At 47.0% G+C, this 441,148-nt stretch overlaps 7 protein-coding genes across 17 annotated transcripts; 5 read left to right on the top strand and 2 right to left on the bottom strand.

Moving 5' to 3' along the window:
• Nucleotides 1–5,063: 5,063 nt before the first annotated feature.
• SPNS2 (SPNS lysolipid transporter 2, sphingosine-1-phosphate) lies at nucleotides 5,064–105,843 on the top strand. 4 transcript variants are annotated; one of them, XR_004693984.3, is made up of 14 exons: nucleotides 5,064–5,445; nucleotides 44,676–44,741; nucleotides 59,462–59,598; nucleotides 70,225–70,376; nucleotides 71,780–71,846; nucleotides 74,642–74,784; nucleotides 75,028–75,180; nucleotides 76,880–77,069; nucleotides 77,997–78,062; nucleotides 79,953–80,051; nucleotides 81,475–81,638; nucleotides 85,382–85,452; nucleotides 97,110–97,156; nucleotides 103,142–103,230. XR_004693984.3 is itself a non-coding variant. In XM_035139291.3 (13 exons), exons 1-12 carry the CDS (start codon nucleotides 5,118–5,120, stop codon nucleotides 97,150–97,152), a joined length of 1,608 nt encoding a protein of 535 aa, XP_034995182.3. In that variant the 5' UTR covers nucleotides 5,064–5,117; the 3' UTR covers nucleotides 97,153–97,156; nucleotides 103,142–105,843. The 4 variants fall into 4 exon arrangements, 2 of the variants coding, with proteins under 2 accessions (XP_034995182.3, XP_088514349.1); XR_004693985.3 differs by having other exon boundaries at nucleotides 5,070–5,445; nucleotides 85,377–85,452; nucleotides 103,142–105,843; XM_035139291.3 differs by lacking the exon at nucleotides 85,382–85,452 and having other exon boundaries at nucleotides 103,142–105,843.
• A 4,982-nt stretch (nucleotides 105,844–110,825) lies between these two features.
• MYBBP1A (MYB binding protein 1a) lies at nucleotides 110,826–159,851 on the bottom strand. Its single transcript, XM_035139435.3, has 27 exons — nucleotides 159,506–159,851; nucleotides 158,054–158,152; nucleotides 157,716–157,799; nucleotides 156,230–156,304; nucleotides 154,845–154,952; nucleotides 153,785–153,975; nucleotides 153,158–153,325; nucleotides 152,540–152,657; nucleotides 151,391–151,680; nucleotides 149,930–150,046; nucleotides 148,113–148,238; nucleotides 146,474–146,680; nucleotides 145,003–145,111; nucleotides 143,218–143,314; nucleotides 141,892–142,046; nucleotides 140,692–140,781; nucleotides 140,204–140,386; nucleotides 139,296–139,460; nucleotides 136,696–136,853; nucleotides 134,878–135,012; nucleotides 132,180–132,300; nucleotides 131,292–131,423; nucleotides 130,505–130,573; nucleotides 123,044–123,157; nucleotides 116,400–116,501; nucleotides 113,579–113,703; nucleotides 110,826–111,981 (listed from the first exon to the last, which is right to left on the bottom strand). Exons 1-27 carry the CDS (start codon nucleotides 159,698–159,700, stop codon nucleotides 111,600–111,602), a joined length of 3,915 nt encoding a protein of 1,304 aa, XP_034995326.3. The 5' UTR covers nucleotides 159,701–159,851; the 3' UTR covers nucleotides 110,826–111,599.
• Nucleotides 159,852–164,119: 4,268 nt separating this feature from the next.
• Nucleotides 164,120–184,295, top strand: EIF4H (eukaryotic translation initiation factor 4H). Of its 2 annotated transcripts, XM_035139440.3 has the most exons (7): nucleotides 164,120–164,252; nucleotides 175,459–175,643; nucleotides 176,236–176,300; nucleotides 176,404–176,503; nucleotides 179,121–179,189; nucleotides 181,377–181,535; nucleotides 182,246–184,295. In XM_035139440.3, the coding sequence occupies exons 1-7, from the start codon at nucleotides 164,194–164,196 to the stop codon at nucleotides 182,383–182,385; spliced, it is 777 nt and encodes a 258-aa protein (XP_034995331.2). In that variant the 5' UTR covers nucleotides 164,120–164,193; the 3' UTR covers nucleotides 182,386–184,295. The 2 variants fall into 2 exon arrangements, with proteins under 2 accessions (XP_034995331.2, XP_060124622.1); XM_060268639.2 differs by lacking the exon at nucleotides 179,121–179,189.
• A 4,811-nt stretch (nucleotides 184,296–189,106) lies between these two features.
• On the top strand, nucleotides 189,107–209,356 carry LAT2 (linker for activation of T cells family member 2). 2 transcript variants are annotated; one of them, XM_035139437.3, is made up of 13 exons: nucleotides 189,107–189,267; nucleotides 191,547–191,656; nucleotides 193,587–193,629; nucleotides 195,823–195,866; nucleotides 196,841–196,889; nucleotides 197,373–197,410; nucleotides 198,778–198,816; nucleotides 199,466–199,496; nucleotides 200,747–200,805; nucleotides 201,656–201,712; nucleotides 204,535–204,603; nucleotides 205,955–206,006; nucleotides 209,031–209,356. In XM_035139437.3, exons 2-13 carry the CDS (start codon nucleotides 191,569–191,571, stop codon nucleotides 209,041–209,043), a joined length of 582 nt encoding a protein of 193 aa, XP_034995328.3. In that variant the 5' UTR covers nucleotides 189,107–189,267; nucleotides 191,547–191,568; the 3' UTR covers nucleotides 209,044–209,356. The 2 variants fall into 2 exon arrangements, with proteins under 2 accessions (XP_034995328.3, XP_034995330.3); XM_035139439.3 differs by having other exon boundaries at nucleotides 205,958–206,006.
• Nucleotides 209,357–210,866: 1,510 nt separating this feature from the next.
• RFC2 (replication factor C subunit 2) lies at nucleotides 210,867–222,385 on the bottom strand. The gene is made up of 11 exons (XM_035140110.3): nucleotides 222,244–222,385; nucleotides 221,374–221,443; nucleotides 221,018–221,059; nucleotides 218,657–218,763; nucleotides 217,882–217,983; nucleotides 216,364–216,464; nucleotides 215,189–215,346; nucleotides 214,009–214,074; nucleotides 213,675–213,755; nucleotides 213,310–213,423; nucleotides 210,867–211,178 (listed from the first exon to the last, which is right to left on the bottom strand). The coding sequence occupies exons 1-11, from the start codon at nucleotides 222,360–222,362 to the stop codon at nucleotides 211,068–211,070; spliced, it is 1,071 nt and encodes a 356-aa protein (XP_034996001.3). The 5' UTR covers nucleotides 222,363–222,385; the 3' UTR covers nucleotides 210,867–211,067.
• An 11,381-nt stretch (nucleotides 222,386–233,766) lies between these two features.
• On the top strand, nucleotides 233,767–309,647 carry CLIP2 (CAP-Gly domain containing linker protein 2). 4 transcript variants are annotated; one of them, XR_009556802.2, is made up of 16 exons: nucleotides 233,767–234,325; nucleotides 257,716–257,956; nucleotides 266,887–267,440; nucleotides 281,496–281,620; nucleotides 283,310–283,523; nucleotides 284,416–284,613; nucleotides 287,848–287,951; nucleotides 288,578–288,638; nucleotides 294,552–295,496; nucleotides 296,495–296,552; nucleotides 297,829–297,905; nucleotides 300,216–300,372; nucleotides 301,919–302,078; nucleotides 303,867–304,052; nucleotides 305,647–305,709; nucleotides 308,557–309,647. XR_009556802.2 is itself a non-coding variant. In XM_060268339.2 (16 exons), exons 2-16 carry the CDS (start codon nucleotides 257,830–257,832, stop codon nucleotides 308,566–308,568), a joined length of 3,048 nt encoding a protein of 1,015 aa, XP_060124322.2. In that variant the 5' UTR covers nucleotides 233,767–234,325; nucleotides 257,716–257,829; the 3' UTR covers nucleotides 308,569–309,647. The 4 variants fall into 4 exon arrangements, 3 of the variants coding, with proteins under 3 accessions (XP_060124322.2, XP_060124323.2, XP_060124324.2); XM_060268339.2 differs by having other exon boundaries at nucleotides 297,829–297,912; XM_060268340.2 differs by lacking the exon at nucleotides 233,767–234,325 and adding an exon at nucleotides 251,206–251,586 and having other exon boundaries at nucleotides 297,829–297,912.
• Nucleotides 309,648–326,481: 16,834 nt separating this feature from the next.
• On the top strand, nucleotides 326,482–432,996 carry GTF2IRD1 (GTF2I repeat domain containing 1). 3 transcript variants are annotated; one of them, XM_088658251.1, is made up of 28 exons: nucleotides 326,728–326,784; nucleotides 354,658–354,733; nucleotides 373,582–373,710; nucleotides 377,406–377,547; nucleotides 380,982–381,128; nucleotides 381,391–381,574; nucleotides 383,354–383,664; nucleotides 385,073–385,162; nucleotides 389,688–389,771; nucleotides 391,361–391,544; nucleotides 393,131–393,156; nucleotides 395,319–395,439; nucleotides 397,737–397,774; nucleotides 399,161–399,241; nucleotides 400,417–400,470; nucleotides 400,997–401,062; nucleotides 401,983–402,166; nucleotides 402,303–402,361; nucleotides 403,344–403,406; nucleotides 404,816–404,899; nucleotides 410,028–410,211; nucleotides 412,299–412,327; nucleotides 416,238–416,285; nucleotides 422,258–422,335; nucleotides 424,655–424,847; nucleotides 429,697–429,734; nucleotides 430,035–430,174; nucleotides 432,713–432,996. In XM_088658251.1, exons 3-28 carry the CDS (start codon nucleotides 373,588–373,590, stop codon nucleotides 432,779–432,781), a joined length of 2,820 nt encoding a protein of 939 aa, XP_088514377.1. In that variant the 5' UTR covers nucleotides 326,728–326,784; nucleotides 354,658–354,733; nucleotides 373,582–373,587; the 3' UTR covers nucleotides 432,782–432,996. The 3 variants fall into 3 exon arrangements, with proteins under 3 accessions (XP_060124549.2, XP_060124551.2, XP_088514377.1); XM_060268566.2 differs by lacking the exon at nucleotides 354,658–354,733 and having other exon boundaries at nucleotides 326,482–326,784; XM_060268568.2 differs by lacking the exons at nucleotides 354,658–354,733; nucleotides 416,238–416,285 and having other exon boundaries at nucleotides 326,482–326,784.
• Nucleotides 432,997–441,148: the final 8,152 nt, after the last annotated feature.

Consider the following 441,148-nt stretch of genomic DNA (forward strand, 5'->3'; position numbering starts at 1 on the left):
GATGTGGTTCAGAGGAGAGCACAGCCTCTGCTGAGAACTGCAGCGAGACCGCAAAAGTAATTTCACTTGGAACATGGATATCCTGCTGGGGACAGGGATTTTTTCATAGAAACATCAAATCAACCCAAGGTGACCAATGATAGCTTGGTGGATTTCGGTATGCTAGTCCAGAAGGAAAGGTTATTTGTTTTGCTGGTGGGGTGGCATTTTTTTCCCCAAGTGGCAATTTAGGTCCAGCAAGGAGCGGGGCTGGCTTGAGAGTATCAGTGTGGAAATCATTAGTACTCGGCCGCAATTCCCTGATCTGTGAAATGGGTACAATGATGAGAATGCTGTGCATGGACACACAACTCCAGGAAAGTAGATTCTGGACAACGAAAGCTTCTGTCTTCCAAGTGGGTCCAAGCGGTTTTGCCTTTGCTGTACCACTTTCCCCTGGAAAACCTGCTCTTTAGCGCTAAATTGGAACAAACAGCAATCTGCAGAAAACTTGATGGCTGTTTGTTCCGATTCTGCTCTAAACCACAGGTTTCCCACGAGGAAAGTAGTGGGGCAAGCAGAAGTGAGGCTGAGCCCTAAGTGCTGGTATTTAGAGCAGACTTCTCCAAACTGGCACCCTGAATTCCAGATGTTTTAGACTATAACTCCCACCAGCCACAGCTAGCAATGAATCTATCTGTTTTAGTTTCTCTTGGTCACTGGCGGAGGAAGAGGAGTGCGGGGGGAGCGCACCGCCCCTGGCAGCGTGATCCCGGCAGCGTGCCATCGTGGCTAGCCCCCCCCCAAGCTGTGCGCCCCAACCCCAATATGTGTGCCAGCCCCGCCCCCGCCTGTTCTCCACCCCCACCCCACCCCGGTGCCGAAGCATGAAGCTCTGCCACTTCTCTTGGTACCTTGTTTTTCCCATTTTAAGTACAGTTTGCCTTTATTTTCTCGTCAGGTTTTTTTTTTTAAGACCTCAGTAAATTTCATCCGCATTGTAGTTTGTATTTTCAATATGCAATTTTGTCAAATATGAAAATGTGTTTTGTCTAATACACACACAGTTCTTCCAGTGAATGCTGAGTACACAGCTTTTCAACCTTGCTTTTTACACCGCCGGCGGCATGTGTTTTCAGGACCCACCCTACCCTGTTGACAAAGATCTGTTTTAACTGTTCTTCATACTGAATTATAAATAGCTGGTGAACAGATATAATAGTATAAATATTATTCTTGATAATTAATAATACTGTATTAATGTTTGCAAGCAACCTCCCCTAATATACTGTACTGCATTTTTTGGCATGCTATTTTCACTAATATATGCATTTTTGGCACACCTTCCCCAAAATATGTATTTTCGTACATCGCATTGCAAGTGGAAATTGTGAAGGATAGTGAGGGAGATAAAACAGAGGTTGTAGATAATACAATGGTGTGAAATAAGTATTGATAGAAGTTAAGGACAATTTAATCAAGAAGTAAGATCTAGATAGAATATAAAAGGATAAGATATAAAAGTTTAAAGAATTAAGGTATAGTTAAAGTAACGATTAGTATTTATATAAGATTTAGAGTTTACTACGGAGGATATGTAAAGAATCACAGAAGGTGGAATGAGGAAGTCAATAGATTGGAAATAAGGGTTATAGTTAGAATTTTTGTTTTTGCATTTTTGTATTCTTGTTTTTTCTTTTTTATGTTTTGTAATTTTCTTTGTGTGTTTTGTATTTTTGTATGTTTTGTTGTTTGAGAAAATCTTTAATAAATACATTTTTTTTAAAAAGCAAGTGGATATTGTGAAGGATAACTGCGTTTCGGGGCACATCTTGCTTTGGGAATTAGATAGGTTTGTATTAAAATGAGAACCGGACTGAATTTCATCCCTATTCCTAGCCCTCAGCCAGAATGACTAAGCTGGCTAGGGCTGATGGGAGCCTGACAATGCTTTAGGGTGGCAGAGAAGCCTCTGTTGCTTTTTTGCTGCGACAAACTAAGTAAGACAGCAGGCCCTCTGAGGTTGTAAATTAGATAATGGGGATGTTGCACAGGCGACGCTTTGCTCCTTTGATCTCAGTTTCTATTTTAACACTCGCCTTGCAGTTACCTCACTTATTGTGTTTTTTTGTGTGTGCCCGTTCTTTCGGCGAAAACAAATAAATCTGAAGCGGACTTCAAAATAATAAATCACCATCAACACCACCACCACCACCTATGTCTCCACTGTGGAAGGATGTGTGGATCCAGAATCGGCCTCCACAGTCACTTATGGACTCACCGTTCATGGAAGACAATCTTACTCGGCTATGAGGGTAGGGCTGGCTCTAGGTAGACCCCCGGTGGCGCAGGGCACCACGGCGCCGGCCCGCCAGGAGGGCGCCGCGAGCTGCGCCCGCCCGGTCCACCGGTTCGACAACTGCGCTGAGCCTGCCTGCCCACTGCGCTGGGAAACGGGGCGGGGGGGGGGGGCACCGGAGGTATCCGTCGCTCCACGGCGCCAGGGGCGCTTAAGACGGCCCTGTACGAGGGATCGCCAAAGATGAAGAAGACATGTTAGAAAAGGCCAAAAATCTACAAAATGAAGCATAAGAAGAAGCTGGATGATGGGGTGTTTAGAAAGCGGGGAGGGTAAGGATGACTTCAGCTCTCGATTTCAGAAATCTAATAATTCCTGGTCATTGGACAATTAGCCAAACTGGCAGAGGCTGATGGGAGTTGGAGTCCAACAGTATCTGAAGGGTCACAGGTTCCCCATCCCAGGTATAGACAATATACCTGTGTATACCTGCCAATGGGGTGTATGGGGTGTTAGGGGAGGGGTAGTACTTCTGGTGGGGGGGGTACATGGTGCTCCCTCTGGGGTAGTTTGTCCATCTTTGGTCCCCACTCAATACTCAACTCTTACCTGCAGCTCCTGGCAGGTTTGTAGCAGGTGAGAGCAACGGTCAAGAAGGCGGTTTCTGCATGTGCCATAAAGGGAAGAGTAGGGGAAATGGGGGTATGTCAACCTGGGAAGGTAGCCCATCTAGGAGAATCATAGAATCATAGAGTTGGAAGAGACCACAAGGGCCATCCAGTCCAACCCCCTACCAAGCAGGAAACACCATAAAAGCATTCTTGACATATGCCTGTCAAGCCTCTGCTTAAAGACCTCCAAAGAAGGAGACTCCACCACACTCCTTGGCAGCAAATTCCACTGCCGAACAGCTCTTACTGTCAGGAAGTTCTTCCTAATGTTTAGGTGGAATCTTCTTTCTTGTAGTTTGAATCCATTGCTCCGTGTCCGCTTCTCTGGAGCAGCAGAAAACAATCTTTCTCCCTCCTCTATATGACATCCTTTTATATATTTGAACATGGCTATCATATCACCCCTTAACCTTCCCTTCTCCAGGCTAGGAGAAGGTCAACTCTGATCCTAAACCTCCACTGTATTTTGGGATATCTTTGGGAGAAGGAAAAACTAAGGAGTAAACCCTACACAAATACGACTGGATGGCGTGTTATAAGCCTCCTTCCAGCAACTCCTGCAGCCAAGCTGGTGCCAAACGTATTGCTCTGCTTTCCTTTGGGCCACATCAGCAGAGCCAAGAGGCAGGTCCAGGACCTCCAGACACACTGCTCAGGCTTGTGCTCTGGGGAGGTCAGTTCAGTGCTGACTTCACCTCCCAACACACCCTCTGTTTGAGACAGATCAGAGGCCAACAACCTGTCAATCGTCTGGTGGCCACGGATTATAGAGATCTATCATAGGCAGCCTCTTGTGTTCCTTGAGAGCGTGTGGGGCTCTAAAGGAGGAAGTGCTTGAAATAAACAAACTAGCGGTGTAGCGACATACTTGCTCCATTGCACATGCCTTTAGTCATGCTAGATACGATGTGGGAAAACATGATTAATATTGTGTGTGCATATATATGTATATACCGTATATAGTTATTGTGTGGTATAATTGGTTTTACGAAATATGCAATAAATCATTTTTGAAATTATTTATACCCTGCCCATCTGGCTGGGTTTCCCCAGCCACTCTGGGCAGCTTACACCATAATATTAAAATACAATAATCTATTAAACATTAAAAGTTTTCCCAAACAAGGCTGCCTTCAGATGTCTTCTAAAAATCTGGTAGTTATTGTTCTCTTTGATATCTGGTGGGAGGGTGTTCCACAGGGCGGGTGCCACTACCGAGAAGGCCCTGTGCCTGGTTCCCTGTAACTTGATTCAGATCCAGACTAAACCACAGTGCTGGGGAAGAAGGTGATTAACCCACCCCTGTCTTTTCTGCTTATGTACAAAAAACATTTCCAGCTTGTGTTCCTCCAGGACAAACAGTGGGGGAATGAATGGTCAAAGTGGCTCGGAGTCCTATAATCCCCATCCAACCCCACCCCAAGCCAATGTCGGACCTTTACGGGGGAGCCAACCCCATGGAACCAAGTGGCGTTTACTTCCAAGTAAACACGAAATAGTTATTGGGGGCCAGTGCCCCTATCCTGCTCATGTTTCCAGGTAACCCTGTGGCCACATCCCCTACCTCAGGCATCCCCAAACTTCGGCCCTCCAGATGTTTTGGACTACAATTCCCATCTTCCCCGACCACTGGTCCTGTTAGCTAGGGATCATGGGAGTTGTAGGCCAAAACATCTGGAGGGCCGCAGTTTGGGGATGCCTGCCCTACCTCAAATCCCCCTGAAGAAGCCAAAAGGCTAAAATCCCCCCCCCAGTGCCCCCACTGTGCGCCACGGCTGATTTCCAACTGGGCGGAAGCCCGTCGAGGATCGTAGCTGGGCAGTTTTACTTGGAAGCGGGGGTCGAGGATCCTAATGGCACGTCTCCTCGGGAGTAAGTCCCACCGACTTGAGGACGGGGCAAGTCAGAAGCGGCCCCCGCCGACGGCAGAGAGCGAGGGACAGAGCGCGCGCACGCACCTGCTATCCTCAGCCCGGCTCCCCTTTGCGCGCCGTCGGGCAGGGGCGGAGGATCGGTGGGCGCGCCCAGGGGTGGTGGGCGGAGCCGAGGCGGCGCAGCCAATCCTGGCGACCGGGCGGGGCCGGTCGAAGATGCGGCGCTGCTGGCGCTGAGCTGCGGCCGGCCGGGCGGCAGGTGCGCGTTTAGTGGTAGCGCGGCCGCGGCGGCTCATGATGTGCCTGGAGAGCGACGGCTCGTCGAGCGGCGGCCCGCCGGGCTGCAGCGGACGCCTCCGGGTCTCGGCCGCGGCCGGCGCGGGCGACGACGACGAGGAGGACGACGGAGGAGGAGGAGGAAGCGGGGACCGCGGCTGCTGCGGGCGGAGCGGCGAGGTGCAGACCCTGTCCGGCGCCGTCCACGCGCCCCAGGGCGGCGCCGACAAGGCAGCAGCGGCCGCGGGCGCCGCGCCTCCCAGCCTGGGCAGAGCGCGCGTGGCGGCCGCCGCCATCCTCAGCGTGGGGAACGTCCTCAACTACCTGGACAGGTACACCGTGGCAGGTGAGGCGGCGCTTCGGGAGATCCCCGGCAGGCGGGCCGAGAAGGGGCTCTCTCTGCCCCCAAGGGGGGGGAAAAACCACGCGCGCTCTCCCTTCTCCCTTCATTCATTCATTCTCTCTCTCCCTCTCCAACTGATCTTTTCCTTCGGTCGCTTTCTCTCTCCCTCTTCTCCCCTGTTCTCATTTCTTCTTTTCCCATTTATTCGCCTTTTCCTTTCCTGTTTCTCCATCCTGCGCTTCCCTCCCCCACGCCCTCTTTCTTATTTCCCCCTCCTCTATTTTTTTTCTTCTTCCTTTTTTCTTCCGTTTATATCCTTTTCTTCCTCCTGTTTCCCCCATCCATTTCCTTCCTCTTCCCCCTCTCTTTCCCGCTCTGATTTTTCTCCCTTCGTCCCCATCTCCAGCCTTTCTACCTCCTCTGCTCGTCTTCTCCCTTTCCTCCTTCCTTCCCTTCCTCTCCCGGTCTCTCTTCTCCCCATCCCCTTCTCCATCCGTCCCCAGCGATCTGCTCGCCCTCCTTCCATCTGCGCTTCTCTCTCTCTCTCTCTCTCTCTCTCTCTCTCTCTCTCTCTCTCTCTCTCTCTCTCTCTCTCTCTCTCTCTCTCTCTCTCTGCCGCATGCTGTTTAGCTGTCCTATTGGAAAAAAGCAGCTCTCTGGCTTGCCATGGGGATGTGCATACAAAAGGCTGAGCAGAACTGCGGGGCGGGGAGGTGAGGGGCGCCCACCGCTAGGCACCTTGGAAAAGCAGGGGTCCTCTCTTGGATTTGGGTGTGCTGGAGGTGGCCGGTGCCATTGACATAGATGGATGGATGTTTTGATCCACATCTCTCCGCTGCAAACATGCTTCGCATACCCAGAAGGAATCCATTGTGGTGGTTAGACAGCCTTCGCTGTTTTCGCTGGATTGGTGTGAGAATTTGAAGGCTTTCTCTTAATTCCAAGCAGGTCAGCTGGAGGTGGTTTCAGAGCTAGTGTTCTCTCTCTGTGCGTCATTGAAAAACAAAATGATAAAAATAAAACTACTCAGGTCAAAAGATGCCCATGCTAGACCACCTACTCTCTCTCCCCCCCCCCATGTTTACGATGGCTGAATTGCAGCGCTTTGGGTTTTAATAAATAAATAAATAAATCAGGGCCCGTGCAATGTAATTAACTAAACACTCCTTGTGTGGAGGCTTGCGGCATTGTCTTCCGCTCTGTCTTTTAATTGTGCTCCCCAGTAAACGAAGGAAGGTTCTGTTGCCCCTTCTTCCCCTGTTGAGCTTTGCGATAAGTCGTTTGGGGTCCCCCAAGCTCGGAGATGTTTTACTTCCCAGCCCTGATGGGGCTCCCGAAAGTAACTCCTCTGTGTTTGCACATCCCAGATCCCTGACACTGTGTGTGTGTGTGTGTGAGATAGGGGGGGCTGTGAGGGAAATATGGGGTGCCTCTCTGGATTCTGCATGGATGACAGGTCCAGCTGTTAGACCTGAGATAAGATGTACTTTGAAAGTGGATTGGGTCGGAAGGATGGGTATTTTCCACTTAGTTTGGAAATATTGCTCTCTGTTTGTGTGTGTGTGTGTGTGTACTGCCCAAGCAAGTCATTGTGCTTGTGTGTATAATATATATCCTGGATTTTCTGGAGCAAAAGAAGAGGGCAATCTTGGCTTCTGTTTCAACACTGCTTTTTGCAGCAGCACATGGAGAGATTTGTAGGAGAGCTTTTTTCTTCTAAGGGAGAAAACGGGCTATGATTCCCCCCCCCTTTTTTTCTTGCCTGGAGGGGAAAACATGCTGGAAGGGGAACTGACAGCCAGCAAGAATATGCTGCTGTGTGTGTTCCCTTGAAATGCTGAATGCTTTGAGAAAGCCGCATTTCCAACAGATGCAAGTACCGTCCCCAGCTGTGCAAGGTGCCATGGCTCAGAATGCAATTCCTCTTTCTTGGAACCAGTGCAGTAGGCAGAACTGATGGTCCTCGGGCTTGTTCCATTTTGTAGCATATTTTCCTACCTTGCAGGTCTGTTGTGACTTGGGTGAAACGGGACAAGGGAAGCTTGAGTTCTCTCCCCCCCCCCCCCGTGCATGTAAACAATGGATGTCTGCCTTTGAATTCTGCCTTTTCTCCAGGGACCTGGAAAACGTATTTAATCATCACGACAACCCTTTGAGGTAGCTTAATCTAAGATGTAGTAACTAGCTGTAGGACATTCATGGTTGAGCAGAGGGATTTGAATCTGCGCTTCCCATTTCCAAAGCCAGTGCTGGCTACTATGCTATATGGCCTTTGTAATCATGTTTAGATAGTGCTTATATAATGCCACAAAGTGTCTTCTGATTGCGAAAGAGAATATGGGGAGGCAGGCAGTTTATAATTCCTGCTGGGAACTGCTACACTCTCATTGTTCTCAGTTTCTTATTTCTTTCCCGGTCTTAAATTCAATCCTCCACATTTCTGCAGCAATTAACGCTTTAAAAAAGAAGAAGAATTCTCATGAGCATTCTTCAGCATTGTGATTCCCCCCTCCCTAATTTGTGTGGAGTTTTTAATTTTTGCAAGCAGTTTCTCCTAATCAAATGCATTTTTGTAGCAATAGCCTCCCTTTAAAGCACACTTGCCCCCTATGTATGCAATTTTGCAAAGACTGGTGAGAGAACTGCGTTGCAAAATTTGAAGAAGTGTGAATTTCAAAGGGTGGCTGGCTGTATTCTTGCACTCTTTTGGACATTGCAAACTTTATTGATTCAACAATAAATGCTTTCCGAATCGATTCTCTCTCCCACGCACCCCTAAAAAGGTAAAGGGCCCCCTGACCATTAGGTCCAGTCGTGACCGACTCTGGGGTTGCGCACTCATCTCGCATTATTGGCCGAGGGAGCCGGCGTACAGCTTCCGGGTCATGTGGCCAGCATGACAAAGCCACTTCTGGCTAACCAGAGCAGCACATGGAAACACCGTTTACCTTCCCGCCGTAGCGGTTCCTATTTATCTACTTGCATTTTGACGTGCTTTCGAACTGCTAGGTTGGCAGGAGCTGGGACCAAGCAACGGGAGCTCACCCCGTCACAGGGATTCGAACTGCCGACCTTCTGATCAGCAAGCCCTAGGCTCAGTGGTTTAACCACAGCGCCACCTGGGTCCCCCTACCCCCAAGTAATACCACAGTCTGCAAGCTTAGTGTTGTACAACGATATTGAGAGTCTGTGTGGTGTAGTGTTCAGAGTATTGGATTAGAACAGCCTTCCTCAAACTTGGGTCCCTAGATGTTGTTGGACTACATTTCCCATCATCCCTGACAACTGGTCCTGGTAGCTACGGATGATGGGAGTTGTAGTCCAACAACATCTAGGGGCCCAAGTTTGAGAAAGGTTGGACTAGGACAGGCATCCCCAAACTGCGGCCCTCCAGATGTTTTGGCCTACAACTCCCATGATCCCTAGCTAACAGGACCAGTGGTCAGGGAGGATGGGAATTGTAGTCCAAAACATCTGGAGGGCCGAAGTTTGGGAATGCCTGGACTAGGCTCTTGTAGACCAGGGTTCAAATGCCTGCTCAGCCACAAAGCCCACAGAGAGAGCCGCTTTATACTAGGTTGGACTGTTTGTCCCTACAGCCTAGTGCTGTTGGCTCTGACTGGCAGCAGCTCTCCAAAGTCTCTTGCTAGGAGGAGACTGCTTTACCCTTCACTTCCTGCGCAACTGGAGATGTCAGGGATTGAACCTGCAAAGCACGCACTCTGCTATTGATCCAAGTTCTCTCCATTCTTCATGCAGGTTCAGAAAGCCCCTTACTGTGTTTGAAATTGGACCCATTTTCTCCGCAGAACTAGCAAGGGGTTCAGATTAGCTACTGCAGTGTGGGGTGGGGGGCCGCTGGCTACAGGCAAACTCTCCTGACAGAAGTGGTGCTTCCACGGAGTACACACAGCAGGGCGGGGCTTTTTAAAAATGTATTTTATTTGCCTCGCTATCATACTGGAATTGATTCCTATTTGAATTCATCATTACATAAATAAAACCTTTTGAAGACTTACTTGAAATTCATCTTCCTCCTGGCCCGAGTTCTTGCAATTTACTGTTTATTTCTGGACTTCACCAAGAACTCCAATTTCTACAGCTTCCCAGAAGCACCTTCCCAGCCATGGGGAGAAATGAGAGGCAGTACTTTGGCAGGACAGTGGGGGCTTTCTTTTGCTATACAGTATTTTTTTTGGGGGGGGGGGAAGCTGTTGAGCTGTTGAAATTCACCAATAGCTACACTTCCAACATGGGCTTCCATTCATTTCCCCGGACATGCCAGCTGCAAAAGAGGGCCAAATACCATCGTGTGTCCAGGAAATTCCAGATGTATAGCAACCTTAGTTATGCTGAGAAGGAAGCAGCAGGGCTCTGGGTTTGAGCAATGCATGCAGAAATTCCCAGGTTCGATCCCCAACAACTCCAGGTAGGTTTAGGAAAGTGGATCCTGGAAATCCACTGCCCGTCAGTGTTGAGACCGTACTCATGGCCCAGTGGCATGGCTCTGTATAGTTTCCTATGACCCTGTGACCACCGCAGGGTGTTTGACAAGACAAGAGAAGCCTGACCGTTGGGTCATTGGACCAATTTCTAGGCCACATCTAGGCCAAATTCTAGGCCCCATTCATACCATATGATACCTCTCCAAGCAACCATGGCTTCCCCCAAGGAATTCTGGGAGTTGTGGTTTCTTGAGGGCGCTGAGCGTAGTTAGGAGACTTTTCTCTCCCATGTAGCTGCGATTCCCAGAGTGGTTTAACAATCCCTCTCAGTGCCCATAACAAACCATAGCTCTCGTGATTCTTTGGGGGAAAGCCACAACTTTCCAAAGTGGTATCGTAATGCTCAAAACGTATGGTGCGAACATGCTCACCGTCTAGCATCTTTTCCTCACAGTGACCCACAAGATGTCTGTGGTGGGCCTGCAAGTCGTACACACCTGACTTTTGGGTGGCTGAGGGGAAGGCTCCTAATTTTTGGACTGTTGTCTATTTTCCTTAACCATTCCTAGGGTAAGGCCCTTTTGAGCTGGCTTACGTAAACAGCTGTAAAATGCAATATGACATTTCAGTGAAAACCAAACTGCGGAAAAACAGCTCGCAGGCCGGCAGTGACACGCTATTATTGTGAGAAATAGTGTCCGGGAAAGCCGGAGTTGGTGGGGGGAAGAAGAGGGAGGGAACTTCCTCCTGGGCTGGAGGGGAAACCAAGCACATTTTGTATTTCTAGCGTTTGGTCAAATCTGCTTACGCCGCAGAAAACCACTCTGGGAAGGGGAGAACACAAACGAGATCCTTATTTGCAACCCCACCCTGGTCCCTCATATCCATTTTGTCAGGCAAGAGACCTCAGGACGAGGCGGTGGTGAGAGACCTTCTTGATAGGGTGTGGAGCGACGGCCGGCCACCATTTTTCAGGAAATCCAGGAAACGCCTGTGTAAACAAAAGCCTGGGCAAATGTCAGCCGGCCTTGTGGAATGAGTGGCTTCCTCAGCCCTAACACATTCCTTTGTACGGTCCTTTTTTCTGTTTGGCTTCTGGTTCTGAAGATGGCTATAAAGCTGGGGAAGTCCCAAGCCCTCCTTAATGGGCCAAAAAGCTGGCCAGGGCGTTAGTTGCAGGTGGCATTGCTTAGAGCGGCCTGTTCTGGGTATAGAGAGGGAGGAACTAACTTTAGTTAACCCACCTCCAAGAGTGGGTTAGGTAAAGTGATAAGGGCAATGGTTTTGCATACCCCACCAAGCTATGCTCCAAACTGAGAAACCGCATCAGATGAGGAACCATTGAAAGTGTTAGTTACAGGTAGGTAGCCGTGTTGGTCTGAGTCGAAACAAAATAAAAAATTCCTTCAGTAGCACCTTAAAGACCAACTAAGTTGTTATTTTGGTATGAGCTTTCGTGTGCATGCACACTTCTGGTGTGCATGCACACGAAAGCTCATACCAAAATAAAAACTTAGTCGGTCTTGAAGGTGCTACTGAAGGAATTTTTTCATTGAAAGTGTGTGTGTGTGACTTGGAGAACAGAACGTTTAAGGGGAGGCATGGAAGCCGCTTACAAATTTATGAAGGAAGGACACATGGAAGATGGACTAGATGAGCCACCGGCCTGATCCAACAAGGCACTCCTTGTGTGCTCTGTTGCTTCGGAGATCAGGATTAGAAATTGCAGGGTGGGCAGATTTTGGGAGCATAGATAGCTGCTTCATAGGGACATAGGTAGACCATTGCTCTACCAAGAAGAGTATTGTCTACACCAGGCATCCCCAAACTTCGGCCCTCCAGATGTTTTGGACTACAATTCCCACCATCCTTGACCACTGGTCCTGTTAGCTAGGGATCATGGGAGTTGTAGGCCAAAACATCTGGAGGGCCGCAGTTTGGGGATGCCTGGTCTACACTGACTGGAAGCAGCTGTGCAAAAGAGTTCAGGCAGGGACAGTCACACTCCTACCTGGATTGGACCTTCTGCTTCCAAAACAGATGATCTGCCACTGACATGCGGCTCCCAAATTTCTAAATTAATGGTCTGTTTGACCATGGAACATACTGTACTGCACTTGGAGGTGGTGGGGTCTCCATCGCTGGAGATATTTAAGCAGAAACTAGATGGACATCTCTCAGGGATGCTGGCAGATACAGAATTCATTCATTGGGCTAGGTGACATTCAAGGTTTCCTGCAACTCTAAATTTATACTACTACTACTACTACTACTACTACTACTACTACTCCAAAGTTTATTGGGGTTCCTCAGTAACACCTGTAATTGTGGATAAGATTGTGGATAAGCCTGGTAGTGGTTAGAGTGTTGACCTAGGGCCTGGGAGACCAGGGTTCAAATCCCCACTTGATCGTGAACCCCATTGGGTGACCTTGGGCCGGCCGTGAGCTCTCAGCCTAACCTACCTCACAGGGTTGTTGTGAGCATAAAACAGAGAGAGGGAGAGCCATGTACGCCACCTTGAGCTCCCCAGAGAAAAAGATGTGATATAAAGGGGATAAATAAAGCTGAAATGTGGCTTGCTTGCCACTTCTGCTCCCCCTCTCTAATGTGCAGCTACCATAGTATTCAAGGTGTGTGCGCATTGAGACAGATGTGCCCAGAACTCTGTGTGACCTCAGTGGGTGCCTTAAAAATAATAAAACCACAGGTCACTGAAATATGCAGGGTGTTTTAATTGTGGACGTGCTTCTCAAAAGTCATGGGGCGCAGCTGAGATGGCGTGTAAAACAATGAGGACTAGAGCCTTGAAGCTAGTGTGGTGTGCGGCAGGGCACCAGTGTAATTGAAATGTAGCTTGCGTACGAATTCTGGGTTGCTAACTCTGCAAATGGAAAGGCAGCAGCCCAAGGTAATGAAAAGATTAGCTGAGGTTAATTACGCTGCCTGTGCTATATTTGTGCAAATGTGTTTCCCGCCCCCCCCCTCCCGGGTCTGGCTCTAATTTGGAATCAGTGATTCAGCAATCTGGGTGCATATCCAGCCCCAGACAGGTGCCGGCAGTGTATGTATGTGTGTGTTTGTGTGCGAATCAGGTCATCAGGTGAAAAATCCGGTTTGTGTCTCAGGGCAGGTGGCAATTAGCACTACCTGCTCTTTAATGCAGCCAAAACATGGTGTGCTCATTAAAGAATGCAGCAGCTTTGGAAATTTGGGCCCCAGCCCAGTTGCAAGGGAGGAGCTGGAGCCAGAGGGATATCCGCAAGGTGACAGATTTCGGTGTGTGTGTGTGTCAGAGGATAAGGTGCAGTTTCTGCCCTGGTCACATCCTTATGCTTGGCTGCTAGGTCATAAGCCAAACCTTATGTGCTCATTTCCTGATACCTGTGGCTTGTCTGTTGACTTCCGGCTCTGCAGTGAGTAAGCTTTTAAGCTCTCGGTTCGTTTTCTTTAAAACAAACAAACAAAACAAAAACACTTCTGAAGGGGTAGGCAAATACCGGTAGATGCATAAATATTTGTGGTCATCTCCACCTTCGAGGATAGCTTGCAAGTTTTCTGTTTAGAATCTCAGGAATTCATTCTTAGATCCAGCACAGTCCAGCGGTTAAGGTGTTTCATCACTGGGCCTGGGGAGACCCAGGTTCAAATCCTCAGTGGAGGAACGTGGGACCACCATGTTCTCGGTCCAGTCTGCCTCACAGGGTTGTTGTGAGGATACAATAGGTTGTGGTGCAGAGGACCATCTATAAAAAATAAAAAATAATGAGTTTTGTTGCCTGGCATTTTGTCGCCACTGACTCATTCACTTGCTGATGGGAAAAATCAGCTGTAAGACTTCCCCAACAGACAGCCGAAATTTGGCGTGTGCGTGCATTTGCTCAAGAGACTAGCTTACCCAGGTGACTCCCATTGTCTCTGGCCACGTTGGCTTAATGTCTAACGAAGCAGCCCCACGTTCGTAGAATCATAGAACTGTAGAGTTTTAAGGGACCCTGCCGATCATCTGCTCCAACCCCCTGCAGTTGCAGGAATATGTAGCTGCCCCGTACGGGGATCGAACCTGTAACCTTGGTATTATCGGCACCATGCTCTAGCCACAGCTAGGTTATCCAGTAGTGATTCACTGCTTTGCAAATTGGCACTGTGTGACCCTCCAGAGTTTTATGATGGCAGGCTTTCAAAGGGTCTGAGAGTGTCCAGAACAGACTGTCCATTGGCCAGGCCGGGTTGTCAACTGACCGGGATGAAACCTGCGCAGCTGGCTCCTCTGCCTTTAAGCAGCAAGTTCAACCTGCAGACAACCACCATGGAAGTTTCTGCAGCCTTCACCTGCCCCCAAAGGCTTGTTGGAAGGAGTTAGCTACCCTCCGTCCGCCTGGAGTTAGGAATTGGCTTATTCTTCCCTTGCCTGCACACATGGCTTTTCCTGGAGGAGGAGAAACTTGTGTGCCTCTTGTCACTAAGGGAGGGAAGTGGTTGAGGATATGAGAGCGAGCTCTGTCATCGGAGGCAATTGCAGCACCACGGTGAGAATTGTTGGAGCGGCATTCCAGAGACACCTGTTGGCACGGTGTCCGCCCCTCCTTCAAGATGACGTTTCCGCAAAAGTCACGTGGATTCTAGATTCGGAGGCTTTGGAATGTTGTTTTGCCTCTGACTCACCCTTCGCATCTCCTTTTAGGAACTCTTTGCATTCTTTCTGATCTTCGCTTCCTCTTTCCTGATCTCTCTTCATGGTTTCTGTAACCACAGGAGAGTTTCCTTCCAATATATTGCAAAGGGGGCTCCTGATCTCAACACACCTCCATATTCAGAGGAAGGGTCACTGCCCGAATAAAGCAATTCTGTAAAGGGAGGGCTCTAGCTCAATTGCAGTGCAGCTTCCTTTGGATGGGAAAATCCCCAGATTCAATCCTTTCCACCTCCAGTGGAATTCTGGACAGCTGCTGCCAGTTGGTGTAGACACTATTGAGCTAGATGCACCCATTGGTCTGGCTTGGTTAAGGTAACTTTGTATGTTCTACTCTGCCTGATGTATTGGCTCACAAGGGTGCCAACTTGAATAAAATATGGTGTCGAAACAAAAAATAAAAAAAATTCCTTCCAGTAGCACCTTAGAGACCAACTAAGTTCAGATCGTATCTGAAGAAGTGTGCATGCACACAAAAGCTCATACCTATGACAAACTTAGTTGGTCTCTAAGGTGCTACTGGAAGGAATTTTTTGTTTTGTTTTGTTTTGACTACGTCAGACCAACACGGCTACCTAACTGTAACAAAATATGGTGTGTGTGTCAGGTGAGCCCTGCCCTGCATAATCGATCACATGCACACCATCTGAATGGAAATGCCCATCAACTTTGTGTGGGCCTGCCCCCCTTAAATATTTTATTTAGGGGGTTGAAGGGACCTCAGCCCCTATAAGTTAGCTTCGATGGTTCATGCCAGTGTTAGGAACTCAGACATATAAGCTGGGTGCCAAATGGCACCTTTAAAGCTAGGTCGCCACAGCCAAATGTCTGTTTTGGCCAGGGGGTTGGGCTGGATGACCCTCGGGGTCCCTTCCAATGCTATAATCCTACGATTCTATTATCTCAGTTTACATTCCTTGACTGCAGCTTGCTCTTACAACAGTTCACTTGTCTCAGTATGCAAGAAGGAGAACCATGAGCTGTTGCATAAAGAAGTTTGTTGTTTTGTCTGCGCTGTATCTTCCAATATTGAGGCTTCATGGAATGACCCCATTGGGTTCTAACCCTATGAGAAGGGAGATAAGCCCCTTCCAGTTAAGGGCAGAGAGTCAACTGTGTTTTACCCTAAGTAAAGGTAAAGGTAAAGGGACCTGACCATTAGGTCCAGTCGTGACCGACTCTGGGGTTGCGCGCTCATCTTGCATTATTGGCCGAGGGAGCTTCCAGGTCATGTGGCCAGCATGACAAAGCCGCTTCTGGCAAACCAGAGCAGCACATGGAAACGCCGTTTACCTTCCCGCTGTAGCGGTTCCTATTTATCTACTTGCATTTTGACATGCTTTCGAACTGCTAGGTTGGCAGGAGCTGGGACCAAGCAATGGGAGCTCACCCCGTCACAGGGATTCGAACCGCTGACCTTCTGATCAGCAAGCCCTAGGCTCAGTGGTTTAACCACAGCGCCACCCTAAGTAGACCTGTTCAAATGAACGGACCTAACTAGTCATTAATCTGTAGAATCTGTAGAACTTAGTGGGATACTACCCAGAATCTTTATTCTGTCTTCTAAAGACAAACTTGTCACTTGCAAGGCAAGAGGATCTATTTTTAGGCAGAATGCTTTCCCTTCCTCTCTTTAGAATCTGGTTTACCACGGCAAAATTTGCTTCCATGCAGTGTTTTTTTTTTTAAATCCATGCTTCCTAAATGAGGTCAAGAGAAACTGCACCAGAACTGAGGTTGCAGAAGAGGACACTGCAAGACCTCAGCTGCCTCCACGAGTCGGGGTCAGATACATATCGCTAAGCCTGAGATGTACACACCCAACACCCCTATATTGTCAGGCCTTTTCTCCCTCCGTAACTTCGCTTCCAGAGACTCGCTTGCAAAGCCAGTCTGTTAGAGCAAAGACGATCTGTATGCAAGGCTTAGCTGTCCTGTGGTTGAGATGATCCTCAGAGGAGATATCTCAGTTTATTTGTTTCTTCTCCCCCCACCCACTGCAAAAGTAAAAAAAACAAAAAATCGTAACTTTTTCCTCTGGCTCCAGAGTTTGACGAGGTGAAGCATGCAAATATGTTTTGCTCTTGACATTCTTTTTTTTAAAAAAAGCGATCCCAACGGATGCAGATTTTTTTTAAAAAAACAATTAGCCTGCTTTTCTAGCCTATATCCTTCAAGCTACGGTGGCAAAGTCGGCGTGTGTGTTTGTGTGTGAACCGGGAAGCGGGGACTTGGAAGCCTAAATTGTGAATACGGTTGAAGGAGCAGACATTGATTCATGTCTTGGGGCTATATTAGGTACAGCATGGGAGATTTGCTTCAAGTTTCCCCCTGTTGCTGGGTTGTTTTAATCATTTCTTTCATTTGAGGGGGTGTCTGTGAAGGGGAGGGTTCAGATTTGATTAAAGCAGCAAAACAGAGAAGGGGGTGTCTCAACGTATTCCCCAGAGGTCACCCTTCTGATCAAAATCACCATGTGAATTTTTCTCTTATCCTGAAAGAAAAGCCACAGCGAAAGGGTGTGTGTGTGTGGATTTTACTGGCCAGTAGAGAAAAGGTTATTGGGACCCAGGTGGCGCTGTGGGTTAAACCACTGAGCCTAGGGCTTGCTGATCAGAAGGTCGGCGGTTTGAATCCCTGTGACGGGGTGAGCTCCCGTTGCTTGGTCCCAGCTCCTGCCAACCTAGCAGTTCGAAAGCACGTCAAAAATGCAAGTAGATAAATAGGAACCGCTACAGCGGGAAGGTAAACGGCGTTTCCGTGTGCTGCTCTGGTTTGCCAGAAGCGGCTTTGTCATGCTGGCCACATGACCGGGAAGCTATACGCCGGCTCCCTCGGCCAATAATGCGAGATGAGCACGCAACCCCAGAGTCGGTCACGACTGGACCTAATGGTCAGGGGTCCCTTTACCTTTACCTTTAGAGAAAGGGTTAAGTGCACACATGCAAACAGAGCAGGGACAGATTCTCTCAGCCTAACCCACCATACAGAGCCGGCATATACAACATTTATATGAAAAGACCCTTTAAATCCCACGCTTTCTGCAAGAATCCTGGGAACTATAGTTTTCCTCTCACAGAGCTACGAATTCTCACAGACAGCAGTTTCCAGGATTCTTTTGGTGGGCGGCATGGGAGGAGAATACTGTGCTTTAAATGTATGGCATGTGCCCAGCCTTACTCTCTTGAGCTTTTGCTGCATAATAACATGATCTTTTAATCATTCCCCCCCTGGCTATTTTTCTGCTGGTGGTTCTGCGGCTTAGTCTTAATTTATTGTCGATTTCATTTGACTTTAAAACAAGAAAGAAATTGTAAGTCACCTTGGAAAGGCAGAGTGTAAGAGTTTAAAATGAGTGCAATATGGCTGGGATTAGAGATTTGCATGAATTTGAACTGCACATAATTTATTTTGCTGCAGCTGCTCAGGATTCCTGCTCACTCTCTGTCTCTACTTCAAGTAAAGGTAAAGGGACCCCTGACAGTTAAGTCCAGTCGCAGACGACTCTGGAGTTGCGCGCTCATCATCTTGCTCTATAGGCCGAGGGAGGTGGCGTTTGTCTGCAGACAGCTTCCGGGTCATGTGGCCAGCATGACTAAGCCACTTCTGGCAAACCAGAGCAGCGCACGGAAACACCGTTTACCTTCCCGGCGGAGTGGTACCTATTTATCTACTTGCACTTTGACGTGCTTTTGAACTGCTAGGTTGGCAGGAGCTGGGACCGAGCAACAGGAGCTCACCCTTCTGATTGGCAAGCCCTAGGCTCTGTGGTTTAACCCACAGCGCCACCCGCGTCCACTTCTACCTCAAGTAGGCAGGCATTATTATGTGACCAGTGAGTAAACACTGTCCACATTGGGCTGTTTTGGGGTTGCTGCCTCCTGGCCAGAGTTTTAAAAAAACACATTTTTGGGGGTACTCCTCTAAACTCTATGGTTCCCCCGAGCCTGCTGTTGTGAAGATAATGCTGGCTTTTATTTGTCTACAAAATGATTGGCACGCACACTCTGTACTTTGGAAATAGAAGGAGCGTTGCCAAAGAGAATCCAATTTGTGCTTGGGGACTACTTGTTCAAACACTCTTTCAAAATCCCACTTAGTTGATGCTATTGTTGCTGTGTTGGGTTATGTAGAGATGGATGGGGCTGAGAATAGGTTGTCAATGGACCAGACTTCCTTGGAAGGCTGTGGAATTTCCTTCCTGCCTCTCGGGTTTTTGGGATGCTTCGGAAATGGGAAATCTTGCTGCTTCTGGACAGGAGATTGGAGCGAACTTGCTGGAGGTGAGGATAGAGAAGAAATTCAACTCAGTGCGCATTTAAAGGCAAACCTACCTGATTCACACTTTCCAAAGCAAGATGGGAACTGAAACACAGCCATCCTCTAAAATGTGCCCTCATCTTAATCTTGTAGTGCCACGTAACATGCCTAAAAATTACAGATATCAGTGAAAATAACATCAACATGCATTATTTTGGAGGAAATTGCTTTGCAGAAATCTTTATATTGCATGCAAAGGTACATAATTTGCACTAATATGATGGTGAATTTTCATGTTACCCCCCTTTTTAATGGTTCTCAAACTGATGTTAATAATAATAATTTAGTTGTGTCCAACTCTAGGGATGGACAAATTAGAATTGGTCCGATCTGGACATTTGCAAAATTCCTCCTCTGTCCCTAAAAAAAAAAAAAAAACCAAGTCTCAATCAAACAGAGTTACTTCTGGGTCAGTCTTAATTTTAAGGGGGGGAATCCAAAATCCATATTGGGATGCTCCCTTTTATTAAGGCAACTACAGGTGAAACTCGGAAAATTAGAATATCGTCGAAAAGTGCATTTATTTCAGTAATGCAACTTATTATTTTTTCTTTTTCTTTTAATTTTTACAAATGCTTTCTTTTGGAAATTCCACAATAATAAAACAAATAGTTACAATAATACAAAAATAAACATCACTGTTACATTTCATTAATTACATTCCATTTATAGTTGACCCGCCTAACGACAAATAATTACAATTACAACAAATTAAGGCTTGGCATATCTTGCTTTGCATGTCATGCATCTATCTCATATATTGGTTTCACCTTTTAAGTTGCGTTACTGAAATAAATGCACTTTTCGACGATATTCTAATTTTCCGAGTTTCACCTGTAAAACGTCACAAAATAGTGTGCAAGCCTTCACGTTGTCTAGAACACGTGACTGGGAAGCTCAGACCTGGGGGCCAAATATGTCCCTTAAAGCAGGGTCCCCAGACTACAGCCCGCGGGCCGGATGCGGCCCAATTGGGCTCCCGCTGCCGCCGCCTGCTCTTATGGCGCACAGCGCGGCGGCGCTCTTCCAGGTCGGGAAAAAGCGCTGAAAATCGTTTGTGCGCATGCGTATGGGCCTCTCCCGACCCAGAAGAGGTCATTTCATGTGCACTTCCGGGTCGGGGGAGGCCCATACGCATGCGCACAAACGATTTCCGGCACCTTTTGCGACCTGGAAGCGTGCCACCGTGGCAGTAAGTATGTGTGCGCATGCGCACGGGCGCGCACTCCCCCGCCCTCCAGCTCGCTACGCAATCTGCGCGGTGGGCACCGGCCCAAAGCCAGGTAAGTCTGGGGCCCCCGCCTTAAAGCATCTCTGTCTGGCCCTCTGAACTCTCCACAGGCCACGCCCCCTTTCCTCAGGCCACGCCCCCTCACCAGCAGTGCCTCTTGCCTGGCTGAAATGTGTCCCTCAGCTCTGATAATGCACTTTGTCTGCAGGGGTGGGGGACGGAGAGGAATGTGCGAGCGCCTGTAGAAACTATTCTGTTGTACAGAGGTGAAATTTGCTACAGGACACTCGGTTCGATGGGTTCATATGAAAAGCCGTCACTTTTAAAAAAGGGACAATTCCCCTCACAGAGCCACACTTTCCAGAGTGGTTTAGCAAGCAATCCATCTCCTCAGAGAGTTCTGAGAACTGTAGCTCTGTGAGGGGAACAGGGGGGTCTCCTAACACCTCCCAGCATCCAAACTACAATTCCCAGGATGCTTTGAGGGAGGGGGGAGCCAGGACTGTTTAAAGTGGTATGATCCTGTAGCTGGGGCCTCAGACCACTGTGGTGGTTTCGCCACCGAGTGTCTGCTACTTTTGCCCAATCGTGCATTGGTTTGCTGAGTCGTCCAGCTTCCTTTCGGTGACAAAGTCCTGTTCACTTATGCAGATCTTAGTATGTAATGTATTACTATCAAACGTCCTGAAATTCTGCCTCGGAATGCCTGTTTTGCTTCTTCACACGCCCCGGAGGCTTGGGGGTCAGGCATGTGCACCGTAGACTTCCAACTATGCACGGAGGTTACCTGAGGGAAAGAGCAGAGTTGGGAAGTGAAAGGCTCCTGCAATCTGGGCCGCAGTGAACGAGTTTGCAAAACAGGCATTTTGCAGACGATTGTGTCCTCTTATGCGACCATTTATGTGAGTTCCACGAGGAAGCGCTTTATTTTTTTCCTGCCCAGAATCTTCCAACGTCCATCTTCATTGGGTGTACCTGAGTTCCAGTACTACGAGAGAGGGAGGGACAGCATTTCTCTGCCCACTTTTATCCCCACCATGTAGAATGGAATCTCGTTTTGATTGGATTGGATTGGATTGGATTGGTTAGTGGGGTGTAGTGGTTAGAGCCCCTGTGGGGACTCTCGGGCTGCATGTCTCCCTCCAAGCCTCCCTCTCTGGCCTGTGACACCCTCCCCAGGCTGCATACTTTGTCTCCCCTGCTTTGTTCCCTTTTTCAAGGACGCAGGCTGAGCTGGTGGGTGCACTTGAATTTTGATAATCCTGCTTGCTTGTCTGGATGAAGAGATATCATGGAGGGGGGGCATTTGGGGGGGCATAGCTGGAGCAGAGCCACATCTACTGCACTGCCAGCCACTGGCTTTCTCCTAGGGTGTCGCAACGCCCAGGCTGAATAAAATGTTGCCACCTCCACACCATGCATTGAAAGCACATCTAATGTTAAATGGGAGAGCCTGCGAGCGTCTGCAGTGACATGAATTTTCATGCACTTTCCCAAGTCTGAAGGCCTCGTTCTTCTCTGCAGCTGAAACGGCTGGCTGACTTTCCCGGGTAATCTCTCCCATAAGCATCTGCTGACGTTTACACCCTGCAGATGTAACGTTCATATTATTATTAATATTATTATTAATAATAATATTTATTTTATCTTCCACCAAAGGCTGAACAAGCAGGTTTGCAACCTTTGGAAGCTCTGGTTCTCCCTGCAATTGAGTGGTAGACAATTACTCGGAAAATTAGAATATCGTCAAAAAGTGCATTTCATAGAATCATAGACTCATAGAATCATAGAGTTGGAAGAGACCACAAGGGCCATCCAGTCCAACCCCCTGCCAAGCAGGAAACACCATCAAAGCATTCTTGACATATGCCTGTTAAGCCTCTGCTTAAAGACCTCCAAAGAAGGAGACTCCACCACACTCCTTGGTAGCAAATTCCACTGCCGAACAGCTCTTACTGCCAGGAAGTTCTTCCTAATGTTTAGGTGGAATCTTCTTTCTTGTAGAATCCATTGCTCCGTGTCCGCTTCTCTGGAGCAGCAGAAAAGAACCTTTCTCCCTCCTCTATGTGACATCCTTTTATATATTTGAACATGGCTATCATATCACCCCTTAACCTTTATTTCAGTAACGCAACTTAAAAGGTGAAACCAATATATGAGATAGATGCATGATATGCAAAGCAAGAAACGTCCAGCCTTTATTTGTTGTAATTGTAATTATTTGTTGTTAGGCGGGTCAATTATAAATGGAATGGAATTAATGAAATGTAATAGGGATGTTTATTTTTGTATTATTGTAACTATTTGTTTTATTACTGTGGAATTTCCAAAAGAAAGCATGTGTGAAAATTAAAAGAAGAAAAAAAAATAAGTTGCATTACTGAAATAAATGCACTTTTCGACGATATTCTAATTTTCCGAGTTTCACCTGTAGCCTCAAGAGATTAGCTTTCTTTTCATGTCCCAATGAGATGCGGCGGGGTTATCGTTCACCTGGTTGCCCCATCCACATATAAAACACAGGAGGGCAAGTTCCTTTATTGTTTACCCATGACCCTTGCAACAGATTATTGCGGTGTGAAGTTCTCCTGTACAGTGTGCCTGCTAGCCATTCCCTCTCCATTTCATCTCCCGCCCCCCTGGCTTTCTTTATTAAAATGCATCCATATTTTATCGCTTTTAACAGCTAAACAATCCACAAGAGAGCATGGGTGGAACAATAGAATTCTGCAGGGTTTCCCATTTCCTCCCCAAAGTAAACAATCCCTCCCCACTGAGCATGCTAAGCCTTCGACGGGCTGTTTCAGCGGGAGGATATACTTGTGTCCAATCCCAGATACATCAAAATATTGGATTTCTCAATTGATTTCTCTTGGCCCCTTCGTTCAGCCTGTGAGCCAGTCTTGGCCTGCCGTGGTATCCAATTTGGCTCATGGGATCACTTCCCCCCCAAACCACTCCTAGCAACCCATCAGCTGGCATCATTGGGCAGGAGGGCAGGCTTTAATCCTGCATTGGCTACGCTGCCTTGTTCCTGCCTCCTGCCTGCTTGAAGGAGAAGCAGAGGTGCTCTGCTGCTTTGAGGGAAGTTCCTGTGTGTCTGACAGAAGCATGGAAGACTGTCTTGAAGTGCTTGGCTGCAAAGCACCGTATGAAACTGCCCCCCACCCAAGTTAAAGGAGGGGGTTAGGTTGCTTCAAAGCGTGCTTTGCAGAGCTGTCAAAGGCATTTTGACTGGTGGGCAGACCTGCCCATCAGTTGAATTCGGTCTATGATGCGGATTGTGATAGAACTCTGACCCGTGGAGCAAAATAAATTCCCTGCCCCTGCCATATAATATTTTGAGAATCCACTCCATGTTGCAGTGGTGTCCAAACTTTTTTCAAAGAGGGCCAGATTTGATGAAGTGAAGGGCCGTGAGGGCCAACCGAATAGCCAACCAAAGTTGTTGACCCTTTTTTAGGGTTGAAGTTGTTCAGGTTTTTTAGGATTTTACCCCAGGAAGTAAACTGCCACAGGGGCCGGATTAAACCAACCAGCGGGCCGGATTAGGCCCCCGAAATGGACATGCCTGAATGCCTTCCAGTTCATCAGAGTTTGGAGCAGATCTAGTCCAAGTTTTAAACGCAGGAGCTCAAGGTACTAGACCCTAATATTGTTGCAGATTATATATATAGAGAGAGAGAGAGCTAGAGAGTGTGAGTGTGTGTTTGTGGGCTTTTCTCTTGCTTAATGGATGTTACAGTTCTTGAATAATGTACTTTGGTCACCATCCTTAAGCTCTGTTTAACTCGCTTGGACTTCTTTTGCGGTAGACGTGTATCAGAGTGACCTGTAAATGTGGTCTCAGCGGAACATTTCTATGTTTATTGGAACACTTGTAAATATTTTGAGACGTGTCATTTGGGTCCCATGCGCTTTGCTTAGAAATAGTTTAGATTCTAAGAGAGAATGGAGGCGTCGAAGCGTTGTCAATTCAACACACACATTTCCTCTCCCTGACACTAGGTTATTAGGAGGATAAAACATATGTGTGTAGGGAAGAACCATATATTTTGGGGAAAGATCTAAATATAATGAAAAAAATATAGTGATATTTATATAACATGACTTTTAGCAGAACGGTTCCGTGGATGCAGCCATTGCCGATGGGTACAGGAGGGTTGAGTTTCATGCCTTCTTACTCAGCTGTAGTATGGGCCCTTAATAAACTACAATCTTATCTCTGGGGTCAGCGTTATATTGGCTAGACAGAGTAAAAAAAACTCTAACCAAAAGGTTTTAAGATGGAGTCTCGCTCTTCAGGATTTTGATTTTGACATAGTTCATATAAAAAGGAAGTGCTAAGAAAGTTGCTGGAAGTTTATCTAGAATCTTTGTGGGTTGTGAGGATTGGAATCAATTTTAAATGGTGTATTTTAATCTAGCAGTGTGCATTATGGATATTTTTCATGTATATTTCCTGTTTTGTAATTTATATGCTCGGTTATCGTTGGTTGTAGAATGGTTATCCTAATATATAGCCATACCTTGGAAGTCGAGTGCCTTGCAAGTCAAACGTTTTGGCTCCCGAGCGCTGCAAAGCTGGAAGTGAGTGTTCTGGTTTGCGAACGTTCTTTGGAACCCAAACGTCCCATGCGGCTTCCGATTGGCTGCAGGAGCTTTCTGCGGCCAATCAGAAGCCATGCCTTGGTTTCTTTTTCTTTCTTTTTTTCAAGTTAATGGAAACAAGTCTTTATTAAATAACTTTTAATATCAGAAAAATAAAACTCTTATAATTCTCTTTACAGCAAATATATAATATCAGTGCTTTGACCACCATAAGTTAGGTAAAAGGTAAAGGGACCCCTGACCATTAGGTCCAGTCATGACCGACTCTGGGGTTGCGCGCTCATCTCGCATTATTGGCCGAGGGAGCCAGCGTACAGCTTCCAGGTCATGTGGCCAGCATGACAAAGCCGCTTCTGGCAAATCAGAGCAGCACATGGAAACGCCGTTTACCTTCCCGCTATAGCAGTTCCTATTTATCTACTTGCATTTTGACGTGCTTTCGAACTGCTAGGTTGGCAGGAGCTGGGACCAAGCAACGGGAGCTCACCCCGTCACAGGGATTCGAACCGCCGGCCTTCTGATCAGCAAGCCCTAGGCTCAGTGGTTTAGCCCACAGCACCACCTGGGTCCCATCTATGACCTCCCTATATATACATAACAAAAAGAGTGTAGTAAAATTAGCAAATACTAAACTATATTGAGAGCTTTGTCATTCTTGAGTCTGTGGTTTATAAAAATGGTACACGCACCTAATGTCGACTCCTTAGCTTATTAGTTGCAGTGTACAATGCCCATGCCTTGGTTTCTGAACGTTTTGGAAGTCGAACGGACTTCCGGAATGGATTCCATTCAACTTCTGAGGTACGACTGTATATTGTATGTGGTCCAGGTCTACTTGAAGATGAAGCGTCAGTCTAAACTACGAAAGGCTTCTTTGGATCAGGCGCCATTAAAAATTGAAACTGCAGTAAAGCTTGTTTTGAGGCATTAAAAGCATTTTGACAGATATCATTCCATGCACTCAGGTGTAAAGCCTTGCCGTGGTTCTAGAGCTCTGGTTTCGTGAGAGAAGGCAGGACAGTGCTGTTAGTTCACTGTTCTGACGTCAGTAACGTCATCATCACCCCTCAGAATAGCCCTGGCCATCTCATTAGAAAGCGACTTCTGATTACACCAGCACAGCTGAAATCTGGAAATAGAATCTGTTTGCCTCGTGGCTCCCTCGTGTTAGCTGTCAAAAGGGACGGGAGCAGGCCTGTGTGACTTTTGCCTTTGGCTCATGCAAAAAAAAACACCCGCTTCTATTTTTGAAAAAGGACCAGAGGGGTAAAGGAAGGGGAGGACAACAGCTCGGAAAGAAGGCATCTTTTATTTTAGGGTGGTTTTTCTCTCTCAAAAGGAGTCATGGTAGGTTATAAGAGTTTGCTGTAATTACACCCATTCTTTATGATGACATCCGCGGCGTATTAATGTATATAATTTAGAAGATATAATTTAGATTCTACTGCAGTGTTGTAACAGTTTTAACGGGAGGATGCAGGGCAGGACATGCTGTGACTAAACAATGGTCTTGCTTTTCAAAGCTGGCTCCAGGGTGTTGTGATTTTTTTTGGGGGGGGGGGAGACACGCAAAGCAGCTCTGATGAGTCCCCTCTTAATGTGGAAGATCTGGGACTTGCAAAAAAGAGAGTTCTCCGAAGCTGCATCCAGGGGCAGAGAAAGCCGCTCCACACCGGGGGCGCTGCACATGCGTGCTACAAAGCAGCGGTACCGGCAAACTGCCCCAGCGCCGTACGGGGATGGTGCCAGGATCCTCTGTTCACGGCTGCCGCAAACAGAGGACCCCGGCACCGTACATATGGCGCTGGAGCGGCGCCGTCGGCAAAGCACCCCAGCGCCGTCCGAGACTTTTTACCGGGCGGCTTGGGAAGCGCCGTTGCCCAGCCGTCCGGTAAAAAGTCTCGCTCCGCAGCTTGCTCACTCACCTGCTTGGCACGCGCTTTGTTTTTTCCTGCTCCGAGGGGCAGGCCAGGGTGAAGCGTCAGCAGCCGCCACTGATGCCCCTCTCTGGCCTGCCCCTCACCTCCGCCCGAGCCAGGAAGAAGCAAAGCGTGTGCCAGCCGAGCAAGTGAGCGAGCAGCCAGCCGCCGAGCGAAGCGTTTTACCTGGTGGCGGCTGGCTGCTCGCTCGCGCGGAGGGTGCCGAGTGTCATCCCCCCAGAGTGGAACCCGGGGCGCCCTGCCCCCTACGCACCCCCCTTGCTACACCTCTGGCTGCATCCGAACATCTTAGTTTCTCTGTGCAAGGGGGAAATGGCAACACTGTTAGGTCCCTCTGCTGGTGGGGGCAAATGCGCCCCTCTGGAAAACACTTTTTTTTAAAAGTGATGCTCCTAAGATGGGAAAGTGGGGTGGTGGTCCGATGCTCCCCTCACAATGCCTTGATACTGAGCATTACACACAAATAACTGGGCTTTTTCCCTACCGTGTTCTACCTCTTAAACACATTTTCCCCCCCTCCCATGTAGTGTAGAGTCTGCACTGTGAATGGAGAAGTTGCTTGTAGGAATCTTCCCTCTCTCAGAGAGCTGCCCATTGGTCTCAAGGGAGCCATTCCTCCTTTGCCTCGACTCTCCTGCCTCTTACCCTCCAACCTACCACAGAGGAAAATCGGGATGAGTGTCTTTTGGGACTGCACTGTTGCGGGAGCCGAAAGGGGCCATCCTGGGATCACAGAAGCCCAAGATGGCTTCTTTCATTGCAGTATGTCCCACTTAAACCAGGAAAGCTGAGTGGTATGCTATCTGCAGAAAGGACATAGTAATACTGGCGTGCCTTACGAGTGGTCATAAAGATGACAGGGAAAATAAGCAACCTGGATCCAGCAGGTAGACATGTCCCCTCAGAGGCTTTGCCTGGGGCCCACAGTCTCCCACCTCCTCAAACTAGACTTGAGAGTAAGGCCTCATCCTCACATTTGAAGCAGTATCATAATCACTGTAAACAGTCATGGCTTCCGGCAAAGAATCCTGGGAGCTGTGGCTTGTTAAGTGAAATATACTCGGAGTTGAGAGTGAATTTCATGCTCTTTATTCAGCTCATAGTCATCAAGGAGAAGAAGAGAAGAATGGCTCTTTTCCCAAAACCATCTGCTTATATACATTATTTACACAATGGGCCTTGCGTGATTGGCTACTTCAGGGCTACAACTGTGGGCCAATCAGGTTGTGGATTGACTTCTGCCTGCAGCCTGATTGGCTGCTCCTACAGGCCAATCAGGTTGCAGATTCACTTCTACCAGCCGCCTGATTGGCTACTCCTGCAGGCCAATCAGATTGCGGATTCACTTCCACCTGGAGTTGGATTGGGTAGCTCCTGCTGACCAATCAGACTGCTGATTCTGAATCCTATTGTTCTAGGATTCAGCTCAGTACATAACATTAAGGATGCTGAGAGTTGTTGGGGAAACCCTTATTCCCCTCACAAAGCTGCAATTGCCAGAAAGAGGGACAGAACATTAAACCGCTCCGAAAATTGTAGCTCTGTGGGGGTAATAAAGGTCTCCTCGCAATTCTCAGCACCCTTAGCAAACCACAGCTCCCAGGATTCATCGCCAGAAGCCATCATGGTTTAAAGTGGTATGATGCTGCTTTAAATTTATACTGCAGACGAAGTCTAGCGTTTTGTTGGTTACAGCTGGGGTTTAGTTCCCATGGCAGCTTTCTGACTTGAAGGTACATACCCTCCAACACCTTGAAGCCAAAATCTGGGATGCCATCTTCCTGGACGCTGTGATCTCGCGTGATTTCGCGCTGCAGTTCCCCCCAAAGTGATTCCCCCCCCCCAGGCACGGCACCCAACAACATGAGTTCGTGTGAGTTCATGGCCCGTTTTTTCCAAGCGAAACTTTTGTGAGATCACAGCAACCAAAATGGCTGCTGGTCTCTCGCAAGAAATGGGCACCTCTGACATTCACAAAGCACTTTTGAACATTGACCTAACCTGTTATGGGTTGGAACGGGGCTTTCCAAACTGGCAGACCTCCCCCCCCCCTTTTTTGGTTTTTTTGGAAAGCTTCCCCAGATAAGAATCCTGACAGACTGATGGACATTGTTCAAGACAAACTTACATTGAACACCGCTAGGCCAGCCTTCCTTCATCTGATTCCATGGGGCTGTGGCTCATCTGTGACCAATGAGCGTGCTGGCTAGGGCTGGTGGTATTGTGGTGGAATGGGGGGATTTTAACACCCAGGTCCAAAGGACATGGAACCCAGTGGAATTTCGTGGGCATTTCCTTTGAAGCTGATGTGCAGCTTCGCAACTGTGCAGTCCAGTGCGCAGGGAAGTAACTTTTTAAACCAATTAAATCTTGTTGCTCTCTAGGTGGAAAAAAAAAACTACAAAAAATTATTCAGCTTCCCCTTCCCACCCACCCCCCTCCACCCCTGCCGCCCTCCCTCCCTCTCTGGTGTGTTATGGGATCTCCTTTATAGAAGTGAGGCTAGCATCTTGCAAATGGGTGCGCGGAACAGCCCTCTGTTTTTGTACTGCAAATTACCGAATCCAATTGCCAAGCTGCTGTTTGCCCGGTGCCCCCTGTAATTTAGCTGTGGCTCTGTTGCTCGAAGTTTTCGGCCTGTTGACAATTAAGTGGATGGGCTCGCCGCAAGATTATGACTTGGGCTTGCCTCTCGCTGGTGGTGTGTGTTTTTGTAAGATAGTAGCTCTCGAGTTGCTCTCACTTAAATAGCCTTCAGGCCCCAACGAGGGTGCCTGTTGCATAAATGCACCTTCCCATGCAGGAAGTTGTGCTCTGAAATCCTTGAAAGCATTGCTTTTAGGGGAAAAGAGCTCCTCCTGAAACAGGCACCCCCAAACTTCGGCCCTCCAGATGTTTTGGACTACAATTCCCAACATCCCTGACCACTGGTCCTGTTAGCTAGGGATCATGGGAGTTGTAGGCCAAAACATCTGGAGGGCCGCAGTTTGGGGATGCCTGTCCTAAAATCTAGGGAGGTCCAGGGGATGGTATAACCTCTGTGGAGGCTAGGCTCTGTGCTCTGTCTTGCCATTCTGCATGGTGCAATTTGATGCCCATAGGCATAACTTAGCATTGTAAAATCCTGTTTTTCTTTCCTTAAACTTTATTATTCCTGTAAGAATTTACAAATGCATTCAGAAGAAAAACTCACGGCACACTCCTTTTCTTTTTTTACAAATACAACTTTCTTAAAAAAAACACAAACAACTATATTTAAGAATGCTTCTGGCCCTGAACGCTAGAAAGACTTCCTATCATAGAATTGTAGAGTTGGAAGAGACCACAAGGGCCATCCAGTCCAACCCCCTGACGAGGGAATATAGGAAGCTGCTTTATATCGACTCGGATCATTTGCCCAAATTTAATATTGTTTACAGTGAACTGGCAGCAACTCTCCAGAGTTTTGAAGGACTTTCTCAGCCCTGCCTGAAGCTGCAGGAATTGAACCTGAGACCTTCCAAACACACATGTTCTACTGTCATAGGTGGGGATCCTGTGGCCCTCTGTATGTCGCTAGACTATAACGTCCATCATCCTTCACTATTGGCCACAGGTTCCCCCTCCTGGCTCTACCCCCATGGGAACAAATTCCACAAAACGATGTGTTTAAAACATACACTTTTCTGTGGTCTACCCTGACTCTTCTGCACATCAATTTCATACTTGCCAACTGTCCCGCTTTGAGCAGGACATCCTCGATTTACAAAAGCCACCCTGGCTTCTGTTAGAAATCCCAGGTGTCTTGCTTCCTCTGCTGCCGTTGCAGTGAGGCCAAGACCTCCACCGCCACGGTGAAGGCTCCTGCTCTGCGAGGCCTCCGCCAAAGCCACTGACATACTTCAGGAAGCCGGTTCCGGCTTCTGGAAGTATGTCTGCAGCCATGGCAGGCCTCGGAAGAAGCCTTGCAGTGGACAAGGCCTTGCCTCAGCAGCGGAGGCCTCAACCTCCCAGGAGCAGAGCGGCAGAGGGCTTGGTTTTGCAGCAGCGGCGGCAGCGGAGATAAGACGTGGTGTGGCCGAAAGAGCAGAGATACAGGCAGGCGGTGGCTGAAAGAGTTTGGAGGTCGCGTGGGCAGGAGGGAGAAAGAGATCAGAGATTAGGCGGGCTGGATGGCAGGATGTGTGTATGTCCCGCTTTGCTCTCCTGAAATGTTGGGTGGTGTGCAATTTGACGGATAGATGACTCTAGGTACTAGTATTACAGAAAAGGTCGAAAAGCATCTGTTCATTTTCTCCATTCACTGCATAATTTTACAAACCTCTGTCACCAGTGTGGAGAACCTTTGGCCCTCCAGATGCTGCTGAACCACAACTCCCATTGGCCATGCCTACTGGGGCTGGTGGGAGCCTGCAGCTCAGCAATATCTAGAAGGCCGAAGATTCCCCATACCTGCTCTTATCTCATCCCCTCTTGGTCTTCCCCCATAACGTGTGCCATGTCAACAGCAACTAAGCCTCAGCAGGCCTGGCCATTTCCCATAACCCTTTGCAGGGTGCAAGACTTCTGCGACACACAGGAGTCCTGCAACAGACAAGGTCTTTTTGGGGGTGGTGGGAATTCCCCAAAGCAAGGAGACTTTTCGACACCACTGATCTTTCCGCCTGGCAGACACGAGGAGGATGCTTGGAGAGAAGCTTCTCTCTCCTCTCTCCCAGAGCATGTTGGGCTAATTTTGTGCTGCCCAAGAAGTGAAAGCTAATTACGGGGAAGGGTGGTTGCTATCCGCCCCAATTTCATGGAAACTTGAACAACTCATCAACAAACAAAACTCTCTCCCTTTCCCCCGACTTCATCTCCATTCCCGACCTCAGAAAGAATGATGCTTAAATAGAGCCCTGTCTAATTCTCTCTCTGTGTGTCCCCCCCCCCCTTTCTTCATTGTGGCCTTAATTTGTTTTCTCCCTGGTAGTTCGAATTCTTTGCAGATGACAGGTTTGCCTGTGGAACGGCAGTTCCCGCAACGCTGTAATTTGGCCCTCGTTCCAACCGGCGGCCGTCTCTGGCGCCTCGCTCGCTTCCAACCAGCTCCAGAGCGTGTGCTTTGATGAATGCCAAAGCGGAGGGTCAAGAAACTGAGGTGTGTTCATGCCTGAGGGGTGGGGTAGGGAGAGGGTTGACACGTGCAACAGCAACAATATCCTTCCTTAGCATGCCCTCTTCCGAAATTTTAGGCTGTAAACAAACCTCCTGGGGCAGAGGCCCATCCTTCCTTGCCTACATTGCAAGCCACCAATGTGCATTGACAGTGCTACATAAATAATAATTTGGGCTATTCTATCATTCCTGCTAACAGTCGGCTCGGGTGGTGAGTGGTGGACAAGGCTGGAGCCAAAATAGGCACTCGGAAGCAAAATGGGGTGGTTGTTGCTGTGTTCAAATTGAAGTACAACACATTTTCAGAACGAACCGGGTAGGAAGCCCCTCCCCAACAGACTACCGAGGGCTTCATCTGCTCTGTATGCTTAAAACTGTATCAAACCACTTTAAACAGGCGTGGCTTTCCCCCCCAAAATTGTGGGAGCTGTAGTTTGTTAAGAGTGCTGTTAGGAAACCAGTATTCTCTCGCAGAGAATAATGCTCGGTCCCTGCTCCTGCCAACCTAGCACTTCAAAAGCACGTCAAAGTGCAAGTAGATAAATAGGTACCGCTTCGGCGGGAAGGCGGTTCCGTGCACTGCTCCGGTTTGCTAGAAGCGGCTTTGTCATGCTGGCCACATGACCCGGAAGCTGTATGCTGGCTCCCTTGGCCAGTAAAGCGAGATAAGCGCCGCAACCCCAGAGTCGTTCACAACTGGACCTAATGGTCAGGGGTCCCTTTACCTTTACAGTCATACCTCGGTTTAAGTACGCCTTGGATTGAGTACTTTCAGTTTAAGTACTCCACAGACCCGTCTGGAACAGATTATTCCACTTTCCTTTACTTTCAATGGGAAAGTTCGCTTCAGGTTAAGTACGCTTCAGGTTAAGTACAGACTTCCGGAACCAATTGTGTACTTAAACCGAGGTACCTTTATTTTCTCGCAGAGCTACAATTCCCAGACCCAATATTCCCCTCAGAGAGGGAATTGATTCTTAAACTGTTCTCAGAACTGTAGCTGGGAAATAGGGGCTCTCTTAACAACTTCCAGCAGCACCTTTAACAAACTATATTTCCCTCTGTGTGTGTGTGTGTATTGGGGGGGGGGGGGAAGGTGCAGATAGGGCCTAATGTCTCCAGTGCCCAGAAAATGGTGCAGTTCTTCTGTTGAAGCTAAGCAGGTGGCCCAGTGACCCCTTGAGAATCCCAAGCCAGCTGATTTTTAAGTGTTTGTGAGAGAGAAGTGAAAGTTGCCAGTAAGTAAAAGGGGTGTGGGGCAGTTGTTTCCTGTGGGGACTTCCTCACTACAGGACTTTGACACACACACACCCCAGACTCAGATATTCCTGGTTCACATGCACCTCCCCCTCCTTACACACACTGGCCACATCCGCACCTGACATTTAAAACAGTATCATACCACTTAGCGTTCTGTGGGATGGTGTTGCTAGTGTGTGAAAACAGTCAAGATGCGAGGACCCCCAGGCATGCACCTCCACAGTGGTGGAGCTTCATGCTCTAGCACCGGGGGTGGGGCTGGCGCCCGTTCTGGGGGTGGGGCACACCTCCCGGCATAGCTGCCAAGTTTTCCCTTTTCTCGTGAGGAAGCCTATTCAGCATAAGGGAAGTTCCCCTAAAAAAAGGGAGAACTTGGCAGCTATGCCTCCCGGAGGGGCGGGGCATGCGTTCCAGGGCCATGGAGGGGCGTGGCTCGTGTTCTGGGGGTGCGGTGGGCACCCGCGATGGCGCCCCTTGGAGCCCACCGCTCAGGGTGGCCCGCCCGCACCGCCCCTATCTTCCTACGCCCTCTATCTCCAGATGGTGGGGACGTCAGGCACCATCCTGGTGCCTGGGCCTCTTCCCTTGGTTGCAAGTGGCCGGCAGCCTGGCAAATTTCGAATGCTAGTTTTCACAGTGGCCAACCACAAGCCTGTGTGCAAAACCCACAAGCAGGACCAGAGTGCAATAGGACTCATGGCCATTGGCGAGAGTAGCTGCTGGGTCTCACCCTAGCATTCACCTCTTTGGAAAGACACCTACGGTGGTGCTTTAGCAATGTGCACATTTACTTATTGGTTAGAGTACGATTAAATGCAATTAATGATGAAATTAAAATTCTGTTTGAGTTCTTAATTAAATTAGTCAACCAATTTAAACCACCAGCCCTCCAGCAGATTAAAATTTTAAATGAGTTTGCATAGGGCAGAAACTTCAGAAAGAGTAAGCCTCAAGTGGATGTTCACCTCTCAGAATGAGCTCCTTGGCCTCCAGTCTTCCATATCCACAAGCCCAGTTTCAGATCCTTGGAATGGCTGGCTGGTTTGGGTCCTAAGTCGCAGCTTTCTGCCAGACTGCCAAGTCCCAGCTATCTGTTTTGATCCTTTCTGCAACAGGAAATGTCAACAGCCCATATGGATCAGGCCAATGGCCCATCTAGTCCAGCATCCTGTTCTCACATGCCCGTAGGAAGCCTGTAAGGAGGACCTGAGCACAACATCACTCTCCTCGTTTGTGATTCAGAGGCATATTATCTCTGACAGTGGAGCTACCATTGAGAGTATTTTTCATGAATTTAATCAATCCTTTTGGCCATCACTGCCTCTTGTGGGAGTGAGTTCCATCTTTTAACCATGTGCTGCGTGAAGAAATTATTGCTTTCCGAACATTCCAGCATTCAGATCCAATGGATGTCCACAAGTTATACAGTATGTTGCAAGAGCACTGGTTTCGTAACCACTGGGAGAAATTAAGACTGCAATCGAATGCACACTTAGCTTGGAGTAGGTAAAGGTAAAGGACCCCTGGGTGGTTAAGTCCATTCAAAGGCGACTATAGGATTGCGGCAGTCATCTCACTTTCAGGTCACGGGAGCCGGCATTTGTCCACAGACAGCTTTCCGGGTCATGTGGCCAGCATCACTAAACCACTTCTGGCGCAACGGAACACCATGACGGAAACCAGAGCACACAGAAATGCCATTTACCTTCTCACTGCAGTAGTACCTATTTATTTACTCGCACTGTTGTGCCTTTGAACTGCTAGGTTGGCAGGAGCTGGGACAGAGCAATGGGAGCTCACTCCATCGCAGGGATTCAAACCGCCAACATTCTGATCGGCAAGCCCAAGAAGCTAAGTGGTTTAGACCACAGCGCCACCCGTGTCCCTTAGCTTGGAGTTAAGGGACATGGAGGGAAGGTGGGAATTGGTTCACTTTAATGTGAACCTGCCTAATTAGCATTTCCCAAATAAATACGCAAACAGAAAATGCAGCTAGCCTTTAAAAATCGCATTCCTCTGAATTTTGCAATCCATCCAAAAAATTGTGTGCAAAAAAAATCGCACCTTGAGGCACAAAAATTCTCAAGCACTCAGACTTTCCCTTTTTAAACCTTCAGGAAGGACATCAATTTCCGCATAATATTCTCCCCAAACTCCCTGCTCCTTGCTTTGTCACCTGTGAGTAGGATGGATCTCCCAATTTTGTTTATTCTCTTCTCTCATTTTCCCAATTTTAAATTTAGGTCTCCACATTTGTGCAGCAATTTGCAGTTCATTGTATTGGTATTTTTTTTTTTTAGTGTCATGAAAATTCACCAGCATTTTAGTGCAAATTTCTCTCAGTGAACACATTTTTGTCTAATGTACTGGGGTGGTTTTTTTTGTTGCAAGTGGTTCCCCCTCAAAATAGCTTTGTATGCTATTTTCAGTAATGTCTTTGATTTTATGTGCAGTTTCCCTTAATATTTGCAAATGTCGTTTGGCTGGTGGATGGTATTGCAGAATTCGGATAAATACAAATTCCCATGGTCGCTGTGTTTCAGTTCGCAGATAGATAGTTTATTACGGCCACAGGCCCATATTCAATACCAATATACATTGTACAACAAAGCAAATATGACAAAATAAAATTAAAAAATTAAAATACATATCTAAAATCATAAATTTCTAAATTCCATTAAAATAAGAGCAATACAGCACTTAAAATATCATATTATCACTATAAATCAGTATTATTTAAACAAGATCAAGAATCATAAAGTAATCCATTTTTTCTCTTATAAGCTAAGACTGTAATCAGAAACCTGGCAACAAAAAGGGACGTACTCGGATCAGAATCTTGCAGTAAATGTGTTAACTGTGTTTCCAAGGAGTCACCCGAGGTTTCAAATAATAAAGGGGACAAAAATCTGGTCCGAGAAACTGAATACAGTGGACAGCAAAATAGTCAGTTTGCAGATTGTTTCAGTAGGCTGGCTTTTACAAGGGGGAACTGAATTGAATTACTCTGCCTTCCCTTGCCTGTGCGGTTTCTTGCCCTCCTCTCGACCCGTCAGGAACTTCTGCTTCCCAGGCAATCCACCGATGAGAACAGGGCTGGCTTTGTGTGGTTTCTTTTAATTAGCAAGATCAAAGGCTTGATTAGGGTGTAGCTTCGCTGCCAGATGTTTGCGCGATCCAGGTTAGCATTCCACACTCTTGTGGGCGAGATGTCTCTAGATAGAGCCACACACGTTTCCCCGTCTGCAATGGGATCATTCCACGAGGGTTGACGCAAATCCAAGATTGCGTCAGGCTTCCTAGGGGAAAGTTTCGATTGGAATTCATCTCTAGCGCCTTGTGAAGTTGTTCACACATCACACTCAACGCTGGGACAAGCCATCTCTACACGCGTACGCATGTTCGGCTATGGTGTGGTGTAGCGGTTAAGAGCGGTAGACTCATAATCTGGGGAACCGGGTTTGCGTCTCCGCTCCTCCACATGCAGCTGCTGGGTGACCGTAGGCTAGTCACACTTCTCTAAATCTCAGCCTCACTCGCTCCACAGAGTGTTTGTTGTGGGGGAGGAAGGGAAGGGAGAATGTTAGCTGCTTTGAGACTTCTTAGGGTAGTGATAAAGCAGGATATCAAATCGAAACTCCTCCTCCTCCAACTCCTCCTCCTCCTCCTCCTCCTCCTCCTCCTCCTCCTCCTCCTCCTCCTCCTCCTCCTCTTCTTCTACTTCTACTTCTGGAATTGTTTCCAGAAGTTCTCCTATAGTGAAAAGACTATTTGAGAAGAGTGCAACGCAGGCCGTGGTGTGAACCCATATTACAATAAGGAGGCAGAGTTTGGTACTCCTTTTTTCCTTGCCCTGCACATTGTACTTCCATTTATTCAAGGCATTTACATACCACTTACTCGCATTTCTCAGCGGTGACACTTGCAACAGCAAGCCACTGTATTACACACCTTCACCCTTGGGGCGTTTTCCCCAAGTAGAAGAATGTTTTGCTTGGAGAACTCTAAAAATAGGAGACCCCACGCCCCTCTTGCCACAAACCCACAGGAGAAGCCGGGCCTCGAGGGGATGTGAAGTAAATGCATTTGTGGCACAAAAAATTGGATTGCATTAAAAGGCTCTTTGGGTTTGCCGTGCAGGACACTCGCGCTATCCCGTCGTCAGTTTCTGAGAAATTTTGGCTCAGCCACCTCCACGGCGAAAGGCATTTTTTACTTTATTTTCCGGAGCTGTTTTCTCCTCTGTCTCTCTTCCCCCGAGCTAATTGCATGGCCTTCTCCCCCTCTGATGTTTATAATTACCTGTTGCGCGTTCTGGAGGTGAGCCAGAACCCCTTGAGGGAGGAAGGAATAGTGCAAGAGATTCTTCTTCCCACAGGGATGATAACAAAGGGAAGGAGAAGCTGATTGGGCGAAAAGGGATAGTTTTGGGAAGGGCGGCCAACATGGCGCACGGCGAAACTCTTGCTCTCCTCCTGAGACTGGGAAGGTTTCCAGAAGAGCAGGCCGAGGTATCCCTTGCAAAGCATCTGAGAGTTCGGATGTGTAGCTAACTCTGCTAAGCAATCCTGGAGGCGGGTGGTGTTTTCTGGGAGTCACTGGGGAACGGCAGATCAGGGTGCTGGGGTTGTATGTTGGAGAGCCGGGTTCAAATCAAGATTGTATTCTCCTGCTCTGGAGTGGAGGACCCAAACCAATGGCTTCAATCTCAGATTCCTGCATTGCAGGGGTTGGACAGAGGTCCCTTCCAACTCTACAATTCTATGATTCTAAGTCTTTTCTTTTTCCCGAGCCTGGTGCTTACTAGTGGCTATGATCTCCCTCCACTGTCGGAGGCATTATGCTTCTTCACATTGCTGGAAACAGCAGGAGGGGAGAGTGCTGTCGCATTAGGTCATCTGGTTGACCACTGTTAGAACAGGATGCTGAACTAGATGGTGTGATCTGGGAGGGTCCTGTTCTTCTGATGATCTTTCCTCCTTTTTGAGTGGATGGCATTGTTTTGGTTACATGGCCAGTAGGCGCTCAGTCCTGAACTGCAGAACTTGAATACCAAGTCTGGAGATGGAAGTTCCCTTTCACCATCTCAGCTGATGGCTATACAGAAACCCCATCCTTCTCAATGAATTCTAGGTTCATCTTGAAAGTGAACGTAACTCGTGGCCATTGCTGCCTAGGGTGACTCTGGATTCTAGTAATTAGATCTATTTTCTGTAGTTATGTTTGTGCTTGGCTGCTTTTGAACGATAAGAAATGTTGCCCTAACTTCTGAAAACAGAGAGCTTGCTTTCTGCTAATCAGCAGCCTTCTAGGTTGTGCCACTCGTAGGGTTGGGCAGATCTGCCTGCTTCTGATACGTGTCACTGTTAATTATCTCACAAACGCCATGATGTTTGTATTAACATCATCACGGCTTTGTTAATTGGCCGCTGTGAGGGCTTTGCATATAGCCTGTCTTTTATGAAATTGTCACAGTCTGTAATTCCCGCATCTCATACTCCTCTTAACCTCACACCTCCCCATTTCTTACCATATAATAAAACTGTAAGGCTGTCTTCATGCTGCATGGCCAACAGGTGGCCATGCCAACTCCAGTGGGGTGACAGACCAGCAGGCAGGCAAGCAAGCAAGTGAGGAGCATTTGGGAGGTGCAGTTGGCCCAGGCGAGCAGTTTAGTGGCAGGGAGAGGACGCTTCAGAGAGCAGTTTGCCAAACTGTGCTCTGAAGTGCCTCCTGCTGGAGGAGGGGCTTGCGGCTAGTTGTGAGGGGAAGAGGGACCTGTGATGGGGAGGTTAAGTTTGGACAACCTGTGAGGGGATAGGCGAGGGGGTGGGTGAGGTGGAAAGGAAGGAGAGAAATAATAATAATAATAATAATAATAATAATAATAATAATAATAATAATAATAAATTTGTATTTATACCCCTCAGGGCGGCTGACACCAGTAAAATTACAATAAGACATAAGGGGGTGGAATTAGTTAAAATACAGGTTAAAATACAATTTACATTAAAAAAAATTAAATGCAGCCTAATTTTTAAAAAGGCCCAAGTCAAAAAACATAAGGGAGGAAAACATAGGGGTCAGACTAAGTCCAGGCCAAAGGCCAGGCAGAACAGCTCCATCTTGCAGGCCCTGCGGAAAGATGTCAAATCTTTCCACCAAGCGTTTGGTGGAGCATTCCACCAAGTCGAGGCCAGTACTGAAAAGGCTCTGGCCCTAGTTGAGACCAATCTAACCACCTTGCAGCTCAGGACCTCCAAAGTGTTATTTGTGGACCTTAAGGTCCTCCGCGGGGCATACCAGAAGAGGTCCTGTAGGTACGAGGGTGCTAGGCCGCATAGGGCTTTAAAGGTCAAAACCAGCACCTTAAATCTGATCCTGTACTCCACCGGGAGCCAGTGCAGCTGGTAAAGCACTGGATGAATATGGTCCCGTGGCAGGGACCCCATAAGGAGCCTCGCCGCTGCATTCTGCACCCGCTGGAGTTTCTGGGTCAGCTTCAAGGGCAGCCCCGTGTAAACCGAGTTACAATAATCAAGCCTGGAGGTGACCGTCGCATGGATCACTATGGCCAAATCAGGGCGAGAGAAAGCGGAATGGCAAAGCAGTAGGTGGAGCTGGCAAATGGAACGAGCAGCAGCAGTAGCCCCTAGTTAATACACACACCGGTCCCAGGATGATCTGACAGCACCATAGGACCGCTCCCTTGCTGATGTTCAGCCGGCCTGATCCTGGTCAATGCCTGAAGGGGAGACTTGCATTAGATTCCAGGAAAGAAGCAAAGTGGGATATAAAAAGTAATAAATAAACAAATAGATGATTTGTGCCAGCTTAAATAGACTGGCGTAAAAAAAAAAAAAAACTCCTGCCAATCTCCCCATAATCAGCACCAGGTGACTGGCTTCTGCCATGATACATAAAGGTGTTAATCTTCAAGGGATTCCTTTTACAGTATTGCATCTTGTTGCAACAGAAAAGCACGGCCCTCACCCATCACTTAGTTCCATCTCCACATTTGTCTCTGAACCTGAGAAACATTTGGAGGCGTGAGAAAACCCGGTGGAGAGGTCCTAGGTTCTGATCGAATAATAATAACAACAACAATAGTTTTATTATTTGCACCCCGTCCCTCTGGCTGGGTTGTCCAGGCCACTCTGAGCGGCTTCCGGCAGATATAAAAACCTAATAAAACAGCAAATGTTAAAAAGTTCCCAATACTGTACAGGGCTGCCTTCAGATGTCTTCTAAAATTTGTATAGTTTTTATCTCCTTGACATCTCTGATGGGAGGGCGTTCCACAGGGCGGGCGCCGCTACCGAGAAGGTCCTCTGCCTGGTTCCCTGTAACTGTGCATTAGTCTGCTGAGTGCCAATTGGCTTGTTTTGTCTGGGGCGGGACCTGCAACAATCACCTTCTGAAAGCATCTCTGTTTGTGGATAATTGCATCTCTCGCTCTCTCCTAAGCCTTTTTGCAGAGGGGACTTCAAGGCCTCTGTCGGGCACTGGTGAACCTGGGGCATGCAGCCTGCAGACCCAGCCGTCACTAAATGGAAACCAGCTAATTATACACGAAGCATTATATCCCCATCATCATTTTCCTGTATTATGGGTTCTCTCTCGCTCTGTCTCTGTCTCTCTCGGTCAGGGCTCTTGGTACATGGGCTGTCTGCATCTTCCTTTTGTCTCATTCGGCATTGTTCCATGCTACCGTGGCTTAAATCACCCAGGTGCATTGCTGATGGCTCAGGTGGGTGGCTTGCTTAATGCAGGGCCGGAGCCACAGATCCTGGGAGGTGTTTTGTGCAGCAAGCACTAGAGGTGTGCATAATGATACAGGCCCACGAAGGTGGTGATTAGTCAGCTTGAGCGTGTCGTAAGTTTCTCTCTCTCCTGCGTGGCGATTGCCAAATCCCCGCCATTTCTCATGGAAGGGTGTTGGCCACTCGCTCGCTCGCTGTCACTCTGCCGCTTCTCCGGAGACACGTTGATGAATGTTCTGATTAGCACAAACTTTTGTCTGCCACTGGCGACGACTTCGCTTATCCTCGGTTGTATCAGGTGCTCCTTCCTCCTTTTGCTCCAGCAAGGAGACACAGGGCACACCGTTTCCTACCACTTAAAAGCACCTTACATCCCTTTCGCTGCTAGTCTTGGTGACTCTGCTCTCAGGGCCACAGCCCATCCTCAGGTGCTTGTCCGAGGAAAATAATTGGGTTGTATGCAACTTAATCCTACTCAAAGCACACCCGCCGAAATGAATGCCCTGTTTAATTTCAGTGGGCCTGCTCTGAATGGGATACAGCCCATGGAGTTGGAGAGGACCTCAGAGGTCTTCTAGTCTCACCCCCGTGCAATGCAGAATGCAACCAAAGCGTCCTTAACAGATGTCAATCCAGCCTCTGTTAAGTGTCTCCATTGAAAGAGAGCCCACTGCAAAGCTGCTCTCACTGTTGAGAAGTGTCTCTTAATGCTTAGCCAGATTTCTCTCTCATTTTCAATCACTGATTACAGTCCTCTGGAACCACGGAGAACAAGTCTCCTCATCTCCTGCATGGCAGCCCTTCAGATATTTAAAGGCTGCTAGCATGTCTTTCCTTAACCTGTAGTTCTCCAGAATCACCTGGCAGGAGCGGGTGTCAGGAAAGGGTCAGCAATAATCAATTGAGGTTAACTCTTTAGTAGAAGAAATTAGGGCTGCTCAGTAGTGCCAGGCCTAATGAGCACAGCAACTCTTCCTGGTGGATCTTGCCCCCATGAGGCAGTTGTGGGGACTGAAGGACCCCATCTTCCCACAGCTGCCTAAACCTCCTCTTCTCCCAGTTCCTTCCCAAGCAATCTGAGACTCCGCTGGTGTGCCTGTCTCTGCTCCTCCCTCTTCATACCTCTTCTGGTTCTGGGAGACCCGCAGGGAGGGGAGCTTGTCGTAGCAGGAGGGGGAGATCCTCTGGCTTCTTCACCAGCCTGATCCCTCTCTGCCTCACTAAACCCTGTTGGCTCTTTATCTTCCAGCACTTCTTCCCAGTCTTCTCCCTCTCATCGCCATCCCACCACCAATCCCGGGGCTCTGGCCTTCTTCCCTTGGGGGTTCCCCAGCTGGTTCCTCCCACCAATTCTCTGCATCCAGCCAGGTCATGACAGCAGCCCTTCAGATATTTGAAGACTGCTACCATGTCTCTCCTTAACCTGTCGTTCTCCAGGCCCAGCACACCATAGACCCTAGTAGAGCAGCTGCTTGGGATGCAGAAGGTCGCTGGTTCAATGCCCAGTGACCTTTCCAGGCAGGGCTGGGAGAGAGACCTCTGCCTGAAACCCCAGAGAGTCTCTGCCTGTCAGTGTTGACAAAGATGGGACCAAAGACCTGATAAAGCAGTTTTCTAAGTACCTAGTTGTTCCTTGTGGGGACTTGGTTAACAGACCCCCTCATGCTACTCTGGGACATGTGGCAGTTTGTCAGTGCTCCTCCTTGAAAAAAAGGGCTTGCTGGGACTTGCGAGCATTCAAGGGCTGAGAGAGAGTTTGGAGGAGATGAAGGGAGAAAAGGGTCTGTGGAAATGGAATCGAGGAAACCTGGCAACTGCAGCAACTCCCCCCAAAGGAGGTTTCAGGGCAAAAAGTCATGCGTGGAAGCAAGGAGACTCTCCTTCCCTCGGGTGCCCCTTACATCATCAATGTGGTCTCCACGGCTGCCTCTCCAATTTAATTCTTCCGAAACTGTAGAAAAACACTCTCAGGGCCCAGTGAACGTCCCACATGGGCTTGTGTGTGAAATAGGAAATTGGCTCCAATTAGCATGGCAGATCTTGGCTGACCCGGGAGATTACTTTCCCGAGTATTCACGCTGGAATTGGGACAATGTGGTGCGGATCCGCCCTGTGGTAGCAAAGGCTGATTTAAGCATTGCATGGCGGAGGAAGCTGCTTCTTCTTCTTCTTCTTCTTCTTCTTCTTCTTCTTCTTCTTCTTCTTCTTCTTCTTCTTCTGTATTTTTTTTTTAAAAGCATGCCTAAAGCCAGGCTTCGCCAACCTGGTGCTCTCCAGATGTTTGGGGCTACAACTCCCGTATCAATAGCAATAAAGAATCAGCATAATATCCTGCTCTCCTGCTAAAAGTTTGCAGAGTGGCATAGCCAACAGCACAATGATAAAACCATTTAATAGTAAAAGTGCAACTAAAGCTCAGTTTCTAAAAGCAGTCGCAAAGAACGTTGTTTTTTTTTGGGGGGGGGGGAGAACCTGACATCCGAGAGCACTAAGAATAAAAAAAGATGTTGAAACAGGCAGCGTTACTAGGTGCTTCTGATAAAAGAGTCTTGGATTTCTTGTGAAATGAGTTCTTCCTTTTTGCCCTTTCAGAACTTGTCAAGCAACTTTGTTGGGCCCCAACTGATTAATCAACTGACCCTTATGTTGGTTAATCTGATTAAAGCAATTACAGATGTGCTGCGGAAAAGCTGTTGTTGTTGTTGTTGTTGTTGTTTAGTCGTTTAGTCGTGTCCGACTCTTCATGACCCCATGGACCAGAGCACGCCAGGCACTCCTGTCTTGCACTGCCTCTCGCAGTTTGGTCAAACTCATGTTGGTGGCTTCGAGAACACTGTCCAACCATCTTGTCCTCTGTCATCCCCTTAATCTTTCCCAACATCAGGGTCTTTTCCAGGGGGTATTCTCTTCTCATGAGGTGGCCAAAGTGTTGGAGCCTCAGCTTCAGGATCTGTCCTTCCAGTGAGCACTCAGGGCTGATTTCCTTCAGAATGGACAGGTTTGATCTTCTTGCAGTCCACGGGACTCTCAAGAGTCTCCTCCAGCACCATAATTCAAAAGCATCAATTCTTTGGCGATCAGCCTTCTTTATGGTCCAGCTCTCACTTCCATACATCACTACTGGGAAAACCAGTAGTGGAAAAGCTAGACCTTGGATATTTTGTGGTCGTTTGTCCTTTGGTAGGTGTCTTGCCTCTTTGCTAGGCTGGAAATGGTTTACATTTTATCCACACAACAACGCTTTGAGGTAGGTTAGTCTGAGAGGCAGTGAGTGAGCTTCATGTCCAAGTGGGGGATTTGAACCCCAGTCTCCCAGGTCCTAGTCTGACACTCTAACCCAGGCACCCCCAAACTTCAGCCCTCTAGATGTTTTGGACTACAATTCCCATCATCCCCGACCACTGGTCCTGTTAGCTAGGGATCATGGGAGTTGTAGGCCAAAACATCTGGAGGGCCGCAGTTTGGGGATGCCTGCTGTAAACATTACACCACGTTGTCTCTCCTACTAACCAGCTGGAATGGAAATAGTTATTGCTGATCTTCCGGCAGAGTGAATGAAGAGGTCCTACAGTCCCATCTCCCTCCCTCCCTCCCTCCCTTCCTTATCTAGTCGGAGGAAATGACTTTTTAGCTGTGTTGATTTATAATTTTATAAACAGTGCTAAAGTTTGGGAAGGTGATATTTCAAGATGCCCCCGCTCCCAGAAAAATAACCAGGCCTGTCTTTAGTAAATGGGGACAGCAGGTTTTCTCGAACATGCCTTGAGGATTGCTGCTTTTCACAGGTATTCAGATTCCAACTTCATGCATCCGATGTTATTCTCTGCCCTGCAGGTGTTTTGCTAGACATCCAGCAACATTTCGGAGTCAAGGACAGTGGAGCCGGCTTGCTGCAGACAGGTAAGAGAACCGTCGAGCGTGTTTTCCCTCCTCTTCTGTGCAGCTTCTTAATCCAAGGTCACAGTGCCCTTGCGAGTGAGCGCTGGCTTGGTTTTAAATCGCAGCTGGCTGGCAAACGCCTGTTTTTACATCCTTGCGCCCTGCTTTGGCTCAGCTCAGCTGCTCCTTGGCCTTCAGCATCCAAGCAAAGCAGAGCAAGGCAAGTGATGGGTTGGGGAATGACATGATGGTAGCATCTTTTTTCCCCCTTTTGCAAAGCATCTCAGTATCCCAGGTAAAGCAGACAACATCTCCTGTTTTGTGTAGCTTTGGGGAGCTGAACTGAGCCTAAGGCAATGCTGAGCCTTTGGAAACAGATGACGGTCATAATAATCGCCATCAGTTTATTACCATAAGCAGATCATCCTGATGGCTTTTCAGTGGTGGCTTCCCGTTGCTGGCACCACCATTACATATCTTCAGGTGCCAGGCAAAATCATTCCGTTTTAACCAGGTCTTTGGCTTTTAACTACCTGTGGCATATTAGAACGGGTGGGATGCTTTAAGGCATTTTCCCCTAGTTTTAATGCATGTGGGTGTTGTGGGGTTTTTTGTAAGCCGCTTTGAGTTGCCACAGCAAAAAAAACAACAACGAGGTGGCTAATAAATTTAATAAATGAATGACTCCATCTTGGGTTCCCCGACATTGTTGGACTGCAACCCCAATAATCCCCAACCCGTTTATAAAATTAGGGGTGGGTGCTTTGAGAGGGTTTCAGAGCATTTAGCCCATCACAGGAGGGTTCTAAGAGGGGTCGCGAAACAAGACAGTTTTGATGCTGTGCAACAGGCATAGGCAAACTCGGCCCTCCAGATGTTTTGGGACTACAACTCCCATCATCCCTAGCTAACAGGATCAGTGGTCAGGGATGACGGGAGTTGTAGTCCCAAAACATCTAGAGGGCTGAGTTTTCCTATGCCTGCTGTGAAGTTTCCATTTGTATGCTTTATAAATAAAAATAGCTTGCTGCACAAGTCCCCAATGGCACATGCCTCAATGTGGCGACGCAACCTTATCAATACGTGAGTCTTCCTTCCAAAATGTGCTTTGGTAGAATCTATTTTGCCATGATGGCTGCAAACGTGTACTGAACCGCCTGTTAATTTTATTCCAACGGCAAAGATGTGCTCCACACCTCAGTTGTTCTTTGTTTCTTTATTGCTCGTCATGTTTGCGTGCCGTTGTTTTTGAAAACTCAGTGACACACCTCATCCCCCCCATGTGTTTTTTCAATCTTGGGTTCCCAGACATTGTTGGACTGCAACCCATCGCCCCAAGCCAGTTTATTAAATTATGCATGGAGAAAGTGGATGGAGTCATCATCCCCTCTCTCGTAATACTAGAACTTGTGGACATCCAAGGAAAGTGAATGTTGGAAGATTCAGGACAGATAAAAGAAAGCTCTTCATGCAGTGCATAGATGAACTGTGGAACCTGCCGCTGCAGGAGGGAATAATGGCCAGCAGTGGGACGCAAGAAATCCTTGGCAAACGCCAATTCCTGACTGCAGGGGCAGCCAGAAAGGCATTTGGCACTGACACCTGTGAGTTACATTTTAGGGTTGCAGTTCTCTGATTCAGGTGCCTGCAAAAAAGGACTCTTCAAGGAACCATTGGAAGCTGGCCACAAGTCTCCCCCCAAACCCGCTCCCCACGCAACTTGCTAACACAAGCTACATTCCTTAAATCTCATAAGGAGATTATCATCTCGCTCCTTCCAGGAGAAACATTGCTAAAGGACTCACGGTGCAGTCTGATGACAAATACCTGCATTAAAATTTGCATATTCTTATCGGCATGTCTTGATGACTCTGGGAAATTAACAAGGCCGGGCCCGGCTGAGGTGCCACCAGCACTGCACTTTTAGCAGCTGCCCTGTAAGTAAAGGTTTTTCTTTGGAAGCTTAGAAGCAGTCCAAAAGAGGTATTGTAGAGCTGGAGAAGGTTCTGAAAAGGGCAACCGGAAAGATCAAGGAGATGGAGTGATTCCCTTACAAAGAAAATCTGCAGCATTTGGGAATTTTGAGTTTAGAGAAAAGGCAAGAGATGACACAGTAGAAGCTTACAAAATTATGCATGACGTGAAGAGAGCAGACTGAAAGAAATTCTTCTCCCTCTCTCCTGACACTAGAACACGTAGACCTCCAATGAAGCTGAATGTTGGAAGGTTCAGGAGAGATAAAAGAAAGTCCTTCTTCACACAGTGCCCAGTTAAACTATGGAACTCAAGTCCACATGAGGCACTGATAGCCACCAACTGGGAGGGTTTCCAAAGAGGATTGGGCCAATTTATGAAGGATAAGGCTGTCAATGGCCACTAGCCGTGATCGCTATGCTCTGCCTCCATGGTTGGAGGCTATAATGCTTCTGAATACCAGCTTGCTGGAAACTGCAGGAGGGTAGAGTGTGCTCTAGTGCTTGGGTCCTGCTTGGAGGCTTTCTGCAGGAATGCGGTTGGTCTCTGTGATAGCAGGGTGCTGCCCTGGATGGGCTATTGGCCTGATCCAGCAAGCTCTGCTTATGTTCTTATGTTTGGTGTAGCCAGGGATTATGGGAGTCATCGTCCAGCAACATCTGGAGATCCATGATGGAAGAACACTGCTCTACAGTACCCTAAATCTTAAATACAGGACAAATTAAAAAAAAGAAAAGTAATGTAGTAGTAGCAGCAGTTCCAACCAGGACGGTGTTGGGAGCCAGTCAGAGCTGAGCTGAGGGACAGAAGGAGGAGTTCAGAATGCCAAGCCCAAGCCCTGAGATTCTAGATCAACCATTGCCAACTGCAGATGTGCCCCACTGGGTGGAGCTGTTGGGAGTTGTAGTCCAACATCTGGAGGTGTCTTGGCTGCTCTAGCTCAGGTAGAATCTCTGCACCATTTTGTTTTTTCTTCTGGGGTTTAGAGAGTTTGGTTCCAGTTGAGTGGTAAGCTTGTCCTCCCCTAAACACTTGCAAAACACAGGCCTCTTTCTCTCCTGCTACCTCGCATCGGGGAGAAGAAAAAGGAGCCTCATTGGCTGCCCTATTCTCGTGCGTCCCACATGCAAGGGATTTTCGCAGGTGGGTTAGACGACCCACCTGCCAGTCACGGCACATCGCGAAGGTGCCGCGTGATCAACCGGTCTGTTGTCCCGCCCAACTTCCAAAGTAGATCTGGAGCCAAACGGGTTCCCCACCCCGGCTGCAAAGCAATCTGAATCTTCTGCCAGCCAATCCTGGCTCGCAAAACACGTGGCCAGATGGTGCTCTTTTGTAAAGGCTGCACTTGGTGAAGCTGCTGCACGTGGCACATATTGCAGACAGACGGCCTTGGCTTTTTCCAAGCCCAGCTAGAAAGAAGCCGCATCTCTTGGTTGCATCCAACCTTATTAACTCATTCTGCTCCTTGTTGTACGGTGGGTATTATTCATATAAAGCCAAACCATGTCTCGCCAAACCATGGTTTTCACTAAATGGAGTCTGGATCCCAAACCACAATGCAGTAAAAATGTGCACATGAATCATTGATTTGTGCATCCTCACCCCCATATCCTGAGTATCCCAGGATACAATCCCCAGTAGGGTGCAGCAATGTCCCCAAACCAGAGCTTCTTGGTTTGGATGTAACACTAAACCTTGGTTTGCACCAATTTGTGGCTTTTGGTATATTTTGCTGTCTGAGCAAAAGCAACCATTAGACTTAACACATTATGGCATAAACTAGGATAGGCTAAAGTTGGCCACTGTGAGAACAGGATGCTAGACTACATGGGCCATTGGCTTCATCCAGCAGGCTCATTTTATGTTGTCGTTGGTGACTCTGAAGAGAGAGAGGTTTGCATAAACCCAAGAGCCCCGATGGGGCCGAATGCAGAAACGCAAGGCCCAGCGATGAGCAAGGACTGTAAACCAAGGCTGGTTATTTTAGCATTCCTTGAGCGACTTCCCTCTGCAAGTGCACTCCCCCCCCTCCACCTTCTTGAATTCCAATATAATTTGACAAATGTCTCTCTGGCTCTTAAAGAATGAGGATCGGCAGAGGCTACTGCCAGCCTCACTTTGCTGTTTGTCTTCAGATGCTTTCAGGGATTTGAATTAACCTTGGCACAGGAAAGAAGTAAAAGGCAGGCATGGTTTTCAGCTCTGCGCCTGCATTTTAACCAATACTCACACATTCCCTGCGTGGAGCGGAGAATGGTGACCTTTCAGCTCCTGCCCACTTTGCTGTGCCGGTGCATGTTCAAATGTGCATTTTGGGGGGGAAAGGTCTGGATTTTTACACGAGAGCGACATCAAAGCAACAATGCTTCCCCAAGCCAGTGGTGTGGTTTTTTGATCTGGTTTTAGGAAGCTGGTGGTGTGGCTTGGTTCCCCTTTCCATTGGAATAACCCATGGTTCAATTTCTCTGGCTTGCCCAGAAGCCACAGGGCAGACCATTCTACCTCTGTGCTGAGAAACCACAGCCCATCTCCCATGCCTTTTCGGGGTTAGGGAGCACCACTGCCCAACCAGGTTGACTGCTGGCACCTTTCTTTGTCAGCAGCGCCAGCTCTACTATTAGGCAGAGTAAGGCACCTGCCTCGGGCGGCAGATGCAAAGAATGGCGGCAGTACTGGATCTACATTTGGGGGGCCCTGAAGCTTGAACTGTTATGGGGGCCCCTTCACAACCAACAACGAGGTCTGGGTAACCACTGTTACCTTCTTCAGTGGGTTACAAGTAGGTAGCCGTGTTGGTCTGACATGGTCGAAACAATTTTTTTTAAAAAATTCCTTCCAGTAGCACCTTAGAGACCAACTAAGTTTGTCATAGGTATGAGCTTTCATGTGCATCTGAAGAAGTGTGCATGCAGAATTCTAGCCCCAGAATGGCTAGAAGGCAACAAATTTCTCTGCCCCATAGATTTCTAAATATACGCTACTAGGGGTTGACTGAATCCTCTCTATGAAAGGATAGAAAGGAGCAAATCAAACATAGCATAAACAAGGCAAAATATAAAAACATAACCAAGCAAGGGAAAGAATGGTATATAAACAGTTCAAGGTAATTGCTCGCCTCCTCTGCAAATTTGTCTTCATTCTCCATTTCCATCTATAGTTCTGTTTTCAGCTGCGGTCGAGGCTGGGGCTTAGAAATGTGAGCATGATTATGGCTTCTAAGAATTTGAAGTTGAAGGTTTTGGGCCTTTGAATAGCTATTCCTGCAGAGTTTTGCAACGAAGGAAGAGGTGTGTTGGGATGGTAGAAGCTCAAACTAGGGCCAAAGGCAACAGGGACCCCAGGGGCCTGACTCCCTAAGCCACCAGCAAGGAGTCTTTGGCTTGAGGGCCTTTTTCAGCCCACCAGGCCCCTCTCCAAAAGGGCCCACCAGGCAATTTCTAGCAAACCCCACCCACCTGCCAAACGTGTGACATCATTTGATGGTTTCCTGCCCCTGCACTTTTTTGCCAGTACAATGCCACCTCTCCATGTGGCCAGAAAAGGCACTGCAGCTTTCAGACCCAGCGGCTCAGGTGACCTGAGGAGCCAATAAGATCCCTCCTGGCCCTATATAACTGCGGACTCTAGCCTAGTTCTGCAGTTCAAGCCGATGGCTGCAGGCTTCCGGGACCCGCTCAACTGCCTCCTTGCCAGAGGCATTGTCTTCATTGTTTGATGGGGCCCATTGCGACACCCTCAAAGAAAAACAGCATTGGTGTCCCCGAAACTGCCTCGGTCCTAGGAGTTGGCGTGTATCCTCCTTGCCATGAGGGAGAGACATGGAAGCCCATATTACAGTGGTACCTCTACTTACGGATGCAATCTGTTCCGGGGTGCCGTTTGCACCCCGAAAAGTCCATAAGTAGAGTGCCGTTTCTGCACGTGACACGATAGAGCATTCCTGCGCACGCGCTAAGCGGGAAGTAAACACTTCCGGGTTTGCCGCGTTCATAACCTGAAGCAAACGCAACGTGAAGCAAATGCAACTCAAGGTATAGCTGTACTGTTAAATGGGGTGTGTGTGTGCCCAATGGGTGTGTGTGTGTGTCTTAACATGGGGGGGGTGCCCAATGCAAGCCCTTCACATGTGATTCTCAAGTATCCGAATTATTCATCTGCCTTATCTGTACTATGCAGGCCTGTGTTGCTGGCTAAAGATATTAATTTGCATGCTTCTTGCTTGTTCCTAGAAGGTAATTAGCGGACTTAGTTCTTCTTTTATTTTATTTTAAGACCTTGAGAGCCCCAGGTTGCTGAATGCAGGAATTTTTGTTGTTGCCGCATGAACTTTCATGGGGGGAATAGAAGAATCGGCGAACAGCATAATCTCATGTGTGGCACGACATGGCTTAAACGCTGCTGCAGCACACAGCCAATTCTACCTACTTAACTTGACTGGGAAAACTGGGGCATCTCTCCTTCTGATGCCCAACTTGGGTTCAGCCAAATGGAAACTACTGAGAAATAAAAGGCATTGGGATGCTCTGAGTAACCCAGGGCAGTGAGAATTAGACAAATTAATGGAGGATAGTGACTACCAGCTGTTTTTGGACTACAAAACCCATCACCCCCAGCTAGCAGGACCAGCGACCAGGCATGATGGGATTTGTAGTCCAAAAACAGCTGGAGACTGAAGTTCGGGAAACTGTGCCCCAAGCAGAGAGTCTCTTCCCTTTGATCCCTTTTAAATTGAAAGTGCTTGGGTTGGAAGCGGAGAGCAGTGTAGCATGATGGTTAGAGTCTTGGGCCAGGACCTGGGAGGCCAAGGTTCAAATCCCTGCTTGGTAGCCTTGGGCCACTCACAGGCTGTGTACACACAACATTTTGTCCTAGAGTCAGTGGAGACAGAGTACTTATTTTTTTTCTATGTACACCACACACAACCTAGATCGGTTGCATATCTTCTGACCCTGAAAAGCTCTTTTTGGGAAACTGGTTTCATTCTGAAAACAAAAGTTTATTGTAGATCTATTTTTGCATTACCCTGCCCTGCAAGCAGGACCTGAGCATAAGGCCTCTTCCCTCCTGAGTTTTCCAGCAACTGATATTCAGAAACATTGCTGCCTCTGACAGGGAATGCAAATTTTGCCCGGTTTCCACATTTTTGCAAGCGCTCTCCCCTAGCACAATGCATTTCACAAGTTATTTCCGCAAATACATCCATTTTCATTTGGCCAGGGAACTGCAGCCCTAACCTCTGAGAATCACACACTTCCAATGATGGTTGTGTCTTGTTATTTTCCCAGGAAGTGTGAATTTTAAGCAAGTAAACCAAACTGAACCAAATTTCTCCCGCGTCTCTGGTTGTGAGGGGGGGATATCTTGAAATCCAAAGCCCATTTCAGGGCTTTCGGTTTGCCTCAGTTAATCTCCTTATTCTGACATTGCGGAGAAACTTTCAAACACCACAACACGTTTAATGATATTAAACTCCTCCAACACCCAGGTTTTGTATTTAAAAATAAATCAAGTTTGTGCGTCCTGCTCATCCCCTGTGTTGGTTTTGTTTTGTTTTATTTCTTCAAATCAAGAAAATCAGCGGCACCTCACATTTCCTGACAGAGAGCCAAGTTGTCGGTTGAATGGCTTCTCCCAAGTCGGAATAACTGAGCCGGGCACTCATGGGTAGCAGTGCGTGAAGGAAGCTATGAGCCCGGAGAGGATGAACTGCTTTTCCCCTCTTCACATAATTGTGTGTGTGTGTGTGAGAGAGAGGAGAGAATCCAACCACATACCAAAAAAGAACTGGAACATATTTGAGACAAAACAACGGCCCACCTGTATCAGGGTGGGTCAGGCAACTGAAGGCAGAAATAGATACTGAGCGGCCCATCCTGTCTAGTTAATTCAGCCTTTCCTCTGGTTTTTTTTTAAAGCACAATTACCCTGTTTCTCATATTTTAAGACATACCCATAAAATAAGCCATAGCAGGATTTTTAAGCATTCAAGGAATATAAGCCATACCCCGAAAATAAGACATAGTGATAGGCGCAGCAGCAATGCCGGCCGCGGCAGGAGGAGGAGGAAAAAAATAAAGACATCCCTTGAAAATAAGCCATAGTGTGTTTTTTTGAGGAAAAAATAAATATAAGACGTGTCTTATAATATGAGAAACACGGTATAGCGAAACAAATGCATTTTTTCCGGGGTGTGTGTGTGAGTTGTAGTTCCAAAATATCACCCCAAATCCACCTCTCTTGGGAGGAAACTTTAATGGAAAGGGCTATGCTCTGTTTCTTTTTTCGCCTCTTGTTTCCCCACCACCACCAAAAGCAACGTTTTAATGAAATTGTAGATCCACAGAATGCAAGGTAGAATGAAACACGGAATGCAACGCAGAAGCGCTATCTGCCATAAATGCTCAGCAACCGTGTCATGCAGAAATTGACATTAGTCATTCAGCGGCATTGCGAAAAGCTAATTTCTGTTCTTTTGCTGAAAAAACATGTTTATCTCCTTTTTTAAAAAAAAAATCTTTTCTTTTTTAAAATAGATTTTTAATTTTATTAGTTTTCAAAGAAACCGGATAGAAGCTCGTATGCTCTGTTTCTTCGTGTTTACCTCCCCCTTTCAGCCAGCTGTTTTCCATCTGCCAGAAAGCGCTCAGCGGGGTCTGCCGACTGGGACTTGGTAGCTTAACCAGCGCCATTTTAAATAGTTCTGGTGTGGCTCACCTCTGAAAGTGGTCCTTTCCTGCTCCTCCTTCCTGGTCTACAAAATGGCCGCCCAAACCAAGACCACCCTTCACGCCATGCATTTGAAGTGCTGTGATGCTGCTTTGAACAGTCAAGGCTTCCCCCACCCCCCAACACACAATCCTGCGAAATGTAGTTTGTTTAAGGTGCTGAGATTTGTTAGGAGAGCTCTATTCCCCTCCCAGAGCTGGAAGTCTCAAAGCACCCCGTGAAGAGGGATTGATTGTTGAACCATTCCGGAAACTGTAGCTCCCTTGGGGGACTGGAGGTTCCCCATATGCTCGCGGTGTTTCCTCCGTAAGCACCTATGTTTTCCCAGTTAGCAACTTCAATGGGGGTAGGCCTCTGGGGGCTGCTGGGGGGGCTGTACCCTGGCAGGATCCCCCTCTGGTGCCTGCCCCAAGCATCCTTTAAGATCAGACACCAAACTCCCCACTCCATCAGGCTCCAGGTGGCCAACATCTTGGTTTTCCATGACACCATGATAGATGGTTCAACTTCTAGGGCAGGCATGCCCAACAGGTAGATCGTGATCTACCAGTAGATCACTGGACGTCTGTGGTAGATCACCGGTAGATCAGTGGCTCCCCCCCAAAGAAGCTAAAAAACTTTGGCTCCCCTAAAAAAAGCTCAACATCTTTGCCCTGCACCTCTAAAATGACCTGAACCACCAGAAACAGGGCTTTCCTTCCTAAAAGAAAGCTCAATGTCATTTCCTCTTCCCTAAAGAAGCTCAACAACTTTTACGTGAACCCCCCAAAACAGGACTTTCCTTCCATAAAAAAACCCAACAACTTTGATCTGAACCCAAAAAAGGGGGGAGATCACTGCCAGTTTTTAACTCTGTGAGTTGATCGCAGTCTCTTGGAAGTTGGCCACCCCTGTTCTAGGGCATTGTGGAAATGGCCACTGTCTGGAGCCTTCAAGCAAAGACCTCCAGAAACCACATGGTGTTCCACCAGAAACCACATGGGGTTCCACCAGATCCCACTTGGCTGAGGTCCCTTTCAACCCTGCCTTGTGGGAGCGCCAGGTCCAAGGCCTGCCCACCCCTTCAGGTGGGCTTTCTTACCTACTTCTGTCCCCTGCATCCTGCATCTATTCCTTCCTCTACATCAGAGGGTTCTTCAGATGTTGTCGGGCAGGCCTGCAACCCCAGTATCCCCTGAACCAACATGGCCAATGGCCAGGGACGGCAGGAGTTATCCTTCAACCACACCAGCGTGGCTACAGGTTCCCCCTCGCTGGGTTTTGGCCCAGTGTCTTGCCTGTCGACTAGCCTTGGTGTGGGCTCACCTGCATTCAGTTGCGCTGGAGGGTAAGCTAGGTGGACAAAGATCTGTTGCCAGAGCTCGGAAGCCCCATCCATCACATGGAATTGATTTGTGCCTAACGAGACTCGCTGGCAAGCAATCAGTCTGATAGGCTAAGAGTCGTTTTCTGGATTTGTTTACAAGTCAATCAGTGTTTGGATGTCGCACGTAATTCGAGGCTCCTGCAAATGTATAGCTGTGACAGGCTTGGCCTCGTTATTGTGCCATCTGAGCTCCCTCATCTCTTTGTTCTTGCCAATGAATTTATTCCTTTGTCCGCCTCCATGCATCTCTCCCCTCTCCGGTCGTGTTTCACATCAGCACCAGTCTTCTAATTGTTGGCTTTTAAATGTAACTTGCTAATACAAGGAGGGGAAAATGGAAAATATTAGCAAGGCGCATTGCACAACGCAGGGTGACATCTGCTTTTAGCCAACAAATTATTTGTAATGGGAGAAAATGTATGCAGATCTGAATGCTGCTCAGATCTCACATTTCCTGATGGGTTGCTGTTTCCTGATGAGCAAGTTAGTTTGCTGTTCATTTTTATTCGAATTATTAACAGCATCTCCAACATCTCAGAGTAATAATTAAGTGTGTGCATGGAAGATTGTGTCCTGTCGTGCATTTAATAACACTCCCAACTTCCATCGCAAAAAACCCCCAAGACAGTGGTTTTGTGACGCTAAATGGTGCAATCCTGCACTCCCTTACTTTGGGAGTAAGCCAAAGTCTGTGCAGATCAGTGAGACTTATTTCTTAGTGCGCATCTATAGGATCCCACTAAAGGTTTACCAGTTCATCTCATTGATTAGCAGCACAGTCCTATGAGTCCTATGCGTGCTTACTTGAAAGTCATTTCCACTGTGTTTGATAGGACTGTAAGCATGTTTGAGATTTCCTTTCCAAATTATTATTTTTATTATTTTTCCAAATTATTACAAATCAAATCAATTTAATTTAATACAATTTCTTAAAATCAGCTTTCCCGCTCCTGTTCCAAACATGACCACCATCATTTTCTTGCATAGCCTCATCATTTCTTATTTAGAGTCCAGCTGACACCCTTCACTTGCCATTTAACCATTCTTCCAGCTGGCCGCTTTTTCCACCTTACAAACAGCACCTCCGTTACATCTTATAAATAAATAATCCATTTCATGTGTGTAGTCCTTCATATACATCCAGACCTGGTGTGCTAGAACATGGTTCAGTTCTTTGCAGTGTTTATCTGGATGGTACAAGGCCACACTCCACTCCTTCTGCTGTTTACCGACTAGCGTCCGAGCTGCAGCCATAAATAACTCACAGAATGCATATCCAAACTCCCCATTAAAATCCCGCTCTGGAGTTCTTCCCCGGCACACAGTTAACAGGAAGATATTTTCTCAAATTCAGCCTCTTTACCATATCTGTGGCAGGTGACGCTGTGGGTTAAACCAGAGCCTAGGGCTTCCTGATCAGGTCAGCAGTTCGAATCCCCACGACGGGGAGAGCTCCTGTTGCTCGGTCCCAGCTCCTGCCAACCTAGCAGTTCGAAAGCATGTCAAAGTGCAAGTAGATAAATAGGTACTGCTCCAAGCAGGAAGGTAAATGGTGTTTCTGTGTGCTGCTGTGGTTCACCAGAAGCGGCTTTGTCATGCTGGCCACATGACCTGGAGGCTGTATACTGGCTCCATCGGCCAATAACACGAGGTGAGCGCCGCAACCCCAGAGTCAGTCATTACTGGACCTAATGGTCAGGGGTCCCTTTACCTTTTTTCCACATCTGTTTAGCAGCAGATCATTCTCTCCCCCCCCCCAACTGCATTTCTCCAACAGCAGTCCAGGAATAATGTTAAATAAAGTCCATTCATCCTCAGTCAAGGGCATATGGTAAAACCTTGTTAAATTCCTTGTTGAGCTTCGAAAAAGAGGGGAGAGGCTTTTGATTTAACAGAGTAACATAGCGGCTGCACATGTCTCTTTCATTATGCAGGGGAGGACAAGGGGGGGAAGAGACCATTTGAAAACCATGAGAAAGCACAAAGCACCTTGTTCTCCCCCTTCTTTTCCCGGCTATTGTAAGGATTCTCAAGCTTCAAAGAAAACATTCAAATACCTTCAAAGCGCCAAGCCCAGTCCTTTCAGCAGCTGACTGATTGCAGCCCATTGCATATGTTGATCCAGGAGTGCCTCTTGATTAATGCCAATTGTCCAAATTATGGAGGAACCAGCCATAAATCATGCCAGAGCTGCAGGCTCTTCCATGGCAGGGACACACTCCCAGGTCGCATCCGCTCTGCCTTTCAACTTGGCAGACACAGGCTTGAGCAGCACATCAGGATGCAGTGAGCTCCCCAGACCCCCACTGGGGAGTATTGCCAGGATTTGTGCTTCATAAATCCTGGCTTTCCTCTGCCTGGACCTCCTCTCAGCCCACGGAGGGGCTACGGGGAGCGACCGCCATTGACTCGTGACATGACCAGAAACCCATGTTTGAGATTTCAATCTAGTTCACATTCTGATGGACAAAAGAACTGCTGGTAAATTGCGGAGCACAACTAACTTACTTTTAACACAAGTATGTGTAACAAATTGCAAATAACGACTAGGGATCGGGGATAAATTTAATTTGGTTTGTCAAGTTTGCACTTTCTGAAACAGTATGAGAACCAAAACACAGCTGCACTTTCTGAAACAGTATGAGAACCAAAACACAGCTGTCCTTTGACATTCACGCTCATCCGAATTTTGCAATGCAGTTCTCCAACCAGCACTTATAAAAATGCATGCATTAGGTAAAAGTGTGCCTAAAAATGAATAAATCTATTAAAAAGTATAGAAAGATGCATGCTCTTTGGAGAAGTAGCTGGCAAGAAAATGTCTACATTAGTTAAAAATGCATATAAAAACGTGTCTATTGGGAGAAATTCGCCATAAAATGTGGAATAATTTTCGTGAGGATTTTTCAAGAGAAGTTGTTGGATTGTTGTTGTTTTTTTACAAATTGCTGCAGGAATGTGGGGAATTGGGGAAACTTGAAAGTGACAGGTCCCTCCATCTCTAGTGGCAACTTAGCAATGCCTATGTAGCACAGCCTAGCGGCTAGAGCATCTTCTTTGCAAGCAGACGGTACCAGTTTCAGCCTCTGATATCTCTGGATAGGGCTCGAAATGCCTGTTGCCTGAAACTCTGGAGACCAATGGTCTGACCTTGTAGGAGGCGGCTTCCTATATCCCATGGGAACAGGTTTTCTAATATAATTGAGGCTGCTCTGCATAAGTGAGCAAAATGGGCTCCTCCTTCCTTTGCAGGCTGTTGGATTTTCTCATATGCAAGGTAATGCAGATTTAATAAGGGCCATGAAATTAATTGGCTAAGATGCCTTTAATTCGGTGATGACTCCTATTTGGTTGCAAGCTTATGTCGGTTATCTGGGATAGCCACTCTCCCTTCCTGCAGTTTACAGCAACTGGTATTCAGAAGTACAGGTGAAACTCGGAAAATTAGAATATCATCGAAAAGTGCATTTATTTCAGTAACGCAACTTAAAAGGTGAAACCAATATATGAGATAGATGCATGACATGCAAAGCAAGATATGTCAAGCCTTTATTTGTTGTAATTGTAATTATTTGTCGTTAGGCGGGTCAATTATAAATGGAATGTAATTAATGAAATGTAATAGCGATGTTTATTTTTTGTATTATTGTAACTATTTGTTTTATTACTGTGGAATTTCCAAAAGAAAGCATTTGTAAAAATTAAAAGAAAAATAAAAAATAATAAGTTGCATTACTGAAATAAATGCACTTTTCGATGATATTCTAATTTTCCGAGTTTCACCTGTATATTGCCTCTGGCAGTGGAGGCATAACATGGCCCCCAGGGTTAGCAGCAGACTTGAGGTTTGTAGATACAGTATACCCCCAAAAAATATTTGCAAAGAACACCCAAGATGCTGGGGAGACCCCCCCAAAAAAACAGTACAGCAGCCACACAAGCAACACTGACTGGAGTGGGGTGGGGAGCTGGGAGGAGGGAACGGAATGGAGCATTATGGAGCTGGGCACTGTTGGGTGGCCGGCTGAAACCCTGAGCAAGAACACTCCATACTGCAACACCCAGCTTAATTAACTTGCACTTTTGGATACCCTTTGTAGGAAGGGTTGGACAGCAAGGGAAATCTGAGGTGGGATAATGTCCAAACAACGCAACGTGTGTAACCCATTACACAACTTGCATAATGGACATTGAGACTGATCAAGTGGTTTTTGATGGAAGAAGAACCGCAGCAGAACAGAAACAAAGCTACAACATGCAATGAATATAGCCTAGGTCAGGAAGTGATGTCTTCTGACACCCCTCGCCATTGAGCAAATTATCTCACCCACATATCTAAATAAAACAGATCCCTTGGCAACTGTTGGCGCTGTCATAGTTTTATTCCTCTTTATCCAAATCCTCCTTGGTGAAAAGCATGCTGGAGTTGCTTTTAGAGCTCTCAGCCCAGTCTTTGGTCTGTACCTCCTGCCTGCGCTGATGGGAGTTGTGATCCCCAAAATACGGAGGGCATCAGGTTGGCAAAGGATGCTGTAGGTGAGGAATTGCAATTCACCCACGAGTAGGAGAGATGGCTGGTACTTGGCTTTGGGGCAGCATAAGTTAGCACCTGCTCAAGTTTGGGAAATGCTTCTTCTTCAACCCATCTCTTTGCTTCTGTCTCATCCTACAGTTTTCATCTGCAGCTTCATGGTAGCAGCCCCAATATTCGGCTACCTGGGTGACCGTTTCAACAGGAAAATTATTCTCAGCTGCGGCATTTTCTTCTGGTCGGCCATCACTTTTTCCAGCTCCTTCATCACCGAGCAGGTAAGATCATGTGCAGGGGGAAGCAGTGGGTGCTCTGCAGCCGATTCTGGGCTGTGTTGATCAACTAAGTATTGCAGCTTTGCTTCTAAGCTTCCATGTGGAAGAGAAAGGCAAAAGTATTTAATAATCGTATGCGGTGACATAGACAAATACCAGCAGAAACGTTTGTCAACTGAATTGGACGGACCTTCCCCTCCCACCGAAAAGGGAATATTTGCCCCAAAACAACCTCGCTTGCGGCCCCTTTGTCGCCTCCGTTTTGCCCTTTGAGCTCCAAGCTCGCCAGATGCAATTTGGGGTTTGGCGTGCCGGGCGCTGCTCTTGCCTAATTTTGGGAGGCTAAATATAGCATCCTCCGGCAACCTCCCAAGGCACACACCTGTTTCTGGACCCAGGAGTGGGAAGGGGTTGTTTGTGCCGGAGACGTTGCAGCTTTCCGTTGCCAGCGCTGTGACGCCACAGTCCTCCGCAGCTGGGAACAGAAATGCTCCTGTTTTGCAACCTGCTGTCGAAGAGGGCTAATTAATGTATTCCTGGCGAGATCAATCAAAGTCGTGCCGGGCCATTTCCCTCCAGAAGGAGGGAGCCAGCCAAGCATCCCACACTCCTCTCATCTTCTTGGTCCATCTGCATTCCTGGGATCACCCTCATCCTGTCACACCCAGATGGTGAACAGCCACCCACGTGATCTCACGGGGTGTGCTGTTTCTAATAATTGAATGCTGGTTGTCACCTCGCAGGGAGGAGGCAGATGTTGCAGGCCGGCCGGCCAGCCAGCCAGCCACGCAGGTCTGTTTCCCAGGACTGTTGACTGTTTACATCTCCAAAAGGGATTCCTGCCTCTGCCACGGGCTTTGCTTTGTGACCTCAGTCCCCCCTCCTCTCGCCCTCTCAGTTTTCCTTTCAGTAAAATGGGTCAGGTATCTGCTTCGGCAAGGCTTGTTTGGTTGCTAGTGCCCAGTGTAAAGGGCAACCTTCCTCTCAGTTTGCTGGCCAGGCGGTTCATTTTGAGCTTGTCCGCTTCACTTATGACAGTCGCCGGGCTTGTGGCCGGCAGGGCCTCACAGCCGCGGTCACTTCCAGGCGTGGCTGGGGGTGGCTCGGAGACAAAGAATCATAGAATCATAGAATCATAGAGTTGGAAGAGACCACAAGGGTCATCCAGTCCAACCCCCTGCCAAGCAGGAAACACCATCAAAGCATTCTTGACATATGCCTGTGAAGCCTCTGCTTAAAGACTTCCAAAGAAGGAGACTCCGCCACACTCCTTGGTAGCAAATTCCACTGCCGAACAGCTCTTACTGTCAGGAAGTTCTTCCTAATGTTTAGGTGGAATCTTCTTTCTTGTAGTTTGAATCCATTGCTCCGTGTCCACTTCTCTGGAGCAGCAGAAAACAATCTTTCTCCCTCCTCCATATGACATCCTCTCATATATTTGAACATGGCTCTCATATCACCCCTTAACTTTCTCTTCTCCGGGCTAAACATACCCAGCTCCCCAAGCCGTTCCTCATAAGGCATCATTTCCAGGCCTTTGACCATTTTGGTTGCCCTCCTCTGGACACGTTCCAGTTTGTCAAAGGACCCCACCTTTCCCCTCACACTTTCCCCTTGGTGGTTGGCTGTCATTCTGTAACTTCTCCTTTCCTGCTTTTTTTCCCTTTTCGAACCTCACGTCAGGAAGTGGTGTTTTGCCACATGTTGTAGGTTACCGCAAGCGTGCTATCTTGAGGTGAGATGTGTCTGTGACTGCCTCAACAACAAAACAAAACAAAACCCCAAAACTCTTCATTTCAAGTTTAGATACCTTGGGGATAAAAATACACATTTAATTATGTCGATGGGTGCATGTCTGGGCTCCTCAGCTGCCGACTGCGGTGTGACAAAAAGGCGAGTATTTCTAAAAGCCTTTGGAGCCACTGTCATACTTTGCTTGTCTAGTCACCTCAGAGTCACAAGGAGCGGGCTTTTTTTAATTGATGGGAAGCAAAATAGAATATCGGCCCTGCAGGGTGTGTCTACACTAGAGTTTTAAACTGGTTTCGGGTGCACAAGTGGGATCTGCAACAAAATGTTGCAGTGTGGCCTTTGGTGTGTGTGGCCTAGCGGAGTCCCAGGGGCCAGATTGAGAGGACTTGGAAGGCTGCATGCGAGGCTCCCCCATTGCTGTTCTAGCAGGTGTCGTATCATACAGAAATAGCCTGATGGAATCATAGAATCCTAGAGTTGGAAGAGACCCCCGAGGGTCATCTAGCCCAACCCCCTGCAAAGTAGGAATCTGGTGGAAAGAATATAGAAATGTAAGGTTTATTAGTCCTGGCAAACAAGGCCATTCTGAGTGCCAGCTCACATGCGGCTGTCATGGAGCCACAATAAGAAGGTCTAACACACTCACTGGAGAAGCAGCAGGAAGGAAGTAAAGCCTGAGAGAGAAAACCAACCTGCAGGTAGTTAAGAAGGAATCAGCAAGGGAATAAAAGGTTGCCTTTCTGCCTGCTGCCCACTGCTGGTTCAGGTAGCTTATTGCATGCCTTGTCGCTTTACTTCCAACACATCAGGGAGAGCTTGTTACCAGTTCTGTCATGACCGAATGGTAAAGCTCTCCATTTCCTGCACAGTTGAAGAGAGGGACCTGCTTTGTGGTGTTCCAGTGCTCGTGACAAAATACCGTTGTCCAAACAAATTCCCCCCTCCAGTTACCAGCTGCTACATCCCAGGTGGCACTGTGGGTTAAACCACAGAGTCTAGGGCTTGCTGATCAGAAGGTTGGCGGTTTGAATCCCTGCAACAGGGTGAGCTCCCGTTGCTCGGTCCCAGCTCCTGCCCACCTAGCAGTTCGAAAGCACGTCAAAGTGCAAGTAGATAAATAGGGACCGCTCCGGCGTGAAGGTAAACAGTGTTTCCGTGCACTGCTCTGGTTCGCCAGAAGCGGCTTTGTCATGCTGGCCACATGACCCAGAAGCTGTCTGCGGACAAACGCCGGCTCCCTCGGCCTATAGAGCGAGATGAGCGCCGCAACCCCAGAGTCGGACACGACTGGACCTGATGGTCAGGGGCCCCTTTACCTTTTACATGTTGCTTAACTTTAGCAACCAAAGGCCAGCTCTAGACCGTGTCCATTTCTCCTGCCTCCCACCAATTTCAAAAAGCCAAGAGGATGTTTCGTTCCTCAACGTGTTTCCTTGTGTACCTTTTAACCGACCTAATGGCCCTCCTACAGTATGTTATCAACACCTCAAAACGTAGCTTCCCTTCCTGCCTCCGTGAACAACCAGTTCAAGGGTTGGTTCTGCCCATCAGCTTCCTCTTTGTCAGAGCTGTCCTTGGAAAACTCATCAGGGAAGAACCCTGGAAACTATAGTTTGTCAAGGGTGCTGAGAGTTGCTAGGAGACCCCTGTTCTTCTCACAGAGCTACAGTTTCCTCCAGAAACTGCTTTAACAACAATCAATCGCTCTTCCCAAGCAACTTCATGGAATTGTCCGATTCTCTTGTTTTGCGGCCATCAGCGCACACAACTGCGTTTATTATTTCATTTCTATTATTCTGTGTTTTTCTCCTCTGCCACGGCAACGGTCTTCAGGAAGCATTGAATCCATTAATGGGAAAGCAATTAACAGGATATCTAACAGGGTCAGTTTGCAGCATCCTGTTCCTGTGTTGGCATGTTAAAATACAGACTTTGTTCTCCATCTCTCTCTCTCTCCCCCTCTCCCTTTTTATAACTTTGGCAGCTAGCAAAAGGCTTCCCGTATTTGGGAGGTGAGGTGCAGTGTGAGAATGGATAGCCGGCTTGGAAATTCCCGGAATAAGCTTAGTTATTGTGCCCTTTGCTGTCTCTTCGCTGCCATTTCATTCTCACAATGTGGATGGCCCAAGTGGTACCTGCAACAAATTGTTGCAGAGTGGAGGACTCCTGTTGAGGATGACAGCCAGCCAGCCGACCGCTTAGCTGCAGAAGTACTTAGGCCAGGAAGAGAAATAACATTGACCAGAGTGGCTGGGGCAACCTAGTCAGATGGGTGGGGTACAAACTACTACTACTACCACCACCTCCAAGGCAGACAGTGAGCTTTTTGGCTATCCATGGGTGTGATTTCAGGCCCCCCACATCCCCCAAACCCAAAGGGTACAACTGCCGCTCCTTTAGTCCCACGAAACCAGGTGTTCGTTTTTATTTTTAACCTGCGCTATTTTTATCCCACCGCTCCTACTTTCGAGGCAAGTTGCAAATCAATACAAGGCGAGTTTAGCATTCCGATTTGAAGGTGAAACCGGTGATCTATTATGCAGAGGGAGCAATAAAAAGCACGGCTAATTATACGGCAGGAACACATGCAGCCCGAAAGGGAAACCCATAATCAGCTGGCGCTTCGTGCAGGACACCTGCCAAGATAAGGTGGGCCTGCACACCTTCCTGGAAGTTAATTCGGAAGGGAGGCTGCCACCCAATTCAAAGAAATCTTCAGCGATTAATCATGCAAGGTCCATTTGAAAAATTGTGGGGAGGGGTAGGAAGAAACTTGCCGCAATAAAGCAGGTCTGGGGAGCCGGAGGGGGGAAAAGCTAGAGGTATATAAAACTATGCACACGGTAGAGGAAGGTTTTATCTCCCTTTCCCCACAACACTACAACTCAGGGGCGTGCAATGAAGATTCAGGACAGTGTACTTACTCAGGAAAGACAAACTATGGAACTGGCTCCCACAAGAGGCAGTGATGACCACCAGTTTGGATGGCTGTGAAAAAGGATGAAACAAATTTATGATGGAGAGGGCTATTGATGGCTACTAGGCATGATGTGCTGCCTCCCATCAGAGGCGTCAATGTTTCTGAATATCAGTTGCTGGAGAACTCAGGAGGGGGGAGGCCTCTTGTGGCCGAGAACTGCTTGCAGGTGGAGCAATGAAGGATGGATCTGCAAAGTTTTGTTTTCAGGATGAAACCAGTTTCTTTAAAAAAAAAAAGCGCTTTTCAGGGTCAGAAGATATATGCAACAGATCTAGATCGTGCATGGAGACAGTGGAGTATGTAGAAAAACAACAATTCCATCTCCACTGATTCTAGAATAAAATGTTACGTGTACACAGCCTTTGAGTGGACCAACACAACAACAACAATTTATTGGCCAAGTACCAACATACTTGGAATTTTGCTTCGGCTGCATTGCAATGTAAACGTACCTTATACAAACATTGTTCCACATACAGTCATACCTCGGTTTAAGTACACTTCGGTTTGAGTACTTTCAGTTTAAGTATTCCGCAGACCCGTCTGGAACGGATTAATCCACTTTCCATTACTTTCAATGGGAAAGTTCGCTTCAAGTTAAGTACGCTTCAGGTTAAGTACAGACTTCCGGAACCAATTGTGTACTTAAACTATGGTACCACTGTACAATACAATAGCACGGCAAACCCCACCCATAACTGGCCTCCCCTTCCACTACACAACTATGAATTTAACAATTTCATAGAGAAATAAGGGACCGGGCCGGAAATAGCAGACCGGAAGTAGCGCTGCCGCCATTTTGGAACTGGGCGGAGCATGCTCAGAAGTGACTTTTGATGCTGCTTGGAGCCATTTTGGAACTGGGCACAGCAGCATCAAAAGTCGCTTCTGAGCATGCTCCGCCCAGTTCCCAAATGGCCGCCGTGCCAGAATAAACCGGGGGGAAACAAAAAAAATCCGTTTTTTCAGCTAGGAACAGCTGGAAAAACGGGGATTTCCCTGGGAAAACGGGAGACTTGGCAGCTATGCCCTTGTCTCCCGGGTCCTAGTCCTGTACCACAGTGGCTCTGCTGCAGTGCTGCAAACACCACTGCTTCAAGTGTCACCTTTTGACTCTGGTGTCTCCACCACCACCACCAGATGTCCACCATCAATAGTGGACCCAAATTGACTTTTCAGGACAAACGCTTCCCTGCCCCTTGCTTTAATCTAATACAAAAATTCAGGAATTAGACCCGCAACTTTTTTCCTTCCTTCATGGCAATGACACGTTCTGTGTGCTGAGGTATGGGCTTCTCCTGTACAACACCTTTGGATATTTTGTTCCCAGCTGTGTGTCTAAAACAACAACACACCACAAGAATTTCAGTTCCACATAAACGTATCCCAGGATCTGGATGCGTGGAAGCCTAGCCCAGAGGCCTCGCAGCTCTCCCCGGGATTTCCCGCAGCCTCCGATCGCATCACATGCGTTTTCTAATGCTTTCTGACCCCGGGATTTAAGGATCATGTGCTTTTTGAGATGGCGAGGCAGTTTGCCCCTGGGCTTTAGACATACTTCAGCAGATTATCGCTTTATCACTGGCAGCGGAGCTCTTGGAGAACAGTAGCATAATTCTCCTTTTCTTCAGCAATTTAGGAGGAGAGCAAGAGGAGCAGGAACGCATTTAGGCTTATTAAAGTATGGATTACTTGCATGGCTGGCCATCCGCTGGTGCAGGAATGGGATGTTGGTGAGGAATGCTAGCGGGGGGGGGGGGGCGGTTCTTGAACCTTTGCAAAAAAATACCGGTACTATTTCGATTTTAATGCATTTAAAGCAGTGAGATTGCAGAAGAAAACCAGGGAGGAGTAGATTGCCGGGCTCAGCCAAATTTTGAGAGGCAATGAGTTTTGGTGTTCTGGGGATGTTTCCTGCAAACTCCTCAACGATGCTGTCTTTTTTTTTTCACAGCCTGTTCGCAGCTTCCCTCTTTTGGTACAGTGTTTTAAAGACAGTTGATGTTTTTTTCCCTTTTGCTGGCTGGCTTGCGATGAAGCCAGCCAGGGTCTATATTATTTGTATTAGTAGTACTGGTAGTGGTAATAGCAACAATAATTTAACCGCTTTCCATAAATGTGTCTCGGAGCGATATGCATAATGCAATGAAAACAGCCTAAAGCAGTTAAAAGGAAAAGGGGAAATAACAGCAGCTTAAGTTTAGAAGCAATACGAGGTCGACACCTACGGCAGAGACTTGGTCATCCAACTGGGAAAGCAGGTCACAATAAAAAAATATAAATCGCCTTTGGAAAGTGAAGATACTGTTGTATCTCGACAGGAGTGTTGCTGCACAGAACAGGGGCATCTGCACTGAAAGCCCTGCTCTAAGTTACAGTCATATCTCATGTTACGTCCGCTGCGGGTTGCGTCTTTTCAGGTTTCAGGCGTGCCGAACCCGGAAGTCCCCGGAACGGGTTACTTCTGGGTTCAGCGCGCATGCACAGAAGCACCGAATTGTGTCACGCGCACGCGCAGACGTGGCGCTTCAGGATGCGGCCCTTTCATGTTGCGAACGGGCCTCCGGAACGGATCCTGTTCACAACCAGAGGTACCACTGTACTCCAAATATGTAGCTAACATCACAGCATCGCTGCGCCAACCAGATTTCAGGATGTGATGTCATCGCAAAGCCTCGGCATGTGAACTGTACTTCCTGCCCTCACTCTGAATGGGTGGGCGGGTTGGTTTTTTTTTGTGCCCCTCTTGCAGCCCCCTCCCCGTTATTTCATGGAGCGGAGTGGGGCATTTCACAAGGGGGGCGGGCGGCACTGTTCCATGAAAGTCTTGCACACGCCCATTGCACCGCAGCCATGGTTTAAAATACTGTTGCAGACTTTAAAAAAGATCAAAAGTTGTCTTGTTTATTTGTCCTGACTCAAATTGTTCCCAAAAAACACACGAAAGGAATGCCAGGCAGTCGCCGTGTCATTATCATACTGCAAGTAAGGCTAATGACTCAGCAGCCATTTGACATTTCTTTTGTATGGGTGTAATATATCTGTTTACTCAAAAAGACAATGTCCCAGACTTTTAACCATCCATTCTGAGTTGGCTGGCAGTGTGTGTGTGTGTGTGTGTGTGTGTGTGTGTGTGTGTGTGTTTATTCTGTCCTCCATTTTCCTGTAGTTGTTATTCTGTTGGCTCCCAAAGGAAGGCCATTCCCTCTATTTCCGACATTTAGACAGCGAGTGCCGATTGTTATCAACTTCACGCAAAAGAGGGAGGTTTTGGAAGGCTTGAGGGAGTGCTCCAGTTTGCAGAAGCACACACACAAAATTTTTTTAAAAAAATAGAGGGCGGAAACTCTCAGAGTGAGGGAAACCCTGGAAACAGACCAATGCGGACTGAGCATCCTTGAAGTCTCTGTGTCTACATGCCAAGCTGGTTGTGGAGGCTGGTCTGCACCTCAGCTCTCCATCGCTTTGTCCATTCAAGGCTAGGGAAGTGGGAGAACGTCCGTTCTGCTTGTGCAGGCATCCCCAAACTGCATCAAGCTACCTTGGTGAAACCTGGAACCAGAATTCTGGGTAGCACTAGAGCAGGCATCCCCAAACTGTGGCCCTCCAGATGTTTTGGCCTATGACTCCCATGATCCCTAGCTAACAGGACCAGTGGTCGGGGAAGATGGGAATTGTAGATGGGTGGTGAGGGCGGGTCAGAATGGAGCCAAATGGAAACTACTGAGAAATAAAAGGCATTGGCATGCTCTGAGTAACCCAGGGCAGTGAGAATTAGACAAATTAATGGAGGATAGTGACTACCAGCTGTTTCTGGCCTGCAACTCCCATGATCCCTAGCTAACAGGACCAGTGGTTGGGGAAGATGGGAATTGTAGTCCAAAACATATGGAGGGCCGAAGTTTGGGGATGCCTGTGCTTGTGTTTAAATTCGCAATGCAGCCACCTTTCGAAATTAGCATTTCTCCGAATTTTGCAGTCCAGTTCACATCAGACCTTTGCAAACATTTCAATTTATATAGAGTTGGGGGGGGGGGGATATAATTGAATGTTAATATTCCCCAAGCAGCAATTTCTAAGCACTGGAGTCCCATCCCTTGAATATCACCTTGAAGCATTTCTCTAATCTGTTCCATCTTTTGCTTTTTGCTTTTTAAATCTTCCACACTCTGCTAAGTGATTTTAAAAGCTAGGCTCACCATTATCGGCATGTCTCTGCGTTTTGATTTCATGCAAGACTCAATCCTGGAAACGTAGCTCTTTGCAGGGGATGGGGTGAGCTCTTCTGCCTCCCCATCATACCCCGGTACACTTGGAAGGATCTGCCAACTTTGGTTCTCTCCATTTCTTATTTTTCCAGTCTTAAATTCAGTGGAGGGTAGGACTCGAACTCGATGCCTTCAAGTTACAAGAAAGGAGGTTTTGATTTAATATCAGGAAAAACCTTCTGGCAGTAAGAGCTGTTTGACAGTGGGACGGTCTCCCTCGGGAGGTTGTGGGCTCTCCTTCCTTGGAGGTTTTTAAGCGGAGGTTGGAGGGCCATCTGTCATGGATGCTTTAGCTGAGATTCCTGCATTGCAGAGAGTTGAACTAGGTGACCTTTGTGGCACCTTCCAATTCTGCAATTCTATGATTCTCCTCCTCCTCAAGTAAAAATCCTCAAATATATATATTTTTGTGCGCATGCTTGTGCATTTGCGTTAGCAGAAACACGCCTTGTCTGTTCCCGCTGCAAATGTTTTGCCAGCTAATTTGTTCAGCGTGTGCTCTGTGAGAATGGCCGCTTCCTTGAACGGCCTCTTGGCTCCCCTCCTGGCTGGGCATCAGCAGATTCCCCACAGTCTTCCAGAGCGGTTTAGTGTTGGGCGATGGACACTCATTAAATGGGCCTGAGTCATGCGCCTGCCCTTTAGGGCTCAGCCCACACACATCTGTCTCTGATATGACAAGGGCAGCAGGAAACATTTAATTGGTCCTGTAATTATAGGGCAGCCTAACAGTTCCCAAAAAAGGGTACCAAGGTGGAGCTGCCAAGCTCACAAAAGGCAAATAGAGGTTGGATGGTTTGCAGCGTGGTGCATAGCCAATGTGCCAGGACAGCAGATTTCCACCTGCTTTTAGACCAGGTTACAGGACGGGCAGGGCATTTGCACAGAGGAATGCAGGAACCTAGCACCTTCTGCATGCAAAAACACTGAGCTACTGCCCTTCCCTTAGAGACAGATTAAGATGCTAGTCCTCATGGTTCAAAATTAAAGAAGTGATTCAAACAGGGAGCTGCCTCTTTATACCAAATCATACCACTGTTGTGTTTAGCTCAGTATTGTTTACTCTGACTGGCAGCCGCAGATTTAGTGTTATGTGCAGAGCAGGCCAGAGGGAACCGAGGGATGCTGAGGCTTGGGGTGTTCCATTTATCTATTACATTCCAGCCCCAGCGTTACTCGAGAGAGAGCATAGGTGCTTCCCTCCCTGCCATGCTGTTTTCACAACCACCCTGGGAGGTAGGTTAGACTGAGAGATAGTGGTCGGCTCAACGGCACCCAGCAAGCTTCATGGCCGAGTGGGGGATTCGAACTCTGGTCTCCCAGGTCCTACTCCTAGTGGACTAGAGGGCACTCTAAACCGGGATTTCCCAAACTTGGGTCTCCAGCTGTCTTTGGACTACAATTCCCATCATCCCTGACCACTAGCTAGGGATGATGAGAGTTGTAGTCCAAAACCAACCGGTGACCCATGTTTAGGAAACCCTCCTCTAACCGCTACACCACACTATTTCACAGTAGAGTCTTCCGATCTGTGGCTCAGTCGTTTTGGGCAAGTTTGGGACTGCTGCAGCGTGAATCGCAATGACAACAGACTGACTCCTTCTCCCCTTTTCCTTCTCTCCCCCTCAGTATTTCTGGCTGTTTGTCCTCTCGCGGGGTTTGGTCGGCATCGGCGAAGCCAGCTACTCCACCATTGCTCCCACCATCATCGGAGACCTCTTCAACAAAAACACCCGAACCCTCATGCTCTCCGTTTTCTACTTCGCAATCCCTTTGGGCAGGTATTGAACTCACTCCACGGAGCTCTCGACTCCTTGTTTCTACACGCATCGTGTTTCGTTTCTTTGCTTTCTTACTCTGAACACAGAAAACGCCTTAAGACCTGGGCCATGTCTGCACCTTACAATTGAAGCACTAACAACTTTCAGCATCCTTAACAAACTAGAGTTCCCAGAGAATTCTTGGGGGGGGGGTGTGTTTAAAGTGGGTTTGTAGTGCTTTAAATGGATGGTGTGGAAGCAGCCTTGTTTGTTTGTTTTGCTCTGGCCCAGCCCACTGTTAACTTCAGCCCCACCCACCACTCGTGTTGGCCCCACCCACTGGGGGCATGCAGCCCCTGACAGAGTGCCCCTGAGGTACAGAATAACTGAGGGCCCAGGTTGGTGCCAAGCTTGGGGCTAATGGCTTCCTCCCCTGCTTCGAGCCGCCCTTATCAGCCTGGTGCATTCTGGGGATTTCTCTCTCCTCACAATGCCCCCTCGCCCCAGCTTGGCACGGTGACAGACGGGGTGGGCGCTCCGCATTCCAGCCGGCAGGGCCGTTTCCTGCGGGGAATCTCAGCGCCGCATGTTTACTTCCATCGGCGCGGGGGAAACCTTTCCCGTAATCAGTCGGGTGACAAAACATCTGCGGCGGGATGGCGAACACGCTATCCTGAACTCACCGTTTGCAGGCCAGCCTGGAGACAAAGGGTTGAAAGCATTCCTTTTAGCTCTTCAGGAAAAAATGCGTCCCCAGGCCCGCCTGAGAACACTGGGGGCAGCTTTTTCCTGAACAACAGCAGGAAGCGAGGCTGGGAGTTTGGCCCGTGACACTGGCTTTAAAATAGCAAGCTCGATATTGTTTGGGTGGTGTTGTTATGAGGAGATCAAATGGGGTCCATCTTAGTCCAGGGCCATTTGTCTGAGAGTCAGATAACTTAGCAAGATTCTTCCTGGAAGTTCCAAAGCTACTCGTAAAGGCAGCAGCCAGCCCCAGTTGTTTGCTCCTCAGCAACTAGTACTTAGAGATGGCCAGGATCTGTCTGTGAATAAAACCAGACTACCCTAGCTTCCCATAAAGAATCCTGGGTGTTTCATTTTGGTGAGGGCGATTTCAGTAGGCCTCCTCTCAGCACTACGGATTTCCAAGGGTCCCTATGGAAGAGGTAGCAGCTGTTAAACTAGACCAAACGCCCGGCGTATAAGACGACTCCCGACTTTTGAGAAGATTTTCCTGAGCTAAAAAGTGGTCTTATACGCAGGAATATACAGTACCATGTTCTTAATTCGTTTGGTTAGCCATTCCACGCATGTTGGATTCTGTACTTCGGGTGTCGCTGGGAGATCAAGTGGGCTAGGAACTTGAACAAACGGATGAACTAATTCCCCTATTTTTCCTCTTGTCGTTTTGCTTTGTTCCCCAGCGGTTTAGGGTACATCACTGGATCAAGCGTCAAGCAAGTAGCTGGTGACTGGCACTGGGCCCTTCGGGTGAGCAAGCAGCCTGTTTAGAGCAGTAGACTCATAATCTGGGGAACCGGGTTCGCTTCCCCTCTCCTCCACATGCAGTTGCTGGGTGACCTTGGGCTAGTCACACTTCTCTGAAGTCTCTCAGCCCCACTCACCTCACAGAGTGTTTGTTGTGGGGGAGGAAGGGAAAGGAGAATGTTAGCCACTTTGAGACTCCTTCGGGTAGTGATAAAGCGGGATATCAAATCCAAACTCTTCTAACTGAGGTGCTGTTTACACCTCCCGTGGGAAGGGGCTCTTCAGATAACGTTGCCCACACATTGAAAAGAATGCATGTGGGACTTCTATGGGTGAGTCACGCTCCCCCCCCCCCCCCAGTGACCACACCATCGGCATGCTGGAAGAAGATCTGCACCATGGCTAGCCAACTTGGTTCTCTCCAGATGTTATTGGATTACAATTCCCATCAGCCCTGGGGATGATGGGAGTTGTAGTCCACAGCATCTAGAGGGTACTGCACTGGCTGTCCCTAAGTGGCCCATGGGGGTTGTTTAACCGGTCCATGGACCCCCACTGCCCACTTGGGGACCCCTGCCGTCTGCTCAGTCAGCTCCTGTGCACTGCGCTAAACCGGCGCGAAGCAGAGCGGGGACCGCCTTCCGTGATGCTGGCCGGCTTCACAAATGCACAAACACTTTTTCTGACGCTCCTTCCAGCACGGAGGAATCAGCCAATGGGAAGCTGCTGCACACACTTCCTCCGTGCTGGAAGGAGCGCCAGAAAAAGTGTTTGTGCATTTGTGCGCGTACGCGCGCGCACTACGGCCCACCGCAGCATCTGCGGGACCGTGAACTGGCCCAAGCCACAAAAACTTTGCCGACCCCTGACATAGCGCCATGCAATGGAGAGTATAGAGAAGCTCTACCTGCAAATATTGGTGCGCACATAGAGCCCCTTCTGGTGTGGTTTCAGCAGGTTACAAGCTGCAGAAAAGGCACTTTCATTATGAAGACCCTCTTGACAGGGCGAGGTGGGCATCCCATCAATCAGGGGCACTGGTTTCCTGGAGCGGGGGGGGGGGGGATGGACGATGACAGGCCCCTTCCAACACTTGCCCAAGATAATAATAATAAAAAAGAATCAGGCACCCTTTCGGTTGGCTAAATATTAGAATGCTCCCCTCATGCCAGTGTTATGGGAAAGATTACAGGCTTAAATAGCTTCCTGGACCACTGTTTTGCTAGAAGTGGAGGAAAAATCTGCTGGAGAATTTAGGGTGCTTCTGGTTTGAGGTAGATTATTGTCAGGACAGGAAAACGAAAGGTCGCAGCAGCATTCCATTCCCTCTGCTGCTCTTTAGTCAAAGTGTCCCTTGGCTGCAATGAAACTCACCCAGGGATGTTTTCTTGTTTTGTGGGAGGGATAATTGCTTCCCTTTTGCATTCATTTCCCTGCATGAAGGTGCTCCATTTCCTTCTATACACTTTGGGGGGACCTTGAGAAATGTGCGGGGAACACTTTAAGCATGCAGTGGACGCAGCAGACACAAAGAGCGCTTGACCAGAAAAAAAGAGAAAAGAAATAGCCAACAGGAAACATGGCAGCAAAACTGTTTCCTAACCTTTGACCCTGCTTGGCCCCTTGCCAGCGGAGGGGCGACTTTTCCCGTGGATGGAATTTTAGGAAGGTGAAAACATTGGGATGGGAGGTGTGGCTTTTGTAGATAACAATGTGGGGTGCTAAAATCAGGTCTCCTGGCCTGTTGGTGGGGCCAGACTATTGCCAGCGCATAACTAAGGTGCTCAAAGCTCTACACTAGTTGCCTGTATTGCTACCTGGCATGGTTCAAGGTTTTTGTTCTAGTTTACAAGGCCCTGAACGACTTTGATCCAGAATACCCCAAGAAACCACGTAATTCTTTATAGGTAAAGGTAAAGGGGCCCCTGACCATTAGGTCCAGTCGTGACCGACTCTGGGGTTGCACGCTCATCTCGCATTATTTGGCCGAGGGAGCCGGCGTATAGCTTCCAGGTCATGTGGCCAGCATGACAAAGTCGCTTCTGGCGAACCAGACCAGCACATGGAAACACCGTTTACCTTCCCGCTGTAGCGGTTCCTATTTATCTACTTGCATTTTGACGTGCTTTCGAACTGCTAGGTTGGCAGGAGCTGGGACCGAGCAACGGGAGCTCACCCCGTCACAGGGATTCTGATCAGCAAGCCCTAGGCTCAGTGGTTTAACCACAGCGCCACCTGGGTCCCTTTATATCCCTGCTTAATTGTTGAACTCTTTGTGAAGCCCCTCTTAGTGTTCCCCAGTGGCTCGAACGCACAGCTCGTACTAAGAGAGTTGTGCTTTTAGTATTGCGCATCCGATTTTAAATAGGTACCGCTACAGCGGGAAGGTAAACGGCGTTTCCATGTGCTGCTCTGGTTCGCCATAAGCAGCTTAGTCATGCTGGCCACATGACCTGGAAGCTGTACGCCGGCTCCCTCGGCCAATAACGCGAGATGAGCGCCGCAACCCCAGAGTCGGTCACGACTGGACCTAATTGGTCAGGGGTCCCTTTATCCAATTTTATGCAGCTCCCTTCTTTTCCAGCAAGCATATTTAACTGAATTGCATTTGTATCATTTTTAACTGGTCTTTTTTTTTAACATTTCCATTGTGTTGAGTTTCTTGTGCACCGCTTAGAGAAGATTGCAGTTAAGCTGGGTGTTCATTTTGCCCTCATCATTAAAAAAAACACCAGGCCGCGTGCTCTACATGTTTCTGATTCCTGGTTCCTCACACCGCACGCCTCTTTCTCCTCCAGGTCTCCCCGCTTTTAGGTATGATCACAGGCACACTCATCTTAATATTTGTTCCAGCTGCTAAGAGAGGCAACGGCGAGCAGCTGGGGGCGCAGCTGAAGGCTCGGACCTCGTGGCTGAGAGACATGAAGGCCTTGATAAGGAAGTAAGAGAACCATGCAGAGCTGGGGGTGAGGGTTAGGGGTAGGGGTAGGGGTGGGTGCATCAGCCTGTTTCCATCCTGTGCCGGTTTTGCACCCCCTAGTTCAAAGTTTCTTTCCATCCTGTTTTTTGCTGATTTTTTTTGCCAATGGAGGAGAGGGCTATTAATGGCTTCCATCTGCATAATGCATGGGATATGAAGCCTCCCCTTCTTGGCTCACCCCCTAAAACCCCTTTATCCCTTCAGCCGCAGCTACGTCTTTTCCTCTCTGGCTACCTCGGCTGTCTCCTTCGCCACGGGGGCCCTGGGGATGTGGATCCCCCTCTACCTCCACCGGGCACAAGTGGTCCAGAAAACAGCAGAGACCTGCACATCTCAGCCCTGCGGAACCAAGGACAGGTGAGCTCCTGCTTTGCTTTTACGTCTAGTGGGGATGCCGCAGGGGGCAGCCTGTGCTGTCGGTCTTGCATTCGGAGTGGGGTAGGGCTAGTTGCCCACCCACCCACCCACCCCCAGTGTCCCAGCTCTAAGATTCTCTTAAGTGCCAGGGATAGCACCCTCCTTGGACATAAGGCATTTCTGGGGAGTCAGTTCATGCATTCAGCTGCAGGTTTGGCATGATCAGTATGGTGGCACGTATACTGAAGGACGCGGGTGGCACTGTGGGCTAAACCACAGAGCCTAGGGCTTGCCGATCAGAAGGTGGGCGTTTCGAATCCCCGCGATGGGGTGAGCTCTCGTTGCTCGGTCCCAGCTCCTGCCAAGCTAGCAGTTCGAAAGCACATCAAAGTGCAAGTAGATAAATAGGTACCTCTCCGGCGGGAAGGTAAACGGCGTTTCCGTGCGCTGCTCTGGTTCTCCAGAAGCGGCTTAGTCGTGCTGGCCACATGACCCAGAAGCTGTACACCGGCTCCCTTGGCCAAAAAAGTGAGGTCAGCGCCGCAACCCCAGAGTTGTCCGTGACTTGACCTAATAGTCAAGGGTCCCTTTACCTTTACCTTTATATCGAAGGTGCCATACATAGCTCTCCCCCTCCCCACGTCATCCCCACAACAACCCTGTGAGGTAGGTTAGGCTGAAAGGCAGTGACTGGCCCCCAAGGTCACCCAGTGAGCTTCGTGCCCGAGTGGGGGATTTGAACCCTGGTTTCCCAGATCCAACACTTTAAAATACTGAACCACACCGGCTCTTTGCTAACAGCTCATCACTTTGTAAAAAAACTCCTTTTCAGTTTTTCAGAGCCCTTTTACTGGCTTTGGACAGGCTTTCTGTCATGCCAACCCGCTGAGAGAGGGGAGGGGTTCCTATTTAACATTGGAGGAACTCAAAGTTGAAGGATCAGGGGTTCGCCCAAGGTTAGGCAATGAGTGGAAAGTAGAGATAGATAATGGGGGGGGGGATTATAATTTTCTTAAACACCATTGTAAGCAGTTAAAATTGTTAGTATGATTGGAATATCACTTGTAGTTTAATAGTGAATTTTGGACACAAAGGAGAGGTAAAAGATTTGGATTATCATAAAAGATGCAGGAGGAAATGATTAGGAATAGGACCCATAAGGGGGAGGAGGGAAGACCAAGAGATTTCTTGGGATCTTGTTTTTTATGTTGTATGTTGAATATGTGACTGTAAAATTTTAATTTGAAAAACCAAATAAATAAATTTTATAAAAGGATTTCCTGGGCCTGACATATACTGTATGTGTCTTGCCCCACTGCATCACCAAGAAGAAGAAGAAGGAAAAAAGTAGAGGTAGTTTCCTCTGAGAGACAGGGCACATAAGCGAACCAGGTGAATTTTAAAATGCAGTTGCAGATTGCCCCCCTTCAGAAAAAGGTTCCCCCCCCCCAAGGTTCAGTCATCTGAGAACCTCAGATTCCCATGGAAAACGTCCAGACTGTCCTCAGAGCCAGCGCCTTAATTTTATGAATTCCCTGCTTTAGATTTTCGCCCATAAATGTCCGTTTAGCACATCTTACTCATGCCTTTTGCTTTGCTAATCCTGGCCTCCACCTGCCTCTCACCTCCCTGTGTATAAAAATATGCCCGTATCGGTGAGAGAGAGGCCTCTATTTTTGGAATTCTTCCTTGCCCTTAGCTTGATCTTCGGAGCTATCACTTGCTTCACTGGATTTCTGGGCGTGATCACCGGGGCCGGCGCGACCAAGTGGTGCCGTTTGAAGACGCAGCGGGCGGATCCCCTCGTCTGCGCTGTCGGGATGTTGGGTTCAGCCATCTTCACTTGCCTGATCTTCGTTGCGGCAAAGAGCAGCATTGTGGGAGCCTATGTATGTATGAAGCAGATTAGGGTGGTGCGCGGGGGGGGGGGGAGAGAGACTGAAGTTCCTGATTGCAATTACACGCAAATCATAGAATTGTAGAGTTGGAAGGTACCCCCAAGGGTCATCTAGTCCAACCCCCTGCAATGCAGGAATCTCAGCTAGAGCATCCATGACAGATGGCCATTCAACCTCTGCTTAAAAACCTCCAAGGAAGGAAAGTCCACAAGCTCCCGAAGCCCCGCTACCCAAACACCTCTTTGTACAAAAATTCACTTATCCAGGCAGGAGGAATTAGTACCCAAACCTTGCTATGCACACCAGAAATTCACATATCCAAACATCTGGACCCGCATGTGGTATTGTAAACAAGTTAACAGCCTTAAACAATCCTTACTTTTTTGTGTTTTGCTGGTCCACGGCATCCATTTCGCCAGAAACAACGGTGGGGGGGGAGGGGGGGAGAGACAAATAAGAGAGCATTTTTCCCCTTCAAGGGTTTTCCTGGGTTTTTCCTGTCATTTGGGGATCAAAATAGAATGCATTAGAAATGTTCCCATAGAGATCAATGGAAATCATTGACTCACTATGCAAATACTCACAGTGAATACATAAATACTATCAATAAAACAAATACTCTCTATCTGCTGTTTAGCTCCCTTTATCTCTCTCCTTGCAATATACAGATTCTCCCTCCTCCAGCTAACTCTGCCCACAACCATAATGAATGAGAATTTGACATTTCCAATCTGCCTCCCAAACAAAAGGAAACAAGCAGCCCAATTTCACAGTGCAATAAAATAAATCGCTCTGCATTTGGTTGCGTTAGGAGCGAGTACTACCGTTTTACGAAATAGGCTTAAAAAGTGGTAAAAAACCAACAATTCGTGTTGGGATCTTTCGTGGAAGTCACTTATGTCTGTGTTTCATCAACAGGTCTGCATTTTTATCGGCGAGACACTCTTGTTTTCAAACTGGGCCATCACCGCCGACATACTCATGGTAAGCTGGCATGGGAGTGCTCTTAACTGTGTTGGTGAAGTCCATAACATTGCAATTACACTGGTGCAGAGTTCAGCATCCTGTTGCCACGATGGGGTGAGGAACCTCTGGGCTGGGTGCCCAATGTGGCCCTCCAGGCCTCTCTGCCTGGCCCTCAGTGCCAGCTTAGTGGTGCTCCGTGTGATGCCACGAATAGCTCTGCTCGTTTTTTTTTGCGGTGCGAAGAGGACATTGGTGGCGACGCCAGCCCTTTCCCCAGGCCTCTATTTTCGGAGGCGAGGCCTTGCCAGGGCAGCCCTTGTGGTCTTTCCTCGGGCTTCCTGAGCTGTGTGTGACGCTCAGCTCGGAGCAACCGGGGCGATCCCACGCTCTGCTCCCTGGCTTAGCCAACCTGCTACCATCTTTGGCAGGGATATCGGAGTCAGTTCCTGTGGTGCACTTTTGGTTCACTCAGGCCTGTAATTGACTTATTTTCCAAACTTGGGCAGGAACTAATGTTTGGCTGGGTTTCTTTTTTCCTAAGTGCTCTTTAAAAGGGCACCCACCCACCCTCCTTTGCTTACAGGTATTAGGAAACTCTGACCCTCCAGATGGGAATTATGGATTGATAACTTCCAGGGGGCCCCACAGATTTCCCTAGTGGCTACAGAGCAGGGATGAAGCACCTCTGGCCCTTCAGATGGGCCAATATCCCAGTCAGTCAATACTCTAGGAGGGCTGTAGGTTGCCTGCCTTGGGTGGTCACAATACAGTCATACCTCGGTTTAAGTACGCTTCGGTTTGAGTATTTTCAGTTTAAGTACTCTGCGGACCCGTCTGGAACGGATTAATCCACTTTCCATTGCTTTCAATGGGAAAGTTCGCTTCAGGTTAAGTACTCCCGGAACCAATTGTGTTTGTAAACCGAGGTACCACTGTACTGAGGGACCCAATGGCCTGATTTGGTGTCCCACCACCAATCCCTTGGAAGTTCCCCAGCTGGTTCCTCCCACCATTCCTTCTCCATCCAGCCAGTCGATGGCAAGTACTGTACAGTGGTACCTCGGTTTATGAACACAATTGGTTCCGGAAGTCTGTTCATAAACTGAAGCGTTCATAAACTGAAGCGAAGTGGATTAATCTGTTCCAGACGGTCCGCGGAGTACTTAAACTGAAGCGAACTTTCCCATTGAAAGTAATGGAAAGTGGATTAATCCGTTCCAGATGGTCCGCGGAGTACTCAACCTGAAGCGTACTTAACCCAAAGCATGGGTGTAATTGGTTCCGGAAGTCTGTTCATAAACTGAAGCCAACTTTCGCATTGAAAGTCATGGAAAGTGAATTAATCCGTTCCAGATGGGTCTGCGGCGTTCGTAAACCGAAAATTCGTAAACCGAGGTGTTCATAAACCGAGGTTCCACTGTATAGGTTTGCCGCACAACTGTGGGGTTCTCTCTCCTGCAGTCAGGGGGAAGCCAGGGTTGTTTTGATACATCTTTAAATGCATAGGCCTCTAATTGCAGTAGGTCTACTCTTAGGTTGGTACAAGTACAACCAAGATCAGGCCAGCTCTGCCACCATTTTCTTTTCTATATCTTTGCTGCCATTTCCTTTTCTGTAACCGCACGGTCCCCAAATGCATGCTTATGCTAAATGGCATGCCCCAGTGTGGGCTAGTCATTTGACTGACTGGTTGTTGAAAGGCTTTACCCATGGAGTGTTGGACAAAGACCAAGGAGTCCAGGGTTCAAATCCCCACTTGACCACGAAGCTTACTGGGTCACCCTGAGCCGGTCAGTGGTGAGGGATAATAAGGCAGAGTGGGAGGTCCGTAAATGCCACGTTGAGCTAATTAGAGGAAAGAAAGGATATAAATGCAATGATAATAAATAATATATTTCTCCCTGTCAGTACGTGGTTATCCCTACACGCCGGGCAACTGCAGTAGCTTTGCAAAGCTTCACCTCACACCTTCTGGGAGACGCTGGGAGCCCTTACCTGATTGGATTTGTAAGTGCATTTTGGGGGTGTCTGGGTCAGGGATGTATTCAGGGGCTTGGCTCTCATTTGCAAGGCAATTGTGTCTCCCCACCAAAGGAAGGAAAAGTGCATACCCTCCAACATTTCTCTGATGAAAATAGGGATGTCCTATTCAATTACTAACAGGGACCCAGGTGGCGCTGTGGTTAAACCACAGAGCCTAGGGCTTGCTGATCGGAAGGTCGGCGGTTCAAATCCCCGTGACAGGGTGAGCTCCCGTTGCTTGGTCCCAGCTCCTGCCAACCTAGCAGTTCGAAAGCATGTCAAAATGCAAGTAGATAAATAGGAACCGCTACAGCGGGAAGGTAAACGGCATTTCCGTGTGCTGCTCTGGTTCACCAGAAGCGGCCTTGTCATGCTGGCCACATGACCTGGAAGCTATACACTGGCTCCCTTGGCCAATAATGCGAGATGAGCGCGCAACCCCAGAGTCGGTCACGACTGGGCCTAATGGTCAGGGGTCCCTTTACCTTTACCTTTATTCAATTACTACTACTACTACTACTAATTATTATTATTATCATCATCATCATCATTATTAATTTATTTATACCTCACCCATCTGACTGGGTTGGCCCAGCCACTGTGGGTGGCTTCCAACCTATATAAAAACATAATAAAACAATGAACTTTTTTATAAAAAAAATCAAATAATTTTTATTCATTTTGTAAAAAAAAGTAAGAAAAACAAAAAACAAACAGCATATTCCTTAGGGAAGTTGTTATAGGCTTTTGGCATGAATGGTAAGATGTAGATGAATTTTGGATTGTTTAAAGGTTAAATTCTGAAGAGGTTTTAAATTTTGAAAATTGCTAAAGATGATTAGAATTGAAATTCAGATGGGGGGGACTGGGGGAAGCCATGTAATAAGGTTCAGAAAAAATTATGAATTAAACTTTTTTTTTTAAAGGTTCTTCTAAAGGTTGTATAGTTACTTATCTCCTTTGCTCGGGGGTCGCATAACTCCATACCCTCCAACATTTCCCCAATAAAAATAGGGATGTCCTAAGGCAAAGCGGGACATTCCAGGATAAAATAACAAACCAGAATGGCTTCTGTAAATCTGCGACTGTCCCTGGAAAATCGGGACACTTGGAGGGTCTGAAATTGCCAAGGACTGGAGCGGGGAAGAGGAGGGGAAATCATTTATCTGGTCTTCTTCTTCACTGGGGAGACCGTACCTGGGACCCACTTCAATTACGCATGTGCTGTATCACCAAGCTGTGGGTGACACTCCCTGCTCTTATCCATGACTAATTTAGCCTGGATATTCCTGCCCTCCATGCAGGGGTTTTGCAAGCAAGCGATCACTGTCATACTGAATAAACTGCACCCAGAAAGATGCTAACTTCTCCCCCCCTCTCCCCGACCCCAATTCTGCTTCCTCTCCAGATCTCTGACCTGATTCGCCAGAGCACGAAGGAATCGCCGCTCTGGGAATTCCTCAGCTTGGGCTACGCGCTCATGCTCTGCCCTTTCGTCGTCGTCCTGGGGGGGATGTTTTTCCTAGCCACGGCCCTCTTCTTCCTTAGCGACCGAGCCAGAGCGGAGCAACAGTGAGTATCCGCCATTTGCACAAGGGAGGGAGAGCCTTTTGCACATGATATTGTTGTTGTTGTTGTTGTTTAGTCGTTTAGTCGTGTCCGACTCTTTGTGACCCCATGGACCAGAGCACGCCAGGCACTCCTGTCTTGCACTGCCTCCCGCAGTTTGGTCAAACTCATGTTCGTAGCTTCGAGAACACTGTCCAACCATCTCGTCCTCTGTCGTCCCCTTCTCCTAGTGTCCTCCATCTTTCCCAACATCAGGGTCTTTTCCATGATATTGTACATGCCAGTATTGGGTTGGTACCCCCTACAGCAGCTGAAAAAAAGCATGTCCACACTGAACGAGAATCAGACCCATTTGACCATCGCCGATCAAGGAACCCAGTTACACGAAAAGGGAGAGCAATCTCTAACAAAGCAAGATGGGTGCCTTCACGAAGCTATATTTCCCAGGGCTGTTTGGAGGGGGGGGGGGCAAGCTGGTGTCAGCTCCCAGGTTTTTGAGGGCACCTGGGCGTGTTGACCTTCTCAGGCTCTCTCCCTCTGTGAGTGAGCTCCCTTCCATAGGGACATAATTTACGAAGACCCAAAGAACTCAGGTGCAAGGTACGTCAGGGAGCTGCCTGGACTCTTATATCCCGCGTTGAACACCTGCAGGAGCATCGCGGGTCATGGTGAGGCTCATTTGATGGAAGCAAGAAACACAGCCTTTCATTTCACTGGCTCAGCATTGTCGACAGAGATTCAGCAGGCCGCTTCTGTCCCAAAACACCTGCCCAAAACTTTTCTCTTCCATCAGGCTGACTTATGCAGGCAATTAAGAATGCATCTTTCCATAATAGTTGGCAGGTTTCAAATTTGTATGTGTGTTTTTATTGTGTGGTTCTGTGCATGGTTGTTGTAAGGCTCTTTGTTGTTGTTGTTTTTATCACTAGCTGTATGTGAATTTTGCTAATATATATAAATAAGAAGTTGTCTTAGACCAAGTCAGACCACTGGTCCATCCAATGCAGTGTTGCCAGCTCTGACTGGCAGCAGCTCTCTCAGGTGGGGGGTGTCTCTCTCCCAGCCCTACCTGAAGATGCTGGGGGATCTTTTTCATGCAAAGTATTTGCTCCATCACTGAGCTACACCCCATTCCCTGGCAAAGGGACTCTGGAGTTTGGCAGTGGCCCCTCAACCCTCTGTCAGTTCCTGGGCCTCGTCCAATGCCCAGTGCTGCCTGCCTCTGGTGGAGCAACTCCTGGTAGCCAAATGGACTTCTGACTAGTTTATATTCGTAGCATAAGCATGGCCCAGTTTATTGGCACTCTGCCTGGAAGATCCCCGTCTTGGCACTTGTCAAACTGGCACGAGCTCCCTTCTCTTGGAATGACTTTCCGGCTTCCTGGGCCCGAGACTTTTCCGCAAAGCTCTAAATCACCGTCTTGAAAAAGCAGCTTTGACTAACTGCACAAGAAGCTGTTCGCTGTAAAGACGACCCATTATTCTGAGCCCGGCAAGTCTGATTTGAAGAGGGGAACGCTGGGATTCCCAGCTCTTCTGGCAGACCACGGCATCTCGACGTAGCACCCAGCAGTCATATTTTATACCTGGCAAGAGAGGCAGCAATTGGGGACATAATTGAAGGGACGGGAAAGAAGTCCTTGACTAATTTAGCAATCGTAATGTTAGAAATAGGGGGGGGGGGGAGAGAAAAGCAGAGCTGAATATTATCTGGAAGCTGTACCACTTTGCTGTGGAATCCCTGCCCCCTAATACGACACTTTACAGACTGGGCTGGGGTTATTCATTTTCAACTCTGGACGTGCTCAGAAGCTTGGCTCAAGTTAAACCTTCAGGCCACGTGCGATCTACAGTGGCCCCAATCCAGCAAGTGTTACGACCTTCCAGAATATCAGAAGCTGCTCTCAAAATAGGATAGGAGCGCTGCTGTTTCTCCCGCCGCCACCTTTTCATTTTAATTAAGTTAAAAGCTCCTGTAGTGTGTCCGGGGGGGGGGGCAGGGGGAGGGGGTGAAATGTTGTCACAGCCAGATCTGGATTGGAGGCAGTTTAATTAATTTAAAAGGGCCTGCATGAACGGACCTGCGCTGTGGGTTGGACAGGTCAGTGCGAGGGAGCCTCAATCATGTTTGCCTCTGTAAGGAGGAGGACAGGTTCCTTCTGCGCCCCCCCCCCTTCTCTGTGAGATAGCGTGGCATAGCAGTTAGAGTGTCAGAACACGAATGGAGAGACCCCCGATTCAAATCTCACCCACCCACTTTGCCATGAAGCTCACTGGGTGACCTTGGACCTGTCACTTACCTGCCAGCCTGGCCTACCTCACAAGGTTGTTGTGAGGTTGAAGTAGGATGGGGGTGGAACCTCGTGCACCACCCTGAGCTGCACAGAGGAAAGGCAGGATATAAGCAAGGGGTGCCATTTAGACCCAGAAAACAGCAGGCTAAAGCCTTTACCAAGGAGTATGGGAAATGTTCAAAAGGATTATGCCGCTACCAGCCATTTTAGTTCGGCTCTAATACATAGCTGCCAAGTTATCCCTTTTTTTAAGGGAAATTCCCTTATGCTGAATAGGCTTCCTCGTGAGAAAAGGGAAAACTTGGCAGGTAAAAGGTAAAGGGACCCCTGACCATTAGGTCCAGTCGTGACCGACTCTGGGGTTGCGCGCTCATCTCGCATTATTGGCCGAGGGAGCCGGCGTATAGTTTCCAGATCATGTGGCCAGCATGACAAAGCCACTTTGTCATGCTCTAATATAGTCATACCACTTTGTCATGCTCTAATATAGTCATACCTCGGTTTAAGTACGCTTCGGTTTGAGTACTTTTAGGTTAGTAAAGACTTCCGGAACCAATTACACCCATGCTTTGGGTTAAGTACGCTTCAGGTTGAGTACTCCGCGGACCCGTCTGGAACGGATTAATCCACTTTCCATTACTTTCAATGGGAAAGTTCACTTCAGGTTAAGTACGCTTCAGTTTAAGTACTTCGTGGACCGTCTGGAACGGATTAATCCACTTTCCATTACTTTCAATGGGAAAGTTCGCTTCAGATTAAGTACAGACTTCCGGAACCAATTGTGTACTTAAACCGAGGTACCACTGTATACAGTAAGCCGACAACTTACGTGGGGGGGTTGCGTTCTGGGGATTACGCTTCGTGCCAAAATCATAGTCAAATCACATTGGGTGCAATGGCGGGTGGGATTGCCAAAGTCATTTTTCTTCTTCTTTTAATTATCCCCCTGTCCGCCCGCCATACCTATAAGGCTGAATGTGCAAGTTGCAGGTTTACTGTATGAAATATAAGCCAGCACGGTGTAGCAGTTAGAGAATTGGACTCGGAAGCCGGGAGACCAAGGCTCAAATCCCTGCCGAGCCGTGAAGCTCAGTGGGCAACCTTGGGACAGTCACAGTACACTCAGCCTAACCTACCTCGCAGGGTTGTTGTTGTTGTGGGGATAAGGTGGGGAAGAAAAGATGCATGAACCTTGAGCTTGGAGGAAAGGTGGGATAGAGATGCAATTAAAAAACACACACCAAATACAGTGTGTGTGTGTGTGTGTGTGTGTGTGTGAGAGAGAGAGAGAGAGAGAGAGAGAGAGAGTCTGACTAGATATTGTTTACAGTATGAAATAATACTCGAATGCCCTGTCCTCTCCTCAAAAGATAATGATCTCTACTGAGCCTTTGTGGGGGTTTGGTAAAAGTGAAACCCAACCAACCTGGGGCTGCGTGTTTTTCAGCACAGATTTGGACCACCTCGCCATGGGCACCTCCAGTAACTCGGAAGACACAGCCACATGACCGCTACAACTTGGGGTTAGTTGGTGTGTGTTTTTGTCTTCTTCTTTAAAGGAAAAAAAAAGCTTCTACTCACTGGCCAGGAGATAGAAAGGGGAAGGAAACCCACCATATATGTAAATATTTTCAGTGCCAAAAGAAAACACGCAGAAATCTGAACTTCTTTTCTGCTGGGAAATTGGTTTTTTTTTCATTTTTTTGGACAGGCTGCTTCTTGCGGGCGGCTGTTTCCAAAATATGTGGTTCCATAGGCGTGTTTGTGGCTCTGCCCTTACGTTATGCGATACGTTTTTGGGCAGATTTCGATAGTCGTGTATTTATTTTTAATGCATTATGAATTTAGACCTATAATCCACCCCAATCCTTTTGTGGCTCGGGGTGGCTGGAGCGGCATCCGTTCTCATCATGTGGCCTCTTCCTTCGTCCAGAGCTGACATTAAAGCTTTACATTAAGGTGATTTAAAGTAAATAAATACATTAACATTTACGGAATCCTCTGCTTGGAGAGGAGGCTCAGTTCTGTCTGTGAGCTATGCAATTTGTTCAACTTGAGCGAATTTGCATTATTTATTCCAGTTTTGCTAATGTGGGGTCCTGAAGCACACACACACACCCCAGACACACACCCCACACCGAAAACCTTATTCACCCCACCTCTCCGGTTTCTGAAATTTCAGCAGGCATCACATGCCTGCTGGAAAACCATGAGGACTATCAGCTTTGCCAGTTGTTTTTGAGAGGGAATCTGAGGTTCTTAGGAAGCTGCATTCTGGATTCAAAAGCACATTCAATGCTTTTGGTGGGATATCTGTCCACTTTTCCTTGGAAAGCTCCGTAGCAGATGATTCTACAAGCTTCTCTGGGTTTTCGTCCCCCCCCCCCCACCAACCCACCTTGGTTTTCTTTCCCTTTTGGGGAGATTTTTCAAATATCTACATATATGATGGGTTTCCTTTTTGCCAGCAGCATTGCCAGAACTGCAGATCAGCCTTTACCTTGCTCAGAAGGAATACAGCATTGGCAACCTCCTGCGATTTGAAACAATAAACAAAAACAGCATGGAGCAAACGATAGCAAGAACCTGGCTATGAAACCATGACATTAAGTCGATTACGGAGCACAGGGAGAGCTGGCAAAGCTGCTACACTGCGGAAGAGGAAGGAGGCGAGAAGCTTCTGAAAGCATGTGCTTTGTCTGTTAGACCTGGGATAGGAAACCTGTGGCTCTCAAGACGTTGACGGACTACAGCTCCCATCATCCCTGGCTATTGGGTATGCTGGCTGGGGCTGATGGGTGTCGGAGTCCATCAGTGTCTTGCGGGGCCCCCGTTTCCCCATCTCTGCTTGAGATCAAATGCTCTGGAAGGCACTGCATGAATTTCTGTGGCACGACACCCGTGCGCCCTGCAACTGAGCACTGCACTGGCACTATTGCATTTAGAATCCCGACTCTCTTAATTTAACGAGCCTGTTCTTTTCCTACAACGCAACTCCGCTGAAGAAACCTTATTTTGACGAATTAAATGATGGTCAACCTGTATAGATTTGCGCCTGAGAAAGTCAAAAGTTACGAAGGAAGGAAGCTCGCTAGCTTTTGTTTGTGGGCGACGCAATCTCGGAAGAGGCGTTTCCTCCCTGTGGGGCAGGAAAGGAGGAATACCTCTTTTTGTGTTTGGGGTCAGGGTGGGATACGGGCAGCCAGATCTGTGTTTCTCCAGTCCACTTCAGATTCGCAGGTGTTGAATCCTAACTCTGCTTCGTCCTGTTTTGCATCGTTCTATAAGAGCTTCAAGAAAGTCCACACGTTTAGGGTAGGCATTTTACCCTTAGCAATGACAACAATAATAAATATGCTACAGTGTCTCCTGGTTAAGAGAGTGAGCTTTCTACACAAGCAACATTTCCACAAGTCCGCTCGCCTAGATAAATTTGCTGAGTGGGGGTTGTTGGACGATGCTAGAGATCTGCAGGGATTTAAGCATTGCACAAGATTACTAATTAACCTAATAACAATAATTAATAAAAATTTTTAGATGCACTGCACACTAAGGTTCCAGGGTTTCAGGGATGCGATCTGAGATGTCAAGTAGCTTTGGTCACCTTGTGTTATGGAGCCCATCATCTCAAGTGCCAAAGACCAAGGCAAAGAGCATAAAATCTTCAGCATAAAATGAAATTATATAGTGAAGATGTCTTTTTGTATGCAATTTGCATTATTGTGGGGACTTTACCCTAAAGTATGCATTTTGGGGTACGTTCTGGGATCTCTTGCATGAGAGCAGGGGCGTTGTTGGTGGGTGATCCAGGGGTCACAATCCCAGGGTCTTTTATTGGAGGTCCCCAATTAAAAGCGACCCACTTTTAATACCATAAGAAAAGCCTACAAGATCAGGACAATGGCCCGCCTTGTCCATCATCCTGTTCTCACAGTGGCCAACTAGATGCATATGGGGAACTGGCAAGCAGGCCCCCAGCAAAAAGAGCAGCCCTCTCCCCTCCTGCAGTTTCCAGCAGCTGGTATTCAGAAGCATTATTGCCTCCAACCGTGGAGGCAGAGCGTAGCGATCACGGCCAGTGGCCATTGACAGCCTTATCCTCCATGAATTGGCCCGATCCTCTTTGGAAGCCCTCCCAGTTGGTGGCTCTCACTGCCTCATGTGGACGTGAGTTCCATAGTTTAACTGGGCACTGTGTGAAGAAGGACTTTCTTTTATCTCTCCTGAACCTTCCAACATTCAGCTTCATTGGAGGTCTACGAGTTCTAGTTTCAGGAGAGAGGGAGAAGAAGCTTTTTCAGTCTACTTTCTTCACGTCATGCATAATTTTGTAAGTTTCTACTGTGTCATCTCTTGCCTTTTTGCTAAAACTCACAATTCCCAAATGCTGCAAATTTTCTTTGTAAGGGAATCACTCCATCTCCTTGATCTTTCTGGCTGCCCTTTTCAGAACCTTCTCCCAACTCTTTCAGTACAGTGGAACCTCGGTTTATGAACACCTCGGTTTATGAATTTTCGGTTTATGAACGCCACGGACCCATCTGGAATGGATTAATTCATTTTCCATTACTTTCAATGGGAAAGTTTGCTTCAGTTTATGAACGCTTCAGTTTATGAACAGACTTCCGGAACTAATTACACCCATGCTTCAGTTTATGAACGCTTCAGTTTAAGTACTCCGCGGACCCGTCTGGAACGGATTAATCCACTTTCCATTACTTTCAATGGGAAAGTTTGCTTCAGTTTATGAACGCTTACTCCGCGGACCGTCTGGAACGGATTAATTCACTTTCCATTACTTTCAATGGGAAAGTTCGCTTCAGTTTATGAACACTTCAGTTTATGAACAGACTTCCGGAACCAATTGTGTTCATAAACCGAGGTACCACTGTATTTCTTTTGAGCTGCTTATAAACTTCCAAAGAAAAACCTTTACTTACAAGGCAGCTGCAAAAAGTGCAGTGTTGGTGGGACCTCAGCCGGGCCTGGCCTTGTTAATTTCCCAGAGTCATCAAGACATGCCGATAAGAATATGCAAATTTTAATGCAGGTATTTGTCATCAGACTGCACCATGATTCCTTCAGCAATGTTTCTCCTGGAAGGAGCGAGATGATAATCTCCTTATGAGATTTAAGGAGCGTAGCATGTGTTAGCAAGTTGCGTGGGGAGCGGGTTTGGGGGGAGACTTGTGGCCAGCTTCCAATGGTTCCTTGAAGAGTCCTTATTTGCGGGCTCCTGAATCAGAGAACTGCAACCCTAAACTGTAACTCACAGGTGTCATTGCCAAATGCCTTTCTGGCTGGCTCTGCAGTCAGGAATTGGCGTTTGCCAAGGATTTCTTGACGTCACTGCTGGTTACAGGGTCCAGAAAGGGGGTGTTCTGTGTTTACCACTTCGCCTTGAAGGAGCTCAAATATCAAACTGAAATTATGCAAGCAGCTAAAATGTCTGGCATTCCCCCTTTGCCTGACCAGTCTGCGTGCTTGATTCTGAACTCAGAAGTTTCGTTTTCTCCCTCCCCCCCCCAACCTAAGAACATCCTTTTTGCCAGGTTCTTGTAGGCATCTGGCTCGCCTCTGTGAAAACAAGACGCTGTGTTTGATGGGCTCATCCAGCAGGATCTCCTTATGTCCCTGTGATCACATGCTCCAGCCCCTTCTTGGCAACGGGCAGATTAAAGTTTTTGTACGGTAGTAGATTCGTTCCTTGATCTCAGCCAGGTAGATCCTCAGTGCTATCTAGTCCAGGCTGGGTCTTCTGAGGAGTCTTCTGACTGATTTTGTTTCTGAAAACCAGAGGCATCCAAACTCTGCCCTCTGTGAGTTCTCTCTCGAGAGACGCTCTGGTACCAACCTGTCTATTTTTATTTTCTGTCTCCTTTCTGACATCCTTCCCCTTTCCATTCTGACTGGCCTAGGAGGTATTATTCAGCAGGCAATCGCCCTGCATTGGGGGTGGAAGGATCCGCCCATTTTGCTTCTCTCCATTTTTCATTTTTCCAATAATTACCGGTAGTTCACCACATTTCTGCAGCAATTTGTGATGCTTAAAAAAAAATTCTCATAAGAATTCGTAGAATTTTAGTGTGAATTTCTCCTAATAAGCACATTTTTGTGTATAGTTTGGACTAATGTACTGTACATATTTTTGCAAGTGCAAAAATAGCATTTTTGTAAGTTATTTTTCTATATTGTTTCATTTTTATGCAAACTTTCCGCTAATATGTGCATTTTTTAAACTTTGCCTGGTTGGAGAACTTCATCACCAGAAGATGCTGATGCATATTCCGCTTGTTACCAGTATTTGCTATAATTGTTTTGACTTTTGCATGCTTCTTTCAAGTCTCTCTCTTTCTCAGAACAACGGTCAGGTCCTTCTTTGCACCGTTTGATTGACTTACAAACTGGGACCCTGGCCTCCCAGCCAATCACAGAGAAGGTGTCTGAGGGGCTACAATTTTTTCTGTTTACAAAGACCCTCTTTTTATGCTTGCCACTGTCAAGCATTTGAGCTCTCTTATAAGATGCATCTCCTTCACACATCTATAAGCAGATATTTTACTTCACCCGTAAATCTGATAAGAATTGTCTCCGGGTAAGCAAAAAAGAGAGAGCAGTGTAGCCAATAACAGAAAGCCGCCTCTGTGTCTAAAATTCCTACCTGGAAATCAGAATCATTTGTCGATCTTTGTATTCACCAAATGGATTCAGAGCAAGACCCTGATTTATCCCACCAATGGCAAGCCTGGAGAAAGGCTGCATGTAAGTGGTTGGCGGACCTATTCGTTGATCATAGGTTCCAGCACATAAGCTTTTAGATTAAACCCATTCATCATAAGCGAGGCCGGGACACAAGGGGTCGAAGGTCGCAGGCTTCGCTAAGGAATTAATCTGGGTGTCACATTATTAGCACACATTGGCAAGCACAGGTTGGGGCTTGGAAGGCTGCTTGTTTCAAAATCCTAGGGTTAAGATGGCGCGTCCCTTAAGACCTCTTGACTGCCCTATAATCACAGTTATAATAAGAGTGCTTGACAAGTGGATGAAAAGATAGATGCTCTCCCTGTTTTTCTCTGTCTTTCTCTTTCTCTCTCACACACACTTCCAATTATAGAGAGGTTAAGGTGTTACTGTACTTGCATTTTCCTGCCCCTTCATTATGTAAGTTTCCTAAACATTATACAGCTTCTTCTTCTTCTTCTTCTTCTTCTTCGATCACTTGTAGCTGAGTAAGATTGTCTTCCATAAAACATGGTTTTAACAATGAGTCCGTAAATGACTGTGGAGGCCAATTCTGGATCCACACATCCTTTCATAGTGGGGACATTGGTTACTGGGTGGGAGTTGATCATGGTGTGAATTTGCCAAATGTGCCTTCCTCTTAGCACGTTTCTCCCTTACGTCCTGAGTTCGAGTGTCTTCAAAGCCCATGACACCTTTGGTCAAGGCCAGGGCCGGCCCTAAGGCAAGGCTGGGTGGTGCAATGCGCCAGGGTGCTGGGCTGCCAGGGGGCGCCGCGCTGCACCGAGCTGCGCCCGCCAGACAGCCTTTCCCTGCACGCCGGCTCGAGTTGCGGTGCCCCGCCGGCAGCACCACCCTCTCCCACCTCTTCTCGGGCTGCGGCTACCGTTGTGGGGAAGCTGGCCGCGAGCCTCCCATCCGCACACAGCTGGCAGCATCCCCGTCCGTCAGGCCGCCCCCTCCAATGGCCTGCTGTAACTGGCAGAGGGTGAGAAGCAGAAGGCACGGCATGGCAGCGTCGGGGGGTGGGGAATGGACTCTCCGTCCCTCCGGAGGGAAATGTGAGGGGGGGGGCTGAGGGACCCCTGCATCACTGGTCAGGGCTGTTCTCCAATTGGAGCACTCGCAAACGTTTCCCAATTGTCAGTGTTTATACTTGATTTTTTAAGATTTGCCTTGAGGCAGTCTTTAAACCTCTTTTGTTGACCACCAGCATTACGCTTTCCATTCTTAAGTTCAGAATAGAGTAGTTGCTTTGGAAGACAATCATTAGGCATCCGCACAACATGACCAGTCCAACGAAATTGATGTTGAAGAATAATTGCTTCAACACCGGTGATCTTTCCTTCTTCCAGTACACTGGTTTTACGGTAGTTCACTGGTATTAATTGTTATACAGCAATTAGGTTTAAAACAGAAATAAAAGTGTAACACAGAATAATGTAGACAAATTCAGTATAAAAATCACACATAAAGCAGAAAGTTTGAAACCTTTGTTAAGCAGCCTTATCAGCTAAAAATCTTCCAGCTGCCATTAAAACAAAGACAAGTGGTATCGAAACAGTCTTTTAAGTTTCAAAGTGGTATTTGAAAAGTCCTGAAGTGTTGGGGTTTTTTTAGGTATTGATGTATGTAAATGAAGTATAGAGCTGGCTTGTGCTCTGTGGAACATACCTGGGGCAAATGCTTAAAATGTCCAGCTATGATCAGAGCTGTCTAAAGTTGCCTTGAGATGTTCCATGCCAGCGACCCCCAACCTTTTGTGGGTTATGTGCCGTATGCAACACTCATTTTCACAGAAATCAGGAGACAAGGGTCCATCTCAAGCTCAGACAACAGGCTGATTTGCCCCCGTTCTCGAGTTTTTTGCATTTAATTCAGGAAAGGAAACTGCCAAATATTTTATATTTGCAATGTACCAAAATGTGCCACAACAGCTTCAAAAGCAGTTGCAAGCGCACATCCCCCCCCCCCGTGTGTTTCTGAATATTCCTGTGTGACAGAAATATTGGCAGGCTTTTAGCAGCTTTTACAAGTGTGGAGGAGCGATGACAAGTGCATCCTTTAAAAATGATTTGGAGGTGGGAGATCTTTGTTTTGCAACCAGTTAGGCTGTGCAAGATGAGAAGCGCTTATCACAGGACTGGGGTAGCCATTGATGGGTTAGGACTCCAGGGACCAGTTCTCTTGGATGTGTGTCTTGCATTGTGCCACTACAGGTCAGAAGGGGTTCATGGGATGGGCTGCTCCTCCATGCAAAATGGCAGCTCTCCGCTTGTTGAAAGCTGTTATGCAGGAATTCCTCCACCCAACGTGGGGCTCGAACCCACAGCCCTGAGATTAAGAGTCTCATGGTCTACTGACTGAGCTATCTAGCCTCGGACTATGACTCCCAACAACTTTCTTGCAGGCGTGTGGTATATAGGTTGTCCGTATGCAAATTTGCTGTTAAAAGGAGGGGAATGGCAAGCTTTCAGCTTCAGTCCTAATTGCTGAAAGTGTAGGCCAGGTTTATCCTTTGGAGTTTTATCTCTGTCTCGACACTTGGTTGCTTAACGAAGAGCCCTTGACACTTTGTTGCCTGGGGAAGAAGAGAGAAGGGAACGCTATTGATTTTGTTCTCTTTTTTAATGCTGGCTTTTATCCTCCCGAGTTTTCCTCTAGAAGGAAAAGGAGCTACTGTAGAGCTAGACGGCAGACCTGAATCCCTCTCCACTTCAAATTTTTGAAGCAAAACAGGCCAGGAAGGTAAAAAAACCTTGAGAGAAGCATTGGAGATCACAGTGGCAGAAAGAGACGGAGCAGGGCTGAGTAGCTGGCCGCATTTGGATGACGTGATGAACTGTTGTTTAATGTAGCACTCAAACACAACCAGTTATTTGGAATGAGCCAAGGCAAGCCTTGGACCTATGCGCTCCCCTTGACTCCTCCAGCATGGCCATGAGTCGGGAAGCTCTCACTTCCGTTTTTGATTGACTGCTGTTTAGTGTTGCATCTGAATGCTAAACTGCAGTTAATCTTAACTGTGCACACCACGCCAATTTAATAACCCGTGCTTGAATTGGAAATAAAGGACTCCTTCAAATAAAACTCCGTAAAGTCGAGGGTGTGGCCACACTCAGGGGCGTAGGAAGGTAGGGGCGGTAGGGGCGGGCCGCCCCGAGCGGCAGGCTCCAAGGGGCACCATCGCAGGTGCCCACCCCGCCCCCGGAACACGTGTCACGCCCCCAGAACGTGCGCCACGGCCCTCCGGGAGGCGTGCCCCACTCCCGGAATGTGCGTCCCGCCCCCAGAACGGGCGCCAGCCCCGCCCCTGGTGCCAGAGCATGAAGCTCCACCACTGACCACACTATTCTGTCTATCCCTTCATAACAAATGACTGCTGGTAAGGTCCTCTTATCCTCCATTAATATGTCCAATCTCCTGGCTGGCCTTCAACACACAAGTCTTCCAGATCTGTTCTCGAACAGCATCCTCTCTCATTCTGGCACTAGCGTTTTCAAGTGGCCTAATCGGTTGTGACTTTCCTTTGAGCAAACCGGCCTTTGGTTCCTAAAGCACAGCCAGCTCCCTTAAAGGCTTGGAGTCACTGTCGTTGCCTATCAAGCAATATGTAACTAGATGGAATATTTTTAGCTCGCTCAGCCCGGGCCTTTTCCTCCTTTTCCCAAACCCACTCAATGGTCAGATTTCACTTTTCTTGGGCTGTAACATTTGCCAGATTCATTGGGGAGATAAGGGGTAGCCTTCCAATGATGCTGGACTCCAAAGCCCATCATCCCTGACCATTAGCCTTGCTGCTGGGATTTGGAGTCCAAAAACTCGTGGCGAGCCACAGATTCCCCGCCCCTAAATTAATCTTGTTTTTTAAAAATGCATTTAAAAAACGCATGCACATAAGTGTGCGTTTTAAAATGCATATATGAATGGATGTAAAGCACAAAATGTATTATGTTGCAGGACAATGCATTGCAAAAAAATTCCTATATTTGGCAGAATTGAGTACAAAAATGCGCATGGGAGAAATTTGCACTAAAATGCTGGTGAATTTTCCTGAGGACTTTTAAAAATGGCAAAGGGACGCTTCCCATCCCTGGGCCAGGGCTCACCTGAAGTTCGTACCATGAACGTGATGCTGCTTTTGGCTTTCTTCCCAGTGCCGTAGAAAGTAAGACAACGCCAGGAGGTGACACGTGGAAGAGTCAAAATGCAGGCTGGGGACATATGGGGGGAATTGCAGCGTTCCGCTGAAACCAGCGGTTTACCAGTAGAAGGGGCATAGAAGCGCCAAGACGCCCTGAGGGTTCTCCAGGAAAGCTTGCAGGACATAAAATTAGATCCCTTTTTAACATAGCTTTAGAACAGGCATCCCCAAACTGTGGCCCTCCAGATGTTTTGGCCTACAACTCCCATGATCCCTAGCTAACAGGACCAGTGGTCGGGGAAGATGGGAATTGGTAGTCCAAAACATCTGGAGGGCCGAAGTTTGGGGGTGTCTGCTTTAGAAATAATTGAATGACTCGTTTTGGAGCAGGTAACCTAGAATAAAATAGCAACTGCTGCAAATCCCCCTTAATTGTAGAAGTTTGCAAAGGTTGTAGAATGAGTTTTAGTCCGTCCTGGACTAAGCACTCCGGATTCCTGCAAGTAGCAAGCTATATTATAGTGAGTGAGGAGCATGCAACAGGACAGGGATGTTTTCCAAAAGCAAAGCAAAATACCCTGCAGAAGGCAACAGCAGACAAAGAGCTTTTCCTAATTCCAATATCTCATTTTTCTCTACTTTTCTGCTACTTTTTTTTTAAAGAAAACAATAGAAGCTTATTTCCTACAGAAATCAGCCGAAAAGGATGTCGCTGCCTCCCCCTCTTTAAGGAACAAAAAGATTTGCAATCTCAAGAAAAATAGATTTGTTTGGGAGGGCTGTTTATAAAGGAGATCTGTTCCCAGTAGGTTTACTTTAGTTATTTACTGCACTGATTCGTCGCTTTTTAAATTAAACTCAAAGCGACTTAAATAAGGCATCCCACGTGGAGCTATAGCAGGGGCCCTCAGGTAAACGGTCCGAGCTGCTTTCAATGCTTTCAATGAAGTTTTAATTCTATAATGGGAAAGGGCTTTTTTTTGGGCTTGGGGATGGCACACTACTGGTGGGTGGGGCAATGGGTTGTATTGTATAGGAAACTGTGTTCATTAGGACCACGCAAAAGGAAGAGCACATCTCTGAATCCTTCATCCAGACAACTGAGAAGCACCTTTGCGGTCAAAGGTGACATTTGACCACGCAGAAGCACTTGACAAGAGTTCCCAAGGGCCGGTCAGAGGGGCCTGGGGGCCATATTTTGCCCCTGAGCCTGAGGTTCCCTATAAGGCAGAGATATGTCCTGAGACACCGCAGCCCTGTTCCAACCCAGGAAGCCTGAACCATTCAGAAGCCCTTGGTGGGTAAGCAGGCACTCTTGGGGTGACAAGAGCAGCAGGCAATATTTCCAAGCTTGGGAATATGATTATTATTACTATTTGGAGCGTGTTTATCAGGTTCACCTCGAGTACAAGGCAGGCTTTATGGCCCTCAAATTGTTCCTTTACAGCCAAGCAGGGGAATCTGTGACCCTTCACCACACATTTGGCACCCGGTCTAAAGCAATGCCTTTCTCAAGGACAGCATTGCTTTAGACCAGGTGCCAAATGTGTGGTGGTGGTCTTTTTAAAAATTTGAAGTTTCGGGTTGTTGGTTTTTTTAGCTTTTAGCTTTCTCTAACTTTAATACTAAGCCGTCTTGTTTTTGTTTTGTTTTCCATTTTACCGAGTGGGTGGTTTGATTTTCTGTTTTCTATTCCTGTACGCTGGCCTGTCGTCTGATTTTTTTCTCTTCTGTTCTCTCTTTATTTTAGAAAAGTGTTATAGCCATTTTATTAAACACACACACGCACACAACCCTGCCTCTGATATCTTGTGCCGGTAATCCGAGACCCCTGCTTGGCACGCTGTGCTTGTTATCATTTCTCACAAATAGATAACAGAGAGTGAGGAAAGGACAGGAAACGGGCAGATGTTGTTTTGCCAGAGGGGACGGATGGATGACAGGCAGGGAGTCGTCTAAAGATGTCTTGTCAACATGCACCATCTCCCCCAGCTGAAGAAGGGGTGACATCGCTTGCAGAAACCTTTGGGAAGTTTATGCTTTTGGGTCTTTGACTGCTCCCAGCGTGGGAGCAGCGCGACTCTTGCGCGGCGATGCCGTTTCCGCTTGCCTGTTTTCTTTTTCTCTTCCACAAATGGTTCACCTGTCCAAAAATGACAATGGGCTTCAGCATTGGCTGGTTGAGCATCCCGTGACAGCTTCTCTCGATGCCTGTGTCTGTAAAAAGTTTCTGTGTGTGTTGTTGTTGTTTTTTTGGCACTTGCTGATACCTTTCCTCCCCCTCTTTCTTTGCAGAGTTAATCAACTCATTATGCCTCCAGCCTCTGTGAAAGTCTAAGGCGGTGAGTAAACCAAGAGAGATGTGTGCGTCTTCTGTGTGTGTGCAGGTTGGAAGGTGGTTGCCGGGCCTTTGGGCTGATATGTTGAAGGGGAGCTAAATGTGTTGAAGGGGAGCATCTTCAAATACCTGAAGGGCTGTCCCATGGAAGAGAGAGCAAGCTTGTTTTCCGCTGCTCCAGAGCCAATGGATCCAAAATGCAAGGGGGGGAGATTCTGACAAAACCTTAGGAGTGTGCTGGCTGTTGGCCTTAATAAACATGGATTGAGTGACAAAACCTTAGAAAGAACAACTTTCATATCTATATATCTATTTTAAAAAAGGTAAAGGACCCCTGACAGTTAAGTCCAGTCATGAACGACTCTGGGGTTGCGGCGCTCATCTTGCTTTACTGGCCGAGGGAGCCGACGTTTGTCCGCAGACAGTTTTTCCGGGTCATGTGGCCAGCATGACTAAGCCGCTTCTGGTGAACCGGAGCAGCGCACGGAAACGCCGTATACCTTCCCGCCGGAGCAGTACCCATTTATCTACTTGCACTTTGACGTGCTTTCAAACTGCTAGGTTGGCAGGAGCAGGGACCGAGCAATGGGAGCTCACCCCATTGCAGGGATTCGAACCGCCGACCTTCCAATCGGCAAGCCCAAGAGGCTCAGTGGTTTAGACCACAGCACCACCCGCATCCCCATCTACATATCTTGAATATTTTTTCTGATAACAATTTTCATATGCTTACATATCAAATCCAAATTTGCATTGACTGACTCCCCCCCCCAGTTTCCACCCCCCCTTTTATTTTCCTTGCATTGAATTATTTTCCCACTTAATTTCAAATTATTTTTCACCTCATAATTCTACCTTCAGTTCATAAATGCTACTACAATCCTGCTAATGCTTCCACATTTTTACAGCGCTCTTTAAAATAATCTATTAAAAAGTTCCCCATTCACTAGTACATTTTTTCTTTGTCTTGGTGCCTGATCTTACCCGGAAAGTTTTGCCATTTCAGCATAGTCTTATCATCTTAGTCCTCCATTCTTCTTTCGTTGGTACGCCTCATCTTTCCACCTCTGGACAGAAAGAAGAACTTTCTGACAGTAAGAACTGTTTGACAGTGAACACACCACCTTCAGAGGTGGTGGACTCACCTTCACTGGAGGTTTTTAAACAGACGTTGGATGGCCATCTCGATTCTTTAGCTGTGATTCCTGCATTGCAAGGGGTTGGACTAGATGACCCTCAGGGGTCCCTTCCAGCTCTACAGTTCTATGGTTCTGTGATTGCCTGCAGAGGGAGGCCTACGCCCACAGCCTGGGTAGACACTCGCGTTTACTCTGCAGCTAGCGCACTCCTGCTCCTGGTTTGTGAAGCTTTGTGTGCATTACATTAGCCACAATCCAGATCTGTCTTGTAGGGTGGTGGTTTGTTGTTGTTGTTGTTGTTGTTTGGAGAAATGTTGCATTTGGGGGGACACGGAGGACGCTGTGGGTTAAACCACAGAGCCCTAGGGCTTGCCGATCAGAAAGTCAAATCTCTGCAACAGGGTGAGCTCCCGTTGTTCAGTCCCTGCTCCTGCCAACCTACTCCTAGCAGTTCGAAAGCACATAAGTGCAAGTAGATAAATAGGTACCGCTCTGGCGGGAAGATAAACAGTGTTTCTATGCGCTGCTCTGGTTCGCCAGAAGTGGCTTAGTCATGCTGGCCACATGACCTGGAAGCTGCACGCCGGCTCCCTCGGCCAGTAAAGCGAGATGAGCGCTGCAACCCCAGAGTCGTCCGCGACTGGACCTAACGGTCAGGGGTCCCTTTACCTTTGCCTTTACCCTAAAAACAGCTTCGATCTGGTTTGAAAACATAAGCCATATATGAAGATATCCATGCTGCCTCTCAGCTGACTGAGTGCGGCTCAGAAACACATCCGACCGTAGAAATGTGTACAATGACATTTGAAGGGTAGTTGGAGGTGTCTCTCTCTCTCTCTCTCTCTCTCTCTCTCTCTCTGTGTGTGTGTGTGTGTGTGTATCTTGCAGTGTTTTAAGCCATTAATATGCACATCGCCTAAGGCTTCCTTGCAGCCAGGAAGCCTGTGGAACCACAATGCAGAAGCCTGTTTGTTTGTTTTTAAAAATAATTCTTATTGATTTTTTGACATATAACAACAAAACATACATCACCAACACACCAACCCCCACAGCATTACCTAAAATAGAGAACAAGAAACACACACAAAAACGTTAACATAGTATATTACGGCATATAAGACGACCCCCAACTTTTCCAGTTAAAATATATAGAGTTTGGGATATACTCGCTGTATATGAAATACGACCCGGCGTATAAGACAACCCCCGACTTTTGAGAATATTTTCCTGGGTTAAAAAGTAGTCTTATACGCAGGAATATACAGTATCTAAACATAATAATAATAATAATAAAACAAAAACATACATATATAGTTGAAAAACCATTCATCTTTTTTGACATTGTAGGTTGACCTCCTCAGTCCCCCCTTACTGTGGTTCATCTTATACTCTCTTTGGCGATTTCATAATCATCATCTTAACATTGTTTCTTTCTACCTTAAACATGTTTATACCTTTTAAATTTTACACCAAAATTCTATCATTATCCTTTTCATTATAGATTACATATTTATCATCTAGGACAATATCATACTCCTCTTTCCTTACATATTATATTTCTGCAGAAGCCTTTGTGTCCGTAAAGCTTGATAGGGCATTGACAAATTCGGATGAGTGCGAATTTTGAAGGATTGGCTCTTTTGGTTTGTGCATATTCTTTTCAGAATGAGGAAATGGGGGCTGTTTGGCTTGAAAGGCATGCTGAACTGAGTTGCTCCTCTATCCATACATTGGAAATGCAGCGGGTTTGAGTAGGCTCCCCTCAGTGAGCCTTAAATTGAACAGAGCATTCCTAGAAGGAAGCAGCGAAAGGCCGCAGTGGGCATCTACTGGAGTCATAAAAGGAATCCGGCCATCCCAGTAGGAGTCTTTGCACAATCCTATTAAGTAGCTCTTACAGTTGCGATTAAATTTAATCGTATGAACACCAAGGGATTCATTGGACAGTCCTTTTAGTCTTTTTTAATCACGTTAGGTACATTATTAGGCAAACGGGCTTTTCAAGTGCATTAGTAGCTCAACAGCCCCTCCATTTTTAATACAGAAAATGCCACTTCGGAGGGAGCAAGTTAGGCTCTAGAAGTGGAAGCGGGCATTTTTACTTCCCCCCAGCCTCTGCCATTTTCCTGCTCCGAATCCCCACCTCCAAGTCCACAATGGCTTTTCCCACTCTGGGGTTCCAAAACTGGGTGAGCCCCCCTTGCTTCCAGCTGATCCCAGTCCCAAAATGTGGCTTTACCTGTATCGCTTAAATAATAGTTTCATTGCATATATTTGCATGCAGCAAACCATTGCGTATTTGGGCATGTAACAAAGCATTGCATATGTTTGCATGTAAAAAACCGCTTGGCGATTTGCCCAGGGAGAAAACCTTGTCTGGTCTTACATCACATAAGTCTATAGCTGTGGGGAGAAGTAGGCACTTCACTGAAGCTCAGCCGATCTGGGACTAGTCAGTTGTGTGGCAATGTCCCTCCCTCCCCAGAAATAATGAACAAGACACAGTGAAATGAGTTTAAGTGGGCGAAAAGGCCACAACTTTATTGGTTGCGAATGTTGAGCGGTATTGGCTTAGGCATTGGACCCTAACCGACTATATCTGACTGTAACCCGTGTGTTACAGTCTGGGAGAAATTAACCACCAGAAAGGAGCCCAGTGATGTACATCTACTGAGACACCTCCTGTGGCCACCGTTGGGGGGTGCCATAAGGCCCTGACCTCCGTAGGCCCAGGACAAAGCTACCGCCCCCGGAACCCCTTTAACGGGATTAAATCTCCAATTTCGGGCAGAGGATGACGTAATCTGCCCCCCATTCTTTATTTATGCAAATTTCCAATGCCTAACCGCCACTCGAGCCCCAAAGGCTCGCCGCCAATACCCTCACACCCGCAACCAATGCTCCAACCCCCTAATTATGTCACCTAACCAAATGTAGTTTCCTTGGGGTGAAAGGTGTACTCCGTCGTTATGATGAAGGGCTGCTTCAGTGCGTACTAGCTCTGGGTGGGAAATTATCTGACCATTTAAATCTAGGACCCTGCGTAATACAAATGAGTTCAATAGCCTCCTGGTTCTATTCAATGCCTTTGGGCAAAGCCCATCACGCCAAACGCGCCTCTGCAACAAGGCGGACCACAGCAACGCCCATCACGCCAAACGCGCCTCTGCAACAAGGCGGACCACAGCAACGTCATCCCTGGAAAAGAAGCCAACAGCTTGTCAAAGTCCTCAAAGATATTCCATATCAAGTCCACTGCGTTTCGATACGCCAAATCATTCTCCCCCAGCTGTATGACCAGCGCATGGGGGGGCCCAACTGAAGCAGCCCTTGCCAAGACAGCAGGCAGGAGTTCTTTCCACTGCATTCCGCGCCTGGCGGTCCATGATACTTTGACATTTTCTGGGAGGCCGAGATCACTCCCAAGACTGGTTTCAATTGCCCTTTTTTGGGGGGGGCCCAATGCACAATGCTGTGACCGCAGTCCGTGCACAATGCTGTGACCCGCAATCCACACATTGATGCGGCTCCCTTCTGGAAAGGAAACAATGACAGACAGGGGATCAGTCAATGGCAGACCGGGGAGTGAGGGCTTGCGGCTAAGAGGTGGGGCAGGAGAGGCAGAGTTCCCGCCTCCAGCCTGATTTAAACGCGGGGGAAGCCCTGCCCGGCTGGCCCTATTGGTCAGCCGGGGAATGGCGGAGGCGGGAACCCCGTCTCGCGAGAGGGCTGAACTCTCAGCCCCCTCGCGAGGGTCGAGACGGGCCACGCCCACAACACCACCTCCGTAAAATGCGGAAGTGGTTTTCCTGGATGGGAGGCCACCTGGGAATGCCAGTGTTTGCCAGCTTGAGCTCTCTCACAGCACAGACAGGATGTGACTGTTGTCAAATAAATCGAGAGAGTCACAACTTAATTACAGGTTGTCACTCATTGCTAGGAGAAAATGCCATATTCACTCTTTAATTTTGCAAGAACAGACTAGATCAGCAGAACTTAATACTTTGGCATTGTAGTGTATTTAATAATGGCCTAATCGGAACAGATCCATGTACTAAAAAATTGCTTTGTATCTGAAGCGGCTGTAAAGGAAAATTAAGCCTAAGACTTATCACCACTTACAGCCATGTGCCGTCATGAGGAACAGGAGAATAAAACCCTGTTTAGGTAACTTGAAAGTCTTGGCCTGGCCGAGTTGATAAAATTGCCCAAGCATGGAATTTTAAAATCCTGCATTGAAACCAGGAATGAAGTCAGGCCATACCATCCTCATGTATTTCCGTCTTTAAGCGGAAATTAGGTCCAGTCGCGGACGACTCTGGGGTTGCGCGCTCATCTCGCGTTATTGGCCGAGGGAGCCGGCGTACCGCTTCCAGGTCATGGGGCCAGCATGACAAAGCCGCTTCTGGCGAACCAGAGCAGCACAAGGAAACGCCGTTTACCTTCCTGCCTATTTATCTACTTGTACTTTGACGTGCTTTCAAACTGCTAGGTTGGCAGGAGCTGGGACCGAGCAATGGGAGCTCACCCCGTCACGGGGATTCAAACTACTGACCTTCTGACCGGCAAGCCCTAGGGCTCTGTGGTTTAACCCACAGCACCACCCGCGTCCCATTTCCGTCTTTACCAACAAGCAAATTGCCTGATGCAGCAGACTTCTATAGAAAACAACTGAACCTGTCTTCCCTCCCTTTCTTCTGGCTCAGTTCTGCAGCCTGTTAGATTATGGCCATACATATTCCCCGTTAGCGGTCCGAGCTAATACACATCCAACTGTCTCCCTTGCTGTGAAAGCTTGTGTGTCTCCTTTCTTCCACACTAACAACTTGTCTTTGTTCCCTTCCACACAGCTGACGTCCCGGATGATGAAGGAAAGCTTTTGTGAGCTCCGGCGGCAGCCGAACCCCAAAACGAGCACCTGCAGGAGACGCCCCCCACCCCCGCCGATCCACCCTTCCCAGAATGTGGAGCCACGGAAAATTCATCCCGGGGAACTGATTACACAGCGACACGGTGTTTCATCAGGCAGAGGAGAGGGGGAGTCCATCGGGGCACATCTCAACAGACATGGAGTCTTGTGCTTTTGCGGTCTTGCGTAAAGAAGAACTCCCGTCTCCCCTGCTCCAGAGGGAAGGGACCTTTCTGGCTGGCATCTTTCCCAAAAGAAGTCACTTTGAGGAACGGTGTACAGCTTTGCTTTGCTTTCAGCTCCATGAAGATGCTCCCTTGGGTCAACGGCGAAGACTCCCTGCCCCATTGAACACACTGCTGCTCTTGCCAACCACCTCTTGTCTCCATCCAGAGGTGTCATCCTAGTTGGAGAAGCAAGAGCCTCGGTTTTGGGTTGTGAAAGCAAAGATCCGTTTTGTATTATTGAATCATGGCATAGGACACTTTCTGCAGAAGGTCGAAAAGATTAGACCGGCTGGGCAATAGGCATACACACATTCACATACATATATATATTTAATTTAAAGGTGTTCTTTGCACTAGCAGGAAGCTGCTGGAGCTACCTCGAGGCCACTGCAGGGTTTGTTCTTGGCCAGGAATTTGGTGGTTTAACTTTCTACTGGGGAATCCAAGCGTAATTTCAAGCCCTTTGAGGGGTGGGGAGAAGCAACAGGGAAAGAGGCGGCGTGGGCAGCTTTAGCTGAGAACGTTACCTACCTACTGATGGTCCTCCGGGTCAGAAATGTAGCTGCCCGGAGTGTCCATTTCTTTAAATGCAAGTGAATGTGAGATAATTGCTGCTTTGGGGTCAAGGTCAGGTCAGAGCGGAGAAGAACCGCTGTTTCCTGCTGGAGTCAAATGCTATGGGAGGAGGTCGATGCTGGAGAACTCTTTGGAGGGAGTAGGGCAGGCTGCAGCGGAGCCACAGTGATCCCACCAGATCCAGTCTCTGCTGTTCCCCCAAAAAATGTGTTTTCAGAAAGAACCTGATTGGCTCCCAGTAGCGCCTGTCAACTCATTCAGAGAAGCAGAAAGAACGTGAGGATTAGCAGCAGGGGCGATTTCTGCTGTGTTGGATTTAACATCTCCTGCCAGTGAGCATGCACATATAGTCAGGAATATTGCCTCCCACCTCTAGCAAGGGCCAGGAGGGTAGTTACTCCTGGGGGGGTTCGAGGCTCGTCTGAAAGGTTGTAGCACCTTGGAAGACGAGAGGCCTGCTAAGTTGCATGGTAAAGGTAAAGGGACCCCTGACCATCAGGACCAGTCGTGTCCGACTCTGGGGTTGCGGCGCTCATCTCGCTCTATAGGCCGAGGGAGCCGACGTTTGTCCGCAGACAGCTTCCGGGTCATGTGGCCAGCATGACAAAGCTGCTTCTGGCGAACCAGAGCAGCACACGGAAACACCGTTTACCTTCCCACTGGAGCGGTCCCTATTTATCTACTTGCACTTTGATGTACTTTCAAACTGCTAGGTGAGCAGAAGCTGGGACCGAGCAACGGGAGCTCACCCCGTTGCAGGGATTCGAACCGCCAGAGCACTAGACTCTGTGGTTTAACCCACATTGCCACCTGGGTCCCAATTGGTACACGGTGCCAATTCTCCATGACAGATCCCTGATAGAAGTGCCAGTCCCTTCAACTTCCTGTTGTTGGCGCTACAAGCTTTCTGCAGCCGAGTGGGGTGGTGGAGACAAGCAAGCTAGCTCCACACACACACAGACAACGCCAGTCAGGTGTGTCGGAGGGCAAACTTCTGAAGCACGAACCCCCGAGGACGAGGGCTCCGAAATGCGCAGGCAGCTCAACAGGAATAGCGGCAGGAGGTGCGCTTGTGTAGGACATTTGTTTCCCCCTTCACACGTTTACTTGACTTGGATGTAGAAAGCCTGGAGCGGGTTACAGGCACATAGGAAGCTGCTCTCCAGAAGAGGCCTAAAAAATACAAAGCTAAGAGACAGTGGAACTAGGTTTACTGTTTATTATACGCACCCACTTTTGCATTGGAAAGCTATGGGCCAACTCTGGGGTTAGGCTGAACTTATTTGCCAGAGAGAATGGTGTGGTGGCAGGGAGAACGTAGCTGTCAGGGCCTGGAGGGGAAGACATCACCACGGTCTGAATTTCAGCCACAGAAGAACATTAAGAAAAAGGTGCGCTCTCGGAGCATAAATCAGGTCGAAGCATCACCACGCAAGATGGGAAAGTAATCTTGACCTCCACCCTCATCATCTCCCCCCACCACCTCAAATGTTCCACCTTTCACCCTGCCTCTCGCAGCCGGGCTTTTGTCATTTGCTCCGTCCATTTTTCCCCGTATTTCTTTCCTTGTAAAGAGACACCTAAAAACAACCGCTTTGGCAAATGGTGAAAGGGATGGAAATGTGACGTACGTTTTCTTGTTATACAAGGCAGGACTCGAACCAGTTTTCTGATTTTCTTTCAGAAGCAAAAAAAACAAAACAAAAACAAATAAGACTGAAAAATGGCTATTTTATATTTTAAAGAGCAATGAAGTTGATTATGGATCTCAGAGTATAAGAAGAAATAAATATAAATATATGCATTATGTAAATTAAGAAATAAAGCTATTTAAACACTTCGTGCCAGCTTTCATCTCTCGCTCGGCTGCCTGTCGGGAGACGCGGGTTCCAGGCGAGGCAGCGGCTTTGAAGGAAACCGCGGGTGCTTCTCCTCCAACAGCGCTCACAGCCATGGCTGTGTAGAGATCTGAAGAGACTTGCTGCAAACAAGTAGGGCCGGCCCACGGAGGAGGCAAAGCAAGGCAACTGCCTCGGGCGGCGGGATTCACAGGGGCAGCAGATCTGGCCTCTAAGGAACATGTCACCTGCTGCCGCCGCAATGGCAGCAACACCTGTGGTGTGGTCCTTGAAAGCTGAGTCTGCCACCTCCTTGGCAGCGCCCCCCCCCCAATGCCACCTCTACAGCAGCGTCTTGGGAAAATAGGAGGCACTGCTGGTCTCTCACCACTAGGAAGGAAATTGGAGGGGCTGCCGTCTGGGTTCTCCTGGGCTCTGCTGGTGCGATTCAGCATGGACCCCTTTCCCCTCACTGCAACGGCCCTTAATTCTCAGTAATGATGGCACCGGGCGAACATTCTATAAGTGGGGAGCCACCACAGAAATAAACCCGTTCTCATGTTGCCACCCTCCGGACCCCTTGTGGAGGCAAATGGATAAGGGCCTCAGATGATGATCTCAGGGTCTGGGATGGCTTATATAGAGATGGGGCTGTTGATATGATCCAGTATAACTCTTGTTGAGATTGCAGGGGGTTGGACTAGATGACATTCAGGGTCCCTACCAACTCTACAGTTCCGATTCTATGATTCTTCTTACCTTTTTGTGCTGCCATAGCTGGGATCAGATCACCGGTCTCTAAACCGCTTAGTGTTATCACCCTGACTTTTGTTTTCCCAGCTACAGATAGATTAGCCTTAGGGCTAAATGACTTGTTATAGTGGGGACGGTTCTACTTGTGTTCAGGCAGATTCAAGTAGAAGCCTCCTGCAAACGGGGAAAGTCAGGGACTGACACGTGTGTGTGTGTGTGTGTGTGTGTGTGTGTGTGTGTACACACACGTGTTTTTATCAGCGCAAAGATGTTAGGAGGGTGAACCTTGCATGCATCTTCAGACAAATGCACATGTGCCCAGGCATGGCAGAATTCCCTGAAGCTTCCAGGCGGGGACAATTCATCCTCTCAAATCAATTCGGCTGCCTGACACACAGTCTCTGCAGGAACAACCCCCATACGGGCTGCCATTTGCGAGAGGCTGCGACCACCCCCTTCCATTTGCAGAACCAATTTGCAGAATTTATAACAAGGCACAGCTCAGAGGCGAGCTTCAGGGGGAGGGGGTTAGCGAGGTCATATCTGAGGGCTTTTAATGGGGGCATAGCCTTTTAATAATGCGCTTAAGCTGGCTTCTGACATCTCTCGTGAACGGCAGGGAACACCCACTGCAGGAACCTTGACAGTGATTTCCACAACCGCCCACCCCATCTCAGAAATGGTGCTGAACAGAACTGCGAGGAGAGCAAATGAAAAGGGCATTCTGTGGTGCATCCCCCTCCCCCCCCATAATCAACACATTCCCTTAGGGGCGATCTGTTGAGGGCAACATAGCATCATAGAGTTGGAAGGGACCCTGCGGGTCATCTAGTCCAACCCCCTGAAATGCAGTAATATGTTTGCCCAACGTGGGGCTCTAACCCACAACCCTAAGTTTAAGAGGCTCACGCTCTACTGACTGAGCCATGTGTTGGATTATCTGAAGTGTATTGCTGGCAAAGCACCAATCTCCCTCAAAAGGCCCAGGTCGGTTCCCCATCCCTCCAACCTCAGGGTACATTTTTGCTACCACAACCACCCCAACTCCCGACCTGACTGGCAGCGACGGGAAGCAATGTGGAGGCATGTCGGCTTGCTGGACAGCAAAACTCAGGCCTGCAGCATCTCCAGAAACCTTCTCTGCCTCTGGCCAGATACACGCCATTCATTTAAAGCACAGCGAAATCACTTTGGACTGCCATGGACTTCCCCAAAGAATTCTGGAAGCCGCATGTTGTTAAGGGTGCTGCAATTTCCTGAGCGGTTTATCAGCCTGTCCATCCCTCTTTGCAGGGAACACCTGGGATTGTAGCTGTTTGAAGGGAATGGGCAGTGCCGTTTTGATTAAAGAAGCGCAACAAGCAAAGAGCCGCTCCTCACAGAGGGCAGCGCCATGGGTGCCAGCACAAAATGGCTGCCGCGGGCAGTTGTCATAATCTCGTTGCTGAGCAACGAGGTGCAAACCAGAAGTGTCTCTGAGGTGGACTTGCATCCGAAGTCAGATCCAGTCTTAGGGTTGGGAGAACAGCAATCCATGTGGTCAGACAGTCCAGGGATCCAGGGATCCAATGATCATGGGGTCAAGGGTCAAGACGAGCAAGAAGCCAGGAATCGCAAGCATTGTTTCCAGCATTTGACGGCTGCTGGAAGCTCAGCTTAAAAAGGCTGAAGCCAGCTGCTTCTCACCAGCACCTTCTCCTATTGAGTCCTTGAAGGCTTATCAGCTGCAGGTGGAGTCACTCCATCTTCTCCCCCCTCCAGGCTGCTGTTCCAACAGGTGAAGCTGACTCCTGGCCCATGACAGCAGAAGAAACAAAAAGTGCCAGCACTCCGTACCAGGGAGCACTAAATCAATCAATCAATCAATCCGGGGAATCAGGATGCCCTAAAACCAATCAACACCTTTAACAAACTATAGTCCCCAGGGGTGTTCGCAGAAGGCAGCGACAAAGTGGCGTCACTTTAATTATAATAAGTATTAAATTTGTATTACTTTGGTGACAATTGGTTAACGGTTATGGAAAATCAATAAAAAATAATTGGCAAAAAAAGTGCTTTAAGTGTGTGGTACGGATGTTGCCACAGAATGCTGGCTGGCAGCTGAAGGAACAGCGAATAGAAACTGTATGGGGTAGCATGCAATGGAGTATCCTGAGTAAGAGCATGGCTGGCTGCTGCAACCTTGAATGAGAGCTCTCCTCACCGCAACATTGTGGTGCACAGAATACTACAGAATCCCTGACATCCATCTCTGTTAGTACTGCTTCTCCTCAGACAGCAAAAAGCAGGTGGTTTATTCCCCCACTTTCAAAGTACCCAGAACTCCCTAGGATGGAAACCTCCCTGGGGGAACTAGGGGAGGGGGATGTTGCCCATGGCGCCAGCCATTTTCACCCACCCTTTCCCCCTCAGATGCCTAATCCTCTTCCTATGTCAAAAGGCCTCTTCCCAGGCCACGAGGGAGATGCTGATGGGAGCGTTGCCATGGTACCCTTGCCCTCAAGGGGTCTGGAACCTTGAATCGCCCGGCTGCTTGGCGAGATAGTCATTTTCACACCACGGAGAGATCCACTTCTCCTCGGCGGAGAACTTTTTAGCGGCTCTTATGAATGTTCTCCAACGGGACGGGACGCCTCTTCTCCTCAGGCACAAAAAGATGAGCAGCTGTTTCCTTCAAGACACACGCAGAGGGTGGGCTGCTCTAGCGGCATAATTAAAGAATAATTAAAACAGCGAGACTGAACGAAGGGACGTGGGGGACGCACATGGCCCTGGTGTCTTCCTACGCTCCTCTCTACATCTAATCCTATTCTATGGCACAAGACATGACAGGCCGAAGGACGAGCAGATCCGAGGTGGAATATCAAGCTCTATGCGTTATAAAAACACTGGGGAGTTGTGCTTGTGTCTTCTGCCTGCTCTGTTTCTGCGCAAATTACAAACATGCGCACTGCAGATAGAAATCTAGCATAGAAGTGAGGCGTCTCCCTAGGAACCTTCTTCCCAACTAGTTTTCTACATGCAGGGGCTTGAGTTTTCATACAGAGAAGTCCATCACTTAACTGCCTTAACGTGGAGTGGACCAGGCACTAGTTTGCCTCACTGTCTGCTCTTTTAAGAAAACCGGACCAATGTATTAACCCCACCAAAATTAGACTTTAGTAGCCCCCAAATTGTATTGACAGACCCCATTCAAGATTACGATTTAGGTCCAATTAAAATGTATGATTTAGGCCGCAAACCAAGAGTAAGTCAGCAAGCCCTGCCGAACTCTTGAGCAGAGATCTCTAGTGGTGCAGGTAAGCATGTGGCAAGACACTTGGCATCCCGTCGAGGCAGAAATTCACCAGGACAGAACACAAGAAGCAGATTTGGCATCTGGCTGGCTAACAGCCTGACATATTTAAGAATTCATGAACTGTGGAAATATAAACGGGAGGCAGTGGATCATTTGCAGCCTGGTACAGCCTTGTGAGGATTAACAAAATGGTACAGCTTAGAAAATTGTCCTTGGACGCTGTGCTTGACAACATGCCACTTTTCGTATAATTACTTTTTTTTTAAAGGGCTTTTTTGGTTTAGTGCAAGAGGAAGTGCAAAGATGATGGAAGTCATAGAATCATAGAATCGTGGAGTTGGAAGGGAGCCTCGGGGTCATCTAGTCCAACCCCCTGCAATGCAGGAATTCTCAGCTCCTGCTTTGCCTCAGTCTTCTCCAAAACAAGGGAAACTGTGCTCAACCTGGCAAAAACAAGTGATTAAAAAGGACTAGCTGCTCTAAAAACTTATAAAGTATAAGTATACTTCTAGCATTAGTAGAACATGAGATATGAAACAGAAAATACAGGCACTATTTTTCTCAATTTTTTTCTATGAGAAACTATTCCTTTCATTGTTTTATTCTCCCCCCAACGAATAAACTTCAGCAACATCATTTTCTCTTGCCCCAGGTGGCATAAGCCACACCAGAGGGTTCCAATTACAAGGGGAAGGACTTATGATTGTCCAGAAGCACAAAGGAGCATCTCCGGTGGTGTTGAAGCAGAATTTCCTGCACTGGCAGAGGGCTGGGCTGGGTGACGCTGGCCCTCCCTTCCAGCGCTAGGACAATCCTTTCTTATATTGTTAATCTTTTGCAAAGGGGGGCATCGATTCCCGCCCCTGTCTATCAAATAAGCACATGCAGAGAAAAAACCTGTTCCACTTCTAACAGAGACTTCACCACGGCTAACTCTTTTAAAACATATAATTTTAATGAAGGATTATACACCCAACAGCGGAGTAACTTGCAGCCTTCTGTTATTGAAAAGGTCAGGATAGCGGACTGGAGAGGATCATAAATCTGAATGTTCCAAGGAGTTCTGACAGCGTCGTCTAAAAGGGGCCGCTTCCATTTAAACCCAAAATGTGTTATATTATCTGTGATCTGGCTTCCTTTGGGGGCTTTCTGAGCACATTAACCAAGGTACCCAAAACATTTTTTTTATTTATTTTTGTTTCAAGGCTAGTAACTCTGGAGCAGAGTATTGGACTTCCAAGCAGTAGTAATATACTACCAGTAACAGTCTACTATAGCAGTATTATAGTAGTATAGTTAAAATTCTGCGAGCTGATTTTTTTATATATGTACATAAAAGGGATGCTTACCACACATTTGTATTCGGTGCATTATTTAACCAGGGTTTCCCAAACTTGGGCCACTGGCTGGTTTTGGACTACAATTCCCATTATCCATGACCACAGGTCCTGCTACCTAGGGATGATGGGAGTTGTAGTCCAACCACAGCAGAGGACCCAAGTCTGGGAAACCCTGGTTTAAACCAAACAAAAGGGTTTTTTTCCAGCCTTCGCCAACCTGGCGCCCTCCAGGCGTTTTGGACTACAATGTGCTCGCTGGGGCCGATGGGAGTTGTAGTCCAAAACATCTGGAGGGCGCCAGGTTGGTGAAGGCTCCTCTGAGCATTTATAAAACCAGCCCTTTCCCCCTTCTGGTTCCTTTCACAAATCAGTCCTCTGCCATCTTCCCTTTCTTCCCCTTCTTTTTCTTCTTCTTCAAACTGCCCTGCTGCGCATCGGCCGTTTTGCTGCCCCCTTGCGGCTGCGCCCGCTTTTTGGCTGGAGGACCCTCCACGGACACTTGGCTCTGGCCGCTGCCTCCCCCTTGCTTCTTCCTCTTCCTTTTCCTCTTCTTCCCCGCAGGGGTGGCGTTGGTGGCAACAGTCATGGCTGCCTCTTTGCCGCCGTTCTCCTGGGTCTGGCTTGGCGGCACCTTCTTGCGGTTCTTGCGTATCTTAGTGGCGGGGAGGAAGCCCTTTTTCTTCCGCTTTGGCGCCTCGGCTGCGGTTGGGTTCTTCGGCTGGGCCAGGGCTTTCTCCTTGACCGGTCGCCTGGAAATCAAGAGAAGATGGTCCAAGTTGGTCCAGAGAAACAGGCAGGATGGATAAATCACAGAAGAGCAAAAGGGGTGGTGTTTTTTGTATCTATGGTGTGGCTTTATGGTGAGTTAAGAGCAGTGGCTCCCCCCCCAGCCCTGTTATTATGATATTTATATAGGGTGAGTCCTTTAAAAGAGGCCCCGTGGATACAGAGTACACATGTTCCACGGGGCCTCTTTTAAAAGACTCGCCTTGTATAAATAAGTAAAGCTCATCTATTCCAGGCTTCCCAAACCTGGGCCCCCTCTGGATGTTTCATTTATTTATTTATACACGGCTTGATTGTAAAATAAAAATAAAACAAGCAATAAAATTATCACTAAGAAAAATCAGCAACAATGCAGTAATATGGCATTTCAAAACGTTAAAACAACAACAGACTAAAAGCAAATTAAAACTCGTATCAACTTTCTAAACACCTGGATAGGGCCAGGGGGGTAGCGTGGAGCCCGGGCACATTTTTGGGGGGGGGGGGCTGGCAGGGTGCATGGCTGCCCTGCTGCATCCTACTCACGTTGCCCTCTGCGCCCCCCCCCTCCTGAAGTGTGCCTGCGTACCAGGCATCATATTTAACAGCCCATAGATTACGAAGCTGTCTTAATGCAGAGAGCCATAGAATCGTAGAGTTGGAAGAGACCACAAGGGCCATCCAGTCCAACCCCCTGCCGAGCAGGAAACACCATCAAAGCATTCTTGACATATGCCTGTCAAGCCTCTGCTTAAAGACCTCCAAAGAAGGAGACTCCACCACTCTCCTTGGTAGCAAATTCCACTGCCGAACAGCTCTTACTGTCAGGAAGTTCTTCCTAATGTTTAGGTGGAATCTTCTTTCTTGTAGTTTGAATCCATTGCTCCGTGTCCGCTTCTCTGGAGCAGCAGAAAACAACCTTTCTCCCTCCTCTATATGACATCCTTTTATATATTTGAACATGGCTATCATATCACCGAACAAAACCTGAGCGGGCCTCAGGTGCATCTTCTTCATTTATGGAACTGCAACTGCAGGCGAGTAGGGGGGAAAGTTGGGAATACGGCAAGGGGAAAGGAGTTGAAGAAATCCCTGAGCTGTTCCAACCCAGGTTGCTATTGTTAGGAGCCTAGGCAGCTGCCTTAGACAAAGTCAGACCATTGGGTCCATCTAGCTTAGTGCTGTCTACACTGACTGGCAGCAGCTCTCCAGGGTTTCAGGGAGGGGTCCTTTCCAGCCCCACCTGGAGATGCCAAGGATGGAACCGGGGACCTTCTGCATGCAGAGCAATGTTCTACCAGCAAGTCACATTTAGTGGCATTATATTTATAGGCCAAGGAGCTCAAGCAGGCAGACGTGGTCCTCCCTCTACTCATTTTATCCTGCGAGGGAGGTTGTTCCTGGCTGAGCGTGGATTTGAACCCAGGTCTCCCATGCCTGTAGTCTGTTCACCACACCACAGAACTTCTCCTGCTGGGGACCCCTCGTGAGCTTTCATTTTAATGAAAGTAATAAACAAACGCAAGGGCCAACAATGCGATTCACATCCGGCCAGGTTTCGCCCCAGAACAAAGCACCTACGTGACGCCCAGGAGCTTCATGACGTCCCAGTAGAGATTGTTGAGTCGTGTGGACCTCCCAAAGCCTTCGTGCTGACTCAGCGCCTGCAGCACATCGCGCAGCCCTGCCAGATCCACGTTCAGCTTCTGAAGAGGAAAGACCACAAAGCCAGATTGGTTGGCGTCCGCCAAACACTGCACCTCAAATAAGTCAGGCAAAATGCAAATCGGTATCACAAATTGGCAAGATGCGGTCCCGACCCTGCAACGGAGCAGTCATTTGTTGCCATGTTAATGAATTTAAATTTCAGATACGTATCTCAGAGCAATTTAATATAAGCATATAAAAACAGTTTCATATACGTACAGTGGAACCTCTACTTACGGACAGAATCAGTTCCGGAGGTCCGCCCGTAAGTTGATCTGGGTTGCTGGTAGAAGCACCGTTGTGCGCAGGCGCATTTGGCAGCAGCTGCATCTGCACATGCACAAACGGCAAGAGCCGCTACTGAACCTGCGTGAACCGCAGCAAACCCGGTATTTACTTCCAGGTTTGCTGCAGTCACAACTTGGATCGGGCCCAAGTAGAGGCGGTCATAAGTAGAGGTTCTACTGCATTGGTAGGCAAACTAAGGCCCAGGGTCCGGATCCGGCCTAATCGCCTTCTAAATTCGGCACGTGGACGGTCCGGGAATCAGCGTGTTTTTACATGAGTAGAATGTGTCCTTTTATTTTAAATGCATCTCTGGGTTATTTGTGGGGCATATTTTTCAAAATATAGTCTGGTCCCCCACAAGGTCTGAGGGACAGTGGACCGGCCCCCTGCTGGAAAAGTTTGCTGACCCTTGTTCTACTGCATTTGCTTTTTTTTTAGAAATCAGATTCAAAGCAGACAAACCCGGGTGGAAATCTCCACTTAAGTGTCTTCTTGAAAAAAGAATTTTAATGTCTGCACAAAAGACAACAGAGGCAGCGACTGCTATGGAATGACAGAGAAGAGTTCCACATAAAAGGTCTGTTAACAGAAGGCCGGCTGAAGCTCACTTTCAGACGCCAGTCAACAGAAGCTGGCGGATATTTGTGGACTGAAGCCAGGGCATGAATGGGAATGAAGGGAGAGCGAATGACGAAGGAACGTCCCTGCTGGCGTTCTTCGTGGATGTTGGCTGCTGCATGTTTGTGTGTGTGTGAGAACGGGAGGCTTCAAATGCGGTCGAGGCAAGTGGTGCGCGCACCTTCGTGCAAACGCGGTGTGCGAAAAAGGAAACTGGTGGATATTCATGAACAGGTGAAATCTGTAGAAACTGGCAGGCTGAAGTTAGCAGATGAAGTTGCTGGGCAGATGCCAGTGGTGGTGCTCTGAGTGATGCTGCTAAATTTCAACCATCCCACACACTGCCCTTTTTTTTTCCTTCCAGGGATGTCTGAAGCCGGGCCAAGTTTTCTCAAGACCACCCACGAAAGCAGTGAAGAGAACTGTAGCGATCAAGGCCAGCCAGCTTATATTGATAAATAAAATTCTTTCTAAACACATCTAACCTGTAGAGTCTGGTCTTTTTCTTCCAAAATAGATAAAATGGGGTATCTTATACCCGAGTTTCATGCCACCCACCCGCTTGGGATCATTACACATGATGGTTGCGCTGAGAAATGGATAATATGTGAGCAAATCGCTGCTGAGGTGCCCCCGTCATCGTCAGGGCTGGGGAAGCTGTGCTGATGATTCCCTGGCTGCTGCCACTGGCTACAGATTGCCGGCGATTTCACAGAAAGACATGGGGGGGGGGTTGAGAAGGATGCTATCATTGGGAGGGAGGGAGGGAGGGAGGGAGGAGACCTGAGAGAAGGAAGCTCGGGGGAAGCTGGAGACCCAGAAGGGAAACCTGGGTTGGCTCCTTCCTGTTTTGAGCTGTCAACCTCTCTCTCCCACAAGGGTCCTGTCCTTGTCTCACCCACACAGCTGTCAAAACAGCCACAAATGATTTTTTCCACTGACAATCAAGCTCCACCCCCCAAACAACAACAACAACAACAACATGTTATTTATACACCACCCATTCTGGCTGGGTTTCCCCAGCCACTCTGGGCTGCTTCCAATAGAATATAATATTAAAATACAACAATCTATTAAACATTAAAAGCTTCCCTAAACAAGGTTGCCTTCAGATGTCTTCTAAAAATCTGGTAGTTGTTTTTCTCTTTGACATCTGGTGGGAGGGTGTTCCACAGGGCCGGTGCCACTACCAAGAAGGCCCTCTGCCTGGTTCCCTGTAACTTGGCAGCTCGCAGCAAGGGAACCACCAGAAGGCCCTCGGTGCTGGACCTCAATGTCCAGGCAGAACGATGGGGGTGGAGACGCTCCTTCAGGTATACTGGACTGAGGCCATTTAGGGCTTTCAAGGTCAGCACCGACACTTTTAATTGTGCTCCATCAGGTGTCAACAACTACACAAGATGAACAACTACACAACTTTCCGAAGACATCTGAAAGCAGCCCTGTATTGGAAAGTTTTTAATGTCAAGTGTTTCACTGTGTTCTGTTATATTCTGGAAGCTGCCCAGAGTTGCTAGGGCAACCAAATCAGATGGGTGGTGTATATAATAATAATAATAATAATAATAATAATAATAATAATAATAATAATAATAGTTGTTGTTGTCGTCCCCAATGTACAGTAAGGCTTAATTTCCATCCAGCCTTATCTCACACCAAGAAACACCTATTCTCAACTACAAAGACCTAGCAGAACAGCAATCTTAATCCATATGATCAATTTACGTGAGCTAAGAGACTCCAGCGTCCCAGATAAAAGATAAAACCAGGCTGGAAGAGCGGCATCTACCTGCTGAGTCACAGTTTTTATGAGGTAGTTCAGTAGCTCCAGACATTTGATGATCTTCTCCTGGTCCACCTTGACCTTGATCTCACTCACTGTCTTTAAAGTCTGAGAGAAAAAAGGAAGCAAGGAAATGAAATCAATTACCACGCAAATCATATCCATGAAGAGGAACCTTCAAGACATTGACGTTATTTGTTGCAGTTTCCTCAGCGCTGCTACAAAAAGAGAAAATAAAGCAAAGGATCTGAAAACTATCACTCCAGAACATTAAAAATCTATCTTTAGAATCATGGTGTAAGAAAGTATGGAAAGTTACACGGGCAAAAAAAACTAGTGAAGTTGAGGAACAAAAGCAACTGAAGGAAATGAATTACGTTTTGTGAAACTTGGTCTGCTGTTATTGGTTTTATTAAGAGAGAATGAGAGGAAAATAAACCACCACCACCCCCCAAAAAAAACCTATAACTCCCATCATGCCTGACCATTGATCACGCCTGCTAGGCCTGATGGGAGTTGCAGTTCAGCAACATCTGGCAGGCCAAAGTTACCCTACTCTTGGCCTAGGGATTGTCTCCAGTGCTAGTCCTCCTCAGAGAAAACCCATTGGAAATAATGGGCCTGACTAGCTTGGGCCCCATTCATTTCAATGAGCCTATTCCTTAGGCGCCTCAGCTTCTCGTGAGCATATCAACTCCGCAAAATCATCAGGGTGCCATAGGTCTCCGCATACATCTGGGGTTTTGCTGTGTGAGCTTGGGGTCAGGGACAGTGGTGCAGCCCCATAAATACTGGAATTGGGGGCTGGCAAGTGCTGAACTTCGCAGAGGTTCAACGAGACCCTTGGGTCAGGCCCGGTATGCGACATGCGACAAAGAACTCTGAAGTTCCACAGCACCAGGTCACGAGTTCTCTTCCTGGTCCCCTCCTCCCAGAATGCCTTGCTCAGAATGAGACAGAGAGCAGGGGGACGAGCAGAGGCTGCAGAGGCATTCATTGCCCCCTGGTGTGTTGTGGGTGGGCTGGCCCTGTATTGGCCTGATCTAGCCTAGTCCTGCCCACTCTGCCGGACAGTGGCTCCCTGCAATCTTCCCTATCAACTGCTACCCAATTCATTCGGCTAGAGATGTCTGTGCAAAAGCAGGTGCTCCACCAACTGAATTATCGTCTGTTCCTTTTGCAGGAGTTTTTAAGCAGAGGTTGGATGGCCACCTGTCAGGGATCCTTTAGCTGCGATTCTTGCCTTGCAGGGGGTTGGACTAGATGGCCCGTGGGGGCCCTTCCAATGCTACCATTCTAGGAGACGATGATTCCAGTAAAAAAAATGTTGCTGTGTTTCATCATTCTGGTGAGCGATGCAGATTATGCTGTTTCCCAGAGAAGGAGGGGAAAGAGCCGGAAACAAAGATGAAGATTATTGCTATTGTTTTATTTAAGAAAGCTATGCCGCCGCTCCTCCCTGAGCCAACCCGTATCATCTCTGGCTGGTCTGACACACAGTTTAAATAGCGGGATTGTTCTCTTCGGCAAGTGAGGCTCCCTTTGTCTCCAGGTCCTGCTGCCTACAGACAGAGCAGGCCTCAATATGCACAGCCCTAGTCTTCAGTCTGCTCTGCGAGGAGCCACCACCAAATCAGGGCAAGATCTACACCAGAATCTACACTGGCGCAGAGATTCCATGGGGCGACAGGGTTTGCCTAGCTATGTTTCTGCCTAGTTATTTATTTTACTTATTTGTTGCATTTACAGTGGTACCTCGCAAGACGAATGCCCTGCAAGATGAATTTTTCGCAAGATGAATGCGTCTTGCGATCTGATGGTGGCTCACAGAACGAATTCGTTTTGCGAAAAATTCGTCTTGCGTATCGCGGTTTCCCCTAGGAATGCATTGAAATTTAATTAATGCATTCCTATGGGCAAAAAAAAAATTTCAATTTCAATGCATTCCTATGGGAAACCGCGATTCGCAAGACGAATTTTTCGTGAAAACGAATTGACTCACGGAACGAATTAAATTCGTCTTGCGAGGCATCACTGTATATCCTGCCCTTTTCTCTGAGCAGCTCAAGGGGGTTGGTGTATGTGGCTCTCCCCCTCCTCATTCAATCCCTACAACATCCCGGCCTAGAGCTTCCTGGCAAGCCCCTGCGTTGCCATGAAAATAATGCCTTCCCTCCTCTCACCATGCAAGGCCAGGTGCCCGGGACCATCCTTAGCGAACAGCTTACGTGATTCATTCCGTCTGCTGGAATGCAGAGGTGAATCTACGAGTCCAGCAGGCTAATTCATCAGCTGACTGGCATATTTCTAAGCCAGAGGACCCCTGCCTTCCACCTCTGTTTGCTGCCTTTGTGCCAAAAGAAAACCTTGCCGCAAACATCAACATTAAAATAAATATTTCCACTATCAGGATCCCAGACACGGATTGGCAAAAGCCAGACTGCCTGGTCTGCAGAGGGTTGATGCAGGATATCCTCCATTTGTGTACAGTGGTACCTCGGTTTATGAACACAATTGGTTCCGGAAGTCTGTTCATAAACTGAAGCGAACTTTCCCATTGAAAGTAATGGAAAGTGGATTAATCCATTCCAGACGGCCCGTGGAGTACTTAAACTGAAGCGTTCATAAACTGAAGCGAACTTTCCCATTGAAAGTAATAGAAAGTGGTTTAATCTGTTCCAGACAGGTCCGCGGAGTACTCAACCTGAAGCGTACTTAACCCAAAGCATGGGTGTAATTGGTTCCGGAAGTCTGTTCATAAACTGAAGCGAACTTTCCCATTGAAAGTAATGGAAAGTGAATTAATCCGTTCCAGATGGGTCCGCGGCGTTCGTAAACCGAAAATTAATAAACCGAGGTGTTCATAAACCGAGGTTCCACTGTACACATAAAGTGTTATTTTTTATATTATCCAAGCTTAACTGATGCTGCTGTGCTCTCTCTCTCTCTCTCTCTCTCACACACACACACACACACACACACACACACACCCTGCTTTTGTCACCAGGTTCAGCTTCCCTAAGCCATCAAAATATGTCGCTCATTATTGGTTTTTGGTTTTTAATAACAGCGATGGATTGAAACAGACAGGCCCCTGAAGCGATCCTGCGGATTTAAGCAAGGACAAAGCACCACGAACAAATCAGAACCTGAGCTCCGCGTATATCGAATAGCCAGCATTTGAGACGAGAACACGGGTTAGCTCATGTATCATCTTCCCAGAGCAAATTGTGCCCAAAGCTGCTCACAACAAAACATACACTTATTATCAAAACACAGTATCTGATTTGGGGGGGGGGGGGTAGAAGGAAAAGCTCTCCAGCTGCCTACAAGACGTATTCTGGTGTCGTGCCTGATGCCTGCCAAAACAAATTTTTTTTACAAAAGAAACACTGGGTCCTGTTTTCAACCAGTTCTTCATATTTGCAGTTTCTTGGGGGTTGGGGGGGGGGGGCTGGACACATGGCAGGGGAGGACGGGGGAAGTTCCAGTGTGCAAGCGTACATCCTTGCACCGATGGGACATGTTAGCTAGATCCTAGATCGGAGAAGTAGACCAAAAGAATCTAACCCCTCTGGGCCTATTTTAAAATGTTCCTCCTTACCAACCAGAGTGCCCCACTGAAATTAAAGGACCTAACCCGCCACCCCCATGAATTTCAATGGGTCTACCCTGACAGGGATGAAGCCTTAGGGTGCTAAGATCCTCTGGTGAGCACCTTCTCTCGATCCCATCAACATCAGAGGTGCAGTTGGTGGTGACAAAGAGAAAGAGCCTTTTCTGTGGCAGCCCCCATATTGTGGGATTCCCTCCCAAGAGAGGCTAGACTAGCTCCTTCCTCGTTCTCTTTCCTCCAGAAGGCTAAGACCCTCCTTTTCAGGCAGGCCAATGAAAACTCAGGTGCAGGCGATGCTGATCGCTGGGCTGCCATCAGGGCAAACTGTACTTTCATGGTTGGTCCTAAATGTGTTTCACTGTATTTAAACTATTGCTTTAAAATACAGTAGTGTGTTTTTTATGATTTTGTGTTTTTAGTGTTTTAAAAAAATGTTGCAAGCCACCTTGAATCCCAATTTGGGAAAATGGCAGTATACAAATACATTAAAAGTAATAATAATAATTAAAAAACCATATTAAAGCTGGGGAGCTGACGGTTGTTATGATTATTTTATCAGCATGCTTTTTTTACTATTGATGCTCCGTAAAATGAGTTCTTAATGCTGTACATCTCTCTGAGATCTTTTGATAAAGGGCTGTATATAAATTGAAAATAATAATAATAATAATAATAATAATAATAATAATAAATTTTCTGGAATCAATTTTGGAACGAAGGCACAGAAGACAAGTTGCCTGCGATTGCTCAGGCGTTGCGGAGAACCTGAAACACTGCTGACCCCGCAAATGGTATCCCAATCAGTATGGATGCAAATAATGTCAGGAAGTTCTTATTATGTAAGTGAACACAGAGATGCAGAGGCCTGCAGCTAGTTAGGATGCTATTTTAGGCAACTGCCACATATTCCCCCCAATAGCCTCTTTCTCCTCCCCCAGACTCCCTTTCCTTCGGCTTCCTGTTACACAACACGCTGAAAAAGAACGGCTCCCCAACCTGTTAACTCCTGCAATCATCTGTCTTGTATCACCTGCAGCAGGTGGACTAGACCCCGTGCAGCCCTATTAAATTACAAGCCAAGGTGAAAAGGAGGGCACAGTGGGAAGCGAAAGGCTGCAGCAAACTGGGCCCCAGCGAGCGATTTAGCAGAAGCACCTGTCAAAGGGGGGGGGACGGCTCCAGGTGTCTGTTTCCTGAGATACGAGAAATGCAGGTAGCTGTGTAGGGTCCATTGCAGAGAGGGAGATGGAGGGGGAGAGAGAGAGAGAATATCTAGGAATAGCAGTAAGGTAATACCTGCATTACAGCTAGCTGAAATGTCACTTTTGGGTTTTCCACAACCCTTCTTCAGGTTAGATGAAAAGGAAAGAGGAGGAAGGGTAGGCAAAAAGGGCAAGGAAATGTCTCTCTGTACCTTTTAAGATTGAGTGGGTGTTAAGCAAGCCCAATTCTCTCTTTTCGAAATAAATGTTATTGAGGCTGATAGAGAAAAATACAAAACTTGGTATATTTTCCCATTTTTTAACCAAACCAAGACTTTTTATATAGATACAATAAAAACACAGAAGGGGAGGAGGAATAGAGAAGGGGGGGATAAATAAAAAAAGAATAGAAAATAGGCTAAAAGAGAAAGATAGAAACGTAAAATTCTGAAAGTAAAGAACTTGCAATTCTTCATCTGTCTACTATATAAAAACAGTATTATAGTCCAATCCACTGTGACACCCCACAAAGCCACTTTCTATAAACAAACATAATCTTCAACCCTCAAATCCAGATGTCATTATTTCTTTCTGGCGCAAAAAGTCTGTGAGAACTTTCCAACCTTTAGCAAATGTTAACAATGACTTTTCTCTGATTAAACATGTCCATTTCGCCATCTTAGCGAGCAAGCCTAATTCTATCAGACCGTGCTGGGTTGGAAAACGGATTTAAAGACTGCAGCGGAAGAAAGTAATGGTCCTTCTCCCTTTGAAAGTATCATACACATTCACCTCCAGATGTTTTTGCCAACAACTCCCATCAGCCCTTGCCAGCATGACCTGCTAAATATCTAAAGGAATACTTTGGATAAGGACTTTGGCCAACTGTATTCTGTCCTGTTCTCCAATGTTCCTTTCACAGTTTGCATTATGGAACTGTGGCCTTTTTCACGGATACACTGCTACGTTGTGTAAACGGCCTCGGTCCAGTATACCTGAAGGAGCGTCTCCACCCCCATCGCTCTGCCCGGACACTGAGGTCCAGCGCCGAGGGCCTTCTGGCGGTTCCCTCGCTGCGAGAAGCCAAGTTACAGGGAACCAGGCAGAGGGCCTTCTCGGTAGTGGCACCCGCCCTGTGGAACGCCCTCCCACCAGATGTCAAAAAGAAAAATAACTACCAGACTTTTAGAGGACATCTGAAGGCAGCCCTGTTTAGGGAGGCTTTTAATGTTTAATTGATTATTTTATTTTATTTTTCTGTTGGAAGCCGCCCAGCCAGATGGGCGCGGTATAAATAATAAATTATTATTAATTATTATTATTATTATTATTTTCATTCATGCCAGTAGGAGTGGCACAACAGCAAACATTATTGGACAACACTGCCACTCCCCCCCACCCTACACTTCCCGCACATATGTGCCTCTGTTCCCAAATTCCCCCATGGCAAAATCAGGTAAGACCTGTAGGCAGGTATACTACCCCAAATTTTGTCACTTTACTCCTGCAATTTTCTGAGTTAATGTTTTTTTCCCCCTTGAAACCAATTGATATGGAAATGGGTGCTAAAACTTCCACTATGGTTCCAGAAGTGGCTTTTACATCACGAGGAAGCTCAAATACAATGTGCAAATTAACTGTTAGGGAAACATAAGGGAAATGGAATAAACTGCTGCATGAACAGAGCCCATTCCTATTCCTCAGCAGCATATGAGCGCAGCTTTCTTGTCTACAGATCAGATAATACCCTCAAGGCAGCAGTAGAGGTATGAGATTTATCTGGGGGAGGGGAAACCAAACACTGCTTTTAATATTAGGCCGGAACATCTCACCTCTTTTATCTGATTGGTGCTCTCCCTGATCAGCTCCTCCCACTCGTTTTCGGACAGCGAGAGCTTAAGATCGCGGGTCTGCAGAGCTTTCTGAAGAAGCATGCATGCCTGGGCCTGAAAAAGAAAGGGGTGGAAAAGCAGGTGAAAACTGGTAGAAGATGGGAAGCGATCTCCCCAGCCCACCCCTAAGTCTGTGTCTAATAGTAGTTTTGCAGGGCAGGGGAACCTAAGTCGAGGAGATGGTGCAGGAGACTTACACGCCCTCCCAGAGGGAGACACCTGATCAAAATCCCATTTTGCAGCTGCTTTTAAGACTTCTTAAAACCGGCCAGGGGATTCCATCCTGCACCCCACCACAATGCACCCCAAGTCTCTGCTGTGTTGCCCCCTGAGGGCACAGTGCCCTTCTAAATGCACTGGGAAACCAAGAGGTTTGTTGCTGTGCCGTGTGTAAAAACAACTGGAAACTCCCAGGCAAAAGAAACCTCACACCCAGAGGGTGTGATTGCCTCTGGGTCCTGATCCTTGCACATGCAGATAACCTAGCCTTTAACAACCTGCATCTCGGAAGCACATCAGACACGAGAAGATATGTTCGCTCAGTTGGGTTCCTAAAGGCCACAAACAGAGCCATTCAACACAGAGACACTTAAAGGTCTTTCACTTCTTCCTATCTTTAAACCATTGAGGAAATTAAGCCAGCAGGAGAAAGAAGATTAGGAAGAAGTGGGAAGCACTTCCAGTTTTATTTCATCAGCTAGTGGCAAAAACACTGTCACCTTCCAGATAAAAAAAAGCCCAGCTCTGCAAACTTTGTGCCCTCCAAATTTTAAAAAAAAGATTGTTACAATCCCCATTTAGCTCCAGCTAGAGCAGTCAGTGGTCAACGGGTGATGAGAGCTTCAACTCAAAGCCACCTGGAGGGCACCAGGTTGATGAACGCTGTGATATACCAGTTTGCGCCAGGACCAGACCCTGTCTCTGTGCAACTTCCAGGAAGGAGCTGCAGTTTTATTTTTAATCGTATATCGGTGGCCAAGACAGAAGCCAGTTATAGGATGTGCAACCGGCTGACCTAAGAAAACACAGCCAGATTCTGAGACGGGCCAAAAATAAGAGGGGGAAGTTGGCCAACCCTTATGCCCCAAAGAGCTCCTGAATTTGGTGTGTGTGTGTGTGTGTGTTGCTCCCAGAGTGGGGCAGAGCTGATACCTACTGTCATGTATTTGCTGGCTGCAGAGTGGTGGGAGGCACCAGCTGGGGAACCCCCAGGGGAAGAAGGCTGGTTGTGGGATGATGATGAGCGGTCAGAGGGAGAAGGAGAAGACTGGGAGAATTGTTAAGTTGGAATGGACCTCACGGGTCATCTAGCCCAGGGATGTCCAACAGGGTCGATCGCAAGATCCCCCCCTGCCCCCCCCAAAAGCTCAACAACTTTGGTAGATCACTGCCAATTTTTTTATAGTGGGAGAAGATCGCAGTCTCTTGAAAGTTGAACATGCCTGATCTAGTCCAACCTCCTGCCATGCAGGAATCACAGCTAAGGCATCCATGACAGATGGCCCTCCAATCTCTGCTTAAAAACCTGCAAGGAAGGGGAGCCCACCACCTCCCGAGGGAGCCTGTTCCCACTGTCAAACAGCTCTTACTATCAGAAAGTTTTTCCTGATGTTTAGTCAAAATACTTCTTATAACTTGAAGCCACTGGTTCGAGTCCCACCCTCCAGAGCAGGAGAAAAATTGTACGGTGCTTTCTCTAAAAGGAAATCGCCCCAAACAATATTGGGAACTGTAGTTTAAGGGTGATGAGAACTGTAGCACTGGGAGCGGTCCACTAACAACTCCCAGCGCCCTCAGTTCCCAAGATTCTTGGGTGCGGGGGTGGGGGGATTTCCATGACTGTTAAAGTGGTGCAAAAAGTGCTTAAAATGCATGGTGTGAACCAAAGCTTTATCTTGCACCTGATAACGTCAACTTTACAGCCTTAAGAAATGTGTTAGTCCTTGAGACCACCTCTTTGTTCTTTTAAGCTGCAAAATGCTTTTGGGTATTGCTGGATGCCAGATACTAATAATGGGCATTTGAACAACGATTCCAGTAAATATCAACAATTTTTAAAAACTAGTGTCATACCTCGACAACCAAACGCTTTGACTTCCGAAGGTTTCGACTTCTGAAGTCGACAACCCCGGACGTCTTTTCGCCGTGCGCGTTCTGCGCCTGCGCAGAGCGGCATGCGCAGCCGGCGCATGTGCCGACAGCGCGCTTCAACAACTGAAAACCTTGACTTACGAAGACGGCCACAGAACAGATCGTCTTCGTAAGTCGAGGTACCACTATACCTAGTAAACCTTTGACACCAGAATTTGCCAAAGTGGGATTCCAAGGAGATGAAATGTCAAGATGCGACAGAAGTTCCCGCTCCACCTGCTAGCCAAACGCTTTGGTGAAAAGAGAGACGTCTTAGCATAATCCCTCACTGGCACCTCAAAGTTGCAACCTACCTGTGACCTTGCAACCGAGGCAATAGACTCCCCTAAGCTACGCTTGGTGGACTTTGCAAAAAAAGAAGAAGCAAAGGCTGGTGTGGATTCTTGTCACTCTCCTATCTTTTTTTTTTTAAAGCCTCTGCTCTCTACGCATCAAATGGCAAATATAATTCGAGCGCATTAGGGAAATTACTCAACCCTACAAGTCCTTGCGGACTGCCCCGGTTGAGAGACAGGTTAGCTACGCTCCGGTGAGCAATTCATCTGCTTTGCTCCAAGTGGGGAGCTCTCATTATCCCTCTTCCAACCTGTGGCAATGAAGATAAGGAGGCCAAAGCAGACCTTAGAAGGGCATCGCCTGAACAACCTAAGGAGGTGCAAGACGTGCTTAAATAATTCTGCTGCATCAGACCTTAATCTGCTCGGCATCCTTCCCCCCCCCCTTCCACCCCACAGTGGCCAATCAGGTGCCCCCAGGAAGTCCGCAAGCAGCAGCAACAGCCTTTCCCATCGATGCTCCTCTGGGTATCAGGAGACAAGATGCCACTGACTAGTGGCCCCATACAGCCTTATCCTCCCTGAATTGGTTTGATTCCCTTCTAAAGCAGCTCAGGTTGGTAACCATCAAGTTAACTATGAAGTAACACTAGAACTTGCACACATCTGTGAAAGTTGCTGCTTGCCTTCTATTGCTGTGCCATTGAGAGCGTGCTCATTTATGGATTATGTGTGTGGGACGGAAGCTGCACTTCTCGGGAAAGGATAGCATTGTGTAGAATTATTAAAACAGCAGAGAGTATCATGGGCTGTTCGCTCTCTACCTTAGAACATATCTATACCATCAGGTGCCACAGAAAGGCATTAGATCAGGCATCCCCAAACTTCGGCCCTCCAGATGTTTTGGACTACAATTCCCATCTTCTCTGACCACTGGTCCTGTTAGCTAGGGATCATGGGAGTTGTAGGCCAAAACATCTGGAGGGCCGCAGTTTGGGGATGCCTGCATTAGATATATCATCCGGGTCATTGCTTCTTTGAGCTCCTGCCATTGGGACGGAGATATAGAACAATGAAGGCGAGAAGGAGCCGTCTCAAGAACAGTTTCTTTCCTAGAGCAATCTTGGCCTTAAATAGAAACTCTGGACTCTGAAGTCATCTTATTTATTTGTTATATTGTTCTGTATTGTGTTGTGCTTATTAGTATTTTAATTTATGTGGAGTGTCTTCTTTGAGTTGAGTTGAGTTGAGTTGATATAGCAACCGAGAAATTTCGTTGTTCCCGCAAGGGAACAATGGCAATAAAGATCTATTCTATTCTATTCTATTCTATTCTATTCTATTCTAAGACCTGTGCTAGCAGCTGGAGAAGAGACTGACAACCACTGCCCTCCCGGACGTCTGTGTTTTGCTTCTGCTAGCCTCCTCTGGAGTAAGGATATGGGAGCCAGCTGCGTGCCATCTAGACTGGTGAGAGGATTCCTCCCCTCTGAACTGTATTTAAGCCAGGCTTAATTTGTTTGTGTGCTATGCAAAAATCGCAATGTGAGAAAAGAACTTGGGCCCAGAGTACCTTAGGGACTCTGACTCTAAATACTCCTAAATGGCCTCAGCTCATTTATTTGTGAAGGGACGTCTCTACCTCCATCATTCAGTCTGGACACTGAGATCCAGCTCCGAGGGCCTTCTGGCGGTTCTCTCACTGCGAGAAGTAAAGTTACAGGGAACCAGGCAGAGGGCCTTCTCGGTGGTGGCACCTTCCCTGTGGAACGCCCTCCCATCAGATGTCAGGAAGATAAAGAATTACACAACTTCTAGCAGACATCTGAAGGCGGCCCTGTTCGGAGAAGTTTTTCATGTCTGACATTTTTTTATTTTATTTTTAACTCATAGAGTGGGGTAGAAAAAATAAATTATAATTATTATCATCATCATCTCAATCGCAACCAAATGCTTCCTGGACTCTACCTTGTCTATGAAATCTTATGTGTCATAACCTGTTTGGTTTCCAGAGTGCCACAAAAGCTCTTGTTTCTGCATGAAAAGAACTGAAATCTGGAGAGAGGGCGGCAAATGTGATGTCTGAGGAAAGGGGGGGGAAACCTATGCAACGGCTTTGGCCCTTGGGAGGTGTGTGATAATATAGGCACAGAATTAAGATCGATTGGCTGGTCTAAAATTAAAACCACTTAAGTGCTTGCCTGGCCTGAGGCCAGGATCCTCTCCGTTTCAAAGGGCTGAAGCTTTTGACTCTTTGCCCATCTCGTCTAAAATGGGCCACTTCCTTAAAAACAGAGAGAGAGAGAGAGAGAGAGAGAGAGAGAGAGAGAGAGAGAAGATTCTCCTATGCAAAGGAGGAAAATGCCAAATTAGGAATGGCTGACTCGATGGAGGACGGGTAACGTCTCACTTTAGGTTTCGGGTTTAATACAAGCTCTATTTCTCTGTCAAGGGCCACATTCCTTCTGGCGTGATCTGCTGGAGGCCACATGCTGGCAGTAGGCTAAACCACAAGAGGCAAGAGTGCCCCCGTTCCTCTCTTCTTTCTGACACCCCTTTCTCTCCCCACCCCTTCATCTAGGGGGCTGCCAGAGTGAACTGGCCATTTGCAGGGTTGTTTTTTTTTAAAAAAAATTGGGCCTCACACAGGCATAAAGTTCCTCTACAGACTGTGGATCAGCTGCTCCCTCCCTCTCTCTCTCTCTCTGCCGAAACCTCCTCGCAGGGTTGTTGTGACCCTTAACATGGAGGGGCAAGGCAGTGCACACATTGGCTTGAGCTCTCTGGCAGAGGAGTGGGATAAAAGGGCAATCGACAAAATAAGCTCTAATCATCGCTGAAAGCGCTAATTGCAGTTCAGAAAGAGAGTAGGCAGCACTAACTAAAGCAGGGTTATTTTTTTTTCTTTGAAAAGAAAAACCACTTTATTACCTCTCATTCTTTATGCAAAATGTTCCTTGATTAATTTTCTCCCTTTACCACCTGCTGAAAAACATCTATGGTGAAGGCATTCAACTTCAAATGCGTTCGTGCAACTGAGTCATCGCTTTGCTGCCGGTGTGGGCAGAAGTGAGCACTCACGCGAGGCGTCTTTACCCCTCTTTTAATGCCATGCTGTACGTTAATCATAAGACGCCATGTGCTGGAGTGTAATTAGTTTTTAGTTGCTGGGTTGTTGTTTTTTATTATTGCTTTTTTTATCCTGCAAATCGAGGAGTCTCAAGGCTGCAGAAGCAGCCTAGAACATAAATCACCTCTTTAAAAAATGATCAGCCAAACTCTGTTCCATCTTATTTGTTTTATTTTAATTTATTACATTCATATTAGGGCTGGGCTACATCTAGTTTTCAATATTGTGATAAGTCACCAGATAAACATTGCGATATACTGATACAGTGATACCTCGACTTCCGAACGCTTCGACTTCCGAAGGTTTCGACTTCCGAAGTCGACCCCCATCCCGGAAGTGTTTTAGCGGCGCGCGCGGCCCACGCACGCGCAGAAGCGCAAAATCACGCTTTGCGCATGCGCAGTACGGGCGCTTCGACATCGTCTTCGTAAGTCGAGGTACCACTGTACATCACAATGCCTGAAATAAGGATGGAGCTATGTAGAGACTTTGGCTGAGTTTAAAGCCATTATCTTGCTTTAAACTCAGGGGATTCTCATAGGCAGCTAAGTCATACAGAGATAAATAAAATTTCGTCCAGGAGAAAAAGGAAATAAATAAGGGAGTTCTCTCTCTCTCTCTCTCTCTCTCTCTCACACACACACACACACACACACACACAATCAGAAATTCCCTTCATTCAGGGATAAACAACTTGAGGAAGCCATTTTGAAGGTCAACTTCCCTGAGGGGGGAAATTGTCACAGCAATAAGATCAAAACCGCATTAGAGTGTGTGTGTGTGTGTGTGTGTGCTTGTGTGTGTGTGTGTGTGAGACGAGGTTAATTCAGCCTCATTTCTGTGCATGTTTCAGTCTGGAATTTGGGAGGTAAGAGTTCGATGCTTATGAACAATGTCCGGCTGACAATGGTAGGAAGCCCAATGACCCACAGGAAAAAACAGAAAAGGGAAAAAAAACGAGAGGGAATTTCCTCACACCACTTCATATTCCAGACACATTTCTGTCTCACAAGTAATTATAACTACTGGAACGGGCAAAAGCTCCCACTGCGAGAGCCAGACATCTGAGGCAAACCATTAGCAGTCCCATCAAGGCTTGCTTTCCCACTAGTATGCATTCAAAGCTATTTATTACAAACCGCAGCGTCGGCCATTTTACAAGATAAGCCAGACCCCGACACTGCCAACAGGAAAGGAAGCAACATGTCAAGGTCAGGAGTAAATGTACCACACACCCCTATTTCTTGCTTAAAACTCGGGGACCTTGGCGAGCATTAATTGCAATTAGCATAGCTGTAAGATGTTAACGCTAAGAGAATTCGTGGAAAGAGGGAGCTGTGATTAGTTTTTAAAATATCTTAAATGTACATAAGAAATCATTGGCATCACATCATTTGCACTGATATAAAAGGTAAAGGGTAAAGGGACCCCTGACCATTAGGTCCAGTCGTGTCCGACTCTGGGGTTGCGACACTCATCTCGCTCTATAGGCCGAGGGAGCCGGCGTTTGTCCGCAGACAGCTTCCAGGTCATGTGGCCAGCATGACAAAGCCGCTTCTGGCAAACCAGAGCAGCACACGGAAATGCGGTTTACCTTCCCGCTTGGAGCGGTACCTATTTATCTACTTGCACTTGATGTGCTTTCAAACTGCTAGGTTGGCAGGAGCTGGGACCGAGCAACGGGAGCTCACCCCGTCGCAGGCATTTGTCCCACCAACCTTCTGATCGGCAGGCCCTAGGCTCAGCGGTTTAGACCACAGCGCCACCCGCGTCCCTTGCACTGATATACACAAATACAAAAGGTAAATTCAGACCCCGCTCAGCTTTGGCTGCCTTTGCACTTACCTGCTGGTGCTGCCGGGCTCCTTCTGTGATCGACTTGACAATGGTGTCAATCAGTTGTTTGCACATGATCTTCGAGGGAAAAAGAAGAGACATGGGGTTAGTGGAGCCTCACATCACCAGGATCGCAAGTGATCACAGAATCATAGAGTTGGAAGAGACCACAAGGGCCATCCAGTCCAACCCCCTGCCAAGCAGGAAACACCATCAAAGCATTCCTGACAGATGGGTGTCAAGCCTCCGCTTAAAGACCTCCAAAGGAGACTCCACCACACTCCTTGGCAGCAAATTCCACTGTCAAACAGCTGTCAGGAAGTTCTTCCTAATGTTTAGGTGGAATCTTCTTTCTTGTAGCTTGAATCCATTGCTCCGTGTCCACTTCTCTGGAGCAGCAGAAAACAACCTTTCTGTTTTAGGACATGCGAGCGGCGGGATTTCCAGTCTGCCAGGTCTCCAAATTTGGCCAGCAAAGGGAAATCAAGCTCCCCTAACAACCTTCAGGACCCTTAAACTACAGTTCCCAGAATTCTTTGGGGGAGGGCAGTAGCCATGACAGTTTAAAGTGGTGGTTTAAATTCATGTTGTGAATGTGGCACTAGTCGGGAGAGATGTGTCATAAATTCTGAGGTACAGAAGATAAACTACCCTGTGAAGGCTTTGACAACAGAACACCCCTTCCGTTCCTGGGACGTCACTCGGATCCCGTGAAACCCTTCAACAACCAACGTGCATTTTGTGCGCTCACACGGTGGGGAAGTGACACGCGAGACCGGGCTCTTCCGCTACCTACCGGGTGGCGTTCAAAGAGGTCAAGAAACATGGGGCCTGTTAGCGGGCTCTTGCGCTTCGTCAAAAACAGGTTCAAAGCCTCCTTGTACACAGCGGACACTCGGTCCAGGTCCAGGCTTCCGACAGCAAGGGACTAGGAGAAAAAGGCATAAAAGGAGTAAGTGTTTGGCAATACAAGAACGGGGCCTTTTCTGAGGGGGCTCCCAGCTTGTGGAATGCTCTCCCCATGTTCCTCTTTAACCAGGCCTTTGGCTGATTGACATCCAATGCCCTTTGAAAATGTGTTGGAGGGTGTGTGTGTTACTGGGTTGTTCTTGCTCTGATTGTGTATTTTGCGTTTTTATATTGTGATTTTATCTTGTGAACCATCCTGAGACCTTTGGGTATAGGGCAGTATACTACTACTACTACTAATAATAATAATAATAATAATAAATCTCGGTTTTCAAACGTAATCCATTCCAGAAGACCATTCGAGTTCCGAAACGTTCAAAAACCGAAAACTCAGTATGGAAGCCTCAAGACAGAAAACTCAATACGGAAGCCATGTGGCATGTTCAACTTCTGATGCATGTTCGAAAACCAAAGCATTTACTTCCGGGTTTGCAGCGTTCGAAAACCGAAATGTTCGTCAACGGAGACGTTAAAAAACCAAGGTGCTACTGTAATCTGTGGGTGCCAGCTCTCTGGTGACACAATGATCAGAGAACAAATCTGCCACTGCTATATATGAGGGTAAGTTTTTCAGGAAGAGTCCTGCGCCAGTGTCTGATTGGAGGAGGCTAAGGCAGAGGGTGGGATTTGCTGGGGCAGCCAGGACTCCCCCCATGCTGGCAGAACGCAGGCTGTGGTTTACTGACACAGATGCAGAAATGCAGGACCTCCTCACCTGAGCGGTAGGCGCTCCGCTTCCTTCGCTGCTCTTCAGCTTCTTTTTCGGCTGAGCGACCTGTGGAGTTGCTTCGGCAGCCATGTTCCCCTTTAATACCCGGAAGAGGTAGAGGGACCCACTAAAAGCAGAAAGATATGCAAGAGAAGAGTCAGGGAGAACCGTATGTACAGGTGAAACTCGGAAAATTAGAATATCGTCGAAAAGTGCATTTATTTCAGTAACGCAACTTAAAAGGTGAAACCAATATATGTGATAGATGCATGGCATGCAAAGCAAGATATGTCAAGCCTTTATTTGTTGTAATTGTAATTATTTGTCGTTAGGCGGGTCAATTATAAATGGAAGGTAATTAATGAAATGTAATAGCGATGTTTATTTTTGTGTTATTGTAACTATTTGTTTTATTACTGTGGAATTTCCAAAAGAAAGCATTTGTAAAAATTAAAATAAAAATAAAAAATAATAAGTTGCATTACTGAAATAAATGCACTTTTCGACGATATTCTAATTTTCCAAGTTTCACCTGTATCATTCCATGCTGCGCCAGCTCAGAAATCTCTTTTAGGCTCAGAACCTCCATGAACCTCATTTTCAAAAGCAAGTTTCTAGACCTTATTACGGCTGCGAGGATAGATAGGCTTGTGGGTGAGAAATGCCAGGCAGGGGGTAGGGATAGGTTTCTAGTGGCAAGGAGCTGGTGTTTCAGCACCATGTATGATACATGCCTTCCTTTCTCTTAGGGCTAAGGGACACACAGTTAGAAAAGGACTACACAAGATTACTCCGATATACGACTACAGCAGCGAGACTGCACAAAGATGGAAAGCCCTGCCCGCTATAGATGAATGGCTGATAAAATTATTGGATCTCGCTGACATGGCAAAGTTAACATGCTTAATTAAGACAAAAATTGTTACCGACATCTGTAAAGGATTGGAAACTCCCTCCCCCCCGTTAAATGCTTTATTGGTTTTTAAAACTATGTAACATAAGTAATCAACGGGGGGGGGGGGAGAGAAAAATATAAACAAACATTCATTCCAAAGTTTGTGCTTGTTGTATGTAATGATTTGTAGATTGGATGTAACGATTTGTAGAGAAAATGAACTGGCAATATCAAGATTTGAGGATTGAAATACAGTCATACCTCGGTTTAAGTACGCTTCAGTTTGAGTACTTTCAGTTTAAGTACTCCGTGGACCCGTCTGGAACGGATTAATCCACTTTCCATTACTTTCAATGGGAAAGTTCCCTTCAGGTTAAGTACGCTTCAGGTTAAGGACAGACTTCCGCAACCAATTGTGTACTTAAACCGAGGTACCACTGTAATACTGGTTTTCAGAAGACCAACTGGTTGGATTTGTAAAGAATGAATATTATACGTAGCTGCAGAAGAAAGCCGGAAGTCCTTTTACTCTTTTCAATTTTTCTTTAGTTTTTTCCCTTTATTTTATTTTTCTCTCCCTTTCTTCCTCCCCACTCCCCTTTTCTAGCCTTTTCTTCTTTCTGACTTAGTTCTTTTTTAGACTAAGTACCTAACAGGCGTCTCCACACATACGCGTGTTCGAGTAGCACATGGCCGCGTATACCCACGGCGCCAGGAAATAAATGAAATAAATCAATTTAAACTGCAAAAAGGGCACTGGTGGTCTGAAAAGAGCGGGGAAATGGTGTGGAAAGAGCCAAGCACTTTGAGGTACCAGTCTACCCCCCTACCTTGCCGTCATTTCCACACCGTCCTCCAGTGACTGAGAGCTACCACTGCCACCATTCATGTTAGTTTGGTTCTGCTGGTTTTTAAAAGGGTTTGCAGAGGTTTAGAGGGCATTTGCAGGCTTTTTAGATGGTGTTCCCCACCATTAAGCGATTACACTATACGTAACCCCCGCATAAGTGGGGAGGTGCCTGTACTGGGCTACTGGTGTAGCAGAATAAATTATGCAAAACAAAACACATTTAATTTGCATAGTTTATACACCTGCCAGGTCTATATGGGAGCAGACATTCTCTTAGAGCCCTGTATAGGGAGGCTTTTAAACATTTAATGTTTTAGTTAAACCACAGAGCCTAGGGCTTGCTGATCAGAAGGTCAGCAGTTCGAATCCCTGCGACGGGGTGAGCTCCCGTTGCTTGGTCCTAGCTCCTGCCAACCTAGCAGTTCGACAGCACGTCAAAGTGCAAATAGATAAATAGGTAAGGAAGGTACAGCGGGAAGGTAAACGGCGTTTCCGTGCACTGCTCTGGTTCGCCAGAAGAGGTTTTGTCATGCTGGCCACATGACCTGGAAGCTGTACACCGGCTCCCTCGGCCAATAACGCGAGATGAGCGCGCAACCCCAGAGTCGGTCACGACTAGACCTAATGGTCAGGGGTCCCTTTACCTTTACATATGTTGGAAACCGCCCAGAGTTTCTGGGGCAACCCAGTCAGATGAACAGGGTACAAATTAATAATTATAATAATAATAACAAATGAAGAAGACACCTCTGCAGATTTCCTCCAAAACCAAGAGAACTAGGAACCCGCTTTAAGTCTTTTAAACTTAGAAAAACGGGTTTTGTCTTTCATTGAAAATCTCAGGGTTCCAGACCCCTTTCAACTGCAGCGTTAAATGAGAAGATAAAGTGTGTGTGTGTGTGTGTGTGTGTGTGTGTGTGTGTGTGTGTTAAACCCACACACCTGCCCAAACGACCCACCTGAAGCAGTAAAGGGCAACAGAGGAGTCGCTCTGCTTGCAAGCTCTTTTCACTAGACTCCCCAGCTGGGCGTGCAGTTCTTCCCGGATGGGGGCCACGTTTTTGCAGTACTGCTTGGATCTACATAGGTGGTTCCTGAAAGCCAAGGGAACATTCCGCAGGACGCAGTCAATTAAGCCAAAGAAACCCTACCGGTTTGATTCCGTTCTTGTTTCATTCATAATTTGTATACTGCACTTCCCCCCCCACACCTAAAGTGTTCCAGTAGCAGTCAGCTACCTACAAGAAATTCAAAATGCTGACTTCAGAGCACGGCTGGACAATCTTGTACCATCGATAGGAACACTATACCGACCTGCAGATTCTCTCTTTGCAGCAGACCCTGGTGCAGAGTCACATCCAACTACGTTTTACTCAGGGTTGACCCACTGAAAATAACGGACTTAGTTTCAATGGGTCTACTAGGACTAGCACTGGATACACAATGTCTCACATCCAGGGGTCCGCCTGAAAAAGGAAATCCTCCTCCCATGGCACGTGGACTGAATCCACATCAAGATGCAAACAGGAAAACATGAGGTCTGTAACTCCCAGTTCGTTTTGCACCTCTGGATAAAAATGCAGCAAAGGTCCTTAAAATAAACTCCAGCACGGCAAAGAAAGACTGGTCGATCACGGTCTGCCAGTAGAAAAATTGAGCAAGACATCTTCCATTTCAACACCTGGTGAAAACCTTTCTATTCCGTCAGACGTACATAGGCAATGAGGAATACGTATTTTCGCTGATTTCTGTTTTTGTGTCTGTGTTGTTGTTTTAATTTTATTTTGACAAAGTAATAATCATAAATAAATAACAACAAAAATGTGCCGCCACCCCCACCGAGACCATTCCACTGTAACGATCCAACCTCCCAAAATTTCAACACCTCTCGCAATGGTCTGACCCCTTTCCGTTTGTACAAGTTCTACAACACCCTCCATATTTCCTCAAAATCATTTCTCCTGCATATTCACCTTCTTACCTTAATGACACGTTAATTTATCATTAATAGCTATATCCCACTCCTCTTTATACCATTCTTCCATTTTATATTCTGCTTGCCCCTTCCACTTCCTAGCTATAATAACGGGATGTCTGTTTTTAACTTCTTATATGGTTTTTATTGTACGTTTTAAGCTGTTGTAAACTACTTTGGGGTTTGTCAGTAGTGGTATATAGTGGTACCTCTTCTTACCAAATTAATGCGTTCCGAACGCACATTCATAAGTCGAAAAAAATTGTAAGTCGAATCCCATAGGAATGCATTGGGAGAAAAAATTCGTAAATAGAAGCAACCCTATCTAAAAATTCGTAAGTAGAAAAAAATCCTATCTAAACCGCATCCAAGATGGTGGAAGGAGCTCCATTCGTAAGTAGAAACATTCGTAAGTAGAGTTATTCGTAAGTAGAGGTACCACTGTATATAGAACTTGTTACAGGTAGGTAGCCGTGTTGGTCTGATGTAGTCGAAACAAAACAAAAAAAAATCCTTCCAGTAGCACCTTAGAGACCAACTAAGTTTGTCATAGGTATGAGCTTCCGTGTGCATGCACACTTCTTCAGATAAGAAGAATCACAGAATCCTAGACTTGGAAGAGACCCCAGGGGGGTCAACCATTGGGACCTCGGGGGGTCAACTAGTCCAACCCCCTGCAAGGCCGGAATCTCTTGCCCAATGTGGGGCTCAAACCCACAACCCCGAGATTAAGAGTCTTCTGCTCTACCGGCTGAGCAATCTAAATTGAAATCGCAAATAATCAACCCCGCCACAAACTCACGTGAAGATATCGGCCGTCTTCCGGAGGTAGTCTTGCTCCTGCTTGTCGGACTCGCTGCTCATGCTCTGCTCGATCACTGAGAGGAGCGGCTCGATGATGGTGAACACGAGGGGGTTCTCCGCCTGCTTCGACAGGAACACCTCGACCAGATCTAGAACCTGGAAATGTAAGGGAGATGTGTCGGACCCAGGTCAACACAAGCTTCCCAGAGACATAGAACAAGGAAGGGGTGCACTTGCAGGAAGTCTAGGGCTGGGCCGACAGGAATGACTGCAGTATATGGGGACAGAGGAAGCTGCCTTTTGCCAGGACAGCCTATCTGTCCACCTGGACCAGCACTGCCTGCTCTGACCGGTGGCAGCTCTCCAGGGTCTCGAGGAAAGGAGTTCCTATAACCCGCTACTGTGGTTAGAGCAGGGGCTGGGAAACTTGGTCATCCAGAGGGCCACACTCTATTCTGAGAAACCTTCCGAGGGCCACATGCCACTTGGTGGGCAGAGTCAGAAGCAAAAGTGGGTGGGGCAATGCAAGGAAGATGTTGCCTTTTGCAGGGCAAGCTGGTTTCTACAAACAGGAACACCACTGTCAAGAGTTATCAGAGTTGAAGGACACAATTGAGCCAGGGGGGAAACCACCCTGGGTGTAGCCTGGGTGGAGGACTCCTTGGTCCTGAATAGGGTAACTGTGCCCCTGAAGGACCAGGTGCGCAGCCTGGGAGTCATTTTGGACTCACAGCTGTCCATGGAGACACAGGTCAATTCTGTGTCCAGGGCAGCTGTCTATCAGCTACATCTGGTACACAGGCTGAGTCCCTACCTGCCCACGGACTGTCTCACCAGAGTGGTGCATGCTCTAGTTATCTCTCGCTTGGACTACTGCAATGCGCTCTACGTGGGGCTACCTTTGAAGGTGACCCAGAAACTACAACTAATCCAGAATGCGGCAGCTAGACTGGTGACTGGGAGCGGCCGCCGAGACCACATAACACCGGTCTTGAAAGACCTACATTGGCTCCCAGTACGTTTCCGAGCACAATTCAAAGTGTTGGTGTTTAAAGCCCTAAACGGCCTCGGTCTAGTATACCTGAAGGAGCGTCTCCACCCCCATCGTTCTGCCCGGATCACAGCCCAAAATAGTCTGCAAAAGGGTTCCTCCGCTGCCATCTATAAAGGCATCTGTCATGTTGGTAAAGAACAAGACCTTCCCTCTTCTCCCTCCCTGATCCACTTATTTTTTTCAGGGAACATCAGGGAAGAGACCTGTATAACTCAGAAGCTAGCTCAATATTTGGCTCTACTGCTCCGTTTTGGATTCTTGCCACCAAACAGTATTTCACATGCTGAAAACTGTTTCCCAAGCTTATGCTGACCCCTGGAGGCCACAATTAAAACAATCCCAAACCCAACTACATCCTCTCATCCTCAGACCCAGCCACAGAGGGATGGACAGCAGTGCTAAATTAAAAACAGTATGTGCCGTAAGTTGTACATAAAAACCAAAATAGATACTGTCCCTTTCCAAGTGCATAAAGGTCTGCAAATCTCCTGTGGTTTTACTGCTCAGCTGCTGTTATATATATGTACTGTTTACGGTAGTGCTATTTTTATGGTTTGCTGTTTCTTACGTGGCTCCAAGAGAATCTTGCGCTTTGAAAGGTGGGGTGAAAATGTTTAAATCAGTGGTTTTCAACCAGTGTGTCATGGCACCCTGGGGTGCCTTGAATGATGGTCAGGGGTGCCGTGGGCGACAGTGGCCTCTGTCCCTCTTTCCTTCCCTCCCTCCTTGGATGCCCTCTCGCATCTCTGCCTCCCAAAGGCTTGCACGGCTGTTTGTTGCAGCAGCCCTGGGCTACAAGCCCCCCAGGCAAATGGTGCCTCTGGGGTTGGCCAGGGGGTGCTATTTGCCAGGAGCTAAGGCAGCCTCGGAGTAAGCAAGCAAGTGGGTGAGGAAGCCCAGCCAGCCAGTCCGCCAGCCCTTGCTGTTGGGAATGGACAGACAAGTCCCAGCCCCCTGTGGGGCAGTGTGAGGAGGCAGCTCTCTTGGGGGGGGGGGTGCAGCTCAGAGACCAGGGGCGGCAGGAGAGGGGAGAAGAGAGGAGGCTGAGTGAAAACTCCACAAGGAAGGGTGTTCAAAAAAGGGTGACAGGCTGCCAGCTCTGCAGGCAAGGGGTGGCACAACTGGGCTCCTGAGTCCCACAGGGGTGCCACAGAAAGAATGTACTTGTGTCAAGGGAGCCATGGACTCAAAAAGGTTGAAAACCTCTGGTTAAAATAATAATAATAATAAAAACTCATGCTACAAAGACTGCTTTTGGCTATCAGCTTCAGAACAAGTCAGATTAAAAAAAACAGGATCTTAACCCATAGTTTGAAGGTTATTATGATTAGAGTAATTATAACCCATCTTTCAATGCAATGTTTTCTAGATGCAGGCTGAAAATACACCCTTGGCTTCTCCCAGGGGCAACAAATCTGCTTTTGTTTATTTTTATCTCTGCTTAAGTTTCTGCAGCGATCCGAACCGGCCTTCAATGGCTTTGCGTTTATTGCGATTTCAAAGGGTTTCTCTCACCTGGGGCCCAACACCTTGTCTCCTCCTACCTTGATCTTGAATTCCCGGCGTAATATTTTCTCCTTCCGCATCTTTTCCTTCTCGTCCTTCTTGGCTTGGATGCGCTTTTTCTGCTCGGCAAAGAGGGCCGACAGGTTCTCGTCGAGGGACATCATGGTTTCGTCATCAACGTCCTCGTCGCTGTCATCACCACCCTGAGATTTTTAAATATTAAAAATATGTGTGTGTGTATTAAAGTTTTGTACCCAATGGTGGTCCTATGCCACTGTTTGGGTTGTATCCAACTAAGTTAGACCCAGAGTAGAAACACTGGAACTGACAGATTGGGGTCAGTCAAGTCCATCCATTTTTAGTGGGCAAACTCCAGGAACGACAACCCAATGGGTTTCCAAGCTGCAGAATTCAGCTTCCTTCCCCACAGAACTCGGGGGTTCTCTCAGCGAAGAAGACAGTGCCGCCTTATTGGCCCAGAGACGGAAAGAAGATAAAAGTCCCTACCAGAGAAGAATGGCAGATCAAGTTGATGGACTATGTCAAAATGGCTAAAATGACCGGAAGAATAAGAAATCAGGAAGACCAAAATTTTAATAAGGAAGGAGGGGGGAATTTATAACTCATCTTAAAAGACCATTGTAAACAGTTAAACTTAAAATCGTTAGTAGGATTGGAATATCACTTGTAGTTTAATGGTGAATTCTGGATACAATGGAGATGGAAAAGATTTGGATCATCACACAGGAAAGAAAGATTAACAATAGGACCCACAAAGGGGAGGTTGGAAGTCCAGGAGATTCCTTGGAATCTTGTATTTATGATCTATGTTCGATATATGACTGTAAAATTTTAATCTGAAAAACCAAATAAATTTAAACAAAAACAAGACAGTGCCGCATTGCTAAGCCTTCCGCACCTCGCCCTCACCTCCTGCGACACTTACCAGTGCATTCCCAGCTTGCAGAACTCCTCGCAGCATGGCGCGGAATTTCTCGTCAGCCTCGATGTTCTCGTCTTCGTTATCCGTCTCTGAAGCCTCCTTCTCCTCCCCTTCGCTCTCATCGTCCTCAGAGCTGTCGTCTTCTTCTTCGCCAGAAGAACTATCCCCACCATCATCCTCTTCACTCTGCCGAGAAAGAGGAAGATTCAACACAGTTTATTGGGAATCCAAGACTTGGCAAATCTCCATCCTTAGAAGAATCCTGCATCAAGCTAACAGCGCTCAAAATCGCTCCTTGTGCCATTCGGTCTTATTTTATATGCAAATACAGCGGCTCAGGAACATCAGGAGGTTTAGCCTGAGGTCGCAACAGCCGTTCCCCACATTTTACCCAGTTTATTAGACACGGTCCTAAAATGCAAAGGGGGAAAGTGGCCTTAGTGATGCTCCAGGGCTAAGGGCATTATTATAACAAATTCGGTAGCAGTTACCGCATCTTCCGGCAAAGATTTCTTCTTTTGAGTTTCTTCCATCACGACGACGGCGCTCTCTTCATCCTGGTCATGCTGTGGGTCAAGAACCTTGAGGAGAAAAATATGTATTTTACACATGTATGTACAGGTGGTCAGTACCTAAGTTGCTCAAAACGCTCAAACCTAAGTTGCAGGTGTCATATTGACAAATATGTGCCCCTTCTCTCACATGCGCAAAGGAGTGGCTCTCCTAAAGCATGCTGTGCACAGGGCTGCCATTGTCAGTTAGCATTTCTTGGTACAGAAAGTATTGCTCTGATGTGCAGAGATCTTTCCTGTTCTACTTAATTCAAGAGGGTTCTAGAAGCTGCTCTGTGTGAAAGAAAGAAGCAGAAGGTTCATGATGTTTGGGTTATACCTTCAAAGAAGCTGAGTACAACTAGTTTAAACTGGTGCTCTTATCATTTTCTGTCTGACTATAAAAGTAAGGCCAGAAGGAGCCCGGGTTTCACTTTCTCCTTCTACCTCTCTTCCTTCTGGTGTGGTGTTCTGTATATAGTGTTTAGGTTTAGTCTTATTATAAGTTATTGTAAGTTAAAGTCAAGTCTGCTGCAACTGGATTTCTTACGGACAGTACCAATCCTGAATGTATTTGTGACCATTATGTTCGTTTGCCTTCAGTAGCCGTAAAGCTCTGCTGGGTGAAATACAATTGCCTCTGGTCTATTTTTTGGGAATCCTTCAACGTTTTTACCCTGCCAACTATACATCAGGGTTCTGCTCTGGATCAATACTGGGAGAATCCAATGACAGCCATCGTCAAAAGCAGAAGCGTGGAAGCGTTTTTCTACCGGGGTCGAAGCCCCTCAGGCCTGAGGGCGAGGGGAGATGCTGGGCCTTGTTAGGAGACTCCTTATTCCTCTCAGACTGCTGCAATTCCCAGAGTGGTGCAAGCTCTGGGAATTGTAGCTCTGTGAGAATACAGGTCTCGGCAACCTTAACACACTACAGTTCCCAGGATTATCTGGGGGACGGCTGTATCCTAGCGCTTTAAATGAACATGACTCCCCACACACACACACACACACTTTAACCTCAACCAGCTCTGACCCTCCCCACCACTGGGATGTGGCCCCCAACCGCTTTTCCCCAAGGACATGTGGCCCTGGAGGCTGGGAATTTCATCTGTTCTGCTCTAGGCGGCCACAGGCTACTCACGTCTAGGATGAGTTGCAAGGCGCCCTTTGTCATGTGCTGACAGACGAGCCCAAAGACGCTTTTGCAGACCCGTCGGATGAGCCCGCTGGACTGGGCCAGGAGGGAAAGGAGGACTTCTATGATCACCTCCACCCATTCTGGCTCTTCTTCGCCACCTGAGTGGAGAAAAACACACAGGCAGCCTGAATGCCTCCCGGGGCATGCAAAGCGACACCAGTCTAGTCAGCAAATCCAGCCTGCCTTCAATCCTGCTAGCAACAGAGGCAAGGAGCTGCACATGGGTTGGCTGGTGGAGGAGGGAATTGCACAATCCCTCCTGCGCACCCAAATGCTGTCAACAGTCTTGGCCCTCCAGGTGTTGTTGAACTACAACTCCCATCATGCCTCAGTCATTGCTGACACTTGCAGCAATCTAGGAGGCCAAAGGCTGCCTAGGGCCTATATCCAACCACGTTTTACTCAGAATAGACCCACTGATGAACTGAAGTTAGTCATGCCCAGGGTGGATAAAAATAAATGATTTTTTAAAAATAAATTTTAAAAAATCGATTTTTAAAATAAAATGCTTTTGGAGGAAAAATGTTTCTAAAGATAGTTTTCTATTTAAGTTACATTATAGTCCAAAGGCTATTCATCAAGAAATAAGGATTTGTTTTAAGCTTTTCATGTGTGCTAAAACTCAGTCTAAGTTTTTTTTTTAATGGTTTAACCACAACAGTTAACAATCATGGATACATATGCTATGTTATTGTTTTAGTTAAATAAATTGTTATTAAAGAAATAATTATTTTTCTCCTTACTATAAAGGACAGCAGAAAAGTTGTCCAGATATAAACCATTAACTTATTAAACCGCACAATAATTTCATAATTATCTGTCTATGTATTTCTAATAGTATAACCAAATGGGTAATTTTTGATATAACTGTAAAAACTACTCTGAAAATTATTCCAAAAATGAAACCCTCATCTGTTGCAAATAATAAGATTATACCAGCAAGAATGAGCCCTTCTGTTTAAAAAGAAGAAGATTTAAATCAAGTCTTACTGACTAGTGCTTTAAATCGTGATTGAAATCAAATCCACCCTGGTCATGTCTGTTAAATTCAATGGGTCTACTCTTGAGTAGAACTAGCATAGGATCTGGAGGCCCACCAAACAGACAGACAGGAAAAAGACAGGTTTTCCCTTTCTTTCTCTGCCTTCACACCTATCCCTACAGTCTCCTGTTGTTTATTATATAAATCGATAAATATCAGGCCAGCAACTATGAGGGGCTTATCTACAAGGGTGTGGTGGATGAATCAGGCTGCAAACAGAGACTCACTAGCAGCTGATGTCTTTTTCTTCTTCGGTTTCTCTCCAAAGGCTCTCTGGGTGCAATTCTGCAGGTCGCTCAGAAGGTTCACACACTCTGCAGGAGACTAGTCGGGCGAGAATCGGGTGAGGAAGCGAGAGGCGGGGCGGGGAGAATCAAAAGAGAAAGAAAGAAAAAAGCAGTCAAATGTTGTCATTATCATCGTCGCTATGTTTTTATCCCCATCTTTCTCCAAGGCTGCTCGGGGCAGCATGCGAGGTTGGTGGTATCCTCACCAACAACCCTGCAAGGTAGGTTAGGATGGGAGACTTTCTGGCGACCTGCGCTTCAGGGAAAGGACTTCTATGTTCCAGTGGTGCTCTCATTTCTGAAAATTGGCATTCCACAGCCCTGCCCCAGGCACCTTGCAACCGGGAGCCAATCTCAGGGCATTCTGCAACAACCGGGCAGTTCATTTGCTACAGTTGCCCTGTGGAACGCCCTCCCACCAGAGGTCAGAGAGATAAACAATTACCTGACATTTAGAAAATACTTGCTCTGCACTTGTAAGAAACTCATCTTTTGAATTAGTGTGGCAGCAGAAATCGATAAACCCCCCCCCCCAATCCAAACAATGACTATCATCAGTCATTGCCCCTGAGGGACCAGGTGTGCAGCCTGGGAGTCCAAAATGACTCACAGCTGTCCATGGAGGCGCAGGTCAATTCTGTGTCCAGGGCAGCTGTATACCAGCTCCATCTGGTACGCAGGCTGAGACCCTACCTGCCTGCAGACTGTCTCACCAGAGTGGTGCATGCTCTAGTTATCTCTCGCTTGGACTACTGCAATGCGCTCTATGTGGTGCTACATTTGAAGGTGACCCGGAAACTACAACTAATCCAGAATGCGGCAGCTAGACTGGTGACTGGGAGCGGCCGCCAAGACCACGTAACACCAGTCTTGAAAGACCAACATTGGCTTCTAGTATGTTTCCGAGCACAATTAAAACTGTTGGTGCTGACCTTTAAAGCCCTAAACGGCCTCAGTCCAGTATACCTGAAGGAGCGTCTCCACCCCCATCGTTCTGCCCGGACACTGAGGTCCAGCGCAGAGGGCCTTCTGGCAGTTCCCTCATTGCGAGAAGCAAAGCTACAGGGAACCAGGCAGAGGGCCTTCTTGGTAGTGGCGCCCGCCCTGTGGAACACCCTCCCATCAGAGGTCAGAGAGATAAACAATTACCTGACATTTAGAAAATACCTAAAGGCAGCCCTGTTTAGGGAAGTTTTTAATCTGTGGTATTTGATGTATTTTAATGTTTGTTGGAAGCCGCCCAGAGTGACAGGGGAAGCCCAGCCAGATGGGCGGGGTATAAATAATATATTATTATTATTATTATTATTATTATTATTATTATTATTATATACATTGATTATTGCTTAAAATTATGAATCAATAGTCTCATTAGATAGTAATATTCGTGTTAAAGTGCAGTTTTAGGGGTTGTTTTAAAAAGTCTGGAACGGATTAATCTGTTTTGCATTACTTTCTATGGCAAAGCGTGCCTTGGTTTTGGAACGCTTTGGCTTTGGAATGGACTTCCCAAACGGATTAAGTTTGAGAACCAAGGTACCACTGTAGACCCAATAGTCTGACCTCATATGTTTCCTATGCCTTTCCCAAGACAAGCCCTGGCAGCCCTTTGCAAAATATCTCTCCCCTTCCAGTATCATCATCATTTTTGGGCTCAGGGATTATGGTCACAGCCATATTCAAAGCCTCACCCAAAAGAGCCGCTTCCAGCGTGCCGGGTATTACCTTGAAGAGGTGAATGCCAACTAACAGCAGGAGGTGTTGGAAGGCGGAGGACTTCAGGTTCTGACTTTTCTTCTCTCTCTTCCGCAAGGTTTCCACCGTCTGCAGCATTCTGTGATGGGGAGAGAATGGTCAGACGGAGACATGCAGCTCTGCGTTTGTTTGTTATTTGCTTGCTCCAGCCAGCAGAGCATGGTGAGAATAGGCCCGTCTAGTCAGACTTTGTGCACTGGATGGGGAAAGAACCAACTTGTCACTCCGCCTCGGGCAGTAAAATGGCTTGGGCACTAGGCAGGAGAAGACTCCCTGGAAAAGACCCTGATGTTGGGAAAGATTGAGGGCACTAGGAGAAGGGGACGACAGAGGACGAGATGGTTGGACAGTGTTCTCGAAGCTACGAACATGAGTTTGACCAAACTGCGGGAGGCAGTGCAAGACAGGAGTGCCTGGCACGCTATGGTCCATGGGGTCACAAAGAGTCGGACACGACTAAACGACTAAACAACAACTACCGTGTTTCTCCTAAAATAAGACGTGCCTCTAAAATAAGCCATGGCACGATCTTCTAAAGGCAAAAAAAATAAGACATCCCCCAAAAATAAGACATGTTGGGGGTACCGGTACCTACCCGACCCAGCGGGAGCCGGCAAACACAGCAGCGCGCGCCGCGCCGAGCCCCAGCCCAGCGGGAGCCCCAGCACAGCGACGCGCCGAGCTCCGACTGAACGGGCCCCAGGACCCGGCAGCGGGCGGTGCGCGAAGCCGCAGGAGCCAGCAGCAGCCCCAGCAACACCGCGCCGCACCGCGTCAAGCCCCGGGACCCAGCAGTGGGCTCAGCGGGCGGCGCGCGAAGCCGCAGCAGCCGGCAGGAGCCGGCAGGAGCCGGCAGCAGCCCCAGCAACGCCGCGCCGCACCGCGCCAAGCCCCGGGACCCAGCAGTGGGCTCAGCGGGCGGCGCGCGAAGCCGCAGCAGCCGGCAGGAGCCGGCAGCAGCCCCAGCAACGCCGCGCCGCACCGCGTCAAGCCCCGGGACCCAGCAGTGGGCTCAGCGGGCGGCGCGCGAAGCCGCAGCAGCCGGCAGGAGCCGGCAGCAGCCCCAGCCGCGCCGCGCCGCGTCAAGCCCAGGGACCCAGCAGTGGGCTCAGCGGGCGGCGCGCGAAGCCACAGCAGCCGGCAGGAGCCGGCAGCAGCCCCAGCCGCACTGCGCTGCGTCAAGCCCAGGGACCCAGCAGTAGGCTCAGCGGGCGGCGCAAGAAAGCCCCGTACCATAGTTAAGGTAACAATGCTGTACCATGCTTAATTTAAAAATAAGACATCCCCCGAAAATAAGCCGCAATGTGGTTTTTTATAGGAAAAATGAATGTAAGACGTGTCTTATTTTAGGAGAAACACGGTAGGCAGGCTCCACCAAGAAGAGAGTCCCACCACACCAGGAAGGCCACAGGCTCACCACCCTGCTCTAAATGCCTCGTACCTGTCCCAAGCAAGCTTCTCTTCATCGCTAAATGGCACCACAACTGTGACGTGGGCCTGATGGGAGAGGAGGGCACTGGCATACTGGACAATGAGGTAGAGCCAGGGGTCCCCGCTGGCGGTCAAGCCGTGGAGGTGCTTCTTCCTCATTTCTTCCGCTTTGGCTGAGTCCCCCAGGGCGGGCATCGTGTTCAAGTGCTGGAGTAAACTGCAGAGAGAGAGCAGCGACTGAACACATTTGGGATATGCAGAAATGTCAAAAATAGTTACATCAGGCTTCCTCGACAGCTGTCGTTGCTGAATGAGGACCGACAACGTGGAAGCTTGTCGCTCTAAAGAACTTTTGACGTGGAAAGAAAGCATTGGTAAGTGAAATAGAGGATAGTTGTATTAAAGTATGTCCTATAAAGCAGCAGGTATAAGGTAGGAATAAAAACATGGAAGTAAGGGTGGGAAGCCAACATTTAAGAAAAAAACATGTGAAAATCAATTAAAAATTATGTCTTTTTTTTAAAAAAAAAAAACTTTTGACAAGGATGTGAGCTGCAGCCAGGATTTCAATAGCCCAGCAATGGAAAACCTTGAATAAATCCACATTTTCATGGTGTAAGAACTTCTGGACTTTGGCTATTGAGGAGGGAAAAAAGACACATGAACTGTGTGTTTCCAGTGAGATGGAAGATCCACAACATTTGTGTGTCATCTGGTGGGGTTTTATTTCCTATGCTTCGGCCTTAGACACTCAGCAAAGGAATATCTAAACGACAACCCTATTTTTAAAAGGAAGGGTTGAAACAGCCTACTTGCTCAACGAGGTCACAGATAACCGAGAGCTCAACCATCCAAGCTAATTCAAAGCCACTTGCGATACATAAACTAACACACGCACACATTAAAACAGGGGTAGCTACATAACCTAAGGCCTGGGGGCCGGATGCGGCACTATTGCCTTCTCAATCCGGCCCACGGATGGTCTGGGAATCAGCGTGTTTTTACATGAGTAGAATGTGTCCTTTTATTTAAAATGCATCTCTGGGTTATTTGTGGGGCCTGCCTGGTGTTTTTACATGAGTAGAATTGTGTGCTCTTATTTAAAAGGCATCTCTGGGTTATTTGTGGGGTATAGGAATTCATTCATTTTCCCCCCAAAAAATATAGTCCGCCCCCCCCCCACATGGTCTGAGGGATGGTGGACCATCCCACGGCTGAAAAAGGTTGCTGACCCCAGCATTAAAATGTGGCATAAACGAAAAATGAAAATCTAAATGGCAATCTTGTTCTTAAAAGGGAGGATTAAAACATCCCACCTACTCAACGAGGCCACAGGTAACTGAGAGCCAAAGGCCTGGAGAAAAATAAAATGTTTTTGCTTAATGCCTAAAGATGTAGAAGGGTGCTGACAGATGAGCTTCCCTGGGGAGAACATTCCGCAAGCGGGGAGCCACCACGGAAAAGGCCCCTTCTTGTGCTGCCACCCTCTGGGCCTCTCAAGGAGAGGGCACATGGAGAAATGCTTCAAGGGAGGATGATTGCAAGGTCTGGGTTGATTCACATGGGGAGAGGCAGTCCTTGAGGTGCTGGGGTTGTGAGTCGCATACGATTTCAGAGCTCAAAACTAGCAAGGCAAGCAAACGGAATACCTGAAAAACGAGTTTGCGGCTGCTGTACGAGATGCCTCGTTTAGGGGCACCGACAGTGTGGTTTTCGTCTCGGTTATCTCAGGGGTCGGCTTCTTGGTCTTGAAAAAAGCGTGAAAGAAGCAGAACCTGGCAGAAGACAACAGCGACTTCTTAGTACAGGCTGCTGAAACAAAGCAGCCTTCCCAAATGATTTGCAACTCTAGAGACACTTCAGTTAGGAAGCCAAAAATACCCACTTCACTTGGAAAGAAGTTTCTAGTCCTCATGTTTGTGGCAAGTAAATATAGATGGGGGGGCAGGCTGTTACATCCAATGCTTTTTTTTCAGGAGGTACTCAAGGGTCTTCTGCCAACCTAGCAGTTCGAAAGCACACCAATGCAAGTAGATAAATAGTACGGGAGGGTAAACGGAATTTCCATGCGCTCTGGTACTCGTTGCGCCAGAAGCGGCTTAGTCATGCTGGTCACATGACCCAGAAAGCTGTCTGTGGACAAACGCCGGCTCCCTCGGCCTGAAAGCAAGATGAGCGCCACACCCCATAGTCGCCTTTGACTCAACCATCCAGGGGTCCTTTAACTTTTTACCTTTACTCAAGGGTACGCAGTACCAGCACCTTTTTGTTGTTGTTAAAAAGTGGGGCACTTACTGTAACAACTTCATAGTGAGTAAGGTAAAGGTAAAGGGACCCCTGACCATTAGGTCCAGTCGTGACAGACTCTGGGGTTGCTGCGCTCATCTCGATTAGCCGAAGGAGCCAGCGTACAGCTTCCAGGTCATGTGGCCAGCATGACAAAGCTGCTTCTGGCGAACCAGAGCAGCACACAGAAACGCCGTTTACCTTCCCGCCGGAGCGGTACCTATTTATCTACTTGCACTTTGATGTGCTTTCGAACTGCTAAGTTGGCAGGAGCTGTGACCGAGCAATAGGAGCTCACCCCGTCACGGGGATTCAAACTGCCGACCTTCTGATTGGCAAGCCCTAGGCTCTGTGGTTTAACCCACAGCGCCACCCGCGTCACAGTACTGTCACTTACTGTAACAACTTCATACTGAGTAGCAGCATCTATTTTTCTAGAAAATAAGCACTGGTTACATCTCAGCTAGATCCAGCTTGCATTGTGGCAACCACCCAGAAATGTAAATGCAAAATGTGTCTTGCAGGATCTTAATTTTCTATCTTGGCAATATCAGATGACCAGCTCCTGTCCCAAGGACCTTACAAGCTAAACTTCTGACATGGGATGGGGAGGAAAATGGTCTGGGAAAGGGGAGAATGTGTACTTTTATTCAATTATGTGTCTTTGGTCTTCATTCCAGTGAGAGGATTGAAGATTTCACAGAAACCTGAGCTTTTGAGGAAGGTCTGAAGGAAGAGGGAACGACTGTTAAACCACTCTGGGAGCTGCAGCCCTGTGAGGGCAAACAGAGGTTCCTCAGCAACTCTGAACACCCTGAACAAACTGCAGTTCCCAGAAAGCTTTGAGGGAACCCCTGTTTAAAGTGGCACAACACTGCTTTAAAGGAATAGCGCAGATTGCGGCCTAAAGCAGGCATCCCCAAACTGCGGCCCTCCAGATGTTTTGGCCTACAACTCCCATGATCCCTAGCTAACAGGACCAGTGGCCGGGGAAGATGGGAATTGTAGTCCAAAACATCTGGAGGGCCGAAGTTTGGGGGTGCCTGGCCTAAGGTCATACAAAGGTTGTGAGCAGTACAGCTCTTTGGTTTAGAGTATTTGGCTGTCTCGAGTGAACCACACACCCTTCCTTCAGCAAACGGGCGGCGCAAGCCGCTGTCAACCATCTTGTCCCACCTACCTGGTCACATCAGTCACAAAATCTTCTCCCTTCTTGATCTGCGGGTTCTCGACTAGGCCAACCAGCCGAGCTATGATCCATTTCCTCAGGCGTGTCACACAGTGCTGGGTCATTTCCCTGCATCGACAGAGAGCAATCGGAAGTAATGCGCCACTAAAGCAGACCCTCCCCTTGCCATTTTATTGGAGTAAAAAGATGGCAGACAGCAGGCCAGTTCAGATGTCATGCTAAGCCATCATTTGGTGTTATGAGACGGCTCCAGCATTGCCAGGTGGGGCCGGGGATCTCCACCCCCTTTGGACACTTTCGCACCATTCATTTAAAGTGCCACGGTACTAAACGGCCATGGAATTCTGGGTACTTTCATTTGTTTAGGGTGCTTAGAGTTAAGAGGAGACTCCTGTTCCTCCCAGAGAGCTAAGATTCCCAGAGTGGTTTAACAATCAATCCCTCTTCACAGGGCGCTATAGGAATTGTAGCTCTCTGAGGGGAACAGGGGCTTCGTAACAACTCCTAGTACCCAGAATCCTTTGGAGGAAGTCATGGCTGCTTACAATGGTGGGAATGTGGTTTTGGTTAAAAAACAACAACACCCAGCGTCCTGTGCTCCTGTGGCGACAGTTGACCAAATCAATTGACCACCATCCCCGATGTAGGTGAGAATCATAGAACTGTAGAGCTGGAAGGGACCCCGAGGGTCATCTAGTCCCACCCCCTGCAAAGTAGGAAAACTATGCCCAATGTGGGGCTCGAACCCACGACTCTGAGATTAAGAGTCTCAGGCTCTAACCGACTGAGCTATAAGGAGCTTTGGCCAGCCTAAAGACTTCACAGTGCCTTGGTAGAAAATACAAAGAAACCTCATAGAAATTAAAACCTGAGGAGAATCCAGTGGCAAAGTCTCACTAATACCAACAGGAGCTTCACGTGCGTGTGAAAAACTGGGGGAAGGGTAGAATCTCGGTGGTAGAGCATCTGCTTTGAGTGCAGAAGGTCCCAGGTTCAATCCCTGGCAACTCTCCTGGCTGGGAGAGAGAAGAGCAGAAGAAAAGCTCTGCTGGATCAGGCCAGTGGCCCATCTAGTCCAGCATCCTGTTCTCACAGTGGCCAGTCAGATGCCTGTGGGAAACCCACAAGCAGGATTTGAACACAAGAGCCCTCTCCCCTCCTGTGGTTTCCGGCAACTGGCATTCAGAAGCATCACTGCCTCCGATTGTGGAGGCACAGCACAGCTCTCAAGGATACCCCTCTCCTCATTGAATTTGTCTAATCCTCTTTTAAGGCCATCTAGCTTGGTGGCCATCACAGCCTCCTGTGGAAGGGAGTTCCGCAGTTTAACTAAGCTCCGCGTGAAGGACTTCCTTTTCTTTTATCTGTCCTCCGTGCAGCGGTCTGACCCAGCAGAAGGCTGCTTCCTATTCGGCCGGAGTAGCCTCCGCTTCTGCCCCAGCTGCCACTCACGCGTCCGTCTTCTTCTCATTCTGCTGCTGCCGCTTGGTGGCAAAATCCACGCAGGCGTCCAAATCCGGGTCGAGGAACATGTTCTTGAGCCAGGCCGTGTACTTCAGCAACGCCACGGGGAGCAGGTGCCTCAGCACTTTCCAGAAGCTGGGCACCACCGGGTAGCCTTGGTTGGTGAGCGTGGAGAAACCGACCATCGCCGCCAGCTGCTTGCCCGGGTCACTGCATCCCTCCAAGAACGAGTCGACGTAGGCCTCCATCTCTGGGGCAAACTTGAATCTATCGTGCATCTGAAAAACACAGGCAGGAGAAGGGCTGTGGGTGAGTAGCAGGACAGCTGCTTGGCAAGCAGAAGGGGCCGATCCCTGGCGTATCCACGGAGGGCTGGGAACATTTGCCGTCTGAAATTCTGGAGAGCCACTGCCGATCAGGGTAGACCAGCCTTTGCCACCCTAGCAGCCTCCAGACATTTTGGACTACTGGTGAAACTCGGAAAATTGGAAAATCGTCGAAAAGTGCATTTATTTCAATAATGCAACTTAAAAGGTGAAACCAATAGATGAGATAGATGCATGACATGCAAAGCAAGATTATGTCAAGCCTTTATTTGTTGTAATTGTAAATATTTGTCGTTAGGCGGGTCAATTATAAATGGAATGTAATTAATGAAATGTACAGTGGTACCTCTGGTTAAGATCTTAATTCATTCTTAACCTGAAACTGTTCTTAACCTGAAGCACCACTTTGGCTAATGGGGCCTCCTGCTGCTGCGCGATTTCTGTTCTCATCCTGAAGCAAAGTTCTTAACCCGAAGTACTATTTCTGGGTTAGCAGAGTCTGTAACCTGAAGCGTTTATAACCTGAAGCGTTTGTAACCTGAGGTACCACTGTAATAGCGATGTTTATTTTTGTTTATTTTTGTATTATTGTAACTATTTGTTTTATTACTGTGGAATTTCCCAAAGAAAGCATTTGTAAAAAATGTTTTAAAAAGTTGCATTACTAAAATAAATGCACTTTTTGACAATATTCTAATTTTCCTAGTTTCACCTGTACATCTGTCCCAGAGAGCAAGATGTTAGGAGTTGTTTTCCAGTAAACTAAGGGGGCTACCATTCTGGGGAAGGGATATTGTTGCCATTCCCCTACCTGGGTGGACACAACATGGGTCCCGTAATGACGCATAACTTCCCCTCGGAGAACCATCCTCAGCTGGGTAGCCGACAGGAGCGGGAGAGAGCTGCCCAGCAACCGGTAACACATGTAACTGAAGAAGAACAAGACACACAGAATAAGAAATAATGTGTGGCTTCCAAGGGGCCTGCCTTTACTGGTTTCATAAATTTAGAACGGCCTGCTAAACTCGCGAAGAATCTGACAGCCTACCAGAGCAGAGTTCGAAAACCACTGGGATTTAGAAAAATGGGAGAAAGAACTGCAAGGAGAGACTGAGGCCACCTTCACACCATACATTTAAAGCACTACAATACCACTTTCAACAGTCATGGCTTCCCCCAAAGAATTATGGGAGCTGCGGACCCCCTATTTCCCTCACTGAGCTACAAGTCCCAGAGTTCTCTGTGAAGAGGGACTGATTGCTAAAACGTTCTAGAAACCGTAGCTCTGTGAGGGGAAAGGGAGTCTTCTAACCACTCTCAGGACCCTCAACAAACTACAGATCCCAAAATTCAGATCCCAGAATAGTGCTTTGAAACATGTGGTGTGAATGTGGCGAGTGACAGACGAGCGAAAACCTCCCCAGCCAACCTGCAAGGTCCAACGTTGTCCTTCAGCAGGCCATTCTCAACAGCTTCTTTCCAGAAGAGCTCAAAGGTGCCTTCCTTCAGGGCCACTTTCATCAAGTCCAGTCCGACAGTAGGAAGACTTCTGTCCTTTTTCTCAGACTTGGCCGCCATTTTCAAAACCTCCAGCAGCCTGCAAGGAAGAGCAAATCAATTATTTTTCAAAAAGTAAAATTAAAAACTGCCTTCTGTTGCGTGGTGGCAAAGCCTAGGGGCATACAAAGCTTTCTTAGGCTAGAGCAGGTTGTTGGCCTAGTCCAGGCACCCCCAAACTTCGGCCCTCCAGATGTTTGGGACTACAATTCCCATCATCCCTGACCACTGGTCCTGTTAGCTAGGGATCATGGGAGTTGTAGGCCTGGCCTAGTCAGACTGGCAGCAGCTCCCCAGGGTGTCAACCGGGGGCCTTTCCCTGCCCTCCTTGGAGATGCTGAAGACTGGACCGGGGACCTTCTGCATGCAGAGAGCAGGAGATATACCACTGAACAACACCCCGGAAGAATCTTAGATCCCAGAATCCTCCTTTTCCTTCCTTTACTGCAAGGGCTGAAAAGCGACGCAAGTGTCCCACATTCGTTCCTGGTCGACATACCTGGGAATGTTTTCTGCCGTGATGACGGCAGTCGTGCCCAAGAGGGCCTTCAGTTTTTCTGGCCGAAGAACCCTGGGGAACTTCTGGATGCCCACCAGCAGGAGGTAAAGCTGTCCTGGACTGCTGAAAGCTGAGGTGAGGTCATCTTCCAAGAAGCTGAAAAGGACCTCTTCAAACACAGCCTCCGGAATCTGAGCCCCCGGCAAAAACAAAAGCGAACAACTCCCTGTATTTGGACATCCATGCTAGATTCCCCATTTTTGCATCTCAAACTTCCCACCTCTAGGCAAGACTCCTGTGCCAAAATTATTCACCTCGTCCATCGCTCAGACCTGCCATCCCCAAACTTTGGCCCTCCAGATGTTTTGGACTACAATTCCCATCTTCCCCAACCACTGGTCCTGTTAGCTAGGGATCATGGGAGTTGTAGGCCAAAACATCTGGAGGGCCGCAGGTTGGGGATGCCTGGCTCAGACCATCCAACAACCCTCCCTAGGCCCCTTCAGTGGCTAACCAACTCCCCCTGCACCCAGAACAAGACCGTCTATTTCTGCACCCACCTCGCCCTCCATTTTATAAAGCCACCCACAGCTTTATAGGTCCACCATCTTTGGACCTTCGTTTCTTGTCATACTTGTTTGTTTGTCAATACATCAGCATTCGCTTCCGTGGAACTCACTGAGGTGCGCCAGACATCCTGTCATACGTGACAATTATGGGTCACATCCAACTGAGGCCACGGTCACACCTAACATTTAAAGCACACTTTAAACATGGCTTCCCCCCCCAAAGCATTCTGGGAACTGCAGTGCTGAGAGTTGCTAGGAGAACCGCATTCCCCTCCCAGAGTTCCCTGTGAAGAGGGATTGACTGTTGAACCACTCAAAGAGAACTGTAGCGCTGAAATATTGCCCTGTGTCCTGATGAGGCGTTATAATTAGCACCAGCGGCCTAACGGGAATGCGTTGGTGCTGGCAAGCCGGTCTTGCAGAAGAAGCTATGCAGCTATATATTTAAGAGGCTCCCTTTTTTCCCGCAATGACACCCCACGTCTACCTACCTCGGAAACGATGTCGGCCAGCGTCTTCCGAGGGAGGTCTTTGAGGTGGATGTGGTGATCCGAAAGGCTCTGGAGAACCTGGACACAGCCAAGGAGAGCTTTTGAATCCTAAGGAATTTAGAGAAAAGTGGGTGAGTCGACAAGGATGGAGAGGACCCAGGGAACGCGAGAGGGAAAGCATGTTTTTGAGGAACTGGTCCATCTACCTCAACACTGTTGGCAGTTACTTCCAGAAGCTTTTGAGGGTTTCAGCAAGGAATAGTCTTAGTTCTCCCTGAGAGGTTACCCCAGAGGGAAAAACTTAACAGGGAAAAAATGCCCACCCAATCTTTTTTTTTAATATCCTTTTTATTGCTTATTGTTCATAAATACAAAATATATACCCTGTTTCTCATATTTTAAGACATACCCATAAAATAAGCCATAGCAGGATTTTTAAGCATTCAAGGAATATAAGCCATACCCCAAAAATAAGAAAATAAATATAAGACGGTGTCTTATTTTTGGAGAAACACGGTATAACATACAAAACATCCCATACTGTATCATACAAAATATATATTAAGATACAAAGAAAAAGAAAAAGAAAAAAAAGGTTTGTACTTCCTGTCAATTCCACGTGTATGAACTTACTCTTTATACTTGAATGTCAATACCATTAGTACAAACTTCTAAGACTATTCTTCTAATACATTCTTATTTCCTTTTACATCCTAACAATTATAGTTCAACCCTGTTTCCTTTTAGTATCACTCAAAAGTTGTCATGGGTATTACATTTTTACTATATTTTTGAACATATTTCTTATATCTTTCCCATTTATTTTTTTAAAATCATTTTGAATTGCCCCTAAGACTATTGTGCCATTTCAGCAAAATCCTGCAACTTACTCTGCCATTCTGTGATTTTCGGAACCTCCTTTTCTTTCCACCCTTTGGCCATGCCCATCCAATCTTTAAAGGATCCAACAGCCAATGAGAAAAACTCTCCTCACTCTACGACCAGCTGCCAGGCAGAGCAGATGTTACAGATGGGCCAAAGAATCAGCTCAGAACATTGGCGCTTCATGTGCTCCATTAGGAGGTGCAGGAGCTCTTTCACGTTTCTAGTCCATATGGATTCCAAGCAAGGCTTGAAAGCATATGTGAGCAATGGCTGGAAAAGGTGGGGAGTGATTTGGGATTTCCAGCAACTGCTGGAAGTGATTTCCAGGGCCTCCCACTCAGCAAAGCTGACTATCGGCATAATTTATGCACGTCAGAGAATTCAACTTCTTCTTCTTCTTCTTCTTCTTCTTATTATTATTATTACTATCATCATCATCATCACGTCACAGGGTTTGCACCAGGGGCATGCAGACCTGAAACATTTGCATTTAGCATTACCTTTGGAAGACGCCCGGACTGGAACAGAGCCAGAACGCCGAAAAAGTTCCCAAACAGAGCATTTCGGAAGAGTTTCTGAAACAAAATGGGAAAACAATGTAGAAAGACAAACTAGGCAAGGCTGTGGAATCTCGTGACTCTTTAGAGCGAGCAAACTTGCAAACAACAGGAAGTATCTAGCAACACTCACCACTTGAATGGGTCCCCATCCGCCCCCAAAAACATTTCAATATGGAAATGCAGCCCTCAACCTCAAAAAAAGCCCTTCCCACCGCTGACCGAATAGGGCTCCCCCAAAATGACCCCAAATACTGTTTTGGGGGACATGGGAAGTATCTTGGGAGATGTGGGGAGCAGGGTCCATTCCCCCAGCTCTGCTGAAAGACCTTCTACTGCTGAACTGTTTTCATGCCGGATGGTCATCCTGAGTTTGCTTTTTTCCTCTTCCCTCCCTGCCCCCTTCCCTTGTGTGTCATGTTGTTTCAGATTGCAAGCCTGCTTTGTTATCTGACTGCAAGCTAACATGGAAGCATTTTTTTTTTACTGAAGAGCAGGGTACAAGTGGCCTTCACAAATGAATAACCAGCTTTTACCTGGTGCTTCTCAAACTATGGGTCATGATACGTTCCCAGCTGTTTCAGACAATGAGGATTTCCCCTCACCCCATTTTCAGAGGCTTCCCCCCTTTTTTCCAGCCAGACAGCCATGATCACACATTACAACAAACCATAGTTTGCTGTGACATCCCCTTTTCTCCTCTAGTGTGACCAGGAAGATCTCAGGAGCTTTTGCTTCTGCTTTTATATTAAACATGTTGTCCCATTTTGCTGGCATAGAGGATCACGGTTCAGGTCAACTGCAGTTAGCTTTTTTTATTTAAAAAAAGCCAAATATTACCTGTATTTGATGCTGACAAATTGTTTATTTTATTTATTTGTTATATTTCCATACCATCTTTATCTTCCAAGGATCCCAAAGTGGTGTGCGTAGTTTTCCTCCTCCCCATTTCACCCTCACAACAACCATGCGAGGTAGGTCAGGCTAAGAGATGGCAACTGGCCCAGGGTCACCCAGTGAGCTTCATGGCCGAGTGGGGATTCGAACCCTGGTCTCCCAGGCCGTAGTCCAACACTCTACACATTACGCCAAACTGGCTCTTTGCGACATTCTTTCAATGCACCACGATGGCACCAGCGACCCACAAACTTCCTTAAGGTCACAAGCATAACTCGCTCTGGGGAAAACTTGGGTGTGGCATGTTTTCAGCACCTGTTTGAAGCAGGTTGCTGTACCGGCGATCCAATCGACATCAGTCACCCTGCCAAATCCTACAGAACAAATTCAAACCCCCTGAGCTGGGATCCAACGAATGGCCAGGATTTGGCCCGTGTGGACTGACGCTGATTGGATCACCAGATTAACACGGAGGACCTGCAGAGCTCCTCTTAACAAAATCCTGAACTCAAAGCCCACCCCATCCCCTTACCTTCTTCACTCTACCGAGGTCGTATTTTTCTTTGATCTGGTCCAGGACTGTGAGGAGGGAGATCTCCTCAAAAACCTGCAATACCTGGGGAGAGAGAAAAAGTGGGGAACACCTGTGTGAATCGGAAAGAAGAGACACAACGGGTTGCCGCTGGGACTACAACCCCCATCACTCCTAACCTTTTGCTCTGGCTGATGGGAGTTGTAGTCCAACAACATCAGGAGGGCTGCATGCTACTTTCGAATTTACAGTTGTTGTAGTTGTTCTTGTTGTTGTTGTTGTTGTTAAAAAAAGTCTAAGCAAGAACACCCAAATGCACTCCACTGACGAACACCAACCTGAGCCAAAGCCAAACTGAATCCTGGACGGGCCGCTTCGCGTGTTGCTCCCAATCCATCAATCAGGCGCTTCAAGCTGTATTTCAGCTGCTCGTCATCCTAAAATAAAATATTCAGAAGTTCAGGCAGTGGTGATGGTGGGGTTTTTGACTACCCCACAAACCAAAATACAGTAATGTTTTCCCCCCCCTTTAAAATAGCTTCTGTAAAATAATAATAATATATTGTTCTGCTTAATTCAGAGCTGCTTTTATACTGATCAAAGTTTGTTTGTTTGTTTTTTTAAGAATCAGTTTACCTAAAGCCTCTTAAATTCCACAGCCACATTCATAAACCTAACAACAACCTTCCGAAGTAGGCCAACCCCATCAGCCTTCTTCCTAAACATGCCCTTTGTCACCCCCAGTATCATCCATTCAGTTCCAGAGCCTGCTTTTTTCTAATCCACAGCTCCCTTGTTCAAATACTGTACCTGGAAACAATAGAGGGGGGGAAACCACCTCTGAGCATGTTTACAGTGCAATCCCAGCATCAAATGTCTCTCTGTGTGTATAGGCTTGAGCTAACTATACGTTTCTCACAAACATGATAAAATCAACTCAAAACACACTATAGCTCCCCCCCCCCCGTTTGCATGCAGCAAATTATTTATTATAAAATGTATAAGCCACTTTCCCCAATGAAATGGGTGTGCAAAGCTGCTACCAACAGGTTTTGTGTGGCTTTGTACATAGAATCAAAGAACTGTAGTGTTGGAAGGTGCCCCAAGGATCCAACCCCCTGCAAAGCAGCTGGTTTTCCAGGGAAAGAAACTTGTGGGGCCGACTTTGGTGACTGCACTTCCCTGAAAACTTCTGCCCACAAACATTCAAAGGTGAATTTCACCAAATGCAGAATGTGAGGACGCTACAGAGACATTAATGTGATGGCATCATTATATTGGGACCATTATACTGGAACTGCTTTCGGCCAGAGGACCCACTGAGCAGCTGCACCCCCTGTCTCACCATGGGAAGAGAGAGAGACCAACCTGGTCCCATCCATTTCCTCCTCCCTCCCCATTCCTTTTCCTTTTGTATCCTGTCTGCTAACACTGCAAACCTGAAGCAGGCTGGGAATATCTTTATTTGTCCAGGTGCTAAACGAATTTAGACATAGTTTTTGCTACTAAAATAGAATTTTAAAACAATCGGCTGTGCTGAGACATAGTCAGAGAAGACCTACTGAAATCAGCGGGGCAAAATCCATTTCAAAGGGACTCCCATGGCTGGAATTTAAACAATATAGAATATCAAGACTTGCAAACACATACTTTGGGGGGTAGGTGAGAGGGGGAGAGACGCGGCTTTCACGTTTTGTGTTTTTAATGTTTGATGTTATACTTCCCCAGAGGGGGAAGCGTGGCGTTCGCAAAAAGCTTATACTGTATTAACTTTCCATCGTCTCTCTTACTTTCTGGTTCTCTCGCAAGTAGCGCAGCAGATCCTCCGTCGCCTTCAAGCGCGTCTCCTGCTGGGGCTTGGCGATGTCCCAGAAGAAATCCAAAAACTGCCGGTTCTGGCCCAGGAGACGGCCCGGGTGGGAGATCGGGGCCGCGGCGAGAGCTTCATCGCCGGGGCTGCCGCTACCGCTGCCATCCCCGGCCATGCTGGAGGCAGCGCAGCAAAAAGACGCACGTGGAAGGAGGGAATGCAGAAGCGCACGTGGGAACCTCCCCTTCCGGGTTAAGGAAAGCAGAGGCTGGGTAGGAGCCTCCCTGGCGGGGCTTGGCTTTCTTCAGCTTCCTCCTTTGCACAACGCTCTTGGCTGCCCCGCGTGGAAACGCCAGACTCTGCATAAGCATCAATCCCTGCCTGGGATGTGAGCTCTTTTGGGGTTATTTTTGGTGGCACGTTTCCTTGCCTAAGGCGGATGCTATCAGCCGCCTGGGGCGCAGACCGCAGAAAGGCGCAGCACCGACTTTTGCGGGGCACTGTTTTCCATAGATTCACATTATTGCAAAGGATTCGTGTGCTAAGACGTATTTTGAGAAAGGCAACCAAACGTCGTTGCGTTCTTTATTCTTGCCATCTACAATAAACGTTGCAGTTTCAAGTGTTGTGTTTTCCTGCAATACTTCGTTTTTGAAAATTGGAGTTAGCAATGGGGGGGGGGGTTGTTGTGCAAGTAGTTACAGGTGACACTCGGAAAATTAGAATATCCTCGAAAAGTGCATTTATGTCAGTAACGCAACTTAAAAGGTGAAGCCAATATATGAGATAGATGCATGACATGCAAAGCAAGATATGTCAAACCTTTATTTGTTGTAATTGAAACAAAAAATAGAAAAAAAATTCCTTCCAGTAGCACCTTTTTTATTTTTTGTTTCGACTACGTCAGACCAACACGGCTACCTACCTGTAACAAGTACTATTTGTGGTAATTGTAATTATTTGTCGTTAGGCGGGTCAATTATAAATGCAATGTAATTAATGAAATGTAATAGCGATGTTTATTTTTGTTTCCGTATTATTGTAACTATTTGTTTTATTACTGTGGAATTTCCAAAAGAAAGCATGTGTAAAAATTAAAAGAAAAATAAATAAATAAAGTTGCATTACTGAAATAAATGCACTTTTCGACGATATTCTAATTTTCCGAGTTTCACCTGTAGACTTGCCCAGGGCGCAAAATTCAGTGATGAGGAATTAATGGCTTTGCAGATGCTGCTGGGCTCCCAATTCCTGCCATCCCTGACCACTGTCTGCTGGGCGAATAAATGGAAACGGTTTGGAGAAAGGGTTGAGCCCACGTTCACTGTTAGCTGCCGGGATGGGATGGTTATTGCAAGAAAATGGAAAGTATGCCTGTGAGTTTTTTTAGGGGGGTAGGCTTTTTGCCTGAGTCGCTTCAAATTCCTGCATCCAGCAGGGATTCAATTGCTGAATTAGCCAGCCAAGAGCCATAATGGCTCACAAAGTATGAGTGGTGAAGGTAACAAAGGAAGTGGCTCTGTGCCAGAGGCAAAATTAGTGTTGTGTGTGTGAGCTCAGAGCAAGGTTGCAGGCTGGGTAGCTGAGGGACAGAACCATGCCTGATTTATGGTGGAATCGAAAGCTGTGTGACTACCGTATAGGACAGGGTCCCCAAACTAAGGCCCGGGGGCCGGATGCGGCCCAATCGCCTTCTCAATCCGGCCCCCGGACGGTCCAGCAACATGAGTAGAATGTGTCCTTTTATTTAAAATGCATATCTGAGTTATTTGTGGGGCCTGCCTGGTGTTTTTACATGAGTAGAATGTGTCCTTTTATTTAAAATGCATCTCTAGGTTATTTGTGGGGCATAGGAATTCGTTCATTTTTTCCCCCCAAAATATAGTCCGGCCCCCACAAGGTCTGAGGGACAGTAGACCGGCCCCCTGCTGAAAAAGTTTGCTGACCCCTGACTATAGGAGAAGCAAGATCCTCTTGGGGGGTTAATGCTGTGAGCCCTCCATCGTAGGCTCAGCTTGAATATATGTGTAAATAAACCATATATCAGAAAGACACTACAGTCTCCACCATCCCACCATTCTGATAAAACTGAAACCTGGTAGGTGCCAGAAACCCCAGGAATCTCGCACCAGTAAGAGATTGCATGGCATGCAACAGTATATAGAGGGATTAAATGAGGATTTTTGGTCTAGTTGAATCTACTCCATAGCTACTGCTGAAGAATTAACTCAAAGATTAAGGTACTGTATACCAAAACAATACGAATATTAATTTTCAACTATGTGGCAAAAAGTGATTTAATGAGGACAACAATGTCTAAATGCCCCCTGTGACATAATGTTACTGTTTGGAATTCTTGGTTAGTTTTAACTTCAAGTGAGAATGTCATACTGTAATGTGGAACAAACAATAGTCTGATATTTAGAAATAAAAGCTTTTTTTAATGTTATTACCCACTGGCAATATTACCAATTATTACCAATAAACCTGCATAAGACAGTGTGATGAATTTGCTTTTTTTTCTCTGTCCTCCCCATCCCTTTTTCCTTTTGTGTTGTGTCTTTTCAATTATAAGCCAGCAGGCAGGGACAGTCCTGTTTGTTATTGATCTTATGTAAGTGATTAAAAATCTTGTAGATGTGCAGGTGATATACATGCGGTATATAAATCGAGTCTTCATTTTCATCAGCTCAGTCTTCTGATAGAGATTCAGCAAGCATCCTCAGTATTAACTTTTAGTTGCCTGCTGAAAACATTTTTAGGTTTATGCAGACAGTTAAAGAAAAAACTTTTTTTTACAGTGTTCTCGAAGCTACGAACATGAGTTTGACCAAACTGTGGAAGACAGGAGTGCCTGGCGTGCTATGGTCCATGGGGTCACAAAGAGTCGGACACGACTAAACGACTAAACAACAACAACATGATTAGTGATTCTTCTAGTTTAGCAGGTGTTTCCCTTCTCTGCCTGTTTGCTTTTAAATTATTTTATTTTATATATTTTGATTATTTCCCCATTGGTTTTAAAGAGAAACAAAACATCATGGAGTGGTGTTTACAAGAATACACAGTGACGCTGTGATCCTGTGCATGTCTGTTTAGAAGTCAGCCCCCTTGAATTCTATGGGCCTTCCTCCCAGAAGTTTAACCTAGGGATAATTCATGAAACAAATACCTTATTGTCTATTATCCTTCTTGTAATTATTAAGAACGTAAGACAAGCCCTGCTGGATTAAGCCAATGGCTCATCTAGTCATGTTGTGTAGTGGTTAGAGCATCTGACTAAGACCTGGGAGTCCAGGCTTAAAATCCCCACTGAGATATACGTGAGGGGAGGCAGTTGCTGCCTTTCAGCCAAACCTACCTCACAGGGTTGTTTTGAGGCTAAAATGACAAAGGAGGAAAACCAAATGCACTAGCCTGAGATCCTTGGAGACAAAGGTGGAAGATAGATAGATAGCACAGCACAGCATCCTGTGTATTGAACTCACAGCATTATGGAAGTGAGTTGGGGTCAACTTACACCCACCAGGAGCGGTGCTTCAATGTATGGCATCAGGAAGATTTTGGGCACCACATGGCAGGACAGAGCCTCAAACAAAGATGTGCTCTCCCAAGCCCACATTCCCAGCATGTTCACACTTCTGTCTCAGCAACATCTATGCTGGCTCAGTCATGTACAATGGAAGATGACAGGATTCCTATAGACATGCTCTAGGGGGAGCTGTCTTCAGGCATCCCTAGCAGACCAACTCGTTACAAACGAGACATAAAGACAGGCAACATCAACCCTGCCTGTCTGAATCCCTTGCAGCGCCTGGAAACAGTCAGGTTGTGTATGCGCACAGCAGTGACCCTAGGAGGACCGACTGCTGAGAGGAGCGCACAGAGAAGAAATGCCGCGGTGCACCACAACCGGACACCTTCCTCTGCCCCAGCTGCAACAAAACATGTCTCTCCCGTTTTTGGTCTCTACAGCCACAGCAGGCGCTATGACTCTCCAACGGTTTGGCTTTAGCCCCGAAGGCGCACTCTTCCATTGTCTCCCGAGAGAGGCAGATGCCCACATACGTTCATTGTGCCTTGCCCTCAGTGGCCAACCAGACTCCGGGGGGGGGGGGAGCTGCAAGCTGGACGTGAGGGCAGCGGCCCTCTGCCCTCCTGCGATTCCCAGCAGCTGGCATTCAGAGATATGATTATAAGCTGGGAATGCCACTGCTCCAAGGCTAGGATTTCATGCATGGGATGGCAAAGCACTTCTCTGCACCTCCCAGAAGGACAGAGAGGGAAGCTAGCTGCACTGCCGCCTCTATCTCTGCCTCCCACTTCTCACTTCAGGTAGCAGGAGGGAAGTTTTTAATCCTCCATCACCCCAATCCCCACACGCGGCTCTTCTGCCTGCTAGGGCTGGGTCATTTTGAAACCTCTCCTCCTCCCTCCTCTTCCCCCCCCCCAACACTTCACTTTCCAGTCAGGCACCGCCGGGGCAACCCCCGCTGCACGCAGGCGCAGAGCGCTCCTCGGCTGCAGGCAGCGCGACGGGCAGCCCCTGACCGAAGCCCGCTATATAAGCGGCGCGGGGGGTCCTGCGGCACTCGCTCGCGCTCGGGGGAGGCTGAGGCGGCGGCAGGAGCAGCGGTAGCAGCAGCAGCAAGAGTAGCAGCAGCAGCAATGGCGGATTTCGACGCTTATGACGACCGGGCCTACAGCAGCTTCGGCGGCGGCCGCGGGTGAGCGGGGAAGGGAAGCGGGGCCGGCCGGGGAGGCGAAGGGCGGCCTCGGGGCCCGTGCGAGGGGAGGAGCGAGGTGGCGGCGGCAGGAGGGCCCGTGCGCGGGGCGGCGAGCGCGTGTGTCGAGGGAGGAGAAGGAGCCTCCGGGCGGGGGAGGCGGGTCAGAGCGAGCGCGGGGTCCGGTAGGGCCGGAGGCGTAGTTTATGCGGTGGGGGGACGGATCGGGCCTGGAGCGTCTCTCACGCGGGTGCCAAGAAGGGGGCGGGGAAGACGGATCCGGGCTCTGGCGGAAGGGAAGTGGCTGCTGGCAGGGGGAGGTGGGTCAACACAAGGGGGATCGAGGTAGGTGTGAGCAAAGGTGTTCTGGGGGCGGGGGGATATTTGGGGCTCTGGTGGAAGTGGCGTCTGACAGGAAAGGGGGGCTGAAAAAAGAGGGAGACCTAGGAGGGCATAATTTATGGGGGGAATGAGCCAGGCCTGAGATGTCTCTTATGGGAATGGCTTTGATGGAAGGTAAGTGGTCTCCGATAAGGGAGGTGGGTCGAGGAAGATTTGAGCTTATGGGGAAAGGGTTCCAGCTTCTTTAGTCACTTAGTTGGGGTATCAAGAGGTGGGTGGTGCTGGGGGGGGGGGCTAGGAAGACTGATTTGGGCATTGATGGATGGTAAGCTGGCACTGACGGGAGGTTGGTTAAACACTGATGGTCTTAACCTTTAGAAATTTGTCTAATGTCCTGTAAAGCCATCCATGCCCATTGTTGTCCCTGCATTTTGTGGCAGTGCATCCCATAGTTTGTGCCATTCATTTTTATTTGATGAATAAATTTGAGAGAAACCTCTCCTTATCTACTTTTTCATCTCTGTCAAGTGGTCCATTCATTACTCTACTTTTTCTTCTAAACTACCCCTCCCTCATATTGTAACCTTTCCATGTAGTTCAATAAGGAGTTCATCCTATAGTCATAGCCCTGACTTGGGGCTCCATAATTGAGTTTGTTTTGTATTGAGTTTGTTCCCAAAGTCTGTGCTTATTTGTGGGCAAGGGGGTGGTAATTTGAAGGAAGGGGGAGCATATGAGTCATACCATAGGAAAGAATAATATGGAGGAATGAATGGAAGTTGGAGGAAAATGTTGTCTTCTTCTCCACACCCACCCAGCAACTTCTAGATGGGTAAGTATAGTATATGGGGAAGGGGGCATTAAAAAGTAACAGTTAGTTTGCCTGTTTATTTATTTTTGCTTCCTCTTTTTCCACATCTCATGACTGCATTCACACATAACATAAAACCATAACTGCAGGGCTTTCTTTGTGAGAGAATCTGGAGTTATTGACCAGTCCTATTACTCCAGTAAGAATCATGTGTGATCTCTTATCAGAGAGAAGCTGAGAGGTTTCTGTTTTTAATATTAGAGAGTATATTTGGGATATACTGCTTTGTAAACTGTTTAAAAGTGGTATAAATGAGGAAATTATGAAGCTTTATAGCTTGTGCATTTGAGAGCAGTTATCTCAGCCATTCTCATAACAACCCTGTAGGTTTATCATTATTATCTTCATATAGCAAATATGGAGTGGAGGGGGGAGGGAAGAGTCAGAGTGACTTGCCTGAATATGTTTTTGATTGAGGGGGAGAGGGAATGCCCAACGAAGTCTTCAGTACTGTATGTGAAATCATCTGGGTTATCTTGACAGGTTTCAGAAAATAGAAAGAACTAGCATAAAGAGGTGTCGTAAGAAAAAAGCTTTAGGGTCAGTCAAGAAGTGCTATGTGTGTTGTGCTCACAAACATATCTGTGGCTTTGGGAGGTGACCACACTGCTCCAGGGTTACTTACAGAGTAGCAATGGGGAGCTACTGTATGGTAAGTGTCCTGCAGGGTTTGATCCTGTCCCCCATTTGTTTTAACACCTGTATGATGCTGCAGGGAGAGGTCATTAGGAGATATGGAGCAAGATTTCATCAATATGCAGATGACACCCGACTCTTTTTCTCTGTTCCATCTGAAACAGGTGAGACAGAGTGTTGACTGGGCTGGTGGCAGTAATGGGCTGGATGTGGACCAGTAAGTGGAAAATGAATCCAGACAAGATGGAGGTGTGCTTTGGGTTCCTGAATCCAAGAACTAAATGGGGTTGCACTTCCTTGAAAGGCAGGTGGATAGCTTGGGATGGTGCTTAATACAGTTATGTTACCTGAGGTCCAAGTTGCTTCAGTGACTAGGTGTTTCTACTTCCTGGTTCACCAGCTACACCCATTCCTGGGTAGCCACATATACTAGCCATGAGACTATGGTCTACCTCAACTGCAGAAGCATTGTGTTTCTGAATACAAGTTCCTGGGCATCACAAGGGGGCAGAGTGCTGTTGTGCTCATGCCCAGCTTGCAGGCTTCTGACAAGTAGCTAGCTTTCCACTGTGAGAACTGGATACTGGATGAGATAGGCCATTGGCCTGACCCTTCAGGCTCATCTTACAGTCTGAAAAAAAAGGTCTGGCCATAGTAACTCATATTCTCATAACCTCCTGATAAGATTATTGTCCACATCGTCCATGTGGAGCTGCCATCACATGTTTCAGAGGCTGCAGCTTGTGCAGAATGCTTTGGCTAGGGGTACTGATGGGCGATGATGGCTACATCCATTTAACATTGGTCTTAAATACTCAGCAGTGGTTGCTAGTTTGCTTCAGAGTACAATTCAAGGTACTTACGTTGATGTATAAAGCCTTAAACTACCTGTGATGCAAATATTTGAAGATTGGCAGCCTGGCATGTGATTCTACTTTAGGATGAAATTGATAAGTTGACTAATAAGAGAGCTTTCTCTGGGTGCCTTCTCGTCTCTGGAATGCCCTTCCTTCTGAGGTGCATCTAGAGCAGTATTACTTTCGTTTCCGGAAGACATAGCTCTTTGTCCAGGCCTGCAGGAGGAGCCAGGGATAGTGATGAGTCACCTAGTTGTGAGTATTTTGTTTTAATGATTTTTAAAGTAATATTTGTGGTTTGTCCTCCCTAGGACCATTTGGCAAAGGGTGGATGATACTTTTCGCAAGTGAATGGAATCACTTTAAACATTTCCTATTCTTTTGCAGGCGGATGGGTTCTGCTAGGAGATGTGATTTGTTTTCTGGTCTGCATTCAATTTGACTGCGTATCTCTTTAGAAAAGCATGCATGCATCTCTTATGAAAATGGTTGTGGGTGTGAAACATACTGGATAGGATGGTTTACTAAGCTCCTCAGTTTGCCCCTTCTATTTCTTATGTCTTTCCAGGGTGGCCCTTTTTATTCTGTCTACCTTACAGTATGGTTTGTATGGGCTGCTGAGAATTTACTACCGGTATATGTAGTGCTGCTAATGTCAGTATTGTTTGACAGAATAACACGAGTAAGAAATAAAACAAAGCTATTCCTCAAGGAGCTGCCAAATCTAAATCTTGATAGTAGAGCAGAAGAAAGGAAGATTATGGATCGATCAATCAATAGAGGTTAAGCAGGAGTGGGAATGGATGGTATGAATCTAGGGGCCAGGGAAGGTAGATCCTTTGGATGTAAGGTAGAGCACAGAGTTCAGACGAAGTGGAATTAGTGGGGTAAGGATAAAAATGAGATTTGTTATTATTATTATTATTATTATTATTATTTATACCCTGCCCATCTGGCCGGGTTCCCCCAGCCACTCTGGGCGGCTTCCAACAAAATATTAAAATACAGAAATCCCTCAAACATTAAAAGCTTCCCTAAACAGGGCTGCCTTGAGATGCCTTTTAAAGGTCTGGTAATTGTTTTCTTTGACCTCTGGTGAGACGGCATTCCACAGGGTGGGTGCCACTACCGAGAAGACCCTCTGTCTGGTTCCCTGTAACTTGGCTTCTCGTAGCGAGGGATCCGCCAGAAGGCCCTCGGTGCTGGACCTCAGTGTCTGGGCAGAACGATGGGGGTGGAAATGCTTCTTCAGGTATACTGGACCAAGGCCGTTTAGGGCTTTAAAGGTCAACACCAACACTTCGAGTTGTGCTCGGAAACGTACTGGGAGCCAATGTAGGTCTTTCAGGACTGGTGTTATGTGGTCTCGGCGGCCGCTCCCAGTCACCAGTCTAGCTGCTGCATTCTGGGTTAGTTGTAGTTTTCGGGTCACCTTCAAAGGTAGCCCCACATAGAGCGCATTGCAGTAGTCCAAACGAGAGATAACTAGAGCATGCACCACTCTGGCGAGACAGTCCGCAGGCAGGTAGGGTCTCAGCCTGCTTACCAGATGGAGCTGATAAACAGCTGCCCTGGACACAGAATTGACCTGCGCCTCCATGGACAGCTGCGAGTTGAAATTGACTCCCAGGCTGCACACCTGGTCCTTCAAGGGCAAGGTTACCCCATTCAGGACCAGGGAGTCCTCCACACCTGCCCGCCTCCTGTCCCCCACAAACAGTACTTCTGTCTTGTCAGGATTCAATCTCAATTCTCAATCTCAATCTCATTGAAGGTGAAATAGAGGATGAAATACAGGGTTGTATCCTTTAGGGTATAAGGAGGTGGTTTAAGGCACTTAAACAGTTGTGAGGTGGAGCAAAGGAGAAGTTCATGGCTACTCATCCGGCTAGTTTTGAATCTAGTGGAGCAGAGACTAATGACCTTTTGGTCACTTGATGCCTCCCACAAAGGCCCCTGAGCAGTATTCTTGGGTGATACTTTTTGTATAGGAGGAATTGCATATGCCATGCACTGTATTCTCCACATTAACATGATCTGGGAGGTGTATGGAGGTGATCTGCTTTGCCACCTGGAGGTTCATTTCCCCAACATCTCTGCCAGGCATCTTGCTGACCTGATCACAGCTTGTACTTTTTGCGACAAGCCATAAGAACTCTGCATTCCTGGCCCTTTGCAGTGGCTAAGCATGAGAAACGAACAAGCAAAAGGCAGAGAAGAGTGACTAAAATCAAATAAGGGAGTAGGGCAATGAGGAGTGGCTGATGCTGCTTGTGTGTTGCCTATGGAAAGGGAAGTGAACATTTGGTACTTGGAGCTTAGGCTACTTTTCAGTTCGAGTTTATCAAACTGGGAATGAGCTGATTACAGTATGGGTGTAGTCTAAGATGGAAAACTCTTCAGTGTATGCCAGATTGCATCGGCACCAGCATTTGTTCACTAGCATTCTTATTTAAAGGCTCCTGAAAGCAGTAGGTAGGCATAATACCTTGGAAATTAGTTGAGTTGTTTACTGCTGCCTTTTGCAGAAATGCTGACTGCTGTGGCTGTATTAGCCTCAGTGCAATTAATTTCAGTAATTAAATAATCTAAGTTAAACTTTTGAGCACAGCTGGGACATAAGCCTGAAAAAGTTTGTTCAACTTTATTGTACTGTATTGGTAATTTCCTAGTTCCTCAATTTGCAATTTCAAGTGCTATCAAACTGCAGTGAAACAACCTAATTCTAAAAATTCAGTTGCAGCCATTCTATAACTATATGTTGAAGTTATTGCCCCCATTTCTGGACTGGAAATTAGATTTTGTTCTGCAGCAAAAATATTTTTGATTCCGTTCTGGCAGAAAGTGCACTGATGCATTGCAGCGCACCTTGAGCTCTTGTCACACAGGGATGTCTAGAGAAGTTTAGCCTGGAGAAGAGAAGGTTAAGGGGTGATATGATAGCCATGTTCAAATATATAAAAGGATGTCATATAGAGGAGGGAGAAAGGTTGTTTTCTGCTGCTCCAGAGAAGCGGACACGGAGCAATGGATTCAAGCTACAAGAAAGAAGCTTCCACCTAAACATTAGGAAGAACTTCCTGACAGTAAGAGCTATTCGTCAGTGGAATTTGCTACCAAGGAGTGTGGTGGAGTCTCCTTCTTTGGAGGTCTTTAAGCAGAGGCTTGACAGGCATATGTCAAGAATGCTTTGATGGTGTTTCCTGCTTGGCAGGGGGCTGGACTGGATGGCCCTTGTGGTCTCTTCCAATTCTATGATTCTATGAAGTGCCTGCTCCCATTCCAACTGGTCTCTGGGTTTCCTGCCACCAGATGTGACAACAGGAGGATATGTCAGTCCTGTTCGTTCAATTCCCCCTAAAGTAGTTTCATTTGTGCTGAGGTTACAATCATTTATCAAGACAAGACTCTCTTCTCTTTTCAGGCCGTTCGTATGTTAGATTTTTACATTACTTTGTATTCTATTGTTTCATTGTGGTTTTAACAATAGTCTGCTTTTATTTTAGTTTTATGTGATTGTAAACTGTAATAAATTGTTGGCTGCAGCTGATGAGAACTGTAATGCAAAATATGTGGAGGGTCACAGGTTAGTTGGCAGAGACTACGTATACTTTTTTATGGGTGTTATGCACATCTGTTGAACCTAGTATTGTATCTCAGCTTTAAAAGGTGCCTCACCATTGAAAGGAGGTGGTGTTTTCCTATTAGAGAGCCAGTCAGAGTGGTACGACTTTACCTCTTCTTTCCTCACTCTTTATTAATGGCATTGACTTCATAGCTGGCAGCTGTGCTTGTTCTAATGAATATTAGGCCGGTGCCAGGAGTGAAATTGAGGCCGTTTGCATGAAGACTGCCCCTCAAGAAGACTTGATCCAGGGCTAGTGATTCATCCAGGCTAGGGCAGACCCTATGGGAGTGAGAGGGAGTTGAGAACTCTCGTTATATCTAGGGAAGAAGCATGAATCTTCCACAATCACCACATGCTCTTGTGCTGCAAGGGTGATAGCATTATGTTAGTTATTAGTTTCTTTTTTTTTCAAATAGTTTTTATTCAATTTTTCCAATTAACAACAAAACAAAATAAAAAAAATCAATCTTTTATACAATACATCTTATGTTCCCCTCTTTCACCTTGCTCTGCCGAGCTGTGACTTCCCTCCCTCCCTTCATGCGGATTTCTTATTAACTCCTTTTTTGCAGTTCCTTACTGTCTTTTTTCAGTCAATTCGTAGGATTTATTTCAATCCTGCAAGTGTTTTTAAACTTCTACAGTTTTTCTCCATATAGTCCACATATTTACTCCAGTCTTTTTGGAACCTTGTCTCTCCTTGGTCTCGGATTTTGCAAGTCAATCTAGCTAATTCAGCATAGTCTATCATTTTCATCTGCCACTCTTCAATTGTTGGTAGTTCCTGAAGTTTCCATTTTTGGGCTAACAATGTCCTAGCCGCGGTTGTCGCATACATAAACAATACTTGATCTTCTTTCCTAATCTCTCCTCCCATAATCCCTAACAAAAATGCCTCCGGTTTTTGGGGGAAAGTATATTTAAAAATCTTTTTCAATTCATTATATAACATCTCCCAAAATCTTTTAACTTTGTCGCATGTCCACCACATATGATAAAATTCCCCATCCTTCTCTTTACATTTCCAGCATGCTTTACCATTATGTTAGTTATTAGTTTCTTGGGATTCTGCAGTAATATGGACTTTAGAAAAGTTGTATCTTGAAATAAGTATGTTGCCTGCATGTAGGCAGCTGGTGAATTTTTGACAAGGAAATTGAATTCTCTTCAGAAAGCTATACAGAAGCATTTAAAGCTGTGGTTTTTAAAAAATGTAGATTGTGTTTAGGGCACATCATGTCTACATGCATCATTCTTAACATCCTTTCCTGCAGAGTATATCAGATAATTTGCTCTTTACCTCATTCCCATTTCATTCATAGTCTCTGTCTTGATGATATAGCAATTTTCACCCCTGGCTAACCAACTTCATAAATTTAGATGACTACAGATTGTCATTAGGAAACATGATGGGATAGGTGTGTCACTGGGAGTATCTTGGAGGGAGTCTTCATCCAGGGCTCATGGTGCTGAGGTTGGTTTGCCAGTCAACTGGGTTGAGTAAATGTTCTTAAAGTGTGTCCAATGTGACATCTTTATGAGTGTCCTTATGAAAGCACATGAATTGGTCATGGTTGGCTCATAAGACTGAGTCACCCTTCCAGAAAACAGTTCATCATCTCTTCATAGGACTGGTGGCGACATGCTCCATCAGTCTGTTGCCTCTGTTAGTTGTGAAAAATTCTACCAAGCCCAACCTATTTATAGCTGGTTGATGTGGAAAGGAAGACACAAAGCAAAACCAACTCAATACTTATTTGGACGGGCCAGTTTCCCTAAGCTCTTTGTGGTCGAACTCCATAAGGCAAATATAGTTTGTCACCCATTGATAAACGTAGTGGACATATCCATGAGACTATACTGCTGGCATTGCTGTTATACGTAAGGTATCCATGATGTGAGTTTTAATGCACAGTTGGGTGCAGGTAGAGTAGATCTTTGCACATGTTCTAGCACTGAACCAACTGGTTTCTTTTTTTCTTTTTCTTCTTGTAAGAAAAACTGAGTAGGTTATGGTGACTGCTTCTATTTAAGAAGTAGATTTAGGAGATAGACTATACTGTATCAAATGCTTATCAGCCCTATCAACAGCACCACACTCAGAACTACACACTTACCCTGTCCTAGCTTTCAGTATCTTCTTTTCTTTTTCAACATGTATTTAAGTTTAGGAAAGGTCTTACCTCAGTTTAGACTATCAATTTAGTTAACCCTAGTTGGAAGGCATCTTTTTAGGTTTTCTAATATCATTACTTGGATATTTACCCAGGCAGATCTGCACCTTTTCTGCATTGCTTTTCATGTTTAAAAAGGCAAAGAGCTCCAGGTATACAGTATTTGCAATTGGCCAGTTGACACCTGTGGCTTCTTTCTATGCATACGAAGCATGTTGATCAGGTGAAAAGAAGGCAACTGGGATGTATTCCAATACATGCTTTGGCTGTGGAATAGTTTTCTTCCCATAAGGACTGCAGAAAGATTGTCTTGGGAAGGCCATTGGCAAGTAGGTGCCCTCCTTGCTTGTCAGAACATTCAAAAATAGAGGTAGGCAGGTCTACGATGCTTTGTTACTAAACCTCTCAGGTCCACCAATTACAACTGGAGCCTGGGCTCGCTTACTTTCTCCTTTCTTCAACCCTCTTCCCTTTCCCCTTTTATTTCATGCATTGTAGATTGTACGACTACTGTAGCCAGGGATTGTCAATCTGGGAGCCTTTTCAGCTAAAGAGGAGGATTAAAATGTTCTAAATAAATACACAAGTACCAGTCCACATCTGAGTCACTAGAGATAGGATTCCAATACAGCTTTAAAATTGGCTAGAAGAGCTACAAAGATGTACAGTGGTACCTCGGTTTATGAACGCATTTGGCTCCGGAGGTCTGTTCATAAACTGAAGCGAACTTTCCCATTGAAAGTAATGGAAAGTGGATTAATCTGTTCCAGACGGTCCGCGGAGTACTTAAACTGAAGCGTTCATAAACTGAAGCGAACTTTCCCATTGAAAGTAATGGAAAGGGGATTAATCCGTTCCAGACAGGTCCGCGGAGTACTCAACCTGAAGCGTACTTAACCCGAAGCATGGGTGTAATTGGTTCCGGAAGTCTGTTCATAAACTGAAGCGTTCATAAACTGAAGCAAACTTTCCCATTGAAAGTAATGGAAAGTGGATTAATCCGTTCCAGACAGGTCCGCGGAGTACTCAACCTGAAGCGTACTTAACCCGAAGCATGGGTGTAATTGGTTCCGGAAGTCTGTTCATAAACTGAAGCCTTCATAAACTGAAGCAAACTTTCCCATTGAAAGTAATGGAAAGTGAATTAATCCGTTCCAGATGGGTCGATGGCGTTCGTAAACCGAAAATTCATAAACCGAGGTGTTCGTAAACCGAGGTTCCACTGTAGTCAATAGGGCTGGGCTGTATACAGTGGTACCTCGGTTTAAGTACACAATTGGTTCCGGAAGTCTGTACTTAACCTGAATCGTACTTAACCTGAAGCGAACTTTCCCATTGAAAGTAATGGAAAGTGGGTTAATCCGTTCCAGACGGGTCCACGGAGTATTCAACCTGAAGCGTACTTAACCCAAAGTATGAGTGTAATTGGTTCTGGAAGTCCGTACTTAACCTAAAGCGTACCTAACCTGAAGTGAGCTTTCCCATTGAAAGTAATGGAAAGTGGATTAATCCATTCCAGACAGGTCCGCGGAGCACTTAAACTGAAAGTACTCAAACCGAAGCGTACTTAAACCGAGGTATGACTGTATAGCCCAAAACAGTTTTGAAGTTCATATCATGATACCAGTTTCATAATTTTTGACCTGTCAATACATCATAAATAATGATAAATATGTTTGTGCTATGCAAAAAAAAATCACAATGTAGGAAAAACCATGAAGCCAGCCAATGACTCTACACAGCTCCATCCTTATTGTACACATTGTGATAGATCCTGATGTGTAGCTGGTGATATACCACGGTGTTGAAAACCAGATATTGCCTAGTCCTAGAAAGCCTACCAGTTAATATTGGCTTAAATAGGCTTGGAGATTATCAGCACAAGGCTAGCCATATCAGCAAAGTGTTCTGTCCTCGCTCTTCTTAAACTGTTGGCAGTCCCAAATTGTAGCTGCAGCTCATCTAGAGGTCTTGTCAGTACTTCCTGATCTACCTCCTGCCTGTCAACATCTTCCATCATGGACACCAAATGACAGCCAGCTGGTTAGAGCCACCTTGCTGTTCCAGATGCCTTTCAGGATGATGGGGTTGGTTTTATGCACTCCCAATTCAGTCAAGTTAACAAATTGAACACTGTGTATATATGAATTAATTTTGTATCTAAAGCAAGTTGTGCTTGGGTTTCTACTCATGCTCATTAAACCCTCCTGCCTGTACCAAGTGTCCTGCACTGAAAGGTTGGGGAAAGTTGCCCCCTTCAGATCTTTGAACCACATTGAGTAGATGTGCATGAGATCGGGCAGCACAGTGATTGAACTTGGCATGGCTGACTGCTGTTCTTCATACTTGGGGAGCTGCACATAACTGCCTTTGTTAGCAGGCATCTGTTGTTGGGGCCACACTGTGTGGCTAATTAATAGCAAGATTTTAGTTAAAGCATATACCCAATTAATACAAAATCTCTACTTTCTGTGCCCCTGTGCCTGTTAGCACCCTCCTTTCTCTCTACTGGCTAAATTTGAATTGTCAACTCCTGGAGGAGAGGATATATCATCCTTTTTTTTATATTACACAGCTAGTATAACTGAGATACAGCTCTACTGTAACATCTCTTCCCTGCCTTCCCCTCATGGACCATCCTTGCTGCTCCCTGATCCCAGGAGCACTCTGGCCTAGGTTCTAATTCTGTGCTTGTCGACAGATCTCGTAGCAGTGCTGGTGTTGGCTCACGCAGACAGAAAGAGCTTCCAACAGAGCCCCCCTTCACAGCGTACGTTGGCAACCTCCCCTTCAACACAGTCCAAGGAGACATCGATGCCATCTTCAAAGATCTCAGTGTAAGGAGTGTGCGATTAGTCAGAGACAAAGAGACAGATAAATTTAAAGGTAGGTGCTTCCATCTCTCTCCTTCATAACCAAGTTTGAGGTAGAGAGGCAGCTGATTAGTGGTGAGAGATACCAGGTTTTAAGGTGCACATGCCATCTTAAGTAGCTTTCAGTCATACCCTGCTAATCAAGAACTACCTGAAGATGATGGGGATTGAAACTGGGACCTTCTCCCTGCATAGCATGTGCTGTACCATTTAGCTTTCATAGTCTGCTTACAGTCATAGAGAGAACAGGCAGTCTGGTGGTCACTCAGCTTAACTTCTCTGAAGACTTTTGCTTTGGGGGAGTTTTGTGTGGGAGCACATTGTCCTTCAGGTTTGCTTACATGTTCTCTCTTCCCCCATCTCTCAAATCTCCTTATTCTGTTTGCAGAAGTGAGGGAAGAGGTTGGGGAACAGGATGGAAATCAGTGGTACCTCAAAGAGACAGATCAGCTCATAAACCTCTGTTTGCCCCAATATCCTAGTTTAACTTCCTTGCCTCAACATACTAACAGCCCACTTGTGTACACTATCTGGGTTCGCAACTTTCCAGATACTGAGATGAAAGTTGGCTTCTGTTTCGTTTTTAATCTCTTTTTGTCTTACAGGATTTTGTTACGTAGAATTTGATGAGGTTGAATCACTTAAAGAAGCTCTGACATACGATGGAGCAGTAAGCTTACCGTTTTTATAAAATAGTATTTGAGGATTGATAGCTGCCCTTGCTAGAATGACTGGTGGTAAGATTTTTCCTCCTCTTCTTCTGCGTCCAACAGCTTTGGGGGGACCGGTCACTCCGAGTGGACATTGCCGAAGGCAGGAAACAAGACAAAGGTGGCTTCGGTTTCAAAAAAGGTGGCGGCCCAGAGGACAGAGGTGATGTTTAAATAGCTGCTCTTTAATATATGGCAAATTGGAATGACTGCATTAGTGCCGCCTTAAACTAGCATGTGTGTACAGTATGTATAATAATAAGCTTTTAGTTTAGTTACCTGCCACTTTTCAACAGTAAACTGTGCCCAAAATTGCTCACAATAAGTTAGTATTATATAAAGGTTAGTATTATTAAAAGACATACCATTTGGGGGGAAACTATCTGTATTAAACATCAATAAATTCAAAGACAAGAAACACCACAGTTAAATACATATGGGAAAAATTAGTCTTAATGGTGGAATAATCTAGAGTTAGTGATAATGTATTATTGGAGTGGTATAATCTAGACTTCATGCACCGCAAGTTCAGAGCTAAATGAAAACAAACAGGCCAGTAAATAAATCGAGAAGCTAATCAATTTCTAGTCTTGCTGCACTCCAGGAGGCCACAGCAGTTCAGAAGAGGTGGGCAGCCTAGATCGGGGTAGGCAGTAGGTAGTTTGTGATCTAGATATTTGGGTGATTGGTGGTGCATTGGCAAGGATTTCTGACTACTACCGGTAGTTGTTTAACAATAGCAACAAACAAAATGACATACCTAAATTAGATTGCTGAAATCAAGAAATACTGTATTGGAATATAAATATAAAGCATTTTTTTTAAAAAAAACACACACACACACACAGTGTACTGTCTAAAAAGCAAACAATATTTAACAAGAAATTGATTTATGTGTGGAAGGGCTGAGTTCAGTTCAGTTCCTGAGCTCAGAACAAATTCATGCTCGGCACTTGCACAGAGGTGCCCTGTTCTTTCATTCTAAGGGTATGTCTTTTGCACCTGGCTCCAGCTGACAGGGTTCCAGTAAAACACAAATTAGATCCTGCAAGCTTGAATATTGCCCTCTGCTGGGCTGGGTGGTTCACAGTTGGTTCGAGGAGTGTTTGGTGGCAGGCAGCAAAAGGGAGTGGCAGTGGTGGCAAGTCCTCTTCTCCAACCTCTCTGGTGCTCTGGCTGCTAGCCAGGTCTTGTTGCGCACCAAGTGGCCATATCGTGTGCTAGCAAATGCCTGCTTGGGAGACTTCAAGCATTTTTGGATGACTATTCCAAGTATGAGAATCTCATAAGTAGGCACAGAGCCAGGCAGGTGAGTAGCTTTATCTCCTTAAAGGCTGGCATGGGAGGAACCTCAAGGAAGCAAACTGAAGGAGAGTGACTCGGGGTAGGAGCTACCTAGGCTCAATTATAATCTGAGGAGCTGCAAGCAGTGACTTTTCAAGGTGTGGTAGTCACGAAAGCAGTTTTGACTGAACTGTGGCTGGAGATTTGGGTCTCCCTGCCTGTTCCTGTACATCATCAGTGCGGAGCACATGAGAAATTGAATTGGAGGGAATATTCTTGCTTTCTTGGCTAACTGGAGGGCAGGGAGAATAAATAGTTTGCCTCAACCTGCCCTTTTTTTCCATTTTGCTTGAAAACAAATGTTTCCTAATATACTGCCACTCCGCAAACATGGGAGGTGACTGCCATGTACTGCTTAGCTCTGATGGTAGGTAGATGCTCAGAAAAGGCTTAGTGTAGACTGGTATGCCAGCCTTTGAAGACATGAGTTCCCCCAACTATGTTTGAGTTGAGTTTCCACCAACTAAAGTTAAGTATGGTGTTTAAAACTACGTGGGAAAACAAGATTGGCATGGTGTATCTTGAGGCGCTAAAGTAGCAGTGAGCCGTTAACTCACAACCTCTTAATGATTTAATTGGCGTCTTCAAAACCATGCATCTTACTGCTCTGAGTAATGCTGGACTGTTTTAATGCTCCTGCCTCTTTTGTTCTAAAGAGCTCCAGGTTCACACAGACAGATCTGAGCAGCTGTATGTGTTTTGCTAGGCAGAAAAGTATCCGGAGCAGAAAGGTATTTCAAAGGCTGGGCTATTTCATGGTGTATTGCTCTCTAAAACAAAAGGAGGCCGCAGCTTGAGCTCACAAGTGTTCATCTACTATTTTAATAATACCATACAGTTTGAGCTGTTGGATCCAAAAGGAAACAAACTTTTTTCTTGTATAACTAACATCAAGAACCTTGAACTCGCTAATGCTCTACTTCATAGCCTGGGCAACTGCATGTGTCACAAGGTTGAGTGCTCCCAGATAGAGGAGCAGCCGTTGAGACAGTTTGTGTAGATGTTGTTGCAGAAAATGTGCTATCTTCCTAACCTTAGCAAGGCCCCCTCTGCCTCTTTGTGTAGTTTTGTGATGTAAGTGGTTTAAGCGCATCTCAGCTCAGGGAAATATGGAAAAGCTGTCTTTGAACCTTTGCGTTTTCTGAAGATGCTGGGACTTCACAGGTCTCTTCGTTGCAACCTTCCTGCCCAGGCCTGGATGGATGAGCTCCCTTCTTTGAGAGCTAAGTGCAGTGTCCTTTCCTGGGTTTCCATGTGCCAACCACACCTCTGATCTAGACACATTCTCCTGCAGAGTACAATTGCCCAATGTTTGTGAATGTGAGGATTGCACCGGGCTGAGAGAGCATTGGGATTTCCGCCCGCTGGCAGTGGAGCCTTTTAGACCTTCCCCCCTTCCCCATTGACCCCTGCTTGCAATGTGGCTTTCTTTTTAGGCATGGGCGGAGGAGGTCCGCGGGAAGCACGAGGAGGTGGATGGGATTCCAGAGATGACTTCAGTTCTGGTAGCAGTATTTCTCCTTTTTCATTTTCCTGATTCCTCCTCGTCCCCTACCCCCACCAAAAAATGTTTTTTATTTCCACTTCCTTTTTGCCTTCCTCTGTCAGATATGCCTGTGACCACAGATCATCCTATGGCAGTCTCGTTGGCCACTAAGGCAGAAGCCCAAAACTTGTATCTGGATGTTTCTTAATTTTTGAAGACCGTGGCAAAGGTTGCAAGTCGTCTGTGTTCTGTTTTGATTGAAGGATTTCAATGTCTAGTCATAGTTTGGGGTGGGGTGGGGAAAGTTGAAAGTCTTCGAATATTTGTGTTGGATCTTTTTGACAAATGTAAGTACCCTTCCTTGTAACCTGAATTGCTTTCAGAAGACATGGCTTGGATTGTGCAGTTCTGAGTAACACTGTCTTAGCATCAGCTGGGACTCTGCTTCCATCTGTCTGTCTCTTTTTGGTGCACTCAACACTTCTGGATCCTGTAATGAAAGCATCAGGCCCACTGGGTGAGAAGTAGATGAGGGATAGGCCCAGGTAGCTTATTTCCCTCCCTCCCTGCTTCTTGAAAGCTTACTAACTTGCCTTTCAGCTGAACATGCTGGATTACTTCTTTCCTCTTGCAACATGGGCAGAGAGGCGGCATAAATATATGCTCTGGCTGTAGGACTAAGTTGGCTCCATAAGCCAGGCAGACCAGCTCAAAGCGGGGCGTGTAGCCTTATATAGCTCTTTACTTTTATTCCTGTTTATTGCTACATAGCACAAAACTTGTGTGTGTACAATCCAACCTCCCACAGCTTCCTTAATGAGGGTTATTCCTGTTCAACAGATGAGAATCTGGGAGTATAAACCAAATGCTTGTGGCTTACGCATTGTGTTCATGGCAGATGGTTGTACTTGAAATTCTTAGTTGCAGAAGATGATGCTGGAGGCATCCCATAGTGGACGGACATTGTAAGGTCATCTTATCCTCAAGTAGTTCATTCTTCCCTCTCCTGTCCTGCTCCTGATGCACTTAGACTGCCTTTTCCTTGTATTTGATCATGTTTCAAATTTTCAAACTTAACTCTGTAAGTCTAGTAGTAGCATTTATTTATTAGTACAGTAGTAGTATTTCAGTTTATTGCATGTACTGCCCTTTAACAGAAGATCCCAGGTCAGTGTACGAGATTAAAAACACATTACAGAACGTCAATGATAAAAATAATAAAAAGCTAACTGAAAGACAGCCAAATACTAAAGTAGTCATTATAATTACAGTCCATGCATTTTTCTCTATTCAGAAATTTGGGGGTTCTTCCGGCATCCTTGTATAGGTATGCATATGTCAGTCGGTGCAGATTATCCTCCCACCTTATTTTTGAGACTACTTGCAGTAGGGATGGGTTGCCTGTTGGTCGTAAGAAACCTCTTGGCAAAAATGCATGTATGCATCTTGGTTTTAGCAGCAAGGATTGCCGTCTTTCCAAAGCAACCACTCTTGCTTCAGTGCACTTGACACTCTCCAAAAGGAAGAAATCGTATGGGATCATGATTTCAAGCTGCAGCAATTTTACATTTGTATTGCAGTCTGCAGGTGTGAACCTTTTCTCTCTTTTTCTTTGATCCCCCTCATAATATCAACAAAAATTTATATTTTTTTTATATAAAAAACAACAACCCCAAAACCCCTTCCTTCCTTTTGCAAGGAAATCTAAGGCAGCAACCCAATCAAACTAAGAGAATGAAATAAGCACTTAAGAGTAAAATCAAGAGCGCCAAGTTTTTACACCAAGAGAAAGAGCCAAGGCATAGCATCGGCGCCAGGCAGTCCTCAAAAACTCTCTGGAAAAGCCATGCCTTTACCTCTCAACGAACCGGGGGCAGCGTTAGGGCCCATACATGTCCCCACTGTTGGAGGAGCTTTTCATTTTCTGTAGCTAGTTGTATGAAATGGCAGAGTGCCTCTTCTCTTCCTGTTTCGTGGCCGTCATCTCCTAGCCCAGTCTCTCCAGTGCATCCTGCTTAACTAAAACCACTCCTGTCTTTTGGCAAGCCACTCATGCCAAGCTGGTCCTTTGGTCGCCACTTTTCCGCAAAGATGCTCCCGCAGGTTGGATGAAGCCGCTGGTGGGTTTGCCTCTGTTGGAGAAACAAGGCTGTCGCTTCGGGCACGTCCAAAGAGCTGGCACTTACTGCCACGTCTCTCCCGACAGGTTTCAGAGATGACGACTTCCTGGGAGGCCGGGGAGGCCGGACCCGTCCCGGGGATCGGCGAGGAGGAGCAGCCGGCCCACCCATGGGAGGCACCGGTCGTTTCAGGGATGGGCCTCCAGTGCGTGGCGCTGCCATGGATTTCAGAGAGCCAACTGAAGGTGGGCAGCCTTTGCTTTCTCCTGCATTTTGGCCCAGCTGAATTGCTGCTGTCCACCGCTTTGGGCCTGCAGCATTCAGTGGCGTCATCTGGGGGGTCGAACTTCAGTTGCGGCGACAGACGGCACTGTGATACACCTTGATTTTGAAATGCTTTTTGGTTTCATTCATTTCAACATGACTTGGACTTGCGAGTATGAGGCATTCCAGAGTAGCAGGCCATAACTGTCTGCTATAACAGATACACATGGAGAGTCACTGGCATGAGGTTGGGGGCGGGGGGCTAGAGTCCATGTAAAATAGATCACACACTTGCAAGAATAGTGAGCAGAGGATTGTGCCAGTGTCAAAGAGATGAACATGATAGGGGATATAAGGCCAAGAATGGCTTTGCATTTTTTGCTCTGAATTCATCTGCCTTCTTGAGGACTTCTTCTGTTACCTTCATGCATTTGAAGTGGGCTCTAGCCTTATACCAAATATAGGACCCTGCAGTCCTCCAGGTCTTGTCGGACTACTATTGTCCCTGACCATTGGGCATGCTGGCTGGGGCTGATGGGAGTTGGGCGTTCAGCACCCGGAGGCGCACTTGCTTCCTGTCCTTGATCAATCTGTCACAGGTGCCCTACGATCCTTTGTGGGGCGGGGTGTACATTGGCTCACGGGACCCCCCTGAGCTGCGTCTCGAGCAGAAATGTTTCTTCTCTTCCAGAGGAAAGAGCCCAGCGGCCCAGACTCCAGCTCAAGCCCCGGACGGTTGCCACTCCTCTCAATCAAGTAGCCAACCCCAATTCTGCCATCTTTGGTGGAGCCAAGCCGAGGGAGGAAATAGTAAAGGAAGAGCAAGAATGAGCTTGAGGGGTTGATGAAATGGGAGGGGGCGGGCGGGAGAACGGGGTTGAGGGGGTGGGGTGGGGGTGGGAGACAAAACGCAAGACAGCCCAGAGTGTCTAACTGTGCTCGGAACATTAACCCTGCAACCACCATTCCTACCATCTGACACCTGTCCTCCTTGAAACAGAAAAGGAAAAACAAAACAAAACAAACCAGAGCTTGCGAATGCATGTCAGCTGTTAACAAGTGGTTTTTAGTACGTTCTTGGCTTTGCTGTATCTAGTGCCTGCATTGTCTTAAGTTTCTCCCTTCCCCTCCCCCTCGCAAGCCATTCCCCCCCCAAACCCAGCACACGGCTTCTGGCCAATAAAGCGCTGGACTTCTCTCCCCCGGGGTGCTGCTGTCACCTTTTCTTCCTCTCTGGCTCTTTCCACTTCCGAGACACGTGGCTTAGGGTCCAGTCCTGCTGCTCCACGTCGTTCCCTTCTGCCTTCCACGGTGCTTCTCTACCTCCACTGCATGCTTACCACCGACACCTCGTGGCCCCTCAGCTCAGAGGAGTCCCGGCCAAGCGGAAGACGTCTCGAGCTCTAGAATACAGCCCCTGTAGAATTAGCTCATGCAACACAACGTTAAATAGGATTGCCACCCATTAGCCCTTAGGCACTTTGGAATAAGATATATATATATATATACTGTATAAAATCAGTTCCACCCCTCCCCTTCCCGGCAGTGCCGCCAGCACTTTGCAGACCCCTGCTTGGGGCCGAGTTGCGTGTCAGCAGCCAAATCTAGACAGGGGCCCCTGCTCTGCTGCTTCCTTGACTTGGCCTGCCGAGTTCTCCCTGGCCCTCAAAGCTCGTGCCTACTGTAGCACCCAAGGACTGTCTTCTTCCAGCATTTTCTTGCATTTTCTTTTTACATATTTGCTATCCACTTTTTAACTAGTTTCTGAAACCAATAAAGTTTACTTTTCTTCCTTCCTTCCTTCCTTCCTTCCTTCCTTCCTTCCTTCGGCTCTGTTTCGAAGGAAACGTCTCTTGACTCTGCCCCTCCAGCATTCAGCTCGTCTCTTGGGCTGCCGTGCAGAACTGAGCTTTGCTTTCATGCTTCGCCTCTCAAACGGAGACGGGAGGGGGTGGCGCTCTCTTTGGATTGCAGAACCCCAGTGTCTTTGTGTGCCGCTAAAGGCACAGGTGATTGGAAGCCCCTGTCTCTCCATACCGGAAGGATTCTGCTTGAAAAGGTTTGATGGTGCACTTAACTTAAAAGAGGGAGCAAAATACTGAGCCGTTGGGTGACCAAGAAGGGAGCCGTTTCTCGCTCGCAGGTTATTGCTTTCAGTGTGAGGTCTGGTCAAGGTATGAACACCTGCAGTGCCTGACGTGGATGCTTAGGGTATCCGGTTGTAGCTTCGGAACAGGTAGAATTGAAAGCACCAGATGTGTGATTCTTTCTCTCCCCTTAAAAAAAAAAAGACATGTCCATTGTGTAAAAACAGGTTTCAATTTGTATAGGCAAATGTTCCAAGGGCTAGCCTCCCCTTGGGTATCATAGTATAAATGTCTCTTCCTGCCCCTGTCTTTCAGTCCACTTCTAAGAATAAGAACCATTTGTCTAACACTACTTTTCTTTCGAGACATGCAATTTTTTTTGTGTGTGTATGTGTGTGTGGTTGTGTTCCAATCGAATTCCATCCAGTAGCCGCTCTTCCATTCAAAATGTGGAAGACCCGAGATTTTAAGAGCAAAGGCAAAGAAAAAAAGAGGATGCCCATGCAAAACTCACCTGGTAGTCAATCTGTTTGACTTTTAAACGTGTAAAGACAAGTTTCCAAACACTCAACACATTCTGCTTCATGACAAAGTAAATTTATGGATATGGTATTTTGTGAATGATCTTTTAAATAAAGAAAACATTAAGTAATATTTAAGACTGGTCTGTGTTGAAGTCTCTTCACCATCTGGGCAGAGAAGAGTTGTCGGGGATATCAGATTTGTTCAAGGGGCAACAGTTTATAGAATGGAAAACCAAAGGAAGTTCTGCAGACATGTTTTGGTAGATTTTCTTGCAAAAATAAAAATGTCTATCCTAATTACATTCCCCCCCAAAAAACAATCCTGCTTAAGAGGTGTTGAATAAGGCATTGTAGAAGGAACCAATGATACAGAGCTTGGAAAATTGACAAATGGGGACCTAAAATGAAATGTTAGCAATGTGGAGTTGAGTGCCTGTGTGCTAGCTCTCCTCTTTCTGGGATGCTCCATTCCCTTCCCTCATCCCCCTTCCCTCCTCGCTGCCAGCAAAGAGTTGATCAGCATTCCATGGTCACTGAGCATGCTCAGCCTTCACTGGGTACAGGTTCTATCTAAAAAAATAAAATAAATTCTACAAAACAATGGGGCTCCCCTAGGCCTACTGTTGCATGGATGGTGCAGTTTTGGCTACAAAAGCTTTGCCGCTTAAGCGGAAAAGTGTTTATTGATTTCAATAGTGAAGCCTGTTCAGAAGTAAAATTCTTGGGATTCTGCTGCAACACCAGTCTGTTGCTGCTATTTGCAGCCCGGAGAAGGCAGGAAGGGAAAGTTCCTAATTATTTGTGGGTGCTGAATTCTTTGCCAAAAGATTGCCAGCCGCATCCCGGGGCTCTGTCCCTTCTGCTGAAAGAGCGAGGAGGGTTGGCTGCTTTACTCCTGTCCATACAGAGGAGCCACAAGCCAATGTTGTTTTCTGTATGGACATATGCACATTTTTCAGAATGTGTTGGTACCTCTGAGGGGTTTCCTCCCATTTCAAATACCAGCTTCAAAGGAGGGTTTCCCCTCCAGATCACAAGAGGAGGAAAGAGTAGCTGTTCCCTTCCGTGTGTCCATTCAGAACCCAGCTCTTCTCTTTGCCTCTCTTCCCAGCACTCCCCCCCAAACGGGATGCTATTAGCATTCCAACACGTTCCTTTTCAAAACGCATTGGATGTCATCTCTGATTTGGCCCTTAGGTGGCATAAGCTGCACGCCCTCTAGATGGGTCTGGATTTTGGCCTGGACAAAGATGTTCACTCAAAACTCGGCTTAGCTTTTGCAACGGATGTCCTGTGCAGATCTGCTGAGCCCACTCATCAAATAATTGCTCAGATCTGGGGAGGGTAAAATTTGAATCCCCATCGGTGCGCTGGGCTGGGTGGAGAGGTTTAAACTATCCACCCCACCATTCATTTTGGGGGTTTTTTTTTGCCTCCACCACCAAAATCAATAGGAACTGAGAATTTTGCTTGGAGTGCTGTTCATGCTGTTGGGATTGAGGCTATTGTTATTATTTATTAAATTTATTAAATCTCAGGCTGGATCACAGCTTAAAAACAAGATAAAAGCATTGCATTTGTTTTAAAAAGTGCTATCTAAGGTATCTAACCGTTGGAGATGCAATCGGGATAATGCTTCTCTAAAACATGTTTTTTTCGTTGTCCTGTATTGAAAGGTTTTTTGCAGAAGGTAACTGAGACTATTGACAGAACTGTACAGAACAACCATAACAGTTACAAAGCAAAATATCCTCTTGAATTGTATACCCAGCACATGGAACCTTACAAAAGGACAATACGAGTAGACTTTCTGTGCCCTTACCACAGCAAAAAGACTGATACTGATGAATTGGGGGGGAAATAATGCTCCCTTCTACGTTTGGATTGAAGACTTGTGCAAACTCGCAACATATAAACAACTTGCACGTAAACGCAGACTTGCCATGGACAAATTCAATGATATTTGGAATCCATTACAAATACTGTAATAGGTTAAGATCTGGTGAAGTACAATAACAACCTTGTAAAATATACAGTTTTGGGGTCCCCCCTCCCCCTTTTCTTTTTCTCACCATGTTTAGTGCACATATACCAGTAATTATGTACTTTTTGAACTTTAAATAAAGATGTTTAAAAAACCAACACAAAATACATAATAAAAACCAAAATAATAAAAACCCACTGCCTCCCTGGAACACTCTGGTTCCTGGACCCCAGAATTTAACCACAGGACGTTCTTATTAGGTGTTCCACCCTTAGTGCTTACTCCATTTATAAAAAACATACAACCACCTGTTATTGCATGGCTTTTATCACAAATGGCCCTGAAGCCAACTTTTGCCAAGTGCAATTAGCTGAGTGGGGTGATCTTTTAGGGTCTGTATCAGCTGGGGGGGGGGGGACACCTTGGTTTCACATTAAATGTTTCCTTCTGTTCAAAGGGGTGTCGTGGTTTGGCACCATCGCACAGCAGCTTCCTGTTTCAAGGTGGGCCTAGCAGCGTGCAATGTAAAAAAAGTTGTAGGGGACGACGGTAAGATCTGTTTGAAAAACGCACTCTCGGGGAACATCAGAGACTTTCTCCCTGGAATTATCAGATCCACCTCCATATTGTCTGCTCTGACTGGCAGCAGCTCTCCTGGTTCTCTGATCAGCCTTAGCTAGAGAGGCTGAGGATCAAACCTGGAATTTTCGGCATGCAAAGTCATGTGCTCCCTCGACCGCTGAGTTACAGCTATTGTATAGCAAAAGTGGCACATTGCGAACTGCTGGGCCTCTACTGTGGCGGCACCCCCCCCCCTTTTGAAACTTCTTCCCCTTACATATCAGATGGCTATCTTCTCTGTTGCCTTTTTTGGTGCCTATCAATTGCCTTTTCGGTGGAGATCTTTATCCCAGTCTGTTACCTGTCTTGCATTTGAAATTAGTTTTTGTGTACGTTTTCATTTTTGGACATTTTTATTGTCAAATCAGCTCGCGATGTTTCTTGGAAAGAGATTTGTTGGTGAAATGAAATACAGTGGTACCTTGGTTTAAGAACAACTTAGTTTATGAACAACTTGGATTAAGAACGCTGCAAACCCGGAAGCAGGTGTTTTGGTTTGTGAACTTTGCCTTGGAATAAGAACATGTTTTGCTTCCTGTTGAGTGTGTTCCATTTGTAAATTGAGTCCCCCGCTGCTATGGGAAAGCACGCCTTGGTTTAAGAACGCTTTGGTATAAGAACGGACTTCCGGAGCAGATTAAGTTCATAAACCAAGGTACCACTGTAATTTTTTTTTTTTAATGGATTGATCAAGGGTCTGGAAACCAAGCCTAGTTGCAGAGTGTTGGGTATGTTTGTTTAGCCTGGGAAAGAGGAGATACAGTCACCATCTTCAAGTTTCTTTTCCGTGGAAGATGGAGCAAGCTTGTTTTTCTCCTGCTCTGGAGGGGAGGACCTGAACCAACGAACTCAAACGACAAGAAAGGGGATTCCGACTGAGCACCAGGAAGATTCTGATGGTAAGAGCTGTTCAGCAGTGGAATGAACTGCCTCAGGAGGTGATGGGCTCTCCTTCCTTGGAGGTTTTTAAGCAGAGGTTGGATGGCCATCTGTCAGGGAGTTTTTTAGCAGTGGTTTCTGCACTGCAGGAGGTTGAACTAGATGACCCTCAGGTTCCCTCTCAACTGCAATTCTATGATTCTCAGTCATTCAAAACCACGAGGAGTGGAAAGTCTCTTTATTTTTAGAGGAGGGGCTTGTAGCTCAGTGCACACTGCATGGAAAGGTCCCAGGTTCCAATTTCCAGAAAAGGCTACGGAAGATCATAGAATTGTAGAGTTGGAAGGGACCTTGAGGATCAGCTCATCCCCCTGCGATGCAGGAATTATGCAGCTGTCCCATACAGGGATTGAACCTGCAACCTTGGCATTGTCAGCACCATGCTCTAATGAACTGAGCTATCCAGGCTGACATGCCTGAAACCCTGTAGACCAGGCATCCCCAAACTGCGGCCCTCCAGATGTTTTGGCCTACAACTCCCATGATCCCTAGCTAACAGGACCAGTGGTCAGGGATGATGGGAATTGTAGTCCAAAACATCTGGAGGGCCGAAGTTTGGGGGTGCCTGCTGTAGAGCCACTGCCAATGATTGTGGGCAGCACTGAACTAGCTGAACCCGGCAGTCTGCCTCTCTTGTGAGGGCAGCTTCTGATAGCCCTCGAAGTCAACCTGTAGGATTTAATAGGAGTATAGCATCTAGATCAAGGGAAGTAATAGTACCACTGTATTCTGCTCTGGTCAGACCTCACCTGGAGTACTGTGTCCAGTTCTGGGCACCACAGTTCACGAAGGATACTGACAAGCTGGAACGTGTCCAGAAGAGGGCAACCAAAACGGCCAAAGGCCTGGAAACGATGCCTTATGAGGAACGGCTTAGGGAGCTGGGTATGTTTAGCCTGGAGAAGAGAAGGTTAAGGGGTGATATGATAGCCATGTTCAAATATATGAAAGGATGTCATATGGAGGAGGGAGAAAGATTGTTTTCTGCTGCTCCAGAGAAGCAGACACGGAGCAATGGATTCAAACTTCAATAAAGAAGATTCCACCTAAACATTAGGAAGAACTTCCTGACAGTAAGAGCTGTTCGGCAGTGGAATTCGCTACCAAGGAGTGTGGTGGAGTCTCCTTCTTTGGAGGTCTTTAAGCAGAGGCTTGACAGCCATCTGTCAAGAATGCTTTGATGGTGTTTCCTGCTTGGCAGGGGGTTGGACTGGATGACCCTTGTGGTCTCTTCCAACTCTATGATTCTATGATTCTAAGTCAGCCTTTTCCCAGGTTTGGCTGAGCGGTTGACCTGGATGCGATGCGCAGGCGTCCCAGCCCGCGACTCTGTTTTTGGTCTTGTGGTTTGATGAGAGGGCCGCGTCCGAGCCTGGCTGCCGGATGCCGGGTTTAGTGACTCACGTAGGGGAACAGGAAGCGAGAGGTCTGCTCACCGTCTCTGTGAGCGAGTGACCACATTGAGGTCTCCTCTTTCTGCAGAGATGAGCGAGCGAGGGGAGATGGCCGGAGGGGAAAGGATCAGTTGCAGCTCCTGAGAACAGCTTGGAGCCTGAAGGTAGGGCTGCCTTCAGGTGCCTTCTCACCTTTTCACCTCCTTCAATTCCATACATTTCACTTCTGTCTTCTCACCCTTGCTCTCTCCTTCTATCCCAAGAAGAAGAAGAATTTAAAAAATACTTCCGGTAGCACCTAGAGACCAACTAAGTTGGTCATGGGTGTGAGCTTTCGCGTGCACGCACACTTCTTCAGATACTACTGGAAGGAATTCTTTAAAATTTTGTTTCGACTAGGGCAGACCAAAATGGCTACCTACCTGTAACTATCCCAAGAATGTCTCTCTCTCTCTCTACCGCCAGCCTACGATATCCTTGAATCTCTCTCCTTCTTTCCCTGTGAAAATTGAACTTAGATGTGAGGCTATCCGTTAGGGCGACAGGCGGGTAAAATCGAAAAATGCGCCACCGAGCTGAGTATTCGTTACAAGGTGGGAATTGCAGCAAAAAGATGCGGCATAACGGCGCACACCCTTCCCCCCTAGCAGGGGGGCTCCTCTTCAGGCTTGTGTCAAATAACCAGGCCATTCCCTCTCCTGGGACACTATTGGCTGACCTTCACCAACCTGGCACCCTTGGACGTTTTTGCACTACAATTCCCACCAGCTTCTGGGTTTATTTAAGGTGCATGTACTCTGGCTTGATTTAGGCGTGAAGGAGCTGTAGCAAAAGTCACTCTGGAAAGGTGGGTTCTGAAGAAGGGGGTGGGTGGATGTCAGGACTGTAGCGTTGCTCAGGTAAATTGGGAAACAATCCCAGGTGAGCAGCAGGGGAGAGAGAGAGGAAGAGATGTTTGATTTAGTCTGCAAACCACGCCACTGGTTACATCCCCAGGAGAAAGCAACTGCCTCTCCCCTTTTTTTTTTATTCACATGTTGAAACCTTTTAGCTTTTTCTTGTACTGGTGGAGTTATGAAGGATTGGGGGTGAGCGAAGGACTGTCTGGCTGTGGACTCAGCGACAGAGCAGACCCCGGCATCTCCAGGCAGGCCTGAGAATATCCGCCACCTGAAATCCCGGAGAGCTGCTGCCAGTCAGATGACACTAGTGCCTAGTGATGCAGCCATAAAACGGCTAGCACACTTGCAAAGCGAAGCAGGGTCCGGTATGGTTTCGAATTGGATGGGGGACCGCATGTTGAGATGGCAGGGGGTTGGACTAGATGACCCAGATCTCTTGCAACTCCATGATTCTATGAGCTAGAGGGATCCAGGGATCAGCGTCCCATGAGGGCTGGCTCTCGATGTTTCCGGTCACCCCAGGCCTATGATTCTAGACTTTCCAACGGCAGCAGGAGAAGTTGTTTGAGCAACAGTCCCCAGCTTTTCCTCCTTGCTTGGTGAGCCAAGGCCTCGTGAGTTGCTTTGTTCCCTTCAAATATCCAAGCCGAGCACTCAAAGGTCACCAGACAGGCGTTCAAACTGGGTGGCAATGTGATGCATTTGGGTAGCGTTCGACTCCGGGGTGTAAAGTTTTGTAAAAGACCTCCCTCTTTAGGTAGTAATGTGTATTGCAAAGGGTGGATTCACACCCTACACGGAAAGCATAATTTAATGCACATTTATAGCTTATGACTTCCCCCAGAGAATCCTGGGAACTGTCGTTTACCCCTTCACGGTGTTAAAATTCCCAGTGTCTTTAACAAACTACAGCTCCCAGGATTCCTTGGGGGAACCCAAGCATCAGAGACAGGAGAAGGGAGGGAGAGCTCAGGCTGGAGGAGAGTTAAGGGCTTTTATACCTCCTCCTCCTCCTGCACTGTCTCCCAGGACCAGCAGAGGATTGAAGTGGGAGGAGCAGAGGGTTACACACAGGCATAGTCCAGACCCTCCAAGTGTCCCTACTTTCCTGGGACATCCCTGATTTAGAGAAGCTGCCCCGGGTTCTGATTTGGTCCCAGAACGTCCCACTTTTCCTTAGAATGTCCCTATTTTCATAGGAGAAATGTTGGAGGGTTTGGAGTTATCCGACCCCCGATTCGTCTGAAGGCAATCCTGAATAGAGATGGGTTTTTTTTAAAAGAAGTTTAATGTTTTATTACGTTTTTATATATGTTGGAAGCCTCCCAGAGTGGCTGGGCAAACCAGTAATATATGTGGGGTATAAATAGAAAAACAAAACCATAATTATGGCATGGGACATCCCTATTTTCATCGGAGAAACGTTGGAGGGTATGGTAGTCTTTCTGTGCCTGTTTCCGTGCAGCTGGAGTGGGGGGGGGGGTGGAGATACATGTGTTGTGCTTTGAGTTTCCCACCCACCTTGCTCTTGCAATTTTAAGGTTGTTGTGGCAAGATCGAGCGATGAGCCAAGTGGAGCTGATCTGGGGCGCCTTCTCCTTGATGTTCTTAGGAGCCTTGGTCAGCATGTGCATGAAATGCCAACGGACAGGTAAGGCTTTGCTTTGCTTTGAAACATGGATCTGGATCTGTGTATGGAGGTTCCCCCACTTCATATAAGTCCCCAACACATTGTGAAAAACGGGCCTCATCTATGGCCACAAAGAGAAGGTTAAAGTTTTTGTGTGTGAGAGTAAAGGTAAAGGGGCCCCTGACCATCAGGTCCAGTCGTGTCCGACTCTGGGGTTGCGGCGCTCGTCTCGCTCTATAGGCCGAGGGAGCCGGCATTTGTCCGCAGACAGCTTCCGGGTCATGTGGCCAGCATGACAAAGCTGCTTCTGGCGAACCAGAGCAGCGCACGGAAACGCTGTTTACCTTCCCGCCGGAGCGGTCCCTATTTATCTACTTGCACTTTGATGTGCTTTCGAACTGCTAGGTGGGCAGGAGCTGGGACCGAGCAATGGGAGCTCACCCCATTGCAGGTATTCAAACCGCCAACCTTCTGATCAGCAAGCCCTAGACTCTGTGGTTTAACCCACAGCGCCACCTGTGAGAGTAGTTGGACACAATTGCTGGGAAATGGTGCAGTTGGAAAGCTGATAGTGTGCAGGATTAGACCCCTTAAGCATATGTGTTGACAAAATAATAAATTTATAATACGGTCATACCTTGGTTTAAGTACACTTCGGCTCGAGTAATTTCAGTTTAAGTACTCCGCGGACCCATCTGGAACAGATCAATCCATTTTCCATTACTTTCAATGGGAAAGTTCGCTTCAGGTTAATTACGCTTCAGGTTAAGTACGGACTTCCAGAACCAATTACACTCATACTTCGGGTTAAGTACGCTTCAGGTTGAGTACTCTGCGGACCTGTCTGGAATGGATTAATCCACCTTCCATTACTTCAATGCGCAAATTCGCTTCAGGTTAAGTAGGCTTCAGGTTAAGTACAGACTCCCGGAACCAATTGTGTACTTAAACCGAGGTACCACTGTAATAATAATTTATTATTTATACCCGCCCTTCTGGCTGGGCTTCCCCAGTCACTCTGGGCGGCTTCCAACAAAATATTAAAATACATCCAACATTAAAAGCTTCCCTAAACAGGGCTGCCTTCAGATGTCTTCTAAAAGTCTCGTAGTTGTTTTTCTCTTTGACATCTGGTGGGAGGGCATTCCACAGGGCGGGTGCCACTACCGAGAAGGCCTTCTGCCTGGTTCCCTGTAACTTGGCTTCTTGCAGTGAGGGAACAGCCAGAAGGCCCTCAGTGCTGGACCTCAGTGTCCGGGCAGAACAATGGGGGTGGAAACGCTCTTTCAGATATACTAAAATAAGTTTTACACAGAGTAGAACTCAGGAGGTTTAATTTCAATGGGCCTGGTCTATGCAAACCGCAGTTGAACACGGCCTTTTAGCTTGAAATTACTAACATACTCTGCAAAAAATAATCGTCATCATCACTGACACAAAATCACTAAATGATGCTAGCTTTACAAGCCCGATTAATTTCCTTTTGCATTTAAACTGGCAAAGTGTTCCAAGATGTGTTTTGTATATGAATTCCTGGAAAATCGCTGCAGAGATCAAGATGGACAGCAGGGAAGGAAGGAGAGCGTTCTAGTCGTAGAGTGCACTAGAAACCTGGCTTCCATTATGGGAATTTTGAGTCAACTACCCTGTTCAGCTGCTCCTTTATTTTGGCAGCTGGTGGTAGGTGCAGAAGTCAAAACGTTTTGAGCAACAGCACACACTTTTGCTCAACCTCAGTTTTGCCTATCTGTAAAATGGGCGCGATGATACCGCCCCGCCAACCACACTCTGCAAATGCACCTACCACACACAACCTTAGAATGACCCTGATTTCCCCCTTTTCAACTTCTCTTTTTGTTCTCGATTATGCTATGTTAGTTTCCCCCACTCCCATCTTTTGTATAATTTTAGCTCGCAAATGTTTGTGTTTTTCTCTCTCTCCTCCTCGTAGGAGGGAGACAGGAGCAGACAGGCCTGGACAGTCAGAGGAATCAGTAAGTAGCTGGTCACCATTGCATGTCTTGATTCTCTTATTTCTCTCTGGGGCATAAGCCTGGGCAGTGTGTATGGGGGTCGTGGGCTGCCCAAATGCCAAGACCCACCCCCACCCCCCGGACTCGCTGATGTGGTCCAAAGGAAAGCAGAGCAATACGTTCGGCACCAGCTTGCCTGCAGGAGTTGCCAGAAGGAGGCATACAAGGTGCCATCCATTCCGAATTTGTGTAGGGTTCCCCCCCCCCTCCAACATGCGCGGACTGTCTCACCAGAGTAGCGCATGTTCTGCTTATCTCCCGCTTGGACTACTGCAATGCGCTCTACGTGGGGCTACCTTTGAAGGTGACCTGGAAACTGCAATTAATCCAGAATACGGCAGCTAGACTGGTGACTGGGGGCGGCCGCTGAGACCATATAACGCCGGTCCTGAAAGACCTACGTTGGCTCCCAGTACGTTTTCGAGCACAATTCAAAGTGTTGGTGCTGACCTTTAAAGCCCTAAACAGCCTCGGTCCTGTATACCTGAAGGAGCGTCTCCACCCCCATCATTCTGCCCAGACACTGAGATCCAGGACCGAGGGCCTTCTGGCGGTTCCCTCATTGCGAGAAGCAAAGCTGCAGGGAACCAGGCAGAGGGCCTTCTCGGTAGTGGCACCCGCCCTGTGGAACGCCCTCCCATCAGAGGCCAGAGAGATAAACAACTACCTGACATTTATAAAATACCTAAAGGCAGCCCTGTTTGGGGCATTTTTAGTCTGTGATATTTTAATGTATTTTGATGTGTGTTGGAAGCCGCCCAAAGTGGCGGGGTATAAATATTAAATGATGATGATGATGATGATGGAAGTTCCAATATCAATGCACAACTAATGTGCTGTTATTGCATCAAGGACATGTTGCAGCAAAACACCAATTTGGAGGGGCCCCAAACCACTGCCTTAAATGCTGCCGGGAAGCGAATCAGTAGGCAGTGTAAACAGCACAGAATTGGTGCAATATGTGCTTTGAGTTCCAACATTAGTGTTCTACGTCTGCGTTAGTTGGCGTTTTCAAACAGTCTCCAGGGGCAGCCCCACAGAGGACGCATTGCAGCAGTCTACTCCATAACTGGGGTCGGCTCTGCTTTCCCTTGTTCAGGGATGGGGAAGCCTGTGGCCAGGCATGATCTGGGGTGGGCAAACTGGTGTCTTAAAAGCCATAGGTGGCATGCTGCCTAATTTCATATTGATGGGGGGGGGGGAGTGGGGTGGCAGAAAGAGAAGGGGTGACCTGCCCACTTTTGGCTTGTCCCTGGCCACTGCTGGTTCTGTCGGTTTCTCCTTTTTCCAACCTTAACCAGTTCTCCAGATTTCTGCAGCAATTTGCGTTCTTTTCTTTAAAACACCTTCATGAAAATTCTTCAGCATTTTGTTTGTGAATTTTTCTTAACGAATACGCCTTTGCAAGCAGTTTCTCCTAACGTGGCACATTTTTATGTTATTTCAAATAATATACTAATTGCTAAGCACATTTTCCTCTAATATCATGTGTAGACATTCGTGGGAGAACTGCGTTTGCAAAATTTGGATAAGTAGGAATTTCAAAGGATGGCTATGTTTCAATTCTCATAGAAGCATCAAATTGTTGAGTGAGAAGGCATCCCAAGGGTCAATTGCAATGCAGGAATAATCATATTTTTTCTGAAAGTGTGAATTTGATAGATTTGCCTTTAAACATGAACTGAACTGAATTTCTCCCGCATCTTTTTTTGAAAATACGATTTTTATTAAATTTTCTGTTTTACAATTTCAGATAAACATTTTACATACTTAAGATATCAATGACTTCCCTTCTTCTCTTTCCATGGTTCATTTTGCATATCTTATATCCCTGCATATTTTACAAAAACTATACAAATTGGTTTTCCATTATTGCGTCCATCAAAAATCATTTACGCTGTTGAATTTATCTTGATGCTGCCAGCGTTTTCAGCTGTACTCATTTATTTTCCATATAGTCAATCAACGTTTTCCAATCTTCTTTAAACGTTATTCTTGTTCTCTTATTCTACATGTTAAGTCTGCAAGTTGTGCATATTCTGTCAACTTTAAGTTGAATTTCTCCCACATCTTTGCACATAATGTAGGGGATGCGGTTCTCGGCAGCAAATTGTTGAAAACTAAACACCAAAGATTCTCCCCATATCTTTTCAGTTATGCAGAGCAGCAGAGGTTTGAGGCGGTCCGCTCCTGTTCAAGTAAGTGTGTTCTTTTGAGTTAACTCCCGCTGTTTGCTGTGGTCAAAGTGGGCCCATATAGGTCAGGCATAGGCAACTTTGGCTCTCCAGATGTTTTGGAACGACAACTCCCATGATCCCTAGCTAACAGGGCCAGTGGTCAGGGATCGTGGGAGTTGTAGTTCCAAAACATCTGGAGAGCCAAGGTTGCCTATGCCCGATATAGGTGATTGTGCATTGCACCTTACATGTGGTCTTTGGAAACCATGTTCTGTTTTGAAGGATGATGCAGTTAGCCATCTTAGCCCGGGATTACAGAGTTTACCATTGGGTGGTTGTCTACACTTCTCTGTCTGTGGTGGAAAATCAGAATCAGAAGCTGAAGCAGGAGAGTGGAAGGAGAGAGGCCGAGAAGCGGTGATGAGTCGAGCTGGTGAAGAGTCATGAGTTTCTCTATCTCCTGCTGCAACAAGCTCCTCAACTCTCCAGGATTTGTTCCAAGCATTTGGAGACTGTGCCTGCGTGCAGCCAACCTCTCCTCCGCCCTTTTCATGCCTCTTCTGGTTCTGGGATACAAGGGGGGAAGGGAGCTGGTCACAGCAGGAGGGGGAGACACCTGTGATTCTCCACCAACCTGACTCATCTCTGCCCCATCTCTGATTCTGCCTCTGATTCTGGACTTCTCTCTGCCACAGCCTCTCCCCGCTCACAAAGCCCTGTTACCTCTTCAGCTTCTGACACCTCCTCTTCCCAGTCTTCTCCCTCTTCTCCCCTGCCCCCCCCACCACTCCCCGGGCTCTGAGCCTTCTTCCCCTGGGGATTCCCCAGCTGGTACCTTTCACCATCCCTCTGCACCCAACCAATCCCAGACATCACCTTTTTGGCGGTAGCAGAAACGGCATTTCTGCATCGATGGGGTTAGTAGCCTTTGAACCTTTCCCCTCCAAAGGCGTGACTAACTACTTGCTGTCTCTGTCTCTCCTGTCTGTTTTCAGTGTCGAGACATGACTGTCCAAAAATCCCGTGTGACTTGCCAGGACAAAGGTAGGTCGGGCTGCTTGGGCAGCCTCTGAAAGAGATGGTTCTCCATCAGCCTGTTGCATTTATTTCATTTTTACCTGAGTGGGCGCTTAGGGTTTTGAATACAGTGGTACCTCGGTTTACAAACACAATTGGTTCCGGAGGTCCGTACTTAACCTGAAGCATACTTAACCTGAAGCGAACTTTCCCATTGAAAGTAATGGAAAGTGGATTAATCCGTCCCAGATGGGTCCACGGAGTACTTAAACTGAAAGTACTCAAACCGAGGCGTACTTAAACCGAGTTATGACTGTATGGTTCTCTCTCTCCCCTCCCTCCCCATTTGGAAACCAGGTACCACTGCTGAATAGTTCCCGTGGCCACTTACCATCTCCCTGGCCAAAAACCCAGTCTAAGCCATTAGGAAGGCTTGGGCACGCCACAATCCAAGCCTTCCTTGCTTTCTCGTAGTCTTGCTGTTTCTAAATATGTCCCTCTATATTTTAGCAAAAGAAGCAAACATCCCGCCCTTGCAAGTCCCCTTCGTAAGTATTTTTTAATCATTTAACATGACCGGAATAAGCCCTATGAGCCAGACTAAACTCAAGCATAGGCTTCAATATTCTCTGGCTGGAGTTGATGGGATTTTAAAGCGTGTAAATCCGATAGCGTCATCTCCATGATGCTGGTGTATTTCTGTGAAACAGGCCACATGAAAAGCCCATTTTGGCAACCTCTGCACCACACATTTAAAGCAGCATTGTGCCACTTTAAACAGGCATGGCTTCCCCCAAAGGATCCTGGGAACTGTGGTTCACAAAGCGTGAGGAGGAGAAACTGGTTAAACGGTATAGAGAAGTCACGGGAGTGGCTGAAACCAGCATCCACATCACTTGAAAACAAGCATGGACGCAACTCAGCTAAGATACTGAGGGTAGTAGTATTGGGGAATACTACCTCTGGAAGCAGGGACGCAGGTGGCGCTGTGGGTTAAACCACAGAGCCTAGGGCTTGCTGATCAGAAGGTCGGTGGTTCGAATCCCTGCGACGGGGTGAGCTCCCGTTGCTCGGTCCCAGCTCCTGCCAACCTAGCAGTTCGACAGCACATCAAAGTGCAAGTAGATAAATAGGGACCGCTCCAGCGGGAAGGTAAACGGCGTTTCCGCTTGCGGCTTAGTCATGCTGACCACATGACCTGGAAGCTGTACGCCAGCTCCCTTGGCCAATAATGCGAGATGAGCGCGCAACCCCAGAGTCGGTCACGACTGGACCTAATGGTCAGGGGTCCCTTTACCTTTACCTTTACCTCTGGAAGCAAGCAGTGGTTTGCATTGCAAAGCAGTACAGAATATACATCAAAATTGAGGATTATGTTCAGGAATATTCATCATAGACCTTGAATGTTGCCTGAAGCAAAGCTGCAGGGGCAGTGAGCTTGTGGCTCTCCAAATAATAATAAGAATTAATAATAAGAATTAGTAACAACAATATATTATTTATACCCCACCCATCTGGCTGGGTTTCCCCAGCCACTCTAGGTGACTCCCAACAGAATATTAAAAATCTCACTGACTTTGGGGATTAATATTCAGAATTGAATGGAACCATTCTTCAGACTTTGCACTTCCCATATTTTGCCTTCTTTTTTCTTTTTTAGTACTTTTTTAGTACCCAAGTGGATCTCAAAGGCGTATTTTAGGATAAGCAAAATGTTGACAAATACATGCATTCGCATAAAATACATTTGTCAATATGTTGTGCCAGAAAAATGTGTTTAAACAGTATTCATATCACGTAGATTTAAAAATAAATGTTGAAATGGGGCGAGATGGAATTATGAATGAACACATTCCAAACACAGGCTGAAACAGGCAGAACTTCATCATACCCAGTCATGGTTTTTTCTTTTCAGAAGCCTGCCCTGAGCCCAGGTATCAAAATATTGAAAAAGGTAAGTGTGCTACTTCAGTGTATCACAGGTAAAGGAAACAGATGCTGTGATTTGAGCACTGACTGGTGCTGGGAGAATTTCAGAGGGCTAGAGGGGATCCAGCTCCCTTTGGCCACTGTTTCCAAGAGACTACAAGAGGCCAGGATTTCTCCAAAACTGGGGTGTGGAATATCCATGAAGGGCATCTCTTTCCCCAAAAATTGAGCCCTGCTGTTTCATGAGTCAACAACACCATACCCGTCAAGTGTCCCTATTTTCCCTGAACATGCATAGAATTACAGAAGCCATCCCAGCTTCTGATTTCATCCGAGTGTCCCGTTCCCCCCCCCCCTCCAGTGCCGCCGCCACTGAACATGGGAGAATGAGCCAGGATCCTCCGGAAGCAGAATCCATGTGCGCAATAGAAGCATTTCCCCAGCTCCCTCACCGCCCTGTCCTGTCCCCTCTCCCTTGCCAAGAGCAAACCCATCTTGTTCCCTCACCCTGTGTGCGAGGGCTTGTTTGATTAACTCGTCTCTCCATTCTCTGCCATATGCTTTGGTCCCAGCACTACTGGGCTTTGGAGAGGAAAACTCAGCACAGTCTTCTGAATTTTATCCCGATGATGTGCATGACCTTCGAACTAACGGCCACTCAATTGTACTTTCAGTGCTGCAAATGGAGCAAGATCCTGCATATGTGTAAGTCCGGGATTGCAGTAGGCTTTGGGGGCAGGAGGGGAGGGTGTTTTGCTTATTTTGAAACTCTCCTGATCTCCGTTTTTTTCCCTACATGGGCTACGTGAAATCTTGGACATGACCAATACCTTCTCATAATAAATTCCACAAATGCCTCTGCGCTCGATGTAGCTCAGTTGGTTAGAGTGTGGTGCTGATAATGCCAAGGTTGCAGGTTCGATCCCCATATGGGACAAATGCATATTCCTGCATTGCAGGGGGTTGGACTAGATCAGGGTTCAGCAAACTTTTTCAGCAGGGGGCTGGTCCACTGTCCCTCAGACCATGTGGGGAGGCCGGACTATATTTTGTGGGAGAGGGGGAATGAATTCATTCCTATGCCCCACAAATAACCCAGAGATGCATTTTAAATAAAAGGACACATTCTACTCATGTAAAAACATGCTAATTCCCGGACCGTCTGCGGGCCGGATTTAGCAGGCGATTGGGTCGGATCCTGCCCCTGGGCCTTAGTTTGCCTACGTATGGACTAGTTGATCCTCAGAGATCCCTTCTAACGCTTCCACGTTGATGATTCTATGGCTCACAGTCTAAATTCAGTAGTACCGTAAGGGTACACAATGAAAAGTATAATGTCACAACAACGTAACGTTAAAAAAAACACACACAAATCGACCCAAATTAGCAGTTCCTTTAATGTACATCCATATTGAAGGGAGAATAAAGCTCTGGTAAAAATATCCAGTAGCTTCATACCCAAAACTAGCCCCTAAGCTGCCTACATGAATATTTAGCAAACTGTTACCGTGTTTCTCATATTATAAGACACATCTTATATTTATTTTTTCCTCAAAAAAACACACTATGGCTTATTTTCAAGGGATGTCTTATTTTTTTCCTCCTCCTGCTGCTGCGGCCGGCATTGCTGCTGCGCCTATCACTATGTCTTATTTTCGGGGTATGGCTTATATTCCTTGAATGCTTAAAAATCCTGCTATGGCTTATTTTATGGGTATGTCTTAAAATATGAGAAACAGGGTATCTATTGTAATACTGTGTTGTTTTTAGTCTGTTTGTGGTATTTCATATGGAGGACGTGTCATTGATAAATAAATGTCGAAGCAGTGTAGCAAATGCTCCCTGGCAAGTCACAGTGCCTTTCCGGTAGCCAAAATATTGAGCTCTGGGTGGAAATTATTCTCTCTGGCTCCTTAATGATTTCCTGCCCCCCTCCCTCGTCTTCCCTCTTCTAGCAAACCAATTGCGGCAGATATTTATTACAACTGTGGGAGTTTCTTAAGGCAATCTAGTGGTAAGTGGACAAGACAAGAATACACAGATGAAAGATGTGCAGTTTGGATGTGTGGAGGGTCCTTGAGATAACATGCTCAGTGCACCCAGGGGGTTGGGGCAGGGGGACACGATCACATTCCTCCTCCGGCTGCAAACTGGAAAGGGGATAAAACCCCAACAGTAAAAGAGTGACCAAACAAATGGTTAGATTTTGTGGAATTGGCTCAATTAACAGATAATCTAAGGGGAAATACTAAGCAGGCGTTTGTGAAAAAGTGGGATATGTTTAAAAGATATATGCAAGAAAATAATAACAACCATGTAATTTCCATGGTAGCCTTGCAATGACTGGCTTATAACGTAAACTCATAACTAATAAGACATGTTGGTATGATTGGATACGTGACGTACAAAAGAGATAGCAAGAAGACGAAGAGGAAAGTATGTACATTATCAATATAGATGAGGTGCACTCTGGGAGGTGACGGGAAGTCTATATTTTTAATTTAATTTGCTAGGTCTGATTTATGATTAACGATATTTGAGTAATTTTGATTTATGTATATTTGATTTAATACCATCAATAATGAAAGAAGGAAAGAAGAAATAAAATATGCTGAAAATGCAACAAATGTTTAATGATGTAGGAGTAATCATGTGTGTGTTCATAGGATTGTACAAGAAATATTATAATAAAGTTACATTCATCTAAATAATAATAATAATAATAATAATAATAATAATACCGTAATAATAATATGACAAGACAATCACATTCCTCCTCCTCCTATATGCATTCAGCCAAGCACCTAATTGATGCTGAGCTTCTTTATTATGTCATGTTGATTCTCAAATATTTCCTCTTTCAGATGACGATATCCACTCTTATCACAACGTGGCTGGCCCATCAAGAAGCAGCGGGCTTGGTAAATTCTGTTTACTAGGGTGTAAATCGGGACGAAGTGGAGCGGGTCTATGTTTGGTGTGGAGATAATAATCTGGTCCTTTATAGTGCCAAGACCAAGGAACTGGTGGTGGACTACAGGGCCGTTTTAAGCCCATCCAGCGCCCTGGCGCTAAGGTCCCTCCAGCGCCCCCCTCCAGAGCCTCTCCAAGGGCCCGGGAGTGCAAAGCAGACCGCGGCAGCAGCGGGAGGCCACCTCTGAGGACTCCGCGCTGCGCCTCCTTCTCGTTTTCCCAGCGCTGGGTTCCACTCAGTCAAGCTTCGCCACCAGCGCGCACACCGCGGGACCAGCAAGAGCTGCTTGGGCGCTGTGCACGCGCTGGTGGCGAAGCTCGACTGAGCGGAACCCAGCGCTGGAGAAATGAGAAGGAGGCCCAGCGCAGAGTCCTCGGAGAAGGAGCGCAGTCCTGGCCAGATCGCCGGAACCCTGCGCTCACTTGGCGCCCTTCCAACGCCCGCCAGCACCTGGCGCCGTGGTTCTCTGCGCCACTAGCCTCTATGGCTAGGACGGGCCTGGTGGACTACAGGTAGAAAAAGGCGGACGTTCAGCCCCTGTATATTGGCGGGGACCGGGTGGAGAGGGTGGCCGTATTTACATTCTTGGGTGTTACCATCGAGCAGAGTATGACCCGGAGCGCAAATACCGGTACCACTGCTCTGGCAAAGAAGACCCAGCGGAGAAAATATTTCCTCAGACTTTTACAAAAGAACAAGCTGAGTGAGAGACTCCTGGCGTCCTTCTTGCATACTGTATCTGTGCTTGGTTTTCCAGCTGCACAGTCCTGGATAGGAAAGTGCTCCAGAAGGTCATAACCACAGCCCGAAAGATTATCGGTCATCCTCTCCCATCTCTGGAAGAACTATACAATTCCTGTTGCCTTAAAAAAGCAAATAATATTTTACAAGATTCATCTCATCCTGGATCTAGTCTTTTTGCACCATTGCCTTCGGGCAAGAGATACAGAACAATTAAATCAAGAACAAATAGATTAAAAAACAGTTTCTCTCCAAGAGCTGTAACCATCTTAAATGTTGTAACTAAATAATATGATATTGGGGAGTTGTGGTGGGTGTGTATTAGGGTGATGACTTTTTTACAACCTCATATCCCTGTATCATAATTTGATGAGCTTTCATTAAAGATTAGATAAAATACCGTGTTTCTCATATTATAAGACACGTCTTATAGTATTACTTTCAAAGAGATTTGATAAAAAAAAACCTCACACACAAAATGATTTAAAAAATTTTATTTATCAGTTTTTTGACCATTTTTGAAGTCACTGTAAGCAGATATAAAATTGAACCCAAGCTTTAGAGTCACATATATACAACATTATATAGGGTCCTCAAACACACAAGGAAACTTTTTTTAGCTGCAGTAAGAGTATAGACGCCTCTAGAGGACGATGTTTTGCTACCTCTCCTGTAGGTTCTTTTCCCAGCATGTCCGGCAGGGTCTGCTGGCTGAGTTTTGAGGTCCCGAAAAGGGGCTTTTACCTTGCGCAGGTGTGACATTTGTATACCCTATGTTGCTAAGAACACTCCCCATTGTGGAATGTGGCGTTGTGTCCAAATTTGATACGAAATATATATAGAATTGTTAATACAATTTTATGAAATGGTAAAACAGCATACAAAAAAAACTAAAAACGGTTTGTGCGTGACCTTTTTAAATATTTCAATGGAATATACCTCATTTTAGTCATTAATAGGCAAAAGTCCATCCATTTGTGCTACAGGAAATAATTTTTGAGAAAAAAATAATGAAAAAGTAATCACCCTAGTGTGTATGCATGTGTGTGTGGCTGTGATTTTTTTATGGTATGACATTCAATTTCGTTGTACTATGTACAATGACAATAAAGTATCTATCTCTATCTATCTATCTATCTATCTATCTATCTATCTATCTATCTATCTATCATCTATCTATTGTTAATAATGATTATAGTTTGTCATCAATATTTTGGGACCTGCACAAAACGAGGGTGCGCAGAGTGCTCCTGTCGAGTGTTGCGAGCCAGCCACATGGCCATGCCCACTGGCACACACTCCATTCTCCTTCCTCTCCCAGTTTTACACACACACCCCTTCAACAATCAGCTAGCGCTGGATAGGGTGGGGGATGCGGGCCACTGAGCATGCTCCGCCCTCAATGGGCTGCTCTTTGGGTTTCCATGGGGCCAAGCCTGCTGAGGCTTCCCTCCAGAATGTGGGTGGTTCCATTTTGGCTACGTAAGGAATGGCACTCAGAGCCACTGAATACAGGGGAGACTATGATGGGGTAGAGAGAAAAGGAGTTTGGAAGTAACAAACCATGGAATTGTTTCAGAGCAGCCGTTGCTTCTTTCCCCCAGAATCCTAGGTGCCTAACCGGTTACCCATAGGACCTGGATGAGATTTGCTCAGCCAGCAATCTTCATATTATTTGACACTAGCTGGCCCTGCATGCATTGCTGTGCCTTAGTCTGTGAAATGGAGGGTAATAGCCCCCCTCCAGATCCCCCTGAGCCTCAGAGTCCCCCTGTTTTACAGGTGTTATGTTTAAACAGGGGTATCCCTGTGAATCGCCCCACCCTGTTCCGATCTATTAGTTATCCCGTCCCCTCTTCCCTCCACCCCCCAGGTCATCCCTGTGATTTTAAGTCCTTGCAGTTGTTTGCTTGTTTCTTTGCTTGTTTCTTTTTACAACTGTAAGTTGCTTCGAGACATTTTATGTAGTAATAATAATCAAATAATGTTAGCTCCCTCCCCTGACTGGATTCTCTTTCCTTTCTGTAGTCTTGGCAGATGTGGATGTCTATGAAAACAGTACGACGATACAGATATGGAAGCGCTCGCAGATCGCAGGTGACCTATGGGCTGCAAATTCTCTGAGAAATCTTAGAAATCATCTACAATCTTAATTATTTGAGTATATGATGCATGTCATGTGTGACTTGGCTAACTTTCTTGAGCTATCTGCTCTGCGCATAAAGCATTTCCTGTGGAATGGATTGTATTGATGTACCAGCCCGTAAAAGTAAGCCCTGATAGCAAAAGCCAGAGTTTTGTTTTTTCCCTTCCGAAAGATGAACTAAATTTGCATCTGTGCATATAAATTAGCACATGCAAATTTTAGGCAAACGTGTGTCTGTGCCCTGAGTCCTTGGCGATGCCCCTTCTCTCTTCCTTCCACACAACTGCAAGGAGTTCAGAAGCTTCCACTTTGGGTTAACCATGGTTTTATGTCGTCTAGACCCAACCATGGTTAGCATTTATTGTTTGTTTCAAACAAGCCAAAGCTGGCTCATCTAAGCCACTTTTGTTAGTGTAGTTAGCCCTCATTTCGGATCTGGCCAACATGGCAAGTTGGGGTTGACTAAAAGTTTCTGAATTCCTTCTCATTGCTGTGTTGTAAGAGGAAGCTAAAGGATGCAGGTGGCGCTGTGGTCTAAACCACAGAGCCTAGGGCTTGCCGATCAAAAGGTCGGCGGTTCAAATCCCCGCGACGGGGTGAGCTCCCGTTGCTTGATCCTAGCCAACCTAGCAGTTCAAAAGCATGTCAAAGTGCAAGTAGATAAATAGATACCACTCTGGCAGGAAGGTAAACGGCGTTTCTGTGCGCTGCTCTGGTGTCAGTGTTCTGTTGCGCCAGAAGCGGCTTAGTCATGCTGGCCACATGGCCCAGAAAAACTGTCTGCGGAGCGAACAAACGCGGGCTCCCTCAGCCTGTAAAGCGAGATGAGCGCCACAACCCCGGAGTTGTTCGCGACTGAACTTAACTGTCCAGGGTCCCTTTACCTTTAGGAGGAAGCTCACTGTGGCTTCTTTGCATTGTACTGCACTATGGCTTAGCTTGATGGTTGAAGTCAGCTATTGCATCTATAGCAGTGTTTCCCAACCAGTGTGCCTCCAGATGTTTTGGGACTACAACTCCCATCATTCCTGACCACTGGTCTTGCTAGCTAGGGATGATGGGAGTTGTAGTCCCAAAACATCTGGAGGCACACTGGTTGGGAAACACTGATCTATAGGACTCAAATGTCTGGGAAGTTCTCCTAGGATGAGCACGACGAACTGCCTAAGACCCTTTTACTTTAGCAGAATGAAGTGGTAGATCATGCCCCAAGCTAATTAGTGCATGATTGGGAGGGAGACATGCAGAAATTTTTACATCAAAAATGTCTTGGACCAACCTGGAATGTTTTTCTCAAACCAGAAGACTCTGACGACGATGAACCAGATTACATCAATTCAAATCCAAACTGCAGGTAATTTGTGTGTGTGTGTGTGTGTGTGTGTCTGCCTTTTTCTCCCTGCCTCTGGCAGATGAGTGTAAAGCAAGCTTCCACGAGCTGCTCTCTCCAGATGTTTTAAACTATGGCTTTCATCAGCCCCAACCAGCACATGTGGCCTCAGGCTAGTGGGAGCTGCAGTCCAAAACATATGGAGAGGAAGTTTGCACGCAGTCATTGTCTGCTTGAGAACTTTCTGTGGCTTCTCCCTCAGCTCAATTTGTTCCATGGTTCAGTGTTAAGAGCATGTGGTTATACCCCTAAGGTCCCCGATGCAAAACCTGCCTAATATAGAGAGTGGCAAGGGCACTCCTTGCAGTTAGAAATCCAGCACACCAAGGACAAAGCTTCAAGCCCTGTCCTTTGCCTGCTGTGCTGACTTTTTAGTTGCGGGGTGGGGTGGGGTTCTTTTTTGTTAGTGTGAGCATTAAAAAAATGCTATCCATGCCCTACAGTCTGAAGTGGTCCAGTTCTTTCTGTCACCTCATATCTCTTTCATGAGTGAACTGGACTGCTGACAGCAAGATTAGGATTATTATTATTATTATTATTATTTATACCCCAGCTACTCTGGGCGGCTCCCAGTCAAATATTAAAAACACAACACAGCATTAAAATTAAAACTTCCCTAAACCTTCAGATGTCTTCTAAAAGTCAGGTAGTAGTTTATTTCCTTGATATCTGATGGGAGGGCGTTCCACAGAGCGGGTGCCACTACCAAGATGGCCCTCTGCCTGGCTCTCTGTAACCTCACTTCTCGCAGTGAGGGAACCGCCAGAAGACCCTTGGCGCTGGATCTCATTGTCCGGGCTGAATGATGGGGGTGGAGACGCTCCTTCAGGTATACAGGACCGAGGAAAGACCTTCAGCTCAGATGTCGGGAGAGCTGCCATATATACCAAGTGGGCTGACTAGCTCCATAAACTACCCCAGCTAGCAGTGGTTCAGGGTTTCTCCCACCTGGAGATGCCACTGGGAAGTGAACCTGTGACCTTTAGCATCAAAAGCAGCTGCTTTACCACTGAGCCACGGCTCTTCCCCTTTCTGTTCTGCTGTCAGAGTAGACCACAGGTTGGCAATCTGCAGCTACTAGTGACCCTCCATCTCCTTTGATAACCCCCCCCCCCCATGTTCCACAAAAGAAAATGGAAAACAATGAATGGGTGATTGTCAGGGTTTGATGCGACTACTCTTGAGTAACAACCTTCCACATGCTTGTCTTTCAGACGTTTTTATTGGTGCACATTATTTACAGTGTAACGGATTGCTCATTTCATGTCTACCCTCTCGAGTCAGATTCCTGCACTAATTCTTTCCGCGTTCGGGACCAGCATAAAAGCCTCGGAACTGAGAAGCGCCTCCCTTTCCTCCTCCTTCTCAATTCCGGTGTCAGAGGGACGGGTCTTCTGTCCGACCTATTCCTGTCCACTCTTTCCACCTCCCTCTCTTCCTGCCTTGGAGCAGGGGCTCTTTGGTGTTGCCAGAGCCCTGGCACTCCCTCTCCGTCTCCTGACTCAACCCTTCAGACCCCTCACTCTCATGACTGCTTCGAGACGGGCTGCTTCTGATGAGGGGGGAGGGTTCTCTATAATCCCTCCCCCTTACAGTGATGGTCGAATAAGGGAGAGAGCGGAAAGGAGCATCCCGCCCACTTTTCTGCTTTGACTCACCGCCATAGGTTGGTGGCCCCATATCACTTTCCTCCAAGTGAATGAGGCCTTCAGCTCTGAAAAGGTTGCCCAACCCTGAGTAGACAAGACTAGGCTGGAGCAACTGAGTTTCTCACCCTCTTCTTCTCAAACTTTTTTTTAGAGCTCTGAGCCAATCCTTTAGTCCAGTTCTTTCACAGCCTGCCACGTTTTGGGGTGGGGAGACCCAAAAGGGAGAAATGCAATGGGAAAAGCCTCAAACCTAGGAAAACCTGGGGGGTGGTCATACACTGTTGATTGGGCCCCATACAACCGGTCAAATCCAGATGCATAGAACTTGGAAGGGATGGAGACGATAACATGTCGAGCAAGATCTCAGGATTGCAGTTGTCTGCAAGCAGAACCATGTGGCGGTGAGGAAAGCTAGTGCCGTTTTTGAGTTCCTACAGCCATGGTTTCCAAGTCAGAATAGGTAATAATCTTACTTCGTTCTGCACTAGGAAGACCTCTTCTGGAGCAGTGTCCTGTTTGGGGCCCCACACGTTTGAGAGTACAGGGACCCAGGTGGCACTGTGGGTTAAACCACAGAGCCTAGGGCTTGCTGATCAGAAGGTCGGCAGTTCGAATCCCTGCAATGGGGTGAGCTCCCGTTGCTCGGTCCCAGCTCCTGCCCACCTAGCAGTTCGAAAGCACATCAAAGTGCAAGTAGATAAATAGGGACCGCTCCGGCGGGAAGGTAAACGGTGTTTCCGTGCACTGCTCTGGTTCACCACCAGCAGCTTTGTCATGCTGGCCACATGACCCGGAAGCTGTCTGCAGACAAACGCCAGCTCCCTCGGCCTATAGAGCGAGATGAGCACTGCAACCCCAGAGGCGGACACGACTGGACCTGATGGTCAGGGGCCCCTTTACCTTTACTTTTGAGAGTACAGATAAATTACAACAGGTTCAGGACAGGGCAACGGGGAGGGGGGAAGTCTGATCAGGAAAGGTCGGAGGAATTGCCTGAAGAATGTTGAGCGAGGATGATTGCCAAGTTGCAATATCTGAATGGTTTCCGTATCGGTGAAGCTTGGTCTCTGCTGCTGCCCCAGAGGGCAGGACTAGATCAAATTTGCTTAAGTTGCCCACAGGGAGAATGAGTGGGGTGGGTCTCTTGCAACAGAAGCAGCATCTTGACTGCAAGGAAAGTTCAACAATGGAATAAAATGACCCAGAAGGGATGATGTCTTGAAGCACATGCTGGATGGCCATCTATCGGGATGCATCAAATGGGGGATTCGATTTAAAGATCCCCTACAACTCACTGAGGTTATAAAGAGACCTTATCTAACCCCCCTCTTCCCTTTAGGTTTCCTGCCTAAGAGCTGGCGAAAAGAGCTTCCGCAGTTGTTCATTCTACAGTCCAGGGAACCTTGCAGCTAGTTCCTACCTTGCAGTTCAACTTCAAGCAAATGCAGTGATGTGCGCCTCACCAGGGCGGGCCACTCTCCAAAAAGAGTCAACTGGAAAGTGTTTGTGTGTGTTGAGAGAGAGAGAGGGAGAGAGATTGTTCATAAATGAAGTACGAGCAAATGGCAATCTACATTTCATTTTCTTGCTTTATTGGTTCTGTCTGTTAGCCAGAGCGAAGTCTATTGTATTCTAAGCAGTTTAGAAAATAAAAGAAGCAATCGACCCCCGTGTATCATTCACAAGAGATTTAACAGTTCTGCTGGTGGGGGGGGGGGAATGTGTCCCAACATAATCTGGGAAGTTGAGGTTACTCCAGAGCAGTACAATTTTGAAAGCCCCAGAGTGGGGGAGCCTTATGTGGGCGCTGCAATGGTTGAATAACTGGGAGCAAAATTATTGCCCTTCTGCCATCAAACACCTAGCAACAGATCCCGATACATCTTTATTCCCTCGGCCAATACAAGGCATGGACAACCATTAGCTTCTGATTGGTGAAAATAGTTTCGGGCCCTAGTTCTTCAAGTGAGGCTAGAAAGTAATTCTTCTGAGTGTTGTATCTGCACAGACTGGTAGCACAGTTCTGTAGTTTGTCCCGTGACAACACCTTCACTTTCCTCCGGTGAGCTGTGTTTGTTTTAGCTTTTGCAAGGCAAGTTCAACATTTATCGCTTAGCAGAAGAACGAGTGGGTGGATCTCTTGTGAAAGAAATAGAGACTTCAGCTTAGTGTGGTCTATATCTTTTCCGAGGCCCCTGTGGTCTAACCAAGTGCACGTTATAGGGTAAGAGAACAGGTCCTCTTACGGCTCAGTAAGGTAGTTAAGGAACAAAATGAAGATAGAAGCTGTTCTCCCAATGGAGGGATGTAGGAAGTGGAGTCACTTGAGGAGTGCAATTGGGACCTGTGTTTTTTAACTTGTCCATGAATGGTCCAGAGCAGACTAAGATGGGGGACCTTAAGTCAATGAGCTTAACTGCCATGCAACTTTTCCCCATTGAACCACTGGCTTGTATTCAATGCAAAGGATCTTCCCCCTGCAGGCATGGGTCAAACAGTTCCAACAAAGGAGAAATGTTCCTTTGGGGCATCTGATTACACTGCGGCATCACCTGATTAACAGCTAGCTGTATCCTGTTCTCCATGATCCTGATGTGACCAGCGAGGCAGCAGTCAAGTTTGCTGACAATATCAAATTGCTTGGGGTGTTTAAAACAAGGAAAGAAAGGATTCTGTCACCAGGTCTACATCTGTTCCCAGAAGCAATGTTAAGATATTCCTCCAACTACCAAAGATCAACAGATGCTTTTAAAAAGGGCATTATGTACAGTGTTTCCCAAACTTGGGTCCGGCTGTTTTTGGAGTACAACTCCCACCATCCCTAGCTAGAAGGACCAGTGGTCAGGGATGATGGGAATTGCAGTCCGAAAACAGCTGGAGACCCAAGTTTGGGAAACCCTGGTGTAGAAGGTTAACTGAGCAAACGTCCTACATGGGAAGATAGATGTGCTGCCCAGGTCCTTAAAAACTATCATCATCAGCCTCCACAGTCACCGTGTTCATGGAAGACAATCTTACTCGGCTTTGAGTGATCACCAAAGAAGACATCATTATTAAACTTGTATACCACCCTTCAGCCATAGATCTCAGAGCAGTACAGGTGAGGGAAAAATTTTTAAAGGCATCTGCTTTTACTGATTGTGGTAATCTTATCAATACAGCGAAATGAGAGGTCTTCAGCTTTATATCAAACTTTATTTCGGTCTGAAGTGGTAAAAAAAAAAAATCCCTACAACTCACATGTGTTCACACAAATATTTTTGACAACTGTGTCCAAATCGCCAAGTGCAACTCCAAATGCCCACACCTGTTACACAAACAGGTTGGTTCACTTGCAGTTTCCTCTCCTCACAAGGTCCATCTCCCATCCATGGCTTCAGCTCGCTGTAGGAACCACTGTCTTCTGACAAAGCCGGGCTAGCAGTCCTGCCATCTGTAAGAGCGAGTTGACTCCTTCCGCTATCTTCATGTGTGTATAGCCAATTTCCTAGCCATACAAAAAGACATTTAAGATCCAGCTAGTCTACCTTTTTTCCTCTGCTGAGAGAAAACACAGAACTCTTGAGACGCATGCAAGGAAATATGGTTGAAAGAGCACCATTGTGCTCACACATATCCTTAAACCAAGACCTCAAGATCAAGGGCCTTTTTTTTGCAGCTGGAAAAGGACACCGCTTCCTGAGAAACTCCACATTCATTAAGGGAAAAATAAAAAAAGGCTTTTAGCCCTCCTGGTGGAAAGATCTTACAAGTGTGTGAGGAAATGCCTGCGGACATCTCAGAAGCTGGGAGGGGAGGGAGACAGTTTCAGTTTCCTGATTAACTTTTGTATCTCTGCACTAAGTGATGCCAAATACGGTTAGAGCATCTCGGTCAAGCTGCCCAATTTACTGTTTGTGATATAAATCCGAGATGTTTCAGTTTAACATCTATATGAAGCCGCTGGAAGGGGGTTTGGGCTGGGTGTTCATCAGTATGCGGATGATACCCAACTCTACCTCTCTTTTAAATCACAACCAGTGAAGGCAGTGAATGTCCTGTGTGAGTGCCTGGAGGCGGTTGGAGGATGGATGGCGGCTAACAGATTGAGGTTGAATCCTGACAAGACAGAAGCACTGTTTTTGGGGGACAGAGGGCGGGCGGGTGTGGGGGACTCCCTGGTCCTGAATGGGATAACAGTGCCCTTGAAGGACCAGGTGCGCAGCCTGGGAGTCATTTTGGACTCACAGCTGTTCATGGAGGCACAGGTCAATTCTGTGTCCAGGGCAGCTGTCTACCAGCTCCATCTGGTACGCAGGCTGAGACCCTACCTGCCTGCAGACTGTCTCACCAGAGTGGTACATGCTCTAGTTATCTCCCGCTTGGACTACTGCAATGCGCTCTAGGTGGGGTTACCTTTGAAGGTTGACCCGGAAACTGCAATTAATCCAGAATGCGGCAGCTAGACTGGTGACTGGGAGCGGCCACCGAGACCACATAACACCTGAAGTACGTTTCCGAGCACAATTTAAAGAAGTCTTGGGGCTGACCTTTAAAGCCCTAAACGGCCTCGGTCCTATATACCTGAAGAAGCGTCTCCACCCCCATTGTTCAGCCCAGACACTGAGATCCAGCGCCGAGGGCCTTCTGGCGGTTCCCTCACTGCAAGAAGCAAAGCTACAGGGAACCAGGCAGAGGGCCTTCTCGGTAGTGGTACCCGCCCTGTGGAACGCCCTCCCATCAGAGGCCAGAGAGATAAACAACTACCTGACATTTAGAAAATACCTAAAGGCAGCCCTGTTTAGGGAAGTTTTTAGTCTGTGATATTTTAATGTATTTTGATGTGTGTTGGAAGCCGCCCAGAGTGGCAGGGGAAACCCAGCCAAATGGGCGGTTTATAAATAAATAATAATAATAATAATGTTCATTCTGCTCATTTCAGAGAGGATTGCACTGAGTACTTGCAGTGCAGGGACAGACTTAAAGCAAGTCTCTGCATGTGCATGTGTGAAGAGGTTATCCCAGATAAGAACGTGAGATGAGCCTGTTGGTTCAGGCCAATGTCGCATCTCAACCAGCAGCCTGTTCTCAAGGCCTGTGGGAAACTCGCAATCGGGACCCGAGGGCAGCAGAACTCTCCCCACCTGCAATTCCTATTAACTGGTATTCAGAGGCATCCTGACAGCCTTATCTTCCACGAGTTCATCTTTTAAAGCCACCCGAGGCCGTGTCCTCCACTGCCTCTTGGTTGCAGAAAACCCCATCATTTAATTATGTGCTGCATGAAGTACTTTCTTTTGTCAATACCAGCGTTTCCCAAACTTGGCTGTTTCAGACTACAATTCCCATCATCCCTGGCCACTGGCCTTGCTAGCTAGGAATTATGGGAGTTGTAGTCCAAAAAAAGCTGGAGAGCAGGAAACACTAAATCTCCCAGTGTTCCAATGCCTCACAGGCTGTCCGCAAGTTCTCTGGTGTTATGAAATGGTGAACAAAGATGGCTTTCTCCCTATGTTCACACCTTCCGTAATGTCTTGTCTGCAGAAAATGAGCCACGAACATGCAAGTGCTAAGCAGATTCCCCTCTCAACCACATGGCTGGACATCTCAATGCTATGGCTTACAGCGGCAGGACCAACCTTGATGAACTCCAGCTTCAAATACTCGGCCATCTGGTAGGTTTTACACACTCTGAAGATGTTGCCGATGATGTCTTCAGCAGAATAGCCAAGCCTCCACAAGTGGGACAGGATCTGGACCAGGAAGGAGTATGAGTCAAGTTTTTTTTAAAAAATACCTATCTCTAACATATTTTTTATCCTCATCTCTTAGCAGCAGTTTGACGATATAGATTAAAAGCAGCATAATCAAAAATTTGCAAACGCAGAAGTAGAGGCAGAATCTCAATCCATGACCACTGCTCTCACGATTGGCTCTGTGTCACGGCTGCCCAGACAATGATAGGGTGGGGTGGCAAGAGCTTGAACGCTCCCCTTGGACTCACCTTGTATGCTTCATCGATATTGGCGCTGACGCAGTGGCCAATCATCTCCTTCACCAGCAAAGGGTGGGGCTCATCACACACCTGTGGAAAGAAGAATCCAGCTAGGCAACGGGGAGCTTCAGTGTCTTGAGAACAAACAAACCGGGCAAGAAGGCATTCCATGCATGAAGCAAGCTTCTGAACTGCACAAGTCCCTCTGGCCCCTGGAAAAGCCACAGGACCACCTACACCCTGTCTTCTCTTCTATGCAGGTCCTGAAAAAGACAGGAGCCCCGCGGACTCTCCTTTGCATCTGGTCAGGCTAAAGAGAGAAGGAGAAAACGCTTTGGCTGACCTTGAACACGTTCTCACTGTTGACAAAGCCAAATCCAGAATGGGTAGACTGCAAGTTGTTCAGCGCCTGTTTCAAAAAGAGAGATTTTAAAAAATGAACTTAAGTGATGGAGATCTTCCCAGTAATTCAGTTCTCTTTGTCTGGTAAAACGAAAGGCTGGTGTGTTCCTGAAGTATAAAGTTTGGCTCTCCTGCATGAGCAAACTGCAGTTGTGTGCAAGGTCAAGCAAACCTTTTTTTTTTTACACAGTCCACCAGCTCTCTGCTCATGTGAGGGCTGGCCTGATGGATTCCCCTTCTTTATAGCATGAGTTTTGGCCAGCAAGTCCTTCTGGATCTTTCTGCCAAGATTTGGCTGCAGCTTCCACCCATGTTCCCATTTGCAAATCAGAATGGGATAGCTGGATTGAAGTTGTTTGTTTGTGACCGTGTGCAAGAGCCATCCATTGCTCACGGAGCATTAAAGTCCGAGTCCCTTGGCAAAAGCGGTCAGGGTCCACAGATTGGTGGTAGGTGGGGCCAAAGTGTGTGTGTTCCCATGCGCGCGCACACAGCTTGGCCTCCACTCTGTGAGCATGGAAATGCAGTAAACTGCCAATGGTGGAAGAGGGTGGGCTAACAAGGGAGCTAGCAAAGGTTGCTGCACTCCATGACTGGCTCTCTGAGCTTCCCTGTCCGCCAGCCTGCCTCTGGTCTCTCGTTCTCCTCGCCCTCCAAGATATGCCAAAGGAAGGCAGGCGGGAGAAATGCAGGAGCTCAGGAAGACACTTGTGGGGTGCAGCAACTCGTGTGTCATCAGGGGGTGTGGCCTGGGAAGGACCTCTGCTGTCTGGATTCTGAGGCCTGGAGTTCCCCATTTCTCTCTTTCTCTCTCTCTCTCTCTCACACACCCCACTTTAGAGTGGGGCTGACATAAAAGTCACAGAGTTTTAGATCAGTTGCTTTCTGGTAACACGGAGTTCTCTCTGTGGTTTTGGCAACATCGCAAGCCCAGCTGCACTAGCCTGTCGGCAGCAGAGACCACAAGCTCTCTGCAGAATGCCTGCTCCCTCTGGCTACAGCCAGAGCTTGGTTTCTTCGAACTGTGGGGCCTCGGAAACTGACAGCTGCAAAGCCACACTGCTTAGTTAATCATACGAAACAGAAAAGCTGTGGAAGGATGGTTTCGATTCTGCGCTCACCTGCCTCATGTCTCCCTGGGCCGTGAAGATAATGGCTTCTAGCCCATCGTCTGTATATTGCACGTTCTCCTTCTCGACAATTTTCATCAGCCTGGCAAGAATTTGAGCGTCCGTCAGCTTGGTGTAGCGGAGCACTGCGCAGCGAGACTGGATGGGTTCTGATGGGGGGCAGACAGAGGGAGAAAGGACAGGTGAGATCCTGCCTTTCGGGAGCCTAGGAAACTTCCTTAAAACAACCAGAATGCAGGTTCACCCACACCAGCGGTTGGGAACTGAATCTGGCCAGGAGGCTCCATCCTTACCTGCCCCCCAGGCAGGTCAAGTTTGACAGGTGGGGTGCAGCCAGACACCTGTTGATCACCTGACGTCACAATGCTATTGGATGACCTGTTTTCTTTTGCCTACACGGCCTGAGGTCAAACTGCATGGGAAAAGGCTTTGCGGGGACCACTGGTCACAGTGGCACTTGTGCAGCCATGTAGCTAGTGCTGGGTGCAGCGCACGTGTCCTGCAGCCGGGGGCAGGGTGAGCCACCCATGGGGGAGGGGCCTCTCCGCCGCCTCCCCCTCAGCTGTGGGGCAGCTGAGGGAGAGGTGGAGGGCAGGCGCAAGTCCCACGCTGCTGTTTCAGGCAGCGCGGCGCCTGCAGGCACCCAAGCCACCGTGTCACTCCCAGGAGAGACGCGTGGCTCAGGCACACTGCAGGCCCCGCGATAAGTGCCGCCCCCCACAGTGTGGCGCCCAGTGCCAGCTGCATTTCGTCACGTTTGTTGACTGAACTAAAAAGTTCATTGAGCCCATTTTTTTGAAATTATTTTTTTAAACTCATATTTTTGTCATTTTGTCACCCCCCCCCCCGTTATGACACCTGGGGTGGCCCACACACCCCGCCCTCCGCCACTGCACCTGTGAAGGTGAATTCCCAGCCCTACCTGCAGATCAGGTCAACATGATTATAGCCGTACAGCAGGTAAGAGGGCCAAGGCTGAGAGTGTGTGTGGTTTGCCTAAGGGATCTGAGTGAGTTCACACCCAAGGTGAGATGTGAACTAACTTCCTGATTCTGTCTTAGCTTCTACACTATGCCAGACCAGAGCTGCACAAAAGAGAGGAGGGAGCATGTGGTGTGAACTATTGAAAGAGATCTATGCCACCCACCCCAAGTGGAAGCTCTTACCTATGATTTTATCGGAAGCATTGCAAGCAAGAGCAAAGCGAGTTGTTTTGGAATAAATTTCCATCGTCCGTCTCAGGGCTTGCTGGGCTCCATCCGTCATGCTAGTTGGTGATGTGGGGAGAAACGTAAGACACTTTAAGTCACAGAAGCTTGCCAAAATGTGTCAGTTTTGTAATTAATAATAACAATAACAATAATAATAATAATAGATTACTTGAACTGGGTTTTCCTAGCCACTCTGTACAGCATTCATTAGATTATAACAGAACACAGCGAAACATCAGACATTAAAAAGTTCCTGATACACCTTCACATGTGTAGGGAAAGTCGTGTAATGGTTTAGCTCTTTGACATCTGATGGGAGAGTGTTCCATAGGCCAGGTGCCGCTACCGAGAAGGCCCCCTGCCTGATTTCCTGTAACTTCACTTCTCGCAGGGAGGGAACCACCAGAAGGCCCTCAGAGCAGGACCTCAGTGTCTGGGCAGAACGATGGGGATGGAGACGCCCCTTCAGGTAAACAGGCCCGAGGCTGTTTAGGGCTTTAAAGGTCAGCACCAGCACTTTGAATTGTGCTCCGAAATGTACTAGGAGCCAATGTAGATCTTTCAGGACCGGTGTTATATGGTCTCAGTCATCAGTCTGGCAGCGGTATTCTGGATTAATTGCTTTTTCTATCTAGGAGCTGTAGATATTTAATTTACAGCAAAAATAATGTTCAACTGCAATACAGAGACTGTAGCAATGAAATTCAAATTGTTTATGAAACACAGGAGCTTCCCCTAAAACTCTTTCCTGTTCTCTTCTAGGGTATAATCTTTCATTCCTCCAGACACCCAGCTCATAAACAATGTCTGTTCCCTGGCAGTAAGTCAGAATTTCAAGCCACTTACTATGTTCAAACTTCACCAGAAGTTTTGGGATTTCCCCTGGTTAGGGGGTCTCTCTCTCTCTCGTTTTGGAAACTCTGGGGTTCCCCAGGCCTGCTGATACCTCCCTGCTGTGTGCGGAACATGCTGTTTCAGCCACATAAACACTCTGAGAATGAGCTTGCCCTTAGGATATGGGATGTGAGATAATGACAAGTAAATAGCCTTTGAGCCTGCTGTTTGCTGCTACTGTTCCCTGCAATGCCTCTTGCACAGGGATGAAACCTCAACTAGAATATGTGGTGATGCTTCAGCAGAGTGCAAGTTGGTGCCAAGCAACACAACGGTGTGAGAAGGGGAGGAGTGGTGGCATGCTTCTCTCAAGTTATTTCAGCACTGTGAGCTAAGTAGCGTTGATCTTTCTCATGACTCGGAGAGGCAGGCAACCCTTGAAACACACAAGAACTTAGGCAGAGAGAGTCAAATGTGGTGCAGAGGTCTGGAAGAGTTGTGGGCCATCTTTGCCCTCCAGATGCTGCCGAAATACAACACCTGCTGGTCAGGCCTGCTCAGGCTGACGGGGGTCATAGTTCAGCAGCATCTGAGTGCCAAAGGTTCCTCACACCTGCTTTAGAATAAAGATTCGCGCACCTGTCAGCTTCATCCAATATGATGATTTTATGCCGGCCTTTCGGAAGCGTCACCTTCTGCTGAGCAAACATCTTGATTTTGTTCCTCACAACATCAATGCCTCTGGAAGAAAAAGGTCCAATCATTATTTAATGGTGGGTCACAGACAGAAAATTTTATGGGGGAGAAACTTTTTTCTTAAAAAAAAGAAATGAAGAATGAGAAAAATGCCATCTCCTTTCAGTTTTCGGTGCAGAAAAGCTACAGCGCCAAAGAGATCAAGAGGGCACGCGGGGGGGGGGGGTGTTCTGATGCACAAGTCCGTGCACAACTGGAACAGTGGACGCAATCCTTAGATTTGTTTTACAACTAAGGAGACTACAACCCACCAAGGTGGGCAAGGGCCCAAAAGCCTGCTGTGGGGTTTGCTCATAAATCCAGAAGACCTTTGGGCAAGGCTTCGATGAAGCAGCAGTGTAGGGTGTAGGAGCGGAAATCATGTCAGAATTACACAAATACACAATGACAGCCCACCGTGGACCAGAGCATTAAAAAAAAACCACACAAAAACCAATAGCACACAGAGATGATTGAGGACACATGGACATAGCTGCCAAGTTCTCCCTTTTTTTAAGGGAAATTCCATTATGCTAAATAGGCTTCCTTGCGAGAAAAGGGAAAACTTGGCAGCTATGCACATGGACAACACTTCCTCTGGAATCTGCCAACAGCTTTGTGTTGCTTCATGGCAAAGCCAGGCATGACCCAATTCCCACTGGAATCCTTTTGGACTTGCCTGTCATTTGACGCATTCAGCTCCAGAACGGCTTCTTTCAATGCAGGCCCCAGAAGGGCACGTGCCAGACAGAGGATGCTGGTGGTTTTCCCAGTTCCTGGAGGACCCTTCCAACACAAGAAAGATTGCCCAAAGGTTTAGCCATCTCTCTCTCTCTCTCTCTCTCTTACACACTCATGTTCAAAACAACCTGACCTTTAAGAATTCCAACATTTAAAACATTTGTATATCATCACCTTTCATATAAAGGAGTGCCCAGGTTGGTTTGCACATTTAAAATAAAATACAAAGATCACAATAAAAGAAGCCAGCTAATAAGGGTCAGTAGAGTATGAAGATGCTCCTGACGTGTAAAATGCAGAGGCAAATACAATGCAGAGCACCTAAAAAAATAGTAACATGCCCTGTGGGACAGCCTCCTCCTATCAGATGTCGATGAGATAAATAACTATACAACTTTTAGAAGACATCTGAAGGCAGCTCTGTATAGGGACGTGTAATGGATTGACACGGTTTTGAAATATTTATTCCTACCTGGCTGGAAAAAGAGTTAATCCACCTCCAGCCTGACTGACATAACATTCTGGTGGGGGCGGGACTGTTCCCAGTTTAAAAGGAGGGAGCAGCAGTTTTGTCAGTGGAGGAGAGGCAGAGGGAGTGGGTAGGTGTGAAGAAGAAAGTTGAGAGGCCAGGATAGTGGGGATCTAGATGAGGTTCAGGAAGGCTCGATGTTAAATGTTTGACAGAGATTATCTACAACCGAAACATAGCTTTTAAGCACATAAAATGTTAAAGAAACAACTCTGTTCTAAGGTTAATAAAATTCTTCTCTTTTGTGCCAAGAAGTATCGTCATTATTTTTCCAGCAAGGTATCGGGACTCACAGAAGTGGTAACTCATTAGAGGACAAAACTTAGCTCAGGAAAAGAGGCGAAAGTTTGTGTCTTAGAGTAACACTGAGGAGGCTTAGAAAGATAACCTGGGGTGTCAACAAGTTGCCAGCGGGGAAAGGGCAAACTTTTACAGTAGGGGGAATCAAGCCGAGAGAGACCCTTTACTGGTGGCAGGAGGTTATTCTATCAAACAGCCTAGAGTTTTTCTTTGATACCAGACCATGTGAGCTGGAAGGAGAGTCTCTTTACTTATAAACCCACAAGAATAAAGGGGTTTATTTGGAGGCGGCGGGAGAAGAGGGCGGGTGGCTTCACCTCTGGATTCCTGTGTCGCATTTTAGTACCGGTAATAGAGAGGGGGACATTCGTCGCAGGACGCTTTTAATGTTTGCTGTTTTGTTGTGTTCCTTTATCTGTTGGAAGCCTCCCAGAGTGGCTGGGGCAACCCAGTCAGATGGACAGGGTACAAATAAAACTACAATTATTAGCTTCCCCAGGGTGGGCATTCCATAATCTTCCACTGTCCCTTAGGCCAGTGTTTCTCAACCTTTTTTGGGCCACGGCACACTTGTTCCGTGAAAAAAATCACGAGGCACACCACCATTAAAAAAGTTAAAAAAATTAACTCTGTGCCGCCCTATATTATAATTATGACTGTAAGAAACACTTGCCAAATATTGCTTTCCGGCGGGTTAGCGTTGTGTATTGGCGGCCGCCAGGCTCGTTTGCACTGGGCTTTGGGAAAGAGGAGAAATATTGCTTTCCGGCGGGTCAGCAATGACACGTGACAATGCAAATCGCCCTTCTCGTCACCGCACGTCGCGGCACACCAGCCAGCGTCTCGCGGCACACTAGTGTGCCACGGAACAGCGGTTGAGAAACGCTGCCTTAGGCATCACAGGCTTCACCTCCAGCAGAAGGAAGGGCATCAACAGATGATCTAAGGTGATGATGATGATTAACAGGTAATCTAAACATACAGGGAGTTTCCCATCAGCAATGCGAACAGGATGCAACGTACTGGTAGGTAGTCCAACACTGTCCACAGGGGGGCATTCTGATTTATCTGCTGCTTTAGAAATAACTCCCACCCCACTCTTAGATGCTCAGAACCCAATCCACAAAACCATGATTGGTTGTAAACTGGCTTGTAAGGTTTCAGAATTGCAAAAGCAATATATATATATATATTAAAAGCAACAGTACAATGTGGCCCAGGATAGCAACACCAACCCTGTCTTCATTGCAGCTATTTTTGTAACTGCCAGTGGCCTTTACCCAACTACCGGTAACTTCTATTCGGAGTAAACTTATTGCAATTAATGAACCTAAGTTAGCCATGTCCATTAATTTCAATGAGTCTACTCTGGGTGTGACCAATGTTGGATAGTGCATAATGACTCTATTTTTAAATCTTCAAATGGGAAGATCTGCAAGAAGGCATTCCACTGATCCGATCAATACTCACTGCGATGATAATATTTGGGACATTTCCTTCCCTTGCAAAGACCTAGGAAGGGAAAGAGAAAAAAGGGCATGGCTAGGTTACTGGGAAATAGATAAAAAATGGGTATGTAATGAATGATGGGCCATTGGCTTGATCTAGCAAGTCTTATGTTCTTGAACAACTTAACTGCTAGAGTAGGGGTGTTCCTTTGTCTGCTAGCACTCAGCAGGTTGGGGTGGGGTGGGGGCAGGAAGCAAAACCTCTGTAGGCTTTGGGGGGTTTATTTACAAGACAGACTTAAACTGCATTCCTGAGTAAGCTCACTTACGGAAACTCAAAAGTGAGATCTTTGTTACAGCAAAGCTGTCTCATCATACCTCCAGTCTGCTGACGGTGTCTTCATTCCCAACAATTTCAGACAGCTTCACAGGTCTGTATTTTTCGACCCTGTGTCAAAAAAAAAATCAATGAGACACATTTAGCCTCTTCCTCCTCGTATAAAAGACCAGAAGAAAACAAACCCAGCTGAGGAGTTAAGTCTCAAAGTGAAGGCTTAGCGAAGATTTCTTAAAAGGGAAAATGCTTTCAGCTTAGTATGAATTAAAAGCACGGGGTGTCAGTTGTTTGGATAGCAAGGACTATGGCCTGGTGGATGCCATAGCTTTCCGGGAAGCCTTCCGAGCACAGCATGCAAGCATACACCTGCAAAAGTGCAAGCATGTTACTTTCCCTTCATGCGCATTGACGACGCCACAAATCACTTCTGTGCCATCTCACAAGGAGCTTCCCCCCTCTCCCCCAATTTCTGAGCAGGGAGCACATTCACGTGCGAAGCAGTTTGGAGAAGTGACCCCATGCCAGGGCATGCCAAAAACTTCAGTTGAGATCCCCGCACTGCAAGGGGTTGGGCTAGATGACCCTGGAGATCCCTTCCTTACAACCCTATGAACTTTATACCCCCCCCAAAAAAACCCCTATAATTCTAACTCCCTCCCAGCAACGCTGCTCCAACCAGTTTTATGCTCTCCGACCCACACACTATGGCCACCCCAAAACAATACCCCTCCAGCTACTTGCATGCCAAATATATGCCCCCCCAGCTGAATATATATGCTTCCCCAGGTAATATCCTTCCAAGATGCTTTATGTTCTTCTATTTGAACTCCAGCTGCCATTATTGCCCCAAATTATGGGGCTCCCTGTAACACTCTTTTTTTTGGGGGGGGGGTCTCATTTCTCTTTCTCACCAGGGCAATTCATAAGTGCCGCTCCCTGCGGAGGAAGAGGCGGCGGCGGCGCCTCCCCGCGGGTTCTCCTCTTGCAGGGGCTTCTCAGGCCCGGCCACCTCCATGGCAACCGCCGCCATCTTCGCTTCCCGCCGAAAGTCCCGCTGGCCCCGCCCCCTGTTCCCGCGGCAGAGCACGGGCCTGGCGCCATCTTGGCTGCGGGCAAATGAAGGAACGGGGCTGACTCAAGGGTTGACTCCTGCGCGACGCTTCCGCCCTCACTGGGGCGGGGCCTCTGCTTCCCTGCCGTCGCATTGGCTGATATCGGAGATGCCCATTTTGCGATTGGTTTCCCCCCCTCCTTCTCCTCTTTACTTTTTAACGAGTTGCACGGCAGGCAAAAATGCGGCAGAGAGAGCTCTCCCGCTCATGCCATCTTCATGCTGGTGTTGTTGAACTGCATCTTAACTGCGCTAGGTGCGCGATTTTTATACCTGTTGAACTGGAAATAAGGCGTGTTGACTTCGCAATACAATGCCTATCTACCCAGAAGTAAGTCTGGTTGAGTTTGCATCCCATTTACCCCCCTCCCCAGGTCAGTGTGTATTAGGATCGTGGCCTTACACAGTGCAATTCTTAATTGGAAGGAGTTCCATGGGACTTTACTCACAGGTAAATGTGCGTGCATGATTTGCTCAGAAGATTTTTAAAGCACCTTACAAGGGGACACTGCTCTCACAAGTTTCTTAAGACATGCTATTGAAAAATACACAAAACACAGAAGTGTTTAATTGTCCCCACCGTAAGTGCCATACATAGCTGGTGTGGAAGGGGTAGCATTCCCAAGGTGTGGGGCCACCACTGAGAAAGTCCTGTCCCTCATATGTACTAGCCTACAGGCTCCCACTGGCAGGCCAGAGAGCAAGGCTCTGATGTTAAAGCCTCAGAAGGCTCATAACCCACATAGGTGTTCCTTCTGATAATGTCATCACAAACCCTTCTGGGCTTTAAAGGCCAAAACCAGCTGCAGTAACAGAGGCTGGATATGATGCAAATTAGGTATTGCATGGTCTGAGTGCCTAGCTGCCACTTTCTGTGTCTGTTGCAGTTTCTGGGCTGTTTTCCAAGGCAGCCCCACATTACAGTAATCCAACATGGACGCAAACAAGTCATTGCGTATCACTGTGGCTCGGTCAGCTTTCTCTAGATAGGGCTTCATCTGCCGAAACAGGTAATAGTAGCATATAGCAGGTGTAGGGAACTTTTGGCTCTGCAGGGGGTTGCTGAACCACAACTCCCCAGCAAGCATGCAGAATGGCCAGGGATTATGGGAGTTGCAGTTCAGCAAGATTCTGGAAATCCAAAGTCTCCCCACGCCTGGTTTATAGGATTGCTGCTTAGTGACACTTGCTCCCTCCCACCTGCTGCTGAAACATCCCTGAATTAATGGTCTATATGCCCTTATAAAAGGCGTTCCAAGAAGGGGTTGGCGTTGGCACAGGCCTGCCAAATGGAAACTGGCTTCTTAAATGTACAAGCATTCCCCCTCCCCACCCCAAATACCTTACCTCATCACCCGCTCTTGTGCCAAGCCTCCAAACTGCTTGTAGAAACGGAGAAGAGCTTTCTGCGCTGCAGTTGCTGAAAACAAAATGCTTAAAATAACTCTGAAGTGCTGCTAGGTGCACATGTGTGGATTTAAGCTAAGGAGCCTGGTCAGGTGTGCCAAAAGCTCTGAAACTCCCATAGCGCCTAAATGCGGTCATGGCACTCTGGTCGCTTACCTACGCTTTCATAGAATCATAGAATTGTAGTCCAACCCCCTAGAATGCTGGAATATCAGCTCTGCAATAGGCCCTTCTCTGTGTGCCCTTTCCAAGGGAGGTGCGGAGGATGGGCCTTCCGGGTGGTGGCTCCCTGCTTATGCCAATGAAAGCCCTTTCTCCTACAGTTGAGTGGTGCACCTCTGATAATCGAAGCCCCTGGAGAAGGGCCCCAACAACAGATGTTGTAACAAGGTACAGGAAGATGCTTGCTCAGGTATTTGGGTCCCAAGCCTTTTAGAGCTATAAAGCAGCTGTGGGGAATCCTTGTCCCTCCAGATGTTGCCGATCTATAACTTCCATCACCCTTGGCCATTGGCCATGCTTGCCGGGACTGATGGGAGTTGTAGTACAGCAGCACTTGGCAGGCCAAAGTTTCCGCCCACCTTCTCTAAAGGCAAGGGCCAACACTGTTGATGCCAAAGACAAGTTCCAGCCATTTCTCATGCAGCAATGATGGTGGGGTGCAATTGAGGAGAGGAGCTGCATTTTTCAGGAAAAAGTAATGCAGCACTTTCAGACCTTGCAAAATCAGGGAAAGGTCATAGTTCTGTGGTGGAGCGTCTGCATTGCTTGCAGAAGGTTAGACTAGATGACCCTCGTGGTCCCTTCCAACTCTACAGTTCTATGATCATAATTCTCAACATTTCCAGTTAGGGCTGGGAAAGAACCCTACCAAGTTGTTGTCGGTCTGTATGGACAATACTAGGCTAGATAAACTACATTCCCATGTCCCTAAAATGGGATGCCGCCGGTGGCAGACTCTCAGCCTTGAAGGAAGAGGAACATGAGTAACAAATGTGCGTTCATTGTGCTACAAATGCCTGGTGCAGAAGCACTGTCATAAAACCCCTATTGTGTGCATTTGCAACACTGAGCAGCAGAGGGAGCCTGTACTTCTTGGGATGATCAGAAACTCATCTGTGGAGGGAAAAAGAGGCCACTTTGCAAGGTCAAAATCTTCTTTTGTCTCTGAGAAATTGGCACCCAGTTTTGGCTCGGACCTAAGTTACGCAGTGGCATTACTCAGCCATGAGTAATAAGGAGAGTCAGCCAAAATTATACTGAAATTTGCTGCAATGTGTGTATGTATGTATTTATTTTTTTAAGCAGCCCCTGTTAGCCATCCCACTTTGCAGATTGATGGAAGGCCTCTCCCTTAATTTGTGCCTAATGTGGGATTTGAACTCGTCTCCAAGGTCCGCTGTTTAAATGACTGCACATAAACATAAACAAAATCTATTCTGTTACAAAGTTTTGTGCTACATAAGAGGTTCCGAGTAAACATTAGGAAAACCTTCCTGACAGTAAGAGCTGTTCAACAGGAGAATGGACTCCCTTGGAAGGTGGTGGACTCTCCTTCCTTGGAGGTTTTCCAACAGAGGTTTGGATGCATTGCTGCCAGGGATTCTTTAGCTGTGATTCCTGCATTGCATGGGGTTGGACTAGATGACCTTTGAGGTCATTTCCAACTCTACAATTCTACGATTCTATATTTCAGTATCTGTACGTTGTATTTCAATATATAGATAGATATATCTGAATCGGGGCTGCCTCTTATGGGGAAGGCGAGTTTAACTTTTCCCTACTGGTCATAATTCCTAACACAAACATGTCCTCCTAATGGCGCAGCCCTATAACTGCAAAGCTAAGCAGGGTCCAGTGTAGTTTCAGATTGGATGGGAGACCGTGTTGAGATTCCTGCATTGCAGGGGGTTGGATTGGATGACCCCGGGGGTCCCTTCCAACTCTTCAATTCTATTATTCTGTGATTTGCTGTTCAGCGGGATTGGCTAAATCTCTGGCTCTCCCGCCATCAAACTCAGCCAGCATGGCCAATGAGAAAACATTGATCGGAGTAGTTGTTCAGAAAATATCTGGAGAGCCACAAGATTGCCACTCCTGTTCTAACAAATACTTAGCCTAACAGTTAATCTAAATCTCTTCTGGTGCCTTTCAGGGGTCAGCAAAGATGAGAGGACCACAAGAGAGACTCTTGCTCTCAGAGTCGTGGGTTTCAGCCCCATGTTGGGCAAACAATCCTGCATTGCAGGGGGTTCAACCAGGTTAACCCTCATGGTCCCTGCCAACTCTACAATTCTATGACTCAGCGCTGTGGGCCTAGAGAGCTGTGCCAAACTTCTAAGTTTTGATAGAAAGCTCAACTCCAAGAAGGAAGCTATCCTGCCTCCTACAGCCATCTCCTTCCTATTGCTGGGCTGGCCTCCAAAGGGATCTCTTGCTTCTCATCCAGCCTCCCTGGCCCACCCTTGTTTTTTTGGATGTGGGCCAGGGGTGACTCCAGTCCGCCCAAGAAATATTTACTTCCTGGACCTTCAGATCCTCCTCCTCCTCCTCCTCCTCCTCCACCACCCACCAGCTCTGCTTTGCTGTTGATGAATTTAGTATGAGCTGCTTTCCTGGAGCCATCAAAGGAGGGAACTGTTGCCAACTGCTGTAGCCGAGAAGCTCATATTGTTTTGGTTGCTCAGACCTCCTGCTCCAAAAGAAGAAATCTCTCTCTTGTAATATGGGGTTGCATCCTCCTAAGTCCTAATAATAATAATGATGATGGTGATTTATTACTTGTTCCCTGCCCGTCTGACTGAGTTGCCCCAGCCACTCTGGGCGGCGTCCAACAGAATATAAAGAACACACCATACATCAACAACTAAGTTAGTCATATTCATGAACATCTATGTGTTTCCCCTAAACAGCCTCGGCCCAGTATACCTGAAGGAGCATCTCCACCCGCATCGTTCAGCCCAGACACTGAGGTCCAGCTCCCAGGGCCTTCTGGCGGTTCCTTCCTTGCGAGAAGTGAGGTTACAGGGAACCACGCAGAGGGCCTTCTCGGTAGTGGCACCCACCCTGTGGAACGCCTTCCCATCAGATGTCAAGGAAATAAACCACTACCTGACTTTAGAAGACATCTGAAGGCAGCCTTGTTTAGGGAAGTTTTTAATGTTTGATGTTTTTTATCACTTTTTAATTATTATTAATTCTGTTGGGAGCTGCCCAGAGTGGCTGGGGAGACCCAGCCAGATGGGCGAGGTATAAATAATAAAAATTTGGTGATGATGATGATGATGATGAATAGGACTAGTATTAGATGTAACCCGTTGTTAGTATGTTTTTTGTGAAATTTCAATTTTTTAAAAAAAGCCTTCCTAAGAAAGGAAACAATTACATACTGTGTAACACTATGCATGCCTAGTGGGAAGTAAGTCCCATTAAATTCAATGGGGTTTACTCCCAGGTAGGCGTATACAGAATTGCAGCCTTTACAATACAGCCCCATGCGTATCATTCATACAAATAGACCTTTGTGAGAGGATTCCAAGCAGAGTACAAAAGTATGAAGTTACACACTTTATAAGAACAATGTTTAAAACAATCGTGGGGCCGCCACCGAGAAGACCCTACCCTTACGCTTTCTAGCCTAAGGACATCTACGGATGAAGGGAGGTATACACATTTAATAAATAAACAAATAATGGAATGCACTTGCACAACTCCTCTATTGTCGATCCGAACAAGCAGACAGGATCACACAGGCAAATACGAGCCTTTAGATAAGCCAGACCCAAGCGATTTAGGGCTTTACAATTTAGCACTGGCGCTTTAAAAACGCACCAGGAAGCAGTGTTCTCGATGCAAGCTAATTTGCAATGCATTTGAACCTCCTGGCCTGCACTAGCACTTGTTGAAGTTTCTGAAACTAGCATTTGTGCACCTATGGATGTTTTTACACATCACAGTCATCAGGTTTGGATGTCCAGGTAGCATATATGCATATAAAAATGCACACGCATGAATACTTTTGGTGCTTTGCAGTAGGATGGCCTGCAATTTTACCTACCATGGCTGCTGAGGTTTATTTTGAACTGGGTAGCTGTCTGGTAGATTTTTCTAGCATTTCTGTTAGCAAAAGACCCATCACCCTCTGGGCTTTAACAATTAGGGGACAGTTGGCTATTGCAGAAGGAGTGATGTGAGGGTGGCAAGCTTGTGTGTTATTGGACTATAGCTCCCTTCACCCCTGACCATTGGCTGTGCTGGCTGCTGGAGGCTGCTGGGAGTTGAAGTCCAACAATATCTCCATGCAAATATAGCCTGTAACAGAATGATGCCTTCAGCAGTGAGTGCCTAATGCCTGGAGGGTCTTAGCTTGGGATTTTTGTTATGATGGGTGGGTGAGTTGCAAGCTTCTGTCCCTATTCTTGTACTCGAAGTTAAATGTTAGGTGCTTTGACGTGCCTTTGCGCAATTCTAACCCTGTCTAAACTTCCAATCCCTGGCCAATTTTCTGAATTGGAGCATTTAATCCGTCTGAAGACGACAGCAAGAAACTGCTTCAATTTTGCCCACGGCCAAAATCTTCCGAAGCAATTTCGGCTTCCTTAACGTAGCTTTCCTAATCCGATCCTGTCCATATGGCTCACATTAAACCTGACCATGATGAGAAAACTGAGAATGATAAACCGCCCAATGAAAATGGAAAACGCTCTGAATGAAACGAGGTGAGACAAGCGGCAAAGGGTCCTACAGCAAAACGTTGCCATGTGGGAGTGCTTCTGTTCAGATTCCAGTCACTCCATTCTCTCTCCCCAAGTCTACCTGGTTTTCCTCCCCCTGCCAAAAAAGGGCGTTCAAGAGCCACTGGGCATGCTCAGTGCTTACTGCAGGCATCCCCAAACTTCGGCCCTCCAGATGTTTTGGACTACAAAAAAGTTGGAGGAGCCAGCCAGATGGAGAAGTCAGTCGCCAACCTGGCATCCAGAGATCTCCACATGGCCGCAATTGGACCCGTACCAGTAGCAAAACGCGCCTGGCGCCTGGCTAATTTCTAACACTGGCTCAAGGTGACATACGTGGTTCTCCCCATCCTCATTTAATTCCCACAACAGCCCTGTGAGGTAGGTGGCTGGCCCAAGGTCACCCAGTGAGCTTCATGGCAGAGTGGGGATTTGAACTCTGGTCTCCTGGTTCCTAGCACAATTCTCTAACCACTATTCCACACTGCATTGTAGCCCAGCATCCTATGGAGGACTTGGGGAAAGCTGCTTCATAGCAGAGGTGGGTATACTTTTCTGTGGGATTTACTGTGATGCTTGCCTGGGGCTCACAGTGTTGTCTTTTCAGTGTCAGGCAAAGACCTGTTTATTTTCCCCACAGAGGTCTAAAAAACAATCCTCCTTCGCTCTGGGAATTGTAGCTCTGTGAGGGGGATAGGTAAAGGTAAAGGGACCCCTGACCATTAGGTCCAGTCGTGACCGACTCTGGGGTTGCGCACTCATCTCGCATTATTGGCCGAGGGAGCCGGCGTATAGCTTCCAGGTCATGTGGCCAGCATGACAAAGCCGCTTCTGGCAAACCAGAGCAGCACATGGAAACGCCGTTTACCTTCCCGCTGTAGCGGTTCCTATTTATCTACTTGCATTTTGACGTGTTTTTGAACTGCTAGGTTGGCAGGAGCTGGGACCAAGCAACGGGAGCTCACCCCGTCACAGGGATTCGAACCGCCGACCTTCTGATCAGCAAGCCCTAGGCTCAGTGGTTTAACCCACAGCGCCACCTGGGTCCCTTTTCTGTGAGGGGGATAGGGGCCTTCAAACAAGTCTCAGCACCAAGCAAGAAACGGCAGCCGCCAGGATTCTTTTGGGGGGAGCCATGACTGTTTAAAGCGGTACAAAACTACTTTAGATATACAGTGCAGGTAGGACCCAAGTGGGGGATTGTGCAAGCCAGAGAGTCCAGGTACACCAGATTCTATAGCATTTCCAGGTCCAAGATGCACAATCAGGTCATGCACAGGTCAAGTTCCCACAATGCAAGGCCAATATATAGGAGGGCAAACCCAGATATGGAAGGTTGGGCAGAGGTCAAACAGGCAAAGCAGTCATAGCACCTTGGATAGCTCCACGTAGCGCCTTTACTTAGATATGGCAGGCTTTTGGTGGCACAGAGGGGAGGGCCTGAACCAGTGGATTCAAATTGCAAGACATTTGGATTGTAAGATCTGTTTTAGAGTGAAACGGGCTACCTTGGAAGGTGGTGGATTTTCCTTCACCCCGGAAGTTTTTGAGCAGAGGCTGTGTGGCCATCTGCCATGGGTGCTTTAGCTGAGATTCCTGGCACCTGGTTGGGGAAAGCCTGGTTTGTGTCATATTAAACTTCATTCGGCTTCAAAACGACACAAGGCATTCCCCTCTGGTTAGTCTTTAAAGAGGACTGCCTGCTGATTTAAAGATCCCCCCCTTGATTAACTTTGAACCTTTTAAATGATCCATCTGTGAAATGCAACATAAACTCGCGTATCACCGAGATGAAAGTGCTGGTGCCCTTTTGAAGACGTTGAAGGACACAAGATACTCATCTCACAAAAGAAATTGAATGATTGTTTTAAATGATTGACATTAAAGGTCACTACATTCTTATTGCAGGGGAAGCCGGACGGTAGTTGTATGGCTTGTTGTGGAGTAAGGTCACAGACAAGACCCCAGGGCTCCTTGAGTATTTTGTAGGATTTGAGCCAATACTGGCCTCCTTCCGGCAACCTCTGCAGCCAAGCTGGTGCCAAATGTATTGTACTGCTTTCCTTTGGAACACATCAGTGAGGACAAGAGGAGGGTCTTGTGGTCTGGGCAGCCCAGGACCTCCATACACACTGCCAAGGTTTGCGCCCTGGTGAGGTCACTTCAGTGCTGCAAACATTGGTTTGTAATAATAATAATAATAATAATAATAATAATAATAATAATAATAGTACCCTGCCCACCTCACTGGGTTTCCCCAGCCACTTAAAGTGAACTGAAGTGCTCTGTCACTCTGGAGCAGAATATCCCAAACTTCGGTCTCCAGCTGCTTTTAGACTACAATTCCCTTCACCTCTGACCACCGGTCCTGCTAGCTAGGGATGATGGGAGTTGTAGTCCAAAAAACAGCTGGAGACCCAAGGTCGGCAAGCCCTTGCTCTACAGCTTTTAAGAAAACACACAGACAGTTTGCTGTTTGGAAAGTGACAGTGAAAGGCACTTACAAGTGTGAGATGAACAAATGATTGATGGGAAGCTGTATGCACTAAAAAAAAAGGTGACGAACATTTGAGAAGCGCTGTGCGTTTCTGACATATGAACGTGATATAGGCAAAAATCTGCCCTTATTCCCTTATTGGGTTCTCCATCGGTTGGAGAATATAACAGAGGCCAACCAGAGAAGTTTGAGAAGCAAAGCCTTTATTTTCGCTGTTGCAACAGGGTTCTTCCTCTCACGCAGGAGAACAAGGAAGGAACCCCAAACAAAGGTGTCCTGCCCTTAAAAAGAAATTTGAAATTGGTTTCAGCCCACCCCCCAGAAGCATCATCCATATGTCACAGAAGGGGTGTAGCCCAAGACCCCCCTCCCTAGATTCATCATAGGTACATCATGAAAGGGGAGGTCTGGTGGCAGTAATCTGAGCATCCTGGACCCTGCCCCCTGCCCCCAAAACCTAATCAACAAAAAAGAGATATTTACATTTCCCTGTTTCCCAGCCAAGTTAATCACACCCTTTTGTCTGGCACCCAGGTATCAGGATGCCAGGGATTATCACTTTAATTCCTGAGACAATGAGAAGGTTCCCCCCACCCCCCTTCTTCCTTGCAGAGGAACACCTGGTCAGAGAGAGTCAAAATGGTGTCAGTCAGGCCTGTCTTCCTGTGCTGCTTCAGACATGTTTCTGTACATTCATGTACATGTTTTATGAACAATTATTATATACATATATATATATGACCTCAAAATTCTTATAACAAACGCATCCCCAATGAGAAGTTGTTAACTCATTTGGATACACGATTACTGGTAAGTTTCCCACTTTTATAACTGCATCACTCCGGCTCCTATTACATTGTGTTTTATTACAGCCAATCTACTTCTAATTATTAGAATCAGCTATTCTACAAAACATCAACACCATACTGAACATTTGGGAGAGAATGATTTCTCTGGCAATGTATTATAAACGGGGACCATATTTCCACAAATCTGTTCTCTTGATCTGATGTAGTAGGTTAGTTTTGACATTGAAGCTAATTCCCAGAGCTTGTTGATCCACTCACCAGCCAGGGGTATTTTCAGGGCTTTCTATTTCTGAGCAGTCCCTATTCTTGTTGCCACAACCCTATGGGTTTATTCGGTGCGTTCCCTGTTTTAGAAACAAAATTAAAGGGTGTAGTTCTGCACCTTACTGTAATATTTCAGATACTGATTTTTTAAATCCAGCGCAAGAAACATTTGCTGATTGTAGCCAGAGGCCGTTTCAGATACAGTAAAATGCTTTTTGGCACAGACACAAATAGGCTGTCCATTCAAAATGCCATCAAAATAATGCAAAATGCCAACCCTTAAGAGTTATTGTGACGGTGTGATCAGGGCTGGAGTTTGGTAAACTTTATAATATGGTGCCTGTGCAAGGCCAAAATTTTGCACCCCCAAATGGATCTTCTCAATTTTGCGCCCCCTCAGCTCGGCACCCTGGGGGGGGGGACTGCTCACACCACCCTAAATCTGGCGCTGTTGTGATTAGATTAAACCTAAGACCAAGAGAGCTAGTGTGGTGTAGTGGTTAGAGTGGTGCAAGACCAGGGTTCAAATCCCCACTCAGCCACTGAGCCATTTGGGTGAGACCTATCTCTCTGCCTAACCTGCATGCACACGAAAGCTCATACCAAAATAAAAACTTAGTTGGTCTTTAAGGTGCTACTGAAGGAATTTTTTTATTTTGCTTCGACTCAGACCAACACGGCTACCTACCTGTAACTACCTCGCAGGGTGGTTGTAAGACAGGCAAACACACCTCTCTAAGAGGTACAGTAACTGGCCTTTCAGCAGGACTTTGGCTCCTTGGTGAAGGAGTCTGATGCTCCAGGCCTGAGAGAACTTCACCATTAAAGGCTCAGCAGCAAACCAAACCTATGGTCCAGCTCCCCAAACCTGTCCCTACTTTGCAAAGTGCAAATATATATATATTATTATTATTTTAATCCACAGTGTAGCAGCCGTGTTGAATTCGTCCACTTTCAACTTCCAAAAATGAGGGGTCCTAAAAAGTTGCAACGTGACTTGGGAATTCAAAAGGTATTTTGAATAAAGATCTACATTAATATAATTTAGCTTTGCTTGGAAAGTCACATGTGTGTGCATAGGAATAATTGAAGGTGATCAGCAAGTATTTGCAGTTCTTCTTCTTCAGCATTACCTGACATTTCCAGAAGGGAAAATGAAAGTGCTTTGAATAATAGAATCATAGAGTTGGAAGGGACCCCGAGGGTCATCTAGTCCCACCCCCTGCAATGCAGGAATCTTTTGCTCAACGTGGGGCTCAAACCCACAAATTAAGAATCTCATGTTCCACCCAGCAGTGGTTCTCAAACTTTTTTCTTTGGGGCACACTTTCAGAATAAAAATTTGCTTCTGCCACACATAATTCTTTGGTTTTCCCAAAGCGGCAGGTTTAGGTGCTGCTTCAACACACAAATCGTGTTCAGTCGTAGAAAAATAACTGCAGGTTTGAATTCCCCAGACCCCAAAACATATTTTTAAGACAGCTCTTAAAAAAATATAGGCAAAAATGAGTTTCACCCCCTCAAAACGACGCGCCGAGCCCTTTTCCCGCCCTCCCGCCTCAGTTCCGCTGCAGCGCCGGCCCGCGAGAAACGCAGAGACGGCGGCGGCGGCGCCCAGACCCAACCTTGTGCGGAAACAGCTGGAGCGCCCCTCCAGCCTCCCGCTCGGCTCCTTCCCCTTTTGTTCGCCTGCAAAGCGGCGCGAAGGCAGCAGCAGCAGCAGCGGAGGCAAGCGGCGCTCAGCCCCGGGCGCGCGGAGGAGGAGAGCTCTGCTTCTGCTTCTGCTGCTGCACGCATCTTGCGCAGGGGACCCGCGAGAGCCCGCTGGGCCGCCCCCTCTGACTGCTTCCCCCGCGGAGCCGAGACTCATGCAGGGAGGCGGCGCGGACGCTCCTTCGCAGCAGCAGCAGCAGCAGCAGCAAGCGCCCCGTCCTCGCCGGCGTCGCCTTTTGTCCACGCGCCCCGTTTCTCCTCCTTGTGACTTGGATGCAGCGAGCCTGCATCCGAAGGGAGTGGCTGGCTGCTTCGGCTGCTGCTGCTGCCGCCGCCACCAGGATTATTACAGCTGTTTCTGTTTGAGGGAGCAGGCGGCCTAAAATCAGCCCCGCGGAGGCCGGATCTGGCTAAAAAAAAGAGGGGGAAAGGCAAGCTTGCATGGTCGGAAGAAAGGAGGTAAGCCCACCCGGCGCAGATGGAAGGAGGGAGGCTGGGATTCAAAAGGGGTGGCTGCCTTTGCTGAGACAGCAACAAAGGAGGGGATGGAGGGGTGGGATGCAGATTCTGGGCTGGAGGGTGGAAGGAGAGAGAGGGGGGGCATGCAGAGGGTTGGGGAGGGGGCTGCTTCTGGTTGGGGGGGGAGGGAGGGAGAGAGATCTGCAGATCCACCCCAAATTGGAAAATAACTGAGCATCTACCAGGTTTGCTGCGCCAGCCCTTCCTTGGCAACGGATTATATCCGAGGCTGTTTGGCTGCTTCCAAACCAGCACATGCACCGCCCCCCTTCTCCCCTGATCGTTGTCCTTGGGTGGAAGGAAGGGAAAACAGGGCTCTTATTTTTGTGGGGTGCATTTTGCGCGAGGGGGCACCGGTGAGGACCAGGCTTTGGGATATTCGACACCATATTCCCCCCTTCCTCCTATCCCCAGGTTTGGAGGGTGAGGTAAAAAATGACTGTAGCGGAGGAAGAGCGTTGACGGGAACACACTTTTTTTAAAAAATGAGTATTATAATGTAATAATTAATGCGGCTTCTCCATCTTGGTAAAGCTGTTCTGTGCCCACATGCACACCATCTGCGAACGGGCCCCTGCCTGGCTCTGGTTGTTCATATTGCAGGGATGGAGCTGTTAGCTAAGGATGCCCTGTGTTGACAACTGCTTTGGAGTGGACTTGGCAAGAGAAGTGTGGCTGGGGGAGAGTGACAGTCAGTTGTATTTGGGCATCTTTGGTACCAGAGATGGCGCACACCTTGAAATATGTGTGTGTACTAGGGCGGTGTTGTTTCTGAGTAGTTGCAGAATGCTTTCCCCTTTGCTGCTAACAAGCTTGGAGGCAGTTCACTTCATTCATCTACAGACCACCGCCTGACCGAGGGTGTGTAGATGGGATGGACTCCTTTTTTAAAAACACAAAAAAAAAACACAAAAAACGTGGCTGAAGTATTGCAACAGCTCTGCCTGGCTTGCCTCATTCATATGTGCAAGTCACCCCTCGATGATGTAGTTACCAAGCCATGAGCCAGCCTTGTTGTCACTTCCAACTGCTTACAGAGTGAGGCAATGGGCTTCCAGGTGAGAGGGCATGAACTCCTGGAATGATTGACTTGAAGCTGGGGTTACTACTTCTTTTCTTTGTTAAATGAAACTCTGGGTGACATCCATGTTTGCACATTGGTGGGGAAGGCCTAGGGGTCAAACCCTGTTCAGCTGGGTGAATACTTCAGGCCTCGGTTCCCCCGCTGCAAAATGGGCGCATTGGCTGTGTCATGAGAGTCCATTTGTTTAAGCAGCTCCTACCTGAAGTCTGTTCCAGGTGCTTTAAAAGGTAAAGGGACCCCTGACCATTAGGTCCAGTCGTGACCGACTCTGGGGTTGCGGCGCTCATCTCGTGTTATTGGCCAAGGGAGCCGGTGTACAGCTTCCAGGTCATGTGGCCAGCATGACAAAGCCGCTTCTGGCGAACCAGAGCAGTGCACAGAAATGCCGTTTACGTTCCCGCTGGAGCGGTACCTATTTATCTACTTGCACTTTGATGTGCTTTTGAACTGCTAGGTTGGCAGGAGCTGGGACCGAGCAACGGGAGCTCACCCTTGTTGCAGGGATTCGAACCACCGACCTTCTGATCGGGAAGCCCTAGGCTCAGTGGTTTAGACCACAGCGCCACCTGCCTCCCTTCCAGGTGCTTTAACTATGTGTAAACACACACACACACACACACACACACACACACAGTTTTACAGGTGCTTTAACTATGTGTAAAAAAAAGTAGGAGGGGAAAAGAGGAAATAATAATTAATGGAATCCCTGAGGTTCTCATTCTCTTTCCATGATCCTTAAAACATGGACCCTTCTGGTGTTAGTGGATGCAACGCCCATCACTCCTGGGCCATTCTGGCTGGGGCTGATGGGAGTTGGAGTCCAGCAATATTAGGAGGGTCACCAGTTCCCTGTTCCTGCCCTTAGCAAAGCAGAGCTCAGTCAGTAGAGCCTGATGCACTTAATTTCAGGGTCGTGGGTTCGAGCCCCACATTGGGCAAAAGATTCCTGCATGGTGGGGTTGGACTGGATGACCCTTGGGGTACCTTCCAACTCTATGATTCTAATTAACAAGCCCCTGAATGATTGTAAGAATATTTTTAGAAACAAACTTGCAACGCTTCCTTACAATTTGAAAGCTTGGGCAAGTTAGGTGCTCCTTCGTTGGCTTAACCATGTGACTTTAATGGTCATTGGATGACTCCTGGGTTTATAAAGTTTTTTAATGCAACTTTGGCTGTGGGAGGGGAAAAATGGATTAGTTCTTTCTGCTCCCCACCCGTCTTGCGGTTTCCCCAATCTCAATCCCTCCTTCTAAACATCTAAATATATTGTAATGTATCATATGATATTATTGTAGGAGTTGGAAGTGTATTAATTGGAATAATTCAATAAAGTATTTTTAAATAAATAAAATAAAATAAAAAAATAAACATCTACAGTGGAAAATAGACAGGAGCTTGCATAGGATTTTGCAAGCTTTGGGTTATAGGGTGAGCTCAACAATATTCCAATTTATGACATTTTATTTCTGGTGTGGTACATTACCTATTGAATTCTGACCTGAGTTTCTTTTTTGAGGGTGGGAAAGCAAGAGGCAGGAGTGCCTAAAGGCTGCAATTCTTTAGTACTTAATAGGAGCAATCCCATTGAACTTGAATGAAACTTACTTGTGACTAGGCACAGGTAGGCTTGCACTGTTAGTTGATAATATTTTGCAGTCTTGTTGAATGCAACAGGATCCTTTCACTCAACAACCCCCTACCTCCTGGATTATCCCTACTTTAAACCTGTCCAGACCCACCCCATGGCTTGCTCCAAAGTCCTCTCCCGCTCAGCTACCCCCAAACACCCACACCAACTGCTCCCAACTGCTCTCTGGAGTGTCTAATTTCCTTTAAATTCTGCTCCTTCCTCACCAGCTCGCCTGGGCTGCCTGCCATCCAAGCCACTTGCTTGGTTTGGTTTTTCGCCTTATAAAAACCTAGTGTTATTATTTGTATCTGTTAGCTGCTTCCCTCACAAAAGTGAACCAATGTAACTTTACAAACCAATTACAGCAAACACAGCCTTATAAACCCACCCCTAGCACAACAATGCAAATAAAAGGCAGGTTTAACAGATCCTGGCCCACCAAAAGAGGCCACGAGTAGTCGAAAGCCTGTGTAAAAGAGGGCAATATTTTCCTGGTTCCTAAACACAGATAAAGATGGCGCCAAGTGAGCTTCGCTGGAGAGAGCATTCTGCAAGCAGGGAGCCACCACTAAAAAGGCCTCTTGTGTTGCCCCTCTCCAGTCTGCCCTCAGAGACGACACACAGAGAAGGGCCTTGGATTAATGATTGTCAGGTCCGGAGCGGTTGCTGTGTGGAGTGATGGTGGCAGCGTTCAAAACCTGCCAAGCACATTTTGCACCTGGTTACTGCAAGCAAGTGAAGAAGATGCTTGGGTGGCAGGATGGTGCCTCAGATTTCCACCCTCTGGAGGTGCATCATGCCTAGAGGTGCTTGGATCTTGACTGTTTTCACACACTAGCAACGCATCCTGTAGAACTCTATCTGTTATATTTTATCTGCACAATCAGAATGAATTTCAGGAACCAAAAAGTCATACTGAAGAAAACAAGGCCTTTGAGCTGTCTGGCCACAAAATGTCAACTAGCCATTTGGCGCCTAGCTTATATATCTGAGTTTCTAACCCTGGATGGTAGAGGTACTTTACAGAGGACTGTGAAATAGACCACTATATAATAATAATAATAATAATAATAATAAATATTATTATTGTTATTTTATTTATACCCCGCCCTTCCCAGTCAAGACCGGGTGCAGGGCAGCTAACAACAAGAATATCAAAGCAAGCATAAAAGAAACAATTCAATTAAAAGGCAGATTAAATACAATGTTAAAATTCAATTATAAAATTAGGAATCTACAAGTGCAACTGGATAAAGCCTTAGGGGAGGGTAACACCGAGGTCAGACGGAGTCAGTCCAAAGGCCAAGCGGAACAGCTCTGTCTTGCAGGCCCCATGAAAAGATGACAACTCCCGCTGGGCCCTAGTCTCCTGAGAGAGAGCGTTCCACCAGGTCGGGGCTAGTACTGAGAAGGCCCTGGTCCTGGTCGAGGCCAGTCTAACCACCTTGTGACTCGGGATCTCCAGTATGTTGTTATTTGTGGACGTTAATGTCCTCTGCGGGGCATACCGGGAGAGGCGGTCCTGTAGGTACGAGGGTCCTAAGCCGCAAAAGGCTTTAAAGGTCAAAACCAGCACCTTAAACCTGACCCTGTACTCCACCGGGAGCTAGTGCAGCTGGTAAAGCACTGGATGAATGTGATCCCGCGGCGAGGACCCCGTAAGGAGTCTTGCCGCGGCATTCTGCACCCGCTGGAGTTTCTGGGTCAGTTTCAAGGGCAGCCCCGCGTAGAGCGAGTTACAATAATCAAGCCTAGAGGTGACTATCTCATGGATCACTGTGGCCAGGTAAGGCTGAGAAAGGTAGGGGACCAACTGCTTAATGCGGCGGAGATGGAAAAATGCCACCTTGGCTGTGGTTGCAACCTGCGCCTCCATGGAAAGGGAGGCATCCAAGGTTACACCCAAGCTCTTGACAGAAGGGGCTGACACTAATTGAGCCCCAGCGAAAGATGGAAGTTGCCCCCCCCCCCGCCCCATGTCATCCCGCCCCAAGCAGAGGACCTCTGTCTTCGAAGGATTTAGCTTTAGCCGACTCCCATGTAGCCATCCAGCCACAGCTTCCAAGCAATTGGTCAGTGTGTCCGGGGCCGAGGCAGAACAGCCATCCATCAACAGATATCAATATATCAGGGTACAGCTTTGGGTTGTAGACCGTGGATTAATCGCTTGATTTCTGGCTTTGCTTGATTCGCGGCTGCCTCTTTCTCTCTGTTTTGATGTTGGCTTCTGCGATGCGCTCTTGGCTGTGCTTGATGGAAAGGCTGACTCTAAGCAAGGCCAGATGGGAAAGTGTGTTTGGGATGTGTGTGATGGCGATGGCAGCGGCTTTCCGTCGTTTAGTGGTTTATTTTGGATGATGTTGGTGGCCCATCCAGACTCACAAAGGCAGCCACGTCCCCTGAAAGGCTCAGAAGAAACAAAGCAGGAGGAATGTTGTGTGGAAAGGGAAGAAGAAATGTGTCTTTTTCACTGACAAATAGGTCTGCCTATGCTCTATATATCTTTAAAACACATTCAAAACACACACAGAGAGAGAATTCTGGGATTTGTAGTTTGTCAAAGGCTGCAGGGAATTGTAAATCTGTGAGGTGTAAACTACAGTGCCCAGAATACTTTGAGGAGAAAAACGTGCTTTGATTGTGCTTTAAAAGTTGTATTGTCTACACAGCCAGAGTTAACTGGATTTGGTGTACTAAACAGGCTCGCAGGTATATTGTGTATTTTCTGTTGTGATTTTATAGCTATATCTATATACAGTCATACCATGGATCCGGAATGCCTTGCAAATCGAAAGTTTTACTCAGGGTAAAGGTAAAGGGACCCCTGACCATTAGGTCCAGTCGTGACCGACTCTGGGGTTGCGGCGTTCATCTCACGTTATTGGCTGAGGGAGCCGGCGTACAGCTTCCAGGTCATGTGGCCAGCATGACAAAGCTGCTTCTGGCGAACCAGAGCAGCGCACGGAAACGCCGTTTACCTTCCCGCTGGAGCGGTCCCAATTTATCTACTTGCACTTTGATGTGCTTTCGAACTGCTAGGTTGGCAGAAGCTGGGACCGAGCGATGGGAGCTCACCCCGTCGCAGGGATTTGAACCGCCGACCTTCTGATCAGCAAGCTCTAGGCTCAGTGGTTTAGAGCCTAACAACTCTTGGTGTCCTTAACAGACTACAGTTCCCAGGATTCTTTGGGGAGCAGTCATGAGTGTTTAAAGTGGCGTCATAGTGCTTTAAACAGACGGCTTCCACACACATCCCCAAGCCCATACTTATTGCCTGAAGCTGGGACTGTTGATCCTTGGTGGTCCTGAAAAATTTCTGCATTGTACATTATGAGATTGGGAAGAATTCTGTGACATTTGCCAAGTTCAGCACATGCACAATTCCGCCCTCTCCTGCTCACAGAAGGGTTGTATCTGCTCAGAGTAGACCTATTTGAATTAAGGGACCTAAGTTAGTCATGTCCACAGGGCTCTGAATATGTAAAAATGCGCACCTTAAATCTAGTTGGGGTGTGAGATGCACATGGCACCTAGAATTGTCCTGTCAATAACTGAGGTGTTAGAATGTGAGCTGTCAATCTTTGCACATGCCAGGAAAAAGGATTCACCAACCCACAACGACCTCTTTCCCCCTCCCCCAAGGTGCTGAATACCCCCAGCATAAAATCAATACAGTACCTCTTTAGGTTCTCGGCGTACAGAAATCTGGGTCATCTGTCTAGACAAGGGAGACTTGGCCTTTAGGTGACTTTCAGAATGACATGGGAGGAGAATGAATACCTCCTGTCCAATCGGTCTGACGGGCATATATCTCTGTGTGTCAACTTACACTGTGAAAATGTTTTAGTGGATTCACTGATATGTAAGCAAACTAGCTCAGTCCCTCTAGAAATTTCACGGCTGCCTTCTTCCACACTTATATTCTGCTCCAACTACTTTGGAGGACAGGTGGCTGGTGTCCACTAGGACTGGCAGCGTGGAGCAGTGGGCGGAGCCCAATAGTGTAGTGGCAAATTCAGAAGTGAAGGGTCCCTTCATGATTGTCACAGTCACGCCCCTCAATTTCAGATTCAGGTAGGTAGCCGTGTTGGTCTGACGCAGTCAAAAAATAAATAAATGGTCAAGTAGCACCTTAGAGACCTACTAAGTTTGTTCTGGGTATGAGCTTTCGTGTGCATGCACACGAAAAACATATTTTTTAATACGTTTTTTAATTTCCCTCAATTTTTAATTTCCCTCAATTTCAAACACTGGTTGTTGTAAAATATTGGTTCAATAACGATACGGGCTTGAACTTCTAGCCCCCAACATCTGGATTGCATTAGGATGGCAATGGCTGGCCTAAATGGTATGTTTGCCCTGTGGTGAAGGTTGCATGCTCAAGGTTATATGACAGGTGGCTGTTCTGTGCAGGAGAAGGTTGGGCAGGAGACCATACAAGGCTGCCTCCGATTGATGCCGAAATCCAGCATCGCCTGAGTTCTGTTAGTGCGGCTTTCTCCTCATTGTAGTGCAGAGTGTTTGAGGACCGGGACATTCGTAGGGAAACCAAAATGCTTGTTTACAAAGCTATTGTACTACCAACCTTATTGTGTGCTTGTGAAACATGGACCACTTATAAACGCCATCTCCAACTCCTTGAAAGATTCCATCAATGGTGTCTCTGAAAATTTTTACACATCACTTGGGAAGCCAGGCAAACTAATACCAGTGTACTGGAAGAAGCAAAGATCACTAGTGTTGAGGCAATGATTCTTCAACACCAACTTCGTTGGACTGGTCATGTTGTGCGGATGATCGTCTTCCAAAGCAACTACTCTATTCTGAACATAAAAATGGAAAGCGTAATGCTGGTGGTCAACAAAAGAGGTTTAAAGACTGTCTCAAGGCAAATCTAAAAAAATGTAGTATAAACACAGACAACTGTGAAACACTGGCCTGCGAGCGCTCCAGTTGGAGAACAGCCTTTACCAAAGGTGTCATGGGATTTGAAGAAACTCGAACTCAGAACGTAAGGGAGAAACGTGCTAAGAGGAAGGCACATTTGGCAAATCCACACTGTGATCAACTCTCACCCGGAAACTAATGTCCCCACTGTGCAAGGATGTGTGGGTCCAGAATTGGCCTCCACAGTCACTTACGAACTCATTGTTAAAACCGTGTTTATGGAAGACAATCTTACTCGGCCAAAGAAGAAGAAGAAGTTCCTTGCTCTGTGGATAAAAGTGTTCTTGCAGTTATGAGCCTAAGAGAAAACCAACCTCTAATGTGTGTCTCTTCAGGTGAACCAGTGTGGGTGATGGGTTCTGAGGGCTTTTAAAAGCGGGCGAGTCAAAGAGACGGAGGCGGAGAGACATGTTGGCATTGATTTGTCTTGGTGGGACCTCAGATCTGGCTGCATTCTTTTGACAATGAAAGGATCTTCCCATTGTGGACCCAAACTGCGTACAGTGGTACCTCACAAGACGAATGCCCTGCAAGACGAATTTTTCGCAAGATGAATACGTCTTGCGATCTGATGGTGACTCGCAAGACGAATTCGTTTTGGGAAAAATTCATCTTGCGAATCGCGGTTTCCCATAGGAATGTATTGAAATTTAATCAATGCGTTCCTATGGGCAAAAAAAGAAATTTCAATGCATTCCTATGGGAAACCGCGATTCGCAAGACAAATTTTTCCCAAAACGAATTGACTCGCGGAACGAATTAAATTCGTCTTGCGAGGCACCACTGTACTTTCCCCAAGAGGATATCGCAGGAAAACAGGCTGCACTGGGCGGTGACCGGGTGTGAGCTGGTAGCTACCTCCTCTCCAGGGGTGAAATGTACCTGCAAACTCACAGAGCTCCTGGTATTCAGGAGCCCGTGGGCAACAGAAAGGTGGTGGCCTCTGGGATGCTGCAGGCCAGCTATGGATCTACATCGCCACAGCGCTGTCTGTCACCTGGGCGACTGAAATGTTGCTGTTTCCAAACTGGGACCTGCTGTGAGTCACTACTGACACAAGGGATCTGTCCGTAGGTTCAGCCATCTACCTGCAACTTCTCTCCCTCTCCCTGTTTTTCTGAAACTAAGGCCGCATCTACACTCTGCATTTAAAGCAGACACCCCCAAACTTCGGCCCTCCAGATGTTTTGGACTACAATTCCCATCTTCCCCGGCCACTGGTCCTGTTAGCTAGGGATCATGGGAGTTGTAGGCCAAAACATCTGGAGGGCCGCAGTTTGGGGATGCCTGATTTAAAGCATCATCATACCACTTCAAGCAATCATGGCTTCCCCTCCCCTAAGAATCCAGGAACTGTACTTCCTACTTGGAAGAAACCCCAAACCAGCCTTCCCCAACCTGGTGCTCTCCAGGTGTGTTGAAAGTACAACTCCTGTCGGTCCCAAAGCCAAAATGACTGATAGGAGTTGCATTTATTATTGTATGTATTTCATTTATATCCCAGCTTTTTTTCCAGGAGCTCAAGGTGGCGTGCATGGTTCTTGCTCTCCTCATTCACAACAACCCTGTGAGGTAGGTTCTGAGAGGCAGTGGCTGGCCCAAGGTCACTCAGTGAGCTTCATGGCCGAGTGGGGATTTGAACTCTGGTCCGACACTCTAACCACTACACCACACTGGCTCTCTTGTAGCCCGAAACCTCTGGAGGCCACCAGAATAGGGAAGGCTGTCCTGGGAGATTGTGAATTCGAGAACCAATTTAGTGGCTAGTGACTCAGGAGACAGCTTTGGGCCGGGGAAGGGTCCTTCATGGTCTACTGACAGAGGTCTCCACTCAACCGCTGAAGCTGCAGAAAAGTACCGTATTTTTCCGTGTATAAGATGCCCCCATGTATAAGACCACCCCCAATTTCAAACTTAAAAAATTTGGAGGGAAATATACATGGAAAAATACATTAAATTTTGTGCTGCTGCTGCTATGTGTCTTTGAAATATTTCAAGGGGTTCCCCCACCCCAATCATTTGCTGATTTTTGTTGTTGATTTGGTTGTTTGCTACTTTGGTCAGCCTTATTTACTAGAAATGGACTTGAGCAGGGTTGCCATACGTCCGGAATTCCTGGACATAGCCAGAATAACAGCAGTTGGAAGCAGTGTCCAGGCGGAAATTACTGGGGAAATCCAGAAGTATTGCAACCCGTGTCGGAAGTCTAGAGTCTGGATTTTTGCTTTTTGACATATGGCAACCTTTACTTCAGTCTTCACTTGTAAAGCACGCATAACCGACTTGCGTGGACAGCAGTTGTGTTAAGAGTTCGTTTTGTGTTTGTACTGTGTGGCAAAATGTGTAACATAGGTGCTTGTTCAAGAAACAGTGTAAATTAGAGTCATGGAATCTTGCAGCAATGTTCTCCAGCCCATGCTTACAAAAATGCAAACATTAGGGGAGCGTGTGCATGAATCGGAATATGTTAGTGAAAATAACACAGGGGAATGCATTACGTTAGGGAAAACCGCTTTGCAGAAATATGTACATTAGTCAGAGCTGCATGCAGAAATGTGTTTATCTGGATAAATTTGCACGAAAACGTTGAAGGACTTTCACGAGGATTTTTCTAAAAAATAATAATGTGCGAATTGTTGCAGAAATGTGACAAACTGAATTTCAGACTGGAAATCTGAGAGAACCAAAAGTGGCAGATCCGCCCATTCCTACTCAGAGTAGACCATTGGAATAGTGGACCTGAGTTCGCCAGGTCTATTAGATAGACAGACAGACAGACAGATAGATAGATAGATAGATAGATAGATAGATAGATACTTTATTGTCATTGTACATAAGTACAACGAAAATGAATGCCATCCCCTAAAAAACAAAGCAAAAACACAATTACAGCTACACACACACATACACACCCATCACAACTCCCCAGTGTGCCTACTCTGAGTAGGGCTAGCATTGTCTACTACCCACAGTGCTGTTCATTTTCTGCCTATGAACTTCCTTTATTCTTAAGCCAATCTTGGAACCGCAAAGTTGGACCTCGATATCTCTGTAAGCCCAATTAACTTAGAGAATTGGGTTGCTGACGCAGTCCCTTTATCCGCATGGCCTGCTTCTTTTGACATCCCCTTGTCCTTTTCCTTTGCAAAAAAAAGGAGAGGAGTTTGTGCTCTCCAATTAATGCTGGGAAAGTTTCAGCTGTGAATGTCATGCCCTGAAAGCCAGCAGCTCCTTTCCAGAAAGACATCTGACTTTGCAAACGTCGCAGAGGTGGAAATGACCTTGCAAAGTTTGACATTCTGGTTCAGAACTTGCATCCAAACCGTACATTTTCAAAAATATAAAAATAAATGGTTGCTTACTATAAAATATATTTGCCTCAGAGTGGCAATACCAAATTAAAGGTAAAGGGACCCCTGACCATTAGGTCCAGTCGTGACCGACTCTGGGGTTGCGGCGCTCATCTCGTGTTATTGGCTGAGGGAGCCGGTGTACAGCTTCCAGGTCATGTGGCCAGCATGACAAAGCCGCTTCTGGAAAACCAGAGCAGCACACGGAAATGCCGTTTACCTTCCCGCTGAAGCGGTACCTATTTATCTACTTGCATTTTGATGTGCTTTCGAACTGCTAGGTTGGCAGGAGAATACCAAATTAACATGCATCAAAAGATGGAAAATATTATTAACTATAAAATTGCTTATTTTGCAATAATGCAAAAAGGATGTATCCTTCCCCACCCAATGAAAAGTTGAGCAGATGGCTTCCCTTAAAGGATAATGGGAACTGTAGTTTGTCAAGAGTGCTGGGAATTGCAGTTCTGTTGAGAGTAAACTGCTGTGCCCAGAATTCTAGGGGGGAGGGGGAGAAAGTCCTATGCTTTAAATATATGGTGTGAATGTGACCCGTGATGAGTTTTCTTTTTATTTCTTAGAGGTTATAAAGTTGTCCAGTGGCCAATGTATTCATTTCCTTCCATTGTTTTCTCCATACCCCCAAATTTTAAGAACAGCAAACCAAAAGGCAGCTACAAATAATTACTGCCATTTCTGGCCACACTGCAATTGCTTATATCTTATCTTTTTGCATTCCTCACCTGTAAAAATAGGACGATTAAAGGATTGGCTTTTCAGCTTCTAGCAAATATTCTAGGGCAGGCTATAGTAACTTGGATGTAGATTTGTATTTGTTTATGCACATCATCTCGTGGGTTGCAGTGACATCCACACTAGCCATTTAAAGCACTATGAAACCACTTAAACAGGCATAGCTTCTCCCAAAGAATTCTGAGACCAGTAGTTTGTTAAGGGTGCTGAGAGTGCTTAGGAGACACACCGTCTCTCCCTCTGAATGGTTTCATAACCAGTCCTTCTTTCCAGGGAACTCTGGGAACTGTAGCTCTCTGAGGGGAATAGGGGCCTCCTAACAAAATACTGTTCCCAGGATTTTTTTAGGCAAAGCCATGTCCATTTAAGCCAGGTGTTGGCAATGTTTTCTGGCCGTGGGCTGGAGGATTCGCACGGACTATTGTCCATGAGCCAGACATGGGCCGCAGCTGCACAGAAGCAATTTCCGGTGCTTTGGAGATGGGCAACGCGGCACCAGAAATTGCTTCTGCGCATGTCCGCAGCTTCTGCGAATGTGCAGGCGCGATTTCCAGCACCGCTCGGCAAGTCCCTGCACTGCGCCAGTTTAGCGCAGCATGCGGGGGACTTGCTGAGCAGGTGGCTTGGTTTACGGGCGGCCCATGGGCTGAAGAAACGGCCTTCGTGGGCCGCATTCGGCCCATGGGCTAGATGTTCCCGACCTAAGATTTAAGCAGTATAGCTTTGAACCTGTAGTCTTAAGAGGTGCTTCCCCGTTCTGCATTTCTATCTGTGCACCAAACCATTACCTTGTTTCTATGTCTGGCTGGTGGATCTTGAGGTAGATCCCCTAAACCTTGCGTCTGCCCACTTCTCTTTTGCAGGCTTGTGGCCTGAAAGACAGAGCCTGAGGGATTTCCACGTTGGCCCATTGCAGCAAAACCAGAAGAGATAAGATTTATGGTGGCATCAGCTTTCTTGGATTACCGCCCATTTTGTCAGGTGTGCTGGGCTTCTTCCTTAGCTGACTGATTTATAAAGACAAATGTCACCAGTAGCAGAATGTCCAGGATGCCAGCCAGCCAGCCATTCCATGCCCTTTCTCAGGATACTTCATTCCATTCCTTCTAGTTTTCTGTCCTACTGTCCCAGCCACAAACCCCAGCTAGCCGTCATTCTGTGACTGGTCAGCATACACAGTCTTCATGGGCTCTTTGGGGAATTTTCTCTCCCTAAAGATTTTTCTGCACTTCTGCAGACTTTAAGGTTAGCTGGTGTTCTGATCTCCTCCTCCTTGTATATCAACTTTTTAGCTGCATAAGATCCCACGCTCAGAGAATAACTTTGCTATTAGCATGTAAGATCATTGCTAGGTAATAACAACTATTATGCAATTGCAGCTGTATAGAACACAAATATCGTTATCCTAGTTTTGCTTTTGCTAACTTAATACATATTTATTGAAAGAGAAAGAGAATCTGGGTTCAGGTTGAATTAATTGACAACAACAACATCTTGCAGTTGCCCCATTGGTTACCTGCACGGATCCTCATTCTTTCTAGCCACTGTGTCATCCTGGCTTGTCATGCAAATGCAAAGCTTATTCCATTTACTGAGAATTCAGAACTATGACAGTTGCATAACACCAAAGGGCATCAAAGTTTCTTATCTCCTTTGAACACGTCAAACAAAATTTTGAATCTGCAAAGCGCCTCTTTCAGAAGATGTTACCGTCTTCTACTTGGCGTAATGAGGTCTCCTTTGAAAGCAAAGGGCTCAACAGTTTCATCAGTGGAAAATGCTGTCCTGCCCAGGGTGCAGAGGGTTGAAAAATGTTGCTTATTTATGCAGAGACTGTGTTAGCAAGTCAGAGTTGGAGACTGACGCCATCCAGAGGTCTATAGGTTCCCCACTCCATTTTCAATTCTGCCTTGTTCTGTTGCTGCAGTGCTTTGCAGTAGCTTTAGAAATCTTCCTTGCCTGGGGAAGGACCTTAGCTTAGTGGCAGAGCCTCTGCTTTGCATGCAGGATGTCAAGAAGGGAGCTGGCAGTAAATCACACTGTTCAAAGTTGAAGTTAACTCTTTATTAGCAAGAGCACGTTCTGCACAGACCTGATGGAGTGTCAGGCATAATGAACACAGCAGCTCATCCCTGCTAGGTCTTGCCCCATGAATCAGTTGCCGAGACTGAAAGTCCCCACCTCCCCACAGCCATCTAGGTCCCCTCCTCTCCAGGGATTTTCCCCAAGCCATCAGAAACTGTGCCTACATGCAGCCTGCCACTGCTCCGCCCTTTTCATGCCTCTTCTGGTTCTGGGAGACAGTCGGAAGGGGAGCTTGTTGCAGCAGGAGACAGATACACTCATGACTCTTCACCAGCCTGACTCATCCCTGCCTCTTGGCCTCTCTCCTCCAAACTTCCTGCTTCAGCTTCTACCTCTGATTCTGAACTTCTCTCTGCCATCTCCTGTTACCTCCTCAGCTTCCGACACACCCTCTTCCCAGTCTTTTCTCTCTAACCACTCATTGTCGTTCCACTCCCCCCCCCAGCAGTGGCGTGCGGTGAAATATTTCACAGGGGTACAGTTGGAGCCAGAGGGGCTAGCTTTCAAGGGGCGTGGGGGGATGGTTTGATGTCATGTGTGTGATGTTGTGACGTCCCGATGTCGCGCATGTGATCATCGCGCCTCCCTCCCGAAGCTGGGCAGAAATTTCCTGGGCTTTGGGAAGGAAGCATCAGGGAAACATTAGGGGATTAGCATAGTCAGGGCCGTCTTAAGCGCCCCTGGCGCCGTGGAGCGACGGATCCCTCTGGCGCCCCCCCGCCCCGTTTCCCGGTGCGGTGGGCGGGCACAGCGCAGCTGCCACAGGCGCTGCTGTGCGGCGGGCGGGCAGGCAGGCACAGCGCGGTTGCCGTGGGCGCAGCTGCGCGGCGAACCGGCCGGCTAGTGGGCGGGCGCAGCTCACGGCGCCCTCCTGGCGGGCCGGCGCCATGGTGCCCTGCGCCACCCAGCCTGGCCGTAGGGCCGGCCCTGAGCATAGTCCCCTTAGTCCAGTAACCACACCCCACTGAGCCTTCTTCCCTTGGCGATTCCACAGCTGGTTCCTCCCACCATTCCTCTGGATCCAGCAGGAGGTCCCAGTTTCAATCCCCAGCACCCCTAGGTAGGGCTGGGAGTGCCCCCTGCCTGAAAGCCTAGAGAGCAGCTGCCAGTCAGTGCAGACAGTCCTGAGCTAGGTGGACTAATGAGCTAACTTGGGTGTCCCGTGTTCCCAAACCCCTGAAAGTTGCAGTTAGTGCTCATAAACTCCACTTGTCTGTATTAACCTGGCACAGTTCCCATTGCACATAAAACCCTGAGGCAGCCTGTTCCAGTGCGCAAGCAGCTTGTGTTATTAGGAAGTTCCTCCTAACGTTTCACCAAGATCTTCTTCCCCGCAATTTCCAGCTGCTGGCACAGTCCACAGAGAACAAGCCTGCTCCTGCTTGACAGCCCTTCAGATGTTTGGAGGCAGCTATCATGACACTCCCTTTATCTTATCTTCCCCAAGCTAAGCAGCCCTGGGTCTTTGCTTGTCTTGATCTTCCTTCCAGCAATGCTTTTCTGCACACAAAGCTACGGAAGAAAAAAGTGCAGAGCAATCCTCTGGAGAACTTGGTATTGCTGTTTTGATCCTGTAATGCACTATACATTTAAAGCAGCATCGTGCCACTTTAAACAGCCACGCCCTCCTGCCGAGAATCCTGGGAACTGTGGTTTGTTCAAACTACAGTTCCCAGGATTTTCTGCAGGAAGCCATGGCTGTTAGGAGGCCCCCATTCCCCTCAGAGAGCTTCAATTCCCAGAGTTCCCTGGGAAGAGGGATTGGCTATTAAACCACTCTGAGATTTGTAGCTGTGCTTGGAGAGCAGGGGTCTCCCATCAACTTTCAGCAACCTTATCAAACTACGCTTCCCAGGATTCTTTGCAAGAAGCCATGACCATTTAAAGTGGTACAATACTGTTTTAATGTCCCAAACGTCGGTGCCTCAGTAAGCACCCTTTTCCTCCCACATTTCTACAAGAAAAGCGGGGTAGAGACTTAAAAATTTTTTTTAAGGAAAGCTGAGCTTTCAAGGAGCCATCCTGGAATATCTTTGAGGGGAGCGGGGTCCCCACATAGTGCCCTCTTCCTGTGACTACAGCCCCTGGCTAAAAAACAATTTAAGGAATCTGATTTTCAAAGTTGTTTCCTGGAAACAGTGTTATGACATTGAGGGTCAGGTTATTTGTTGCTGCTGTTTTGCCTTCTGCAGGCTGTGTACATTACACACTATGAAGAAGAAATCTGGGTGCTGTAGTTTGTTAAAGGCTGCTGGGAATTTTAGCTCTGTGAGGGGTAAGCTACAATGCCCAGAAGTCTTTGAAAGGGGTGGGGAAAATATGCTTAAAGATACATAGCGTGTGCACAGCTGCTTCTTTCAAAGTGCTAGAGAAGCAGTCTCTGCCCCAAGTGGCCTACAATCTGTCATTCAGCATGGGGAATTCAGCTGAAGGAAATTAACTCATGTGCTGTTATTTTTAAAGTCTTGTGTGATAATATATATATATATATATATATATATATATATATATATATATATATATCACACATCTCACTATTGTGGATGCACACTCTGCATTTCTGGACCTCTTAAAAACCAGCAGCGTTGGTTTTTAAGTAGTGTTGCCCGTTTTGCAAAAAGAGATTACTCTCTTTTCCACATTGGTCTCTCTCCTCCCCGCAGTCAGCGAGTGTGTTTGCGGGTCCTGTTGAGAGTAATTTTTTCCCCTCCCAAGGGTTTTTAGAAAGCTAGAATTCCTCCCTGAGCAAGTCTGTGCAAAAGTGCCTTTTATTGCCCAAAGCCCTTCTGCAGCTACTTTGACATTGTCTCATGCTATCCCACTTCCTGTTTAAAAGAAAGAGAGAGGGAGGGTGGGAAAGAGAGCGAAGAGAAAAAGGGGTGGGAGTGGAGAATCCATTCCTCTTGCAGACACATCCCAAACTAATCTGCGGTGAATCACACAGCTGGTTCCCTGCCAGAGAGTGCACAGAGCCGAAGGGGCAGAGGAGGAGTAACTGCCCGAGAGAGTACATTTCTTTTGGGATTCTGGAGCCATTGGCTTAATGCTCAAATGCACAGGAACCTCTGCCCACGAGGTAAGCAGACTGAGCCTCTCCGGCTTCCCTGGGCAGGAGCTCTGAAGGAGAACTGACCGTGTCCCTTTCGCATTCCAAAATCTCCTGCTTCTTCCAGAGGAGTTCAGGCATCTCCTTGCAAGTTGTGGCGTCTCTTCAAGGACAATTTGCTGCCTCAGAACCTGGCACCCTCTTGCCGGCATCCTGTTGTAAGAGTTGAAGAGTTGAGCCAATTCCCCCCCCCCTTTACGTCTCTGTCTTTGTTTCAGGCTTAGAAGCTACTCTGTTGGGGAGGTAAGTGTGTGTGTGTGGTCACTTTGAGTTCTGCTCATTCTGTATTGCGTCTGTGCCGTGACCCAGAGTTAACTCGATGGCGTTTGTGGCTTCGAGACACGAGGAAATGTCTTCTGTCTTGGGCGACTTTAGGAGGGGGCCTGATAAATTCACGGAGAATAAGTGGCTACCATTTTTTAAATCTTTCTTAATTATACAATATTTACTCGAATCTGCCGACAAAGGTCCGTAGAGTTAAAGCTATGGTTTTCCCAGTAGTGATGTATGGAAGTGAGAGCTGGACCATAAGGAAGGCTCTTTATGGTCAAGAAGGATACTGACAAGCTGGAACGTGTCCAGAGGAGGGCAACCAAAATGGTCAAAGGCCTGGAAACGATGCCTTATGAGGAACGCCTTAGGGAGCTGGGTATGTTTAGCCTGGAGAAGAGAAGGTTAAGGGGTGATATGATAGCCATGTTCAAATATATGAAAGGATGTCATATGGAGGAGGGAGAAAGATTGTTTTCTGCTGCTCCAGAGAAGCGGACACGGAGCAATGGATTCAAACTTCAAGAAAGAAGCTTCCACCTAAACATTAGGAAGAACTTCCTGACAGTAAGAGCTCTTCGACAGTGGAATTTGCTGCCAAGGCGTGTGGTGGAGTCTCCTTCTTTGGAGGTCTTTAAGCAGAGGCTTGACAGGCATATGTCAAGAATGCTTTGATGGTGTTTCCTGCTTGGCAGGGGGTTGGACTGGATGGCCCTTGTGGTCTCTTCCAACTCTATGATTCTAAGGCTGATCGCCGAAGAATTGATGCTTTTGAATGGAGGAGACTCTTGAGAGTCCCGTGGACTGCAAGAAGATCAAACCTATCCATTCTGAAGGAAATCAGCCCCGAGTGCTCACTGGAAGGACAGATCCTGAAGCTGAGGCTCCAATACTTTGGCCACCTCATGAGAAGACTCCCTGGAAAAGACCCTGATGTTGGGAAAGATGGAGGGCACTAGGAGAAGGGGATGACAGAGGTTGAGATAGTTGGACAGTGTTCTTGAAGCTATGAACATGAGTTTGACCAAACTGCGGGAGGCAGTGGAAGACAGGAGTGCCTGGCGTGCTATGGTCCATGGGGTCACGAAGAGTCGGACACGACTAAACGACTAAACAACAGCAACAATGCTCACCTTTCTTGGCCAAATCACGTTGCGAAAATTAAGGTGCCCATTAGATTCGATGGCACATTTACATTCACCAGCAAATACTTTTTTGTTTGTTTCAAGGTTCTGAAAATTGAGGTGCGCATTAGATTCAATGGCGCATTAGACTCGAGTAAATATGGTACTTATGTATCCCGCATTTTCCTCCCAAGGTGCTATAGGACCTCTTCTTCCCCATTTTATCCTCACAACAACCCTGTGAGGTAGGTTAGGCTGAGAGATGGTGGTTGTGCTTTGTGGCTGAGTGGGGATTGAACTCTGGTCTCTGTAACCACTAGGCAAGATTGGTATGGTATGTCCCTGCAGTCCTTCTGAATAAAGGGCCGGTTTGAAGAGGACCAGCTGTGGATTTATAGGGCCTGTTGTTTTGGCCTGGTTGCTGCAAGGAGTCCATGCAAAACGGGTCCCGTCCACACTGTACATTGAAAGCATGTGACTTTCACTTAGTAATCATGGGAACTCTAAGGGTATTGCGAATTGTAGTTCTTTGAGGGGGTGAACTACAGTTCCCAGGATCCTCTGGGGGAAGCTGTATGCTTTGACTGTAATGGTGTGCATGTGCCAAAAGTTTTTCAAGAGAAGTTTTAAATTGTCACATTGATGCTCTGATTTGATCCTCGGTTTTATTTATTGGTTGGGTATTTTTATCCTTTGATTGCTTGGTGGTTGTTTTTAATCCTAGATTCTGGTTTTTGGCTTACTGTGCTTACTGTGTACACACATAGAGTTTTTAGTGCATTATACCCAGTGCCATTCCGTTGGAATAGTGGACATGACGTAACTTAGAATCTCAGAATTGTAGAGTTGGAAGAGGGTCCTGAGGGTCATCTAGTCCAACCCTCTGCAAGGCAGGAATCACAGCTAAATAATCCGTGACAGATGGCCATCCAACCTCTGCTTTAAAAAACCTCCCATGAATAACCTTCCAAGGGAGACTGTTCCACTGATGAACAGCTCTTACCATCAGAAAGTTCTTCCTACTTAACAATCCACACCCTAGACCAGGCATAGGCAACCTTGGCTCTCCAGATGTTTTGGAACTACAACTCCCATGATCCCTAGCTAACAGGGCCAGTGGTCAGGGATCATGGGAGTTGTAGTTCCAAAACATCTGGAGAGCCAAGGTTGCCTATGCCTGCCCTAGACCAACCCCAATCTCTCTCACCACCAAAAGAACACAAGCGAATGAAAGAGAACCTGCATAAGCAACGCTGACATCAAACCCTACATATATTAAGTAAAATAGAAACATCGCCACCCAATCCCCCCACCCCTATCCACGTTCCCCCTCTTTCTTCCCAGTGTCTCAACAAATGTAACTGATTTGCAAAAATGATACAATTAAAAAATATGAGAGAGAGAGAGAGAGAGACACTGCACACACCCTTGTAAATCAAGAAATCTTTAATAAAAATATTTCAAAGAAAAAGAAAGTTCTTCCTAATGTTTAATCACAATCTCATTTCTTATCATGTGAATTCCCTGGTTTGGGTCCTCCCCTCTGGAGCAGCGGAAAGCATGCTTGGTGTGACAGCCCTTCATATATTTGAAGATGGCTGTCATATCACCTCTCGGTCTTCTCTTCTCCTCAACCGTTCCTCATAAGGCTTAGTTGCCAGACCCTTGATAATCTTGGTCACCTTCCTCTGCACACGTTTCAGCTTATCAATATCCTTAAACTGTGGTGCCCCAAACTGGACACAGTCCTCCAGCTGTGGTCTGACCAAGGCAGACCAGAGCTGGACTGTTACACCCCTTGATCAGGACACTATACTTCTGTTGTTGCAGCCTAGAATAGCAATTATTATTATTATTAGACATAAAGCATATATAAAGGTAAAGGTAAAGGGACCCCTGACCATTAGGTCCAGTCGTGACCGACTCTGGGGTTGCGCGCTCATCTCGCATTATTGGCCGAGGGAGCCGGTGTATAGCTTCCAGGTCATGTGGCCAGCATGACAAAGCCGCTTCTGGCAAACCAGAGCAGCACATGGAAATGCCGTTTACCTTCCCGCTGTAGAGGTTCCTATTTATCTACTTGCATTTTGATGTGCTTTCAAACTGCTAGGTTGGCAGGAGCTGGGACCGAGCAACGGGAGCTCACCCCGTCACAGGGATTCGAACCGCCGACCTTCTGATCAGCAAGCCCTAGGCTCAGTGGTTTAGCCCACAGCGCCACCTGGGTCCCTTTTAAAGCATATATAAAAACATAAAAAACATGAAACATTAAAAGCTTCCCTATGTAGGGCTGCCTTCAGATAAAAGCCACCACCACCACAACAATTTCTTTATTCATACCCCGCCCACTCTGGGAAAGTTCCAGCACATATAAAAACGTAATAAAATGTCAGACATTAAAAACTTCCCGATACAGATGTCTCCTAAAGGTTGTATAGTCACTTATCTCCTTGACATTGGATGGTAAGGTGTTCCGCAGGGTGGGCACCACAAGCGAGAAGGCCTTTTTTGCTGCTGCATCACACTTGTGGTCTACTAAGACCCCTAGATCCTTTCCACATGTACTACTAGTAAGCCAAGTGCCCTCCCCCCATCCTATATTTGTGCATCTGGTTCTTCCTGCCTAAGCACAGAACTTTACATTTGTCCCCATTGAAATTCATGTTGTTAGTTTTGGCCCAGTTCTCCAATCTGCTGAGGTCATCTTGAATCCTGATTCTGTCTTCTAAGACAGTAGTTCTCAAAGAGGATGACAAGTGTGGTGGGAAGATTCAAGGACAATCAAATCAACATACAAACATTTCAGAATTGTATCATATCGTATATACCGTATTTATTCAAGTCTAATGCACCATAGAATCTAAAGTGCACCTGAATTTTCAGAACCTTGAAACAAACAAAAAAAGTATTTTCTGGCAAATGTAAATGTGCCATTGAATCTAATGCACATCTGAATTTTCACAATGTAATTTGGCCAAAAAAGTTGAGCATTAGATTCGAGTAAATAGGGCATATATTAACAGTATTGATTTGTAGAATATTGATAGATATCTTTTCAAAATGAGAGGATGAGAATTGGCTGTTCTTCCGCAGTTGTTCACAACATATTGTTGTAAACAGCGATTTTCAACTCTGACGAATATGAAAGATCAGAAAAGAGAAAGGCTTCTTTGTGTTGATGAGGAGATGACAGTTTGTTTGTCTCAAATTAGACCTAATATAAATGAGATTACCCAGCAAAAGCAAGCTCACTCTAATTGAATTTGTATACATACTTAAGAGGCCCGTTTATAATTATATTTTGGGAATGATTCATGTTTTTATGTAGCTGCACTGGATGTCCCATGGTCATATTATAAAGTACTTGTGTTCTGTGTTATAAATCACCTCTAGGAGTTGTTTCTTTTTGTTTTCCAATGTATGTATTATCAGTAAAAAAAAATGTTGTGGCATGAGCAAATTTTTATTCTGAAAGTGTGGCCCAGAGAAAGAAGTTGGAGAACCACTGCTCAAAGGGATTAGCTACCCCTGCCAGTAGCTTCATGGAACTTGGGCACCATTAATTTCAGTGGGTCTACTCTGAGTAAAACGCAGCTGCAGAAACTCAGCATTTGCGGATGTGACTTGTTGGATATCAAGCGTCTTATAAGTTGTGCTTTGCAAAAACCCTTTTGGCCTTAAGCGAGGAAAGTTTGACCTGACCAAATTAAAGTGTTGCCTTTCGTACGGTTCTTGGGGAAACGTCTCCGCAACGGTCCATCCCAGAGATGGGGAAGAACCCAGATATTGTTGGACTACAACTCCCATCATCCCTGACCATTGGCCATGCCGTCTGATGGGAGCTGGAGGACCACACAGGATCCCTATCCCTCTTCTGCCTTGTGCTTGTGCGCGATACTGGGGTTAGCAAAGTCAATATTTTAAAAGGACCATAAAAGCAGGAATGTCAGTAGCTGAGAGACAGGAAGTAATTAAGGCAGGAGTGGAGGATTTTGGAGTAAGCTGAGCTGGTGGGGGAGACACTTGCCAGCGGCAGACGTATGGGTGTGTGTGTGTGTTTGCCAGGCCACATTGAGAGAATCCTGACACAGTTTGTCCTTACTGCATCTTGCTCAAGCGTAGCAGGACACAGGATTTGACTGCCTTTGGATGAGAGGGCCACATATGTGCATGGTGTTTTCTGGGAAATCTCATTTGCATGCCAAAGTAGAAGTAGAACAGCATGGGAATCAATCCTGCTCCTGAATTGGGTGGTAGGGTCTCAGAAGCCCTCCATCGGCTTCCTAAAGAGTACATGTTTGTGTCCTGGCGGCCAGTGAGCTTCTGGGCCCAATTCAAAGTGCTGGTTTTGACCCATTGAAATATACTCGGCGTCGAGAGTATATTCGGTTTGTAGTAGCAATAGAAGAAGAAGAGAAGAATGGCTCTTTCCCCAAAACGTCTGCTTATATACATCATTTACAGGTGAAACTCGGAAAATTAGAGTATCGTCGAAAAGTGCATTTATTTCAGTAATGCAACTTATTATTTTTTATTTTTCTTTTAATTTTTACAAATGCTTTCTTTTGGAAATTCCACAGTAATAAAACAAATAGTCACAATAATACAAAAATAAGCAAAAATAAACATCACTATTACATTTCATTAACTACATTCCATTTATAATTGACCCGCCTAACGACAAATAATTACAATTACAACAAATAAAGGCTTGATATGTCTTGCTTTGCATGTCATGCATCTATCTCATATTTTTATTACCTTTTATTTATATTATTTATTACCTCATATTTATATTACCTTTTAAGTTGCATTACTGAAATAAATGCATTTTTCGACAATATTCTAATTTTCCGAGTTTCAGCAGTACCCGACGCACACTGTAATTTTATTCCACTTGCAATTTTTCCTTTAGCTGCTATTTTCTTTCTCCTTCCCCTGAATTTTTCTCTTTGGGTGCCTTTCTTCTCCCCTCCAGGTCTCCAAAGATAGATGAAGGGGCCCGTTGCCTAGATGCCTGACGTCGTGACACTAAGTCCTCAGCCGGCAGTTGGACCGAATCCCTTGGCTTGAGCCACAGACCTGGGCAAGCATGCTGAAACCAAGTGGACTTAAAATTCCCGGGAGGGCTGGTAAGCACTCCAGCCCCGTGGGACGCCCTGGCGGGACAGCAGCCACCACCACCGCCTCCACCACTACTTCCACCACCACAAAAGAAGGTAAGGAACTGCTTCTGGCCACAGCAGAGATTTGGATGGGGGATTTTTGGCAGCCATGTTGGTTTTCCAACGAGAGGCATTTGGACTCAGGCATGGGACTACAGTTCCCATCATCCCTGACCACTGGTCCTGTTAGCCAGGGATGATGGGAGTTGTAGTCCCAAAACAGCTGGAGGGCCAAGTTTGGCCATCACTGCACTAGGTGGTCCGTGAGGAAGGGACCTTAATAAGGTGTCTTAATAATCTTAATAAGGTGTCTTCATAAGGTGTCTTCGTTGTGTCCTCTCCTTTTTTGATATTTCTTTAATTGAAAACGTGTGATTTAATAACAGTGATTTTTTTTAAAAAAAAGAAACAAAAAGGGAAAGCAATAAAAATTAAACATGCACACACAGAAGGAACAAAACTTGGAAGCTGCATTCACAATCCCTAGGATGAATAAAAATAATAATACTGTCGTAGCTTGGATCCCGAACGCCTTGCAAGTTGAATGTTTTGGCTCCCGAACACCACAAACCTGGAAGTGAGTGTTCCAGTTTGCAAACGTTCTTTGGAACCCGAATGTCCGATGCAACTTCTGTGGCTTCTGATTGGTTGCAGGAGCTTCCTGCAGCCAATTGGAAGCCGTGCCTTGTTTTCCAAACGTTTTGGAAGTCAAACAGACTTCTGGAATGGATTCCGTTCGACTTCCGAGGTGCCACTGTAATTTCTGATATTGGAGGGTTGTAACATTTGTGTGTGTGTGTGTGTGTGTGTGTGTGTGTGTGACGTGAAAAGAGGGGGGAAAGAAAAAAAAGGGGGAGAAATAATACCCATATACAATACTAAAAGAAAGAAAGAACCTTTGTAGCATAACCTTTAAAGTAATTGTGTTGTCTATAAATATTGGGATGTTCTCCTCGAGGTCATGTGATATTCTCACTTGGCTCTGAAAAGTTACTAAGAATTCTAAAAAGTAGTGTACAAAATTTCACAGGAGGCATCTGAACATTGTCACCATCATTGATATTTATACAATAAATTGGTTTATTTTTAACACATGGTGGATTTCTAACAAGAGGTGTTGGTTCAGTGAGTGGGGGAAATTTATAAAGCATAATCACCCTCCTCTCTCTTTTTCTCTCTCTCTGGTCTATCATCCTCTTCTCAGCCTTTTTGATCCATTGTGGTAACCTGCCCAGCCACCTCCACTTAGCCTGGGAATAGCCAATCACCCAGTAGTGGTTAAGTAGGAATTTTGGGGAGCCATTTCTCCAGTTAATGCAATTTGAATATGCACTTAGGTCATAGCTGCCAAGTTCTCCCTTTTTTTAAGGGAAATTCCCTTATGCTGAATAGGCTTCCTCGTGAGAAAAGGGAAAACTTGGCAGCTATGACTTAGGTTAATCTAAAGGGACCCCTGACTATTAGGTCCAGTCGTGACCGACTCTGAGGTTGCGGCGCTCATCTCGCGTTATTGGCCGAGGGAGCTGGCGTACAGCTTCCAGGTCATGTGGCCAGCATGACAAAGCCGCTTCTGGCAAACCAGAGCAACGCACAGAAACGCCGTTTACCTTCCCGCCGGAGCGGTACCTATTTATCTACTTGCACTTTGACGTGCTTTCGAACTGCTAGCTTGGCTGGAGCTGGGACCGAGCAACGGGAGCTCACCCCGTTGCGGGGATTCGAACCGCCGACCTTCTGATCAGCAAGCCCTAGGCTCTGTGGTTTAACCCACAGCGCCACCCGCATCCCAGCGCTTAGGTTACTAAAGTGCAATTCTTTCCCTCTTCCAGTCATAGTTAAACCCAGTGGGATTTAAACCCAAGATTTTCAACCTTAAGAACACGCTGCAAAAATAAATGGGCCTGGGTTTATTTATTTTTTAATGTAGTAATGTGAGCAGAGATGCGGGATGAGGAGGAGGTTGGATTCAGTTCTCCTTTAATCTGCACCTTTTGAAACAATGGATGCAGCCCTCCCAAGGAATGATGTACACATCTCTGAATTTTGAAGTGCGCTTCTTCAGCCAAGTACTGGGTACACAAAAAACCGCACGCACTAGGATAGTGAAAACAATATGTGCAGAAATGCGATATATTAGGGAAATTCGCTTTACAAAAACGTGGAGAAACTTGTCCTGAAAATGCTGATGAACTTTCATGAAGACTTTTGAAGAAAGAAGTTTGCAAACGGACTGTGGAGGAACTGAACTTAAGACTGGGAAAATGGAACCGAAATGGACATATATATCCATTCCCAGCAGGAACTTAATATACTTTGAAGGCGCTGTTAATATCTAGGCTCCATCTTGGAAGATTGTTGGGCAATGATTCTTTTTGTAATAACTAACTAACTAACTAACTAACTAAAACTAAATAACGAACACACACAGCCATACTTCCAATGTACTGAATCACAAACTTGTCCCCGATTTTAGTTTCAATCCTGAATTCTTGCAGCGAAGGAGAGGCTTTCTTTTTAAACCTCTCTTCTTTCTCTCTCGCCCCTCCACCCCTCTCCGCCCTCTTTAAAATAGCAGTGGACACTCCGTACAATGAAAACTGTTGATCCCCAGGGCGTGAAATGAATCGTGCACAATTGGCTCTTTATTGCTTTTAACGTACAGTGCTTCTTTACAGTTTCTGGTCAAATTTTTGAAAAAGAAAAATGCAGCTTTTTATTGGCTGCCCGGGCTTGGCGTAAATGGATGCCTGCCAGCTGCTGAATCCACTCCTGTCTGCTATGTGCCCCCGAATCATCAGCAAACTCAACTGTATTTGCAAATCTGTTCCCCCACCTTTTTGTGTTTTGTTTTTTTTAAAAGGTCACTGTGCAATAATAATAGATACCAGTGGATCTTCTAGAAGCAACAATAGCAAAATCAGTTTGTTTGATTAGCTATCTTTTTTCTTTAGAAAAAGTGTGGTTTTTATGAGTTGCTTTTAATTGCTAATTTATTTTTTTGGGGGGGAATCTCTTCCCCGCTGAAGCCTTGTGGCAGCAAATTGGGTTGGGCTACTCATTTCGATTGTGGTGAAGATTCCTAAGACTGGAGTGCTGGGATGCCTTTTTTTGTGTGTGTGGAATATTTGGAAAGAGAGTTTATGAAGAAAAGTTACCAACGTTTGGAGAGGGGTTTTTAGTTTAGGGGACGGAAAGATGAGAAGCCTGGGCCTGAGAAGGAAGTTTGTTAAATATCAATGCAAGGAGAACCTGCTGGATCACATAATAGAATCACAGAATTGTACAGCCGGAAGGGACCCCGAGGGTCATCTAGTCCAACCCCCTGCAATGCAGGAATCTTTTGCCCAATGTGAGACTCGAAGCCATGACCCTGAGATTAAAAGTCTAATGCTCACCAACTGAGCCATCTCACTTGCTTGTGAGTTTTGTTTTGGGCATCACAGAGTTGATAACTAACGTACTGCACGTTTATGGCTGGATTTTGTACAGACGCAACTCCAGCTTCTGATTGCAGAGTGTGAGGCCCGGGCGGGTGGCTGCTAAAACAGTTCACCCCACGTGACCTTCAGGAGCGAAGATAATTTTGTGCACTAAGCCTGAAGATAATTTTGTGCCTAAATAATGATGCACTAAGCTTGGAGGCTGGTCCCACGAACAAGCACTAATGGATGCTTCTCAAGGCATCACAAAGCCATATATTTTATTCCTCAGGGTGAGCAGCTGAGCTCTCTAGCTGATGAGTATTCTCCTCCTTTCATCTCCACCTCCGTCTTTGTACTGGCTGCTTGTTTCTTTAAAACACCCTCTGATTATCCTAGTCATAAAGACTTCCCTGCAGCGGGATGTTGCTTTATAGAGTACAAGGGGAGAGGTCTCTGCCCCCAGGAGCTTACAATCTAAAATCTGGGGAAAGATGAGAGGAAGACAAGGAGGAGACGCAGAAGTGGGGGGTTCCACCAGAAAGGGATGCAAACAATTCTTCATCAGATTTCCTCTGTTTAATTTGCTACTTTGGAAGAGGGAGATTTCAGAGGCCATCCAATCCCTTAGTACTGCCTGCAATGCAGGAATATGCAGCTGTTCCCAGATGGGGATTGAACCTGCAACCTTGGCGTTATCAGCACCACGCTCTAACTAACTGAGCTATCCAGGCTGACCCCATGCCACAGGTTCAATCCCCAGCATCTCTCCAGGTAAGGCTGGGAGAGGCCGCTGCCTCAAATCCCTGGAGACCTGCCATTCAATGTGGACAGCGCTAAGCTGGATGGACCCAAGGGTCCGAGTTAATCTATTCTAAAGCGTTCTCCGGGGTCCGAAGGCGAGGCCTCTCCTGTTCCCTGCGGATGAATTTACCTGGAGGCACCTTGGCTTGACCTGTGGGGCATGAAAACTATATTACAGTCCCTTTGCATTTGCATCTGCGGGAATTTTTCCGGGGTGGGTGGGGAGCAAATACAGTGGTGCCTCGACTTACGAATTTAATCCGTTCCGAAGGCACCTTCGTAGGTCAAAAAATTCGTAAGTCGAAAAGTGCCATTGGGGAAACGTGATTTCTCATGGGAATGCATTGGAAATGGAAAAATTCGTAAGTCGAAGCAACCCCATCTAAAAATTCGTAAGTCGAAAATACCGCCGCGGTTTCCATTCGGATGTCGGAAAAATCGTAAGCGCGCGGCCATTTGCCCCATTCGTAAGTCGAAAAATTCGGTTGTCGAGTCGTTTGTAAGTCGAGGTACCACTGTACTCCAAATCAGCCAATATACGAGTTTCTTGCAAAATGAATGGGCAAATGGGTCTTATGCATGTTTTGTAGTCTTCAAAATGTATTGGTTATTTGCTTGTGTTTAACAGATTTTGGTGCTTTTGTTCTGCATCGCCTTGATTGCGTAGAAGAGGATGAATGAATTCATGGTGGCGATAATACTTCCTGCACATTTTGCTTCGTGTATCATCTTCTTTAATATTAATTAAATAATTAATTAATTAATTTATACCCTGCTCATTGTCTCCGGCCCTCTGGGCCGCTTCCAACAGATATAAAAACATAACAAAACATTGAACATTGAATCAACATACAGTGGTGCCTCGCTAGACGAATTTAATTCGTTCCACGGGTCTATTCTTATAATGAAAAATTCGTCTAGCGAATCCCATAGGAATGCATTGGATTTTTATTTTTTATTTTTTAAAAAATTGCCCATAGGAACACATTAATTGAATTTCAATGCATTCCTATGGGAAACCACGATTCGCTAGACAAATTTTTCGTAAAATGAATTTGTCTAGCGAGGCAACATCCGCTAGAAAAATCATTTCTTTAAGTGAAAATTTCGTCTTACAGGGCGTTCGTTAAGCGAGGCACCACTGTATAAAAACAGTGGATGATAAAGATTGGGCGGCACCCACTTTAGCCAATTGGTAGAAGTGTACACTTTTTATTTAAATTGAAAGAAGGGGATCTTTAGACTATTTGCCCTTGCCCCCACCCCCTTGCAAAGAACCCCTTTGGGCTTTTCGCACACGTCCCCTCCCGAAAAGCGGGTCTTGGAGAAAGTCTGGTATTTGTGGTGTTTAGAGTCCGGGCTTCGTCGTCCCCCCTTCCTCCATCTCTACCAGATAACCATGGAAACTGGGCTGCTACGTGGCCCGTTCTGCACCGCCTGACAGCTGGCCGTCTTGGCACAGACCCGTCACACAGGCGTAACAGGATTAAACGCGAGATTCGGACGCCGATGGGAAATGTTGGTGGTGTGGGGAGGGGCGTTAAAGCTGCCCTGTTCTTGTCACACCCCCACCCCCACCAAATGGTTAAGGATTTTTCTGCTGCCACATTTGCCTGCAGGCCGGAATCTTTTGGCCCCAGGCTGCCCATTGCATACCTGTAAATTTGAAGGTCACCCGTGCTTTAAAATCTAATGCTCATAAGTGCAGAAACCTCGTGAAGGATGCCTGGCACCAGCTGAAGCATAACACCTTATCCTCTCCCCCCCCCCCATTTTGATCCCCAGGCGCGCTGCTGTTGGCGTGTTTGCTGCCTTGGGAGTTGGAAGGGGATCTGTCAGGCCCGTTTAAATTCCTTTACAGAGCTGTAGGAAACGGGAGTGGCAGAGCATGAGCTAGAATAATTGCATCAGAGAGTTGGAAGGGTCCTCCAGGGGTCATGTAGTCTGACCCGCTGCTCAGTGCAGGATGCAGCAACAGCATCCCCAACAGATGGCTGCCCAGCCTCCGCTTAAATAGCTCCGGCGAAGGAGATCCCATCACCTCCTGAGGCAGCTGAACAGCTCTTACTGGTAGGAATTGTTCCCCCTAATCTTCTTCCCTGCCGTTTCCACCTGTTGGGTGGAGCAGCAACAGGGAACAAATCTTCTCCAGTTTCTGGTGTCGCAACTCTTCAGACATTTGAATTTAGGAATTGGTACCCAAGTTTGCTTCCCATCCCTTCTTCCCTCCCCCCCTTTTTTTAAATTTTTTTTTCATTATTCACAAGATTCCAAATACATACCTTGCGAACACATATTTTGAATACAATTACATATTTGACTCCCCTCCCCCACCTTTTGTGGTTCCTTTTCTACTTTAGATTTTTAACATTGCATATTCCACTTCACTCCATTTTAAGTTATTCTTTTATCTTAGTAATATTTTTAACTGCTTGATTTAAATTAATCCTATTAATGAACTTATTTGCATGCCTGAACTTTTCAGATATTCTACAGATTTTTCCCATTCTTTAATAAAATTTCTTTTTCTCTGGGTTTCTTATTACACCCACCAGTTTTGTCATTTCTGCAGAATCCATCAATTTAATCAGCCACTCTTCCCTAGTTGGCATAGCATCTTCTTCCCACCTGTGGGGCAAGCACCATTCTGGCTGTAGTCGTGGCATACAATAGCAAATCTTAAAGATCATTCAGAATCTCTATACAGTATTCACAATAAGCTTCTGGGTTTTTGGGGTTGTTTTTTTTTTACTAAAGGTTATCTTAAACATTTTCTTCAATTCATTATAAATCATTTCCCAGAAGGCTTTTGTTCTTTTACAGTACCTCTACATATGATAGAAAGTGCCTTCCTTTTTTTTTTACACTTCCACAATGAGTTTGATTTTAATTTTTACATTGTTGCAAGCCTACTGAGAAATAGATACCATGTACACATCATTTTCATAAAGTTTTCTTTCAGTGAGTAACATGCTGTGAATTTGACATCTATATTCCACAGCTTCTCCCATGCATGCATTTCAATATTATAACCAATATCCCTTGCCCAGTGGATCATCACAGCTGCTCATATTTTGTTTCCCATTCTAGTAACAGTTTATACATTCTAGAAATTGTTTTGCCAGTACTTCCTCATAGTTCTCTCTCAAATTGGGAGGATTGATGTAGAAACCCAGTCGCACTTCTTCCCTCCCTGTCCCTTTTCCATTGCATGTCATTTTTTTAAGATTGGAAGCCTTAAGGCAGGGACTGTCTGGTTTTAATTGACTGTATGTAATCGGGGTTAAATTGTGCTAAGTAAATAATAGCCAAATGCACAAATACAGGATGTGGAGTCAGGTTCCTGTGAAAAGGATCTAAACTAGGTCTTAGTGCGCCATAAGCTTAACGTGAGTCAACAGTGTGATGCAGCAGCAATAAAGGCTAATGCTATTCTAGGCTGCAACAACAGAAGTATGGAGTCCAGATCAAGGAAAGCAATAGTCCCGCTCTGCTCTGCCTTGGTCAGACCATACCTGGAGGACTGTATCCATTTATGGGCAGCACAGTTTAAGAAAGATGTGTTGACAAGCTAGAAGGTGTGCAGAGGAGGGCGACCAAGATGAACAAGGGCCTGGAAACCAAGCCTGATGAGGAACAGTTGAGGGAGTTGGGTATGTTTAGTCAGTAGAAGAGACTGAGTGTGTGTGTGTGGAGGGGGTGGGATATGAGAGCCACCTTCATATGAATTTTAACAAGGAGAAATGTAAAGTACTACACTTGGGCAAAAAAATAGAAAGGCACAAATACAGGATGGGAGACACCTGGCTTGAGAGCAGTACATGTGAAAAGGATCTAGGAGTCCTGGTAGACCACAAATTTGACATGAGTCAACAGTGTGATGCAGCAGCTAAAAAAGCCAATGCAATTCTGGTCTGCATCAATAGGAGTATAGTGTCTAGATCAAGGGAAGTAATAGTACCACTGTATTCTGCTCTGGTCAGACCTCACCTGGAGTACTGTGTCCAGTTCTGGGCACCACAGTTCAAGAAGGATACTGACAAGCTGGAACTTGTCCAGAGGAGGGCAACCAAAATGGTCAAAGGCCTGGAAACGATGCCTTATGAGGAACAGCTTAGGGAGCTGGGTATGTTTAGCCTGGAGAAGAGAAGGTTAAGGGGTGATATGATAGCCATGTTCAAATATATGAAAGGATGTCATATGGAGGAGGGAGAAAGATTGTTGTCTGCTGCTCCAGAGAAGCGGACACGGAGCAATGGATTCAAACTTCAAGAAAGAAGATTCCACCTAAACATTAGGAAGAACTTCCTGACAGTAAGAGCTGTTCGGCAGTGGAATTTGCTGCCAAGGCGTGTGGTGGAGTCTCCTTCTTTGGAGGTCTTTAAGCAGAGGCTTGACAGGCATATGTCAAGAATGCTTTGATGGTGTTTCCTGCTTGGCAGGGGGTTGGACTGGATGGCCCTTGTGGTCTCTTCCAACTCTATGCTTCTATGATTCAAATATCTAAAGGGCTGTCAACTCAAGATGGAGCCAGCTTGTTTTCTGCTGCTCCAGAGGCTAGGACCTGAACCAATGGATTACAATTACAAGAAAGGAGATTCTGAGTAAAATTCAGGAAGAACTTTCTGATGGTCAGAGCTGGTGTGAAACAATTAAAATAAATGCCCCCTCTTGATCTTCTCTTTTCCAGGGCAAGCATTAATAGGGCCTTCCTTCTTTTGAAGGCTTTGTTTTGATGTCCCCTTATATTTTATTTTACAGGGTCGCCTCTGCATAAGCAGGCCTCCACTTCTTCTTCTTCTTCCACAGCTGCTCCCGAGAAGCCCGGAGGGTCCAAAGTCACCGAGGTGGGCGATGACTTCCTGGGGGACTTCGTGGTGGGAGAACGTGTCTGGGTGAACGGAGTGAAGCCGGGCGTGGTACAATACCTGGGGGAGACTCAGTTTGCGCCCGGACAATGGGCGGGCGTCGTGCTGGATGACCCGGTGGGGAAGAACGATGGCTCGGTGGGTGGGGTCCGCTACTTTGAGTGCCAGCCCCTGCAGGGGATCTTCACGAGGCCTTCCAAGCTGACCCGCCAGCCCACCGCGGAAGGTTCCGGAAGCGACGCACATTCCGTGGAGTCGCTGACGGCTCAGAACTTGTCCCTGCACTCGGGGACGTCCACCCCGCCTCTCTCCACGCGCATCATCCCTCTGCGGGAAAGTGTGCTCAACAGCACAATGAAAACGGGGAATGAGTCTGGGTCGAACCTCTCGGACAGCGGGTCGGTGAAGAAAGGGGACAAAGACCTCCGGCTTGGAGACCGCGTCCTGGTGAGTCTTTTCTTTCCGCCCAGCTTTTCGGAGAGGTTGCAATATTATGGGTGGGGTGGGGGGTTGCCAGCGCTGAATTCTCTCCCCCCCCCAAATTTTTTAAAATTCATTTTGTATCAACACTTACAAAACCAAAAATGATACAATACAACAAAACAACAACAACAATACAACAAATGAAACAAAAACAATACAAATAAAGTCTTGTCTTTCCATCTATTTCTCTAAGCATTGTTATGTGGACTTCCCCAAGTCCCCCCTATCTGGCTTTCATTTCAACTCATCTTTAGCAGTTTCATAAATCATAATCTTAAACATTTTTTTTTACAACTTTGTTGTTGTTTAGTCGTTTAGTCGTGTCCGACTCTTCGTGACCCCATGGACCATAGCACGCCAGGCACTCCTGTCTTGCACTGCCTCCCGTAGTTTGGTCAAACTCATGTTCGTAGCTTCGAGAACACTGTCCAACCATCTTGTCCTCTGTCGTCCCCTTCTCCTAGTGCCCTCAATCTATATATTCCTCACATTATAACATTTACATATATCCACCTTACATTCGAAACTAACATCTACTTCTGATCCTACAGCCTAAAAATTCACTTCCAAAGATATTCTGAAATTTAAATACTGCAATATTTTTTCTAAATAAACTTTAAACTTCTTCCACCAGCGCTGAATTCTCAAATGTTTTGGGGATGGAGGCTACCCGCCAGCAAGTCCTCCTCTTTTTGCCTTTCAGAATTCCCCAATAGTGACTAATCGAGTGACTCCCAAACAGACGGGGGGGGGGGATTTCATAAGTCAAACCTCAGTTCTCAAAAGGCTCCATTTTTGAACATTTCGGCTCCTAAACACCGAAAACCCAGAAGTAAATGCTCCTGTTTTTGAAAGTTTTTTTTGGAACCCGAACGTTCAACACGGCTTCGGCTTGAGGGCAAGAAACTCTTGCAACCAATCGGAATCCGTGGCTCAGTTGTCAAACGTTCCGGAAGTCAAACAGTCTTCTGGAACGGAATACGTTCAACAACCGAGGTTTGACTGTATTAATGCATTTTTATTTCTATTATTATTTATTTAATAACAGTAAATCAGTTGGCCATTTACTATTGTTGGCCGAAAGGATGGGTGGCTTAGTGCCCATTGCAACTTTCCAATGGGGGAAGAAGAGATTTCAGAAATATAAGCCCCCAAACTTTGTATTTCAGAGTAAGAAGAAGAAATCTTAGATTTGAAACCGAAATGATGAACGACAGATTTTTTTTAAAAAAAGTAACTTGCTTGTTCAGCAAAAACCTCTAAACAGTTTAACAAAATGTAAAAGCATACTGATAAAATCACACGTTGGCATAAAAATTTATCCAGATATAAATATAATCAGCGGTTTTAAAATAAACCTTTGCGTTAAAATAACACATTGGGGTAGGCTTGCCTGGAGATACGGTTTTTTAGTAGGCGCCGAAAACAATGCAGTGAATTTGCCTACAATGGGCAGGGAGTTCCAACAGTTCCACAAAGAAAGTAGAATTCCTTCCAAGTATGGAATGAGCATTATGTGGCACTCATAAAACTGCCCATTCCACAAATTGAAGGGATTGAGTGAGCTGAGGTGATCCTTTTAAGTAATAGCCAAGTATAGCAATGAGTTTTTAAAATTTAAAATCATCAGTGTGGCAACCAGGGGTGAAATCTGAAACAGTTCTTTCTTTTTTACTGAGGGACTCAAGGCTGCCAAGGCAGAGTGGGAACATCTCTTTTGGTCAAACGAGTCCGTTTGTCAGAGAACAGATAACTTATCATTTCTAAAATGGGACTTTGCTGTTAAGTGGGCTTAAAACAGCACCAGGGACTGTTTGGTAGAATAAAGTACCTGGCAGCTTGCAAAGTGGAAGGCCTTCCATCATGGAAGTTATGCAGGTGCAACTTTCCTGTGTCGCCAGGATCTGAGGGTACCTGCTGCTGATCCTGCAATATGACTGTCCTATGTACATTGGTTTGTGATCGGATCAGATTGGTTCATTCGTTTCTAGACATTTGTTGTTGTTTAGTTGTTTAGTCGTGTCCGACTCTTCGTGACCCCATGGACCATAGCACGCCAGGCACTCCTGTCTTGCACTGCCTCCCGCAGTTTGCAGTTTCTAGACATTAGATCACTCCAAACTGAGGCTTTAACCATTTAAAAGTTAGGCCCTTTGGTTTGTTGCAGGGCAAGGGGGCAGCCACTGAGACTCGTAGCGATATTCAAGAGGCCTGTGGTTTGTGAAGCGCTTAGGGCCGGGTGGTAAATGTGGTACCTCGGTTTTCGAATGTAATCTGTTGCAGAAGACCGTTCGAGTTCCAAAACCCGAGGTACAAAGGACGGTCTGAAAATTTAATAAAGAAAATGGAGAAAAATAACATATATACACTCAGCGGTAGCTGTTCGACTTCTGAGGCGTGTTTGAAAACGGAAGCATTTTCTTTTGGGTTTACTGCGTTTGAAAACTGAAATGTTCATCAACGGAGACATCCGAAAACCGAGGGACCACTGTATATCGCTATATCGTCCAAAACCGGTTTGAAGTCCGTATTGTGATGTTGGTTTCATGATTTTTGACCTGGTAATATATCATGAATCATGGTGTGTGTGTGTATGCGCTCTATGAAAAAATCACAATGTGGGGAAAACCGTGAAGCCAGCCAATGCCTCTACATAGCTCCATCCTTATTTCAGACATCGTGATATATCAGTATATTGTGATGTTTAGCTGGTGATATATCATGCTGTTGAAAAGCAGATATCGCCCAGCCCTAGAACCACTGCACCATGTTTTTATGTAGACATTTAGAAACCACTGGCAGGGGAGTGTCTATAGTCAGTCGGTTTGGTGTTCCATGTCATTAGTATGCTGGTGACAACCCGCTTGCCGTTCTCTTCTTCCTCCTCCTCAAATCCCAGTGCGGTGCTGGAATTCCTCAGTCGTTGCTTGGAATCAGGAGCTGGTTGGATGAGGGCCAGTGAGGCGAAACGTAATCCTTACTAACTCCAGTCTTTACGGGGAGGGTGCTAGCCTTTACGAAGCCAAAGTGGCAATAGTCACACGAGCCCAAGTGTACAGCTCTGGTTGCCTCACCTAAAGATGGATATCGAGGAGGTGGGGAAGAATCAGGAAAAGGCAGCCAGAGTAGCCAGGGGGATGGAACAACAAACCTATGCTGAAAAAGGTTGTAGCCAGTGCCGGATTTACGTATAAGCTAAACAAGCTATACCGGGACGCGGGTGGCGCTGTGGGTTAAACCACAGAGCCTAGGGCTTGCCGATCAGAAGGTCAGTGGTTCGAATCCCTGTGACGGGGTGAGCTCCCATTGCTTGGTCCCAGCTCCTGCCAACCTAGCAGTTCGAAACCACGCCAAAGTGCAAGTAGATAAATAGGTACCGCTACAGCGGGAAGGTAAACTGTGTTTCCCTGTGCTTCTCTGGTTCGCCAGAAATGCCTTAGTCAAGCTGGCTACATGACCTGGAAGCTGTACGCCGGCTCCCTTGGCCAATAACGCGAGATGAGCGCCGCAATCCCAGAGTCGGTCACGACTGGACCTAATGGTCAGGGGTCCCTTTACCTTTAAACAAACTATAGATTAGGGCCCCACTTACTTGGAGGCCCCCCAAAAAATTAAAGGGGAAAAAAACTGGTCGTATGTTTCCAAAATTTAAGATAAAAAAACAAATAAAATAAAACCCTACATATAACAACAGTGTTTTGTGTTGTGTAGGCTCCTATGATGTAAGTAATGGACCTAGCCTGCTCCCTAAAATATCACTGGTTTGCTCATTTGTATATATAGCGTGCCTACATTCTGCATGGACTGGTTGCATGGCAACATGTGCAAATGGCTTTAGATACCTATTAGGTCCACAAATTACCATATAGCATATATTCAACACAAAAAACAGTGACAATTTGTTGTTGACAAAGGACAGCTGGGCATATAAAGGGCCCCCCATTACCTTCAGGAGCTTAGGGCCTTATTGAACCTAAATCCGACCCATTTGGGAGAAAAGCCGAAATTATGCGGGGTGTGGAGAAAACGGACAGAGAAAAGTTTTCATCCCTCTCACCAGAATTGCCTCCCGACACACACTTTGGTTGTGTGGAATGACTGGGTCCCTCTCTTGCTCCTTCTAAAGAGTCGCAGCCGGCCGATTGGGGGAGGTTGATCCAGAGATGCTCACGAGGGGCGCTGGGAAAGACTGGAGCAGACCGTATCGTTTTGGGGGAGGCTGGCTAGCAGGGCCAGCCCTACGGCCAGGCTGGGTGGCGCAGGGCGCCATGGCGCCGGTTCGCCAGGGGGGTGCCGCGCAGCTGCGCCCGCTGGCCACTGCGCTGCGCAGCTGCGCCCGCCCCCCAGCTGTGTAGCAGTGCCTGTGGCAGCCGCGCTGTGCGCTGAGTCCACCCGCGTAGCATCGCCTGTGGCAGCTGCGCTGCGCGCGGCGCCTGCCCACCCACCCACTGCGCTGGGAAGCGGGGCAGGGGGCGACGGAGGGATCCGTCGCACCATGGCGCCAGGGCACCAGAGGTGCTTAAGACAGCCCTGCTGGTTAGGGTGGGCTGGGAGGAGCTGCTGCTTCTATGCCCCCCCCCAATTGCTCTGTGTTCTTCAGAGGAACAGAAATGGTAGTTCATTTGATGGTGAAGTGCCACTGGGCTTCATGCCATAGACGTAGTGCAGAAGATTTCTCTTGAGCAGGGGTCAGCAAACTTTTTCAGCGGGGGGCCAGTCCACTGTCCCTCAGACCTTGTGGGGGGCCGGACTATATTTTGAAAAAAAATATGAACGAATTCCTATGCCCCACAAATAACTCAGAGATGCCTCATGTAAAAACACCAGGCAGGCCCCACAAATAACCCAGAGATGCATTTTAAATAAAAGGACACATCTACTCATGTAAAAACATGCTGATTCCTGGACCGTCCATGGGCCGGATTTAGAAGGTGATTGGGTCGCATCTGGCCCCCGGGCCTTAGTTTGGAGACCCCTGCTCTTGAGCATGGCTGCTGGATATTTCGGCTCTGTTCAGTAGCATACTTAAAAGGCCAGGGCCTTATTTACAACACAGGACTGCAATAACTCCAAGGAATGTTTCTCCCTATATAAACCGACCCGGACCCTACAATCTGAGCCTCTTTGCCACCGCCGCTTCTATAAGAAGTCCAGATGATGGCAAGAGCCTTTTCTGCAGTGGCTCCCCATTTGTGGAATGCTCTCCCCAGGGAGGTTTGCCTGGTGCCGTCCTTATACACCTTGAAATGCCAGGCAAAAATGTTCTTCTTCAACCAGGCCCTGGTCTGATTAATATTCTACAGCCTTTTTAATGTGTTTGTAGGGAGAAGGGTTGTTGTTTGGTCGCTTCTTTTTAAACTATTTATTTGTGCGTTTACTTTGTATTTTATCTTGTGAACTGCCCTGAGATGTTTTTTTGATGAAGGGCAGTATAAAATTCTAATAAAAATGACATCACCAGGGACAGCCCCCCCAAAAAGTCTCAGGTTTGGGCTTTGAAATCTGAGGGTCTGGGGTGCTACTGGACTGGCAAACCCTACCGTTTTACTATTCTGATGTTTGGTTGCCTTTGGCGACTTTGGGAGGAAGAACAGGGTGCAAATGTAATAAATGAACAAATAGGTAATACAGGTGAAACTTGGAAAATTAGAATATCGTCGAAAAGTGCATTTATTTCAGTAATGCAACTTAAAAGGTGAAACCAATATATGAGATAGATGCATGACATGCAAAGCAAGATATGTCAAGCCTTTATTTGTTGTAGTTGTAAATATTTGTCATTAGGCGGGTCGATTATAAATGGAATGTAATTAATGAAATGTAATAGTGATGTTTATTTTTGTATTATTGTAACTATTTGTTTTATTACTGTGGAATTTCCAAAAGAAAGCATTTGTAAAAATTAAAAAAAAAAAAAGTTGCATTACTGAAATAGATGCGCTTTTCGACGATATTCTGATTTTCCGAGTTTCACCTGTACATGATTAAAAATGCAAGAATGGATCTCAATCTGAACCAGCCCCGAAAGAACAAGAGACCTGTTTTGCTCTAGAGTTGAGAGCAGGGAGGGTGGAAGGGAAAGAGATTGTAGGAAATTGGAAACAGGCGAGGGAAAGAATGTTATGGAGACACAATTTGAAAACTGCAGGGGAAGTTCAAATGTTACAACTGTCTCCCCCCTGCGCCAGTCTTTATTTAGGCCACATGTCTGTCTTCCGGGCTTTCTGCCTGGGAATGGATATGGCAAAAGAGGGCCTTTTCCCTAGAGTATTTTTTAAAAAGAACCCAGACTTTTTTTTAAAAAAAGCAACAACCAAAACCTCTGTGCCCTATCAAATATTTAATTTTAATTATATATAGCTCCAACCAATGTGCATGAACATGTTTGCAGAGCACAAAAGGAATAGATCCCTTTCCTGAAGAGCGTACAACCAGTGGTTGCCAACCTTTTCTGGCCGGAGGGCACATTTTGAGATTTGAGAGAGTCCTGGGGGACAAAGTAGCTGCTTTTGAGGGTCTGTTAGGGGTGAGAGTGGCATAATGCAAAATCAGAGAGACAGCCAGTAGAATCATAGAATTAGAGGGGGCCCCTCCAAGTGTCCTCTAGTCCAACCTCTGGCAATGCATGATCATTTGGGTCGGCCTTTTCTGAAGTTTTTTTCCAACTCTTCCATGTCCTTTTTGAGGCGAGGCAACCAGAGCCTTTTTATTGATTTTAGACACACACACACACACACACTATCTATCTAACAGGGAACATTCCTCATAGCGGAAAGTGTGCAGAAAGATGCATATTTGTGAAACAGGCAGGAAGGCAGAACGATGACCATTTCCTTGGTACAACAGAAATGCAAGTTCGTGCTGTTGAGGAGCCAGAGGGAGGATTTGGCTATAAAATAATTATTTTAATCTGGGGCTGGACAAGAAGGAAACTACTTTGCTTTTTGACGATTCCTATCTTTCTTTGTGGCTACTGTTCAGAAGCCTCTTTGCATAGAGTTCCCCCCCCCCATTAAGTGTGTGTGTGTGTGTGTGTGTGTGAGAGAGAGAGAGAGAGAGAGAGAGAGCGCTAGCTCATAATTGCCTTCTTGGCTCTCTCTGAGTTCAGGTTTGGGGTTTCTCTTGCAGATGGCTTGAGTGCATTCACTCTCTACTGCAGAGGCAATGCTTGTGGGTTTCGATGATGCATAGTGTTTCAGAGCCATTAGTATTTAGCTGGAAAAGGAGATGACAGCCAAGGTTGCAAACTGGGGGGGGACGGGGACGATAACACTTTTTTTTCTGGGCTTTAGTTTGCAGAGAGCTGCCTGCCCTTGTCTCTATCTCTGGGCTTGCACCAGATACATACTGTCAAGTTCTCCCTTTTTTAAAGGAAAATTCCCTTATGTTGAATAGGCTTCCTCGCGAGAAAAGGGAAAACTTGACAGCTATGACCAGATGTTTGCAGCAAAATGTCTGCAGCGGGCTCAAACCCTGAACAGGAACACTCTGGTTGGAGATTCCAGCCCCCCATCTGCCCCCTGGAAGGGGCCAGGCAAACCTGGAGACTTCACGTTAGACCTGAAGGTCTGGCAACCCTAATTTTCAAGCCCAATTTTTGGTGGGGGGGGTAGGAAGGGCACCTAGGAACACCCCTACTGGAAAATGTGTGCCCCCTGGCACCACTATGGCGACCCCTTAATTCCAGACTCTGGTGCATGGGTAGGCAAACTAAGGCCCGGGGGCCGGATCTGGCCCAATCGCCTTCTAAATCCGGCCCGCAGACTGTCCAGGAATCAGCGTGTTTTTACATGAGTTGAATGTGTGCTTTATTTAAAATGCATCTCTGGGTTATTTGTGGGGCATAGGAATTTGTTCATATTTTCCCCAAAAAATTATAGTCCCCCCCCCCCCAAGATCTGAGGGACAGTGGACCGGCCCCCTGCTAAAAAAGTTTGCTGACCCCTGCATGTCTACAGTGGAACCTCGGTTTATGAACACCTCGGTTTACGAATTTTCAGTTTATGAATGCTGCAGACCCATCTGGAACGGATTAATTCACTTTCCATTACTTTCAATGGGAAAGTTCGCTTCAGTTTATGAACGCTTCAGTTTATGAACAGATTTCCGGAACCAATTACACCCATGCTTCGGGTTAAGTACGCTTCAGGTTGAGTACTCCGCGGACCCGTCTGGAACGGATTAATCCACTTTCCATTACTTTCAATGGGAAAGTTCGCTTCAGTTTATGAACGCTTCAGTTTAAGTACTCCGCAAACCGTCTGGAACAGATTAATCCACTTTCCATTACTTTCAATGGGAAAGTTTGCTTCAGTTTATGAACGCTTCAGTTTATGAACAGACTTCCGGAACCAATTGTGTTCATAAACCGAGGTACCACTGTATAGAGATTTGGGGTGAACTCCACTAGGCAGTACTTTGCTGTAGCAACGTCCTGTGTATCCACACATATCTCTTTTCCTTTGCAACACTTTAACTACAGGAAATCCCCAATGTTGAGTTTGTAGCGAAAATGGCAACCACAAGTGGGAGAAAGGAACTCCTAAATTGGACACTTGGTGACCTTAGAATGAGTATAGAGTAATTATAGTTCATCTGAAGGCCTCTTGTCTGTGAGACGTCCCAGGCAGTCAGGCCCCTCCCTGCAAGAACGTTAGTCACTTTCGTAGGCTTTGGGGTGCCAAGGGTGCTAGTTTTCCTATCACTCCCTCCAATTGTGTCGCATGTTGGGATCGAACCTGCAAACTTGGCGTTACAAACACCATGCTCTCTAGCCCAGTGTTTCCCAACCTTGTGCCTCCAGCTGTTTTTGGACTACAACTCCCATCATCCCTAGCTAGCAAGACCAGTGGTCAGGAATGATGGGAATTGTAGTCCGAAAACAGTTGGAAGCACAAGGTTGGGAAACACTGCTCTAGCCAACTAATGAGCCATGCATCCAAGCCATGGGGGAACCACTAACAGTTACTCCCCTGAAGACCTCTCCGTGATGGGGCAGGTGTACAAAGACCAGGCAACCTCCGAGGCATACTGGATCCAAGTTGTTCAGGGCCTTGTCAATTAATGCCAGAACCTTGAACCAGGCCCTGTAGTCTCTGGCCACACAGTGCGCACATGTTTAAGCACCAGAGTTACACGCTGGCAATAGTCTCCACCAACAGTCCAGCCGCAGCGTACAATTGCCAGCAATTCCGACCAACGCATCTCCAAAAGGCAAACATGGGGTTGAATTTACCCAGGGTCAGGGGCCAGAAACCGAGTGAGCCTAGGATTTCAGGCAGGGGACATTTCCGGCTTGGAGATGCCATTGGAGATTGAACCTGGGAGCTTTTTGCGTGCAAAGATGCTCTGCCACTGACCCAGGGCATCTACCCCAGCATGCTGCCCTTGTACGTCCCATCCAGCCTGTGTACTTCTAAGTTGCTCATGTCTGGGAGGAAAGTGTGGGCGGTCTTGGAGCAGCGACAGCCCTGCAATTACGAGACACGGTAATTCAAGGTTTCCCTTCTCCCTTTGGCTTCCAAAAGGGATTATTTTCCCATTGCTGCTCAAGAGGCACACTTGGAATTCCTTTCTTCTGTGCTGCCTCTAGTTCAGCTGTGCTCTTTTTTCTTTCTCTCTCTGTGTGTTGACATCTTGGGAAGGCTTCACCCTGCTTTGCAGAATATAATTAAGTTCTAGGAGGGGGAAAAACTTGGCCTGGCTTCGTTTAGAAGATCTACTTTAAAAACAGCGGCTCTTGTGTGTCCATGATCAGTTAAGCTGCGGTTATCCTAACTGATGGTGGGTTTGAAAGGTTCCAGGTCTACCTCCAGACAACCTGTTCGTTGAGCATTCATCCTTAACAGCTTGGGTGATGGTTAGTTTGTGGCCACTTCCAGGTGGTCTGTTTATTAAGCATCCATCCTGCTTTGTTTCCAGGGAAATGAGAAGATGTAGGCTTTAATCTGAGCATTCATGGGAAACGGTAGTGTCACAGTGGCCGGAGTGGGCTACTTCAGAGTAACAACTCTACACCGCTCTGCATTTTATCTTTTTATTGGTGCTGCGTAGTTACAGTACTGAAGGCAGTGCTATTTACAGAGACACATCTTATCCGCTTGAATCAGAACCTCCGAATGGTGTTTGGCGCGTTTTTCTCCAACATAATAACTTGGGGAGACCCAGCCTCTTCCCCCTACGTTTTCGACGCAATTCCGGAGTTGGGGGAATAGGTCTGCCCCCCTTGCTTCCCTCTTCCTGTCCCACCTGGGACGATGGCTCTGCTACCCTGCCTGAGCCTCGGACCCCACTTCCTGCTTCCCCACTTGAGCCGGAGCTCTCCCTGCTTTCCCCTGCGCTCAGGGATGGGCTGGAACTCAGGAGGGGAGGGACTTCGCGATATCCCCTGTCCCTCACAGGTAGTTTACCCCTCTTAGAGCTACAGTTCCCAGCGCCCTAACAAACTATAGTCCCTCGGATTCTCTCTCTCTTTTTGCGGGTGGAGGAATGCTTCAAATGTATTAATTATATCTCGCCTTGAAACAAGTGTTGCCCCACACTTTTTAGTGCATTTTCACATCACTTCTGGGTTTCTGGGTCCCCCCCTGTTGTTATTCTGTCTCTCACAGCTACAATAAACCTACCATTAAAATTATGGACTGGTCATTTCTTCGTCAGAGAGCAAACGGGCAAATTTAGCAGGGGATCAAATACTTTCCCCCCCCCTCACTTTACGACAGCGAGCATTTGGCCTGAATTCATCCTGATTTAAATGTGCAGTGTTTCGATCCGCCCTCGCTATCCTGATCCACTTCTTCTAGCCAGCTGTAAAACTCTGGTTTTTTTATTCCTCCCCCGTCTATGTTCGAGCTGTCAAATAGTTTCTTCCAAGCCCTGAGCCAGCATGTCACAGCTAGTAGTAACCAACAGATCTTAAGGCTTGTTTTCAGATGTTTATCTTCACTTATTTCCTCCCTTTCATCATGGAACCCTCAGGTGACAAACTTCTACTTTTTTATATTCATTGCATTTGTATCCCACTCATGGCCTCTTGCTGAGTGGTGGCGACTGACCCAGGGTCACCCGGTGAGCCTCATGACTGAGTGGGGATTTGAACCCTGGTCTCCTAAGTCCTAGTCCATGGGTAGGCAAACTAAGGCCCGGGGGCCGTATCTGGCCCAATCGCCTTCTAAATCCAGCCTGCAGACAGTCCGGGAATCAGCGTGTTTTTACATAAGTAGAATGTGTCCTTTTATTTAAAATGCATCTCTGAGTTATTTGTGGGGCATAGGAATTCATTCATTCCCCCCCCCATGAGTCCGGCCCCCCACGAGGTCTGAGGGACAGTGGACCGGCCCCCTGCTGATAAAGTTTGCTGACCCCTGTACCTAGTCTTCTTGACACACTTAACCACTGCACCACACTGCCTCTCATGTGCCCAGATGGTTCCCCCATCCAGGCCGAGAGCTGCTTAGCTTCAGCAATTTGGTAGACTTGTTTGTCTTCAGATAACGGGACCTTAGCAATATAATCTAGCAGCTTGCAAATCATTTGAGAAAGTGTCTCTCTCAGTCTCTCTGCCCTTGAAATGAAACCACCTCACTTGAAGGCCATGACTTCCGTACATTCAGGATTCCCTCACCCCATTGCAGTCAGCAAATACCTTGCATTCAGTGAGCCCGTCCTACTAGCAGAGGGATCAAACTTGTCAGTGGCTTTTAAATCAAACGCAGGGCCCCTCCCCATCCCTATACGCATTTTTTTGAGCAGCATTTGCAGAAATGATGGAGATGAATAAATCTGCTTACTGGTCAGACGGTGTTCATCTGTTTTGTTTTTCTGTGTTTGCTGCTACGCCTTCATTCCTGGGTTTGCACCCTGTGGCTAAAATGCATCTGCAGCCGGGTTCTAGTGAGGCCATGGAATTAGCGGCCTAAAGCCTTCATTATTGGTTTAGCTGTCTGCTTGAGAGTGCCTGCAGGGCAGGGAAGCTGCCACTCCGGACAGGTCTGTTGTGCTGCTTGTGTGGAAGATAAATGCAGCTTGAGAGACTAGCCTCCCCTCCTGGAACATTTACATCCCAAATGGACATTAGAGAAACTTGCAATTAAGAACGTGCATCTGAGCTTGCCTATTTCTTCCTCCCTCCCAGTCAGTTTTCCTTTCCTGCCATACCTTTTTAGGTTGTTAGTTTGAGGGGAGCAACTGCTACCCTGAGATCCATAAACACACACACACAGTCATACCTCGTCTCCCAAACGCCTTGGGAGTTGAACGGCTCAGCTCCCGAACGTGTGTGTGTGTGTGCATTGCTAAGTAGTGGGACAATTAAAAAAAACACACCAATAATAGACATGGAGTTTTGAAATGTACTTGGATAGGTTTGGGTTTTTTTTTTTAAAAAAAAAACTAAATAAATTTGATGGTTGTGCTGGAAGATGGAGTAGCAAAAAACTCAGCTTTCCTATGTTTCTCAAAAAGCTGCTTTTCACATTCAGGCTACATACACATTACAACTTGAAAGCACAGTGGAAGCACATTTCCCCCCTCAAAGAATTACGAGCACTGTAGACCCCTCCGAGAGTCACAGTTTGCAGTAACCCATAATCTTCCGTTCCCAGAATTCTGTGAGGGGACGTGTGCTTTGAATGTGCTTTAAATGTAGAGTGCATGCATAGCCTGATAGTCAGGCCGCAGCCTAATTTAGGGAGGCCAGGACAGATAGTGTAGCCTTGTCCACCAACAGATGGGCCAGTGGGGAACCCAGTGCCCCCCCCCCCCGGAATCAGATGCCTGAGGTCAAATCCACACCATACATTTCAAAGTGCTTGTACCACTTTAATAGTCATGACTTCCCCCCGAGAATCCTGGGGCCCGGAGTTGACCTCACAGCACTGCAGTTCCCAATCCCTTTAACAAACTCCAGTTCCCATTGTTCTGCATGACTTTTGCAGTTAGGAAAGTGATGGAGAAATTCACTGAAAAATGTAGAATGAACAAACGATTAATGGGAAGACGTATAACCTCCCCATAAGCAATCAAAACGAACGTTTCGTAAAGATACCAGCTGTGCACACATGACTTTTTACTCCAGTTCATTCCCTCCACCGGCGTTTGAAGCCAAGCGGACACGATGTTAGCCACGATCCAAATTCATCCTGTAGTTTCTGGAGAAATGCCCCTCTGTGATGTGTTTTCCTTCGATCCAGCTTCCATCTGATTAAAAACAGAAGCTGAGGTGTGGGCAATTGAGACAACAGTTGCACAAGCCCAGGTGGGATTTGGAGGCGGTCATTGCAGATGGGGGAACAAGTCAGTAAGGCTCACCAGGTGAAGAACTCCCCGCCCCGTCTTGTACAGCGATGCGAAAATGCAACTTGAGGTGCCTCTGGGGTGGCTTGAGAAATAACCTTACTGCATTTCAAGCCGCTGATGTGTACCTAGCGCTTGTCTAATATCCTCATAAGCTTTATGTGAGCAAATTGGGATGAATGCTCGATTCCTTAGATCTCGTAATTTTTTTTAAAGCTCAGATAAAACACTTTCATCTCCCAGCGTGGTTCAGGTATCACTGTCTCATGATTTTTGGGGGCGGTGCCTATATATTGTAAAGTCGAAAATCAATGGAGAGGAAAACGGCACACTTTGTTAGATGTGATTATCTTGACCAATCTGTTAGAATACTATGTTAATAGGAGCAAATGCAAAAGTGAAATTAGATCCCATGAACTGCAAAGTCCTTTCCCCCTCTCGTTCTCTGGTAACAGTGGTCAGGGCTGATATTCTGCCAGTTGGTTTGTTTTTGGGTTGGTTTTTTTTTTTTGCAATTTAAAAACCAACCAAATTAGTGGTGTCAAAATCAGTGAAGAATCTCAGAACTGCTTTAGAGTTGTGTCATGCTCCTTATTCTGACCCAAAGTTACCTTTGCTTCTAGCTTAATCTTTCTTTCCTTTCTGTATGTTTATGTCTTTTAAAAAAAACTTTGTAAAATGTTTTGTTTGGTTCCTCTCTCCCCCCCCCCCCCAATGATTTTTCAGGTTGGCGGAACAAAAACTGGTGTCGTGCGATATGTGGGGGAGACGGATTTTGCCAAAGGGGAGTGGTGTGGGGTGGAGCTGGACGAACCTTTGGGGAAGAACGATGGAGCTGTTGCTGGAACAAGGTAGGGGGCCGCCACAGCCTGGGTGAGCAGTAACCGTGTGCGCAGGGTTGTTCTTTTGCCCCAGAGCTTTTCCTGTGAAAACCCGCTCCTTAGCGCCCAATCAGAGCCAACATCAATCCCGGTTTAGCCTGGACCACCTCAGTCAGGAATCAGGTGTATCAAGTCACTCTCAGACCGGACCCCTATGGGGAGAGGCCCAGGGCAAACTGAGATGCCTGGGGGTTTCCTGATCTTCTGACACCTCTGCGAATCCGTCTCCCTGGCAACCAGCCGAAGGAGATGGTTTAGTCGAGAGGCATCCAAAGTTACCGTACTTGGAAATGGCAACCATAAACAGCTGCATGCAAAGGACTTGGAGCTCTGCAATTCCCCAGCTCTGCCTCCCACAGGCAGAGAATTTGGGGCAGCTGCCAGCTGCTTTTGTGCAGATTTTGAGGCGGCGCTCTGGAACAGCTGCTCACATCTGGGTGAGATGTTTGGCGTGCCTGTAGAGATCTTCACTTGCATTTTCAGTGATACATCACTAACAGCTTATTTAGTCAGCTGAGCTGCCTGAGAAAAGGAATAGCCCTGCCCTCTTGGCCCAGACGTTGTCATCTGCTCTGCTGCCACATCTGATTTTTTTTTGGTGGTGTGTGTGTGCCATTTTTATTGGGTGGGCTTGTTTTCCTAGGCAGCCGGAATCTGTATAAACAGGGCTATGTATTATGAGGAGGAGAGTTTTAAGAACTGGCACCTGAGCAAGGTTTTCCCCTCTTCCTCTCCCATTCCCCCTTTCTTTGGGTGTTGCATCTTTTTAGAGGTTGTGGACTTCTCATTTTCCCTAGCCATTGTTGAAGGTCTGTTTATTATCATCACCATCAATTTATTAATTGCCTTCTGAACAACTATCTCAAGGCAACGTGCGCAACAGGTAATTGAAAATTAAATATGTATAATTTGGCAGAAGATTTGGATTAATTGTTTAATTGATATTTGTATAATTTGAAAATGGATTAGATATTTAAGTTGGAAAATCTAATAAAAACGTTTATTAAAAAGAAAGAAAGAAAGAAAACACAAAAACAGCAAACGTCTGAGGCCCTTCTTCGGGTGCCTTTTCCACGAGAGGGAGGCAACACGAGAACAGGCCTTCTCTGTTGTGGCTCCCTGTTTGTGGATTACTCTCGCCAAAGAGGTTCGCCTGGCGCCTTCAGTATATATATTTTAGGCACCATGCGAAAGCGTTCCTCTTCGACCAGGCCTCTGACATCTGATGCCCTTTTAAATGTGTTGAGGGAGGGGGGATTCTTGGGGGGTTTTTTGTTCTTATTTTTATTATTATAGCATGTTTTGCTTTTTATACTGTAATTTTACGTTGTGAGCTGCTATGGCATCTATGGATGACGGGTGGTATACAAATTTAATAAACGATAATAATAAATGATGGAGAAGATGCCCTGGGATCTACGGATGAAGGGCAGCATACAAATATAATAAATGATATTATTATTATTATTATTATTATTATTATTATTAAACAATGAGGGCAATACAAGATAGGTGCTCATGGCAAAGATCCATTTATCCAGCTGGGAAAGCCTATCAGGACAAAAACAACCACAGGACCCATTGTGTTTTGGGATCCCGAGTACGGGACCCGGAAGCATGGAACAGGAACGTAACCTCTGCCTGTCTTTTCAACTCCAGGTATTTCCAGTGCCCGCCCAAGTTCGGCCTCTTTGCTCCCATTCACAAGGTTATCCGCATCGGCTTCCCATCCACCAGCCCGGCCAAAGCCAAGAAGAGCAAGCGAATGGCCATGGGAGTCTCGGCCTTGACCCACAGCCCCAGCAGCTCCTCCATCAGCTCAGTCAGTTCGGTGGCCTCCTCTGTCGGGGGAAGACCCAGCCGGAGCGGGCTGGTAAGGAGCAGCTTCTGTTTGGGAATGAGGGCTTGGGTCATATCCCCGCACCATAATTTTAAAGCACTATTATCCCACTGTAAACAGTCAGGGCTTCCTCCTCCAATGAATGCTGGGAAATGTAGTTTGTTAACGGTGCTGAGAGTTGTTAGGAGACACGCCCCCCCCCCCCATAGAGCTGTAGTTCTCAGAGTTGCTGAACGATCAACCCCTCTTTTAAGGAAGAGATATGGATTTATTTACAGGCAGTGGCCATTTCGCGCACATCTAACTGACATGCGACCGCCGGCGCATGGGTCATAGAATCATAGAATCATAGAGTTAGTTGGAAGAGACCACAAGGGCCATCCAGTCCAACCCCCTGCCAAGCAGGAAACACCATCAAAGCATTCTTGACAGATGGCTGTCAAGTATCTGCTTAAAGACCTCCAAAGAAAAAGACTCCAGCACACTCCTTGTAATATTTGATATTCTGGAATTCTTTTGGAAGTTGATATAGGCTATCGGTGTAGAAGTAGGAATTTTGTTTAGTGTATTAAGATATTAGGAAGTTCAAATTGAGAGAAATTTTGGATAAGGTTATAATGTTGATTATGGTTTAATTAAAAAATTTTTTTTTGGTAACTGCTAAAGATGATTAAAATTGAAATTCAGATAGGGGGAACTCGAGGAAGTCACCCAAAGAGGTTAAGGAAAAAGAGGAAATGACAAGAATTTATATGCATTGTTGTTTTGTTTTGTTTTTGTTTTGTTGTGTATTTGTGTGTAGGTGTATTTATATAATTGTTCGTGTTGTTATAAAATGGAATATTTTTTTATAAAAAAAACACAGAATAATGGACATGTCAGGTTTCTCATCTGAGCTTTTCCAACCTTCCTCCTCCTCCTGCAGCTGACGGAAACCTCTTCTCGCTACGCCCGGAAGATCTCCGGCACGACAGCCCTCCAGGAGGCCCTGAAGGAGAAGCAGCAGCACATCGAGCAGCTGCTGGCGGAGCGAGACCTGGAGCGAGCTGAGGTTGCCAAGGCAACCAGCCGCATCTGCGAGGTGGAGAAGGAGATCAGCATCTTGAAAGCACAACATGAGCAGGTACCTGGGCCACCTGTGAGCCAGCAGAGAGGGATGAGAAAATCAGAAATAGGGAACAAAGTGCTCTTGGTTGATCTGCGATGGTACAGTGGTGCCTCGCTAGACGAATTTAATTTGTTCCACAGGTCTTTTCTTATAACGAAAAATTCATCTAGCGAATCCCATAGGAATGCATTGAATTTTTTTTTTGCCCATAGGAACGCAATGCATTCCTATGGGAAACCGCGATTCGCTAGACGAATTTTTCGTAAAACGCATTCGTCTAGCGAGGCAACCTCCACTAGAACAAACCTTTCGTTAAGTGGAAATTTCGTTAAGCAGGGCATTCGTTAAGCGAGGCACCACTGTACAAGGAAGCGAACTTATACAAATTAGATCATTGATTTATCTCTTTCTGCCCTACCTTGAGATTCCAAGGATCAAATTTAATAATTAAAACAAATACCTCAAGGACCGTTTCTCCCCATATGAACCTACCCAGACCCTGGGATCCTCTTCTGAGGCCCTTCTTCGTGTGCCTCCTCCATAAGAGGTTCAGAGGGTGGCAACACGAGAACAGGGCCTTTTCTGCAGTGGCTCCCCATTTGTGGGATGCTCTCCGCAGGGAAATTCGTCTGCTGCCTTCATTATACACCTTTAGGCGCCAGGCAAAAACATTCCTCTTCAACCAGGCCTTGGGCTGATGAATGACTGAATCCTGGGACTCTTGATCTCAGGGTCATGGGTTTGAACCCTACGTTGGGTAAAAAGAATACAGTGTTGCAGGGGTTGGACTAGAAGACCCTAGTGGTGCCTTCTAGCTCTACAATTCTATGATTCTATAGCATCTTTATATCCTTTTATATGCATAATTCCTGCCAACCTAGCAGTTCGAAAGCATGTCAAAGTGCAAGTAGATAAATAGGTACCGCTCCAGCGGGAAGGTAAACGGTGTTTCTGTGCGTTGCTCTGGTTTGCCAGAAGTGGCTTTGTCATGCTGGCCACATGACCTGGAAGCTGTACGCTGGCTCCCTCGACCAATAACGTGAGATGAGCGCTGCAATCCCAGAGTTGGTCACGACTGGACCTAATGGTCAGGGGTCCCTTTACCTTTACCTATATGTAAAATGGGGGGTGGGGTTTTTGTGGGGTTTTTTTGTTCTTCTTTTATTACGTATTTTGTGTTTTTACCTTGAGTTCTTATGCTGCAAGCTGCCCTGAGATATTTGGATGACGGGCGCTGCACAAATTTAATATCAATAAAAACCAGGCCTTGGGCTGATTAACAGTCTGTGGCCTTTTAAACGTCTTTGTGGGAAGGGGGTGCTATTGGTTTGCTTATTGTTTTATGGTGTGTTTTCTGTTCTTGTCTTGTATTTTTGTGTTGTGATCTTTGGGCAAAGGGCGGTTTACAAATTTAATCAATAAAATAACATTATTAATAATAAAGGAGGTCATCAGGCAGGGAGTTCCAACATGTAGGCACTGCCGCACTCAAAAATCAAGTTCTTGCAGGTGCCGAATTATTATTATGAGCTGCTTGCAACAGTGACAGTTCTGCCGATCGAAGCAGTCAGTTGGGCATGTATAGGGTAAAGTAGCCCCACAAGCATGGAGGGATCCCCGAGCTGTTAAGAGTTTTATTTACCAATAGAGACACCTTGAGCTTCACCTGGTAGCAAATCGGCAACCAGCACAGACCTCTAAACCTCTCACTCCTGTTGGCAACTTAGCTGCAGCATTTTACAATAACTTCAGTTACAATAACTGCAGCTTCTGGATTCTGCACTAATCCAGCCTTGAAGTCACTAAAGCCTGGATTTGTAGATTTTATGCTGCCCTGGCCTTTATATATACGTATATTCCTGCGTATAAGACTACTTTTTAACCCAGGGAAATCTTCTCAAAAGTCGGGGGTCGTCTTATACGCTGGGTCATATTTCTTATACAGCGAGCATATCCCAAACTCTATATTTTAACTGGAAAAGTTAGGGGTCGTCTTATACGCCCAGTCGTCTTATACGCCGGAGTATTTATTATTTAACTATTATTATATTCATTGATTGATTGATTGAATTTATATCCCGCCTTATACCCAGAGTTCTCAGGGTGGTTCACAGAACAAAATCAAAATATAAAACCACAAAATAGATAATCAGAATATAAACAATAACCCCACTTCCCCCCAAATGCCACATTTTAAAAGGGCATTGGATGTCAATTGTTGTTGTTGAGTTGTTTAGTCGTGTCTGACTCTTCGTGACCCCATGGACCAGAGCACGCCAGGCACTCCTGTCTTCCACTGCCTCCCGCAGTTTGGTCAAACTCATGTTCGTAGCTTCGAGAACACTGTCCGACCATCTCGTCCTCTGTCGTCCCCTTCTCCTTGTGCTCTCAATCTTTCCCAACATCAGGGTCTTTTTCCAGGGAGTCTTCTCTTCTCATGAGATCAACCAAAGGCCTGGTTAAAAAGGAACGTTTTTGCCTGGCTCCTAAAGGTGTGTAATGAAGGCGCCAGGCAAACTTCCCTGGGGAGAGCATTCCACAGACAGGGAACCACTGCAGAGAAGGCTCCATTCTCATGTTCCACCCTCCGAACCTCTCCGAACCTTCAAGTTTAGTCCTGAACCGAGCCCTTATTAAAGCCCTGAAGGTTTCCACTTGCTCAGAGACCGCCAAGGTGCCCAGTGGAAGGGACTCTGAGCTTCCTGGAGGAGAAGTGAGATAAGAATGAAATAATACTGAAGATGCCTGGTGCATTTATTTCCTCTGATATTTCTGTATTTAAAAATATCTTCTTCTTCTTTGGCGGTCACTCGTAGCCGAGTAAGATTGTCTTCCATAAACACGGTTTTTACAATGAGTCCATAAGTGACTGTGGAGGCCAATTCTGGATCCACAGGTCCTTCCACAGTGGGAACATTGATTTCCGGGCAGGAGTTGGTCATGGTGTGGATTTGTCAAGCATGCCTTCCTCTTAGCACATTTCTCCCTTGCGTCCTGAGTTCGAATGTCTTCAAAGCCCATGACACATTTGGTCAAGGCTGTTCTCCAACTGGAGAGCTCGCAGTTGTCGGTGTTTACACTACATTTTTTTAGATTTGCCTTGAGACAGTCTTTTGTTGACCACCAGCATTACGCTTTCCATATTTAAAAATATAATGGTGATATCTGTGTGCCTGTGCGCACATGCAGTCTCTTATCTTGCCCGTAGGCATGTTGCATGTTTTGGGACCTTTCTTTTCTTTTCCTCAGTACATCTCCGAAGCAGAAGGGAATTTGCAGAGAGCGCGAACCATGCTGGACAGGTCGCAGAAGGAGAAAGTGGAGTTGCTCAACCAGCTGGAAGAGGAGAAAAGGTATCCATAATAGAGCAGGGGGGGAGTGAGACAGGCAGCCCCCTTGCTTGCTCTCTCACACAGAGGGATTTGGTGTTGACACCGCCAGCGGTGGCACTTCCGGCTAGCAAGGAGGGATGCTGAGAGAAGCCTGACAGAAACCGGAGGGTGGAAATGCTGGTTTTCACTTATTCGTCTGGCAAAAGAAACTCAACCCTGCAAGCATGATTGGCACCTGTCCTTTGGAACCCCAGCCCCCCACTGCATATCAAACAGCCCCCTTTTCTGTGTTGTTCTTTCGGCTCCTCTATCAACAGGCCTTATAAAACCCAGGCGGCATCTGTCCTAGATATGAACTGATTTTATGTATGTGACGCTGCTGTTTTAAACTGTTTTTATATTGATAGGTTTTTTATTTTTTAAAAATGTTATTTTATGCAATGGCTTTCATGCCTCTTATCTGCTTTATGTATGTCATTACAGTATGTTGCAAATCTTGTGTCTTGCGGGAAGCAGTTCAGAAATTTAGTAACGATGCTTTGCTTAATTAGCGCAAGAGAGATTCAGAGTATTTTTTAATCACACCCCAAAAATACAACCTTCATGCTAATGGTTCCCCCCCCCCTGACTTCTTTTTTCTGCCTCAGGAAGGTGGAAGATTTGCAGTTCCGTGTTGAGGAAGAATCCATTACGAAGGGAGACTTGGAGGTAATCTGTGGCACCCCCGCACTTTAAAAATGGCATGAGCTGAATTGCCCCGTTGGTTGTCTCTCCTTCCCTTTGCCAGCCTTTCTGGTCCAGCCTTGTTTTAATAATAAACAGAGTTAGATTGATTAGCTGCTGGCTGACGAAGTGCAGGGCTGGGATGTGTGTTTTCCGAATGGCTTTCACAAAGGAGCGTTTTCGGACGACGTGCCACAGAACTGACATTGCTCGCTTGTGCTTTGGGTCAATCATGGGGCGAGTTTTGTTTGGGACTCAGTGCATTTATTTCACTGGAGGGGAGGGGGGAAAGCGCATTGAATGCAGAGCATATCATGAGTGTTTCTAAGTTCTGGATTGTGGTGGGTACCCCCTCACTGCCCTGCTCCTCTCCCAATTTTGTTCCAGTTTTGCCTGCTATTTAAACAAGTCTTGTTCTGCATCCTGGTTAGGAGTTAAAACTGTATTGTCCATTTGAGTGGGGGAAGGAGCAGTAGGAGCGCTTCTGCGCTGTTAGGCTGATATCAAACCAAGTCACACTCGAAATAGACTGAAATTAAGTAGCTTAAGTACATTGATTTTAATAGGACTACTCTGAGGTTGTCAAACTTTGGATATCACCTGCAGAAAGAAAAGCTTCATGTCAACAGCATTAAACATGCTGACATAAAGGAGACATTCTATAAGGAGTTCTTTTTAAAATCTAACTACTTTTTGGTGGAGGTAATTCGAAATACAGTGGTACCTCGGTTTAAGTACACAATTGGTTCCGGAAGTCTGTACTTAACCTGAAGCGTACTTAACCTGAAGCGTACTTTCCCATTGAAAGTAATGGAAAGTGGATTAATTCATTCCAGATGGGTCCGCGGAGTACTTAAACTGAAGCGTACTTAACCATGAGGTATGAGTGTAATTGGTTCTGGAAGTCCGTACTTACCCGGAAGCGTACTTAACCTGAAGCGAAGTTTCCCATTGAAAGTAATGGAAAGTGGATTAATCTGTTCCAGACGGTCCGCGGAGTACTTAAACTGAAAGTACTCAAACCGAGGCGTGCTTAAACCGAGGTATGACTGTAAGGAAAGCAGGATGCATTTATTTATGAAGTTAAAATATCTTTGTGTATCCTATTTGGAAAATGCTACTTTGGCTTGCTGTTTGTATGCTTTCCACTTCCTAAGTGTATTAAAGAAGGGCGAAACTATGTAGCATTCCCAAAGCAAAACTTGGATTAAAAGGTGAAGTGAACGCAATTCACGCAGGACACTTGGGTTGGTCCATAGAAGGAGGAGCACGAGGCCAAGAATGGCAGGTTCTCCAAAAAGCTGACCACGTCTGCGCGTGAAGCTCTGAGGGAGAATTGCTGCAAGGGGACAGAGGGGGCTTTGTCGGAGAAAGCCTCTCTCTCCTCTGCCCCCCTCCCAAGGACCTTGGGTCAAATGGTACCCTGCAGCGGCAAGTTTGCCTCGACTGCTCTTGGATGGAGACAGTCTTGGGGAGGGGGGTCCTGGGACGAGGCTGGTTTGGGGCGAACCACTCTCATCGCAAGCAATTGTTTGCAGGTGCAGTGGGACTTGGGGCTGCCAGCAAATGTACAGAATAGACGGGCGGTTGTCTAGGGCAGCAGTTTGCAGTGATAGGTCATCTCATCTCGGATCGGGCATAGCTGCCAAGTACCCCGTATTCCCCGGGAAACCCCCCGTTTTTCCTTACCATTTCCCGGCGGTCTCCCGTTTGAGCTCCTCTCCCGTAAATCTCCCTTAAATCCGCTCCTGCCGGCAGCCATTTTTCTGGTGCTGGTTTGCCCATCTATGGGCACCAGAAAATGGCTGCTGCTGGCACCAGAAATAACTTCTACGCATGCCCAGCGGCCATCTTTCGGTGCAACTTCTGGTGCCGCTGCTGCTGCTGATCCCGTATTTTTCTGCAGGAGACTTGGCAGGCATGCAGATCGGGAGATGGGTGTCTTTACGTTTACATTGTTAACTTTTTTTGGGGGGGGGGTTGCCTGCACATGTGTTCTGCCACAGTTCAGAGGGTTGACTCGGAAGCTGTCTCTCAGTTGCGTGGCAGTTGCTGCCTCTTGCTGCCTCTTGCTTGAGCAGGGTTCCCTGCCTTTTTGGCTCTTACGCTCTCTTTATTCTCCTGTTTGTGAACTGCCTTCCTTTGCCCTGTTTGCTGGAGAAGATAACGGCGTTACACTTCTCCTCTTGTCCGTTCTCTTTATTTATTCCTCTGTTTTCTACTCTCTTTCTCCCTCTCCCCATTTTTTTTGTTGTTGTTCTTTTCCCCCTTTCCCTTCTGTGTCCTTTCTTTTATTTTCTCCTCCCGACCAGACCCAGACCCAGCTGGAGCATGCCCGAATACGGGAGCTCGAGCAGAACCTCCTGTTTGAGAAGACACAGGCTGAAAAGCTTCTCAAAGGACTGGAGGACTCCAGGGTAATCTGTCCCTAATGCTCCCCTCCCCACAAAACGGTCTCATCCTGCCCTGCTCCACGCAACACAATGCCTGTGGATCAGATCGCTTGCATTCGTTTTGATACCAACAAATCCTTAACAACCCCCCCCCCAAAAAAAACCCCACCACTTTCTGTTTCTGTTGTTTTGGTCTTCAGCTTTCATTATTTCATTTATTACATTATATTTGCAATCTCCACTCTTCCTCTTCGCCCGCTTCCCCACCCGCTCTCTCCAACACCCTGCAGAGGGTCGCATTTTGCAGTTTTGCCTTCTCTGTGTCTGTAAAAGGCAAACCCCTCCTTTTTGTTTTGTGTTCTTCAGCTTCTCATGCAACATGATAACCACCAGGACTGGAGCAAACCGTCATTTGCCATTCGATTTAACCAATCGATAATCAATCGCTGGCCGAATACAGGGGGCCGTTTACCTGGCAGTGTGTGTGTGTGTCTCTCTCTCTACCCACCTTGGCAGACTGTCACCTGTTCTCATTCCACCTGGGGAGTGAGGAGAAGGGTTTTAAAAACAATTCGCCATATATCCTCACCAACCCAAAAAGAGGGGTGGGAACGCCTTGGCCACCAGCTTCCCAAGCAGCTCTGCCATGGAATCATAGACTTGTAGAGTTGGAAGGGGTCCCCGAGGGTCATCTAGTCCAACCCCCTGCCGTGCTGGAATCTCAACGAATTGTCCATGCTCCTTGATAAATGGCCATCTGTATTCATCCTTTCATCATCGCAGAGCTCTTCAGGGCCCCAGGAATTCTGCATTGAAACCAAATTCCTGTAGTTGTGGGTCCGGAATCCAGGAATGCAGATTAAACTGGGCGCACATTTGCTTAGCTGTTAAAATGGATGTGGTGTTGGGCGCCAGGGAGTCATTGGGTGCTTGAAGAAGGCTGTGTGTCTCTGGTTCTCTGTCTGCCTGCATCCAGTTCTGGCCTCCTCTCTGAGGCTTCCTCTCTGCCCCATCCCCTGGCTTGCTGAGGTTCTGTGAGCTGTTTGGAACTTGTGTGACTCTCAATTTCTGCGTGGAGGTCTTTCCAAGTTAGCTTATTTCCTGTGCACTTTTATTTATTCATTTTAAGCACCTGCAGCCTACTCTTTTGCCGAAAAGGCCCCTAAAGCAGCTTACCTTGGACAAGGCAGTCTCTTGCCTGTTACGACACAAAAGGAAAAGGGACGAGGAGGGAAGAGGGGGCGGAATAGGTGACTTTCTAAGCAACTCTGCAATTCTGTGTTTGCAGCCATGCGTGGATCTGGTGGGGTTGGTTTGAGATCTGTTCCTTGAGATTTCCTGCCTCTGAAAGGGCCTTCCTTCCATTTCTTTTTACCATGACTCGCTAGCCAAACATGCTGCTGCTTACCGCACCCCGCATTAAGCTAGCCAGCTGCTTCCCAGCCCATCATTCAACATTAACCATGGTCAGCAACGCGCTTCGCATCGAGCACCCTTCTTGACCCCTTCCTTTCTCGATCTCGGCTAATGGCTCCTTCTAACCGACTTGTCATGACTTGGTTTCTTTCTTTCTTTTTTTTAAAAAAGGGCGCTTCACCCTTTTACACCAGGGTAAGCCATGTGGCAGTAGAGGGGACAAAGTTAACTGAGCAATGAGCAAAAGCAACTCAGGATGTTTACCTGGATCACGTTTCGTTGTTAAGGTGTTCCTTTAGCCCCAGGAAGCAAGGGACCAAAGTTGGGGTGGGGCAGAGTGCTGATGTTTTCATTGACGGCCGTGCAGCGGGTCACCGCTGTTCCCATTTGACAGGTGGGAAAGACTGAGGTTGATTGATGGGGCAAGGTGTGTGTGCAAGAGAGAGAGAGCGTGTGAGCTTTCAGGAGCCTGCCACACCCTGCCTTGCAACACACTCTGTGCTGGCTTGCACACGGAGCAGAATGGGTGGGAAAACCGTGAGCACTTCCAGACTGCAGGTGTGGAAGGAATCTTTTTTTAAAAGTCCTCTGTGTTTTGTCTGTCTGTAAGGCTGCCATTCTTTGGAATATTTTTTTTTACACCACTTTTTATTAATAACTGCAATGTTTTCTTTTATATTACAGTGGAACCTCGGTTGTCGAATGCTTCGGAAGTCAAACGTTTTGGCTTTTGAATGCCGACAACCTGGAAGTGAATCCTTCCATTTTTGAACACACCTCAAGTGTCGAACGGCTTCCGAGGCACATTTCTCCATGTTTTCAGTGGATTTTGACTGCCCGTTGCACCTCGGTTGTCGAACATTTCAGAAGTCGAACGGTCTTCCGGAACAGATTACGTTTGACAACCAAGGTTCCACCGTACAGTATTGTTGCAATCTGTTTAGCAGTGACGTATCCAAACTTTTTTCAAAGCGGGCCAGATTTGATGAAGTGAAGGGCCGTGAGGGCCAACCAAAGTTGACTTTTTTAAAGGATTTCACCCCAGGAAATAAACTGCCACAGGGGCTGTATTAAACCGACCGGCAGGCCGGATTAGGCCCCTGAAACGGACTTTGGACATGCCTGGCTTAGAGGGTTGCTGTTGCTTTTTTTTTTAAAACAGCCAGCCAGTATATAATTGTTGTTAAATTTAAATTCATTCTAATGAAGAAAATTAAAAATAAGCAAGGAAGGGAGGCCCAGCCTCATCCACTCCTAGGGACCCATTGTTTTGGGGTGGCTTTTTTTTCTTTTGGCAATATATGGCTTGCCTCCATATGTACACATGCACACACTGCCAGCCACAGGGATGGGGGATTTCACAGCTGGTCATGGGCCACGTGGGACCCGGAACAAAATAATGCCATGCCAAGCTCTCCTGTTCTGGGTGCCAGCCAGCCCATTTTCCTTCTTCCAGGCTATTGACAGCCATCCCTAAATTTGTGTCTTTGGCGTAATGCCAGTGGCAAGGATCCTTTACCTAGAAATATTACTGCTGTTGTAAAACGACATGGTTCTTAGAGAGGGAGAGAGAGAGAGAGGGAGAGAGAGAGATGTGAATGCTTACCCTGGTGCAAAAAAGAAGAAAAAAAACCAAATCATACTTAAAAAGGAAGGTTCTATTTGCATTAACAATGTACTTAGACATTTGCCTTCCCTCTGCTGAGAGTCTTTTCATACAGCACCCAGCTCGGTTTTGCCACCAAATTCCCAACTTTTAAAATGAAGTTTGCGTTAGCTCTTTCGCCTGGCGCAACAGGCATCCAGTTAAAACAGGGGTGGCGGGGAGAGCCTATATTCCTCAGATGTTGCCGTACTACAACACTCATCATCCTCCACACTGACCATGCTGGCTGGGACTGATGCTCGGCAACATCTGGAGGGCCACAGATCCCCCCACCTGCACCTAAAAATATATTGGGCTGTCTCTTATTATTATTATTACCGTTATGATACACAGTGTGAAAAGACCCCAAAAGAAATGGGCAAGTATGGAAATGCAAGGGCTAACTTTGCATATATGCGTTTATTTTATCGTCCACTCTTCCAGCTGACTACGGTGGCCGAGAAATCGCGGATCCTCCAGTTGGAGGAGGAGCTGGCCTTAACACGAGGCGAGGTGGAGCAACTCAGGCAGTGCTGGAAGAACACCCATTCTCCGGATTCTCCGGACCACAGCCTCGGCTTGCAGACGGAGGCCCTGCGCCTCCGCGACCAGCTGCTTTCCACTAACAAGGAGCACCAGAAAGAGAGCAGCCAGCTGAAGGAGAAGTACGAAAGGACGCTGAAGAACCACCAGCAAGAGATCGAGAGGCTGAAGGCCCTGAACGAAAAGTACTCGCAGGAAATCGTGGACCTCAAGCAGAAGGTCCAGCAGGCCACCAACGAGAACATGGGCCTCATGGACAACTGGAAGTCCAAGCTCGACACGCTGGCGTCCGACCACCAGAAGTCGCTGGAGGGCCTCAAGGCCACCTTGAACACGGGCCCCGACAGTCAGCACAAGGAGATAGTGGAGCTGAAGGCTGTGGTGGAGAGCATCAAGTTGGAGCACCAGCTGGAGCTGGAGAACCTGAAGGCCAAGCACGACATCGAGACGGCCGTCCACGTCAAGGAGAAGGAAGGCCTGAAGCTGAAGGTGCAGGAAGCCAAGGAGGAGGTGGAGGAGAGCGACAAGAACTGGAAGCAGCAGCTGGAGGCCAAGACCAACCAGCACCTACTGGAGCTGCAGGACCTGAAGGATAAGTGCCGAGACGCGGATCTCCGAGCGCACGAGCTGGAGAAGCTTCACGGCGACTATGAGGATCAGGCGCAGGCCATCGCTTTCCTGAAAGAGCAGATCGCTCTGGCCGAGAAGAAGATGCTGGACTACGAGACGCTGCAGAAGACGGAAGCCCAGAACAAGCAGGAGATCCAGCGGCTGCAGGAGAAAGTCCTTGTGCTGGAGAACAAGCTGCAGGCCACAGAAGCGCTTCATCCTTCTCAGCACACCAACGTACGTTGACTGGCCCGTCTCTCGGCAGCTGGTTTCCAGCAGCTTCCTCCACACACCCCTTTAATTGTCTTTAAAACTCCTGAATGCATTTACAAAGATGTTAACACACGTCTGAGGGTTTGGAGCTGGCAGTAATGTTTTCTCCAAAACCAGGGCCGTCCCAATTCAAAATATAAACAACAATAAACCGTGAAATAAGATTTTATTTTTCGAAATGAAACGAAAGCTAATGCAAGGTAGAAAGCGACGTTTATTGTCGTATGCTTCCCCTTCTAAAATAATGCTAGGTTTGGAGGAGCAGAGGCAGAATGAGAAAGTAAGGTGGGAACTCTAATAAAGGCAAGGAGTTTGTGCTGGGTCCAGGGGCAGAACGGAAGCCAGCATTCGCGTCTGGGGAGGCAAGGAAGCAAGCAAACGGAAACTGCATAGCACAATACAGCCCTGCGTAAGGAAGAGCTGTAGCTCGGCGGCCAACTGGCAGGCTGTTCTGAAGGTGGCTCTGCCTCTTGGGTCAACAATAGCTGTTTTCAGGTCCTGCCTTTATTGGAGCCCCAATCCACCTTTGGGAAAGAGCCCTCGTTTCATGTCAGAAAGCCCTATGCTCAGTCCCCGGCACTTCTTCTTTAGAACCATGAGGACTAGAGTCTTACTTTTTATGCAGGTGGACAGTAATTCAGTGGCAGAGCACTTGGTTTCAGTCAGGTTTAGTCCCCAAGGGCAGACCCTGCTTGAAACTTTGGAGAGCTGTTGCCAGCCAGTGTAGACCACACTGAGCTAGATGGACCAGTGGCCTGACTCTGTGCAAGGCAGGGCCTGTCCTAGGTGCTTCTGACCAGGCTGTGTACAGAGTTCTCTGTTCCTTTCTCTAGTATGGGCACAATCCCTCTGACGTCTGGGGAATGTGTACAATGGCCAGTTGTGCGCATTCTCCATTTGATTCGCACGAGCCAAGGCACACCTGAAAATTTCACGCTTGCGTGTTTTAATGTTTGTTACAGATGATTGAAACCAATGACATTTCAGAAGAGAAGATCAAAATGAAGCAGACCATGGAAGGTAACTCTCCCTAGAAATCAGACAGGCTGCGTTAATTCCCAGAGGCCAGCCTAGAAACCGGCTTAGTTTCGGGAGGCTATGAATATTCCTCTAATGTTTCTTGCTTCTGATGTTTGAGCCTATGTTTTCAGTTTTGCGAATTGTGCTATTCCCTACCTCCCTGTAAGCAGTGCTGGATTTGCCTATAAGCTAAACAAGCTATACCTTAGGGCCCCACTCTCTTGGCCCCCCCAAAAATTTTTTTTAAAATAAAAAAGTGTTGTGTAGGCTCCTATGCTGTATGTCAGGGGTGGCCAACTTCCAAGAGACTGCGATCTACTCACAGAGTTTAAAAAGTGGCAGTGATCTACCCCCTTTTTGTTGAGCTTTTTTTAAGAAGGAAAGCCCTGTTTTAGGAGGTTCACGTAAAAGTTGTTGAGCTTCTTTAGGGAAGAAAACGACGTTGAGCTTTTTTTTTTTTTTTTAGGAAGGAAAGCCCTGTTGAGCTTTTTTTAGGGCAGCCACAGTTGTTCAGCTTCTTTGGGGGAGCAAGTGATCTACCGCAGACGTCCAGTGATCTACCGGTAGATCACGATCTACCTGTTGGACATGCCTGCTGTATGTAATGGGGCCCGACTGCTAGCCTGCTCCCTAAAATATCACTGGTTTGCTCATTTCTATATACAGTGGTACCTCGGCTTACGAACGACTCGACAACCAAATTTTTCGACTTACGAATGGGGGTAATGGCCGTGCGCTTACAAATGTCTCGACATCCAGAAAAAACCCACAGCGGTTTTAGATAGGGATTTTTCGACTTACGAATTTTTAGATAGGGTTGCTTCGACTTACGAATTTTTCCGTTTTCAATGCATTCCTATGGGAAATCATGTTTCCAATGGCGTTTTTCGACTTACGAATTTTTCGACTTATGAAAGTGCCTTCGGAACGGATTAAATTCGTAGGTTGAGGCATCACCTACATTCTGCATGGGCTGGTTGCATGGTGGCATGTGCAAATGGCTTTAGATACCTACTAGGTCCATACATTATATATTCGACACAAAAAACAGCTACAATTCGTTATTGACAAAGGACAGCTGGACATATAAAGGGCCCCATTACCTTTAGTAGCTTAGGGCCTCATCAATCTAAATCCGGCCCTGCCTGTAAGCCACTTTGAGACATATAGTGAAAATTGGGGTGTTACTCCCTTAAAAAATTAATAAATGAAGCCCCTAATAATATAAGCTTGCAAACGCAACAGGTGACCCGACTCAACTCCTGTCCTCCTGCAGATCTCCAGGACAAGCTGAGTAAGAAAGATAAAGAAGTGTCATCACTTGTCTCCCAAGCAGACACACTAAGGACTCAAGTAAGTGGTAAGTTTGCTTAGGCTTGTGTTGGTCAGATTGACAGATAATTTCAGCCGGGGGTGGCGGGTGGGTGGCGAGGACGGACATCTATTTTAGTCCTCACTTTAATGGAGGTGCCAAATCTACATCTGGGCAGTACCACTTTAGAGCTGAGAGGAAGGCTCTCACACAACTGATGTGAATCGCTTGCACATGGAAACCAAGCAGCTCAGGGAGAAAGCAAAACTAGGGCCCTTCCCTGTGTGCAAAACCCGACAGTCATTGCTGGAAGGAAAGGCCAGCTTTTAGTACGGTATGTGCTAGTGGCCAAAATTGTGGAAAGTGGTATTTCTGATGTTTGATGGCTCATAATGCTGGTGGTTTTTGTTTGTTTGTTTGTTTTTAAGAATAATACAATAAAATTATGTATGATCAGAAAGACAGTGTAAGGCAGAATAGAATGCAACAAATGGTTTTGAATGATCCTTATTCTATAAAAAGTTATAGCCAGATAAAAGGAATTATACACAGAAAGTATAACTTCTCACCATTTCTGTTAGTACTTTATGTGGAAAGCTTTTGCTGCAATTACAGCTCTGTAACCATGTCCCATGAACCAAGGATTTTAGTTCATCAGGTGTTATAATGTAAAAACAAGATTGGATTATTGCTTCTATCAATGGTGCTTTATTCCTTGGACGCTTCTAACTAACAAGTTTCTTTAATCGGCTCCACAAATTTTCTATTGCATTCAGGTTAGGGCTATTACACTCTGTCATTGGTCAGTTTTGAGTTAAGGAAATCCACTTCCGGTTACATAAGGCAGACATGCTTTCTTTTTTTGGTTATTTGGCTGGTTAAAAGATAATCCAACGTAGGGTTGCCATATTTCAAACAGTGAAAATCTGGACAGAATTTTTTTGAGCTTTTTTTTTGGGGGGGGGGCAAAAACTTTGACGTTTTAAAGCTAATTTTATGGGAAATCGGCAAAAGCGACACTGCTGGCATTGGTTGCCATACGTCCAGATTTTCCCAGATATTTTTCTGATTACTGCCCGGATGCTGCTGCTGACTGCAGTATTCCGGATACGTCCAGAAAATTCCAGCCGTATGGCCACCCTAATCCAACACAGTTTGTTCCATTATATCCTGCATTAAACTATCTTTCTAATGATGTATAATTTTATGGTATTATTCTAAAAAAGACTGATGTTATGAGCTGTCAAACCTTAGAAATACAAATGTCCTTAAAGCTTCCCACAAGTTTGACCACTAGTATGGTCTCTCACAGTCTCCCTGTAGCTATAACAGCCTGAACAAAAGAAGCCTTTAAAGAAAACCACCCAGCCCCAAAGAAAGTGTTTCAAATTAGCTCTACCATTGATTTAATACTTCTGCTGATAAAAACGCCACCCTGTGTACAAACCCGAGTACACAGAAAACTAAGAGAATTTAATTGCATTCTGTTGCATTAATACCCTGCTTCTCTTCCGTTGTGCCAACCCTAGGTGGTTACAACTCAAAAGACGCAGCACGAAAGGGGAAAGGGTTGGGAGGGAGGAGGAAGAAGAAAGAAACGCAGGCACGAATTTCGTATATTCCACCTTCCTTCCATCATGGAACCCAAGGCGACATGCATGTGGTTAACCAGACCCAGACCTGCTTAGCTTCAGCAAGATGGCCTCAGATGACAGTGTGGGATGAATAGATGGGGACAGAGATGTTACTAGGGACTCGCCCTCTTAGGAAGGTGAAAGGTCCCTCTCCTCTGGTTGGGAGGGCCCTGGACGGGATGTTGAAGGTTCCCCTCGGCAGCTTGCATTCGGTTCCTTATCCATGTCTTTCCAGGGAAAGGCCAGGAGGCCAGTTTTGGTGCTCATGACATCTGAATGTAAGATAGTCTGTCCTGTTCTCACACTGGCCAGCCAGGTGCTCCTATGGGAAGACTGCAAGCAGGACCTGATTGCAAGAGCGCTCCCACTTTCTGCAATTTCCAGCAACCAGGATTGAGAAGGGCTGCACTTACGAGGAAGTCAGAGTAGGATCATGGCAGCCTCGGAGCAGGGACCGCAAACTCTTTAAGAACAGGGGTGGTGGCCTGCCAAATTTGTGGCACTACATCTCCCATCATCGCAGGGGCTGCTGCGAGTTGCAGTCCAGCAGAGGACCACTGCAGTTCCCGATCCCTGATCCCTGTCTTAGGGAGGAGCTTGCGTTGCCTTGCGTTGCCTTGCCTTGCCTTGCCGAGAGAGAGAGAGAGAGAGAGAATCTGCTTTACCTTGTCTCTCCCCACCCCCCTCAAATGCACACACTTTCCTTTCGTCCGGCAGCCTTGGAAAATAGATGCAGGAGTACCGAGAGGAAGGCAGATTCTCTGTTGAAAGAGAAGAAGAGGCTGGAAGCCGAGCTGGAGACGGTGTCTAGGAAAACTCATGATGCTTCTGGCCAGCTGGTCCTCATCAGCCAGGAGCTGCTGAAGAAAGAAAGGTCAGTCTCCTCCGGCGGCTTAGCAACCCCGCCTTCAGCTTCCAACACCTCCTCTTCCAGTTCACCCACTCATCGTTGTCCCACCACCACTCCCTGGGCTCTGAGCCTTCCTTTTTTTTATAACTTTTTATTAGGACTTTAATCATTTTATACATATCAAACATAACCTTTTCGAACATTCAAATACAAGGCTCTTTTGAACCTTCGGACCTCCTTCCCTCCCTCCATGGATTCCATGTTTAAATTTAAGTTTGCCGCATCTTTTACCATTATCTATCTATCTTATCTATTCGGGACGCAGGTGGTGCTGTGGGTTAAACCACAGAGCCCTAGGGCTTGCCGATCAGAAGGCCGGTTCGAATCCCCGTGACGGGGTGAGCTCCCGTTGCTCGGTCCCTGCTCCTGCCAACGTAGCAGTTCGAAAGCACGTCAAAGTGCAAGTAGATAAATAGGTACTGCTACAGCGGGAAGGTAAACGGCATTTCCGTGCGCTGCTCTGGTTCGCCAGAAGCGGCTTTGTCATGCTGGCCACAGAGTCGGTCACAACTGGACCTAATGGTCAGGGGTCCCTTTACCTTTTTACCTATTAATTAACTATAATTATCATACATAATTCCACATTACAAGTGTCTTTACATCCCTGCCAAAGATTTTAACTGTTTACAGTGGTCTTTAAAGTAAATTACAAATTTACAAAATACTTGATCTTCCTGGTTTTGGATCTTCCCCGTCAGTTTCGCCATATCCGCACACTCCATCAGTTTCATCTTCCATTCTCCTTTTGTGGTTACTTCTCCTTCCTTCCATCTCTGGGCTAGTAGCACTCTCGCTGCCGTTGTTGCGTACATAAAAATGTCTTTTATCCTCTCGGTAACTCTTCACCTGTTAGACCTAACAAAAAGGCTCTGAGCCTACTCCTCTTGCAAGTTCCTCAGCTGGTTCCTCTCACCAATCCTCTGCTTCTAATAAGTCTTTGACAATCCTTGACAAGCTCTCCCTCAGCCTTCAGACAGTGAAAGGGCACAGTGCCGTCAGCAAAACCTCCAATGTTTATGTATGCGGAGAGCACTGGCATTGGCTCCCAGTACGTTTCCAAGCACAATTCAAAGTGTTGGTGCTGACCTTTAAAGCCCTAAACGGCCTCGGCTCAGTATACCTGAAGGAGCGCCTCCACCCCCATCGTTCAGCCCAGACACCAAGGTCCAGTGCCGAGGGCCTTCTGGCAGTTCCCTCGCTGCGAGAAGCCAAGTTAATGGGAACTAGGCAGAGGGCTTTCTCGGTAGTGGCACCCGCCCTGTGGAACTCCCTCGCATCAGATGTCAAAGAGAAAAACAACTTCCAGACTTTTCCAGGCAGCCCTGTTTAGGGAAACTTTTAATGTTTAATGTTTTGTTGGAAGCCGCCCAGAGTGGCTGGGGAAACCCAGCCGGATGGGCGGATATAAATAAATTATTATTATTATTATTATTATTATTATTATTATTATTATTATTTATTATGTCTGCGATAAAGCCCCCTTGACAGTCTCCTGGCTCTCTCCCGCCAGGAGCCTGAACGAGCTGCGAGCTTTGCTCATGGAAGCCAGTCGGCACTCCCCTGGGCCCGAGCGGGACTTGAGTCGCGAGGTGCACAAAGCCGAGTGGAGGGTGAAGGAGCAGAAGCTCAAGGACGACATCAAGGGACTCCGGGAAAAGCTGATCATCCTGGTGAGCTGGTGGAAAGCTGGGCTGGGTGCCCAGAGCATTGGGGATGGGGCCTGTGGCAGAGGGCTGAAGGCTTGAGCCAGGTGATGCTGGACTGCTGCAATGCTCTCTCTCTGGAGCTGCCTTTGCAAGCGGACTCTGGAAACCTCTCTTGGCTAAAAAGGCCACATGTCCCCCTCGGTACTGCTGAGCTTCGGTCCAGTTCAGGCATCCCCAAACTGCGGCCCTCCAGATGTTTTGGCCTACAACTCCCATGATCCCTTGCTAACAGGACCAGTGGTTGGGGAAGATGGGAATTGTAGTCCAAAGCATCTTGAGGGCCGAAGTTTGGGGGTGCCTGGTCCAGTTCATTGATTCTACATGTTGCCAGACATTATGGTTGATGGTCAGGAATGATGGGAGTTGTAGTCCATCAGCAACATCACAGGTTCCCCGCACAATTCCAAGTGCCGCCATTGGCACCTCAATCCTGCAACCTGCAGCCTGAACTCGTTTCATGAGGCCACCAACCCCCCCCCCATGGCGACGTACACACCATACATTTTAAAGCACACACCCCTCCCAGATTCCTGGGGACCGCAGTTTACCCCTCGCAAAAGCTACAGTTCCCACAAACTACCATTTTCGGGATTCTCTTGGGAAAACCATGCCTGTTTGAAGTGGTGTGATGCTACTTTAAATGGATTGTGCAGATGGGGCCTAAATTAGGTCCAATCAAATGATTGATTGGACACTACCAATTATTAGAATTGATGGATGCTCGTACGATCAATAGTTCTTTTCATGAGACTTTTTAGATCAGGGAGGTAGTAGCTCCTCCTGTGTCAGTAAAATGGCAATTTGTGAATGCCACCCACCCACCTTGTTATGAAAAACATCATAAACTGTCTCTACTCTGTGCTTTTCATTTTATGCTTGACTGCAAAACTCTCTAGTGCTAAAGAGTTGTATGAAATGCCTATGGAGCACAAGTACCAACACACCCCATTTAAACAGTGTTTGTAGGACTCAAAGCACTTAGGGTTGGTTGGTTGGATTGAAGTATTAACATGTATTATCAATAATCTGCACAGCAGACCCGTCTTTCATCGAATCATAGAGTTGGAAGGGACCTTGACGATCATCTAGTCCAGGCATGCCCAACAGGTTGATTGCAATCTACTGGTCGATTGTGAGGGTGTCCGTGGTCGATCACAATGCTCACTGGTGTGTCACCCCCCAAAAAAGAAAACCAACCCAAACCAAAACCTCAAAAACTTTTGTTTCCCAAAAAACTTAGGCTTCCTAAAAAAAGCTCAACAACTCTGGTCCATCATCCAATGACAATGGGGAGATCACTGCCTGTTTCTTTAACAGACTGAGTCTCTGGGAAGTTGGACGTCCCTGATCTAGTCCAATTCCCTGCAATGCAGGAATATGCATTTGTCCCATATGGGGATTGAACCGGCAACCTTGGCATGATCAGCACCACGCTCCAGCCAACTGAGCTATCCATGGTAACTGAGCAGTGCAGTGTTACTATGAATCCCATGTTGCAGAAGTTGAGTGAGAAGAAGTGCCTTGCCTAAGGACCCGTTCCTCAGTGCACGGCAGGAGACCAGAACTGGTGACTTCTGGTTTCAACCTCAGCCCCTTGTCCGCTCTTCAGAAGGTTCCTCCTCCCGATGAATAGGCCCCCAATGTTCCTGTTCGCTTCTTTTTTAAAGAGCTGGTTTAATATTTGTTTAAATATAACCTTTCGTAATAATACTGTTGTTGTTTTTTTATAAAAAAAAATCTTACCTCCTCCAGGATAAAGAGAAAGCAGTAACAGACCAGCGACGATACTCCCTCATAGACCCTTCATCCGAGTCCGAAGTCCTCCGGTTGCAGCACCGGCTGGTCAGCACGGAGGATGTCCTGAGGAATGCGCTGGAGCAGGGCCAGCAGATGGAGAAGCTCGTGGAAGCCATGAGAAGCTGCTCTGAGAAAGCACAGGTGGGTGTTGCCTTCCACATGGCGTCTCTGTTCTCCCCACCGGGCAGATTCCCTCCTTTTTCTTTTTTCAAATTTCATTTATGGTTTTCAGGTTTATACATTTCACTAATTTCACAGTCATTTTAACATTTCAAAACTTGACTTCCTTCCCCCTCTTCCTGCGGTTCCTTAAATTTATTTTTAATACCTTCTGCATATCCAAACTTAATTTGCTCATGTATTCATCGACTTTAAATATATACTCTGATAAAACTGCAGGTTATTACAATATAATCCTGCCAATGTTCTCTTCTGTTTACAATTTATCTGCAAATACTCAAAAAACCATTTCCATTCTTTTATATATATAAAAAGTTTATCTTGATTTCTTATTCTTCTGGTAAGTTTTGCCATTTCCGTAAGTTTTTGTATCAATTCTTCCTTTGCCGGGACTTCTGCTTCTTTCCATTTTGGGGGCGAGTAGCATTCTTGCCGCTGTAGTGGCATGAGTAAGTTTCTATATAGTTTTGGTGGTTCTGTCCCTATAATTCCCAAAAGAAAGGCTTCTGGGTTGTTGTCTTTTACAAACATTCTTTTAAACATTCTTTTCAATCTACAAATATATATAAATCTCTCTATATATAAATGTAAGCTGGCCATGTCCGTTAGTATCCACTTTCACCAAAACCGTTTGGCCAATTGCGTTCAAATTTTGACACAATGCCGCATGCGAATATGAGAGTAACCCCGTACCATTTTCAAAGACAGATGTCACACCTGTGCCTGGTAAAAAATCCCAAACCCCTTGTTTCAAAACACACCACTCGGACGAAAATGCATTATGGGAAAAGAACCAGGTTGCAAACCAGCGCCCTCTAGCGGCGGCTACACTGGTACTGCGAAACCTTCCCTCTCAACAGCACCTCAACTCCCGTTTACATACTAGGCGGAAGCCTTTGCAAACTAGGCCGAATGGAGGTACTGACCTGCCTGGGTGGGGGAGAGGACGGGATAGGTCAAGACACAGTGGGACCAGTCACAGGGATGAACTGGGAGGGTGGGGGGAAGAGGGGGCATGATACATCATGGGAAAGGGTGGGGGGAATCACAGGCATAAGAATCACAGGTGGGGGGAGGGGGAGGGATACGTCATGGATTGGCACAGGGTGGGGGGAGTCACAGGGATGTGCCTGCGTAAACAGAACACGCGTAAAACGGGGGGACTCTGAAGGTGAGGGGAGTATGAAGGGGGACTCTGAGTCTCCATTTAACAGGCCGAGCCACAGCAATGCGTGGCAGGGCCAGCTAGTTCATTATATATCATTTCCCAGGCAGATTCTTTGGTCACTATAGCCACAGGTTGTTTCAGTTGCGCCTCTTTCTGTACAGGGTAAGATTGCCATGTCTTTGGCTTATGCGATTTTCTCTCTCCAAAAAATAAGCTTCAGTGCTTTTCTCTTTAATCATCTCACATCTGGATTTTTGCAGCACATAAAATTGCTGGCTTTCATTGTGCTTTGGCTATTTTTGATGCACCTTCTGATTGCTGCGCGTCCAACTTACCTAATACAACACCTCTTTCCATCAATTTTTCCAACCACCCTTTTCATTTTAGACTATTGGGAATTCCGGATCTGCTAATGGAATCCACCAACAGGAAAAATCTAACAAACAAGAGGTGGGTGATTTGAATCGTCTCCCCTGCATGGCTTCCTCAGTTTGCTCTGCTTTTTAAAAAATTACTTGCTGAAATTTACTCACACAATGAGCATAACGGCACTAGTTACGGGGCAGGGGAAGTTAGAAGAAGAGTTAAGGGGGTCTGTGCGGCCTGTTGGCTCGTGGGTCAGGCCTAGGGCCTTCAAATTCCCCACTTGGCCATGGTGCTCACTGGGTGACTGTCTGTTACCCTAAGCAACCTCACAGGGTTCCTGCGAGGATGAAATGGGGAGCAGAAAGAACCGTTTTCACCACTTTTGAGATGCCTGGAGGGAAAGTGGGCTAGATGTTATGTCGTAAATTTTTTTTTAAAAAGGATTGCATTGACCTTTCCAGCATTCGGCAGATCATTTCAAACGATACCTTCATGAGCCTCGTGGAGGTGTTGTGGAGAGGGTGTCAGAGGAGGAGGAGATCGGCATAGCTGCCAAGTTCTCCCTTTTTTTAAGGGAAATTCTCTTATGCTGAATAGGCTTCCTCGCGAGAAAAGGGAAAACTTGGCAGCTATGGCGATCGGGGAATTGGGGCATGGGATTCTGGACCCCGGGAAGAGTCTGATCCTGGGGAAACTCCCAGCAGCGTGGGAGGTGGGGAGCTGGATCCATGGGAAGGAATTGCCCGTCTGCCATCTCACCTGCTGTGGACTCAGGCATCTTCCCTTGTCAGCACAGAGCTGAGCTCTTCTGGGGAGGCACTTGGGAATAAACCAGGCAATGGGGTGGGCTCTGTTGACCCTGCCTCCATCTCCAAGGATGTGGAGGCAACGGTGCAAAATAAGAGCTAGCGTGCTCAACCTCCATGGAGGGCTGCCCGCTTCCTTGCCCAGTCCAAAACCTCAAGACATCAAGGGGATTTTTTGTTTTTCTGAATGGTAGGAAACCGGTCCAGCTCTTTGGCTAAAACACCTAGGCTAAGCCAAGTGCTTGGAGGCATCTTTCTATGTGTGTGAGGAGGTGGGATTCAGTGATTAAGAAAAGACAACCTGCACATGCTCAGAGATACTGTTATTCCATTTATCGTATTACAGTTTGACCTTTCGGAATTCAAACTGAAATGCAAGTAGATGCCACACAGCATCTAGCACAGCACATTACAATGGCTACAACGGGCAGGAAATAAATTAAGTGGTCTGCCAAGACCCTCCGCAATTTACAAGAGGTCCATGGGGGGGGGCAGTTTGGGAATTGCTGTTCTAACTGATGCCGATTCTGTTTTACATAAACCCAATTTTCGTTTGCGGAGGGCAGAACCCCTTGGTTGAGATATTGGCATTAATTGTTAACGTGGCCGAATCTGTTCTCTGGTATGTTGCAGCGAGCTTAGAGACGATTGTAGTTAAGCAGCCTGTCAGGGGATTGTTGCGGTCCACAAATAATAACATACTGGAGATCCCGAGTCACAAGGTGGTTAGGCTGGCCTCGACCAGGACCAGGGCCTTCTCAGTACTAGCCCCGACCTGGTGGAACGCTCTCTCTCAGGAGACTAGGGCCCAGTGGGAGTTGTCATCTTTTCGTAGGGCCTGCAAGACAGAGCTGTTCCACGTGGCCTTTGGACTGACTCAGTGTGACCCCGGTGTTACCCTCCCCTAAGGTTTTATCCTACAGATATTTAAATGAGGTTCCACTTGTAGATTCCCATTTTAAAATTGAATTTTAACATTATATTTAATCTGTATTTTAATTGAATTGTTTCTTTTATGCTTGTTTTGATATTTTTGTTGTTAGCCGCCCTGAACCCGGTGTTGACTGGGAAGGGCGGGGTATAAATAAAATTATTGTTGTTCTTCTTCCTATTATTATTATTATTATTACTCTCGAGTAAAGAAGCTCCAGTCCCCTCTGTCTTTCAGAGTTTTATTGTGCATATTATTTACAGTGCAGAGATATCAGGAAACAGGACTGCCTAATAATAATAATAATAATAATAATAATAATAATAATAATAATTTATTATTTATACCCCGCCCATCTGGCTGGGTTTCCCCAGCTACTCTGGGCGGCTTACAACAGAAAAATGAAATAAAATAATCTATTAAACATTAAAACAGGGCTGCATTCAGATGTCTTCTAAAAATCTGGTAGTTGTTTTTCTCTTTGACATCTGGTGCGAGGGCGTTCCACAGGGCGGGTGCCACTACCGAGAAGGCCCTCTGCCTGGTTCCCCGCAACTTGGCGTCTTGCAATGAGGGAACCGCCAGAAGGCCCTTGGTACTGGATCTCAGTGTCCGGGCAGAACGATGGGGGTGGAGACGCTCCTTCAGGTATACTGGACCGAGGCCGTTTAGGGATTTAAAGGTCAGCACCAACACTTTGAACTGTGCTCGGAAACGTACTGGGAGCCAACGTAGATCTTTCAAGACTGGTGTTATGTGGTCTCGGCCTAGTCCGATTCAGAACCCGGCAATGGCTTCTTCTGCGTCTTGGACCAGCAAAAAAACCTGGGCACCCCAAAGCGCCTCCCCCTAGCCCTGCGTGTGGGCGCACACCTCAATTCGGGCGCCGGAAGGGGCTGCGTTCCTTCTCCCGCCCTTTGGCTGGAGCTTTTCCGAAGCTCCGGCACCTCGCTGCGCTGTCCTTCCTCCTCTGACTGGGTCAGCGCCTATGCTCTGACACGTCTGAGAGCCCCCTCTCCACCCCACTCCATTCCTCATTCCCTCCTCCTGACCCGCTGCTAGTGCTGTCACTTGGCGAAGTGCTGGTCAGGATGACTGGGGGAGGGTCCCTGTAAGGAGCCCCCCTGACACAGCCTGTAAAAACGGCTTCCCATAAAACGAAATAAATCAACCCACTGCCTTCCTTTCTTTCAGGAGAAGCACTGATGAAGGAACGGAGGTGAAGAGGACTCTATGATGCCAGGATTTGCTCCTGAGAAGAGGCAGGGCAAAGAGACGTCGCCCTCCGCCCCCTCCAAGCCCCTCCCCCAGCTGAAAACGCCACCTAAGATTATTTTCAGTATTTCCGCTCTGTGAACAGGCCTGCGTTCATAGCGCGTACTCGTAGGCACATGGGTTCATAATTTCCAAGCTGGGCCTGGTTTCCCGAAGAGAGCGTTGCAGCAGCTGTGTGTCCACGGCTGGATTCCTCTGCCGCCGGTTGCAGCGTCCAGTGACTTTATTGGCCTTGGTCACCTTGTGCCAGTATTATTTTTTTTGGGGGGGGGGTGTTAACACCCTGCTGCATTGGCTGGCAGAAACGTCTCGTTCCAGTGGCGTGGTAGGAGATGCCCGCAACCTCCTTAGCAGCTTCCCGATACACTGAAACGCCCTTGGCGTTCTGCTCCCCTTCCCCCTCCACCCCCAAGACAGAGGCTCCTTCCTTTTTTCTATCCAAACACTTGGCAGGTCAGCGAAACGGCGGCGACTCTCCATCCCAGGATGTCGGCTGTCGAAGGCGGAAGGGCGAGATACCTCCGTGGCCTGCAGAATAGAGACTCTCTCTCTCTCAAGCTCCAGAATGTGGAGACCCTGCTCTTAATAATGTGGGATATAGGTGTGCAGGTGGACCTTTCTCGTAACTTATTTTAACTTTGGTAACTGTGGAGTCATTTGGTAATTTGGAATATATGGAATTGGTGAGGGGTGTGCAGATCTTTGCTGCTCCCCCCCTCCCCCCCCGTGTAGATCTTGCCTGCTTGGAGATCTCTCTTACATGAGTTGCGGGTGGGTGGGATTGCTGTGGTGGTGAACTCTGCAAAAGCCCTGAAGGTGGTTCGGTCTCCCTGTTTATTTCTCTGTCGCTTCACCCAGTTTGCTTTTGAAGTTCCAAGGTGGTTTTCCCCAGTAGTCAGAAGGAGGGTTTGCATTGCTGATTTCCTCCCTCCCCCCCCCCAAAAAAAACCACAGGCCCAGTTTATACACTTGGTGGAATCAAGAAATAAAACGCTCTCTTTTTGTCCTGAGCTGTACTGCTTTTTGGCAGCTTGGTGTGTCTGCCTAAAACAAACAAACAAACAAAAAATCTCCTCGCATGTAGAAAGCCAGCAGTGAGAAGGGTTCGACCTAATCTTCTCCCTGCCATACTCTCTACCACCCAGCCCTTCTCCATAGAGCAAAATGGCAAAAAAAGACAATAACGGGAATGTATAATCAGCGCAAAAACAAAACTATGCCGTGATAAACCCCTGAAACGAGATACTGATAAAGTGAATAATACTAAAACTCAACTAATGATTGCTCAAAGAAACATCATAGGTTTAAATTTCCCCAAAGAAACTTTGATATAGAAAAGACATGAATTTCTCAAAGTAACCTCTAAATAAAGTAAGCCTTGACGAGGTGCCGGCTAAGTGACTCGTTTCACTGGAAAATCTCTATCTGTTTCCTCAGAAGGAAAATGTTTGGGGGCTGAGGTTTCTTCATAATCAAAACCTAAACAGGAGCTGTAAACTCTGAAAAGGATTGAAAATTACATAGCAGTCAGGGATAAACTTCCCCAAGATAAGACTATAGTTGTTTAAACTAAAGGTTAGCTAACCTATGGGACAATTCAACTAATGGATTTCATTGCTCTTAGGAAAAGGGCTGTAAAAGCTCTCCTACGGTAGTTGTGATGTTGTCACGGCATTGTTCAGACGCAACAAGGTTACTTTGAGAAATTCATGTCTTTTTCTATATCAAAGTTTCTTTTGGGAAATTTAAACCTATTATGTTTCTTTGAGTAATCATTAGTTGAGTTTTAGTATTATTCACTTTATCAATATCTCGTTTCAGGGATTTATCACGGCATAGTTTTGTTTTTGTTTTTGCGCCTTCTCCATAGAGCAGCATTTCAAACACCCACCCTGTAGATTTTAAAACAGGCTTGGGAAGCCCGTGGCTCCCCGGATACTGTTGGACTACAACTCCCATCATCCTGGACCACTGACCATGCTAGCTAGGGCTGATGGGAGTTGGAGTCCAGCAGTACAGGAAGCGCCCAAGCGCCCCCCAGGCCTGCTGTAGAAGCACAGTCCAGGTCAAGTATTACCGCTGGATTCTCCGCGTGTATAAACTGGGCCACAGAGATTAATCTGCAAGTTGGAAAGTGTGTGTGTGTGTGTGGTTTTTCTAACACATGAATGCTGGGGCGATTGTGGCGGTGTCTTGTTTTTCCTCTCCACAGGCTTGAGATTTTGTCGCAACGTTTGCGGGTTCTAATCTTGCCAGGATAAACTGAGATTTGCACCAGTTTCGCCCTCCTCCCTTTGAGCAGGGAAAGCAAACCAGGAAGTTGCAGTTGGCCATAGTTTCCCGTTATGTCCAAACCAGGAAACCATGGTTAATGGGTTCCAGACATGCCAGAACATGAAAATCTTGTTTGGCTTCCAGATCGTGAGCTGTTTGGAAGCCATGAAACACTGTTTCCCGGCTAAGATGCAATGGAAAGCTGTGGTCGACGCAGTGGCCTCGTGCAAAGGGAATACATGAAGCCCATGCGTGTCTCGGCTTATAAGCAGAGATTGGATTGACTGGACACAAAGCATGTGCATTTTGTGTTACAAATTGCTTCTATCTCTCCACCCGCGCAGAGAGATTGACCTCAGTATTAGAAAAAAGCAACTTAGGGAATGGTGCCGGACGTAGACAACGTCTGGGCTTAAACCAAAAGATAGGAAGAGGCCTCCAAGACGCAGTTGCCTCTGTCCCCTGAATGTAACTGGAACTCAAGACCCTGTGAGCTCTAAAAGTGGTTTGGGTGAGCCCTTCCACTACTACCACGCCTTCCCAACTGGTAGTACAGGTGAAACTCAGAAAATTAGAATATCATTGAAAAGTGCATTTATTTCAGTAATGCAACTTATTATTTTTTATTTATTTATTTATTTTTTACAAATGCCTTCTTTTGGAAATTCCACAGTAATAAAACGAACAGTTACAATAATACAAAAATAAGCATCACTATTACACTCCATTAATTACATTCCATTTATAATTGACCCGCCTAACGACAAATAATTACAATTACTACAAATAAAGGCTTGACATGTCTTGCTTTGCATGTCACGCATCTATCTCATATATTGGTTCCACCTTTTAAGTTGCGTTACTGAAATAAATGCACTTTTCGACGATATTCTGATTTTTCCGAGTTTCACCTGTAGGTTCATGTGGCTTTTTCACAGCCTGACCACCGGAATCTGGCAAATCAGAGGGTAGCTGCGAGGCAGATGTGCCCATGGTCGCTGCCACCATTCAGAACCTCTGTCCCAACCCAAGGAATCGAGAAGAGTAGCAAGCCAGGGTGCTGTGGGAATGGGGGGGGGTACATGCCATTGAACCCTCCATGCTTAAGATCCATGCAGGGCCGGCTCGTCGTAGACCCCCGGTGGCGCAGGGCACCATGGCGCCGTCCCGCCAGGAGGGCGCCGCGAGCTGCGCCCGCCCGCTGGCCCGCCGGTCCGCTGCGCAGCTGCGCGTGGCGCCCACCTGCCCACCGCGCTGGGAAACGGGGCGGAAGGGCGCCGGAGAGATCGCGGTGTGCCTGCCCGCAGCGCAGCAGCGCCGCGCCCACCCGCCCACCGCGCCGGGAAACGGGGCGGAAGGGCGCCAGAGAGATCCGGCGCACCATGGCGACAGGGGCGCTTAAGACGGCACTGCATCCATGCTGGCTGCAACCAAAAGGAGTCACAATCAGATGAATTTGGGGGGTGGGGGTTGTGGAGTTGCCCATCCCTGGACCAGTTCAAGGGAAGATTTAGCCTGCCTGTTGAACAAGTGTGGGTGTTTCTTAAAACCCGGAATGAAAGGCTCCTATAAATGAGGGTGCTGAACCTCAGAAACATGATTCTAGATTCAGGTAGGTAGCCGTGTTGGCCTGACACAGTCAAAATAAAATAAAAAATGGTCTAGTAGCACCTTAGAGACCAACTAACTTTTTTCTGGGTGCAGACGCTTCAGGTTACAGACTCCACGAACCCAGAAATAGTACCTCGGGTTTTAAGAACTTTGCTTCAGGGTGAGAACAGAAATCGTGTGGCGGCAGCGGGAGGCCCCATTAGCTAAAGTGGTACCTCAGGTTAAGAACAGTTTCAGGTTAAGAACGGACCTCCAGAACGAATTAAGTTCTTAACCCGAGGTACCACTGTATAAGCTTTTCGTGTGGTATCTGAAGAAGTGTGCATGCACACACACGAAAGGCTTATACCCAGAACAAACTTAGTTGGTCTCTAAGGTGCTACTGGACAATTTTATTTTTATTTTTATTTCGACTCAGAAACATGGCAAGCCAACAGTGTCCCTCCTCCCCAATGGATTACAGGTTGAGCTAATATGCCAAAAGCATGCCACCCCAGCTCCTAATCTAGTTTGTTGGTGTCAACGCAGTCCCTGCCACAACAGCTTGACCCAGGCATAGGCAAACTCTGCCCTCCAGATGTTTTGGGACTACAATTCCCATCATCCCTGACCACTGGTCCTGTTAGCGAGGGATGATGGGAGTTGTAGTCCCAAAACATCTGGAGGGCCAAGTTTGCCTATGCCTGGTTTGACCCCTCTTCTCCCCATCATTGCTGCTTTTTGGCCCAGCTCTTTACTTCTCTCCCCCCCCCCTTTTTTAAAGCAACTTGACTTTGTTTCTTTCAGGTACGCCACTAACCACTAAAATATTTCTGGATGGTTTTTTAGGGAGGGTGGACTCCTTGTTGCAGATTTGTTCCTAATGCAGTCAGTTCACAATGCCTGACGGTTCAGTTCCGTGTCCCTAACAGGTCCTTCGACCTGCGCAGGGAAAGCCCTTCCCTAATGTCTTCTCCGGGGCTCCTCTCCTGACCTCCAGGAGAAGCAGCGTGGAGCAGTGCAAGGCCAGAGTTTCAGAACTGTGCAGAGCTCTAAATCAGTAGACCTCTCCGACTCAGGGCTCGGGGCAGTAGGAAATGTGGATAAGCCCTAAGACTGGAATGCAAACAAGGCCTTTTCTACAGACTTATCTTCTCAGGCCCTGCCAGGAGTCATGGACTGAAGGCCCTCTACCTTAGTTCACCCCTAGACTCATTGTCTGCCTTGGACATCCAGCAATGGGGAGCACGAGACTCCAGGTGAAGAAGCAGTTTCTGGGAATCGCTGTGGAGGGACAGAAGGCCACAGGTTCTCCCAACTGTGGACCTAACAACTCCATGGTTCTGATGGAACTCATCGAGGTCACAGTGAGAGCTGCTACCCAAAGTGAGCGTACCAGCATCACGTGACGTGGACCTCTTTTGAGGATCCCGGTAAGGAATGCCTGAAGGAGCACAGCAGAATTTCTTGCCCAGGCAACACTGCTGTTTTCCACAATAAGAGCACGGATAGCCAAGCTGGTGCCCTCCAGCTATTGTTGAACTCCATCTCTCGTCAGCCCCAGCCAGCGTAGCCAATGCTCAGGAATGATGGGAGTTGCAGTCGAACGTCTGGAGGGCACTGTGTTGTCTACACCCCTAAACGTACACTGTGCCAATACCTGCAGTATTAGGAAGAAAGGGTGAGAAGAAACATCTTCTGTATTTTCCGTCTGCTGTTTTGAGGTATTCTTGCCAAACGTTTTTTGCGCGTCAAGGCATGGTTTGGTAAGAATAGCCGACCAAAACAGTTGACCAAAATGACCAGAACTGCCTTCGCCAACCTGGTGCCCTCAAAATGTTATTGAACTCTGCCATCTCCCATCAGCCCCAGCTAGTTTTGTAGAGTTGTGGTTCAAAACTTCTGGAGGGCACCAAGAAGTGGGGAAAATGACTCCAATATAACTTCTGTGAGATCTTGCTTCAGAATAACATGGGAACTTTTGTTATAGGTTCCGAGAGTTGCTGGGGTGGGGTGGGGCTATTCTCTTCATGGAGCTACAATTCCCCTCAGAGAGATATTGTACATCGTTCCCAGAGTTCCTTGGGAAGAGAGGGATCAATTGCTTAAACCACTTTGAGGGGATTTGTAGCTCCGTGAGGAGACTAAGGGACCTCCTGACAACTCTCAGCACCCATAACAAGCCAGAGTTCCCAGAATTCTTTGGGGGGAAGCCATGACCAATCAAAGTGGTGTCTTAGTGCTGAAATGAATGGTTTGAGTGTGGTCTTCATTGGTCTTCGAGTGGACCTCTGGCAAAGCACCCCATGCCGCTTCTCAGTTTTGTTTTGATGAATTGCTTCTATTAATGTACGTACTGTACTTCTATTTATGGACGGGCAGAAACACATGTAAATTCTTCTCCATCGGTGCCATTTCCCTGTGCTTTCCGATGGATTTATCCATAGGGCCTTTTGGAGGAAGTCCCATTCCAAAGACAGCTCACGCTTCCCGCCCAAGTTCTGAGGGCCTCATTCCCAGAGCACCGGCACCTTCCCCTAGAACAGCCATAGGCAACCTTGGCTCTCCAGATGTTTTGGAACTACAACTCCCATGATCCCTGACCACTGGCCCTATTGGCTAGGGATCATGGGAGTTGTAGTTCCAAAGCATCTGGATAGCCAAGGTTGCCTATGCCTGCCCTAGGAGCAAAGTGCTGTGCAAATCTACTCTAGACCAAGGGTGGGGAACCTCTGTGCCCCTCCTCAGATGTTTCTGGACTACAACTCCCATTGGCCATGCTGGTTGGGGCTGATGGGTGCTGCATGTCCAACAACATCTGGAGGGTCAGAGGGTCTGTTTGCCTGGATCATTCTCCCCCCCCCAGAAGATATTTTCGTACATAGGGCCAGTATCTTCTCACCTGTGGTGGACACACCCTCTTCATCAGGAGCTGAAAAAGGGACCTGAATAAATTCATAAAGGGATGTAATGCTTAATTTATTTTCCCCCGGGCATTTTGCTGCGTGAGCAGGAAAAGCCTTAGGGATTTGCGAGTGCAAGAATCGAAACGTTAGTCCAGTCACAGAGGGTGAAGGAAGAGACACCCACCCTGCAGAGAATCTAGAGCAGGGTTTCCCAAACTTGGGTCTCCAGCTGTGTGTGTGGTTTTTTTAGACTACAACTCCCATCATCCCTAGCTAGCAGGACCAGTGGTCAGGGATGATGGGAATTGTAGTCCAAAAACAGCTGGAGACCCAAGTTTGGGAAACCCTGCTCTAGAAGGCCAAATTCTTTTCCCTGTAACGATCAAGAGGACTGGATAGCTCAGTTGGTTAGCACGTGGTGCTAGTAACACCAAGGTTGCAGGTTCGATCTTCATACAGGACAGCTGCATTGCAGGGGGTTGGACTAGATGATCCTCAGGGTCCCTTCCAACTCTGATTCCATGACTTATCGGGAGGACTCCGTGAACCAGGCTTTGCCAAGCTTGGCGCTTACCAGATTACTTTGAACTACAACTCCCAACCACTTAGAAGGCACCGGGTTGGCGAAAACACTTAGAAAACTTTCAGAGGCAACGCAAAGCGCTGTGTGTTGTCTCCTTTCGTTAAGGCACAATGGTACACCCCAAAAGCCAAATACAGGAAGCCACAGGTTGCAGAGAGGTGCCCGTGACACGCCCACCCTTCCTGGTCCTCTCCCTTTAGTTGAGGATGCCAACCAAATATATGCATGTTGTCAACTTCACACTAAGACAAAACCCGAGGTACCAACACAAGTCGTAACGAAAAGCTTTCCAGCAAGTCAGCACTTAAATCTGTTACGGATCCCTTAATAAATACACTAAACGAACAAAGCCAACTTGTCGGCCTTCTGAGCAGGGCCAGAATTAAGCCGATACTAGATGTACAAATAAATTAAAATACGGATAACCTTTTACCCTTGTGGTATGTATTCCGATTTTGTAGTTTTAGTCACTTTTTTGGCTATCGAATTTTGTTAGAGAAAGAAAAATCAGTTTGACAGCTATTGAAAGAAAAATCAGTTTGACAGTTTGATGTCCTATTTTGTTATCGGCTTAATTTTTTCCTTTTCTTTTTTCTCTCTGTACAAAAGCTTTACAGATGGGAGTCTATTAAGTGTAACTACTTCTACAGATTATGTATTCATGTATCGCAGGCCCTGCGACAGGCTTGCTAAAGTGTGATGAGCTCATACTAAACCAATAAAACTTGTTGCGGAAGAGAAGCCCCCCCCCCTGTTTTTTTTTTCCTGTGGTCCCTTCTCTAAGATGACACAAAACAGGAAGGAGTTGCACAGATGGACATTAGAAGATGAGCTAAATTATTGAAAGGTAAAGGGACCCCTGACCATTAGGTCCAGTCGTGACCGACTGGGGTTGCGGCGCTCATCTCGCGTTACTGGCCGAGGGAGCCGGCATACAGCTTCCAGGTCATGTGGCCAGCATGACAAAGCCGCTTCTGGTGAATCAGAGCAGCACATGGAAACGCCGTTTACCTTCCCGCTGGAGCGGTACCTATTTATCTACTTGCACTTTGATGTGCTTTCGAACTGCTAGGTTGGCAGGAGCTGGGACCGAGCAACGGGAGCTCATCCCGTCGCTGGGATTCGAACCACCAACCTTCTGATCGGCAAGCCCAAGAGGCTCTGTGGTTTAACCCACAGCACCACCCGCGTCCCCTCTTGAAATGTATTAGACTTTTAAAAATAAATATAAAGAGAAAGTAGGTTAAAATTCAAAGCACTTCCCTCTTCCGGACCCAATTCTATACCTTTCCAAACTTCCACTAGGTGGCTATTTTTTTCTCTTACCCAGGAGAAATTTTTCCCACTGCTTTGACCTATATTACCGCTGCATTGGGTTAAAAGATTCCTGCATTACAGGGGGTTGGATTAGATGACCATGATGGTCACTTCCAGCTCTATGCTCCTTTCCAAACTCCTTTTTTACTCCCTCATAGGGCAAGGTAGAAGAAATGGCAATTCTGCTAAAGTCCCAGGACCTCCATACTTTCAGTATTTTGCAGGAGAGATCCAAACACATATTGGAACTTTTAAGTCTGTGCAACTAAAGTGGATCAAAGCAGTTGTTCTTTTTAAGGTTGTTTTTTTTGGCGGTTTGGAAAGCGATAGGGGGAAATGTATTGAAAAGTGTGGGGTGAACGAATGATTAATGGAAAGACATTTAGCCACTGTGCAATCTCATCAGGATAATGCAGGACAAATGCTCCTTGTCACATAACTGCCCTGCAAACAATCAAAACGAAGGTTTGATAAAGACCAGGCATAGTTGTAATTGCTGCATTGTGCATGCAAGTCAGGACAAATGCTGCGTAAACAGCCCACCTGCAGGAGCGCTGCTTCTTTAATCTCTGATCAGAAATAATTGAGGAAACCAACAGCCTAGCAACAAAGCTCAGCCCAGCAAGTTGTTTTCACGGGTTGGCTCTATCAACTGCAGCTCTCTCGGTTTCTCATTTTACCTGTCTTAAATTCAGACCTCCACATGCTCAGCAATTTGCGAATCTTATAATATATTCGATTTCTGTGCGGAACCAGTTGCAGCAAAAAGCACATTTCCTAAAAGCAGAGGAGCTGTGCAAACTCTGGCATGGACCTGTTTCCGAGCCCCCGCTCTCTTTGAATACCTCTCAAAGGGTAGAACAATCCCCAAATCTTGATTCCAGCCTCCTCCTTATTTTGAAGCTGATCTCGCTTCAATCTACCACTAGATGGTGATGTGGTCCTTATGGCAATGTGTTGAAATCCACACTTTCTGGATCAATGCGCCAATTCCCAGAATCGGCCTATTATGCCTCCCTTCCTAGCCTATTGATGCCTAGCAATTAACTGAAGAGATAGACTATCAGCGTGCCAAAGCTCCCTGTCCATTGCCCCATGCCAACCAAGAATCCTCTTGTGATCACGCTGTGATCACTAAAAGTCAGCATGGGTTTCTGAAAAATAAGTCATTTCAGACTAATCTGATCTCATTTTTTGACAGAATTACAAGCCTGGTAGATGAAGGGAATGTTGTGGATGTAGCCTATCTTGATTTCAGCAAGGCCTTTGACAAGGTGCCCCATGATATTCTTGTAAAGAAGCTGGTAAAATGCGGGCTAGACAATGCTACCATTCAGTGGATTTGTAGCTGGCTTACTGACCGAACCCAAAGGGTGCTCATCAATGGCTCCTCCTCATCCTGGAGAGAAGTGACTAGTGGGGTGCCACAGGGTTCTGTCTTGGGCCCAGTCTTATTCAACATCTTTATCAATGACTTGGATGATGGGCTTGAGGGCATCCCGGGCAAGTTTGTAGATGACACCAAATTGGGAGGGGTGGCTAATACCCCAGAGGACAGGATCACACTTCAAAATGACCTTAACAGATTACACAAGCAAACAAGATGAATTTTAACAGGGAGAATGTAAAGTACTACACTTGGGCAAAAATACATGAAAGGCACAAATACAGGGTGGGTGACACCTGGCTTGAGAGCAGTACATGTGAAAAGGATCTAGGAGTCTTGGTAGACCACAAACTTGACATGAGTCAACAGTGTGATGCAGCAGCTAAAAAAGCCAATGCAATTCTGGGCTGCATCAATAGGAGTATAGCATCTAGATCAAGGGAATTAATAGTACCACTGTATTCGGCTCTGGTCAGACCTCACCTGGAGTACTGTACTGTATCCAGTTCTGGGCACCACAGTTCAAGAAGGATACTGACAAGCTGGAACATGTCCAGAAGAGGGCAACCAAAATGGTCAAAGGCCTGGAAACGATGCCTTATGAGGAACGGCTTAGGGAGCTGGGCATGTTTAGCCTGGAGAAGAGAAGGTTAAGGGGTGATATGATAGCCATGTTCAAATATATAAAATGATGTCATATGGAGGAGGGAGAATGATTGTATTCTGCTACTCCAGAGAAGCGGACACGGAGCAATGGATTCAAACTACAAGAAAGATTCCACCTAAACATTAGGAAGAACTTCCTGACAGTAAGAGCTGTTCGACAGTGGAATTTGCTACCAAGGAGTGGGGTGGAGTCTCCTTCTTTGGAGGTCTTTAAGCAGAGGCTTGACAGCCATATGTCAGGAATGCTTTGATGGTGTTTCTTGCTTGGCAGGGGGTTGGACTGGATGGCCCTTGTGGTCTCTTCCAACTTTATGATTCTATGATTCTATGCTATTTTGCTCCTGTCCACACTTCAAACCCTGTGTGAGTTTTTCCCCAGCCAGACAGAATGCCCTGTTCCTATACCACGATTCCCACCACTTGCCCTCTTCCCTCAGCAGTAAGAATGTTTGTGAACATTCTGGTGGGGGTGGGGAGCGAAAGTGTTTGGCTTGGGGGTGCAGGTTTCTTTATCGGATTACTAGAAGACTTCAACATCAACTTTGTTGAACTGGTCATGTTGTGCGGATGCCTGATGATCATCTTACAAAGCAACTACTCTATTCTGAACTTAAAAATGGAAAGCGTAATGCTAGTGGTCAACAAAAGAGGCTTGAAAACTGTCTCAAGGCAAATATTTAAAAATGTAGTATAAACACCAACAAATGGGAAACACTGGCCTGCGAGTGCTCCAGTTGGAGAACAGCCTTTACCAAAGGTGTCATGGGCTTTGGAGACACTCGAACTCAGGACGCAAGGGAGAATTGCGCTAAGAGGAAGCAATGCTTGGCAAATCCACACCGTGATCAACTCCCGCCCGGAAACCAATGGACGCACTGTGGACACACGTGTGGAGCCAGAATTGGCCTCCACAGTCAGTTATGGACTCATTGTTAAAACTGTGTTTATGGAAGACAATCTTACTCGGCTATGAGTGAGGAGAAGAAGAAGAAGAAGAAGAAGAAGAAGAAGAAGAAGAAGAAGAAGAAGAAGAAGAAGAAGAAGAAGAAGAAGAAGAAGAAGAAGAAGATTCACTCCCAAGTTTCAGGGAAGGCCAGGCGGGCAGTCTGCAGGGTTCTTGTTGCTGCTGTTGCTTATTTTTTAAAAAAAGCGAATCAATGCATATGTTGCTTCATTGAATCAATCAGCCAAATGTAGATGAGATTGGGTGCTGTGACTCAGTTCTGCACCAGCTGGAGAAGCATCGCCCATGTTTGGGTGGCTGGTGTTTGTGTCTGTGTGTGAGAGAGCGGAAAAAGAGTCTGCATTAAGAAGTGTGATTGGCTACAGTGAGACTTCTTTATTTACATTTCAATGCAGCCCCATAACCCATGTTCTCTGGATGCTGAATGATTCAATTGTAAAGAGCCATAAAAATTAAAACCAAAGCTACACACACACACACACACATCCAAAAAAGAAAAAAAGAATGAAAATTAGAAGGGAGACAATGAGCAGCATGGGAGTATATAAAAGAGCATATTTTTAAAAAGCACTAAAACTATTAAGTTTAAATACTTTAAACCAAAAGGGCTTTTCTCTCTTGGGAGGATTTCCCATAGTCAGTTTGATCGAGAGAGAATGCGGGAGTGCCACTGCAATTGTAGACATATATTGATCCTCTGCAGTTTAGTAGGGTCTAATCCAGGGGTAGGCAACCTAAGGCCATGGGCTGGATGCTGCCCATCGCCTTCTAAATCCGGCCCATGGATGGTCCAGGAATCAGCATGTTTTTACATGAGTAGAATAAGTCCTTTTATTTAAAATGAATCTCTTGAGTTATTTGTGGGGCATAGGAATTCGTTCATTCCCCCCCCCCAAAAAAATATATAGTCCAGCCCACCACATGGTCTGAGGGACGGTGGACCGGCCCACAGCTGAAAAAGGTTGCTGACCCCTGGCCTAAACCAGCCTTTGCCCACCTGTGGCTCCCAAGATGTTATGGACTCCTTATCACCCCAGTGCTGGTTGGTGTCAATTATTGAGACTGGCTGAGCAGAAAGCAGGGAGGCCAGCAGCAGGTGGCGCCAGAGCCAACCAGGAAGTCTTCACAGAGTGGCAGAAGATGGTGAGGGGATGAGGGTCAGTGCACAGGAACCAGAGCAGCAAGCCCCTCTGAAAGGAACAGCTTTGTTCAATTGGCATTGTGCAGGTCGGCTATGGAAATCGCCCTGTGTGTCGATAAATGTGTGTATGTGTGTTGAATTGCTTGCCTGTCTTTGGCACCAAAACATCTCAGTGTGGATCAACTCCCTTCCCTTCATGTTCGCTACAACCTTTCAGTGTTTTTGTAATAATGAAGGGGAAATATGGACGGTGGATCCTCCCTTCCCTCGCATCCCATTCTTATTATAGTGCATCCTCTCTCTTTTGCTGTTGTTTTTCTTTTTTTAAAAGCACATATACGGAGCTTTAATTCTGAGCAAAAAGTGAGAGGAAGGCTTTGGGGCACTCGAGATGCTGTCAAACTTTGCTAGAGGAAAGAATATGGCTCTTGCATTTAAACCGTTTGAAGTATTAATTAAAAAGAATTATGCACAGGATGAAGGATCTGAAGTGTGCCTTTGAATCTCAATAAGGCATCGGGATTACAAATAGCCAGGGGAGCTGTGAAAGAAGGAGAGGGAGAAGCAGGGTGGGGAGTCGGGAGGAGGGAAAATAAAGCTAGCTGCCTGTCTTGGGAAAATCTCCTGTTGGAGATGCACAAGGATCCCAGGGGGGGAAACAATTTTGGACAACTTTTGGTACCATCTGCTAAGGGTGCGAACCCGGAGTTCAAAAAAGGTTGAAGGACCAACCATGTTTCTTTGCTTTCATTTGAGATTATATCCTGCCTTTCCTCCAGGGAACTCAAGACAGCAAGCTTAGGTTTTGTGCCCCCTCCATTTTATCCTCAAGACAACCCTGCGAGGTAGGTTAGTCTGATGGTGACTGACCCAAGGACACCTTGTGAGCTCTGTGGCTGGTTTTGGTCGCCCCAATCCTAGCCCAACACTCTGAATGGCTCAGTCAGTAGAGCAGGATACTCTACTCTTAAAGTTGTGGGTTTGAGCCTGACTTCGGGCAAAAAGATTCCTGCTTTGCAGGGGGTTGGACTAGATGACCCTCGAGTATACCCTTCCAACTCTATAATTCTATACTTCTATGATTCGGAACTTGTGTCCTTCCAAACGCCATTGGACTCCAACTCCCATCGTTCCTGCTGGCTGGGGCTGATGGGAGTTGGAGTCCAACACGATCTAGAGAGCCACAGCTTAGCCACTCCTGCCCTAATCTCTGCTGCACTGATCGGCATTATGCCCACATTAAAAACAAACAAACCCTTCCCCAATGTGTCTTACAAGAGAATATAAGAATATGACCTCAGGGCCCCAGCAAGGTTTCTCCAGTGCACTGCTTGCAGAGCAACCGTTTCACTCCTGCACACCTTGAAGTGAAGGTTTCCTTCACTTGCTTTCCACCACAGTACAAAAAGATGCTTTGGCAGGCTCCTCCCCTTATGCACTTCAGCCAATCAGCATTGAGCAAAGGGCTCCTTTAAAATCCTGCCTCCCTAGCATCGCTTTGGTCGCAACACAGAGCTGGTGGACAGGTGCTATTCTCTGGGGAGACAAGGGGAGACCAAAGGACAGAGAAAAAGATAACAAGAAGATGCCAGAATTCGCGGCTCAGGCAAAGGCTCAGCTACAACATAATGTTACAAAAGGATCTGTGTTCCTTTGGAGAACTGAGACACAGGGGAGACTGTTGAAGCTTTAACAAATTGGTTTATTCACCTGTTTACACGTTCAGTCTGCATGGAGGGAGTCCAGAGCTTACAGCATGGTCATCCCAAGAGGGGTTTGTCCCCCACAGCAGTGTAGCTCTGGAAACCAATGCATCTCTCCCAGCCATCCTTCGGCCAGCCTGCCCAAGATGGACCCCAGTCTTCTTCCCAGAACACCCTGCTAAAAACTCTCTTTTCCTGTCGCCTCACACCCAGTTTACCACCGTAAGCTTCCAAATCCCCAGGCTCTGCTCACACCTCAGGGAAAGCGGGGAGGACAGTTCTCTGCTCTTGCACTGCCAGTGGCCCTCTCATGTTTCTTAACGGCCCTAACTTTTGCATAGGCTGGCTCAGGAATTCCTCTGCAGATTGTATTTCTCCCTTCACATCCCAAATAATAAAAAATCCAACCATTTATCAAGTTCTGCTGGATCTGGCCAATGGTCCAACTACGATAATCCAACATTCTGTTCTCACAGTGGCCTACCAGATGCCAAAAGGGAGGGTAAGCCTGGAATGTTTTGCTGTTGAAGTGAAATGGCCCGAGGTGTCACTCTGTTCTATGCGGCAGGGGTGGAACCGGAAGGCCACAAAGCACCACACTCACACATCGGAGGTGGAGAAAACAGCCAGGATTTTCCCCCTCCCTGAGCTTTTCTGAATGATATCAATCTCCCCTTTGTCCACTCACCCTCTAACCACTTGTGGAAGCCCAAATTACTCCCAAGAAACTGGAGATGTGTGAGAGAGTAATTTATCCTTTCTAGAAAGGCAGCCTTCTGCTTTTTTCCAGCCCAGTCGCCCCTTAAATCTAAATGGAGATTTATTTATTTAAGAACTGGATCGAAGGAGGCTTTCCGTTCCAACTCCAGTTGCGAGCCCTATTTAAAAATGGATCAATATCAGGCTGACCTTGGGCACCGCTGTATGGAGCTGCTTCACGGGGTGTGTGTCACCGTTTGGAAGGAGGAATCGCCTCCCCCAGCTCAGTTACTGCAATCCTTTGCTTCAGCAAGCACGAAATTGCTGCCAGGCGGCTGTCATGTTTTACATTTCCCCCAGTTGTGACCGGTTCTGTGGGGTTTGCCCCAAGCAATAATGCCCCCCCCCGTTACTCTCTGACTACTTCTAACCCAGCACAGTGGCATAGCGTGGGAGGCAGGGGAGCCGTGGCCCCGGGAAAAAATTCTGAAGGTTCACAACCAGGAGGCACTGGCTTCCATGGGGATCTCCGCACCGCCCCAGAAAAAGTGGCAGAGCAGCCCACCAGGGGGAAGCTGCTAACCCTGGCCAGACACATCACGGTGGGGTGGTGGGCCCCTTCCCCAGCTCTCCGCCCTTCCCTTCCCCCCTGCTTTCCTGTTGCCAGGGGCCTCTGAGCCCCGGAGCCTGGCCTAGCAGGTCCCTGGCAGAGGCTGGCAATTGCAAAGCCTCCAGAGGGCTCTGTCTGCCTTCCACGAGAGCGCATTTCTGAAGCCCCTTGGTCTCCAGACGGCACTGAGGCCGGCCTCCTGGCTGAATGGCTACCCAGCCAGATCTCACCCGCTTCTCACTTGGTGTGCTGTGCTCCCCAGGGGGTGGCGGAAGCAGCCCAGGCCCACAGTGAGTGGGTACAGACGGTTGCAGGCAAAGGGCAACCCCAGTGGGGCACGGCATGGTGCCCCCTCTGTTAGGGGGATTTGCCCACCAAGGAAAGGGGTGGGATAGGCTGAAACATCTCAACTTGGCAGGCATTATAAAAACAAAACAGCAAATTGCCAATGATTTAATGCAACTCAGATAGGATGCACTTTTGACAAAACCCCTCACCAAAGACTCCAGAGTAAGCTTAGACATCATGGGGCATGAGGAGAGGTCAGTTGCTGGTTAATGAACAGGATGCAAAGATTATAAATGAATGGAGAGTTTCCCCAATGGATGTAGGAGTTCCTCAGGGATCAGCCCCATGGGACCTGTGCTTCTCAACTTGTTCAGCTCTTTGATGCTGGGAGCCAAAGGCAGCTGTGATTCAAGGCTGCTGGGGCAGGCTAGTCCGCACTGACGGGCAGCAGCTCTCCAGGTCACACTGGAAGCACAAAAGAATCCTGGGAAATGTAGTTTGCTCCACAGAGAACTGCAATTCCTAGCACTCTTAGCAAACTACAGCTCCCAGGATTGTTTTAGAGGGAAACCATGCATTTTCAATGTACGGCATGGATTTGACCTGAAGGTCGCATGCTGAAATCCATCAAAACATTTACGGGAACTTTGAAACTCTCCTGATAAGGACACACTCCCAAATAGATTGGGAGGCAGGGGGTATTGATTATTTTACAACCTCCCCCCATGGAGTTCTGGACTACAACTCCCATGAGCCCCAGCCTGGACTGATTGGGAATTGTAGTCCAAAACGTCTGGAGGGCACCTGAAGGCTGCTTTGTTGCATGTGTCTCTTGCAAGGAACACAGACTGGTAGAATTGGAAGGCACCCCCAGGGGTCATCTAGTCCAACCCCCTGCAATGCAGGAATCTCAACTGGATCATACATGGGAGGTGGCCACCCAACCTCTGCACTTGGGTGGATGAGACTTTCCTCCTTGAGAAACAGCCGGAGCATTTTCCTTCCTATTCTCTCTTTGGGCTGATTTGGGGGATTCCTCTGCTGAGCTGACCTGAAAATCCATTTTTTTTATAAAAAAAAAAGACAGAAGAGCATTGCCGGATCAGGCCAACGCCCCAGTCTGCCCAGCGCCCTGGCTCAGCACCTAGGTGAGGGAAACCCTCCAGCAGGATCCGTGCACAAAAGCAACTCTCCCCTCCTGGGGGTTCCAACAACAACTGCCATTCAGAAGCCTTGCTGCCTCCGACTCGTGGGGGCACAGCATGCATCGCCCCCTCTGCAGCCCTTAGCCTCCTCCTCCTCCTCCTCCTCCTCCTCCTCCTCCTCCTCCTCCACCACGAACTGGTCCCAATCCGCCTTTTGAAAGCCATTCAACTTGGGCTCTTGCCTCTTCCTCTAAATTCTGCTGCGGGGTTTTCTTTGCATCCTAGAAAATGCATTTGAGGGAAAAAAAGGAAGCCTTTATTTATCTCGGGGAGAAAGACACACACACACACACACACGGAGAGAGAGAGAGAGAGAGAGAGAAAGCTCTTGCACGCCTGCAGTTTACGATTTGCTGCTGCTGCTGCTGCTGCAAAACTCTCTCTCTCTCTCTCTCCCTCTCTCTCTCTGCCTGCTTTCCCTTTCCCTGCCTCTTAATCCTGTATGTAAATGGCAGCCAATGGATGCGGCTCTTGAGCGGGGCTGGGATTAGAGCCGGGGCGAATGGGTGGCAATCTTACTGGGATTACTGAACAAAGAGGCGCCCTCCCCCTCGCTCGCCTGCGCTGCAGCCCCCGGGAGGAAGGGGCTGGCTGCATGGGCCCCCCCTGCTCGGCCCGGCACCCCCCTCCCCGTAGCATCCACCCCCACCCCCGGGGCGCCCAGGGTGCCAATTACCCCCCCTTCCAGTCCCCCCACCCTCCTCTTTCCTCCTCTCTCTCCTTCCTCCTCCTCCTCCTCCTCCACCATACAGATTAATTCCACCCTGCAATCCAGGCGGGAGGAGCCGGCAGCTGGGAGAGGCTGATCCCTGCGGTAAGAGTAACTTTTCCAAACCCCCCCCCCAACCTACAGCCCCCCACTCACCCCTTCTACTTCCTCTTTGCCCCAGACCCTGGTCCAGATCCAGACCCACATCCCACCTCTCCCCTCCCCCCCGTTTACATCGCGAGCATCCCCCCCACCCCCAATCCCATCTCTCTCTTGCGCCTTGATTTTTGCGCGCGCGCGTGTTTCGCGGGCGCGCAGTTTTGCATCTTGCGCGCCTGCCTTGCGGATGTTCCTGGGGTGGGGGTGGGGAGGTGGGATTATTCAGAATTAAAAGACGTGGTGCGGTGGGGAGGGGAGGGGGGCTGGTCTGCCAGGGAGGAGTTGGAGAAAGAGGGGTGGCTGGGTGGGGGGTTGGGGAGGGCTATATGGCCAGTCAGCCCTGATGTGTCTCAGGTGTAAGACGCCGCAGTCGTATTTGTTGTGTGTGTTTTTTGGGGAGCTTACGGGGTGCTTTGCGTCTTGGGGTGGAGAGCAGGTTGTGCCCGTGCTTTTTTCCTCTTGTCCCGGTGGGGTTGGGTTGGGGGGAAAGGTTAATTTCAAGCTGAGTTGCAGGGAATGTTGCTGTGGGGGTGATGGTGAGACGGTTTGTGTGTGGGGAGGGGGGGGCTTGAGCCTTCCTCTGGCATCCTCCTCCTCCTCTGCGGTTTGGGAATGAGGTCAGTGTGGGGATGCCAAGCTATGGAAAAGTGAGTTGATGATTGACTAAGACCTTTCACCCTTTCTTTCTCTCTCTCTCTCTCTCTTTCTTTCTTTCTCCCATCCACAACACTTTGCAGCTTTTCATACAGTTTCTGGTTCTCTTCCACTAACTCCCCCCCCCAACTACCTGGACTTGCAACAGCCATTCATCCCTCTCCCCTCTTCCCCAAACTTGAAAATTGGGAGCTCTCTTTTTCAGACTGCAAACACATACAGTCCTTTCCCTTTTCGCCTTGGCCTTCCTATTTTCTGTTAGGCTCAGAGCTGTCAGTGAGGAAGGGGAGACCTGAATGCGGTTTAACCATTTTGACACTGCCGGCATTCTTATATTTTGAACAGCTATTTATGGCAATCCTCATCTCATTTTCAATTTCTGCTCCAAGTTCTACCCCAAGTTGTTGGTTTTTTAAAGGGCAATTCTCTCCCCCCCCCCAACTCTAACCAATCCCTTGTAACATTTCCCTCCTAATCGGAGAGATCTGATTATTGCTTAAATTTCATAATAAAAGCACCCACCTGGATCCCTCCCAGCCTTCAAAAAGTGGAAATCCCTTCCTTCCCTGTGTGTGCGGCCTGCTTGTTATTTGATTCGTGGGTGAGCAAAAGGCGCTCTGCATATGCTCAGAGGCTTCGTCCTTCGGATGCTTGGCAGTTTAGCTCTGGTGTAAAATTAAAAAAGGGAAGTTGAGCTGAGCTTTGGGTGAACCCTGGATACCCTGTTGCCACCCCCAGCAAAAGGAAAAGTGTGCTCTGTTTGTACTTGGTGTTGTACAGTATTTGTACATTTTTTTAAAAAAAAAAGGAGGACCAACGCTTTAGAAGGAGGGTGATCTGCAGCTCGGTGGAAGAGCATCTGTCTGTATCTCTGGCATCTCCAGGTCAGGTTGGGAATATACCTTGGTATACCTGGAGAGCTGGTCTGACTTCAGCCCCCTCTACTCCCCCCAAAAGCCATATCTTTGGTGGGGTGGGTGCCTATTTATTCCCCCACCCCTGTGCATGTGATAGATGCTTTTTTTAATATAAAGGAGAAAAAGGAGGGGGGAGCTTGTACTGGCATCACCAGAGTATCAGCAGGAGCAGCCAGGCCTGCCTCAAGGGTCGCATCGATCAGCTTTGCGGCACTTTGCAAGGAGGCAAGTCTTCTTTAAAAACAACAACCCCAAAACAGATTTTATCCACAAGCAGGAGGAAAGTGTGTGTGCGTTTGTGTGGATAACCCAGCACAGGCTTAAAAATAGAAACGGGTGGTTTAACCGGCGAGGCACTCCCTAGGTCTTTTTTTTCCCTTTTTTTAAAATAGAAAACCGCTAACCAGACACAGAAAAATGCGACCGTGCGCTTTGCCCTTTCTGAAGGGAAATTGCAAGCAAGGCTGTTGCGGAAGAGAGGTGCAGGGAGGGGGGGTGCAGGGGAGAGGTTAAACTCCAGGTCTGCCTGGCAAGTTGCACCCTGGCAAAGATTTATTCCTTTAAAAAAAATTGACACAGTGAGGAATTTGGTCAGGAAGGGCAACGTGCCGCAAGAGTTCCTGTCGGATTAAATTCCCCTCGGTATGTTGCACATGCCGGCACATTTTCCAGTTCTGGTTTACCTGTTAATGGGAAAATTGAACGGGGCTTTTCAGCTGCGCAGGTTCTGTGCTCGGTGGTGGGGATGCTCAGCAGGGTGATGGGTGCGTGACAATTCTGTGCAGATGGGTATATATTCATGCGTGTCTTTCATGAGAGATGGAGTGTTTTTTTCTGTGCATAAGGAGTCATGCTTGACCCAGAAGGCTACTCCCCCCCCCCCGTCATAGTTCACTGTGTGGCTTTGGGTGAGTTCAGCTCGCACTTGTAAAATGTGGTCAATCCCTTCTCTAAGGTGCCATGTCATACCCAAGCCGCATTTGTAAGAAAGCTATACTTTGGAACTCTCTGCCTATTGATATCAGCAAAACACCTTTTTGGTGCCTGCTAAAAAAATTTTTTGTTTAGACAAGCTTGTCCAGATATGTATAAAGTTGGTGTGTGTTTTAATCTGCTTTTTAGTGCTGGTTTTAATTTTTTTGAATGTTCCAGATTGCTTTTTAACTGTTTTCAACCCATCGCCTTTTAATTGTTTTATTTATTCTTATTGTAAACTGCTTCGAGGTTTTTTGTGCAGTCGAACACGCAGAAGGTCTTAGGTTCGATCCCAGTTAAAAAAAGGGACAGAACTTGGTTGGAGGTGATGGCAAAATATTCATTAATACTCTTGACTTTCAGATGGCCCAGCAGACAATGCTAGGTTGGGGGACAAATAGCATTTAGGACTGAGTGCTGTTGGAAGGGAGATTTGCAGATTTTGTGTGTAAAAGCCCTTTGCCCATAATTTGAGCATCAGGGACAAAAAAAAGTCTTGGTTGGGAAGCACTTCATGAATTTAAATGTTCTACATAAACCACAGTTAATAACAGCCAATTGTGTGAATGTTTTATTATTGCATTTATATCTGAGGAGCTCAAGGTTGCATACATGGCTCTTCCCTCCTCATTTTATTCTCGCAACAGCCCTGTGAGGTAGGTTAGACCGAGAGACAGCCATTGGCCCATGGCTACCCATTGAGTTTATGTCTGAGTGGGGATTTGAACCCTGATCTCCCAGATTCCTAGCTTGACACTCTAACCGCTATACCACCCTAGAGACCTCCTGCTATGGGGCAGCTCTATAGGTCAATAAATATATATGTAGGTCAATATATAAGTAGGTCAATAAATATATATGGGGAAAGCAAAATGTCACTTGGAGGGAAGGATCTGAAATATTTTCCCGGAAACTTGAATTTGTTCTGTTCTGGATTGTTTCATTGGGTGTTTTAACGTGTTGTAAACTATGTTGAGGGACGCGGGTGGCGCTGTGATCTAAACCACTGAGACTCCTGGGCTTGCTGATCAGAAGGTCGGCAGTTCGAATCCCCGCGACGGGGTGAGCTCCTGTTGCTCGGTCCCAGCTCCTGCCAACCTAGCAGTTTGAAAGCACGTCAAAGTGCAAGTAGATAAATAGGTACCACTCCAGTGGGAAGGGAAACAGTGTTTCCGTGTGCTGCTCTGGTTCGCCAGAAGTGGCTTTGTCATGCTGGCCACATGACCTGGAAGCTGTACGCCGGCTCCCTCAGCCAGTAAAGCGAGATGAGCGCTGCAACCCCAGAGTCGTCCGCGACTGGACCTAATGGTCAGGGGTCCCTTTACCTTTATCTGTAAACTATGTTGAGATCCCCCCCCTAAAATATAAAACGGTATAGAAATGAAATAATAATAATAATAATACCATTGCATAAACAGTACCTAGACATACGTTGCAGTGACTGTAACCCAGGTTTGAAGTGCCATTTGGTGATTGGCTTATATCAGGGATGTCCAACAGGTCGATCGTGATCTACTGGTCGATCCCTCTGAGGTTTTGGTCGATCGTGGTCGATCGCTAGCCCCCTTCCAGCCCTGCCCCTCACCCCACCCCACCCTCCATGGTTGGAGAACGGAAAATGGAGTTTACAAACTGAGGCTGTTTCCTCCCCCCCAATGATCTTTTGGTGTGTTGCTGTTTCTCTTTGACCCCAAAATAATGTTCAGATGTTGTGTCCCCCTCCCAAAGCCAAGCAACTTATGCCTCCTGAACCCCCTAAAAACATGGCTTTCCCCCCCTCCCTAGAAAAGCTCAACAACTTTGACCTGAACCCCTAAAAAATGGGGGTAGATCACTTTCAGTTTTTAATTCTGTGAGTAGATCGCAGTCTCTTGGAAGTTGGCCACCCCTGGCTTATATATATATATATGAGCTGCTAACACTGGAAATGGGACAGAAAGCATTATAACCAGGAAAACTAGCGTAATATCCGCCATGTCTGAATGCAACCCCAGACTGGAACAGGCAATCCTGGTGGGAAAGTTTGGGGTGTCCCTGTCACCTCGCCTCTGACGGTTTCTTACGTTTTAAACTGGACCCAGACAGTCAAATAGAGGACTGTCTTCTGTAATGTAGGACACACTGCCATGCAGGAGTTGTTCTGACTGGCACTGATGGGAGTTGTAGTTTGAGAACTCCAGAGAGCACCCAGTGGGCAAAGTCGGCAACAGTTCTACGCATTGCACTCTGCTGCTTTCAGAGCAAGAATTACTCAGACAGAATCGGAAAGTGTCTGTTTTAAGGGTTATGTTTTGTTCAATAGGGTTGTATTCTGTCTGCTTGGGAGGTGGATGGAGGTTTCTGTTTAAGATGAACCTGACTTGATTTATGGACAGCCTCCTCAGTCCGCTGTCTGAAGCCTTCCCTCCGACCGCAAGCCAATATTTCGTTTCCTTGCTTCGTTTTGTTAAGTCGCTGGGTTTTTTTTTTAATTCCAAATTTCCCCATGCTGCTTTCAACGAAAACGGTGTAACTGCTGCTGCAAAATGTAATCTAAACGGTCTCATAAAAATTAAAAGCATTCAGCTGTATTAAAAACCAGCTCTCAAGAAAAAAAGAAGGTTTTACGAAAAACAAACAACCAAAAACCAACCCCACAGAAGCAAGACTCAGTTTGGAATAAAAGCTTCTTCAGCCCTCAAACAAGGGGAGAGAGGGCTGTGCTGGGTTATCTATATCTCTTGCTATTTAAAGGTAAGGTGGAGAACACAGTCATCAACTGTGATGCAGCAGCAAAAAAAGCTCCTGCTATTCCAGGCTGCATCAACGGAAGTCTAGTGTCCAGATCAAGGGAAGTCACAGTACCGCTCTATTCTGTGTTGGACAGACCACACCTGGAATACTGTGTCCAGTTCTGGGCACCACAATTTAAGAAGGATGTTGACAAGCTGGAATGTGTGCAGAGGAGGGCGACCAAGATGACCAAGGGTCTGGAAGCCAAGCCTGATGAGGAATGGTTGAAGGAGTTGAGGATGTTTAACCTGGAAAAGAGGAGACGGAGGGGAGATAGGCTAGCCACCTTCAAATATCTCAAGGGCTATCGCATGGGAGATGGGGCAAGCTTGTTTCCTCCTGCCCTGGAGGGCACAGCCCAAACCAATGGATTCAGATGACGAGAAAGGAGATTCCAGCTAAACATTAGGAAGAGCTTTCTGACACTAAGAGCTGCTTGACTGTGGAATGGGCGCCCTCGGAAGGTGGTGGACTTGGAGGTTTTCAAACTGATGTGGTATGGGCTACCTGTCAAGCATTTTTCTGGCTGGGATTTCTTCATAGCAGTGGGTTGGGCTAGATAGCCCTTGGAGCCCCTTCCAGCCGTATGAGTCTATAGCCAGATTTGGTTGTCTTCACACTTAAAAAAGAAAGAAAGGAAATAGATTGGTGGGATTGGGTCACAATGCCAGATTTTGAGTTCTACAGTATTGACAATTTAACTTGGATAGTTTTGTTCTCTTTTTTTTTAAATAAATATATATATTAAATTTTATAACAGAAAAACAAAAAGAAATAAAGCCAGACCATATGGCAAACAAACCATATGGCTTACACAAAATACAAGCATACAAAAAGAATAACATACAAAAGTAGAAACAGTAAAATACAATAATAAAGAAAAACAATCCTGTTTATATATCTAACTCCCTAACACTGTTGACTTCCTCATGTCCCTCCCAACTGCGTTTCATTATATATCCTCTTTAGTAATTTCTAAATCATGGTTCAAATCTTGTTTTTATATTACACAACCTATTATTTCTTTTATTTCACAATTCATAACCCGTTCACTTTTTACCGTAATTAACACTTATATCGAAATCTTAATATATTAAAAAAAGAATAGAAAAAAATATTTCAAGAAATCCTTTTCTACAACCCCTACGTACTTCCAAATCCTAAACATTTCCAAGATTGCGATTATTTTTCAAATGAACTTTGAATTTCTTCCAATCTTCTTCCACCGACTCTTCCCTCTGGTCACGGAGTCTCCCGGTCAGTTCCGCCAGTTCCATAAATTCGGTCATCTTCGACTGCCATTCGTCCACTGTAGGTAGGTCTTCATTCTTCCAATTCCTAGCCTGGATAGTTTTGTTCTCTCTCTGAAGCTGTGGGTTAAAACAAACCCACTGCCCTGTTATAATATATTAAAGAAGGTTGTTTCAAGGGAGTGTTTGCAGGGGATGTGTTCCTCCCCCCCCCTTTTTGTAGATGTTAAAACCACTAAATGTTTGTGTCCCTATTTATACATACATACATACATACATACATACATACATACATACATACATACTGTAGTTACATCCCACTATTCTTTCCTCCAAGGAGGTAAAGGTGATCTATGTGGTTCTCCTCCTCATCAGCATTTAATTCCCACAACATCCCTGTGAGGTAGATTAGGCTGAGAGAGGCAGTGAGTAGCCCAAGGTTACTCATTGAGCTTCCTGGCAGAGTGGGGAATTTGAACCCTGGTCTCCTAGGCCCGTAGCCTGACACTCTAAACACTACACCACACAGGCTCTCTACGGGGTTCAAAGGCATACTGCACTGAAACTGGAGGTTCTACTGAGCTATCTTCGCCAGCAGAATTCAGCGGCCAGGTCGCTCACCGGAGCAAGACGGTTTGAGCATATTACACTGATCCTAGTCCAGCTGCACTGGCTACCAGTTAGTTTCCGGGCCCAATTCAAAGTGCTGGTTTTGACCTATAAAGCCTTAAAGTTTAAATGGCTCAGGACCGCAATACCTCAAGGACCGCTTCTTTCCATATGAACCTACCCAGACCCTGAGATCATCTTCTGAGGCCCTTTTTCATGTGCCTCTTCCTCAAGAGGTCCAGAGGGTGACAACACAAGAACAGGGCCTTTTCTGCAGTGGCTCCCCATCTGTGGAATGCTCTCCCCAGGGAAGTTTGCCTGGCGCCTTCATTATACATCTTTAGGCACCAGGCAAAAACATTCATTTTTAACCAGGCCTTTGGTTGATCTTATTGACATCCTATGCCCTTTTTAAAAGTGTTTTTTTAAAGGGGGGGTGTTGTTTTTATTCTGATTATCTATTTTGTGGTTTTATGTTTTGATTTTATTTTGTGAACCGCCCTGAGACCTGGTATAGGGCGGTATATAAATTCAACAACAACAGGCAAACCTTTTCGTTCTGATCCATCAGGGCTGCTCTGATGTTCTTAAGTAGCTCCTGAGCTGCTTCTCTGTCACAAGAGAGAGCTTCTAGATGGTGTGAACCTCAGCACCCTATTTCACAGAATCATAGAGTTGGAGGGGGTCCCAGGGGTCATCTAGTCCAACCCCCTGCAATGCAGAAATCTTTTGCCCAATGTGGAGCTTGAACCCATCACCCTAAGATTAAGAATATTATGATTATTTATTTTATTCCTTGCCTTTGCTGGCCTGTCTCTTCTGCAAGGACCTCAAGGCTGGGCACGTACCGAGCTCATTTGATCCTCCCAATCAGATTCGCAAGGTTGGTTAGGCTGAGAGAGGATTTCAAGTACTATTACACCACTTTAACGGCCACGGCTTCTCCCAAAGCATCCTGGGAACTGTGTGTGGATAGGTACACCGTATTGAGCTAGGTCAGGCATGCCCAGAGGGCCATCACCCTAAGATTAAGAGTCACCCTAAGATTAAGAGTCATCACCCTAAGATTAAGAGTCTCATGTTCTACCGACTAATGGGGTTTATATACTGCTTAATCATAAAAAAAAACCTAAATAAAACACTCCAGTTGGAGAACAGCCTTTATCAAAGGTGCCATGGGCTTTGAAGAAACTCGATCTCAGGGCGCAATGGAGAAATGTGCTAAGAGGAAGGCACGCTTGGCAAATACACACCGTGATCAACTCCCGCCTGGAAACCAATGTCCCCACTGTGGAAGGACGTGTGGATCCAGAATTGGCCTCCACAGTCACTTATGGACCCATTGTTAAAACCGTGTTTATGGAAGACAATCTTACTCGGCTACGAGTGATCGCCAAAGAAGAAGAAGAATTCCCCCTTCCTTGGAAATAAAATTGGCCATTTTAAATATATATGTTATAAACCAAAACAGCATATTGGAACGCGTGTCAAAATGGCATGTCTGGGGAGGCTTGTTTAATTGAACAAAGAAAGGTTTTTTCCAGGTGTTGACGGCACCTTTCTAATATCAATGGGCAGGGAGTTCCAAAGACTCGGTTCCTTGCTAGTGTGGGAGGAGCATTATGTTGCATTTGCAAATATAACCTCCTTTGTGAGATTCCTCTCACCACTTCCACTTCAAGCTGTTTCTCTCCCTCTCTCCATACCGCCCCCTTTTTAATCCAGTGGAGAATCACTGCAAACATTCCCTATATCCAGTCTGTGCGGTGTGCCAGCTCTCGCAGTGAGGGTGAAACTGGGGGGGGGGGGAGAGAACACATATTCTCCCTGAAACTGCTTTTCCACGTCTGATCTCATTTCGCTCTCTCCTTGTTTGGCCTGCACCCAGTTACCTGGCGCTTTAGCGCGGGAAGGCGGCTGACGATGACCTCCGTTTTTTGTTATCTAGCGCCTAGAGTGACAGCGGGTGATACCGATCCAAGTCCGAGGTGTATTCTGAAACCTCTTTGGCTGGCACAAGGCTTTCCTGATAAGGCACAGCGTTTTGAATTCCACTTATTTTCCGGGGCCGAAAAAGTAGACGCCTGCCACCATATCTGGGTCACATGGAACGTTTTCTGTGCGATTTTAATCTAGATACTGCAGCTGAGTTTCTATTGTTAAGGGCTAGCCTTTTCCCTCTCTTTCCTTGTGCCTTCTGACGGCAGATGTAGAATATTATGATTATTTATTTTATTCCTTGCCTTTGTTGGCCTGTCTCTTCTGCAAGGACCTCAAGGCTGGGCACGTACCGAGCTCATTTGATCCTCCCAATCAGATTCGCAAGGTTGGTTAGGCTGAGAGAGGATTTCAAGTACTATTACACCACTTTAACGGCCACGGCTTTTCCCAAAGCATCCTGGGAACTGTAATATGTTAACGGGTGCTGAGATCCGTTAGGTGTGGAGAGGTACACCGTATTGAGCTAGGTCAGGCGTGCCCAGAGGGCCAGATTTGATGAAGTGAACATGCGTGAGGGCCGACCAAATTTTTTAGGATTGAAGTTGCTGAGTTTTTAAACGGATTTTACCCCAGGGTGTATATGTATACTGCCACGGGGGCCAGATTAAATTGACTAGCGGGCCAGATTAGGCCCCTGAAACGGACTTTGGACATGCCTGTGCTAGGTAAAACGATGGTTGGCCAAAACCTTCGCCAAAAGTGCTAGAAATTATCCAGGCGCCAAGCGCGTTTTGCAGCTGGTGTGGGTCCAACTGCGACCCCATGGAGATCTCTGGATGCCAGCTTGGTTACTAGGGGAAGCAAAATCGATCTCCAAGAAGGACCTGAAATATTTTCCACGAGGCTAGTGTTTGTCCTGTTATTGTTTTATTTGATGTGAGATTTGTTCTGTTATTGTTTTATTTGATGTGAGATTTGTTCTTTAAAATATAAAGCCGTATAGAAATGAAATTCTCAATGGTAATTCTAATACAGTGGTACCTCGGTTTAAGTACACAATTGGTTCTGGAAGTCTGTACTTAACCTGAAGCGAACTTTCCCATTGAAAGTAATGGAAAGTGGATTAATCTGTTCCAGACAGGTCCGCAGAGTACTTAAACTGAAAATACTCAAACCAAGGCGTACTTAAACCGAGATATGACTGTAAACAACTCCATTGCAAGAAAATAAAAGGCAACTAGATCTTCTGTGGTGATTAGATTATATATACAGTATCTGTGTTTCTGACACTGCTCCCAAAACTTCCTGGGAGTTTGCTCCCAAAGCATCTCAGTTTGTTAAAGGGTGCTGAGAGTTGTTAAGGGTCCCTGTTTCGCTCACATAACTTCAATTCCCAGAGCCGCCTGGGGAAAGGAATTGATTGTTAAATCGTAGAATTGTAGCGATGGAAGGGACCCCCAGTTCTGAGAGGTGGACGAGCCGGCGTTTGTCCTGAGCGATGGCGGCAGCAGAGGCGGCTTAGAAGGAGCATCCCATGGCACCTCTATGGCAGCGGCTGCCGGCCATAGCTGCCAAGTTTTCCCTTTTCTCGCGAGGAAGCCTATTCAGCATAAGGGAAAATCCCTTTAAAAAAGGGATAACTTGGCAGCTATGCTGCCGGCCTTCTCTCTTGGGCAGCTGGGCGGGGGGGGGGGGAACGGGAAGCGGAGCGCAAGGAGTCTTTATTTTTGAATGCTTTGTGCAAAAAAATGGGGGTCAAGGAGGGTCAGTTGGGTGGGGAGTAAGAAATGTCCCTATTTGCACCTGAGGAATGTTGGAGGGTGGGAGATTCTTCATCTCAGCGTCGTGGGTTCGAGCTCCACATTGGGCAAAATGGGGGTTGGATTGGATGACCCTTGTGGTCCTTGCAACGCCACGATTCTCTGAATTAAAATAAATCCAGGAGATCCAGCCCCAGATTTCCTGTGTCTCGTCCTCGCTGTGGAAGGGAGATGAAGGCTTGTTTTGAAGATGGTTGGGGGCAGATTTTCGGTCAACCCCCCCCCCCCGCTTCCAGATCTTAGACGTCATTCATAGCAGTCTCAAGTGATCTATCTTTTCCCTCTGCCTCATTTTACCTCGTGTGAGTCGTCCCCCCCCCCCTCGCCTCCTCTCCTCTCTCCATCCTTGCTGGCCTCTTGCCACAGCTTCTCTGACCAGTTTTATTATGAGAGGCCGCCATGGAAAGTGTTTCTTGTTTTTAAGGACAAGCACCTATGCCAAGCAGTTTTTAAAAAGCCTGGTGAAATCAGGCCCCAACGCTATTAATACAAATCTTGCGGTGGGGAGCGAGAGGCGGGAGGCCTTTGAGCGAGGCATTAAGCATTTATTAAAACCTTTAGAATTAGTGTCAGGTCGTATTGATTTAAAAAGAGAAGCGCAGGGGAAGCTGCAATCGACGGCGAGGTGGGCAGAGGAAATGTGTTTCCTCCCCCCCCCTTTCCTTTATTATTACCACGTTTGTATCTTGCCTTTTCTTCAAGGAGCTCAAGGTGCCACACGTGGTTCTCATTTGGTCCTCACAACAACCCTGTGAGGTAGGCCAGGCTGAGAGAGACAGAGCGAGCGCATGACTGGGCCAAGGTAACCCAGCGAGCTTTGTGGCTGAATGGGGATTTGAACCCTGGTTTGCCAGCTCCCAGGACTCAGCTACATTAATAGAGAAACAGAGATTTGAATGCGCTATGAACCTGCAACACCAGATGGCGCCAGAGAGCAGGAAATTTTACAACGCAATTTCCCATAGGGATTTTTTTTCTTTTTGTTAAAACAATCTAATTGCTGGCTTTTTTATAGCGTTTTCCACGCTGTGTTTAGATCCACCCCCAGTCCAACACATCAACCATCACACCATACTAGTTCTGGGCTCCAGTGCTGGCTCCAGGTTTTTAGGTGAGATACCTCTGTGCCCTTGCCACCGAGGTCTCTCCATTAATATCTGGACCAGAGTGTTTCATTTCATTCAGGACTGGGTATTTGACTGGTCAAAAGTAGAAAAGATCAACTGACCATTCAAATATTTTGGAAATTTTTTTTTTTTTAGTTTAGAGAAGAGATATGTTTAATCATCAGGAGGGCAGAAACTTGGTTAATTTCAGGAGCTTTTGAAGTGAGTTAACCATGAGCAACATGACTGGTTTTTGTTTAATTGTAGTGTGTTGTTATAACTCATCCCCCATTTATTGATTTTTGCCACAAACAGTAAATGGCTAAAAAAACAAACAGGAAATTCAGAATTTTCACTATATAATTCACTTGCATAACCTGCTTATTTCCCTACTGCTCATTTACTGAAGCTTTAAAGCAGGCACTCCCAACCTTGGCCCTCCAGATGTTTTGGGACTACAACTCCCATCATCCCTGACCACTGGTCCTGTTAGCTAGGACCTATTGACCCCTTGTATTAAGATAAAATAAATATATAGGCGTGTTTGCTGACAGATCTGCTTGTGTGTGAACACATTATCATACACGTACATATGTGACTAGATGTTATTTTTGTTCAGGCTTTATTGTAGCTTTTAACCATGTTAGGTGTGGAGCGGCTGACCAAAGCTCTTATTCTCTCTGCATTTCCTTCTGGCACGCAAGGGTCACTCTTCATAGAGAATGCACCTGTCAATCAGTTGCTAGGATCTCATGATCCAACAACATTCTTCTTAGAGCAGACTCGCCTTTCTTGCTCTTTGTGTTGTTAACATTGTTGATAATCACCATTGGTTGTTTTCTTGCTTCTTTCATAGAATCGTAGAACCACAGAGCTGGAAAGGGGCCCCAAGAACCCTCTAGTCCAACCCCCTGCAATGCAGGAATCTCAGCTAAACATTTGTGATATTGCTTTTAGCTGCTGCATATTGGGGAAGAGAACTCTGATCCAGTGTCAGAAACTCAGATAGTATAAGCCCCCGTATTTGTCGCTCCAAAAGACGCACCTAACCATAAGACACACCTGACCATAAGACACACTTAGTTTTCAGAGGAGGAAAGGGGGAAAGCGCCGTTTTTTAAAGGATCAGCTCAAAGTTGTTGAGTTTATTTTGCAAAGGGAAAAAATCCTGTTCAACTCACAGTTCTGCAGCTTCTGATAATCTAAGCCAGTGTTTCCCAACCAGTGTGCCTCCAAATGTTTTGGGACTACAACTCCCATCATTCCTGACCACTGGTCTTGCTAGCTAGGGATGATGGGAGTTGTAGTCCCAAAACATCTGGAGGCACACTGGTTGGGAAACACTGATCTAAGCAGCCAGATAATCCAATCAACCAGTCACATGTTGCTGGGGAAACAAACAGCCTCCCTCTGCAGAACATTCAACAATGGAGGCCAGGGCAAGGGGGCAGGCCGGAAGGGAGCTTGGTCCCTTATCTCCCTCCCTGATCTCTTGCAATCAACTGCTGAGCGGCTTCCTCTTTCCCTTTTGTTAGCCTTTAGCTCTTTCTTTTTTTTTTTTTAAAAAAAAAGCACGATCTGCTTTTCGCCCCTGGGCAATTCGGCTCCAGGGACCACACATTCGCTCCATAAGATGCACAGACATTTCCCCTTACTTTTAAGGAGGAAAAAAGTATGTCTTATGGAGCGAAAAATACGGTACGCACCAAACGGCTTTTTGAACCAAGTCACCCAAACGGAATGTCTAGTTGCCATTTGGGGGCAAGACGGCTCCAAAGTCTTTTTTCTTCTTCAAATGATACACTGACTGTGATTGATTACCAGCTAAGCATCTGGTTAGTTCAGATGACAACCTTCAGCTAAGTCAAGAACTTTGAGAACTTAAAGAAGGAAAGTCACTTGATCCAGGGCCAGTCTGCATATGTATTGGCCTATTCCGACCTCTTTTTCTTAATGGTGAGACGGAACATTCATAACGTAAATATGTTCTTCACAACTGTGAGAAGGGTAGTGGAGTGGGGTACGTGAAGACGAGTTAGAACAATTAGCTCTAACGTTGCTGACTGCTGGCTGCAAAGAAAAAGCATTTTGAATGAATCAGAAATTCATGCTGATGGTGCAGATAAAATAGAATGGATAGAATTCTACAGTGTGTGAAAACTGTCCAGATCCAATGATCCCCAGGCATGCAGCTCCAGATAGTGGAGATTTGAGGCACCATCCTGGCACCCAGGCATTTTCACTGGGTCGCAAGTGGCCGATAGTGTGGGAATGTTGAGGGTGACAGGAGAGGATATGTTGCTTATTAATATCCTTCCTAACTTGCACTAGCGAGTTCCTTTACTTCGCAGAGTGCATTCCCCTTTACGCAGCAGAAAACTGGTTGCAAACTTGTCCAGATTGAAATGTGTTCTAATATTTTCCTGGTAAGACCCCTTGAATCCCTCCTAAAAGAACAAAGACCCCACAGTCTTCTTAATAAGCAATAAAAAGAAAGTTTACTCACGACCAGGCAGAGCCCGGTGTGATCCCTGAAGGCAGGCTTTTAGGCTTAAAGTTACAAACATATACAAACAGGTTTACCCCATAAGGGAGATGACCTGGGGGACTGCTTGGCTGGCAAGCAGCAGTTCAAGAAGTTCACAGGACGAAAGGAAAGATGGAAGAGAGAGAGAGAGAGTGGCAGCATGTCTTGGCCTTTTACCAGGTCTGGAAAGGTCGCGCCCACCCACTAGTCACATGCAAGGAAGGATGCTCCAGCCAGGTGTAACAGGAAGTTCAACTGGCTAGAACCAACATCCCTTTGCACTTCCACTCTAGGAAAACAAGGAATGTTGTATTTGACTGCTCCCAATGGATTACATCCCACAGATAGCCAGGTGCAAAAGTGCCTGGCTAATTTCGAACACTGCTCTGATCCTGAACCTCTGCTGCCACTGCCTTGTGGGGCATCTTCAGGAGACGAAAGGGCTAAGGAGTAAAACCCTACATGAATCCGAACTGGACTTTTATGCAAGGAATGACTGGGGAAATCAAACTCGTTCACCCACTTCCAACTCTAAAGTGACAAGAGTTCTGAATTCTACCAACTCAGCAGCCCTATTCAGATGGTCTTGATCCATGCAATTAGCATAATGTAAAGAGAGAACAGGGCAAACTCTGCTGCCCTCCACCCTGGCTCGCATTTCCTGCAATATCTGTGGGGCATATTTGCATCTCTGGGAAATACATTGCCGTTTTCCTGAGCTGGAGCCTTGTGCCATAATGCCCTTAGTATGTGGACAGCATGCATCTCTCCCTCCCTCTCCCTCTGTCTCTCTTCCCCCCGCCTGCAATCTTAATGTCTAAATAGGGCTAAGACTAACACCTCATTCTGTGTAATGGGTAGATAAAATGTAAGAGCCTATCAATTTTTCATTCAGTATGGCCACTGCAGCTACTAAAGCTCTGCAAAAAATTTTTTTAAGTACAGTGGTACCTTGGTTGTTGAATAGCTTGGCTCCTGAACAAAACAGCTCCCAAACGCTGCAAGCCCGGAAGTAAGTGTTCCGGTTTGTGAATGTTTTTTGGAAGCCGAATGTCCAACGCAGCTTCCATGGCTTCTGATTGAGCGCAGGAAGCTCCTGCAGCCAATCGGAAGCCACGCCCTGGTTTTTGAAGGGTTCCGGAAGTCGGACGGACTCCCGGAACAGATTAAGTTCGACAACCAAGGTACCACTGTACAACCCTTTCCCTGTGCTTTGATGCAAAAGAAAAGAAAAGGGCCTATTATTTATCTACCCCGCTGCCCCCCTCCCATCCCACTCTGCTTTTGACAAGCTCCATATATGTTTACTTTGCTTGCATTCAGAGTCAGTTTGTGTATTGCCCGAGTCAGCTTTCATCGTGAAGTGGTCCGTAAGCATCTCTGCTGAGAGGGTTGCATTTATGCAGGTGCCATTCCCACGGGGAAAACAAGACAGTGATGTTTCGAGAAGCACCAATATCGTTAATGAATTACAAACATCAAAGCGAAGGAGTTTTCCTTTCCCTCCCTTCCAGGAGCACAATTCTCAAACCGCTAAATTAGAGACAAAAGGAGCCATTTTGAAAATGAATAAAGAAAGATGCTGCTAGGGGGAATCAAAACAAGCAATTTGCCCAAAGCCAAATATGGTCTCTCCCCCCCCCCCCCCGGTCCTGTCCTTCTGCTTTAGAAGTTCAGCCTAAGACAGAAAAAGAATGGCAGAATCTTAAAACAGCGACTGCCATTGCGGGGATGGCTATCAGTTGACGATATGTCACTGTAATCATCTATAATTATGTCCCTTTTTGTTGTCCCTGTTTACCAGTGATAGCCCCTCTGTTGTGGCGTGTCAAATATGCCTTCTCAACTACCTCCCTAGAGTTTGTGGTCAGGTTCACGCATAACACTACACCGTGGTTTGGCTTAACTATGGTTTGTACACCCAAAACCACCCAGGCCAGCTAACTATGGTTTGTTTGGACTATGAATCTTGGCTTTCATTATCTTGCTCTCCCATTGCATCCAACCCACAACCCTGGTTTGTTTCAGAGCCCTGCCCCAGAGGCTCACCCTGCTACAGAGGGGCAAGGCAAGAGTGGACTGAAAATGGGCCAGCTTTCGGTGGAACAAGCCATGGTTACTTGGCCCGTCTGCTAGAATGATCCTGGTTTGTTCAGCCAAGCATTGTTAAAGCAAACCATGGCTTAGTGTTACGTGCCCAGGCAGGCAGCCGAAAGAAGTGAAATTGCAGAGGAAGGAATTTCGATGTCTATGTATGTTGCCCAGGGCAGCCGAGGACACTGAATTGCATCAAATATGTATGAATGCTCCCTGAAAAATAGTTGGTATCCTTTAAAGAGAAACGCTATCCTTCTCACCATCGTTGGAAAGATCGTGATCAAGTGATCTGTTTATTTACTTGGTCTGCTGTTCAGATGCTAAGGGTTGGTGGGAACTTCCAAGTCTCCCTCCCACTGTCTGTGGAAGAGGAATAGAGGCAACAGCTTTACAGCCAATCAGATCAATGGTCCATCTCTTTCAGCATTGCCTACACTGACTGGCAGCAGCACCTCAGGTTTTCAGGCAGGAATAAATATGGGGAAAGTCACTTAGAGAAGGTTTCTCTTGAAGCTTTCATTTGTTTTATCCTGGACTGTTTTATTTGATGTTTCAATGTGTTGTAAGGTGCTTTAAGATGTTTTTCTTTAGACTATAAAGCTGTATAGAAATGAATAATAATAATAATAATAATAATAATAATAATAATAAATGAAATCAATTGCAAAAAGAAGGTGCAGTCTGAACAATGGAGACATACCATCACAACCAGGAGAGCTTTTGCAGCCCTGTATTTAAACTTTTCAAAGAGCAATGATATTTCTCAGCCCTTTAACATTTTCCTTCTGAGGAAAGAGATATTTTCCAGCGAAACCAGTCACTTAGCCGGCACCTCGTCAAGGTTTATTTTATTTAGAGGTTATTTTGGGATATTTATTTCTTTTCTATACCAAGTTTCTTTTGGAATATTAAAATCTATTATTTGTCTTTGAGGAATTATTAGTTGAGTTTTTTCACCTTACCTATATCTCGTTTCAGGGAGTTATCACGGCATAGTTTTGTTTTTACGCTGGTTATAACATTCCATTGTGGCAACCGTAACCTAGGTTTATGGCTCCATTTGGCAATTAGCTTATATATCTGATTTTCTACTAAACTACAACTAATCCAGAATGTGGCAGCTAGACTGGTGACTGGGAGCGGCCGCCGAGACCACATAACACCGGTCTTGAAAGATCTACATTGGCTCCCAGTACGTTTCCGAGCACAATTCAAAGTGTTGGTGCTGACCTTTAAAGCCCTAAATGGCCTCGGTCCAGTACTGTATACCTGAAGGAGCGTCTCCACCTCCATTGTTCTGCCCGGACACTGAGGTCCAGCACCGAGGGCCTTCTGGCGGTTCCCTTGTTGCGAGAAGCCAAGTTGCAGGGAACCAGGCAGAGGGCCTTCTCGGTAGTGGCACCCACCCTGTGGAACACCCTCCCACCAGATATCAAAGAGGAAAACAACTACCAGACTTTTAGAAGACATCTGAAGGCAGCCCTGTTCAGGGAGGCTTTTAATGTTTAATAGATTGTTGTGTTTTATTCTTCTGTTGGAAGCCTCCCAGAGTGGCTGGGGAGACCCGGCCAGATGGGCGGGGTATAAATAATATATTATTATTATTATTATTATTATTATTATTATTATTATTATTATTATTATTATTATAACCGGGGGAAACTAACACAGTAACCTCCATATCTGAATTGCACCCCTTGCTTGAAACCTTGGGAAATCACTCCCAGTGACTCTATGCAGATAATACTGAGTTAGGCTGGCTCAACAGAAGAGAGCTTCCGACACGAAAATGTCAGGTGGAGGTGTTTGCATTCGTTTGTGTGGTTCCTCTCCTGAAAGGTGCAGGTAGTGCAGACGGGAAAAGGAATAAATAAGGCTGTTCTTCCAGTATTTGCTCTTCGATTCAAAAAATAGCAGCATGCAAAGCTTTCTCATCTCCATCTTCCTTTTGGTACCGTTCCTGGAGATTTCTTCCTTGCAGTCATCTTCAGCCGGGAAATGGCTTGGCAGCAAATACCGCTTCTGATTTCCTGTGTGACTTTCTCAGATCCCCTAACCTCTTGCAACTCACCTTCTGTCTCTGTGTGTCGCTGATAGAAAAAGGAGAAGCTGTTTTCGAGAGAAAACGAGAGTCGCTTTTTCGGATTTACGCTGCTTCCGATCGCAAGCACTTTGATCACAGGAGGAGAAGTCTAGGTACTGGCAAATGTGTTTTGCCCTTCATCCTTCGGGCCATGGCAAGATATAATTAAGGGTGGCGTCTGATGGTTACTGTCACAAGCGAGGCTCCAGAGTCTTGATTTACGTGGAGAGGCCTTTAGATCCGGGTGATCCCATTTGCCCTGATACCTCTTGGGGGGAAATTGTGGAGCGTCATTTTTTGTTACCGCCTGTAGTGGCTGACCTAAGATCATACGATGAGGTGGCGGATGAGCTCAGTGGTCCATTTAATCCTGCATCTCGCTTCCCTACCTATGGGAAGCAGGACATGAGTGTAATAGCCCTTTTGTTCCCCGGCAGCTGAAATTCAGAGGCATGATCCCTCTGACTCTCTACTAATATAGGTATAATTAGTAGCCATACACAAACCTTTCCTTCGCCATAGATTTATCTGATCGCTTCTAAAGGGCGACCATCACTCCCGGTAGCAAAGCTGCTTAGCAGAATCCAGAAGGAAAAATGCCAACAACTACATCACTGAAAAAACTTGAAAAGAAACAGCGTATAATTTGAGGAGGAAGGGGACAGGGAGCTTTTCTCTTTCTTACTTTGGCCTTTGTACATAGTGGGGAGACATTCAACCAAACATACAGAGGAAATCTCCCTCAGAACGACACAGCCAATCGGAGCATGTTCCACCTCAGCAAAGATCATGCCACTCTGCCTGGTTGCTAAGCAACACCACCTGTCCCCCTCCCCTGGCTAGTTGACGTTAGCACTGACAGAATTAGCCCTTAAGCTGCAAACTGAATGATCCCTGATATTTCACTTCCAACGATCACATCTTGCAGCAGATACTCATTACTCCTTGAATGAAGAAGTGCTTTCACTTCTTGAATGAGAGCCAGTGTGGTGTAGTGGTTAAGAGCAGTAGACTTGTAATCTGGGGAACCGGGTTCACGTCTCCGCTCCTCCACATGCAGCTGCTGGGTGACCTTGGGCTAGTCACACTTCTCTGAAGTCTCTCAGCCCCACCCACCTCACAGGGTGTCTGTTGTGGTGGAGGAGGGGAAAGGAGATTGTTAGCCGCTTTGAGAATCCTTCGGGTAGTGATAAAGCGGGATATCAAATCCAAACTCTTCTTCTTCTTTCTTGTGTGTACCCTGAAGCTCCTACCCGTCAGTTTCTAGTAAAAGGAGCTAGGAAGAATATTTTTTTTTATCTCCGACCACACCCTGAATAATTTTAGAACAGTCGTGTCAATCAGTTCATTAAATTTAGTAGCCTTCAACAGTGGGAGTAGGCCACCGGGGAGAGAGGGCCTTCTTAGTGGCACCCTAGCTACGGAATAGTCTCCTGCTTGTTTTGCTTAGGTTAGGAACAGCCTAGACAGCTGCCTGAAAGTCATGTTCTGGTGGCAACACTCATCTCCTTCCTCTGGTAAAGCCCGTCATGCCATTTTTGTTTCCAGCTTCCCGAAGGCTGCCGTTTCTGATTAAGAGTCGCTGCTGCTACTACTTCTTCTTTTTTAAAAAATATAATTTTCATTCCTTCCCCCACCACCCCGAAGGCAAGTTTTGTTTGCAGGATTAGAAGCAAATAAATATTTATGCAATATGCAAATAAGACGTGATAAGATTTGAGCGCCGTGGAAAACGGGAAGCCTTTTAAGAGTTGCGGGGAGGAGATTAGGCAGCGTTTGCTGGCGTACCAAATTCCTTGTTGTCTGAAGAGGAGGTTTCGTCTCCCTCACTTTCCCTAGTAGGAATGCAGGAAGGGAAGGAGGAGCAAGAAGAGCATGGCTGCAGGATCAGGCCAAGGCCCATCTAGTCTGGCAGCCTATATTCCAGAGCAACTGGCTGGCCAGATGCCTCTGGGAAGCTCACAAGCAGGAATCAAGAGCAAAAGTCCTCTCCTGATTTACCTTCCCCAGGCATATTAGAGCCATTGCTGCTGGTGGTCCTGCAGGTTGTAAACAAGCATTATGGCTGGTGCAGCTGAGAGCCTTTATCCTAATGAATTCATCAAATCCCCTTTTTAGAAACCTGTAAGTTGCTGACATACCTTCCAACATTTCTCCGATGAAAATGGGGACACCCTATTCCATTATTATTATTATTATTATTATTATTATTATACATCGTTATACAAGATCTTCATTGGCTCCAAGTACGTTTCCAAGCACAATTCAAAGTGTTGGTGCTGACCTTTAAAGCCCTAAACGGCTTTGGTCCTGTATATACACTGGGGTCGAGCGCCGAGGGCCTTCTGGCGGTTCCCTCACTGCGAGAAGCAAAGCTACAGGGAACCAGGCAGAGGGCCTTCTCGGTAGTGGCACCCGTCCTGTGGAACGCCCTCCCATCAGAGGTGAGAGAGATAAACAACTACCTGACATTTAGAAAATACCTAAAGGCAGCCCTGTTTAGGGAAGTTTTTAATCTGTGATATTTTAATGTATTTAATGTGTGTTAGAAGCAGCCCGGGGGGGGGGGACCCAGCCAGATGGGCGGGGTATAAATAATAATAATAATAATTATTATACCCCACCCATCTGGCTGGGTTGCCGCAGCAACTCTGGGCAGCTTCCAACATATATAAAAACATACTAAAACATTAAACATTAAAAACATCCCTATACAGGACTGCATTCAGATGTCTTCTCAAGGTTGTATAGTTACTTATCTCCTTGGCTTGGGGGTCGCATAGCTCCATATCCTCCAACATTTCTCCCATGAAAATAGGGATGTCCTAAGGAAAAGCGGGACATTCCAGGATCAAATCAGAAACTGGGATGGCTTCTGTAAATCTAGGACTGTCCCTGGAAAATCGGGACATTTGGAGGGTCTGTTGTTGCAAAATCCACTGTTTAGCTGTGGATCTTGAGATGCTCAGGTAATTAGTATTCCATACGCCAAATATTCATCTGCAAACAGCATATGCTCCAGTTGTCCCTGTTTGCTAGGCACAGCCTCTATTTCCTGGCCTCAGTCTCTAGCACGTAGCAGCATAGGGAGCTGCCTTCCACCGGAGTCAGAACATTGGTCCATCTAGCCCAGTACTGTCAACACTGACGGGCAGCTGCTTATCAGGGATTCGGGCAGAAGTCTTTCCCAGCCGGGGATTGAGCATAGGAAGGTTTGCATGGAAAGGATGTGCTCTGCCACTGAGGCCCCATACATTCAAATCATACCACTTTTAAGTTTCCCCCAAAGAATCTTGGTACATGCTCCTTCACCTTCTGATTGATAAATCCTGATGAGACTGAGGCTAAACCCATAGAGGGGTCTGGAGCAGAGAGAGTGAAGAACCAGCAAGTTAGAGGGGCTGAGAACATTGAATCAGAGCACCAAAGGTGGTCAGATCTGGGTCCTTCAGAACCATGGACAGTTCTCAGGAAGCGGAGGAGTTGCTTGGATGTGCTCTTCTTTGGACTTAGTGACATAGCAAGGTCAAGGAAAAGTCCCCCTGCCGCCAACAACTGGCAGTAGTATTATTGCACTTCAGCCAAGCTCTTTCACAGAGCCTTGCTTTCCTTCACAAACCACCATAAGGTCTCCCGACACCGAGCCTCGGAGACCAAACCTTTCAAACTTGCACTGATTTTAACCAACTTTTCCATGACGGTTCCTGAGTCCAAGGGGCTGATTTTCATGGTTGGATACGGTCGGGTGGCAATGTGAATCCATATGGTGGACTGTAACCATTGGTCTTTAGCCGCTGGGTTCAAAACTGCACTGATTTTTTTGTTTTGTTCCTTTGAATTCCTGAGCAACGGCAGCAGGTAATGAGGCTGCTAGTAATAAGTAATCCACAGATCAGTGGTAGAGCACATGTTTTTCATGCAGAAGGTCCCAGGTTTAATCCCTTGCATCTCCAGATTAAAAAGGATTAGGGAGCGGGTGATGGAAACGGGACTCTGGAGAGCCTCTGACGGTTGGGAGTGGACAATACTGAGTTAGGCAGCCAAAATGTCTGAGCTGGTGTAAGGCGGCTTCGTCTAGTCATTAGGGATTGTTCTGTGGTCTGACTCATAGCCAAAGGCAAGCCTTAGGCTCCAACTACAGTGTACATTTAAAGCACCACGAAACCGCTTCATTCAGCCATGGCTTCCGTCCAAGAATCCTGGGAGCTGTAGTTTCTTTTCCAAGGCTGTTGAGAGTTGTTAGCAGGTTGCCTACCCCCCCCCCTCCCAAGAGCTACAATTCGCACAGCTCCCTCTGAAGGATTGTTAAAGCACCCAGGGAATTGTAGCTCTGTGAAGTGGAAAGGGGGTCTCCTAACAATCCTCAGCACCCTTAGCGAACTACAGTTCCCAGGATGCCTTGGAGGAAGCCACAAACAGTTAAAGTTGTATAATAGTGCTTTCAAAGTACAGTCATACCTCGGTTTGAGAATGCTGCGGTTTGAGTACTTTCAGTTTAAGTACTCCGCGGACCCGGAAGTGTTTACTTCCAGGTTCCACGGTGCGCGCATGCGCAGAAGCGGCGCTCAGTTGAAGTACTTTTCGGGGAGCGAATGGCTCCCCAGAACCAATTGAGTATTTAAACTGAGGTACCACTGTATAGTGCAAATGGGGCCTCCATTTCAAATCTTCACTCAAGCCATCAAACATACTGAATGACTTTGGGGGTCCCTCTCCCTCTCCCTCCCTCCCCCATACCCCCTCCCTCCTTCCCTCCCTCATTTTTTCAACCTTTTCTACCTCGCAGGAAGTGTTAGAAACTCTCATGTATAAACCCTTAAGCAAGGGTTACAGCCACCAATATGTAATGTCTAGTTGCCGTTTGGGGGACAAACGGCTCGAAAGTCGTGTTATTCAATATGGCGTTTTGGTTCCTGAAATTTGTTCTGATTGTGCAGATAAAATAGCACAGGTAGAATTCTACAGGATGTGTTGCTAGTGTGTGAAAACAGTCAAGATCCAATGATCCCCAGGCATGCACCTCCAGATGGTGCAGGCGTCAGGCGCCATCCCGGCGCCCGGGCATCTTCACTTGGTCGCAAGTGGCCGATAGCCAGGTGCAAAATGCACCTGGCGAATTTAAAATGCTGTTTCGCAGGACTGCTGCAAGGATAAAACGAGGGCGGAAGTTATAGGGAACCAGGCAGAGGGCCTTCTCAGTAGTGGCCCCCACCTTGTGGAACGCCCTCTTGTCAGATGTCAAGGAGATAAGTAGCAATATGACATTCAGAAGATACAGTGGTACCTCGACTTAAGGATGCCTCGACTTCTGAAGGTTTCGACTTCCGAAGTCCGCTAACCCAGAAGTATTTTTGCCGCGCGTGCGTTCTGCGCCAAGCGCAAAATCGTGCTTTGCACATGTGCAAAATGGATGCTTCGACTTACGAAGGATCCGACTTCCGAAGAGCGCCGCGGAACGGATCGCCTTCGTAAGTCGTGGTACCACTGTATCTGAAACCAGCTCTGTATAGGGGAGTTTTTAATGTTTGATGTTTTACTTTGTTTTTATATTTTGTTGGAAGCTGCCCAGAGTGGCTGGGACAACCCAGTTAGATGGGCAGCGTACTATTACTACTACTACTAATAATAATAATAATAATAAGATGATGATGATGATGACTACTCCACCTGGAGCCCCTTGGAGGAAAGGTGGAATCTAAGTGCAAATTAATAACCCATGCTTTTGTTTTTAAATGTGGGGAACAGGTTAGCGTGGAAACGCTGCGTGTGCAGCGCTTCCTCCAGAGTCCCCATCGCCTCGGGGGACGCATTTTTTGCCTCATGAAATGTGACTAATTATTTACTTGACGGTAGGCCTCTCTCCGTAGGCCCTCCCTTTTGAGTTGGGGGAGCAAAACACACACAACCACCCCGTGTATACAAAACCCTAGTCAAGGGAGCTCCCTTTCCAGGTGGGAACAACAGGCTTTTTATATTGCCTCTTCTGGATCTCGCCAAGCGGGCGAGAATAAAGATTTACAGTGTTTGGGAGATTAAAGGCCCTTGTTACGTTGTTCAAATACCACGAGATTAGTTTCCAAGGCGACGGGTGCCAGTTGCCATAGGCACCGTAGGGGCCTGGAATTGAGATTGAGGATGTATTTATTTATTTTTTACCCTGGTCACGCAAACAGTAGCTGAACCGCAGTCGTGTGTGCATGCGTGCATGTGTTTAGCAGAAAGCAAGGAGAGGGTGGGGGGAAAAGATTGTTGTGACTCTGAAATTTTGATTTTTTTGTGTGTTTTTATATATGTTTGAAGCTGCCCAGAGTGGCTGGGGCAACCCAGGGTATAAAACAGGCATAGACAACCTTGGCTCTCCAGATGTTTTGGAACTACAACTCCCATGATCCCTGACCACTGGCCCTGTTAGCTAGGGATCATGGGAGTTGTAGTTCCAAAACATCTGGAAAACCAAGGTTGCCTATGCCTGGTATAAAACAACAGCAACAGCAACAGCATTTATTATTATTATTATTATTATTATTATTATTATTATTATTGAATAGGACGTCCCTGTTTTCATCGGAGACATGTTGGAGGATATGTCTTTATTGTTTCATCACTCGCTGTTTGCCGCCCTGGCTTTTTGGGGTGGAAGGGAAGGATATAAATTTAATTATTAAATTAACTATGTGGAGCACAAACACTGCTCCAAGGGAGCCGATTTCGTTTCACTTCCTCTAGATTTGTGACTCAGGTCATTCTTGTTTAAGGAGCCCTGATTGGTTGAGGAATTCCTTGCTCGGTTCCTGCTTCTCTTGTTTTCATTTCATTATATCGGATCATTTTCTCAGTGCGTATTTCTAAATTTGATAGATGCCTTTTGTCCAAAAGGCAAGGTGAATCTCTCCCCCCCCCCAATAAAATAAAGTTAAATAGTAACAAGTACTGAGGTGTCCTTAATAACATAACAAAATTTGGGAAAAAAAACTATTCTCCTGCAAAAATTATTTGAAAGGTCACTCCCTTTTCTTAAATCCCAGCTTAAAGAGTAGGGTTGGCGGATAACTGGTTTTCAACACTGTGATATATCACCAGCTAAACATCGCAATATACTGATATATCACGATGTCTGAAATAAGGATGGAGCTATGTAGAGGCATTGGCTGGTTTCACAGTTTTCCCTGCATTGTGATTTTTGCATAGCACACACACACACACACACCATGATGCCAGGTCCAAAATTATGAAACGGACATCAATATCGATATATCACCCAGCCTTACTTAAGAGATCTGTGTGTTTCTAAGACTTACATCTTGCATTTCTTTTTTAAAAAAAGTTCCAAGTGCAGACTTTCATTATCAGTGACTTTGGAAGGTACATGTTGATTGGCAAGGCATTTAACGGCCTTTCTCGAGGGAATGCAGAAAGCAATCTTTGTGATTAGGAAGAGGGGAGCGAAGGGGAGAGGGAATAGGCTGCTAGTGATGAATTGAGATGGTCTTCGTTCATTAATACACCTTGCTAATTTTAGCCTTCCTTCTGAAATGTTTGCTTCTGTGATGTGCAATTTCCCAGCTAGCATCGGAAGTTTGTTTTCTTTCTTTTTATGGGGTGGTGCCCCCAGAAGTGGCTTCCGGGTCCAGCCAGTGACCCATCTAGTTCAGCACAATGGCCAACCTGATGCCTGCGGAAAAACCAACAAGCAGGATTTAAGCATAAGAGCTCTCTTCTCTCCTGTGGTTTCCAGCAACTGGTATTCAGAAGCATTGCTGCCTCCAGCCATGGAAGCAGAGCATAGCCATCATGGCTAGTAGCCCTTGATAGCCTTATCCTCCCTGAAATTGTCCAATCCTTTTTTGAAGCCATCTAGTTTGGAGGTCATCGCTGCCTCTTGTGGCAGTGAGTTCCACAGTTTAACTATGCACCGCGTCCTGAATCTTCCCATGTTCAGATGTCTAGGAATTCTATTGTAATGAGAGAGGGAGAAGAAAACCTTTCTCTATCCACTACCTCTACACCATGATGAATCTATATATATATATAAATGTAAACTGGCCATGTCTGTTAGTATCCACTTTTCACCAACACCTGTGCCAGGTAAAACCCCCAAAACGTTGTGTTTCAAAACACACCACTCAGATGAAAATGCATGCTGGGAAAAGAACCAGGTTGCAAACCAGTGCCCTCTAGCGGCAGCTACACTGGTACTGCACCTATAAAACCTTCCCTCTCCACAGCACCTCGGCTCCCGTTTACATACTAGCCCCGAAGCCTTTACAGACTAGGCTGAATGGAGGTACTGACTCGCCAGGGTGGGGGAAGAGGGGAAGTGATAGGTCAGGACGCGGTGGGACCAGTCACAGGGATGAGCGGGGGGGGGGAGGAGGGAGCGTGATACGTCATGGGTCGGGACGGGGGGGGGAATCACAGGGATAAGCCGGGGACGGGGTATGTCATGGATCGGGACAGGATGGGGGGAATCACACAGACGAGCCACAGCAACGCATGGCAGAGCCAGCTAGTACTTTTATAAACTTCTATCGTGTCACTTCCTACTTGCCTTTTCTCCAAACTAAAAATTCCCAGGCGCTGCAACCTTTTTCCGTCGGGGAGTTGCTCCATCTCCTTGGTCATTTCAGCGGCCCTTTTCTGAAAGATTTCCTCGGGAGATCCAGGAAATTTGTGCCCGTATAACACAAGCGCATGTGTGCAGGTGAAGCAGGATTCACCAGCGACATTTCTCAGAAGCACATTTAAATCCTGGGAACTGCGATTTGTTAAGGGTGCTGGAAGTTGCAGCTCTGCAAGGAGTTAAACTGCAGTCCCCAGGATTCTTTGGGGGAAGTCGTATGCTTTAAATGTGCTTCAATGTGCCTTGCCTTGCCCTGGCCTGTGAGCTTGAGAAGCCAAGCCACTGCTTTCTCGTACTTTCTCCCTGCTTTGACCATATGTCTTGCCGCCTCTTGGCTCCCTTCTGTCTACCACCCCTACATGCCACTGCTAATTTACTGTAGCATTCAGCATTGACTATTGTCTGATGCCCCCAGAAACTGAAGCGGGCTTTTTTGTTTGTTTGGCAGAGGAGCCGAGTCGAATGTTCAACGGCAGGCCGAAATTTCGCACAACCGAACCAGGCCTATGTGAATTTAATTACAGGTGTGTTCATCCTTGTGTTTTTTTTTCTCAAGGAGAATGACATCTAAATAATCTCATGTGCTCATTCGCCTTCCTCTACGCTTTGAGAGAATTTAGAAGCAAGGAAAACAGTGGCTGTGGGGTGTGTGAGTGTGTAGTGCTTTGCTGCAGCACACGAGAGTTTATTTCTTTGATCTCAAACAGCCCCATCACCAAAGGGATGCTGAACCCCAGGGAGAGGCATCCTTTTGAAACAGAAGCTTGAACGAATTCCCTCCAGATCTTCCAGAAATCAAAATAGAACGGCCTCTCTTTTTTCATGTCGGCAAAAGCTGTCTTGATTTTTTTTTTTAATGCTTTGCTCTCTCCCTTCCTCTATTCCCCTTAAACTACCCTGGGAATTGTAGCTCTGTGAGGGGAATAGGGGTCTCCTAACAACTCTCAGCAACTTAAGAAACTATGGTTCCCAGGATTCCTTGGGGGAAGCCATGGCTGTTTAAGAACCGGGAGGCTGCATAGAATCATAGAATTGTAGAGTTGTGAAGGGACCCCGAGGGACATCTAGTCCAACCCCCTGCAATGCAGGAATCTCAACTAGATCATACATGACAGGTGGCCCATCCAACCTCTGCTGAAAAATTTCCAAGGAAGGGGAATCAACCGCCTCTCCTGGGAGTAGGTTTCACAGTCAGAAAGCTCTGACTGTCAGAAAGCTTTTCCTGATGTTTATCTCCTTTCTTGTAACTTGAATCCATTGGTTCGCGTTCTACCCTCTGAAGCAGGAGAAAACAAGCCAGCCCTTTAGATAGGAGTATCATGGTGTCTCTCAGTTTACCAGGCAAAACATACCCACTTCCCTCAACTGTTCCTCATAAGGCTTGGCTTCCAACCCCTTGATCATCTTGGTTACCCTCCTCTGCACACATTCCAGTTTGTCAATATCCTCCTTAAATTTTGGTGCCCAGAACTGGAAACAGTGCTCCAGGTGTTGTCTGACCAAGGCGGAATAGTGGGATAGTTTATCCACCTTTGATCCCCACCCTGCACTCATCTCTCACCTGTGGTTCTTAGAAGCTGTCGGCATGTGCCAGTGGCCACACTACAGGAATGGCTTTGACTGGTTGGCTAAACCAGGTGAGGGTAGCCAATGGGTCTCCAACCCTCAGTGCGGTAGGGACTTCCCCTGCATGCAGCAGATTGAATGGATGAGACCAATAGTGGGCCCAATGGTCAAGAAGGTGGTTTCTGCATGTGCTATAGAGGGGCACATGGGGCTCATCAGCCTGGGAAGGGAGCCCATCTAGGAGAAGGAAAACTCCGTTGCCTTGCAGGACATCTTCAGGAGAAGAAAAGGCTAAGGAGTAGCACAATTCTGGAGTGGAGTTCCTAAGACGGTTGGATGGTGTCTTGTACGCCTCCTTCCGGCAACTCCTGCAGCCAAACTGGCGCCAAAAGTATTGCTCTGCTTTCCTTTGAACCACATAAGTGAGGCCAACGGAGGGGGAGTTGTCTTGTTGTCTGGACGGCCCAGGATCTCCAGACACACTGCCTAGGCTTGTGCCCCTGAGAGGTCACTTCAGTGCTGCTAACACAGCGGTTTGACTTCACTCCCCATAGGTGCACTCCATTGTCTCTCAAGAGATGCCAACAATTGCTTACCTTGATTGTGGCACTAGGCCAGGGGTCAGCAACCTTTTTCAGCTGTGGGCCGGCCCACCGTCCCTCAGACCATGTGGTGGGCCGGTCTATATTTGGGGGGGGGGGAAATGAGCGGATTCCTATGCCCCACAAATAACCCAGAGATGCATTTTAAGTAAAAGTACACATTCTACTCGTGTAAAAACACTAGGCAGGCCCCACAAATAACCCAGAGATGCATTTTAAATAAAAGGACACATTCTATTCATGTAAAAACACCAGGCAGGCCCCACAAATAACCCAGAGATGCATTTTAAATAAAAGGACACATTCAACTCATGTAAAAACACTAGGCAGGCCCCACAAATAACCCAGAGATGCATTTTAAATAAAAAGACACATTCTACTCATGTAAAAACACTAGACAGGCCCCACAAATAACCTAGAGATGCATTTTAAATGAAAGGACACATTCTACTCATATAAAAACACGCTGATTCCCGGACTGTCTGTGGGCTGGATTGAGAAGGCGATTGGGCCGCATCCGGTCCACGGGCCTTAGATTGCCTACCCCTGCACTAGGCTTCTTTTGATGCAGCGTAGAATAGCATTAGCTGTTTTTGCTGCTGTCGGCCCATGTTACGCTTGTATTCTACCAAGACCCTTAGACATATAGTGCAGATACGGTGGTTTCTAGTGTTCCTTTTAAATCAGCAAATATGGAAACACCTTCAAGGTATTGTAATTCCCCTCTGCAATATAACAAAGCTAAGCCTAATCTTACGTACAGGCCTACTAGCACACATTTGCATTGTCTGCATGCTACTAGTCCTCAAAGAGGAGCGATTAATCCTGGATTCCCCCCTCCTCCTTCTCCTCCTATCTTGTGGCTGGCAGGCAGGCTGTGTTCGCAAGTTGTGTTGCCAGCCTGCCCTAGAAAAAGTGGGGAGAGAAAAGGGTGGTCCAAGGGTCTGTGGCGTTACTAGACAATGTTTCCCATTGCATTTCGGGTGCTTTTTGAAACGGGAAGCATTTCTAGCGATGCAGGGTTGGTCGTTGTCCAGGGCCCAATGAATACAGGGTGTGTTCCTGCGCATGTCTTGTGAGCAAAAGGCTTAATCAATTTGAGGCCCCTGAACCTTCTTTCAAAGCCAGAGTCATCACACACCCTCCCTTCTCCCTGCAATGAGGACATGAGGACATGCCTTGGATTTGAGTAACCACAGCTTTGCCCTCCATGTCTTGGCCCCATGACTCTTCTCTCGGAGTCTTGTGGCTTCCGGAGAGGCCTGGGCCCCGGCGCCTCTATCTGTACAAACCCATCGGTTTCTCCATGGGCAGGTACCTCAGCAAGGACCTGTTTGTTTAGTTAGTCCAAAGAGAAGTTCATATCTGAGGCACCCGTCTAAAAGCTCCTTCAGGGAGCTTCAGTGGGGTAGTAATAATAATAATAATAATGATAATAATAATAATAATAATAATAATAATAATTTATTATTTATACCCCGCCCATCTGGCTGGGTTTCCCCAGCCACTCTGGGCGGCTTCCAACAGAAACATAAAATAAAATAATTTATTAAACATTAAAAGCCTCTCTAAACAGGGCTGGCTTCAGATATCTTCTAAAAATCCGGTAGCTCTTTTTCTCTTTGATATCTGATGGGAGGGCGTTCCACAGGGCGGGTGCCACTACCGAGAAGGCCCTCTGCCTGGTTCCCTGCAACTTGGCTTCTTGCAGTGAGGGGACCACCAGAAGGCCCTCGGTACTGGACCTCAGTGTCCGGGCAGAACGATGGGGGTGGAGACACTCCTTCAGGTATACTGGACCGAGGCCATTTAGGGCTTTAAAGGTCAGCAGCAACACTTTGAATTGTGCTCAGAAACATACTGGGAGCTAATATAGATCGGTGAGACCAGTGTTGTGTGGTCTTGGTGGCCGCTCCCAGTCACCAGTCTAGCTGCCGCATTCTGAATTAGTTGTAGCTTCTGGGTCACCTTCAAAGGTAGCCCCACGCAGAGTGCATTGCAGTAGTCCAAGTGGGAGTTAACTAGAGCACGCACCACTCTGGCGAGACAGTCTGCTGGCAGGTAGGGTCTCAGCCTGCGTACCAGATGGAGCTGATAGACAGCTGCCCTGGACACAGAATTGACCTGCGCCCCCATGGACAGCTATGAGTCCAAAATGACTCCCAGGCTGCGCACCTGGTCCTTCAGGGGCACAGTTACCCCATTCAGGACCAGGGAGTCCTCCACACCTGCCTGTTCCCTGTCCCCCACAAACAATACTTCTGTCTTGTCAGGATTGAACCCCAATCTGTTAGCCACCATCCATCCTCCAACCGCCTCCAGGCACTCACACAGGACCTTCACCGCCTTTACTGGTTCTGATTTGAAAGAGAGGTAGAGCTGGGTATCATCCACATACTGATGAACACCCAGCCCAAACCCCTTGATGATCTCTCCCAGCGGCTGCATGTAGATGTTAAAAAGCATGGGGGAGAGGACAGAACCCTGCGGCACCCCACAAGTGATAGCCCAGGGGTCTGAACACTCATCCTCCACCACCACTTTCTGAACATGGCCCAGGAGGAAGGAGCGGAACCACTGTATGACAGTGCCCCCCAGCTCCCAAGCCTTCTAGACGGCCCAGAAGGATGTTATGGTCGATGGTGTCAAAAGCCGCTGAACGAATGTCTTGTCTCAGTAATGGACTGGATGAGAGCCAATGAATTGAAGCTCGATCCAGGAAAGTCTATGGCACTGTTAGGAGGTGGTTCTCCAGACTGGATGGATGGTCACATGCTCCTGATGGGGTTACACTGCCTCTGAAGGAGTGGGTACATAGCTTGGGGTCCCCCTGGATCCTTTGCTGTCACTTGAAGCTCAGGTGGCCTCGGTGTCACAGAGTGCCTTCCATCAGCTTCGGCTGGTGGCCCAGCTGCACACTTATCTGGATAGAGATAGACTAACTTCTGTTGTCTATGCTCTGGTAGCCTCTACGTTAGATTACTGCAACGTGTTATATGTAGGGCTGCCTCCGAAGACAGTTTGGGAATTTCAGCTGGTGCAGAATGACACTGATCCAAGCCTGCTTGCATAGTTCTGGTTTTGACCCACAACTTTAAATCCAAGTCTGGCCTATGAAACTTGGCTTGCTTCACTTCTGCTTTTATTTATTGAAAAGCTGTGGTTCCCACACGCTTCCCCAACCTCAAAACTCCTGTTTCGTTTGGCAGTTGTGTGTGGTTATTACATAAGCCTCTCACCACAGACGATGTTTTTCTGCTAGGCCTTGGGGTGGCCTGGTGACAAACAAGGATGCTGTGAGCTTGTGCCCCTTTAATAGTCAAGTAGAAGAAGGAATTTCAGCAGGCTTCTTCTACACAGCGGTGTATAAGCCCTTTTCTTGTTTTCACCTGTGACAATCTGCTTCTTTTATCTATTATTTGTTAAATTTGTTTCCCACCCTTCCTCCTCAAGCAGCGCAGGGCGGCAAACAGATACAATGACAACCACAAAGGTTGCCAGGAATAGTATTCTTCGGGCACCAAATGTCAGGGCAAACTTTTACATTCCTCCTGAAAGTTAATAATGACAAAGATGAAGATAATAATGACAGAGACTAACTAGGAAGGGCATTCCACAACCAAGGGGACCACCACTGAAAAGGCCCCACCAACGTAAAATTTACATTACAGTCATACCTCGGGTTAAGTATGCTTCAGGTTGAGTACTTTCAGGTTAAGTATTCCGTGGACCCGGAAGTGTTTACTTCCAGGTTCCGCCACGCGTGCATGTGCAGAAGCGATCTGCGTGCTTCGCGCATGCGCAGAAGCACTCTATCGGCACTTTGTGCACTATCGCCGCTCAGGTTAAGTACTTTTCGGGGTGCAAATGGCACCCTGGAACTAATTAAGTACTTAACCCGAGATACAGTGGTACCTCTACTTACGAATAACTCTACTTACGAATGTTTCTACTTACGAACAGAGCTCCATCCGCCATCTTGGATGTGGTTTAGATTTTTTCTACTTACGAATTTTTAGATAGGGTTGCTTCTACTTACGAATTTTTTCTCCCAATGCATTCCTATGGGATTCGACTTACAAATGTGCGTTCGGAACACATTAAATTCGTAAATAGAGGTACCACTGTACCACTGTACTGTCTTATTTATTTTATAGTACAGTACATTGATGATTGCCTTCATTTTGTGGATCAACGGTCTCATTAGACAGTAGAATTCGTGTTAAATTGCTGTTTTAGGGGGTGTTTTTCATTGTATGGAACGGATTAATCCACTTTCCATTACTTTCAATGGGAAAGTTTGCTTCAGGTTAAGTACGGAATTCCGGAACCAATTAAGTACAGTGGTGCCTCGCTTAACGAATGCCCTGCTTAACAAAATTTCTGCTTAACGAAAGGATTTTTCGAGCGGAGGTTGCCTCGCTAGACGAATTCGTTTTATGAAAAATTCATCTAGCGAATCGCGATTTCCCATAGGAATGCATTGAAATTCAATTAATACATTCCTATGGGCAAAAAAAAATTCCAAAAAAAAATTCCAGTGCATTCCTATGGGATTCGCTAGATGAATTTTTCGTTATAAGAAAAGACCCATGGAACGAATCAAATTCGTCTAGCGAGGCACCACTGTAGTTCCCCCACCCTCTTTTGCCTCTGGCCCCGCCCACTGCTGGCATGCAGCTGTTGGAAGGTTATTTCTTTTTTATTGTACAGACCTACACCTCTACCATCCTGGGAAGCATATATGTGCCTCTCCCCACCAGCTTTCAGATGTGTCCGAAGTATGACAACTTTTTCTAAAATAGGTGGTGTTGGTGGTGGGGACTTGCTTCTCCCCAAAGCTGTACAACTATGGGGGAAAGTTTACTCCTGTGTCTACTGTTAGTCCTACTCTGAGTAGACAGACTGAAATTAGTGAATACGGCAAAAGCCACTGCTGCACCACACATTTAAATAGGGTTGCCAGACTCAATAGAGGACAGGACTTCTGTGCCTTTTAATTGCCCTGCTCTCTTTTGAGTCTGGAAACCTTAAAGAGAAACCAGCTTGGAAATTAAACAAAGGGTCTGCTGGTTTCTCTTTAAGGTTTCCAGACTCAAGAGAGAGCAGGGCAATTAAAGGCACAGAAGTCCTGTCCTCTATTGAGTCTGGCAACCCTACATTTAAAGTGCTCTGATGCCACTTGAAAGAGTCATGGCTTCCCCCAAAGAATCCTGGGAAATGTAGTTTGTGAAGAGTGCAAAAAGGTGTCAGGAGACACACACACACACACACACACACACACGTTCCCCTCACAGAGCGACAACCTCCAGAGTTCCCTGTGAGGAGGGATTGATAGTTAAACCACGCTGGGAATTGTAGCCCTTTGAAGGAATGGGGCGCACGTGTGTGTTTCCTAACACCTGCAACAAACTACACCTCCCAGGATTCTTTGGGGTAAAGCCATGATGGTTTAAAGCGGTATGATGATGCTTTAAGTGTATATAATGAAGACAGAGGAGGCCTTAATAAGCACGCAACCTCTGCAGCTGACTAGTCGTCGGTTTATATAACCACCTTCAATGGGTGGCTGAGAGGTTTTTCCCTCTTTCCGTGTGTGCTCATTTCAAAATGGTGGCTGCTCTGTGGGTTTCTCCCCCCCTCCCACCGCAGTCACTCAGCAAGCCTGAAGTGAAGGTCAAATCCTGGCCTGCTTGTAATCAATAGGAGCTTTGTTACTGACTCTGGGGTTGGAGCAGTGTGTGTGAGTGTGTGTGTGGAGATTAATCTTTAATTGCTTCTTGGCTGAACTTCAAACAGGGTGGATTTTTTTTTTTGTAATAAGATTTTCCATTGTGCCCAGAGTTGCTGGCGGATATAGGTCACTTTTTCCCAGCTTTTTGTCAAAGTTGCCGTTTTCCCCCTTCCCTCTGTGTTAAAAACAAAGAGCGACACACACCCACACACACACACCCCACACACCCTGCTGAAACTTCGGATTGAGCCTTTTTTGGTTTATAAAGACCACAGTGACTTAAAACATGTGCTGGAATCTCCGTGTTTCCCTCACCTGACGGATCTTTCCCCCTGGCTTATTTTGCTTTAAAGGCCATGTGGGACCAATTATTTATTTCCTGCAGAAACGCATGTTAAGATGGCCAGGAGCTGCTTTGAGTTAGTGTAAAAAGAGCCTCGGTTTCCAAGGATTCGGAAATTCTAGTGCATAAAAGAGCGCTTTTCTTTCTTTTTAATGTGTAGTCAATAAACATTGATTCAGTTTGAATGGGAGCGTTTGAAGATCCCGACTCTTTTTTTAAAGGAAGGGAGAAGAAACTGGATTCCGAGTTTGAGATGGAATCTTGGTAACAGAACAGCTTTTATAAATATGTGCCCTCTGTTTGCTAATCGTAAATATTTATTAGTCAATATTCTCATGTCTGGTGCAGGGATGATAATATAAACCAAGGGGGGAATTGTTGCCTAAGAATCCCAATATGTCTCTTCCTTTTCTCTTCGTCTTGTTAATCGCCCTGCGATCTTCAGAGGTACCGTGTTTCCCCCTTTTTAAGACACCGTCTTATAACTTTTTTTCCTCAAAAAAAAAACACGGTGTCTTATTTTCAGGGGATGTCTTAAGGCTTGGTGCTCTAGTGGTCAGTGCAATCACACATGACACTTTCTGGCACATGCAGTTGGAGATACAGATCAGCTGTAGTGCAGAAATCAGCTGTTCCTGGTTCTGCTGTAGCGCGCGCCTAGCGAAGTCAGCCCTGAGAAGGGAAAATGGCATTTAAAAACGCCGTTTGAAGTGATTTCAGCCTGCCTCCCCGCCGCCCGGAACCGGCTGCTGCAGCGCGGAGCACTCAACAGCGCCGGGTGGAGCGCCCAGCAGCGCCCGGGTGGAGCGCCCAGCAGCGCGGATGGAGCGCTCAGCAGCACCAGGAGGAGCGTCCCACCGTGCTGGGCGGCGGGGTGGCAGGCCTCCTTGGCAGGGCCAGGAAGAGACGAGGCCGCTGGCTCGGGCGCTCCTGAGTCCTGCATTGTTATGGCAGAGCAGGAGAGGCTTGCAACAGGCTCATAGAATCTTAGAGTTGGAAGAGACCACAAGGGCCATCCAGTCCAACCCCCTGCCAAGCAGGAAACACCATCAAAGCATTCTTGGCATATGCCTGTCAAGCCTCCGCTTATAGACCTCCAAAGAAGGAGACTCCGCCACACTCCTTGGCAGCAAATTCCACTGTCGAACAGCTCTTACTGTCAGGCAGTTCTTCCTAATGTTTAGGTGGAATCTTCTTTCTTGTAGCTTGAATCCATTGCTCCGTGTCCGCTTCTCTGGAGCAGCAGAAAACAACTTTTAACCCTCTTCTATATGACATCATTTTATATATTTGAACATGGCTATCATATCACCCCTTAACCTTCTCTTCTCCAGGCTAAACATGCCCAGCTCCCTAAGCCGTTCCTCATAAGGCATCGTTTCCAGGCCTTTGCTCCACCTACTCTGACAAGCGCATTGCATGTTCTGAATTTCATGCTGATCCCAGGGACTGGGAAAGGAAGAAGTGAAGTTTCGCAGGGGGGGACCAGGTCTGACTGTTGGAAGACTGAGGACTTTTGTTAAACTATGGACCCCCACTTTTGCAGGCACTGGGAAAATTCAAGGAGGGTACAACTTATCTTGATGGCTGGGGCATGTGCTTCCACAATCAGAGGCAGTATCCTTCTGAATTCCAGTTGCTGGAACCCAGAGGAGGGAGAGAGTAATTTTGCACTCAGGTCTTCGCTGTAAGCTTCTCAGAGGCAACCGGTTAGCCACTGTGAGAACAGGATGCTGGATTAATCATGGCCCACTGGCCTGTCATGGACTGGCTGGATGCAGAGGACTGGTGGGAGAAACCAGCTGGGGAACCCCCAAAGGAAGAAGGCTCAGCGCACGGGGAGTGGTGGTGGGACGACAATGAGGAGTCAGAGGGAGAAAAGGGAGAAGACTAGGAGGAGGTGGCATCTGAAGCTGAAGGGGGAACAGGGTTCAGTGAGCGGGAAGAGGCTGGGGCAAAGAGCAGTCCATAATCAGAGGTAGAAGCGAAGGCTGGAGAGGAAGGGGCCGAAGAGGCAAAGATGAAGCAGGCTGCTGAAGAAGCCAGGGAGTCTCCCCTTCCTGCTGCGACCAGCTTCCCTCCCTCTGGTGTGACAGAACCAGAAGAGGTATGAAGAGGGAGGAGCGAAGATAGACAAGCCGAAGAAGTCTCAGGTTGCAAGGAAAGGACCAGAGGGAGGAGGCAAGACCTACTGGGAAGAGTTGCTTTGCTCGCTAGGCCTGAGCTGTTTGGTTTCTTCGGATAAAGCGTTAACTTCACTGATGCCTTGTGGGTTTTTACTGACCTGCTCCCAAGTCCTGTGTTGACATTGCCTGATCCAGGAGGTTCTTCTTATGCTAAGAAATGAGCTGAGGGTTATCTGGGAGATAAAATTGCTGTTCTAAAGGAAAGAACCCAACTTTGAGAAGGGACCAGTTGATAGAGCATCTGGCAGAGCGTCCCACATTTAATTCCCTGCAGCTTGAGTTGGGCTGAGAGAGAGCCCTGTCCAAACTCCTGGTGAGCTGCTGCCTGCCAGTGTAGGAAATACTGAGTGAGCCAATGGCCTGAAGCTAAAGAAGCTTATTCTACCCATTCCTGTTTTCCGTACTGCCACCTAAACCTACTGCCCGTTTTTCAAGTTTTCCTTCAGAAACCTGGGAGCTAAAACCTTGGCTTTAATTTGAAATGCTCAGGGTGATTCTCTGGAGATTGCCCTTTGGGTGTTGTAGGTAGGCGGCATAACCATACCAGGAGGTGATCGCAGGCCCGTAGATAATTCCTGGGGTCCTGCAAAATAGGTACACCGTCTGTTTGCATTTCTAGACCTTCTATAGCTTCCTTCAGCAAGCTGAGAAGCTGTGCAAAGCTGCACTGAACGGGAAACACGGCATCTGCAGAAGTTTGGTTCAAAGGACGTGCAAACCAGGGGAACTCCCATGGAAGCTTCCGTCAGCTCATAAAACGGGAGTGATGCAACTGTATTGGGTTAATGGGCCCAAGAGCCTGTTATGGTTTTGTTGTGCAACAGGAGAGAGAGGTGGTTAAAAGCGATTGGAAACACAATATTTGTGTAGTCCGAAATCTCCTGGAGAGCTTCTGCCAGCCAGTGTAGGCATTATTACTGAGCTGGGTGGGTGCAGTGTCCTGACTCGGCACCAGGCAGTTTCCTGTGCTCTGAGAGGGCTGAGGGAAAGCGAAATGGATTCCCCCCCCAAAAAATAGTGGTCCCTGCTGTGGTCAGCTCTCCTCTTTCCATTTCAGTTCTTGCCTTGCTGCCTTGTTCACCTGAAGAGTTGATTTCTTCAGTGAGCTAAAAGCTATTGGCAGTCAAGATGAGCACCAAATGGAGCAGAAATGTTGGGCCAGAGCAAAGCTCTCTGTCACTGATGTTGACAATGAGTTGGGCAGAGCTTTAGAAGTAATGTGATCCAACCTTTCCTGATCAGGCACGCCATCCCGGATGCATAATTCCCATCCTCCCCGACTGTTCTGTCCTCACTGGGCACCTGAACAACCAGAGGGCTCGCCAGCACCAATGCTTAGCTGCCAAGTATCCCGTTTTTCGCGGGAAACCCCCGGATTTTAATCCGTTTCCCGCTGTTCTCCCGAATGGAGAAAAATCCCGGAAATCCCCCGGATTTCCTACCTGCCACGGAGCTTCCATTTTGGGTGCTGCTCTGACCATGTGTGGGCACCGGAAATAGGGCAGAGCGGCACCGGAAGTCTCTTCTATGTGTGCCTGGTGGCCATCACCAAGATGGCCACCGCCATGCGGCCACCACCAAGATGGTCACTGGGCATGTGTAGAAGTGACTTCTGGTGCCACTCTGCCCTATTTCCGGTGCCCACACATGGTCAGAGCGGCCCCAGAAGTTGCTTCTACGCAACGTCCAGTGCCGCGCCGCTGCTGATCCTGCATTTTTCAGCGGGAGACTTGGCAGGTATGCACCAATGCCAATGTGGGCAGCAACCAAAGCAGCATCCAGGGCCGGTCAGAGTCTAAGCAAGCAGGATGCTCAGAAAAGGGTCAGGCAGGGGCAGAGGAAGGGGGTGCGGTGGGGGCGGGCCGCCCCGGGTGTCACCACTGTGGGGGGTGACAAAATGCCGGGCGGCACTCACCACAGGGCCTGCAGCGCGCCCGAGCCACATGTCTCTCCTGGGAGTGATGTGGTCGCTTAGGCGCCCGCAGGCTCCGCGCTGCTCAAAGGGTCCGCCTGCTGCCTCCTCCTCAGCTGAGTGGGAGGAGGCAGGTGGACTCCTCGGTGGCCCCACAGAGCATCCTGCCCCGGCTGTCCCTGCCCCTGGGCACAGGGCACATGCACCGCCCCAGTAGCCTGATCGGCTTTCTCCGCCGCTGAGGTCAGGCAACAGGCAAAGCCCAGTTTTTAAAATTTTTTCCCAGTCTTTTGGAGCTGATCAACCCCTTTCTCTCCACTGCTTCTGAATTCATCAGGCATTGCCCCGCATCCTTTTGGAGCCCAGGTTCTCCATCATAAGGACTAGAGACTTGCCGTTCTCAAAAGTTAATAAAGACCTGGTAAAGCACTTGGAGACATTGCAGAATAAAGCCGAACTTTCTCCCAAGGAAGGCAAATACTCCTCTTGTTGTGCTCCCCATGTCCCGAACGCACCCTCAACCCGCCCCCTCCTCCTTCCACTTCCATATGCTTCCTCTTCTCTCGCTCTTCCGCTGGCTTCCCCGGATATCTGTCTGCAACTGTCAAAAACCAGGTCACGTTGCTTTCTCTGCATTCCAGAATCACTCCTGTAGCCTTTGGCTGTGAAAGAAGGGGCCACCAGAACAGGACAGTGGTGAAGGATTTTGCTCACCGAATCGGCAAAAATCCATTTGCTTCATGATGGCACCTTGCACAGTCTTCTCCAGAGTCAAGACCATTGTCCTGGCCTGCCCAGTGCTGTTTGCATTGACTTGCAGCAAATCTGCAGGGTCTCAGGCAGAGAAAAGTGGTTCCCAGCTCCATCTAGAGAGCAAATTTCCAGGTTTTCAGGCAGGAGTCCTGCCAAAGGCTGAACCTGCATTCCTTTTCCTGCTCAGTGGCTACTAACTCTGATGGCCTCAGAAGCAAGCCTTCCTCCTTCAGCATAAATTGCTAGTCCTCATCTTTTGCTGAAACTCAGCCTAAATAGGGTGAACAGTGCATTTTCTCTCCCCCGCTCTGCCTTATCTTATTATAGATTTATTGCATCTGTACCCCACCTTTTCCTCTAAGGAGCTCGAGGCGAATGTCAGTTGCTGGAAACCGCAGGAGGGGAGAACGTTGTTGCTGTCAAATCCTGCTTTCCCATAGGTGCGTCTGGTTGGCCTCTGTGAGAACAGGATGCTGGACTCGATGAGCCCCTGGCCTGATCCAGCAGGGTTGACTTATGTTCTCTACTGCTGAGCTGCAGCCTTCACTAAGGAATCTTCCTTATGCTGAGCCAGGCTGCTGAGTCTCTCTCTCTCTCTCTCTCTTGCAAAGATGGGAAAGCAAGCATGTATATATAAATTTATTCATTTGGTTTTTTCAGATTAAAATTTTACAAAATAAAAAAAATCCTTCCAGTACCCTGTTTCTCATATTTTAAGACATACCCATAAAATAAGCCATAGCAGGATTTTTAAGCATTCAAGGAATATAAGCCATACCCCGAAAATAAGACATAGTGATAGGCGCAGCAGCAATGCCGGCCGCGGCAGGAGGAGGAGGAAAAAAATAAGACATCCCTTGAAAATAAGCCATAGTGTGTTTTTTGAGGAAAAAAATAAATATAAGACGTGTCTTATAATATGAGAAACACGGTAGCACCTTAGAGACCAACTAAGTTTGTCATAGGCACACGAAAGCTCGTACCTATGACAAACTTAGTTGGTCTCTAAGGTGCTACTGGAAAGATTTTTTTTAATTTTGTTTTGACTGCGTCAGACCAACACGGCTACCTACCTGTAACTACAATTTTACAGTCACATATTCAACATACAACATAAAAAACAAGATTCCAAGAAATCTCTCGGACTTCCCTCCTCCCCGTTGTGGGTCCTATTGCTAATCATTTCCTCCTGCGTCTTTTATAATAATCCAAATCTTTTACCTCTCCGTTGGTTTCTCTTCAGATCGTATAAATCTTTCGCCTTTTTCCTATGATAAACTTAGCTCTTTCTTGTTCCACCTCTACGATTCTCATACCCTCCAACATTTATCTGATGAAAATAGGGATGTCCAATTCTAAGGTTGCCATAGGTCCTCTTTTTCCAGGACAGGTACATTCTTTCATGGGTAGAGTCGTGATAGTGATCCATAGTTAAAAGCAGAAGTTGGCATATGTGCCCTCTTTTTTGCTCTTTAAAAATATGGCAACCCTGTTAGACTATTCCATATTAATAATAATAATTTTCTTATTTATTCCCCTGCCTGGGTTGTCCCAGCCACTCTGGACAGCTTCCAACATACATAAAAACATAATGAAACATTAAACATTTTAAAAGTTCCTATGCAGGGCTGCCTTCAGGTGTCTTTTAAAGGTTGCATAGTTACTTATCTCCTTGGCTTGGGGGGTCGCATTACTCCATACCCTTCAACATTTATCTGATGATAATAGGGATGTCCTAAGCAAAAGTGGGAAATTCAAGGTTTAAATCAGACACCAGGATGGCTTCTGTAAATCTGGGACTGTCCTTGGAAAATAGGGACACTTTGAGGGTCTGGATTCTATGTCTAGATGGGACTTCGTATGTTCCTTGTGAGTGCGGCAGTTTTGCTCAGAGTCAATATCTGCATCCAAGCTTGCTCTTAGCAATTGCTCATTAGAAGAAAATATTTAATTATGATATTTTTTTTAAAGGCATTGGCCAACCCATTTAAAACGCCCCCCCCCCATCTCCTTCCTCATTTCTTTCCTCTGCCAGTCATGTTTTGCATCCATCCTTGCACGGTGGGGAGGAGGAGTTTGATCCCAGACCCCCACAGAGCCTGGAGGAATCTTTTTGTCTGCTTAGCAAATTGAGTTAAACCGAGCTGGCTTCATTCTTATTCTCCAGACAGGCGCTCCCAGACTCAGCAATTCCTCCTCCTCTCCTCCATTAGAGGTTTTCTGTCTCTGATCGCCTGCCCACCCCCGCAACTGTGAATGATGGCCATCTTCATTGCCACTCCCTTTTGGCAGTGGAGTTTGCTCCCACCAGGACCACATTCGGATACGATACCACTTTAAGCCCTCATGGCTTCCCCCCAAAGCATTCTGGGAGCTGTAGTTTGTATGGGTGACTAGAGTCCTTAGGAGACCCCTGTTTCCCTCACAGAGCTACAATTCCTAGAGGTCCCTCAGTAAAGAGAGGTTGGTTGTTAGACCATTCTGGGAATTGTAGCGCTGTGACGGGGAACACGCATCCATGGTGGGGGGACAGAGTTGTTGCAAAACGAGAGCCAGTGTGGTTCAGTGGTCAGAGTGTCAGGCTAGGACCTCGGGGGACCAGGGTTCAAATCCCCGCTCAGCCATGAAGCTCACTGGGCGACCTTGGACAAGTCACATTCTCTGACCCTAGCCTACCTCACAGGGTTGTTGAGGGGATAAAATGGGGATGGGGGCAGAACTGCGCCTGGGGTATAAGCATAACAAATAAACAAATAAATTTCACAGCTGTTGATGGAGCTTAGTAGCCCAAGGAGGTGGGAGGCAGGGGGATGAAAAGGTTTTCGACTGTGACATCATGTCAATATCATTTGTGGAGTCCTCCATCTTCGCCCAGGGATGCTCAGAAGATTTTGTAAAGCAAAACCAACCTGATTTGCACTGATTTTTAAATTTGAATTTTTGCATGGTTTTTGGTTGTATGTATGGTTGCTGAAAACCGCTCTGATTTTGTTTTGGGTGTTTTTTTTAAAATAAACAAAGCTATACGAGTAGTGGTATACAAAAAAAATTTAGATTGGGAAGCAGCTCTCCTGAGGTCTCTGAATTTTGAGATTCAGTTTTTGGCACGCCCAAAATATTTCTTAATGATAAAATTGTGTTCAGAAATACGTATTTTTAAGGTAAGGTACAGTCTTTTTTAGAAAAAGAAATCACAAGTGGATGGGGAAACAGATGGAATGGACTTATGAATGAACACACAGAAAACTGATACGGTCCGGAAATAGACTGACCCATCCACCCCAATTCTATTCTAGTCATTCCTCCCCCCCCCTTCCCCGCCCCATCCTTCTGCTTTTTGTCATAGCAGCCCTCCACCCACAGACTGCAGCGGTGTAACTGAGACACAGTCTTCTTCTTTTCTCACTGGCTCCCTGAGAGCCAGGCCAAGGAAACTACAGAATCCTGTTTGCAGAAAGAAGCTGGAGAAGTGAGGCAGGGTTTCGGGTTTTTTTAAAAAGAAAACCCCCACCACTCAATGTTACTGTGCAAAAATCGTTTACAGCAGGAGGCAGGTGTTTGGGACGTGAAACAGTTGCAGGAAGACAGTGATGGGTGAGGAATAATAGGATCCAAGCGTTGTCAAACAGTTGTCAAAATCCAAATGTGTAGGGTAAGGGTTGCCAGACCCCCAAGTTTCCAGGTTGGCCTGGCCCTCTCCAGGTGGCAGGAGGAGGAGGAGGGCAGGAATCACCAGGTGAGCAAGAGTGGCGTTAAATGTGTTTATTTTTTATCATAAAAACTAAGCGCACAGCTTGCAAGCAACTGCAAATGATTGCATAGACTCTCCAGGTGGATGAGGGTGGCGATCCTGGCTCCCTCCGCTCCCTCCAGCCTTGCTCCCAATTAACCTCCATCTCCAGGAATAAGTGGTGGGAGGGAGTACAAAGGAAGAATTACCAGAGCCAACCCCCGTGACATCAGCGGGGCCATCACTAAGTTACAGGTTTGAGCCCTGAAATTGCAGGATCAGGGATGCTCCTGACCAATGTTAGAAACTCAGCTATATAAGCTAATCGCCAAACGCCACCTTAAACCTAGGTGACAGTCGCCACAACGGAATGCCTAGGCACCATTTTTTTTACAATGAAATTAATATTATATATATATATATATATATATATATATATATATATATATATAATAAACAAATAATACACTGGTTTATATTTCAAAGGGGGGGAATCTCCATGTGGTTTAAAGCACATTAAAACATCCAATAAAACAACCCAGAATAAAACAAATTCAAGCTTCAAGGAAAATTTTTCAGATCCTTCTCTAAGTGACATTTTGCTTTCCCCATACAGTGGAACCTCAGAAACCGAACGCCTGTAGAATCAAACGTTTCGACTCCTGAACGATTGAAAACCAGAAGTGATTGTTCTGGTTTTCGGACGCCGAACGTCTGGCGTGGCTTCCGATTGGCTCCTGCAGCCAATCGGAAGCCGCACCTTGGAAGTCGAACGTTTTGGAAGTCGAATGGACTTCCAGAACGGATTCCGTTTGACTTCCAAGGTATGTCTGTATTTATTTAGTTACCTGCTTAATTTATAGAGCTGCCCCATAGCAGAAGCACTCTAGGAAGCCATGTGGTATAGTGGTTAGAGTGTCAGACCAGGACCTGGGAGAGCAGGGTTCAAATCCCCACTCAGTCCTGAAGCTCACTGGGTGTTCTTGGGCCAGTCAGCCTCTGAACCTCCCTCACAGGGTCGTTGTAGGGATTAACCGAGGAGGTGGGGTGAACCATGTACTCCTTGGAGAAAAAGGTGGGAGATGAAGGCAATAAATAAACTCTCCTGCTTGCCTGCTGAAAAATGCTGGAGGGGCCAGCTCGATGGAGATGCTCGTCACCAACGTGGCATCCAGAGATCTCCACAGGGTTGCAGTTGGACCAGTATCAGTTGCAAAATGCACCTGGCACATGGGGGAATTTCTAACGCTCCTCCTGACCTGGCAGCCCTTACGTAGGTGCATTCTGTGAACAGGAGGGTTCCCCATCAAACGTGAGAAGGTGCCATCTCTTCTACACCCACGTCTTTAGGAAGCTTCTCGGCAGGGCTTTCTACAACCGGGGAATGTTTTACATGGGACTGTGTTTAAAAAACAACCTGGAAACTGCAGTTTGGTTCAAAACACAGCCGCAAGACCCTTAGCGGGGACTTTCAGTCCTATAACTGCAGCGCTTGTAACCGGCTCCCAGTCGGTTTCCGGGCTCAGTGTAAAATTCTGGTTTTCACCTATAGAGCCTTAAACAGCTTAGGAGCTAAACAATTGTGTCTTAGATGACCTCAAGGCCATATTTAGATGCCCTGCTCTGAGTGCTCCCACCAAGTGACCGAGAGGGTCTTATTGCCGGTGTCTCCATTGTTATGGAATAGCTGCCCCAGAGAGGCTCACTTAGAATCATAGAATCTTAGAGTTGGAAGAGACCACGAGGGCCATCCAGTCCAACCCCCTGCCAAGCAGGAAACACCATCAAAGCATTCTTGACATATGGCCATCAAGCCTCCGCTTAAAGACCTCCAGAGGAGGAGACTCCACCACACTTCTTGGCAGCAAATTCCACTGTCGAACAGCTCTTACTGTCAGGAAGTTCTTCCTAATGTTTAGATGGAATCTTCTTTCTTGTAGTTTGAATCCATTGCTCCGTCTCCGCTTCTCTTTGAACGCGGCTATCATATCACCCCTTAACCTTCTCTTCTCCAGCCTAAACATACCCAGCTCGCTAAGCTGTTCCTCATAAGGCATCGTTTCCAGGCCTTTGACCATTTTGGTTGCCCTCCTCTGGACACGTTCCAGCTTGTCAGTATCCTTCTTGAACTGTGGTGCCCAGAACTGGACACAGTACTCCAGGTGAGGTCTGACCAGAGCGGAATACAGTGGTACTATTACTTCCCTTGATCTAGATGCTATACCTGGAACATTCCTTATGATCCTTTCAGTACCACACAAAGACAAATTTTATTTGAACAAGCTTGTGTTTTGAAACAAGTTCTAGGCTTGTGCCTTTCAAAGAAAACTGATGCTCTTGTGTACCATAGTTTTGAGCTGAATTGCCATGCGTCTTTATTCCGTTTCCATTGGAAGAAGAGTTTTATCTTGTTTTTCTTCTTCAAATGCTGTAATTGCTGGATTTTTAAAATATGGGATGGTGTAATTTACAAATTTTATCGAGGGGCGGCCATATAAATTTAAATAAATAACAATAACGGAGATCTCGTTCTTGTTGATTTCCAGGTGGCTATGGCACTGCTGGGAAAGCTCTCCGAGGGCCCTCCAAACCACTCCAGGTCTGACCAGTGGCACTTAGTCTTCTCTCAAAAAGATGAAGTCATCACCAGCTTAGTATCTGCCTTAGATTCTATGGTAAGCTTCTTCCTCTGCCTCTTCTCTGCACCCAAACTGTACGACGTTATAAAACATTAAAATGTGGATTCTTTGTGAAGGGGCTAGCAGAGATCTAGGTGAGGGCCAAACCACGCATGATTTGCAAACTTTAATGCGGTGGGAAGGTGTGTGTGTGCTCGAGACAAGACTTACGGAAGTCCCCGCTGGTATCTTGCTTCCTGTGGCATCGCTGCTCTGCTGCTTTTGCAATGGTCACTGACTCCCACAAGCAGTCCTCCCCAAACGTTTTGGGACTACAACTCCCATCATCCCTAGCTAATAGGACCAGTGGATGATGGGAATTGTAGTCCCAAAACATCTGGAGGGCCGAGTTTGGGGGTGCCTGCCACAGAGTGACAAGATGCTAGAACTCAGCGACATGTTGTAACACGCAGGGCAGATAAAAAAACCCAACTTCTTCAAACTAGCCTATAGTTAGACTGGTGATTGTTCTTTTTTAAAGCATTCAAGTTGGTGTCAAACAAATTTTTGGAGGAGGAGAAGGCAGCCAGGGGCTTATTGCTTTGCTTCCATGGACAGAGGCAGCAATGCTTCTGAATACCAGTTGCTGGAAACCGCAGGCGGGGAGAGGGCTTTTGTGTTCAAATCTTGCTTTCGGGTTTCCCGCAGGTTGGCCGCAGTGAGAAGAGGTTGCTGGACTAGATGGGCCATTGTCCTGGCCCAACAGGCTCATCTTAAGTTTTTATGACACACACAAAAATGCCCATTTCGTTGCACAATGATAATAAGATTCTAATACAGGTGAAACTCGGAAAATTAGAATATCGTCGAGAAGTGCATTTATTTCAGTAATGCAACTTATTATTTTTTATTTTTATTTTAATTTTTACAGATGCTTTCTTTTGGAAATTCCATAGTAATAAAACACATAGTTACAATAATACAAAAATAAACAAAAATAAACATTGCTATTACATTTCATTAATTACATTCCATTTATAATTGACCCGCTGAATGACAAATATTTACAACTACAACAAATAAAGGCTTGACATATCTTGCTTTGCATGTCATGCATCTATCTCATATATTGGTTTCACCTTTTAAGTTGCGTTACTGAAATAAATGCACTTTTCGACGATATTCTAATTTCCCGAGTTTCAAGTAAGTCGAGTTGAGGTGGAGGGAAGTCACACAGATGTGACCTTATGATTATTTCACATTTTCTGTATATTTTCATTTTTAAGTTTGGTTAACATATACTTATGTATAAGATAGTTTAAGAGTTGTGAAATTGTATATTTTTCTTTTCTTCTTTTTCATGAATATTTTTTTAAAAAAATTCTTTTTAAAAAAATATGCCCATTTCCTCTTGCCCACTATTTGCTGAGCTGCTGTGATGTGACTGAGGGGGAAGGATCAGTCCTGGAATGTTTCCTTGGGACCGGAAAGAAGACTATGAGCTGTGCTTGGGAACATGTCAGAGAGTGGACACGGCACTCCTGTTGCCTTATGCTGATATTATGGACAAACAGCTTTAGGGATGATTTGGGCTCTGAAGTGAAAATCGCTTCCTCGCATCCACAGCCAGAAGGGTTTTGAAGTCAGAATCTTTAAGAACACATATTGAGGTTTCTATTGACCTTTATGCTGGAATCTGCTGCTTGATCGTCCCTTGTGTTTTGCAAACTCCTGTGTGGGGTTTTCCACAACAAGACAGTGGTGGCTTTTATCTCTGTGACAAAGAAAATAATTTGCATGAATTCCTGCAAAAAAGGAAGAAGTAAGAGTCTTCTCCCCCTCTCTGCTTTTTGATGGCTTAAAATAAATGAATCCCACGATGAATCTTACATAAGTTTATTTTTTTCCCTTATACAAGATGTATGTGCCTGGCTACATCTCTGCATCAAAAGTGATCTTATTCTAACTACAAAATAGATCAGACAGGCAACAGTTTGTGTGTGTGTGTGTGTGTGTGTGTGTGTATTTGCTCACACATGTTTTCAAAATGCTGTAAATAAAAAGAGAAGCTCTTTAAATAAAAGCCCCATTCAGGGGGACACATTCAGACTACACATGCTTGAAACCGATTCGACTGAAATGGATTCCCCATACACTGTTCTCACCCCCTGAAACTGTAGCTGTGTGGGAATTCTGTGATGGATTCGTTGGTTTGTAAGTCACAGGGGCAGAGACCTCTTCTGTTGTGGTTTGTAATGCACATGAAAAATGATGAGTGTGCGCGCTTACAATTTATTCACCATTTGATTGTAAAAAAACAAAAAACAAACAAAGTGGTTTAAAAATAAGATAAAACGATAAAATTATTGGTGGAAACAATTAACAACAGTTGAAAACATTCAAAAAAATTAAAGCCAGAAATAGACTAAAAGCAGATTGAAGAGTGCATCAATGGGTCCATCAACAGTCTACATATCTGGACAGGCTTGCCTAGGCGAAAATGTTTTTAGTGGGCACCCAAAAGAGTACAGTGAAGGCACATCAAGAGGCAGGGAGTTCCGTAGGGTAGGTGGTGCCACACTAAAATATTGGGTTCTTGCAAATGCAGAATGAGTATTATGGGGCATTTGTAACAGTGCTGGTTCTGCGGATCAAAGCAGTCGAGTGGGCCTGTATTGGGTAAAGTGATCTTGCAGACAAACTGGTTCCAAGTTGCTCAGCATTTTCTATACTAACTAGCTGGCCCTGCCACGCGTTGCCATGGCTAATCCCTGTGACTGCCACCACCCTGACGTATCTCGCCCCCTCCTCCCCCCACCCCCGGGTTTCCCCTGTGATTTCCCCCAACCTGGCCCGTCCCATGACGTATCATGCCCCCTCTTCCACCCACCCCTGGGTCATCCCTGTGACTGGTCCCACTGTGTCCTGACCTATCCCCTCCCCCCCCCAACCCCCACCCAGGCGAGTCAGTACCCCCATTCGGCCTAGTCTGTAAAGACTTCGGCCTAGTATGTAAACGGCAGCTGAGGTGCTGTTGAGAGGAAAGGTTTTATAGGTGCAGTACCAGTGTAGCTGCCACTAGAAGGCGCTGCTTTGCAACCTGTTTCTTTTCCCAGCATGCACTTTTGGCTGAGTGGTGCATTCTGGAACGGGTTTTGGGGGGGTTTCACCTGGCGGAAGTGTGGCATCTGTCTTTGAAAACCTTATAAGAGCCTTCGGACATTCGCTTTGGACGTTGTGTTCAAATTTGAACGGAATCGGTGAAGCGGTTTCTGAGAAAAGTGGATAGTAACCCACATGCCCAGTTTACATGTTTGTATGTATATGGATAGTAACACTTTGAACTTGACTTGTTAGGAAATTGGCAACCAGTATGGGTCTCTCTGCAGTGTGGGTCTCTCAGTTATATGCTGACAGTACCTCACTCACATCAGCAATCGTGCTGTAGCATTCTGCACCAACCTCTACTTCCAGAAACTAATTGGCAGCTGCACTCAGGCCAGAATTGGTGTTAGGTCATACCTGCAACCAGTAAATCTCCTGTGTAGAATGCTTTTGCAGCAGTCCAGAAGGAGATTTCCTGGTACTGGTATGGCAATCTCTTAAGATATTTCCACATGCTGTTTTATTACACTCACAATGCTAAGCCGCCTTGGAGCTCCCCTTGTGTCAGAACGACGAGACAGAAACATGTAGACTACATAATGCTTAAATTCAAACGACCCTGGTTCTCTCCTCTCTTTCTTTCGCAGTGTTCAGCACTTTCTAAACTCAACGCTGAGGTTGCCTGCATCGCGGTCCACGATGAAAACACCTTTGTCGTCGGGACAGAAAAAGGGAGGATCTTCATGAACACGAGGAAGGAGGTCCAAGCAGATTTCAAGAAGTTCTGCAGTAGGTATTGGGTTGTCCTGCGTCTGGCAAGAATGGGGCGAGATCAGATCCTGCTGCCTGCATATACCTTATGCTGGGTTTTGAAACCTTGGGTAGAACTGGATAGGATGGTTGCAGAGCCGCATTGTTCAGTCTTGGGCAGAAGCGGAGCTACCTGCTCCAACACCCTCCTGCTGCCCGTGCAGTGAGCATCATGGGGGGCGATGCTAGCCCCCCGCATGGTGAATGCCCAAGGGGCGAGGCGAGTGGGGGCGGCGGCGATGTCCCCACCTGGGATGGCACCCAGGGCGGCCCACACACCCCTTCCTCCACCAGTGGTCTTGGGCCTGCGCCAATCTTGTAGAAGAGGGGCAGGCAGATGTGAAGCTTTCAGGACACGTTTGTTCCTACTACATCATATAAACATATAAAGGCCACTGGTCAGGCCACTGGTCCATCTAGTCTGGCACCCTATTCTCACAGTGGCTGACCGGACTCCCCCCAAGAAGCCTGTTAGTGGAAACTGAGTGTGTTTCAGCTGTCGTTCAGTGTTAGAGCATCAGCTTTTCATGGAGGTTCAATTCTTAGCATCTCCTGATAGGGCTGGGAATATCCTGGAGAATGAAAGAGCTTTCATGCTAGCTCATCTAAATGCATCCCACCCCCTTGTCTGTACTGTTTGGAAGGTTTCAGAAAATCCCCTTCCAGAACAGATTCTGTTCCTGTAATAAGAAAACACAAGATACAATTGTTGTTGTCTAGTCGTTTAGTCGTGTCCAACTCTTCGTGACCCCATGGACCAGAGCACACCAGGCACTCCTGTCTTCCACTGCCTCCCGCAGTTTGGTCAAACTCATGTTCGTAGCTTCGAGAACACTGTCCAACCATCTTGTCCTCTGACGTCCCCTTCTCCTAGTGCCCTCAATCTTTCCCAACATCAAGGTCTTTCCCAGGGAGTCTTCTCTTCTCATGAGGTGGCCAAAGTATTGGAGCCTCAGCTTCAGGATCTGTCCTTCCAGTGAGCACTCAGGGCTGATTTCCTTCAGAATGGATAGGTTTGATCTTCTTGCAGTCCATGGGACTCTCAAGAGTCTCCTCCAGCACCAGAATTCAAAAACATCAATTCTTCAGCAATCAGCCTTCTTTATGGTCCAGCTCTCACTTCCATACATCACTACTGGGAAAACCAAAGCTTTAACTATACGGACCTTTGTCAAGATACAATACATTACATAATTTTGGATTGCCCTATTCTTGACAACCATCGCAGAGATCTCCTAGTTGTCTCCCTTACAGCGAAAAATATCGATTTGCAAAGGGCCTGTAATCCAATATTTGTTGAGGGACAATACTCCCGAAACTACCAAGATTGTTTCAGGGTACTTACCCGAGATCTTTAAAGCTAAATCTAAAGTTGGCTGGTTTATTCAATGGTGGTTATCTAGTCTTTTATATATTGCATGTGTTTGGATTATCAATGTATTTGAATGACTTTGTTTGAGTTTATGATTTTACTGTTTTAACTTATGCCAATAAAGGCTAGTTATAAGTTACAAGAATGAAAGAGAAGAAAGATGGTGGCTTTGAGATTTTTGTGAATTTTAATTTAATATAATATTGTGTGTGTGTGTGTGCTTCCAGCCCCCCTCGTGGGGCAATGCTATGATTTGCCCGAATGCGCCAGCCTCCGCTGTGTATGACCGAGCCTCCACTCAGTTGTGATTACAGAATCCTGGCATTGTAAGAGTTAGAAGGGACCCCGAGGGTCATCTAGTCCAACCCCCTGCATTGCAGGAATCTTTTGCCCAAAGTGGGGCTCAAACCCACAACCCTGAGATTAAGAGCCTCACGCTTTTCTGACTGAGCTCTGCTTGGGTTTGATTTGCAGGGTGCTCAGAGAGCGGTCAGGTAGGCAAGCGCTTCCGAGTTGGGCTTTTTCTGCGGGACAAAGTGCCTTAAAGCCTTGTAAACAAAAACACACATGTTTGCTTAGTTATAATCCCGAGGTTTCTGATGTGCTAGGAAAACCAGGCGGGGGCCTGCGTGCTCAATGCTGGCAGAGAGTTTATGCTTAATCCCCTCAGTGGGACTGCTCAAGAACAGTTCATTCTCCGGCAAATATTAGCCTTGCTAGGCTGTCAAGGTCAATGCTGGCTTGGATTATGTGCCGAGTCTGCACCAGCTGCGAATTTCGCCCAGAGTCTAATCCGTTTCTGAGCTTTCAGCATTAGCAAAGATTGTGGCCTTTCGCTTCGCTCCTGGTATGTGTTTTAGGCAGGCCAGAAGTGGAGCAAAGAGGCTGGATTTTGAGGGGCAGTTTGATTCTAGCAAGACTTCTTATCCATGCGTTTAAGAAATAAAATTCTTAAAAAACCTTTCCTTTAAAAATCTGCCTGATCTTGCCTTTTGCTTTTCGTCCTTATTTCTCTGCCCCATCCTTATAATAATTATAATAATAATTTATTATTTATACCCCGCCCATCTGGCTGGGTTTCCCCAGCCACTCTGGGCGGCTTCCAAACGAATATTAAAAACAGTACAGCATCAAACATTAAAACCCTCCCTAAACAGGGCCACCTTCAGTTGTCTTCTAAAAGTAAAATAGTTGCTTATTGCCTTGACATCTGCTGGGAGGGCGTTCCATAGGGCGGGTGCCACTACCGAGAAGGCCCTCTGCCTGGTTCCCTGTAACCTCACTTCTCGCAATGAGGGAACCGCCAGAAGGCCCTCGGTGCTGGATCTCAATGTCCGGGCTGAATGATGGGGGTGGAGATGCTCCTTCAGGTATACTGGACTGAGGCCATTTAGGGCTTTAAGGGTCAGCACCAACACTTTGAATTGTGCTCGGAAACGTACTGGGAGCCATTGTAGATCTCTCAGGACCGGTGTTATGTGGTCCCGGCGGCCACTCCCAGTCACCAGTCTAGCTGCCGCAATCTGGATTAGGGGAAGGACTGTGTCAGGGGCTCACTGGATGAGGAAGAGTGGTGGGAGCCCCCAGCCCAAAAGCCCCCCCCGGGAGGACACAGAAGAAGACAACTTGAAGGATTCAGAGAGAGAGGTTGGGGAAAGGGTGGGGCTAGTGGTCAGTTTCAGCAACATCTCAGATGAACTGAAGGACTCTACTGTGTTGTCATTTTCTGTTAATAAAAAGCTAATTGCATTCCCCGCCTCCTGTGCTTCCCTGCCCTGTGGTTGACCTGGGCAAAGCTTGACAGCTCCTTGATAGACAGCTCCTTGATAGACTGTGGCTCAGTGGCAGAGGATCTGCCTTTGATGCCAACAGTTCAATCCCTGATGTCTCCAGGTTAGGGTTATGGAGCAGAGTCCTTGAGGGGTGGGGCTTAGGAAGAAGGGGCAGGGCCTTAGATGGGGACTGCATTTGGTCTGAGATGCGGTGCTGGGTCCTAGCGCCCGCCTTCTGAATTTCCGCCTCTCCCTCTTCCTGTTGGCAGGAGTCCAACAGAGGAAAGAGCAGGATCTGGATGGCCAGAAGAAGCCCAAGGACTTTGGCCGGACCATTCCCCGGATCTCCCCGGATCAGGGATCGGATGTTTACCTTCTCAGGAAGATGGTGGAAGAAGTCTTTGACGTGCTTTACAGTAAGGAAGAGCTTGGGATCCAGTTCGGTTTGGGCTCAGTCTCTGCTGCCTTCTGCAGCTGGGTGTCTAGGTCATGTTGTCTTCTCTAATAGGAGCCGTAACGCCAAAACTTTCCCATATTTCCCAATTCTCCAACCAAACAGTGTTTGCATTTCTTGGTAACGGTGTGGCAAAGAGATGGGGCCCAGGATCACCTCGTGGCCCGGCTAAAATCTGAACTCTGTTTTTGATCTGTGTTTGTGATTCTTCCTTTTTGCCCCAGGCGAGGCCTTAGGGAAGAGCAGTGTGGTGCAACTCCCCTACGAGAAGTTCTTGAAAGAGCCTGGCTCTCTGATGGTTGCTGGGCTGCCCGACGGGCTCACCTTCAGGAGGCCCGCCGAGTACGATGCAAAATCTCTGATGGCCATCTTGGAGCACAGCCACAGCATGTGCTTCAGGCTCAAAAGGTAAGGGGTGTCCTCCCGTGTGCTCAGCTAATACTTTCAGGCCTCGAGAGTCGATCTGCATGAGGATAAAACAGGCTGTCCTCCCATGGCTGCCTTTGGACGCCACACTAAACTGTGGTTTGTTGCAACCTTGCATTTAAGCGCTAGCCTGGTAGGCATAAGTGAGCAGGAATTGCATGCAGGTAGTCAGTGTTAGAAACTTAGAAATATAAGCTAATCCCCAAAGGCCACCTTAAACCTAGGTTATGGCTGGTATCACGGATTATCTAGGTGCCTTTTTTGTTTTTGCAATGGCAGTTATTATTATTTATTTCATTTCTATACCGCTTTATACTTTAAAGAGAATTAAATCTCAAAGTGGTTTACAACACATTAAAACACCCAATAAAACAATGCAGAATAAAACAAATGCAAGCTTCAATATTTCAGATCTTTCTCGATGTGACATTTTTTATTTACCTACTTATATCCCCATATTTATTTATTGACCTACTTAATTTATAGAGCAGAAGCACAGTTGTACCTTGGTTCTCAAGCAGATTGCGTTCTGGGAGTCTGTTCGACTCCTGAAACTGTTCGGAAACCAAGGCGCGGCTTCCGATTGGCTGCAGGAGCATCCTGCAGCCAATCGGAAGCTACGCTGGACATTTGGCTTCCGCAAAGCATTCGAAAACAGGAACACTCACTTCCGGGTTTCGATTGTTCGGGAGCAAATTTGTTTGGGAGCCAAGGCGTTTCAGATCCAAGGTATGACTGTACTCTAGGAAGCCAGTGTGGTGTAGTGGTTAGAGTGTTGGACTGGGACCTGGGAAATCAAGGTTCAAATCTCCACTCACTCATGAAGCTCACTGGGTGATCTTGGGCCAGTCAGCCTCTGAACGTCCCTCACAGGGTTGTTGTAGGGATTAACCGAGGAGGGGAATGAACCATGTATACGCTTTGGAGAAAAAGGTGGGAGATAACCACAGTAAATAAGCTCTTCTGCTTACCTGCTCGAAAAAGCTGGAGGGGCTAGCTAGATGGAGATGTCCACCACTAACCTAGCCTCTGCGTGGTCACAATCGGACCCGCGCCAGTCGCAAAACACACCTTGTGCCTGGCTGATTTCTAACGCTGCAGGTGGTCAGTGGAGTTGAATGTGGGCGACTAAGAATAGCAGGCTGCTGGAGGAGGGATGGGGTTTTCCAAGAAGCCTCTCCTCCCCACATCTCACAGAAAGCATAGGACACGAGGAGAATAATCCTGTTCAGAATTCAGGGAAGCAGCGGGACAGGGAGGCAACTGCCCTCTCCATTTCTTTCTCCCCAGCAACTGGCAATAATAATAATAATAATAATAATAATAATAATAATAATAATAATAATAATATATTTATACCCCGCCCATCTGGCTGGGTTTCCCCAGCCACTCTGGGCGGCTTCCAATGAAACATTAAAATACAATAATCTATTAAACATTAAAAAGCTTCCCTAAACAGGGCTGCCTTCAGATGTCTCCTAAAAGTCTGGTAGTTGTTGTTCTCTTTGACATCTAGTGGGAGGGCGTTCCACAGGGCGGGTGCCACTACCGAGAAGGCCCTCTGCCTGGTTCCCTGTAACTTGGCTTCGCGCAGTAAAGGGAACCTCCAGAAGGCCCTCGGCACTGGACCTCAGTGTCCGGGCAGAACGATGGAGGTGGAGACGCTCCTTCAGCACTGCCTCCGACCCCAGTTCTACGACCCTCTTTGGAGTCCCCCCCCCCCCAATGTCATTTAGCTACAGTTTCCTCTCCTTTTCTCAGACCTCCTGAGGACTCCGGCTGGGACCCCAACCCTCCTGTCGAGGCGGGCGGCCCCATCCAAATGCCAAAGGGGAACCGAGAGCCAGGGCTGAACCACGTGCACGCTAAGCCGGCCAACCCAGAAGCTCTTCCTGCGGTCACTACGAACAGCTTCCTGTATGGGGTGTCGCTCCCTGCGCAGATCGCCATGGAAATAAAGCAGGAGGGTCCTGCCGGACGGCACGGGATGAGCATGGCCGGCGAGATGCTGAGGCCCCGGCTGTCAGGCGAAGCGAAGGTGCCCTCGCCACAGGAGTTCGGTGACTGCTGTGGTAATGGCCTTCATGTTTGCTGTCCGAGGCGTGGCTGGTTAAAAGCCTACGGAGAGGCCCTCAAATGCCTTGGATCGGGACTAAAACTGGGTGGGGAACCAGGAATCCTGTCCTGGTGGCTTTTCTAGCGTCACAACTGCAGCTGTGTCCCCCACGATGCCTGCAGAAGGCGCAGTAGCCACAGCTGAGTTGGTAGAGACTCTTAATCTCATGAGGTTTGAGCCTCACGTTGGGCGAAAGATTCCTGCCTTGCAGGGGGTTGGCCTAGATGACCCTTGGGGGTCCCTTCCAACTCTACAGTTCTATGGTTCTAGGTTGAGCTCCGTTCAGAGAACCCGGGAAAGCTCACTTCGGGGTTTGCAGCCAAGTAGTGCAACATAGGAAGCTGCCATATGTTGAGCCAGGCCTTGGGTCCATCTAGCTCAACATTGTCTACGCACTGACTGGCAGCAGCTCTCCAGGGTTTCAAACAGGTAGTCCCCTGCCTGGGGTTGCCCTCAAGGACTGAACCCAGGGCCTTCTGCCGCTGAGCCACAGCCCTTTCCAAACGGGGAGCTGAAATGGGGAGGTGGTCTGGAATGAGCTTCAGTTTCTCCTTCTAGCAGCAGGAAGGCAGATTCCCATGCTTTGGGGAGGGGGGGTCACACGACCCCTTGTGCAAATGGGCTTAGGGAGCTGGGTATGTTTAGCCTGGAGAAGAGAAGGTTAAGGGGTGATATGATAGCCATGTTCAAATATACAAAAGGATGTCATATAGAAGAGGGAGAAAGGTTGTTTTCTGCTGCTCCAGAGAAGCAGACACGGAGCAATGGATTCAAGCTACAAGAGAGAAGATTCCACCTAAACATTAGGAAGAACTTCCTGACAGTAAGAGGTGTTCGACAGTGGAATTTGCTGCCAAGGAGTGTGGTGGAGTCTCCTTCTTTGGAGGTCTTTAAGCGGAGGCTTGAGAGCCATCTGTCAGGAATGCTTTGATGGTGTTTCCTGCTTGGACTGGATGGCCCCTGTGGTCTCTTCCAACTCTGTGATTCTATGATTCTTTGAAATGCTGATAACTCCCCATATGACGGTGGTTGCTAATAGGCAAGAATCCCACGGCTCAGTTCAAATTAGATGTGAAATACTGCCTCCCAGGTCAAGGCACCCAATACTTGTTGGGGGGGGGGCGCAGATTCCCGGCAGCTGCCAGCGGATGCTGCATGCTGGCACACAGACCTGACTGAGCTGTAATAGCCTTAGCCAAAACTTGCATATCAGGTCAGGAGGGATGGAGTCCAGCTTTGTTTGCACCCAACACCTTTCCATTTGTCCTTGCCCTTTTGGATTCCCCCCCCCCAAAAAGAGAAAAACTCATCTTATTTATTTCTTCTTTTTTCTTTGCTTTGCTTTCGTTCCTTCCTGTGTCCAGGACAGAAATCTGCTCTCCCCGGCGGTCCGCTCATCCAGAACGTACACTCCTCCAAACGTATTCTGTTCTCCATAGTGCACGACAAATCAGGTACGCTTGCTGGCGCTTGCGAAATGGAAATGGGGTTTAGGAGTGTCGGCGTGTGGGCTTTAAATCACACACACACCCTTGCTTAGGAACCATAGAGCGAAAAGGGTATGACGTTTGGGCAGGCCCAGGTTATTGGCAGAAGCTAAACCTATTCCAGAACCATTAGAATGGCAGATTTAAGGCCTGGGGCATTCTTAAGTTTATTGTTCTTGGAATTTTATTTCTTAGAAGGGGCTGCCACCTCTGCTCGTGTTGCTTGCCAACCTGGACCACTCTGCTCCCTACCAAATTCCCCCCTGCCAACCCACTCCCCCTTTATACCTCACCCAACCCACCGTCCCCTCACGGTCCCTTCAGTGCCCCCCACCCCTATCCTCAGTGGTTAGAGCATCTGCTTTGCATGCAGAAGGTCCTTGGTTCAATCCCCAGCTGGACTCTTGCCTGAAACCCGGGAGAGCCACTGCCAGCCAGTGTAGATGTCAGGAGCGAGCCAGCTGTAAATCACACCATGCAAGTTGGAGTTAACCCTTTCTTGGCAAAAACACGGTCGACACAGGAGTCTCAGGCCTAATGAGCACAGCAACTCATCCCCGGTAGGTCTTCACTTCCCCACAGCTCTCTAAGTCCCCTCCTCTCCAGGGTTTCCCCGCTCCCCCAAGCAATCAGAGACTTTGTCTGAACATTGCCAACCCTCCATCCTTTTCATGCCTCTTCTGGTTCTGAGGGACCGGGGGGAGGGGAACTTGCCGCAGAAGGCGGGAGAGAGTCCCTGACTCATCTCTGCCTCTTGGCTTCTCTCTTCCAAACCTCCTTCTTCAGTTTCTGCCTCCGAGTCTGGACTGCTCTCTGCCACAGACTCTCCCAGCTCACGAAGCCCTGTTACCTCCTCAGCTTCCGACACCACCTCTTCCCAATCTTCTTCTTCTGACCACTCATCACTACTCCCCAGGCTCTCAGCCTTCTTTCCTTGGGGTTCCCCAGCTGGTTCCTCCTGCCGTTCCTCTGCGTCCATCCAACCCGTGACAGAAGACAATACTGAAAAAGATGGAGCAGCGGTCTGGCTCAGTCGACAACATTTTCCTATGCTGGGTGTGCAGCCACCCACTGATCGCCCAACGCTTTCTTGGATCTGACCTGCCCGTACCCCCCAGAGGAGAGGTGGAACGCACCACAAGGGTGTGCTAGGCAACCTCCAGCCAACACGCTGATGCCCAGAGCATCAAGGCACTGCACATATTTCTGTTGTCCTTGCCATTCGCAGTATCTGCTCCTAGGCAATACCTGGGGGCATGGGGTGAATGAAGAAGGCAGCTATGCAGTCACAGCACATGACGTAGGCGCACCACAGTCGCAGCCATGGCAGTGCCAGCGCTTGCCAGGCTCGAGACGGGGCAGAGCAGCGGCAACTGCAGATCCACACCTGCTTGTAATGCCACTGCCACCCGAGTTCTTTCCCTGCAAGGACAGCGCAACGGTGCCACAGTTCATATATACAACTGATAGGGTGTCCATGTCATGTTTCGCACCTGCATCTCCGCGTCAGTGTTGAGGTGAAGAGGACTAAAGAGCAACGGCTGACGCTAGCTTTTTTTATTTTTATTTTTTACCAAGCGTAACAAACTCCCATTTTTAGACTCGTGTGTTTCTTCCGCTCTTCTAAGTCTGGTCATGAACTCAATGTTTGAAGTAGATGTGTCAATAATTACCTAGGCGCTTGGATAATCCTTCCAATATGAAATATTCATTTTGGATGTTTGGGCAGGGGTCTTTCGTAGGAACGAATCGACAACATCGACCGCTATGCATGCAGCGCCAAACCATAGTTTAGCGGCGCATGAGCGAGCTTCCTCTGCAAATTCCCTCCCTGGCATTAGAGGCTGCTTTATCCTGAGTCAGTCCACGGCGGTCCCTCTGTTCTGAGTGTTGTCTTAACTAATGGTTTCCGACCTTTTTGATACAGCAACCCGTGAGTCCAAATTTACTTGACCCATCAGTTTATCGCCACGTGAATTTTGGATGCCGCTATTAACATGAAAATTTTATTGGAATATTTTTAGTACTTACAGGGTTAATCACAGTTTGTTTCTGGGGATGTGTGAACACCAGCCATCTGACTTCAGAATATTCCTGCACATCAGGAGGGAGCTGCAGTAATTGCCCAGAACGACTCCCTGTATGAGCCCATTGTGGTGAATTGCCGCCACATCTGCCTTCAGCCGGCAGAGAGCAGTTCCCAAGTGCTAAAACATATGACTGGGCCTTCCCGACCTAGCTCAGTTGGTAGAGCATAAGACTCTTAATCTCAGGGTCATGGGTTTGAGCCTTACGTTGGATGAAAGATTCCTACATTGCAGGGGATTTTTACATTGTAGATGAACCTCAGGGTCCCTTTTAACTCTACAGTTCTGTGATTCTATGATGGTCGGCTGCAAGTTGTATGTAGTATCCATCATTAAGGAACAAAAGCAATTATTAAATGTGTACTTATACAACCTGTAGGGACCCAGGTGGCGCTGTGGGTTAAACCACAGAGTCTAGGGCTTGCTGATCAGAAGGTCGGCAGTTCGAATCCCTGCAACGGGGTGAGCTCCCGTTGCTCGGTCCCAGCAGTTCGAAAGCACGTCAAAGTGCAAGTAGATAAATAGCGACCGCTCCGGCGGGAAGGTAAACGGCGTTTCCGTGCGCTGCTCTGGTTCGCCAGAAGCAGCTTTGTCATGCTGGCCACATGACCCGGAAGCTGTCTGCAGATAAACGCCGGCTCCCTCGGCCTATAGAGTGAGATGAGCGCCACAACCCCAGAGTCGGAGCCGACTTCTAAAATTACCAACATGCGTAAGTAATGCGGCTATTCGCTTAGAAATGAAGATCCCCTCAGTGGAGTTAGTTTTATGGAGGCGAGTTTTGATTCATTGGATATCCCTATGGCATAAACTCCCGAACCACTATCTCATTCAATGCATGTGGCGGGATGACTTCACAAATTTGTGGTCAGGAAAAATCCATGCCAAATTGCTGTCCTATGAGATCTCGCCCACTGAATTGCTCAAACTGGATCTAAATGCGGCAAAAAGGTGTATAAATCAAAGGCTGGATGATGCGGAGCTATACCAAAATTTCTTAGCTGGTGGTGGAGTATGCTCGCCGTTAAATTTCGGCATAACCCCTATCTACCGTGCTCCATCCTATTTAACATCGCTTACGGCCGCGTCTCACCGATATGCCTTCATTAAAGCTAGGTTTAATGTTTTTCCAACAAACGTGCTGAGACATAGATTTACTCAGGGCCAAGTCTCTTCAATGTGTCCTTGTGAAATTAAAACATCTGAAACTCTACATCATGTTATGTTTATCTGCCCTATGTACAGTTCGGCTTGTGCTAGTATACTAAATTCCATAATCCACCCTATGGCTGACAAACCAGTTGACCTACAGCTTGCCTGGGTTCTTCAAGATGTGGATCCTAATATTACTCTACAGGTTGCTAAATTCCTAACAGCCGTCCTCTCGTACAAGAGACGGAATGGAATGTTAGCAGATTATTTATAGTTATAAGAATTTTCTATAATGACATCTGATATTGATTTTAGCGTAGTGCCTAAATTTTTAATCATTATCTTAAACTGTTCTTTTTAATAGTTAATATTTGTCCTTGTGAGCTGTGAATTGTGTTTTATTATTTGTGGCTTGAACGAGTCCGCTGTTTTATTTGATTTATTTTGTTGTGTTGTGTTTTATGATGGGCATAAAGCCGAATAAACTTCCTGAGTCCCTGAGTCGGACACGACTGGACCTGATGGTCAGGGGCTTACTGGCACAGAATTCGTGACCCACTCAACCATGGGATTCACTGGGTGATTTGGGGCCAGTCACAATCCGCCTAACCTACCTCACAGGGTTGTTGTGAGGAGAAAAATGGAGAAGAACCACGTATGCCACCTTGAGCTTCTTGGAGGGAAGGTGGGGTGTTAAGCAATAATATACAATAAATAAAAACGACTGGGTTTGTTGTGTGTTTTTGTAACATCGGTTGTTCGTTTGGTTTTCTGCACACTGCTGAGAGATATTTCTTTACGTATGAAGCCATAATAGAAATGGCTTTAAGTAAATAAATGAATGGAGGTTGGAAGCCAGTTGCTGGGGAGAGCATAGCTGTGTCCATGCTCTGGTTATGCGCTTCCCAGAAGAGGCATCTCGTTGGGGCTCAGGGTGCTGGGCTAGCTAGGCCTTTGCCCTGATCCAGCAGCCGGTTGCTCCTCTCGTTCTTATGTTGGGTGGTTTACAGTCACTGTCTCCATTTGCCAGCTGCAGGGTTTGCCTAAGGGAAACCGTCTAGCAGCACCCAGGATTCGAACCCAGTGCAGCTGGCGCAGTAGGAACCTCCTGCTCCCCCTCAAGCTCAGGCTTGTTCTCAGAGGGGGGGGGGAAGGAACCACAAAAACCTTGTTCCTGAGGGCAGAGTGAGAGGGATGGGGAGCCTCTGTGCCGAGAGATGCCATATGGAAACTTCTTGTTTTGCTTTTGCTAGATAAATGGGACAGTTTTATAAAAGAAACCGAGGATATCAACACCCTGAGGGAATGTGTGCAAATTCTGTTCAACAGCAGATATGGTGAGTGGATGTGAAGTGCTTGTTTTTCATCTGCGGTGCTTATGGCGCGCATATTATTATGGAGAGATTTTCTGGACTTTTTTCCCTGGTGTTTTTCCCCCTTTTCTTTTTCTTATTCTCTGACGCAGCATCAGACACCATATGCTATGTGTCCCTTCACTTAATCGCTTTCTTGGCATGGCATTTTCCAGGCCCACGGCTTCTAATTAATGCAAATGTTACTGGGGTGGGGTGTTTTTTTAACTCGTTTGTATCGAGTCAGTAAATGTGCAGTTGGCCTAAATGGGGTCCTCTGGCTTCCGATGGGTCAGCAGCCACAGAAAAGCCATCTCCTATCTTTGAAGTGTTCTGATTTAAAAAAAACAGCCAACCGGTTTATGAATTATATGGAATAAATAAAATACATAATTTTTTTCGGCCTGGTGCCTTCTAGGTGCCCTTTGAACTACAACTCCCATCATCCCTTGCCATTGGGTAAGCTGGCTGAGACAGGTGGGAGTTGGAGTCCCCAATGGGTGACTGGTGTTTCTCAAACTTGAGTCTGCAGCTGCTGTTGGACTACAACTTCCATCATTCCTAGCTAGCAGGAACAGCGGGCAGGGGCGATGGGATATGTAGTCCCAACAACAGTTGGGGAACCAAGTTTGAGAAACACTGACAGAGGGGACCAAGTTTGGGAAGGCTGCCTTATGCCAGTATCTTGCTAGGATCTTTCAACTGATACTATATAAATTGCTGACTTTATGAGTCTGGATGTGTGCAGTTAGTATTCTGGTCCCCAAGAAGCTGTCCACGGGCATTGCATTGCCTTCAGGAGCCCACTGAGCAATTTTCCACTTCCAGTATTTTCACTGAGAATGTGATTTGCCACTTTACCATATTGGCTGCCATTGAACTGAAAAGGGTGGCCATAAATTAATGGATGATGATAATAATTTGTATAGCACTTCAGAGTAATTATTGAACTCATGGCATTCTGTTGGGCACCTTAGTTTCTGAGCACAGGACATTATATTCCAGCTTTCGCTCTGCCTGGACACTGAGGTCCAGCACCGAGGGCCTTCTGGCGGCTCCCTCGCTACGAGAAGCCAGGTTACAGGGAACCAGGCAGAGGGCCTTCTCGGTAGTGGCACCCACCCTGTGGAATGCCCTCCCACCAGAGGTCAAAGAGAACAACAATTACCAGACCTTTAGAAGGCATCTCAAGACAGCCCTGTTTAGGGAAGCTTTTAATGTTTGGTGGATTTCTGTATTTTAATATTTTGTTGGAAGCCGCCCAGAGTGGCTGGGGGAACCCGGCCAGATGGGTGGGGTATAAATAATATATTATTATTATTATTATTATTATTATTATTATTATTATTATTATTATTTCTCTGTTATCATGCCAATGCGACATGTTTGAAACATGGCCAGGACTTACTGAAAGGGCAAAGCAGCATTTAACTTTCAAAAAACTTTCCCTGCAGGGAAAACTGGGTCGCGAAACTGGGTTTATGCCAGTGGCGGACCCAGTTTAGCAGTGTCTGCTGTTAAGAGTGTCCTGTCTGCTCTTACCCTTTAAAGGTTAAATGTTCTGTCACTTTCAGCTGAAGCCTTGGGGCTCGATCACATGGTCCCTGTCCCGTACCGGAAAATTGCTTGCGACCCGGAAGCGGTAGAAATCATCGGCATCCCTGACAAAATCCCGTTCAAACGGCCCTGCACGTACGGCGTCCCCAAACTCAAGCGGATATTGGAAGAGAGGCACAACATCCACTTCGTCATCAAAAGGTATGTGATCGTTTTGAGAGGCTCGTGAGCAGGGGGGACTGCAGAGAACCGAGAGGTGGGCTTGACTCTGCGTGACTCAAAAGCAAGCTTTGTGAGAGAGAGGTTCTTCTTTCCCCAAAATTGCTGTTTCTCCTCCATTTTAAAATATTTGTATACCATTCGTCATGGAAACATTTCCAGGTGGAGTGCAAGACTACTAAATAGACAATAGAGTTGAAAAACGTATTCAGGAGGTGAAATATTTTAAACCATAAACCACCCAACAGTGGGGTGCTTCTGCGGCAACAGGGAGGCGGGAAGTCTGGGCGCTTGCATGGGTACCGCCTCTTCCGTTTCTACCACCTGAGGCAGCTGCCTCCCCCTGCATCATGGATGGGACGGCTCTGAAGTACACCCACTGAAGTTCATGAACATTACCAACTTAAACCCGTTCATTCCCGTGGATCTGTTCTGAGGGAAACTTAGTTGGATACAGACCATTGTTTTCCCTAATTGCATGCATACTTTTGTTTATTTTATTCACACCCCACCTTTCCTCCCAGGAGGCCATGGTTCCACCCCTCCTCATTTCATTCATCCTCACAGCAACCCTGTGAGGTAGGTTAGGCAGAGAGGCGGTGACTGGGCCAAAGTCACACCGTTTGTGGCCAAACAGGGATTTGAACCCTGGCGTCTCCCAGGTCCTAGTCCGACACTCTAACCCAGGGGTCCCCAGACTTACCGGGCTTCGGGCCGGTGCCCGCTGCGCCGACCGCGCGGCGGGCCGGAGAGTAGGGGAGTGCGCGCGCAGCGGGCCGGAGGGCGGGGGAGTGCGCGCCCGTGCGCATGCGCACACGCACACGGTCGGAAAAAAATCGCCGAAAATCGCTTGTGCGCATGCGTATGGGCCTCCCCCGACCCGGAAGTGCATTGGAAATGACCTCTTCTGGGTCGGGAGAGGCCCATACGCATGCGCACAAAGGATTTTCGGCGATTTTTTGCCGATTTTGAAGATCGCCGCCGTGCCGCCCGCCGTAAGAGCAGGCGGCGGCAGCGGGAGGTGGGGGTCATCGCGGGCCGGATTGGGAGGCTAATTGGGCCGCATCCGGCCCGGGGGCCGTAGTCTGGGGACCCCTGCTCTAACCGCTCTGCCGCACTGGCTGGCGTCAAGTCAGGGTGCAGATAATCCAAACTTCAATGTGCTTTCCTTTAAAATTCTACTGCCAATATTGGTTCCTCACCCCCGCTATATGGTTACTAATGTGGTAAAGGTGGTGGCAATAATCTGATTTAGCTTATTCTTGTTTTTAATTAGTTCTGCATGGGGTGTGTGTGTGTGTTAAAAAATCTGCTTTTAACCATCTTTTATTGATCATTTAAACATTTTACTTTGTCATGAAAATCCCAAAGCGGTGTACTAAAAAGAATCAAGAGCGGTATATAAATTGTATCAAGCCAATAAAATGGCCGTTGTGGAGACCCGCCTAAGGCTCCAGAGCACAACCCACCAGTTGAAGATCCTAAATGAAATCTTGAATTATCTTTACCCTCCTCCTTTCCCTCCTCCTCCTCCTTCTCCTCCTAAATCGTTGCCTTTCCTTTTACAGGATGTTTGATGAAAGGATCTTTACAGGTACGTTGGGCAATGGGCATAGTCTTTCATTTTGGGGAAGGGGTGGTAGCTCAGTGGGTAGAGCACATGCTTTGTCTCCAGACAGTCCCAGACTCAGTCCCTAGCATCTCTCGGTAAGGATAGGAAAGGCATCTACCTGGCGGAGACTGGGAACCTCTTGCCCTCCAGATGCTGTTGGACTACAGCTCCCATTCTCCATAACTACCCTGTTTCTCCGAAAACAAGACGTAACCATAAAATAAGCCGTAGCAGGATTTTTAAGCATACCCCGAAAATAAGACATAGTGATAGGCGCAGCAGCAATGCCAGCCGTGGCAGGAGGAGGAAAAAAATAAGACATCCCCTGAAAATAAGCCATAGTGTGTGTGTTTTTGAGGAAAAATTAATATAAGACGGTGTCTTATTTTCGGAGAAACACGGGTATTGGCCTTGCTGACTGGGGACGGGTGGCCCTCCAGTTGTTTCTCAACTATGACTGCCACCATCCCTGGCCATTGGCCATACTTTATGGGGCTGATGGGAGTTGTATCTTAGCAACACTTGGAGGGCCAATGTTCCCCCAAACCTGCCTTAAAAGCTGACCAACCGCATTGCCACAGTGTCCCATTTCCGAGGCAAGTCACAAGTTTCTGGTAGTTTTGGGAGGTGACCAGAATATGCTCAGCATTTAGGCAGTTTACCTTCCCAAATCTGCTGGGAAGAATTTGGACCTTTCCCTCCATATTGGGGCATTTGATGCCCAAATCTCTTTCCCACATAGCTTTTGATTTGATATTTCTATTTTGCTTTTCCAACAACAAAGGCGGCTCACAATGATCACAAAAGCTTCAAAAAACAACAAACATTATCATCACTGTGCTATCACACACAATAACTACTTATCAAACCTTTGTTAGGCATTTTACAAATACAGTGGTACCTCGGTTTATAAACACAATTGGTTCCGGAAGTCTGTTCATAAACTGAAGCGTTCATAAACTGAAGCGAACTTCAGTTACATTGAAAGTAATGGAAAGTGGATTAATCTGTTCCAGACGGTCCACGGAGTACTTAAACTGAAGTGTTCATAAACTGAAGCGAACTTTCCCATTGAAAGTAATGGAAAGTGAATTAATCCGTTCCAGATGGGTCCGCAGCGTTCGTAAACCGAAAATTCGTAAACCGAGGTGTTCGTAAACCAAGGTTCCACTGTAAAACCATAAAAGAGAAAATCACATATAAGAGCCTTGAAATATATATAAAGTAGGCAGCCGTTGGCTACATAGTCTGATTGTATAAATATATGTAGAACCTGGGGTTTTCCCTGTTAACCTGCTCCTTGGAGGACTGCTTTTAAAAACTCGGCTACCCCCGCCGTTACCCTTTGGTCAATGTCAGACAGGCAGAATCCCACACTTTCACCTTGCTGGGGTTCCAGACCACCCAAAAGAGGGGACAGCGCACATTGACGGAGCATACTGTACAATGGACAATGAAAGAGAATATGCTCCACAGTGTCCGGGACATTCATAGAACATCTGCAGAATCTCTTGTTTCTAGGAATGTTTTGATATCTTCCCCTGACAAATGCCGAGGGAAAAACATTCAGGCGGGCCAACATCAAAGCTCTACGTTGGGCTGGGATTATTAACTCTACGTTGGGCTGGGATTATTAAGAATATAGGGGAGCAAATTTTGTTTACAGCTGCCACTGTAAACGATCAGGCTGCGACATCTGTCACCCCATTGATCGCCAGGGTTGATTCGGCCGATCTGGCTGGCTAGGCGGGTGTCCCCTTCCTCCCTCACCGCCCCATGTGCGTCCCTCCCGAAGCTGCGCGCTCGGTGGAAGAGGACGACCATCCCAGATAGAAGGAGTGTACCGTTCTTCGGTCGAGGGTATACGATAGCTGCGCCCCCCTGCTGGAACCTCCAAACAAGCACACACAAGAACATATAAATAAAGCAAACAGCAACAGGTTCACCAAAGTGATTAATGCAATTCAATAAAGTCATAGCAATTCGAAATATCCCTCCCCCCCCCTAGCTATTAAACCAATCTTGTATGAATGGCAGGCTTACTAGGAAGAGACAGGGAGAGGTTGTGCCTGGCCATGGGTAATTATTGCTTCAAAACTCTGCGCCTGGAAAATATCTGTTTGTTCTTCCTTCCTTGCAAACAGGAAGTAAATTTACCAAAGATTCAACCAAGATAGAGCCATCCAGCCCTTCTGGGGAAATCTCTCCTGACCCGCACAGAATGGCGTTTCTTGATGTAGCAGGAACTTCACAGGCCAGTCATAGGTAAGCCCGTATCAAATCATAGAGTTGGAGGGTCCTGCAAGGTCCTCTAGTTAAACCCCCTCCTTGATGGCAGAAATTCACAGCACTTCCTCAAAAACCCAAGGTTCCCAGTTCCTGGCCCAGCTGCTATATTATAGTCATCACCAACCTTGCGCCCTCCTCCAGATGTTGTTGAATTGCAACTCCCATCAGCCCCAGCCAGCATAACCATATGGTCAGGGATGATGGGAGTTGTAGTCTTGCAACATCTAGAAGGCGCCAGGTTGGGGAAGCCTGGTGTCTTAGTGTATTGTCTTTAATTTGCTCCGGCCAGCATGTTTTCTCTCTGGAATGCCACTACAAGACAGGAGGAAAACATGGCCGCCGCCCCAGGCCAGTGACTTCGAAACCATTGAAAAAAAAACAGAGAAAAGAAAGGAAGCTTCTGCCGTGATTAGGGTGTCCTTCCGTCCTTGCCCATCACCACCCCAAAACCTATTTTGGAGTCCCCAAATTGATTCCTGAGAGACCACCTGCTCTACATTTAATTATTTAGAGGAGATTTTTCGATGGTTTTTTCTCCCTGCCTAGAACTTGGGGACATCCAATGAAGCTGTATGGTTGGAGATTCAGGGCAGACGATAGAAATTATTTCTTCACGCGCTGTTTAAACTATGGAACTCCCTCCCACAGGAGGCAGGGACGGCCGCCAGTCTGGGCGGCTTTAAAAGAGGATTTGGCAAATTCACGGAGGGCGAGGCTATCTGTGGCTGCTAGCCGTAACGGCTGTATTCTTATTATGCCTTATGTTGCTGGGAATCATGAGCTGTTGTGTTCATGTCCTGCTTTTGGGTTTCACATTGAGGCATCTGTCTGGCCACTGTAAAAACAGGATGCCAAATTAGATGAGCCTTTGGCCTGGTCCCGCCGTGCCGTTCTTACGTTCTGCCGATCTCAGGCTGGTTCTTAAGGATCTGCCATGCAGCATGTGTGATTAAATCCACAAGTCATGCCAGAGGCAGGGAAGGCAGCAAGACAGATAATAAGCTTATGAATCAATGGAGCGCTGGAATCTGATGGGTTGGGACTCGGTCCAACATTGAGCAGCACCCCGTGCCATTTAAGAGTGTAATCTGATTTGTCTGTGATGGTGGACTTTTGGTGAATTATGAAGGTAAACTGAGCAGTGGTAACAGAGCAGTCCTATGCATGTCTGCTCAGCAGTGAGTAACATTAAACACAATGGGGTTTTCCTCTGTGTAAGAGGGCATATGATCGCAACCTGTGAGTTGAATCCAACACAGCCCAGCAAGAAAGGAAAATCTGCTGAAAGTCTGAGGGTCCTGCTCCTGTCTCTCTCCGCCAGGCCTAGGGTGGGGCCTGACAGACTACAAAAGAACTGCTGCCGCCAAGCAGAGATTACTGTTAACATTCTTTTCAACTGCTTTTTAATTGTGTTTTTAAGTTTTTAAAAATTATTTTTCACTGTTTTGATGTTTTTTTGGGGGGGTATTTGCCTGTTTCTGTTTATATTTTGATTACGGTATGTATTTTGTGTTTTTGTATTGAGAATGTATCTTGTGAACCGCCTGCAGGTATAGGGCGGTATACAAATTTAATTAACAACAACAACAACAAGAACAAGAACAATATCTGGCTGCCAGTTTGCTTAATTTTAGGTCTCGCCCTGAAATGTAAAGCCCTAAATGACTATTTATTCATTTTAGTTAGTTAGTTAGTTATTAAATTTGTATATCGCCCTTCATCTGTAGATCTCAGGACAGGTTCAGAGTATTAAAATGCAAGATAAATGCAAGATTTAAAAAACTACGTTCCCAAATAACTGAAAGACCACCTGCTTCCATAAAGACTATGCCATATGACCGGAATTTTCATACATAGCCAGAATACAGCATTTGGAAGCAGTGTCCAGGTGGAAATCGCTGAAATGTCCGGCAAAATCCGGACATTTTGGAAGTCTAGATTCTGGCAAATTTCCTCTTTTTTATATAGATTCTGTAACAACTTTGGCAAAAAAAAAAAAAAAAGTGTCCGGATTTTCACTTTTTGAAATATGGCAACTCTAATACAGACCCTCATTTATGCAGAATGATACCGTGTTTGCTCCTAAGGGTGAAAAAAGCTCAAACATTGTACATTTTTTTAAAAAAATGAATCTATGGAATTGCCTCTTTTTTTGTGGGCTGTACCTGTTTGGTTGTACAGCACATTGTAACTCTCTCCCCCCCCCCGCCCCGCCCGCCCCATCAAGCACTTGATATAAATGAAATTTAACCACGATTGCTTTCTTTTGCCAGATCTGAAAAGTGCCCCATTTCTGGAGAATGTGAACCAGGTAAGCTGCAAAAAGCCACTGCTCTCTCAATTAGAAACGGGAAAAGGGAGTGTGATTCTCAGGTCTTGCGAAGCTGTGTGAAAGCAGGAGGATTGTCGTCTTGCAAGAGCCCTGTACACGATGCTCTGCTCAGCTGATGGGGAAATGCCTGCAAAACCCCCCTTTTTGACTGTATGATGCTAGGTGCAAATCACGTGGGTGTAGCTTGGCTGAAATGGCCTCACGGACCAAATACAGAGCATGAACAGGCCTTGTTAGACCCATGGGCTGGAGATTCCCAAGCCCTACCTTAGGGGACTCCAGAACTACCACATCGTGTCATTTCAACACACTGCTTGAAGTAGTGAAGCAGCAGCTCGGTCGGTAAAAGCATAAGACTCTGGATTTCAGGGTCAAAGGTTCGAGCCCCACTTTGGGCAAAAAGATTCTTTCATTGCAGAGGGTTGGACTAGAGGACCCTCGTGGTCCCTTCCAACTCTACAATTCTATGTAGATTTGGGGGCTCACGGGAGAGGGCAGAACCTGTAGCTCTTTTGTTGTTGTAGAATTGGAAGGGAGCCTGGGGGGGTCCTTCTAGTCCACCCCCTGCAACACAGGAATGTTGTTGGACTCCAACTGTCCACTGCCCCAGTCAGCACACTCGGTGGTTAGGGATGAAAAGGATTTCAGTACAGCTATAGTCAAGCTCTCTGCTTCTGCATTAAATGAAGCGTAGAGTCTAATTCGCATGAATCCCCTATTCTTGCCACTGCTGGATTCTGGGATCATGACAACTAGCGATGCTGAATCCAGAACAGTTGCAATTATTATTATTTATTTATTTATTTATTTATTCCCAGCCACTCTAGGTGGCTTCCAACAGAACATGAAAATACAATAATCTATTAAACATTAAAAGCTTCGCTAAACAGGGCTGCCTCCAGATGTCTCCTAAAAGTCTGGTAGTTGTTTTTCTCTTTGACATCTGGTGGGAGGGTGTTCCACAGGGCGGGTGCCACTACGGAGAAGGCCCTCTGCCTGGTTCCCTGTAACTTGGCTTCGCACAGCAAGGGAACCACCAGAAGGCCCTTGACACTGGAAGTACATGAGGAGTGTATTTCCAAATGAATAAATGCCAGGACATTGTCCATCTAGCCCAGTGCTTCCTGTTCTGACTGGCAGCTAATGTAGACAATGCTGAGGTAGAGGGACCAATAACCTAAGTTAACATAAGGCAGGTAGCTTAAGGAAGGCTGTGCCTCAGCGGGAGAGCAGCTGCTTTGAGTGCAGAAGGTCCCAGGTTCAATGCTGGGAAAGACTCCGGCCTTGAACCCTGGAAAGCTTCTACCAGTCAGTGGTGATTTGTCGTCGCCCCTCTTCATTCCTGTTTCCATCTTCCTTGACAAGGTACTTCAGGAGAACTGGGAAGCATAAAACGCATCAAGATAGAACCGGACGAAGTGGACATCATTCAAATCACCGTTCCAGGTAGACTTGATAAAAGCTCCCGACAATGCCGGCAGGATTAAGATTGCTTCTTAGATGGGCAGTGTCGATTTGGGAACAGTTTTCAGCCTGCTGGGTTACGGCCCAGAGAATTCTGGGAGCTGTAGGCTCAAAAAATTGAGGGTGTCTGAGAGTTGTTTAGGAAGCCCCTGTTCCCCTCACAGAGCAAGGAGTTCCCTTGGAAAAAAGGGATTGGTTGTTAAACCACCCCGAAGGGAATTGTAGCTTTGTGAGGGGAACAAGAAGGTCACCTAACAGCACCCTCAACAAATGACGGCTCCCAGAATTCTCTGGTGGAAACCATGACGGTTTTAAGTGTTGTCATAGTGCTTCAAATATATGGTGTGAATGTGGGGAGAGCTAAGAGGGGGTCAGGGGCTGAGGTAATGGTGGCGCTGCCACGTCATTGGCATCACCAAAATGGCGGACTGCGGGGGGGGGGAGGCAAGTGGGGGCCAGTGGCAGAGAGGAGAGGTTGGCCAGGAAATGGCTCCAGAGCCAAGACAGAAGGGTCTGCCATCTTCACTTCTCTCGGTTTCTCATTTTCGTCAACTGAAATTCAGTTCTCCACACTTCTGCAGCAATTTGAAAGAGTGTATTTTTTTTAAAGCCTCGTGAAGATTCGCCAGCATTTTGGTGCAAATTTCTCCTAATAAACACATTTGCGTGAAGGCTGGACTAATCTACACATTTTTTTTTGCCAGCAATTTCCCTTAATATAATGCATTTTTCAGGTTACAGTCCTCAGCTAGGATGTTTAAAAGGTAAAGGGACCCCTGACCATTAGGTCCAGTCGTGACCGACTCTGGGGTTGTGGTGCTCATCTTGCTTTACTGGCCGAGGGAGCCGGTGTACAGCTTCCAGGTCATGTGGCCAGCATGACTAAGCCGCTTCTGGCGAACCAGAGCAGCACACGGAAACACCGTTTACCTTCCCGCTGTAGCGGTACCTATTTATCTACTTGTACTTTGACGTGCTTTCGAACTGCTAGGTGGGCAGGAGCAGGGACCGAGCAACGGGAGCTCACCCCGTCGCGGGATTCGAACCGCCAGCCTTCTGATCGGCAAGCCCTAGGCTCTGTGGTTTAACCCACAGCGCCACCCGCTGTTTAGTTTGTTTAGTTTCCTGCTAAATGCCCGTCTCCTCTCTGGTTTCAGATAAAGGGCCCAGCAGTGATTTACAACATAATGAGAAGCAGATGGAGGGCAAAGGTGAGTTTGGCCCGTTGCCTGGATACCTGATGGGTCACCGCCTCCAGTGTAGGCCTGCAGGTACCTGAAGATGGCTTTCATAGGCGCTTCACCGCACCCCCCCCCATCATCTCAGATGAGGCAGATGGTAGGTGTGGAGGCCCTTTGTGGTGTTGTTTCCTCACTAAAGGAATAGTCTCTCCAGTCCTGGAGTCTAATAGGGAAGTCCTTTTAATGAGGGGTGGGCAGGTCGGTTCATCTGTACGACACTGACCTGCCCAATTCCTCTCCCTCTCCTACTTGTGGCCTCGAGCCTTATTCTTTTGCATTTCCCCAGACGTGTCAACCATCTCAATTTTAATCAGTGCTTTGCTTGCTTGTGATTTTTGCTGTTGCTTTATTCCTTGCTTTGATTTGCATTTTAGTCCTTTGTTTATGAGTTGGCCTGGAATCTTTTTCTTTGAGGATGCCAAGATAACACACACACACACACATATGTGAATCTTATTGCCGTTAATCCCTGAGTTTGTTGTGTGTTTTTTTCCAGATGGCGTCAGTGACGTTTTAAGTCACTTGAGGAAACAAGTAGAAATTTTGTTCAACGCTAGATATGGTGAGATACTTGGCTTCTTCCTTTTAAGTGTGTTTTTTGGAACCTGGATCTGCCCTTAACCTTCACACATCTGGAGGGCTCTGGGTTTCTCACACCTTCTCTAGAACTTCCTAGGCAGGACAGCTATTTCCCCCCCCCCCTTCATGTGAAGATCTCAGGGCAGGTCAGAAGATAAAAAATAGTCTCTCCATAAAAGCACATATTAGGAAGTTAAAATCAAAGAATAACACCCCCCTCCCACAAACACATTTAAAAGGCTGTAGAATATTAATCAGCCAGAGGCCTGGTTGAAGAGGAGTGCTTTCACCTGGCGCCTCAAGATGTATAATGAAGGAACCAGGCAAACCTCCCCGGGGAGATCATTTTACAAATGGGGAGCCACTGCAAAAAAGCCCCTTCTTGTGTTGCCACCCTCTAGAGCTCGTGGAAGAGGCACACAAAGGGCCTCATAGGATTAACACAGTGTCCGGGTTGTTTTTTATGGGGAGAGGCAACCTTTTCCTAAATCATTTCCTATTCAGCAATGCAGTGGTACCTCGGGTTGCGGACCTGATCTGTTCCAGAGTGCCGTTCGCACCCCAAAATGTCTGCAACCAGAGCGGCGCTTTCACGCATGCACAAAGGCGTGATAGAGCGCTTCTGCGCATGTGTGAATCGCGCAGAAAGCTTCTGCGCATGCACGCACGGCGGAAACCAGAAGTAAACACTTTTGGGTCCGCCGCGTTCGCAACCCAGAAAAACGCAACCTGCCACGGACGCAACCCGAGGTATGACTGTATCCTTTTTGAGGTAATACCATGTTGGCAGCAGCAAGCATTTTAACATTCTCAGTGATGTTTCGATATCTTGACAAATGACCTTTAATATACAGGGGCTCAGGCCAAAGATCCTTTCTGAAGTTGTGTTTCTTGCGCTTGCAGCTAAAGCCATAGGAATTTCTGAGCCTGTCAAAGTCCCGTATTCCAAGTTCCTGATGTACCCGGAAGATCTCTTTGTCGTGGGCTTGCCAGATGGGATCTTGCTCAGGCGACCAAACTGTTTCGGGATTGCGAAACTGAAAAAGATCCTCCAGGCGAGCAGCAGTATCCGGTTTGTTATCAAGAAGTAAGTTCAAAGCCTTCCTCTCGCTTCGGCCCAACCATGTCCCACCAAGAGAAGGCAGCTTTCTGTGTTTCCTTATTATTATTATTATTATTATTATTATTATTATTATTATTATTATTGCAAATTTCTCTTTCAGGCCAGAACTTCTTACAGAAGCAGTGAAGGAGACAGTTTCTGATAGCCCAGGAACAATAGGTAAAGCACATTTATTTCCAGTGATTTGATTAATGAACCCATGGGTTCCTGAACTGAGTCATGTGGACCATCAGCAGTCAACGAGCAGTCTGTGGCTATTCAATCATCATCATCATCATCATCATCATCATCATCATCATCATCATCATCATATTTATGCCCCACACATCTTACTGGGTTGCCTCAGCTATCCAGGACAGCTTCTGTAAATCCAGGACAGTCCCTGGAAAATAGGGACACGTGGAGGGTCTGCTCTCTTGCATTGTCTCTCCTTATTTACATTTAGATTGTAAGCTTTTGGGGGCAAGGAAGCTCTTGCATGCATGTGTGAATAAGCAGTGTTACAGTCCTGAGCCTTAGGATCACCTAACAAAAGAGGTAATCCATTTTTGGAACAGGCCAGTTTAGCTTGGGACATACTGTTAGCCCTAAGAGCTCAAAATAGAACTCGTGGGGCCATATCCAGTGTAGAACCTCTGCAACGAATAGGCATGATAAGCCCCCATCTAAACATTTAAAGCACTATGATGCCACTTCAAACAGTCGTGGCTTCCGCCCAAAGTATCCTGGAAGCTGAGGTTTGTTAAGGGTGTGGCCCTTACAGAGCTACAATTCAAGGAGTGCTGAATTCCCAGGGAATTCTGGGAATCAGAACTCTCTTGACGGGCTCCCTAGTAACTCCCAGCACCCTTGCCAAAGTAAACTTCCCAGAATCCTTTGAGAGAAGCCATGAGTGTTTAAAGTGGCATGACACCGCGTTAAATGTAGGGTGTGGCCCAACTTAAGCCCAGATGATTTCAGTGGGTAGAATTGGGTCAGAAACAGCCTACTCTGTGGGACGTCGTGGGGTTGGATGCTGAAGAGGGGAATAGCTAGATGCTGCTTTAAATGTGGAAGAGGATGTGTGATGCGGAGAGTCCTCAGAACAGACTTTGAAGTTAAGACAAATAAATAAGATCCTTGGTGCCTCTTCTGTTGGCAGCCAGCGAGAGAGACTCTAGTGAACGTCTTGTAGAAGAACCGGTGAAAAGACCAGGATTTCAAGGTGAGAAAAGAAGAAATAACGACAATCCATCTGATATCCCAAATTATGTGGTGCTTATTTATTTTACTGTTGACATCCCAGGGCAACTTGGCTCCGGTAATGTCATGTCCGATTTGGCGTTCAGTTGGGTGCCTTAACACATTGCCCACTCCTGCTGTGGGTTTGCAGAGACTTTCTCCCAAGGAACTGCGCATAGGGTTGCTGCTACATTAGCACTGCTCTGTCCCCTTCTCAAGTGATTTTGCCTCTCTGAGCTCTGTCTTTGAACTCTTAACAATGCCTTTCTGTTGCCTGGATGGAAGATCGAGAGAGGTATGTATGTGTGTGTAGAAGCCAAGCTTCTTGTTGCAGGGCAAAACAAGGGCAACAACTGAAAACTGGGTACGAGGGTGGAATGGATTGGAGTATCCTAGAATACATCTGGCCGCCATGAACCCTGAAGAGGAGAACTCTGTGCTGCAACATTTTGTTGCCAGTCCCACCCGTATATAATATTTCAGTTCAAGATATGTGTTAACAGTTGAGCGTAGGAGCTGAGTTGCGCCTAACGTTGGGGGGGCCCGTCACATGTGCATGACATCACATGCGCGACGCCCCCCCACCTGGCCCGCCATTAACCACCCACCTCAAAGAGATGTGTGGGGTGAAGTTGCTTTGCCCTACAGTACCCTGGCCATCTTCAAAAGGACGTGGTATGGCCAAGCAACTTTATCCTGGTTTGTCCTTTGGGGGGGCGGCCCCTGTCTTGAAAATATGGGGGGGCTGGCCCCCTGTAGATGGTGCCCCTGCAGTTAAGAAATCCCTGCATATAGAAAACTAGATTGCAAGGAAGAGATTTCTTGTCTAGCCTTCTTGACTCGATTGCATTCTATTGCTTTAGTTGGGATTTGATCTGATTTTTGCATGTAAGCTCCCATCTCTCTCTCTCTCTCTCTCTCTCTCTCTCTGTGTGTGTGTGTGTGTGTGTGTGTGTGTTTTAAAATCTGTTTAATACCGACTTTCAGAATACCAGTGTTTATTGGGTCTCAGACAAACGGCCCTATCCTTCTACTGTCTACTCAGAAGTAAGCCCCATTGATTTGAGTGGCACATTACTTCACATTAGTATGATTGAGATTGCAGCTGAAATGGCCCTTGTTGGTAGCTTTCCCCCTAATAATGTAAACAGAATTGTATGAAAAAGGAACAGGCATTTGACATAGTTCTAGGATGCTTCCCCACCGCCCCCCATTTTAAAAAAATGGACCGGCTATTTCAGAGCTGAGCCTATATCCAGGTTTTCCCTGTTGTAAAAGTGTACTATAGTTAAGCATTGTTGTGTCTAGTGCCCCCCCCCCAAAAAAAACTTAACAGGCAGAACTTTCTGATAGTTTCCTCTCTCTCTCTCTGTCTCTCTCTCTCTCACACAGAAAATTACGACACTCGGCTTTCAAGGATAGATATTGCAAACACACTAAGGGAACAGGTTCAAGATCTGTTCAATAAGAAGTATGGTGAGTAATCTGGCTGGATGCTAATCTTGACATTTGCGGTCCATAGAATTGTAGAGTTGGAAGGGGCCCTGGGGTAGATAGGTAGTTGCCTGGATCTTCTCCCTACAGTTTTTTGAAAGTGGGGACAACGTTTGCCCACCTCCAGTCTGCAGGAACCTCACCTGTTCTCCAAGAATCTGTCTAGGGTTATAGACAGAGGCTCTGAAATTGTACCTGCAGGCTCCTTTAGCACCTTCGAGTGCAGCTCATCAGATCCTAAACATTCTACCTTGCTCAAAGCAAGAGTCTCCGGGGAGAGCTGCAAAGTTTGTAGGTGGTCCTCAGCAGGGTGAGAGGAGAGGAGAGCAGCCTCCCAAGGCTGTGGTGGTAGAGCTAGTTCTAGGCCCTGGAGGTCTCCTCCAGCAGAGGTCTCTGGTCCAGAGGTGTCTTCTGAGCTTTGCTTCAGGGCATGGTGATTCCTGTCCCCAGTATTCCCCCTCTGTGATGTTCTCTGTCTCCTGGTCATATGGGGGCTGATAATAATTTTTTATTACTTTTACGTAAAGTTATACAGGTGAAACTCTGAAAATTAGAATATCGTCGAAAAGTGCATTTATTTCAGTAATGCAACTTATTATTTTTTATTTTTCTTTTAGTTTTCACAAATGCTTTCTTTTGGAAATTCCACAGTAATAAAACAAATAGCTACAATAATACAAAAATAAACATCGCTATTACATTTCATTAATTACATTCAATTTATAATTGACCCACCTAACGACAAATAATTACAATTACAACAAATAAAGGTTTGACACATCATGCTTTGCATGTCATGCATCTATCTCATATATTGGTTTCACCTTTTAAGTCGCGTTACTGAAATAAATGCACTTTTCGATGATATTCTAATTTTCCGAGTTTCACCTGTACATAACCGTTCCAAAAAAGTAAAATAAGCAGAGGTTCTTTCGAACCTTCAGACCTCCTTCCCTCCCTCCATGGGTTCCATTTCTAACAATTTTTTTTTCTATTTTCTGCATCTTTTACTGCAATCCATCTGTTATAAAATCCTAGTAACCAAAGTTTGTTTGACTTCACAAGTGTCATTGTATTCCTGCCAATGATTTCAGTTGTCTGCAGTGGTCTTTCAGATACTTTAAAAAGTTATTCCAGTCTTTAAAAAATACTTAGTCTTCCTGCTTTCTGATCTTTTCCGCCAGTCTCGCCATTTCTGCATATTCCATCAGCTTAGTCTGCCAGTCTTCTCTGGTCGGCACTTCTCCTCCTTTCGATCTCTGGGCTAGAAGCATTCTTCTTGCCACTGTCATTGCATACATAAACAGTCTTTTATTTTAATAATAATAATAATAATAATAATAATAATAATTATTATTATTATTATTATTATTATTATTATTATTATTATTATACCGCACCCTTCCCAGTCAAGACCGGACTCAAGGCGGCTAACAACAAAAATATCAACGCAAATATAAAAGAATTTTAAAATTGAAAATCTACAAATAAGACAAAACCATTATAAGATAAAACCTTAGGGGAGGGTAACCCCGGGGTCGGACTGTGTCAGTCCAAAGGCCAAGCGGAACAGCTCTGTCTTGCAGGCCCTACGAAAAGATGACAAATCCGCAGGGTCCTAGTCTCCTGAGACAGAGCGTTCCACCAGGTCCGGGCCAGTACTGAGAAGGCCCTGGTCCTGGTCCTGGTACTTCCTCGCCTATACCGTGTTTCCCACATTTTAAGACACCGTCTTATATTAATTTTACTCAAGAAAATAAGCCTATGGCTTATTTTCGGGGGTGTCTAAAATGTTTATTACCATAAGTACCGCATGGTTCTGGGCACCTGCCTCCTCCTGCTGCATTGCTGCTGCTGGCTTCCGGAGGCTCGGGGCGCTCTGCGTGGCGCTGTTGGGCACCTCCGGGAGAAGGAGGAGGCAGCCTGCCAGGTCGGCACCCAGCAGCCCTGAGCCACGTGGCGTTTTCAACCGTAAGCAACAAAGCAAGGCGCAAGGGTAACTGAAAGGAAACACGTTTTTAAAATGGCAAAGGGGGCAAGCTGCTTGGGTACTCGGCGGCGGCAGCGAAGCCCAGAAGCCTATTTGACTGTGAGGAGCGGGAGAGGAAGCGGCGGGAGCGATAACAAAACCCCACTTCTCGACCCTTTTTCTCAACTCGCCTGAGAGAACCAAGAGAAAAGCACGGTGTGAGTTCCGCTTCCGCCTGCAGGAATGGCTGACCCTTGTTCCATCTCTCCGACCTTCATGAGGAATTCGGCGGTTGCCAGGGGAGTTAAAGGCAACCCCCCTACCTCTCCGGGGGTTACGGAGAGGGCCCGCGGGCCCGCGATGCCCCCAAACCCACTCCGATTAAGGAGTGGGGGGGGGGGCTTGGGCTGAGAGCACTCATGAAATGTCGGCACTCCCGGACGCTAACCTGCATGGCGGGATCTCCATGATTAAAGAAGATAATTAGGCGTATTCATGGACATGCTTCGGAAGGAGGGGAAGAAGCTCTGTTTACTGCCAAGGAATTTGTGCTGCTGAGGGTGAGAAGTCAAAGCTGTATGTTATCTGGAAGAAAGATTGATGGGGACGTAACGAGAAGGGAAGCGAACTTTTTTATTTTTTTCATATACTCTACGAGTTACTCCATACCTTCCCGGACGGGACGTCCTTGTTTGTTTGGAACAAATGAGAGATAAAGAATACCTGAGTGAGTAATGAACTTTATAAACTATTTTATTGAGCATATCCTTTGAAGTTGGAAAACTACTGAAGAGAGAAGCCCCCCTTTAACTGGATGGTCGGAGTCCCTGGAATGCGCTCAGTGGATTTATGGTTGTGACGCACTTTGAATTTGAACAGCGATCTGAAGCTAAGTTCAGCTACAGGGCAAGGAGAGCTACAAACTTATCAAGAGTCTATGCATAAAGTGACTGCTGTTTCTTTGCCTGAAAAAGCTGTAAATTTTACAAAGATCGGTGGTTTAAAAAATAAAAAGCTTAAGAAAACGAAAGTGATCTAAGCTTTTTAAGATGGCGCTGCTCCGTGTTGAAAGGCTGGCGCAACAGGACATTCCAGACAGAAGATATATGGGGGGGGGGCAGGACGATTAAAACTCACACAGGAGAAAGAATATATGTGAACTCTCGTTTGATACTTATTTCAGCAGCTGTGGAAAAATCGGATGAATGAAGAAAATATTTTAGTGACTGGTGGGGAATGATCGGGCTTATTTTGGATTTTGAGAGAAGATTTGGACTTTAGAAAAAGACGGCAGTAGACGGGTGCGAGGAATCCCCAAATTTTTGAAGCATGGGAACTCCAGAAAATATTATATGATTTGGCATAATATTCGGTTTAATTGATATGTATTTGTATAATTCGAAATAATGAATGTGATATAATCGTGTTTTAATTGGAAAATTAATAAAAAATAGATTATAAAAAAAAGAGAAAAGCACGGTGTTTGTTGTTAGTTGCCTTGGCAACCCGAAACGGGACGGCAAGTGGGGAGGGACACAAGAGCGAACCGTTAGTGGATCTGTCGGCCGATCGCACTTGCGCAGCCCTGGATTCGTTCTCCAAACCAAGGCCTGCCTCTCGGATGCCCGGAGCCGCCTTTCAAGCAAAAGTTTTGCGCCCCCCCGCCGCCGCCGCCCGCCCACTCCATTTATTGAAACTGCCTCAGCGCCCCTCTCGGGTTTCACCTGGTTGCGCGTTTACGAAAAGGGAAGCTCACGGCATGGCCAGAGAAGGAGCCGGTGGCGAGACCAAGCCTTTTGGCCGAAGCAGGGAGCCAGCGCTCCTGTTGCTTCTAGTCAGGGCCCATTGACTTGGGACTCTGCGGGGCGGAGCGGGAGCCGGCAGCCGCCTCAGGGGCTCGCGGAGCGCCCTGAGTCTCCAGGAGCAACGCTCTAGCAGCAACGCTCCTGGAGGCTCGGGGCGCTCTGTGCAGCGCTGCTGGGCGCCAACCTGACAGGCTGCTTCCTCCTCCTGCTGCCGCCGGCGTTGCTACCGTACCGGTAGTGCTGAATCCGCGAAAACCGACGCGGCTGGGGTCAGGAGCACCCGAGCCAGCGGCGTCTCTTCCTGGCCCTGCCAAGGAGGCCTGCCGCCCCGCCGCCCGGAGCTGCTGGGCGCTCCATCCGCGCTGCTGAGTGCTCTGCACTGCAGCAGCCGGTTCCGGGTGGGGGGCAGCAGGCTGAAATCACTTCAAACGGCGTTTTTAAACGCCATTTTCCCTCCTCAGCGCTGAAGTTCCTCCTAGGCGCGCGCTACAGCTGAGCCAGGAACAGCTGATTCCCGTGCTACAGTTGATCTGCTTCGCTAGTGCCTGGGTGCTCCGTGCTGCAGCAGCCGGTTCCAGGCCCCGAGCTGGAAGGCATGTCTTATTTTCGGGGTATGTCTTACATTTCTCAAATGCTTAAAATTGCTGCCCTGGCTTACTTTATGACTACGTCTTAAAAAGGGGGAAACACGGTAATACCCAACAAAAAGGCCTCTGTGGTTTTTTTAAACAAAAGTTATCTTAAACTCATTATATATCATTTCCCAGAAAACTTTTACCATCCCACATGTCCACCACATATGATAGAAAAGTACCTCCTTTCCTTTTACATTTCCATATGGGGTCTGATCCTGGCAAGGCAGCATGGCCCCAACAGCGTTTGTCTGTTGTCACCGACCCGGACTCCACGTTTATCAAGGCCAAGCCGGAGCAGAACTTGGGCATGCCTGTCTCCAACCCCAGTGCAAGTTCAAGTTCAATTTTTATTACAGCAAAAGCCAGCAATACAGAATATTATAATTTCAAACGAAAGAAAATCAGCAATAACATCACCAGAAATAGAACAATTACACAAAAGGAATTTGCAATGTGTCATTCAATAGAAGGGATTTACGTTTCTTAATAGCTAAAGTGCAGAATTTGTCCACGTCATATGACACTGGGCTTGAGGAATCTTCCAGAAGGAATTTTTGTAAGATTTGGGGGGGGGGGATTCCAAATAATATTGTAAGGGTGTAAATTTTGATAAAAGGGGTAAAATAAGTCGAGGGGTAAAATAAGTGCTATAACCACTGTGCCGTCCTGCCCACCTGCCACCTGCCTGCCTTGCCTTTCAGGTGAGGCGTTGGGCATCAAGTACCCTGTCCAGGTTCCATACAAGCGCATCAAGAGCAACCCGGGCTCTGTGATCATCGACGGGCTGCCCCCCGGGATCCCCTTCCGGAAGCCCTGCACTTTCGGCTCCCAGAACCTGGAGAGGATATTAGCCGTGGCAGACAAGATCAAGTTCACGGTAACAAGGTATTTCCCTCCTCAGGGATCCTTCCCAGGTTGCGCTTTTGTGAGGGCAAGTGGGTTTGTGCTGCAGGGAGCAGTGGGCCTTCTGCCTTGTGGCCTGCGTTTATGACTCTCTGCTAAAACAAGTCGCTTGGGGTTTCTTCCTAGGCCAGTGATGGGCAACCTTTTGAGCTTGGTGTGTCAAAATTTGCAAAAAAAAAAAACCGAGCATAACTCGGGTGGTGTGTCACTTCAAGAAAAAAACCATAATTTTGCAATATTTATAGTTTAAATAACAAAAATGTATAATTGTAATATATAACTGTATTTAATAAACCAAAAACTAATTATTTGACCAAACCAAACCAAACCAAAAACCCCTTATTTATCACAAAGCGCCCAGAGTTGTTGAGCTTTTTGGGGGGAGCTGCTGACCAAAGTTTTGGAGGTTTCTTTTGGGGGTGTGTGAAAAAGTTGCTGCGCTTTTTGGGGGGAAAGAAAACAGAAATAAATGACGAATAATACCTTCACTGGAACTAACACGCAGCACTGACATACTCTGCGAAAGCGCCAATAAAACCCAGCACAGAAAGGGTTAAAAACCAATCTCTGGCTACCAGCAACAACAACAACAACAAAAGGATCCGGGTTTTAACAGCGGAGACAAGCTGTAGCGTGAGGAGGAGCAGGAGAACAAATGGGGGGGGCGGGGCAGGAAACAACAACAACAGCGCGAATGGGCCGATGGGGTGCGTGCCAGCAGTGAGGGCTCTGCGTGTCATGTCTGACACGCGTGTCATAGGTTCGCCATCACTGTCCTAGGCTTACATGGGTTTGTATATGTGTGAGAACGTGGATGTGTCGGCCTTGCCCACCACTGTCGTGCATTTCCCCTCCAAAGGTTTCTGGCCTAGCAGGTGAAGAAGGTGCAGAAAGGTTCTCCCACCTGCTGCTCAAATGTAATGCGCACCATTCTTGGCCAAATGACGTCGCGATTTAGCGTGCACATTAGGGCGATGACTTTTTTACAACCTCATTTCCCTGTATCATAATTTGATGGGCTTTCATTAAAGATTAGATAAAATCTTACTTTCAAAGAGATTCGATTAAAAAAAAACACCTCACACACAAAATGATTTTAAAATTTTTATTTATCAGTTTTTTGACCATTTTTGAAGTCACTGTAAGCAGATATAAAATTGAACCCAAGCTTTAGAGTCACATATATACAACATTATATAGGGCCCTCAAACACACAAGGAAGCTTTTTTTAGCTGCAGTAACAGTATAGACGCCGCTAGAGGACGATGTTTTGCTACCTCTCCTGTAGGTTCTTTTCCCAGCATGCCCGGCAGGGCCTGCTGGCTGAGTTTTGAGGTCCCCAAAAGGGGCTTTTACCTTGCGCAGGTGTGACGTTTGTATATCCAGTGTTGCTAAGAACACTCCCCATTGTGGAATGTGGCGTTGTGTCCAAATTTGATACGAAATATATATAGAATTGTTAATACAATTTTATGAAATGGTAAAACGGCATACAAAAAAATTTAAAGCGGTTTGTGCGTAACCTTTTAAAACATTTCAATGGAATATACCTCATTTTAGTCATTAATAGGCAAAAGTTCATCCATTTGTGGTACAGAAAATAATTTTTGAGGAAAAAATGAAAAAGTCATCACCCTAATGCGCACCTTTCTTGGCCAAATGACGTCGTGATTTAGCATGCACATTAGATTTGATGGCGCATTTACATTTGCCAGCAAATAGTTTTCTCGGTCTCAGGGTTTTGAAAACTGAGGTGCGCATTAGATTCGTGTAAATACAGAATGAGACATGATGGGAAATGCTTCTTCTCTCCCCCCCCCCCCCCCGTTATAAAAATAAACAAAAGTTCTTTGTTGCCAAACGTACATGGCACTATAACTAAATATTAATGTAAGTTTGGGGTGGAATTGCTTATTATAAACAGGATAAATAAATCACACCATAACCCACAAAGAACAAAGACTGAAATGGGGGTGAGGGTGGGGAGTTAAAGAAAGGAAATACTCTAATCAATTATGATAATCGTAATAATTGCTTACTTATTTATTAATACATATTTTGTTTTCCAGGCCTTTCCAAGGACTCATTCCCAAGCCTGGTAAGTGCCGAGTGCAACCAACGACTTAAGTATATCTTGATTCTGGAAAACAAGATAACTTTAACAATTTTGTGGGGCTGTCCATTTGGGGGAGGTGGCGTGTTGTCTGTTAAAGTTTTGCTCCATGGTATTCTCCCTTCTGTATGTGCATTAGTTCTGTGTGTCTTTGCAGATGTAGTTGCTTTTCACCTCTCTCTCTCTCTCTCTCTCTCTCTCTCTCTCTCTCTCTCTCTCTGTGTGTGTGTGTGTGTGTGTGTGTATTCCATTGCCTGGTTTAAATTGTTTGTTACCCTGTAAATTCATATTCTATATATACATGCCAAACTGAGGATGACCACAGGGCCAAAATGTGTCTGGCCATATTTCGTTTTGGTTGACGGGAGTCCAGCCATTTTATATTTGGTCTGTTTATAATACAGTCGTACCTTGGAGGTCGAACGGAATCCGTTCCGGAAGTCCGTTTGACTTCCAAAACGTTCGGAAACCAAAGCGCGGCTTCTGCTTGGCTGCAGGAAGCTCCTGCAGCCAATCAGAAGCCACGGAACTTGTGTCAGATGTTTGGGTTCCAAAGAATGTTCGCTAACTGGAACAATCGCTTCCGGGTTTGCGGCGTTCAGGAGCCAAAACGTTCGAGAACTAGGCTGTTCGAAAACCAAGGTACGACTGTAGTTCATATTAGTTATACAGAATGCTAGTTCTGTATAACTAACATGAACCGCAGTCATACTTTGGTTTTCATACAGCCTAGTTGGCCTTCTTTGGATGCTCGGTTTCTAATTTGTTCATAATGGCTTTCATTAGTGGCTTATTACGACAAGATCTCTTAAGAGCCAAAGGCACTGCATAAAATCAGAAACATTGCCTTACAATAGAAGTCACTGCAATGACCCATAAACAGACCAAGCAAAGCAGCAAAAGGGTGAGCAACAGAAAACGTTTCATCAACAAACAGCTCAGCATTTACAAATTGAACACACACACACAACACACAAAAAGTGTGTGCTTTTTATGCAGACCATCTGAGGTTCAGCCTGTGGCATCTCCATCTACCAGGGCTAGGAAACACAACCGTCTAAAAAGGCCTGGAGAGCTAGTCAGTGTAAATTAGCCTTCCCTAACTACGTGCCTTCCAGATGTTATTGGATTTCAACTCGCACCAGCCCTAGCCAGCATGACTAATGGTTAGAGGTGGTGGGAATTGTCGTACAACAACAACCGGAGGTTCACAAATTCCCTATCCCTGGTCCAGACAAAACTAAGCTGGATGGAGCAACAGTGTGGTATATAAGGGGCCTTCCATAACATTTTAAATAGTGAATGTGCTTTATAACTTCTTTTCTCATACTTCAAAAACCTATTGAGTTCAATGTTAAGTCCATTTTGCAAGTGAGGGAACAAAAGGCTTAGGACTTTGGGGGGGGGGTTGGCAGATCATTGCTTATTCTGATGAAGAGTTCATATTTTGAGAACACAGCCCATCAGAAGCAGAAATTGTATTAAGGAAGAAAGCTCTCTATGACTTTTGGTGAAGAGGATATGGTGTAACCCAAAAATATGACAACGAGCCCTTCCTTTTCAGTCTGAAAAATGACGTGTTTGGGAAAATGGGGCTTTCGAAAGCAGGAGAGATGGAGAACAAATATGTTTGAAAAAGGAAAAAAGGGTCATTAGGGTCAATATGTTGCATGTATTATGCTTATTCCAAAAAAGGAGGGGGAAAGGAAATTGCAAGTTAGAAGGTGACTTATCATTATTATTAGTGACCTGTTTGCCAATTTATCAAGAAGAGTTTCTTCTAAGTCTCATGAATTGCCCAGGGGCAGGGAGCAATCATGCTTGGGAATGCTATGAGGAGGGAGGGAAGGCTTTGCCCACCTGAAAGCAGAGTACCTTTTGAACCAGGCATAGGCAACCTAGGCTCTCCAGATGTTTTGGAACTACAACTCCCATGATCCCTAGCTAACAGGGCCAGTGGTCAGGGATCATGGGAGTTGTAGTTCCAAAACATCTGGAGAGCCAGGGTTGCCTATGCCTGTTTTAAACTTTCAGCTTAAGGCAAGAAAGCAAGGATTTTTAAAAATGTATCTATCTTTTAATAATAATAATAATAAGAATAAGAATAATAATAATTTTAATAGCAAATATAACAGAAAAAGAAACGCCAGATAATAAGAATTATTATCAATCTGAATTTAAATATTTACATATTCATACAAAGAGTCCATATGCTCACAAAGATATCAAAGCAAGATTGATTATACATTGAAATCCCATATTGCAACTGCAATTTACTGTTATTCATGTATTACATTTCTAATCCACCTTCCTTCCAAGGAGCTCACAATGGCGTACAAGGTTCTTCCGCTCTCGGTTTTATCCTCACACAACAACCCTGTGGGATAGGCATAGGCTGAGGGGCAATGACTAGCCCAAGGACATCCAGTGGAGATTTGAGACCAGGCAACAGGAGTCATCTCCTAGGGGCTGAGGTCCCTTCACACACACCCCAATAAAATATTTGAGGGTGCAAAGCCCCCCAAAGTTAATGGGCACTGACATTCAATTGGTACGTGTGTGTCGTGTTTTGTGATCGATTAAGCAATGGATTCAAACTACAAGAAAGAAGATTCCACCTAAACATTAGGAAGAACTTCCTGACAGTAAGAGCTGTTCGACAGTGGAATTTGCTGCCAAGGAGTGTGGTGGAGTCTCCTTCTTTGGAGGTCTTTAAGCAGAGGCTTGACAGCCATCTGTCAAGAATGCTTTGATGGTGTTTCCTGCTTGGCAGGGGGTTGGACTGGACGGCCCTTGTGGTCTCTTCCAACTCTATGATTCTAAGTGAGGGGGGCTTACCTGCCCCCTCCCTATATTTTGTTCAAGTTGACACCCTGAGATCAGGCATCCCGGGTCCTAGTCTGGCACACTTACTGCCACTCCACAAGGCTAGCTTTTCCTACGGCCAGAACAAAGAAGCGCTTGCCATTATTTTACATTGCAAACTGCCCTGTGATCTTCGGAATTCAAATTTAATAAATAAAATACATTGCACAACTTAAAGGGCATGCACACACACAACAGAATTAGCGGTTTTTAAAGTAGGTAAAAGGTAAAGGACCCCTGGACGGTTAAGTCAAGTCCAAGGCGACTATGGGGTTGCAGTGCTCATCTCGCCCTCAGGCCGAGGGAGCCGGGGCATGTGGCCAGCATGACTAAACCGCTTCTGGTGCAACAGAACACCGTGACAGAAATCAGAGCGCATGGAAACGCCGTTTACTTTCCCGCCACAGCAGTACCTATTTATCTACTTGCACTGGTGTGCTTTCGAACTGCTAGGTTGGCAGGAGCTGGAACAGAGCAACGGGCGGGGATTCGAACTGCCGACCTTCCGATCGGCAAGCCCAAGAGGCTCAGTGGTTTAGACCGCAGTGCCACCCAACATATTAAAAGGAGAAGAGGAAGTGAGCTACCTGATTCCAATTCAGACCACTGGGCCATTTGGGTCAATATTGTCTACCATGACTCCAGGGTTTCAAGCGAGAGGTTCCCCCCCCCCAATCTTGCTAAGAGATGCTGGGTGGGGGGTGAGCCTCTCCCTCCCTTGGCTGGAGATACTAGAGACTGGCCCCGGGATCTTCTACCTGCAACTCTTATGCTACGGCCCTCGTCCCCGGGAAAAAAACACTTAACCTCAGGGGAGCAGTAGAACAAACGCCACCGGCATGAGAGATTATGCCTCTGGTGCAATGTCCCCAAGGTCTCTTGCCTCCAGATTTGTAGCTTAATTTTGGCACAGAGCTTTTGGGGGACGGGGGCAAGCTCCGTGTGTGGATCAGCCGCAGCCTCTTTGTCTCGGTTTTCGTGCGAAAACTGAACTCTGCTCATTCTCGCTCCCCCTTCTCTCTTTCCTTAGCGCCTAGACGGATTTCCACACTGGAAAAAGCTTACGCTGCTCTGCACGGTACGTTGCTCAGTGGGTGCGTCATGGATGGTAGCAGACAAGAAACGCTTGGCTAAGGGCACATGCGATTAAACCGAGCGGCTGTGGAAGGGCCCTGGTGGGTTTTTAATAGCTGGCATCGGCTCCTGAGATCGAGTGCCGAGAGGACTGCTTGGCCCCCGGGGACTGTAGCTGGCATTTTAGGAGTGCCGTGGAGCTGCTAAGCCTGGCTACCCCCACTACCCGCCAAAGAGGCTGCCAACCCTCACCATTTCAGGGATCTATTGGGGGGGAATATTCCTGCATTGCTGGGGGTTGGACTAGATGACCCTTGTGGTCCCTTCCAACTCTACAGTTCTGTGATCCTATAAAGAACAGGTGGCAATGGGATGGAGGGAGATGGCAACTTGGCTGGGAAAGTTGCGCCCTGACCTGAGCCACATTTATGCCTTATGTTTAAAGCAACATGGTTCCACATTAAACAGCCATGGCTTCCACCAAAGCATTCTGGGAATGGTAGTTTGTTGAGGGTGGCTGAGAGCTGTTAGAAGACCCTTGTTCCCCTTGCAGAGCTATAGTTCACAGAGTTGCATGGGAAGAGGGATTGACTGTTAAAACCACGCTGGGAACTGTAGCTCATTGAGGGGAAGAGGGGCCCTTCCAAACAACTCTCGGCACCCTTAGGAAGCCACAGCTCCCGGGATTCTTTTTTGTGGGGGTGGGGGTGGGAATCTACGGCTGTTTAAAGTGGCATAGCATCGTGCTTTAAATGCATGGTGTGAATATAGCCCTGGTTCAGCTTCATTCTTTGCTTCCCTCCCAAAGGCTTCTTTGAATATTTAAAATAAAACTTAACCAGGCACAAGAGATCAGATTGCAGATCTATAGGTTGATTCTTACCCCCACTTAAAGTGAGAATAAGCAATCTTAAGAGTTGCACCCACTTTTTGCAGTGGAAAAATAGACAAGATTTATTATTTTATTATTATTAATTACCTGCCTATCACCCAAAGATCCCACAGCGGCTTACAACAATTAAAACGCAATATTAGAGACTATTCCAAACAATTCAAAATTACACCAATAAGATGGGTCCTAAAAATGTACACCTCAAGTTTAAAAAGCCAAGTGTGTCTTCCACATTCTCTAAAAGCTGTATTGCGAAAATACCACGTGGGGAGGGAAATTTCACAACTTAGGGACTGCCACAGAGAAGGCCCTCTCTCTGTGTGGTCAGGTGAGGTGAGAGTTGGGAGATTCAGGACAGACAAAAGGAGGTGCTTCATTTTACAGTAAAATAAAAAAATTCCTTCAGTAGCACCTTAAAGACCAACTAAGTTTTTATTTTGGTATGAGCTTTCGTGTGCATGCACACTTCTTCAGATACAGTGAAATGGAAGTTTCCAGGCACTTATGTAGAGAAGGGGTGGGGAGGGGTGGGGATGGGGATGGGGGATCACTCAGAAGGGTGGTGGAAATGGGTGATTGACTGACTGATAGCTGTTGATGACCGCAAACGACTGCAAATGGTTTTGCATGAAAAAGCAAGGGTTGAGATGGCTGAAGATCGCTTATCATGTATAATGAGATAAGAACCCGATATCTCTGTTCAAACCAGGTCCCTCCATGGTTTTGAGCTTGGTGATAAGTTGCAATTCAGCAACTTCTCTTTCCAGTTTATTTCTGAAATTCTTTTGTAGTAAGACAGCTACTTTGAGATCTTGTATAGAATGTCCTGGGAGATTGAAGTGTTCTCCTACTGGTTTTTCTGTCTTCTGGTTCCTGATGTCAGATTTATGTCCATTTATCCTTTGGCGTAGGGTTTGGCCTGTTTGTCCAATATAGAGAGCTGAAGGGCACTGTTGGCATTTGATGGCATACACAATGTTAGAGGATGAGCAATTAAATAGTCCTGAGATGGTATGTTGGATGTTGTTGGGGCCAGTAATGGTGTTGTCTGGGTGTATGTGGCAGCAAAGTTGGCATCTGGGTTTATTGCAGGCTCTGGTACCAGTGTCCATGTTAAGTCTGGTGGTTGTATTATTGTGGGTGAGGAGTTGTTTAAGATTGGGTGGCTGTCTGTAGGCAATGAAAGGTCTTCCTCCCAGAGCTTGAGAAAGGGAGCGGGAGGAAGACCTTTCATTGCCTACAGACAAGCTCTGGGAGGAAGACCTTTCATTGCCTACAGACAGCCACCCAATCTTAAACAACTCCTCACCCACAATAATACAACCACCAGACTTAACATGGACACTGGTACCAGAGCCTGCAATAAACCCAGATGCCAACTTTGCTGCCACATACACCCAGACAACACCATTACTGGCCCCAACAACATCCAACATACCATCTCAGGACTATTTAATTGCTCATCCTCTAACATTGTGTATGCCATCAAATGCCAACAGTGCCCTTCAGCTCTCTATATTGGACAAACAGGCCAAACCCTACGCCAAAGGATAAATGGACATAAATCTGACATCAGGAACCAGAAGACAGAAAAACCAGTAGGAGAACACTTCAATCTCCCAGGACATTCTATACAAGATCTCAAAGTAGCTGTCTTACTACAAAAGAATTTCAGAAATAAACTGGAAAGAGAAGTTGCTGAATTGCAACTTATCACCAAGCTCAAAACCATGGAGGGACCTGGTTTGAACAGAGATATCGGGTTCTTATCTCATTATACATGATAAGCGATCTTCAGCCATCTCAACCCTTGCTTTTTCATGCAAAACCATTTGCAGTCGTTTGCGGTCATCAACAGCTATCAGTCAGTCAATCACCCATTTCCACCACCCTTCTGAGTGATCCCCCATCCCCATCCCCACCCCTCCCCACCCCTTCTCTACATAAGTGCCTGGAAACTTCCATTTCACTGTATCTGAAGAAGTGTGCATGCACACGAAAGCTCATACCAAAATAAAAACTTAGTTGGTCTTTAAGGTGCTACTGAAGGAATTTTTTTATTTTACTTCGATCCAGACCAACACGGCTACCTACCTGTAACCTTCATTTTACAGCTGAACTGTGGCACTCGCTGCCACAAGATGCAGTGAGGACCTGATCCTTGGACAGCTTTCAAAAGGAGATTAGGCAGAAGGATAAGACTATGGATGACAAATAGCCATCAGGATTAGTGGCAGCGTGCCCTTGAAGAGCAGTCGCTGGGAAGCAGCCACCACAAGATTAGTCTATGGCTCCCATGACCTGTTCATAGCTATTCCATTGGGGGATCTGGTCTGATCCTGCAGAGTTCTCCTTATGTTCTTAGGTTAGCTAGAGAGGACCTTACTCCTAGGCTGAAGGAGCTGACCAAGGCATTCTACAGTAGCCATGAATTACAACGTCTCTGCATTTTATATCTCTCATTAATTGCAATTGTCAGCAATGGCATCGGAGTAGGTCTTTGGGGCAGAATAAGGAAGAAGTTTGTTTACTTTTTTGAACTATTTATAGACAGCACTTCCATTAAAAAAAATGCAGCATGCAGAATTACTGTGAGATAAATAAAAACAGCAGTAAATTCCGGCTGGCCAAAAAGGAAAGTCACCTTGCAGAGCGCTGAGTAACAGTTTATAGGAGACGCCTGAAGGAATGTAGGGATAATTCCCGCCGAGCCTCTAGCGGCAGGGAGTTCCACAGGGCACAGATTGCCGCATTAAAGGCTTGGAGGCCTCTAGTAAAGACTGGCCAAACCCCAGGGGTGTGAGGAACCTCAGGGAGTGGCCATCAAAGGATCGACGCAGAGCATAAGGAATGAGATGGTCCTTTAGATACTTTGGACTCAAGTTGTGTTGAGACTGCGGGAGAGCGAGATCATACTCACATCCGGCCCGTTGGGACTTCTTGCGTCCTCAAGAGCAACTCAAGGGGTGACAACGGCTGCATTGGCACCCAAGGGTGCTTCCAGGATGATGGGATTTTTGTGACCTTGCCCACCACTATGAGTCGCAATGATGGAACGGGAGCAGTCAGCCCCTGGTGCGCAATGGCACCTTCTGAAGCACACCAGTGGCTCCTGAAGCACACTGGTGGCCCCGCCATTTCCCCCATCGATGGTGCGTAGCTGGGGACACACCATAGCTGGAGGAAGTCTTGTACATCCTGCATAGCTATCTTTTTGAGGCCGGCCTCTGCTGTCGCGAGGGGCTTGAGCAGCTGTGCCAAAAGCCAAGGTTTCGGATAAAAACGGTCCAGACTTCTCTGTCCTTGCATTGCACCCAATATTCACTGCCTGAGGCAGGTGCAGGGAACCTGCAGCCCTCCAGGTGGCGCTGTACTAGGACTCCCATCGGGCATTGCCAACAGTCAGGCATTATGGGAATTGTAGCGCAACAGCAGTTAAGAGCTGCTCAGCAGGTGGAAGAGGATCACAAGAGGTGATGGCCTCTCCTTCCTTGGAGGTTTTTAAGCAGAGGTTGGATGGCCATCTGTCATGGATGATCTAGTTGAGATTCCTGCATTGCAGGGGGTTGGACTAGACGATCCTCAAGGTCCCTTCCAGCTCTACAGTTCTATGATTCTGTTAGCACTCAATGAACCACAGGTTCCACATCCCCGGCGTAAACCCTACTGAGTTTGAGGTACCGTCAGTGTGACTCAATGTGAGGCAGCTTCCTTTGCTTGGTGCTGTTTCAAACCGAGCAAAATACCCAGCCGCGTTTTTCAGTCCAGAGTTTGCTTTCTTTGTCTGCTACCATCAACACACCCACGTCTGCCAAACTGAGCATAAGTGGCGGGAAGCTCAAAGAGCGAAGGGGAGGCCGAGCCCCTTTCCTCCGGATCCTTCTAAATCCTTCAGGCCAGGCACCCCCAAACTTCGGCCCTCCAGATGTTTGGGACTACAATTCCCACCTTCCCTGACCACTGGTCCTGTTAGCTAGGGATCATGGGAGTTGTAAGCCAAAACATCTGGAGGGCCGCAGTTTGGGGATGCCTGCTTCAGGCCATCTTTCCACCCTGATAGCATGAAAAGCTGCAGACCTGGGTGGCAACAGGCCATAGATCATCTTCTTCCAACCTGGTGCCCTTCTGGGTGCTTTGGACTACAACTCCCATAACTCCCGGCAAAGCTGTGTTGGCTGGGGCTGATGGGAGTTGTAGTCCAAAAAGTCCGAAAGGCACCAGATAGGGTTGTCATAAAGTGCCTGTGTTGAGGACCCCAGAGGGCCAGATCTGTATCAGTCCTGCCCCTCAAGTACCCAAGCTGACCCACACCTTCAAACTGGCTTGCAAATTTTTAATTTGTTTATTAAATTTATATGCTACCCTTCATCTGAGCCTGGGGCTTCGCAACTATGACATAGTGAATTGAGCAGAATGGGAGGCGGAAGGCAGGGAGGGGGAGGGGGACGAATTTTGGCCTTGTACAGGGTGCCCCTGAATTTTTAAAGACCAAGGGCGAAATGCCTCCCACTCCTCACATTGAAGTGGAGTCTTCCTGACAGTAAGAGCTGTTCGACAGGGGAATTTGCTGCCAAGGAGTATGGTGGAGTCTCCTTCTTTGGAGGTCTTTAAGCAGGGGCTTGACAGGCATATGTTAAGAATGCCTTGATGGTGTTTCCTGCTCGGCAGGGGGTTGGACTGGATGGCCCTTGTGGTCTCTTCCAACTCTATGATTCTAAGTCCAGATGCAGCTCCTACACACAAGCTAGACAGTTAGCCAGTGCAGTGTAGTGGTTAGATTGTCGGACTAGGATGTGGGAGACCAGAGTTCGAATCCCCACTCAGCCAAGAAAGGTCACGGGGGGTGAAGCGTGGACCAGTCACCCTCAGCCTAGTCCACCTCGCAAGGTTGTTTGGGGGATAAAATAGGAAGGCATGCGTACGCCACCTTGAGTTCCTTGGAGGAAAGGCGGGCAGTTAACGTAACGAGCTAAAATAAACCAGGCGGAGGCAAACTACGTGTCACATGCAGTGGGTTATGTCAGCAACCGGATGGGTGGGAGGAAGCGCTCTCAAGGTTACAGCTCCGCTTCCTGTCTCCGCAGACGAGGATGACGCCAACCGCTTAGGCGAGAAGGTGATTCTCCGAGAACAAGTGAAGGAGCTCTTCAACGAAAAATACGGTGGGTTGCCTTGCTCTGTGAGCGACACTAGATCTGCCGTGGTGGCGCTGGCGGTCAGCGAAAAAAAGGTTTTGCCTCTTGCCCAGTGATATCCAATGATGGCGCCAGGAGAACCTCCCCGGGAAAGCATTCTGTAATCAGGGGGCAACCACTGAAAAGGCCGTGCTCCTCTCGCCCCTCTCTGGGCATCCCATGGAGGGGGGCCTCAAGAGGACGACTGCAGGGTCTGGGTTGGTTCCTAAGGGGAGAGGTGGATAATTTTGGAATCACAGGAAACGCGGGCTGAGTGCAACTCAGTGAGGCAGAGGGGCAGCAATAGGAAGGCTCAAGGAGGCCTTGTGTAATCTGGCCTCCTAAACTCCAGCAAGTGCAGGAGTTTGTGAAAAAGGCTTCAGGAATACAGTGGTGCCTCGCAAGAGGAATTTAATTCGTTCCGCGAGTCAATTCGGTTTGCGAAAAATTCGTCTTGCGAATCGCGGTTTCCCATAGAAATGCAGGAAATTTCTTTTTTTGCCCATAAGGTGAAGGTAAAGGTAAAGGGACCCCTGACCATTAGATCCAGTCGTGACCGACTCTGGGGTTGCACGCTCATCTCGCATTATTGGCCTTCCAGGTCATGTGGCCAGCATGACAAAGCTGCTTCTGGCGAACCAGAGCAGCACACGGAAACGCCGTTTACCTTCCCGCTGTAGCGGTTCCTATTTATCTACTTGCATTTTTGACGTGCTTTCGAACTGCTAGGTTGGCAGGAGCTGGGACCAAGCAACGGGAGCTCACCCCCGTCACAGGGATTCGAACCGCCGACCTTCTGATCAGCAAGTCCTAGGCTCAGTGGTTTAACAACAGCGCCACCTGGGTCCCACCTGGCTCCCCGTCAGGGAATCGAACCCCGGTCTCCCGCGTGACAGGCGGGGATACTCACCACTATAGCCCATAGGAACGCATTAATTAAATTTCAATGCATTCCTATGGGAAACCGCGATTCGCAAGACGAATTTTTCTCAAGACGAATTCGTCTTGTGACTCACCATCAGATCGCAAGACGCATTCGTCTTGCGAAAAATTCATCTTACAGGGCATTCGTTTTGTGGGGTACCACTGTAAACCCTAAGGAAAACTCCATACCTGCTGCCTTGCAGGACATCTTGGGGAGAAGAAAGGAGTAAACCCTACACAAAATCTAAGACAGTTGGATGCCGCCTTGTGCGTCTCCTTCCGGTAACTCCTGCAGCCAAGCTGGTGCCAAACGTATTGCTTTGCTTTCCTTTGGACCACATCAGCAAGGCCCGGGTGTGTGTGGTCCTGTTGTCTGGGCAGCCCAGGTCACCTTGCGCCCCAGGGAGGTCAGTCCAATGCTTCTAACTCAGCCAAAACAACACAGGAGGTAGCAGTTATGAGTTAGCGGTCTCTGCCGCTGCAGCAGGTGCTAAGATTCTCCCGGAGTTTGACTTCACCCGTGGGTGGCACACTCCATTCTCTCGCTTGACAAACAGCACACCACACGTATCTCTCTGTTACTTCCAAGTCTGCTTGCTGCCTCCTTCTGCCCAGTTCGTGAAAGAGAATAGGCCAACTAACTTTTACTCAGAGTAGATGTTCACAGTTACGACTTAGGACCAGCCGTTCCAGGGATGTTTTGGAAACCACAAACAGGATGGGGACCAGGCCGGTTCCCTTTTTGCTGTGAGTTGTGGCAGCGTTCTCCGTCTTTTGCCTTTTGCATCCCGCTACAGTGGAACCTCGGTTTATGAACACCTCGGTTTACGAATTTTCAGTTTACGAACGCCGTGGACCCAGCTGGAACGGATTACAGTGGTACCTCTACTTACGAATTTAATGTGTTCGAAACGCACATTCGTAAGTAGAAAAAAATTGTAAGTCGAATCCCATAGGAATGCATTGGGAGAAAAAATTCGTAAGTCGAAGCAAGCCTATCTAAAAATTTGTAACTAGAAAAAATCCTATCTAAACCGCATCCAAGATGGCGGACGGAGCTCCATTCGTAAGTAGAAACATTCGTAAGTAGAGTTATTCGTAAGTAGAGGTACCACTGTAATTCACTTTCCATTACTTTCAATGGGAAAGTTCGCTTCAGTTTATGAACAGACTTCCGGAACCAATTACACCCATGCTTCGGGTTAAGTACGCTTCAGGTTGAGTACTCCGTGGACCCGTCTGGAACGGATTAATCCACTTTCCATTACTTTCAATGGGAAAGTTCGCTTCAGTTTACGGACGCTTCAGTTTATGAACAGACTTCCGGAACCAATTGTGTTCATAAACCGAGGTACCACTGTATATCCTTCGCTGTTGTTACAGGAGAAGCTCTGGGCCTGAACCGCCCCGTCCTGGTGCCATACAAATTGATCAGGGACACTCCCGACGCCATCGAAGTAACTGGCCTGCCGGACGACATTCCTTTCCGAAACCCCAACACCTACGACATCCACCGGCTGGAGAAGATCCTCAAAGCCAGAGATTGTATCCGGATGGCGGTTACCAACCAGCTCCAGTAAGGGCGCCCCAGTTCCCACCTCGCACCTCCGAGCGCTTCTGTTGGATATGTAATGTCACAGTGGCCTCTGCTGCTTTGTTGGTTTAATTGCGGCAGAATTGCAGCAAGTGAATTTATCAGAACATACAAACACAAGTCGATTCATTTATTTACCGCATTTTCCTCCACAGCACCTGGGGTCAAAGCAGTTCACGCTAAGAAACAATCTAAAGATGGTAGTTCAAAAATAATGGCTAGCCCCCTCCCAAAGTATAATATCGCTGGATAGCTCAGTTGGTTAGGGCGTGGTGTTGATAATACCAAGGTCGCAGGTTCAGTTCCCTTATGGGACAGCTGCATATTCCTGCATTGCAGGGGGTTGGACTAGATGATCCTCAAGGTCCCTTCCAACTCTATGATTCACTAATAACATAATAGCATATGATTGCCAGCTCATTTCTGGGCCCAGTTCAAGTACTCACATTGGTGTTTAAAGCTCTAAATAACTTAGGCCCCAAATATCTGAAGGATCATAAAACATTAAAAACGGTTTAAAACATTTCAAAATAACAGTTGCTAATTTGTATTGAATTGTTTTAGTATATACCGTCTTCGTATTATTTTAAAGAGAAGTGGTACATAAAACTTTTTCAATAAACAAAGGCAAGCAAAAACAAGACAAAACCACAGTTTGAAACAAATTACACTCACCAGAAAAGAGGGGGTCCTAAAAAATAGACATCACAAGGGTCAAAGGCCAAGTTAAAGTGGAGCATTTTCAGCATTCAGTACATGAGAAAAGGATCTGGGGGTCTTAGTGGACCACAAGCTTAACATAAGTCAACTGTGTGATGCAGCAGCAAAAAAAAGCTAATGCTATTCTAGGCTGCACCAACAGAAGTCTAGTGTCCAGATCAAGGGGCGTAATAGTAATGCTCTATTTTGCCTTGATCAGAACACACCTGGAGTACTGTGTCCGGTTCTGGGCACCACAATTAAAGCTGGAATGTGTATAGATGAGGGTGACCAACATGATCGAGGGTCTGTGTGAGGAATGGTAGAGGATCTGTCTGGAATTGTTTAGCTGTTGTCACAGATGGGTGTTGGCTACTCCCGAGTAAGCACTCCACACATCCTCTGGATTTTCATAGTTTTATTGTGCATGCTATATACAGTGGTGAGATGTCTCAAATCATGTCTGCTCTGCATGGGGCAGAAGCCCACAATGGCGTCTCGTGGGCTCTGACCCCCCTTTTAAGACTGGGCATCCACACGCCCCTCCTCCTTGCTCTATGGGTCCTCCGTGGTCCCAAAACAGGCTCCTGAGGTGCCCTTCTACTTACTCCCTCCTTTCCAGCCCCTGCTGAAGCTAGCTCCTCCCCTGCTTCCCTGCTACCAACCTGGAGCTGAGCCACCAGGACTCTGCAGAGCCCTGGACCCGTCTTAACCCTTCCTGTTCCTGATTTAAACTCCCAGACTTGCTGCTGCTCTCCCATCTGATGGAAGTAAGCAGAGTGGCCTGCTCTCTGCAAGCTCTCTCTCTTACATCCACTCCCCCTCCAGGCTCCCCCCTCCCCCCTTTCTGAGGCCTGGGTTGCCTGGTCTGATGTCTGTAAAGAGGGCTGGAAGCCTGACAGGTCTTCCTCCTCTGCTGTAGTGTGTGTAAAATCCTGTTCCCAGTCGGTGCTGGGTGGCTGGTCCGTGTAGTTCCCTCCGTTGTCATCCTCCTCCTCCCTCTGGACAATTGCTTCCGATTCCCGGAGGGCTCCTTGGGTCTGCGTCTCCCAAGCTCCCCACCTGGGATCGCCCTCCCCCTCTGTGTCCCCTGTGCTACTGACATGTGGTGGTTCGGATCTGTGGGAGAAAGGAGCGTGCAGTTCCAGTGTGCGGCCCTCCCCTTGCATGGTGTGCATAGGTGCCTCCGCGTTTTGGGAAGCAGGAGTGTCCTGCCTGGCCATCAGACATTTTAACCCCCCCTCCCCCCTTCGGGAGCCCGGGCTCGCTGTGGCACTGTAGACCTCCTCCTCTTCCTTTCTTTCTGGAACCTCTTGGCTGCCTTCTCCCTCCACCCTTCTGTCTAGTGTATTTTGTGTGATTTCCTCCCCCTCCCTCCTGTCAGCGTCTTGTGTTGGATGTGTGTCACGTCCTCTGAACCTTGGGCTTTCCCTAAAGTGCGAGAGCAAAGACCTTTGACCCACGGGATGGACCTTCCTCGCTGTAGGTACTTCCCCCCTGAAGGTGACAGGGTTGATCTGTGTCAGAACCTTGAAGGGCCCCAGCCTTCTGGGTGCCAGCTTCTTCCCCCTTCCCCCCATGGGAAGGCCTTCTGACCACAGCCAGACCCTGTCCCCTCCGTGGAAGACCTTCTCCAGTTCCCTGTGATGGTCTGCCCCCTCCTTGTAAGCCTCATTGCCCCTTGCCACGTCTCCATCCAGTTGTTGGTGTACTGTCTCCCTCCTCTCACCCCATGCCTCAATAGGTGGTCCCCCAATCTCCCCCTCCCCCTGCTCTGGGAAGACTCTGGGGTTTCGCCCAAGACTGGCCTTACTGGGTGTGAGCCTCGTGAAGACGTGTACTGCATGCCCCTCCGTGGGGTTGTCATGATATTGCTTGAGAATTTTCCCTCTGAGGGAGTTTTGGGGCATATCCAAGGCTCCATTGCTAAAGAGTAAGCCCTCTTTCTCTGCAAGCCCTTCCCCTGCCCCCTTTCCCTCCCTCAAGTCCCTCCGTATGTTCTGGGTAAAAGTGTCCTCTTTGGTGAGTTTGCTCAGTTCCTCTTCCTTCATCCCCGTCTCTGAGGATTCGGCTTCTTTCATTTTCACGATGGCCACAGTGGCTGCGCTCTCTCGGTGTTCTCCTCCTTTCCTGCAGTGCTCCTTGCCGTCTGCATCTCCAAAGGTGAGATCTCCCCGGCGCTGGCTGCCCACAGGGTCATTGTCCATTAAGTCCAAAGCTAGCACTTCTGCGTGCTTGTTCACTGTCATCTTCCGAGAGGGGGGTCTGTTGCGTGACCTCACCCTCCTGCAATTCCCGGCCGCCTACGGTCAAGACGCTCATGGGCAGCTCCCTTGGGAAAATGGGAATCTGATTCTGCTTAGCCAAGTCCACCGATAGGAAATCGTTGCTGCTGCCCCTGCGGAGAAGCCCGACTGTCTCCTGGGTCTGGCCTCTTGGCAGCTGCAGACTCACTTCCATCTCTTTGTCGTGCTGTGGGGTGTTACCGGAGGGCTCAGTTGTTGGTGCTCCGCCTGGCCCCTCCCCTCCTGATCTGGCATCCAGGCTTGTGTCTGTGCCTGCCTGCTCTCGCCATTCCTTCCTCTGGGGGCAGTGTTCCACCAAGTGGCTGGGTGCATTGTAAAGGCATCTCCCGCCTTTCTCTTCCCTCTGTTTTCCCGCGTCAGCGTTTGAAAGTACCCGCGCGCGGGCTTTGTCCCTCTGCATCACATCTGGCTGGAGGGGTCTGTGCTGGGCTGCAGCTGCCTCCCCGGGACTGTATGGGAACTTGTGGCCGCTGCCTTTCCCCTCCGTCTGTCCCCTCTGCCCGGACTCGCCTCTCAGCCTCCTGCACTTCCACGCCACCATGCCTCTCAGCCTTAGAGCCAGCTTGTGCTGAGGGTCGCCCTACAAAGCGCTGGCCCGTGGCGGCAATCAGCTCCTCAGCCCTCCTGAGTGTCCTCTCTGCTTGTCCAGCCTCCGCTCCTCCGGCTTGGCTGTGTTCAGAGCTGCTCGGTTCAGTAAGCCTGGCTTCCCCTGTGCCCAGGTGCCTACCTGGTGCTTGAGCCGTTCCATAGTTGCAGAGTGCTGGCTGCAGCTTGCTCTCTGCTGCTCCCCTCACGCGTGCCAATCCTTCCTTGGCATTTCTCTCTTCCGATTTAGATGCTGCCACGTTCCCAGGTCTCTCCCCTCGGGGTAGCCATCAAAAGATTGTGGGCTTGCTGTCACAGATGGGTGTTGGCTACTCCCGAGTAAGCACTCCACACATCCTCTGGATTTTCATAGTTTTATTGTGCATGCTATATACAGTGGTGAGATGTCTCAAATCATGTCTGCTCTGCATGGGGCAGAAGCCCACAATGGCGTCTCGTGGGCTCTGACCCCCCTTTTAAGACTGGGCATCCACACGCCCCTCCTCCTTGCTCTATGGGTCCTCCGTGGTCCCAAAACAGGCTCCTGAGGTGCCCTTCTACTTACTCCCTCCTTTCCAGCCCCTGCTGAAGCTAGCTCCTCCCCTGCTTCCCTGCTACCAACCTGGAGCTGAGCCACCAGGACTCTGCAGAGCCCTGGACCCGTCTTAACCCTTCCTGTTCCTGATTTAAACTCCCAGACTTGCTGCTGCTCTCCCATCTGATGGAAGTAAGCAGAGTGGGCTGCTCTCTGCAAGCCCTCTCTCTTACAGCTGTGATTCCTGTATTTCAGGGGGTTGGTCACTAGATGATCCTTAGGTGCATTCCAACTCTGCACTTCTACGATACTATGTTTCTGACAGTAGCCCACTGGGCAGGAAAGAGATGGGAGAGAAAATAGGAAAGCAGGAGGGGGGGGGCTTTTATTCACCCCAGATTGATGAGCCCTGGGGGAGCATCGTCCTTGCCAGGATACGAAGCTTGTGCATTCTGTTATACATACTTCCCTGGGATTAAGTCAATGGAACATACCTCTGATTGCACAGATAAAGGCACCTCTTCTGTTTTGATTACAAGATTGTAGACTTTTCACAGGGACTTCCAAACTCTTCTTTGTCTGCAAAACTTTGTCTTGTTTCATTTCCTTAAGAATCACCATCAATCTTTCACTATGCAAATGCCATATTTTTAAATTTATCCATTCATTTTTATTTCTTTTTTCTTTTCTTTTTTTTACACTGCAGGCCCTTTGCAGACCTAGGATCAGAGGCCAAACAGCCAGGTAGGTTGAAAAGCGAGGTGGAGGGGAGATTAAAAACAAACAACCCCCAACCCCAAAACAGTCTCTCTTTGCCCGTAAGAACTTCAGAAGAATCCTGCGAGTCTCTTAAAACTTCTAGTAGGGGGAGGATGAGATTTTAAGTGGGAGAGGGTTGTTGTTTAATCCTTCCCCGCACTCGTGGTTTCCGCACAACTAGGGCACTGAAGGTGTGTGTATTGTGTTGCGAAGAATAGTGGGGTGGGAAGCAGGAGGGCTGCTTCAGTTCCCGTTTGAACCCATGTCCCCCTTGGATGTCCCTAGAAAACGATAGCACCATTCCCAAACGGAAGCGGAAGAGGATTTCGGAAGGGAATTCCGTGTCCTCCTCTTCATCATCATCATCATCTTCCTCCTCTTCAAATCTGGAGTCCACGTCAGCAACCAACCAGATCTCACTTGTGGTAAATATACACCAAGGGGCTTGTTTTTTGCTGAAGGGGAGGGTCAGTCTGTGTCTGGACTACACCACCTCAGAGTGTGGATCGGGCCTCCCATCACACTGTTGACATGAGTCAGCAGTGTGATGCAGCAGCTAAGAAAGCCAATGCAATTCTGGGCTGCATCAATAGGAGTATAGCATCTAGATCAAGGGAAGTAATAGTACCACTGTATTCTGCTCTGGTCAGGCCTCACCTGGAGTACTGTGTCCAGTTCTGGGCACCACAGTTCAAGAAGGATACTGACAAGCTGGAACGTGTCCAGAAGAGGGCAACCCAAATGGTTAAAGGCCTGGAAACGATGCTTTATGAGGAACGGCTTAGGGAGCTGGGTATGTTTAGCCTGGAGAAGAGAAGGTTAAGGGGTGGTATGATAGCCATGTTCAGATATATAAAAGGATGTCATATAGAGGAGGGAGAAAGGTTGTTTTCTGCTGCTCCAGAGAAGCGGACACGAAGCAATGGATTCAAACCACAAGAAAGAAGATTCCACCTAAACATTAGGAAGAACTTCCTGACAGTAAGAGCTACTCGACAGTGGAATTTCCTGCCAAGGAGTGTGGTAGAGTTTCCTTCTTTGGAGGTCTTGAAGCAGAGGCTTGACAGCCATCTGTCAGGAATGCTTTGATGGTGTTTCCTGCTTGGACTGGTCTCTTCCAACTCTATGATTCTATGACTGAACGCACAGCACGTCCGCTGCGTTCAAAACCCAGTGTTGCCCTAAAGAGGATTCAGATGGAGGGCTTTATCAAATGCTAGTGCTGCTCAGAGTAGACCCACTGAAAATAATGGGCATTGCTAACTTACAATCACATAACTGTAGAGTTGGAAGAGACCCCGAGGGTCATCAAGTCCAACCCCCTGCAACGCAGGAATCTCAGCTAAAGCATCCATGACCAATGGCCATCCAACCTCTGCTTAAAATCTTCGAAGGAAGGAGAGTCCACCACCTCCCGAGGCAGTCGGTTCCACTGTTGAACAGTTCTTAGTGTCAGAAAGTTCTTCCTGATGTTTAGGCTGGATCTCCTCCCCAGAGCAGCAGGAAACAAGCTTGCTCCATCTTCCACAGGAAGGCCCTTTAGATATTTGAAGGTGGCCCTCATACCACCTCTCAGTCTTCTCTTCTCCAGGCTAAACATCTCCAACTCCTCTACTGTTCCCCATCAGGCTTGGTTTCCAGACCCTTAATCGTTTTGGTTGCCCTCCTTTCCACATGTTCTAGCTTGTGAACCGGCCTGAGAAGGCTTATATTTGGGGCTAGAAAAATATCCCCTAGACCCAGGGAAACCAACGCGGTATCCTCCAGATATTACTAGACAGCATCTCCCACATCTTTGGCCATTGGTGTAGCAGGCTGGGGCTGATGGGAGTTGCACTCCAACAAATTTGAGGTGGCCCACATTGACTACCCTTGGTCTAGACAGGCCCCATTATAGAGCACTAGCTTCCTGGAATCCCTTGGGGGTTCTTTGTTTGTTGGCTGTTTCGAGGGCTGCATCTACACAGCTATAAAAAAACATTCTGAAAACGCTCTGGAAGAAAAACCATTTTAAAGTTCACAATGGAAAAATTCATAGAGTTCTGATTTCAGCTCTACAGCACCATCTGGTGTCACAGTGTTATAACACATTTATAATGTTTTATGTTTACAAATGTAGCTGAGTCCTTGTACTCATTGTGGTACATTAGCCGATTTGGTTAAAAGGCTTCGTGTTTAATAAAAGCACACTGTAATTAACCAGGTATAGTGCTTTTTTTAATGCTTTAAAAAAATTAATTGCTTAAAAATCAGTGAGTAGCAGGCAGTAGCTTAGAAGAAATGAAATTCCTTCTCTTCTACCAATCGTAGATGTGTGTGCTGTGTTTGTAGAGTGTGGGAAGTCATGTCCAATTTTCGGTTGCGCCCCCAGCTGGCATGCCAAGGGTAAAAGTGGTTTGGGGGCTAATGAAGGTTCTCAACCCTGGTTTAGCGCTGCGAGATCAAGCTCGTCCCTGTTCTCCTTTCCCAGTGTGGTTGCAAGGAGATTGGAAGCTTCGATTAACCACAGTTTCGTGTGTTAACCCAAACCGTAAACTATGGTTCATCTTAAATACAATTAGCAAAAACAAGCCAGCTTCATGACCTATGGTTTGAAGGTTGACTTGCTGCCATGAACCATGGTTAGCTAATAACCACTAACCATAGTTAAAGACTCATTGCAGTTTGTCCAGGTTGGAACATCACCAAATAACATGAAATGCAAGTGAAAACTTCCAAACACCTCCTGACAGTCACACCAGGAGGAAAGGGGAACAGTGCAGGTCCAAGGCTCACTGGCTCTTCCGAGTTAATGTTCAACTATGTGCAAATGTAGCCATCCCATTTGGCCCTAATGCAGCCCAATATTTGCAGTGTTGCAATGTCCTTTTGTGTTTTAAAATTTATTATTATTATTATTATTATTATTATTATTATTATTATTATTTTAATGAGTTTTCCCCTCTCTTGCTTCCCCCCCCCAGCAATGGCCGATGTACATGTTGGACTACGGAGGTCTCAACGTTCAGATCCCAGGACCCATGAATTATTGAGACCTCATTCACCGAATTGGAACCTCAGATTATATAACACACAAACACACACAAAAAAAGAAATCTCTGACAATGTGTAATTTTTTTGTACAAAGTGTATATTCCAATATGTATCGATGCCTTTTAGTTTTTCCAATGATTTTTACACTATATTCCTGCCGCCAGGGCCTTTTTGAATAAAAAAAGGAAGTGTTGCCTTGCTCTTTAAAAAAAAATGTTTTAAAGTTATTGTTGAGCACGTCTGCATGCTTACGGAGAAGGAAGTCCCATTGAAAACAGTAGAATGTGATGCCAGTTCTTGGAAGCCCTACCTGGTAGTAGGCCAGTCCCACCAAGCCAATTTGGGTCTCAACTTCTTACTATTATATTTATTACACAGCCTTCATCAGAGGGTCCTGGGATGGGTAATATAAAATACAGTATTAAAAATGATTTAAAACAAATTTCTGTTGCACTAGAGTGGGTACTAAAATACATATATCTTGAGTGTTCAGAGGCCAAGGCAGGGATTGTCAACCTGGTCCCTACCGCCCACTAGTGGGCGTTTCAGGATTCTAGGTGGGTGGTAGGGGGTTCTACGGCACAAGCTGAATCCTCCTTCCATCGAGCACTGGTGGGCGGTAAGGAAATTTTACCATCAAGAAAGATGCATTAGTGGGTGGTAGGTATAAAAAGGCAGTGGCTGAGGAACCCTCTCTGGAACCTGGGGCAGGACACTGAGGGGCGGGGCAAACCGCCCAGCAGCGCGCACACGACGTCCGTACGGACTGCGCACGTGCGGCATCCCGTACAGATGGCGCACGAGAGCGGCAGCCTGTACTAACTGCGTGCGCCCTCGGCTGCTCTACAGATGGGGCAGCAGGCCATCTTGTCACCCCGAGTGGTGCCCGGGGCGGCCCGTCCCCTCTACCCCCCTTTCGTACGCCCCTGTAAAAAGGTTGACTACCCCTGGGCCAAGGCAACAAAAGTGTGTCTTCAGCATATGGAAGCTGTATAATGAAGGAGGGAATTCTACAACTAAAGGACTGCTGCAGAAAATGTCCTCTCCTGGGCTACCACCACCTTCGAGCTTCTGAGGGTCCCCACCTGCTGGTCTTAACATCCAGGGGGGTCTGTAGGGCCTGTTAAGCATCACTTGGCTTAGTTTTTGGCCCATGGAGGTGCAGCTGATAGAAGCAGCTGAATGTCACAAGCTCCAGAGGGTCACAAGCTCCAAGGAGGGTCAAGCCTTTGACCAAACGCCCAAGAGAGCATAGCCCCAACAAGCAAAGGCCAAGCATAGATAGTCAGCTTAGGTCCAAAAAGATGAATCAGAAACAAGGTCAGGGAACAGTCCAAGGTCAATCGCAGACAGTGAACTAGAAGCACATCTAAGTAAACAACTAGAAGGCTCAAGAGAGAGGTCTTATCTACTGTGGCCTCCTAAACCACCTCCTAAGCACAGCTGCTGGTCATGAAGAGATTCCTTACAAAGACACTTGTGTCTGTCGGGTGCCACTACCGAGAAGGCCCTCTGCCTCGCTTCCTGTAACCTCACATCTTGCAGAAGGAAACCGCCAGAAGGCCCTCAGAGCTGAACAATGGGGGTGGAGACGCTCCTTCAGTTACACTGGGCCGAGGCATGGTGGCAGAGGGCCTTGTTGGGCCTGCCCGTGGTGGTGGCAGCTCCCCGGGCCTCGTGGCCTCCTCCCAACACATGTGACGTCACACAGGTGTTGCACGTGTGATGTCACACACATGGAACGAGCCCCCGCAATGTTGTGCAGAACTCGGCGCCTTTGGTGATATCGCAGCGGGTGTTAGGCCTTCCTCCTGGACCAGGTCTTGCATTGCTGGTGCCCCAGATGATCACAAGTGTTGCTCATGTGTAGTCAGGCTTGCGTTCTATGGATGGCTTTCATAAGGAATCTCTCTTTCTCTCTCTGCCAAAATTGCAAGAGAATCCCATGATTGCTTTATTACTGTTTTCCCTCTGCTGCTAATTCTTGCTGTTTCCCACAATCACCCATCTTTTCACTCGTCTCCTGCTTTCCACGCAAAGCTTCTGTATATAACATAATTATATGCAGAAGGGACTTTTTGCTTCATTGCAATTAAGAGGCGGGAGCTGCAATTCTTCCAACCCCCCCCCCTCCACACATCCTTTTACAACTTTTGAAGGAGTTTGACGGTTTATTTGTTCATGTTGCACATGCTTGCACGCTCCAAATTCAATCACGATCCTTGTTAGAAGTGGCGAAACATGAAACGGGTTTATTAAGAAAGGAAGGGGGGAAAGAGTGTCCCGAGCAGATGGCATCTCAATGGAGCTTAATTAAAGAACGACAGCTTTGATTAAAACCGTTCCTTGGAAAGCGACGGCGCTGAGATGTTGGAGAAAACAGGTTATCAGCATCTGCAGTCTTACCAAGAGCTAGGGATCAATCTACTATTGAGCAGAACTTGGTGGGATACAGCCCTATTTATTTATTTATTTGCAATTATTATTCCATTTACGTTCCATTTTACATGCTTCTCCCTTCAAGGAGCTCAAGGTGACATCCAGACTTCTCCCTTTCTTAGTTTTAACTGCACGAGAACCCTGTGGGGTAGGTTAGGCTGAGAGATAGCAAATGGCCCCAAAAGTCACTCAGTGGGCTCCAGGGGATTTGAACCCTGGTCTCCCAGGTCCTAGTCCAGCACTCTAACCGCTACACCACAGTCCTACTCAACTGTATCCTTTGCAGTCCTGCTCAGAACAGACCCATTGAAAACAACAGGCATCTTGGGAGATGTTATCAAAAGTGAGGCCTGCGTTGCAGTGCAATGGGCTCCTGTTTAGGGCCCCAGCCAGCTGCCCAGCCAGCCTCTTTTGGAATATTCTACAGTCATACCTCGGTTTAAGTACGCCTCGGTTTGAGTATTTTCAGTTTAAGTACTCCGCGGATCCGTCTGGAACGGATTAATCCACTTTCCATTACTTTCAATGGGAAAGTGTTCGCTTCAGGTTAAGTACGCTTCAGGTTAAGTACGGACTTCCGGAACCAATTACAGTCATACCTCGGGTTAAGTACGCTTCAAGTTAAGTACTCCGTGGACCCATCTGGAACAGATTAATCCACTTTCCATTACAGTGGTACCTCGGTTTATGAACACAATTGGTTCCGGAAGTCTGTTCATAAACTGAAGCGTTCATAAACTGAAGCGAACTTTCCCATTGAAAGTAATGGAAAGTGGATTAATCCGTTCCAGACGGGTCCACGTAGTACTCAACCTGAAGCGTACTTAACCCGAAGCATGGGTGTAATTGGTTCCAGAAGTCTGTTCATAAACTGAAGCGAACTTTCCCATTGAAAGTAATGGAAAGTGAATTAATCCGTTCCAGATGGGTCCGCGGCGTTCGTAAACCGAAAATTCATAAACCGAGGTTTTAATAAACCGAGGTTCCACTGTACTTTCAATGGGAAAGTTCGCTTCAGGTTAAGTATGCTTCAGGTTAAGTACAGACTTCCGGAACCAATTTTGTTTATAAACTGAGGTACCACTGTATTCCACTCCTTTCAACACCTGGTTTCCTGCTTTGTTTTTTCCCCCCAAAAGCCAGCCAGCACTCTGTGCCTCAGAGCTTACTGAATACTTACAGGGCCACTTTGATTGACCCCCCCCTCCTTTTAGGGTTTTGTCCTTATACTTCTGCAAAGCTTGGGGTTGCCTCAGGGGCCAGCAAACTTTTTCAGCAGGGGGCCGGTCCACTGTCCCTCAGACCTTGTGGGGGGCCGGACTATTTTTTTTTTGGGGGGGTGAACGAATTCCTATGCCCCACAAATAACCCAGAGATGCATTTTAAATAAAAGGACCATTCTACTCATGTAAAAACACGCTGATTCCCAGACCGTCCGCAGGCCGGATTTAGAAGGCGATTGGGCCAGATCCAGCCCACGGGCCTTAGTTTGCCTACCCATGCCCCAAGTCTACTGCTACCTCCTTCTCATGTCTGGATGACCACATAATGTACTGTACATAATATGGCAATATTTCTGAGTTCACTGACTCCTTGATGAGCTCATAAAGTTATTGTCACTCGCAACCCAAATATCAATATGTAACCCAGATTTATTAATCACCAATCATCATTATTAGGAATCATAAAATGTGGGAAAAAATGAGCAAGTGAAACAAATGAAAAATAATACCATACTTTTTAAAAACCTTTTATCATTCTCTAATGAGATAGCTAGACCTGATGGGCTCTATTGTTTTGTGAGACCATCTTATTACAGAGGTTCTGCAAAGGAGGTGCACTCTGTACATGCCCATGTGCAGAGGCTCATAGTTCCTACTTAGCTTTTTCTCAGCACCTTATATATGTTGGATGTTCCTTCTCTATTCTGCTCCCAAATCCTGGCCACAAGACCTTTCCAATAGCCAGGAAGAGGTGTTCGCCTAGATACGTGGAGAGCTTCACTCTGGCACACTGGGGAGAATGATATAAAGTGCACCAGATGGTGCCTTTGCACTTATAGAATTGTAGAGTTGGATGGGACCACATGGGCCATCTAGTCCAACCCCCTGCAATGCAGAAATCCTTTACCCAACATGGGGCTTGAACCCACGTCCCTGAGATGAAGAGACTCATGTTCTACCGACTGAGTTATTCCAGCCTAATGCATTGTATGCACATGCTATAGGGCAGGCACCCCCAAACTTTGGCCCTCCAGATGTTTTGGACTACAATTCCCATCTTCCCTGACCACTAGTCCTGTTAGCTAGGGATCATGGGAGTTGTAGGCCAAAACATCTGGAGGGCCGCAGTTTGGTGATGCCCTGATATAGGGCTTAGGGACCCAATAAGAGCCTGCTGGATCAAGCCAAAGGAGACCCATCTACTCCATCATTCTGTTCTCACAGTGGCCAGATGCCTGTGGGAAACCATCAAGCAGCACCCAAACACGCTCCATGCCGTGTTGTGGCTTCGTGCAACTGGTATTCAGAAGCATTGCTGCCTCTGATTGTGGAGGCAGAGCCATAACTATTGTGGCTAATCGCCACTGTGAAAGAAGCCCAATCTTCCATAAAATTGTACTATCCAAGATGGGGCCCACCCCTGCTTCTTGCTGAAGCGAGATCCATAGTTTTAACAACTGTGTGAAGAAGTGGAAAGAAGCAAAGGAAGAACGGATACAAAAAAACTTATGGAATATGCAGAAATGGCGAAACTTACCGGAAGAATAATACATCAATTTAACAATTTTTATATATCTCTCTCTATATGAATGAAAACGGTTTATTGAATATTTACAGATAAATTATAAACAGATAAAAACATTGGCAGGGTTATTGTAATAACCTGCAGTTTCATAAGAATATATATTTAAAGAAGATGACTAAGTGAGCAAATTAAGTTAATTTGGATATGCAGAAGGCATTAAAAACAAATTTAAGGAACTGCAGAAAGAGGGGGAAGGAAGTCAAGGTTTGAAATGTCAACATGATTGTAAAATTAGTGAAATGCATAAAATTAGTGAAATGCATAAATAAAATGCAAAAGTGAAATGCAAAATAAAAAATACATTAAAAAAGAAGTACGGTACTTTATTTTATCTGTCCCAAATCTTCCAGCTTCTTTGGATGCCCACGAGTTCCAGTCTTATAAGGGAGAAAAACAACTTATCTCTATTCACTTTAATATTTGCAATACAGTGAGGGTATATATGGTGTTAGAGGAGGGATAGTACCTGGAGGGGGAGACACACACACATCGTGCTACTTCTGGGTTAGTTTATCCATCTTTGCTGCCCACCCAGCACTCAGCTCTCACCAGTGGCTCCTAGATGTCAGCATTGTAACAGCAGGAAACGGCTTTGACTGGCCGGCTAAACCAGGTGAGGGTAGCTGGTGATGGGCCTCAAACCCTCAGTGAGTTAGGAACTTCCCCTGCATGCGGCAGATTGAATGGACAAGACCAATAGTGGGTTCAATGGTCAAGAAGGTGGTTTCTGTACGGGCTGCAGAGGGAAGTGAGGGGCAGATGGGAAGACAGCCCATCTAGGACAGGCATCCCCAAACTTCGGCCCTCCAGATGTTTTGGACTACAATTCCCATCTTCCCTGGCCACTGGTCCTGTTAGCTAGGGATCATGGGAGTTGTAGGCCAAAATATCTAGAGGGCCACAGTTTGGGGATGCCTGATCTAGGAGAACGAAAACTCTGATCCTAAACCTCCGCTGCCTTGCAGGATTTCTTTGGGAGAAGAAAAGGCTAAGGAGTAAACCCTGCACAAATCAGGAACGGAGTCCTGAAGACAGTTGGATGGTGCCTTGTGTGCCTCTCGCGAGACAGACGGATGTCAACAACAGTGAAATGATACACGCTTACTTATAGGTAAGCACAGCTGATCCCAATGGGACTTATTCACAGGATGTAAGAAGGGAGTGATTTCCATTGTGAAGTGTATTCATTGCAATCGGTACTGTTTACATTCTGCTGCAGGTCAGTTTCTGCCAAATACTATGTGACTTGCATAACTATTTATGCAACTTACATTACTGACATTCATTTAAATGTAAAGGAACCATCAACGCCATGTGAAAAAAAGCAGTTTAATTAGGCATTATCTGTGGACAACAATGATGTGAATATCATTTGCATTTGCTTGACTGATTTATGTTCCTGACCAGAGGAACATGCAAACTGCACCAATTTCCGCTTCATTTTTAATTGAATTTCTCCAGCTTCTCTGCCCACTCATCCTGTGAATAAGCCCCACTGGGGACTGACTTACTTTTGTGTAGCTACCGGTATATGTATAGATAGGATTGCGCTGTCAAGGTGAAACCCTAATCTTGTTTACCAGGGAGTAAGCTTCACTGTACTGTACAAAAGCCTTTCTTATGAATAGAAAACCTTGTGAGATACAGGCAAGGAAATCTTGCAAAGGCGGTACTGTATTTCCATTTCTCATCACTAAGCAAAATGAGACAAAATAAAAAAATTCCTTCCAGTACCTACCTGTAACAAAATGGGACAGTGATTTAACTACCCCGTAAAACATAGGGGCATTTGGAGATTTGATGGAGGTTTGGGGAGAAGAGACATATACCCGGTATATACCATATGAATACGTAAATATTGCCCTCACTATCCTTTAAATGTTTTCTCTTTGTTACTACAGAATAGTAACAGTAATTTTTGGATTTCCCTTTCTTAACATTGTTTATATAAATATTTCACATTATTGTTGATGATGCAGCAGAGTGTAAGACAAAACACTCAACCATATCAATAAGTATTAGGCATTTATTAAAACTATTGGCTGTATCCAGTATTAGTTATAGTCTGACTCCTTGAAATCAACTTATGTCCATTTATCTGAAGGGGTTGCCTCTGAGTAGTACTTCCCTGGGTACAATCCTACAGGTGAAACTCAGAAAATTAGAATACAGTATCGTCAAAAAGTGCATTTATTTCAGTAATGCAACTTATTATTTTTTTCTTTTTCTTTTAATTTTTACAAATGATTTATTTTGGAAATTCCACAGTAAGAAAACAAATAGTTACAATAATACAAAAATAAACATTGCTATTACATTTCATTAATTACATTCCATTTATAATTGACCTGCCTAACGACAAATAATTACAATTACAACAAATAAAGGCTTGACATATCTTGCTTTGCATGTCATGCATCTATCTCATCTATTGGTTTCACCTTTTAAGTTGCGTTACTGAAATAAATGCACTTTTCGACGATATTCTAATTTTCCAAGTTTCACCTGTATGTTCAGATTATCAGAGGGGAAACCATGAAATGTTGCAATACTAATCCCAAAAATTATAGTGCCATGCACATATTGCGATTTTTATATATATATAAAAAGAATAGAATAAGCAACACAATATTTTATACGCATTTAAAATGTTTCTAGACCTCAACACTTTGGCCGGGAAATGTTCAGGCAACATCTTAAAAATGCTTTTTTGTTGTTGTTGTTGTTGTTCTTTTTGTTTAAATTAATGCCACGGCATTTTAAAGGCAGATCGAGTTGGGGTGGGGAGTGTTAAGAAACAACCCCCGGACAAGGTTTAAAGCAGGCAAAACAAAGCCACGCATCTCGCCTTGCCAGGGCGCACCCTCAATGGAGGACGAAGAAGAAACGGCCTGATCTCGCCAATCCTCCTGCCTCTGCAGCAAGATTCCCTCATTGTGCATGGGAAAAGGGGGCGGGATTTATTTTTTTGTGCCAGTGCATTACATACACGGAGGAATTCAGGTTATGTTTTTGTTTTGTGCTGTGCATCTAAAAACAAATGCAGTTACTTACAATCCCATTACTGTATATTTTTTTCGCTTTTGCAATGACCATTACTATTATTTTTATTGTTTTTT

Source organism: Zootoca vivipara, chromosome 14 (assembly GCF_965207765.1).
Source record: "Zootoca vivipara chromosome 14, rZooViv2.hap1.1, whole genome shotgun sequence".
NCBI lineage: Eukaryota > Metazoa > Chordata > Lepidosauria > Squamata > Lacertidae > Zootoca > Zootoca vivipara.

Excerpts from the sequence above, each read along its gene's own strand:
- SPNS2 (XM_088658223.1), top strand. The coding sequence starts at position 5,118 with ATGATGTGCCTGGAGAGCGACGGCTCGTCGAGCGGCGGCCCGCCGGGC. Across the intron at positions 44,742-59,461 it reads AGCCGGCTTGCTGCAGACAG|TTTTCATCTGCAGCTTCATG; the intron begins GTAAGAGAACCG and ends CTCATCCTACAG. Across the intron at positions 77,070-77,996 it reads GCAGCATTGTGGGAGCCTAT|GTCTGCATTTTTATCGGCGA; the intron begins GTATGTATGAAG and ends TTTCATCAACAG.
- MYBBP1A (XM_035139435.3), bottom strand. The coding sequence starts at position 159,700 with ATGGCCGGGGATGGCAGCGGTAGCGGCAGCCCCGGCGATGAAGCTCTC. Across the intron at positions 151,681-152,539 it reads CCCATGTTGTGTCCACCCAG|ATGCACGATAGATTCAAGTT; the intron begins GTAGGGGAATGG and ends TGTGTTTTTCAG. Across the intron at positions 123,158-130,504 it reads GAGCCCGGCAGCACCAGCAG|GCCCAGGCATGCATGCTTCT; the intron begins GTAAGTGCAAAG and ends TTTCTTTTTCAG.
- EIF4H (XM_035139440.3), top strand. The coding sequence starts at position 164,194 with ATGGCGGATTTCGACGCTTATGACGACCGGGCCTACAGCAGCTTCGGC. Across the intron at positions 176,504-179,120 it reads TGGCGGCCCAGAGGACAGAG|GCATGGGCGGAGGAGGTCCG; the intron begins GTGATGTTTAAA and ends CTTTCTTTTTAG. Across the intron at positions 181,536-182,245 it reads TTTCAGAGAGCCAACTGAAG|AGGAAAGAGCCCAGCGGCCC; the intron begins GTGGGCAGCCTT and ends CTTCTCTTCCAG.
- LAT2 (XM_035139437.3), top strand. The coding sequence starts at position 191,569 with ATGAGCCAAGTGGAGCTGATCTGGGGCGCCTTCTCCTTGATGTTCTTA. Across the intron at positions 198,817-199,465 it reads GTATCAAAATATTGAAAAAG|TGCTGCAAATGGAGCAAGAT; the intron begins GTAAGTGTGCTA and ends TTGTACTTTCAG. Across the intron at positions 201,713-204,534 it reads ATCAAGAAGCAGCGGGCTTG|TCTTGGCAGATGTGGATGTC; the intron begins GTAAATTCTGTT and ends TCCTTTCTGTAG.
- RFC2 (XM_035140110.3), bottom strand. The coding sequence starts at position 222,362 with ATGGCGGCGGTTGCCATGGAGGTGGCCGGGCCTGAGAAGCCCCTGCAA. Across the intron at positions 221,444-222,243 it reads GGCACTTATGAATTGCCCTG|GGTCGAAAAATACAGACCTG; the intron begins GTGAGAAAGAGA and ends TTTTTGACACAG. Across the intron at positions 215,347-216,363 it reads TGCTTCCGATAAAATCATAG|AACCCATCCAGTCTCGCTGC; the intron begins GTAAGAGCTTCC and ends GCCCCCCATCAG.
- CLIP2 (XM_060268339.2), top strand. The coding sequence starts at position 257,830 with ATGCTGAAACCAAGTGGACTTAAAATTCCCGGGAGGGCTGGTAAGCAC. Across the intron at positions 284,614-287,847 it reads TGAAAGCACAACATGAGCAG|TACATCTCCGAAGCAGAAGG; the intron begins GTACCTGGGCCA and ends TCTTTTCCTCAG. Across the intron at positions 302,079-303,866 it reads GGGAAAAGCTGATCATCCTG|GATAAAGAGAAAGCAGTAAC; the intron begins GTGAGCTGGTGG and ends TACCTCCTCCAG.
- GTF2IRD1 (XM_060268566.2), top strand. The coding sequence starts at position 373,588 with ATGGCACTGCTGGGAAAGCTCTCCGAGGGCCCTCCAAACCACTCCAGG. Across the intron at positions 381,129-381,390 it reads AGTCTTTGACGTGCTTTACA|GCGAGGCCTTAGGGAAGAGC; the intron begins GTAAGGAAGAGC and ends TTTTTGCCCCAG. Across the intron at positions 381,575-383,353 it reads ATGTGCTTCAGGCTCAAAAG|ACCTCCTGAGGACTCCGGCT; the intron begins GTAAGGGGTGTC and ends TCCTTTTCTCAG.